Here is a 467,520-nt window from a genome sequence, read left to right on the forward strand (position 1 = left end):
AATTTTAAATTTTTACAATATATTATCAGCTGGAGTTATACGATCGATGAAAATTGTCCTCCTTCCAATCGATCCAGCAAAATGTTGCATATGTTATCTTGTCTAAAGTCTATTGTCTGGAACTCGTACTAACCATACATTTATGTGAAACCTTAATTTGTTGGCGTGGATTTTTTTTGCTGAAAGATGACCTTGCCTTGAATTATAGACTCCGCAAATAGTATTAAAATGATAAGCAACAATTCAACGTGAATTTTGGAATTTATTTTGGTGTATGTACTTACAAACTTTGATTTCTTTTGAGTGAGAATGCAGGAACAATGAGTAATACCATACAAAATGATTAAAGCATCCATAACATGATTTTTTTTGTGAATATTGACATTTTTTACAAATAAAGTTAATTCTATTTATTTTAGCAGAGCAGAATAATTGATTCTAGATTAAGGTGGAAAATCAATATAGGAACTTGAATTGGATCTAGTTAAAAACAGTCTTTTGTTCGATTTTAGTTCCAAACTGTAATGATAGGTCAAGATCAGTGATAAGGCCAACGATGGCCAATCACTTAACCAATACAAATAAACAAATAAACAAATAAAAAAATAGGTCAAACATAGTATTGACACCTACGTCCTGGACTCTGCCTATTTCACTAGGAAGCTTTAACTCACAATCAAATAAACTCACACCTTACAAAAGATCCGAATTATTCTAATTCATCACTTTTACATGAAAAATGAAAATGAAAATATAACTTGCCCAAATTTCTTAGAAATAAAATTTTGACAAACAAAACTCATCGGAAATTGTGGTTAATTTAGGTGGCAGCAATATGTATGTCGACCGCTCCGGTAGTACAGTCGTCAACTCGTACGACTTAGCAACATGCGACTTAACAACTCAACAACATGTCTTGGGTTCAACCCTCGAATAGACCGTGTCCCCATACGTAGGACTGTTGTGACTATCCTGCTATGTGTAATAAATAAGTCACTGAAAGCCAAGTCCACTAGTGGTGTACAGACAGGCCTTGACCGACAACGGTTGCTGTGCCAAAGAAGAAGAAGAAGAATATGAATTAGAATAAGAATAAGAATTTACCACAAATCTGTCTGCAATAACGTTGTGCTTTAGTCTGACAAGGCATAGTTATCTAACCGTTAATAGCTCAATGGCGTAAGCTGCCAGTCGATTATCCTTGAATGATACTGGACGGTTAATACTATTTTCCGAACGTCGCATAACACAAAACTAAGTAGAGTTGAGAGCATGTGAAAAGTTCTACTATAGTCGAAATGGTTCATTCTCCTTGTATTGATGCACTCTCTTTCTTAGTTATACTATTATTGGGGTTCTTCACGATTCTAGTCAGTTTTTTGTATGCAGTTTGACAGTTGGAGGCTGAAATTGTGTAAACACTCCATACAAAACCACACATAAAACTAGCCTACAATTTTCAGTCCAGATTATTCTAGCCTCAAAGCTAGAATTAGATTCGAGTACCTGCTCGAAAAATGGCAAAACAAAGAGGTGTTTGTATTTATCCCAAGGTGCATTAAAGAGATCTGATGATGGAATCCAGAATCAAAGTGTATGTAGTCCACGTGGTCTCATAGCTTTTTTATTACAACCAATTTTGAATATAACATTTTGACAGGACGAATACACAAAACACTGTTAAAATCTTCATTCAGAATCAGAAACGATATAAATCAGTTTTCTAAATTCATACATCTTAGGATAAGCTCATCTGTATATTGTATCCACTTAGATAGCTGCTCGAAAACTGCTATACAATGCAAACAGCTGACAGGCTGAAATTTCAGCCTACGAACTTAAAACGGAAAGGGCCCCACTGCTTGTTTTTATTGGTTTATTTAACATAATTATATTATAAATTGAACTGAACAGACATATATAACTGCATGTGTGCTGTATGACAGGTATTAGATGTAATTTGTTCCATAGGCTAAAATTCAAACTCTTACTCTCTTGCTATCAAATTTCATTTAATATGGAAAAAATGCAGACTTTTTTTTTGAACGAATAGAAGATAACATATGAAGCCATATCAGGCGGATGCTAAATGTCTCACAACAAGCCAGACGGAACGGAATTAGCTAAGCGAAAAAAAATCTGCTTAGCGCAGCTTGCTGTTTGTTGTCTAGGGTGTTTGTAATATGCTGATAAGGCTGCTGAATTTGGCTTCAACATAGAAAAGTTGATTTTATTGACCCGGTCTATACTATGTAAAAACTGCGGGCAAATACCGTATGCTAATTCATATCGTTTACTAAGAATTTTGTAATGCTCTTCTGGCTAATCGATTGTGCTGTGGTGGATTTAATGAATTTCTTGGAACAGTCATGTGTTAACTTTAAATTATTGTCATTTGTATGTTTTAAATGATTGCAACACGCGTTTCATCATCTGAATTGTTATCAATCGTATTTGTACATGAAATAGATCCTACACTAAATGAAACATTCATATTAAATACAATGAATTTATTTGTTTATTTCTATACTTCAACTTTCTACAAAGATAACATCCCAAATAGCCAGCTCGTAGTTTATAGCTGATTTGAGGCTGTTTAACAAAAAAATGTGCCGATGTTCTACTTTGTGAATACACGGTACTTTGCGGAACTATGGTGCTTTTTAACAAGCACTTGGTACTCTCTGGAACCTTGCAGCTGGTTAGCCTGATGTGTATGGTTCATGATGGACATTGAAGGCTTGTTAAGATGTTATGGCGAACCTGATGGAAATTCATAGCTTTTCAATGCATGACACTCAGTACGAGGTGGCTCTTGTCAAAGTGCCAAAGACTGGTTCCGTCAATTATTTTATTATCTTATTATCTTATTGCTGCTGCACAAGTTAGATAAGTTAATTGTAGCAGGAATATTGAGTAAAGTGATTATGAGTTTTTAGTAAACTATGTGAAATTATATGAAATTCAAGAGCTTTCAAAGTTTTAAAATAAACATGAACATGCAAGAAACACACATCGTGTTGTTTATTTCATTGATGACGCCTTGCTTGAAAATAAATCGCAAAGATCCCCGGCACCCTGGGATAAGGAAGCAGCTTAGGCGCTATTAAGAAGGACCACCTGGAACTTTGATGCTGTTTATCTACTGCAAAAGGCGATTTCAAGCAGCGATCTTTAGCTTGCCAAATCATAAATTCAAGAATCATGAATATCTGATTGTAATGATCGTATTCAAAGTCTTTAATAGGGTAAACGTACCTATAGTGGTGCTAGTACCAATAGTGGTGGTATTGCACTAAAATGCGTCTCATACGATAAATTAACAGTAGTTAAGTTATATACGATAGTATGAAATGTTCTCTAGCCTTTTACAAAGGATTTAAAAATGAAATGGAGCCATTCCGTTTCTTAGTGACCGAAAAATCCAATATTTTGTAAAAGGTATCAACATTTTTCCAAAATCCTTAGGATTTCATAACGATGCTCATATTTTTGTTAACGTTCTAAATGTCCACATAACAACGCAATTATTAGTTTTTTAACATAATTGTTATCAAATGATATTGTTTTATTCAAATTCATTGACTTTTGACCATATTTACGTATTTTCAAGTGTTTTTTACGATAGTGCCATTATAGGTACACCAAACAGGCATGTTCCTATAGTGGTCCTAGTTCTAATATCAATAAAAACAGGAAATTTTAGATTTTTTTCAACGACATTTTTGACTTGTCGTACTGTTTTCATTAAAATAAGCAACAAAAATGAATTTTCTGTAAGTAATTTACCAAACAAAGGCCATTATTCGCTTATTTGGCTGAGTGAAAATTCGACTTCAAATCAAGCAAACTCTTCTGGGTATGGGTTGACGACAGGTGTTATTCAGTACTTTAGTCAATATTTTCATCAACCTAATTCATACATTTTTTACGATCAAATTACGAAAGAAATCATTATTATGGCAGTAATCCTTGCTATTCACACGAAAACAGCTTCAAAACTAAGTTTCATTGATATTATACGCTGTTTTGAGGCATCCTTGTTTACCACCACTATAGGAACACAATACGACAACTATAGGAACCATACCACCATTATAGGTACAACGAAGCAATCACAAAAATATGTATTTTTTCGTAAATTTGATGTGTTTCATGGTAAAAATCGTTGTGATTGCGAAGATAAAACATATTCCAACTGTTATGTGTTAAAATATTCAGAAATTGTCGTTTCTGACACTTTAAATCCATTAAAATACATCTGTACCACCACAAATTGCACCACTATTGGTACATTTACCCTAATACAGTTCTATACACAGCAATTATGCTGCATGCTCCGTTTACCGCCATACACCAACAGTGAAGCTCGTTGGGCGGTCAGTTTCATTTGGCTACACATACTGTTCGGTTGTTGTGCTGACCTTTTTAATGCTATCATTGACACAAAAAAGGAAGTCCAAGACAATGATTAATTTGCTGTTATTGCGTTATCAGAAGCGCACTGCAGGCCAAAAGGGACGGAAACACTTCAACACTATCACACGCACGCCATGAACAATTTAAACAAAAATAATATTATAATTTAGCAAATGATAAGCGAGCTCAGCGTTGCATAATCTTGCTGTATTGTGTGCTTTTTATTTTGCTTCAACAACAAATAGTATTTGGGATGTCCCCATCAATTGTAAATTAGATTTACTTATGTACCAGGATGCAAATGTGCTATTTGATGTAAAAAAAATCACCAGTCATTAAATTTTATGACTCTTTTAGTGCTATAAATTAGGCATGATGAAGTAGTATTTAAAAAGAAATAGCTGTTTATTTTGATATTTGTTTGATTTACGACAAATGGATTTGAAAAACAAATAAAAGTTTAAAAAGAGAGTATAGAAATTTAATCTGTTACAAGCATTAAAAAACTAATATTTTCTTACCATTACACGTGTAAGAGTGAATCATTTTAAATAACTGTAATAATTGTTATTATGTTCCTAGGTTATATGTCAACTGCTTTAAAAAATCTTTAAATTTGATATAGCTATAAATGTTCAGAAGATCATTGTATTTACACGGGATTACTTGAACTCGGTTTTTATGTTTATTTCACAGGTTAGAAATTTAATCAAATCCGTAATCCTCGAGAGTCATGATTATGATATGGATCCTTTTTTTCTTACTCATTTCATGTAATAAGAAATGAATGCAGTGACGAAATCTTAAATTCTCCATAATTTAAACATACTTTTACTATACACAGTAAAGAAATAAAATACCTTATTTTAGTGTGTATAAGGACCTCTTTTTAAGCCGAAAATGATCAAAACCAGATTAAGGGAGTCCTTATACACGGGTTGTAACTTTGTAAGACATTGCATTCGATTACATACAAAGATAATCTGGTGTATGAGTATCCACAAATATGATGCTGGAAAAAAACAAGAAGTGTTGCCAAGGACATGCATAAGGAAAAAGAAATAAGTTTGGAAACTGAATAAAAACCAATTGGTCTCACTAATGCATTCAATTGGTTATTCAAATTCATAAAAAGGAACCGCTTAAGCTAAACAACTAGAAAACTAAACTTGCTCACAAAAAAACCTAAGGAAAACGAAAGTAAACTGATGGCCTTGTTCTAAAAGCACGAAAAGAAAAACGAATTTGTGAATACTACCAATTCAAATAAGATCAAAGTTTTTGTGTTTTTTTTTCATTTTGTAAGATAAAAAACATATTTTTGTGTTATTCATCAGCGCTCATACCGCACACTTGCATTAAAGAAACAATAGACGGTTAAAAACACTAGGTGGACAAAAACTGTAACAACCTCCACTGTTTATTCATGCCAAATAAAATGCAAAAAAGGATAAGATATTGGAAAAACCAATTCAAAAGATTACCTATCTGATTAATGTGATTGTTTAGACATATTTAGATTAAAAAAGCAAGTAACTGGAAACTCATTTTTATTTCTACATGTATAGTTGGTTGCTTCTGAAATGTTGTTATTTGTAATTGTCATAAGTGAAATCATAAAAATACTTTAAAATATATAAAATAGCAATTATTTGAGAGAAAGAATGTAAAACACTCTCACCGATCTAGCATTTTCATCAGCCAACTTTCAATGCATTGTGATCCCCCAGTTCGTTCACATATTCGTCTGCATTCAACCGCTAGTAGCATATAGTGCACGATGCACTCGATCGCCCCAGTTGCAGCGCCGAGTGCAACGTGATCAGTGCACGGTGGACCCGAGCTCTGTGCTGGGTGGGGCTCGGTCTCTCGGACCATTTCGGATGCATTTCGTGGCCACTTTCGCTCGTGCCCGTGCGTTCGGGCTTCGGAGAGTGCATTGGCGGAGAAAAACGCTCCCCGAAGCACGAACCCGAATTCGACACTGGAGTGTGTGGCGTTTGTAGACAACGCTGGCGACAACGATGCATGCTGCCGTGTGCATCGGCACGGCATGCATGCACGGTCCCTTTTCACCCTAGGAATGCCGTCCCTTGCACCATCCGCTCTTGATGCCTACGCCACCCAATGGGAGGTACGGCACAACACGGGCGTCCACGATGACCGGCACGTGCAAGCGGTTTCGAACGTCGAGCCAGCGCGGAATGGGTTCACTGACACACTCTTTTATTATACTCTCGTTAATCTCCCTCGTCGCTAGCAGATAGTGGGCGGGTAGGCAAAGGGTGCACGGAAGATGCGGCAGGGGAGGGCCATACAAATAGAACGCGGTTGGTTTGGTAGCGAGTCATCGCGGGTCTCGGGACGGGGGCCTGCGGACTGCTATCGTTGGGGTGGGCGTTCATCGGTGCATCAAGACCTACCCTTTCGTTCTTGGTTTGTCCGAACGACGGGCACGGTCGATGCTGTACAGACTCGGTCATCTTCTTTTTGTGTGCTGCTCCTGCACGGCGCGGTTACAGTTTCTGTCGCCGGTTTGTTTTGCTTGCTTTGTTGTGCAGCGGCGCTGAATGTTTGAATGTGTTGAGACAACCGACACTGTAGGTTACAGCGAGTCGTTTGCGTGTTTGGAAATACGTATAAAACTAGATTGTTCACTCAATTTCATATTGCAGTTTAAATTTGACTTTATTTGTGTGTTTTTTGTTTCGTTTTTAATTAACATTTTGGTTGAGTATGATTTCCTAGACACTCTCTACTGTTTATAAGGGAAATCCACAGCAATAGTGTAGGGAATAAAGCTCTTCTATGTTTGTTGATTGCTATACCAAAAAAAATCTTTTTTTTTTAAACGAAATTATTGTAATCCGAAGCATGTCACGATGATTTGTACTTCAAATTTAAATATTACGGGGTTTCCCAAGTCAGCTTCGAATGTAAACGTTGTTATTCATCGTGTGCAAGATGGTGAATTCACATCAATCTGATGTTTTATTTCCATCATAATAATTTTAATTTCTTCAGTATGATTTTCATCACTTCAACGGTATATTTCCATCTTTTTTTCGCCGGTTTTTTGAAGTTGCATCCCATTAAGATTTGTACAATATTTTCAAATTTAATATTACACATGCACATCATTATTGACCGCCTATACGATGATCTGCAACAGCTGTCATACATTGTATTTGCATTACAATACAGGGCTTTCTGAGTCAATTTGAAACGTCAACAGCATTTTTCATTGCTTGCGAGATGTTTTTCAACAGATGTCTGAGCTGGACTGAGTTTGACAGTTCTTTGTGATATTTAAAAATCAGGTGGAAGAATTGAAATTTTATTGTGATGCAATTAAAACACGTGACAGCTGTTGAAAAACATTTTGCCAGCAGTAAATAATGCTGTGCTCATTGGAGATTGTCTGAAACCCTGTAAAGTTTCAGTTCTTACTCATGATTTTTAACACAGGACAAAGAACTGTCAAACTCAATCCAGCTTGAGACGTGCTGAAAATCATGTGGAGGAACTGATAAGTTATTGTGATGCAATTACAACATATGATAGCAGTTGGAAAACATCTCGAAAGCAATGGAAAATGTTGTTGACATTTTAAATGGACTCGGAAAACCCTGTATTAACAATAGTTAATAACAACGCAATAACAACTTTTAAAATATTTAAAAAATATTGATGAAATGCAGATTCAAGACCGCTGTGAAAAAAACGATGACAATAAACCGTTGAAGTGATGAAATGAAATCATAGCAAAGAAATGAAAATCATAATGATGGAAATGAAATATTATAATGATACGGATTGACATTTTGCACACAGTATAACAATGCTTACATTGTTTACGAAAGTTTACTTCGAAACCCCTGTATTAAGACGGAATTTAGTTCACTGTTTTCTTTGCCCAAAAAAATCTACCATGTATTTTATGGGTTTTTAAAGACATTGCCCGTAAATTACGAGACCAGACAAAAACAAATTGTAGTGAAGCTCACTTATCGCTTGAACCTTCCCCACATTATTAGACATTAGGAGGAAGCAAATAACAAAAAACGGGTTGTGTTAACCCCACAATCGAAAACAGAACGAATCGGGTCATGACTGTATACATTTCTACTTCGTTCTAAAGAATGGGCTGATAACAATTGGCTGAAGAATGAATTAAAAAAATAGTTTTTCTTGCGGGCTGTGGTGTAACATGTTTCTAATTACCCGAGATAATGAAGAGTGTGAATATTTAAATTGAACCTCGAATAGTTCTTGCTGGAGTAAATTAAGTAAACTACTGATAGTGAAAAATTATCATTTTCCTAGCTTTGAATGTAATCGTATGTTTGTAAAGAATTTTTTTAAGAATTTTTCTTTTCTTTTTTGTGTAATCCTAGTTTTGATCTTTTTTCCCTGTTCCATTATCAAAACAACCGACTCAAGCTGGTTTTATCGACTCGTAAATCGTGTGTCAATCTCTTTATCTCGGATCGAATTGGAGCGTTGTCAACACTATCAGTACTTTTAATTATAAGCGTCCAGGGAGAACGATCAAAGCCACAGGCACATTATATGTTGGCCAAAGTGGACAAAGTTGACGGGAATCAAGGATTAGAAGAACGGTACATATATGAGCACGATCACATGGGGATACACAGTTTGTTGCTGTCGCCGCGCAGAGGTACGGTTGACAGATCAACACCCATCAGGCGGTCCCCACGGCGGTTTGAGCTTAGAACCGGTCTAAGCTCGGCTAACATGACATGTATGGGAATATTTGTTCTTTCTTTTTTCTATTGCAATCTTTACGCTATCGACAATGTTGCGAAGGGGAACTGCATGTGAGGGGCAAAAACGATTCCATATCGATCGTTGTCGATCAGTGTCATTTTGTTAATGGTTGCCCAGCCAAGCGTCACATTTTTATTGAAAATATTTCATTTAACAGCCAGACTCATCGAATATTTCGTTTAAAAGTCTCTAACTTGTTTTTAACATAAACCATTACGCTAAACAAAGCTCAGCAGAAGGTTCTTTTTGATTTTTTATTTCCTTTATCCGTGTATAAGAAAAAATATTTAAAAAAGCAAAAAGACAGCTACACGCAATAATCATCATTATTAAATAACACAACATCGTTTTATTTTTTTCCCCATCTATTTTATTGAGTTAATGTTGACAGTGTTTTTACAGATACGGTTAATTATCTACATAGGGGATTATGAAAATCTAACCCACGAGTTCATTTGATCGTTTTATTTTTTTCATTCAAATCCGTGAAACACACAAATAGTAGAATGTGAGGAGAACATTTTTTTTCACAGGCCAATCAAGCTCAAGCTCCTTAAAGAAGTGGATTATATTGCAAATGGCAAATTGGCAAAGCGACGATCGTTTGGGAAAGTTGATCGTAGTTTGTTTTTTTCTTCTTCTTGGCATAACGACCTACACGGTCACGTTGATCATTAAAAGCTTCCTAGATTTATTCGCATCACTCTAGCTGGGTGATCAGTCTTTAACGTGGGGGAATGGAACCACGCCGGGTAAGTGCGAGCCGACGCCGAAGATAGAGGCCAATTTTGGGTTTATTTTTATTTATATTTCACAAAATCATCACATAAACTACTTAATTAGATTGCTAAAGAATAGATTGAAAAAGAAACAAACAATGTGAATTTCCAACCCAATTGACATTCTCGAGTTCTAAAATTGGGGTTTCGAGCTATTTCCCTTAAACTGGCACCTTAATCATCACCAGTTTAAGGGACTTTTAGAACAAGCCCTTTAAAATCTACTGTAAAGTATATTTTTCGATGCTTTCTTCTATTTCCTTTGGGAAATAACGTTTTCAATTCTTATTACTGGTCGTATAGTCATTTTATACAAAAAAAAACCATCGAATTTTCTCCAAATAACGCCGTAGAAAAAATACCTTCGTTTTACGCCAAATATTAAAGCAAATTAATCTAAAACGAATTGGACGCCATCTTCATCCAATAAAAGAAGATCATTGGCACGCACAAACGAAATTTTGACATTTTCTACACGTTTTATCACACACAAATCCACATATTTTGGTATTTGGAGCAACATTCGAGCAGATCATGGTTAAAAATTTAGAACAAATGTCACTTGGGAAGTGACAACTGCTCGAAATTGTTTTTCCATATCTGCTTGATTAGTACTCGATATGCCTGAAAATGTGGATTTGTGTGTGATCAAGTGTGTTGAAAATGCCAAAATTTGTTGTGTTCGGAAACAAGACTTTCTTCTATCGATGTACGATGCCGTCGAGCTAATTTTACATTCATAGTTTTGGTTTTTGATGAAGAACAAAAGAAATATGAAAAAATGATGTTATTTAAGTATAATAAGATCAACTATAACTAGATGACCAACTATAACGATAGGAAACATTATTTCCGAGCAAAGCTAGGATAAAGCAACGAAAAAGCCGCATCACAGTTGATTTTCAAGAACTTTTTTTTCTTAATTTCTTTTCAATAAGGACTTTTTTTCTAAATTCCTTTAAACTAGGGCAGTTGAAAGGAAGTTTAAGGCTCCAGTTTAACGGACTATGCTTGAATTCCCGGTTATTCGTGCTCGAAGATGTCAATTGGGTTGGCAGGGACATGAATGGCATTGGCCTGGCATAAGGCTGGGTTTCACATACGATCTTCTTTTATTATATTATTGACCCAAAAAATAATTTGCACAATCAAGCAATATCATTATCAAAATTAAATAATTTATTTGACACAATTTAAGTCAGAACAAAGTTCTCAGGTTCCTGTATATCTCCAAACCGTCTCTATTTTTGGAAAGTTTTCCGTTCATACACAACGTATCCCGCATCCCCGGTAACATTGTTAGCAATAAAATCAACAGTAAGATAAATACAAATCGGTGACTATCGGTGCTATCGTTTCATCTACTATAGCATGTACATTTTTCATACTATTGCAATGTTGCGGTAAATGATTTTACTTTGGTGAACAATACCTGTAGCAATTTATGAATATTTACTGAAGTCGAAAGGTGGCTAAAAAATTTGGATGAAATGCAAAATGTCTTTTATAGTTTATTTTTCTTCATATAATTCCTCTCATCAAATAAGTTAAGTAGGTATACACTACATTTCTAAAATCAAATCGTTTTTATTTGAATTTTAGAAATATCAAACAATGTCATCCCCAAAAATGATGTGTTTGTTAATTTTTGGTTAGAATGTTTTTGCGCCCAATTTTTTATACTACCGATCGCTACTCAATCAAACCAATCAAAAATGAGCCACCTTCACAACTATGTTTGTACATATCCCCAGGAGGGGGGAATAGCCACAAAAAGTGACCGGCATTTTGTGGTTGATTTTGTTAGTTTTTGACATTTCGTCTACAAATCGGGTACAATCCGCACAAACCTCCCAAGGCCGTACAATTCACACATTTTATTTTTGCCGCTCCATATGCGTAGCCCAAAAGGTGCGCACGCTCCCGTGCCTCGGCTTCTAAGCCGCAGCCGACCAATCTGCAGGCCGAAGGAGGAAAGGCTAACGCAAAACAACGCGACGGCTGCCCGCCAGCAGCCCAGATAGCTACACGCGTCCACGGTGCGCCCGAAGGCAGTGTGAGCGTGTAACCTTCGCGATCGGCCACGCGCTTCGATCGTTCGCCGACCAATCCATCACCGAATGGGCCGCGCGCCGTCCGCAGCTAACGCCACGTGCCGTGCTTGCGATTAATTGACATCCGTTGGCCCATCGTATCTAACCTCTTGCAGGTGGAGAAGGAGGGCTTGCTTCGGCGGTTGAGGGACAGCGTCTCGACAGGCCTAACCGGTTTCAGCTGGTCAAAGGGAGAGCACAGCTTGCGCAGTTCGGCCGACCTCGGCGGGAATGGCCGGTAGCGGTGGCGAATGGCGGCCTCCCTCTACTATGCTTCGATGAAGTGTTTTGCGATCGCTATCAATTAGCCTACTTAGGCAAGTGCTAAGTGCCAAGAACACAGGGGCGGGGCGACGTAGTCCAAGATCCTGCTGTGGATAACATCTCGAACAACTTTCGATTGTACCCGGGTTTGCATGCAAGGATATATACAATACATACAGAGGCGGAACAATGGCGGAACAATGGACGGTGCATTCGATCGTAGCATGAGTTGTTTTGATGTTTTGTGTGATGGCAAATTCGTTATGTGTTCTGTGGCAAATGTTTTTGCTGTACGGCAATCAACATAGCCATTTTGTTTAGAATAAATCTATGAGTCCTATGATCTATGTTTATGAGTCCAAAAACATTTTCTTCTGTATCATTGAAAAATAATAATACTAGAATTATAGAATGCAATAAAACTGATCAAATCATTAAACAAGTGTACGAATATCTTTAAGAAATCTACATGTGTGATTACTCAATACTAGGCCTTTTAATAGAAAACCAATCTCAAGTTCAAGTGAATTAAGCTTAACATAAGACTTACATTTGAAGCACGCCTTTTATTAGATAAGTCTGCCGTATAAATCATTTATTAAATATACATATCGCTGTCGCCCATATCCTGTCTGTCCTGATAGTAAGTGTAATTATCGCACGTTAAACTGAACAGCGCCAGTTTTGATTGGGACAATGTACAATTAGAAGAAAAAGGACTAAAAAGACTTATTTGGTCAAGATGTTAATATGATATAAATATGATATGTTTAACTGGCCAAAATGGGACTAAACAAGGGCTTTTGACCTCAAAGTGATCAAACAACTGGATAGTTAATAAGGTGGAAGAAGGAAGGGTAAGGCAGAGGAGAGAGGATTAAGCCAATATTGAAATTGCGGATTTACGTTCAGTTTTACATTATTGGTCGTATTTGTTGTGAAAGTTGTATTAAAAAAAACTGAAACAAAATGCAGGGTTCTTCAAGAATTTTGTAGCAAGGGTAGTTTCCAATCTGTAGAAATAATTTAGAATCAATTTTAAATGTCTTCATAATGTTGTTTATAGTTTATCGATTATTTCACACAAAACAAAAATAGGAAAACATGGAAAAACAGACACAATATACATATTAATTGAGTTTAAGTTCTAACGTCGAAATCTTAATTATACATTGAGTATCAATAAGATTTCTAATTCTCGTTACACATAATTTAACACATCTTCTTCTTCTATGACCTACGCGGTCATGCCGCCCCATACAGCCTTTCGAGACTAATTTATAATTGGCCACGCAGTTGGATAGTCAGGCCGTCCTTGCTACGGGGAGACGATCTGTCTATGTGAGGCTTCATTCCACGGCGACCATGTCCTTAAATCGTACGAGTTGACCACTGTACGATGGGACCGCTTAACCGTTTAACGCATCAAATATCATATTTTAGCTTGTTTGTATTAAGTATTACAAAAATCTCTGTTTTAAACACGCATGAGCGTTTCAAACATTAAGATCAATGTATGTAAAATTTTTGTATTAGCTACAACAACGATTTACCGAGAATACTCAAATAGCCAAAATTGCTTAAGCAGCTAGGGTGCCGGGGATTATTTTTCTTTGTGTTTTATTTTCAAGCAAGCGTCAACAACACGATTTGTTTTGCTTGTGTACATGTGTATATTTTTAAATCCTTAATATTCATAAATTACACACAATGGATCACAATTTACTGTACAATCATAATCACTTCCCTCAAATTCCCTTCTTCAAGGAACTAATCTAGCTTGTGTAGCTGCAATGAAATGATTGACGGCGTCAGTCTTTGACAATTTGACAAGAGCCACCTTGTACCGGTGTCATGCATTAAAAAGCTATAAAGTTCCACCAAGTTCGGTATGCTTTCTTAACAAGCTTTAAAGTTAGATCATTAACCATACACATCAGGCTAAACAGCCGCAAGGTTCCAAAGAGTACCAAGTGCTAATTGAAAAGCGCCATAGTTCCGCAAAGTACTTCTTATCTCTTAATCAGCCACAAAGTACGACATCGAAACGATTTTTAGTTAAACAGCCTCAAAACAACTATCGAGTTCCAGCTGGCTATTTGGGTATAATTTAAAGATCAAATCAAGCAATACACAGTTGAGGAGATAGTTCCATTGTTGAAATAGACTTAACTATAGGTAATTTGATATGAGTATGTTATACGTTAGTAATATAATACTGTTCGACGTTTTAGAGCGCCTGAAACATCAATTTTAATATTACTTTAGCGAGTTTTAAGACAATTTGTTCCATTTCATAAAAATCGTCAAACATCGCTCAAACTCGGCCTCCATGTTTAACGATCGTTTCGGCACGAATGGTTTAATTAAACAAGAGCTGGAGGAAAAAAAAGGAGCAACTACCCCCCTCCTACTCAAATCTGTTCAGTTTTTGGTTACTTTCTTTCTCTTTTCAAATACTTATCTCCCCACTCAGTGCTTACGGGGCAGACCTTGCCGGGCAGTAGCCGTGGCAGTAGGATCGCGATCGTGCCACCTCGGCCAAAAGGTTTATCAGCCACGCGCCATGCAGAGAACAAAAAAAATAGAAAAGAAACCGAAACAGCCAGAAAGCTACTGTGTCTGGCTGGTCATTCAGATTGGCACTAGGCAAAAAGCTGTTCAAATATGCAAAAGGAACAAAACAAATTAAGACCACACGAACGCATTCGCCCCACTGCTCGAAGCCGTTTGTGCACCTGATGCCTTGAATCGGATTGCACCGAGGATTGCCTGTGGATTGTGTAAAAAAACCGGTCGGATTATCTGCATGTACCCGTACAGGACGCCCCTTCATGTTTCTGGTGTCGTTTTTTGGAAGGGATTATGATGAATGATGTGGAGAGTGGGTAAAGATTGGCCACTTACGGTGCCGTCTATGCACAACGAATCGATAGGTTTTGTGTTTGGCACACTGTCGCTGATTTGGTTGATCGCTTTGGTGGTTTAGAATGGGGAGCTGGAATTGCTTAGGAAAGGGGTTTGTTCGCAAACATTGCCATTGCGTCCAGCAGAGTAGAAAACGTTCGGCTATTTCTATCTGCGCCACTCAAAATCAAATGCATTGTGTCTTGACACGCTGCTTCCAAAACCGTTGCCGTATCAGACAGGAAACCCGTGCCAAATGAGCCACCGAAGGGAGTGAAAACAAACGCGCACTATCTGCAGGCGTAACTCGACCGTTCAGATACGCTGCCCGTGCCCCTACGGCTGCGTTGTGCGATTGCGGAAGTTCCGGGCTAACGATGGTGCGTGTGTGTGTGTGTTGGGGCCGCCAAGGCGAACGGACTAATCACCGTCTCCGGCGGCAATGTCTGTTTTTTTTCTTCTTCTTATAATAACGGCGTCGTTTTGCTGGCGACGATCGGCGATGCTACAGGGTCCGAGACGCCGCAGACTTCTTGAGAGGGGGGTGCTTAAGGTTACCAAAATGAAGTAATTTGGCGATTAGGTCGTGCCCGTGCGCTAGCCGAAGGCTTCGGGGCACCGGAATTCTCGCCACGCGCGAGCCATCCTCGACACTTGGCGATCTTTTTTTTCATTTTTTATTTTATTTTTTGTTTCTACGATTTTGTTTTCTTCACTCCGCAAGCATTGTTGCGCTGAGTTTTGTGTGGTTTGCCCGTGCGTCTGCCCGCGGATGCCCATAAACACATCATTGACCCATCACCCCAGACATGCTAATTTTGCCAAAACTGCACAAAAGTTTAAAAGTTGTCGTTGTCGTTTTGTGTGATATAGGTGTGCTGTGGTGGTTTCTGGGTGGTAATCGCTTGGCCCGAGGCTTTCCTATTTGTTTTACTTTATTTTATTGTTGATTGTATAAACTTCTAGAGCTATTATCATCTTATTTTCGCCTTAAGCAATACGGGCTTTTTGGACCGTTCTTTCTGAATAAAAAAAATCATCTTATTTTTGCAAGTTACGGTCTGGCTGAATTGTTATTGGTTGTCAAGGAATAACCCAAACGATTACTTAAGTACAAAACATATAAATCATTTTCGTCCTATGACCTAACGATCAGCAGCAGCCATTAACTTATCAAATTTATTTTATTTTCACCACGTTGCCAGGTAGCCAAGTGCCTTCGTAATGTGCATGGAATTGGCAATCGGATGTAAAATGTACCTAACCAAACCACACTGTAGGTCCGGCCCGCGTGCTAAAGGCGGCTCGCCGCAACATTCAATCCGGCCCGCGAAAAGATTAGCCTGATTTTGAAAGATGTGAAGAAACTACTCGTATACAAATTACTGAAGATATTTTAATATGACATTTTATACCATCGTATTAAACTTAAATTGTAATTATATTGAATGACGGACCAATCAGTATGTTCGAACTCTATGCCAATATCCCCGTGTGTAATATAATCGGACGACCCAGCCCGTACAGTCTTTTTAGGCCGTCGACAAGGACAGAAGAGGCGTGGTAGGCCCAAACTGAGGTGGCAAGATGGCGTGAAGGCATCCGCCATTAAGGCCAGGATAACGGACTGGCAGACGAAGGCGCGAGAGCGTAAGCGGTTTCGGACACTCCTAAGGCAGGCCAAGACCGCAAAGCGATTGTAACGCCGGATAAGTAAGTAAATAAGTAAGTAAGTAAGTAAGTAAGTAAGTAAGTAAGTAAGTAAGTAAGTAAGTAAGTAAGTAAGTAAGTAAGTAAGTAAGTAATATAATCATTGTTTCAACACGAGTAGAGTAATATAATCATCTTCAACACGCCATCAGTAAGTAATATACAACAGTAAGACAACAGTAAGTAATATAATCATCTTCAACACGCCATCAACCTATTTAGCAAATGGTGCCGTGATAATGCAATGGTGCTATGTATCGAAAAATGTCGTGTTTTGTCTTTTTACCGTTCTTGGTTTTGCACACGATTCAACTACCAGATCGATAACATATCCGTTGAACGCACCGATACATTCCGCGACCTTGGGATCATTCTCGACACACGTTTAACATTTAACGATCACCTAGAGAATATAGTATCCAGAGGGAACCAAGCACTGGGTTGGATTATTCGATCAACGCAAGGTTTCCGTAATCCTATGACCATAACAACCATCTACTGTGCCAACGTTCGATCAGTGTTAGAATATGGCAGTATTGTTAGCGACCCCTGTACCGAACAATGGAGTAATCGAATCGAGGCCATCCAAAGAAAAACGACTAGATATGCTGTAAGACTCTTACCATGGCGACAGGGCGATGTGTTACCATCATACCATTCCCGGTGTCTACTTTTAGGGGTTCAGTCGTTGAAAAAGCGCCGTGAGATAGCTAAATGCCTTTTTATATCAGGACTACTTTACCACTATATTGTTGCTCCTACTCTATTAGCTACGATAGTATTTAACGCGCCATCTAGGAATCTGCGTACACGTCAATTCATATCCGTCCCTCGTTATAGAACTCGTTTTGGCCAGTCTGATCCTATGTCAGTTATGTGTCGAACTTTCATAAATAACTTTGATTTATTTGATTTCAACATACCACAGAATGTTTTTAGAGATAGACTCAGGACACAACTTACGTAATAATTTTATTTTCAAAATACATTTTCTATTCTTGTGCACCTGTTCTCCCCTATCGATTTATGTACCTTACATAGTCTATAAGCACTAATTTAAGTACATTCATGTAGGATCTTCCAGATCCCGATGGATTAATCAATAAACATATTAAACATATTAAACATATTAAACACGACAATAAGACTTTCGGAATGGAGGAAGTCGCATACGAAATTATTTATAGAGAAGATACACAAAAGTCTGGTTGCAGTAGCTGTATTTAAAGTTATGCATGTGACTTTACGACGGGAGAGATTATTAGTTCCCCTTCCGCCAATGCAATACATGCGGTACAACGTTTTTATTTCATTTATTTATTGTTCAGTAAGGACGGCCAGATATTACGGCTAGATTCGATACTAAGTTTTAGATAGTACTGAAAGAGTGGCATGAATCTTTCTTGCGATAATATTTTTTTCTGCAATTACTTCGTCGTAATTTCACAAAATTAGTTGATTTCATTTAAATCTATTTCAGGACTGTTTTCGGTGGCATTTCAAAACAAAAACGAAAATTTTAAAAATCCTATTATTTTTATGAAGACGATGACTACACTCGGTTGCAATTTACGAAAACAACGATTATCAAAGTGCTTTTTCATAAGGAATCAGTTATCAATTGATCTGACATGGCACTACTTGTTCCTAATTTTTGACTGATCGCGCTTTTGTCTATCTGTTGCCGATGCTTGAATTCAACATTGCAATTAGTTTTTAAAATAGGTATTACCAATGTTGAACCATGCTCGGATGATATAATTACAGAAATACAACAATATCACTAATATCATTGCATGATATCATTAACCAATAATTTTGTTTCAAAAACTTTGCAATGTAACAATTGAATCGCAAAAACCCGCATTCTACTAACCCGTGGCTCTCGATCATTAATTAAATATGGCCCTTTACCTCAAAAGTTGGTCGACCGCTGTACTAGATGGTGTTAGGCTACGATAACAGATAGGACCATTTTCAAAACAAAAATAACTTTTCAAATACTTTAATCTATTTGTGCAGTCCACTGGATTTGTGGATGCTTTAAACTACTGTCCATTTTTTGTTGAAGCTACGATCCAGTGGCAACTCCGGAGATTGTGCGGTAATTTTGGGTAATTTTTATACTTAAGAGCGTTTCCCCTACGAGAGCAAATGTTTAGCGAATAGAACACCTTGAATCCATCCAGCTTTATGTCTGCGTGGCCTTGAAGGTTACGGCATACATAATATTTTACACATTTGCCTGAAATATGAGTCTGGAAACTATTTGTTATGCATCCAGTAGCTGAATTGAAGAACTCTTCAAACATGTTTTAAAAAAAATCCATTTTCCAAATCAAATAAAATGACAGTGCAAATGATCGCATGATTGTTCATCATGAAGATTCAAAGCAGGATGGCCGCAACAACAATCACACATAGACTAAATAGGATTAGTTTTGAAATAATATCATTTCAGGTATATAAGATACCCTTTGATGGTTGCGTGAAGGAATGTTTCCAGGCAATATGAATTTTCATACCAATGTAGTATTAATGTACTATCATTTAAATCTAAGCCTAAACTAGAGTGTGAATGATTAATGTATTAACGAATGCCTATAAAATGACACCATATAATTTAATAATTAGATAGATTTGCGAATCTGGCATAAACACCGACATATGTTATGAAATGCATCTAATATCTACGCTAGATGACTCACTTGGAAGTGATGAACTCTCGCTCCATTCCATTTTCAGCACACAAGCATCTATTTTACAGTAATGTATACCATTTGCCTTGATCTTTTGTACCGTACTTAGCTCAGATTTATTACTAGCTGATAAGGCGCATCTTCAATGGCCTAATTTTATGGCATTGATTCTGTTTTGCTTACGCCATCTCAATTAATAGCTGCACTGAACATAAAACCTAGTGCTAAGAGCTTCGTCATACTGGGAAGGCTACATAACAACAAAGAAATACTACGACAATCATTAAATTGCTGTTGTTTTCAAGGTTTCATCTTTGCCGAGAGCACAAATGTTATTAGGTCCAGTATCTAAGGGTCTAAAAAACGAGGATGAGCAGTAGTAGAGTAGGAAAAAATGTATAACTTTGTAGATCGATAGAAATTTGCTCAAAAGTACTCTGTGCCGATCTACAGTGTAGAATAGTTGAATGACTTTTGTGTTCTTTGTAACCATATAATAAAATCGCTGAAAATTTGTAATTCTCGACCTCTTTCTACCCATGGTTTGACATGTTTTAGTCATATCATACTGGTGTTAATTTTTATTTGCCCATGTAAAGTGTCCTAAAAAGCGTATGTAGCAGTAACAAGGCGTGCTAGTGAGTTTGACGAGCAAGTGATTGTGTGACTGTACAGTTCATACTGCTCCTTCATATGCCCTTACACCTATACAGGGCCAAACGTTATTTCAAGTGTCATTGGTCAAGGGTCGGTAACTCAGTGTCCCACATGAATACTGGAACTACTTCTAAGCAGTTCTACAGTTCGACTGCCGCGAAGACTTTGTTGAGGTGAAGTGTTTCCTCAGGTTATATAGTGACCTTTTGCTGTTGTCGGTGCTGACTTCTACGATCACTTAGCCAAACAAAATCCGTACACATACTGGATTTTTTTTCAAGGTTGCTGATAATGCCTACAGCTGTTTCATATTTGTACCTCTTTAATGAGTAATTGAATGATTTTTGCCCCACAAATCCAAATTCCTTCATAAGCTTCCACTACATGATGTATACATTATCTGCAGGTCAATCATGTCCAGGTGTTCATTTGAGTCTTTTACTAACTTTTTTGATAACTTTTGGATCTTTATCCTCTGATAGATTGTAGTATCTACTAATGTTGTGATCTCTGGAGCACACCCACTATTCCGATCTGACCCCGACTATTGTTAGTCTGATTTCGACTCCGAGAAAATGGGAATCACTAGTTCCGTCGTACTACTAGTCGTAGTCGTCCGAGTCGTCCGGAGTCGCCCAGAGTCGGAGACTCCGGATAATGCTAGACGGACCTACCAACCAGGGTCGGTTCCAAAATTATTGGAGTCGGATCAGAGACGACATTCTTTATGTTATTTTTTTCATATGTTATTTAATGTAATGTTTGCAATGGAATTCTTTGTTTAACACTAGGTTTACGGAACCGGTCAATCTGACAGAATTTAAACTTTGAAGTGAAATGCTAAAAATACATTTTTTTTAACCTTGATTTTTATTTTTCGTAAATTTGTAACAACATACTATGAATTTGTACTACAAGTATTATTTTCATAACTTTCATAGATTTTCAGATACATGTGTGGTATACCTATCTCTACGGAACCAGGTAAATTGACGGGTGGGTTGATTACATTTAGTTTTTTAATTAAGTTATAACATTTTTCATAAAAAGTAAATGTAGGATTGAATTTGCACTATAAACCATTTATTGCCATAAAAAAATCGTGATATATCATTTAAATAAAGTGACCTCAAACGGAATTGCTAATCAACTTATTTCTAGCGTTTTCCGAAACTCCTGCGGACTTCCGTCAAAATGTGGCAACGAAAAGATATCGGTTCATGTGTTCGGTGAAACAATAACGACTAATACAATAAATTAGCATTGTGAAAATAATTATTTTTAATTGAAACCAAAACGTGTTGAACGATTTGTAATTTTAATAAATAGGTTTTTTCATGATTTTAAGCAATATTCGTATTTTTATCCACCCGTAAACTTGACGGGTGTCCGTAGAGATAGGTATATAAGAGACACACTCAAAAATAGTGTTAAAAGTAAGATAGTAAATGTGACCTGCATTTTCAAAATGACCCTATCGGAGTCTACTTTGTGGTCGATTGATAAAGACAGAATTTAAACCGATCTTAACAGGTGACGATCAATTAGCAACCTTTTTCCCAGACATTGGATTTTCTTGTTTTGCTGCTGATGCTGGTGCTGTGGCCGGCATGCCAAAAAACCCGAACCTACCCCTCTCGAACGAACAGCGCCCGATTGGCTTTGGTTCGGGTTCGACGAATTCTCCCCACCCGCGGCAGCAAACCGAACGACCGAACGAACGAACGAACGAACGAACGAACGAACCATCCCCGAAGCATAACATTCCTCGCCCCTAGAGCGCCGCGCGTGACGTCAGAGCCCGCGCGCTTCTCGGTGCGGCTTTCCCTCGCGCAACCCTTCCACACCACCGCCCGCTCACCCCTCCCGGCAGCCCTACGAGCCGCGCGCAACACGATCCGGCCGAAATGTTGTGCCGTACCTCCACGTGCCCTAGAAATTGGTGCGGTTGCCAGCACTTGGCCTGCGTGTATGTGTGTGTGTGCGCATGTTTCTGTGAGTATGCAGGCATCGTTCGCGCCGGGCATCGTTCGCTTCCCGCGGCCTTTCCTGCTCGCCCTTTTTTGGCAGGCGTTTTTTACCCTCCTGCTGCTGCTGCTGCTGCTGCACACACGCATAAGCACCGTCGGGTTGTATGGGCGAGCACAAACACACGGCCACATGGCCTGCATGGTGGTGTAATGGGGAAATCTGATGGCAAAAGGGGTTTGATGATGAAGCGATGGCGATGGGTAGTGGGGTCGCCTTTACTTGCACTGTATGAAGGGTTTCAGTGTTCCACACCACCACCACCACCACCACCCCATCGGTTCAACCTGTGACGGGGCAGGTTTCGTTCCGTTTCATGGCAGAAAATTCGTCTCATATCACGACTACACGGGCACGGGCAAAGACTACAACTACAACGACGACAACGAACGATATTATAACGGCGCGATCAATGTTTGGGGCACAATCTTAGAGCATGTGCGGAGGGAGCAAAGCCCCCCCTACACCCTGTTTTGCCTTTTTTGTTTGTCTGTGATTTTCAGAAACTCATCTCTATCCCCCCAATTGAATGTGTCGCCACCCGCGCAGCAGCTTCTCCTTCTAAACATCTAACGCCAAGGTTTGTTCGCTCTCCATCTCGCTCTCACTCTCTCGCTCAAAGCTTGTACGACCGTGTGGGGCGTTCGTAGAGTAGGCACAGGGCGTCGCTTCCAACAAAGCCAACTTGGCCCCGCTGCTAACTCGCACGATATTTCCGTAAATGACGTGCCTCGGTGCGGTAGGCAGGAAGTAGGCCTCGGACAAAATGGTTCGGTGTGCGTAAGGTTGTCGAAAATGGTTTCGGTCGAACCAAAAAAAAGATAGAACAGTTGTTGGGAAGGAAAGAAAACGCAGAAGCTGCTCGAACCGGAACAGTACGCCATGCTCTTGTGTTTGTGTCCGTGTGTGTGTGCGTCGTGATGAGGATGCCTTTACCTGTGCCCGTGCATCCCTCTCCCAGTGTGTGCAAAGAATAATTTGCAACCCCATTCAAAAAAAGCGCGTTTCTAACACACAGCAGTGAGTAAGCCGTGCCGCGCAACACATTCGCAGCAGGGTGGAGTAGAACGCGTGAGCAAACGCGGGGCGGCACACAGCCGTGTATTGTACCGCACAGTTGGTGCCAGGCCAGGCCAGTTTCGATTCAGTTTTTTGGCCGTACGGATGCGGCACACAACAAGGCACGGGTTCAGCCAGGCCGCTTCAGTTTCATCTTGTCCCTTTGCTCGGTCCCACCGATTGGAGGCGAAGCGCCGCGTACACCAGTGTGCTCCAAAACCGCGCAGGCAGACGAGCAAGCAAGCAGGCGAACGAAAGAGAGAGAGAGAGTGAGTGAGAGAGCGACGGCTCAAAATTCGCGCATTCTTCCGAAAACCAGCAACGCTAGCAGCACGCCGCCGTTCACAAGCGCCGTGTTGTGATACGTACCGCAGAGATTCGTGTTGGGTAGAAAGCAGCAAGTCCAGTGACCAGTGTAGGGCAGAAGAATGAAGTGATCCAAGTGAGCCGAGAGTGCGTGTCAAACCAGTGCAGAACCGCCACCAGTGAAGTGATTCATAGTGGTGAATAGAGTGCTTTTTCTCGAAAACTCAACCCCAAAACCGGGGTGCCGGTTAATATTTTCTCGCCCACAAGTGATAACCCCCCCTCGATCGGTGACGGCAGTGGTAGTGGTGGTGGTGGTGAGGTAATATCTGCGCCTATAAACACTGCTCGCTAATCTGACCGTTAGGAAAAAGCCTAGGTCAATAGCGAATCTAGTGTGGATGTGCGGCGGCGACGACGACGGTTAGTGTGGTTGGGCAGTTTTTTTACGCCGTTGGCTCGATTTAATCACGTTACGATGGCCAGTGGCATGTGTGCGTGTGTGCGAGATCTTTATTGGTGACGATTCACAAAACCCTCCCTACCCCCATACTTGTAACATCATCACACACTTATACACTCGAGCGGGTGAGAAGCTGCTAATCAATCGTGCACCGGCCTATTGCGATTCGTTTGTGTGTGTGTGTTGATTAGGTGTTGTCGTCGCGTCGTGCGGCCCTCGTCCGAGCAGCACTCGTTTGTGATGCATTCGGCATGCACCTTCACAGAAGCGCTTGAGCAGCATCACCGGGCAGCGTGCAGAGCACAGGTGAATTGTGAAGGTTGTGTGTGGCAAACGGTGTAGTGCAGTTCATCATTGTGACCGCTAAGCCAACTAATCAAAGAACCCAACAACCGTAGTTGTGCAGTTAAATTGTAAAAAGTGTGTGTGTGTGTCTGTGTTCTGTCACCGGAACAATCGAAGGAAGCAACGCACAAGGACGCTAGGTGAAATGTGGCACGTTACGGAAGCGTTACCGTGGTAGCGTTACAGTTTGGTAGCGTTTGCTCGTGTTACCAGTGATGCAAAACGGGCCCCAAACAGCAATCAAAGTGCAGCAAATGAATGGGCACTCTGTGTTGGCACAGTGTTGGCAGGTAAAACTATCGTTTTCCATCGTTGAAACAATGTGCTGGCTGACGGCCGTTTAAATAGGGAGAAAAGGAGGTGGTGAAAGACCAGGCGCCATCCATTTACCTTAATACCAAAGTGAAGAAAGTAAATACCGAAAACATCACACACACACCAATTCGCCAACACCATCCAAAGGAGCGCGTCGGACGCATAAGGTGAGTTTCGAATTAATTTGTTTAAAAAATGTGAATTAAATCGCCATTTTCGGTTCGAGCCTGCAAGAGCGATTCTAACGTTTTGGCGAAGAAAGATACAGTTGAACATTCAAGTGATATAGAAAAAAACGCACTTCTCTACAAAGATAGCACGAGAAAACTCTCTCTCTCTCTTTATCGTTCTCTCTCCCTTCATTTTTCTCTTCAATTCCCTCCCCCTCCCCCCCTCTACACCATCATTCTCTTTATCGTTCCATCTCTGTCCCGGCCCTTGGTGGCCCTGTTTGCATCTCTTTCGCCGTTTGCAATTTTCGGCCTCGTTTTCCCTGCAGTTGGTGTCTTCTTCGCTTTAACCTTGAAAATGGTTATGCGTACACGGCCGCACAGCACACACACACACAGGGTGGCTCAGAGCGTCTCGATGGCCGCACTGTCAACATGCGACGTACGGCGTTAGAAAATCATTCGTGCTCGTGGCGATGTTACGTTAGGTTCAGGAAGCTTTTGCACAGTCCCCATTTTGTCAATGTAAAGTAGTTGGAAAGTTTTTGGGGAACAATTTTTCTGTGTGCACTCATTGTGTGTGTGTGTGTGTGCTACGTGTGTGGAGTATGCATTTGTAGCCCGCAAGCCTTTTTTGGGTGAGTATTTGTGGCGATTGTAAAGTTAATTTGTATGCCAATGTATGAATTACAAGTGATACAACGTGTTATGCCAGGTTTGCAGTGAATTAATTATTGTACTTTTTGTGTTTTTTATCCTAAAATAAATAAAAAAGTACTATAACTTCTCTAAATTTGTTTAAAAAATGCGCAAATAAATAGTTTTCTAATCGCACGGTTCGAAATAATTGCGCTTTCGCTCTCGTTCATCATTCTAATGCGTTGTGTGATGCGATAACTCCTTACTGAGTGTGTGTGTGTATGTGTGCCAGAGCGAAAGAGAACGAGTGCGAGAGCGAGCGGGAAAGAGATGCAGTGAGAGTGTGTGCACAAGAGATAGCAAATGGCCACCACAGAAGCACAGAGTTAGCATAAACTCCATCATCATCATCAGCAGCAGCATCAACTACCATCTCCTCCGCCCGGCTTGCGCAAATCATTTTTTGTTGTTGCTATTGCCTTTGTTGTTCTATCTCACTTTTCTCCCCCCCCCCCCCCCCCCGGGTCTCTAGGCTACGATTTGTGCACGGCCTACCGTGACCTATCCTCTAGGGGTGAACGGAAAGATTGGAACCGCCAGAGAGAAAGCTTTCATCGAGATTGCAGTTTTTTGTATGTTTCTTTACCGTTAAATTGCACTTGTCATGCTCATAATTTTGCATTTAAAAAAATGCTGTAAAAAAACAAGGCATACTGTTTTGTTTTTGCATGATTTTAACACCCATGAAACCGTTAAACGACTTCCCTTTTCCCGGCGCAGTTGCATTGAAATCACTTGTGCTTGTGCACGGTTTGCATAAAAAAGTTGCATTCGTGGGGTACTGCAAGGTGCAACGAGGGGGTTGGTAGTGGTGGTTGTGGTGCTGCTGCTTTATGCTGCGCAGTCGCTTCTCGCCAGTTGCATCCCTATGCAACATCGTGTTCGGCGAATGAAAGGAGCCGACCCGAATGGGCGAATTAGCGAGCGAGCCAATGCCTGTACCCGTCTGTATGTGCATGTGTATGTGTGTGTGTGTGTGTGTGGAGCTGGGGGTGGGGACGGGGTTCTTGGTGCATTCTTATCCAGTAGTAGTGCAGCTGCAACGGCAAAATGCATCACTACAGTGGCCGTGCCAGCAGCGGCACTAAGATGGTGCGGTGAGTCGTGGCGCTTTTGTGAGTCGTGCCATTGCACGACTTTGATGCAGCCACTGCACATGCACATTTGAATGCGCCTGCTCAAGAAATGGGGATGGGAGGGTTTTTAGTGTACCCCGTGTTTTTTGCTTTCTTTTTGCTGCCAACCCTGGTTCTCCATTGGCTAGCTCCATGTCCTTTGTTAGAAAGCCCTGTGCCCTGGGCTTCTTTGCTATTGATTCTTGGCAACTGAAGCCTTTTCCAACCGTTTTATTGATATGTATAGATAAAACTTTAGGATTGCGAAGCAATAATGGTCCTTCAAAACTAAAAATCACTTAATAAATTAGACAAAACGACAACAGTTTGATAAATTAGACAAAACGACAACAGTTTGATAAATTAGACAAAAAACTGAACTTCAACGTTAGAATGAAACTGGCACGATGGAAAGGACGTCAGCCGCCTCTTACTGGGGCTCTATTTTCATGGTCAACGCATTGGGAGAGACGGTGAAAAGACGGCACAAGATTGAAGCTCAACGATCGATAAGGAGTCGGGTGTCTCTTTCGCCCCCTTCCAACGCACGTTACTGTGTTACATGCTCGTCTTTGTGTTGCCATAACAAGTCCTTTCAAACTTCTTCACCGTTGCCATTCGTTCACTCCATCGATGTGGGTATCGACCAGACTCCAGCACGCTTTCTCTCTACTGCTTTCTCTCTCTTTATCTCTCTCTGGGTCTTGCACTGAATGCAAGAGCAAGGTTTTGCGCACCATTACATCCCATCCTAATGCAATCTCGCTAGGTGGCATCCTTTCCTTCGAGTACTGGAGCAGCCGCACACGTACGCAGCCAGAAAGCCGCCTGGCTCGGCTGCGTACTGCCTTTAGGCCTCTCGTAGGCCCATCAGGAGATCGTTTCCTTTTACAACGCGTTCGCTGTTGTGTGTGGTTGTGGTTTATCGCACTCACCGGAGGGCAGACAGGGCCCGTTGTGTCCGTGGCTCTGCTTCTTTCCCCTCATCTCACCCGTTTCCCTTTAGATTCGCTCGAGCAGCGCCCGTGTGTATGTGTGTGTACGTTTTTGCGCTTTGCCTTCCGGGAGGTCATTTGGCAAAGGGCAGTAAATGTGTGTATGTGTGTGTGTGTGTGTAAGCGGTGCGTGTCCACCATCCTCTTGGGTCCCCTCTTGGGTGGTTCATTTCTGAACATTTTCTCTCCAATGCGCGTTGGAAAGTTCGTTACAGCGAAAGAGAGAAAAAGGGAAAAATAGTAACGATGTGTGCATGAGTGAGACAGAAGAAACTTGAAGCCAAAAACGTGGGTCCATGTGGAAGGGGGGCTGGGGGTGGGGGTTGGGGGGGTATTTTCTGGGTGGCGGCAGTTTGGCAGTTTTCGGCTGAATTCCGACCTGCCGTTCCTGACCTGCCCTTTCCGCGATTGGTAAAGCCGTGGCATTTACATCGCTTGTGAGTGTGTGCGTGTTTTTGTTACTTCAATTTTTGGGGAGGCCTTCACACACAGAATGCTCCAACATGTTTTTCATGCGATGTTTGGGACAGGGTGGAGAGAGACAGGGTCGAGTGGATGTTGTTGGGTTGTGTTTCTTTCTTTCTTTTTTTTTGGCAATACCTTTTCTGTGTGGCAAAATACGTGGTGGGGCAACATGGAACAAAAACCCTTTGCCCGCCCCATTCCGTATCGTTCCCTTCTATTCTCTCCCTATCTCTCTTTCTTACATGTAGCGCAGCAGTAGGCCGTCAATACGACGAGGGTTGTTTGTAGCGCACAACGAGTTTCGGCAAGCGTTTGCACGTCTAAGTCACCCGCCCTAAGCATGGTAGGCTTAGGAAAGGTTGTGTATTTTTGGCAACCGTTCGTTTGCGTATGTGTGTGTGTGTGTGTGTGCGTATGTACGCGATGAGTACCATCTTTACCACGACGTCTGGTTCACTTTTTGCATGTGTTTTATCGCTTCCGCCATGCTATTTTCCTCTTCTTTTTTTCGTGCAAACTGCGTTCATGTATGCGTGTCTTTGTCGTTTAACGATGGCAGGCGTTTTGGCTGGCGAGAATATCAAAATTTGGTTGCTTTAGAGACAATCAGGGGGATGTGTTGTGTGGAAGGGGCGATACTTTCCGCCATGTTGGATGCTCGTCTTGGAGCATTTTAGCAGAGGTGTGAGGATGACGGACCGACCCGACGACGACCACTAGCGCTTGCCCCCACACGCAAACATTGACGGGTGGAAGTTTTTTTTTTTTGGTTTAAAAGAAAAGTAGCTGTTAGTGGTCTCTCACACGTTGGAGTGGTCAGTGTTGGGATGATGTATTGTTATTATGTGGCTGTAAGTATGTTTGACGTTTGACAAGTTTATTATTGTAGATCCGCGTTGGTGTTTTGTATTTAATGTCCAGCAATTATATTAATTATAACATTGTTCCATATTTTTTGTGATTTTAGAACATAGAATTTGATAAAACCGATGCTATTAAAGTGTTTACAATGTTTACATAAATTACAGACTTTTAAAAATTTGAACTCTGGACTTGTATTGCAACAGACCTACAGTATTGTCATAGCGCCATTCGACTGCCAATTAGAACTGTAGCTTTAACTTCAATAAGATACATTTCCTATTCAGAATCTTGTTACATTACACTGAAACTGGAACTGTTAAGATTATGTTTATACAGTCAAATTGATAGGCTGTTCGTAACAGAACGATGTTGCATGTTTCTCCTTCCCCGACTGTTCGCCTGCTGTCGTGTCACGATTGTTGCGAGTGGCACAGGGCATTATGCGTCGCCGTTCGAAATGGTTCAGTTTCCAAATGAGTTCGATAACCTTTCCGATTAACCTACCGCTGGTTTGGTATGGTTAATTTTCTTGCCCACTTGCCTTCTTGCTCTCCGTGTTGAGTAGTTTTGTCAAACTCTCTGTCCGATTGCTGTGGTGCGTTCGTTCGGGCCTAACATTGTTCTCGGGCGGACTGCTGGCGCCTACTGTGGTGCCCTCGTGGCATAATGTCATGGGTTACGAGATTTTGATTGTTTCCCTAAGGGGCCACTTGGACAGTAGGCATACCTCGTGATAGAAAACATTCAAAGAGAAAGAAAAACAAAACAAAAAAATGCTATTAGAACCTTAGCTTGATGAGAAGCCAATAGGAATTATGATAAGCCATTTCTCAGGGGCAGCTCGCGTCTGCTGCTGTCCCAAAAACGCGTTAATATGCGTTAAGCGAGGAAGGCCTAAAAGAAGGCTAAAATAATGTGCTTTTTATTCGCTTTTCTCTGTGTAATATAGTGGACGAGTGCTTGATGGGAAACGATGGTGCACACAAAATGGATGCAAAATTTCTTCCCCGAGCTGCGTGCCTGCAATAAAGCTGTAAATGCAAGGGCTGCTGCAGTTAACAAAAGCAAAAAAAAGGCAAGAAACGCAAATTATGTCCCGTCAACATCAGCAAAACATCATCAGCAGCAGCAGCATCAGCAGCAAAAACCGGTGTATCATCATCTTGCTCTGCCCTCCTGCCAGGGATAATAAAACACACAAAAAAAAAACATCAGATGGACCCATACACAGACACACAGTGAGCCAAACAAATATATTGCGGTAGTAGGCCGTGTAAAAAGACATCCACACCGCGAGTTAACTTGACGAGGTCGAGGTATTTTCGGCTTGAAGCCGGCCGCCGCCTGCCCGTCATTGCCTGCGCCTATCGCGCGGTCCGCGTTTTTTCTTCTCTTCTGTTGCTCTAAACGCGCGCGCGAGCATATTATTCCTGTTTTTTTTTTTGTACAGGGGACGCATTTGAAGAAGGGAGTTTGTGTGGGAGAGAGAGGGAAGGAGGAGAAGAGCGATTGAAGAAAGAGATGTTAGGGGTGTGTGCGCGCGCGCTGACGAAGGGAGTGGAGTGTGGAGCGTCGTCATCGGAAACACACGCATACGGCTTGCTCTCGCTCTCGCACTCGCTCTCGCACTCGCTCACACGCTCGCTCGAGTCCGCTCGTTTCGGTTCGGTTCACAAAACTTCGCACCGTCCATTCCACCCCATTCGCAACCGCTGCCTCCCGCCCCCGGGCGCTCTCTGTCAACTGAGGGGTGTCTCACCCTCTCAGCAGAACGGTAGGGTGGGTTGGTTGGGTGGAAGTGCGCGCGCGTTTGCTTCGAAACAGAGTTTCATTCGCACGTGGAGGTACGGCACAACATTTCTCGAACGCGCGCGCGAGAGTCTTCTTTCGTCCGCTGCCGCCCGGAGCCCGCTGCGTGTGCATCTTCGTCGCGCGCAAGCCATTTTCTGTCCAGGCGGGCCGGCGGCGGTGCGGCACAACATTTCGGCAGCATTTGGTGGCGCGTGAATATTCTTTTTTATTCTGTTTTTTTTTTTTTACTTTTTTTTGTTGCTGTGTGTGGAAACAGAGTGTTGTTTTTTTGGGTTGGTCGTATCTTTGCACACTTTTTTTGCCTTATTTTTCTGACCTCTCTCTCTCTTTCTCTCTGTCTGTGTTTGTAGAATTCCTCTTACCAATCCGTTTAACGTTTTTCCTGTACTTGTTCGCTTCTTTTTCCTGTTTCCTTCTCTGGATCTGCACCACCGAATTCACCTTGCAAGCGAAAAGAGGGTTTTTGGGGTGGTTTTCGTACTGTTGGCTTTTTGTTTTTGCACATTTTCCTCTATTTTATGTGTTGCACTTCTTGACACGGTACAAATTAAAACACAATCGCTTGCATATCGCTGGCCGGGACCGGGCCTGCTGCTCGCCCCCACCCCCTACGTTTCCGATCCGCGAAATATCCGCACGACGACATGAAGGTTACGCAAAACCATTTATTGCACACTTCCTTGCCTGCTTCCTGCTGGTGAGCTTGTTGGGTGTACAATTTGCTCCACTAATAAACCGAAGCTTTGATAGTTTTAAGAACTTTGTAGTCCCAGGCACACTACACAATATGGCGGAACAAGACCAGGGGTCTGGCGGTGCAATGGCGGCGATCTTGAGGTGTTTTTTGTTGTTGTTCGTTCTCCTTCCCAAATGGGGCCCGGTTTCGAGAGTACTGTGGGCACGAAATGAAAGGTGTTTGGCACTCGCAGTGCGCTAGGCTTTGGCTTCCTTTTTTGGATGGAAGAAGTTTTGCTTGTTTGATTAGCAAAAAAAAAAAAGTAGAACGAAACAGTAACTTAACAAGAAAGAAGGAGGGGGGCTCTTTGTGTAATGTTCGTTTGATCCCTAGTCAAGAAGAAAGAAAAGGTGATAACGTGGCCATTTTCAAAGCAGCACTAACTCTCTGCTTCGGCTGCCAGATAATGCTAATTGGTGCAAAAAAAAGTTCCTAGCAGAAGCAGAAAACGACCGACCCACAACAAGCAGCGACGACCCACCCTCCCAAATAAGCGAACAAAGAAGCAGTAGCAGAAAACATTCCAGAACAGTGGTGGGAAGTACTTTAAGCTTTAACCCAGGCCCAGAGGATGATGGTGGTCGATTCGATAGTTGTCGCCCCGCGCGTGTGTCTGTCGCTTTGGTTTTCGAATGGAGCCGTTTGGTCCGATTTGGTCCGAAAAGCGTTGGGAGTAGGAAACCCTCCCCCCCCCCCCCAAAAACCGGCTGAATTTATGAATCTATAAGCAATGATAATGTCATATCGCAATGAGCGATTAGTCAGCGAATAACAACTGGCACAATAAGCGTCACAAAACCGCGCACATCTTTCGCACGTGGCGCAGGTCTTATTAATATTTATGTAACACGGATCGTGATGGTTCGCGACGTTTGCAGCCATCGAGGGAGGGAGAGAGAGCATTGGCTGGATTGTGTGGACGCCGGTACACCTTTTCAACCTTACAAGGACACGATAAGGGAACGGAAATAACATTAGGACAAATTGTGTTGTTAAGTAATCCAGCGGGCTGACGATGACTTGTGGCCTTTTTCCCTCCCCAAAAGGCTTATCAATCGGCCTGCCAAAATCAGCTGGTGCGGGTGATAACAAATCGAGTATTTCCCCCTCCGTCCTCCGTTCTCCTTGGTACACCTTCACCTTTCCCCCTTGCTACGAAGTATTTATTGCGTATCGGGCAGCACCGGCGCGTGTGTCCATGACCAACGCATTGTACTACCGGTTGGGTGGCTGTTTTTTTGTTTTATTATATTTCGCGGACTCTCTTTCTCTCTCTCTAACATGCCTTCGGTAACCTTGTTATCATTTGCCGGCAATCATCAACCTCGACACGCTTTGCTGCGACTCTTCCTTTATTGGCGCGGCGCGTGTGCGTTGCAGTGTTATAAATAACAAAAAAAAAAACAAATGGTCGCCAACTTGGAGCCAAATTTTAAGAACTCAAACGCTAGGAAAACCCCACCGGCCGCTAGCTTCACGGTATCAGTGACGGCCTTCCACATCCCAGGGCTGAAGTGGATCAGTGAAGCTGTTTTTTGTGCTTCAACCATCGTCCGGACAAAATGGACCAAACCGTTGAGCAGAAATTGGCCGAAATTCGCACGGATTGGCCTCGAAGATTCGGTGCCCTGCCCGTCCCAAACCCAGAACCGGTTCGTCGATGTAAGGTGTCCACTATCTCCGCACGTATCCTGGCCAACACGCGAAACAAGCGAAAGAGAAGGTGCGCTGGGACTGCCAATCGTTGGCAAACAATCTAGCAGGACCGGGGAGAAGGACCGTTTGGCTGCTGCTTAAGCACAAAAACTGGTCGTGAAAAAGGGAGGGAGCGGTTTGAAAAAGAAGGCGGAGAGTTTATGGCCCAACGGTGCGTGGGCAAAAGGAGCAAGCTGTGAAGAAAAAGTACACGCGCTGTGTTCGCTTGTTTTTGCACTTCATTTGTATTTTATTTTGGCTTTTGCATTGAGTTGTTCAGGTGTGATTTTCGCCAAGCGACGAACCGCCCAAAACGGTCGGGATTTTGGGAGAACACTTCTACTACAACTCTGATCCTGCTTGTGATCACTTCCTGTGGTACGCCCCTTTGAAGGCGATCGTCTTTCGAGCTTTGTGCGCACTAACTGTGCCTGTGTGCTGGGAAGATTGCCTTTCATCTTTAGCCGCTTGGGCACTTCTTCCTCACCATTTTTTTTTGCAGTATTCAATGCCACACACACGCGCGTCTCTGATTGTGAACGCTGGCCGCAAGGGTGAACGTTTGGTGTGTTGCGTCGGTCCGCTAGATAGCCGTTGGGTGCTGATCTTGACGCCGCCCGTGAACGATGGTGTGAAAAGCTCAAATTGGGCGCGAGATAAGTAAGTGTGTGGTGCCACGTTCCCTCCAAATGGACTGACACGATTGGTGTGATTTATTAGTCGCAGTTTAATTAGTCGCAGCCACAACGGTGAGGGCACTTCTAACATTCTAACGGCTGCGCGAGACTCGTCAATCAGGCAGGGGTGAAGTGTTTGGCGTTCATCATTCGAACTAACGACCCTTCGGCGTGTGCGCAGTTCCGATAAGAATGATCCTCGATCTGGCTGGCCCCCGGGAATGAGCTTGTTGGGTGTTGGCTAGGTGGTGATCGCGATCTTCTTCTTTGGTGGTCGCGGAACAAACAGCAAATCCGGCACTGTACTGTGTCGATTGTGGCGCTAATTAGAGCTTGGTCGTAAGACAAACAACTCATAAACTAATTTGGTCGTAAGACGCGGATCTAGCGAATTGCTTGGGTTCTGGGTGTCTTCATTGGAAAAAGGTGATTATTGGTGGGATTCTAAGAAGAGTCTAAGCTACTATGAAACCTCGAGTTCTTTGGAATATTTCATTTTTATGTCGTTGGGCTTTTGGACAATATATTGGACCAGTTGTTAAATATTTACTCAAATCAGAAATTATTTTCCTATAGAAATTGATCATTCCTATAGAAACACAATATTCCACCTCACCTGTCCGACATGACCTATGGTAAAGAGGGAAAAAATTGAGGCACCCGATGAGGATTGATGCTGCGGCCTCCTAAAAAAGCCTACAAGATACTCTAATCAAACAGCTATAAATCCCCTTTACGGACAAGTTGCACCCTTCTGTCGTAAAATTTAAGGGGAATTCAAGCCGTAGCAGGGGTGAAAAAAAAAATGGTAAAAATCCCGAACCACCAAAAAACCGCCCGAAAAGCGTGCGGCACGAAAACAGCCGAAATAGCCAAACGCACGAAACATCCCGAACTCGACACGAACGCGACCGAGCCGACGATGCGATGTTTTCCGAACCAAATTATGTATGTACACCGAAGGTGCAGGCCGCGGGCGACCTGCTGCAGCAACTGGCCAACAAGACCAAGAGGGGAACTCGCGTCGGGCCGAAGCCGTTGCTGTTCGGCCGGTTTTTGTCTCTGTTCTGCTGCCCGCCCGGTAAAGGCAAGAAAAGCGATCCCAAACCGATGCAATGTGGGGGTAAGAAAACATGCTCGAAGTGCAGAGACCGAGTGGCAAGTGCGGTACAGGCAGCCTGGTGGAAACTCGGGCTCGCTAGTCGCGCTCATTCAAAGAAGAAATCTTCGCGGTCACACTTCGGCTCGGGAACGTGCGCGCGTGTCGACCACAAACGAGCTGGCACAAGAAAGTGAGAAAAAAAGGAAAACGCAACGGTTGAACAGCGTAGCAGCATGCAGATTGTGGCTGTTCGTTTGCAAGAAGGACTTCAATCGCCTGCAAGCAACGAACGCGCACCGGGATTTGCAACGGTTTGCGTGTGGGGAGGAAATGGATGGGAAAGTAGAAAGAATTCTTTCTTTCTTATAAAACAGTGGTAAATGCAAGTGTTGGTATTGTCCCCAGTGCATACGCAAAAGCAGAGCAACTAAGAGGGCGAAGAAGATGGTGGTATACCAGTGCTCCGAACAGTGAAATTTCAAACTTAACCGGTGAAGAAAAGTTCCTACCCACCTTCCTGCTACATTGTGCCTGATTGGTTGGTCGTTGATTGATGATAAATGCTGTAATAAATGCGTAGTTAGGTGTTTTTCAAGTGATTCCTGCCAGTACAAACGGGTAAATAGTGTGTCAAATCCAGCAATCCAGAAGAAATAGTTCAATATACAAAGTGTGCAAAGGTGCCGATCGTATCGATCGAGTAAATTGTTCGGCTGCATTTAAACGCGACCGCCATGAAGAAAGGTGTGGAAACAGCAGCAGCAACGAAAGCGGTGGCTGCAGCAGCCGCCGCCGCAGCCGCAGCCAGTTTGGCGGAGAACGTCGATCTCTGGGCGCAGCAGGATTGGATCAAAACGATTCTATCGAAATCTGGGACGGAGATGAAGGAACTGCCGGCAGAAGGTAATTGGTTCGGATTTGAAGCAAGGCGGATTTGGGAACATAACTCCAAGAACTAAGTGAAAATGTATGCAAATCCAAATAGTGGTGCCGTTTTATGTTTCAAAAAGTAGCTCACTTTTTAGTAAAGAGCATAACATGGGCAACAATGCCCCTAAAATTAATGCGGCGCAAAGGATATAACGACAGTCTGAGTGGGAATCGTTCCTCGACCGTTTTAGTGGGAGCACGCGCGTTGAACAATTTGACCAAACAATTTGTTGCGCGTCGAACAATTTGTTGTGTGAAGCTGCGCTTTATATCAAATGTTTGCAGTAACTGGGTTACATATTTTTCTTAAATAACGTTGTTGTTGCCCTTTCACCACGTTATTTCTATCAAACGGGTGAATGTTAAAATCTTGTTTTAATGTAAAAATAAAAGCTGAACATGACAATTTTTAACAGATATGGTAAAAATTATTATTATTTGACAAAAATATCCAACATGATAGAGGATTTGAAAGACTGAATCAAATGTTAACATACCAGGTTCAGCACAATATTTATTATAACTGTCAAACATTAAGATAATAGTTTACTTGTGTACCATATCTTTTAATTTTTATATATTATAGTGAAATCTCTCTAAGGTGATTCTTTAAGGGACCGTCAATTTAGAAAGATATTCATGTTGAGGTAAACTAATGAAATTGTTGCTATGAAGTTTCCAAGAAACTGGCATTCTTGGACCAATATTTTTGTTAACTGTCGTTGAAAAATTTATCTTAGATAATTTCGGGTGCTTAGAGAGATCTTCATCTTGAAGAGACATCAAATGAATGACATATAAAGGGACCGTCAAAATGTTCATCTTAACGAAACAACTCATCTTGAAAAGACTACATTTTAGAGAGATTGCACTGTAATTATTTTTAGTGAATATAATTCTAAAGTGCATTGAAACAATGTTTCTCCCAAAAATCATAATTTGAATATGCAATAAAACGATACACATAAGCTTCTGAAAGACAATTATGAGCGTCTGAAAAATCATATTTAACTTGTGAAATACCGTTGGTACAGTGAAGCAACAATATTGAGGTACGGAAAATGGTTTTTTAGCACATATTATTGACTTGTATAGCTATGTAAGTTATTAATTTTAATGCTTAAAAAGTAATTTGTTGGACTGCAGTGCAGGCCCTCGAGGGCCTTGGTTTGTAGATCGCTGCTTTTAAAATGAAAGATCTCTTTAATAGCTTCATGAGATATACGATGATTAACTTGTTTTTAATATTAGGACAAGTTCAAGGTTTCACATAAATGTCAAAACATCTCATACTCAGTGCTTATTTCACACAACACACAAACATCTAATCATAGAACCACAATAATTGGCTTAGCTCTGTCTACTTCTTTAATTGGCAGGCTAATAACCGTAACCTACTACTTCATACGTAAAAAAAAACATAAAGCAGTATTCGACATCAACACGACAGTACGACAGCAAGTTTAAACTCCCATTATGTGAGGTTTTCTATACCTTTGTGCTAATCCTTTGATAAACCTTTGTAACTCTCAAACAACAACTAGAAACATCGCTTTGTATGCTTCGCTACGTAAATGTTACACTCTACCTAAATTGGTTGGTTTCCGCGTGATACGATAAATAACAATAAAAAATAGTTCCACCTTCTTGGTATCGCGACTCGCAAACGTACGATCGCTGACCTAGCCAAACTAGTTCAGCATGTTCCCAATTGTTGGCCAGAGTGTCATATTACATAGCTGTGTAATGGTCAAGCGCATGCAGATGTTGGCTTTGTGCGGGCGGGTTTGGGGAGGGTGGAGCAAGTGAACGAACACCCCAAAACAATGATTTTATCTCAACGATCGTATTAGATTTCACGGTGTGCCAAGGGTAATCAAACGCGCTTGACATCAGCCATCACCTTTGGTGCGTGTGTGCGTGCGTGTGTGGTTTCGATTGTTTGTGGAAAATTGGCATTCGTCTGTTGGTTGTTGTACGCTGTTGACGATTAAGTGGTTTGACGTGTACGCATACGCATGAGATTGAATCGACTATCCACTCACTTAGCTTATCCTTCGCACTCGTTGTCGCACACTCTGGGGTGTCGTGTGCCGCCGTAGATAGCGCCGGCAAGGTTAGATGTCAGAGCAGACAAAGCGAATCCACACCGCAGAAAGGGGAGGAGGGATTAAGCTATAACGATCACGATGTTTGGAGACCCAATTTTGTCATCCAACGCGTATGCGCCTGGGGTGCACCTTGCAAAGGCTGCTAGCGATGGTGATAACATATTGTAATGTGATACTTTGTTACTTCCGGATCGAGAACAAGCAGCTCTGTACATGCATAGAATGGTGCTGGTTTTTTGGCTCAAACTTCAAATCTTCATTTTTTGTTGTTGAATGTTTATGTTGAACCCAGTTGAACCGTTGCCAGCCATACAAAACGAATCTCATTGTCATTTCCTCCTTGTCATTTGGCATGCACGAACTGAAGCCAGATTTCCGATCGGGGACAGCATTGTATATAGGTCTCATCATCATCGTCAAAATTCTTGATTGCAAGCATGATTAATAACCCCAAAAAACGAAAGAAACCAATAAAGGAAGAGTCGTCACCACGATGGCCGATAAGCAGTTGCGAAGTCACTTTAAGTCCGATGACATGTACAAATGTTACGCGGGGTCAAAAAGAAAACAGAGATGATTAGAAATTACCGATTATGACCTTATAAAAGCGTAATTTAAACAACAGAAGAAGAAGAGTAATTTAAAAAAAAACAGAACACCACACAGAGATTACCAAACACTAACCTTACCTCCGGGATTGGCGAGAACTTTGCCATTGTTCGGGGAGCTTGGGCTGCTGTTGAGGCTGCAGAGTGGACGATCCAGATCAGATGATTGACAGCGGATGAGACAACGGACACAGAGTGGTGAAGAGTCTTGCGAAAGGCGCGAACCACGCCAACCAACCACCGCGCACACGCGCTGCTGTTGCTTGATAATGTTGATGTGGTGTTTGTGCTTTCATTTTTCCCTGCCAGTCCCAGATTGTGTTAAGTATGCAGGCAAGAACAGAGCAAAAGCAAAAGCAAAAAAAAAAAACAGAATAACAAATATATCAATATTAATTCGTAACCGTCCGTGTTCGGATCCACGTGCCGCTAACGATGCACGATCGCGGCTAGATGTCGATCAGCTTCTTCCCCAACTGCGCCCACCGCTTAATCGCTTACAAGCGGGGCGACGGGGTCGGTCGTTCGAATGATCGTCATTCCGGGGGTCTTCTTTTCCGGGGGATGCGGTGATTGCGCCCGAGCGGAACGACCTTTGTTAGAGTGTGGTGCTGCTGCTGCTGCTGCTACTGAAGCTTCACACCCGTGCCCTCACCCGAAGACCATGCCCACGCTTGACCGTCTTTGAATTGTGCCATAACGCAGAGAGCACGCGCGCGCGTGTTGTTATTCTGTCGCCGGGAATTTATTTATTATGGCTAGACGTTAGTGTTTTCCTGCTTTTTTTGTTTGGTGATAAGATATTCTCTTCATGATAGCCAAATTTGACGGTCCATCCGACGAAAAAAAAAAGAAGCAGACTACAAAACATGGGTAGAAGTGAAGTTTTTGTACAATTTTGCGATATTTTTGCACATTCCACGGAAGGGACATTACTGGAGCAAGACGGCGGTGCAGTGGAGCGGCTTGTTGCGTGTGCGTAATTTGTGCCTGTTAATTGATTGGATGAGATTGATACTAGTCCCGCACCGACGATGGTGGTAGGTCTGGGCAGTTTCTGGGCGAATTTCGCACATGCCAAAGAAACACATGTTTTGTACAACGAGCGGAGGCCACATACACAAACACGATAAGGCAATCGCAACGTTCGAGACGATCGTGTGAGTCCGTTTTTCGTTGCAAAAAGTTTCGACTGTCTGAGGCACGCTGCACAGACGGTACAGACGACAATAATTAATTGGAGCAGTTACAGCACAATTAAATAAACAAAAATACTTTCTTGTGATGTTTTTTTTCCAATTCAGAAGAATCAAGACTTTATTGCTAATTAATAATTATTGTTATTTATTTAATCATAATAAAACAAATGATAACGCGCAAGTGATTTGAGCAGTGTCGAGTTGACAAATGTGGAACTTATCACTTGCACTTTCTTTTATTTAATGAGGAGTAGACAATCAAAGCTGTCAATAAATATGATTGTCTATTGTTGCTTGCTAATGAAATGCAGCAATATAATACAATTAACAGTGCTTAGGAGGACCGTTTCGTAGGAGGTTAACATATGTTCTCTTTTATTTCCATTTTCACTTGATAGAATAAAGGTTCCATGCACTGTTAAGTAGTGCGAAAGAGTTTATTATCTCGTTGAGTGTAAAAACACTTACAAACGGTTGATGTGTTTATGGAAATATACACAACATGAACTTTTGCCCAGCCAAATCAACATATCGCAATAAATGATTTACGCAATGGAGTATCTGCAGCCGGTCTCGTAGTACAGTCGTCAGCTCGTACGATTTAACAACATGCCCGTCATGGGTTCAATCCCCAAATAGACCGCGCCGTCATACGTAGGACTGTTGTGACTATCCTGCTATGGGGGGGAGTAATCCAAAAAGTCACTGAAAGCCAAGCCCACAAGTGGGTACAGGCAGGCCTTGACCGACACCGGTTGTTGAGCCAAAGAAGAAGAAGAAGAAGAATAATGGAGTATCTAAGGTCTACAAATAGAGGGTGAAGTATTTTAAGGATCTTTATTAGAGATCTAACAGGGGTTTTCAAATCACTTTCGAATGTGCACATCATTATTTACCTCCTTCAAGATGTTTTTCAACAGCTGTCAAATGGTGCACTTGCATCATAAAGGCCGAGATACATTGTCCGTACTCGCTAGTGTAATTTCGATTGTCACTAGCGCAACTGGCGGCGGCTGATGGAAGATTTTCTTTGGTCTTCGAGGGAATGGTCGTGCTGGATCTCAAATTTAAGTAGTTATTTTACCGTTTTTTTAAAGTGAAAATGGCCTCAATATTTGCACAACATATTTATTATTATTATTATTATTATTATTATTATTATTATTTTATTTTATTTATCTATCAATTACACAGCATTTGCCAGCTCAGTTTAAATAAAAAACATGGAGAAATAACCTATTTTCTGAAGCGGCTCCAAATTGTTTGACAAAATGCTTTGGCCAGCCGCCGCCAGATGCGCTAGTGACAATCGAAATTACACTAGCGAGTACGGACAATATACCCCGGCCTTAAAATTTGAGTTAATGCATTGAAATGTAAATAAACACTTTATCTGATGTTTCAAATTGAAATCATTTATCAATATAGAAGACATACGCGACTTTTAGTACAACAATAAAAAAACAATGTTAATGAAAAAACTTACTTATCACTTGTTTTCGTCTACCTTCCTTTCAGATTTATGCAAAATGGTGTATTATTCTGGCCTTCCGTTGCTTATGACGCAACAACAGCAGCAGCAACAGCAGCAGCAACAACAACAACAACACGGTCCAGACGGTACGATACTACAGTTAAGCTACAACGATGCAAACAGTACCGAACAGTACGTGGTGGCAGGGCAACCGTCTCGCCTCGGCGTCTCCCACCCTTATCAGCAGCAGCAGCCCCAACATCACACGATCAGCCTCACGAACGGGCTTACGATCAGCAACGGACCGCAGAGCTGTAGTAGCAGCAGCAGTAGTAGTAGCGGCAGTAGTTCCAGTAACGGCCAGCTGACGATTGTGTTGAATCCACCGGCGGCGGGTCAGCTCGTGAGCTTGGGTGGCTCCGCACTGCCCGGCACCTACACCGGTCCGATCTCACCGGCGGGAGACAGGGGCGCCTCCTCCTCACCGGAACAGTCCACGTACCACCCGGTGCAGAGCGGCGGTGGCGGTGTCGGTGCTACGCCAGTCGGTTCCAAATTTCGCTGCGACCAGTGCAACATTAGCTTCGGTAGTAAGAGCGCCCACACCAGCCATATGAAATCTCATGCCAAACAGCAGCAGGCGAGCGAAAAGCTTACCGCCGCTGCCAAGCTGGGAGAAAGCACCATTACTGCGAGTGGGGGCAGTGGTGGTACCGGCTCGCCGGCCGGCCCACAGCCCGACCCGTACCAGTGCGACGTGTGCAAGAAGACGTTCGCGGTGCCGGCACGGTTGGTGCGGCACTACCGCACGCACACCGGCGAGCGGCCGTTCGAGTGCGAGTTCTGCCATAAGATGTTCAGCGTGAAGGAGAATCTGCAGGTGCACCGGCGGATCCACACGAAGGAGCGCCCGTACAAGTGTGAGATCTGTGGCCGAGCGTTCGAGCACAGCGGCAAGCTGCACCGGCACATGCGCATCCATACGGGCGAGCGGCCCCACAAGTGCAACGTGTGCGGGAAAACGTTCATCCAGTCCGGCCAGCTCGTCATACACATGCGAACACATACCGGTAAGTTAAGATTTTTTTTTATTTATTTAAATGTAGTAAACCGCTAAAGAAAATATCGATGGAGACGCCTGGTCGTTTTCAATTGCGATGGAGACGCCTAGTAGCTTGTCGGTTGCTATGGAGACGCTTGGTGCTTTGTGTGTAGCTGGTTGGCTGCGTACTGCGCTGCGTACCAGCAAGGTAAAAAATGGCTGCGTGTACTGATCGTGTTTGCTTTTCCCGCTCCTCCGCTTGCTTACAGGTGAGAAGCCATACAAATGCCCGGTGGAGGGTTGCGGCAAGGGTTTTACGTGCAGCAAGCAGCTGAAGGTGCACTCCCGGACGCACACGGGCGAAAAGCCATACCATTGTGATATCTGCTTCCGGGACTTCGGCTACAACCACGTGCTGAAGCTGCACCGCGTGCAGCACTACGGGGCCAAGTGCTACAAGTGCACGATCTGCGACGAAACGTTCAAGAGCAAGAAGGAGATGGAGGCCCACATCAAGGGGCACGCGAACGAGCTGCCAGACGATGAGGAGGCAGCGGCGGCGGCGGCGGCATCGGATGCTGGAGGCGCCTGCAAGCTGGAGGACGTGTCCACCGCGGGCACGGAAGGTTCGATCAAGTTGTCGTCGTCAGCGCTGGAGGGTGGTGGTAGCGGTAGCAATAGCAACAGCAGCAGCTCCTTCGACTATTCGTCCAGCATGAGCCACACCGAGGGAACGGAGCAGAGCGGCGGTCCGTCAAGCGACGAACCTTCGGGTCACTTTGCGATTAGGAAATCGGGTTCGTCTTCTCCATCCTTCGCTGTGGGAGCGAACGAAGCAGGTCAGCAGGTGGGTGCCGACGAGGAGGAGGAGGAGGAAGATGAGGAGAACGATGAAGAAGAAGACGAAACGACGGACGATGGTGATCGCAAACAAATGCCACGCTATGAGAGTATGGGACCGTCGTCGTTCGATCAATCGTTACAGCGCGCCTATGGTGGCGGTGTCGCACCGGCACTGCTTGCTGCGGCCTCCATTGCGGCGGCGGTGGAGAATGGCTGCACGGTGGTGAAGTACTGTCCGGAGCTGAAGCAGCAGCGCTCGATCTCCCCTGTGCAACCGTCGGCCCTGTCGATCACGCGCAACACTCCACCACCGTCCTCGGGTTCGTCGTCATCCTCATCGTCCTCTTCAACGTCCTCCGTTCTGTCGATGACACCGTCCGGGGGTACTTCCTCCACGCTGCTCGAACCGGCCGGGTCCAGTGCACCATCCGGGCCCAGTGCGGGACAGTTTGTGTACGAGCCGATGGCGATCATGAAGCACCACGGATACTTTGCACCGGCATCGCAGATTACCGAGTTCCGGTAAGTGGTTTTCCCAGGAGATTGATGTATTGCCCCCAAACAAAATAAAATTCTAATTCTACTTTCGCTTCATTATAGCTCATCCAGTGACATTGTCCGGCAGGTGGAGGCGGCCATTGCGGGCACAGAGAACCTTCTCACACCGCCCCGCTCCTCGCCGGAGTCGCCCGATCGTTCCTCCTCGCCGGAATCCGATTCAGTATTAATGGCCGATCGGGACAACAACACGCTGCCGCCGCGCAAGCGAAAGCTCTACTTCAAGGACACCCAGCATACGGTGTCCGCCAGTCCAAAGATGGCGTCGCTGGAGGTTACTGCACCCCAGCATTATGGTGTTACGGTAGTGCAGCCGACGCCGCAGCACCATCAGCAACAACAACCTCCTCTCGATGCTCATTCCGGTCATCAACAGCTGTTCCATCCTCATCAGCAGCAGCAGCAGGTACGGCAGCTGCATTATCAGCAGCAGCAACGACCAGAGGATGAACGCTCCATGAAGCAGGATGTGCTGCAGCACGTGTCCGCATGCCAGCGGCAACCATCGCCAACACTGCAAGCACCAGCAGCACCAGCACCACCACAACAACCGCAACAAACGTCAGCACCGTCCGTCATACGGATGAGCTCCGTCATTCAGTACGCAAACAAGTCCTCGTAGTGCGGCACTCATTGAGGTGGTTAGCAGTAGTAGTTCGAGTAGTGGTAGTAGTAGTAGTAGTAGTAGTAGTAGTACTATTTATATTGTAGTTTGTCGCAAAATCGCCAACCGACCCGGATCGGTGTGAGAGCCGTAGTTATAAGTCAGCAACCAATAACCTCACGCGAATAGGCTAAGAAGAAACTGTGAATTCACATACACAACCTATATACACTCACACACCCACACACACATCCATACATCCAGTGTTTCAACTACAAACTCATCTTTAGTCGTACCGTACATACGTATATATAAACGTATATAAGGGGATACTTTCGTTGTATGGCCCCCGCTCGCCGCACCCACCAATGGCATGGGAAGGTGGCGGCAGCAAGAAGAAGAAGAAGCAGAAGAAGAAGAAGAAGAAGAAGCAAACAAAACAAGACTGTCTCAGGTTTAGTAATGGGGAGAGAGGGAGGGAGGTAGGGATGGGGAGGGTCCCAATAACCCATCCAAACTGGGGAAGGTTAATTTATAAAAGCGGTAACAAAATAATGCATCATTTTATGTGTAGTAATTTCATCATTCACTGTAATCACTAATCACCAGGCAATAACAGCACAGTCTCAGGAGTTGGTTGGGAGTTATTTTTTATTTTTACTCAGAGGGCGAAGAGTAAGTGTATCCAATTGGAAAATTAAACCCAGTGCAGATACATAGATTCCCATTGGGAAAAGACGGCAAGGAGAGAAGTGGTTGGTTTGAGGACAGTGGGCAAAGGAAGTTTGAAGGAATCGTTAAAGACTGTTGATCATTGTCAAATGTGTGTGTGAGAGAGAAAGAGATAGTTTTTGGTTGTTGTAAAGACTGGGCGTGTAATAATGCTGTGTTGTGGGTGTGTGTAATAAGCGAAAGACTAAGGATGCAAATCATCAGCCTGATTAAAAGAGGAAAAAAAGGAAATAGAACAACAACCCAACAACGTCGTTCTTGTGCAGTTTAGATAAATATACTACCACCACCACCACCACAGCATACACAATTATACAATCCCTTCTCCCTACAAGTGTAAGCACATCCTTCCTACGCTATGGTATATGTTACGCGTATATGTATATTCCGCTTCGAAAACGGTGGCCATTTCTGAGACGAAAGACGAAAAGACTAGCCAGCAGAGAAGGAGAGAGAGCGAAGGAGATAGATAGTAATAGTAAGGTGCAGCGCTTAATTAGGAACGGTTCGAGTGCGTGTCCGTGTTTGTATGTACGAGTTACGAGTGTGATTGAGGTGGGATTGAGTGGAGTACGAGTGGAGCGCGCGTACTGAGGGTAGCATACAATAGGATAGGAATATAATGAAAGAAAAAACCCGTAAACAGAATAGACTGGATGATTTCCCAAATTTGAAGCAACCGTTAAATCTTTTAGAACTCGTAAGAAGGGGCAAAGAGTAAAGGGGGGGGGGGGGGGGAGGGGGGTGTAAACGAATACGCAGAAGGAGAGAGACAGAGCGCGTGTGAAACGGAACTGAAAATGCAAGGAACCAATGCTTGGAGGAAGAAAAAGGAAAACAGAAAAAACGATCACTCTAAAATTAAGCGCGGGTGGGAGAATGGAGTGTTGCATTTACTTTTGAGCCAAAACCCCTCGCCAGTGATGAGAAACAATAGAGGGGAGGGGGGGGGGGTAGAGCTTTCATTGCCCTTTTTGTTTAAGGGATCTCTCTAGCCAAGCACTGTGCTTCTTCTTCCTCAAAAGTTATCTTTAAGCTTACGCCAATCTTTAAGTACGCCAAACGTCCCTGAGCAGTAGTAGAGGGAGAGCAAACAACATCACGATATCTTTGGAGTTGATTCAATATACAATACAAAACCACAACAAATATCTCGAATTCCTTTTTTTGTTTGTTTTTTTTTGTTTTTTAGCTGTTCCTTGTTTAATGTCCCCACTGTTCTACTATTAAAGCTTGCTGCTGCTGCTCCTGCACACTCTTCCCATGGTTTTGTCAGTGCAGTGATAGAGCGTTGTTATTTGTTTGGCTGCTTTTTATTACCACCTCTCGCCACTGATCCGTTGCAGTACTTGGTTTTGGCTTTATTAAAAAAAACAAACGAAATGTTCATCAATCAGTTCCTTAGGATGCAAAACAAAAACATAAAAGAACTAGTTGTTAATAATAATGATGCATGCATGCTTGTTTTTAGGTTGGTTTTTGTTGTTGTACATGTTTTGCGCTTCACTGCTCGCCCCCTTCGTCACTGTTTAGTCATGTTTTTGTTTTTAAATATTATTGTGCTGCGAAACACTTCCCTATGACCAAAATTATACATTTTTTATTTGCATTTTATGTAATAATGTTATTTAAAAATAAATAAAAACATTCTAAACATACAAAACGAACAACAAAAACAACTCCTCCAATGAACTGAACTCGTGAAAAAAAAAACGTGAGAGGACACCCGCATACATAGGCGCATACATACCTACATGCAAACACATTCTCAATTACGTTAAATGCTTTGGGGGAGGGAATGGATGCTTCTTCATATGTTCAAATAAGCTTCGAATGTTCAGGAAGAAATTTAGTGCTTAATGATGAAAATGAAAACGTTCACTGGGTTTGGAAAAATGATTGAAAATAGAAGCACACAGCGCAGGATGTTGAATTATTTAATTATTTGTGCTTTTAATGAAACTATCTAGCTAAATTGAAGAAAAAACAAAACAAAGGAAACAATTGCGTTGCTCTATAAGCCACACCGAATAGGAGAGTACAGTGGAGATATGAAAAAGCTAGCTCACCTCAGTGTGGCAGTTAGGTGGAGTGTTGACAGCAGAAAAGAGCAGAAAAATGAAACGAAACAGTTGATATTCCCTGTAGCACAGAATAGCAACATTCACAAGCACGCACGCACACATGCACACACACACATGCATACAAGTGTATGAAAGAAATAGAAAGGAAGCAAAGAAAAAACAACAATTCCTCTCCTACAGCGTGTGACACACGCACGCAATGTTAGCGCAATAGGAACACCACACTCAGGAAATGCAAATAAGAGCGAATCTTGGCTTTAAACAGATAAGAAATTCTAGCTACACTGCAGTGTGTGCTTTGTGTGCGTGAGTATGCTTGTGAGTATGAATGTTGCTTGAATTTCGTCCTGGAGGCGGCCCCCGTTTTTTCATGTCCTAGAATAAAATGCTTAATCGCAAAGAGCGTATGCCATTTGGAACGTTTTAAAACAGTGCATTAAAATAACCCCATTGTGTGTGTGTGTTTTTGTTTTTTGGTTTGATGTTGGTGGTAAGTATGGTGAAAGAAATAACAAAAAATATGAATAAAAATTAGTCCTGTGCCGACTGAAATTCATTCGAAGGTGAGAAACGAAAGTTCTTTATTGCTGCGCATGGTAAACGCAGCCTAGTTTAGTAAGCTGGAGTTGGTACAACAGGTACCCTAATTGGAAAACAAAGCAGGCTTTTGCTAATCGCGTGGTCCATAAAATGCTCTTCAGGCAAAAGTACAATTGGAATTCTATGGTTGATCGCTTTCTAGTTGGATTGTTTATGAGAATATGCCACTGTATGCATTACGCCTGTATTTCGCCAAAGAAAGACGATAACGGAGTAGATAATTCAGTTGATCGGTTAGCAAAATTGCAATGTAGTCCAATGCTGTATGACCAGTTAATATAACAGTGGATAACTGAAATAGAAAAAAAATAACAGTAAATCAAAATAATTAATTTATCACTGTTTGAATTATTTGAGATGTTTTATCACTCCATTGAGCTGAAACATTCACGTTTAGAAAATAAAAAAAAAATGATCTGATTTTATAAAGAATGAAAAAGGAATTTTAGGTTTGTAATAGGTATTTAGGCTTTATGGTTCAAGCTAAGATATGAGAAACCAACAAAATGAGTCCTTTACTGGTTATCCTTATCATTTGTCTATCCCAGCGATCGGCAAAGTGCAGCGCATGCGGGTCTTTGTTATCTATATGGCAGCTCTTTGCCCTTCATATATTTAATAGAACTTCAAAAAGGAAAACCATTGACTTATCTAATTGGCTCTTGACGTAGAACTCTACAGTCCAAAAGTTTGCCAACCCCTGGTCTACCCTTATGTTGAGCACGTTCTGTTGGCATAACCAGGAGATCATTTTCAAGAAAACTACAACTGCAACGAAGATTCAGAAGACCCGTAGGATTACTAGGTGTAAGAATGTATAAGCGACTCCTACCCGTTGGAGCAGTGAGTTCGGAACAGGATCGTTTATGTTTTTACACTTATTGGAGATGTTGCACTGAGTCACTTATGTTTATATGTTTAATATGTCTACTTTCGTTCACGAACAGGCCCATGATTTGTTTAGATTGAGGTACATCGCGTACAACTTGTCGGTTATATCGGCTCTTCCATTGCTCTTCCACACATATGGTGAAAAAAATCCTTAGGAGCATCTTCTCCTTGAACGTGACCAAGAGGGTTTCGTCAGGTTTGATAAATATACTAATAAAAAAATGAAAATTGTTTCCTATCCAACATAAATGTTTTTTTTTTATATCCTACTCCTCAGCTTTTTATCCATCAAGCTAAGATATGTGTTTCCACACCACTGCCAAACCGATGGCGAAGATTCCACCTAAGAAAATGAAGTTAGATCTAAAAATGAAGTTAGATTAGATCTAGATTAGAAAATGAAGTTAGATTAGATCTAGAATTTCGCACGTAAAATACTCTTCCGACTAATTACAACTGGAATTGAATGGTAGATCGCTTTCTAGTTTGATTGTATAATATGCATAGTGGCCTACTAATTTTATGGTACACACGACCTTTTCACAATTACATTTTTCCACGGAATTTTAGGTGTTTCTCGAAATTTTGAGAAATAACTCTCAATTTATGGAGCGAAAGTTTTTGTATTATTTGTTTAAAAAGATGCTGCGACGACGACTTAAATAAAGCGATTTACAAATCTGTGAAAAACGATCGATACATTTGGCTCGATCACGAACGAAACTTGCCAACAGATTGAAGCTAGCAAATATATTCTAGTATACAATGGAACCCGTCATAACGAGTTCCAATGACTCACTGTTTATGCAAAAAACTCGTTATGCGGAAGACTCTTTTGTATGAAAAGTGAAACCATTGGTCAAGAAAAGTGCATTTATATAGGGATTATATGTATCACAACCATACACCACCAAGTGACAACAGTAATGCTTCGATCAATACTCAGTATCGAGATTTTCGAGCCTTCACGAGCAAGTATATCAAGAATGCATGCAATACACCAAACACTTCTGAAACACACGCTTATTAGGGAGAACACTACACACTCAAATCCACTTCGACGGCCGAATCCAAACTTTCGAAATTATAACAAATTCTTATTGTTAACAAAAATCCATTTGTTTTCTATGTGAGATTTTACTCGTTAAGAGAGGTATTTGTAGAGCATTTAGACTTGCCCGCTATGCGAAAAACTTGTTATAAAGGGGTACTCGGTATGAGAGGTTCCACTGTATTCCAATATATACAATCGGATAACAAATTACCCATTGGATCGAATTGCGTTTCTCAGGAGGATTCTTTGCTGTATAGTAGTGTTGGGAGATTCAGGATTCGGAAGATTGGAAGATTCAATCCTTAGAAAGATTCAATCGGAGTTGGATCTTGTTTGTAGGATTTAAGTCTCAAATCGATTCCATCGCGATTGGGATTGGGATTCGTTTACGATTCGGTTGGGATTGGGTATCGTTTGCGATTCAAACGGGATTCGTTTCGGGATTGGGATTCTTAATAGGATTTTGATTGGGATTGCGATTCAGACCGGGATTCAGATTGCTATTCGGATTCTGATTGAGATTGCTATTGGGATTGGGATTGAAATTAGTACAGGATGTCCCCGAAATACGCTATATATGCTGGGGGTCGAGAGAAATCGCGTATCTCTAATTTCCGAGGTCACACAGTTTTCAGTCAAAATATAGTAAATGTTCGTGTAATGTTGCATTTAATGAGAAGTTATAGTCACCAACTAAATTATTTGATTTGATATTGAATAAAGGTCCGCGTATCTCGGGGACTACCTGTACTAATTATGATGTTAAGTACTGAAATGTTAAATAATTAGGAGTAAAACAGAATGACCTCTTATTCCAGGTTTAACTAATATCCCCTCCCCCCCCCCCCCCCCCCCCCCACAGCAAATTAGAATAAAACGCTATACCATATTGGGATTGGCATTGAGATTTAAAGATTCGAATCGCAAACCAGGATTGGGATTCGTAGATTCGAATCCCTTCAGAGATTCATTTTTCCCATCACTACTGTACATTATAGTGGATCATACGATTCACTTCACGATCCGACCCGGAGCGAACCAGTCGGAATCGATTCCGACTCGTCGGTGCAACGGGTGCGCTAGGTTAGAGTAGGAATCGAATTCGACCCGCAGGTGCAACGAGTTCGGGTCGACCCGAATGATGAGTAGGTGCAAGAAAGCATAAGCATAAAGCATTTTCCTCTGCTAAAACTATCGTAGATTATTTATCAACCAGTTTAGTTAAAACCATGAATAATATTTACAGAAATGTTAGTTTTTCAGTAGTTTTGTAATGAGTTCGGACGATAGTCACGGTCGCCATGTAATGAGTTCGGAATATAGCTACGGTCGCCATGTAATGCGATGATCGTACAACTGTACTTGAGTACCGTCGCGGTAGGTCAGTTTTTACTGACATGAGCCGAGGTGGATTAAAACATCGATCGAGCGGACTTTTCAACACTTGATCGTCCAGGCGATCATAGAAACCTTTAGGAGGTTTCCCTTACTGGTAACGTTGGAGTTTATAGGCCTTACCTTGGGTAGGGGGACATAACTAAACTCTTTAAATGAGAAGTCGATAGATGTAGGATGGGCATAGTCCTATCCTGACAGTCCGAACGAATCTGACTTGCCACGGTTGGAATTGGTTTTATTTATACTCAAATGAAGTTAAGAGTTTCACACATTTGGTTCCGGGTTTTATGTTGGAAAGTTATTGTTTTCACTCAGCTAGTTACGTTTGTCTTTTGTTGACAAGAACGATGCTTCTTGTCACTAAGTTCCTGTTTTGGGTGTAATGCATATACTGTTCCTGCTTTGGGTTACATACTGTTCCTGCTTATGTTGTGCGTTTCGGTTGTTTTTGATATGTGTCACATCTGTTATTTGTTTGAATGGACGGCCTGAACTCTTCCGGTTGCGTTGCTATGGTATGATCTGATTTGCTGAATGTGTTATAATGAATGTGTTACAATGGTGTGGTTTGGCTTTCCAAAGTGTGTTACAATGTGTCTATAGCTGATAGTGTGTATTATAATAAATTGTGTATAGTAGATATGCTATAGTTTGTTAAAATCGTTTTAATCAAGGACTGTGTAGGAACAAGGTTAAGTAATGTAGAACGATTTGACAAGTAGCCAAAAGTTTGTTACAGGCAGTTGGACATCTATAAGCCCTTGTCGATTCAAATTTTAATTGTGATAAAAATGATAAATCGGTCTGGTGATCACAAGAAAATTGTAAGTTGGTAATTGAATCTTTCACCAAATGTATTGATGTCTCTTTTAATAATAAAGATTTTAGGGTTTAATGAGTTTTCCAGGGCTTTTTGCTGTCAAAAGGCATCCAAGATGGCCAAACCGATTTTGGCTAATACTTGACCTCGTTCCTAAACAGTCCTTGGTTTTAATGATACAAGTTTTTTTTTTAATGATGTTTTAGTGTCTTCTCAAAAATTTGTAGTCGTTTCTAATTATTTTTAAGTTGTCCCGCGATGTTTCGTTTTCTGTATTTTTAAATCGTTTGTCTCTTATTGCACTGCATGTAATTGTGGGTTTCCCGTTCCACATTTATTGATCGTGTATGTTACGTTCTATTATCAATTAAGTGAGCTATTCTTTAATGTAAAAATGTACATTCGTCCAACAGGCACGAGGTGCGATACTGTTCTTAATAAAACCATGCAAAAAATGAAACAAAGCCATGCTATTTTACAACATTCTTTTTAATTATTCAACCCACCCCATACTCTTTCTCTCGCAGGATTTTTTATCGATTTACTTTATTTCATTGAATTGCAAACACAAACCAAGGTGTTGGAAGAGACAGGAGCAGAGTAAAAAAGAATCGTTTAAGCATAGCAGAACGTAGTTTCGATCTACGGACCTCTGGGTTATGGGCCCAGCACGCTTCCACTGCGCCACTCTGCTTGGTTCGGAAAGGGAGGTACAGTTATGTACAGGTTAGATATCGCACTGATTCCAAATCTAACACCACCTGGAAGAAGTTACGTCATGCGTGACGCATTGCTTCCAAAAACTTAGTGAACAGTTAAATCGCTTAACCAAAGAAAATAAGGTTAGATAAGCTTTTTCAGGGACACGTTTGAACAATCCTAATATAGCATTTATTTGTTGTGAATATCATTCACTACTTTTCGAGGAAAGGCACAGGTGTTTTGTTTTGATTATTTAAGCTGAATAAGTATAAATAGATAACAAATGCAAAAGGGCTGTATGTTACTTGCAGTTTTTTTGCCGTTGATAGTAAGCATAGAACAGGAAACTTTAAAAAATCTCGTCGCCAAGTCTTTGGAATATTAATGTTTACATCAGCATTAAACTATTGCAATACATCATCCACACAGCTTAAAAGCAATTTCATTTCATTTCATTTCATTTCATTTATTAATACAATATCCGCCATCAAGGCTAAATAAGGCAGACTTAAAACTAAATAAACCCTAACAAATAAACAAAATAATTCATGAAAAACTAAGCCTAACTAAACTAGTCTAGACCTAGCAAAAAAATTAAAGAAAAAAAAAACAAAGGTAGAGCGTAGAGACTATCAAAACTTAAAGAAACTTAGAAGAATAATTAAAGAGAATTAGAAGAAAAAATACGGTTACGGAAAGAGTTGAGAGAGGAGTCGAAATCAAAGAGATAGTAAAAGTGGTTAAACAACCTGAAACAGGATAGAATAGGATCATTGAAAGTATAGAGAGTATGACGTGTTTCAATTGACAGAGGATCACGAGGACGAAGGGAACGAGAGGGAACATACAACGAGATGGACGAGAGTAAATCAGGAGCATCAGTATCAGAAAGTAATAAGCCACCAATAAAACATGCCTGAGACACTTGGCGGCGGAAGCTTAAAGAGTGAAGATTGAGTAACTGCATTGAATTAATTGTGTTATTTAATGAATTGCGGAATAAAATGTAGCCCAACAGGCCAATAACAATTATTCATTACCGATTAGACATCAACGCAAACAGGACACGAACCTTCCAACTTTTTCTTTCTTTCAATATAAAGTTAGTTTATTTGTCAAACAAATGCATAGATTTAAGCGCAAACAGCACTGCATTGTAATGTTTTGTAGTTCTTCAATATTATTTAATTTTTTTTAGCATAATAAAAACTAGAACCACTGGCATTTATGTCAAAAAATGACAGTAAACATACGATATCAAAACATTGCCTGAAAATTATTGACTTTGAGTTTTTAATGTGACACGTTTATCCACATCAAACAACTTGATTTTTAATATATCATTAGCCTCGTGCTGTATTGGATGTAAGGGTTATTATGGAAACAGTTTTCTGTGAAGGTTATTATGGAAACAGTGTATGAGAGAGAGAGAGAGAGAGAGAGAGAGAGAGAGAGAGAGAGAGAGAGAGAGAGAGAGAGAGAGAGACAGAGAGCTCGGTGAAAGCGGAATCATCATTGAAAGTGGATGTAAAGGAACTATCAACCAACTATTGAGTATGATCGAATGAGGGAAAAAGTTAAATATTCTTGGGAAACCATGTCATAAGAAATTTAATCATCATCAATTCTGTAGAGTCTAGACCACGGAAAACAATTTTTGAAGTATTTGTGATAAAAAAAAATTTTCCCCGATAAGGTACAGATGTTGAAGAAGAATATTTAAAAATTTTTTTCCAAACAATTCGCAAGTTTCGCATAATTACAGGGTTTTCCAGCGATTCTGATATGCGATTAAAGTACTTTCTGAACTCTTTTCTGACACAGAGTGATAGTTTTGGTGCGATACAAATCAATGTTATGATTATGTGAATGTCGTCAAATATCACCTGTATTGTTAAAGACGCGAATGAATGAAAGTGAAGAGTCAACGTCAATCATGTCACAGAATTGCATTGTTTTAAATTTAAGTGATTTGAGATATATGAAAATGTATTTCCATTGACATTCTAAACGTTTCATCAATCGTTTTGGTATGATGGATTTTGTTCTCTCTTCTTAAAATAATTACATGTGCTGATGTGATCAGCATGCATAATTGCATCTACGGTTCAAGTGGCCAAAGAAAAACATTGGAAATGCTCAGCATGTGGCATGAGTTTTTTTTAAATTCTTTATTTCTTTGTATGCAGGCTTTAAAGAGTGTCATAAGGTACTCAGGCGACTTTGAAAGCATAAGATGATCTTGTGAAAAAATATCCATACATTGCAGCGGTCGGCAAATGTTTGAGCATGTTTTTTTTACACTTAAAATTATGAAAAGCTTTTCAATAATGATTCGACAATAATGATTTTTCATAATGATTTGAAAATCATTGGGTCAATTAACAAAGGGTTTTATAAGTCTATTTGGAATGTAAATACAGGTGGTCCCCAAGATACACGGTTATCTGGGGACCGAAAACGGCCGCAAAATAACGCGTACCTCGAATTTCCGCATAAGTCGAAGCTAAAATAGTCTCTTCTTCTTCTTTTGACTCAACAACCGTTGTCGGTCAAGGCCTTCCTGTACCCACTTGTGAGTTTGGCTTCTGGTGACTTATGGATTACCCCCCATAGCAGGATAGTCAGTCCTACGCCTGGTGGCACGGTCCATTTGGGGCTTGAGCCCATAATAGGCATGTTATTTGAGTCGTACGGATTGACGACGAGACCGGCTAAAATAGTGTAGTATATAAAATCACAAATTTTCGTACAATAATGCAATTAGGGGGTGGTTTTAGCAACCTAATTAAATATTTGATATGATTCTGACTGAATATAATCGTTTTAAAACTTTTGAAAGGATTTTTAACATTCGATCGAAAAAGAACATTATTTGGCATTTTGCAATTGATTTGTCAAATCAGTACAATTTGCTCAAAGAACTGTCAAATATAGAACACCGCGTATCCATAATCCGCGTTATCTTCTACCGTGTATCTCGGGGACTATCTGTATTGTTATTCACCGTGAAAAAACTGTGTGTAAAATGTTTTTCCAAATTGATTGAACAATTTTCATCATAATAATGTTTAATTTCTTCAGCATGATTTTCAACACATCAACTGCTTGAGACGTGTTAAAAATAATTCTGAAGAAATGAAACATTTTGATGATGGAACTGAAATATCAAACTGATGAAAGATCAGATCTTGTACGCGGTGAGTAACAACGTTTACATTTGAAACTGGCTTGAAAAACCCTGTAATAATTTTTAATTTCTTCAGCATGATTTTCAACACTCCATTCAACAACCCGTCGAAAAAATGATTTTACAAAAAAAATGAATTAAAAACACTGCATATGACAATATCAACTTCGATTTATTTTTATTTGGTGAGTCTTCAAATGAAATGTATATATATATGTATATATATATAGATTTTTGTTTTTCATATATACACTATGTCCGGTCAAAGCTAGTTACAAGTTTTGTTTCTAGATTTTGTTTTTCATGTCTCTTAATATTCAGTTTGTTCTACTCTCTATCACCTGTGGTAATAATCTTCTTCACAGCTTTACACACCTCTCCTAATATAGTTGCACTTTTCATTGTGATCACTGCTGCTGCTGCTGCTGCTGCTTTGCACTTATGCAGTTTGTTGTTTTGCATTTTGTATCATTTTTCCCCCTTATCTTTCTTTAAACCATTCCGTTTACAGCGAAATGTATCCTACTGACACACAGTCACACAGAACGAGCTTGCAATTTGCAAATGTCGATCAGATGATTTTTGTTTTTTTTTTAGAATAAATGTATCATTTTATGCGCTTGTGTGGCTGGGTGTATATAATAATCTATTTGTTTTTTTTTCTTTTTGGGGGCATTCTACATTTACACCGCGCTTACATTTACGCGCTACACCGTCCGTTGAGTAAGTGTTTCTCGCACGTTCAAATTTCGATTCGATTTTGTTGTTGTTATAGAACAACTTCCTTTCGCTTCTTTTCCTTTGGAATGTAACTTTACATGTTTTATAATGCCATTCTCGTCTTGTTTAAATATAGTGTTTCATTTGTTAACATCAACATCATCTGCAGCCCAGCGTTTAAGTGGGAGTTTCTTTCCCTTTACTCCTTTTTATTTTTTGTAGCATTTAGTAATTTGTCCCATCGTCAGTGATCCTTCTTGTTTTTTTTTAATTTTGTACACAATTGTAGTGGGAACAGCAAAAGGAGGAAAAATTACTTCATTTATTTTTGCACAAAACAAAGGCAAAACTGTTAAATAAGACACACCTGTTGTTGTTGTTGCTGCTGCAGTACCCGCCATCATCGCCTTAGCTTGTTCGCTTGTGTTTTATCTCTCTTTCTCTCTCATTCTCCGTTTTAAAGTGAGGTGTTGAAGGAAAGGGGTCCTTTGCCTACATTTGGTCACACCTTTGCACGGGGTGTGGTGTATGATTTTACATGCATTCGTATACTCTGATTACGGTTATATCTCATGTTTTACAGCGTGAAAGTACTAGTCCAGTAGTAGTTGTAAGAGTAGCTCGATTTAAGTACTATTTACACACATACATACACATACAAACACAGACAAACAACTATCAAAAAACGCTCCCCAGCGAGCGTGTACACCCCCCGTTGGGTTTTCAGCAATTTCGATGTCCCACTTCTCTCACACTGCACTTGCCCCCGCGCGCTGCCATTACCGGTAGTAGCATCTATTTACAATTATTTTTAGAAATTAAATAAATTTAAAACATAATTTAAAAACCGTTTTACTGTTTATCGTACGCATGCTAACTTTCTGCTGATGTAAATTTCAACTAACATTCCGGTTTTTTTTTGCTCCGTTTGCTCTACAAATATTACTTTGCGAAATACGTACACACACACACACTCGTATCATCTTTATCGACCACAAAACTGTTACAGTTTTAAATGTCTTTCTTCCGAATTGTCCTTTAAATTGCTACATTTTTTTTTTCAATCCACCACAACATCGCGTACACACAAACACTAGCGCGTGTATCAGTCCCAGGGTAATGTTCTACGAATGTTTCGAGCGCTACACCAAAGTGTTGCTTAATTTTGCTACCACACCAAACTTTAATCGTCGGTCGAATTTTATCTAATACTTTTCTAATTTCGCTTTCTGTTTTTTTGTTTTGTTTTGTTTTGTGAATTGCACTTGATTCGTTTTTGTTGTTCTCGTTCGGTATGGTTTTTTTTGTTTTGTTTTTTGTTTATATAAATGTTTCCTTCCGTTCAGTCAAAAATGGTTCACCATCACACACCATCACCCCATACAAACATAGCGCCGGGGGCGTTTTTGGGTTAAAAAAAAACGATCGTTTCGAGTTTGGAGTCTTTGTTCGTATGTTTCTGTTGTTGTTGCAGTCTATTGAACCCCTTAGTTGATCAGCTAACTGTGAGCAAAGCAAAAATCAGGCAAACTTTCCTATTTTTCAACGAACAATGTCGCAGTTTTAGAGTAATAATTCGTTTTATGTTTTCCTTTTGAATAGACAACATCGTACAAAATATGCTGCACCAAAGAAGTTTTGATTTTGAAACGGTTGTTTTAATTCAGTTTTACTTTTCTCTATATGTTTGGTTCAATTGCTGCATGGCAAATAAGGACACTTTCCTTAACAAGGAGTGAAAATAAAAGTGTGAACAAAAATTTTACCAATTGAAAATCAAAAATAAAAAAAAACATCCATCACCTTTGCATCTGTACAAAAATCGTATTGTTGGTCCTTAGCAAGTGTATTTTCTGCCTTTTAAATGTGTTTTTTTTTTATAATAATGGTTTGCATAGGATTCCATTTCAAGATTGTTTTGTGGCAATCGTCGCAAACCTGTTGTAGAACTGCTTCAAAACTATAATTTAAGTAGTTTTCTATAGTTTTTCTTGACAACTAAAATAGTCAAATATAATTAGTTGAAGCATTGTAGCAAGTACCAAACAAATATTTGCAACAAAAAACGAAAAAATAAATTGTCCCAACTTGTTCATACAATGTCATTATGATTAGATATATCGTCAAGTCATTAATTAAATGTTGAATGATTACATCAACTAATCAGCATGTATTTACTAACATTATTTCTTTTAAAAAAACAGAACATTAAAATATAAGTTAATACTCAACATACTTGATTTAAGCAAGTACGATTATGTTGAGAATTTTGTTTACAGCTTGATGGAGTGATTTTAAAGTGTGTTTGTTTAAGATTGCTACTGAAACTTGTAATAAATCTGATACGTCTAATTTTATGTTACAGTATTTTGTTTAATAAAACACGTATCAAAAATTAAAATAATATTACCTATAATTCAGAATTTAAAATAAAATAATAATATTACCGAAACCCGAAGGAAACCCGAAATTATTAATAGAATGCAATAAATAAAATGACATCAAATTTGAAGTTTTAAGAAAAATGAAATAAAATAAGAAATGTATTGAAACCAAAATAAAGGCAAGAAAATCTGAAATTGCTAACTAAAAATGACAATACATTGTAAAATTATAGAAACTTTTGAAAAAATGATGGGAAAATTTCAACAAAATAAGCAAGTAAAACAGTAAAAAATAGATAAAACAATGAAGAGATGATAATTAAAAAAAGGAGACAAAATGAGATCGAAAGTAGTTATTAGAGCAATGAAACCTATGTAAGTAGTGAAAAACAAAAGACGGGCGAAAACCCCTGTATTAAGTTGTGCTTTCTACACAGTTCAAGCGATGATGGGGTTCGTGATTCGCGAAAGGACTCGCCTTCTTTCAATGTACACTAACCAAAATGTACTGTCTCGTTGGTATAAACCATTACCCGACACATCATATAAAAACAGAATTTGAAGAATTTTTAAAAAATAATCCGAATCCCTCACTACAAGCTTTGCTCTGTATCAGGTATTGGTGGTACAGGATTATAACAGTGGGCTATAGTAGTAATTATATATTAGCCAGTTTTACAACTCTTTGCATCTTTCTCGCTTTGTTTTTTTCGATAGATCCTGCTAGATACTCGCTATTCACGTAGCCAGAATGGTATAAATAGGTTGAGTTGTTTTTATTTTCGCTGTGCTTGTGCCGTCACACAAATGTTGAAGAGGAAACATTGAATATACATACATACATCTTTGCTTTTTTTATACACTGATTTGGTAACTAGAGTAAATAGATGTATATAGATATATATATAATTGTATAGAGTTTTGTTAGTTTTGTAGTGGTTTCTCCATCTCCTTTGTTCCTTTTCACTTTTTTTTCTTCATTTTGTTTGTTAGTTGTTTGTCTGTTTTTGTTTGTTATTTTGTTTCTTTCTGTTTCTTCTCTTTTTTGTATTTGTTCAATAGTTTTATCTATTTTATCTTTTGTTTTACTTTTATCCGTTTATTTCTGCCCTGGGGGTTGTGTGTGTGCGCTTCGAGAGAGAAAAAGTTGCATTTGCAGTTACTGTTTTCCATCTTAACTTTTGATCTGTTTTTACATTTAACAATAAGCGTGTTTGTATATTTCTTTTTTGAAAGCGAGGAAAATAACAATTGTGACAGTAACGCCGATTTGCACATTGTTTGTACATTGTTTTATTTGTAGTTTTTTTTTCTTCTCTGTATTGGAAAAGTTTACACTTTGCTGCTTCGTTAAGCATGTATTCCGCGGAGACATTTTAGATTTTGAAGCCACATGTTCTGTTCCTTTTTCTGTCAAGAATTTCTATTGAATGTTACACTTGTAACACTTGACATAATCAAAATCAACAACAAAATAAGTCCGATTGATGGACAATGAAATTCTGCATTGATGTGGGATCGTTTTGCAATTAAAAAAAAGTGAAACATCAATGAAAGTTTTTTATTTGTTTTCTTTTGCCATGTTTCGCTTGTTGATTACTTTACTTTTAGCTCCGGCTAAGGAACGACGGGCAGTGTTTTGTATTGTATTACGTTTTATTTTTTTACGATCCCTGCCTGTTCGGAGGTAATCGGACACTATTTCATCTTCATTTACTGCTATCGTGTGGTGTTTTTTTCTCCTCGTTATGCGCGGATGAATGCTTTATTTGTTTACAAAGTGCTATGAGAATGTATGCTGGTTTGGCGTAGAAGAGACCAGCGAGCGACATATATAGTTAATATTCGGTTCCCTCTACCTTCATACGCTATTTCCTAACGGTACTGTTACGAGTGAAGTAGTTGTTTAGTTATGTTGCCGTTGTGTTGCACGTGACACGAGCTTCGAAACCACCATCATCACCACCACCACCACCAAATGTACTGGTACTGTACTGCTATCATAAGCTTACGTATTTGTATGTTTTAGTTTGGTTCGTTTTTTTTTTGTTCCAGCTATTGCTACTTGTTTTGCTGCAAATTCGTACTACAATGATTAGTCATTAATTAATGCGCTTCGCAGGGGCTTTTGCGGCAAACGATCCGAGTGTCGGAGTTTTGTCTCCAGAAGGCAGCAAAAGGAAAAGCAAACGATGTTGGATGTACTGTTCAGCGCTCCTGTGCAAATCAGCCGACTCTGAGGTTACCGTCGGGGAGAGGGTCGGTCAAGGTTAACACTAATACCATTAGAACGTGTACGCGTTCAGTTCAAATTACAGTAATGCACTTTGTTCATGTACTATGGGTTTTGTGTAGCTGATATTTTATGTCGCATTGTTACTTTACTTTCCATTTGCTTACTTCACTTTTATGTCATACTGTGTGTTTGTGTGTGTGCATGCCATCCTTTAAAGCGCAGAAATGAATTGATTAATCAATGTGAGTTTTTTTTTAAAAGAAAAAACAAATACAATACAATTAATTGTAAAATATTTGCAATCATAACGAACCAAAGCTATACTACAATAAGGCGAAAGGAAATTAAAGAAGAATTGAAAAGAACAGGACGTAAAAAAAAGGATGAAAGATCCCCACACTCATTCAATCACCAAATGTGATAAAAACAAAAGAAAAAAGAAAGAAAAAAGTACAATATTTTTTGTTTTTATTTTTCAATAATTAATAACAAATAATATATTCTCCTTCGACATTTCTCTGTTTTCTCCAGGCGCATTATTGTTTCTTGAGTTTTGTGTTCATGTTGTTTTATTTTACTTGGTTTTGTTTTACTTTCCACTTCAATTTAGCATGTTTGATATATCATTGTTCTGATGAAATTTCCGAATGCTATTAACTTCTTTTAAGTTTGTTTGTTTCACAACTTGCTAAATTTATTTGCCGTATTTTTGTTTTTGTTTTTTTTTCTGCGATCCTTTCTTTGCTTTTCAATAACTTATCGCTTCAGAACGCACAACAACTGAACTTCCCTCTCTCTGCCTTCGTTCCATCACTCTTGGACAAAACGTTCATTCCCGTTCATCCTTTTCATAAAACACAAATAATAGTAAAACTAAACCTCAACGTGTAAATCGTATAATTGAATAGCAATAATAATAATAATATTAATAATAATAATAATAATAATAATAATCATAATTATTACAGTTTATTTCAATAGAAAATAATATTATTAATAGTAATAAAGACAATAATAATAATAATAATAATAATAATAATAATAATTACAGCTCTAGTGACAATAGTAAACGTAATTGTGTAATAATCCAGATTGGCTTTTTAATCGATCTCTCTGCGCACTTCTTTCGGTATATAGGGCGTGTCTTTGCAACAACATAAACTGTAAGAGTGAGTGAGTGTGTTTGTGTGTTATGATGAAGCTATTCAGCAACAAGGAATGAAGAATATTGAACAGAACGAAACTGAATTAAAACTTTGGACTTGCTAAGCGTTGTACACGCGCGGGGGGCTGCTAGCAATTAATGTGCAATCACAAATGAAAACAAAATAAAACAATATTTACAACATAAAAAAAAACAGTGGAAACAAAAAGAAACAGAACACATAAACACAAAGCACATTTACCGGTATTATCACGAAGTGTAAGAGATGCAGACTGTTTGTTGGGGACTTGTTGCTAAAATATCAATACCTGGATTGGATTTGTACGGACCTCCAAAACATGAAACGTAAACCGTGTCAACACAAAAAAAAATTAGTATAAAATAACAAAATGTAAAATGGAGCAAGTTCAGCATACACACACACACAGACAATACAGACTTTAGTAAGAACAAGAATATACATTGAGCTTAGAAAGGTGTGTATCTTTGCATAAGCGTGTTGCTGCTGTGAGTGGTTTTGTTTTCTTTGTTGTTTGATTTAACTTTCCTAACCCTATAGTATGTTAAGCTTTGCCAATTCCAAACCCGAGCAATATAACGAACAAAAAGGAGCCACCAGGAAGCGGATTCCCTAGTTTTGTCCTGATGATCATTAACCTTAAACAATAAAAAAAAGAAAACTGACGGAGTAAAAACTTGTACAACTTTTACACAACTCATCTCTGTACGCATCTTGTATTTACACATAACGGATCACTTTGCGCAAACTTTGCTCCCTCTTTCAGCGGAGTTACGTTCTTTGCAAGCTTTACAGATGCTTTTGCAAATTGTGCCCCTTATGCCCCAAAACAATCCATATGACATTTCAACGGGAACAAGCAATGAACATGATGCCCTCTTGGGAAACAAGCAAAACAATTTCGCGAATATCCATAATCCTCCGTAGCGATCGACACAGACACACACACACTCTAATGCCGATCGCGAGTGAAGGCGAGAAAGGCTTTAAAAAATGGCAAACAATCTATTGTTTAGCATATTTAATCCTGTTTGGTGTGATTGTATTCGTTTTCAACCAATTCCACACAACACAAAAACAAAGCAACAACACGGTGAAGCATACTTGTAGAAGCACAACACATGCCGGGGCGCGCCCGCGGGATAATGTGGCCCAGCTAACACCAACAAATGCCAAACACAGGGAAGGGGATGATGTTACTTCCGTAAAAAAGGATATTCACAAACACACACACACACACACACCTTCACGTAATTGGTTGGTATAGAATTAAAAACAAACAATAATGCATGCATGTATTACTTGCTCTGCTTCTTATCGCAGCACACCACACCACGGTACCGGGAAGGGTTCGTGGTATCGAAAAAATAGTAGAAATTATCACAGTTCACGAACGTTTGTTTCTTCACCGACCGGGCTGAGCGGTGTGTGTGTTTGCCTGGGGGGGGGGGGGGGGGGGGGGGGGGGGTAAGTGTGTATTTTCAGAGGATGTTTTGTTGCTCCTTTCAATCGCCTCCTTTTTCACAATATTTGGTCATCTTTTTCCTCTCTTTCTGTGTGTTGTTATGTTTTTGTAACTTTTTTTTCCGAGGTCCGATGATCACTATTGCCACCTCATCCCTCGTCGTTACATCCCGAAACCGATTAATGGGTATGCCGCGGAGAAATGGATTCTCTATGTATGCCTTTGTATCTGTGCTAGAGGCGCTTGCGCTTTGTAAATTGTAATCTTCATGCTTTAGCCTTCCTGCTGTTCTAATCACACTGCAAACTGTAGTTTTCTTCAATGTTTTGGTTTCGATTATGTTCTGCTCCTGTGTCCGCGCTGAGAGGTTTATTTGCCCGTAGGGTTATATCGTTTACTGACGCGTTAGTGCTGTGTTGTTTGTTGTTTGCAAAACAATTTCCTAATCCTTTTTGTTTGTTTGTTTTTTTTTACATGTAGCGGTGTTTCATTAAGTTCAAAGGTGTTTACTGTGTTTTTTTTTTGTATGCACGTTACTTTCCATGCTGTAGTAAGCTTCTTTATGTGTTGTAACTTTTACTTTGAACTAAAGTTAGAGGTATTTCTATTTCCATTCATTATTTTTTGTTTTCGGTCCTTCCCCTCGGGCGCGCGATCTTCTTCGCTGCGTTAGCACTTTCCCCGGATTAGCCGAGCGGCTTAGCTTAGAGCACGGTCCACATTCGGCCAATGTTATGCGCTCTCCTATGTTATATGTTGTACGCAAGCCAAATACGCAACACACGCATCTGTGCTACAAAACAATAACCTTTTTTATCTCTCCTTTTTTTACATGTGACTTAGCTTACTGTTTGTTTGTGTAACATACATATGTATATATATATATATATATATATATAATAGATAAGGGTTATTATGTACACTTTAACGCTAGAATACGATAGCAATTACTCGTAACGTGTTCTTTTCTTCTGCGCCTTTTCGCGCAACTGCGCCTACCAACTATCCCTTTTCCCATTGTTTCCATGTTATTTTGTTACTACTTTGTATGCTTCTATTTTTTACATGCACATATATCACCTGCATGTTTTGTTTTTCGTGTTTCGCTAACGTTCTCAATTTTTATACACGAGGTGTGTGAGGGCGCACACACGCACACTCTCTATACGGCTAATTTTATTTTTGTTTTCAACATCAAATCACAAATCGGTTGTATCATTTGTTGCTTATGCTCGTCCGGTGTTGCGCCCGCGGCAAATGCGCCTCACATGCGCGTAATCGCCAACTTCTGTGCCTCATCACCGTCATCACCGCACACAGAATCCACCACCGGAGAGGAGCCGTTTTTTTTTTCAGTACACTTGCAAGGTAAGTTTTCTATGGAGCACATACGCTGGAGGTGGTTAGACGGGGGGTATTTTTTACTGCCCGCTACCAACTCCACGCATGCACGATTCTCGGTGAAGGGGAGCAGAGCGCGAGAGGACGACCTAGTCGCCCCGGTCGGCGGTGTTCGCACAACGAGAGCTTTGTCTTTTTGTTTCGCTCCTGCAACTTTAAAGCAAAAAGCACATTTATGCACCCTTTCGCCGCCGCCTGCTCATAGCTAGGTCGCCGTGTTTTGCTATGCCGCGACAATGAGCGGAATGAGGTGATCGCTGTTTTTGCTGCTAGAGTCCGTTGTCACCGCTGCCGTCCGCTCACTTTAGTCCGATAGAAGCTTTTGCAGAAGAAGGGATGAATTTCTCGGGTCACCGACTCGTGTTTCCTCCGAAAAACTCTGCACCGACCATACACCAAGGGGGGACGCGTCGTGAACAAGAAGTAGTGAGAACAAATCGAAGAGAGAGAGAAAAAATGCAAATAAAATACGAACAATTAGTAACGAGATTTCTTCGGCTGGTAGAATTTAATTTTTTTTTACATATTGATGAGGTTTTCGTATTTATTTGATTCATGTTGGACGGTGATGAAGGTTGCAAAAGATGAACATGAGAGCATGATGTGAGCGGTGTATCGTTATGTCGTTGCTGAAATAGCGGCTATGGTTGCCATTTAACACACGAAAAGCAACAGGGTCGAAGGGGCTACAGCAAAAAACAAATGAAGCAAAAATTGCGATCCTTCACGATCCTCCAATTCCCATTACGATCGTAACGACCGGTGCATCATATGGCGGGAAGGGATTGCTCAAACCGTGCCATTCGATAAGCGCGCTGAAGTCTACATTCCTATTAGGTGCTCGTGGTGTACTTGTTGCTGATTGCACGTGTACTTGTGCATCATCGGGTGTGATCGTCGAGTGAGCTCATCACCGAAAGTTAAAAAAAATGGGAAGAAAGATTTCTTCGTGGTGCACACAACGCTACACAAATGTGCTTTGTAAGGTACAAAAAGGGCTTGTCACTGCTTACCACCGCCACCATCGTACAGGATGATGATGATTGGTCAGTACCATCCTCGCTCGACAGTAGCTTCTCGTTCCGTTCAACGGACGCTAACAGACTAGCAATGGAGGAATCGTCAGTCTCCGCACGATCGAGAACGGATCCGTCGGTCGAATCGGTGGAAGTTTGGTCAGCGGTAAGTGTGCTGCACTTTACCCGACATTTAGGCACTTCGTTTGGCAACAAATTGGAAGCCGCGGACCGAAAGCATTTACCATCCGATGGAGGAAAAAGATAAAAAGGGACACACACAATTAACGCGACAATGGTTGCAGCTTCCACTCGAACGGACTTCCCTTCTGTACAACACACACATACACACACACGCGTATATATACACGCAGCACGAAGCAAACGACGACGATGTGCTCCCGCCGGACCTGTCACACTAACCTTTCTGGGTGAGATGGAAATTGTACAGCATCGATGAATCGAGCCCCGCGGTCGAGCCCCCGCTGTGAAGCATCGCCCCGGACGTGCCAGCGTCCGCCATGGATGTTCGTGCGGTTCCTCCACCCCCATTACTACCGCCGCCACCACCAACACTACCACCACCACCACCGATACCGCCCAGCATAGCCGAGGACGCGTTGGAAAGCGAACCACCGCAAGTGCCGTTGCTGCTGCCGACGGTGCTGGTGGCGTTGGAGCCGGTATGGTTTCCACCATTACTACTACCACCGCCCTCACCGGGGCCACAGCCGTGCAGGGACATGGCACCGAGGGGCGACAGGCCCATGTGCGGGCTGTGCGACGGTGGCCGGTGCGCCCGGCCACTCACAATGGCCCGCAGCTCCTGCCGCACCAGTTCCGAATGGTTTAGGCCGGTGTTGGGTGCGTTCGTACCATTGCTTAGACCGGGTCCGTTTCCTCCTCCTCCGCCTCCGCCGTTGCCGCCGCCGCCTCCACCAATACTATTGCCACCACCACCACCGATATTATGACCACCGTTGAGACCTGGGGAATAGAATGTGCGCGTTTATTATAGCGACGAGTGGTCTCGATATAATCTCTCCTTCTCTCTCTCTCTCTCTCTCTCTCCACATACAAACACACATACGGGAAAGAGCTCCCCATTCTGCACACGATTGGCGTGACCCGGGGGCAGGAAAAGCAGTGGGATGGAAGGAGAGGTACGTTCCAAACATATACAATGCGCGAGCGTGTACCACTCGGGCAGCGGAAAATAGTATGGACATATACACGGCAAATGGACGACGTACGAGTGACGCATGTGACATGAACGGAACAGCGATGGAACACGTTCGGGTGGTGTTAAGACGAAATCGGGTGCAAATTTATATACATTGACGAACAACATGATGGGTGGTCCTGACGAGTGGGTACAGTAGGTTGGTGGTGGTATAACAGGTGGTTTTAATGACAACAGGATGATCGTTCTTCATAATCAATACACCATTTCATATGTACATTGGTGCGGTTGGCGTACGAAACCGGACAGAATCACACGTCGAGTAATTAGAAAAGAACATAATTGCTGGATAGGTAATATGTACAACAATGTCTTGGTTTAACGCTGTGAAGCGCTCGTCTGTTTTAATAATCGAGAAATGTAGACTTCAGTCACGGCACACGGATCATATGATTTGGTAGCACGACACACACACACACACACACACACTTCCCCTTCTGTTAATAACATTTTCTTATTCCGTTCCTTATCCTTTTCTACAGTATTAGTCACGTGGCACGGCACATCAACATGTAGCTTACACCCCCCGCGACCCAGTGAAGAGAACATGAAGCGAAGAGAGCATGAAGAGGATCAGACGGGTAAAGTATGAGGTGATTAAACACATGGTTAGTGTGGATAGATGAGAGAAAAAGGTGTGTTTTTCCGTAACGCTTTTTGTAGACCGCATTTACGCGCCAAATTCCCACAACAAGCAGACCAAAGTAAATACACCAGTAACAAATACACATATACACCAAACACAGCAGTGATGGGCCCAACATAGCGATTGGGAAATGACAATACACACAAACACTTTCCCCTTAGCAGTTCGGTATGAATGAAAACATGGCAAAGCGGATATTACCAACGGGGCCGGCTAATCGATAGATGAGACACAAACAGAACAGAGAACAGGAAACATTTAGAAACACAACAGAGAACACAACAGAGCGGAGATGAGAAGGATGATGAGAGCACGCGGGACGCGATAGGAATATGAGGTGGGGGAGAGGTACACACATGCACACATCCACCAAACACAGCTAACACACGCACTCGCACTGCGCGCGTTAAACAAGAAGTAGGACGAGGTTGCTGGAGCAGAATCTTCCTTTGGTTTTGAGGCTTTTATAATGCTAGCGAGCGTGTTACAATACAGATGCGATGATGAATCGGGTGTGAGGAAGGGTGGCGTGCACAACACACAGTGATCGCTGTAATGGGTGATGGTTATGCTCACAATAGGCTTGCGCATGATCTATGATCCTCCAGGCGCATCATCGGCCCGAGTAAGAGAGAGGAAGGTGAGAGCGCGAGCGAGTTGTATGACAGTTGCATGTGGTGGATGATGTGTGCGGCGTGCGTGTGGACATGTTGGTGCGGTTGATGGGAAGGTAGGGAGGAATGGGTGCGGTACGGGAGAGTGGGTGGGTGTTGTGGGTACAATTGCGTCTCTTACCAGTTTGACTGCGATTGAAGAAATCGCCTGGTGAGGTCGCCGCGTGCTGCTGCATTGCTGCCGCATTGCCGAACATCATACCGTAACCGGTGGCGTCCGGACCGGGCCCATGTCCACCGTACGCGGAACGGGGCGATCCTGCGAAAACAGCTAATCTTTAGCATGGTTCTAGTGGTGCTCTGGGCGGTTGCTCCGTTTCATTTTCCATCAAAAAACGATCAACACACTTGTGCGCTTTCAACACCTTCACCGCGCGTTGTCAGTTTTACAAAGTTAACGGCCAATTTGAATGTTTAAATGTTGCACACTGTGCGCTTTGCATTTGCAAGACCCTCCCAATTCGGGGAAAAGTCCCTGTTCCCCCCGAACGGAACCCGCGCGTGTGAAAGATTTGGAAAAATAAGAAGCCTTATGGTCACACGCGCGCACAAACGCGCCATACGAACGCCCGCATTTGACGGTTCGCTTACCTGGCAAGTGCTGGGTGGACTGCGGTGGCACGCTGCCCTGCCGCTGGAGCCTCATCTGCTGGTTGGCATAGACGGGATTGGCAAAGTTCGGTGCGGACACGCCGACCGGCGAGGGACTCGGTGGCCCGGGAAATCCACCCCCGTCGACCATGGTTCCGCCGAACGCGTTCTGCTGCTGCCGGGGCGTGCCGGGACTGTTGAGCGTACCGCGCTGCCGCTGGGGCGGACCGACGAACTGTCGGTTTGCGGCAGGGTTGAATCCGCCCACGGACTGCAAAAAAAAAACGAACACAATTGAGCGTTACTGAGAAATAATTTTAAAGATTAATGCCCGCGAAGGAGCCAAACACTTACCGAAAGCTGAGCATTCAGCATCGGATTTTGCTGCTGGATAGAGAGCCTTGCGTTCGCATTCTGTTGCCACTGCTGTTGTTGCTGCTGTTGTTGTTGCTGTTGTTGCTGCTGCTGCTGTTGCTGTTGTGGCGATTGTCCCGGAACGACCACATTCGGTTGGTTGACCGCTGGGCCACCGACTCCGCCACCGAACGGTGGCTGGCGCGGTGATAGCTGCTGGTTGACGTTGCCACCTGCGTTGCCAAACCCGGACACCATCTGCTGTAGCTGGGGAGATAACCGATGGCCTGGATTGTTGTTGAACGGGTTGCCTTGGAATCCTGGGACGTGCAAAAAGGTACAAAATGATTGTCATATGCATTGGCAGAGGGGAAAATGGCTTCGCGCTTCGTTCGATCGCTTTCGCACACCAACGCACCTGCTTGTTGCGGACTAAGTTGCGTCCTTTGACTTGGACTGAGCTGTTGCTGCATCAGGCTCGGTGAGAAGCCGGGACTGAGCTGCGAATCCGGCACGTTATTTGCACGGGTCAGTGTAACGTTCGGAGCTGCAAACGTTCGGAAAGATAAGGTAAGTGGACCGTTTTTTTCCCCCGCCCAGACAATGCCACACACACAGCACGCAAAAACTTACGTCCAAGGTCTGCGTTCGCGGCCGAGTTCACCGTAACGACCATCTGCTGCTTCTGCTGCTGCTGCAGCAGCCGCGTCCGCTGCTGCTCCTGCAAAATCCGATCGCGGCTCTGATGCTGCAGCTTCTGCATTGCAAGCAAATTCTGCGGCACACCCGGATTGTTGCCCCCGCCCAGCTGCCCCTGCGGTATTCGCATCCGCTGCGTGTACACTGGTGGAGGGGTAAAGTTTTGATTTGGCCCCGCCTGTGACGATTGCATGCCGCTGCTGCCAGAGTTCATGCCCGGACCGCCCGTACCGCCGGAGCTGCCGGGACCGCTGCCGGTAGGACCTACGCCGCTCATACCACCGCCGCCACCGCCGCCACCGCCACCGCCACCACTGCTACCAGCACCAGAGCCGCTGCTGTTCGCTCCGCCCGCCATCGAGTGCATCGGGTACGCCGGTGGGCTGCCGCTGAACTGGGGCTGGGGCTGCGGTTGCAATGGTGAGCTAACGTTTTCATACTGCATCAACGACTTCTGGATCGCGTTGATCGCCAGCTTTTCGTGTATGTCTGGCTGGGTGGACGACTGTGACGGTACAACCGACGATGTGGATGATTCAATTGGACTTAAGCCTAAAAGAACGAAAAAACACCAAAATTAGGAACGATCTTCACCCGCGCTCTTGCGCCACGGCAAAACCTTACCTAAGATACTGTTGAGTTCACTTTCGGCAAAGTCGCCTTCCGGTGCAATCTCGATCACGTGATTAAGTATTTCGTTGAGCTCCGGGTCCCACTCGGAGACGAGCTGTGTGGAGGTAGCGGGTGTCGCCGTGGCAAACGAACCGCCCCCGGCCGACCCAATGCCGGCGTCCTGGATGGCGGGCGAGAAGTTCTGCTGCCGCTGGGCGGCCAACATCTGCTGCTGCTGCAGCATCGACGCTTGCGCATGATGCTGCTGCTGATGCTGCTGCGCATGATGCTGCTGCAGGTGTTGCGGGTGCGTCTGGGGGTGTTGCTGATGATGGTGCTGCTGCTGCTGCTGCTGATGGTTGAGGTAGATATCGGAGGATGTTGGAGGCTGCTGTGATTGAGAAGGCATAGCTGATTTGCGCATCTGCTGCTGCTGTTGTTGCTGTTGCTGCTGCTGCTGCTGTAGGCGCATTTGGTTCAGCTGTTGTACTTGTTTTAGATTATTGTTGCTAGTTGTAAGATTGTTGTTGTTCAGCGTCTGATTCGGCGCCGTCGAGCTCGACACGTTCGTGAGCTGGCGGGCCAGCCCCGAGTTCGGTATGTCCGGGATGATGCGATTGAACGGCATTGCGGTTTGCATCGGCATTGGCGCTTTGGCCGGGTTGGCCAGCAGCGAGGCCAGCATCTTGTTGCGCTCGCGCAACTTCGACGGCCTGTTGTCCGTGCGCTTGACCGCGGCGCCCTCGTCCGGCTCGGTCGATGGCCGTTTGCGATCGTTGCTTTGTACCCGTAGCATCTGGATGAGTTCTTCATTGTTCAATGGCGGCGGATTGTGCTCCTTCGGCTCATCCTAGGTGGGTGGGTAGAGAACGGAATGGGGTGCGTGTTAAAACAGATTCGTACACAACATTTGCGCATTGGATCTGTAGAAGCAGCAGTAACCGAATCCTATATGTGTAAACATACTTATTTATGAAGGAAATACTTAAACGTTTCCTCGTGCTTAAATATATAATACAAAAACAAAACGGCTTGGCTCGTACACTAGCAATGACGAGTGTGTTCCTAACGTAACTTGGATAACTTAAAAAACGAACGCATAACTGCATCCATCTATGGGATGAAGGATCGTGAAGTGCGGTTGATGCTTGCCATTCAGCGGTATGCAAACGCTTGCGCGAAAAAACGTCGACAGAGTCGGAACCCACGAATGGAGCTGTGGGCGTTAGTGCCAACCAGGGCTTTACACTTACTTTAACCTTTTGCAGCTGCTTTAGAAGTTCGCTCGGACCTTGTCGGTTGCGGGCGTCACTTTCGTCATCATCACTTTTGTCGTTGAGCAGCTGGAATATTATGGTTGGAGTGTGGAGAAGGTTCAACATGAGTATCATGTTTATCGCTTTGGAATTTCTAGTGACTAAAAACCATCGTGCCAATTCAATTGTTAGAAGAGAAGGGGTGTATCTGCGTGTGAGTGTGTGTGTGTGTGGATGTGTATTAGAACGGTTAGCAGCAAACAATAATTCAAAATTAAGGTATGTTAGTAACCAAAGCATCTCATCATACGTATAATAGGACATCTGTTAGCAAACTATTCGATTTAAAAAACGATAACGAGTGGCAGTTGTTAGGTGCGTTAAAATGAGTCTATCATACGGTGTGTGTTTGTGTGTGTGGGGGGTGGGCATTCGCGCACAACCCATAAGAATAATATTTTAAACGGGCAAACAAGTTTGAACGTCATACAGTGAACAAAACACACACATTCATTTCGCAAAACGATGCTACAAACGTTGCACTCTAAGTGATGCGAATTTTATAAAACAGCTCATCTAACGTGCTCATCCAAAGTGTAGGTGTACTTTGTGAAACAAAACAAAGCAGAGAGAGAGAGAGAGAAAGGGTTCTTACAAATAAGCAAACGGTTGTGCAAAGTCATTCAAATCACAATTATTTGCAACTAGTAAAACGATCGTAACGAGCAGGAAAACGTAACAATGCTGGTGAAGTAACAGACGTAGCAATGGGAAGGGGAAGGATGCGTACCTGCAATAGCATATTATTGCTACCGGATTTATTGGTTTCATTTCCTGCGCGGGTTGCTAATCCCAGCCCACTAACACCACCACCACCACCACCGTTATTACTACCCTGCGTTGAAGCTCTAACTGACTGAGGTATACGTTGTGAAAGAGATGCGGTACTTAATTTATTGCCATTAGTATCCTTATCTTCTTCCGAATTTAGCAAGCCCTACGAAAAGTGAAACCACAAAAATTATACGGAGAGAGAAATAGATAAGAGAAGAGGAAGAGAGAAGAAGAGAAAGGCATACAGTAAGAGAGAAAAGGGTGAACGGCATCATGAAGAGAAGAGAGCGATGAGTCTTGTGTGTATGTAAGAAGTGAAGGGTCCGTACTGGTATGGGGCTCTAACAACCATTTAAAGGAAATTCAAAGATTTAAGGAAAGGAAAGGAAGTGAAAATGTACTAGTTAGGAAGTACAACATAATAAAAAATAAACTTTAAAGAACAATAATCATAATTGTCATTCGATAAAGGAACAGTTTAAACGAAAAATGAAGAAATTGATTTAAAAAGATGAGATCTACATATAAAACAAACTATTCAAAATCGTTTACATCAAAAGAACATAGTTTTGTCTTACGTAATAAACAAGAACAACATGAGTTGGAGGAGAGAAAAAAAGAAAATATGAAACAGTCGCGCTACATATTACGTTCAGAACGTAGAGAAGATAAAAAATCTAATTATCTAACATAGAAATATAGGTTTTCCTTGTAAACAATTTTATATAATACACACACTTTGCGCAATCAACAGTGATGGAGTTAAGTTTAATATACGGATAATTGCTCATACCCATGCACATAATGAAGGGATTAGATCACAAACCACAACATAGGAAGGTCATTCCCATAGTCTATATTCGAAGCACTATAGCTCAATGTTATACGGTGAACGGTGAAAGATTAGAGCTCTACTATGATTGTATTTTTTTTTATCTTAAAAACATAACCTAATCGTATAGAATTAATCACTACCTGTACTTAGAGCTACTTGTTAGCGCTACCAAACACCGACAGTAGTCAACAGATGTAAGAATATAACAATACAGCCTAATGGCAATAGAAATGTTCGCATATGGCATCATACATACCTTTAGAATTCGATTCGGATTCCGATGGTCATGGTCCATATCCAAACCGGATGAGGATGAGGCATTTGAGTGAGGTCGTTTGGTTGTAAGCAGATTCCGCAACCGCTCCGAATCGTGCGTATTCGACGGTGGCTGACTTTGCTGCTGCAGATGTTGCTGTAGGTGTTGCTGCTGCTGCTGCTGTTGGTGATGTTGCTGTCGTTGTACCATCTGCTGCTGCTGCGCCGACATCGCTGACTGATGCTGTTGCATTGGCGACATATGGGGATGGTGGTGTTGCTGCTGTTGTTGCTGCTGCTGCTGCTGTTGCAAATCCTGCAGCTTGTCCTTGCTGTCCTCGAACGGGAACTGAAACGCGTTCGTGCCGAACGGCGTCCCCGTATTGTTATTATTCGTGTTGTTATTGTTGTTGTTTAAGGAAAGGCTTGGGTTCATGAGCCCACCGCCACTGCTGCCACTGCTGCCACCGCCACCACCCCCCGGCACACCGTTGTTGTTGTTGTTCGAGGGCGAGGGCATTCCGCCCATCGTGCTGCCGGAGTAGTACGGCGTCATCGGTGACGCACACATCGGGGCAGCGGCCGGGCTGTACGCACTAACCGACGGCGGCCGCGGTGTGCTGACCGGCGTGACGCTGGTGCGCGAGTCGGGCCGCGAGTCCCACCCGACCCCAACCGCCTCCATGTCGAACGTGGAATGTGGAAAGTCGAGCTCGAACTCCGTATTGAAGAAGTTGCTGCTGTCGGAGTTGGGGCCGCACAGCAGCGAGGACGAGTTGGGATTGCTGCGCGGCGATACGATCGAGCCCATCGAGCCGGCGGACGGGCCCATGCCGCCGGCCCCTGCACCCATACCACCACCACCACCCAGTCCGGAGCCGCCCGCCGACCCGGGTGTGGTACCGCCCGGGCCGGCCATACCGCCTCCGGCCACACTCATGCTGCCACCGGTCATGCCGCCACCGCCGAGCATGCCGGACGCGTTCGATCCCGTACCAACAGTACTGCCGCCGCCCCCGTTCAGCACACTCGACATCAGCGGACCGCCCATGTTGCTGACGCCCTGCGTGATTTGGGCCATATGGCGGGCGACGACATCGTTCGAACCGTTCAGGCCACCGCCCGTCACAGTGCCGCTCGTGCTCGGCATCAGCAGACCGAGGGATGAGGAGGATGAGGTAGGATTGCTGCTACTGCTGCTGTTGCCATTGTTATTGTTAATGTTACTGCCGCTCATTGCTGCACTAAGGCCACCACTGCTGCTGCCGCCGACACCCATCGCCATCGCGCCACTGTCCGCCGAGAGCATGGCGACCTCGTTCTCCGTCAGCACGGTACAGATGGCCATGATGAAGTCCGTCTCGTTTGGTTTGGTGCAGCGGAACAGCTTGGACTGCGTTTTCACGTGCACGTACACGTCCGGGCCGCCGAGGCGCAACCGGTAGGTCAGCTCGTGCGGCGTACCGTTCGACGACCGGACATTGCCCAGGTGCTCGTTCAGCCGCGGTCGGTCCTGATAGTGGCAGAGGTCGTAGATTGACCGTATGCTTTCTTTGGTAAGATTTCCTGCAAACTGTTTCCTTAGCGTCGATGAGTTATAATCTAAAAAGAAAGACACATACACAGTTAGTGCACCGGAGCGAAAACGGGTTTGGGAAGGGGCTAGCGTGTCATCGTACCTATAATGTTACCGCTAGTATCCAGCTTCAGTGTTAGCTGCTCGTCTAGCGTTTGTGGCATGGTGGTGGTTTCTATGGTTGCCTGGTCGTCCTCGGGTAGTGTAATTAGACAGAGCACCGAGGACGATTCCTCCGTATCATCCTTTACAGGAGCAGAGATGATTAGCAGATCCTTGTACTTTTCCAAGCGCTGCTGCTTTTGCTCGATCGTTTCGTTTGCTCCTTCGGGCGCCCTCAGTAACCAACGGATTTTAGTACGAATGGTACGCTTTGGCGTCTGATAGAACATCTGGCAACGGGGGGGGGGAGATATGATGAAGGAAACAGTTATAGAGGCGATACCGTACAACTAGAGCAGGATGGCTGCTAATCGATACTCACTTCATTTTGATCCCAGTTTAGCTCAAACGAATTCTTATTTAAAATAGGACTCAGCTTTGAATGATCACCAGTATGCAGGTACGAATATATAGACTGTCCGTGGAGCTCCGTGCGCGAGTAGTGCAGTACGTCGCGGACGTTCTCCGTGGCACATTCGATCACACCCTCCGAGTTGATCTCGAGCAGGGCCCAGCCGACGTTCGAGATGTAGTGTTGCACCGCCTCGAAGTAGGCCGACTTTTCCGGCGAGTGGCCGTTTACCGACGGTTCCGGTAGTGGCGGTTCAGTGGATGACACCTCGCCCTGTTGCACCGGGTGCAGTTTGCAGGAGGCGGAGCAATCCGGCGAGCATTTGGAACACCGCGAACCAGTGAGATTCGGGTTTCCTTGCTCTAGCATATGACGAAACTGTAAAGAGATGGAGCCCATGATAAGTTGTGTGAATGCATATGTGTGTTTGTGGGGGTTGAGATGATAATTAGAAATGGAAACGAACGCAACAACAGACTGTCTGCTTGGCGCAGCTCACATAACGTATCATTAATATAGCGAACAACAAACAAATTCGCTTATCAAGCGTATATTCGATAATGTTTTATTTTTACGTTCGTCTAAAGTGCCTAAGATGAATCGAAATAAAAACAAATTCCAATAGAGCGTAAAATGTAGCAAAACAAAAGCTAAAAATAAACTCCAACACTAAGCAGCAGGGGGATAAGCTTTTGATTGGATTATGTTGGCGCCACAGCATGAATGCAGCGAGTTTTGTTTTGTTTGCACGCGTTTCGTAGCATTCAAAACAAACCGATAATAGGATTACATGACACAAACATTGCAAAATTATCATTCGTATTCATTTTCGTGAGTGAAACTGAGTTACTGAAGACGCGATAAACTTACCGTTCGTACAACTTCACTTAGTATTGCCGCTTTGTCTGGTTTGCAGGCGGTCATATCCCGCTTGATCTGCAGGAACTCGCCAAGTTGTTCAATATATTCATTTTCAAGCTCTCGGCGACGTTTCTCGTTGTTGCACTTGTTGATCTGTGACTGTGGCTGCTGCACGCGTGAAAACAAAGCCGGAAAAGAGTGGAAGAAAAAGAAAGTGTTGATAGTGTATCCGCACATAGAAGGCATATTCGGAACATTCATCGGATCTTCCCCTCGCGTCCTTACCTTCGCGTCTGGTTTGCGGCGAATCTTTTTCGATGCGGTAGGCGGACAGGCCACGGATGGTACGACGACATTCATTATTTTTGACTGACTCTGCAGTTGTGATGCTGGAGCTGCTCCCGGTGTAACTGCGCCGGCAGTGATTTGGTTTTGCAACTGAGATGGCAGCGACGGGGGCTGCTGCTGCTGCTGTTGGTGATTCTGCTGGTGCTGCTGGTTACTGGTACTGGAGGAATGTTGCTGTATCGGCAGTGTTGCGGCTGTTGACAGTCCACCGAGTCCGCCCAAACTTTGGCCACCGGATTGCGACGCGGCGTAGAACGATGCTTGAGACGATTGCGTTGACTGCGACAGTTGTGTATGCACAAGCCACTGGTCCGGCAGTGGTAGTTCACATGGGCCAAGCCTGGACAAGACATGAGAAAAAAAAAAACAAACAAAAACATACAATTAAAATAATATTAAAATTTATGTTAAAGCATTGAGAAGTTTCAAAGTTTCTGGAAAACATTTCATGATTTCGATGGACACGCCACGGGGCCGGCTTCGTATTTCCGACACCGCCAGCAGGAGCTATCGGAGAGTCAACTTCGACGTCGGTCACCGCCGTATCTCGCCGTATAATCGTAACTTGCGCAATCAGCAGTTATCAGCAGAGTGGGCCACCAAGACTCAACCACCACAACCACCTTCCCGAGCGCGTTTAAGATTATGGGCTCTGTTTCTTTTCTCTGCCCCTGTGAGCGTGTTCCAGTGTCGTGTGAATTAGATGATTTCTTTGTCAAACAGCACCAACCACACATCAGCTTGCGGGGTTTAGATGCACACTAGCGCACGCTTTGTAGATGTCCGACAATCAATTTGCACACCACATACAGGTTTGGTAGTAAAAAAACGGATGAATGGTGTATTTTGTAAGTCTATACCACCACTGCTACCGTGTTATCTGCGGTCTGCGAGTGTAACGCGGCGCATGTTACAAACTTTTGCCACCAGAGTGTCCGATCACTATTATCGGCTGGGGTTCGGAGCGCAATATAGAATCAAAGCCCGAACACCTGGCAGATTGCGGTGTGATGTGGATTGTCTTCGGTAGGGGAGCAGGCAACTAGTACCGCGCACCTGCTACGTGACTGGTGCAAAAATTGAATTTCTCTAATTATGTCTTGTTGGAGCTGATTGGAAGCCCTTACGCATGGGTTCGAGCTCTAAATTCGTGTCACAAAATTTAGCCAATGTCAGCTAAAATACTCTACAGCAAATCCACAAACCTATAGTTCGCCGGAACCGTCGCCACACTGGCGATCCTGCACGGGCGACTCATCTTTTCAGAGTTCAATGTTTTTTGTTTTGGTTTATTACATTTCTGGGAGGTGTTCAAAGTGTGTATCGTCCCACATCACCATTAAAACACTTTGTTTGCACACACAAAATTGAATCAATTCATCAACCACATCACACAAAACAAAACCCTGCACGGGGAAAAAACGCACACGCGGATTTTGAGCCTGATACTGCCACAACGGGCACAACATACAGCGGACAGCGTGGACACACACGGGTCCACCCACGGCAAACAACTGAGCTCGTGGACCGTGCGGTTTATTCGATTTATTTATTACACCCTAAGGTATGTTATCAGTTTACGGCGGTTCAAGTTTCCACCTCGCGTCTCCGCGTCTCAGCTTGACCGACTGCTCGCATGCTCTTGCCCACAATGTTGGTCCACAGCAGTAGAATAGGTGGAAAGAGCATTTCGCTCCCGGACACTGTCGGTGAATGGTGGAGTCCGCTCCGGAGCTGGAGCTAATGATACGGGGATTACCTATGTCAAGAATAGGTGGTGGAGGCAGCAGCATAGACCGTGGCAAATGAGGAATGAAATGAAGTATCGTTTTCGGCAGAGCTGTCTAATTTTGGTTTTGCGGAGTTTGTCGAATTACCGTTTGACTGTAGAACCAAATAAGCGTTGTTGTGTGTTGCGTATACATGGTAATATGTGCGTAATTGAATTATTTGTCAACAAAGATGAAAAAAACACAGCATTTTCTGTAGTTTCATTGAGCTATTAAAAACAAAACAGCGCAGTACGATCAGCAAATAGTTTACACGACACGATCTACACGACTATTCACTATTCTACAACGTGCGTGGTCATAACATTCCTTCCCTTGCATCTCCTCTTCCGAACATCATTTGCGCAAAGAGTGCTCTTTGTCTACAGGAAGTTAAGCACAACACGGCCGGAGCTGGCTTAAAGTGTACACAATTATTCTTGTGAGGCATCATACCACAAAATGCACAACAATTGTCCAATCGTCCCCACAAGCATCTTGCATCACTTGGCGGGGTGCAGCCTCCACAGGATTGCCACTTATTACAATGGCTGCGAGCAAACAGCACAACACAACACAACAAAGCATCTGCACTGAGGCACGAACGAAATGCCCCAAACATGGAGTTGATCGTTGATCGTCAAGGGAACCAACTGTGAGATCTAGGAAAGGAATGACGCTTAAGCTCGCCGAGTCATCGCCGAGAACCCTAACCTTGTGCTTGCTTGGCTTAAGCCGGTCGTGTGTGATTCATCGCGGAAATTTGAGATCAGGTAGGAGGATGTAACGCCACATGTGCTGTCTGGGCAAAAAATATGCAACAGGAAGTTGATTTTTTTTTAAATGAAAGAACATTGGAAATAAGATTTTGGAATAATAATGACGATGCAACATTTGGTACGATATTTCAGATTCTAGATCTGTTTTTGGAAAATAAGAAATATAATTTTAAACAATGTATACAATAAAGTAATAACTCAAGTTATTCCTGTTTACTGTTGCTCGCCACAGATGGGACATTACTATTGTGATTGTTTTCAAATAATTATTCAAATTCAAACCAAATAATACTTATTTCTTCAACTCACCACTTAACCATGTCTCTTTGTTTCTATTACTATTACATCAACTAAATTCACTCGCACTTGCACAGGGTGTAACAAACACACAAATAAACTACAAATCCTCTCCACACCGATATCCGATCGTTACTGCGCGCGAACTAGTGGTTCGTAGTCATTATAAAGCAACCAACGTATGCTTCCTGCACCATGCATTATGCGACACACAGCATGATGATGTAGCATTACTCACCATGGTGAAATTCGGAAGTAACTCCAATTGGAGATGATAAAAGATCACTTTTTTTAAGTTTGCCAAACTGAAAAAAAGGAAACAATCCAGAGAAAACTCGTCACAGGCGGAACCCCTGACTAGGACGGGAACTCATCGAGGAACTCAGTTGTAGTAACTGCGATTCCCAAATGTGGTGCAGGATAACCTTCGTAAAACATTGCTACACGAAATATACATGGCATTGCAGTAACAGAAAGCGAACAGCGCAAAAAAAGCCGTCGAATTCAACAATTATGCCTCCACGCAAAGGAAGTGGGTCAAGTTCGGGCCGCGAATTCCAACTCCAACGGCACAGATACCTACACGCACACACACACAGACCGCTGTCTTCGCTGCAGATTGGCGTGCAAAAGACATTCGCTTACGTCACTATATTATTGTTGGGGGTCTTTTCGATGGCAGCTCACCAATACACAAGCCGATGTGCATTGTTGGTGGTGTGGTGTGGTAGCAGCAGTTACTAAATGCGTTTCCATCTAGGCTCGAGTTAGGCAGGGTCGATTTAGCAGGTGTGTGCTCAACAACGAGCGATTGGGCATGTTCTCCGTGTCGACTCACCGAATGAATGGTTGGCGATTATTTTAGGAGGATCTTAAACGTTATAAAAGCTTTGATAATGAGTGTGAGATATACAGATGCTTCAGTTATTACATCATATAATTTTGTTTGCTACTTTAGACAATGGAGAGGTTTCTTATTGAGCAATTTTAGCAACATGAATCACGACGGCTCTTGGACTGTAACTTCACTGTTCTAGGATGCAAAACTAGCATCGTTTGTCTGACTAGCATCGTTTGTCAGAAGCAAAGCAAAACGTTCACTAAATCATTCCGTGTTTCTGTTCTGCCCCTTTGTGATGCTCTTCTAGGTCATCACAACCGCCGCCAGGCCAGCAAGCAAAGATAGCGCATTATTTGTGTCGGCGATTCTTCAAGACAATTGTTTACCCTGAGCAGCTCACCGACAACAGCTACCTGTAACTGCAAGACGATACTTTGTCTTGTCGGTGCACTTGAATGTGCTGCTGCTTTGGTTCTACATTTGCAATGAACAAGGGGGGGGGGGGGGGCACACAGAAACGACCATTGATCGTCATCGCGATGGTCGATGACGTCATCGCTAGGATCTACATCTTCGCCTCCATCTAGTCAGTGGTCGTCAATTGATCACATCACACTCTCCCTCTCTCTTTCCTATCGTTTCGATTGATCAAGGGACGACAGTTGTCTTGAGCGACCCCCACACTCCTCGCCAGACCGTTTGCAACCCCACACCACTATTTCGCGATCTCTTGCCAATTCTCGCATCACTCTCAACACTCTCCTCTCGGTGTTAGTACACGGGCGTGCAAACACTTTGCCAGTCTCTCACCCTCTCTCCATAGTGCGTTTATGGTTTACTCGGCGGGCCCCAATACGGAGGCGGAGCGGTGGCGGTTCTTCTTGTGGGGATGCACAAAATCGGTGTCAGTGGGTCACAGTCAAATCGTGTGACCGTCGACGTAGTAGCAGCAGCCACCCGCGGCCGCCCCACAAGCTTGCCTGGGTCCAAAAACAGACCGGTGAGAGTCGCGATGGTGTGTTGGTGAGTTCGGTTCCGTCGGTGTAATGGTTTCGAAAGTTTTGGGTAGAGACGACCAGAGTGTTGTGGGTGAGGGTACTACAATACCAGTGCAATCAGTGGCTGTCGATGTATGCACAGGCTATTGCAGGAATCTGCCGATCATTTGATGACGTATGTAATAGGAACATGAAAGAATTCGCAAGAAAAGAATATGACTTTTAGCTGCCCCATTTCGCAGAAGATAAAGGAGACCGAGAAGAGAGCAGTGTAAGGATTGAAAAAGTACAATTTGCAATATTTTGTTACCGCTTAGGCATGCATTTGTGCACACCTAGCGATAGCTTTTTCAGTGGTTTCTTCACACTACCCGAGAGCTTTTTTTCCAATTCACCCCTTTTAACGTAACTGGCGCGGCGACGGGTTTTTGTGTGGTAGTGCAGCATTCCCAGCACAAAGCATCGATTAAATGCTGGTACAAAACCGTGTGCCCCGTTGGGTTTGTTATGCAAATCCGGTGGCGATGGCAACCTCCGAAGCGGAAGCGACCTCTACCGGTTTTCACGTGTTTCGGCTGTGGAACGAAGCGAGCAAGGTGGATGTTTCGTTTTTACTAAAACGCCAGCTCATACAAAAGGGGGGTAAAGAAATGGTATACCCAATTATGATGATGATTGGTGTGTTTGTGTGTAGGCGAACGTGTGAATGTGTGAAATGTGGCGGTGTTTTACCTAGGTCCATTATTCCCTGCAACTGTAAGAGAAACACCAGTAAGAGAAAACTGCTAACTACTCCACGTATCGCTCTGGTGTAGTGTAAATGCTTGCTTTTTTTTATTATAGAAAAAGGGTGCTTAACACTAACACAACATTTATTGCTCTTTGTGTGACACTCTTGGTCTGTCCAAATAGTTCATGTAATGTCATTTATTGTAATAGTCGTGGTAATTATTACGAATGAGGTGAGGTTCAAATGGGCCGTTTAACACACTACTCAGTTTCAGTTAAAGTTCCCTTTTCAATGCTGGGAAATTCAACACCATGGCATAAGAAATTAAGCCTGTTTGCGATGAATAAGAAAGCATTGCATAACAAATTGTGATTTCCACACGTTAGACACAACAAGCAGTGTGTGATTCATACCTTTAATTATACCTTGAAAAATGAAGTTGATTCAGTTTAACAGGATTCGAGGAAGATATACAGAGGAAAGGTAAAAAAAGAACCAAAAAGTAACATTTGTAAAACGTGCAAAATTTGATTTGTACCAATCAGTGTATTATTTCAAATTACACGAAGACAGATCAACAGAGCGTGAACATTTGTGTAACCCATTGCCGGGCCCGGGACTTGTTTGTTTGTGAGTGTGTCAATAAATTAAAGAGAGGGAAATAACGCCCCAAAACTAACCCCACCACGCCACAGGTTCTGGTGGCGCAACACTTAAACGGAATAATTCATCTGAACCTTCAGCGGGGGCTGAGTAGTGCTGGTTGATGCGATTGCTCAAAATGGTGTAGTACAATAAAATGTTAGCATGAAGAGGTTTGTGGTAGCTGAATCGATCATAAATCTCCAACTCTTGAACAAGAAATTTGGTGAGAAAAAAAAGGAAGCAAAGCGCGATCTCGCACTTCTCAGGCTAGTACAACAGCAGGCTCAAAGGAACAAACTATCTGTTTGGGTGTGTGTGTGTGTGTGTGTATGAAGTGGTTTATGAACAAAACACTACTTCAAGTGAAAACTTAATGAAGCAATACCGGCGACGATGCTCTGCTATTGCCCCGTCCAAGGTGCGGCTTAACGCAACTAATGTTTTGTCAATTTAAAAGTTCCGCTCACACAGCAGCAGACAAGCAACATCGCTCTGCTGGGGGTTGATATGGTGAAATACCATCGCTCTGTAAATCTGTAAACTTAATTGTTACTAAGTCACCAGTATCTAAGTCTAAGAGAGATCGGTGGTAGCGGATGCCGTAATCGTGACACAGGCTTTTACACAGGCACCGATGAGGAGATGGGATGGGTCTCTCCGCTCCGGAACGGGAAAAAGTGAAAACATACAAAAAAAACTACGCCGAAACGTAAAGCGAATCAACGGAGTTGTGCTTCTATTTTTTTTATATCGCACCGCGTGATGCGCATCGAGCGATTACAACTCCTCATACAACCAGCGGTTTTGCGTTGCGTAAGACCCGGAATTTGAAAGTTTTCACCTCCGGGAAATGGTAATGAGACAAAAATGGATGGAGCGACCGGTGGGGGGATGTTTGCTACAAAAAGAATAGCTGCTTCCATAATCATCCCTCCCTCTCCCCCCCCCTAAAGCCACACAAATTCTGCAAACGTGTTTCGGCAGCTTACAGGGTTTACCAAGTCACTTTGCGATGTGAGCTGCACAATTCATCTCACTTGAGACGTATTTCTATTCTGACGTGCTACTTCATTTGGCCCGATATAATTTTCTATTCCGCCGCATTCATTTTCATCCATTATATGAAGCCTTTTCACAGGGGATGTTAGCTGGAGCCGTCCGCGATGTTTACATTTTTTCAAAAATAAATTTTTGGGCTTTTAGTGCTGATTTGTGATACAAGTATGTTGTTTAACAAAGAATAGAAGTTTATCTTTGCTCCGCTGTAGCATTCTAGCCGAAAAATGGATTATTCGTTGAGATATTAGCAGTTGAACCTGCTCAGTCAAATCTGCTAATAACTCAATGAATAACCCATTTTTCGGCTAGAATGCTACAGCGGAGCAAAGATAAACTTCTATTCTTTGTTAAACAACATACTTGTATCACAAATCAGCACTAAAAGCCCAAAAATTTATTTTTGAAAAAAATGTAAACATCGCGGACGGCTCCAGCTAACATCCCCTGTGAAAAGGCTTCATATAATGGATGAAAATGAATGCGGCGGAATAGAAAATTATTTCGGGCCAAATGAAGTAGCACGTCAAAATAGAAATACGTCTCAAGTGAGATGAATTGTGCAGCTCACATCGCAAAGTGACTTGGTAAACCCTGTAAGCGCGATAAAACAAAAACGCGTCGAGATTTATTGTAAATTTAAAATTGAAAGCTTTTTTTCTGCACCCCAAACAGCTGTGAGAGGACTGTAGGAAGGGGAGTGGATACATGCGGTAACGAAAGCGTGTTTTTTTGGTAAAGTGTTGTACCACTCCAAAGAAGCGAAAGCGAACTAGTAGAGCAGTTAGCTGGGGCTGTTTTGTGTCGCTGTGATGTAGTATTTCGGCTAGCCGTTCGGCCTAGCCCAGGGAAGGGCACAGCAGCACAATGAAAGGGCTGCTTGGCGATGATTGGTAAACAAGTGCGTCAGATGTCTTCGTAACTAGCTCATTGCCATTGTTACGGCGTCAAGATCATCCATTCCCAAAGCGTTCCGCCGCTGCCACCAATACTACTACCAGGCGCAATTTACGCGTTCCGTGTCGGTCGGTACGGTGTGCGCAGTCGTGTACAGATACAGCACACGCTACCCCCCATTTGCACACTATCGACAAAAATTGTAAATGGTTTCTCTCGCTCTCTCTCTCTCTCTTTGTCTTGTTTCTCGCTGAGTTTCTCTCATTTTTTTTTGTTTTGTTTGTAAAGCTGTGTGTATTTCCCAAAAGAGTGGCCGGAACCCAAACTTTGAATCGACGCAAAAATTAACTCCCTCCATTTTTTTCTCCTCCCACCAGTCGGTGGGGGATGGATGGTAGTTGTGTTTCGCAGGCGGTATTCTCTCACACGGAACGCCATTTTAGAGGCCATCAACGGATTCGGATTTGTCACCCGATCTTCCCGTGCGCGAGCGCGCGTCCTTTTCTCTTTCCATTTTCCATTACCTTCCCCGCAAGTAACACTTTCTCCTCCGCTCGCGTTGGTGATGCGTTCGTCCTCCTTCTTACTCTCTCTTTGCCCAATGTGGGGTGGGGGACGATAATGGTACATTCCCGAAAGACACAGACGCGAGATCAGGGGCTATATAAATAGGATCGTTTTCTCGGACGACTGAAACGGAAAGTGAAACTCGATCATTACGTGGCTTCCTCACCTGCTCACACAAACACACATACACCTTGTGATTGTCTGGTACAAGCACGACAAGAGAGAGATAGCGAGAGAACAGCGGTGATGATCGCGATTCGCGCAGCCCCGCGCGATATCATTCGATCTAGTTTGACACAGAGAGCGCAGCAGCAGCAGATTGTCAAACGCTTTCACTCACCACCAGGTGTAGAGCTCATGAAACTTTTCCACAAACCCTCTAACACACACACACACAGGGGAGTGAAATTATTTGAAGTGTTACGGAAGATGAGAAAGCGAATAAAGGTTTCAGCATAATATGTTGATGCAACGAGCTTTTAACAGTATTGAAGATACAAAACAAAATGTCTCCAAACATTCGGGGCCAATTGCCATATCCGTTTCTTACCTAACCCATCCCTATCTTCTCTTCATTCAGGTACACCCCGTTTGCCGTGTAGTTTCTTTCTTTTCTCTTTCATTTTGCGTGATTTCATCGAGCTTCACACGCACAGATGATGATGACCCACTTTGGGTTGCCTTCATCATTGACCCGATTATATTCATACGTATACAACACAACCCCGTCGTGTTGTGGTTTTGTTTTTGTTTCTGATCATTTTTCTACTTGCAGCTCATTTCACCGGTAATGTGTGTTGTTCTTCTGTGCACTGTTGCTGCTACTAGTACTCCTGGTGGTGCTCGTGTAAACGTGAACAATGTGAATATTCAGCCATACTTGGGATGTGTGATGATGCATCGCAGCAGCGCGCAGAGGGATGTAGCAAAGGTTTTAACAACACAATACGCATTGCAGCTTAATCTACGAGCGTTGTAAAATGGTGTGTAGTACCGCGTATTGTTGTCCTAGGGCATGGTTGCAAGTGACTTGATTTTACAGTTTATTATATTTCTTATTTTGTAATCAATTGTGAAATGAAGTGAGTTATTAATGTTAAAGTATTCTTACGAATTCTACACAAAAGCCAGCTACATGCATATCTCATAACTGCATTGAACAAATAAGATAATTACTGATTGATTTTAATTTATTACTTGGAATAGCAAGAGCTGTACTGAGTTGAAACTATTGCAGAGCACCAAAGAAGTCAATAATTTGCTATAATATTTGCTATTAGCAATAATCTGCTATAATGATAGCATAATGTTTGCTATAATCATGATGATCATGAAAAGATTGTGTATTCACATCGTCACGTATTACGAAGTACGTCTAGAGCAACGAGCCGCAGAAACACGAATCCGAACAAACATAACGCATACTTTTCGCCATATTATTTAGAAATGAAATTTTTACAAAATTATTCAATAAAAAGGGACTAAATCCGTATTACCTAACAATTACCCCAATTACGTAAAAATCACATGTTGTTTCACGGTCAATCGTTTGTACCTTCACCTTCGCCTATAGAGCAGTGTGTTGTCTGCAGCTAGAGTGGTTAGAGGTTTCGTGCGCAAAGCTTCCCAAAATAGGCCTCTAGAAAAGCTCTCATTTGCTTTAGTCATGCTTCGATGTATTAGTGCTGTAAGCATTTTCTGGCTGCCGTAATGCTGATCTAAGTTTTGGGGAAATTAATTAAATACAAGGTTGGGGAAAACCACATCTTTCCCCCCTTTTGCTCGAAACCCTCTCCCCCCCCCACCCTCAAGGTGACAACACAGCAAAGAGGTTTGCTCTGTAAAATTATTTACAACACCACGCGCAATTGTCATAAACCATTGGTAAGCTATTCGGTAAAGGGTTTCACGTTTGAAAAATACTGGGGGGAAATCTATTATACAACTTGTAACCACACGAACATAACTATTTGCATTTTTTATTGTTTCCAGCGCTATTATTTCCTTGTTACCCCCGGCAGATGGTGGTTGTTGAATATGAAAAAGGGTTTCCTCCCCAAGCTCTGTAATATTATGTTAAACTAACCTGCACTGTGTTTTCTATAACTACTTTTACGCATTTAAGACGCGGGGATAATAGTATTGAAGCTTGGGATAATAGTATTGAAGCAATTGTTGCAGAGCAGTTTGAAATAAAATTAGCAAACATGCTATTCACCGCAAATTTCAATAATCTTACGGCACCATTGTAGAAATTCTACGAATTATTTACTTTATCCGTCAAATCAAATAGTCACTCTTAAATGAAATGATTCGACAAAACGCTATTGTTTCGACAGTTGTCGCATTACCGCACACAGAGTTTAGCACGTAACTGCCCGCCGCACGGCAACGACCTTGACCACACTGTTTTGAAATGCGCGCCTTTCGCGCACAGATTCCAATCAAAATCACCAACTACATTGTATCCTCTCACCTTCAGCACGATTCGGGTAGGAACACTACAACCACCAGGTAAAGTCCCGCTCTTCACCCGGGCAGATAGTTACCACCCCTTGTCCACACTATGCTTCGTCACGAAATTATGCTTCTCTCGTTGATTGCCAAGGCCTTGGTTCCAACAGGTTCACGCACGAAACAAGCGTCCCCCTAGCCTTAGCAGATTTATGATTAATTTATCTTTTCAATCGATTTGAATGTTCAAGCCGGAATTAACCATGCTGTGTGTGTGTGCGTGTGCTGGTGGCAGGGAGTACAAACCTGACAGCACGGCATTTTAGAATGTACTTGTTTATCTCATCGTAAAACATGACTTTAAACTCATTTCGAATAGCATATATTTTATCAACAAATGGTAAACCCACGTGTGCCAATGATTGTTTGCTGCAAAAGAGTAGCAGCAAAAGAGGCACCACAAAACCAACCAAAACCACACTGGCATAGAGCGAGCGTACGAATTGAAAATACGTCGTATAGCAAAGCCATTTAAGTGGCCGCTAATTAAGTTGTTAAACTATGGCCGACAGGGCCGACAACGGGGGGGCGGCAACATGCTTCAAGTTCAGGTTCAAACTAGGTTCGTAGCGACTAGAGCCGCCGGCTATTAGCCGACGGGGGAAGACTAGATATGGAAGAGATCGCTATCTTCGCAGGCAAACACAATCGCACCGAACCTCAACCGACACACACACACTGACTCGCACCAATCCCTTTTTTAATACCACCGATCTATACGGCTCGTCCTCGGCAGTGTGCTTGTATGTGTTCGAAATTGAAACACAAAAAAGGTAGATTGAAAATTGTTTTTAAAAAATTACAACCCATTTGCTTCAGCAAAAACTTCGCCTCGGACGATGGAGTTTCGGTTCTGTGACATACCTAACAAGCGTGTATGATTTATGCACATTCCACCTCATTCTGTAAAGCTCTGATTTTGGAGTCACGGTTCGGTAGACGGGCTAGACGGGAATGAGCTAAAAAAGGGGGGAAGGGGACAAAAACAAGCCAAACAACCAAATCCGCTCTGTACGGCTCTAGTACATTATAGTTGGACCGATTAGCACTATAGGACAACCATCTATCGGAGTTACTGTGCGGCTTGAAACCCTTGGTTCGTTCGTTAAAAATAGGTATCCACAGAGAAGGAGGGGGAAAACAACACGTGTAGTTCGCACTACCGAACATGAACAAGCAGAATCAAAAAGAAGAGCTATAATGAATCATTTTATTGGCATAGTGCCATAGATACCACGGTCTTTTGCTGGAAATGTACCATTGAAAGTACAAAGTTTATCGTTCGTCTTATTTAATTAAAAAAGTTGTTGATTTTTATAATGCAGGAATCAAAAAAACAGTCTGTGTAGCTTTGAGTGCTTATATCTTATACAGCTAATAATACAGTTAATATTATACAGCTTCAAGAACTTCAATCAAAATCAGGGGTGAAAATCGAGGATATTTTAACAAAAGCAACCAACTTGAAGTAGTCTGTATGGAACTGAAACCCTAATATTATGTCACATTGAAAGTCAACTTGTCCCATCTTTAAGCCCCCTGACAACTCTAAATTTGTACAACTTTACCACTAAAATGTAATGTATTCCAAATTAATGAACAATTAAAAAGAAGCTTGATGGAATTACGTGGCAAATAGTTTTTGTTCCAGGGATTTCTGGGCTACGTCTAGACGGGACACAGGGTACATCATGCAAAAGGAAAGGTCTTTTAGTAAGGAGATTGCGTCTTCTGGCAGGCAAAACGTGCCCGGAAGCTCGGCTGAATTACATTACGGTGTACAATGACGTTGCCGGCACGGTAAGCCAACGATGTTAATCCCATATTGGAGTATCAGAAAACTTCTTCGTACTGCGGCCATTGCTCAGATGTTAACATACGAGGGTTATAGAGGTAAAACTGTTGCATATTTTATTGTTAAATTGCTAAAGTTTGGCACATTGGTTTAGTCCCCTCAGTTGAGAAATAACGAATTAGCATTTAACTGGATATAGACACAGACATTGATGAAGCTTTTTAAAATGAATTTTGCTAAACTCCAACTCCAAAAATTTCAAACATTCTTAAACGTCTATGTACCAAAAGTAAAAGCAATTAATTTGTCCCATTATTTTGCTATTGAATTATTATTTATGTTTAATACAGAATCTCACAGTGCGCTCAAGACCCGCGATTAAAGTAAAGCCTTTCAACAAACTCCCACAACTCACCCAACATTGGCCATGAGGTACCTCTGTTAAATTAATTTATCCAACGGTGCTGAAAAGTACGCCACACGAACATTGAAATTGTTGAAACCCAAAAATGCGGTGCGTGTTAACGTGCCTACGAAGCAATTACATTAATGAAGTGTAGTTGAAGATCAAAGAACGGCTCCGAACGGCTGCAAAATATATTCCAAGCACAGCGCGCAAGCGGAGAGAAAATACTTTGCCGGCCGGTATTGGAAACACGAGGCCGATCTTCAGAGCTTGACGGGGTTGTGTTCTGTGCGCGGCTAATAGAGAAAGTCGAATTTAACTTTCAGTGTAACTAAAGGGAATGCTTTTTTTCCTGTTCAAGAAGAATTTCCACAACGTGTTATAGTGATTAAGCATAAATTGAAGTTTTATCTCGGTTTAAGAGTTTCTCAGAGGTTAGTTGAAATAATTAACCAAAGAGGCTATATTTTAGGACATACGAAACTTTCTATTATTAATTTTATACACCAATAGCATCAATAACTCCACATTCCTCGGTCGCGTCGCTAATTCCCTCACACACTTTGCATCGTTTCATGTTGTACCGGCACACACACACCGGCTGTAGAGTAAGCACCAGCAGCCAGTGTGGTGCTGCTGGTGATGACATTGATTGGAGGCAATTTCCAATCACATTATTTCGTCTAGGGCTGTAAGGCCAACACAGCAACATCATCATCATGCCAACCCGATGACAGGACATTAGAATTCCAAGCAGCTAATTCAAGCCTCGCGAAGAAACAACCGTTTCTTTTTATGTACATCCGTCTAGCGGGGACGAGGTGGGTGGTGTGTGCCGTCGCCTTCCACCATCGCGAAGACCCAATTTGCGTCCGGGCGATGACGGGCGCACTCAAAGTGTAGTACCACCCTCACACCGAGCAGTCACACAAACGGTGCGTAAAGATTGAACAGTTTCTGTCGTAAAGAATAATTGTGTACGGACCGAAGCGGTACTGCGAACGAAGCCAAACGATTTGGACAGACTTCATCGGGAAATAAATAAGAAGAAAAAGAATCCAATTAACGATCAGCCGTCGAGCAGGGATGGAATGTGAAGTTTGTTGAAGTAGCATTAGGAAGATTTTCAAACGTCGCAAACGGTTTTTAGAGTTTAGGCGCAGTTTAGGCCATTTTATGTCACACTGTAGTGTATTAGATTTGGGTTTAGAGGCTTTTTCAGCAATTTTTTTTACCAATCTTCGTACTTATGACTGAAATAAACAAAAACTTTCAAAACCTTTTAAAAACTTACTACAGCTAGATATTGTAAAAACTGCGTGAGTAAGAGCAACAAACTTGAACGAACGTGGGTAGGTAGGGTGCATGATTTCCACCGTTAAGGAATTTTTAACAAAATGTACCTCGTACCTCATCCTCCAACCCCCACCAACCCCCTTGGCACACATGGCAATGAACACGAACAATCGAGTAAGGTGTAACAGTTCGAGTGTGGGTGTGGTATTGCTGAACTAAGGGAAGAGGAAAAAAAAAAACAGTAAAACCAACTTGAATACAATTACTTTAAAACCATCTGTTCCTAGGGGTAGAAACAGCACGCCACTCGCCAGCACAAAAGACACACACTCTCACACATGCTGAAAACTAATAATTATGCTATTGCGCAGTTTGTCAGATCAGAATTCCAATGTACCTATGCCCAAGAAACAAACGCAGACCCACACCTCTTGAATCGCATTTCGTTGAACCGTGCTCAAAAGGCAAAACTCTTATCAAAGCCGGTCTAAGAAAGCCCGTAACATGAGCTGCTTTATATGTGATTGTGTGTGCGTGTGTTCAGGAAGGGAACATAGGAAAGACACATGAATATGTGTTTAAGAATGCATAATTTAGCATAGACACTGAATCGTTTAGCGACACCTAGCGTACGTGGTACGGAAAACGGCTTTTATTCCAAATTTGATACATTTTGGGCGGACACATTTGAAAGAATAACGTCCAAATGCTTAATTGAAATGAGATTGTTCGTGCTGAGATTGAAATTTTAAAGTTGCTTGTTTGGTTCCGCAACACTGTTTTCTTTCAAATATGATTTCTGTTCTCAGTAATTTACCACACAATCTTCTCTTGTGTTGTTCGCTTAAACTTAAAGTAAACTATTAGTTATCCGCTCACAACATTTGACAAAAGCTTGCACGATAATGAATACAACATTCTAACTCTGACTCATCGTGCTTTAAAGAATTCGTCACCAAACACACACACACACACGATTGAACGCGAATGCTTGTGTTTCCGCTGATAAATTCATTTGCCATACTTATCGCCTGTGTCACCTTTTTTGTTAAAGTTAGGGCATCACATTTGCTGAACTGAACGTTCCTTGCTCAACCCGAGATGCGGACCAGATTTACATACGAATTTGTCTTGGGTTGTTCGAAATTGCGGCACTGTCAGCACACGAGTGAACGAATTCCCAACATTTCTTGCCAAAATGAATTCCCCTTTGAATCCCCTTCACTAACTTTGAATTGGTGGCTGTAAAAACTGAGTTAAAATTTGAGTCGAACAAAACTGCACCCGAATATCCCTGATCATACTGACACACGCGATTCACTTTCACCAGTATGATGCAGCGATGCAATGGGGGACAAAGAGACAACTGATTGCAAGCAAAGCAAAAAAAAGAAGCTAAATCTAGTTTCACACTTTTACTATTGTTTTATTGCCGTTTTATACAAATGTTCTAACATCTCGCATGCACTTGCCCATGCACACACGCAGAGAATAAGAAAAGTTGCCCGCCGCAACGCAATAGAGCTTAGGAGCACCGAGAGCGTATTACAGTTGAGACGACACTTTGTTCCGGGTGTGGTGGTTATGCGCAGAAGAACATCCGAACTGGATTCTCCTTGGCGTAGGTCACGGGGAGCAACCGAAGGGTACCATCACCAAGCAGCAGGATCCAATCTAAGCGAACTAAACGAGTCTTTGTCTGCTGGTACGTGCATACCATCAATCAGATTTTCCTGCAGTTTAGTAGCACAAAACCATCGCGATTCGAAGGGGAAAAACGGTCGTTAAAAACAAAGCGTAACATCGATAACTATCTCTGCATGAAATCACAGTGTGGGGATGGTAATTTATAGATGTTTTAAAATTGCATGATAGATGGTGATATATTTTCTCAATGGAACAATAAACCAGTGAGTGGAAGCTGATCGAAATCGTGGTGGGTTTATTGTAAACATTATTCTTTTGCTTGCATTTTTGATGACGTGAAATGATCAAGTTTGGAATATGTTACGAAATAATTTGTTACATTCCAAATTATGTGTCTTACAAATACCATAAGATAGATTGGAGGACGGACAGATCCATTCAAATAGTCGATCTCCCCAAAAAGTTTGTGGTCCCTTTCCGTGGTCGAACAAAGAACACGATGCAGACATACGAGCCTTGCACCACCGACTAGAACCGTCAACTTTATTTGTGAAACGATTATAAATTAACTTGATAGTTTTCACCACCAGCATATAACCCGGGAATTGAATGCGTTCCATTGACGACAGCCCGACAGTGTGTGTGGAAACTTTTGTGATTGCAAACGAACGCACCTCCCCGAATGCCCGACGCACTCGAACGTCACCCCGCAGAGCTCGTTTCGCGTCCAGAACATGCAAAGAAAACATGCGACAGCATAATGGAGGTGAAACTTCATTTAGAAAAGCTGCCGCTTCATCCATCGAGGTGACTAACTTCGAAGATGAATGGTGTTTTGAAGCAACGACATATATCCCGTGCGATAGGATAAGAACCAGGCCACCGTGCTACACGATCGCTCGCACACGGTAAGGACACACACAAAGCTGCTGTTGCCGGTCCTTCGTTTCGGGCTTCGGTTACGCCAAGTGAGTCCTTTTAACCGCAACCTTTTCCATCCCCCCCTTGTCTCCCCGCTAGCAACGGTAGTGCGCGGCAACAAACAATCCTGGGAAGATTTATTTGCAAGATTTATTGGAACTTAAAAACATTGGCAATAAATTAAACACCACGAGGAAAGGACGACGCGCGCTCGGTTCCAAAATGAGGGCACGACGCCACCAAACCTTTGGGGTGCTGCAACCTTTGGGTTTTGGGGTGGTGGGGGGACACGTACGCAAACACAGTGCTGCTCACGCACTCTGCTGGAACGTACGGGGGTAGTGTGTGTACGTTGGACCAGTTTCCAATTAGATGTGAAGCTGATAATGAGTAATTGGACAAACAGCTATTGATTGAGCATTGATATTTACTGTTGCTTGTGTTGCTCGCTCTACACCAACAGGAAGCAGAGTACAATAGGGAGGAACATGCTTTGTTTTAAATGATGCAATGTTTGTTTCTTACTTAAGCTTGTGCAATATTAAATGTTTCCTCTGTGAAAGCTTTCCTCTTTGTGATGCAAACCAGCTCCTCTCTTAACGTTCTTATTTCAATTTTTCCACCATTGTCACTATGGCCCCACGTGGTAGTAGTGGTAAGCAATAGTACCGCGCCCAACAGTGTCGATACAAAGCGAATCAATTTCGAGACATCCTTGTGCTTTCTCGAGGTGTGTGTTTGTGTGTGTGTGCGTGTTTGTACGTGGCCCTCCAGGGAACAAGGACATAATCACATAAAGAAGCATTACCGGTACTCCCTGCCCATCCCCCCCCCCCCCCTGACTTCCTGTGTGAAGGGGCAAATGCTTGGCAGCTGTTTTTCTTTCCTTCCTTGTTGTACGCGCGATATCGAATGACATAAAATGCCACCGTAATACTATTGTTGTGCAGCCACCACCACCAAGAAGGGGCGGCGGGGGCATGGTGTTTCGTTTTTACAAAAGAATTAAGATTTGCTTTGCCCTCTCTCTCCTCTTCTTTCGACTCCGGGGCTTTCTCTCGGCGCTGCAAATGGAAAAAGCATGATTCTATGCTCCTGCTGCTGCTGCACATGCTTCCCCATTTTCTCGGTCCCCGTCTTTTGTGCATATACGTCACACTGTTTGTCCCCGAAGCACTCGGCACACTGCGCGAGGGGATCAAATTTCCTCCGTGGAAGCATTCATAACGACCATCGCTACGAGATCGTTCCGCCTCCAAGACGATGGGCGATGATAATGAAGGATTCTGTTTGGCTTTATGTGTGTGTAGAAAAAAAAAACACTGAATAAACCTTGTCCTGCTGTTGTGTTGATGGTTTCATTTTTATATCTTCTCATAGATACGATACAATTTATGGCGAACAAAAACCAAACCGAGAAAATCGAGCGCGCGGCGTTCCAAGACGCGCTCACATTATACCGGAAGCCAACGGCGCAGATTGATATGAAATTCTAGTCTTTCGAGGCTTCTACCATTCGGGTGCGCGCGTTTGCTTTGGCTGCAATGCAAAAAGTTAGCCGTAAAGCGGCACACGAGATAGCACAATCTGATTGTGCGAAAATCGACAGAGAAACTAACAGCCGGGGAGAAACTGCTGCTCGCTAAAACTGAAGAACAATAAAATTTATTGGTCTACCCCCTTCTTGCTGTGCCGGACAGCTCAGTTCGAGCGCAGCATCGTTTCGTGCTAATGATGGAAAAATAACATTACACACCCGGCTCCTAGAGACCCCCCCATCCATATAAGGAACCTCCGGAATGTGCCATTAGAAGGCAATTTGAACAATACTTTGGAACGAAAGCAACACACATATAGACACAAAACAAAGAGAAGCGAATGCTTTTTAGAAGAAGCAAAACGAAAAATAAACCTCACAAGCACTGCTACACCGTTCTCAGCAGCGACGATATAGGGGGAGGTGGTCCATGGGAGCAGCATTTATGGCCGAACGAGAAGAATTAAAACTCCAATCGCACTAATAATAACAGTACTGTATCAAAACTGCACTCTCTGCTGGAGAGGGCTCCGCACGGCCAATCCACTCGTCGACAGTTGAAGGTTACCGGATTTAAAAAAAAAAATGGATGGCCAGCGGCCAAATTGCTTGTCCGGTTTTATGGCCTTTCGAAACGCATCCGCAAGCAACGCGAGACACATTTGGTCGAGCGTACGAGACACATGCAAAAGGGTAGTATTCCTAGCTAATATCTACTTCGATTTAGTTGTTTAGAGCTTTTAAGCTTATAGAAAAGTTAAGTATTCTTTTGACTTAAGAGAGACTAAAAAGAGATTTAATACACACACATTTTGTTCGAACAGTATGTTCAACAACATTTCAAACATGAGTATTCCAAAACGAAAAAAGATGTGTTTACTTGCTACTGCTGCTACTGCTGCCTAGATTTCTTCGCTGTTTGTAATCAATCACACAAAAGGAGGCTTACAAACACAGTCGCCCCTGTCACTCATACCTGCTGCCATCATACCATAATTCGAGACGAGCAAAACGAGCAGAGAAATGAATGAGCTGCGAGATGAACTAGTGACAAACCAACTCTGTCGCGAATTCTGACAGTTATGGATGGTAAATCCGGCACCGGGTCATTGTGCAACCTCATCTCGGGTTTGCTTTTCCTCCGACGGGCTCGGGGCATGGTTTCATACCTCCATCCCTGAAACCCCTTTTCAAACTATGTCAGTAACCGCAAAGTGATGAGCATGAAAGCGTCATTCACCACATTTCAGTGCATTCTTGTCGGAGGGAAGCAACAATAGGGCTGTATTATGTGATAGCTAAGATAGAGGAGAGTTATTCTTGGTGATACTGTTGGGTCTTGCTTTAAAGATTCGTTTTCTTTACTTAATTTTATAGTCTTTCGGTATTGATTTTTTTATTGCTGAAGAATGTATAATCAAGAGGAACTATCAAACGGTTGTCGAAAACGATACCTAAAAATTGTATTATTCAGTGGAAGAATTATCGTTCGTTTTTTGTGTAGAAAACAAAACATCCCTGGCCAACACTTACACGACAAACGAACGAATTGTGCGTTTTTGTCTTCTTTAATTAATTTTCATGCTTCCTTCATTACCGAAAGTGGGTCGTGTGTTGATTTTTGGGTGAGTAATTTCCTTCGTTTGCCCAGTATCGCGGGGGGCAGGCAGTACACCTGAAGTCGTAAATCGATAAGTCCCTTTACTTAACGACGCTCTCTACCTACACTGTCAAGCACCGGCCGAACGACAGCAGCACCATGATAAGCAGGAAAAACGCCCTCTAAAATGCCGCCTGCTTTAGGATACAAACGTATCCCCTCCTCGACGCGAGTCGCCCAAACGCAAACCGCCGTTCCCCGAAATAAGTCATATTCAAGTGGCTATAAAGCTGATAAATATCAATTTTATTGGTGTTCGTACTTTTGCCTTCTAGGCCGCATACCGAACTATGTGGCTGCATGCCCTTTAGAGGCCCTGGCCCCCCTACACCAATGTATTCATCGCAAAGTAGATCAATGTTGGCATTCGGCTTCGGTATAGAATTGTGAAAAAAGCCAATAACAAATGCGTGTAGATTATGAAGGTATGCACTTACGTATGGGGGATAATCGATAGCTGTTCAATTCAATCTTGAAATGATTCTTTTGCCCGTCACCAGTCTTGGATGCTTACCTAAAATGAAATAAAATGAGAAAGAAATTAATGAATATGTTACGAGATGTTGACTTTTTATCATGAAATGGATACTATGTTGACCTTTGTATTATTTTGTAAATCAAAGTATCAAAGTAATATACTGAAAATATACAATCCGTAACAGTGAGCAACATAAATTATTCAATTCAATTCAATATGAGATATTCCTTTTATTTGTTCTATAAACATGGTATTTCGTAAAAAATATTGTTGGTTTTCACTATTTGACGGTTAAAATATAGCTTCACGACCGTTTTACCCAAAAAAATGTACTTATATCAATAAAACATATAAGACACATATATACTTCTCATTCATTTTTCTAAGACAATGAACAGAAATCGAAGAAACCACAAGTAAAAGTAATAGAAATATGCTTCATCTTGCAGTTCTTTACTTTAAAATGATCTATAACTATAAAGCTAACTTACCGATACATCTCTTAAATAAAGCATTCTGTGCTACCTGTTTTAACAATTAAAATTCGCTTCCTTTTGAACAAAACGGTGGTAAATAGCACCAAAGCAAAACAATAAACAATCACCCTAAACATCACAAAAGGATGTTGCAGGGTTGAAACTAGGAGCCAGAAGCAAGACTCACAGTCTTCCAGGGAGGGTTTAGATAGCGAAGAAGCGAATGAAAAAAAAACCACCACCAAAACACAAATTCGCCGCAAAACCCATCGACCGAGCGACCGACAGAGTGGCTACGGAAGAACGGGTTCATTGCTCCTACTCTCGGTTCTTATGTACGTGCACGCCTGCTGGCCCCGCTGGTACCAATACATAACAAAACCGGGCGCAAAATGTTCGCACACTGGGCCAGGCAGCGCGTTACGTGGATGCACACACTGTTCCAGCAGAGGAGAGCAGAGACAAGATGCGAAACAACAATCCGGCTGAGAAGGTGAACCTGTCCTTCGTTGGAGTGGAGGGCCAGAGGAAGCAAAGACGGGAAGGATGCGGAGGCACATGGAGCACATGTTTTGAGCCAAGATGCCGACACAAAACCGAGAACGGAAGAGAGAGAGCAACCTTTAGCAAGAAGGGAAGAAAATATAGAACCACGCGCACAAAAGGAAGATGCAGACACAAAAGGCAATTGAAAGTAACTTTAAAACCTATAAGTTTTTTAAAGAATAATATAAGAATTAATATTTTTTATAAGAAGTTTAGCTAAAGAGGTTTAGCTAAAGAGGTTTCAAATATTACATTGAAGAAAGGAGGGTGAAGTAGGAATGAAATTCGCCTTTAGAATGATTGAAATAAGTCTAAAAAAGCGTCTAAATATAAAGTTTAAAAGAAAAAAACCAAAGAAAGAACGTTTTAATCATAAATTCGGGTGAATTTAAGATTTCAGAAAAATACTACAAATCCACAAAATAGATCAACACTGTTTAATTCTTTCCAAAACACATTCTAAAACGAACGATGAGTGCGCGAAACACGAACTCACTGTTGGGCGAGTGCATTGGCATGCGCCACTCACGGCAGCAGTTTGGCGACGACTTCCAGCTGCACCCGTGTTCTCATCCATCCCCCTCCTCTGGACGGTGTTTAAAATAGAGAGCGAAAGGGAGGGCGCGATTGATCCACGCTCGGAAGGCAAACACTATTACATGATTCAAGTGGATGAGGGAGCCGTGTGGGGATCTTGTAAGGGCACACAGCATCACACACAGCGAAGGGCCAGGAGGCCAGCAAGCGAACTTTCGCTCTCGACGGAGGAAAACACTGTTTAAGTGTATGTGTGTGTGCTTGTGTTCTTCCTTGCTCCTTTGATTTGGGAAATTACGCCGTAAGCATCCCTCTCCGTTGGCTCCGGAGAATGATGACTATTGCAAGGAAATAAGATGGATGGCACCTCATATTCGGACCCGCTTTGCTCCACCGAGTGACAGCAGCACGGTGTCATTCGCTCTTTCGTTTGATTTCTATTTTCCTTTCGCTGCCCGGGGGAAATCCAAAAATGCATCTCACTGGCTCTCGTGCGATCACGCACACCAACAGAGGGTTTTTGATACGATTACTTCCCGCAAATGTAAGGGATTAGTTTTCGCGATACATCTTCTTCCCTGGATGGGATGGGATGGGATGGGCGAGACCGAAGAGAGTAAATAAAAAAAACTAGAATAACAATTATATGCTCCTTGGAAAGCATAATGGCAACGGCACACGATTCGTGACAATTCTATTGTGCGCGACAGCTGTCCTGCGTGGTTTGCGTTAGCGTCAGGTGCGGAAGGACACGTACCAAGCGTGCTCGAACCAAAAGAGACATACACGCGCACGCTGCTGTTCCTAATAGCGTTTTCATATCGTTAAGATGATGGATCGCATCCCGGCATTCCCGGTAATCCCTTTTGTGGCATGATAGCGAATGGGAAACACTTATATTATAACGAAATAATGATAACACCAAAAAAAATGGCCACGCTTGTCGCGCTTTATCCCGGGCACGCCAAGATGCAGCGCTGGCGAGGCGAGGGCTAGAATTCACGATGCGAGATATCCTATCGGGCTGGATAATGTTGTATTGTCCACAGATGAATTGAATTTTCACATCCAGTTGACGGTAATAATCCCAATCCCATCGTAAGGTTGATTTATATCTTCGTTTGCAAACAGTGAACAGTCGGGCGTGAGGATTGCAAATGGTGTATGGGGCACGTTTGATTACGCAAAATGTGCGTAAGTGAACGGAAAAGCATTTTATAATAGTACATGCAAAAAAAGGACTTAAATTCAAACATTTTTTTATCTTCACCACGCACATACATGTGCGAATCTAATGAAATGATTCAACATTCACTTTAGCTTGCATAATCTTCATGCATGCTTGCAACCCAAAATAAAGCCGATTAACTAACAAGCGTATATAACGAGTACAAGTCTTTAAAAACCGCGATGACGACAAAAAAAAATACAGCACTCGCGTTTGTGATAACATGCGGCTAAAATTGGTTGGGTTTTTATTTCTGATAAGCCACACCACGACCGTGCAAACATAGAAGAGTTGTCGCGCGCGTGTAAGGAGTTTTTCTTCTATGCAAGTTACAGAAAGGAGGAAAAAGAAACCCCGCTCTAACATCAAAAACCATGCACGGGTACCGCGGTTCACTTGGCCAACCCGAGATAACCGTTCAACACATGAAGCAGCAACAAAAAAAACCGCACGCCGCAACGCAGTGTATGTGTGAGTTTGTGTACACGAAGGGCACAAACAAAACACAAACTTCCTTCACCGACCAACGACAACAAAACGCGCTATGTTTTGCGTGACTACGTGCCCGCCGCCGCCACCACCGCACCCGGGCGAATGTGCCACCCCACGACGACAACTGTGGTTCTTATGGAAACGCGCCTGGCGTCGATAACGCTGCCATCGCGGGGTATTGAGTGATTTGGCGCTCCCTTGATCCAGCGACTAACGAGACGGAGGGAAGCGGTGGTCTAAACACATCACAAGTACTGCCAACCTCAGACCGGAACAAAGTGAAAACATACAACAAGTGAGGAATAATGTTACAACACTTTTAGTAAAAGCGTTCTTCGTCTGTCTCCCATCAACACTCTCACATCAAAACTCTCATCGTATCACAGTGATTGGGGGGTGAGATTCGTTGCTCGCAAGGACTGAGTGCGCGAGTCTGTTCCATGTTCTTGTGCAATAGAGCGAAAATGCGTTTTCGCGAACCCACCACCGTGAGAGAGTGAGAGAGAATGGCGCGAGTGAACACATCTACGTGGTGCAAAAAAGCAAAACCCTCGCGGAGCGTCCCCGTTCACTCGGGTAAGGTTAAAGTTGATTGACCGTCACACATATTTTCTTCCCCGTTTTTCAACGCACACACAACACAACAACACAACCGGCCGCCTTAAACACACAGCCGAGGCGCGAGTGACGCGCAACGCAGAAACCGCAGCCCAATGGGGGAATGGGATGGAACGAAAACCGGACGTACGGAGGGAAGAGATCCAAAGGGAAGACAGAACGGCCAAAGTCAACGCATACAAATATTTTTGCAACGGGCCGTAGAATTACAAACCCCTCCCCCCCCCAACCCAACCCACTCATACACAGGCGCACGATGCAAAAAAGCCAACAGGCGCAACGACACCAACACATACTTCCCAACACAGCGGGAAGAATGCGTCGATCGCTAGAACCTACCCAGCCAGACGCAGACAAGACCCACCATCACGGTCAAGCTGTTTGCCGGGTGATGCGATTCTACTGTATTACTTTTTTGTTGTTGTTGCGCCGGCAGAGTTGCAACGCGCAATAGAACGTAATACAGTGTTGAGTGTGTGTTTGTACGTGATAGGCGAACCTTGCCGATCCGAAATCTTGATCGAGCTGGGAATGCATGGGGAATCTGGCAAGCGTGGGGTAGTTTCGAACGAAAATAAAAACACCACACACACACACACACACACACACATGAGTGGCACAAGAAACAGCAAATGCAGCAAAACGCAACCCTCCCCCTTGTGAGCGCAGCAGCGAGCGAAAAGTGAGAGAGTTTTATTTTCGCTCCTGTACAACAACCCCCTTTTTCTTGCTGTTTGCAGCCGGATCAGAACGGGCGAAACAACATACCCCCGCGGTTGTGTGTACGTTGCCGTCTATGTGGGGAGAATGTGGGAGCTCGTGCGCCTCTGTGTGTGTGTGTTATGCCGGCCGGCTTCGATAGAAACGGCGGATGTGGCCCCGAAACGGCGAAGTGGAGGAGGAGGAGGAGGGTTGGTTTTCGGTTTCTCTACGGACGCCGCACTCCCATGGGAGCGATGATGTTGGGAGCGCCAGCCGCAGGACTTAGTTCGCCCGTGAGTTCCCGTGAGTTCCTGTGTCCGACGGAAGTCGCCAACGGGGTGAGACTACCAAGGGGTGGAACCGATTGCAGCAGCTCGTTTCGATCTTTGACGGCGATGATGCTGTGTGCATCATGTAGCGACAGGACGGAATACGAACACCAACACACAAACAAGACTCCGCGAGTAACATGTGTTCTTGCTCGGGGGGGATGAAGATGCAAATATCCGTGGTTGCAAGGGGCAGTTGTCTTGTTGTCTGATCTTCGATAGACACAGACGATGCTATTACAACGAGTGTATGTAACGAGCATGGGTATGAGGGTGAAATGCAGTATTTCCCAGTGGAAGATCACGTAATGCATATACAATAACATGATCTTAGCGTGATTACTGATTATTTATCTGTTGAATCTATGAAAAACATAATAAATAATTAGCAATTGCGAAGATATCCACATGGTTCAGTAGTGCACGATGGTAAGTTCGACGAAGCATTCGTGGTGGAGTTTAGGATACTGCCTCGGCTAGTGTTCTGCTTGATGAGTTTTATGTAAAGATTCATTTATAAGAATCTTCAGTGCTGAATGATGGGTGATTCGTATCTTCTAATATTCATGAATCGATAAAGATTTTTAGATGTTCAAAGTTTTATGATTCCCCAAACACCGATGAATTTCTCATAATGCTTGAATATTTGACCTTCACGAGTATGTAAATATTCTTCAATCTTTCAATAGTTATGATTATGTTTAATATTAAAACAATTCGGAATGGTTAATATTGACAGTAACTATCGCCCGTGTAGATATGATCCTCGAATGAATAACAGATTTCAAGATCTTGAAGTGCAGTAATGAGGCAAAATGGAAGCAAAATCTTAAACGAGATCCATTCCTTAGAAATTAACCTCCATAAGTTAACAAGAATCTTAAGTCTTTACTTGTTTAATCTTCTTAATAAATTCAAAAATCTTTAATATATTAGGTTAATTTGAGATTTACAAATCTTTCCACTCATAAATCTTTCGAGATGAGATGGAAATTGAATAGAAAAATAAGTAGAATAAAAAAAAATGTTTGCTAGAGCTTGATGATAAACGACCACAGAACAGTATCACAAATAAACTAAAAAAAATGGACAGGATGATCCACCGATCCAACTTAACAGCAACACAAGCTTCAAAATTATTATCCATATCCATTTTAACATCCTATAGATACAAGAAATGACTAGACAAACTTTACAAACCAGACGAAGCAATAAATTCTGCAAAAAGATGCAAACGATTTGGCTGCCAATGCGCAGAGGACGCATGGAATGCCTATCCTCTCGATTCCAACCGGCGTTCTCCTAACGATGTGCACCTCCTAAAACGTAACCCTTCCCTCCTCTAAAATGGTTTCTTCTTAAACTTTTCGCGGTTTCATGTCGAATGTGTTTTCAATTTCCTGTCAAAAAAAAGGAAAGGAAAGCTCCATCGCGATGGGAATCAATAAATAGCTTGCGCTTGTGCACGGGACGAACGCAACAAAGCGCACGCGGAGCGCGATCTACGATCTCTGGCAGAATTATTGCAGAAGGTTCGATCAGCGGAAGTCTAAATTTTCGACCAAATGTGTGCGTGAGTGTTCTACTACTGTGCCCTGTTGCTGCTGCTGTTGCGTGGCTCTAACTCCGCTGGTTGGTTTCGGTTTACGAAATGTGCTGCTGTTAAAAGCGCGCCGGCACGGTGCTCCACGCCATTGCTGCCTCTTCTTAGGCCATATTCTTTGGCAGGCAGGAACCGGGTCCGGCACAAGAAGTTCCGAGAAATTGCCCCAGCAAGAAGAAGGAAGTAAGGAATGGCTCCATGCGCGGTGGCGTGGTGGTTGGCTGGTTTAGGATTGATTCGCATTCGCTCAACCTCAACTCATCGCTGTGCTCGACGTAATATTATCTTCCGCTATCTCTTTGATGGGATCCCCTGTCTGAATTTTGATGATCGTTTCGGCGGATTAGCATTAGATTTTTTTTTTGCTGTCGTTGCTGCGGCGAGCGGAAACCCACGGCCCGCAGTCCTGAGGGACGCATTAGATGAGCGTAAAATCAGACCAAACAGAAAGAAGGGAAAATCAAAATGTCTTGCAGGTTCGAGGGTCACCACTGGGCTGTGCATGCATCTGAGGCGGGAGGGTCGCGAAGACCGACGTTAGCCGACAACGGAATGCAGAGGGAACACACGCCTGAAAGGAAGATACGATATATTTTGTAATGTTTCCTTCACACACGCGATTACGTCCGGTGGAATGGAGAAGTTCGAAACCGAACGCACGTCGTCAGCTGACGAATGGATCAGAAGAGTAAATTAGGTAGAAATAATCGGGAAATAACAAAAAACAAGTTCTTCTGTTTCGCAGTCACGTATTTCATCTAACTCAAATGCACAAGCTGCACAGCGTTTTTGCAAAGTCGCTTGATCGCCTGAGGGTTAGCAAGACAAACGGAAAGGAGAGAAAGGAGCGATTTTGACGATTCAACTCCTCCTTCTACGGATCGGATCACATATGGCAGGCTGCAGTTTGTTTATTGCAATGCATGCATGTTTCAATCTTCGTTTTAGACGCTCTACCTCGCCGGTTACAGAGCTCGCCGCACAAGAAAAGCACGTCAACTGTCACACAAAACGCTAGGCAAAGCCAAACGTTCAACCAGCGATTACACGCGTACGTGTAACTTGGTGTAAAAGTTTTCAATCGCTACAGCCCTGCACGCTAGTGGAAGCACAACTCGATCAAAGATCAGATTACATCAAATGATTTGTTATGTAAATGACATACTGTTACAACGAACGAACGGGTTTTTTTTTTCTTGCCTTCTTACGTGGCTGTACGCGCGCGCGCTCGGTTGTGTGTTTCCACTATTGCTTTCATTTTGCCGCCGCGTATTAAAATCAGAACATACCGAAAGTTCGAAGAGCATGAGGCAGAGCAGAGCCTCAATATTGCTAAAGCGCGCATTCCCTCAGACGCCGCGCACTTCGAGATCCTACAAACCTGAGATCATCGTGCGCCTTGGATCGCTTGCCCAATAACTTCCTTCCTTCGGGGGTTTTCGGGGGTAAGAAGCTGCTGCTGCTGCTGGCGGTACACACAGTTTAATCCCTCTCACGTTGATTTACAGCCGGGGACGGGAAACAGCACAGCAACGAATCGGTAGCCCTTATTTCCAATTCCGGTCACGTTCCGGAGCCGGTTGAACGTTTGGTTTGTTTTGCTGCCCGGGGGCCTTTTGTTGAAAACATCTCCGGGCGGGCAGTAGGAGGGCCGCGAATGGCGCAGACGCACGTACACATAAGAACACGCATAACTCAAACATGTTTCAACGCGCCATTCACCGGCACAGGTAGTCCTTCTACATGGAGGAGCGCGGCGTAAAGGGCACGCATTGGGACGCATTTGTATGGACGCGTTTAATTGATCGCTTTCTATCGCTTGTGACCGGATTAGGATGAAGCTATTTTGGAGGGTATTTAGTTGCACTGTTTCTGGGTTACATTTTGTGGGAAAGAAACAACCTGAACCAAGAATGACAGCTCTTCAATTTCTGAAGTGAATTCAAGAACTTGATCAATTTATCGCATGAAAATCATTACAAGTTTACTAGAAAACCAAACAATCATATTTGCTGCAGTAATGAAGGGCCCATTATAACTTCCAAATCAAATTATTATACTTCAATACACAAACCGAAGCATGCATTCTTCACCCCTAGCATACAGATTGAGGGAAAATTTCAATAACAAGATTGAGTTCTTCACTGTCCCGTGCTTAGAGTCCACGGAAGCGTCAAAACGTCGAGTGGAATTAGGTGCATAAGGGCAGGAAGGTATACACATTGTCAAGTTGCCTAGGTCAGGGACAACTCGGTGAACTCCGCAGAAGTTCATCATCTTCATCGTCATCGTCACCACCATCGTTGGGGATCCCCGGGAGCCCCAGCACCAGCAGCATTTGGTCGATGCTGCACCGATGTTGATTGTAATGGACTTGTGATTGGAAAACGGTAGATCTGACCGGGCCAGAGCGGATGCACAATATTTGCGTGGTTTTAACGAGCCCAGCGTCCAGCTCCGGGAGTGCGTTGGCCGTGGTGGTACTCTCGTGGGGGCCACCTCCGGGAGCTTTGTTGCGTGCAATCGAGCGCATACTTTGTTGCAGAATGTACACGCTCTGCAGGGGGTGGTATCAAGTTTGATCCTCTCGGAACGTGACAATCCGCCGGGGGTCGGTACACTCTTGCCCGCGCACTAACTCTGATGAGAATAATCGTGCAATCGAATGTCTCCCCTGTCCTTGTTGCTAGTGACGGACGAACGTTGCATAAATGATGCCGGAATGATGGTGCATATCTCGTTATGCAACAGACAGGAGCAATAACACCTTTACGTACTGGAAGTGATTTTATTGCATTGCTGTCATACATATTTGTGTATACAGTGAATAAGGAGGGATATATTTTATCGGTAAAACTGTTTTAAAGTTGGTACATAATAATAGGTACTAATGTATTGTTTTATTGGGTTTTAAAGGGACTCTTTCAACATAAAGCAATATAAAGCTGCCCATAATATCAGACAATTGATAGAACTAAGAGACAAACCATCTTAAACATGCCATTGTCGTAAAGATTATCACAATGGATTCCTGCAAACGAACTCAACTGATTCATAATAGTAGCATGCAAGTAATGACTAACAGTTCCTATGTATATTTATGTCGCACTTCAAATATTTATCGATGAATAGCAGTTACGTTAGCAGCATTCTGTGATATTCTAACTATGTTCTGACACATAACAAATACTTTTCTAATTGATCCATAAAAAAAAACTCTTATCGGTTGCTGGTCTTCCAAGGTAAATCTGTTGTCCTTATCTACCAAAACGTTCAGCACACAAAAGGAAAAAAAAAGAAAATAAAGCAAATGTCATTTTGCTGAACCAATATCTTACACCAAACAGTGACCACACCTGTGGGTTGCGCGTTTAAGTGTAGGAGTGCGTGCATGTGTGTTAGCAAATTGCCTTAAGAAGACCGTTCAAACAGTAATATATCTTATCACTGGCGTTCAGCTCCGCAAGTATGTTTTCATCATGACAATGCGCACTCCGCTTTTAATGTGTGTACGCCTTCAAGTGGGGATTTTGATGGACCTTGACAGGGGTCAATGAAACGCACAACCGCACACGCTTCGCCTTTACCCCTCCCAGAGGAGAGCACATAAAAATATAACACACAAGTAGCACACTACGTAAATGCGACTACGTTACAGCATCAGTTGGGTGAATAACAGTCAAATCTACCCAAATTGTTACGTACATTACATTGGTTCGAATCCTCAAAGACATCTAACACACTCACGAGCTCCCAGTAACTATTATTTTTACTACCCACATTATGAGCCGGCAGAAGAAACTTTTAATGTTATCGGGTGAGCAGCTGAGGTACCACAAACATTCTTGCCAGCACACTACTCCCAACGCAACACGGCGCAAAAAGGTCGCTGACTTACGCGCGACTTCGGCCCAGTTCGGTGTTTAGTGTGTGCCTTCCTGTGCCGTCGCTGTGAGCCTCCTGTGTGATTGGTCCATGCCGTCTCCTCGTATATCAAATCGCTCGTATCGATTATGGATGCGTCAGCAGCCAATCCAACCAAGAAGGGCATTGATCGGGGCAGTGCGAGTTCAAGGCTGGACGGCCTAACGCGTCCGAGAAACTGGAGAACAGATCCTACTACTTCTTCCCAGACGGGGGCTGGTTAAGGAGCGAAAATGCAAATCTTTCGGCCCACCTTACAGGACACACCGGGAGGTTTGTGGTAAGCGTTTTTATCAGTCTGCCCCCGTTGCTGTTGGTGCAAATTATTCATTCCCAACAACACCAACCTTCCAACGGGACAAAAAAGTTTGCACATTCAAGTGAGACAGCTTTACTAGGATTTTGCAAGAATTAGGGATTAGGTGGAATATCACTACACAAGGATAATAAGGACTTTGGACTTTGGACATAAAAACTTTGACAAATTGAAACAAAAAAGATGTTTTGAAAAGGTTGAAATATTCAGAATTTCATGTAGAATAAGAAGCGCCGGATAACGAAAAAATTTATCTAACTTTGATTTTCCAAATTCTAATTTTAATTATTCGTCTTATCCGTTACAGTAAACCACGATTAAATAGCTTTTTTTTAATTTCAATTTAGATAAACGATCCTATTCAAAGCAAATTTCAATAAAGGCCTTACATTCATCTGCAATATCATGCCCGTTAGGCGAGAAATACCAATGATATCACATGACATAAATGAAAGGCAATGGGTTACGCGTGACTTTGGGAAACCCCGACGAACAAAGCCTTTCATCAGAGTGCCTAAGGAAATAATGTTGCTGTTACTTTGAAAATTTGTAGACAAAACGATTCTCAAAACTTAAGCAATAGTGTGAAAAGGTAAAATCATATTAACAACAAAAATATGAGCGCTACCTTCGATTACTCCTGCTGATTGAGTAACAATCTTTTTGATATGAAATTTAATTCACTCTCTTATATTGGCACGCTTCTGCAGGGTGCTAAAACTTTGTTCGCTTAAATTTCTCACTTCTGCTTTGGTAAACTCATGTTTATGTATGCCAGCCAATTTGTAATTTATAGGCCTCGTCGCGTAGTTTGTCGTAGCGCGCTTGTTTACGTGCCACCCGTTGAGGTTTGCCACACAATTTAAGGATGACGCGAAGACGGATACACCTCAGTACCTGGGATGGCAGACAGTGCGTTACACTACACAACATTTACGCCTTCTTGTGCTGTGGCTGTTACCGTGCGGATAGAAAATGGTACTAGACGCGATACTTCTTCTAGTGCCGGCGCAATCAGTATGCATGAATTTTGTTTAGGAGGAGAGTTCGGCCCGGTTCGCTACCGGGATTTTGCATTTCATTCTTTTCCATCGATCACAAGAAGACGGTCGAGAGTGTCTGTTTCGCATCAGAATGAAGCGCAGGCAGAACACCTTTTTTGCAGCATGTGGACCGTTTTCTACTGCTTGCATGGCCGACAGTAAATCCACAGCTCATGTGTTCATGGTTTTCATTAAAACTTTTCATATCAGAATCGAGAGAACTGCTCAAAAGTAATCCATATTAAAGTGAAGTAAGCATGAATAAAAAAAAAAAAAACAAAACGATCAAAGTTTGAAATGTAACGAGGAGGTTTCATACCAACAAAAACTAGACTTATGCCTGAGTATTTTGACATTTAAAACACCCATTTAAAAATATTAAGTAAAGAAGTAGCGGGCACGTTGGTAAGAAAAAAATAAAAAGATCACATCCAACGAATTCAAAGGCCAAGGCATACAATTCAGTTTTGACTACAGCACAAGATAAAGAGAATAAAAACACTGCTTCGTTCATTTGGGCCGTTTGTGCTTGTCTCTCACGCTTAGATTGCTCAATTTCCGCACGTTAATTAATTTCAGATTTTATTCTCGCACCATATATCGAGACATAACACGCAGCTGGCTATTGGATTTCAAACGAAATATCACTTGCTGATTAGGCATTTCCTTATTTTATGTTATGGCAGGTTTCATTCGTGTTAACAAGTATTTTATTAAATGTGTGAATTCTTATAAGAATTCAGGGATGGATATTAATAATGAATTTGTCGTATATAAACTTCACCTGCTTTATTAAAATGGAACTATCCAAATACAACCCTTTTCATTCGCGATCAGCAACGAGCTATCATTCCGTTTCAATCACGTGAAAAGCACCGTAAGATGAAATCAATAATGACAGCTAAGGGGATACTTTTCCTCCCTCTTCTTTTCCCACAGCCGGCATACGATTATGCTCGGACGATGATAAGATGGAAATGCCATAAAATCCTAAGACTGTCTTTATTTTCTGCAATGGCTTTGTGCCGTACAAATAGACAATGAGCATGCACAGTGGCAAAGAGGGTAGCGGAGAATTCAAGGAGAATTGATGGAGCAATTTATTGGTGTCAGTTCGGTTGTACCCGGGTCGAGGCGAGAGAGCCTCCCAGTCTATGGCTACACAAATACACTGTGAATAAATCCATGTGCCCATAACCGTTTGTTTCATGCTTTGCTCCCGGATTAATCTTAAACGCTAGACAATAGCCGGCTATTAGCAGACGGTCCCGGTACGTTCCCCGGTCGAGAGCGATCAGCGTGCGATGAAGTAACTAAGCGGAACGATAATCGTATGTAGATTGGTTTTCACACAGTTTTATTGACTACACACTACACACTAGCGGCGGCGTGCATGGACTGGTACTTCAAGAGCATCGGGCTAATCCGGTTTTTTATAGCACTTGTCAGCGGTTGAATTGGTTGTGTTCAATGGACTTCATAGTTCTCCCTGGCGTGCATTGGTACACCCTCCTTCCATTTCAGCTTATGGTGAAATTAAAAATTGAATTCATAAACTGGTTTCCCTTCCCTTCCATACTCGCATACCGCGCAACAAATCTAGCAACAACAACAGAATGTCTCCTAAAGTGTGATTTAGGTAGGAAAAATTAAACTCCCTTCTTTGTGGATTTATTCAGTTTTAATGAGATGCTTAACGGCATTTTAATCATTTTACGTCACAATTGCGAACTAATGATGTTGAGCTATGCTATCTGATCAAATCCATCGTAATTAATGGAAAGGAAAGCTAAAATCATTTACTAAAAATGATGCTTTAGAGAGATATTTGGTACAATAGCAAGGGATAACTAGATTAATTTAATAGAAAATGAAAAACAAATCGAACTTTTCAACTATTATACCAAGAACGTTTAAAAATGGATATAGGATGTCACAGAGAGCTTTATTCTAAGAAAAAACAATTAAAGCACGCGAATAGAGTTTTCAACCATCTCTCTCCAGTCCATCCGCATATCCCATTGCTTACATCATTTGACCGCGTCTTTTCACTCTCATGTCTGCATCGTACTGTACTATAAAGCGAACCCATCGTGTGTCAATGTGTCGCTGTGCTATGTGTTGTGTCATCTATCGATCTGTACATGGAACGGAACGCACGGAACGAAGAAAAAGCATGTCTCTCAACTGTCTGGCGTTCGTTTTCTCGCTTGCACACCGACCAACGGTTGCTTTTTGTTTCCTTGCATTGTTACAGCACCGGATTAAAATGCTTAGGTTTACATCCGACGCTTCCAACACGCTCGACAAACGGATGTCCGTACTTATATCAGCTTTAAGGTCGATGATTCAATTCAAACCAGAGTTTCGAAGAGACTGCTCTGTTCCACACATACGTCATCGATAAACAACCAGTTTTTAGACAACCATTCCGACTGAGAAGAGAGAAAGAGATCGGGAAAGTGCACAAGAAGAGAGACTGGGGAGCCAAAGAGATAAAGAGAATATTAAAGTTATAACACAACTGTCACATTGACAGGGACGAAACTTCAATAAATTATGCTTCTGCAGCTTTATCAGCAAACTTCCATTCGGGGGAAAGTTCAACAACCTCTGCGATACTACTCTCAGCATTGAGAGATGTGCAAAATGTCCCCTCTAGTTTTGAGGGATTTATTGGCACTGTGCGGTATTCAAGAAAATAGGAAAATCTAAAACACTCGTCATTAAAGGAAATGCGCAGCCACACATACATAAATACACTCTTCGTAGAAAAAGAAAGAAAAGCAGGATGTCTGTCAAAATAGACACTGTGCTGGCAAACGCTTATCAGGGAGGTTTGGCTGTTTTTAGCTGCAAATGCGATCAATAAAAAACTACAACAGACGCGGTGCTTATTTCGTGCGCTCTTGCTCGTATCCTAGCGCGTCGAAAAATGCTTCGACAGTATTTCATACCGTCTAGAACGTTCAGTCTCCCTCTCTCTCGCCACAGCCACGCGACAACCAGGCGTCTCCATGAGCAGCGTGCTTCGTGCTGTGTTTCCTTCTCTTTCGTACACTATTTCTGCTAGCCACAGGATTTCACCCATTCTACATAACACCCAAATATCTCACTTTTCTTTTTGCATGTTGTAGCTCTCTCTCTGTATCCGTGTGAGTGTGTGTGTGTCTCTCTCTCTCTCCCTTTCTTCTTTGTATCACTCGATAGCATGTTCATTTTTCCCTGTTTTGTGTTAAATCTAAAATATGTCCCATACTTTTCCATTTCGCCCACATCCATCCACAGACGACTGACTCTGCATCTCCAACCGCCGCTCCCTGGCTACCGTGGCGCAGATTGTTGCGGCAAAAGTTTAATGAAACAGGAAAATGGTGTTTGTGTGATGCTTCGTGCTCTTACCGACGGCAGCCTGTGCTCGCCTTATTACATATATTGATCCTTGCGTGTTGGTGCATGATCATGACCTAGGTCAACACCACATCGGCGTTGGCAACATTGATTTCGTTTGCGGTTCGACAGCGCAAAACGTTTCTTTTTTGCAGACGCGTCTTTTGTCCATTGAATGAACAACGCAAATATAAATTTTATTTTTTTAATTTTTTGTACAAAAGGAAAGTTGCTACAGGAATAGGTTCGAGCAAAACTACATTTATATGTGGCAGATTCAATACTTGCAAAATGATAGTCAAACAATTAACTATAAGATTGTTTACACTTACTTGTTACTAACAGATAGAGGTTGTTATAAAATTACATACCTGTAAAGAGAATAAGGTAAACAGTTAGTTCATGAATGATGATAGAAGAGTAAATATTTAAAATATTTGTTTTGAGAGTTTATTATTAACCATAAAGCAATAAGTTATGACAAGCAATTAATAATTTGAACATGTTTTAGGTACTGTCACTTGTGAATGATTCGTAGCGCTCAAGGAATCTACATCGTTCAAGAATGATACAATAACCAACTAGACCAAAAATTTCAGTAGTACATAATGTCACTCACACAGCAACGCGCTACCCATGCAGGAGAGAGCGTGAGCGACGAGAGAAGTTCCTTATTGATTTTTTAATGTTTCTCCTCTTCATTCCATTCCAACCCAAAAAACCCGCTTTTTCACACTTTGAAGGAAACGTCAAGGTTTGCCTTGTTGCATGTCTTGCTTCATAGTTTGGCTCCCGAGCAACCGGCCAACCGACCGACCCAGCAACCGACCGACCGACTGGCTGGCTAGGCGAGTTGGTTCACTCTGGTTTTGTTGGTCGCCGCCGGAAAGTGATGTGGCTTTACCCCGACTCATCGCCGTCTACTTCGCCACCCACGCTTCGCCTCAGAAAATGTGTTCTACGCAGCAAAAGATTGTGAATACACAGCTGAAATATGATAAAGTTTCTCTGTAAAACTTTATGTTATGTTTGCCCTGCTCGGAGTGGTTTATTATTTGACGTTTTATGTGTTCTGTGAAATGTGCGCAATACCTTCATGAGCAGATTTAAAGTCTGTTCTTAATTGTATTTGTAATTGATGGGGTTTGAATGAATACAATTTGACTTTAATAATAAAATGTGTTTATAAACAAACACATTTCAATGGTTGAAATTACAGTGCCTGTACAACCAACTTCGACTATTTTTAACGTGTGGGGTAGGCAAAAAAGCACGGCAAGCAATCTCCGCAACCCTCCTGCTGTAGCTTTTATCGGAGCAGGGAGTAGATTGGATATCACTTCTGCCGGAATGGACAGCAAATAAATCCCACAACTGGGCGAAACAGGAAAGGAAAGTTGTCGCTATTTACGGTTCATATTTGTAGTGACGTTCGATCATGTACAGTCATCAAACCTACGTGCTGGATGGCTTTGCAGTTCACCTGCACAGCAGTAGCAAAGAGAGTACAGCTATCGGTACAAACTGAGAAAATGAGACACACACACATACACTACAAAACCGAGATAAGCTGTTCGAGAGGGCTCTGGCTTGTGTGGGGAAGCATATAAAAGATCAATAGAAACAGAAACCCTCCGTACGAAAAACCTTACCGATGTTAGGCGAGTCTATAATTAAAAGTTAATCATCAGCTTTTTGATGTTGAATTTGCTGTTGCTTTTAGTGTTGCGCACCTACGGTACATCTTTCGGAGTGGTGGTGCTGGATGGCGGCACCGAGGAAACGACAAAGCGGAATGGATGATTAGAGATAGAAAGGGATCGATATAGATATGAAAAGCAACAGCGCAAAGAAGACAAAGCAGCGTTGGTGATGCGGTGGCCGCCGATGCGTTAGCCACCGCTTCATGCATTTCAATTCAAAATCGAACAACATTCTTCATCACCCGCCACCCGTGAAACAATGGCAAACCGGCCATATAGCCAAACAGTTTCCCCGGGCCATCTTGACACAACGCACCAAACGCGAATCACTGCCCAACGTGTGCCTTCGCACTCATACACTGACAAAACCCACGGGGCGAGCCAAGTCGCCGCTTCACGGTGGCGTTGATGACGTTGTTGTCGACTGGTGGTGCTTTGCTTGTGGTGGTCGTAGTGGTGATGTGGTCAGCACAAATAATGTTGGAAACAGAAAGTGCAAATCATCCGCAGCAATTAGACGTTCGGAAGAGAACATAATGTTGCCTTTTTTCCCTACCTTTTACACGGTATTCATTCTTCCGCAGGCCCACTCCCCCCGACGGGTTTCATAGCCACCATGTTTGCCACCAAGCGCAGCCAAACCTTCAATTGTTCCAATCGCGGGCCCGCTGTAGGATTCTGCCACAAGGTCTCTCTCGCTCTCTCTTGCTCCATCTTCGCAGCGCGCTCCCGTTACACTGTCTCGTTTCTTCCCTCTTGCTTATCGATCTTGGCGCCACAAGCACACAGAAGGTACTCTTCTACCTCCCTCCCAATCGCCCACCTTCCCTCCCACTCCTTTGGACACCATCTGTTCGGAAGTTGGTGGACTTCGGTCAGCGCGGAGTATACGCGGCTTCGAATCCGGTCGATCGGCCGTCGGACCGAGCCGACCGAACGCACCACACACAGCCACAGCCAGCATTGCGGATACGTTCGAATCTTCGATAATCCATTCGGGTAGAGTCGCGCAAGCAACAACTACACCTTTCAACAATCAGCAATCAAAAACAAAACATCAAGCTTTGGTGTAGGCTGTACTGTGAAGAGTGCCTTTGCTGGATAGGTTTGTTGATGTTGATGGTGGGTTGGGCAGGGCGACAAAATCAAACTCACCGCGTAGTGTTAAAAGAAACCACAGTAAGATTTTCTATAATTTCTTGATGGGAGGGACAAGGGCTTTTGTTCGCAAACTTAATACAACATGGATTTTTTCTCGGGCCATTGTTGCAGCTTTAGATATCTACAAAAAGTGTAATTGTCTGCAACTGGATTGAATTCCATTTTAATTTAATCTCCATTTGAATGTTCTCTAAATTGCAAATCAAAACCAAGGTTAGAATGGATTTAATGTTGTATGTCTTACATCAGCGATCAAATATGATCTGTATAAGCCTTGTTAATTTTTGGTACTTTTAATTATTGTTTCCAACGCGCCTATTTTTTCAGTGATTTGTCTATCTTAAGTGGATAAATTTAGGCTCTAGTAGAAATCATTACTCTGTCAACAGTTACGGTGAAGTAACATCAAAGTTAACGATAGGAAGAAAATAGCTTTTTCCTTAGAAAGTAACCTATTTATTCTATTGGAATCTTATAGCAACACACACAGGAAACTAAATACGCTACAAGAACAGGAAACTCTTCTTTCGTTTCAAAAATCTTTTGCTCGTGGTTGTTTACCACTAAAACAAATATGCCCTTATTATTTTGGGTTGTCATTCTACAAGTATGTCTCAATCTTAAAATATTGGTAAATTATAAAGATGAATATTCTCCCCATAAAATGTATTTAAGCATACAACCATACACCGATTATTATTTACATTAATGTAACAACACACATTAACAACAGAATGGAAATGTTATGTCAACTATTAAACGTACGATTGAACAGTGAAAAGTGTCTCACGAAACAGTTCGAGACTAGTAAACAATCCATTTATTGTCGCCGAAAATGAACTAACTGCTAGTTTGTGTAGCTGCTCCGCACATCGTTACCGACAAACGTGACAAACGACATCGTGTGGATGTAGCAGGAATGGGACTCGTCGAAAACACACCATCCAACAGCAACAAAACATACACACCAGCAGCAGGGTACATTAAAAATTCGTCCAATGGAAATTAAATGTCTTCCCCGTGCAGACCTGTGTCGCGTCAAACAAGCACACATAAATTCTTGCTGGACGCAATTATTTATGTTTAATGGCCCATTCAACAGTGCCCGTCGAAATAAGGCGACGCTGGAGGGTGTGGGAGACCACCCCGTCCATCGTTGCCCACCAATCTCTCCCACAAGTGCCGTTAGCTTAGGATAGTTGGGTTCGGGTTACATTTCTAATTAATTGCAAAATTGGCATCGCTCGGTTCGGGTGCGGGTGTGCTTTTGCGGCTCGAGTGCACTCTGGCTCAGCTGATGAAGGGCTGATGGGATGGTAGTTACTACAGAAAGGATCATGCATAAGCAAAATAAATCACATCAGCAAAGAAAGCTTTTGTATTTCATCATCGACCGTGCGCTATTACATTATAGAGGAGGTTTTGCACAATTTAGTGAGATTAATTTATTTCTTTTTCATTTTCTAAACCGCGATTTGCATTCCAGTGATGGTTGAATGGTGCACTCGAAATGTGAGCAAATTAAATGGATAATAAATTATGGTACAGCAAGTACAGGTTTAATTTCATAAAAACGAAACCCCAACAAACTGTTCCCAAATACCCTTTGCTTCTTTGCCCCCCATTGAAAGATGTAACATTGTAACCGCAATAGAACCAAGAGCCAACAAGACCGTATGCCAACCAACTGTGGTGAACAAAAATGCATAGCTCTGAGCACACGGTGCCCATAAATCAAACAGTCCTTTGGTTGAGAAGCAATTAATTACGATAAAATCTTTACCAAAATTTATTATCCCTGCGCGTAACCAATAATACATTTTGAAAGTATAAGCAACGATGTACATTTTATATACCCATCTTTTAACATAATTTAACTTAATATACATCTATCAAGTTTATCAAGGCTGGTGGGCCAATCCCATCGAACAGTGAAAAACACCGACTGCTTTATTTCCCATAATGCAACACCCATTGGCAATGATTGATGGAGGAAACAAAACAAAGAAGAATACACTTTAATAATAAAAAAAATGGCGCTTTAAGAACCGTCCGCATCAAGCGGCAGCAGCGCCAACCCGAACGATGAGCGCAGTGCGCGGCAGAGGCTGGCGCTGCGCACATAAATTTCGTTTTCGTTCAATGTTACAACATTGACCTGATTAACCAATCGCTCGAATCGGATCCATGGCTCGAATGCTGCTGGTCGTGCGAGAGCTGGCTCAAAGAGGGAGGGGAAAAAGCAAAATAAACCTTTCGCGTACAATGCGCACGCGGCGCGCGCCGCCGCCGCCAATGCAGCTTCTTCTGCGCTGCTGCATCGGTGGTGCATGCTGGGGCGAAACCTTTGGTGGACACACCACCACACGCGCACCGCTAGCGATGTTGTGTTGGGCGCTACTGCTGTAAGCAGTAGTATGTTTAAGCATCCCTCCAAGCCATATTATGATTTTATGGTTCAAAATGCATTAATTGCTGCGCTGCGAGAGCATTCTGTACATTAGTGCTGAAGTGAGGAGCATCAGAATGGAAACGTTTTATTTGCCATTAGTTCCTCTCTTCGCGATCTTCATCGAGGTTCGACACTTTTCAACGCAACACACACACACACACTCGGTAAATGCTACGTAAATTACCAACGCCACCCAAACGTAACAATTACGCCGCCTCACAACTACACCGACCAGTCTCATCTTATAATGCTGCCGCTCAACAACATCTCACCACACACCAAAGCGATGCTCCGCTGGTTCGCTCGCATAAGAATCGTTAAGGTACGCGTGCGCGCGCGGATCGTGTTGCTCGTAATTCGCGGGCGCAAACGCGTGTGTTGGTGAACGAACCAGTGTGTGCCACTCATCTAACGCGACAGCACAGGTACACGCAGCATACAGCAGCGCAGTTTTCAGCGCGATGGATGAGAGATGAGTGTGGATTGATTGCTCGCGACGGCAGCGCACAGTTAGCGCGATTGCGCGTACCGTATCGCGCGCGTTGGCCCTCAGAGTACGGGAGAAGGCCAGCGCAATTCAGCGCACACCAAATGCGGTACCACACGATCGCGCACGTCGTTGTTCACGTGATGCTGCTCTAAGTGGTGCGCGTACTTAGTGCGATTTGCCACACTATCTAATATCCAGAGCGCATTGGTTTCGGCCGCATGCTGACGGTCAGAATTGTTTTGTGTGTGTTGTAATACAGCAGGAACAACCAGCTTCTATTCTTAGCAGCCCGTCGTCTACACACGTGAAAAGGGCTCGATCGGTTTCGCAAGCAAGGTATCATAACCGCATAATGCGATTGTTTGCGTGTTGGATGCAAGGGCCGAGTGTGGAGCGTGCAAGTGCAAAGGCGGTATTGTTAAATAAGCTTAGAACTGCACAAGGACTTGAGCCATCGCGATAACTTATCAGTTTGCTTTCTTCTAGTAGCCTTCGGGAGAAGAGAGAGAGCGCTACCGGAAAGAAACGACGTCTAATCAAAACCACAGGAGGGAAATTGATAATAGTCACAATCATTTATGGTTACTGTCCCACACGAGCTCGATAGGCAGCGTGGTACAAATTGGTAGGAAATAAAATTAATGCAAAATTCATACAACCTAAGAATACATACAATAGGTTAAAAAAACTAAGAGCAAGTCATGATTTTTTTTATTTAATTACGAGCAATTCTAGAAAAATTACAGGGTTGTCATAGTTAATTGCTAATGTGAACCACTCGCGAGATGTTTTTCAACAGCTGTCACATGTTATGTTTGCATCATAATATTAGTTGCGTATTGAACCATTCTTCCGTTAACAAAAATGTATTTTAAAAAATGTACTTAAAAATCCAATTCTTCAATCAATTAACACGTCACATTCTGGATTGAGTTTGACAGCATTGTTACTAGTGTTGGGTTTCATGAGTCTTTCATTGAGATTTATTCACACGAATCTTCAGCGATGAGTAATTCCAATCGCGAATCGAATCTCTACAGATGTTTTGAATCTCTAAAGATTCATGAATCTAAAAGGATTCTTAAATCATCAAGGATTCATGAATCTACAAAGATCCACGCATCTCCAAGGTTTCTCCCCGTAGCAAAACAAACTATCCAGCTGCGTCCTACTTGCCAAGAATTCTCTAAAACCTGTATAGGCTGCCATGACTACGTAGTTTGTTACGGTAAGAAGAATAATAATAAGAATCTTTGTAGATTTATCCCTTTAGATTAATGAATCTTTTGAGATTCGTGAATCTATCGAGGTTCATTAATCATTTGAGATTTATAAATATTTCGAGATTCGTGAATCTATCGAGGTTCATTAATCATTTGAGATTCATAAATCTTTCGAGATTCATGAATCTTTTGAGATTCATGAATCTTTCGAGATCATGGATCTTTGAGGTTCATGAATCTTTTCTACCGAGATTCAAATTGATTGATTCATTTCAAAGATTTCTCCAGATTAATGAATCTGAATCAGAATAACCCAACACTAGTTGTTACACGACAGCATGATATTCGTGTTTGGGAAAATGACAGACAAAGTTCAATGTATTTAAAGGGCGATTATTTTAGTTTATTTACGCGCTAAATGTACCACATACAAAAGTAGCTTAATATAGATGTTCAAGTTTGAATCGAGTGTAAACATCATTGATCACATCTTACTAGATGTTTTTCAACTGTTCAGCTGTGACATTTTGTGTTGGCATCACAATAAAGTTTTAGTTTACACCTTACACATGATTTTCAACACATCACAAAGAACTGTCAGACTTTTTCCAGCTTTTTTTCTTATTCTGGAAGAACGATCCAAAAATGCCGTATTGCTACTTAATCCAGCTTGAGACAGCCGAAAATCATTTGGAAGAACTGGAAAACAGTTGTCATGAAAATAAACCATGTGATAGCTGACAAAAAAACATCTCGCAACCATTTAAAAATATTGTTGAACTTGAAAATTGACTCGGAAACCCTGTAAATAATGTGTTGCACAAATTTCGTTTCAAATTTTACATCATTTTTGCATTAAATTTCACGAATCCTTTGATCCGCTATTTTACGAACAGTTCCAGAAAAAAACCACTCACAATTAATTATGCAAAATGTTGTGCCCTGCAACGTAAAATGAAGTTATGTATTCTCCGTGGCGCAAATGAAAAATTATAACACAAATTAAAACTTACGAGCAAAGTCGTCGCGTCCCTCCCGCTAACTAAAGAAAATACCATCTGATGGCACATAACTTAAGCCAGAGTGTTTCATTAAAACGAAAGCGGCCCACCGGTGGACTGGTATCTGGTTCTACGCTTCCCACTCACCGGTGGGAAACATTGTGAAGCTTCCGCTCACGAAGTGTGGCGAAAATAATTAGACGCACGCGTGCGCGAAACGCAAAATACCAATCATTTACAATTTTGATTTTAATGAAACTGTGGTTAGCCTAGTACTACGAAAGCCGTATCCTTCCCCCAGGGTTCAACCAATGGCCGTGTCGAATATAATGCCAACATTCCAGACATTACTGCTTCCTCGTTTGACAAGATAAGCCACACGAGTTGTGTTTTCTTTATTAGTTGTCATTGTCGTTATGCGTTGCAACCCGGAAGTTGGCGACAGTGGCGCCATACAGGAATGTTGCTATGTCATCTTCCCGTAGTGGGGGACCACCATAAACAAGGGGGAGGGGAAGCATTAAAAAGCCAACAGCAAGACGTCTTGAGAAGATGGACTGTACAGCATTACCACGCGCATACAACGAATACACACGCATTAGAACGCATTGACGTGGATACACACAGCAACACATAAGCGCACACACACAAACTGTGCCTATCCGCGCGCCCTTGGCCAGATGGCAGGGAAAATAAACACATCCCTCCAGCGCTGGAACGTTTAAAAGCACATAAAAATGTCAGCATACCACATCATAAAACACAATTATAATTAGTTAAAGTCAGTCATTCGTTTCAATTTTCGTTTCATGTTTCACGGCCTCATCCTGCGCCGGGTATAGCACACAGCACACAGCCCACACTCGGCTTGCTGCGCCTCTACCAACCAACAGAACCCGCTACATTTCGCTGCCCTTGCTGCAACGATGTGGCGCTGCGTATGCTCGCGCTGCGGTGTGTGTCTGGGCGTTTTGAGACGTTATTCTTCTCCGGATCCGGCAAAGTTTATGCGCTGCTTTCGCAAAGGCACCTCTACAACGGACCGACGCCCCAAGACAAGGTTTTTATTTTATGTTTTACCACAAGCTTTGCGGTGGCGGCGTTCGTTGCTTGTTGCCGGCTGTCTTCGAGCTGTTTTATCACTTTCATCACTTGTTTGGCATTTACCGCTCGCTCGGTCGAGTTGTGAGACCCTTCACAGTCACACGGGCGTGTTTTTTCGTCTGCAAACGATAACGTACGGGGGATGCAGGGTGGTGTTGCTTTTTATTGCACCAAGCATTATAAATCAATACAAAATGCATACAAATCGCAAACCATGCCACATCAATTTATTGCGCTTTTTAATTGCTTGCAGCAACGCAATTGGGAGGTGCTGGCTAATTTTATGATTCCCGTTTCTTCCTTTTACGACTGACTCTGTTTGGCACGTCTCAATGCTTAAATGAAGCATAATTGAGCTACAGCTAGAGCTGATGGGAATGACAGAAATAAGAAATGTCCTCATCGCATTTGCCGGAAAAGGTTTAACTTCTGCATTGATCAATATTCGGAAAGCCAGGAATTTGTATCACAGCTTGGGTGGGGCCGGAGACATACCACCCCTACACTACGCCACCCCTGACGGAAAGCTCTAGAAAGCGCTAACGGCGAAATGAGAGAACCGAAACGCTTTGGGTTTCGAATGGGATGCGCGCGTGTACGTACGTGGGTAGGGGGAAGGGACGAGAAATTTCATTGAATGCAACAGAAGGCAAAAAAACGAACCAACACACACGTCTTTCCCGTAGTGAAAGCGAAATCAATTTGCCTGAGAAGACCCTTCAAAACCAGCCCCCGACCAACTGTCATCTATTGAAGTCATTTTCTCTTCCAGTTTTCCCAGACTTTTTTTCTCGTTCTCTCGCCTTCACTCTCTATTTCTTATCACCTGCGTGTGAGTGTGTGTGTGTGTGTGTGTGCATGCGTGTAGGAAAATTCAATCCAGTGTCGGGAAAAGTGCTTCAGCTCAATCACGTACACGCACCCACCCGCCTTAGAGTAAATCGGAAGCGGACAGAACAGGTTGTTACCGCTGTTGTCATATTTCACATTTCCAATCACTCAAACAAGATTTCAGCCATTTGTTGGTGGAGGTGAACAGAGCGAAACAGTTCGCAAGCAGGAAAGGCGAAAAATGTCCACTATTCATGGGGGTGGGGGGGGGGGGGGGGTGGGGAGAAAAAATCCCATCCATACCAGCGAAGATGAAGCTGTACGAATGTTTCGTTACATTATTCAATTAGGAGAATTTACACGGGGGCAGGTGATATGTATTTGCGCGAAAGTTTGTGAGCTTTATACCTGCAACATAGTACCAGAGTTAAATCTGATGGTTGGGGTAGTTTTTGTTCAATTTTCAATAGGATTATCTGGAAAGCTTTGACAATCTGACAGTTTGCAGCATTCTGAACTATTCTCAATCATATCGTTAATGTGTTCACACCCGGGTAATGCTGCTTTTCTAACAAACGACGCTCTGATACACTATCGCAGTTCAATTTAAAAGACACAAAGTTTAGAATGAATGCCAACCCAAGAGCTTGTTGCTGCCCGTGTGTCCTTAAAAGAGGATGACCCCCAAAAAGCCCATTAATATACAGGGACATAAATTTTAATTACTGATAATTGACGCCCTGCTAATGATGCGTATTAACACGTGGCTTATTTACGACCATCTGGTGAGCACCTTTTTTCTCTCTCTCACTCTCTGTCTTCAACCCTCTCTCGACTAAAAGAGAAAGCACACCAACAATGGTTGGCACATTCTCAGGCCCTTCAGTCGCTTCTAAGTGCCGCTCGATCGGGCGAAAATCGGGGAAATTGAATGGAAAATGTGTGTGTGTGGGTTTGTGGCACCAAAGCCCGGTCACCCTGGTGAACACGCATCCTACACGGCACAGTGTGTACGGCCTATGGAAACCTAGCAGCAACCTAGAGGAGAGCTAACGGTACACCACATCCACCGCCACACGTTCCATGGCGCACGCTGTAGCCAGCAGAAGGGTAATTTTTACTGCACATGAGCAGCATTATCGCCTCGGGGAGTCCTCCAACGTGGAGCCAGTAGATTGGGACGCTTGACGCAGTTGACGTACACAGCAGCAGCAGCCGCCATGTCTTCATTACATTTTCGGCACAAAACCTCGAAGATGACTTACGAGCAACTGGCTGCTTACTGGATTTGTTCTCGCATCTTCTTCGTGGCGCTGCGCGGTCTTGCCAAATAATGAGGAACGGGTGTATGTGTGATGGTGAAATTTTGATACCTTCTCCAGGGAGAGAGACGAGAAAAGCGAAGAAAAAAATCAAACTCACTTACTAGCCGGCGAAAGGCAGTTTGTGATTAGAAACAGTAACAACAACAACAACAACAACAACATCAACACAACCCTCAGAAAAGATGGTAGCAAAGCGGAGCGGAAAGCAAACTGCGCACGATTAAAAGCGCTAACAATAATTTCATAATTAGCGATGGGGTTTGAAAAAGTCAATACCGCAAAAAGCGAAGGCAAACAAACGCACAGCACAACGAGGCAAAATATCATCCTGACAGCTGTGCGGGGTGCGATGTTTGTGCGTATGAGCAAAGCCAGTGGTCGGGGAGTTTGGGTCTCTGCCGATTGCACAAAACCAGAATGGTCATATACTGGCATGTTCAATTGTACATTAATTTAAAGTTAGCCTGTTTATGTTTTCTCCCTTCCATACATTTTTGTTCGTTTTTCCCATACATGAAAGAAACAAACCAGCAAAGTTTTACCTTCAAGCAGATATCGAAAGTTTGACAAGACTGGTAGGAGAAGGCACGACCGAAAGTACACGTTTCAAATGGGGGGAGATTGTACCATCTCATTTAAACCGTTCTGCCAAGCGTGCAAGACAGTGTAGTGTGGCGTGTGTGTGTATGTACCGAGCTGTCTTCCGAACAGCCTTAGACCCGGCACGGACGAGCGGGAGAGGAGAGCAAATGCTGCCGAGTGGCTGTTGCTGGGGAATTCAAGCATACACAGCCAACCAGATCAATTAGCGATGATGATCGCAAGCTGGTAAACACAAATAACAGTAATCTATAAAACGAAACAATCCGCAACAAACACTCACCATCATCACCACCACCAAAGCAAAAAAAAAGCAAACAATAACACAGCCAGTAACGGTAAGTGGTAACATGACGCGAATCATAAGAGAAGGTGGAGAAATTCAAAAAACCAGCATGTTGTGCGAATCGATAAACGTTGCAAATTGTGCCAATATAAAAAAAGGGAACATAGATGATAGCCATTTTTATACAACATGTAATACAACCCAAAAGCTGCAGTAGACATGTAATACAACCCAAAAGCTGCAATAGCTATTTTGTTTGCAGGCAATCAAATCACATGCCCAATAATGACGATGACTGAATCGGAAGAAAGAAACACAATTATCAAGGTAATATTTCAATCAAAACGACAAAATGCGTCGAGGGAGTTTTCGTTCCCAAAACATAGCGAGACGTTCCACGCCAACCGGCTAAAATCAATAACCTAAAGCAGCTTAAATGAGCCTCTGCAGACCATGACGACACACCGCGACCGGGGAGAATTGGATTCAAAGAGCGGGAAAGGTTTTGTTGAAATTGCATCGATCCAATGCATTAGTAAACGCGAGCCGGTTGCTTTTATAATGCTGCCACGCATACCATCACCATCATCATCAGCATTACGCGGTAGTTGTAGTGCGCTCTTGCCCATCAGCTTGCCAGCCTCTCCGTGCCATTTTTTAAACGTTTGCCATTCTCAACTGATGAAAGTCAAAATTGCTCGAGTGCTAGAGCGAAAGTAAATTCGCTGTAAAATCAATACCATTAGCTCCTATCAGCAACCCTCAGTTTCATTCCAATGCGAGCCTTACATTCTTGTGATTATTTTTGTTTAATTTAATAGCAAATTAAAAATAAAACACAGTTTCAGGGAGGAGTAAAATGCTAATTTCTCCCCTTTCTTGACTGTTTGGCTTCAGAAAGAAAAGTGAAGTGAGTTTTCACAGCGTATGCAAAATAAACACACTAGCGCATTGCATTGCATCAAAAACTTTGGATTGTTTTCCTGTCGCTGGCCAAGGATTTCCGTTGCCAACGTGCGCTTCGCTCCGAGTAAACTTGCATTCGTCATCGAAACGGTGAAATTCCGAAACAACGGCATCGGGTGCAGAGAAGAGACAGAGTTGCACACGTCGCTGGTGTTAGGCTTTTTTTCTTTTGTTTTTCAAACACAACCCCCTACTACTTCCCCTGTAGTCTGTTGCATGCAATAGTTCTTCTGACGTATCCGTTGTGTTAGTGGGAACAGGTCTCACAAAACACGCACAGAAAAGCTGACAAAAATAATAATACTTTTCTGCTATCGCTGCAATGGTAACAGCAGTCCCCCCTTACCACTCGCTAGTTGTCACGTGTTTGCGTTCATGCTTAGCCGGAGCTTATGATTCACTTTTTAGGAATTTACTTACAGAAAAGTTTGTTCAGTGTTAAGCCCGTGCTTCGTTCATGGTTTCTTAGTTCTGATGAAACTCAGCAAATAAGCATGTGAATTTTGAAAAAATCTTCCTTTTATTTAAATGTCTTTCTCATTTGTACTATAAATCTTAGATGATAGGAATTCTGAAATCAGATTCACATTGTATCATAAGAGGGAACCAGAAATTAATTGCTTAATGATTTGCCAGCTTTGAAGAATGCTGCTCAAACAACCAAGCGCTCCGTAGAATAATGTGATATAGGTGGCATTCGCAACGCATCCGATGGACATGACAAATCATCACACATCAAAGCATCGCATGTCGTGGTCGACGACGTTAATCGCGATGAACTTTGGTACGAACCTGTCTGCGGTTTAATCAAGCCCAATGACAGAATAATTGCCTCACTTGCCACACCACGGCAGACACCTTCGCCAGCCCGACAGCTGGAGATTGTGCTGTGACGTGTAACGTATCATTCGAGCAGTTCTTTCGACGGATATTGCTGGTATCTTGCACCTTTTTTTCTTCTTTCCTTTCATTACAATAAAATGTTCAAGTACGCGCCTCAGCGGAATGGAAAGAACACGGTGTGCCTTCTTAATACCTTAGAATGATAATGATTGTGTGTGCATGCGTGTGTGTGGTGTGGCATCGTCGTACAGGGACACACGAGAGACGCGCCAGAACACACGCACAGCACACCAGCATATCTTCATCGGTCATTTACGACATGATTGCGTGTAATTAAACATTAATCCTCGCGTTCAGTCTGTGCAGGCCATTTCCAGATCGACACACGACGCGCTGCAAGATGTAGATTAAATTGTGCTCAACCTTAAGCACAACGCAGTGTCAAAGATCATCTTTGTTCTCGCTCGCGGAGAAGGACGTGTACGTGTTTACGAGGTTATGAAATTGTGGAAAGCAAACGAAATAAAAACGAAAAAAAAAATTGCTTCATTTTCTATGTTTTGCAGTGCTGGATTGATATTGATGCGATCTTAATCTCAACTATCTGAATCTGATTATTCTATTTCCTATCGTGAGGAATTTCATATCCGTTGCTCATGAATAGCAGAGCCTTTAGTAACTCAATACAACGCACTGTGAGATGGCGTGTTGGTGTAGGAATTTATAAGCCTATTAAATGCTGAACCATTAATTCAGATAAAAACGATGCTTGAGAGCTTTATCGATGAGATGAGAGCGTGACCCCACGCAATCCAAAGCATAGAGGGAGGCGCAGAAAAAAAAACTATCGCAACACTCCAGTCGTGATTGGAGATAGGCTTCATTTCCGGGCGACAAAACCGATACGCTCGTTACTTGATATCGCTTCTTCTCTTCTGCCTCTAGTATGGCGACATCGCTCGAAGGAAGACACAAATTTAGAATTGCGATCGTTCCGCGTAGCAATGTCTGTAGTGTGACAAGCGAGATATGAAATAAAGAACTCTTTATTTACTTTCCTCCAACCTCCTTCATACCGCACTGGAATAGATCTTTAGGCGTAAAACTAAGAGATACTTTACAAAAATCAATTTATCGTATCGAATTAAACCCGCACACTCTAGGTTATCTTGAACATGAAAATGGCCCACGTGCCACATGGATGAGATGAAGCACACTTGCGCCAACAGATTCCGTAAAGGCGTAAAGACACACAACACCACCTTGGACGTTTCTTTTTTTTGGGGAAACGTAATTTAGTCCAACAGTTGGGAAAACACGGGATCTTATTTGTGTCCCGTACAGGTTATCATCGTGCGCCACGTACTATCGACGATTTGTTCCCGAAACAGAACAGCAAACAACGCTTGTGGGCGCGCTAGTGGTAGGCTGAAGATTTGGAGAGCTCAATTCCAGCTGTGTGTACATTGCCTGCTGGATGAAAAGTTTTGTACGACAGGTTAGACGTAAACGCCACAAACTTTGTTGTAAATAAGTGCGGACAAGTTTGTTAAAAATACGAATGTTGGGAGTTGGTTGAATTCATGGCGAGAGATGCTACAAATTGCATGCTAAACAGTAATCACCAAAAGCTATTATGGAATGCAACAACTATCTCGGTTATGTAGGATCTTGTTATCTTACATTGCATAGAAAATGTACGTTAGGTAGTTATTAATCTTTCAGAACTCGTTCCAATGTCTTATCTTAGAGATATTCTAACCACGGCAACTAGGCAAACTCTCTCTAAAGACTCTAACGATTTGCTGGACCAATTCAATATCGCAATCCGTAGCAGCATATTATGATCATGTAACCAAACGCTACCCAACGATACCTTGTGCTTGTGAGGGCATCTATGTGTGTTTGTATTTGCTAACAATAAATGCCAACAAATCAATTTATTTTGAGGATGACCTGCCTCAACTCAATTATCGTTCGCTTGGAGCGCTCTGCACAACTGCAAGGCACAAAATGGAATCAAAACGCTTTGCACATGACCGTGAGTGTGTGTATGTACTTTGCACCGTCACCATTATCGTCCGATGCAAGCGATGCACAATGCACTGGACTGCTGGGTGCACACACCGCATGCAAGGGCTGGTGGGCTCGGGCCTGGTGGATGACTAAAGCAACGATAATGAACGACGAGCTTATGACGGGAGATTCTTCCGTTTCATTGATCGTGCGATGACTAATGTCCCGTCCGAAAGACGCTAAATTTGTGTCAACAATCGATGTGCAGGTCTGCGCACAAATGTCTTTTCATCCACCGGAGACAAATGGATCCACATCACATCAGGAGCTTCATTTGGAACTCGCCAGCACAGAAGCTCTTAATGGTGTGCTCACATGTTGGCAATTGTCGATTGGCATATGTCGATCGGAGCATTCGGAAGGAGTGCAGCAAATGAGATGTGCATTATTGGAGCAATTCAATTGGTTTCATTGGGAAATAGAATCATCATCCCGCTGCTGTTCGATCACGGCACACGAGACGACGCCGATCGGGTTGGAAATTAAACCATCTGTCTCCCCCCCCTAGCCAGTGTTGATGGTAAAAGACATGACAGAAACATTTACAAATCGTTCCTTTGGCTTAAACAACGGCTCTTCGCTGCACGTTTGCTCACTCACGGCCGCTGGCGATATGCACACACACCACCACTTCGATAAACATTCATTTTCAGATTGTCCATAGAGTCACAAAGGGCGGACAGTGAATGCGAATCGTAAACGTTAATAGCTGGCTCGCCATACTTCTGTGCGTTAGCCTTTGCATGTGCAAGCAATTCTTCTCCGACTAACACTGCAGCAGAAACTGCAGCCTCGCGTTTGCTATGAAAAGCTGATGATGCTCCAAGCAGGGAAGGATGTCCGGGCAGCAGTGTTAAAAAGGAAGGAAACCCAGATTTGCTGGTGCTTCTCTATTCGTTCTCTCCCTCTATCTCTCTCTCTCTCTTTCTCTCTCGCTCCTCTCTGAGTCTTAAACTCGACAATTTGCAACTCACTCGGTTCGAAAGCCTCGCCCAACGGCAAACTGATTTAGTTTACATAGCACCAGCAACACCCCCCGCGTTTCACAACGACCCGCCGCCGACTGTGCACAATTTTGCACATAAATCGATATACGCTCGGCCCCATTTCCTCATCCTCCTCCTCCCTCTCTGGTGTGCATGCCCGCGCGTCCATATTCAGCGGAGAGACGCGTTCTCGCGTCAAAACGATTTAATCTAATCGGTTCGCTTGGAATCTAATCCGCGAAAACAAAACACTGGCGCGTCTTGGCGTTTGCGATGAAGCTGGAATTGAATGCAACCGCTAGGGATGGGGTGTTATGGAGAATGGAGCGGCAATGCAGTGTCATGTACCCGTCGATGCATCTCTTCTTGGCATCAGGGGCGCACGGTTTTGGTATCCTTTGTAGCACCACAACAACACACCATACCCACACACACACATTGTGTTGCGTCGATCCCATCGATGGAGTGTTTATGCGGAAGAAGAAGAGGAAAAAAAAACATAGACGCAGGACGGGACGGAACAAACGTTTCTAGCTGAAAACAGCTACACGATGATGCAATCCCCGGCCGCTGTATCAATGCCCTGGGAGGATTGGGTTTATCTGACGATGTCCCTTCACTGTCTCTCCCCTACACTACCCTGCCCAACGGTGCCGTTTGATCAATAGAGTGCCACCGAGTGCACGGGGAGTGCAATTTCAATTTCAAATCAAACGATCAAAAGCAATCACACGTCCAACCAACCAACCAACCAACCAAAGGCCGGGAGGGAAGACTTGGGTTGCTACACTGTTGTTAGTAGTGTCGAGTAATGTTCACAAAACAGCACCACAAACACAAGTAGCATGAACAGATAATACTCCAAGGCTAATTTTGGAGACGTTTCTCGGAGGGGGAGGAGCCGGTAGAGAAAATTAGAGAGCAAAAACGCACGGTTCGATGCGTTTTTGTATTGTTTTTATTCTCTCTCTCTCTCTCTCTCTATTATCATCAAAACAGCTTTACAAATAAAAACCGTCACTTACCCTGCATTTTCAGCCGCAGCAATTGACATGTGAGACTCATCTAAGAGCTGAAGGGGCGAAGGGCCCTGTGGAGGCGCGGGGGGAGCTGTAAGTCGCTCCGTGGTCGCTGATACGCCAGCCACCTGGAAGGAGTGTTGGAAAAATAGTGACAGTGAGAACACACGCTTGCAATTACAAAGCACAGCAACATGGCGGACGACCCCGCGCCAACAGTAGGGAAGCGGCAAGGCAATTCACACAAACACAAGCACCCAACGGGACCAAGAAAAAGAAGGAAGCAATTTTCACATTCGATCAAGAGCAAACATGTGAGAGGATACGACGAGGAGGAGAAATGGGCGAGTCGCTGCTGCTGCTGCCGTTTGCCTCGTCTGCTCTCCAATGCTCGCCCTATCCCCCTAGAGCTGGCTGCATTTGCAACCGTTATTGGATCAGCAAAGACAAAGCGCGAGAGCAGCAAGAGCCGAAAAGGGTGGTTGCTTCCCAACGTTACAAGACAAACTCTCCTCTGACGGTGAGCGGTAAGCGCGCGCGCAACTAAGACTCCGGCGCTTGTGTTTTGCTGCCACCGGGAAGAAAAGAGGTGTGAAAAAGATACCCCCCATTGCGATTGCTGCTGCTGCTGCAGTCAGCATATTAATTCCGGCGTACCGGCAGGCACACAATTGTTAGGTTAGCTACGCTACTGTACTAGAAGAAGGTTGGAAATAGTATGACTGGTTTTCTCTCTGCAGTTACCCTCGATCTCTATGCACGTTAGCGGTATGACATCAAGAGATTAATTGTGACAAGAACCTGGTTTCCCCTTTGCCAACCCAGGAAGGGAGAGAGAGAGAGGAATTGTACACTGTTTGAAGGGAACGCTAAAACGTGCATCTCCCGCATGGGTGCATAATTGCACACGGCGATGCAACTAGTTGCGGGATTAGGGCTGCGAGGGTTCACATTGTGCAAATTCCAAGTTCCACACACGTGATTGGGTCAAATTCGTAGCTTTTTCTGTTGTCCAAAGACACACATACATATATACCCCCGTCCCTTGTGCTAATTTGTGCGCTAACGGGTTGCACAAAGGGAAAAGCAAATGCTCACACACCACACGATGGAATTGCAGAAAAGCATCGGATGCAAAGCGGTTAAATTATGTAAAGGGTAAACAAGACCTGGACAAACATGATTTCAGCCACACTTGACTTCTATCCCTTTGGTATGGGTAATATATTGTATAATCACTCGTTCGGTAACTGCACATGAAATGAGGAAAGTGTTCCAATACTTCAAGGGGAATGAAGCGAAACGCAAAGATAAATATTATTCCAATACCAGAACCTTTTGATAATGAAAATCACAACAACAAAAGATATGCACAATTGCATAAGATACTAGTAGAACTGTCAAGGAAGTTGGTTTGACAATTTTCAACAAAACATTAAAAAGGTTTCTAGCTCAAATATGTTTTCTAGTAAATTCCAAATCGATATTTGAGCATGATGTAGGATCTAAATAAACTTTTGAAACAAACTCACTTATTGAATGAGATTAGATGAGAGAGATTGGATCAGGAAAATATTTAAACCTAATCCATGAATGAATGAAACTTCTAATATTATAAAATCAAATATTTTTTCGACAATATTTCGTTCCCCTACGACATCTACACAGGCAGCATTATTTATTGGAATCTATTGTAGTTCTGGAGAGGCTCTTCTCATTCTGTTCCGGATTTCGCACAGCTCACCTACTATGCCAATCTTTGGCAGCAAATTAAGTTAAGATGCAATGGCAAAAATGCTACTCCAACAGAGAGCAACAACGCAGCAAATATTTTGCGCATGATTCAATCCGGGATGTACTCTCCCATTTCCCATTTCGTGCCGATGTTTGGGCCGCGCAAAAATAAACAAATCATCTCGGATCTCGTTTTCTATTTCGATGCCACGCAGAACACTAATTGTGTGTTCGCCGGCTCTCTTTTCTTCCACAGAGATGTTGGTTGGGCACAGCACTTGTTCGTACGTCAGCTGGGAGATGATTTCGAGAAAGTTTTCCCCCTTCTAATGGTGTTAGTTAAAACATCTAGCTCAGCGAAACCGTCACACTCCCACGAATTAGCGTAGAAAACAACAACAGAAAATAAAAACACCGGCCAAAGTAAATAAATCGACTTTGCCACTACACACACATACATACCCTTGTACACATGGTGGAGGAGTTCGAGGTGTGCAAAATGATCAGAAAAATCACGCTTCACTGTTCAAGGTAACCTTCGCCTTCGAAATGGCGAGCGAAAAAGTGAAACAAGCGAGCACGAGACCACTCAACCCCCCACCAAGCCTCCCAACATTCGCACCACCAAAAGACACATACACACACACACACGATCACGAACAAAGGTGTAGTGTGCGCACCGTGTGGCATGAAGCTTAATTTGCTCGCCCTCACCCGCACACCCTTTGGGAGCGAATGTGGGGTTGGTTGGTGGGGCTCTTGCTACGACAGAGCCTGGCACACGCCATTTGCCGGTTGCGATGGAGCCGGAGCATCATAACTGAACCAGGCCCGCGCCCCTTCAGGCTGGAAGCGATCGTGAGATCAAGAAAATCCAAAACCTTCCAAACCAATCATGTGCACAGCGAACTGGAACAGCGAGCAATTATAAGAAGAAAAAACCCCACTCTGTTGTTGTATGGTGGTTTCTGTCTTATTTGTGTTTTTTCCTCTTTTCTTTGATAGGTTTTAGGCTGTCGTTTGCACACACAAACACACATGTATAAAGTTTGCAAAAATTGAAGAACAACACACCAAAAAGCTACCGATGCACCCGTGTGTGACGTGTTTGGTGGTGAATAATTGACGAAACACTTAATAGCCTTTTAATGGCAACGAAATTAATCCCGGCTCAGCTCCAGTAGAAACAGGCAAGGAGCATTGCTATTTGCTATTTTAACAGGTTTAATTATCGCACCTAGGAATCTTCAAGAAACGGTGAGCATTCGATTTGGCAATAGGATGTAAGAACTTTGATTGAGAGGCGTATCAGAATTGCAAAATTCAATGAATTACAATCCGAAATACATAAATTAAAAAGATTTCACGGACAAACACTATTCAATAAATATTCCGATGATGGGCGCTTTCACGATACTTCAGTCAGTTTTTTGTTGTTGTAAATAGCCATTTGATAATCGGCGATTGAAATCATGGCTGAAAAAAATATAAATAAAAGCCTAGTGGTCGCATGTTCGATTAGGTTGGATTATTTAACATTCATAGCTTTGAATTCAGATGAATAACGCAAGCAAAATTTGTGCGACGTTATTTTGTGAACATTGGGTATTTTTAATGTATAAAATGGCTACATCACTGATTATATCGATAGGACAAGTTATATTCTGGCAAAACCAGCAGAAAGAAAAAAAAATCGCATCACGGTAGATTTCAAGATTTTTCTAAAAACCCTTGAACTGGTGCAGTTTAAAGGAAATTTGTCAAATTCTCTAAATGTATGGTCGAAAACGTCAATTGGGCTGTTTAATACAATTGTAGCACTTGTATCACATGAACCACTGACAGACTAAAATTTCTACTTTGAAACCTAAATCATAGAAGGGTGACCATCACAGAAGTATGAAGATCAGTGTTTCGTAGGAAGATATGATGGTCCGTTACATTAATTGTAATCCAATTGGATTGTTTATTGTACATGCGTGATTTATGGGCATCCAAAACCCTCAATTCTGAACTGGATCACCATTTGCTAATGGTCTATGCTCTTCTAGTTTCCAGACATCCAATGCTACACTCGAAACGAGGATGCATTTCGTGTTTTGTACATTTTACCCGTCCAAAAAACGATCTTCACATATGAGCAACATTGGAAATGCTCACAAACGTAAGGAGGAAAAGGACAAACGTAAGAAACAACACAGATTATTGGGCTCGTTGCTTGCATTCGCCTTGCATGGCAAAGGAAGGATATTGAGCTTTTTCCTTCGAGCCAACAAACACAAACATTGCGCTCGCGTAAACACTCGCTTAGAGAGAGAGATAAACAAATCCAAACACGACCGGCCCAGGACCGTCGTCGAACGCACAGAAAGAATGAGGAGAAGAAAAAAAGGAACACAAAGATTGTCGCCTGATAGACGATTACATGTTGTGATGCATGTTGTGTGTGCGTGTGTGCATTGCTATCCCATTTCCCATCCCACCTTCGGGCCAAAAAGCCTAACCCAAAAAAAAACAACCATCAGCAAACTCAACAGAGAAAGGGACAGAAATCGAAAGTTAGATTTAATAATAACACACAAGGACAGCGCGGTGTGCACACGGGCACAGGCAATCATGTATACCCACCAGGTCTAACGAGTAATCCCAAATTTTGAAGCACTAAAATAAACAATTCACCAGCGAAGAATTTTCCCGCACACACGCTTGGTTGTAGCGCGCGCTCGGCGTTGTCGTCGGCTTGCAGCACACTTGGGTTAGGAAACCAAACAATTTTAACAACAATAACAACAACAAATACGACACACCGACGCACCAAACCTTACGACGCGAAAGGACACGACCGGAAGGGAATGGAAGAAATGCAACAAACGCGGCGAGAACGACGTTGCACACACACACACAGGATCGCGCGATCGTTGTGCTGTTTACGCCCTCCACTCTGCCCTGCGTCTACCGGATAAGGGGGAAACGCACCGTATGTGCGTGCGTGTGTATGTGTGGGGGGGGGGGAGGATAATTATTTAATCACTCGCTTCTTCCTCGTCGCACTGCACTTCTAGAAATAGACACTGAGACGGATCGCCTCCTCAGGCGAGCAGGACGCGCTTGCGCATTCGCCAAGGATCACATACGCGTGCACAGACACACAAACACATCCGTATACCGGCCCACAAACACATTGGCGCACACAAGCACTCACCTACGGACACACACACAAACACTCTTTCTTTCTCGCACCAGTAAATGATAAAGTAAACGATTACGCGATGTAAACGTGACGATCCCCCGATAACGACCCTTTCGCCGCTAGAGCACACTAGAGGAATGGCTCAAGGATACCGGGCACCGCGGGCATGCGAGAACTCGCACTAATGCCACACATTTACAAACACACACGCACACGCACCTACACAATTGACACTCACTGTAATATATATTTTTTATCTTTCAATTTCCATTAGAAATCACGCGCTTACTTGCGCTTGCTAAGCATCATTTCATCACAGAAACTTTGGAGACACCTTTCCTTTTCGCACACACTTATTTACCACTCACAAGCAGCACACGGAGTCAAGCACACGAAATACAACGCCGCCCTTGGCTGTGGGGAAAAGGACAACAAAATACGGTAATCACCCCACTCGAAATAGCGCCTCCTCTCGCATAGGCGCGATGCGGTAGAGGTTAAAAATAATGCAAACACAACAAGCAGGGCCTACACCATGCTCTTTCCCAGACCAGGCTTAGACGCTTGCTGTGGTGGTGAAGATCACCCGAGTGAATCACACCTGCACCACTCATCAACTCATCGCTTTTTGTCTATCAATCTCGCTAGATTGCATCGTCCAAAACCTAATCTAAATATTGTTAATTTTGCTGCACAGATTTTCAATTAAAATATCGATGTGTGCTAGTCGGCGCGAATGTGCGAAGAATGTGTTTGCGTTTGCCGTGCGGCCATTTTCAACAGTTTCTACTCCAACTGGTCCATCATATTATTAGCGAACCGAGCAGCATCAGCACATTTTAGCGACAGGTTAGAAGATGATCGCCATCGTCTACCGTAAACTATAATGCTGCCCTCGATCGGCCCAAAACACAACACACAAAACAACTAACCCAGCCGAAGCCTCTGTACGCGAAGAAAAACAACAAACCATGTAGGAACAATAGCCCGCGAGAAGGGTGAAGGGAAGCGAAGGATCAAGCGAAAAGGGGCAGTTTTGCGAAGCATCTCCACCCAGCGCTGATCAATGCGGGGAGAGAATTGCAGAGACACGGGGGACAGGGACAAGACGAAACAACAAAACGCCACGAAGACACGGCGCGGAACGCGATCGTCGTCGTTGCGATCGAAAAGCGGGTCTACTCCACTCTGCCACTCCATCCCAATTCCCCCTGTCAGCACAACAAAATTCCTTCAACCCCCTGAAGAGTTTCGATCGAGAACCAACCCCCTTCGTTTGCGTTTTTAGTCTGTGCAAGTGTGTGTGTGTGTGCGTTTGTTGCACATCTCTCACTAAATCGCGCGCTCTCTCTCTCTCCCTCTCTCTCTCTCTGTCACTTGCTTTTCTAGATTCTGATTTCATCTTGGCCCTTTTTTTGCTCTCGCTCCGCGTATTTGTGCTGCCTCTTCCGTTCGCGATTGCGTTGAAAAAGCTCCGCGCGCACGCAGCGTTGCGCGGCGCTGAGAGTCTCGATCTCCCTCTCTTTCTCTCGCTCTACTTAAGCCTCAAACGCTGCTTTTCTTTTCCATCTTCCGCTATTTTTGCCCTGGCACGCATACAAACAAACACACCCTGTGCCGGAGGGGTGCTGCTTTGCGCAGTTTATAACGCACTGCGAAGGTTTTTGTCTGTTTTTGAGAGATGTTGATCTGGTTGATTTTCATTGGGCTGCTGCTACTGGCTGCTTCGCTGCAGTTTCTTGCAGAAGAGGCCGGGGTGCTCCGGGTTCGCCTAGCGCTACTAGCAGGTTGTGCAACACAGGCCAGGAAGTGATGATGTGTGGTGCTGCATCGCGCGATCTGGCGTTTTGAATCAGAAAACAACAATCACGAAAAACGAAATTATACCCCGTCTTAGTGCCACAGGACCATTTGTTTCAAATTTTAAAAAGGAGCAGTTTACCGTTCAACAGCAATGAGCTAACAAACGGAGGGAAAAATGGTCACTATCTTCCACTTTCTTACCCATTTCTTCCACTCTCTATCTCTTGGGCGGCTGTGACCAACCCGTTTGTTTTTATATAATTTTAATGAGTTATGACACGGCGGCGTTTTCCTTTTTCTTTAATTTTCATTCCACCTGCTACAGCATAGCATGTGTCCTCAGGTTGAAGCTTAAATTGCAAAACATTCAGCTTAATGTTTTCCCGAAAAAGCATGTGTGTGCACTTGATTGTTTTTAAAAGTGGAGAAAACCACAGTTAAGCTAACGGTGGCAGTAACACGTTTCGTGTTTCTTGATTTGTTGTTGTTGCTGCTGTTACTCTCGGCGCTGCATCATCGTATATGCACGCCACACACCACGATAACACTCATGTGTTGGAAGCATATTCGCTTCGCCAAAGTAAGGGGTTGCCGTTTTTTATCGTGGTCTGAGAGAAGCAGAGAGACCAATTCACGCATGCACGAACACATACACACTGTAGCCTTACCGAAAACGACAGTAAAGCACGCAACACGAAGGGGGTTGGTTTTCCAGCTCTTGCTCGGTGGTTTCTTTATCAACTTTCCTCCACAATCTGTTTGACGTGCGCGCCCGAGCAAAGTAGTTGAAAGGGTAAAGAAAAATAAATGAATAAAAAACTTATACACCGATGTGTCACACGCCCACATATCTTTGGCGACACCTGTGTGCAAAATCAACACATACAAACATGTTAGAGTAAGTGAGGGTAACAATGATGTCAATCTCTCACAATCCCGCAACTAAAACACAACGATTAACATCGTGCACTGTTGATCGATTTAAACAGGAATCGATATCGTTCGGCCTTGTAAGAGACGACATGCTTCTTGATTCAACTATTCGAGCGCTCCAGCCAAACCGGTTTCTATTGCACTATATAAAGCTACACATTTCAAACTGAGCTGTACAGCAGTTTTCATGTTCGCAACAATCTTACTGAGTATCTGTGTGTGTTTTTCTTTTACAGCGTATTCTTTGTTCCAACTTTTTATTTTATCACTGACGTGTGTATCTTCTTATCGTGAAGCTGAGTGTCGGGGAAGTATTTTAACGATCCACTGACTCGCGACACAGCACCACGACCCATCAAAATCTATCCAACTTACAACGAGAAAAGTGATTTTTTTATTCAATTTCATTAAGAACCAATTACACAAATTTAGAGACCAGTTAAATGCGGCTCATTTGGTTCGATTGTAGGTGACAATTAATTATTTCATTTTCATCCACATAAAACCCTTCTCAGCACACCACCACATCCCCAACCAGTAGTAGGTTTTATTTTTACGAACTCGTAACTGATAGTCTTTGCTGCCTTTTTTTTTTTTTGCTCGATCATTAATCACGTCACAAATGTTTCACATTCTAGCAAACCCGATCTCGCCTAATCATAATCGCAGCACAAGCAAGACGACAAATGAAGAAACATAGACACACAAAGAGCCGAAGGAGAGAATGGGCAGAGATATGAAGAGCTTCATGTTATCAGTTAGCACCGACCGGATGGACACAGACACGCACACACACACACGACCCAGCCGCTAGTGCAATAAGGGTGGAACAGACAACGTTTGTCAATCGGAAACCGCTTGGACGGTTAGGTTTTCGCAGAGAGTTTTGCCCGATGCCTGCAGTTAGCAGTGGTCAAGCGAACCCCCTCTCTCAAGCACTGTTTCACTTGAATTACGCAATAAATATGGGAAACTGTAAGCGATCGATGCGTTCCGTCATCAAGCAGCACCAAACCCGATTTTGCTGGTGGCCTCAGCTCAGGCCAGCTCACACACCAAAAACCAACAACACAAATCTTCAACATTTCTGCCTGTTTCTGACTTCCCCCTGTCCGATTGTTGATGGTGTGTGTGTGTGTGTATGTGCGCTGCGCAATACTGTTATATTTATGCACGACGGGTGCATTTTTGCATGTACTAACTTTCACAGCAGCGTGAAGGAACGGAAGTTTTACGTTTGCAAACAACACCGGGTCCATTCGGGCAAACGGGAACAGCCCGTATAAACTGTTGAGGTTTCGCTATGACGCACAGCAGCAACACAACATCACACACAGACGCACCAGACAAGCACACACAAATACGTATATCGACACTATGTAGAATGTAATGACAACAGGCTGGAAATTGGTCGTCGAAACACTGCCCCTCTTGGAGGTCACACGACGCAATGGTTTTACAACAAAATGCGTGTGGTTTTTGTGTGTAGCTGGGTACACACCAATCCACTGATGGTAGTAGTAGCAGATCGATAGGTTCAAGCCGTTCCTTATAATACTACACTTCTTCCACACCGTCAGCAGAACGGATCTAACACAGCTAGGAAGTACGGCAAATCAGCCCTACACCACAATTCCAAGAATAAAACCGTCACTAGTCGATGCCTTACATTTCTTACACCACCGAAGCTTTTACTCTTTATTCAACTCTGACTCTGTACGTTGCATTTAAGAAGCACGTAGTAGTGGAAGTTTCGCGAAACGCACGCACGCACGGAAATTGTGACCGCCCCTCACGAAATGCGAACTCAAAATGAGCGTTAATTTCCGACTGAGCGGCCGACTTCCTGTACGTCCGCGAAAGGCACTCACTCGCCGCTCGTGCACTCATCAGTGCACTGCCAGCTCACGCGCGTAGCGGTGTGTGTGTGTGTCACTCATAAAAGCTGCTGAGTTCTTGGAATTGCTCTCCGAAAAAGCTCTCCAAGCTCTCCACCAGCCCACCCCAAACCCACATTTGAGTGTGCGAGCGTCCTCGCAGCAATCCACTCGCAACAGGACGGAGCGCAACTTGCTCAGGGTGGAGAGCTTTTTGCTGTGTTGCGTACTGACCCTGTGCCCGTTTCCAACGCCGCTGCTGTAGTCTTTTCTATTCGGAGTCTTGCGGATGACTTGCATACACATACACCCGATTCTCGTCCGATTAGGAGGAGCCCGCGCGGTGGTAGTGGGACACCGAAGCATATGCGGGGCGGCGGCTCCCAAACGGAAACTTGCCGAGCCGAAAAACCATTAGAACTCCGAAGGTAACCAGTTTTGGTTTCGGGGAGTGATACATTAACTACACACAACTATGTTGGTTTGCGTCAGGCGCGATGGGATTCGGTGCGGCTGTGTGTGTGAGATAGCTGTGGCGCTGGAAACCTCTCTGGGTTGGAGGTTTGCCCCTGAAGTGACTTGGGTTGCTCGGCTACGCGGAACAGAGGGCCACGTTCCAAAACGAAAAGCTATTGGAGGGGGAGGGATAGAGGTTGGTGGTGCTTCCGCGGAAACATGTTTTTATTTTTTTTGGAGAATGAGAGTTTGAAGTAATTGGCATTAGATGTTTCCATTAGATTACACGATTAAACGATGTTTATAGCAATGTGAAGAGCATATGGCGTTTTTGCGATGATTTTTTGTAATATTCGCACCAAAGATGATGAACTGCAACGCATTGATGTAAATGTGTTGTTGCCAAATCGGTTTTTTGTTGTTGTGTGTTAAATACACAATTCTATAAGCTTAAAAGGGTAGTTCGAGTTTGACGAAAGATTGCCATCTTCAACACTTATGTCCATCGAAGGGGTCATATGATGGTTTCTAATGAGCAAAAAACTTAGTGCTTGTAAAAACATTCTCTCTTAAACACTCTTTGGGATAAATTGTTATAATTAGTCGTAAAATATCAATTAATCTGTGTCCGAACCTGGCGATATCAAAACATATTCCAAAACAAAGATTTTCACGCTGGTTCAAAAGTTGCAAAAAAAAAGTCAAATCTTCAAAACCAAATCCTTCAGTCGCTGAAAGATGCTTCAAAAGTACAATGCCGTGATAGAAGTAAATAAAAGCCACATTTCAAAAAGGTTGTAATGCATGACTTACGCAAGTTCCTTTGATCACGTGTTTGGAAAATGATGTAGAATGATGACATACCTAAAAGAGAACAAACAAAACAATTCTGTTAGTATGATGATTAATGTTATTCCAGCTGAAAATGAAACACTTTCATTGCGGTTCCCATCGACAGTATTGCATCAGTGTGTGCGCTAACCCACACTGCACAGCGGTCATTAGCCGGGATAAATTATCAAAAATAAAAATCTTTGTTTTGTTAAATTTATTTCATGTTTTCGCCAAGTTAACTTGGCAAAATCCAATATTTACTAATATATCTAAGATAATCGACAATACGGGTGGGCCGTAATAATTAAACAAATAAATGAATAAAATATCTAAGATAACAGAATTCCACCAGAGCCATCTTTCAAAAGTACAATAATACCAATCAAAAAGTTTTTTTTTATTAACAAATAACAGCTTCGGTTCCGGTATTGCTTATAATCAAATAGATTGAACTTTGACAAAACTGACGAGTTTACGCCATTTCATATTACCTATGTCTAAGAGTATTATGCCGGCAATCGCTCCAAGCTGCCCATTGTGCATTGGCGACATGATGGATTACACTTATTCTATTAGCAATTACCAAGAACACTAGCTTGCAAAAAGGTCATTTACGCGCGGTTCATGATAATTTACGGCATAATTTTCCATCCGATTGTGCGACGACGGATGAGGCCGCTCGAGACGGCATCGAGAACTGCACACATTATGCAGCAGGCGCTCAACACAATACGCACTTCTGTTACCATTGCAGCACTAAGTGTCACTTTTCTACGAAACCAATGATTTCTCGTCTCGTGCACTGAGTGGCGCCTCCATCACAAAGCCAACGAGCAAACGAGAGAGCTGCTATATGTGTGTGTGTGCATGACGCGGATCGGATTGCATCATTTCACTGGCCTGAGTGGCCATCACCACTCTCGCCGTCCGGTGGCGAGTTTCTATTGCTCCTCTCGCATCGTCCAATCCGACCAATGCGAGTGTACAGCAAACGCGACCAGAATGGATCTTCGGATGGAGTTGATGGAGCCCGGTAAAGCATCAAAAAAAGCACTCCCAAACCCCTGATCTCACACAACGGGTAGGCTGTCGTCCCCCACCGTGTGCAAGGTACATCCTTGGCAGCCCAAACAACGGCCCAAACCGTACGCCGAAGCTAGCGAGAGAGTGCTCCAACCGACGAAACTGGTTTCTTCTACGCCATTGGCAAACGGTACGACGCGGGCACCCCGCGGGAGCGGTGGCAACTCTCGCAACGGTCCCACCACACAGCAGAGTGTGTGGGACCTGAAATATGAGCAATCGTTTTGACTGTGGCAGGAGCCGTACTGTGCTGCGGGCCGCGCGAGTGATGATCACGCTGGTTCCCAGTGTGCGGTTGTCTATGCGGGGAGTGCGCGCGCGTCGTGTCCGTGCCGTTTGCTAATGATAATGAAGATCACATCAGTGATAATGGTAATGGCCCGGTAGCGGCCGACATGCCACGGGGCCATCCCTACCACCATTATCTCCTCCTGCTGCTACACGGTCGGAGAGGATCTTTTCCTCGAGCGGGCTGCTGCTGCCATCGTGGACATCTTTCGCGTGGCATTGCAGGCTTCGTTTGTGCACCACGAGATGCAGCGACGGAGGAGGCGGCAAGTGAAGCGCATCATCGTCACATTACAATCACCAGCAGTACGCCGGACATGCACATCGGACGCAAAACACGAAATGCAAATTGCTTCGACAAACGGCGACAATAACCTCTCTTTCACTCTGTTCTGTTTACGAGCTGTGCCAGAAAGATGGGGATGGGGAAAAATAAGGGATGAGAGAAAAAAAAACACAGTGTAATGTAGTACTGCATCCGCACGCGTCGGTATGCACACTTTTGCCTGAGAATTCGATTTCCTACGGAGTGGAAGAGGGAGAAATAATGTGACTTTAAAAACCATAAAGATTATCACTATACAATAACATGTCTTTACTAAAACATTGAACTTCTTTGTCGATGAAATACACCATTTTCGAACCCAAATAAACAATGTTAAGCTGCTTTTTAACATTGTTCAACTATAAGTAACCATATGACGCCTAACTGAAATATTGATGCCTTTCTGAACATTGTTCACTCCCAACTAAATATTTGCTTTGCCCAATATAAACGTGTGTTTATATTACCCGGGTTCGCTTTTGCTATGATCATTTTGTAGCAATTAAAATTTTGGAGCTTTATTTTATTTGATGTTGAACTAATTTAATAGTCAATTATTAATTTTGGTATTGGGTATTGGGATCAAGCATTGAAAAATAAATTCAAACTATGGGGCCCTTTCTGTTTTAAGTTCGTGGGCCGAAATTTCAGCCTGTCAGCTGTTTGCAGTGTATAGCATTTTTCCAACAGCTATCTAAGTGAGTCGGTCTCGTAGTACAGTCGTCAACTCGTACGACTTAACAACATGCCCGTCATGGGTTCAATCCCCAAATAGATCGCGCCGCCATACGTAGGACTGACTATCCTGCTATGGGGGGGAATCAATTAGTCACTGAAAGCCAAGCCCACAAGTGGGTACAGGCAGGCCTTGATCGACATCGGTTGTTGAGCCAAAGAAGAAGAAGATCTAAGTGAGTATAATACACAGGTGGGCTTATCCCAAGGTGTATGCATTTAGAAGTCTGATTTTTATCGCTTCTGTTTCTGAATGAAGATTTTAAGAGTCTTTTGTGTATTCGTCAAGCCTCCAGAAAGCTTGTTTGAACAAAAGTTTTCACTCGTCCTGTCAAAAAGTTATAATCTAATTTGGTTATAAAAAACATGCTATGAGACCACCTTGACTACATACACTTTGATTTTAAATTCCTTTACCTTATCTCTTTAATGCTCCTTGGGATAAATGTAAAAACCACCTTGTTTTGCCATTTTTCTGGCAGGTACTTGAATTTAATCGAGGCTAGACTGAAAATTGCAGGATTGTTTTATGGGTCGTTTTGTATGGAGTGTTTACATGATTTCAGCCTCCAACTTTCAAACTCCATACAAAAAAGCTGGCTAGAATCGTGAAGGGCCCCTATTTTAGCAAATAAAGTCGCAAACAAAAGTCTAAACTCCGTACAGAAAACGTATAAAGTTAGGGGTATCACTTGTTAAGTTACGATTGGGCGAAGTTCAGATTATCACAAGTATCACTTGTTTAGTACGATTGGGCATCAGTATTTCAGTTAGACGTCAAATGGTTACTTATAGTTGAACAAATTTAAAAAGCAGCTTAAGATTGTTTATTTGGGCTCGAAAACTGTGTAAAACGTTCAAAGTAGACATGGAATCCTATTACCGTCGTTGCTGCTAAATACTGTCTCCAAGTCACTAATTTTGGACAACTTGCATCACTGTTCGCGCTCGACGCTCAGAATTCTTGTCAAATTGTAGAATAATAAAATATGTTTTGTTAGATTAAATTTAGTTTCATAACATAATTTGAAGCTGTCATACGATGCATCTAATGATAGGTAATTTAATTCTTCAATGGTAAAACATGATTTCTAGTCAGATTAAACTTTTGCAGGAAATTTCGTTATTACATATTGTCATATTGTAAATTTGATTGGAAATGAAATCTTTTGGTGGGGGGATTTAATTATCTTTCATTTGGTTTTAAATTCATAATATGTATTTAAAAAAATACAATCTCTTTTCGTGCTTACAAACAACAACACTTTAACCGAAAAAAACGAGAAAAATCATTTTAACCTAGAAAGGAAGCGGTAACGACTGCAACAGGAACATCACCTGTAGATCAAACGCCTTTCGTACCTATCTTGCGCAGAAAGTCAGGGCAAGTTGTCCGTACAACACAAGTCCTCCTACCCGAAGTGCTGGTGTGCGGGCTGGTGCGCTTAGCTCGCCTGCTACACCTTTGCCAATTCCTTTAATTAATTGGTTTTAATATATGCGCATTATTAAATCGCTCCAAGAGCGGTGTGCACGAGGGCACGCGCGTACACAGCAAAGAACACAGATAATCCAATCTCCATTGCTCCTCTCTCTCGCCCACACACGCAAAAGAACGCACAACAATCGTCGCTGTGCACAACTGCAACGATCGTCATTCTTCCGTCCCACTTGCTGCTCCCCGCTCCAAGGGAATGATACTGTTGCATCGTGCTGCTGGCGCACAATAATAATATTCACACCCAATCGAACCCGCGCACTGCAATGCACTTGCTGCAGCACCCACAAGGGTGGATTGAGGAAAATTAAAACATAACCGTTCGGGGCGTGTTTGCTGTATTTTTTCTCGTTGCGTTTCTTTTTACTTCCTTTGGAAGAGATTACGCACAATTCTCAGCACTCTCGCTCTATGTGTGTGAGCGATTTTCTTTATCTTCTTTGCTCCCCCTCCTCCTCCCCCATGAATTATGTTTCTATTTTAATTCATTCCTTTCTTCCATTAATGCAAACATACGCGCTACATCATCATCATGTGTGGATGATGCTTTCCGATGCGCCCATTATTTAAAATGCCGACGGAACGTGTGTGTGTGGTTGCTTACACACGACGATGTGGTATTTTGCTGCAGCAGCAAGGCTAACGGTACACACACATCGCAGCAGGAGAATATGCATTAAGGATTATTATTTTGGGGGAGAAGAAATTAAACAACATTAGCTTCACGAAACGATAATGGGATGCAAATCATACGCAATTTGCTTCCGAGAACAGTTAAACCGATGCGATGAAGGAATTGATCAAATCTTACAAACTATTTATAAGAAACTGTTGCAGGTAAAGAACATAAACATACCACGTTCGATCAAAAGGAAGGAATGCACTTCCCGTGTTTCCAGGAATTTGTTTTGGAAATTGATAGCACACACCATTATTAAATGATTTACAAAAACATATATTTGAGTGTATCACACAAAAGTGATGTAAATTCTAAACAAATTCATAAACATCTTATCATAAAAGATGAAACTAATATTAAATAAATAAGGTAAATCTGCAGTAAATCATCGTCAACAAACAAACGCTAATAAATTCGATACTTGTTAGCCTCAAGTGAAAAGGGGAAAGGCACAGACGAAGGAAAAAGTTCCAACCTAATGCAAAACACATGCAACAGCAGTAGTTAGCAATTGTCTGAAAAATACACACACACACACATACGTTACGTTTGTATATGAAGTAGACGGAAGATGGAAGAAAGGTTTCATTGGTTTTATTAGCATTTTTCTCATGGCGCACACGTACACGGGGATGCGGCAGAGGTTCTGCCGGTTCGGCCATATAAAATAACGGATTCCAGTGCTTCTCCTCTCCTTTTCTCTTGCGGCACACTCCCGCACCAACACCGTCTGCCGTACACACCAGAACATTAACATATTTCCTCCGATGGCTTACTTCTCTCAGTGGTAGCGCACTTGCTGCTGGTTGGTGGCGGTGTGGTGTGGTACGCGCGATTGTTGGCAAATTAAAAAATTTTAATTCACAGCATGCTCACCACGCTTGCTCGTACGACAAGACCGGCAGAAGCGCGCGACGATGCATAGTTTATGCTTTTTTTATTATTATTTGAGCACATCATCACCCCACAGCCCTCCCCCTTCGATTTGATCGCACGTGTGCGTAAATCTCTCTAGTTGACTGGAGAGACGACGGCCAACCAACACACGCCATCACGAAGCGAATATGGGCCAACCAACCAAGTCAAGCAGAAGTGGGAAAACCGAGCAAAAGATTTGTCTTCCCGTACTTGTTGGGGGAGAGGTGCAGCAAGGTGTACGGGGCTTCTTCTATAAGGGAGCGAAAAGAGCAGTCGATGCAAGAGATTAGACTGTTCAAAAACATAGTTATTCATATCTCGTATTGCAGTTACGCGAATTGATGCCGAAACTTGTCAGACGAACAAATAAACGACCGTAGCCGCGGGACTGGACCGTTCGGCGTACAGGTTAGGTTTTCATTGCGCATTCAACACGAAAGATGGTGCGCGACGGTCACAGCTACCGCCAACCAGCGGCAAGAAATCATCCGAATGCAATGAAATCTTAATTAAATGAAGTCTTGGCCAGTGGCGGGATGCTTGGAATGAGAATACATTCTCCTACGGGATTAAAAATATTAGTTGGCGCTCATTTAAGCGCTAACAGCTTTCAACCAGCAGGAATGAGGAGTTCTCATACACAATTAGGGCGCACTTTGGGCTGCTCTACACGTGTCAGAGAAATGTACGAGGTCGTACCAATGCTCAATTATCGCTTGTTTTAGCGTTATACGTGTGTGTTGGCGTCCAGTTCCTTATCGCCAGAGGAAAAACGCTTGCCTTAGTTGTAACGGTTTCCCAAAACCGAGTGTGACAGTTTATCAACAACCGTGTGACCACAGCCGTGGAGCATACGAAAGGAAAACAAAACATTGCTACCATAATAATGGCAGAGCAACATCGTTGAAGAAATAGTCGTTTCAGCATGTTTGCAATCTTGAGTTAACTTTTTTTTGTATAACTTAACGAAACATGTCGCATACCATCTTTGGTCTAAGAAACACTGTGTACCGTAAAACCAAGCAACCGACAGCATTATAGCTCACAAAAAATAGTTTTTTTAGCAGATCTTTTACGGAAGTTAGGCGATTTTGAGGATATGATTATATGCCCTATTCGCAACAACGTTCATGGTAGCTAAAGAGTTTACCGTTGTGAAGCGTTTGTCTGGAAATTGAAAAACTGTAGCAACACGTGCATGATAATTTGATATCACTGGATGGGGTTCGAAGAAAATTACTCAATGCCCTCTTTTCTGTGATCTAAGGCAGATTTTCAACACGAACTAACATGTTGTTTCTTTTTCTTTTTTAACATGAGGATTAGTTACGTCGTATAGTACCAGTATATAAATTACAAACAATATCACAGCAGAAAAATTAAGACAAATTCTGAGGACATCATGCTCTTTTGAATGTCCAGAATCGCAAAGTCTCCTTTTCTTCACTCTCCTACTTATACCTGGTATAGTCTTTGAAGTTACTACTTCATCTATTCCATTGGAAATAAATAAAAAGACAATAAATTAATTGTCAGCTCTACTATTGCTTCCTACTGGTTTACAGACACAGTAAAAACCATGGCCACGGACTTGACGTTGAAGAGCTACCTCCTCGAAATAGGATCAAAAGTGAAAACAAATAAAAAAGAAATACTTGATCAGCAAAGTGTGTGATCACTTCCGACAGGAATGGCTGCGACTCTTGCGCGCGGAATGCAAGCGGAATGTAACCAAAGGAAGAGGGTGTGCGTTTTGGAGATAAAGTGCTATTTTTACAAACGTCCCCCACTAGCACTAGGCACGGCCGACTATCGGTGTCTCGTTTAGGCTCTCGGATGTCCCGCGATTCTTTGCTAAAAAGTAAGACGAAACGGCACTGCTAATGCAAGGCAGCAGACAGTGCCGACCCGACAACTAGAGCTGAGAGAATGTGGGAAGTTGAGGGTAAAAAAGCAAACCAAGAACGTACCACGATCGTTCGCAATCGTTAGTTGCACGTTAAGTATTTCCTTAATGGAATAAAGTATTTCCTGTGTCATTCCAATGGCGATACGAACGGCGGTTTCTACTGATTAAAGGAAGAAAAATACACCTTCATTATAATCAATCAATTTGTAAGACAACTTAATAAAGAGTAAAATCAGTAAAACAAACACCCAAGTGTAGATAAATACAAAAATATTTATATTATTAATCAAACCAGACGAAAATTGAAACTGTTATCATGCTGTAGACATCTTTAACACAACTCTGGGACCGGGACGTCTCATCTCTAACGAAATTTGGTCTCTCGATCGGTGTGAGATAGGCTCACGATTCGTCCATTTTCCCTTCATTTCCTCAGCCACCGGGGCTGGGCTGCGAGACGCAACAGAGACCGATCGATAAATGGCGATGCCTTCGGAAGACAGTCCGAAGGGCAGGCAGGATTCGCACAGAAACATGCACGAAACATGGTGCAGCAACAATGTCTGCAACCGAATTGAATCTCAGCGAGACGGAATTGGCTGTATGCGTTCGTCTGAGGCGGATCATCATCTTTCTTATTTGTTTTTTGTTCTGTTTTGGGCAATCTTTTCCGCTGCTCCCCGTTAGGAAACGTCTGTTGAGAAGAGGGGAGGCACTATCGAACGAATTTGGTGCATTCTTTCGCCAACCATCTGTCGTTTGGCAAAGGGACAACAAGACAGTGGTAAGAGACAGAGCAAGAGAGAGAGAGATAGAAAGAGGAGAACTGTGCTACTGTTGAGTGTCTGAAGCGTTGATAGGCTGCCAGAATTTGAGGCCCAACTAGACGAGGCTCAATACGTCACCGATGAGAAATTCGATAACACGGGCACACACTCTGACATACACACCCAGTACCTTTAACGAGGACAGGAAACACAAAACCCAGACAAAACCGGAAGGAAAGTGGATTTGATAACGTAAAACAAGAAATATCGATTAGATGCAGCGCACCGTTCGAAGACAAATAGAAAGGTAGACAAATAGAAAATTGAAACACTTTTTTTTAGAGCCGTACTTGTGTTTCTAATACATGTAAGTGCTTAAGCTCAAAATTGCACTTTATTTATACTGCAATTTACTGAGCGAATATACAGCAGATCGCCATAAAGATATCCTCCACCCGATAATGGACCGAGCGGAATTCATTAAAACCTCATCACTCATTTTAAACACCTCGCAAATACGTTTGCTCAGAGCTCCACTGATTAGGCAGAGCAGGAAGGGGAAAGAAGGGGGTGAAGAAAAGGCTCATAAAATAGCCAAATGATCGTGTGCATATTCTCGACAAACTGGTACTAAATACTATATGCACACAAGAGCGACGGATTGCCTGGTACCCCCGCTGTGGTGGTGGTGGTCGCACACTGCAGCAGCAGTAGTGCGCCGACGGTGGAGCGTTTGCAGCATTTAAAAGCAGTAAAATGCGTCCGAAAGAGCACATTTAGAAATCGACTCCGGGTGAGGCAAAAAGTAGAAAAAAAGAGCCACGAACACAGAGTCGTTGCGGGCGCGCACACGCTTGTAGACAATTTCCACACACTTGTACCACCACCAGCAGCTCCGCCACAGAGAAGCCATAAAAATAATGGGTTTCACGAGTGCGATCGTAAAAAAAAACAAGAGGCGAAGTAAATATACGCAAACCAACCGCGTACAGAACAGCGAGCGAGTTGCACGTTGAGGACGGGACTAAAGGGGAAAAATCCAAACCCATTAGATGCTTCACAGCCTGCAGAGGATCCATCGTCGTAGGCAGCTTCAGGCGGAAGCAATAGCAGCGCAACGTTGACGAGAAGCCGGTGGTTTGTCACAAGGTAACTCAAGAAGACATCGATCGTTTGATGGAAGTGTACTGTGGTCTTAACCGTCGACTGGAGATGCATTTAGCACTGCAACCGATGACTCATGAAAAGGATTGCGTTTCCGCACTGTGAGTCAATCTGCAGGCTAATTAGTAAATTGTAGTATTTTTTTGTAAAACAAATAAACAAGTAACTCTTGCAGTCAATTGTAACAAACGCTTAGGCACTATGTGCTCAAATGCTTTCAAGTTTGTACACTTCGGCAATTGTGTGCGCTGCTGTTAGTCGATCGAAACCATTTCAGCTGGAAGGATTCGCACAATTTGCGCAACACAATCACTTCTGCTAAGATCAATCGACCATTTACAGTGTTGCGGGGGGTGGGGAAAGGGGGCACCGATATAGCGAGATTGGCTCCAGATAGGTGTCTTAGGAGTTTTGCCCCATTACCGGACACGCCGCCATCGGTATTTCACCTAATTAGAAATTACTGCTCAACTCGTCGAACCAAATGCCGGCGGGGCCGTGCGCTTAAGTTCTCTCCCTGCTCCCCACAACCTCCCCGCCAGCAGCGGCAGCAGTAGAATGGCAACACAAAAGTGCCGCGTCACGGTTGGCAATTAATTTCTTCTGCTTCGGTAGCGCAAGCAAAGACGAATTGCACCCCGATTACATCCGCGATTCGGGGGTGTTGGGGTTGGTGGGAGGATTCGCCATATTTTTCGCTCTTTCTTTGCTTGGAGGTTGCTGCTGTCAATATACTGTGCGAAGGATTTCAACACCTCAGGCGCACAACTGAGCGAGGCTCTGACTAGTTCCGAAAGTGTGTGGAAAAGATATATGGATTCATTCAATTATATTCGGAACTACCCGATCCGGAATCGGAATCAATGTTCGGAATCAATTCCAAAGCCGATCCCGATTCCGGAGCCGATTTCGGAATCGTTTTCGACTCCGGAATAGATTCCTGAATCGGAATCGACTCCGCTATCAAAATCGACTCCGGAATCGGAATCGATCTGGGAATCGCAGTTCGCTCCGGCAACGGACTCAGAATTGATTCGAGAATTGGAATTAGCTACGGAATGGGAATCAGTTCTTGAATTGAAATATAAATTGAAACTGTAATTTGCATTTGCGGCTATCAATGCGTAGCATCATTGGACCCAAACGCCTATTCTTATGGAGATGCCTAAACTGACTCTAGATCGGCCTAAACTATCCGATTCTGATTTCGGAGCCAATTTCGATTCCGGATCTGATTTCGATTTCAAAAGCGATTCTGATTCCGGAGCCGATTCTGGTCCCAAGTTCCGGAATCAATTCCAGAAAACTCAGGAACTAGCCAATTCCGACGAAAAATTCATTTTTTTCCAACACTAGTACTAATATTAAATAGTTGGATGAAAACTCTTCAATGCAACGCTAAATCAAACTATCTGTCTCCAAGGTAATACATAGGACCAGCAAATGTTCCAGCAGTGTGAAAACAAAGCTTTCTTATTGGAGTAGAACAATTGCATCTGACAGTGGAGCAAAAACGGAGTGCTTTCGTAAAACGTCCGACCGTCAGCAACAATCTGTTAGTGGCTTTTGCTTAACCAACCAACACTAATCAGGTTCCCAAGCTGAGGATGCAGCAGTGCTTGGTACTTTTTTCTCTGCTCCGATGTACGGAGGAGGCATTATTATGAAAACGCTACGGTAACGAACAAAACAGCACAAAAACCTACCTCGACATAATGCATCTTGCCACTGTGCGTTTCCTTGTTGTGCCTGTCTCCCGCCCCGAGAAAGCTTCAATGTGCCACAGCTAACTATTGCCTGCTTGTTATTGTTTCTGTTCGATTGTTGTGGTCAACAGCAATTAGACAACGAGCCAATTATCTCACCGAGCCATCGCGCGCGTGTACCGTGGTGTGTATGCAGGTTGTTATAAGGCCTGCTGCTGCTGTGGTGCAGCACCACACTGTCAACAGACCACTGTCAACTGAAGGTCCCCTCTCTCCAGGCGTGAAACCAAGCTGTGTAGCTTACGGTACTGCTGTAGGCCCTTTGCTGCAGCCAGACACAAACTAAATCGTTCTCTTTGCGACCTTCAGTTTTGTTTGTTGTTTTTTTGCAAAGCAATGTCTTGGGAAAAGCAGCTCAAATCATAGGAAACTGTCGCTTAACGTTAGCCAGCACTTGCTTCCGCCGTGAGTCATTCGTGTTTCGGTGCAACTTATGCAACTTGAGGGGTTTAAGAATAGGAAGAAAAGAAGTGCTTGTTCTGCAAGACGTTACATGTTTGAACGTACTTATTAGCTATACACTCATAGGACGAATGAAAAAAAACGTAAGCTTTATCTATCTGCAGGCAAAATTTGCTGGCCCCGGCGGAACTGTTACAGCAGCACGGAAATGTTCATTACGAAAATAGACGCATTTCCTACGCCCGACCGGGTGCTTTTCTTCAGCCTCGTAAGAGTTTTGCGCTGTAGGACGACGATCAGCGCTAATTGAAGGTGTTGGTTTGTTCGTTCGTCGGGTTGGGCTTCTCCTCAGCCCGCTCCGATGCACACATCTTTTTTAGTCTCGGGCTAGCTTCCCCATTGCCCACCTTTCTTCAGCATGAAGATGCAAAAGCGCGTCATCGCAAAACCAACGATCATCATTTGCCATGCATCTTGCCAATTGGTTCCGTTTGCGAACGTTGTCAGCGTTGTAGCCGTCCGTCTTCGTGTGCTGTTCTCGCATTCGGTGGTTGGCGTGCTGCTCCTGCTGCTCCGGCATCTCGGCATTGTCAGGCTCCGGGAACGAATCAATGGAACGGATTGTTTTCAAGGCACAGCAATCCAACCAGCAATGACACAGCGAGTGCAAAGAAAAGGACGATTGTTAGGGGAGGCCAGGGCGGGTGCTGCTTGTGGCCATGTGAATATGGATGCATTTGGATGCATTCCGGATGACGACGGGGAGCAAACTCTCCGCCTGCAATGATGGCGAAGACGCCAAGCGCGGACAGACATGCAGCAGCAGCAGCAGCAGCAGTGTTAGGGATGGGAAATGCTCAAGGTATAGTAATTAAGCGATACCTAGGCAAACAGTGTTTAATTGGCGTCACAAATTGAAAAGTACCAGCCCTGCCTGCGTTGGGGAAAGGGCGATAGTTGTTTTGTTTTTCGGAACCGCTTTTGCTTTGCTCGTTCTTAGAGATATCAGATGCAAATGGCTTTCTGCTCATAATTTCACAACACCGATTGCTCTTTTTTCTTCTCAATTACAATACAACTTTGCTGCGATTTTGATAAAAAAAAGTTCACGAGTTTTAGAGTATTTGAATCAGAAAATCAATGCTGAATATTATATAAATATGTTTATTTGTTTACTTATTTATTTAAGATTTTTATTACAATTTTAATCTAGAATTTTATTGTTTTAATACTCTCTGATTATTCATATTTGTGTTTTTATTTATTTACATTTTTTGTTTTTTTATCTCATCAGTAGCTTATTTAATTTGTGTATTTAATTTATTTCACTATTCACTCATCATTTTTTTACTCTACGATGTATTTGTTAATATTTATTATTTAGTATTACTGTTTTAATAAGTAAAAAAACCCGTAATGTTACTTTGAGTAGAAAATGTTGCAAAAAAAAACATCATACGTAAAAATACTTATATGCAACATCCGAACTTGAAACAAATTACTTTATTATTTCATAAAGTTTTTGGTTTCGTTACCATACAATAACATATGTTTAAAATGTCTGTATTACCTACACATTTGCAACAGTAAACACTTTCCCTGCTTTGCTGTATTTTGTTACGCTCTTGTTCATTTCCAATCGTTCGTGCACTCTCCACTCACCGATCAGAGCGTAATACAGATGCAAACAGATGCGCAAAAATCTAACCTACATGATATGAACAGGCTACCGCTAGCCGCCGAGCTGTTTGCTGCGGCCGGGCGATGGTGCACGCATTTCGCGGCACAGGTGTGTTTCTTCTTTGCTGCTTTATCGCTCTTTTACTGTCTTTACACTTGTCTACACACACACATATACACTACCCCGCTAAGGTGCATCTTCGTCACAAACGCAGAGAAAGAGAAGCAACACACATTCCCATATGGTGTCGCTAGCAACCACCAGTGCTACCACACACCTCGGAAGATCGGTCGACTAACAAGTGTACATAAAAAGCGCACACACAACACAAAAACGGCAATACGAATAAGGCGTGCGCGCGCGCACGCTCGTACAAGGCAGAAAATAAAAATGTATGTCAAGGAGACGCAACGCGTGTGTAGACCGAGGCAGCAACGCCATGCTGCGGGGGGATGTGTGCAAAGTTGCGATACTATGCTGTCCCGCCGGTGTGTTAGTGCGCAGCGTTTAGCGGCCAGAGTAGTGTGCAGGAAGTGGGGGGGAGTGGCCGTGTGCGTTTGTTTGAAAACGCCACCAAACGTTCAAGCGCAGCTAGAAGCGCATTGTTCGCGACGCAAGTTAGGGGTAGAATGCAGATTTTGTGTCGAACTCATCTAGGAATAATCCAGAAATATGAAAACAAAAAAAATCAAATGAAAGGATTCTGCCAACAAGCTTACACCTTTCGCCAATCTACTTATACCTGGAATATGTTCAATTACTAGACAAAAAACTACATAACCATATTAATACGATTATCAGTTGTGCAAATTTTGTGATATCCAAGCAACAATCATAAAAAGGTACATTCAATCCAACTTTAAATTTGTTACTAAATTCTTTGCATGTTCATTGCAGTGCTTCTTCAATACCAATCGTATGAGTGAACTGATAGCGACATCTAGCGTTAAAAGGTTATAGCACTGATGCATAAGAGATTCTCTACTGTAGTGGGAGGTAAGGGGGATTGTTGTGAAATAACTTTAACACTAATACAGCTCTTTTTGTTTTAAATGTTCGTTCGAATATACAATTAAGATGATAATTTAATCTAATCACAGCAGGAGTTATATGTATTGTTCAGACGTGGCATTACTTTTATTATTTGTTACTAGATGTCGCTAATATATACAATTTAATTCGTGCTACTTTTTGACTATCTTTAAGCTGGTACCAGAGTAGACCATTTATTGAGGAAAGTTAAGGAAACATGATTTCTGGAATAGCATTAATACTTGTTAGTTGATTTTTTTTTATTTGTTAGTTGAGACCGATCAGTTCTCAAAGTGTATAAAATACTAAATTTTAAGTCACAGGGACGTAAACGATCCACAACTTCACAAAATATAAGTATCAGTGTAGATGCAATGTAAGATAGAATCTCGAATATCGTATGCACTAGTAGTAGCCATGCATCATCATCATCGTTTAAAGTAAATATGAAAATGCATAAAGTATTTTAAAATCAAAATTTTATAATTTTATCTTGTTCTTTTCAGCTGTCACTATTCTAAGAAATCAAACTCCATTATGGAATATCATCGATACCATTTTAACGGATCAAAATCGTGAGTTGATATCCTACCTGCATATTGAAAACTGCACATGCAGCAACCCTGTCTGTATAAATTCCAGATTTCATAGAGCACAGCTACAACAACCTGTCGTACCGATATCGCCACCATGGCCATCGTCGTAGGTGAATTGATAAGGAGCCGACGTTGTGATGACGCTTGGATGATGATGACGATGCACCCGTTGCCCTGTCAACAGACGACCTTCAGCCCCCGACTGATAAGCAACCCTTAGGCAAAAAAGCACACTACCCAGTCACCCTGCACCCTGTACAGTTGACGCGGGTACAATATTATCCATTTCGCGATATTACCTGAACACGGCCGACGACTACGCGACAGCCCACGGTACACTCCTGCGTGCATCCTCCCTTAGCTGGTGTGGTCTTGGTACCATAACCTATTTTCGGTATCTTTCGACAGGAGCCCGCCGTTGTAAAAATAGGTCACAAATTGGCACACAGTCGAAACGGACACAAACACAACCCTCTCCGTAGCCGTGGAAAGTTTATTTAAAACCCTTAGATACAGCAAAGAATGGCTAGTGCAACTTCCAGCGTCATCTATCTGATGAGGACGATGCAACGTAGTAAGTATATAAAAGGCTGTTTAATGATTCTGGGCTTTTTACCTTTTCCAGACAAGGCACGGACATAAGTTTTGCGAACCAGACATCGCGAACGAGCAGCGCGGTCCAGACAAAGTAAAGCCTTGATGATATGTGCCTTTGATTTAATGACGCATAGTCACGATGTCGCTTGATGTCGCCGCAATGTTAGGCGAGAACTCGCAATTCTGGCGAGAAGGAATTGAATGGGTAGCGCGAGAGTGGCAGTAACAAGAAACCACATGCTTCACATATTTATTGCTAAACACACAAGGTCAAGGCTCACAGACGGTGCTACAACGAAGCATTTCCGGCAGGTAGCTCGACGATGACGATCTATGATGCAGAGAGTTAGATAAGAAGTATGGCCTGCATTCTTCTGCAATAGATCATCATTCGTACAAATGTTATATTTAATACTAAACTTCAACCCATCTTGCATCATCCAAACCTGATAATTCAGAAGAAAAAAATGTATTCAAAAGCAGACTTGTAACAATAGAAAGGCAGAGTAAATGATCGCCCCAGCAAACGAGTTAGTACTGTGTTAGCCTGTCGCTTCATAATTATATATAATTCCAAACTATGAGCTCGCTGTAGGGACAGCATTTTCGCTAACCTCAAACGGGCTCTGTTCGGCTACGCTTTAATCTTCCGCACTGCCGCCACCTCTGGAGCGAAATTTAATTACGGAAAATAATAGAATCGAAATTGCATTAAGCCCCTCTGCATGCTATGGGCGGCAGTGTTCATTTTAACTCCATTGTTACATATAGATGCTGTGCCCGTGTGCTGCTTCTACTGCTGCTGCTCCCAAAAGGGTTTAGTCTCGAAAGGGTTTCGCTTCTGTCACGCCTCTGAGAGCCCTCAGTGATTCCGGTTCGACACATAATAGCTGCGGGAATTTTGCGTGCACTTTTGCAAAAATCAGATACCCATTTTGCCTCATCTTGAAGCATACCGAGGCACGCAACATTACACAGTGGAAAATTTTCACCAAGCAAAGCGTCCACAAAGATCGGGTGGAGGTAAACAACACCATTCCACTATTAGCCGACGTGTGGGTTGCCTTTGCGGCTTGTTAAACTCTTCAAAGACCTTTCTGGCAAACACGTGGGCAATAAGCTTTGTAAATAGGATAATTTTTGGCCCTGTAATAAATAATTAAGCATAATGTTTGTGTATGCATTTTATACAATCATATATTTGTTTAAATATAGTCGAACATAAGTTAATAATTTTTACATTAAATCACCGTTCCTAGCTTTGCATTCTTCGGTGTATGATCCCGTACAATTAATCATGTAAGTTTGGCAACATATTCAAACTCGAAACGGCTGCTGAACGTGTTAAAACAGGCTTGTTTACGATGTAAACGAAGTATCACCGTGGGAAATAACCTACATCGTTTGCAAACACCAACGCAAACGTCTCCAGGGATGATGCGCTTGTAACTTTATCATACCAACCATAATTCTTTGGTTCTTTTCTAATCCAACTCCCGAAATGCTCGTCATAACATTTTAGAACAACCTTTCATTATTTTTTTTCATGTCGCACACAAGTTCAATAAGAAGGGTTTTTTTATTACACTTACATTCAAATATTTGCCATAATAAACATAATTAAAAACAGTAACAGTTTTAAAATTATGTACAGAAATACATGTTTTAAATACCTTGCACAATTGTTTAGTATAATGTTGTTAAGCGAAGTATAACAGCAGTAGATGTAACATACCTGAAAGAAAAATATAGAATGTTATTAGAATAAAGCATGTAAGAGAACAAAAAATGAAAACGTATCACATTGGTAAGTGTTCTTGTAGAAATTATACTCTAAGTAATCTGCTTTGTCTACGATATCCGTATTACAAACAAATGAACAAAGAAAATGAGTCTATTTCCATCGTTACAAGCAAAGGACACATAGCAGTGTACCGGGAGACCCTGGCCTAGTAGCCTTCCACTATAGATTGGGTCGCACACCAACAGGCGCTCGCTTGCTGTTGCCAGGACCGTGCTACAGAGCCTAAAAGACAGTTTTCTTCGGTCGGCACAGTGCTGCCTGCTCCCGCTGTGGAAAGGATCCCCCCTGCTGCTGCCAGGTTACAACAACCACCACCACCACAACTACCACACACTGCCCAGAGGCCGGGGCATGGCAGGGAGGGTAAAACCGAACACACTTTGCCACTGGCGGCCGCTGTTCGGTTGATTGATTTCGTTTGGCCACAACACCGAACGCTGCTGCAGCTCGGGGGGGGCGGCCATGGCAAGCCGTCCTGAGGCAGAGAGTACCGAGGATTGGCTGTCGTTAGCCAAGTGACCGATGGCCGACAAGATGGTCGATGGTCGACCGAGCCATGAAAGCACACACGTATGGGAGGCCAGAGCACAGCACCCAATCACGTCACGCTGCTGATGTTGTTGACGCTGATTGGGATTGTCAGTGGGAGCCACTTCGGCCGGGCCACCCCAGTGTGCGATAACGAAACATTTGCATTAGCGCAAAGTCGACAGGATACGGAAGCTGGCCACAGTCCTTTTCGCACATTGGGGCCGGTTGGAGCAAACGCAACAACAGTAGACGGGAGAGAGAGGATAAAGCTTCCAGAATAGTTGGAAGCATTCCGTATCATGAGAATGTAATTGCTTTGTAAAGTACAGAAGCACACGTGCCGTTAAATTTACCGTGCGAAGCCGCTAGAAGGCAATGAAATTGGTTTCAAGTTTGTTCATACAGAGCGATAGATGACGTGCAAATAAATACATGAATGTTTGAAGGTTTTATTTTGATAACATGTGCATGCACTTTGCGTGTGAGTCTAAAAGCATATTCACCAGAATACCACGCGGAAGTCCTGAGTCGCGGATAGTTAATATAACTTTTCTTTTCTTTTGACACATAAATTAGCAAATGCAAAAAAAAAATCTCTTCTGGTCGCATTTTATTATTCTTTCCAGAAGGTTTAAAATTGTAATATACAGTCAGAGTTACACCAAATAATTGAATTATTGGCTAAAGCCTATCACGTCAAGCAAAATTACGCGAAAATGTTTGATATTTTAGCTGGAAACAGTGAAATTCAACTTACGCGAAAATTCAAGATACGCGGTATTATGCGCCCGTTTACGTTCCCCATTAATAGTGTATCTCGGGGATCCCGGGGATGTAAAAGCTCTTAGCCTTCGAAGCGTTTCATCGCTGGCCTTAAATGCTTCCGGCTCAGCTTGATGACGCTTCAGCTTTAAAGAATGTAATTTGATTTACCTGCGTTTTAAACGTTGTTAACTACTGTGATGTTGTTACAGGGGTTTTCAGTCCAATAAACAACTGTTCACCTTTTTATAATAATCGTTTTGAATAGACACCGCTATCTACCACTTGCTCACACATCAGATGGCATAAGCCACTCTGTCCAATTTAATAACACAATTTTCCCTTTGCATTGTGGTTGTTGCAGTATTAAAAAAATATATGTTAAGATTTTCTGGAATGTATGGTTTATACTGCATCTTGCTTGAATAAAAGTAATGTGTTTGAATATGTTTTATTTTTGCTTAATTTGGCTAAACAAAACAAACCGTGCCGAATCTGACAACTACGTAATCGAAAGCGAAAATTGTGTTATTGGACAGAGTAGCTTACGCCATTTGATGTGTGAGCAAGTGGTAGACGGTGTCTATTCAAAACGATTATTGTTATAAAAAAGTGGACAGTTGTTCATTGGACTGGTAGACCCTGTAAGATAGTTACCTAGTGTAGCGTTAGACCCATCAAACCATGTCATTTCATGCTAACATCATTTTATCTTACATCAAAGAAATGAAAACGCTTAAAGCCTCAGGACCTCAACGGCTAAAGACCTAGCCATCGAATTTTCTTTAACATTTATTTGCCACAAATTCATTGATTTGTCATATTTTCATACCGTCAAATATTGGTGACTTTCAGAATTAACATATTTTCACAATTTGCTCAGTTTGCAAAGACCAATAAATTGCAAGCTAGAGCTTGTCATGCCATTAGAACAGAACCGGACGACACGGATTGCAAACCGTGAGCTGTTTTGACCACTCCAGCAAAATCTTTACATACCTCAACGCAATGAATTAAACATTTCTTCTATAAACATCTAATCTGAAGTGAGGTGTGGTGGTTCTAAGTGATTCCACTCATACAATCGCTTATATTTGATAATAACAGTAACTGTAGTAAATGAATGTAGTTCTCATTAAATGTTAACCATCACTTCAATCGTTTCAGATGTATCCTAAAACACATCTCCAACACATCTGAGAACGCCTCTAGCAGTCGCTCAAGAGCCACGCTGGTGTTACCTTAAAATGACCAGTAGTCTTTTACATTCATCCACCGCCTAAACGTCCCAAATGACATTGAGGTACACAAAACGTATGATCGGGCCAGTCCTACCATTTCTGCCGTGGCGCAGCTTTTGAGGGCGAGGAAGTTAGAGACACACTACATGACATCATGGCGTGCGCTACTACTACAACAAACGCAACGCAGGCAACAATACTCTCTCTCTCTCTATCTCACGCCTTCATACTCAACTACTCCAACCGCGCACACGCCCTGATGAATGTCGAATTTGAAACGTTTCGGAACGGGGAGGACTGGATATGCTGCTACGTGGCCGCCCAGTACGAATACCGAATGACATGCTAAACAGCCCGATTCCAAAGCCTCTCTAAGCGGCATACACACCTTATTACGATCGTGGCGGCGGCGGCGGCACCGGCGGCATGCTTCTCTGCCGGTTTGCACTGCACACACCACCGGCTGCACGGCGAAAAGCATTACATTCATGCTGGCCTGGTGGTGTTGGGTGTTTGGCTGTTCCTACCAAACCCACCCAATTCGGAAACCAATTTCGGCAGCCAAAATTCGCATACAGAAAAGGTGCCAGCAGTAGGCACTCAGTAGGCGTTAACGGAACTATCCAAATGGCTGTCATTAAAAAGGGGCAGCAGCAACAGCAGCAGCAGCAGCAGCCAAAGGGACATTCTCGTCGTTGCTTTACCAATCGCTTTCCGTCGTTTTTCGGCAATTTGTTACACTTCGCATTGCAAAAGGTGTTGAGATTCGGTGCCGCATGAATGTAACACCGTGCTTGAAAATGCGTTCTCCGTAGCGTTGTCGACGGTTGAAAGCGCGATTTGCCATTGAAATTGATGACGTAGATGAGATTTTTGAAAGCGATACTTGGACTCCAGCAGTTGCATTACGAGGCACAATAATGTGTGATAAACGTTTACAGATTTAGCAACGGCTTCACTGTGACTAATTCATTTCGATACAGGACCACCAAAGTAACATTTAGAAGCGTTATAAACAAATGCACAAAAATGAAAACGAGAACTGCGAGTGTTTTGAATATTCGTACATCCATCGGAGGCATACTGCTGCTCGAACGTAGAAGTGGATTTAAAATGAACTTATTAGGATTTAAAAATCTTTCAGCGTACAATAACTGTCAATAGTGAACTATCTCCACAGGTTCAGAGATCTTCAGGCAAGGTTTTACTTTCACATAATGAGTATTGTAATTAATGAATTGTGGATGTTTCATGTTGCTTTTGAGATTCAAAATTTATAGGATTTATTAGGTGCTTTTATGTGAAATGAGTGATATATGATGCGAATTGAACTTTACGGCAACCTTTTTTGACAGGCACATTGGAAATTCTATCTGGATTACAAAAGTTTCCAAAGTTTTAAGAGCGATGCTGGTGAATAAAGGATAATTTAATGCTGGTTTCCACGTTCTTTAAACTATCCTTATAGTTTTTATTTTAGCTTTTTTTGTTTTAGTTTGGTTGAATTATGTTTATGTATCCAACGGTTCGAGATTTGTTCAATAATGACAGCTCAACAGCTCAATGACAGTTCAACTCAAGACAACTTCGCAAGACATTTCATTAGTTGAAAATCCGCAGAAATTAAAATTTATCTCATCTCAGTGCATTTGATAATTATTTTCAACCAACTTGTGACTAAAAACTTACAAGACTAATAGTGAAACAAAGATAAAATTAAGCTCCAAGCAAAGGGACACCGCTGTGAACACTCTCGTGCAGATGCTTAAGAATGCAATACAATAATTGAAGACACACAATCTGTTCATTAGCAATTGGCCTAAAAAGTTCGCTTTCAATTTTAAACCCACCACTCGTCCACGGAACAAACTGACAAAAAAAAACATCCGGCCAACTAAGAGTGGACCGACCGGCGCAGTTGTACTCCTTTGCATGATTTCTGCCGTATTTTGTCCGTGTGATTTTTTTTTTTGCCACAAAAACCACCGCTCTTCTTCATCGTAGGACATTCTTCGGCGGCTAAGCCGCGATACACAAAAGCGAGAGCGCGCGCACCTGTCTCCTCCGAACGGCGACGTCACGAATTCGGGTTGCATGTACCAGCAGGACCGCGCGGCCGATACTACGCTGCGCGCCGCTGGAATAATGAACTAAATTACGGGATCCTCAGCAAACCCACTCGAGAACATTCAAAGAGCAGCATAAGTACAGTTCACGTACGTACAGCCCCCATATCTTATCCCATTGGGCCCGTTGCTTGCTTTCCCGATGTTGCGTCCCCTGCACTCACTCAAGCGAAGCACAACGTCGAGAAAACCTGACACTCTCCCGCTGCTCTGCGTCACCGTGGAAACAACGGCCATGCGAGTATTTTTCGGTGTCCCTTCCCAGCCACATCCACATCTACACCTGATTATGATGATGATGGACTTCTTATGTAACTCTTCTCAACCTCCACCTTCTCTCCCCATCACTTAACCGCCGCTGCACGACGTAGCAGCAGGCTCTATCCTTCTCAAGTTTCCCCAACGCGGGCCGAATGTTGTTTTCATCCTCTTTTAGATACGTTCGGACCGGATGAAGAGTGGCCAGCGCGCAAAAGCAGCACTCTACCCCCGCTAACCCAAGCCCAAGCATCATTCATCCAAGCCTCATCCAGATTTCTGCCTACAAGAAGGCTACAGCAACAGGAAAGAATACATAACACATGAAGAATGCGCTGCTTGACGCTGCTGCACGTGCACACGAATTTTGTGCAACTTCAAAGCGAAACGAAGAATAATCGCTCATTTTCTTCCTTCTCTGCTGCCCTTTCTACCAGTAGGACTTCCCTCATCTGACACACACACACGCATACACATACATCAATGTAATCGCACACATTTTTGCATTTGTGTGATTCATTTCAATCCATAAGCTCAATGGACTGTTTCGTCCATCCCGGTTCGTCTCTTAATATGTTTATTTTTTAATTTTTGGCATTGGCAGTAACGAGTCAAAGAAAACTATGTAAAAAATTATACATGAATTGAATAGAGTAGCTGCAATTGCATAAGACTGGATTATTTTAGAAAATATGGTTAAAAATGAAATTGACTAAACAATTGGTGGACCCGCCTTCTCCGCCGTATCAGTATTAACTTAGCAACAAATTATCATCGCCACAGCGTCACGATACTCATTCCACTCAGTGAAAACACTAGGAACACAACCAACAACCCAGGCTAGGGCTCTGGTGAGTGTAAATGCTTCAGCCAAGCAAAAGCACAGCAAAACAAACGAAAGATGAAAACAGCGCGTAAAACAATACCATAAAATTGAGCCTTATGAGCATTCAATGAGCGCAATTAATTTGCAAAGATGAGAGATGGTGGAGCTTCTTTGTTTTTGTTTTGTTTTTGCTTCATCTGCAGCATGACGGTGTGTTTCCTTTCACTGAAACATGCACACCTAAGCGCACAAGCACCATCACTGCGCTTTGAATGCACATTTCACATCTTTGCCAGCCGACGGCGGGTTTTCGCTATCTTTGGCAAGTGCAGTCATTTTTTTTTAAATGGTGAACAACACAGCTCCATAACACACTAGCCGGCGTTGGAAGTACTTTTGATATCTAAACTTTCCAATCGAAACGAGCGCAAGTGAAATTAAAAGCAATTTTCCTCTCGCTGCGCAAGATTTGCATTCAACCGGTAACCGGACAGCTCCGCTTCTGCACCCGCTGGACGAAAACAAAGGAGAACAGTTTCTAATCTACAGCTAAGTAGTTGAATTTTTGTACTCGGTAAAGGATACAAAACTGTAAAGAAAGTGACAGTGAGATTGATTTTGAAGAGACAGAACAAAACGTTAAAACAAAAGCAATAGAATTTCGAATGGAAAATAGGTTGCAATCAAACGAGGTAAAACGGTGAGAAATTGAACTGATTTACCTTTTAAAATGAGCATAAGTTGAATCATGAGATGAATCATATGCATAGTCAGCTAGAAGTGTTTGGTGATCAATTACAAACTAATAATTTGCGTCTTTGGAAATTAAAACTCGTTACAAGATTTGCAATATCTCAGAGATTCCGAAATAATTTGCCATCATTTTCCAACGACGTCATTTTCTATTAATATCTACTGCTTCACTTCTGGGGTGGCACGATGATTGTGTAAGAAAATTGAAATCAATTTCCAACCGCTTTTTCCTAGCACAAATCATCCGCTGGAGAAAGAAAGACCAAAGGCCATTGCATCGGATATCTCGGTGACAGCAGCACTTGAAGTTTTAGCAAACCAGTTACTAGTCGGCAATGGGTACAGCATAATTTTTGCGCAAACATGTTGCTAACTGTCCTTGCCTCAAACCCGTGCCGCTAAATATCAATCTCCCGACTGCAAGTGAATCTATTTTTGCAACCGTACCAGCAGAGGTTAAAAGTTCATCGGTTAAATGATAGAAATTAATAAATAAAGGAACAGGGAGGTGGAGTACAGAAGTTCACGCCTTAAATGCCACTGACCCACCAGAGCACAAATCAATACTCAATTGGAAAAGCATTTGCATGCGATTGAACGAGACCATCAACCCGAAACACAACAGTGGCATTGCAGCAGCATGCACCCGAACACAACAATTTGCAACAAGTTCTATTCATTACATGAAAGCAACGTAATGAACCGCTGACATTCGCCAGGAAACGTGCTAAATCTGCGTGCTTGATAGCTTTCACACGGATCACTCTGGGTAATGCGGTAGGACTGATTGGAAAAATTAAATGCACACACTAGTCGGCAATTATTGATGGTAGAAATAACCACCCAGGAATAACAGCAACATGATGGCAAGTTTGTATCCAACTCGCGTCACAGCAGTAGGATGTTGGCCTCATATTTAGTTGCGATTGTACTGCATTTTTTAATGGAAAAATGTAATATAATGTAATGAAGCATTAAGACCTTCCTCGATTGTTATCAATTCCTCTTCGGTTTACTCGACAAAATTGTTGAAGTAGAGGTTTAGCATCAAATTGTTCCAGAAAAAATCGATGAGACGCAGATGGAGAATGTTGAACCGGTTCATGTACTAGGGTGTCATATCGAAATTCTACTAATATGGACGCATTTAGTTTTGGCGTCATTGTTTGCCACTGCGGAGCCAGTGGACGCGAATTCTGCTTCCTGATATGTTGGTTCATGTTTCCCAGGAACTTTTTAACTGTTTGGCCGGTTGCATCGATATCCAGGCCAAGCTAACGCACCAATGTGGCCACATGTCCTTCGGTCAGCTGCTTTGGAGCCTCAAGTCGCTCAAGGTAGTCGGCCATTAGGAACCAGGCGTTCCTTCGATGTTCTAATTGTTGTGTGATAGTGTCAAGCAGTTTTAGATGCCGAAACAGGCTTATAAGACGTCCACAAACTAACCCACGGAGTCCATTCTAGACGGTACGGGGTGGCGTTGTTTGATTGCACACGCTCCTGAACGAAGTTGATTTTTTGGCCGTCACGGGGGCCCTTCACGATGCTAGTCAACTTTTTTATAGGGAGTTTGACTGTTGGCGGCTGAAATCATGTCAACACTCCATACAAATCCACACACAAATATAGCCTGCGATTTCAAGTCTAAATTATTTAAGGCTCAAAGCAAGAATTAGATTCGAGTACCTGCTCGAAAAAGTAGCAAAACATGGTGGTGTTTTCATTTATCCCAAGGTGCATTAAAGAGATCCGGTTGTGGAATCTAGAAACAAAATGTATGTACACCAAGTGGTCTCATAGCATATTTTTTATAACCAAATTTCAACTCCATTTTTTGGCAGGACGGGCAAACAGGCTTTTGCTCAAACAGGCTTTCTGGTAGCTTGAAGAATACACAAAACATTCTTAAAATCTTCATTCAGAAGCAGAAGCGATAAAAATCAGCCTTCTAAATATATACACCTTGGGATAAACCCACCTGTATATTATACCCCCTTTGATAACTGCTCGAAAACTGCTCTACCTTGCAAACAGCTGACAGGCTGAAATTTCAGCCTACGAACTTAAAACGAAAAGGGAATACTATTATTCAAAGTGCAATTTACGGTTTGTCAGTGCGGGTTAATATAAAATCTTGAAAAACGACAATTGGTGTCCACTTTTTTAATGCAAACGTTATGAAAAAGAAAAGAAACGCAAACAGATCGGAAGAGAACTCATCATTTTGATACATAGTTCATAGTTCAATTTAACGTTCCCAAATCATTCATACTCCTCAACGATACAAAGAGAGGTTTTCCCGAAACGTAGTTGAACGCAATTTGCATCAACTTACAAGCAGTACGAATAATGAACTTTTCTCCTTTGCGACCGCCAATGAGATGCAACGTCTTCAGCTTCAGTTTTCAAAGATCAATAAACCTTCCTTTACTGCACACACACACATCGAATTTGTGTGTGAATTCTAGCGCATGGGTGCAACAAGACTCCGAAAAAAAGCCACAAGAGACTGCATTCAAACATCTTACCATCTTGCAGCGTGCGCTCATTAGTGGTAGAAAACAAATATTTGCACGTCAAAGACAAACGCGGGGCGGAAGATTATTTGCACCTAATTTGCAACCGAATCCTCTCCATCGTCGTTTTACACACATCGCTCATACCAGGGGGGAGGGCAAATACGCTGAAGCGTTCTGGCAAACACACAGATCATACAGATTACTGATATGTGAAGGCAAATACGCAGCAGTAGCAGCAGCAGCAGCATACGCCCAGACCCGGTCCGGAGTTGCTTGCCTAATCATGGTAGGTAAACCACGAGGGAGTTATATTGGTAAAAAAAACCCCTCCGATCACCACAAGGGTTGAAACGTGATGCAAAAATGCATTACATTACCCAACCCCGCGTTTGATGCACTATACAGTGTTTGTGTCTGTGGGAAGAGGCTTGCGATTAGGAAGATACCAGCGCGATTGCGAGAGCATCAACTCGGTTGCTGATGAGTTGTGGTTTCGTTCTCCGATTCTCACACACGAGAAGGCTGCATATATGCGTGTGCTACGATTGCGAAGAGATCATATAGTTTCCAGCATGGCTCTTATTAAAATATGCACACAGAGCACAGCGCCAAGGCACACGGCGGAGGTTCCGTTCCTGGAAACTGCGAACGCTTGAAAAAGGAGGAAACTAATTTCCCAACGCAGCAGCAGCAGCACAGCACCCAGAGAACACTATAGCCAATGTGCATATTGTGCAATTTTGTGCAACTGCATCACGCCGCTGCGGTTAAGGTGTTATTGCGCCGGGTTGCATTATATGGACCTCTTCTGTTCCCGCGGTTTCCTCGTTCCTTCGCACACACACGCACAAAGCTTCTACACCATCAACCCGGCAGTCGTTCTTATCCACTCCTCCTCATATCTGAGCGCCGAACGGAACCATGATACACGATACACAAAATGTGCGGTAGCGAGCGCTGGGCGATGCATTAGGACAGAACAAAATAAACACAAAGCATAATCACAGCCGCGTGGCGCATTGTTAGGGGACTGGTGGAGGATAGTATGTGCGAGCATTTCAGCAAGATGATACAAACGCTACCTAAGACATCGGGGTTGGCAAAGGCAACGTGAAGGCGTACGATAAGAGGAAAAGCTTTCTTCCAACACGAACACAACGGAGCATCGAACAAAAGGCCAACACAAGAAAGAAAAGGAAATAAAAACCACTCTGCATACACTTTTTGATGAAGGGAACATCTGGGGGTAGGGATTTTTGTTGTTGTTCGGAACAGATTAGCGTCTTGTTAGTGAGATGTTTTATGGGGAAATAGTAGAAGCAGCAACAACGTCATGCCTTTATTAGACGTGACAGAAGCGTTGAGCTTGTGTAATTTAAGCTAAATTAATTTCATTTTCATGTTCAGGCGTTTGGATGCAATTGAAAAAAAAAAAGAAAACAAGTGTAGTTCAAGTTGATCCAATTTTTGCAGCCAGCGAAGAACAATGTTGACTATGATTTTCCCTATTTTAGCTAGATTACTCCATGTTTATAACGCAGATCAAGCGAATTAAAAACCATTCCATCCAATAACTATCAAACTCAAACGCTCAAACTCAGTGCTCTTCCAGCTCCTGTCCATGTGGTTACGTCCGCTTTGACGGCTGGCTGGGGGTTTTTACCACTGTGTGTGCGGCGTTGTTGCCCACGTAGATCTTTTGGGGTTGAAGCTGGGGAGCGCTTCAAATCTTGTTCCCATCGCTCTTCCCCCGAGCGCTCACCCTCGACCAGGCGAAGAAGGCAATCATCCACAGCGCAAAAGGTAGCATTAAAACCGTGTCTTTCGCAGCGGCCCTACCAATACGCACACACACCAACTATTGCGCATGGTGCAGGCAAACTACTACACCGCTAGTCGCGCCGCGCTACACACTCACGACGATTACTACCACTATTCTAGCAGACGAGCTATCGCGTACGCGTGTATACACGGGCCGCGAGAATCGCAGCCGCCGCGTGAACTAACCACGGACACACACCGGTAGTCGCAGCAACAAACTTGCGCTGGCCGCGCGCGCTCGCTTGCAAGAGTGTGTGAGTGTGTGCGTCAGACTACATCACCGTACACTACATCAGCGGCAGCCCCAACCTAAACCATCGACCTTGCGGCACAGGTCCTTAACACGGTTTTGTGCTCCGAAGTTTCTCCCTGCCGACACAGCGGAACAACAACGGAACGGAACACGACGTCGCATCATCAGATACAAGAGACGAGGTACCAAAACACACCTCTCTATTGCGTCTTGCGGGAAGATTCTCTCTTTCTCTCTCGCGTTTGTTTGGTCGTTCTTTCTTGCCTCGCATCATATGGCCCCACCGTGTCAGACGAGGTGGGCAAACCAGCGTTCAGGCAGGCAACGAGAGAACCAGTCTGCTGGGTCGGCCTCAAATTGCTGTACGGCAGAGTTGTCAAACGCACGACGGTACAGCCCCGAATCGTGATTTCACATGACCCCACGTGCAGAGATGATAGAAAAACATTTCAATAACACGGTTTCTAACAAACTGGAATATAGCATAGATCATCGTTCCTAGTCGTAAATTGGTAACTGACTACCCAATACAAGGTTTTTCATATCATCTGATAAGGTAGGCATACTTTCTGGACTCTGTGTGACGTTAAGTAAACATGCATGCCTTGTTTGTGATTTGACATGAAGACATAACGGTGACAAGTTGTCCAGAAAGTGTGCTATAACAATCTGCATCGCTAAACAACCATGTAAAGCCGATATAATGTCATTGCAACTGATGTTCGAAATTGGGCTAAATGTAAACACTTTTTACTAAACGTGAAAACTATTCGTTTGGTTTCTTGTAAAAAGTGACTTTGGAGCTCAAGCAACTATCTAAAAAAGATCATAAATTAGATTAAAACAAAATCTTGGTGTCAATAATATGGTTTAATAACATCGGACTATTAACCAGCAATTGCTTTACAGTAGAAATGTCCGCAATAAGTAAGATTATAGGGCCAACTATATGACTCGAGTATTAGAGAAAAAAGTGTCTAAAATGCTGGTTTACTATTATGATCCGTGTTAGATAACTCGATTTGTCTCTGGTTTGTCATATTTAACTGAACGAAAAACTTTTGCATTACCTGTCTGAAACGGAGACCATTTGGTGCCTAACAGCTTACCATTAGGTAAAAGCTACGCAAAGAGTGTTGTTTTACTGTTTCGTTTCCGTTCGTGTAGAGTGGTTTTGTTTGACACTTTTATGTTTGAGTCAGAAAATCGGCACTTATATGTGTGAGTTGAATTTAAAGAATGTATAGATTCAACTCAACATCAAGAGTGAACATGAATCTTTTACTTTTTTTACTTTTTTATGACTCTATCTTAAGCTGAAAGCGAATGAGTTAAATTCCCGAACAAGTCGATCTCTAGTATATCCCCAGAGGAAGTAGTGAACCCAAAGAACGATCACAGTTATGTAATGTTGAGAATAAAAAATATTGATGATGAAAATACTAAATCTCTAAATATTAATAAGTTTACACATTACTACAAATATATTCAAATTTTCGTCTTATTCAATATCAAATTAGACATAGTCATCAGACATACTTAAAATTGCCTGTGTAATTCTTCTATTTGGCGTAACGTCCTAAGCGGACATGCCGGCCTATACAGGCTTTCGAGACTTAATTCATTACCACGTAGCCGGCTAGTCAATCCTTGCTACGGGGGGACGGTCAATTCTAGATTTGAACCCATGGCAGGCATGTTATTGAATCATTCGAGTTGACGACAGTACCACAGGACCGCCTGTGTAATACAAGCAACAGTTAGTAATTTTGACAACTGCTCGTGCTAAACGCGAAAAACATTAGTGATTGAAATTTCTTAGATAACATTGTCGTTATCTAATAAATAAAAAATTAGGATAAAAGCTCCATAATTTTTCCACACAGTCAACATCAACCAAATCTTTACCGACAGCTCCTGCTGTGTTTGACATCCCTGGCGGCAAGCGTTTTTGGTGTCTCGTCGATTTCCTGCTTGCTCTGTTCGATCGCAGTCCGTTCAGATTTCTTACGCGAATAGGTGGCCTAATCGCGTAAGGCTCTTTTTTGTATTCTAAGCTTGGCATATTTTTGCCCCCTTCTTTCGTGCCACAACTCATCGCTGAAGCGAAAAACGATTCGAGAGACAAGAGGCAAGCGGTAAAAAAATGAAGCTGATGATGAGCGATGACCAAAACGGAACGAAAACTATTGTACCGCAAAATGGTCGTACAGTTTGTGAGTGGGAATTTGATGTTCCCGGTTCTTGGACGTTTTTTTTTTCTTACATTTTTTTTTGCCATTGACATGCGGTCACCACCACTTTGCCACAAGCCTTTTAGCAGAGCAGAGCCTCGGGAAAAGATCGCTAAAGTGGAATAGAAATACAGCAGCAGGCTGTAAACACACACAGGCACCACAACCCGGACAGAAAGCAGACCCGGGAGGAGTCCTATGCTGAGTGGAATTTCAGGCCGAGCAGCAGAACACACTGCCGTAATAACATACAGCGTGGATTGGACACGTAAGTAAATAAATACTGGCAAAACTTCCACCACACACGGTGGAGAGAACGCGCTAGAAGAGCCGCTGCTACACACAGACACGACCGTTCGTTCGCTTTGCAGCATTGCTTTTCGCTTCATTTCGCATCCAGAGGGCACACACCAAGCAGTCCACGGTGTCTTCCTCCCCCGTCTTGGCCTATCTGCGCGCACACACATGTTTCGTTATTGCCCGTCGTCTCCGATGTGCTTCGGTGTCTAATCGCGTGTGGAGCGCGTAAGGTGCAACTAAGCAGCACAGCGTTACTTACACTGACGGACAGCAAACATACACAATACACACACACACACACGACCCGGTTCGGGCACGGCCGCCAAAGATTAGAAGGGCATGTTTCAGCGATTTCAGCGGGGCAAAACGGTATCGATGTGTTGGTGGTGCATGCTACCTTTCGGCCAATTTCCCATATGCTGCTGCTGCGTGTTCTTGACGTTGGCTTTGACCCTGTGTCTGCCACCGAAGGTTTTGGGAAATGGATCGTTTAACATTTAGAACCATTGTGTGCGCTTGCACCGGGGGCGCTGCTGCACCGTTCAAGGTGCTTTTTGGCCATCATAGACCCGCCGCCTGGCCGTCGTTGAAGTGCGATTGATAATTTGTATTGGAAACGTTTAAATAATCAGCAAATTATAGGATTCTCATTTTTTGTAATATTTGAGATTTCTGCGTGATTTGCAATTTGCTGGATCTTTTGAATATGGTAATTGTAGACTGGTGACCGTGATCCTTGCTTATATTTATCACTCGCTTCTTTTTACAGGATTTTTCACATCGCCCAATTACAGGGTTTACCTAGCCAATCCGGCATCGTCAAAGCGTTATCGGTCGCCGTAAATACTTTTTCGGGCAACGTCAACCCTCAATTGGGCACTGTCATTTCTATTCGAGCCTTGTGAAGTATGAATCGGGCATAGTACAGAATGAAAGCGTCCTACTCTAATCGGTCGCTCCGGTGTGTTTGGTCCATCAAGTTGTTTAAAAATACGTATTTTGGATGTTGTTTAACTTATTATGTATTATTTTAAAATGTTTACCTAATTAAATCACCAAACATATTACAGGGTTTACCTAGCCAATCGGGCGTCGTCAAAACGTTATGGGTCGCCGTTAATACTTTTTCGGGCGACGTAAACCCTCAATTGGGCACTGTCATTTCTATTCGGGCCTTGTGAAGTATGAATCGGGCATAGTACAGAATGAATTGGGCCTACTTTATATTTTGTTGCTTTCTAGCTGCAAAACAATACTTTTTTGCGAGTAGTTTAACTGATATGTAATAAAATTCACTATTTTTAAGTTTATTTACATAAAAAAATATTCAAAATCCTTTTTTTTATTTTTAATTCAACGCCATACAATGCAATTTGGTTTTATATATTTTTTTAATATAATATTTTTGGTGATTTAATTAGGTAAACATTTTAAAATGACACATAATAAGTTAAACAACATGCAAAATACGTATTTTTAAACTGCTTCGTGGATCAAACACACCGGAGCGACCGATTTGACACCTTCAAGAGTAGGACGCTTTCATTCTGTACTATGCCCGATTCATACTTCACAAGGCCCGAATAGAAATGACAGTGCCCAATTGAGGGTTTACGTCGCCCGAAAAAGTATTAACGACGACCGATAACGCTTTGACGATGCCGGATTGGCTAGGTAAACCCTGTAAGTTGTCATACTTTCTGAACTCTGTGTGACATTAACAGTGAATCGAAGTTGACAGATTATGCTATAACGCCTCAAGGTGATCAGAATGAGTTCTAAACCTACAAGAACCTCTAAAAAACTTTACATTTTACACTTCTGACCCAAAAGATTAAATCAAATATGAAACTGATATTTAATCAAGATACGAATTCTAATAACTGGATTACACCCACAAAGTGTCAAAACAAATCAAACAATCTGAAATCTAAATCAATGATACTTTTTTCAAAACTCTCATAGATTTAAATTTCAAATCTAGTCTCACATTTATAAAGAAGTTGATCTTTGATTGTTTATAATTCAGTAATTATTGCACAAAGATGACTAAAAAACATTGTTAAAATTCGTATTTAGAAGCTATTGGCATAAGAGTAGTTAAATAAATGATTATTAAAGCAAGTAAATTAATTAAAGCAATAAATTTTCCAAAAAAATGGACAAAGATAACTGAAACAAAATGCAAAAGCTTTCAAGATAACTACATTTATCAAGATAACTACATTTATTGATTTTACAACTGTTGCTTAAACTTGCTAAGTGGTCAAGTCTAAAGCAAGAAAAGAAAAAATAAACAGGTTACTTTTAAGCATATATAACATCTCGAATGTTTAATAATAAAAGATTGATTAATTGATTCAATTTAAAGCAAAACAGTAATGCTTGCAAGAAAAACGAGCAATTATAAAACAACAAAAATCAGCAGCAAAATATAAAGTTGCCTTTTATATAAACTAATTATATATTAATAGACATTAGAAAAATCATACAAAAACAAAAGTGAGCCAATAAAGAACCGCAGCCATTTTGTGCAATGCCATCAGCCTCAAAAACCCAAAAAAAAACCCCACCCAACATCCAAATATTCAAAAACCCATCTCAAACATCATTCCGTGACAACAACGGAAAAATAATTAAGACCATAAAACAATCGCCTGACGGGGGATGGGTTCAACACATCAGCAGCAACAACAACAACAAAAAACCGCATAGAACATTCAGTTAGGGATTTTTATTCCACGAATTCGCGGTCCAAAACTGAAGGCATTTGGGTTATATTCCCAAATTGCTGAAATCCACCCTAAACACAACAACAAAGCATCACACACTGACGCTGCTGCACCCAGGAGAGGATCCGGAGGAACAGAGATGCAAACAAAAAAAAGTTTAGTAGCACAAAAAATTGCTAAGCAATAAAGAATAACAACAAAAAAATACGTTACCCGAAACACACACACTTACAGGGACGATCTGCCACAGTCCCCCTGACGACAGGTCGCGGAGTGGTGTGTGGCGGCGTGCGGCGCTGCCGGAATCCGGCGTGAATCGAATGCGCATGTTAATATTATTTATGGTGGCAGTTTTGAAAGCGGGCAAATAAAACAACCAAAGCCAAAAAGCCACACAGAGTGAATCATGGCAGCGCATGGCAGAGGGAGCAAGAGTTATATGGGGGTGTAAGGTAGGGAACACCACCATCCCCACCAGGGCCGGGAATGCTATTCGCTTCAACGCAGAGCAGAGCGCAGATACGGAAAGGAGAAGGAGGAGTCGAAATTGAACCGAATAGATGTGAATTGCTGCGCTCCAGGGCTGGAAGAAAACGGCTCATCAAACCGTGCGAGAGAGCATGCGATGCTTTGCCGCAGCAACACCGTGCAACGATCGATCCACGTTGCAGTGCAAGGGAGGAGGAGGTTAGATGAAATTGAAATAGAAAGAGGGGAAGAGAAGAGACCTGCAAGGGTGGTAGGATAAAGGTGAAAAAATAAAACCATACTCTCCGTTGGCCAGCGTCAAGAAGTGATCGCGCTACAGAACAAAAACAACAATCCAAAAAAAACGCAGCTGCTAGACTTTGGGAACTGAGAATGAAGCCAAACCGCGAAAAGATCATAGCAACAGAAGAGGAATAGAACTACTCCAAGGGAACCAATTGAAGGTGAGTTCCGAAGAAGGTTCCTGCGATCGAATGGGTTGAAGAAAATGATTTATTCTTATTAGATTGCAGTTTTATTGTATTATTTCCTTAATTATTTAATTATAAATTCGGTTCCTTTTCGGGGAGGTGGTCCTACCCCCACCGCGCCCGAAAGCACCACAGAGAGAGAAGGAAGACTGAGGAACCAATAACGGAAAACGAAACTAAGCAATGGCAAACAGCGGAAGTGTGGGCTGGAAAAGCAAGCCGCGGACTGACTTGCAACACAACTGTAAAGGTGTTTTTAACAAATCAATACGCGCCACAGCCTAAGGCATCGCACCAAATCGATCAAGACCAGGACCGGGGTTGGCAGCAAGCTTTGAAATTAACGTCAATATGCAACACATTTGCACATGTGGAGGAATTGTGGCTATAATGTAATATAATAATACACGTTTCGATCTAAGCCCGATCTAACCTCGTGCTTCGTCAGAATGCTATATATTAGTGTAGTTCTTGTAGCCACAGCAGCAGCACACCGGCCCAATAAAAGATTACCATAATTAAAAAGTTCGCCAGAGTTGCCGCAGGAGGAGAGTTGGCAAATTAAATCACCACAAATAATCCAGCGATAAAACAAAAACCGAATCGAGCGAAGACAAAAAAAAAACAACGAAAGACGGATCTCTCCCTCACCAGAGTCGATGATGATCGATAGTCTTGCGTCTTCTGTTTCTTTTGCGGCGTTTTTTCTTCTCTCTTTTGTGATTCGGCTCCCCTCTGATCACCATATTTAGAAGCGGGATATAAAAATTGCCCAAATTGAATTTACGACACACACCACATCGGCCATCAAACGCTCTCCGGACACACGAAATAATAAATGAACCGACTGACTGACTGAGCCCCGGGTCGCTCGTCGCGTCGTTTGTGCACGCATGACGACGGTGGCCTGTTTCCTGTTTCGAGCACCCGTCTGGGGGGAAGACGCAAAGCAGGAACACACTTTTGACCCGGTAGCAAATGCTGACGACGACGGTGATCATGATGATGATGAAGTTATACCGAACATCTATTTCATTCCGGTCGGGAGGGATTGGTTTAATATTATGCATAATGCCATACCCGCTCTGGAGCAGGTGAACGTTGCCAGTACGGGAGCCGGCTACACTGAGTAGTTCTGTGTCTTCTAGCCCTACACACAGAGAAGCTGGTTTACGAAAATGTAAGCCGCATTATTTCAAGCTCGAATCATTTGTCCAACATTCCTCAAGTGCTGGAATGATCCATGAATGGAAGATGAACTAAAGCGGCGAACGCCCTTCACACACTAAATAACAATTGTACAACCTGTTACTCACCTTCGCTGCCAGCCACGGAGCATACACGATTGCTGCTCGATGCTGGCTACCAGCAGCAGCACCAGCAGTAGCAGCATAATTTGAGCCATTTCGGAGGTTGTTAGGAAAAACCCTTACAGCACACACGCCCGACTACCAAGCCCCAGTAGTCTACAACAATCAAACGCGCTAGGCAGTAACTTCTCATCACATTGACCCAAATAAAGAAATTGTGTTTGTGTGTGTGTGTGTGTGTGTGTGTATGTTGTTTAGCCAGCTGCTGGAATATCAATGAGGCCTGGTGTGTCTGGGATCGTATAGTAGGAAAGTGGAGTGGAGCTCTTCGCCGGGTAAACGGTCACTTGGAACAGTTGAAACAAGCTTTAACAGCGTGTATGAAAAGCTGAAGATGTTTCTAAAAACTTTGAACTATAATTTAATTCTTCGTGAGAAATCAACAGATCTTGGCTATGTTTTGTATTCCGTAGAACATTTTGAGATGTTTGATGCAATTTGAAGTGTATGGATATAAAATTTAGTTATTTATTGTATGTGTTTTTTTATTCTTAATTGATAAAAGTTTATGTTTAAGACTACATCTCTGAAAACAAATCACCTTGGAATGTGGTTTGTTGAGACGGAATCAGGAATATTAAATGAACTAGTAATACATTAATACAGGGTGTTCCAAGTCACTTTCAAATGTGCACATAATTATTCACCACCTCCAAGATGTTTTTCAACAGCTGTCGAATGGTTGTATACTTCGAATGGTGTGTATTTGCTCCATAATGAAATTTCTGTTCTTACACATGATTGAAAAGAACTGTCCAACTCAATTCAGCTTGAGACGTGTTGAAAATCATGCTGAAGAAATTGAAAACTATGATGGATATGACATATCAACACATCACAAAGAACTGTCAAACTCAATCCAGCTTTAGACGTGTTGAAAATCATGCTGAAGAAATTGAAAACTACGATGGATATGACATATCAAAAATTGATGTGGATTAACATCTTGCACGCAGTAAACAACAACGTCTACATTCGAAACTGACTTGGAAAACTTGATAAGTATATTCTAAAATTAGAGGACTCCGGCAGGTAGTTCCGCTCTTTATTATGCGGAGTCGCTCGAAGTCGTCTGAAGCTGACCGGAAACGCTCTAAATCGACCAGAGTCGCCCAGAGTCGCTCCGAGTCGGAGTCGTCCAGATCCATCCGGAGTCGCCTGGAGTCGCCCGGAATCAGTCTTAGAAACGAAGGCCTGTATACGAAATGCATACGCAAAAATAAAGACAAAAACACACAACAATCAAATGCCTGATCATATGACCATTGCACAGGACGGCTTCAGTTGACTTCGATCGACTCTGGACGACTCCAAATGACTCCAACTTCTGTCGACTCCAGGCGATTCTGAGTCCGATCGACTCCAAGTGACTCTGGACGACTCCAGACGACTCTGGACGACTCTGGACGACTCCAGACCACTCTGGGCGACTCCAGACGACTCTGGACGACTCCAGACGACTCTGGACGACTCCAAGTGACTCCAGACGAGTCCAGACGACTCTGGACGACTCCAGACTACTCTGGACGACTCCAGTCGACTCTGGACAACTCCAGACGACTATGAACGACTCCGAATGACTGCGAACGACTGCGAATGACTCTGGACGTCTCCGGACAACTCCGACTACGGGCAGAATTAGTGGATCCAATTTTGTCGAAGTCGGAATCGGACTAACAATAGCTGAAGTCGGATTGGAGTCGTGAGTGCGCTCCAGAGAGCTTCAGTACTTTAGTATTTCAGGCTAGATTAATTCAGCCCGAAAAATATCTAAACAAACGCCAATTCGTAGCGGGTACGATCAGGTTAGCTCATGAACGATTGAATTTCAGCTCGTTGATAGGAAAAAGAAAAGGCCTGATTATAGGAAAACGATACAAACATGGTTGAAATCTTCAAGCTCATTTTCCTTCCTTACAAGTTTCTCTTTTTAAATGTGCATCATGTAGAACCTGAATCTAAAATTGAATAAAAAAATCTAATTAAAATATCAATTTAGATTCAATGATGACGAATCCTGAGAATGCCCCACGACGCATGTCTAACGACTCATGTGTCGAAATTTAAAATATGTCGCCCTTCAAAATGCATTGAACCAGCAGCAATAAAAACAAAACAGACTCTCAGAAATGTTAACCAACCGTGCGAATTCCGAATCAAAGTACAGCGCAACCATGGAGCATCTACCCCTTCCGTACCCCGTGCCCCACTTGTAAAGAACAAACACACCTAATACACATCGCCCTTCTCCCCCATTAGCTAATTAATCATATTAATTAGCATAAAGCATTTTGGGTCTCATGAGGGCGGGGAGTAGGGTGCACAAAAACCAACACAAACCAACACATACTTTTGGACGCGCTGTTGTTGTAGTTGGGCATGTGGGGCGTTCCTGGTCACCTGGAAAAAAACAGTGCCATTGCCAGCCGTCGGTGTTGCGCCCGACCCCAAATGTGCAGTGATGCCCAACACGCTTTGTGGATGGAGACTGTTTGGAGAGAAAAGAAGGCAACAGTGATTTTGATGCGTATGTGTGTGTGTGTGTGTGTTTCGGTGAGCTAAATTTGGACCTTCCGGAAAAGTGCGAAAAACAGCTGAATGCGTGCTGAAGATGTCTCGCGGTGTATGTTTGGGAAGCAAGGAAGCAGAGGAAAAAAGAGCCGTTATTGGAGAGGGTTGAGACGGGGGAGAGGGAGGGGCGCGGACAAAAACAATCACACGCACCAAAAAGATGTGTTGTGCGGAAGTCAGCCCGACGGTGGAAAGTGAAAATTCCACCTTGAGGCTGAAAACAGCTGACACGAAGGGAAAATCTGATGCTGACCAAGGGGTGCTGGGGGTGTTGGGGCGATTGTTGCAATTCCATCGGGTGCGCGGCAGGTGTGGGCGGCATAGGTGTGCGTGTGTGTGCGTGTGTGCTAGAAGGTTCTTTATTTATTTATTTTCGCGCTTCGAAAACTTTAAACACACACGCATCTGCGTCTTTGAAAATGCAACCTATTTTTAAACCCCGTTTTTGTCACACTACCACCTAAACATGCACGTCCAACATCTCTCACTCTAAATGTGCCGGGCGTGTTGCGCTGTAGCGGGCCGCTACTTTCGTGGATGGCCTTCACCGATATAATTGAAACAGTTGTGTGAGAGCGTCCAAAAATTTACTTTAAAAACAATATAGATTTTTCTCCCCCTGGCAGCAACCGGCAACAGACCCCACGATCGCGACAATCAAACCGTAATCGATGGATCGCCGGCGGGGCTCGGTATGTTGTAGCGCGTGTTGTGTACTTGTTGTTCCAAGCCAGCATAAACCCGTGAGTGGCGCGATGAGTTCTGCACTCATCCCGCTTTCAGCTGCTCACCGGATGGGGACACTCACAGCACACAGTTCGGTATGCTCGAGTCGGTCGAGCGAGCGAGAGAAGCGGCCCCGTCGAGCAGCAGGCGGGGAAAAGAGCAAGCAACACACACATACACACACACACACACACACGTGCATGTAGTGGTGTTAGGGGTTGTTGCAAGAGGGGTTGCGCGCTGCAGAATTCGACCACATCACACATATTGCATACCCCAGCAGCGGCAGAGAGGAGCTCACCGAAAAAGCATCGGGCAAAATAATACATGCCAACGCGCAACCGGTTCTGTGTTGGTATGTTGCTAGGTAAATTACGTAATTCTTTTTTAGTTGTTCCCCGCACAATTTTTCATCCCCACACACACAACTGCTATACGCACACACACGAATGTACGTAATGGGAGAAGACTCTTTGGACCCTCCTCCCGTTGACGGTATCACCACCTCTCCGCAACCCAGTAGAATGATAGGCCAAAAAAAAAGTTTACAAAACAATGTTTAGGAAAGTAAGCGTAGTAAGTGCCAACATTTGACCAAAGAGAGAAGAACCGGCTGACCATTATCAACCAGAGAGCGAGCGGAGGTCGCTTTAATAAAGATCAAACAGTGTTTGGGCCAGCAGTTTTAATTTAAAGCAAGTTTAAGTTTTCTTTTCATAATAATGATGCAAGCGTGAGATCAAGCACATTTCTACTAATAATAAAAATAATTAACGGTAGGTAAAAAAAGAGACTTGAGAAACAACAACACACCCCAAATGATGTATTTGCTTCTTCACAATTTATGCACATTTATGCTTCGCCTTAAGCTGGTCTGTACTGCATTTAGGGGGGTGAAAAATATGTTTCATCCTTCGGGCCATTTAAAAGCGCCACACCAATTAATAAATGCACTTTTATTTTAATTCCTGTTGCCAAAAAATAAGCTTCTTGAGAGAAAGAGAGAGGAACACTCAGGCAATAAAAATCACGACCTACACACACACGACCGGCGGGCGACAGCGGCAACCATTCCCCTTGGCTGTTTGGGTATTCTCATCAGTCCTTCGCAAACAATCTCGAGCAACCTAGAGGGGGGAGGGAATGGGGAGGCGAACTGCTCGAAAACGCACACACCGCGGTGGCCAGCGCTGGCTGTGAGCGAAAGAGACAGAGCATTTTGTAGTGCTCGAAACGAAAAATTGTATAACCTGTACGGCCCTCATCCACCGCCACCGCCAGGGCACTTTACCAAAACTCAGCATAAAAGCAAACACACAAAATTGAAACTTCCCAACTAATACACACACACACACAAGGAGACAAGGGCTCACGCGATATCACGGCGCACACTGTACAACGCAAAGCAAAAGGGAAAATGGGAGGAAAAGTTGTGTGGTGGAAAAAATAAACAGACACACACACACACACACCATCCAAATACATCACCACAGCGGGCACACAAATCGATCGACGGAGCCGTTGTTAGCCGTGAAATGCCGCCATACCTGTGTATATGTCGGTGTGCGCGCTGTGCGGTGTTAGGGCAGGTAAGCATGTGTGGAGGAAAAACCTGCGTCACCCGATCGACGATCGACTTTAAGGGCTGGTGGCGGCGGCGGCGGGAAAGGAGAGAAAGTTTTTCCCACTCCCACTGTTGCGCACCGCCCTCCTCCCCCTCTGTGCTTTAATTAAAAGCCAGCCTGCTTTGGTGTTGGAAAATTAATTACTGTCAACACACAAACGCACACACACGCACACAGATGATTCGTCGCAAATCTATCACCAGTGTGCTGACAATACATTGCTCCACTCCTCCTCCCCTCACCAGTCCATCGTGGGCTAACTGGATTAGGGGGCTGCAGGGACGACACACTTTACTTTGGAGGGAGAAGGGGCCTGTTTGGTAGTGGTGTGCGTGAGAGACTAGCGACAAAAATAATAACACACGAAAAAAAAAATAAACGAACGTCACTGAAAATAGACTGTTTTGGTGTGTGCGCGCGATGCGGATCCTTGAAAATCACGATTCACGCACACAGTGGGGGGATGTTTGAAGTTCTAAAAACACAAGTTTAGTTATGTTTTTTTTTCCTCCTAATTTATTTTGGTGCTTATTTCCACTTACCTTTACGATCTATTTGCATGCTATTCCACAGGAAAAAGGGGGATGGGAGATGGTTTTGATCTCCTTTCCTGAGCTTACACACGTGCGAACTGACGTGCTTATGTGTTTAATCGTTTAATCGTGATTGTTACACACACACACACTCACTTCACGCACACAAACAGACAAATGTAAATTATGTCTCACGAAAACAATAGCAGGCACACACTACACGGGTTTTTTTGGGTGATCGTAAAGTACCACAATCTGCACAAGAGGATACGCACTTTGCTATCCGTTTGTTTTTGTTTGTTTGCGGAAGACTTTTTACATACACATAAACACACGTACACTGACGCGCACCACGCAGTAAACACAAATAAAGGTTCCACACACCAGAAACAGACACACGCACGTAGAGAGTAATTAGAGTAATTTCTTGTAAAAACAGGTTTAAACTTATCACTGTTTTCGTTGTTTTTTGTTTTGCACTTTTGCCCCTCCTTTATTTGTGTTTTAATTCTTGACGGCACTGCACACCGTACTACGTCAACTAATACACCTACAACGCCTTCAGTTTAGAACGACGCACGCACACGGCACAATGCATCCATCTAGTCGTCACGGGTAAAACGTACACTAATGCGCACTCACAGATACGAACACTCGTGCAGCATTTTCACGCACGGGATGCAAGTGAAAACATAAATATTATCGGCGACGATATACTCTCACACACAGCCACACACACACACACACACACACGTTTTCCGGCCGTGCAAATGTGAGTGCGAGGAACAGTGGCGACACAATAATAATAATAAAAAAACACACGATCACGCTTCTTTTTCCACCCTTGTGTCACCTGTTTTCTTGTTACTTCTGCACGCACTTTCAGGCCCCAACCTTCTACCTGTTTCTACACACACGCACTGTTTCGTATCACGGCAACACACACACAGACATAGAAAATTCACGATCACGTCACGATCAATAGATTGGAACGTTTTTCATCTTTTCATTTGTATCCTTCTATTTCGCCCAACGAGGCACGGCTTTTGTTTGGAAAAGGGAACAACCCCCGAATCGCTGCTTAGTTTAAGGGTGTGTTTGTGTACGTTCGTTCCAGCATAAAGGTTGTTCCAGAGCTCTACCACCACCCTACCGCGGCAGCCTTGTCGTCACGATTGTCGCCCCGCAGCTTCCACTGCTCGTCGTAGCGGCGTCCTGCCCCGAGCGTCATTTCCATCATTATCATGCGCGTCGAGCAGCACATTTTTCGCCTGGCGTGTGATCACATGTGATCACATGCGCCACCGCCCGCCCGCCCGCCCGGACAAATGTGTGTGTTTTCACCACCGCCGTCCCTTCACGGCAGCGCCAGCGTCGCACGGGCCTAGGGGCGCACCAAACATAACGCAATGGTGAACAGGCTCACGCAAACACACACACACACACACACGCAAACGCAGTCTGCTCGCTTCGCTGTGTGCGTGCCGCTTGCTATGCTATGGGCTATGTAAGGCCGGGAGGGGGCAGGGCTATATCGGATAAATAATTACACACTCAGCCTACTTTGTTTCACCTGCAGTACTACCTGCTGGGCTGGGCGCTGGGCCGCACTTTCGAGGGAAGTACGCGGAGGAGCGGGGGGGGGGGAGAGGGGTTGCAATTAAATGGATACACTAAAAAGCTTCTCTCGCTAGAGGGACACTACCTCCCAACCTGTCGTCTTCTCGTAGGTAGTTCGTAGTATTTTGTTCGTCGTCGCGCTCAGAGGGTTTGTTTGTGGCTCACCAACGCATCCATGAAACGCACGTAGAGGAGGTAGCACACACCAACAAACAAAAACACACACACTAACACACGCACCGATCACTCTCTGTCGCTACTTGCGCAATTTGTGCTCCATGGAGAAGAGGGAGGGGGGTGCAAAACGCAGAGAATGTGCGTGCACCACACACCACCAACACACTGCGGTTCACGCGCACACACACACGCACACACGTAGAGGATGAGGTAATGAGATGAGCGAAGCAGCGCAAGGATATTTTCTTACTCGCACTACCACCACCACTAGCTCGCCACTACCGTCCCGCTGTCGGTCAGCTCCGGCGGTCCGGAGGGGCGAGTTTTGCTGTTGTTTTGGTAATAAAAATCAGCAACCTTCCGTTTCAGGGCAGCATCTATCTCACTGCTGCGTGTTTTTCCTTCTCTCTCTTTCTCTCTCTGTCGTTGGTCCGTCTGTCCACAGTGGGAGGGGGTGTGTTTTGCAAAACTCACACAACCCACAGCCGTGTCCAAGGCAAAGCTTCGATGGATGCAAATCCTGCTGTCCGGGGAGAGGGTGGTGGAGGATGGCTGCTGTCCGGGACAATGCAGTGCGTCAAATGAACTGCGAAGAAATTCCGACCCGTCAGCGAAACGCGTAGAATAAAAGTGTATTTTTCTCCTTTGCTGCGTTCGCTTTGCTCTGCACCACCACTGCTGCTGCTTCTTGCTTCGTTCGATTCCACACACACACAAAACTCTCAACACACCGAAAATGTTCGCACTGTTTTCTGGTCGAGTTTCTGCTGCTGCTGCCAAGTGCACTGCACGCACGGGACGGGTAAACAGTTCGCAATTGAAACGCACCACTTTTTTATGTTGGAAATCAACTATTTGTCCCAGCAATAATGCACAAATCTACGCGGAGCACAAATACGACGACGGCGACGACGACGACGACGACGAAATCAAAACGAATATGGCCGATAATGAGCAGTACGGTAAAGTCGAGCTTTCGTGCACGATTAGATCGAGCAGCGTTTGACGTTTCGTGGCCGTGTCGAGCAGCTGACAGCAGTGCGGGCGCACAGTGGGCGCTATTTCGAGCAGTAATTTTTAAAATTAGGGAGTTGATTATCATTTTTAAGACTTTTTCCGTAACTTTTGTTAATCACTTCGTTTAGGAATTGCTATCGTATTTTAATTTAAAATGAGGCATATCGCATGCGATGCAATTTACCGTAATTAATGCATACATAAAAAGAATGAAAATTTGTCTAGGGCTCGATTATATTTTACTTATGGGTAGTTTCTTTTTCATCTCAAACAATATTAATGGTTGCAGTGATATGTTATTTTAATATGTTATTCTACCACTCAACAACTTTCGTGGGCATTTGCTTCAAATGCACCGCTTGGCTATGCGTTTATTTTGTAGGAGGGATTTGTAAAGTTAGAGCAATGAGCAGACATTTCGCGCTTCTTGCTGAACATCGCACGCGGCGTTGCTTGTGGCTGCCTGCACAGCTAGAAAGCCGCCAGCCGCCAACCAGCCGACCAGTCGACACACGCAGCAGCAATCGAAACAATCGGTAGGAATCGGTCTGCCGTTCCTTCGCTTCCAGCGACAGGGCGCTACCGCCGGCGTTCGCCTTTGACGGTTTTGCGCTTTTCCTTTTTCTCCTCGCGCAGCTGGCGCTGCTTCTCCCGGTCCTGTTTGTCCTTCTCCTTTTTCAACTGACTCTCTAGCTTCGCCTGTTCCCGCTTTTCCCGGGCCAGTGCCTGCACGTCGGCAAAGTTGGTATTTTTCACCAGCTTCGGATCGGAACTGGTCGCCCCTTCCTCGTCCTCTTCGTCTGGTTCACTTTCAGAGAGCTGCAAACAAAAGGGCGGACAATGTTGGTAATATTTTGACCGTTCCAAGATGCTTCAAATGAGCCTTCCTACCTGACTGTATTGCATAAGTATCTGTTCCTTAATCCGTCGTTCCTCCTCGGTGTACTCTCGTTCGACTTTAGTCGCTAGCTTTTGTCCCTCCAATAGCTTGGCTAATTGAACCTCCACATCTAGTTTGGGCTTCGACGCCCCGGCTGACTCTTGGCTGTGGCAAATGTTCCACTTGTCCAGGATTTCGTTGATGAACGGTTCCAGATCTGTTTCCTAATTCGTGCACAGTGAGACATTCGCCAGCAGCACCAGCAGCATTTGGGATGACATGGGACAGAAATAGCCGATGCGTTAGTTGTTTTGCTAAATTTATACCGAATCACACGATCGCTCTGACATGCACACGAGATGGACCGTCCCATTCCTGAGGCCACACACTCAGGATACACCCGCTCCCTCCGCACGACACCGCGGCATGCAATAAGTACACTTTGGTCGGGGAATCGCAAACGTACAATGATAGCGCCCAGGATGCCCTCGAGAGCTTCCACCTTTTCCTCGTTGTTCTCGTCCCCTTCCAGGATGCCGGTAATGTAGGAACCGAATACGCTCACGTCCGCCTTCGATGCACGCAGCTTCGAGCTAAGCCAACTGTTGAACTCGTCCACCGCAGCCATTTCGTCGGCAGGATTGCGCTTAACCTATTTCAGAGTGTTTGCTAATTTTCTTTTTTCAATTCAACGTCCTGCAAGATATTTTGTGAAAACTTGTGTGAACTTCTGTTCGGCTCACACACACATTGTCTTTGTTGACATCGATGACAGTTTGCTGGCGTGTACACAGAGTGACCAGAAATACCGATTTATCTGTATTCCTACCGATTTTTTCAAGGTGGATTAAAAATATCAGGTGGTGGATTAGGGCCTTGGGGGGATCGCCATAGTTGAGGGACTTTACGTCATTTTTGATCCGTTAACCATTGGTTTCCGCACACAAAGCTTAGCAAATAGAACAGATTTCTTTGTTATTATGTGCATTGTTGTGTGTCTATTGATTTTATCGAAAAAATGAGATATATTAACAAAAGATTTGATGATTTGTTTATGCACGACATATAAAATCATGTGAGTATGAGTTCTAATCTCACATGCGGCACATAATCTGTCCATGCGGCTCGTAGATAATAAGGAATCAATGTGAAAATTGAAAAAAATCATGTTTTCTTAATTTTTATCTAAAAAATGTCGAAAACACAATGAATTATAGAATAAATTCACAGAATAAAACAAAATAACACACTTTAATCCATGTTCTAATGTTTAATAAGAACTCACAAAGTCCAAAATATATTTTTAAAGAATATTTAATCGAAAAAATGGGGTTGATAAATTATATGAACAAATTCAATAAATGTAAACAAAGTTTGAATCCTGGGGACCTTACGTCAAGTGACGAATTGTCAAAATGCACTAGAGTCCACCACCTGATATTTTTAAATCCACCTTGCGATTTTTGATATGCCTACCGATTCACAGATGACCGCCCTAAAACTACCGATTTTCCATTTAGGGCGGTGGCAACGCTCATCGTATGCGATTTTATCGGACGAGATTTGTATGGGATTTGACAGATAACGTCGGACGTGCGATTTCGTCGTCCGACGTTATCTGTCAAATCCCATACAAAAATTTGACAGGGCGTCCGATAAAATCGCATGCGAAAAAGCGTTGCCACCGCCCTTATCCCAAGCGCCACAGATTAAGCTTAAACGACTGGAAAATTGAATATCCATAGAAAAAAATGAAAGCTCCACAGCTTCATTGGTTTGATCAATAGATGGCGTATTACAACTCATCATTATATTGCTATCCTTTTCTTGCAATGTGTTTCGACAAGTTTCATCTTATCATGACCTATATAGCCTTCTAACTTTCTGAGCAAAAATCTATATAAATGGTCGTGTGGTCAGATACGTGGGTATCAACACCAACGACCATTACTCAAATCTCACTTGCTTCAGTGCTGGTGGTTTCCATTGGAGTTTAGTATTTAAACAATCGTATCGCCGTTCTAGTTCTAGCGATGCATAACTTCAAAGCGAAACCATACAACAGTACAGAGGAAATGAGAAAGCTCTTCTCCAAGCGATGAAGCTCAACTGGTTGGGGTATCCCACCAACAGATAGCGCCACCAGCTTTTTCGCTATTTTTAGAATGCATGAGTCGTTTGCCATCTGCTAAACGAAGTCTTTCTATATTCCGTTTAGGTAGAGAACTTGAGTCGTTTAGAAGCCGTTTAGTGGTCGTTTAGTGGATTTGTGGCACTTGGGTGGTACAGTTACCCTAAGCCGTACCCAAGCGCCACAGATTAAGCTTAAACGACTGGAAAATTGAATATCCATAGTAAAAAAATGAAAGCTCCACAGCTTCATTGGTTTCAACCAAGATCTATTAAGGAGAATAGGTCGATGCAAAGCCCGTTGCTAGGTTGTCATTTTCAGCTCGCTTTTGTCAGTTTCATGAAAAAGTGTTTACAAAAACACGGCTAATAGTTAACGTGGAAAAGTGGACGAATTTACTATTAGGAAGATTATATTGGTTAAATTTCTTGCGGTCAATCACTTCTGGAGAATAAAGTAGAAATAGTTACAGTCTACTCTGTATACAGATAACCTCATTGCTTGCCATTCCGTGGCCACGAATCACTACCGTTTGCAACGGTCCTGCTGGAAGAACGAAAAGTTTAACAGGCATAAAACAGCACTTTACATGTTCCAACTGGGCAACAGAAGTCCTATTTACCTTCAATTAAACACTGAGAGTAAAATGAAACATCGAATCGGCACACACAAGTACAATATGCATACCGTCTTCTGCTTATAACCCGGCGACGAATGATAAAAGAGATCCTTGGATTGTATCAGCCATGTAATATTCTAACTGGATTCTACTTCTTGTAATATTCTGTTGTGTGCGACAAAAGAGGTTGCCTACCCCTGGAAGCCGACAGGATGAGTGCCGATCGGGAGAGATAATCGGTGATCGGTCTTCTGCATGATGCAAGAGATCGATACACGAACTGGGGCTCTCTCCTACGGACCGCGATAAGGGTCAGACGTGCGTGCTACGCTTATTTAATTGTTAGAGAGTTGAATTTCATGTGTGGCGTTTAAAATAAAGAGAATAAGTTTTAAACAATACAACAGTGGCGACGAGGTGAAAAAAACCCATTGAATACATCTACCACGAGTGCAGCGATAGTGCAGTGAACGATGGAACAAAACGACGCTGAAGCGGCATCATCGCGAAACGGACATGGTGGCAACGGGTGGCTGCAAGAGGTTTTTCGGCAGCAGCAGGAGATGATACACCAGCAGCAAGCAGATTTTTTGGCGCAGCAGGAGCAACTCCTTAGCAGAATCTTCGCAGCAGTAAATGTGCGGGACACTAACGCTGATCGAGGAGTGGAGGCCTTGGCTGGCCAAGTGAAGGAGTTTCAGTACATACCGGAGGAGCGTGTGACCTTCACGGGCTGGTATGACCGATACGAAGATTTCTTCACAAAGGACGCTGAGAAGCTGAGCGACGATGCGCGGGTAAGACTGCTATTGCGGAAGTTGGGTAATGCTGAGCACGAGCGATATGTGAGCTTCGTTTTGCCGAAAAAGCCAGCAGACTACAACTTTGCCACTACAGTGAAGCAGCTCAAAAGTTTGTTCGGGTTGCAAGAGTCCAGCATATGCAGGCGTTTTAAGTGCTTGCAAATGGAGAAGACGTTGTCTGAGGACTTTGTAACGTATGCGTGTCGGGTGAACAAAATGGTGATTGAAGCTGAGATGGCAGGATTGTCAGAAGAGCAAATGAAGTGTTTGTTATTTGTATGCGGTTTAAAGAGTGATACATATGCGGATATACGTATTAGATTGCTTTCGCGTTTAGAAGAACGAGAGGAAATTTCTTTAAACGAAATATCAGAGGAATGTAAGCTACTTATAAACCTCCGACGAGATACCGCTATGATTGAGGGCGAGCACAGGCAGATAAACGTCGTGAAGAAAGGAAAGATTGAGAGACCCGGTCCGAAGAGTGATAGGGAGAGCCGTGAGGAAGAACAGGAATATTATCGTGAAAAAGCTGCACCGAAGTGTTGGCTTTGTGGTGAAGAGCATTTTGCCAGAAAGTGCAGGTATAGGCATTACCGATGTAACGATTGCGATCAATATGGCCATAAGGAAGGATATTGCAGCTCAGCGGAGCGCTACAAGAAATCAAAATGGCAAAATGAAAATGACGGTGATGATTAAAAATGGCAAAAAAAGGAAGGGAAAAGGAGGGAAACCCTATAGAAAGTGAAATGGCAAACCTGTGATGAAGGTACCATTCAAGGAGGAATATCAAAAAAAAGCTGCGATAAGCCTATTGATGAATTTTAAAAGACATTTGTGAATGTGTGTTTAATTAAGATGAAATGTTTTATGGTGCGGGTCACCCAGAAATAATTTAGGTTTAAGTAGAGATATGTTCTCGTTGTGTCCATATGTAATCGTGTATGTGTGCATGTGTGTAAATGAACCAAAGTTAAAACAAGAGAAACGCGAGTCGTTAAAAAAATAATAGGAAACTATAACGCGAGTCGATAGGAATAGGATAAAACGTGATTGTTAAAGAGCCATTTTAAAAACAAAAAAAATGATAAGCTATTCGTTGGCGTATGCGAATGAAAAAAAAAAAAGATTGTAAGCAAGTGATCGTAACCCCGATGGGTCACTTTGTTCATCAGTTAGATACGTATACGTTCAGGATTAGCAAATGATTAAGCAGAACGACGGTACGGTTTCTACTTCTCTCTAGGGTCATTCTTAGAATGTAAAGTGGAATGAGCCATACCGCCGGTATTAATTGGGGAGATGTTGTGTGCGACAAAAGAGGTTGCCTACCCCTGGAAGCCGACAGGATGAGTGCCGATCGGGAGAGATAATCGGTGATCGGTCTTCTGCATGATGCAAGAGATCGATACACTAACTGGGGCTCTCTCCTACGGACCGCGATAAGGGTCAGACGTGCGTGCTACGCTTATTTAATTGTTAGAGAGTTGAATTTCATGTGTGGCGTTTAAAATAAAGAGAATAAGTTTTAAACAATACAACAATTCTAATAGGAAATGAGTGCAAAATGTTGAACAAAACTCTTATTCACTCCATAGCAACGTCCATCGCTAAACATAAACAATGTTCAATTTAACTGTCAAAATTTTCCCATGGCTTTCTGTCAATTTACTCTAAACGCTTCGACCCAAAGTCTATATAATACAGAGGTCGAGTCGTCCAGAACATTTGATCAAAAAGCGTGGGAAAGATTTGACAGCTGGATGAAAAAGCTTCAATAGTTTCATCGTAGCATACATTGAGGTTTTAGTTGTTGTGCATGCAGTGGTCTGAAAGCATTTTCGGCCATTTTTACAGCGTTTCTTTGTAATGTTGTACTTAAAAAGTTGACGAATATCAAGAAAAGATAGAATTATAGTGAAATTATCAATTACAACAAGATCAGTGCCCGAAATTACGACGAAATCTTGTGCAGCTCAAGAGGGTCAAAACTAAGAGGCCAGATTAATTATTGTGGTCTTTTTTAAGTGATGAATTACTGAAAGAAAACTACTCAATGCCACGTACATGAGAAGGAAATGTATAGTTACACTAGGTTTTGCGCAGAAAATGCACAATTGGTCCTAAAAAGTGCTTGGTTGTGGGGAATCGTTTGTGAACGCTTTTTCATCTAACTGTCAAAAATAAGCTTTCAAAATGGTGGACCAAAATCGAGCTATGCATCGACCTCTGTATTATATGGACTTTGGCTTCGACCTGTTCTCTTTCAAAGACTTTGGGTTTCAACAATAGATGGCGTGGTAAAAGTAAGGCTCAGCCCTCTACGTTACGCTAGCGTTACGCGTAGCGCCTGTTTATCACAAACCCAAGCAACATTTTTGAACGCCTGTTTTAGCCGCCTTGGATAAGCAAATTAATAGATGATCATGTCTTAATATTATTTATTTTTACATGATAATTAGAAAAGCAACAATTTTTTAACAAACATAAAAAAGAACAGCAATCGTTAATAAAGTTAAAACTCATTGATAATTCATGAGTATAAATAAATTATAATATTACTATTAGGCTATCATCCCAAGTAGCACAATCCTGCTAAGAAACCGTTAAAAGTATGCCTAAAAGTATTACTTTTAGCTTTCCATACAGCAGTAATTCCAGGGCTTAAAACACTGCGTAACGCTTTCCTGGCTTCGTCAATGTTTCGTTAAAATCTAAAATTTAGCCGGTATTTTCAACGAAAAAGATCAAAATTAACGAAAATATCGACAGGGATGGCTGCATTGTTGTTTCTCTTTCTATACGAATTTTCTAGATCTTCGTTAAGTTACAACAAAGGGTGTTATTATTTCATGGAATAAATGCATAAATGCAACACAAATGATTTTATTCGACAATTAATCATTTTGCCACTGCATATTGTCACTGTATCACATAAGTTTCATTCATTCTATGGGTTTCTTCCACAGCGGCGGGTCAAGCCTCTCCGAGGCCCTAGGCGTTATGGTAGACGGGGCCCCTTCACCAAATCCATCGACGGGGGGGGGGGGGGGGTTTGGTGTACGAATCATACACTGCAAATTTTATAAGTTTGCTGCAGTTACATTTTTTACTGAAAGCTATTGAGTAATACATGGTTTTCTCGTTTCACTGAATATCAGTAAAACAAATTACTGAAAATGCAGCTATTTATTCTGTCAAAACGACATTTCTGAGCTTCAAAAGAAAACAAAATGCGATGCCCACTTGCTCGTGATGAACAAACATTTGATTTGGTAACCGCTTACACCCCGATAAATTTTAAGGCCGGGCTACATTGATCGTACTCTTTGGTGTAATTTCAATTTTCACTAGCGCATCTGGCGGCGGCTGACCGAAGCATTTTGCCAAACAATTTGGAGCCGCTCCAGAAAATACGTTAATTTTCCATGTTTGTTTACTTAAATCGGAGGAGAAAAGTTTTGTAAAACGTAGATACACATGTCTTGCACGCATTGCATCCATTTTTGCAATGGAAAACGATGGAAAAACTACTAAATTTTGAGATCCGGCAGGTCCATTCCCTCGATGACCAAAAAAAGCTTCCACCAGCCGCCGCCAGATGCGCTAGTGAAAATCAAAATTACGCTTGCGAGTACGATCAATGTAGCCCGGCCTTTAGGTGCGTATTCGGCTTGCGGGATTAACGTTTTGGTTGAGAAAAATCTTCACACCACTTTGCTGTTCTTGCTGAAATTTCATGATAACCGTGAGTGCGTACCAAATCAACAAACTTGCTTCGACAAAATACAGTTCACATCTGTATAAATCTTTATGAAACAGAGATGAACAAGAGCAGCATGGACTGCCACCCGCGCATCAATAAAAACCCCAATTTCAATACTTTTTTTCGCCAGTTTTTAATCGATATCAATGACTAAACAATCAGTAATATCAGAAAGGCTTTGTGGTATGTTCAAATTTTGGGTACTGTGGATACTGTTTCGAAGCGGACTTTCGACACTTGATCGTCTAGGCGATCATAAAAACCTTTAGGACGTTGGAGTTTAGAGGGATTACCTTGTGTAGGAGGACATAACTAAACTCCTTAAATGAGAAGTCGATAGATGATGGATGGGCTTAGTCCTATCCTGACAATCCGAACAAATCTGACCTGCCATGATCGGAGTTGGTTTTATCTATACTCAAAAGAAGTTAAAGGTCGTAAAGTTATCGTTTTCGCTAAGCTAGTTACATTTGTCTTTTATTGACAAGAACGATGGTTCTAAACGATATTTTCTTTCCTACTTTACAGTTTCTAGCTCGTGTTTCATAATACGGACGATTTGATTTAAAATCGTCATCGTGAGCATAACATGAAAACAATATTTTGCTTTTACGTTGGTGTTTACCTTTACAATGAATACTGAAGTACCGTCTTGCTTCGAATTACGGCCACTTCATTTTCAATCGGTCAGAGCGATAACTTGTTGCTCGCGGGAAAAACAATATTTTCATTCGAAAGTAACTGGAAATACCTTGTATTGCAGTATGTTTGTCTCAAGTAATCCACGGACCACAGGTTGGAGACCACTGCTTTAGATCAGCTGCTTTCTAAATGATCGAGCGGTGAGGGCCAGGAGAATGCATTTTTTTACACATATATTATTATATTATTACAGTTAATACCCAAATAACTGGTTTATGATATTAAACAATGCGATTGGTTATTGGTTTTCTTAAATTATTATATCATCCAAGCAAGTTTCAAATTCATTTTATTAAATAACTAAAATTGATTGTAAAGATTCTTCAATTAAGAGTCTGCAGCATACTGTGCAAAAGTCATAAAAAGTTCAAAACAATTAAGCAAAATCGCAATATTGCTTCTGAATGTACCCTTCCTTCCATGTTGCAAAATGTTTTCAGGATATATCTGAAGATGGTACAAAAACCTTAACAGCTGAAAAATTATCGAGACAATCGTACAATCGTTCAGTACTATTATGAGGCCACGGACAAGTAAGGCCAGGTCAGACCAATTGATAGTGCATTTCTTAAAAAAAAAAACTCCAAGAAAATCGTTGCATCCTTAAAAAGCAATAGTGTGTAACCATTGTTCTCGTAAAATCAACAGTCAGGTTTTTATGGAATTATTCGTTTCTATTTTCTAATTTCTCCTCAAATTTGACCATATTGATTGGTCCGACAATCCATGTTATGGTGATCAAATTTGGAATAGTTCAACGATATGAATTGTCATATTAAAATATGTTCAGTTAATTTGTAATGAATAGGATCTTCCTATCTTTCAAAATCGCGCAAATATTTTCTCGGGCCTGACTGCATATTGTGGCGGGCCGGACTTTGCCGACCGCTACCGTCAAATTTTACGCGATCATTCATATCGATATTTCCTTTCCGCCGACCCTTCCAAATTTGACCCAAACCCTTCAACAGCTTGCTTTTCCACCATCACTTCGTCCAGTCCCCAAAAAATAGCAGGGGCACGAGTTCTTAGTTTTTGCGTGATAACATAGACACAGGCCAAATTAAAAAGCGCACACATCGACATCGGAATCGATTCTTGAATGAAACCTCAACAGATAAAAAGAGCGTGCTTGGTGTCAGCCAATTTTTCTTGCTAATTTCACCGGTTACGAACCGTTGTGTTGAGATCGGTTTCGGAGCCTTTTAATGTCGTATGTGCAAGTAGTTTGCGTGAGGCATCTCTTGTAACGGATTTCGCTTTACCCAACTCGCGCGTAACGTTCAATGCATTGGGCCAACGATGATGAAATGATATTGTTTTGAGCTGTGGGCATGTATCGCAGCGTTCTACGCTTCCAAATTAGGTGCACGTGTTAAACAAAAATATTGCACATGTTAAAAAGGCAAATGTTTTCTGCTTCTGATAGTAAAATGCTTATGATAAATAAAATAAATATACTTCTGATAGGTCTGGTAGTAATAGTAAATCTGATTGTAAACATAACCCCCGGGGGGAAAATGGAGATATATTGGGTTGACAACACCAAATAGAAGGGGCCCCTCAATCGACGGGATCATCAACGGGGCCCCAAATGGACGCGGCAATGGAGATTGTTCTTCGTATTATGGCTGTGTATGGCTGTATGTAGATGCATCTGTAACGGTTTTTGGTCTTGTTGTATTCGCAAAACTTGAAATAGTCGATAAAAACCATATATAAATGAACATGTTCCATAGGTTCCTTGAGTATTTTTATACCCTTCCCCCCTTTCTTCTAACTGAAACCTTTCCCATTTCCCCTTCTCTTCGGTCCACAAACTGGATGTGTTCGATTAGGGCCAAGAATGAAAATTTTAGTTTTTGCATTAAAAGACACACACAATCCACTATCCCAGGCCAGGAATGTGAATACCATTTTTCGTGTGAAACAGCTGTCTGCTTTTGGCACAGAATCGCAAAGCGGTAGCAGGGGCCCCGTATACAAGTACAGGACGGTTCATCCCAACCAAGAGCGCACACAATGACATCGATTTAACCATTCCTCGAATGAAACCTCAACCCACTGAACCCACCGTTGACCAAACGACCTTCCTAGGCTTTTTAAAGCGACGCGAGCTTGGTGTCATTTTTTCCTGCTAATTTCTCCGGCTACGAGCCGGTGTATTGAAATTTTGTTTAGGGGCCTTTAAATTTTTGACTGTGTATGATGTGTGCTTGTGGCTGTTGAAACGGGTTTTCTTTGTGGTTAAACGCAGCGTTCTGTTCTGTGTGCTGTGCATTGGATTTTAGCAGCAAGTGTCTCCGCGTTTTTTTGGTGAGCTCGTGCATCGACCATCCACACCAAGACACCAAATGGACGGGCCCTTCATTGACGGGGCCCCTTATAGACGGGGCCCCTTATCGACGGGGCCTCCTTACCGACGGGGGCCCTTACCGAAGGGGCCCCTTCATCGAAGAGTCCACATAATAGTTGGGGCCTCGTAAACCACCTTTGAGTTTTAGTTTCAGCATAGCTGTAACGGTTTTTTATCTTGTCTTCACGCAAAAAGTTGTATGTAAATAGTGATAAAACATCATTTTAATATTAACATGGCACAGTTTCTTTTTGGACATATAAATACCACCCCTTCCCGATTTCCCCTATTTGTCAGTTGACCACAAAAGTTGAGTAAGGCCCCGCGTGGAAATTTAAGGTTTTGCGTTAAAAGCAGGCACGCTCCACGATCTCAGGCTTGAGATGTGAATACCATTTTTCGCGTGAAAACAGCTATCTGTTTTCGGCACACATCTTCAAAACAAGTATAGGGGGCCCCCAGACAAACACAGGCACGTTTCATCCAAGCCAAATTGAAAAGCGCACACATCGATATCGATGGAATCGTTTCTCGAATGAAACCTCTACCCACTGGAGCACCGTTGCTTGCTTGATGTTAGTCAGTTTTTCCTGCTAATTTTACCGGCTACGAGCCGGTGTATTGATATAGTGTTTCGGGGCCTTTAAACTTTTGGTTTGGGTGTGTTGTATGCTTGTGTTGTGTAACGGGTTTTCGGTGGTAGTTAAGCGCAGCGTTCTGTGCATTCCATTTTAGCAGCAAGTTGCTCTGCGTGGTTCTGGGTTTGGGTGTCTCGTGCACAGGCCACCCACACCAGCAAAAATTGACGGTTTCTCGCTCTGTCCAATACTTTGCGCCAACGATGATGAGGTATTGATTTGAGCTGTGCGCGCGTGTCGCAGCGCAGCTTTGATGCAAGTATTGGCAGATTTCTTAGAACATTTAATGTGCTGCTTTGAGTAGTATGGGCCCCGGTTTTCAGCAGTTCGGGGCCCTCGACAAAATACAGTGAGTAAAGCGATGGGAAAAATGAATTAATAAAAAATGTGTCTTTTTGAAATAGATGGTAAAAGTCCCATCCAGAGGGGGGGGGGGGGGGGGTAGAATCGGTACGAAGTCGAACATCCACAATGACGGGGCCCCCTAGATCGACGGGGCCCCTGGCGGCCGCCCAGTCCGCCCACCGTTTAACGCGCCACTGTTCTTCCATCAATTTAGCATGGAGGGAAGCTGCAGCCGTGGACGGAAAACATGATGTCCAAACGCTATCTGAATCGGAAATGCTGCGAAATATAAAACTTATGTAGCTCATGTGAAGAGATTAGTAATAACGTTACACTGACCTGTTGTAAAAGCATGATGGTACACAAATTAAACGATAGCTGATAGAAATTATCGCAGACGCTTGGTTTTGTTGTCATCCACACAAAATACACACGAAGCTTGACGAACTTTTTGACATAAGAAATGGAGGCGCCATGTACGTGACCATGTACAGTATGTCTCAAAAATTATCATCATCAAGAGTATATTATTTTGTACAAAAAATATTTTTTTATGAACATTTATCTCTTTAGCATATCCTTCATCAAACTTATTGCATATAATATTTAAAAATATGAAATATTATTTTTTTATTATCAATTTTTTTTATTAGCACCGTAGATTCAAGTGGAGAAAAAAAAAATATTTTAGGTACCGTTAAACAAACAAATATTTTGTTGTGAAAATAAATGCGCATTATTACATAAATAAGGATAAAAAAATAATTTCCCGTATATTGAAACAATGAAACTGATGTAGATAAAATTTGAAAAACACTGTGTGTTATATTTGCCCGAATTGAAAAAAACAGTGTAACGGAATACGTCGTTATGCTGTAACGCTGACAAATGTCACATTTTCTTAAGAAACTCTATTTGATTTTTAAAGGCTTTAAAACACTGTTAATAATCAAATAAAGTTTCTTAAGGCTACTTGGGATTTATAACAGCAATTAGAGTTGTAACCACTTCAAGTATTATAATTATAACAATCTTTACTTTACTTTACAATCTTTACTTAAAAAAGGGTTACTTATAAAAAATGATTATTTATTTATTTACCCACCTATTGATAAAGCAGGATAATGAAATACATACAAGTATTTATTAACTTCATTAACCTCACTTTTAAAGAGAGCCCTCGCACCCAAAGTAATTTTTATTCAAAATAAATATAATTTATTTATAAATAATTTTAATATTTTATATTTTTTAATCATAGGAAATTTTACTCCAATTGAAAGCCTTTGGGGTATTTATGAACTTCCTTCTTTTCGACTATTTTTCATAAATCGTAGTGCTACAATGAAAAATACTAAACCTGTTATTTACTTTTTATTTAAAAATTAAATCTCGTAGAAATCGATGAATCTTAAAACAATTAACTCTTTTTCATAGCATTTTAAAATACTTTTTATTCAAATGTACACTGGTCGGTCGCCTGGATGACAAAACTGTAATAAAAATGCTGCTTGGGAATATTTTACCGGATGTAACGCTTCTCCAATGTAACGTAGAGGGCTAAACCTTACTTTTACCCCATCATAACACACGTTACGCGCCTCAACCCTGAGATATAAACCCAAAGGCCAGGTGTCAAATTTAGCCCGCACACCCTGTATATTAAGTACGGTTTCTACATGTTGAATTGATATCTCAACAAGAAATTGCTCTTTTGTGTGGTAAATTCCCAAGTGCCACAAATTCACTAAACGACTACTAAACGGGTTTTAAACGACTCAAGCTCTCTACCTAAACGGAATGTAGAAAGACTTCGTTTAGCAGACGGTGAACGACTGATGCATTCTAAAAATAGCAAAAAAAAAAAACTGGTGGCGCCAAAAAAAAACAAAGACTCGATAGCTTCATTGGTTTGCTAAATAGATGGCGTATTGTAACTCACCACTATATTGCTGTCCTTTTCTTGCAATGTGTTTTGACAAGTTACATCTCTAATCATGACCTATATAGCCATCTAACTTTCTGAGCAAAAACCTATATGAATGCTCGTGTGGTCAGATACGTGGATATAATGAGCTCAAACGCAATTCTTGACCGTTATTGCTATACAAAACGGCTGACTCTTGTGTAACAGTCGGACCTGCCTGTTGGAACTTCTAATCCATGCCAACTATTGAATTTGCGTTTAATTCGGTACGTTTTTCTACACAATTGAACTGTCCACCAACTATTGAGCGTACAATTCAAAAGCGTAATAACTGAAAAGCGTTGAACTATTGAATTTCGGCTGTATTTCCCAAGCACCACAGGTGAAGCTTGAATTACTGGAAAATTAAATGTCCATTTCGAAAGCTTACAAGGTTCACTGGATTGCTGAATAGATACTACTTGTTACTCTTTATTATATAGCTACAATTTGCTTCTAATATGTTTCGCCTACCTTCAACCAATCATAGTTTTAATAGCCTTCTGAAATTCCGGACAAAAATCAATAATTATGATGGTTAAATACACGGGTCGGAATGAAGAGTTGTTAATAGAAAAGGACGACTGAAATTAATACCCCAATTTTACTTAAGCAGCCAATCTTGGTACACTAAAAATCGCTGCTTGAATTCGCCTTTTGTATTTACAGCCTCAAAGTTCAAGTAGTCACACTGCCTCAAAGTTACAGGTGGGCCTTTAAAATACTCTACTACCATGAAACGGCTTTAAAGGTGGTTAGAATGCATTTAAGCTTTCAAGTACTAACGTGACTCATAAATATTATGTTAACCAACCGCAATCTTACGTAGAGTACCGTGTGCTTGTTAAAAAGCATCATGGTTCCACAAAGTACCGTTTCATCTCTTAATCCACCAAAAAGTAAGATATCGGAACGATGTAATTTCTTTAAGCGACTCAAAATGAGCTACAGATTACGAACTGGTTATTTAGGTCTCTCCCTCTCTCTCTCTTGTTGGCCTGCTCACGATAGAGCACGTCGATGTGACATGGCCCGGTCAACAATTATTCTCCAAGATGCTCGGTCCCTGGCTGCAGCCTCCCATCCATGCAGACACCCGATCTCCGTCAGGTCTCGCCTCACCTGGTCCAGCTATCGAGTACGCTGTGCTCCCCTGCGCCTTATGCCGAACTGGGGATCGCTGTCGAACACCTTCTTGGTGGGGCATGAGTCCGGCATCCTCATGACATGCCCCAGCCATCGTATCCTGCCAGCCTTCGCCACCGTCAGGATGCTCGGTTCGTCGTACAGCTCAGCAAGCTCGTGGTTCATCCTTCTCCTCCACGCTCCATGCTCGAACACACCGTCAAAGATGGTCCGGAGGATGCGTCGCTCAAACACGCCCAGAGCGTTTGCATCCTCCTCTCGGATGGTCCAGGATTCGTGTCCATAGAGGACCATCGGGCAAATCAATGTACGATATATCTCACATTTCGTGTGGGCTTGAAGTCTTATGGATCTCAGCAGTCGATGAAGCCCATAGTATGCACGATTCCCCTGCACAATGCGTCTCCGGATTTCGCTGCTGATGTCGTTGTCCGAAGTAACGACCGTCCCGAGATAGCAAAACTCCTTTACCATCTCGAGACTGACGCCGTCAACTAACACACTGCTTCCCAGATGGTCTGAGTCACCGGTAAGCAGGTACTTCGTCTTCGTCGCATTGATTCTCAATGCTATTTAGGTATTCAGATTTAATTAAACTAGGCATTCATGTCAGACCAACAGGATGTTTTACCTGTTACTATAAAAACTTTTCATCTGTACAATAGAAGTTTCCCTTTAAAGCTTCAAATAGCCAAATTTGCTTAAGCAGCTCATTTTGGCACACTAAAGATTGCTGCTCGAATTCGCTTTTTGCAGTAGTTAAACAGCATCAAAGATTCATGTGGTCTTTCTAAACAGCGCCTTAGCAGCTTCCTTATCTGAGGGTGCCGGGGATTTTTTTTGGTGTTTTATTTTCAAACAAGTGTCATCAATGAAATAAACAACACGATTTGTTTTACATGTACATGTGTATATTTTTAAATTCTTTATATTTACGAATTATACAAAATGTCACATAGTTTACTGCACAATCACAATCACTTCACTCAATATTCCTTCTTCAATTGACAAATATAACTTGTGCAGCAGCTTCCAGATGATTGACGATGTTAGTCTCTGACACTTTGGCAAGAGCCACCTTTTACCGATGTCATGCATTAAAATGCTATGAAATTCCTCCAAGTTCGATACACCTTTTAAAAAGCCATCGAGTTCCATGGCGAACCTTATACATCAGGCTAATCAGCCGCAAAGTTCCAAAACCGTGTGCTTGTTACAAAGCTTTATGGTTCCACCAAGTACCGTTTCATCTCTTTATCATCCACAAAGTACAAAATCGGAGCGATTTCTCGTTAAACAACCTCAAATCAGCTATAAAGTTCGAGCTGGCTATGTTGGTTATTTATTCGTAAGAATTTATTTTAGCTCAAATGGTGAGTTGGGAACATATTTGAACAAAGAACAGAACTAGATTGACAATATGAAGTGTAGCTAATAGTCTCACTTTCAGTTACCACAATACGAACGATGATCTCAAAATATATTTGTCCATTCTGTTTTGTCAATACTTGGAGATTTACTGCTGGTTATATTAACTCATACTATTCACATGTTTGGTTTATTTTTTTTGCTTATTTTACGTATATTAGGAAATTTAGTAATTTCTCTGTCAAATTTCAAAATGATCTATATTTTCATAAAAACCAAAAATTCCACAACCTCCCCTTTGCATTTAGGGGTTAGAAGCACAGCTTTGCCCGCTTACAACGGGGGTGAAACGCACCTACCACGGTGCGCTCGGCTCGCATTAGCTTTCTCTTTTGCGCCCATCGGTACGAGTTGGCTGCGCCGCGTTCGGGTTCGGCAACCGACCCGAACCTTCGCGCCGTGCGTGCCATGCTCTGGGACCAGAAGGCCTGCACAACAAACACTCGCACGCCAGTGTTATTTTAGCTTTGCGCGACGGCCGGCGAACGAGCTGCTGTAAAAGCGCGTCATCGAAATCACGTCGTGATCGGAGTTTTTCCCATGTAAAACTAACGAATTCGAGCTGCTGCTTTCGGTGCGCCTGCAAAACGCGCAAAGCCTAAACAGCAGTACTGTTCGGTGGTTCAAGTGGCAAAACGGTACAGTCTCAGTGCAAAGAAAAGAAAGAAAAAAAAACGGCTGCAACAAATAATGCAAATCACAGCCAATCCGGTGCAGTGCTGCAGTGTATGGTGGAAAAGTGTTCGTGGTGGAAAAGTGTAATCATACACACCCACGGAAAACCCAACAACGTGTCCGAGGTGCGTGCATGTGGTTGCAGCAGTTGCAGTTTTGAATCCCGCACGCCGTGGGCCAGTGTGTGAGTGTGTGCTTATATGCGTCACGCGCGCGGTTTGTCGCAACCGACAGAGCGCCACAGAGATACGCTGTACGCGAAAGTGCACGCGCGTGTACCGAGAATCGTGCTAATCGCTTGGTGTGTCCCGCAAGAAAAGTTGAAGTTTGCTACCACTATAACGTTTGTGTGCGTGTGTGCGTGTGTGTTGGATTGTGAGTGGTCTTCTTCCAACATTCCAATTGTTGGGATCGTTGTTGCGTGCGAGAGTCAGTGACCATTCAGGCTAGTGGGCTGTTTGGAGGCTTCTTCGGCCAAAGGGCGCAAACGATTCAAAGCAACGAAGTACACAGACAGCCGGGCAACACGCAAGAAAGCTCTCGGAAGAAGACGGCTGAACCGCGGCCGAGGAGCATAAATCAAAAAGGTTCGTTTTTTTGCTTTGGGCTGCTGTGGGGCCGATCGGTGCCCGCGAGATTCTTTACGCATTTGCTTTTCTTTCTGTTTCCGACGCGGATGAAGGGGGGTTTCGGTTCTTTGTACGATTTTTTTTGAAGAACAGAACGATCGCTTGAGCGATGGTAATGAAGTGGTAGAATAAAGAAAGATATGGCAAGACGGTTGAAAGATAATCAAAACAAACCCAGCAATAAGGTAGATACAGCAAACGAAACACGAGAAAAGTAAAGGGAACCAATCATCCACAGACAGACCGGTCAGTGCAAATCTGAAATAAAAAAAGGAGCAAAACCGGCGAAACGACGATCGATTGAATTTGGAAATGGAACGAGAAAGCTAAAAGATACTGTATTGTGTGATAATTGACCCTGCTTGGTTGCTGTGGTTTAACGGCCTGGTTTGGGTCGAGAATGCATTTCGATGCACTTGGAGAAGATGCATGAAGATGATTTTAGAACAAAGGTGCAACAGAAGGCCAGAAGTTCGTTTTGAAGTAATAAAACAATTTAAATGCGCCCAACATTGTATATTACCTATAGAATTATGTCAAATATTAGTTATATAGCGATATAATTTTGAGGATTTCATCAACAAAAAGTGAAGTTTCAGATCAAAGCAAGAAAAGATACACGGCAGACAATTATCGTTTTTCAAATCTTCTAACTGACGACTAAAGACCTAAGCCATTGGACATTGGATATTCTGGGTCTTCCGATAAACCCCAGTGAATGGCAGGACAAACATGTTTGTCGCTATCTTTGCCCTCTCCGGCTGTGTCATTTCTTGATGGCTAAATCTCTCTACCATTCGTGACAGCTAAGCCTGATCTCTCTGTCCTTCCAGACCGTCAGATTGGGATATAAAATGATCTCACCAACTGCCAACACCAACTCGCCAAAACAGTGCTAATCCAATGTCCATAATGGCTTAACAGGACTTATCGTGTTTACAATCGCGCTGGCAATGTTCTGTTGGGCACAGTTTGTATGTTGTAATGTAGTAGACTGCTAATTTTTACGTTAAAACTACTCAACTACGACCCCAGACATCCCGGACAAGCGATTGGAAAGTCTCATCTCATCTGCGTGTCTCAAATGGCAAACAACAAATGCTCAACATATGGTCCAGAACACACCATGTGTCCAGAAGATGTGCTTCGTTTCGTTTGGGTTTTCTATTAAAACAGCTACAGATATGAAAGACATCGGTCCCATCGGGTATGCTGTTGTTGGTGTATTTTCTCCCTCTTTTCCCTTTTGCGCAGAAAAAGTGCCCCGGGAGAGGTCTTTTGGGTAGAGGTAGTTGGCAAATTTTCTGCCCCATCTTGCAAGAACCCATTTCTCCGACGACCAAAAGAAAGCGAATCAAACATCAAACTGGCGAAAAAAAGCAAACCCACGCGCGCAGAACCACGGCAACACAAACGACCAGTCCCGAATTGTGTGTTTTGTGGCCCACGAAAATCCACAACGCCAGAGCAGTGGAACAAAAATGAAAGCCAAACTTCATGGTTTGGCCCATCCGGCAGGCCGACTGAGAAACAGAGAGAACCAAACCGAAGGCAGCGTGCCGCGTAACTGGGCCACGAAATCGAAAAGCAAAAGAAAGTACTGAGCTCTCTGTGGCATCTCGGCATCTCCGCGTGCTACCCCGTTACGCCATGCAGTTCCGGGCGTACATATTCCGTAGACATGTTTCTGCCATCGTTTCGCTGCGCTGTTTGCTGTTCCTTTCCTTCCCTCGTTTATGCACTTTACGCATCGCGGTTTTCGGGGGGGATATGCCATAAAATTGTTATAGTTTCCAATTTTTTGTCCCCGCACGCACCACCACCAACAACCCCGTCCATCCGTCCGTACGGGATTGTTTGATGAGCGCAAGATCGTGGTCTGGTTGTTGTCTTTTTGATCATGCTGTGATGCTGTTTTTCTCTCTCTCTCTTCTTTCCTTCTCGATACACCACGGTCACGGATACGTACGTGATAAATTGGAGCCCCCTCGAATTCGGCAAATGAAAATGGTCGTAAATGGCTCTTATCGGGAAATTTCCATCTTTTGCGGGGAAATTTGGGAAGTGAAAGACTTAATCCATCTCCCGGACGCACCGCTGCGGGGACGAGTCGCTTTCATCCGGAGGTCGGTGGTTTCCATGTCGGCGCTGGTACACTATCACGATCACGCCAGCCAAGCGGTTTGCTTGGCACTTGTGGTTGTGCGGGCTTGATTAAAAAGTAAAGCCGGGTGGAGAGAGAGAATTTTTGGAAATTTCCTTTTTTCCACTTTGCGCTGCGTTAGTTTATTAAACGGATGTTGGAAAGGAGGTCTCCTGATGGCGTGGAGATGGATGATGGATTGTGCAGGTAATGGGTTCAATTTTTATTGTATTTTTTCAAAGGAGCAGATAACACTCCCATCTCATCCGGTTCTATGTCTATGTTGTTTAAACTCATTATCATTTACTAGCATTAATTCATTCGGTAAAGTTCAGTTATGTTGTAAACGCACAGCAGAATGGTACGGTATGCTGATGTGCAGTGTTCTTGTTCACGTATTTTTTAAAGCATATTTTGTGTATCATATAACTGAAAATAGATAGAGTTGAACGAATGGTTCAATGAATACTTTTCATTAACACTACCATGGAGCATTCATTTCTACTCAACTCTTATACCAACCTTGAAGTCCTTGAAGGTTGATGTAATGACAAAAGCACCTGATTCGGATCAAGACAGCTGTGGATAAGTGGCTCTACTCCAATCTGGACTCTATGATTTCTTTATCTATTGTTGTTTATTTGCCTGTAGAATTATGCTAATATTTGCCATTAAAAATGCTAAACATAAAAATAGAATAGTGTTAATTTCTGCTTGAAAATGGCTAGAAATATGTTCGCAAAACCATTAAAATTGATACGCGTTGATATACCTGACAAGAACAGATGTATCAATCCATTTGGAAAATCATTCAACAAAAAGTCTGAATAATGTTGCGATAATCTAGATATTCACGAAAAATTGCAAAACAAAACTTTAATTTGCTTTCATTTTGAAGAGGAATGCTAAATTGATTGATATGTTACCTACAAAATCATGGTAAATTTACAAAATCACAAAAAAAAATATACGAGGATCATTTTTAACATTGGTGCAATTGACTTGCCTGGCTTGAAAAGACATGAAGATATCTGCTAAGGATGATTAAAAACTTATACAACGCTGGTAGGTGAAAAACAATGAACATTGTATGTCTCAAGATTATAAAACTTGTGCTTGCTGTAGACCTAAGTGTTACAAGTTTGTTAGTAATCGAAGTAGTTGTAACTTGATTTGTATTCTTGGAAGAGTAGGTCTATTAGAAAATGTATGGATATTATCTTATCCAACACTCTGTCAAATTCGATACAGTCATTCAGAGTTCAGAACTCACGATATGCGAATTGTCTGATCTAGGAATTCAAACAAAACTCTCTACCTAGTCTACCTCTTCCTAGTAAAGTCATAGTCTGAATGTCTAAACAGAGCTTCAATCTGGTTTTTATTTAATTGTAACGTATACAATTAATAAAAATCTCCAATTGTCAATTAGCACAATAATTCATAATGCACCGTGCGCAAAACCATATTCGTTTTGAAGGAACTTAATGGAAGGGCAGGCTTTACATTGTTTACATTCCCTTATGTACGCGATAAGGAAAACAACAACCACACACTGTCCTAACATACGCTGTAGGTTTACTTGTACTAATGTTCTTTTCTTCGCTACTGTTCCCAGTCTTATCGGATTGTGTTTCTGGTCCCAAAACAAGTATTCAATACCGAAGCCACCTACCACCAAAATGCATCTGGAGTCACACCCAACACAATTGTTTTGTGATGTTGTTCGTATGACAGTTCCGCATCATACGGAACAAATGCATTTCTGTACGTTTTTGGGGTTTGACCATTTTGAAAATGTGGGGGGGAGGGTCTCAAACAAGGGACCTCCATTTTGAAGGACACACTTGCTTTCCAGTGTTGCACAAGCGCGTTGTTTCGGCGGTCTTTGGATGTATCAACTTCCCAAGTAATTGTCCGTCCGTTCCGTTTGGATTTGTACGCAGTACGCTGTCCGCAATTCCGCAGTACGGCTGCGGCTTATCGTGCTGCAACTACACTGTGTTGTCTAGCGAAGCGAGTTCTTAGCACGCGACCAACACTCTGCAGGCCACTTCCGGGGTGTGTGTGTGTGTGAGGGTCTCTGTGCATGTCGTAACATCGCCATTCCACCAGCCCATCGGTCATCTTATCGGGCTTGTGCTATCGTGTGCCTGTCCCGCTTTTTTACCATTATAAGCCAACCCCGATAGAGGAATGGACACACAGCCACACACACACACACACTCAGCTAAAGCACTGAAAGCGAAGCAGCGTGATGGATTTTAAAGGCCAGCGATGGGGATGCGTCGACTTGAGGGTGCTGATTATGGTTGGCCAACTTTTACTTAAGACAATAAAAGCCAGCCGTTGAACAAACGGTCCCTCTTTTTTTTACTATTTTGGGGGAGAAAAATGTTCCTTTCTCCAAACTTGCACTGCACGCAAAACACCCACAGTGCCGGGCGGCGGAAGGCGGGAAAAGTTTTAGCGCCAAGATAAAGAGAAAAGCCGCGTACGCGAAACTAAGCGTGGTCTAAGAAAAAGCAAAGAGAGAGAAAAATGGTAAAACATCCGGTAACCCCAATGTTCGGCAGTTTGGCCCACAAAGACACTACCAACGAACCAACCTACCAAACAAAAAATGAATCCCAAGTTTCTTTGAATGCATTTCCGCTCGGTGCGTACAGTGTCCGGTGCTGGTGTAGCAAGTGGCTGAAAAAGAATGAAACTAGTACCGGACTAAACAAAAAAAAGGAGGGTAAAAATCACCACGGAACAAAAGTGATGAGCGAAATTTTTCCACTATCTTCTACTACGGTGCTACGGCCCTACGGCGGCCGGGGATGGCGAGTTTAGCGGCCCGGGCTAAGATTCATCTACGTTGCGCCATTTGCAGGTTTTGAAGGTAAAATATGGGCGCAAGCGATGGGGAGGGGAGTGGAAGCAAAAGGGAAAAATCTTATACCATTTTCTTGCTGGTTGCCTTTTTCTGACACCCCGCCCCGTAAGAAATGGTGTTTATCGTCTTTTCTTTCACCAGCAAACGCTCCCGATGGCCCGATGTGGCGTTGTGGAATCAAAGTGTGGAAATCGAGTGGAAAACTCAACTCCATGACCATACCTGACCTAAAGTCTTCCCCCATCTTCCTGATGGTTTGCTGAATGGAAATGTTTTTGGGAGCGCTTGTGTGTGTGCGGTTTCATTGCTATAGGTTGACAAACACATTGCATGAATGAGTATTTATTAGATGATAACACACATTGTAGGTACATCGTGTCGTGGAGCAGGGGATAAGTGTTGTGTTTAGTACATTGAAGGTAATGTGTTCAAATCTCATGTTAGGCTGGTCGTTGCGAAACAAGAAGAGATTTTTAAAAATTCAAAATAATCTCAAAATATCTCCATGGATTGGGTAGTGTTCATTAGTCCTCGCCATTCATTCTCAAAAGGATGACATCTGGACTTGATGTACTAAAGTGTTTTATACAATGATAGAAGCTTATTTTTTCCTATTTTGGTATATTATACTGGAGCGAATATTCTGGATTTTTTTATTTTACAAATATGTTTAAATTTGTGCTTTCGTTAACTGAATAGCCCTTAAAGATCCAAAAATGATCATATAAGTATAATATAGAAAAAAACAGTTAAAAATGATAAATTAATTGTCAGACCTATAACACATAGGTATATCGTACAAAATGGATGTTAAAAGTTATAGCAAAAAAATACACAAAAATCGTTATTTTATGTTCAAAAACATTTGAGTAGATCCTCAAGAAATTTTGAGTAATTTCTATTTTCAGTTACACATATTACAGTTATCAGTGAAACAAATGTTGATTTTATAAATTTATCTAATTTAATTAAATTTATTTTATCTTTTTCAATAATTTACTCTTTAAACACGCTTTTAATTAAAAAAACTATAACTAATTGCTAGAATATTTTCCTTTGCTAATAGAACAATCGATTTAACTCATTCTGTATGTATATTTAACATAATTTTTTTTTGCATTTTTTTTATTTCATTATATTCTCTTCTCAACACTTATCAATCAATTCCCCACCAAAGAAAGACGAAAACAAAAAAAACTCTTTCCTCCCAAAACCCAAACCACCAACAGCCGACTTGCCGACTGAATTTCCCAACTCCGGTGATTTACTCAAATCGTATCTCTCTTTTCTCTCTTCCTGCACAGGGGCCGCCCAGCGAGCTGCCGAAGATTAGACGGCGTTGATTAAGACGGCCGAGAAGAGGCAATCGGCAAACCCTTAAACAAAAAAAAAAAACGAAGAAAAGCGCAAAAGGAAGAAAATACCGTAAACAATACCTAGCACAACGCTTGCGGAAGGAACCGCCGCTCTTGGAGTGTAGATGATCACGCGCGAACTGGCCGCGTTCCTGCCCTGCCTAGCGGAGAGAGGTTGCGCATAGTTGCAACCGCAACGCGCATACACCACCACCGCCTGCACATTAGCCAGATTAGGTGGGCTAGGCTTGAAAAATAATGCAAATGGATCAGTGAGTGGCGCAATAGAAAAAGGCGCACCTCGCGGAACGGACAGTACCGGAGCGGTTGCGCGATAATCTGTGCGACTGCGTGAAAGGACGGACCGAAGCGAAAGCGCAAAATTAAGACGCGCCGCGAGAAAAAGCATGCGCCAGCAGCTGATGGTGTGAAGAGGCAGCAAGGAGGGCAATCATATCTTCGGGCTAAGTTGTGCACCGTCGCTCTTATCAACGAATCGGCATCAGATTGAATGATGATTAAATAACGATTCGGGGTAGAAAATTATCAGCACAAAAAGTGGAAATAAAAGTGATTGAAGTGAAGGAATCCTCCGTCGAGCACATTGCACTGTTGCCCACTTCCGGATAGATATTGTGGCGCGGTGAACCTTTTTGCCAGATTGTGGCGTGTGGCTGTATCCGTCCGTACAGCGATTGTCTTGTGGAAAAGTGCCTCAACGCCTGTCTCTATTTAATCGCTACCCAGTAAGGGCGTCACCCGGCGGTGCACTCTAGATCGAAATTTCGGTCCATTAAATTGCTCCAAGAAGAGCTTTCGAGTGGGCACGAGGGCAGTTTTGTGCATGCCGAACGAAGCGGCACCGTTCACGTCAAGTGGGTAGCGTAAAGAAAAGAAGCGCAAACCCCCAGCATCTGCTCAAGCGAAATCACGTGCTGATACAGTTAGCGAAAGTGTCGTTCAAGTGTGTTGCAATTAAGAGGTGAAAAAGTGCATCCCCTTTTCGGTCCGTTTACGTCCGGCAGGGCAGCGAAAGGAAGTTCGCGAAAGAATCTTGCTTTCCGATCGTTAATTTAAGCGTGTGTGTGTGTCTGTGTGTGTGTGTGTGATTGTGTATATTTATTATTGCAGACGATTGCAATTTGGCGTCAGCGAAGGAGAAATCTGGTTAGCAATCAACTGAAAATTAACGAAATCAAGCATTCGCAGAGAAGGGGGAAAACAAAGTTGTTACGCAAATGTTTGTGCTGTGCTGTGCTGTGTGTGAAGCAGAGTAAAGAGAAAGGAAAACGAGTACCACATAAACGTATTCGGGCTTAAGCCGTCGGTCGGTCCGTGTCCGTACGCATTCGCAGGGGCCGAAGTGTAAGCATCCTTCGCCTACGCCGCGTAGGCCTTAGTAGCGCCTTTCAGGACGAAACAAAATCCGTTCAAGGTGTCGCTCAACGGGAAAATGCGGGTCACGTCGGAATCGAATTCCGGCCCGCCAAGCCGCACACCATCCATCATGGACAGCCCGACGCTGGTGCGCGTCGAGCGGGCCCGGCTGCGCCAGGAAGCGACGGACGCCGGCGGGCAGCGCCCGGGTAGCGGCCAACGGGAGGACAGTCTCGAGCGCTGTCTGCTCGATCCCAAGGTGAGTCCCGAAGGGGTAGGGCGGCCATTCTGAAGGCCGGCGCCAATTTAGGGGCAGGATTTACTTGTCATGGCAAACGGTTCCTTCGCTGTCCTCCCGGTATACTCTCACACGTATCGCTTGTTTGTTTATGCTCTTTATCCATTTACCGAACGAACCGATGGTAGGAACGCGGTGTGCGGGAGGGGGGGAAGAACAGCCAAAGAAGGCAAGAACGAGCCTCTTCGTCTTCCAGACCCAGGAGGAGGACGTGCCCTGCTCAGTGAGTTTGCTTTAAGAGAGATGGCACACACCGGGGCGCCTGTCAGTGAAATGTGCGTCGTACCGCCGGTCCAGCTTTCGGGAGCTTTCCGCTGACAGACGAAATGTTACGACTGGGACTGGGCGGTTATGGGTGGGCGTGCACTGTACAAGCATATCTTTTATGGTACAAATTTGGCCGTGCGTGTGTGTGTGCAGTGGGGTTTCTTTCTTTTTTGTTCATAAACAAATCATCGTACCCTGTGTGCATGAAGTTGAATGACAACTGTAAGGATAACGCATTTGCTTGGCCTTCTCTGTCCGTCCAGGTGTGGTGAGGTGAAAGTAAGCTTATAATCGTAAATATGAGGTCGTGATGGGGAGTGAATGCAACTTTTTTTTATGTTAACAATCATGTTTTTACTAAAAGGTAGATACGTTAAATGTATAAGTGCTGTTTGACCAGCTGCTCATATCATTGGAAGAATGAATATTGGGTCTATTTGATAACTTTACGCTACGACTCACTGATTGCCAAAGTGGTCCGGTAGCTTCAAAATTGGGTGCTTGGATACGCATTTCTAGGCATGACTATAGATGCTAAGAAATATGTTCGAATAGTCGTTCATATACGTTTCTGTTGGGGGACCTTTTAACACATTACAATATCTCAAGTGACATTTACAATTTCTTCAAAAATCATTTTAAAAACACCAAACAATTTTGTTGACGATTTAGTTGAAATCATAATTTATATATTTTGCATACAATACTAAACTATATATAAATTAGTATCTCCTAGTCATTGTTCTGGAAGGTTCGTTATATTATTCGTCGCTATGAACAACTTTTGTCCAATCACGCTTTATTTCCATCAAGAGAAATCATACAATTCAGATCTGAATCGTTTATTTTAGATCTGAATTGTTCAGAATAATCCGAAAATGCTTCGGAATTTCTTTTCTATAATTAATTGTCACTTTTTAGTCTTCAGCCGATGGATTTAGTTGTTCTACAAGTCTCTGGAGGTAATCTGGAGACTATCTGCAGAATGAAAGCATGGCTTGAAATACCTCAAGAAACTTTTTCTTCTTGTTCTTTGGTACAACAAACATTTTTGGCAAGGCCTGGCTATAAAACTAATGCTTTCAGTGACTTACTGATTACTCATACTCATAGGATATTGCGATAGTATGGAAGCTCGGACGATTCGGGGCTTGAACCCGTAACGGGAATGTTGCTAGGTCGTATGCATGCTTTCCAGAAATACAGATAATTAATGCACTATATGGGACGGTCCCGTGGTACAGTCGTTAACTCGAATTACTCAATAACATGCCGTCGTGTTTTCAATCCTGAAATGGACTGTCCCTCCGTAGCAAGGATTGAAATTCCTGCGTGTTAATGAATTAAGTCTCGGAAGCCTGTATAGACCGGCATGTCCGCATAGGACGTTATGCCAAATAGAAGAAGAAGTAATGCACTATATTCAAGCGTCCTGTTGTATGGGTGTGCTGATTTAGAGCTAGAAACTGCAAATATCCTTCATGGTTCATGTCATAGTTACACAGAGAACTAATAAAGAAGATGTCATAGAGAGTGACTTAATAAAGAATTGTAACTTAATACAGATTTACTCGATAAATCGTGTTGTTTTGTACATTAAATCATTTGTACTCACAGATTGTTAAACATCGATTTTAAAGTTCATCAAGTGTTGCCGGAACATCCTTAGTCACGATCGACAGTAACTACCATTCATAGCTGTCGGCTGATGCGTTTCCCGTTACATTGAGCCAAGTATAAAGGAAATCTTACAGTATCTTCGCTGATGAACCTCGATCACTATGTTGTAACATTTAAAAGTGTCTCAAATTTAATTCTAAGACGTAATGACACAGTTTGATTAAAAGTCATAGAATTCTTAACATCGATTTTGATATGTAACTTTCGGAATTATTTTCGGAAGTTGTTTAAAAAACAAGATACCATTTTTACAAGTTTTGTTGTACATACAAAGTGATTTTTGAACATTTGTTATGTTTTAATTAATTATTTTTCATTTAATTTCGATTTCCTGCATGAAGGCATTCAGCTTGATCACTAATCGAGTAAGGAAATAATTTATGAATAATGCAACGTATATATTTTCCCAAAAAAGCTCCATCTTCCATGTTGTGCAACAGGAAACCGAATTTCTAAACCAAATTTAATCATCATTCAACCCCTCGAGAATCACACCATTATTAGCCACCGAACGCATTATTGGTTGTAAACTATGCTTTATAATTGATTCGCTGACAACCCACTCACCACGTCCCAAGAATGTTTCCATTTGCCAACCGCGGTCCTACGGCCTTCGTCAGTCGGTCAAATGGGTCACTTCCTATCGCACCCGGCGGGCCATTATCTATCTGCCGCAGAGAGTCGGAAGCAGGGCCGTAGATTGCGTCTGTAGAGCAAAACGTACGCTCTGGACAGAGCTGGAAGCGTCGACCAAATGCGGGTGCAATTCGTGTGAAACGCTTGAAATAGAAATTTTACGAACTGCGCTATTACTAATCCTCACAATCGTTTGTCATCAAGAGCAATTCTGAAAGTGGTGGATTTGGAGGAAGTGTGCTGAAACAACAAAAAACCCCACTACAAGCTGTATTACATTGCAATTGATCGTGTGTACATCGTTGTGTAAAGCAGTGAAGGGTCGCACGTATATCTTCGCTACTCACTGTTGCCTTGGTGATTTCGTGTGCATTTCACCTCTCTCTCTCTGTCTCTCTCTCTCTTTCTGGTACTTTTTCGCGCCGTTATGCGGGTCTCTGTTATCGTGCTGGACGAAGAGAAGGTGTGAAGGTGGTGGACAAACTCCCCCGTAAGCGTCCATGGCCCTGGCCCCATAAAAGTGAAGTGGAGCTGTTGCGAATGATGCATGCTGATGACGTTTTGCGGGCGAGCATTACACTTCACCCGCAGCGGATGAGAGATGTGTGTGTGTGTAAAGGTGTGATTCGTAACCGGAGAGCAGCAGGCAAAAAAAAACATCCAACCATTTCCGTTTGCTGTGTGCGACCTTTGCGTTGCGTTGCTGGAGGACAGGAAATGGATATGTCCCGCGAGGGAGGCACAGAGAGATATCAGCACACCAAAAAAAGGTGACTAGCGCCTTCCACGAACAAAAAAGCGATACCACCAGCCGGCTGGGGGGTGGTATTTTGGGGAGCGCATTTAACGACAGGGCAGGGTCATCGGGCAGTTATTTAGGCTGTTGGTGTAATTATGAAGATAACAATTGCTGGTACGGTTGTGGTACTAACTGTACTACTGGGTGGTGGAGTTTAAAAAATCGACCCTGCCCAAAAATTGTAGTCTTTTCGCGTGCCTTTGTTGTTGGTTTCAGTTAATTCAAAGAGATGACATGTTTTATTATTATTACTTTATGTTTACAGCTCATTTATTTGTGTTTTATTGTTCTTTTGTTTTCAATCGCACGATGTATTTAGTTAAATATTTTTGAAACTTTTGTCACCAAATAATATTGTCGCTTTTAGTTTATTTTTATTTTTAAGCCACCTTGCCATAAGCGGCAAAATGAAACCTGCAGAAAAAAACAAGTTAAACAAATGTCTGTGTTGGTGCCCCGTGCTCTCCGGCGATAGGTAATCATCACGTTCAAAGATTTTGCTTCACTCGGGCGAGTGCGCGCGCGCACTGCAAATATTTGGCGTGATTGCGCACACACATGGTGCTGTTGTTGGTGCGCTGAAGACGATACGCAACGGACGACAACGCGCGTTGCGCATGGATGGTGGTTTCGCCTCGGTTCCGCGTGTTCCTCTCTCAAACACACACACACACATGCGGTGAAAGGGAATGAGTAAGCTTGGGCAGCTTCAAGTGTCAACTTAAACTTGCTAATTACACTGCAGAGGCTGGCCTTCGCGGTCATACACCGCGGTGTTCTGCTGCTTCGCCACTCGGTGTGTGCATCCCAGCGGGACAAGATCGCGAAAGTGGAAAATGGGTGTTGTAGCAAACAATGTATCAACACCGGCCGGAGTCAGAGCACTGGTCGGACTGGTTTGTATTGGAAAGCGAATGCAAAACAAGAGGAAGAAAAAAAAACAAAACAGAAGAAACAAAAGCAGAGAAAAGGGAAAGAAACATAAGAAATGGAAGAAAAACAATGCAACAAGAGAGGATACAAAAAACAAGAGGAAAACCCCAACACAAACTACATCAAACCGCATGTTGCTGTGGAGGTAATTAATTGGTTAATGTTTTGATTTAAAGCTAAGAAAGTTAGCAGTTCGGCGACAAGGTTTTTGTTAAGTGGTGTGGCTCAGTTGGTACGAGGTAGAAAGTGACGTTGATACGCTTTGATGGAGTTTGAAGGCATGGTGTTTGTAAGGAAAGTGTGAGGAACTAGTCCTCTTTGGGGGGCGATGAAGGTAAAGAAGATGGGTTGGTTGTTTATGTTTATTTGAGAAGAACATAGTTTTCATGTTAAGGGTGGATGTTTTCCGTGATTAATGTGATGGTTGTTTCAGCTCAACATTAGTTAGTTTAATTGTGATAACAGAGGGCGGTGTTTACGATTCTGGCTAGCTTTTTGTATGGGGTATTGGGCTTGCCGCATGAAATTATGTCAAACAAGTAGTCACTTGTCAAACTAGCCAAAGGCCTTGGTTTACTTGCCTCAGGAGTAAAGCCTAAACTATTTCAACCTGAAAAAAATGTCTTTACTTGCGCGGTAAGGTTAGCTCATGTATGATTGATTTTATCTACTGGAGCACAACAATTTTTCAAGAAGGAATTAGATACTGTACAACGCAATAATAGTATAATAGTCGGCTCTTTTCCGTTTCTAGCTCGTAGGCTTAAATTTTAGCCTGTCAGCTGTTTGCATTGTAAAGCAGTTTTCGAGCAGCTATCAAAGTGGGTATAATATACAGGTGGTCTTTACATCCATTTTTGTTTCGATACAACATCTTAGATAAGGAGACCAAAGTCTGCTACGAATATGCTGATCTGAAAAATGATCCGTTCCTAAGCAAATTAATTTCATCCATTCTGCCAAATGGAGCTTTTTTGAATTCAGAAATTAGTTCTTCAATTATCTGGGAAGAGACCACCTGGTCTACATACACTTTGATTCTAGATTCCACCATCTAACCTCTTTAATGCAGCTTGGGATAAATTAAAACACCACCTTGTTTTCCAATTTTTTCGAGTAGGTACTCGAATTTAATTCTAGCTTTGAGGCTAGAATAATCTAGACTGAAAATCGCAGGCTAGTTTTGAGTGCGGTTTTGTTTGGAGTGTTACCATGATTTCAGCCTCCATCTGTCAAACTCTATATAAAAAGCAGACTAGAATTGTGAAGGGCCCCATTATTGAGGTTGTAAAGAATCGGTGGATTTTTGACTTAAGAAAGGAACGCAAGTCTTAGATAGTGTTGTATTCTTGATGAATGACTGAATTTAGAATGGTTTGTCTTGTATTTTGAATTTGCAATCGATTTTCTCAATTAGTATTTATGTAGTAATGACCATGACCAGACCTGCTATCGGCAGTCATATTGATGAGTAGCTAGGGGAAGCCTACACTAGCATGATTGTTATGCCAAACATTACCAAGCAAATGCACAATCGAATCGCGCATTATCATGACAGAGAAAGTTATTTAGAAACAATTATAGGATGGCATACTTCCGTTAATTCAGATACGATTTAAACCCAACTAACGAGCATAACCCATTACACTGCGAGACACTCAGCATACGCTTAGCGCAATCGCACTTGGCCTAGTTCTCGCTAGTGAATCAGTGCCGTGGAATTTATTATACATTTGATTGCAATTGATAAGACCAGTGTCCCGGGTGGGGGTACTCGCTGAAGTGGCTAAAGCATGGCTTATCAACGGGTTCGCTCCGGAAGTGTTTTGCCCCACACACTGTGCGGCGTCTTTTCACTACGAGCTGATGACCGTTGTTTAATCAATGCTTGCAGAGGCAGCGATTACGCGATTCTTAAAACCTCCTGCCACGTTTGCGTAACCAATCTCATGTTGTTGCAATATTTTATTCGGATCAAACAAAATAAAACAAAACCCCTGAAATGTGTTGACAGCTTTATCAAAAAAACGTTCGACGATAATCGTGACATAAAACCAAACACCACTCACCATTGCAATTCATCAAACTTATGCCATGCGTGCGGATGGCGATCAGCGTCCGGGGCACTGCACGAGAGGGCCAAATTGAGGACAAAGTGATGCGTGTGAGTTCAACTGGAACATAACTATAATGCTGCACTCTAGCTCTGCGCTCTAGATACGCGCGAAAATCAACAAACAGTTACCCGCGGCCGACTGCAGGCTGTGGTGCTATAGACCAGCGCAGTGCAGTGTGCGCCTTGGACGTCATTCGACTGGTGGTCAAGGATGGTCGATCTTGAATTAATTAGTCACACGATCGAGCATCTAACGGTTCGATCGAACGATCGAGTAGCGCAAAGTCTCGCACCCATTCGTAAAAGGCATTGTGTTGGGTTTCGACGGTGCACACCTGCATTGCATCGCCGTGGCAGTAGCAGACACATTAGGCAACGTTCTAGCAGCCGCGTGGTTCTGAGCTTGCTTACTTAACCTCGGAATTTTACCTTGGTTCCGAACCGGCGGTAGTGCTCGTGTGGCATCATGGTAATAGCCACCACGCATCGATTCAATGTGCCATTATTTCACGTTGAAGATGGTTTGGATTTGCCAATGGACGGGGGTAACGAGGAAGCGTTTGGCGGCATGCACAATGGCGGAAGTCACTCCTAGAAGAGGTGCAGTGTCGTCTCACACTCACTTCCGGAACTGCGACGTGTTTGCAGTTGCGAAAAAAGACGGAAGTGCTCATGCTTTTCGCTTTGGCTTTTGGATCGTCGGTCGAAATGGGTGGCTTGTTATGCCAAATTAGTCGATGAACAGCTCAAATCCATCGCGAATGGTACGTTTATGGAATTATTGTCTGACTAGTTCTTAATTTATGCTTAGAAGGGAGTATCTGTCTAGCAGAATGTACGTTATTTTCGCCGATTTGTCATGTTGTTCATATTATAAAACAATTTTACAGCCCTCAAGTCCGTTGTTTACAGTTGCGGTATTGATGAGAACATTAGTTTGACCAGCGTGGTGAACAAGAAATTCTAACACAGCAGGAGCTCGTAGCTCGTACACTGGCACACGAGAAGCCCCATAATTACAGCACAGATTCCACTAATTTGACCATTACACCCCGGGGGTTTCAGCATGTTCTTCTCTCTCTCTCTCTGCCTCCCCTTCCTTTGCGGTTGCATGACCATTGCACCAAAGCAACATCGGCGTACACACGCATCACGGCTGGGCGAAACCAAAATTCCTCCGACCCCGAAAGTGCGTAGAAAGTGATAAAAATGATTAATTATGCTGTCGTATATTTTTTTATTGAATCTAATTTTATTATCATCCACTCGGTCGGTTGACCGACCAAACGCACCGGATTCGGAAACGCGCGCCACGTGAAAGAAAGAGCCACGCCAAAAATAAAAAAAAAATCGCCCCAAAACCATGATTGTTTGCTCGCCCTGTTCGCGCGTCAAACGAGGCGACTGTGGGGCCACTTCTAGAGTGAACTAGCTCCACTGCCTTTGATCCCAAGGCCCGGGATACTTTATTATCACTTCTACTGATGGGTCATCCATCCGAGTAACCCACAAAAAAAGAAGAGCGGATGGGGCAGGAAGAAACGTTTGTGCAGCCCAGTTCGGGAACACACCCGAGGGCAACGACGCCTGTGTACAGTTCGTGGGATATGGCTTGGCTATAAAACTGAATTTATGGCATTAAAATTACAACCCCCATGTTTTTAGCGGGAGAGCACAGGAAGGATGGCCCTGTTTTTGGAGCCATGTTGTGCGAGGGTGAAGCATCACGTTTACAACAGGGTACACGCCAAAAAAAAAAAGCACAAGATCAAGCTAAGAATACACGCGACCGGGGAGGGGATGAAGAAGAATGGCCTCATCTAGCGGGAAATTGGCAGGAAAATAAAATTTCAAGCACACTCACAAAAACCTCCAAAAAAAAGAGGAGCATTGCCCATCTTGAAGATGATGGTTGGCCCCGCGAGAACGACTACTTGTCGCTGGTGAGTACCGCCTTCCCTTGCCCGGTGGTGATGAATGTCCCGCCCGTTAAAGATGACGACGCGATAAAGGATAATAGCTCGCGAGCAACATTGTGCGTGCATTACTGTCCCTCTTTTAGTCCCGTGCTCTGGCGCACTTGCTGCAGAGCTGAACTGTTGAAGGAACAGCGTGGCTTTGGGAAGGATTTGTTCTTCCTTACAGCATTTTCTCCAGTCGCTTTGCGGGATCGGTTGAGATTGTATCCGTTCCGGTCCTGTATGCTCTGCGGGAAGTATGTTTATCATCTCGTGCCGCTTGGGCTGACATCATGTCGCCAGCGTTAATAGAGCAATTGTCTGGTTGGTCGTTCTCGGCGGTGGGCAACGGGGCGATGTTTTGTGAATTTTGAGAACCGTTACGCTGGGACTTTGTTTGTCTAGGATTTCTTCCTTGCGAACAGTCGTCCACACATCCTTTTGTTGTATTTATAGCTCTAGAGCAGGAAGTGGGTGAAAAATCGGTAAAACATGGGCATATTTTAAAGAAATATCGTTTATATTCGGTTTCAGCTACAATGGTACGGCAGACGATTTCGGGTAGGATAGTTGATCGTTAAGAACGTCTCATGTTTTATTGGATGACTGCCAGATGTTGTTTTTATCATGTTTTAATGGGTCCATAATTTGTTTGTCTTTGTGAATTTCATCCACATTTTATGCTTCTTTTGTTTGTTTTGCAGTTCAATGTCTTTTTCATGTTGTTTTGATTTGTTATTTATTCAATTATTTTTCTCTCATATTTTGATTTGTCTTTAAAGTTGGTTTTACTACTTTATTTTCTCAGTTTTCTTTATTTTCTGTTCATTTATATATGATCAATTTATGTAATATTCTCTTTAAAGTTTCTTTCTCGCTATCTTATTTCTCACTTGTGTATTTTTTTGTTTTTATTATTTAGTGCTTAAATTTAATTTCTATGAACATTTCTTCACTTTTGTATTGTTTTTTAATTGTGTTTTTTTCATAAAATTTCTTACCTTTTAAAACTATCTTAAGCTCATTAAGGCATGTCATTTTCTTAGCCATCTACTTCAAAATTTCACCATAATTAATACGACCATTCCACACCGCGTACGCTGTGCTTATTAGTGTCCACCGCTCCATTTATGGCTTAATAACCTTTACGGTGATATTGTCAATCTCAACTTAATAAAGCCCAACCATTTACACATGCACCGACGAGACATCAAACGTCAATTTCGACCGCTTAAGATACCGTGGCTGGGATGGGATGGATGGATATTAATGGCGTCGACACAGATAGCATCCCCCCATCGCGTCAGCCACCTACGTCACGTGAAAAGTTTTAATACCTTTTGCGGCTCACGGGGGTTTTGACGGTATTCTGCGGAAGCCTTTACAGTGTAGTAAAGCGCAACCAACGCACATCTGGTTCTGTTCGGGCAGTCAGGCAGGCAGGCAGGCAGGCATTAGCAGCACATCAGCAGCCCTCTTTACCTTATTTAGCCTTTTGCGCCATACCAACATTGTCGTTTACTACATTTGACTCATTGCCTTCCGCCGCGCGCTGAAGATGCTGACGATGTGTGGTAATAATTCAATTAAAACCCGTCATAAAATGGCTTGGCTTGGGATTGAAGATTGAAGCGCAGTCCAAGCCAAGCGCTTCACTGTGTAGGGGCTGCTCGCTCATTATGGTGATTTAGTGTCGTTGGGCCGAGAGGAATCACTTAACAGAAGACCGTATCGGCTCGCATCACCACTGCCAGTAAATTAATATTCAATCAATTCCATCACACCCCGACATTGAGTGACTTCTGCCGGAGAGGGGTTCTTTTTTGTGTACGAAAGTCGCGAGGGTTTATCAGCACGCATCTAGTGCTGAAGCAATCGTTGTAGTAGTGCATTCGAAATGCTCTTCAAACTGCAATCTGTCACCATTGCACCGCTGACTAATTCCCACGTGACGCGGGATGTCCGAGCGCAACTGCAACAGTGACTAACTTCGACGATGAGCCACCTTCGCTTCCGTGGTGGGATGGCGTCACTGTGTCCCGTCACCACCGGGGCAGCAATTATCATTCCGTGCCAATTGTCCGGATGCAGCAGCTCACTCGTCGTCATCGGTTCGTGTTAGATTCCCGGCATCATTCGATACGGTATGGAGCGTTGTGTCTGCTTCTGCTCCGTTGCTGTATGATTTGCATTCCTTCAATTAATGTGTCGCTCTGTAACGAAACGTATGACGGAAGCGAACAATAATCGAGTACAATTGTTTAATTGATTATGTCTGGCAAAAAGGTAATCCTTTTTATTGACTCTTTTACTATAAGCTCTCGTTAATTGGTTCCATTCACAAGCTGTGCGGCGAGCAACATGTTCTGTTGGCTGTTGCAGTTTGGCAGGAAATCGCAGCAGCAGCAGCAGCACGAACAGTAACCGCAAGCACAGCCCGATCGACAATATTCTAATTATATTTCGTTTATTAGCATAGATTACAATGAATTAATTAAATTCATAGAATCGATGCAGCACACAAACTGCAAAAAAACACACACACACTCACACACATACAATCTCCCATAACGGTCGGCGGAAGTCGTTGCTGCTGAATTAATAGATCGGATGCATGCCCCGCGCGCTCCACCATCCGACAAGAACGCGGCCAAAAAGCATTCCCCATTTGCGGTCGGTTTTGCATGCCCGGTGGGTTTCTGTGTGGGGTGGTGAGCGCTGCCGTGCCGAGATGATTGAAGCAAAATGCTGCCGGGGAACGTAGAAGCGCACCCGCTCGGGGGAATAGCAAGCACGCATTAGCACTTGCGCTAGCAGTAGCAGCGGTTGAAGTCCATTAGCTTTAATTTGGCGCGTGAACGCACTTTCTGTCCCTGAAGCGTGGGTTTGTGGGGTTAGGCAAATGGCAAAACCCTCTGAACCCGGTGCCCCCCCCCCTCCTCGGGCACATCCGCACTGAAGCAACCCGAGGCGAAAGGAACTTCCGAACGGGGTATGCTCTGCTGCGTGGTGTTTTGGTCGATCCTGTTCTCCTGTCTTCTGTTCTCCCCATGTATCCTGGTTTGCCAGAAGGATGCCCGAAATTTATGCGCCAGAATCTCACTCACACCCCATGCGGAAGTGGTGCGGTAGTGCTCTTGGTTAAAGGGGTTTGTTGCTGTTGTTGTTGTGGCTTAAATTTGCTGTTAAATTATGAACCCTGGGGCAGTGGTAGCGGTAGCTTCTGGTTTCGTGAAATTAAAACATCTGGGTCATCGTGGCGAATGGGCGGGTAAATTGGGGAAGGCAGAACAGGCATGGGGCAGCGTACAGCGGAGGGAGTCATTTTGCACCATTCTAATGCGCTATATTTATTGCATAGGAAAATGAAGATGAAGAGACTTAAAGGCGTGAAGGGGTGCTTAAAAATGCTGTTTTTGGAATAATTGTTAATAAGTGTTTTATTGATACCTTTTCACCCAGAAGTTCAGTTGCTGGGCTGCAAAAGATGGAGTCGAAGAGGAAGACATTAACTTTAAAAAGATTGAGTTTTGTGGTGTTTGATAACACTTTATTCCAATTTCACTTAATAAAAGATATTTATTCATGAAAAACTCCGAATGGTAAGAGGAATTTGCGACATCTTTCTATAGTTTTGTGAGTTCCAGCACAAGTTATTCTGAGTGCTTCGTCGAGTTGGGAACATGAGCAGCTTAAAATCATCACCTTCATCGGTAGCACTTAGGAGAGCCGCTGCAAAACCACTTACGGACTAATTGCATACCGGTAATGGACTGCCTTGGATAGAATGCCACACAACACTCCATAACCATACTCTTTCACATACTGAAGCACCTGAATCGGCAGCTGTTAGAAGTGTTCTTCGGCTCTGAAGTCCTCGGCACTATCGGAAGCTCGAGCGTTCGGGATGTGCGATCGTTTGTACCTCAGTTTTGTGTGTTCCTCGTATTGTGACTACTTGTGTGGGATGAGCGTCGAACTTGTCATAGTCTTGCGATTTGTAATTCAAATCATCTCTAACCGGTATAGGTAGGAGACAACGATCTGCTACTACCATCAGAGATGTCGGCAGCTTTTTGAAGACTTTATGTTGGCGGAAGGTCTTTTGGCGCAGTGCCACACAATAAGCTAGAAGTAGCTTACATTTAGCAAGTGTAGTAGATGAAGACTTCTACAACAAAATTGTTGATTCTAATGCACCAAAGAAGTTGCAATTCTAAGGACTGTGTCCAAATGCCAATCCCTTAGCGAGGTTAACATCTTGGAATGCTGTGTACAAACGTGTAGAAAGAATGCTGTTGAGAAAATTTGCACCAACAACGACCATCCCTTGTCCGTTGCTGGCATAACTTCTTCGTGCACGCGAACACACCCCACAAACCAAACCCAGGCGCCAATGAGATAATGTGTGTGAAATTTGGGAGCACCCGTCGAAAAATTACCTCCAACCGAACAACAGCCTGTAACAGGCTTAGGCCACCGGACACTTTCTGCTAAATGTCAAGGCTACAAGGCCCACCTTTGACTGCGAGCGTTTTGGGCGTGTGGGCGTGTGTGGTGATAAAACTGGCCCAAGATCTCCACTCCGGCCCCAAACTTCTTAGTTTAATAACATAATTAGCACTTGTGGCTAAAAGCGAGCGACACGGGCACACTAATAATGGTGTCGCTTGTTAGGGCTTCGGAGGTTATTTTAGTTCACCGCTTCCCATCCCTTCCCAATGTAACGATTGCACTCTCGGATATACGTCGGTTTGGTTTCGTGTGCAGTACACCTGTGGGCAATGTGCGTGTGTGTGTGTGTGTTGGTGGGAGTAAACGATGAAGAAACTATTCCACACCGCCTACATCGTTATCGTGGCCGGGTTCGGAACGAGCCTGGCTAAGCCGGGAAGCAGTTTGGAGCAACTGTTGTTGTTAAATCGGTGAGTCTTCTCCTCTGAAGGTGGTCCGGTTCGGTGGACTCGCTGACATGGGTTTGAATGTCCAAACAGCCGCCACCGTCATTCGAACAAGTTGCAGTTGTGAGGGTTGTTTTGCCTGAAGGTTATGCCATGCACACAAAGTGTGTGGACGGACAAAATACTACGCCGCAAAGGTGAGCTTTAATTCTCCATTAGCTTTTTTATTTTACGCATTTCTGACCAAGTACATCGCTACATCTTTAAGGTCACGCTTGCTGTGAAGAATAAGCTGCAGCTAGAACTGGAACTCCGCAACGCAATCAATCAATTCAGCTTGAGGTGATATTCGCTTCATTACTTTACGAGCCTCGTTATGCTGCCACAACGCCCTAATTATACGACCATAATGATACGGACTTTCAGCAGCAAAAAAACCCCTCCCATCCAATCCCAATGATCCAGAAAATCGTCCCATCGAATCGAATCTTACCAACTGGCTGGCGTGTACTGCCATCAATCATTCTTTACAAACTGTCGATGAGTTTTGTTCCTAGACGTTCCTGCTTGGATAGGGGACTCGTTGTGACCGGCTTTCCAAAACAGCTGGTGTGCATGGCATAAAGTTCGTTGTACGCTATTGGACGAAAAACTCATCGGTCATTTGTCTGATTGCTGGATTGTGGAGTGTGGAGGAATGCGGAGTTCGCCACGAACATTGTTGAAAACCCTCATCTTCAAATCCGGTTCATCTCTGTCCATCATACGCTGCAGGGGCGAGAGTGAGCGAATGGTCGGGAGCAATCTGTCAACGGAAAATTGAAATTAATGTTCTTTTAATGGTGCAGTGTAAATTCTACCGGAGAGTAGTGGCCGGCACTGTGCACCATCTTGAGGGTGTGGTAACTGAGCCGCAGTGCCGCGCAATGCCACGGAGTGTAAAGTGAAAACACAAATTTCAACCCTGTTGACCTGCCGGCTGCCGGTACGGACGAGCATCTCTCGCGGTGCAAACGGGGTGGAAATTAAATGTTTAATTACTTAATTGGGAATGTAAATGAACGCTATTTGCGAAACGACGAATGCTGTGTCGAAAAGGTCGCGCGGAAAAATATGTATTCCCGAGCAGCTATGTGAAGTGGATTGCGAGGAAGAGGCGACTGGCTTGTTTAATGCTTGCGAATCAAGCTGGTAGAGCGGTAGGTTGTAAAAGTGGAGATAAAAACAATCCAAGAAACAGAGCTAACTGAATTTGTCTGCCCGTCAAGAGACCCTTTTGCTCTATCAGAAGTACAGCCCCTGAGCGGATAAAAAAGTTCTCGGAAAAGATGAAAAATATCTTATCTTGTCGTACGGCTTTGTGTTTGGAGCATTTTACTGCTAAAGATACCATTCCCACGAGCATGTTACCTTGCCCGCCGGTCGGGCTAATTGTAACAAAACATAAAATAATTAAATTTTCAACCTCACGACGAATGATGGTCATTGCTCTGCTTCAGTTTCCATTTTTTAGTATTTTTCTTTTATTTTGGGATCAGTTTTAAGTAGCGTTTTGTTTCTGCCGCGGGCGCAACATCCACGCCAATTTGTTATTTATGTCCAACCAAACCAATTGGGAGGTGAATTTTAAGCACAATCGCCTCGGCAGATACACATACACATCGAACGAGATTTTCCTTCGCTCCCTCGTCGCAACCGCTAGAAAGGCCATTTAATGTCAGCAGCAAATTCTCTCTCATTACATTCACTTTCACTCACTGCTGTTGCTGCGGCTGCTGATGCTGGGGGGGCTGTCTGCGCAATGTTGCCATACTCTGTGGCAACTGTGTCGCCCGGTGTCGCCAGATCGGAAGAACGATTAAAACCCCTTTCCCCTTCGTTGCATCCACCGGACAAACCGGTTGTTGAGTGATCGTTTCGGAAGCGTTTAACTCGGTGCTCGGTCGGCGGCGACGGCGCAAAAAGGGTTGTGGCAGCGAATAACAAGTTGGTCATGTTACGACAAACACATGATTCAATGGATGGTTTTCCGGTTTTTCCTTTCGTTTGGTCGGTTGGGAAAATTGCCGATCCGCAGCATCGTCTGGTCTGGTCTCGGTTGCAGCCGCTGCACGACGGATGTGGTGTGGAGGTTGAAGACGGTGAAGAGGAACGCTGCGAGCAAATCGTCGTTAGTTTCACCCGCAAAGCAAATGCTGCGCCGGGAAAGAGGGATGCCGTGGTGGGACAGAGGAGGTCAATCAATGGCCGCAAACCCAGCAGGGTGTGTGTGTGGAAACCTGGGGCTGGTGACGGTCTGTCGATGTAATTTTTTTTATTGCGGACCCGGTTTGGGTGAGCCGCATCGCTAAATTGATCTCGATTTTATTGCGGAATCTCTGGCTGAAGTGAAGAGCAGGTGTCACATCGTTCCAGTCGCAAAGCGCTTGAGGCGAGCTGTTGATGAGAGTAGATTATGCTTTTTTTGTTGTTGTTGTATGTCGGTTAGAGACGCGAGATATTGCTGGAGGAGAAATCAGAAAGAAAACTGATTGCAAAAAGATTATATCGATTGGAAACTGCTGACATTAGAGACTAATAGTTGGTTTTATCAGTAACTGGCATTGGCGAGAAACGTTCAATTTAGTTGTTTGATCTGTAGATGTCTTGTTATGTTAACTTATTTATGATTTACTTTTGATATAGATTTTTATTTGGATTAAGAGATTTTTAACCAAATGTATAATATTAGTTGCTTCAAATACTTAACGACACGTCTCATGAATGTGTGGCTGTTTACATGTTTACATAACAAATTGTAAATAGTAAAGATTAATTTGGTATCACAAGACATATCGACGAAATGGAACAAAGTATTTAAATAAAGAGGCACGATTGAGAGATATTGTTTAATCAACGTTCAGTTTATCCTAGTAGGAATCTTCGGTCAAATCTTCAGGATCTTCAGATAAAAAATCTTCTGTCATAGGGTTTTAAAACTGATTTCTAGTGTTTTCAATAATTTTTTTTAAGTTTAATAATTTGAGCGTAAGTGTACTTCAAAAACAGAGTTGTAGCTGTTATTAGTGACAGTTCAAAGAATTGAGGATTGCCTTGGGTGCTCTCAAAATTTGAATATCTATTTTATAAATCGAAATTTTAAAATTTCTAAACAAAACCATTAAGCTGTACTCTGAATGAAGTTCTAAAGTGAATCGCATTATTGAACGCTCGCAAGATGATTTTCAGCAATTGTTATATGTTTGTAACAATTGTGCTATTGAAAAAAATCTCGCGTAAAACAATTCTGTTAATGTCCCCTATGATCACTAGTACACTAGAAAGCTTCAATTTCAGCCTGTTAGTGGAATCATGCAGGTGTGTCATAACTCGTTTTATTATTATTTTATTATTCGAATTATTTGCATTTACTCAAAATTGGTTTGTTTACATTTCGTTTCCGATTGGATTTAACAGTTCGTGCATTTAACTTAGGGGTCATAGCGGGTCAAACACCATATTCAATGAATGAAATTGGTTGTTGGACCAGTAAAAAATGCATCGCAGCTGTCGAATTCAATTTCAAACTAAAATTTGAGCAACAAAGTATGCAAAACATATTGCAAAATGACTTGGTAAACTCTGTGATGTGGTCAAAAGGTTTGCCGATTACTGACCTGTATACGACAACAGTAAGAAAAAGAAAATTATTTATGCAAATATTGTATATTTTAGTAAAAGTTTAGCAAACAAAGCACAATGTAAGTGCCTATTACTCTTATCTTAATTCATTGCTGTTTACATAAATTCACTCACCGTATTTATTTGTTTATCGAATGATGTACCTTGTACAAGTTAAATATTGGTTCAAGATAGATGATACCAAATATGTATGCATTTGTTTGGTCTGCGGCTTACCGTCCAATCGTGTTGTTATCTTCACCTTCCAATCGCGCTTCCACCGTGAAAGGTATCGCGCGTTCGCAGCAGTGCATCTACAACTTGCACGCAGTTAAACTACTCTCTCTCTCTCTCTCTCTCTCTCTCTCTCTCTCTCTCTCTCTCTCTCTCTCTCTCTCTTTGACTCTGATTGGAATCGCCAAAAGACGACTCCTGACTACTGTACCAATTTCCATCGCAAGCCTCCGTCCCGTGAAATTGAACTCCAAATACGGTAATGAAACGATTTCTTATCGCTCCACCGCTGCGAAATTAAACCATTCCTTTGCCAGCGGAGCTCCAGATGAGTGGAGGGCTCTCTGTGATTTGCCCCTATTCCGGCATTACCCCGATCGAACTCAGTGGTAAAAGTTTTTGTTTGTGGATCGCACGCGAAGGATGCGTTCGAAAATTCGATCACCATTCAACCGGCAGCCCGGCATTTCGGCGAGCATTACTTTTATGATGGAGTGCAATAAACCTGTGCCCACACTGTCGATTGTGTTTCGACGGGTTTGCCAGGGGTGTGTGCAACTTGCAACCGGAACTTTGTTTTGGCGGAACACGGACACGTAATGTTACTAACACGTCTGCTTCTTACCGAGCCCCAACCTACACACATCCGATTGCTTATCAGTATTACGCGATTACCCGGCGGCAAAGATTATGGTGAAACTAATTCCACTATCCTCTGATTTCGTCCGCTTAACGATCGGGGCTCGTTACGTGGCCGGCCGGCCTGCTAGCTGCGTTACACATTCGAGGCAGGTTGTTCGCGAAACTCCATTTATGGCCCTTACGCGAAACACGCACACCTTCAACCTAATCGCACCACCGTCGAAGGACTTGCTTCTTGGTGCGCTCGACGTACTGCAACTCATCTACAGTTTTCGAACAGAAAATAAACCAATTTCCATCCGATGCATTTATTTTGCAAACGTAACGTCGGCAGAACAGACGAAACCTGTGCCTCACGAACGTCTCGCCATGCAACGAAGGGCAAAAGCAAGAACGGAAGTCAGAGAAAAGGGCACACTGCAGCAGCAAACCGTGCAGCGAACGGACAGGATGTGAATGCAAATTACATATTGTAACCGTTTTGTGTTTTTTTCTTCTTCTTTCTGTGCTGTTTGTCCATCCTTCCGACGAACCTTTTTTCGGCCTCGTATTTAGCTCGGTCGGAATCGCTTCAAAAGAAGCAGATGCAGCTGCCAGCCAGCATCGGAATGGGCTGGCTGGCTGGCTAGGTGTGTACCAAAACGCTTTGCGCCCGAGCAGCAGGTAGTAGGCCGTACGCGTACGCCGTCCTGCAAAGCTTGAAAGTCGTGCTGGAACTGCTGGTGAACGGTGCCCGCTGGATCCGGTCCCCTGTTCGGAAGACCTCGACCTCGTCCCGGTACCTGTTTATTATGTATGGGCTTGTCTGTGTCCTGCTGGATGTGGTGCCCGCTCTTCCTAGAAACCGGTCGAACCGGACTCTCACGTTATGTCGCGCCATGCTGCGCCATGGGGTCCTGCGTCCTGCGATTGCCTACGGTAGGAAAGTGAACGATGTCGTGTGTGTCAGTGTGTGCTTGCATGCGTGTGTGTGCGTTTACAACATTTGAAGCTTTTTTGGTTAGCATCCTCCGGGGCCACCGAGCAAGGGTTTCGTGTCGTTTAATGAGAAGGGTGCTTTGCGTAGGAATTTATAAATTGATGGGCTTTCTCGTGTTTGTTTCTTCGGTTCTTTGTTTCCATCCCGATTCGATGGGACCCGAAATCCCTGTCCCGTGTCCGCGCGTGTTCCTGGCTGCTGGAATGTTAAAGGGTGCCCGTGGAAGGTGTGGTTGTGGAGTCCCTTTGGTCAGATTTTGATAATAGAGTCACATTATCTCATTAGGATTTAAAAGGAGCTTACTTCGGAGCAGTAAAAGGTTATTCGGGGAGCGAGATAGGCCCTCCTTCAGGGTTCAGAGATTTGCTGAACCTCATAACTTTTGATTGTAAAGTTGCGTATGGATGGGAGAAGTTTTATTTCAGGAACATCTTCGACATGTTCCGACTTCCAAAACAACATTCCTATGGTTTTTGGTGTAACGCAATCCCGGCGTACAACCCGAAATAGGTTCAAGGGATATAAATTGTTGTGGTTTTATTCTCCAAATTCTACGTACAAAACGGCAGATTGGTTATTTGGAGGCGGGATTTCTGGTGTACACTGTGAGCAAGCATGTTGGAGATAATTTTACCAATTAAAGGATTTTACTTTCGAGGATTTCAGGCGCTTCTTCTGTATGTGGAAATAATTATTGTAGGTTTTACCTTTTTTTAAAGTCACTCATTCGCCTCGATAATGGAAACACTTCAGTAATTCCTCAATTTACCTTGGCGGTTGCAGCAAAATTATTCACTTTGTCGTATATTTGCACTGCTCAACGGGTAGTCATTTCTTTCACACTTCTTCGCTTTTGTACCACACCACCACCTGCAGCAGCGTCACCCTTGCAATCGACAGAACAGCGACAATTTTAATTAAAAATATGTCTTCCGGCTGTCGGCTGCGGTTTTCGGTGAGCAGCATATCACCACGTTGTCAGTGTTCAAACTTCCGTTTGTAGTTTTTTTTCTTCTTTTTTTCTTTCGCTCAGATGGCTGGCTTGTCTAGGCTCGGAAGTTCTTCGCGTCTTTGTGGGTGTGTGAGCGTCTGTGGCTACGAAATTACGATTGTGGCTTTCTTTTCTCCGCATTACTTTATCGTTGGCTTAGCTTAGCTTTATCCGGGACGCCGGCAGTGGTGTACAGTCAACGATGAAGCAATATTTTGGTGTTTTTTGACCTTTTTTCTCGCTTTGCTTTCGGCATCAGGCACTTCATTAACATTATTTTGTTATTATAAAATCAAGATACAGTCGTCAGCTCATCCGCAGCAGTATCGCGCGGGCGATAGTGTTGTACTCGGAATAATTATGAACGACATTAATGAATAAGAACGAGTTGAAGCAAGCAAGGAAAACTGTGACACCAATGACACAGTGAACAATGAATCAACCTAAGTGAAGGAGTGCCGAATAGAGAGAGAGAGAGCATGAAAGAAAGAATAGACAATAATCTACAATGTCTAGGTCTTATAAACAAAGAATACACTTTTAATAAACTTTGAATGTGATTTAATCAAGAAATAAATTAGAGAATTTTCAATGTTCTTAATATAGCTATTTATATGCTTACAGTAAACTGCAACACACAAATGAACCAAGCCATTGCTCGCCGTTCTACTGTAGCTGGTTATTTGTGTGTAGAAAAAGTTCAAAGTAATCTTCCTCTGCTTATCCACTCCGTTGATACCTAAGTCGCCAAGAAGAGCTTTGTTTTGAAATCGTTGGATTACCAGCTAGCAAGATTATAACTTTTTCGCCAATTGCTTCAACGAGAGATGGTGCAAAGAACTGCACGCTAGAAAGCAAAATTGTCAAAGAAACTTGGTCGTTGCTTTTTGATGCTCGATTCTTTTTCCCTATTTTTCTTTCAACTCGATATCCTCAATTTGAATGAACCAATCTTGGTGTGATGCTTCCAGCTCGTTCCAACCGTCAACAGTTTGCAGAACATCACAACCAATGCAATCATATGTTGGACATACGGCTACGATACGGCACACGTGCAGTAAGAAGGATAGAAGCAGCAAAGAGAAGTACACTTTCTCACAGTTCTGCACAGCAAACCTCTCGCACAGCTCCCGGATCTAAGCCATTGGCAGAACTTTCCCGAACCGCTAGGGCGCTAAGAAATCACGATCAGGATGGCAATGTTGCGCTGGGTCCTTCTTCGCTGGTATGAAGTTTACATTCGCGACGCTGTATCACCGCCCTTAGACACCATTTGTCCCCACGCTTTATTGCTATTCTATCACATTTCACACCCTGCATGGGTCGGTCGTTCGCTTTTTCTCTCCGTGCGCACCAAATGATGTGTCCTTCCCATCGCGAATGCTGTCAGCAAAGTTCTGTGACACGACACACCACCGTGGGACCTGCTGGCGGATGGGTTTTTATGCATCCGCGGCAAAAAAAAGTAACGCGAATCTCGCCCGGCGCCTCCGACAAAACGACAAACTTTGCACAGAAAATAGAATGCACAACACCCACGAGGAAGGAATGTCGCAGATGGTGGGAATTGGCAATGGCACACCACGAGAGGATTGGGAGGAAAAAATAAACAAAACGCACAGGGACAGGAGAAATATATACAGTGGGTGCTTGGGAGAAAGATGCATAAAGTGCAACGCTTCGCTAATCATAAAATGACATGCTGATGAAGAAAAAGCAGAAAGTGCTCGAGGAGCTAGAGGAGAACGTGCGCTTCGGGATATTTAGCGAGAAAATGTATTTGAACGTCACAATCGTTCGCTATCATCAACGTCGCCATGAGCGTCAAATTGGTGAGTGGAATGGCATTTTGTCGTTGTGGTCTCTTAAGAGCACGAGAATAAGGCGTTAGTATTGCTATTTGTGGGATGGAAAATAGTTTGCCAAGTGGAACGGTACTTTAGGGATGATTTGGGCTGTGCATTTGCTTAAAAATTTGTTTAAATTGATCTGCGAAATGAAGGAACTGGAGCTTTTTTCTATTATAATTCACGTTTGCTTTGGAACCATTTAAACCTAGATATCCTGAAGATTGACTAGTTCCTACAAATTCCCATAAGATCCTATAAATCCTACAAAGTTTTCATAGATGATAAAGAAAGAGAGTTATTTTTTAGTATAGTAGAGTTGTCGAAGATTGTTATAAGGTTTCAACGGATGGATGAGGCGATCATGAAAAAATTAAAAAAAAATAGTGAAGGGAAAAAATGAAGATTTGTTGAGATTCCGACTAGCTTCAATTTTTTTATGAATAAAATTCCAAATAGTAGGTTCAGGCAATCAGTTTCCTGAATCAGCTCTTGAATCGGAATCGGTTCGGCAATCAGAATCAGTTCCGGAATCGAAGTAGGGGCTTGTCATTTCCATGACAGTCGGCATTAGAGTTCTATGGAGCTACGATTGTAAAGATCACCGCAAATAATTCAAAAGTATGTGTTGCGCCATTCATTCTCATGGAGATTGCTGGACGATTACGGAAATTAATACAATTCCCGGGCCAAATCTGATCGATTCCAAAATCGGGCTCGACTTCGGAATTGATTCCGAACACGGAATCAGAATCAGGGAGTTCCTATTTCGAGCTACCATCACAGGAAGAAAGTGACCAGAACTTGAGCAATTGCGAAGAAATAAATTGAAATAGATATGTGCTTCTTAGACTCACGTACAAGCCTTTAAACATACCAAGTATGGTGAAGTCACAAAATATCTTAGGATCCTAAAAACTTTAAAAAATACACAGACACTAAACGCAGATATTGAATGCTCCAAAGAGATTCATGAATAACTTTTCTATCCAAAAAAATAAATAGACCCTAACAAAATATCAAACACAATATAAGAAGCACCAGAAATAAAGAAGATACTAAACATTCAATACATTAACATATTATTAAATAAATTATCCACTTTTCCAAATCACACAAAACAATCATATTCCAAACACGTTTTCTTTCAACGCTACTGCATAATTGCCCTGTCGAATAGACAACAGCCTATTGTTGTTGGCACCTAAACATGTCACCGTTTATGCAGATGGCTTTTAACGGGGAACAAAAAAAAAAGCACAACAGCAACTGTTGGCATAATATGCGACTGTTTGATTTTCACCCGTGGCACACTCCGCTGGGAACAGACTTCGGCTTCGGACACTGTCTTATCACAATGGAAACGTCCTGTGCGTGCGAAACAAGATCATACCAGCTGCGGGTGTAGGAAGTGAATGACTGCAAACAAATCTCTAACCTCCCGGTACGAAGCGTGGGTAGGGTGTGTGTAAACGGGGCCTGCGGGGCAAACGGTTCAGGCCCTCAGGAATCGGAATCATTATGCTTTAGCACCTATACCCACCCACCCCAACCGACATTAACAGTCACTAAATGAGACGCATTGTGGCATCCGTTAACGAAGCCCATTTCCCACTACAGACGAATCGCTTCCCTCCCCGCGCACGCCACAGCCATGGGGCCTGGCCTGCGGGGTCGTACTTCCTTCCTCGCTTTCCTTCCGGAGAGCTTTTTCCCGAGGCTGAGGGAACACATTTTTCATAATCCGACAATAGGGGGAGAAATGGAGTCAAAACTAGCAGACGAGGAAGAGCAGCGTCATAGCAGTGGAAAGAAAGGTGAGATTCATAAAGCCGGAGAACCGGGTGGTTCCTGCCTGCCAGCTTCGTTTGGTAAGCATAACGCGAATGAACAAAAACGGCCCCGTTCCCAGCTTCCTGCTTCCTGGGCCCCCACCTCAAAACGGGGGTGGCGGATGGCTGCATTAGCGCAAATGCATGAAGCATAAATGCAGTCACGCCAAAAGAGTCGCGCATAAAAATCAGAGAATTATTGTTTTACAACGCATCGTGTGGGATTACGTATCCGGGGGGCATGGGGGAGATGTGCTGGTACGTCGGAATGAAACGGTACACAAATTGCCTGTGTAGTCCGCCTTGTGCACACGTGTTTGGTTCAACTTCGGTCGCATTCGTTTGTGTGTGTGTTTGTTTGTCAGTGCCAGTAGGTTGTTGGGGAAGAGGGGGTTGTTTCACAGCCATCAGGGAAGCGGAACGGAGCGAATGGTTGTTTAGAGCCCGCCCGTTTGTAGAGGGCGTTGGGCGCTGTTGTTTGATTGTTACTTTGTCTTTTGCTTACTTTTTGTTTTCTACATCATCGTCGTCGTCGTCGTCTTCGGTTGCATCTTCTTCCGCCCCCAACCGTCTGGGCCGGTTTCCGGCCTCGGTTACGGGGAAGGCGGCAGCCGTTCGCTGTGTCTTGCTGCACTGTGGGTCTGGGATGAGTGCAATTGCAATGATTACAGTTAGATGCACCGCAGCCATGGGATGAAGATGGTTGTGGTGTAGGAGCGGGCGAATGTGTAAGTCATCCGAGCGGAGCGTAGAAACGAAAAGATTTCGCTCGTCCCATAGGCTCACTCAGACGTAGAACAACACAAGCAAACGGCAAGGCAGCAGCATATGTTGGGGATTTGTTTACTTCTCGTTATGAGCTCAATTATTAAATAGACGATCGTACTTGTCATTTGTGTGAAGCTGCATTATGGATCCGTCGCCGGTACGCAATCAATTTACGGAAGCGGATGTCGGGTTGGTTCTGAGCGGACGTAAACAGATGTGGCGAATGGAGTAAACTATAATGTCAGAAGTCTCCGGCCGCTGCAGGAAGGACATGTTACAATCATGCTGCGTGTTTATATTATTTTCAATTATTTTACAACAAATGTGTTGATCATTCTCTTAACAATTGCCATTATGTGAACGTTTTCTATCTTGTTTGGCTTCGCTACCATCGATTGATTGTTGGTTTGTCACAGTATGAAAATTACTAAACAGTGTATTGTTGCCTATTTCATGAGGACAACCTTACTCGAGACTCGCAACATGCATATATTTACAGATACGTTTGCAATGCATCATTTCCATTAAATCATAAACAATTTGAATAATAAATTCATTTTATAAATGATGTCTTCTTCAATTAATTCCATAAAACATAATTGTTAATGTATTTTCTTTTCTCTATTACAGGTATGGAAACATCACCGAAAGCATGACTTTTCTTGTAACAGTAAGAACACTCCGCCATTTATATTTCAATTTTTTAAAATAGGCTCATGTAATGTTAACCTCAATTTTGTAAACTGCACACTTGCAGCATGGTTATAGGGAAGTAGAACATCATAGATTGCATTGTGATTGAAAATATGGCAGGATTTATGAGCTGTATGCTTCTGGGTGCTTATAAATCATTCATCGATATCAGCTAGCTCCCTCTATAAAGCAGTTTTGTAGATAGTTTTTCCATGAAGTCGCTCCTCTGATGGCATGACCTGATGATGTACAATCGATTATTTTTCTTCTAAATGGGAAGCTATAAAATTGCAACGATAGAGGGGAAAAAAAGAACATTCCCATACTTCCACAAGCTTGCAATTTGTTATCCCTGGCTGAGGACAAATCGACCAGACCATTTACCTACTCCTTCAGGCACTCTTGAATGGTTGACCATGCTACCACAATGCACGCGTTGCTAGTGAAGACGCTAAAATATTCCTCCAAAATTCTAGCAATATCGTAAGGAATCTTTTTTTTTTGTTACCCAAGCAGCAATTCGGCTGGAGCGTGAAGTTTGTAAGAAATATGAAAAATATCAAGCAATAACAAAGCTCATTTATATTCCAACGTGTCTAGACGTAAATCGCTTGCTGCATTAAGGCGGGCTACTTGCGGCCTGTTTTTTTTTAGTTGCGTCTATAGTCCCGCTGTGTTTTGTTGCGTTTGATATGCACACATTCCTGTATTGCCCTTGGGGCGTGGTGTAACGACTTGTGCTATTTGTGGTTTTGTTCAGCTCGAAGACGGAGGAGTAAGAAAACGGAATGGCTCATACATTTCGCTGAAGTGTATTAATTATAACTTGGGAGTGAATGGCTGTCTTTTTTAAAAGAAGCTTGGAAAGTTTTTCATCATATTTGTTACACTCTAGAAGTCATCAATGGATGAATATGGTTGTTGGAAGCAGAGCAAAAACAGGAGAGGTTCTTACAACTAAAGTATCCAACCAAACCTTCGTTACAAACGAAAAGGAGCTATGTAGCAGTTTATTTCAATGACAAAATTAGCAAAAACATGCATTGCAAAGGAGTCATTATGAAGCAGAGGAACGTATTTGCAAGTGAAACCTTTTTTGAGAGCATAACGTTAAGAACTTAATTGGAGGATTAGTTGTAAAACGTAAATTACTATGATAACGCATGGTTGTAAATGAGCAATTAAACCACACCTTGTCAACAAAATAAGGTTAACTTAAGACATTTGACCTGTTTTCTGTTATCATAATATACATATTTTGAAAGTACCACGTTCAAAATGTATCGAATGCAACCGAAAGCAATTCACAATAACCTCTGGATTAACCAAGATTAAATATTTATTCATTGAGCGTACGTTTACGCATTCCTCCAGCAACGACGATGCGTCATCTTAGTGTGATTCAGAGAGGCTCGCCCGTGAAAGCACACATTGATGAATCACTGCATAGCGCGTATTGAGATGTAACATTTCGATACATGTGGATACTGGACACCTCATCTAGATGGTGGTACTATTTTTGGGAGTTCACCTCGTTGACGGTCAAATCGTTGCGCCACTTTTAACGCATGACGTTCATGTGCGACTGTTTGTGGTGCGTTTTTTTTTGTTGGGTAAAATTCAAATATCTAAACGTAATTTGAAGATTCGGAGGCGTATTGACGTAAGTTATTGTGAAAGCATTAGTCACCTTTACTTTTATTCGAATCATTAGTTAATGGCGTACATCAGTGTTGAGGAAGACTTCAACATTACCAACGATACTATAATCACTATTACGCATTTTTAGAAGAAGAAACGTATTATGCTTGAATGGTACAAAGGATAAGAACATCGTGTTATCGTGGTACTTTGTACTATACGGTAAATCCAAACAAATGGTACCATAGTTTAGAGCACGACCACCATCAAGACATGATATAAAGTTTTTAATAAAAGCAAAGCTTTTGTTACAACAAAAAAGCATTTCCTTTTCCCATCTCCATTGGCACATGAGCAGCTCACCTACAAGGCATTTTATGGCTACTCTGATTCTCTAAGCGAGGCGCGTTTTTACCACGCTTCAAAGATGGCGCCTACATGGGGAGTAATTTTTACTGCCAGTGGGTTAACGGCGACCCAATTACGGAAAATCATCTGAGCAGTAAAGCGTATGTGCAATATCCACGAGCGGCAGACCGGCTGCAGAATCCATTGAACGTGGTAAAACTTATGGCTTTTCATTTTGCCACAATATCATCAGCCATTTTCATAAGCTGACATTTTGGCCGGCCCATCTTCTTCCGCCCTTCGGTGAAAGGGATGCGCGGTTGTTCGAGAAGAGCAGCAGCAGCGGGCCCTGTACCAAAGGTTGGGTTGTAATTTTACATCGTATTGAGCAAAGGGCACGACTGTTCGTGGCTGGTTAGAGCAAAGTATGATTAGATTGTTAATGGAAATTTAAATTTCACTCCAACCGACACGAACCGAAGCGAAAGCGCAAAACAAAGAACACACTTTTTTTAAAGGTGAATCGCTTAACCGCCGTCCCCCGTGAGAGACCGTCTTCTTAGCGATGCTGTCGAGCGGCTTAAAGAACCGGGGTGAAAGGTGCTTCCGATGAATTTTGGATCATTTCGCACGGAAACATGAGGTGCTGTGCGCTGAGATTGTTATGCTCTACCGCCCGAGGGTGTAGAATCGCGAAGAGGAAGTTGTCCGGAAAGGAAAAAGGTATATTGGGAGGCGTTGCATCGCTGACATCGACAATTTGAGAGTGACTGAAAGCACGCTCCTTTCTGCCACGGAGCGTCGTTGTGTGCCGTTTAACGACAAAGCGATAGTTGGTTAAGTGAGTGTTAATAATCGCGCCAAGCATCATCCGCGCGAAAATCAGGCCATTTGTATGGTGGAGGTGATTGGAGGTGTGCTAATATTAGCAACGCCAGAACCAGAACCGTGCTGGCAACTGTTGTTTTCCGAGGTTTAACGTTTTGCTGTGTGGTGGGTGTGGTTGATGAGAAACTACAGCTTGTATATTGGTTGTTACGCCCGCGAGAATGGATCATATAACAATCATCACTCGGGAAAGGGAGAATAATCTTAGGCAAAGGGATATATGGAGCGGTTTATCTTTCGTTTCGAGCATTTTGATTATTCAACGATAAGGATTCATTTTGGTTTTTGTTGGAAGAACTGCTTTGTGGTTATCTATCTTCAGATGAAAGCAAATGAAAAATGAAAAAGAGTCCGAGCCTAATCAACACCCGAAAGGAAAGCAAAATCACAAGAAAAGCTTTAATCAACACTGCTGATAGAAGGATATACACATCCGATAGCATCCAGAATCCTTGTTGAACAGCAGATGAACCACTCCGCAGTACCAAACGATCGATAAGAACGACCCGGTCGATTATGTAGGTGCCTATCGTCGTCACCTCGTAACATCACACCGGGGTTTAGAAGGGTTTCGTGTTGATTTAAGTGTTGTTGAGTTTTGAGTCTTGTGATCGATCCTACCCAAAATCGTCCAAAACCAAAAGAAACCTCTACTCTCAGCTCTCGAAACGCTGTACCATTTGTTGGTACGATAAGCGAAGGAAAACAACGGCCAGTTTCCCAAACGAAGAAGAAGAAGATGCAGAAACTCTTTCGCTGCCACTACCCCCATCGGGCCGAGCATAGGGGGTCTGATGATGGTGCTTTCGACGAGTGGCATATGCCGCTCGAGACGGAATTTGTTATGATGCAAACCAGCTGTGGGCAGTGTTTGCGGAAGGTTTTGTGTGAGTGTGTGTGTGTGTGTGTGTCGTTGGGAAAGCAAAACAAGAGGATATAAGAGGAGAGCGGATGGGGATGAGGGCGTACGGCACAAAGACTGATTGACCATACGGACCATCACACCGCCGCACACGGGCACAAACATAACAACATACAGGCTCTTTGGACAGATTGGAAGAAGGAGTTGTTGAGATGTTTCGTCAATCGGAGAAGATGCTGACCTCGGGGGAATGGCGTAAACATTGGCGAAGATATTATTGTTTTGTTATTCTAATGCTTGCTTTTCGTGTGTTTTTGTGTGTGTCTTCTGCTTCTTGAAATGATTGTGTATGATGATGAAACAAAGGGAAGCAAAACTCTTAAAACAATACAAAGGAAGATGCGGTGTGGTAGAATAAGTGGAAAAGTGTTTTACAAAAAAAAATCCCCACGACAAAATGCAAAAAGTTTAACGAGGAACGCTTCGAACACACGAATCGAATCGATTGTCCCGGAGAGCAAAGCAAAGCAGTGCCTGTTTTTGTTTCAAAGCTTTAATGTATTTCAGCAGCAAATTGAAATGCACGAAAGCGGCTTACTGTATGCACATCGTGGTGCGCTACTCAATGCTGGCGCCTGCTAGCTAGGCAGCTAGCTAGTTTTCTATCGATTTTGCGGTGCATTTTCGTTTCGTTTGCATCTGCCTTTCGGGGCGGCGGGGGTATTGTATGCTAATGAGCTGGCGAGCCACTTGCATAGGGCCGGGTGTTGGCGTTGTTCAATAGAATCTTGGCGTCCGGAGTTTCGAAGCTAAAAATAGCAAAGACAGGTTCGCTTTGGAGCTTATGAATGGGGGATGGACTTTTTTTTGGTTTTGGCTGAGTGCGGAGTGAGTGCAAAGACCTTTATAACGATCATTTGACGTGTTGGAAGGTATTTTTTCTGTTGATTTTTTGTTACCAACCAACTTTTGCACACTTTGAGAAACGCCATCAGTAGAACCATTGGAAAGCAAAACAATCACATCGAGCTAATGAGCTAGCAATTGCAGCGGCTGATGGCGTTTTTTTCTAAGTTTAATCTAATTTGTTTTTATTCAAAGCTCGAGAACACGTGCCGGAGGCAAACAAAAGCCAACCAACCCTCACCATCGCTACCTTACTCCATGGTGCAAAAAAGCTATAATTTAACTTGCTTCTTCTGGGGTGCATTTGTAATGGCTGGAGGAGCCCAACGCCCCCCTCCCGTAAGTGGCTGCTGCACTTACGGCCATTACGGCCAACGGTAACGTTCTTTTCTTCGCTCTTCCCAATCACGCCACAATTACCAATACGCCGTCGCCCCACATTCATTACCAATCAAAGGCTGTTTCTCCATCCCGCGTCCAACCGGTCTTACCGGTCCGGAGTGTGCCCGCGCTTCGTTACGGATGTTCAAAATTGGCCTAATAAAATTTTGATTAGCTACGAAAGTAAACTTCCGAAAATGTCGAATTTTGTCTTCTTTCTCGTTGGATTTCGGTTGCTTTTGGGTTGTTTTTTTTTCTTCTTTTCTTTTACGATTGGGAAACCTTTCAAACACGAGCGAAAACAATGGGTTTGTTAAAGGGAGGGAAATTGTTCCTGTGTATGTGTGTGTGTTTGTGTGTGGGGGGAACGTTTTTGGGTGCTGTTGTTGATTCACTTCAATTTTCTCAATTTTATTTTCGCACGTACCGATCGCATGCTGATGACTAGCACGGTCAGTGGTTTGGCGTTTTGGGGGCAGTTTTCAGTAAAGAAGGCACGGCCGCACGTGTATGTTTGCGTTTGTAAGGAATCTTACGGTTTAAATTCGATGGGAGCATGGAGCAATATGATCATGCAAAGGAGGTTGTAAACATTTTGAGGATTTTAAGGGTTTGCACTCTATACCATTATTTTACGTATGCTAGAATAGTAAAACTTTTACAAATGGCAACCGAGCCAAATTTTGCTTTGTAAATTCTGCATGTTAGCCTATAAAGCTGAATGCAATTAATAAATTAATTGATTGTTTAATTTAATTCTTAAAGTTTAGGACTGTGCTAGTTGTTAACTAGAAAAGAAATATGTTGGAAGTAGATTAAGTTTTAGACTCTCTAAGAAAATGAATTATGCTATTATTTTTCCATACATTGAATGACCTTTAAATGAAAAAGACTTAACATCTGGTAAACATTGATTTTTATAGAACTTTGCACATTATCCAATCAAATTATTTTCTCATTTTAAATGTGGTATGAATTATTTTTGAATAGCAATTTTTAAATATATACTGTTTCTATAATTACAGTACATTATACAGTGCAGTGCAAGTTACAAGGCTTGAATTGTTCTTCATGGAGGATATAATAATAACTTACAACATCAAACACACCGAATTTGTTGATTTAGTTTACTTCTCATATTAATTGGTGATTAATATATTTCATTAAATACCTTAAACAAGGGTATTCGGAAGATATCAACCATCCAGCAACTAGAGAAAGTATTGAAGTAAGTGAGAAATGAAACACCGGTCAAAATAGCAGTTATGCGTTATGCTATTACACGCTCGACGGTGGTGAGGCACATTACGGAACCCAATATCTTGCCTCGTCTTGGCATTAATATGATATCGTTCAGGAATGGATGAGAGATTCTATTGGATTACATAGTTCAAAGAGTTTAAATTTGACATGGTTGGAAAAATGGCTTGACCTATTAACAAGTCCTCAAACATGCTGGGGTCGCGGACTTTTGCGGAAGTTGCAGCAACGTCTGCTGTTAGTGCTCAATATTTCAAAAAATGGAATAGATTCTGCATTCAACGCATTAGAAGAGATATTTACAATTCCTAACTTCACGGCTAAATGAATCTCCGTTGAATTTGACCAAGTATTGGTGTATGTACGAACCAGGACGTGGAAATTAATGAGATATGTTAAAATACTATAAAACTCTTCAATTTCCAACGTTTTCTACAGGTGTTCATCGTATCATTCATGGTATCCATCTTTCCGATATCAAGTGTCCGTCTAACCCAAAAATTTCAAAACAGCACGATTTTTTTTATTCCAAAAAAATACATTAAAATTGATAGAATCTTAAATGTTTCAGCACATTTTCTTATAAAACATGAGTTTAAGATAATGTATGCATATATTCATGATCGTTGTATTTATATATTCCTATATTTTAAACATTTGTCTTAAGGTGTCCATCTAAACCTGCCTTCCCCTACAATTCAAAATTTCAACCAGTAATAGTAACATCAAGCGTCTGGGAATTCAGAAAATTATAAAACAATGTTTATTTTATTTTTCTCATCAAATATAATCGTAGAAAAAAACGATAAATTATATTTGTTCTCTGATCAGTGATACCATCTAACGTATGCAGGATATAACACATTCTCTTGAAATGTCCTTATTGCTCCATGTTCCCATATTTAAAGTTCCTTGACAAAATTGTGAACTGAAGATGGGCACAATTGAATTTTCAAAGAGAATGGGCCGGTGAAACTCCTCTTTTCATTTTGAGTGTGCTGAAGCGTTTCTACGGCACAGTCCACCTTAACTGCTCCCAAAAATGTTAATGGCAACATTTTCTGCCAAAATAGTGTTAAAATTTCTCGCCAAAATTGCAAAATTTCACCCATCCAACGGAAGCGAACGATTTCACACAACGCACCAAGTGCATTCAGACCGTTTTGGGATCGATTTTCAACTGGTTCAATCGTGGCCTTCGCCACACACGCTCGCGAGAAAAGTGTAAATAAACACCAGCACCGTTTGCGAATCATGGAAGGTTTGCATATTTGCATTCGGTTCGTAGGTCGGTTTTTTGGACGAAATTATCAGCTCCTAAATCTGCTTGACTAATGAAACCTTTGGCATGAATAAATAGACACGAAACACCTACAACGACCACCACCCAGCCACAACTCCAGTCGGAAAATGTGGCGTGTGAATGTATGGGGGGAGGGGAAGTACAGTTTCCTCCCCTCCATTCCATTTCCACGCTTGAAAAACACTCCCGATGCGTAAATGGAGTCCAAAACACACCACACACCAATGAGCTAAACTGGTGAAATATTTAGCTTCATAAATAATGCAATCAATTGCACGGGAAAATGGGCGAAGAGCGGCGGAGGGCAAAGGGAGAGGCGTACTCGAGCGTACAGCATAAATCATACACTCATAATTGAGTTGCCGATCGTGCATGTGTGCCGTTCAGTCGGTGGGGCAAAACAGCGCTCCAGTCGGTGTGCGTGAGTCAGTTTTGATAATCAAAAATGGAGAAATATGAAAAAAAAACACCCGGCGCTAACTAAATAAAATAAACCCCCTCGGCGAACGGTTAGGACAGGTGAAAGGCGAATGACTTTTGGCCGGTGAAGGGTTGCCGTTTTATGATAAATTTCATATCGCGTACCCTTACCTCCGCCGGGGTTCGGTATAAGGGTGGTCAGCCCCCCAAAACCAGCTACCCAAACCACGGTCACGGTCGTTTTGATGGGGCGAGTGCTGTCTGTACAGGGTTTGGGCTTTGGGCGCCCCAAAACATCATGGGTGGCAGTTTGACATTCGAATTGAGTCAAAATTTATGATTCCGTTCCGTTAACAAAAATAGCAAAACATTGTGAACCTGCGTGCCCTTGTTCGGCGGGTAGTAGCCCCAGTCTGCCCGAATTGGATCGGATGATATCAATATGCAATGAGCTCTGCCGGGTCTTGGTTGAGTTTCAGTGTGTGTGTGTCTGTGTGTTTTTTGCTTGTGACGTACGTCTGGAAATCTACATACCAACACCTTGCGGAGGTTTCTCGGTAGGCTAAACTGCCCGACAGACTGTTCACACCTTATAGAAATTGAGAAATATTTGCTTTGTGGAATGGTTCCAATGTTCAACACCTTCCCTCGGACGAGCTGCTGTAGATCGACGAGAGAGCGTGTCACTATGAAATATGTAAGATTGGCCACAGTATCGGTAGCATAAATCGTAAATGCAGAATAATATTCTGCAGTCGGAGCAACGACCGAGGTATACAGAGAGAGAGAGAGAGAGAGAGAGAGAGAGAGAGAGAGAGAGAGATAGGGGGTGTTTTGTGGGCAGTGTATCAATTACTGTGATTGTTGTAAAGAATGTTGTGAATAAATTTTGCAAAGCTCAGATTACATTTTCCCCTGCACGAGAGTGATAAATTGGAATTTGGCAAAGCGGTTTATTGTTTTCCTTCCCAATCCCAATCCTCACGATCCAACATCTTTCCGATCACTGTGCAGCAAAAGAAAAGCAATCTCTCAAGATAAAACCATTTGTTTTTTTTTCGGCTCCCGAGCAATCGGGGGTTGCTGGGGATGTTTCATATTTTTGTGATTGTTTTTCAATTATTCAGTGCAAACAAAGCAATAACACTTGAATGGTTTCGGTGGAGGGAGCGGACAGCGCTATACGTACTGCAGTGCTTCTGTGAGTGGAGCCAAATCGGGAACGGTCGCACCTGGCATTCTTGAGCCTCTCTCACGCTCTCTCATTCTCTCCGTCTAGCACTGTCTTCAGTACGGTAAGAAAGGCTGGCCCAGAAGCTTTCCATTTGTAATGAACCTTTGGACGAGGTGTTGCTTTGGAGATGGTCGAGCTTTATTGCCTTTTATATAGTGAAATGAAAACGCATTTTCACCAGAAAGTGAGAATTGTTTGCAGCAAAATGGTCGATTTAAATGCCTCTTTTTTGCATATGCAAGTGTGCAGATAGAAAAGGAAGGAAATGTAATTAAAATTACAGTCGTTGCCACCTAATTCTGGCTCTAAGGCATCAATTTTTGACAGTACGCAGCAATTTTCGCCTCTAAGGCATCAATTTTTGTCTGTATGTCATCAATTATTGACTCTTGTAAGAAACATGGTATTTTAAAGGTATTTGAGCAGATTTTTGCCAATTGTAATTGTAAACTACAGCAACAATACCAAAACCCGTGTAATTTGATTGTTTTTTGAGATAAAATAATCAAATTTTATAAATTATAACGCCATTGTTAGCACCTCAAAATACATACCAATTTTTCACACCATTAAAATTTCCAAAATTGGCATAACAATTGTTTTTTTTTTAAAATCATATCAATGAAATTATTTACTGCTTAACTTATTTTCAATAATTTCATAACACATAGTTTCAAAAATTACGTAACATTTTATAAATCAAGCGATAGAATGAAGCGAAATTGATGCTTTACAAAAATTGGTGCCTTCGAGACAAAAATCGGTGTGTTAGAGGCATAATTGAGCGGCAACGACTGTAATAAGAACCATGGAATTTTTATTATCATAAAACAAGTATGCAGTCGTTAAAAAAGTGCAAATATGCTAGCAACAAATAAATAATTATAGAAATAATCGTTATAAAAAATACCCGAAATAGCATTCCTACAAACACCATGTGACGCGACGGCACAGAAGGTGACAGTGAAAATTGCGCAATGAATTGCGTGCGTCGTACCCCTGGCAAGGAAATTGACACCAGCCTAATCGAGTCCTATCGACACTCGGGTGAATGAGCATCCGGTGCCTGGGCTGCCAACTGAGACGGCCTCTCAAGTGTCAAGGGAAGGTTATCAAATTTCAGCACGAACTACAGTTGCAAAAAAAGAAGAAAAAAAAAAAAAGAAAAGAAAATAGAGAAAAGCATCCACACAACAACAGCAGCAACAAAAAAAAACTCATCTTTTCCCTTACGTCCTTCGATATCCGTCGCCGCGATATCGCTCACTTCGCACGCACGGTCTCTGCCACCAGCAGCAACACCAGCAACATTGCAACATTGAGTTTCTTTGATCTTGTTGAATGCGGGCGGCCCTTACCAAAGTGCCTGGGCCCTCGTTTCGTCGAACCGTTGATCGCATACTTTTCATTCACGTGCGTAGGCTTGCGCTGTCTACCACAAATTCGCACCGCACTTCAAGTTGACGCGTTCGTCCCCAAGAGTTGTCCGCTAGCGAAGGGCTGCCGAACTGGGTGCAGAGGGTATATATAGGAAGGGGTGCCACTGGTACCTTTCCCCACAACACCCCGCCCACAGCTTCTTCCCATACATCTTCAGCACCTCGCAACCTTTCGAAGGGGACAGCTTGGTTTCTTGGTTTTTATTTAATCTTGATGTGCGGCTATTATCACTTTTTTCCAACGCCGCGTCGACCCGAAGGATGGCCGGCCGTCCCGCTGTCGGTGTGTCGCTCGGGGAAGGGAAGTCCGATCGATAGAGAGAAGAAACATCCTGGCCCAGCCATACGCACTGTGTTACACTGTTGTCGGTCTGCTTGGCCCGAACCCCACCTGCCCCGTGCAATGTCCTGGAGCCATTTTTTCGCTATCGAAACCAACCTCTTTGGGTAGGACGCGCGTAAAGGCGTAGGACGTGAGCTGAGAGCATAAGAGACGCACAATCTTACGCGACGCATCCTTACGGCTCCTCGCGTCCGTACCGTCTTTTCTCTTCCTCTCTTTCTCTCTCTCTCTGTCCCTAGCGGCACAGAATGAGCCACCGAAACGGAGCGACTGGTAACAGCTTATTCATTCATTCATGCATTAGAATATAGACGTTAAGGTGGCCGGTGGCATCGCCCCCGCTCGCTGTCGCCTAGCCCAGCTTGCTCTCTACTATCTAATGGGTGGCGATGGTCGTGGCACATGCATGGGCACGAGTCGCTTCCGGCGTGCCGGGATATGAAATTGAGACAACTTACAGCTCGAGCCTCCCCGAGCAGGGCAGGGCAGAAGGTGCCGGAACAAAAACAAAGCGGCACGTCATTGCTCGGTGTGAACGAAGATTAACCGGACTACAAAAAGTAATGGACGTGACGGGTAGAGTGGCCGGAATTCACAAAACGATCATTCACCAACGGCAGTCCGGGGGATGATGCTGTGCTAGAAATGGGGACACATTGCTTCATCAGGTTAGGAGCAAACGAGGAGCCACCACCAACCATTGGATCCATTTTAATTGAGCTTTCGTCGTGTCTGGAATGAAAGAAGCGACGAGCTTTTATTTACCAGAAACCTTCTTCGCCTTCGCAATCGCCTTTTGGACGCGTCTTTGTTTCTACGGCTCGGGTTCCTCTGCCGGCAAGCGACGCGTTGGCGATGGCTTCACTGGCGTATTATGCTACAAATCATACGATTATCCCGTTTGTCACAAAATGAATTATAGATGTTTTCCGGTGAAATCGATAAGCGGCACCATGTTTGTGCGGCCTATTTACGTGACGTGTGTGCCTGAATGCAGGCGGGCGAACATTGAGCGGTTTGTATTGCTTTAAGCCAGTGCGCCTTTGACATCTTTAACTGTGTTCTGGTTTTTGCGAGTTTGAGCTTATTAAGTGTGCGCTACAGTTGGTGATTAATTTTTATTTACATTTTGTTGCACTTCATCTCATACTAATCGTGCACTTTCTCAACTACTCATCCGGGTTGTATTGCGTGTACTCAACTCACAAATTCTGAAAATAGTAGCACGGGCCGCAGCCTAGGTTTTACATTATATTATATGATAAAAAAACGGATTGTTAGCAGCTCTTTTAATTTCATTTTGGGATGATAGATACATTACAAAACTTAAAACTTTGATTTCCATCATTTGCATAGTTTTATGGTAATTAACAATATTCAGTGCGCAAAAATGATTGAATTAAAGTAGCAAATTCTTACTTTTGGTTTGCTGTCTAACATCCATAAATTACAACAGGTCATTCAGTCTAGTACAGATCTTCATTTTACAGAGGAGTGCAAGGTGTCATACCCGTCATTATTACTCGTTATTCGCCTCCTGCCAAACTCCACAGAAATCTTCATTCATTATGGCGACCAAAATCAGAGTCTGAAGCCCTCCTGCCCTCCTTAACTTAACAATAAAAAATGTAATGTTCCAAAACTAGATATATATGAGTAAGGCATTCTGGATTTTGTATGAGGTTAAAGCTAAAACGTGAGTTGTTTCTTTTAAAAATTGTGCATAAAAATATGTGTTGCCAACAAATTTAATCATCGCAAAAGGATATAACATAATTTTTATCGGTTTTTATCATTGTAATTAAATTGTGCTGCATTGAATGCTCATTTTCGTCAAAATGTGTTTGATTTTCCTTCTATGACTTTAGCAGTTTTTCTAATTCTTATCTTTATCATGCAAACATATAAGGTACGAAAAACCCGACAGGGTTTTATGACGATGCATGGTCTGACAGTTGGTAGAGAAACCTACGAAGCTGAAAATATCTTCATATTTCAGGAGTCTGCAATTGAAAGACATATACCAGAGGTCTTTAAAATTTTCAGTTTGCGGGCCGCATTGCTTCACATATAATGGTGTTGAGGGCTATCTTTCCGTTGCGTGTAACTTATGCGAACGTTTCAATTTTGTCGCTATAGGAAAATACTATCATGATATACAAAACTTTCATAGGCCCGTGGGCCGTAGTTTGGAGACCCCTGACATATACTATAGAAGCAGAAATGGTTCTATACAAAATTTTTTGGCTCAAGCGGTCGTGGGCCTCGCATGCCATCAGTTTGACATCTCTGCTCTAGAAGCAGAGCCATAGAGTATTCTGATGACTCATATGCACAATGCATACATCATGACATTATTTTTTTCTAAATTTTGTTATTCGTTTAACACATTTCTTTCAATTTAACATGCACTTTCTAACATTCTTACAAACGTGGCATATTCTTCTCAACGCATATTCTTCAATCTTATTTGAGAAATTTCAAGAACTACAACTAATAATCCTTTATTTGCATGCTGTTAGAAGAATAGTCTCATGAACTAGGGGATGTATTCACATACTTTTCTATAACAATTGCAAATTCCATGTAAAAATAATAGTTGGACATTTCAAAGCCTCTGATGTGGGATTTTCATTTGAAATAAAAAAAAATCAATCATATAAAAAACGCGCAGAACTGTTTATTTGACTTATCAAAAGCAAATGTTAGCTGTTCTTGATTTGTTGAGGCACAGTATCGTTATCTGCATTGTTCTTACAATTCGACAAAAGATAACAAATATCCGAGAAATCCTGCCTCCATTGTAAAATAAGGAATAAGAAGCAATTGTAACACAGATACGCATATTTTCCATAAAAACAATTTGCATTGCCTTGATTTTATATTACGTCCTTTGAGAGTAGTGATAAAGTGTTCCAATTTCGCATTCTGCTAACTCTTATCCTAACCTACGACCAACTATGAGTATTTCTTAAAGAGCTTGCTTTAGAACAGCGATGGAAGGATTATTGTTTGCTCTTTAAATATGTGTCCTTTTCTGTGCGTTTTCCTTTCTATTCGTATCATTCTTGAGCAACTTCCTTCAAAGACGTACCCAAAGAAAAAAGGAAGCAACATACAAACAAACAGACAAAAAACATACACACACACACACAGCCCTAACCCATTCTAACGCTCGAGACTTATGCAATGATAACGTACTGTTTATGGGTCCAGCTGGGCACGACCGGGCCCGATCCAGCCAGGAAGATAAAATGACGAGTCCCTGTGGCGCCCCCGGGAGTCAGTCTTACACACGCACACAACTGTATTACACTGTCCCAACCGCTACTGCAGTGTGTACCGAACACGGTCGACACGGCGATCGCAGCGCAAGGATAAAAAGCGATAACTTGTGGGTACGACGCGTGCTTTTCGGGCAGGCAAACGCGTGGTCCGGAAGGACGGTCCGGCATGAGGTTTCGGTAAAACACGTGTTACACAAAATGGTGCCACCGTTTTGGCTCTCTCTCTCTCTCTCTTTCCTTTCACTTCCGCTTTCGCCTTTCGAATTCTTTGCCCAAGGAACGGTGCGGAAACTGTCACCAGCCGCGCGGCGTTAGTGGCGGCGGAGCTTAAATTGGGTTTGCGAATAAAAAATGAGATTTCCACCGCGTTGGCTTCCGGGTGTTGAATTCCGACCACACCCCACACCCGACTGCTGGAAAACCGCTTTTCCTGGAGTGCTTTTTTTTGGAAAATGGATTCACTTCGAATGTTGGTCATCAACGTCCATTGCTGGATCTGTGTGAGTGTGTGTGCGCGGTTTTTGCTTTGTCCCATTCGATGTAGTGTTTCACAAAAATGCCAGAGTTCTGTGCGGTTTCTGAGGTTTTAAGCGTATCATCATTAAAACGACACATAGGGAAAAAGTTCTGTGCTGTCACTTCTTCGCTCTCCCTCCCTCCGACCCTTTTGACGTGTAACAAGCGGGGAAAACGAGGGTGACACAAATGGCGAATCATGCTTCGAAAGCGCCCCGACGTGTAGCGCGCGATGTAAAACTTTCGTCATCAGCTTGTCAACTTTTTTCCCCGTGGTCGAGGGGGTTTTCCTCCCTTTGGCACATCATTAAATCGCTTGTTTGGGAAATGGGTGTTGTTGTTGTTGTTGTAGTTTGATTATGTTTTGTTTTTTCTTTCTTCTTTTGCGTCCACCCCACACTCATCTTTTTGACACACATTCCAAACGCTTCCTTCGCTAGCCTAGGATGGAACATTTTCAGTTCATCACGTTAATCTGAGTTTTTGTGTATTTTTGTGTTTTTTTTTTTCATTTTTGCTTTCATCTCACCGTTAAACTTTCCACTAATCGTGCTAATGTTATTTTTTCCTCTTCTTTCTACTTTTCTCCCCACAGGTACGGTACGGTGTGTTGCGCGGTGTGCGATTTATGGTCGGGCGCGATCGGTTATGCAGATTACCAAGATGCTCATTAACGACAGGTGTAGTACGCGGGGGACGCGTTTGCCGGGAGCTGCTTTCGCTCAATTTTGTAGTGTTTTGGGGAATAAATTTTCATGACAGTAAAAAAAGTGCAACCAACAAACTCAACCCTCGGCGATGGACATAGCGTAGCGAAAAACGATGATTAAGTGCTTCCCTGCGCGCGAGTTTCAAACTCGTTAAGCGTCTTGTTTCGGCATTCGTTTGGCAAAAGGTCCACACGTGCGGTACTGCACGCGGGTTCGGGTGAAAGTTGAAATAAGTTTATGCCGGGTTTCTAGCCATGGGTCTGGGTGTGCTTGGGCCGCGCTCTAGAGGTTGTTTTCCATCACCATGAACGTCATCTCGTGGGATGGTTTTCATTCCACGCTTCGGTGCATAAGCCCGTTCCACCGGACACATGCACATGTGCCTGTTGCACCGGCAGTCTATGCGCACCGAAGTTTAATGCCTGCCAATTCCTCACCCTTGCTTCATACATACGGTGTACAGCCTTCAAATCCGTAACCAAAAGCATCCGGACACCCGGAAAACTGAACAAGGAAAGCACCACCAGTGACGGTAAGGAGCTACCGCAACTGCCACCGCGTGGTTGCGCAAAGCTTTAGAGCAATTGCTTCTCTGACGCGGGTGACACATGCGGGTGCAGAGATCGTGCAGGTTGTGTGTTAACCATGGGAAAATCATGGCTCTCTTACACACACATACATGTAGGGAAACACTTTTCAGGGCATGCGATACGGTACTTAAATAATACGCCCAACGAGCGCAATCCCCCTGGTCAGGAGGATGGTTTTGTGATGCTGCTGCTGAACCCATCTATCGGCGGATGATAGAACTGTCCTATTTGCCCTAGTCTCACACACCATAGGGAAGGGTTTGGGGTGTAGTTTAATGGTGAAAAAAATAACGTACATCTCTGCACACTCGCACATCAAACGAGGCACGTAATATATGGGCTTCGGGCACGATGATGCAATTTGATGGCGATGTACACTGTTCCTTATGGGACAGACGGCCCCAGTCGTGAGCAGCTTGACGTGGAGCTAGGCGTAGCGCAAACAAAAAAGGAAGCACTTTTAATTGCGCCTGTGTAATTTAAACGCTTTTCTCAATTCGTTTAACGTGCGGTGTGCCTTTTTTATTGTCTATTTGCACCACGTGTTTTGATGCACTTTTGGCGTGCGAATGGCGAACACTTCAGCCATCGCTAATGAATGGTTATTTCGAGCTGAAGCTTTTGCAATCATGGGATCCATTGCAATAATTTAACACAAAACTCTCAGCTTACATGGTTGAAACATAAATATGAAACGTGCTGTGCAGAGTGATTATTTGCCAAAATTGCATACTAATGCTTCCGTCCTGCCGCAAGATATAATAACTAATGTGCATCCAAAGCAAATCAAAATAAGTACGTATGGTCGTCCTCGGAAGGTCATCGCCCAACTGTGAGACCTCCCCCCGTTACATGCGTATGCGCGCACGGTGCGGCCACATAACCAACCAGCCGTGCCATTTATGTGCGGTCATTTAGTACATTGCATACCCCGGCCGGTCTGCTCCAATGAACTCCGTAGGGCATTGGCCATACGAGAAAGCTTCTGAGCATAAACCCACACCCCGGTCGGGCTGCTCTCATGCATTGCCGAGCAAGAAGTATGTTTTTTGGTCTAAAAGGGGCTAATTATGTGCTGCATTGGCTCGGTCCCGTTACGTGCGGCATGAAAGAAACCGTCTGTGGTCAGTTTCTTCCACCTCTTTTCGGTTTCTAGGGATAGTTCCACACAAACACAGGTGCTTCCCGTCGTCTAGATGATGTATGCGTGTTTGTTTTTGTTGTTGTGTCGAATGAACGAACGGAAGTGTTCGTTTGTCGTGCTGTCACCACCTGGCCGGAGAAAGGCGATGAAAGCAGTGATGATGAAACATGCTAAATGCGATTTAAGATGTCGTTTCTCGCCCATCCATCTTCAATGCTCAGTCCACTGCTCTTGCAGCGCTCCAACCCGGTAGGGGGACAGGGTAAAGACGGTATCTGGAGCCCAAGGCACTTGCTTCGCTCGCGATAAGTGTATGTTTTGGGAACGGGTAGAACGTTTTTTTCAAGTCTGAGCGAAAATGATTGCACTCTGGCACGCTCAGCTGCTTTTATGTGCCGTTGACACGATTCGGCCAGCACCGAGCCCTTCAGCCAGTGCTCGGTGGGTAATTGTTTCGGTTGCGGTGCAGCTGCCCAATGTGCTCGGTGTGGTTTTGTGCTTTAATTGGTGCCGTGTAAGGTTGCTTTAGCTAAAAACAGGGTTCAATCGAGTCTGTAAATTGATTGATGGCAGATGTTTGAAACAATCGAGTGCAGCATATTGAGTGAAGCATATAAGGTATGGGACAGAAAATGTTTTAAAATGCTTTAAGGTTTCCAATTGCAATGGATGAAAGAGTCTGATCTAGTTTGAATGTATTATTAACATATTAAGTGATCAATGATCGAGCACGACAGGTTGATAATTAGAGGTTTATAATAATTGATGATTATGATTAGTAGTTATAAGTGGCCGATTCGATTCGAGTGGTATCGCAAAGTTAAGCTTCCGTTCAATGATTTGGCATGAGTGAAGTTGGATTTATGCTAGCCACAGTTTTTTCAAAACAGTAATGTTCCAATAATTCACATCAATTCGCAGATTCGATGTTATTTTAAGGTTGGACTAAGGAAAAAAAATTATCTTCAATTTTTGCTCCATTTGTAGTTCAAATGGCTTAAAAATCATTTTCAAATTGTCTACGAGTCTTACCTTCTGTACTTTCTGTACATTCCTCATCAACAAATTGTTTTTTTTTTATATCTCATTTTTCTGCAACTGATTCAATAAATGTACAATAAATGTACTGATTCAATAAATGTACAATAAAAAGTAGTGACCCAAAAAATCAATGTTCTTTCTTAGATAAGCTCATTAGCGGACACAATGACGCTATGTCCATTTTCCAAAAAACACCATTTTCAGGCTCCTAGCAGGAATTTAAGGCCAAAAGCTCTATTTAGCCCTGAATTCAGGACGATGCAATTTGACTGCAAAGACCCTTTACTTCGAATGATAAATGCATATAGCTATATATAATCTCAAAATGATTGTTCGAGGCACATATTGACGATCGGATAATTAAGATTATTTATTTATCTATTCTTTTACTATTTATTATTATTTTTATTATTAACCAACAATGGGTCCCCCAATTTTGGCTTCTTCCTTTTTAAATAGACTTAAATTTAATTTCGCTCGTTTAATTTTCCTCCTTTGCCATAACTACTTCTTTGTAATTCATTATCACTATGTTCTCTATGATGTTAATTTCAGTAAGGTCCAATGTTAGCCAGCATATGTAAAACAGGAGAATAACTATTTTGTAGTGACGGGTGCTCCGGATTGGATTCGTTAATCCACTCTGACTCCTACATTCTTATTCTGGATCCGACTCCGAAATAAATATGGCTTCGAATCCGGTTGCTCCTAACGAATACAGATTCAATTGGCTCCGATTGAATCCGGATTACTCACTCTGATCGATTCCACATGGGTACTATTGAATCCGTTTTGTTACCGTGCTTAATGCGTAGAGAAAAAACTACACTACAAAACTAAGTTTGCTAGCAACCCTAACTCCTAGCTAACATTGCTGTATTATTAGCCACGCATATAAGCAAAAAATCTATGAAATTTACTCAACAACTCAATAAAGGCTGAACTTTATTCCATCCCAAACAGTCCTCCCTCCCACTAACGCCGGAGTTGATCCGGATTCGAATCCGAATGCAGTCGGATTCGGATCAATTCAAATCCGGCTGCAGACAAATTTTGCCCATCACTACTATGTAGGCCAGTCTAGGCTAGATGACTTAATTAATATAAAAAATAAATAAAATAAATAAAATACCAAAAGATATTTCCAAAGTGGTGGAATTACATTTTACAGCATCGCAAAACCTTTTGCAGGATGCTCATAACAAGCAATTTATGTATACCAACAAATTTAAATCTGAATATATAAAGGTTTCTAAAAATATTATGAAGCCCAGCGCCACCCTGAGTGTTAAACAACGTCTCCAAGCGCAGACATAGTCCTTTTTACTTGAAGAAGTAGTAGAGTAAATATAAAGAAAAACAGAATCGTTTTGCTTTTATTCTTAACGCAGTCTGTATTGCATTTCAGCTCATACGGCTAGCCGAGCTGTTTGGCGGTGCAATCTAACTCGCGCTTGGTTTCATATCGTGCTGTGCCAATAGCTATTCTTGGCACATTGACGTATATTGTTCAATTGGTTTTTATTATCCAATTAAACTGAGTCCTTTTGCCAGCTCAAAGTCGTTCAGTCGAACCGAACCTTAACGCTTCAATCATTGACGGTTGACGTTTGACGAATGTGTCAAATAATCGGCGTATTGTGTGCACTTTCGCCCGTTCCCTCTGCCCTCAGCCCTAGCTCAGATGTCAGCTGTCGACAAGTTTCGCTGCCACGAAGCAGAAAAACCGAAGAACGCTCCAAAAAAGAACGGAAACCATTGAGGAAATGCGCTCAATTAGGTGGCAATGATTGGCGCTCTCGCTCCAAAGCGGGACTCGTTGGGCTTTTTCACCACTTTCCGTTCGTGTGTGTGTAAAACATTTTCCATTTTCATTCTATTCCCCCCAAAGCGACTATTTGCGCCAGCATTTTTCCTACAAAAATGCTTTCTAAAGCCCAACCACCAGCGTTTGTGACGCGTTTCTTTTTCCTCAGTTTTGTCCCGCTCCCCTTTAAAACTTGTCAAACTTCACTCAGTGGAAAATTCGTTCGGTCGAGTAAGTTTTCACGGAGTTTTCACGGAGACCCCGTTCCGGGCTGCCACAAGGCTGGGAAAGTGCTTACGCCACATGTATCCTCGAGGCGGTCGGCAGCTCGGTAGCTGGGGAGGGCATCTAAGTGGCATCGGGCCCACTGGTCCACGGTCGATCCGGGGCGGAAGAACTCATCCATTTAAAGTTTTGTCCTCGCTTTGGTTGGCAGCGGGCGAGAGCAACGACCTCTCTCCCTGGAGCATGTTTCTGCCACCACCCCATCCACTGCTCGCTGCCCGTGCCCGTCAGGAAAATGTGGCCATTTTCCTCCCCTTTCGGGTGATTCGTTGCGAAACAGTGCAATTGTTTCTTTTATGCATTTTTCATAGCGCAGTAACCATCAAAGATGGGGACGGATTGTTGCGGCTGCTTATAGGGAGGGCTAGGAGTAAAGGAGTTTCCCGGGAAGGGGAAGGGAAAGGCAAGGTTGGTAGCTCCCATGTGGGGCTGTCAAATGTTGAACATTCTTTTTGCCGATGAAAGGCAGCTCAAAATATATATATTTTCCACCGGTGCGTCCGTTATTGGTTCGCTAAACTTTACCATTTTGGTGTTTTCTGCAATTTTCCTTTTGCCCCTTTTCCAGTTCCAAAGTCCATCCTCAGGCAAAAGGGTATTGAGTTCTATTTTTTGCTGTTTTTTTACTGGAAATGGAAAAAGAAAAAGATTGAAAAATCTTGCTTTCTTTTCTGTATGTCATACACACACACGCCTAAGCCTTTAACAACTTCCGTAATAGAAAAAAATAGTCCCACTCCTTTCCCCACCGACCGACCCGCGCGGATGATGACAATTGGGAAAACCGACACGGTTGCTTTAACCTGTGCCAATAAGCAATTGGAGAATTTCGGGAAAAGCCATTGGGTTTTCTTTTTCGGGACAAAAACTCACCATACACCAGGAACCATCCGTAGAGCATCAGCATAATAACATACACACGCGTACGCACAGGTCGATATGGCAATAACAACGATACGGGGTTGCGCCCGAAGTTCAGTCGACGACGATATTGAATGCGATTATGTACCACTTCCGGTGGCAACGCACACACGCACATCACGACCGTATGGTTAGAGGCTAACGAGTTTCCGCTTTTTTCCTGGCGGGCGCTCTGCACAGCTCGCACTGTTTTGTGCGGCGTATGCAAAGTATGCTTTCGTCCTCCACCGCTGTTGGCCCGTTGTTTGGGCAGCGGCAGGCAGGTACGATTTCTTTAAACTGACGCGAAATGTATCGGAACGACCTCCTCCGGGCGGGAAAACCGGGGGCCGAGATAATGTAACGTGCCGAGATTGAATAAAATGGAAATTGCCCAGGTAGGTAGTAGGTGTGCCGCAGGTTGGGTGTATATTAAAAGTTGTCTTTTTTCTATTTAAATTGAACGTCATTTCTGCTCGACTTTTAACACATGTGTAACATAATGATGATGTTCTGTTCCTTTCAACGTGTTTTTTGTTGTTGTTCGTGTGAAGCATTCGCAATGGAAAACATCGCATTCGCTGCATAACGAGCATGGGGCTTCACTGCCATTTCAATGCAATATTTGCCTGTTCCGGAATGGCTTAATCAGCACATTTCAGCTTAAATGGTTCGTTAAAGGCATGAAGCATAACAAAAAAAACTCACTACACACAACTTTTCCGATACTTTATTGCCGATCCTTTATTGCACCTGACAGTTGTCTTGGTCAGCGCGCATGCAACCGCAGCGCTGCAAATTGGACTGCGCACAAATAACCGTCACGAAACTGCATTGCAATCGGTAGAATCTTTCCCCGAAATCGAAACTAACTTCACTGCAGTGAACCGTTTGTACCGAAATCGATCGGACCCCGAGGGAAGGGGGGGGGGGGGGGGGTCAGCAACCGGTAGAACCCCAAAACAAAAATTATCGTTTTAAATGTTGCTCAAGGTTCCTTGGTCTGGTCTGGCCTGGCCTGGCTGGTAGTGTTTTGGATACAAGGTTTCGGTGAACCGCTTTCAAGGCTACGGAGGGTCGAAAACGGGGGCTCTCGATAGGTTTTCTTTTTTGCCACCCGTTAAATCATGCCTTTGCTCGCAGCACTCACGCAGCCAAGCCAGGCCAGCAAGTTTGGCAAACTGCCTTCAGCCGTTTTATTTTATTTTTTGTGGCAACAAACTTGGCAATACTCGGGTGGACCGGGCACCAACCAGGCAAAACGCCAATTGCAGTCGACAGCAAGTTCAGAAGAGGAGGGAGACAGTTGGCACCAAACGGCGACCAAAATAAGCACCATAATAAAAGTTCGATATTTATCCCATTCCATCATTGCAGTTCTGCAGACGTTGTGGCGTCGTCGTGGCCGCCTGTTCGTTTGGACTTGTCCAGTGCATTGGTGGGCATACGTGATGTTGATAAAAAACCATAGCAACCAAATTACAGTTTGTTAACGTGAACTTGGGAAGGGTCAAAGCATAAAGAGAGAGGCTCAAAAACACTTGAAATGGCGAGATCTCCTGCATGACATATGATGGTGATGGTGGGTTAGGTGTTGTCTGTGATCAGGCGCACATTGCGTACATTGGATCTTATATGTACCGATTTTCTTTTATGTCGTTTGTTGAGCTAATTGAAAGGTGTAAAATAAAGTGTTTATATTGAAAGGCAATTTACCTCAACAACTTTAAAATGTTTTAAACGTTTACCATAATAATTCGAATAAACCCCAAAGCACTGGGAAAATACTCCACAAAACTGTATTTATTGATCCAGTGCCCGTGATTCAGCTTTAACGCTTACAAAGTAAAACCAAAGATGTTTATTATTGTTTGGGCATTTGTATCTTCTCACTGCTGTGCTGGCTGTTGTGATCCCTACCCGGCATCGGTTTGACGGCCATAAGGATGGATATTGCCGTTGCAAAACGGATTTATTTATCGGCAAACAGCAATTGAAAACTATCCAAACAAACAGGCGGTATGGCAAAGGCTGGCTGGTTTGCTTCAAGGATGGACAACAGAGCTGGCTCTGTTTGCTCTATTTGCTGCCACTGTAATCATTGTCCGTCTTCGTTCGGCTTATGACCCTGGTTATGACTTACAGAATTTGGCGCAAAACTGAGCATGTCTGTCTTGTGTCAGGTATTTCGAGATTTGATTATAAACTGAGTGGCTTTTAATCAGTCTGTTTACTATGTGACCTTTAGCGGAAATGGTTATTGATTTTATGAAAGTAGATAGATTGATATAATAAGCTCTTTTGCTAAAGCTTAAAAAAGAATTTTCTATTCGTTTAATTTTTAGATATGTAGACAGTGAAATGCTAGACGATAGTAATACTAACCAAGGATGTAATTAAACTGCTTTGCCAAGAGATAAACTTAAAAAAAAATGATGTACATCATACAGACTTAATGGAAGGTTACAGGATACATGCTTCTAGCGAAAAAAGTTCAAATTCACTCAAACAACAAACCACAAACGAACATCTCATCCACTTTTAATGATTTTGGGCCGATCTAAAGTAGAAAGAATGCCAAGCATTTTACGATCCATCCAACCATGGCTTGGACTCCCTTTGAAGATGCATTCTTTCTGCATGCTGAATTATGTAACCATGCACTCACGAGAAGGCAACCGCAAGCGATGTCAGTGTCTTGCATATGCTGTCTTTTGGACATGCACATGATGCCTGCAAAACTGTACAGCTACTCTACCGTGTACTGTTGTAGTGCGTACACGTGAACACACTGTGACGGGTAAGCTTTGTGGGTTTTAAGTCTTTACTTCCATTCATTTTTTGTTGCTCCCTTCTAACTGCAACTGTTTGTCAACAGCTCAACGTGCCCAGAAGAGTGGTAGCATTAACTGCTTTGTCTCTTTTCTCGTTAGCTTCTTGCATGTTACAAACGGTGAAATGAGTGCAAGCATTGCTTTTGGAGCACTTTTTAAGACAGATGACGCATGAACATAGAAGGTAAAAAGGACCTTCTATGCCAATTTTGTAATCCTTTGTAAAAAGGGGAAAGAATGTTATTTTTCTTAGATAAGCGTCTCATAAACTGTTCAAACACACCATCAACGCCATTCTTCATTTCAAGCGATAGTGACAGTTTGCTGTTTCAATTTTCCCTTCTCCGTGATCATTTATCTCAAAGCTCACACAACGTGAAGAGCTGACCAACCCCTTCGGCCAACTCTTCGGTTTGATGATCCCCTTGAGTGTGTGTGTTTGTGAGAGAGAGCGATTGAAACAACGTGCTGTGCTCTTGACAGGATGGTTGGCAACGACTCCGGTGGTATGAGTTCACCACCATCACCACCACCAACCCGACCGTCTGGTTGAAAGGGAAAAGGAAGTTTGATAACGCGTCAGACACGAGAGCGTTGCGTTTCGCGAGTTCAAAGGAATCCGACGGACGTCCGTTCGGCCCTCCAACTACCACCGTGTCCAGCACGTTCCAGTCCGGCTCTTGGCTTTAGCTGGAATCGTCCAACGACCGGACGAATTAATCACATGCATTCAGTCGGCACTCCCCCCCCCCCCCTTCCCTATTAACGGGGGAGGTTTTGCCGGGTCGGGCGATCGTATGATGCGTACATTTGATTTCATTATGCTGCCGTTGTTATGAACGGAATGCATATCGGTAGCAAACGAGTGAAAAAGGGAGGAGTACGCACAGGGGAAAAGTGCCACTGATAAGTAGCAAATGCAATCGTTATGCCCCCGCCCCGGCGATGCATCTAGTCAACGACATTTAATCAGTGTGTCTTGGGCGCGCGTTATCAGCGCGGAGATAGAGCGGGGGCCGATGCTTCGTGGCAGTGATTTATGACGAATGCAAAAGAATTTGACCGGCCGTTGAAATGTGTCAGGGTTGATTTGGTTTTGTTTGTTAGAAGCACCAATTAATGACACAATAATGCAATCGAAAATTGGAGGAAATTGTTTGCGCTTGAAAGATTACTTTCATGTCCGGAGATATGATTTGTTTGGTGGGTTTCAAATTCTTCAAAGCTTTACTAGAACTAAGCTTCTTTCATTTCGTTCGTTTCTGCACTCTATTGCACCCTGACAACAAATGCCGGCTGTGTCCTTTGGTGCAATGGCAAGAATGTTTTGCCGTGGAGAATGGTTCCAATCCAGCTGGTTCACCATTACACCCGACACCCGACCACCGTGGCGGAACACGACTGTCCCGTGTCGTTCCGCATGGTCGACTATAATTGCAAAAGGGTTTCGGTACCGCCCTGCACCGCCGAGTGGTTTTGCTTGACGAAATGAGCCTCCCCTTCCCTCTTGCCCACTCATTTACACCCTCTTGACCAACCCAACGGTGGCCAAAGATGCAATTACGGGCGTTAATAGCCAGCCAATTGCGAATAATGCCACCAGACAGGTTTGCCTCTGCCTGCTCGGGAAGGGGCGTATGGGCTTCTCTCTCCCCCTCTCTCTCTCTCTCTCTTTTGCGTTGGTCCGAAACGGTTGAGTGAATCATCCAAAACCAACCTGGCTGGCCTGCGGCTGCGGTCGTCTTCGGTTCTCCGGTGAAGTGGAAAGATACACAGCGAACGTGCGGTGCAACTGCATGGAGCATACTGTGTGTGTGTGTGACGTTAAAGTTGAAGTAAATCGACACTCAGCATCCAGACGGGGCACCGGCAAGGAGAGGTCTAGACGGGGTCCCACCAGAGCGCAACACTACACCAGGGCCCAGCTACAAAATTTCCAATCGAAAGAAACCGCAGCAGCCGATGGTGCAGCTTCTTAAGACACTGTCCTAAGCATCATCGACAGCTAACGGGGGAGGCCGTCTCGATCGATGGAGAAATTCCTTACTGCCCGCCTAAAGGGTTCCGGTGTTGATTCTGAACCGAACACGGGGTGAGAACTTCTAAGTCGATCGATGTAATCTCACCTCGACCGTGTACCACCAACCGTGTGTCGGGCGGCTAGCCCAACGAGTGTGTATGACCTCCGGTCGGTTCCACGTCTCAGCCTGAAGGGGTTGTACGCCGGTCAATAATTTTGCGTGCTATCGGGCACTCTTATCACTGTCCCAATCTCTCGCCTGTACCAATGGCTTACCCCATTAGTGGGTGAGTGACGATTGTTCGCGCTGGTTGGAACCCTTTTCCCCCTTTTTTTGTTTGTTTGCTAACGACATCCTTATAGTGGTGCCAACTTGGTTTGGTTTAATAGAGTTACTGTTCCGTGCGAGTAGTAAATCCGTTTTCACCCGGTGGGAAAAGGCTGGCAACGCTTAGTGTGCTTTTCGCAATGTATTTGCATTACACTACGCCGGGAGCGATTGATTTGATGTGTTTATGAAAATGAGGAAACTATTTTCGCTTGCTCGTGTCTAATGGCCCAAAGGCCATGGGTGGCAAGTTTAGGTTAACGTGTGGCGAGATTTGCGCAACATATTTTGGGACAATACGGTTAAACGGTACCTTTTACCTTATTTCCATTGCCTTTGTGAGGTTTATTTCATTGCCAAGAGCTTTTTGAGTGGAATTAGCTTTGTATAAAGCGCTTACGACTGGCGTCTACTGTGCCCCGGGAAGACGGGAAATCATTAATATATTACATCGGATTCATCGTTTCCGGCTCGCGCTCAGCTGGCGGCCTAGGGTTTTGTACCTAGGTTTGTGCTGCAGGTTAATTTAAAAATGATTGATTCTTTGTGATGCAAAGCGATACCAGCTAACGTAACGGGGTTCGTGTTGTTTTTCGGGGACGTTTATAAATTGAGACAACACTACTGTGTTGTAGCATTATAAATCGTTTTGCTACTCGATTGCCATCTGGCTGGGTGTTTAGTAGCACTGTTCGACTGTTACCTTCATTAATTTTGAGTTAATCATTAACGATTGCAAACAAAAATAGGTAAAACATTGGACAAAAAGCACGCCATTCATTAGAGAGCACAGGTCAGCATGAGCCGTTTCGTGGTGTGACATTCAAGCACGAAAAAATGGTGTCAAAAAAGAAAAGGTTACCTCTTCCCCTAGTTCACTCACCCTCCCCAAAACATGGCCCCGATCGTAATCGCTCCAGTCGTTGAGGAGATGACCAACGTGGAATGTGGAGCACGCTGGAAACTGAAACGAACTTCCGGACTGCCTCTCGTGTGTACGGATGTGGTAAGGCAGACGACAAAAAGGTTTTGACCGCAGACGACCGGTCTACACGACCAGTGAAGCTTTCTGGTCACCAAACAGGGCAGACGCCTTTAACAAAGCAAGTGATCCGGGAAGGAGAAAAGCATCCAGCAAAAAGGTTAGCTTATCTTTGGAAAGAATTTTCGAATACTGTTCGGGTGGTCTAATTGTGGTGTTCATTTCGTGGGTAGGTTTCAGGGGTTTTTTTGTGTGTCTGTGTGAGATAGAAATATTAACAGATCTGATCTGATAGCGGTGCTGAGCACACACATAAATGCCTCGGTATCCCATGGTACACAAAGCACAAAGCAGTGCATCTTAGAATCTCGCTGCTCTCGTGCGCTCGTGCTGTTGTGTTTGTTATGCTTTGCCGTAGTGTGAATTCATCATCAGAACTTGTAGGCTTCGGTTGAAAACCGGTTTTGATTGTGAGGGGGGACGTTTGAGGTGTTGGTTTAGACATAACGTAGAATAACAGACATTCCCGACGTAAGTGGATCAAATTAGTTCCGACCGTTCGGTCGTCGTCGGTCGGATGACGCCTCGGATCGGACATTTGATTTTTGCGGGTCACACGTTCATGGGGTTGCTTGGTTGCGAATTGAGCGTTGGAAGGTTCTCACTCTTTCTCACTCACTGCGCTGTCGCTGTTTATTTGATCTTCTGAATGATCTTCGCCATTCCAGTTGACTTTTCTACGTTATTTGTAAACGGTTTCTTAAGGAGCAAGAAGCTTTAAATCTTTTAAATGCTTTTATTTACTTTATTTTTTTGAAGCAAACAAAAGCCCAATCTGGTGTATTTTATTGATAGAATTTGAGTCATTGATAGTTTGTATAAAAAGGTGCACCTCTTAATTCAAAGTGGATTGTTTGGAACTTTTAATAAATCTGATAAGAAAATAAAATAAAATAATTAAAATAGATAAGTTAGTTTCAAATGGCTATTAGAAAATCTATTTTCCGCTGTATCAGGTACAACTTCATCAGATTAATATGTTGATATCTGCCCCCTTAAATCTAAAGCGGCGATGCGATCGAAATTCAAATTCAATTCTACTAATTGCCGACGTGTTGCATTGCCACTATTCGTTATAATCGTAACTCACCATGCGTGTGCTGTCATTGAGCAGCAGTGTCGGTCAAGCATCGGTTGCAATTGATCCTATTCGTTTACGGTGGAACGTGTGCGATATGAATTAGCGTTTGGCTGGTGCGTAGCAAAAAGTAATCATGACAGGGATTAAAACTGTACCAACTCATGTGCAAACAAATGCGTTCGCCGTTGGTGTGGAACGAGCGAATCAACCGCACTGAGAGCAAAAGAGAGAGAGAAAGGAAGGGTGAAGTGATACGCCGCCGATCGCTTCTGGCAAAATATTCCGACACAAACAAACACAACAAATATAATCGTTTTCTCATCGATCCGGATTTATTCCCTTCCAAATTTCAAACCCGTTTCCATCGAACCGAATTTTGAACCATTTTTAATCGGATGCGTGAATTTCGCTCGCTGCACGATTTCACATCATCAGCTTTCGGTAGGGATTTTCCCGGGGGAGGGGAGAAGGGAACTGCTCGCTTATCAGCAATCGTCAAACATAATAGCACACATATCGTCGGCTCATCCGCCGACGATTGATGCAGAATGAATTGAACGCTTGGCACGTTGGGCAGCCCGAAAACTGACATAAAGAACGTGTCGTTTAACGGTTAGTCCAATTATTTGCCCAGTCTCGTCATATATCGTGATGGGTTGGTGGAAAAAAGAAAAGAAAATGAAACGAACACACACAGACACACCAAATTTGGTGTGCTACAGTCAAACGAACAGGTCGGCTGGATGGAATACGTGCCGGATTTCGTGGTCTATTCGTGATGTTAAATTATTCACAACTACCAGCAGCTTGCAGTCGGGTTGCATTTGCGCGAGCAACGTTGGTGCAGGCGCGCTCGTGATACGATTGAAAGGAAACCAATTTTCCAAACGAGGGTGAATTTTTTATTGTCCAATACTTCTTTTTTTTGCTCTCCTCTGTTAGTACTGTGTGCTGAGCTGAACGCTTTCATAAAAATGCATTGGCGAGATGGAGGAGCATATGCCACATGAGCCACCCGATGGTGTGCTGGGCTTTTGGACTGCATTTTTGTTGAGAGCTTGTGTGATGTGTATGCTTTCAATGAAATCAAACAAGGATCACAGCTGAAGCAGTACTGTTGATCAAATATTTAACAAAATATCATTATTTTTGAGCAGTTTTGAGTGTACGAGGGATGTTAGATTTAAATTTTAAATAAAAGGAGGTATTGATTTGTTCTACAGATTTGTAGAAAGTAAGTAATGCGTAAAATTTTAACATTTCTTTGTGTATACGAAGCTTCGTACAATGTTTTAAAACGTTGGAATGGTGTTCGATATCATTCCAATTTTTAATGAAGTGTAACCACAATCTGAGTTCACTGAGTTCGATTGCATGTCGATAATTGAAGTTGTGTTTTTAATACATTTTTATAGACTAAATATTTTCGAGAATAAAGGAATGCATTACTCGGTGTTCTCTGTACCCCGTATAGACCAGTTCTGTGGTGAGATTGTCTTGCTACGTAACATCATGTCCTTCAAGGTCCATCAAATCTGATATGCAGTGGTACGCATCATTCGCTTAAATAACAATTATGCTATAAATAAGTCAATATGTGATGGATAGGCCATGGCAATCCATTAGAAGCTTATTCCGACTATGTTTGTAGCTTCAAATACAAAAGAAGATTTCTAATAATTATAAAACACTAACATAAATGAAACTTGAATTATTTCAACCAATTACAGAGCAGCAAAATTTTTTTTTGTCAAAAGAATATTTAATTAAATGTAAATAGCTCGACGCTCTTGTCCATTTTTCAGAATACAACCAAATCTAAAGCTTGCTTTGCTACACAATAGACAACTGTTAAGACGTAACTATCTTATCTTAGATATAGAAAAAGAGGATACTCCTTCGCTATCGCGTTAAACCCGCTTAGCGACGGGTGACAAGAGCAGTCGCTGTACTATTAGCAGCTAACTAAGCACTCGTGCTGGATCCCTGCCAAAGTGCCACCAGAGCTGCCAGGCACTGCCAGGCACTAGTGGATAATATATATTTCCCTCATTGCGTAATTTGATTCGATTGTCACGACGATCTCGTTGGGAATGTAATTTTGCACCATTCAACATCCTGTGTAGCTGGCTGGATGATGACGCCCTGTTACGCTGCTACGGCAAACGCGTTCGCGTTAAATTTGCTGGCAAGAAGGCAGGAAAGGTTCGATGGGTGGTAAAAATGAAGGCACATCTCCACCACCACCACTGAATTGGGCGCCCCCTCCCATCGTTCCGGAAATGGTATTGCAGAAGGATGCAAAATTGAAGCATTATGCTAACCAATTTACTGTAATCGATGAGGTTCAGAATCGTTGCTGTTTACGCGGTTGGCCTTTCGCGGTCGTCGTAGTCGTCGTCGTTCGGCAGTCGTAGTGGCAGTTGTCCTCGCCGGCGTCTCCGGCTCGCGTGTCAGAGTGTCTTTTTATCGGCAGATAATGGAATTCCGGTATCCCATTACCAGCGACCTTCTCCCGCGGTCGTTTGTTGGCTGGCTGGTGGCAGGTTTTGATATTACCCAGCCATCGCCTGCGTTATGACAATGGTTGTGTGTACGGTTGTGCAACAGAGACTGCCAGGCTGTGTGGCCTGATGGTAAAGGAAATAAATTTTACGCTTCGCCAGGCTCGGGACGGCGTGATAGATCGAAGGATAATACGCAGCAATCGGAGTTGCATCGACGAGGCCGCCCGGGTTCTTCCGATGTAGCGCTTTTTGCGATATACACAGACCGGTGTACCGGATTGTGTGCTCGATAGGATCAACCATCGGAGGCAGGTTTTTGGCGGGGTAGGAGTTTGAGGTAGTCATAAAAAGGGCATCAGTGGTGCTGGGACACAACTGTGTTCTGGCAAAGGCGCTTCGGTGGATGTCTGGACAAAAATTGCTATGGATATGGAATTTATTGATGTAAAATTATGCAATTTAGTTATTGATTATGACATTCTGTGTGTATCAGTCGGTAGAAAGGAGAATTTATCTTCTAACGTGAGCCCTTGTATGGCAAAAGCGGTTCAGTAAATCAGTGCAAAACTTGATAAAGAGCCTCCAGGACGATAGCGTCAGCGAAAGTGTCCTAACGTTGAAGCGGTCGCTGTAACGGTGGCGGTTTATAACGTTCCACGGTCTACAGAATGCTGTACTCGTCAGGTACTAGCTGTATGAGATAGTTCACCGTCCATAAACCCTTCTCAAATGCTTGGACTGGAGCACGTATCAGCAGCCATAAAGACGGCTAGGTGGAAGATGGGTTGGTTCCGCGAAGAGCTACGATGTTAATAATTAATTAATCGCAATTTATCATTTAAACCCATGTTTACGCTTACGTCTTTATTTCTTACGCGGAAAAACGTGCCGTCCGGTAGGGATGCGAGCTGCTGTCCTCCTCGCTCGGAGGTTTAGTTAATTGTGTGACGGGCTATTTCTTATTTTGCTGCTCCTTTTGCCAAGAAATACGACGCCGACGTCTTCCAGCAGCTCAGCATTGGTAAAGTCTTCGTAGCTACCGTCTGCATCGTTGCTGGGTTTGGATCTCTTTGCGAACAAAAAAGCACAACAACTGATAGTGACTAGAAGAGTGGTGAATTGTTCTGATGCCGGTTCGGTCGGTTGGTGCAGCTGGTCCGGTGCTGCTCGAACGATTTCACGAACGCCACGTTTGATGGTTGTTGAAACTGATAATGAAAATTGAGTGCTATTTAATGTTGGCAATTTATATCTCCCGCCCGGTGGGCACCCGCGGGATTTTCACACCGATCCTGTATCGCCCCAAACGATATGGTGGCCGATGCTGCTTCCATGTTGCTCATTGTTGGCCACGAAAAATACGAACGAGAGTGAGATAGAGAGCCAAGGACTTGCCTTTGACTTGGACAGAACATTTTGTGAGTGAAATAAAAATGCACTACGTGACTTCCGAGCCGAGAGCGGAGGGGCCGGGAGCGTGGTCAGCAGTGCTGCAACAGGAACGTGAGTGGAACATTATGAGCGCACATGACCGTGAAGAGCTGAACTCTGCTTCTGCTGATCGCGGTGCGCCCCGGGTGAGGAGCGCCTTCGTTTAACAAATGCACAACCGTCCCGCGCCGGTTGGGGGTGAATAAAGGGTGAATGGGACAATAAGTAACGGTGGTAAAAAATGGCCAGCTGGCCCATCTTTCACCTGGCGGTAAGAAGTCCTGCCGCTCTCCGCCGCGTCACGTTTATCGTGCGCGAGCTGTAAGAAAATTGGCACCAATCGAAAGGAGAAATGTGGGAACAACGCCAATGTGTTGATGGTGATACGTTTTGTTGTCGTCATTTGTCTTGCTCTCGTTTCTCAATCAATACGTACAAGAACGATTTGCTGTGTGGTGGTGAATTTGTGTGTTTTTACAGTGATCGATTTATATACGGTAGCTTTCATTATAAACTTTCTTTAACTATATTTTTTTGGTTTGACAGAAAGTTACAGCATTGCATAGTAATGCTCTATGGTGACCTTTTCTCGTGCTCGTAGTACATTTATACATAAATATTTTGCTATGGGGACGCAGATAAATCGTGTTAATGTAGTTCGTGACCTTAGGGTACTGAATGACGACAGACTAACATTTTCTGTCCATGGGGCCTTTCATGATTCTAGTTAGTTTTTTGTATGGAGTTTGACAGTTGGAGGCTGAAATCATGTAAACACTCCATACAAAACCACACACAAAACTAGCCTGCAATTTTCAGTCTAGATTATTTTAGCCTCAAAGCTAGAATTAGATTCGAGTACCTGCTCGAAAACACGGTGTTGTTTACATTTATACCAAGGTGCATTAAAGAGATCACGTGGTGGAATCTGGAATCAAAGTGTATGTAGTCCAGGTGGACTCATAGTATGTTTTTTAAAACCAAATTTGAATGTCACTTTTACACTTATATAGCTGCTCGAAAACAGCTATACAATGCAAACAGCTGACAGGTTGGAATTTCAGCCTACGAACTTAAAACGGAAAGGACCCCCATATTGATAACGTCCAAATTCCAGAGGCAGCCAAATTCTCGGCCTAATAATTCGCTGAACAGCTGAATTCAATGATCCTCGTTGTGTTAAAACTCTGTATGTGGCTCTGGTTCGACCTATATTAGAATATGCCAGTATTATATGGAGTCCTTCCAGCATTAGAGGCATTACTCGGCTTGAAAGAGTACAGAAACTCTTCACTAGAGTAGCTATTCGGCTAATGCCCTTTTCTGCTCGACCCCCATATGTAGTCCGTTGTCAACTTGTAGGAATTGACTCTTTAGAAAAAAGACGGCATATCGCTCAGTCTTGCTTAGCTTTTAGAAAAAAGTCTTGCTTCACTGTTGGTTTGATCCTTATCACTATTGATGTTCCAGACCTCCTCCCTACCATTCATATATACGTTCCTTCTAGATCCCTCCGTCAGCGTCCTCTATAAATACTGACTCCGAGTTTAATACTGATTCCGACCACTTCGACTTTACATGTTTCTTGCCTGCCTTCCGCTTCCTATTTCTATATCACTTAACTATTTCCTAAACAGCGCATTTTTTGTTAGGATCTACTCTTCACTAACTAGAGCTAGGCAGTGTTAGTTTCTAAGTTAATATTTGTCAAACCTACAAGATGTTCAAATTATTTGAAATAAATAAATAAATAAATAGATAAGTGAAGAACTTTGCAGACGTTGCAATACGCCTAAAAGTATGCAATATGTTGATCAATTAAAATATTTGTCGACGCCCTCAACTAAAAATTGATAAATAAGCAATTAAATTTGATGAGTGCTTACGTTATTACAAGCAGACAAAACAACCAGCGAGAATAAATTGTTACTTTTACGGAATCTGTTCAATCATTTACTAAAAATACGTATTATTTAAATATTCCGCTGTAAAAAGCTGCATATGAGTACATTTTTGCTGTTCTTGCTAGTGTCTTTGTTGGGGTATTACATTTGTTTATAACTGTTAAATATTTATAAAAAAAAGTTAATTCATGTTTGCCATAATTCCTGAAAGAGGGTGACACTGTAAATATTTAGTGTGTCCTTAAGAACAGAGTCCTAAAGAAACGCTTGTGTAAGCTCATTTTAAGTAACTTTGGGTGAAATAAAGAATGCTGTTGACTTGTTTCAAAGAACATCTATAACTTGCTGCTCAATGTTACTTAAATACATTCTTGATAACAAATTAAAGTACATACGCTTTTTGTATAGCTACATGGTTAAAATAAAATACATCATCACCATTATACCAACGCTTACCACAGAGCGTCTGTTGCAATCGCCACCGTAGAATGTGCACGCCGGTGCTATAGATATTAAGCCTGGGTGTCTGATGCAATGCTAAAGGGCCTTCTCGCTTACCATACATTCTACCGATGCACGCAACACCACCGCAAACAATGCCCTATCGTGTGCTGGTACGATAAGATACGGATGAGATGTGTGTGTAGAGTGTGAAGCCAAGCGTCAGCAACCACCCGGCGTTGAACGATGCGCTCGAGAGAAATTTGGTTTGGTAAAAGGAGCGTGTGTTTTTTTCCTTCCTTTTGGGAGTGGTAAGATGCTGTTATCTGAGCGCGCGTGTGTGTGTGTAGATGAACCCCGAAGCACTCCCGTGCCGTGTGCAGTTGCATGCTAGCCGATTAAGTTAACGATAAAGATATACAATGTAGCGATACCACGTGCAAACTATGGTCCGCCCGTGGTGCTGTGGGACGGTGATGAAGTTTTAATAAAAATGAGGAATGGATGCAACGCAACTGCGGTAACGCAACGCAAGCGACTCGTCTCAAGCAGGGCAGATGTAATACTAAACGGTTTCTTAATTGTTGTAGCCACCTCAATTAAGAAACGTTAGGCTTCCAGTTTCGTAGCTGGCGTTTTACACAACCTGTAAAGGATTATGTTTTTATCTGGCGTGAAATTGGACGTCACGGATAATGGTAGCAGCCGAGTACTTTTATCTTAATTTAATGGAGTCTTATGACGGAAAAGGTCTAACATCCCGTATGCTTGTACCAGTTAGCGGTTGATAAGATGAACATTTTAAAGTAGTCTGTTTTAGTGTTTTCATATGCACTTCAAACACTTCCCCTTTCGAGAAGCAAGTTTGTATAAACCATTTGTGCAATAGTATCATACCGGTATTGGCTTTTGGCAACGATATTATTACCGGTGTGATGCTGCCACAGTTCATTTGCATTCATCTCAATTCCATCCTTTATCCTTTATCTCGGTGGTCATTCCGCGGAAAGCATTGGCCAACAATGTCGCCAATGCAATGAATGAATTAGATTGCGCCCGTGCTGCCGTGGATTCCGATCGTGTTCCGACCGTTGCTCGCCGGTTCACCGATGGCATAATGTCTGGCGAATTTCATAAAACTTAATTGCCAACACTTACTTAGGCGGCGAGTGGATTTTACTTTTCGTGCTGTGCTGCTTTGTGCCATCGTGGTTGAGGGTGGGTGTAGGATGGGTCAGCAGCACGACACGGAGCACGTAGCGCAGAAATTCAGGCAAAACTTTTGCACCGTTGACCAGCTGAGGTTGTGATGGGTTTTTGGCTCTGCTCTCAGTTAGATATTTCTGCCGCTGGGTATGGCAGAAGAGTTGCCGGCTAATTTCATTAGTGTATGTGTGTGTGTGGATTCCACGGGCCGAGTTGGAAAAGCAAAAAGAATAACAGGAGCACCATTCTGGCACCATAGTTCAATTAATTCCACTCAACTATGGTAATCTGTGCTAAAGAATGCAAGGTGGAGGGGTTCTTTCTCCACCCATCTGGAATGGACGAGCAATTTGGTTGTTTTGCGATTAAAGACCAAAAGCTTGCTGGTATATTTCAATACATAAAAATATCCCATTAAAGCAAGTGTGCTTTCAACGCGGTGTATGGGTTTTTACAATCAATTTATCGGTAGGAGAAGAGTCAGTTTTTTTGTGGATGCAAAAATTGTTGCATTGCACATTTTTTTACTGCATGGGCATTGAAGTATGCAGCAGAAAATGTCGAGGGAAGTACCGATTGCAAAAAAAACTCAATGTAAAGAGTTGGGATTGGATGGTAAAATTTAATTATTTTAAATAAAATTTGATCATCGTTCATTTTATTCAGGGTATCTATATTATTAAATATAATATAATAATAATAATATAGCTATAATAATATAGCTATTAAATTAAATAAAGCTTTTGAAAGCAAATGCAAATAAAAAGTCGTTTAAAATGAATGATGGACGCATATGCGTTTTAGATTGTTATGTATATTTTTTCGTTGTTTACAATTGTATTCACTTTCAATAAAACATACATATTATTGAACATTTAAATTCAATTTAATTAAATTTGTGTGTGCTGAAAAATGCGATAATCGAGATAAGCAAATATGCGAGTTATCCTGATGTCTTCGGAACAAGTATTCAGAGAAAATATATTACTTCCATTTAATTTAAAGTTGCATGAATATGAATATTATTTACTTATGTCAAATTGACTATTCATTTACATACATGTCATTAATCTAAGTGTCAACCTGTACACCTTAGATATTCAGAATAAAGCAAGATACACGTAGAATTCTTCCTGCAAATCATTTGAATAACGTGCATGATTTTCCTCTTTTGTTACAACTATTCATAGTTAGTTGTTGTCCTAGTGTACTCTGTGATGCTAGTAATATGAGGATTGGTGGATTGGATACCTATAGTGGTGGTAGTACCAATAGTGGTGGCATTGCACTAAAATGCGTTGCAAACGATAAATTAAAAGTAATTAAATTATTTATGTTAGTGTCAAATCTATTTTGGCCTTTAACAAAAGGTTTAAAAATTAAATGGGGCCATTCCGTTTCTTAGTGACCGAAAGGCCATTATTTTGTGATAATTGTCGACATTTTTCCAAAATCCTTAGGATTTCATAACGAAACTCGTATCTTTGTTAACGTTCTAAATGACCACATAACAACGCAATTATTAGTTTTTTAACATAATTGTTATCAAATTGTATTGTTTTATTAAAATGTATTGCCTTTTGACCATATTTATGCATTTTTAAGTGTTTTTTTACGATAGTGCCATTATGGGTACACCAAATAGACATGTTCCTATAGTGGTCTTAGTTCAGTAGGTCTTAGTATAAAAACATGACATTTTAGATTTTTTTCGACGATATTTTTGACACGTCGTACTGTTTTCATTAAAATAAGCAACAGAAATTTGTTTTCTGTAAGTAATTTACCAAACAAAGGAAAAATCCGCTTATCTGGCTGAGTGAAAAATCGACCTCAAAACAAGCTTTCTCTTCCGGGTGTGGGTTAACGACAGGTTATACAATACTTTAGTCAATATTTTCATCAACCAAATTCATACATTTTTTACGATCAAATTATGTAAGAAATCAATATTATGGATGTGATTCTTACTATTCATATGAAAACAGCTTCAAAACTAAGTTCCATGTATATTATGCAGAGTTTTTGAGGTATCTTTGTTTACCAACACTATAGGAACACAATACGATGACTATAGGAACCAAACCACCATTATAGGTACAACGAAGCAGTCACAAAAATATGTGTTTTTTCGTAAAATTGATGTGTTGCATGGTAAAATTGGTTGTGACAAAGATAAAACATATTCCAATTGCTATGAGTTAAAATATTCAGCAATTGTCCTTCCTGACACTTTAAATCCATTAAAACACATTAGTACCACTACAAATTGCACCACTACTAAACATACATTTTGAATTTTTTTTAATTGAATTTATTTTGAATTTATTTGTATTGAAATTATCATTTGGTCTGCCAGTTTTGTGGTATTCATTGCTGTCTGATGATTATTTACTTCGAACAAAATCCACACAGTTGTTAATTTTACCAGTTACTGGACACTAGTTAGCTATGAATCCTTTCAATTTCCATCCAAATTTGTTTTCAATTAAAATCCAACTATTTAACGAGTTGCTCATGGAAAAGTAACAAGTTACAGGATGATCAAGACGTATGATAGTAATTAGAGGCTTAGAGCATACGAAGCTTAAACCCATGATACGGATATGTTACTAGATCGTACGACTTGGCCACTGCAGCATAACATAGCGCTTTCAATTTCAACTTTACTAGAAATATGAGTTCAGTCGTAATGTTGAAATTGATCAGACAGTATTGGGCATGTTGAGTTAGAATGGACCGTTCCCGCGCAACAATGACTGACTATTCGGCTGCGTATGACGCTACGCCAAATAGAAGATTGTGCATAAATCATCAATAATATAACAATTCTCATTTCCTTTTAACTATTTTAAAGTTTGTAAACTATTGCTTTACCACTCGCTAACCTTGTTCTTCGTCCAAATGCTGTGGGGCATTATTTTTAGGTGTTTCACACACACTCCCCAATTCGGAATCCACCGTTACAGTGGCACACGCTTACGAAACGATCGCCCTTTTGCATCACAACAATCGTGTCACAGCTATATCACATTACGCTAACCCGGCCGCCGTGGGGCCAGACACGAAATTCATTCGTACGCCTAGAGATTAATCCATTTGCTAGCACGAGCCAACGCAGCAATGTCAACACCCGGTAGCACCCGGGCCCCAATTGCCAACCACTGGTTGCTGTTCCGGGGGTTGTGGGGGATGGGTTACACAAAAAGAGTATTTTCTTATTCGCTTCTCATTTCCGTTCCGTTTCTTGGGAGCCCGGAAACACTAGATGCCCCCGGCACTAGTGTGCATAAATCACCCAAAACGCACCACAGCAATCCTACGTCGAAGAGGAGGTCCCCATTTGTTTGAATATGGCTTCGCGGCGGGAAGGGCGGAATCTCGTTGGGCGGCAGTAGTGGCAGCCGAGAAGAATTTATGGCCTACCGCTTTTCCGCCGCCGAATAAATGAAACATTCGTTTACTCAATGGTGAAAATTAAAGATCTCGGCACGAATGATAGCGCGAAACATCGGGTTCGGTTTTGTGATAGTTTTGTTACAGTTTAAGAGGGTGTGATATTTTAATTTTTTCGATGGATTGAAATTCCGGCTCGCAACAACACCAAACGGCACCGGTGACTTCGTGCGTCGCTTTTATTCGATCGTTTCGGCTGTTGGTGTTTCCTTAATCCCATGATCGACATGTTTACTGTTATTGAATTCCACGAATTATGAAAGTGTTTGGAGCATCCGCTTCGTATGCCGCCTTTTTCAAATAAATATGCCACTTCTCCATCTCTCTCTCTGGCGAGACGCACGTGTTGTGCCATTTGTGCCGAGCAAATGCATCCGCGCATTTGGATGGCTTTCGGATCTTGATGGAAGTAAACCGCCACCCTCACACCCATCCGGCACTCCGATGGCATTTGTTTTCGGTCAATGGAGTCAACGTTCGGAGGTCGTAAAATTTAGAGTAGGAAAAACAAATTTTACACCATTTATAGAAAACCATCAGCGCGTTTCTCGGGGTGAGTGGATTGAAAATTGGAGCGCGCTGTAAATCTTTCGCGAAAAGCGCTTGCTAGCAGCAGCGTTTGGCACTGTTCGGTGTTCGGTTTTGCGGTGAAGTAGTTTGGTGCCCGTGCAGCAAGAATAGTTGCTGTCGGATGTCGGTGTAGTCGGGCGAGAGTGGTATTTGCAGAGGGTGCATTCGTTCGGGTGAGCCCGTCGTAAAATATGGAGAAGACGCTAAGCCTCGACTTCGAGCGACGAGAGACTTTTGCTGTGGCCGTGTTGCCGATGGTAGCAGCAGTAAAAGTGCATCGTAAAATTGTTCAGTAAAATGTCGACGTTCGGCTGCAAAGACAAGTATCGTCATTCTTGGCGGCGGTAAGCAAACACACAAACAATCTACACGTCGACTCCAGCGGATGAGTTTGGGCTGGAGTTTGTTTTTTTCTTACACCGCCAGGGCGATATCATACGAGCGTGTTTTATTTCTGCTATTTCAAGCTGCCTGGCTTGAGGCCGAAGAAGGAGGGTCATTTTGCCCCATCAAACAACATTTATGATGGTACAACTGATCACAAAACTACTAAACTGTGCTCGGGGCGACATATGGCCGTTTCAATTTCACGCTTTAGTGGATGTAAAAAGGTAATGTGACTAGCAAATAGTATTTCAATTATGAAATTCTACTCTAATGCTGTTTATTTCGCAAATAAAATTCTCCTTACACATGCTGGAAGCAAAATATAAAACCTTTCATGGGTTTCAAAAGGATAATCCCGCTCGATTGGAATAACATAAGTTATTACAGGACTATTTGATGAGTTTAAGGAAGAAAGCTGAAATGTGGAACAATATTCTTCATACTGGTTGTATTTTCTTAACTCAAACGACAGCTGCATTTCGCCACTCTGGACTTCGCAACTGTGTACAAAGAAAGAGACATCTTGACATCTGTTTGCTGAGCCTATCTTAGCAAAAAAATTATACTTAAGGAAATAATAGATACTTCTCAGATTAAAGAGCATGCCAAAAATTTGACTTTTTTCATTTTTATTCTGGCTGAAATAATCTAGAGTGAAAACTCGAGTTTGGCGTGTGGTTTTGTATGGAGTGTTGACATGATTCCAATGCCGACTCTCAAATTCTATACGAAAAAAGGCCAGTATAGTAAAAGGCCCCATAATCTATCAAGCACGCTTAAAAATAGCATAACTGGACATTCTTTCTAAGTTTGTGCAAACTTATTGTCCCTTGCTTAACAGAAAAATTTCCATTTATAGAAAGCACTTATTAGTCAATACTTTTTGCGTACTTATTTATTTATTTATTTGTTTATTTATTTATTTATTTCTTTATTTAATTCTGTTCAACGGACTGCTGTCTAATTGCTTGCGTACGCAAAATTTTTAATGAGAAGCCATAGAGTGTTGCTACTTCTTAGAGAGCGTTCAGGTGCATATAGGTTTAATCTGTTCAGTAAATTTAATGCATCTATCTCATTCTTATTTTGTTTGCAATAAATACAGCTGGAGAGACTAGGCGTCGGTGGTGAAGCGGTTGTTACCATAGCAAGGAGCATCGATTCTGATAATTTAGCATTATATTTATGTTAAGCCAAGGTAGATTTTTTACTGCCAGCCTAGTAAACCTACGTTGAATTGGCTCGATTCTATTAGACCATAGATCAGTTCAAGGGGCCCAAGTTACTGAGTTGAACTAAAGAATAGAGCGAACAAATGATGTGTAGATAGGTTTTAAGTATCATGGGTCACTGAAGTCTTTAACGTTCCTGATGATAAATCCTAACGTACGAGGGGTCTTGTCAATTAGTGCCTGAAAAACGGCCATGAAAGTTGAGCTGATTCATTATTGAAAATATTCCAAGAAATAGTGTAAAACTTAGTAAAACAAAACAATTATTTTTTATTGACAAAACAGCATTTATTTACAACAGAGACTTCAAATTATAAAGCTTAAATAAAGCTTAAACCCCCAAGTTGAAAACAAACTAAAGTGAATGAGGGAAACCCTGATTTTGCTTTGTTTAACATTTGAATGAAAAACGTACAAATAAAGGTACAAACATAAAATGTGTATTATAAATACATAATAAACCTTGTGACCCCATTTAAAAAATGAATGTCTTTCAGATGATTCAGAACAAGCATGAAAGAAGCAATGCAAACTGCTGTACACTTCAATACACCACACATTCGTCATGCACGATGCATTCCTACTATCCGCAGCTGCAGCTGCATTTCGCAGCGATTCGATTTCCTTCCCGTTTCGTTTGCCGAATGACGTGACGCAAGCTGTCGCCCAACGAAAGTGGACAGAGTTAAAGCCGCCCGTCCACGTGCCAGTCAATGTACACGAATTTCACGAAAGCCGTACAGCATTTCCTTCAGCATTCGATGATAGCTCTATTCTCGGGCAGCGTTGAATTATTTCTCCTGCACGGCTGAATGCGTCCAAGAAGGCAGATCGTGTGACCCCTTCCCATGTTCGTGTGAAAAACGGGAACGTTATGCGAATCGCATTCCCCCCGTTGCCGTACCATGCGCTTGGTGGATGTGTGCTTTTGTGTGTGTGAATATGAGGATGTGCAATTGAATGGCTTTTCCATTCAGCTGGTGTTTGTTCCCGTGTGCTTCCATCTCTGCACTCGCCACCGACATCGTAGCAGCGCGTCAGGATGCTTCGTCTGGTTTCCGGAAATCAAGCAAAAGAAATCCAGATCCGTTCCGTGCACGTGATAAGATGGTGGTCATGTTCTTTGAATATTAAAAAAAGACTCTCCAAACATGAACACTCGTTGAATGAGGAAAGCGTATTCTGTTGCCTGCATTGTACAGCGAAACCCCTTCTCGAAAAGCTGGCTGTGTGTGCGTGTATGTGTTGTGAAGCATAACCGTGCCTTACCATCGCCCCGTGTTCGTGACCGTGTACGACCGGCTCTCCACCCCCCAAACCGGCGTGTAGTGGTAGCGGCCGTTGAAAGATTTTATTTTAAAATTCATGGTAAAATTAAGCGCTTCCGAAGATTGGTTTAAGTTTTTTGTGCTTTATTTTGCTGTGCTGCTGCCCAGCTCGCTAACATCAAACTATGGACGTGTATGGGTGGGATTGAGCTACCAAAATGAAATGGGTGCTTTGTGCTGGCTGCCCGGCCATTTCGGGGGGTGCTTTTTTCCGGCTGATATGACTGTTCTCTGGTTTTATTATACGAAATGCTCACATCGCCATGACCGAACCGGCTGGAGCTTTTGCGCTTTACGATTATGATGTTAATATTAACCTGCTTCTTTTTCTCTCTCTCTCGCTCTTTTTTGCAGGTAATGCTGGAAGCATATGGTGCACAGAATGGAGCACGCGGGAACAGGTTTGCACAAAAATAGAATAATAAAATCTCTCAATTGAAACATGACCATTTGTGAATGGGAATGGCGCAAAGAAAGATTGAATTTAGATAGGACGCATGTTGAAGTGTTGTTGTTGTTGTTGGGGTTTGGGGGCCACTCACTGCACCCCATACATAATGAACATATTTAAATGATGTAAGAAATTAACACATCGCTCCCCCGAACCATCAACAATATCCGTTCGTTCATTCACTCGCTCGTTCGGTCGTTCGTTCGGTTGGCATCAGCTGTTTTCTTTAAATGGGACACATGGGGTCTGTGTGATGGTTCGTCGACGTTGACTCATTTATCAAAATAGCAGCCAATCTTTTCTCATTCCAAATTCACGCACATGCACATCACCAAGCGTTGAGTGGGAACTACAATGCGTCTGTACGAGGGATGAGCGTTGAAGGCACAACAAATGAAAGCCACTGGAAGAAGCAAAACAACAGTAAAGGGTTGCGAATGTGTCTGTTTAAGTAGACACTCTTGTTTGGCTGCTGTCACCGGGCAAGAATGTCAATAAATTCGTTTTTATGATTTCATCGACACACGCTGCTCTCGGGGGGTGTACACTGCTTTGTACGCATGGGGTTTTGGGAACTTTCAACCGATGAAGAATAAAAGCGAAGATGGCTTACCCCCATGCGGCACGAATGACTAATCATCTCGCCCTCGCGCCCCACCACTAGCTGACACGTTCAAATGGAAAGCAATCTGTTTTAATCTTGTTTCGGGGAATGCGTCGGCTGACATTGGGCCGGTCGGAGGGTGGTCGCGGGAAGGGTGGAAAGAGCCCCGAGGGTGCAAATGATTAGCGCTGGGGCGTGTAGAAATTCACGGGGCATGGGTTTGTGGAATGCCGTTTAAATTGTGAAATTATCAACAACGCATAAAGTAGCTGCTTGTGGTATTAGTGGGGATCGTTCATTGAGGTTGGTTGGTTGAAATATGTGGACTCATGTGGACAGTTTTTTTTAAATAAAACTATTGCATTTCCGTTGTAATAACTCGTTTCAAATTTGCTAACATACCACACAAAACAGTAAATATACTTAAGCAACAGCTAAGTGAATCCTATAGTATAGAGTATACTGTCTTAATCTGGTTGGAACTTGCTTAAAATACAAGGTTGTTTAAAGTACAAGAATAAAGGAATACCAGGAGGATTGCACCGTATTCTGAAATTTACACTGAGTAACAGAAAAAAAAGTTGATCATAAACAACATTGACTTTAATTGATCAAATTGCTCACAAGAATATTATAAAAGACTATGAAAAAGAATCAGTATCAAAAGTAGATGAACATACAAAAATTGATTATTTAACTTTTTTTTTATTATTTTATATTTTATTTATGTTATTTATTCAAGTTGTTAAACAATTACTGTTCGTCTTGTAAAAAATGCTAATAATTGATACGAAAAACATATTTGGATTGTTCCTAACTTTGGAGATAACAAAATCAGAATCCCACGGTTCAAATTTTTGTTAAAACTAATATTATTATGACTTCGACCGTGTTTTCAAATTCCATATCATCTATATTTATATACACTACGGCTAGTTTCTACAACCACACACCAAATTTTCGTGTTTTTACTATATTTTCAAATATAATGATATCGGTAGTATGGGGTGTTGGTCTTGGCTTTTAGCGGCTTATTGGATTCATATAGCAGGATAGTCAGTCGTATGTATGTTCGTTTGTACAGTTTATATAGGCTTTATAGAGGAGATTCGGGGCTTGAACCCATTGCGGGGAAAAACATAATGAATTAATAATTGAATAGTAAAATATAATTAATTGTAAAATCTTGCTATCAGGATGTCAGGTTGTCAATTTAAATTAAAATATCATAGATAAAAGTTGATTTTTATCAACATAACGCCAGTATCATCAAGGGCACGTTTACAAAAATGTGATTTAAGGATAAGAACATAAATTTCTTACATTGACAATCTCAAAATTTCTTAAAATCTTAACACAGTAGAAAATATTAAATTAATAATTGTGATAAGGCTGTATGCAAAAAAAAGTGCAACGTTCCTATTGGAAAGCGCTATTTAGAATATTTGAAAGGAGTTCGTCAAAAATATTGAACAATTTGAACAATAGTATGTCCAACAGAATTTTCGATTGAATGGAATATTTAGACAATACAACAAAATAAAAAATAATTTAAAAATAACTAATTGACACAAGCGCTTGGCAATAAATCATAAAATAGTCTTATCGATCATCATACCCTTACAGATATGAGCAATTGAGCGCAATGTTTCACAAAAATTATATAACTGAATGTAAAAAATAACGTGTTTGGAACAAAGCATTTAAGAATTTTAGGAAAAAGAAATCTTTATACCACTTTTAAAACATACTGGTGTGTATTTTAGTGTAAATAATAAATCTCTCGTACTATTTCCACCATCTCTACCCATCCGCTACGATATCAGCATTGCTCAGCAATCGCTCCGATCCAATTGCCGAAACGAGCTCAATTCCTTTTCATTAAACCAATGCCTTAACAAGACACACCGTACATAAAAAATCACCAACATCAAAGCCCAACGCGATTGTACTGCCAGCTACACCAACTCCATCCAACTCCATCCACCTTCCCAAAACCCAACCCCAGCTTTGTCCACCTGTCCACCCGTACTGCATGCGCCCGTGAAAATCAAACCTGCCCTCCAGCGACAACGATTTAAATCCCAAGAACAAGGATTTTATTACCGAGCCGAAGCGTGAGCAGCGATCTAAAGTGCCGACCATCGCTTCCGGTTTCCCGCGGCTTTGTTCCCCCGGCCGGCCGCACCGAAAAGGTTGCTGGAAGCACCAAAGGACGAACCCGAAGCGCGGACATCGTAAAGTGTTACGAAACCGGCCCCACCGGCAGCAGCCCGCCCCTGCCCTTAGTAAGTGCTTTGTCTCAGACAGGCTTAGTGCCGGGAGCATTGACAGTGCTTAAAGTTCGGGCACGATTTTCCGCTGCAGCTGGTTTAGGGACGTTCGCGTGGAGCGCTAAGCCCGGCGAAACGCGCGCCCGTTCTCTCTCGCTCTCACTCTCTGTTGCTCTGTTTTCTGTCGCGAAAATATGCTTTTCCGGCAAATTTCTTACTCATCGCCCCATCGCCCTTTGCTCCCGTGGCCGTTTCCGATTGCAATGTGTTTCCGTAGCGCTGTTTTACGAGCGCTAGTGTCGTAAATTTCGCTGTCGAACGTTAATCACATGCACATATTTTTAGATGACTTACTTTCGCTAGACTCGCCTTTAGCCCTCTCTCCTCTTCCCAGGGAGGAAGGAAGGAAGACTGCACGGTGGTAGGTGTCCTGGAAGCAAGCGAGACACCCAAACGGTGGTTTACACATCGGGAAATGGAAAGTTACGGCCACACAATCCGGAAAATATACATACTTACTAATTAGCTCAAGTTTCATCTACCACGCTCGCGTACGGTGAATTTTCACTGGATTTTCCATCCCACTCATGTTGGTGTGGACTACTACCCTGCGCGCCTCTTCACGCCAACTGGGGCGCGGGCAAACTTCGATCGTCCCAGCAGCAGCAGCAAAGAAGATGATGCGATAAGCGGTTTTGAGGGTTAAACAAGATTAAGACAGTCTTAAAAGCGGTAGATTTTCCGCATGTAGTTCATTCTTTTGGGGGGGGGGGGGGGGGGGGGTGGGGGGTGGAGAGATATGCGGGGCGGGCGAAGTGGAAGGCAAGGGGAGTGGCGCATAAGCTCCGTGGAAAAGTGGAAACATTGTGACGGAAAGACAAACCTGCAGGTGGTGGTGCTGGTGGTGAAGTGAGCAATAGCTTATGCTGTGCTCGCAAACTGCCCTAGAACTGCATCCGGCACTGTTTGGCTCGCGGGCAAGCCCGGCTATAAGGTTGGTCTGTTTGAGTGTTGTTTTATTCTTCGTTGTGTGTAGCAAAACAAAGTTTGTAGTCGCTTGCGGAAATTCATGTCACGCTTCGTACGGAAACAAAAAATCGCTGTAATGCCGTGTTTGTTCGTTGTGCTTTTTTTATGTTTCCCATTTAGTGGACATTTTTTGAACGGGTTTGCTTTACGATTGTTTACCAAAAAGTGAAGCAGTATATTTTTATTTTATTTTTAGAATAAGTAAATTTCTATTCTATTTCTTTAGAACATTTACGTTTTATGTTTTTACTCGTTTTTCACAACAACTGGCCGTAAAGGTGCGCTGTGGAAATTGGAGCATCACTTTGACATCGTTTTTAATTAAGAGTGACCGCTCAATCTCGCTTAAAATCACATGAATTGCTTGATTTTTTCTACCGTTGCATCTCGCGAAACCGCATCGTCGCTCATCTTGTACGTTCCTTTAATTGGTTTTTCTTTTGATAGTGCTTGCACCATCACGTCACGGCAGCCATTCCTCACGATCTTGTGACACCGCAATTAACGTGCACATAAAAATTCTGACCCGTACGGCAATAAAACATGTGAAAATGGTCGAGCATATCGAGCGCCTTGAGCAGCGTAGTCGTCAAGAATAGCACACGAAATGACACACATAACGGAGGAGTTTAGGTTTCTCACGTAACTTTTTTCCTCCCCATGTTTTTGAAATGATTAAATAATGCTAGTTTATGTTGGTCAACCAGTACCGTTTGATAATGCATAATGAATAGAGCGTTAAGAGCAACAATCTAGAACAGCTCACTGTCTCTATACCGTTTATAATTCATGTTCCAGCATTAAGTGTACATGCCAAGTGTACCCTGCCCAGACATCAAAAGCCGTTCGAATGAAACATTGTTGATAAAATGTTAGCGAAACCAGCACCGGAAACGGTACACTGGCCCGGCCCGGCCAGGGAACAAATCACACAAAAGCCCTCGCCACAGACACACGCAGGAACACAATTGTTTCTGTTATCCGGTGGAAATACATTTCGACCCCTCCCCCCCTCCCTCCCTGGGCTACCAAAGCAGACCAAACGAGCTTTGCTGCTGTAGGCTGCTGTTTTGCAGATGAAAAGCTTCCCCAAGCGCGCGGCCACACTACGGTTGCTGCTCAATTTGTTGTCCAATGTTTTTGTACTATCGGGCAATGGGGTGGACTTGTACATTTGCTTCGCCCGGGCAAGTAACAGCATTTGGGAAGGGGGCAGGGGGTTAGGGGCGTCTTCGGCACTCCCGGGAGCGTACTCCACAATCGTATCTCTAGCCTTAACGCAAACGAATCGGGCTGGAAAACTTTCAAGCGAAACAATAACCCAACACACACACACACACACACTCACAAAACGAAGCACATTTTGGCTCTCATCCTCACCCCGTTGTGAGGCTGTGGAAATGGGGGGGGAAATACAGAAGGATCTTTTACTTTCGCTACGATGCCTTCCCAAAAAACCCGAGCATCCGATGTGACCGGGTCCGGGGAACAAGGATTTGCTTTTTGGTGACAGCTCGTGTATGTGTGTGTGTCTGTGTGTGTGCAATCGGTGCTCGGTTGGCCTGAGGCACTTTTGAGCAGACTACACCAAAACATCTCCCCCCGTTCTCCCTTCCACCTCAATCGCATTGTCCTCTAAAATCGCGTGCTTTGGTGGAAAAAGCTTTCGGAGGTTTGTTTTCACAAAGCAGAATCGCCCACACTCCCCGGGCACACAGCCCGGAAACGGTTCCGGTTTGAAACCTGATGTGGCCTGCTGCCTGCACAGCTTCCGTTACTCCCATGGCTGTATCAACTCGTTGATGTGCTCGGGACACTTTTCAGAGACGATTTAGCATGATGCGCGCCAGCCCATAAGAAGGACCCGCACAGGAAGAGACTGCGGCGCCCGATCGGAACGGTTTTCGAAGCATATTGCAAGAGATATTCAAATTTTTGCAACTGCCACACACCGCCAGCGTCGTCGCCCCTCACAAGCGTGTGCTTTTTTTTTTTGGATCTCGCCACGGTGAATCGGTTTAGTCGGTGATGCAGACGGTGCTCCGGGTGTGTTGCTAAAAAGGAATAGTTTATGCAATTCGGTACGTCCTTTGGCTTTGATGTGGAGCGCGCGCGCGCTTGACAGTTGGTGTGCCGCTGGTTTTGCATAAATTGAATAAAAATGTAATCAAAGTATTTTGGTGTTCTTGTTCGGGTTGCTGCAAGCGTTAGAACGAGTGGCTGCCGACCGGTGCGAACGAAACCGAGCGACGAGCAGATTTACCTTGTTTGTGATCGTACTTTAAAGTAAGTGCATTGGTGCCTCGGGACATAGCGTGAGCCGAATGGGTAGCCGTATAATCAATCTATCCTTTAGGGATAAACGATTTCACTATCCACTCCGTTGCACGCTGATGATGCACTTTGGGTCGATCAATCTGCATATTGCACTGCACGTGTGATTGCTGCATAGAATATTGGCCGGGATTTTCCCATTTTTTCTGTACATTTTTTTGTCATTTATTGAGAATGCTTAGCCCTAGCGTAATGGGATTGGTGATTGATTTCTGATTTTTGGGGGAAGGTTTATCGCATGCTATCTTGGGTAATGTGATCTTCTAAATTGACTGTTTTGATTGCACAGCGTATCTGTTGCCGGTGGAGTGGAAAGTTTTAGCCAGGCACGTAAGAAGAGTACAATTCACTCAAAACCATATGTGTGTGCAAAAAATACAACCAGATTAAACAACCCTTCAACCGTTACCGGTTAAATTAAGCAATATCAATTTTCAACCAACCTGTCTCCACTGTCACTTGTTCGGTCAAATAAATATTGCGAATTGAATGCTGCGCCCATTCACCCAAACACCCCGGGGGGCAAGCTTTCATGATTTATTAATTTTGTGCATATTTAATCAATTTTTCGACCGCACTCCCTGCCGCACTGCCAGCAACGAGATCCCCAATGTCAATGAGTTGTGTTTGATGTGGTACGGTTCGGCCTGAACTGTTCACCAAAGGGCGTATGCGAAAATAAAACCCACAAGCTACAATTAAAATCTGCTGCGCGTGCTACTGGCGTGAAAACGGACATCCAAAAGATCGTGACAGAGGTGCGAGTGGATTGAAAAGATGTGAGGGGTGCAAGTGTGTGTGTGTGTGTGTGTGTGGAAGCAACATAAAAAAAGCCATGCACCCACACACCATTCCTGCACACATGAAATGGATACGCGATGCAATTTCACTGCCGGGAAACATGGTGTGTACATGGTCGGGACTCGCCCCGAAGCGTTGTCGCTCGTTTGCGAATTAATGATTTGTTTGTCCATATTTCGTTCGCATCAATGCACCTGCATCACGCGCGCGCGTCCTCGCGGTCAAACGGGAGCATGAACGCGACCCCCTCGCGACAACAATATGAATGTTTAATGCTTTGTGTGATATGGCGTACAGCAGCAGCCGGGACCGTTAAGCTGCGGACAGCAGCTGTCCGAAAGCATCCCGTGCGCACCATTCACGGTTTGCATTGAAGGCTGTCTCATAATTCTTTGCCTGCATCCGATCTCCACCTCTGACACAATGGCCATAAGCATTTGCAATTATGAATGTTTTATCGGTAAATAAGAACGAGGATGGTGCGCGTGCGGGCGCTCCTGTTACCATATTTTGTGTGTGACATAATCGTGGATGAGCGGATCAGAAATTGGCAACTAATTTAAGCCCAACTCGGTCGAAGCTCGGGTTGAAGCTGCACCGGTGCACACCGGTGATGATTCTAATTAAACCTAATGAACCCCCAAGTTTGCAGCCCCGTTTTGCATCATTCCGATTGATTTGCAAAACCATAGTTTAGTGTTTAGTTGCAAATTCTAATCACTCTCAAATTGGCATGCACGTGTGACGTTTTAAAACAATCCTTCATCTCCCCGCCACCGCTTTCCCACTTTGCTTTGTGCTCTGGCCTAGGTTCGTGAGGGCAGTGTCATTTGAATAAAAACGGTTTTGCTTTGTGTGTGTCGTTTGAAACTGGAACCATTTGTCGGTCATGCACTGCCATGACCTCAAGCAAACATTTCAGTGAATGTGCGTCCTGAAGAGAGGCGGAAGGGGTGCCCGAATTCGTGACTACGGATTTCTGTATCGATACGATTGAGCGGACGCGGCGTCGGATGGTGTTGACGCAACCCGACGCGAAACTATCAATTAGGCCAGTGTTTATTTTGCAAATTGATTTTCGATCTCACAATAGAAATGTAGAATACGGCGGGCAACGGAATGTCCACCGCCAGATGCATAATGAATAAAGTGTCGGTAGCGATCAATGTTGTACATTTTTCTTTTAGTAGTATTGGTCGTGATACTTTTGTTTGCTTTTTGAATAAGGGTTTTGGATGAATTGATTTTTTTCCTTCGTACTCTATCAATACACTCTGGGATGCGTTTGAAGATATACACAACACAATAGTTAAACAATACTGACATTTGCCATTTCTATTATGTTTTTCAATCAATCATTAAAATATGGTTGACTATATTAGAAACTTCCTTATAAGTAAAAGCAGAGGTTTATTGAACAGAGGCACCGGCTCTTAAAATACAAAATGGAATCGATTCCCATTCGCACCGGCCTTCCGTATCAATGGCTGTCTGACTGTCGTGTCTGACATGTGGAACATGATGTTTAAAAAATAAACATGATTTAATAAAATGCAAAAGTTTGGCAAATAAGAACAACAAAAACTAAACCAAAATATTGAACACAAAAAGTTCAATTCTTTCAGTACTTCAATTCCGTGCCTTTAAGACTGGCCTAGGAAGACTTGTTGGCCTAGGAATTACGTAACAAAATCGTAACCGCGGTAGAAAAACTGCGTTTTTGTAAACCAGCACTCGTCAAGCTGTTGATCATACGTGTAGGATATTGGTTGAAAGATGTCTTTGACAAAAAAGAATAGAATATTGAAATAATATTATTTTTTTTATTCATTTCTTGAGCATACAAAGGGCTAGAGGGCTTAGGCAACGTTGTTAATAGTAGCAGGACTTTAAAATGCCCCAAGAATAGCTCTTTTTAAAATTGCCAAAACATTAAAAATATCAGAACTCTATACTTTTACTCCTTTCTACTATTCAAAAAGCAACTGTTCAAGTTTCAATCAATAACCTCCACACTACTTTCATACGTTTGTTTCCCAATCGCATTACCATTTGCGAGAAAATGGTTAACTGCATTCCGTCCTTATCGGGGCTGGCGGCAATTCCCAACTCCGGAAGGCTCCGGGCAGGCCTGCCCAGAAGTGGGAGACAGTCATCAGTTATCCGATTATCGTGCGCCGGCATCAGGACGGCCGAGAGAGCCAGACGGCGGCTGGATGCCGCCAACAAGTCATCGGGTTATTACTGCGTCCGGCGTCGGCGAGCCCATTTGTGCATGTTTATTTATGATTTGGGGCACATCAAAGGACACACACGCACGATTGCAAGGAGTGGAAAACGGCAGAGCGAAACTGAGGGGTCCTTCAGCAAAAGCGACAACCATACCGGGATCTACTGCGTCAGAGCGTGTTGCGTGTACACAAGTCTCACCACACACCGTCCTGGAAAACCTCCCGAGAAACGCATAAATATGCGAACATCGGCTTTCGATATGATGATGAATATGAGCCGAAGGAGTGCTTTTCGATGTTCATATCAATAAAGTGCGAGAGCAGCTGGGGCAGCTAGGGACAGGGTATCGCTCGAAGTTCGCACGTCGCTGGATTCCTCTCGCCCCGCTCGGTCATTGATTTTGATGGACAACGGTCGGTGGCCCCGAGTCGGCCCAGCCCGAGAATGCCCTCCGAGTGATTCCGTTCCGGGAATTTTCTCCGAGGGGTCCGAGCCGGTGACGAACGATGGCTCCCTTAACGAACGGCAGCCCCCAAAGCCAGTCCAATAAATTTGCTGCAACGAGTTTAACGTTCCGAAGATAGAGTTAGGATGGTTCATTTGTCATCGAGCTGTGTGCGTGCGTTCAGCCCAGGTAAAACACAAGCCGATGGTGGTGCCGGGTGAGGCGGAATAAGGGAGGGAAGAAAATTGATAAATTGTAATAAACGGCACAGTGCGTTTCCGTTTTCTGACCGAATGCTTCCGCTCATGGCGCTCAAGGAAAAGATGAACCAAACATGGGCATGAGCATGCCGAAGATCCTTTGATCTGGCTGCTTGGTGAATGCAAGTGACTGCACAGTGAACAGGAACTAAGCAAATGAGCATGAGGGTGTGATGGCAATCGGTGAGGGAATGGCAGGAGGCGGCTCCCTCTTGTGCTTATTCGAATGCTATTCCGTTCCTGACGCGATGATGCAGAAACGATGATTGCATTTCCTTTGCTGATCAGATGCAGCCCATTTTGCTCGCTTCAGATGTTGATTGCAGAAACGGGAACGACCAGGCAACGATACCTCTTCTCAGGTTAATTTTGTACTGTTTGACACATCCTTTTTAAGTAGATTGAGAAAGAAGAGAGAGAGAGAGACATTCCTGATGTTGAAAAATAAATGAGCAAAACGCGCTCTTTCCATTTCTTCTCCACTGAAGCCTTGTTTGAAAACAATCCGACAGTAGACCAGTTGTGAAGAAAATAAGTTTTATCTGGGATCATTTCACCTACTACAAAGCCGTCGATGATAGCTTCTCTGGTTCCAGTGCCAGTGCCTATAATCAGTGTCCCCGTGGGAAACGTTTTCGTTTGGAACTCACTTCCGTACTCACTCCAGCTCAGAGCTATCTTCGTGGATATGACATCGAATCGATTCGTACAGTGGTTGATGCCTGCAGCCCATCGTCAAGCATCGTTTGATCTCGGGGACAGAATCGCGGAGAAGTTGGGGAGAGGATGATAATCGGCTAGCTTTGTGCGCTAGAGCCGCCGTTTCTGAACGCCGTGAGGACAAAGTGCTAAGTAGTTTTCGTTTATTATTGTTCACCTCTTGTGTGCCAGTTCTCGACTCCCTTCCCTATTCCGAGTCATCTTTATACCGCTGACACAACAACACAAAGGTACAGTTGTTCGAAGTGTTCTTGATCCCAATGTCCACAAAAAAGGGGTAAAAGGCAGTGGTGCCTATCCCAGTGTCCTGCGAGATCTAAGAAGACAGCATAATTTTGGAGCACACGAATAAAATTGTCCCCTGATTCTGCCACTTTCAAAAGGTTTCGATTCTTCTATTCACCTTTTGGGGCCTTTTATGCGAAAGTACTGTACTGCGCGTATAGGAGATGCTTCCGTCTCGACCTCGGATTAATGGGCCTCTGTCTCGGCCAAACGGTCCCAGTCGGCTGGGGAAGCTGGGGGACAACTATTCAAAACCATCCGGGATAGAACAAAGTTATCGGGCCAACTTCGGTATGATTATGGTGCATTTCCTTCGTTTTTTTTTTTTGCTTTCGCGTAATGGGACGAAAGGAGTCGGCAGCAGCAGCATCAGCAGCAGAATCTTGGCGCCTGGCAATTTGCCTTCACTATTGTAAGGAGAAGTGTTTATTTGTGTAGCGTGAAGGGTAAAAAGAACGAAAGTCCTTTGCTGAGCGAAGGTCTTTTTTTTCTATCTGGCTATTTTCACAACATTCCAATGCTTGAGCAATACTTTCCCTCGTATATACGTTATTATAGGCAAACAGGGAGAAGCAGTTTTCTCCTAGAACCGTTACAGCTTCCGTGTGTGTGTGTGTGTGTTTTTCGCAACCGAGCAGCAGGGGAGTAGCGTTATCGAACAGTTATTGTGTTTGTTTGTTTGCACTGCTCTTAGCGCGTTCGCTGCTGGGAAGACGAGCGCTTTTAACGGCGAGCAATTTAAGATGTTTTTAAGGCCATATATTTAAAGGAAATTGTGCTCTTCCATGCCCGCCAACTTTGCCCAGCGGGACGGGGCGCACACAATAGAGCCGATATAACCCCAACTCCCCAGGTGGAAGACACTAGAGTGTAAAGACCAACGCGTCGGTAGGCAGGATACCTCGGAGACTTGGAGTTTGGAGTTAATCGAAGTTTGCTGTTCGTACGGTGGCGGGCAAGGCAAAAGGCCTATATCAGCAGGCATCATAATGAGCTCGGGTGCGAATGCTTCAGAATTTTCGATTTACCTCCAATGCTCCAGAGACGTGGGCGCTGTGTTACTGCGGGAATTTGTGCCGCGGCAAAAGTTCTCTCGGCAGCTTTCCTGGCAGTGTGCTATATGGGTTTGCTTATATGAGAAGGCAAACAATGCCCAAACCCAAAACCCTACCAGCATCCCGCAGTCTCTGTGCAGGGTTAATCAACTCTATCGCTCGAGCCTCGTTTGTGAGCATTCAAGGGGCTGCCAATCCTCAGAGCTGGAAGAGGTAGCAGCAGCTCATGACGACAACTGATCTGTTTGTTATGTTAGAACACCTACCACTCTCATCATCGTGCACGACGTGTGTGTCAACATCATGGTGTGTGTGTGTTTGTGGATAGAATCAGTATTTGTTCTTCCGTAGCGCCGACGGAATCTCGGATTCTCGTCGAAATTGACAGTCTTATCAGGTTCTCGATGCGTGTCATCGGCGGCAAATCGTTTGATTAGTGCCCCAGACTGGGCAGGATGCGTCTGCCGCCAGTGCCGTACGTCAGAAGCAAAGACCGTTGGGCGTGACGGTTGAACGATAACGAAAGGGGGGGGGGGGGGGGGAAACCGCCCCGGAATACTTTTCTTCTGCCATTCGTGCATCTCCAATCGTGCATAATTTCTTTCCTACCGGGAAGCATACATACGAAAGCAAATTCATACCTCGACACTGAGCCGCCATAGAGTGATGGTTCGCTTTCTGTTTTCCAAATACGTTTTCTTCGCTTGTAAAACTATCGATTACAGCAAACAAAATGTGTTGTGGCAAAACGTGATCCGTATTTCTAGCCGTAATTTAAAAGCCTCCAATTTTCACACAACCAAAGCTTGATATGTAACACATCGCAGGCGTGCAGCAGCAGCTCCGTCTATCTCTTAGGTACGCTCACTACAAGCATCTTCGTACCGGATCCCGGTTCGTACGATCGGCACGATTCGTGCGTTTCCCGCCCGCTACGTATGAGCGATAAATGCAAATTACCACAAAACAGTAATCATTAATGCTAATTATCAATTCATATGCCAGCGCACGCACGGCCGTTGCAAATTCGTGCGTTCTTACATCAATCATCCGTCTTACATCAATCAAACAATGGGTGCGTGTCTAGATGATTTGGGGAGGTGCGCTTGGGGTTTGTTGTTTCGGTTTCGGTTGAACGTTCTCTTCATGCAGCGGTTGAAATATTGGGCGAAAGTTGTTCGGTCCCGTTTTAGATTTGTAGCCTAAAAACAATCGTGCCGAGTTGAGCTTTTGTTTTCTCAAAACTATTCCCAACATAGTTTGGCGTTTCTTCACTTTGTGTTCACAATCATGTTCAACAACCACTAATCGTTTCCTAACGAACATTTCCCTTGTTGGTGTTATGAATAAACTTTAAATATTGAACTGATTCCCACCTTACATGTAAAAACACGGCATCAGCCACCTGCAAAGTCGTGTGTCGATCAAGCGAAATTAGTTCCATTGTCTCCTATTCGGTTTTCGCTCCCGCAGGACACACACTGTCTGCTTCCAATCGGAACCCCGTGTTACAGACACAACCAACTGTCACTTATGCCCGGAAGCAAACGGATATAGTTATGGTTTTCCGTTTGGCACTGCGTACTTGTGGACGATAGTATTTGCAGTGGTTGGCATTGGATCCGCAACTCCACTCTGCGTTGCTTCCAGCGCTTGTTTGTAGTGTGAAAATGCATCCTGCAACTTGCACAAACCGTCCTGCGGTGTTAGTCCCGAGCCCGCCACATTACCAAACACGCACACAGAGCAAGTTTGCCATACTCATTAGCCAATAGTTGCACAATAATTGTTTTGTTTTACCACTCGCTACAAGTCCCTTCTGCCTCCTGCCTCAATAAAATAAGCTCGTGAAGGTCGTGGACACCTACGTGCCCTTCCCAATGCCCAATACCACTGGCCTAAGGGCGTATGGGATTCAGTGATGGTGGAAATAGTTTGTACTGAGTGCTGCTATCCCACCTTTCCCGTACGGGTTTGCCATTCCAACGCCCCGTGTGCAGTGATCGTCTGTGGTTAACCACGCAAAGTTCTGCATCGCGTACCAAGTGGGTTGGGGTTCGATTAAACGACACGTTTTCCAATCCGACTAGCTGTCACGATTCTACTGCATGCAATCAGGAGGAGATTGAGCGTTTAGCGGGGAACGAAGAGAGAGAGAGAGTGAGGAACAATTTTCGATCGCTTCTGGTATTGGAGTGTGCACTATCAGCTCGGTACGAGACGGGAAGGTCCAAGGTCCCATGGGGCAGGTAATTTTTCACCGAACTGTCATTTGTCTAATCGGTAGCTTTTTCTTTAACTAAAGTTTAATTTCCACTATTGACACTTTCTACCAAGAGACAAGGGCAGACGCGATATCGTATCGCTTTTGAAAAGTGCCTGGAGTTTAGGGAGCCATTTTTTGTTTCTATTCGTTGTGCGAAAATGAAGAATGTTTCGTTGAAAACACTTACAAAACTGGTTTTCCAACATTTTCTTCATTTAATTTACTTCAAATAAATCACCTGAAATTAGTTTCATTGCTGCGCATCATCTTCGTTAAGTCACACTTAAACAATGGTCACAGCACTCGCCTACTTGCAATGCGTGCTGGCGGGCTGCAAGTAGATTAACATTGTGCCGGCAAATGGGGAATGGTCTACGTGTCCCATCGTAGCCATGACAACCCTTATGGTAAAAGTTACCGCACGTGATGTGGTTGTAGACTCGACAGCACCCCACACCGAATTCCGGAAGCAAATCCCGTTCAGATCAGTCGTCGCTACCTTTGCCGAAACGGGTAGCGAAGACACATTGGGGGATTAAATTTAAGGATCAATTCATTTTGTGTCTTAAATTTACCTTTCACATAATAAATCACAATGCTCCAATGCTGGTTTGGTAAGGTGGGTAATAGGAGGTTGGGTTGGGAGGATATCTCACGTGGTTTCCTGTCACATACCTGGGGACATTTCGGTAGTCTGCTGCTGGACTTTTTCTGGTTGGCCTGGAACTCGGGCATGGCAAGGCGAATCCAACCTATCCTGCTCAAGGGGAAAGAGATTTTTGTGTGAGACAGTGCGAGTGGTCTGTGGCAGAGCGCATATTGGCAGCCATGCTCAAGCTCGTTGTCCTCGATAAGAAGTTTGGGGCCCGGAACCACTCTCCACCGGAGCATTTGCTCTGATTCATGAGATGTAAACCACAATCGACTCGCTTGTTACGTTTATTAAGCATATATTCATGAGGACACTTGCCTTCGGTAAAAGTGCCCTCGCTGTGCATTCAGGGAGTGTGGTTGGTAAATCCCATTTAACTTCAGAGGCTGGAGGCTTTAGGTATCCACCTCACACTCCCAGCGTTCCGGGTACGTTTCGACCGAGTGGCCTCTCCTGCCCCCCAAAAAAAAACTCACGTTGTGGTGAGCACGTTGTAAATGTTTCGTTTTTCATTTGGAATTTCGTTCAACAGGGGGACGCAGAATGCCACCATGTCGCCTTCCCAAACTCTCAAACCACATGATGCTGAGGCGAATGGCCAGTTTACCTTCTATTGAATTCCAAGCAAGAAGCTTGGAGACACCGAAACGATGTGTTGTCGTGTTGTGGTTTTTCGGTTGATCGTTTGGCCATGCAACAGTCTCCAATGGCAGAAGGAGTCATCCAAAAACTCGACCTAATACGCCTGCCCACTTACATTGGGGATTCGCTTTCGGTAGTCTCCGCTGCTTGTTTTCCGGTCAGCATAATTGGTCTCGGGCAAAAATTTCGATTCCGTGCCCTAATCTTGGCACAATAAAATTTAGATTAGAAATAGAAAGAAATAGCGTTTCGTTTGGCGTCAAACTGGCGCAGCGAGAGAGAATGAACAAAAAAGAGGCGATTGGGGTATGGTTGCGCATAAAGCGACCATCGGTGGACGTCGTTGGGGGTGTTTTAATTCCAGTGGATTTGTTTTTTCGTTTTTCTTAACTTCGAACCAACTATTTGTGGGCAGTATTGGAGTTGATTAAGAAAGTTCAATATTTGTTCGCGATGAAAAAGGTTAGTGTGTCTTTTTTTGGTTTCCTATTATCGTCTTTGTTTGCCTGCTTCCTTTAGGAAATGCATGTTTGTGCCATAAGTTCACCGATAAAGGATAAAGCAAGCGGTAAGACACGTCTTAGAGCATTGATGGTTATTGATCAGGATGTGACAGATCGGCGCAAAACGTAATGGTTAATAAAACTTGTTTAGCACAAAATGGTCCTTTGGACAGGACGTGGGGGAGGAAATTGCTGCTTGACCGGCAAACAGACGCATAAAGCCAACGAAACTACTGATACATCGCAACACCAACAAAAAAAAGAGAAGATTCCTCCAACATTATCACGTCTCGTCTCCTTCCCCACAGCCCGATCGTTAACATGTTATGTCTTCCGGTAGCTCCGAAGCCGTACCACCGTCGTCGTCGGTGTTTGCTGGACGTCACGGCCAAATTAGTGTCCTTCGGTTTGTATCCACAACGTGCCGGTCTAGCCTTTTTTCCCGCTCTCTCTCTCTCGCCTTATGGCTTGTGCAAACACAACGTTATATGTATAAATTCCTCGAAAGTTTGTTTATGTCATCATTTTCCTATTTCCCCAACCCCACCGGTCCATTTTCGGAGTCTATTTGCTAGTCCGGTCGTCCGGTTGGGCGTGTTAAAGACGAACAAGCGCGAGACGAAAATATGGCTGTCAGGATTGGTGCGCTGTTTGACATGGCGCGCTTGTCCCAGGGTCAATTTAGGGAGACCCAGGGCCTCCATCCAAACGGTCCTTCCGGTCACAACTAAATGAAAATAACACGGGGAGGAAAACAACAAAAAAACACGAGACGGAAGTTGACTCTTCCCTCGAACCCGGATCTCCTGGGATGAGCGACCAAAATAATCCGAAATAGGATGTTCGTTCGAGGCTAGAAAGGAAATTTATAAAACTTTTATAGAGAGCCACCGACACCGCCAGCCAGCCAGCTACGGGTACCCGTGGTGATAAGGAAGTGAGAAACGAAATGAAGTTATAGTTACGACCGAAGGCTTACATTTCCCGCCCTAATGCTCCAGGTTTAACCGCACAAATCTTTATTAAACGAAACGTTCCCAAATGTCGGTCGGTTGGCATCGTTTTGTGTGGTTCAAATTCTCCCGTCCATCCGCCGTTCTCACCTTTACAGGGCGGGAAATGTGACACTTGCTCGAGGAGAGTCCACGCAAACCAAAGCCGCTTCCCGCTTCTGTCACTTGTCAGTAGGGTGGGAATCATCCGGATGGAATTTTTGGACGTCCCTGCGATGTCCCTGCCGCATCAGACGATGACGGTGGCTGTGTACGTACGTATGGGTGTAGCAAGCATCCCTCCAATCCAATCTTGGACGGTGGAACGGAAAGTCATATCTGCATTGCTCGCCTCGCCGCACGAAGGACGGGAAGATCCCTTCATGGTTTTCCTTTTTCGCGACTAAGCAGTGGGACAGAGAAGTAGAGGTGTCGGTTTAGGTGGGAAGTTAGACACACACACCCACACACGCCGGTCCTGATTGAAGCTCCATCTAAAGCGGTCTGCCGTGTCTGCGATAACAAGGTGCTGTTATCCATGTTGTGGCTGATGAGACGCAAAGACAAGCATCCTAGCAATGCCTGGGGAAAAGGGAACGGGCTTTCTGATGAGTCAAACCCGGGGGGAAGAAGGTCCCGAGCCGGAAATGAAAGGCAAACGGCGAGGGGGAAATGCGACCAGCATGCATAAATTATGTCAAAAATGGTTTGCTCGTCGCACGCTCAGGCGTGTGGCACAAAGTGACACAGCCGCATGATTTGATATTAACTAATTTAGAAAACGAATATCCCGACCGACCCTCCCTCCCCAGGACGGGCAGAAGTAGCGTGGTTAGCTGGAGACGGTGAACGCTCACCGTGCGTTGTTGATATTTATCTCGGTTTCGATCCGCTAAATTCATCTGCTGTGTGTTGAGATTTATCTGCCATGACTGTGCGGCTCTTGCCGGCGCTACTCCCCCGAGAAACTCAATTACTTGCGTCGTTGGGAGGGGCGGGCGCTGGTGAGAGTACACACTGTACTCCTGCCGGCTACCAACGCGACCAACAAGACACGATTACACACTTTAATCGGAGGACGAGCTTCTATACTCGCGTCTATTCCGGCTTTACGCCTAAAACACTCACAGCTGCACGCGTGAGACACCAACACGCACGCAAGATAGCGCCAGTGGTGGAAAAACACTCAACGCATGCGGAACGTTTCCTTACCGAATTCCCGGTGGAGCTGCTGCCTTTTTCCCACACTTCCCACACGCACGCATCGGGGCCATCGAGGCATCGAAAGTCGAACGAGTTACGTAAATCTTTGTCTTGCTATTTCCCACCAGCTGCTAGACTTCTAGCTTCTAGTGTACCTTCAAGGCATTTGTGTGTGTGCGTGTGTGAGGGAGGAAACAAATTCTCCATTCTCTCACATACCGAGGGACCGTTTCGATCGATGGTGTCCCGATTGCAGCTCCATCCTTCCCGCCCTGCACAAAACAGCTTATACTAATTCAATAAAGTGCTTCAGCCGTAGCGCATTAAACCACAAGACGTTTGTAAATATTTGAAGAAGAATTCGCAATCGCATACACTCACACACGCACACGAGAGGCCTTGGAAAGCGGAATTCTCCTCCTCCCCCCTCAGTGCTAGCGGTCTGGGTGGGTAATGTGAGAGAGCCTGCCAGTGTGTCTACGTTTCCACCGAAGTTCCATTCATTCGGATCGGATCGTAGCAGCAGCAGCTCGCAAGCAACTTTTTCAATTATGACAAATTTAACACCAACACTCACCCCACGGGCAGAACGACGGGCAGAAAACAATCGGAAAGGGTTGGCCGTTTGCTCGGTTTCCTTCCCGGAACCAATTTCCAATCCGATCAAAACCCACCGCTGCTGGGGTAAGTTGAGAGATGCAAGAGAAAGGGAGAGAGAGAGAGAGAGAGTCTCTGGCGTCCTGTTTGAGAAACGTGAAGACGTTTTCTTGTGCCCGGTTTTAAGACTGAAGATGTTGCAATGCAATGAACGGCGAACGGAGACACCGTCATTGTTCGTGCTCCATGTCGCCACCATGGGGACCCATGGGTGTCAACTGACAAAAGTTGCACCATCGCACACTGATGGTGCTGGTGGTGGTGATATATTGCAAAACTTTGATTTATAAATAGTATCCAAAGCACAGTTGTCGTCCGTTTCGGCGATAAAGCCGCCGGATGGGACGGGTGGGGAGGGTTTTCTTTCGGAAGGCATGTTCGATTTGTCATTTATTGCTTCCGGGCAGGAAATTGTGTCGCTTTTTGCGAGAAGGTAATTTTAGACTCATGACCATAGTGCTGTTTGGGGGAGGAAGAAAAAGGGTTGGATAGGTAAGCAAATAATTGGAATCGCTGGAAAAGAGGATTGTGTTGCACGGGCATAAAGTGAGTTTTATTCATCAAATCTCTTTCTCATAAACCCTCCTAAGACAATCGGCGGCTGAGGAATTGTGTCTGTCAGTTGTTTCAGTTCTGTCTTGTTTGCTCATTTACCTATCTTCATTTGTAATTTTGTACAGTCTTTTTGGAAATTGTAACAAATGCTCACATTCTAAGTGAAACTTTATCAATGAAGTGCTGCATTTGCCTTAAAATGTCTTAAAGTCTTACAAATTATTTTTTCATTTTTAATCTCTAGTTACGGTATTCAAACCTCAATTCTTTCGACCAATGTTACGAGCATAAAAAAGGATATCGAAGACATCAATGTTGAGTTATCTCTGTACCTCTATAAATAACCCAAAAAAATCAATCCAGGTTCACCGAACTGTAAACTTATTTACGAATTCTTTCATGGTCTACATAAAACAATTTTTTTGGTAATAAAAGGTAACTAGTTACTTATCCACGAACAACTAGTGAATAGCAATTGATCGTTGTACCGATAAAAATTAATTATTTAAAGTAAAAATAAATATATGTTAGTAGCTAGCAAGAGTACATATTAATGATAACTAGATACAAGTGAGTAATCCTCGAATGGAATAGATTGTACTGAGCAAAATAGTACAAATATCAAGTTAATATTACAAGTAACTGATCATTGGCGGTCTCGTTGTACAGTTGTCAATTCCAACGACTCAATAACATGCCCGTCATGGTTTCAATCCTGAAATGGACTGTCCCTCCATGGCAAGGATTGACTATCCGGCTGGGTGGAAATGAATTAAGTCTCGAAATCCTGTAAAAGGCCAGCATGTCCTTGTAGAACGTTACACCCAAATACAAGCAGCAGAACTGATTATTGGAATAAAGTGTTATTATTTGGAAAGGGTGTGACAAGAGTATCTAGTTCGTATAATTTTCTTTTAAACTAGATAGGATAAATGACAGAATAACTCGTTATTTTTATCCGTTAAAACAAACCATTTTCATGACTAGCTCAAAACAAACAAACAAAAAGTTGGTGTAATGGGTTGCTGATACTGCAAATTACAATAATATATTTGTTGTTGGATGCAACTGAATTGTTACATACACTAAATGAATCAAAACATACAATTGCACTTGTAAATAAGTAATACAGGCGGTTCCCGAGATACACGGTTAATGGGGACCGAAAACGGCCGCAAAATACCGCGTATCTTGAATTTCCGCGTAAGTCGAATCTCGTGATTTCCAGCTAAAATTTCACTAACTTTCGTGAAAATTAGAAAACCTTGTATCTCCGAATCCGCGTATAAGAGGTACCGTGTATCTCGGGGACCGCCTGTATTACACAAACATACGAGAAGGTATGCAATATCGTTAATTTGCCATATGTTCTGTACGACATACGATTGCATAGCTTCAGGCGTAAATTGTGCCACTGAATCATTACCCTGTTACTAACACATTTAAGGAATGTTGGCCAACAATTTAATAAGAGAATGTTTTCTTAGTGCAAAGCAGTATCATAAATTATTGGAATGTATAATATTTAGCCGATGGTTAAGCTATTTAATACGGCATAATTATTAAAGGAGCATGGAATATGCTTTGTAAATATAAGCGTGTAATGTTTATCTTATAAGTTATTTATTTATCTTATAAGTTTATTCTGCAACTGCCTTCAACGTTCTTTCGTTCAAACGTATCCACTAAACAGCTATGTTAGTTACATCCAACCAGATCCCTCAGACAAACAAACAAACCCCCTTATCCTTTGCCAGCCAAAAACGTACACGAAGTTTGAAATTAAATGTCTACTCGGTTATAAATTGCAATCGATAATTTCCATTACACAATACCATCATTTCCATGCAACTGTGTGTTTGTGTGTGTGTGTGTGTGTATGCAACCGTCACGAGGATGCAAGCCTTTGCTCCCTCCTCCCGGCTAGTACACTACCTGCACCTAGACTACAGCCAAGAACGGGAACTTCTCCCATCGCTTGTGTGTTACTACAAGTGCACTTTATCTACACGTACACGAAACATTGCCTCGGGCAGAAAATTGCATGTTTTCACTGGTTTCCGTAAGTGGAACGCTTTTGCCATTCACTTTACGGGGGGGCGGGAAACGTATTACATAGTGCGCTGCACAGCCTTGGCGCGCCCTGGTTCGTGCCGGCGAACCCCGAAAAGCAGTTGGCTTTTTCGCTTTGATGAAACGTGCACGTGAAGACAAAATTGGTATGCCGTCGAGGGAAACAAACGGAAAACAATTCTTTTATCCATTATTTTTCCACCTGGACGTTTCAGCTCGGAGGGTGATGGGGAGTAGGATGCGATCGAAAAGATGGATATCGCTCATGCACGCCCGTGCCCAGTCACTCGGCTAACGCAAACAAAACGCATGCATGATTGAAAGAGAAGATTGTTAGCTTTAGCTTATGCGAATAAGAGAGAGGGCGAAAAAAAACACGAACCATTTTTATCATTCATTACCGATGCCCTTCTACTCAACCGCAAAGCGAACGCTTGCAAGATGAAGCCGCGCGGTGAAGACGCCGGCAAACGCTTTCCCGAGCAGATCCGCCTGAGGAGGACGAAGATGCTGCCGACGACGATGATGATGATAATGATGAAGAACATGATTGGATGTTTAATATTTTCCGCTTACTTTCTTTTTGCTCTTTTTTCTGCCGTTTTTTTGTTTCCTTGTGGTTGATTTTGTGTTGCTCGTCTGCTTGCAAGGCTTCTTCACGGTCCCGAAGCGATCGTTACGAAGCAAGGATGCGCCAGCAATACAAAATATCGTACAAATCGAAGGAAAGGAATCGTTTTTCTGTTCTTCGTTTTTTTTTGTTTGATTTGCAAGACATACCTTCACGCCGGCGGCCGGCTACGAGATTAAAGTCTTTTTGATATTAATCGGCCCATGCGGTGGTCTGTACAGCACCGTCGATGGCACCGTGGAACTCTTTTTTTGAAGTAGGAATTTATGGCCCGCACAGAATTCGTAGCAAAAAAATCACTGTATGGAGAGAATGTTGGGTTCTCCGCTTTTTTGGGGGGTTTGCTGGTACCTATTCTCCTATTCTGTAGGTGATTATTTTTCCTATGATACGATTATGCGGCCTATTTCGGCCTTCATGAAGGAGAGGATAGAACGTTCCATCAATTGAAGGATCGATCGATTTGTTTTTCGGTTTGTCTTTTGGAAGGAGTTTCGTTGCTATGGTTGTTCCTACTTATTGTCAGGAAATTAATCTACTTATCTTAAATGGGATACAAAGTAGCACAAAACAGCAACATAACACAACATCTTCGGGAGCTTCTACCAAGCTCGATATGATGAGAAGATGAGATGGTTCCACTTGTTTTGCGGCTTAGCGAACAGGTTGGTTTTGGTTCAACTTTTGCGCGATTAACGCGCGCCTATCAAATCGAGTGGTTTGTTGTTTTAACGTTACGGTTAACGTCGGATAGGTGATTCGATTGCTTGTCCCAAGTTTTCGATTATCAATGTTGTGTAGCGTTATTGATCGGATCGCTTACTCCGATTGTGAACCTGTCGGCCAACGCAAAACGCTTCAAAAACTGCATCATTTCTTGCTTAATCTTCTACTAATCGTGTTGGATTCTATTTTTATTCGCATAAATCCTAACTCAAGAAAATTACTATGTTTTTCTGGAGAAAAATCCCTTTTCTACTACACCACGTGTGTTTGCTTGAAACGTCCTCGTTCATATACCCACGTGTCCTCCTACTGACGACAATGAGTGAATTGGCAATCAGCCGCTACCTTTCCCCTTTCCGGCTTCATTTCCCACTCAACCCCCTTCCCCTTTTGTCCGCATAACAAACATCGGTGTCGTCCCCGTGTCATGCGTGTGGCATGTTACAACATTATCACTTGCCAACAGCCAACGCTTCTCCATACCGACGCGTTACTACTCTATCTTTTGCGCTTTTCGCTAACAGAATCCGATATCCGTGCCAGCTTTTTAGCTCGCACAATCCTGCCAGGCGCCCACTTTACCGCCCAACCCATACGTTCCCTTTCCCGCCTCCAACAACGACGGTCCGTTATTAATGGTGCGTGGAGATGTTTACAAACGGTCGTTACATGGGGCAACAACGTATGGCCATGGTGTCGTTTACACATTTTCGAAGGATGTCTAGTCGGTGTTCGCTTGCGTCGTCGCTTGCTCGGGAGACGTGTGTGGTGAATTTCCATTCCGGTGGCGGTGAAATGAAGCTTTTTCTTTCTGTTTTTCATCCAAACACACACATACACACGAGGCAGCAACTAGCAAATGGACCGGCGTGCCAAACATGATACCCCTGCGATACGGTGCGATGAAAGTGCAAGCGATTTTGGTTGTTTTTTGGGGTTTGTTCGGTTACATGTTCTTCGCGCCAGTGATAATGAAAGTATGTTTTTGCTTTTAGATTTGGTGCCATTTGATTGAAAACAAATCCTATTCCTAGTGGCTCAAGGCTAATGCTATGGTAATCGAATTCATAAATATTGAGCCGCTTTTGAGGAATGTTTATTTTTGGAATCATCGGAATATTCTGTGAAGATTTTGTATAAATCTCTATAATAGAGAGACAATAATAGTCAAAACGTTCATAACGGGAAGGTGCGGTGCAAACAAAATCAATACTCAGAGAATATTATAGTTTTTTTTTATTTTATTTTATTTTAAATTCCTAAATTTTAAATTCCAATTATTCTCTTTAGTGATGTTAGGAACATTAATCTTTGCAACAATTCATGTTTCAATTCAATTCAATTCAATTCAATTCAATTCATTACTAGAAAAAGAAACTCGAAATGTGAGATTTTTTCTAATTCTATTAAATTGATTCAAAGTTTGCAATAATTAATTATCTTTTTTTTAATAATCTATAAATACAAATTGCATACCAACAGGCGCTTTGCCATAGCCAATAAGCAGAGGTGCACTAAAATATATTAAATCTTCTAATTCTAATTATAAATAATCCTTTCAATTTAATCAAAAATATCATTCAACTGCGTCATTGTTAACTGAATACTTTAGATACTCTTAATACAGTTAAAATCAAAGTATAGTAAACCCTTAAAACTACCGTTACGATTTAAAACTAATCGTCAATATTGCGAATATTTTTAATTTTGTTAAAAAAAACATACCTTTGTTTCATCTTTCCGAAAACATTTTGCATCATGTTTAAAATAGATTTAGTTATCACATGTTTATCTTTTCCTACATCGTTGTTCCTTTCGATTGCTTACCTCTGTCCTGTGTATAAAGTACCGTGCGCCTCCATCAACTCAGCGTTTCCAAAATTTCCCATTTTATTTTACCATTTTTTAATGCGCATTAATAATAGGATGCATGGTTTTCCATTCGTAGAGTGTTTTCCCCTTTCCTCTCTTGTTGTCCTCTCCCTACCATCCAACGTTAGCTATTATTAGGATGAGCTACTTCAGCTCACTCGAGGACTCGAGCGAGAGAGAGAGTTGCTGGCGCGCAAAAGTAATACTCACCCCCTCTAAACGTTAAGCAAACAGCAAAGTTACACATTAATCATCATAATTTTACATCATCACGATGATCGGACACTGCACCAAAAAACAAAAAAAAAACACGAAAAGCATCAGAACCGGAGAAACTTGCTCCCCCAAAAAACTACCAACTTGCCAACATGATTTAATTCACTCCAATCATCGTCCGAGCGTGAAAAAGTAATTTAAATTAAAATAATGAACCGAGAGATCTCACCAGACTCCACCGTCCACCGTCATCTGATAGCGAGCCAAAACACCTTCCCACGGAGGGAGAGAAGGAGAAGCGTACACACTACCAAAATCCTTCGGCAGCGAGCAACCCCGGAGGACAAACTTTTCTACTTTGCGCACGTTATCGTGGCCTCTGTCTTCGCTTAAATTTTACAGCCAAATGAATGTGCAAATTAACCTTGATTTCAATATTTACTTTCGGTTGCTGGAAAGCTTGGGGGAGTGCTGTGTTTTGCCAGTGAGCAGTGGCGATGTCTTCATTTACTTTGTGGGCGACGTGATTCACGCTGTCTCTTGTGGAAGCGCTTTTTTGTTCTGTGTCAAGCAGCTGTTAATGTTGGTACCCAATTCCACAAGGGTAGTAATCTAGTGTTTTTTTGTGTTAAAAAGTTACTGCATCGTCTTTTGGATGGTGAGACAATCACTGCTGATGCACCATTGCTGTGAATAGTCACATGAAGTGTGCAGTCAGTTTATGATAGTGTTCTTAATGGTATTTTAAGCTTATTTCTTACTAAAAAGAAAAATGGGACTTTTTACATTAATTTACATTTAAAGATATAAACGATATAAGAATTAAATATTGAAGCAAAACAAACAACTACAATTAGCCTTCTATTGTCTATCTTTATTTACAGAAATCCCTCCTAATTGGACGTATACCGGTGGCACAAATGACGGGCCCGATCAAGCGAGGACTGCTCTGGCAGCAGCGCGACCGACTTTTCTCCCGCTGGAAAGAGAGGTACGTACATTAGAACCGTATTAATGTCGACGTTGAACTAAGCCACCATCATGTCCTCATCCACCAAACACACACACACACACAAACACCAACAAACATCCCAAGCGGGGATCCCCATTTTACAATGCTGCTTCCTTTTAATGGGTGCTGTTCCACCACGGTGCGACGGTGCAGCATTAGCTTGCCCGGTAGCCCGGATACCGAACGACATGCGACATACGACACTAATTATGGAACGTTAACTTTGATACCCTTTTTCCAGATACTTCATCCTAACACGTGATTATCTCAATTGTTTCAAACGAGCCACCGGATCCGCCTCGGAGAAGATATCCGACATGGGACAGTTTATATTTAAGGTAAGTTTCTGACGGTGGTCACGCGACGTTGTTTTTAATATACAATTCCAGGCAGTACACATGGTTATAAAGGTGTATGTGTGCGTGTTTTAACATGCTCGTATAAGTTTGCTGACCACTATGTGGAAATCGGATGGATTAGTTGGGCAAACCATTTACTTTAGACCGTATTGCTACGGCAGTGAACCAGTGAAACATTACAAATTCTGTCACTAGCAAAAAGCTCGGCACCATTGCTTTGTTATTTGTTTGTTCGAATTGCAGTTGGGAAATGTGGGAACCGTTTCGAACCATCGAAGTGCATGCAAAAGTGCAAATATTTGCCATGGGACTCGGTGGGTGGCGTTTACATTCCTGGCGAGTTCGATTTTTCCCTACCAAACGCACTAGAATGCAAACGCAATTGAATGCACTAAAGGAATGGAAGCTGTTATTTCCTCGTTTGATTGCGTCGTTGGTAAGCAATGGCATTTAAAAGGCCGTTCAACCCATTTTGTTCGAAGGGTTTGAGCTGATGCACAATGAAGTTTTGTTGTTCTTTTGCTAGTTTGATTTGGTTCTTTAATATAACAAGCTTAGCCAAAATGAGACAAATAAGACATCATATTTTATTTTTCCAATATTAATTTTCCTTTAATTCTTTTTCTATTGCGTACATTTCACGGATACGTTAAATCTAATAAGATTCATATCGTTTAAATCTTTACACAATTATTTATTTAGTTTGACAACTGGTTTTAATTTCAATATGTATTATATGTTTCTCTAATTATTATTCATTTCATTAAATTACATTACTAGTTCATTCTTTCAATAAATATTTATGTCAATAAATATTATACTTGGGGAACGTTCTGATAGAATTATTGTTTCATATACTAATTCAAATAATTAAGTCAATATACAAGACAAGATTTTGTAAGTTGATTTTTCTCACAATTTACAATAATAATAAACAATAATTATGACTTAGATCAACTATTATTTCAATAGTCTACCATTAAGGTTTCACTTACACTCAACTGAACAGATCTTAAACTAAATTTAATTGGAGTAATAGTCATCATAGAATATAAAAATTGAAACAAGGTCAATAAAAAGCATAATAGAATAACAATCAAAAGAATAATACACTGCAATCGAACAAAAACTGTGAGATTAGAAAATGGAATAGAACAAAGTCTGCAGAGCGAATTCAATAACAGATAAAAGGTGGGAACACGAGATAAAAAAAAACTTCAGGTGACCTTGAAATTGAAGAGATCGCAACAGTAATTAAACTATCTGTTAGAGCATGAAAAACGAATCATTATGATAAAACAATGTAGGTCGTACTTAAACGACTGAAGAAGGAAGCGAGTAACTCGACTGTGAAACATGTTGAACTCACTTATGACCTTTTTTGTTCTTCCTTTTACTATATTATTTCATCATTTTTTTTTATTACGGTTAATGTGCTTGAAATAGTTTCTAAAACATGAGGAACAATCTATTTTTTACATCGATTTTAGTACAAAAGACGCATTCTTGCTGAGCAGTGCAAAGAGACAGCAAGAGATACTTTCTTTGAAAAAGGACTACAAAGTAAGCTTCAAAACTAACTAAAACTCAAATTTAAGGCATGGCCTGCTTACTAATGCTTAGAAAAGCTGGTTCGATTTAATAAATTTTCCTATTTTTTATTCAATATTTAAAAAAAATGTTCAGCACCTACTATTCATTAAATGAAGTAAATTTCAAAAGTTACGTGTAAAACGTTCAATGAAAATAGCATCTTTGTAATGCTCAAAAAGGTCCTATTTCGAGAAGATTCTAACTAAAGCCAGACAGTAATTCGTAATTCCCAAGTTACACGCCAGTAATGAACGAAATTCCACACAAATCTCTCGTCCCAACGAAATATCTTTCCATTGTGCGTGCTTCGCTCCGTGCGCGCATTAAATGCAGAACGTCTGTCAAATGGCAAATCAACAAACGTACCCATTTGCACAGTTCACGCTACTGTTTGACTAGTCCTGCCAAAGCCAAATCGTATTCTATCGTTAAACCCCGTTCCTTTATTGTTAGGTGCGTACGATGGTTGTGTATTCTTGCTGTGGGATAGAACGTCGTACTGTGCTTTGGATGTTTACGTTGTCGTCTGTGCCCACAACACACGCGACGTCGACCCAAGAATCAATGCACCGAACGCAAATGCGCAAGAGAAGTGCATCACGTTACCTAGTAGGGAGCGCGCACAAAAACGAGCGCTAAATATATGTGCCTGAGCCGCCGTCCAGACAAACGTCATCCATTCTACGGCCACTTGCGCGGTGAAACTCCTTCCGTTTAAATCGCGCGAGTGCAGTGGGCTGGGCAAACATGGGCGGTGGGTTGGAAAAATTTCATTTTCGCACATTTTCACGATCGAGCAGATGCGGTTAGCGCCCCTTCCCCCTGCAACGTTGAAGAAACGGAAGCGGAATCCGTACGGTCGACCGGTCGTTCCCAGTTCCGAGCTAAGCGTGGAAACGTGTTGTCGTACCATTGCCGATGGCTTTTGGTTGGTTCTGTGTCGGTCGGTTTGCGAGGTTGGCGGTTCCTTCGCCCGCACGGCTTTGCGGCCAAATATGTAAACAATGCAACGCGCAAAGTGCACTCGAAGAAAGCCGTCGTGGGCCGTGGCAGGGTGGGTTCGCGAGCTCCGACGATACACGGTCACGGTGCTCAGGGATTTGCAGCATCTACGTGCAGTGTGCGCAAAAAGTACAAAAAAACATCCTCCCGAAGGAGTGGGAATGCAATTAAGTGCGCTTTGCACTTGCAAAAATCAAATGTTTGTTCAATGGAGTGCATATAAATTGCTTTTAATTGATTCGCCTTACGGGCGGGCGGGTTCGGTGCACCCGGTCCTTTCGTTATTGTCGACCTGCGTACGAGACGTCGTAGTGCATCGATAATCCGACTGCTCCTTTTAAAAAGCCTCCACCTTCACACACACACATACTCATGGAATGAGTTTAGTGCGTTTAGTCAGAATCAACTCAATCAGCTCAAACGCGAACGAACGCTGTAACGAGCGAACCGTAAAAAGGGATTCAACAAACTCTCGCCCCAACAAACACGCCCACCCCGAACAGGTGCTTCAGCTGGCAGGTCAGCAAGCTCAGCTCAGACAAACAAGATTGAGGAACTAACGAGAAATGTGGATAAACGACTGAAACTCAATCAGCAAATCCAATGAACTCTGACGCCCCCTGCCCGAGAGTGTGGGATCGTTCAATTCGCGTTTCGTTAATCAAACACGTAGAGAGCGCGCGCGGAGTTATTAACATCTTTTTGTGTTATTATACTGCAGTGCTGGTGTGCGGTGTTGAGCGACTGTGCTGAAGAGGTAGTAAATCCCCAGGAAGGATGTTTGCGGTGGAAGAGGGATTAGGGCGAAACTATCGCGCCGTTGACTTCCACTCAGAAGCAATCAGTACATCGATTAACGTGAAACTCCCTGTTGGGGGATGAGTCTTACGTTATGGGTAGTGTCGTTGGGATGGAGCTTTTTTTTACATGATGCTGGAGATGTTTTATTGTAAGCGGGAATTATTCGTTCATTTAATTTGTGTGCAGATCTTAATGCAATTTATTGTTTAAATTCTGGGTTGAAGAAAAGGATGAATAATGCCATGCTTTTAATTGATCCTTTTAATTAACGAAATAAGCAATTCTTGCTGTTTGATCCGTGTGTAATCATTTTATATTTCTGTTTTACATTTATCGCACTTAAAATTTGAATTATATTTTTTTAATAACATTTATTACATTTTGGTTCAAAATTCATGTAAATTTAACTAGTTCATCAATTTCTAGATTATAAATATACAGATCATGAAATACGCGCAGGTCTTATTTCATACAAATTTCTTAGAAGAATATATTTTGAGAATTAGATAGAACATAACGTTTTTGTCAAATTCTATGTTAATTCGCCAACAAATCGACACAATTTCCGCATAGGTTTGGGATGTCAGTGAATGCTGTATATCTGATTTTTAAATGGAAATTTAATTAAACAATTATAAATTCAAGAGGTTTGACTTCATTTTAACATTGACATTCGCATAATCACATGAATCATATATTTACAAGAAAACAAAAATCATGGCCATCTGGATATGCTTTAAAGTTGGAGTTTAAGTCAATAAATCGTAGAATGTAAGAACTAGAGCAACTGAGTTTGTTCCAGAATTTACAATAAAGACTGCTCAGGATTTTGCATTAGGAAATTGCTCAATCAACCCATCTTATCAGGTTTGAGGTTTGACTTATTGAACTACCGCCAAGTCAAAACCAGCAATCGATCCTCACACTCTTTGAAATACCATAGAATCCTTATTCTAACGACAAAAAGGGTCGTACAGGTGTCGCTCTTCTTGTTGTTGATGGCCAACACAAAAGCCATTGTTTTAGGACTTGGCACTATCCTAGGCACCAGCTTCGTGCGAGGAACAGCACAATGTATAGCTGCTATACTCAACGGTGTTCCGTTCCCTCGCATTACTTAATGCTTTCTTCAATTGCTGAATAGTTGTCCATGGCTTCTAGTTGCTTTTGCGAAAGTAATCGATGGCAGAAGAAAAATAGATCAAATGTTTCTTTTTCCATCTTTCCCTAAGCAGCAGAGTGTCTTACCGCATTTGGTGGTATGATGGTAATATCCATTGTACTCTAATTGCATCAAGTTATTACAAGTGTGCACACGACTCTGTTTTGTTAACAAATTTGATACCTCTTTGATACTTCTCATACATTAAATTAGATAGATTAGATGAATACATTATAGAAATAAATCATTATTGCTTTTACCAATTAATTATAAGAAGTATCCATTGTTCCCTCTGCGTCCATCTTCACTTAACTATCTTTAATTGTAAAAAGAAGGAACATTTAATAAATTTCTTACAACTAGATCGGTTTTGTACCTTTTTGTATAAACATAAATGCTTCGAGTTTATGGCTGAAACGTGTTTGACAGTAAACAGATGCTAATGTTAAAGTATATTGGCGCTGTCTGTGACGCTTTTCTCTAGTGTTTATGTTTATGATTTCAAGTCAATTGTCCAGCCAGTACTGGTATTGGTTTGTTTTATCGTGCCCCTGCTCTCGTCGATCTGGCTTAAGAAACTAAAATTCGTCAAATAAAAAAAACAAAACACTCGCCGAATCCTTATTGACACACCATGACACGATGCTCCTTATCGCACACGGTGCTTAATATTTAGGCAGAGGCGGATTTATCCATCTCGGAGCCCTAAGCGGGGGACAGAATTGGGGCCGCTAGTTTCCTTAAAAGTCCCGAAAGTTATATCGCATATTTTATGAATATCTTTTTACGAATGCCAAATACATATTACTGAATTCGTTAGGGATTAATTTGCTTCTGTCGTTTTATATGGCAGTTAGTAGATTATTTTATTAGCTATTGTCAGTTAGTACATTATTTAATCTATAGTGTTCGTGTAATCAAGTTTACACATTTTGCATATTTAAGGATGTCCAGCTGTTTCCGGTAATGTAAAAAATCAAAACTATATTAAAATACTAGCCAGTTTTTGATGTAAGAAAAATGTCAGTTGCCCTGTCCTTAACCAGATTAGATCACTGTAGCAACTTGACAAGTTATCTATTACGTCTTAAAGGTATATCTGGAAAACCTAACAAAAAAATCTGAATTTTTCTCATTTATATTTTTGTATTTTTAGAACAGAGTTTGCAATACATTTGTTTGCTCAATCATGCACATGAGCAGTCAAAGCCACTATACAAAGTTTGTGTGATTGCCTGTTTCACAGATACACAAAGTTTGCCTGAAGTCCAAGCGTCCAACAATGATTGTACTGCACTTGCGTATTAGTAGCCTGGTTGTCCTTGCAATCGAGACAATCGATGATAAAAATATAAATTAATCGTCCCAGGAGCTTCTTTATGCCTTATTGTCATGAGAGGTTTTATTTATTTTAATATGGAAGAGTGCGAAAATATTTAAAGTTTGTCTATGTATGTAAGAATGTACTACTTTGAGAATGTTTTCCATCTGTTTTCCTCTGATATTAGATATTCATTCTCTCAATCATTGCCACCTGGTTGCCCAGAGTGTATTTGTTGCTTAAGTGTAGCTACTCCCGCCAAGATTCTTATACACTATGAACACTTTAGTATCGACCGTAGGAGGCGACTTTATAGAGCTATAACGAACCTATGTTGTATATGTCTAGAAGTTTTAACTCGTCCTAGTCATACTATGATTAGAATCAAAGTGGCATTAGTACAAATCAGCTATTGGCACTATTTAACACAATTGACTACAATTAATGTTAGATCGTTAGAAGTAGCATGTGGTGTTCAGATAGTAGGTAACCTCCGTTGCTTAGGCCGCTGCGTAGGTAACGCCAATATTACCCTAAATAAATAAGTCGTAACGCTTCTTTCTTCTTTTAGGTATGTTTTGTTACAACATAAATGCGAGGAAGAGTAACATTTGTCTGAAATAAAGTAAAAATCCGTATAATACTATTGGTTTTTAATTGTTGATATTTATTAAAAAATCATTATATATTTTAGACTCAGTTTTAATCAGTTCAAAGTAATATTTTTTAAGACGCATTTTTTAAACGCAAACCTTCAATGAAACAAGTGAAATCGCAAACAAAAAGCCTCTGCCGGCGGTAATTACACCTCATTCATATCAATGGCAAGTTTAACGAGCCCAGCTAAACAGCTACAGCTAATTGTTTTCCATTTTTCACCACATTTTCATTCACCTCCCCATTCATTTTTCAAGTTCGTGTGCAAAAAATATGTTTCACACAAAGGATAATACACAAATCAACAATCGTTAGAAGAAAAAAAGAACAACCTTAAACTCAACGCTTCAATTCCTATTGGAATGATAGGGTGAGCAGTGTCAGTCCAAGGCAGAATGAACAAATGCTCTAAACGACCATCCATTCATTGCCAATTGGAAACGGAATTGAATTCTGACCTAATTAATCGTGTCATCAATTCGGGCTCAAACACACGCGCACACACAGAGCACAAATGCAGTACAAATGAGCCCCTCGATTGTGATTCATTTGGGGTAATTGATTTAGAATTCTAAAAATACGCCATCAGCCCTTTATCAGCCAGAGCTTGCAAACCTACACCAAATGGCCGGCGATGAATAGCCACTAATTAGCCGATGATTAGCGTTTTCAACATTAGTTTACACTCTCCCTCCCCCCTTTTTTCGCATCCATTTTCTATCACATTTTTTCTAACCGTATTGATTTGTTTTCTCCCACAAAAAAAAACACAACAGATCAAACTAGTCGACGTGGAAAAGGTGGAATGGCTGAACCGGCGGTCGTACAGCGCGATAGGCCTGCTTCTCGGCTCGCGAGAAGGGCGCGTCCTGTTGCGCAGCGACCAGGGCCTGGAGGATTGGTTCGAGCTGCTGGAGGAGTGCACGCTGAGCAGCAAGGAGCGGCGTCGTGCTCTTCGACTGACGCAAGGGCCACGATCGCGCGCCTCGCTAGCGGCCCCCGTGTCGGCGGCCTCACTGCAGAGCAACCATCTCGGGCTCGGCGGTACCTACTCCGGTGCGATCGAGGATTGGCTCATGTCCCGGCATCAGAAAACGGGCGCCCAGCGCTTCAACCACATTCTGCTCTCCGACTCCGTGCCCGACCTGAGCTCGATCAACGAGAACGGGCTGTGCAGTGGACTGCTGACGAACCACTCGACGCCGAAGAAGGTGCCGAACGCACGCCACAACCTGTCCGGCGGTGGTGGTGGTGGTGGTTCGAGCAATGGCTACAGCAGTCACAACGGCAGCCTGTACAATGGCTTCCCGTACTCGCCGCTGAAGAAGCTGGCGGACAACTTTGTCAACGGCAACCACAGCTACACGCTGCACGACGATCTCGAGGAGGAGGTGGAGCTGCGCCGTGGCGGCCGTTACCGCGACAATGACGATCTGTACAGACGGCCGCTCGGTCCGGGCGGGAACGATAGTAGCCGCCATTCGTGTAAGTATCTTCGAGTGGCTGTTACGTAGCTTTTCGTTTGCTAAATTACAACTTCACTCCTACAGTCTTAACGGATCTGGACTATGCCGGGTGTGACAGTGGGCTCGATACGCCACCGTCCACCCACCGTCCGTCGAGCTGCCGGGACAACATCTACTTTGCCTCGGCGTACAACAACCATCACGCGCACGGGTCCGGATTCCTCGGCAAGGACAAGACGTCCGACACCGGCATCAGCTCGTCCCGTGGTACGCTTGTCTCGCCGGCGAGCAGCATCCGCCACGGGTACGTCAACGTGCAGCACTTTAACGGCAACGGTGGCAGTAACAACACCACCAACAACAACAACCATCTGAACAGTTACGGATCTCGGTAAGTTTGTGCTAAAAGCTGTGCTGAGGATTAATATAAATCAAGTGAATTTAATTATTGCCTTTTTCTCTTTCTCGCTTGCACAACCACCGCAACCCATCAGCTACAGCGTGCAGGAGCAAAAGATCCTTCGCGCGCGCAACACGGAGGAGAACAAAAACTCGATCCGCTCGGTACGGGCCGAGTTTTTCGACCAGAGCAAGTACAGCAACGGCAGCAACAGCAACAATCACACCCTCAACAACAATAACAACCACATCAACAACAATGGTGGTGGTGGTGGTGGTGGCCATCATGCGCAACACTTCCATCCGCATCACCATCAGCACGTGGTGCATCAGCATCCGAACGGTGGCGCTGTCGGCAGCAATGGCAACATTCATCAGCATTTTAACGGGCTTAACAACAACCACAACCACAACCACAGCAACAGCAGCAGCAGCAACAATAACAACAACAATGGCAATGGGAATGGTGGAACGTTGAGCGATCGCGCCTCGATCCTGTCGGGGAACGGCAATGGAGGCGGTAATGGCACGGGCTCGACGCAGCGTGATCGCTACCAGCAGCATCCGGCCCTCGCTGCCATCATCAACGAATCGCAGGGAATGAAATTCAGAGGTAGGTGAAAAAAGGGGGAAAAGGAAGACTTGCAGGGTTTCCTACCACAAAAAAAGGTGTAATGTTCCCATGGTTTATTGGTCTTTTTTATAAATGTTTGGGATTTTTCTATGATTTAGTATTAAGCCTGGATTACAGTTCCAGAGAAATTGAACGTAAAATTTTGGGGTTTTCTGCTAAATTATTTCAACAAATATTAATCCGAATATGGCTTATCTTACACCAAAAGAAAGGATATTCAATTTCGTGATGTGCTCGTTGAAGCGCACCCACAACTCCGATCCGATACCGACTATTGTTAGTTCCGCCCGGAGTCGGAGTCGTTCAGAGTCGTCCAGAGTCGCCCGGAGTCGTCCGGAGTCGTCTGGAATCGTTCGGAATCGGCATGAGTTGTTTCGGATTCGTCCGGAATCGGCTGTAGCCGACCCGAGTCGTTTGGAGTCGACTGGAATCGAAGTTTGCCGGAGTCAACAGGAGCCGTCTGGTGCAATGTGCTTGTGATCAGGGATTTCATTTAGTTGTTTTTTTTTTGTGCTTCACTTTGCGTGTGCACATCCTATACAGGTCTTTGTTTCCAAGGCCGGCCGACTCCGGCAGACTCCGGACGATTTCGACTCCAACCGATACCGTACGAGTCTGGACGACTCCAACTTTGAACGATTCTGAACGACTCCGAACGACTCCGGAAGACTCCGGATGACTCCGAATGACTCCGACTTCGGACGACTCTGAGCGATTTTGCCCATCATTAATTCAATTCCCCAACTATTTAGACAATAAAATGTTAGGTTTCGTTATTCGACAATCTACTGAATTTAGAGATCTTTTGTGTTTAAAGTCATTGTATAATTGTCTAGTCCGATCCATCCTTGAGTTCAGCTGTGTAGTGTGGTGTCCTCAAACAATAGGGATCTGGGCGAAAATTGAATCTGTGCAACGTAGATTTAAATATTAAAATATAAAATTTAAAAAATATTTCCATTTACGCATCAGCCAGAACTCATAGCTAACGTACATTTCTGCAAAATGAGTATAGGAGAACTTTAGCCTGACACAACGACCTTCTCTGGACAATGTGTAGACAGTTCAATTCTCATTTCGTCTTCCATTTGACTACGCAGAGCTTTAAAACTAGGATATTAGATTCGTACGCCATCGGTAATAGGCAATATTAGTTTTAGCATATAGAATCTTAGTGGCAAGAGTCATAGTCTATGTAGTACCAGACCAGATTGTCAAAATAAAATAAAATACACAAAAACGTATGAAACGTTAGCATTTTCAAATCAAATGATGTTTTAAAAAATGTAAAAAAACTCAATAAATTGTTGAACGAATTCGAAATCAATTCAAGAAGCAACCAAAAATCATCGGAAAACAATAACAACATAAAACATCATAGAAAACCCTGCAATAAAGACAAGAAAGTGGTTTAACGATCTTCAAAAAGTTAAAGAAAAAATATAAAAAATATGGGAAATCAATCTCACAATTGTAGAAAACAATCAAATAATTCTGTTAAAAAGCACTCATATATATTCACAAACATTTAATTTATTTTAAAAAAAATCTCCTTATCATCCGCAGATCGTTCCTATTCAGACTGTCAGCAGGCGCCGCGACCCCGCCAGTGGACGAGCAACACGCCGAGCCCGAAACGCATCCCCTTCCTCGGCACACCACCGACCAGAGTGTAAAAGGTGAAACGACGACGACGACGACGGACTGCTGGCCGATGCACAGGCTTTCCCCCCAATTGTTTCAAACTACACACTACACTAATAAACTCGATAGCGAAAATAATTGCAAATACAGCTAATATGGAGCAACAAACAATAGTAGGAAACAAAAACCAATCCCCATTTTTTCGATAAAGCACAGTAAGCTCTTGCGCTGCGCATCCCACCATACGGCAAGTACAACGGAAAGGCACCTCGACGACGACGATCGAACGATCGTGCACATATTTCCCCAATCCCTCCTTTTATTGCGCACGTGCTTCTCTTTCTTCGTGCACGAAGATTAATTTACGAGAGAAGAAACTAACTCCCTTTAACGTCCATCCCCATCGGCCCCATCGATCAACTTTGTGTGAAACGCGGTAATGCTCGAAAATCTACCACTTAGAACACCTGCCACACCTGTCCAGTGTTCTGAACACTAGTTTCTGTTTCTGTGCACAGTTCCCCAGTGACTGTGGCTATTTCGCCGAAGCAAACACGAGCATTTACAAATAGTTAAATACTAATTACAAAAAAAAACACGTTATACAGTATAAATGTAAAGCCATTCGCCGTTGTACTTGCTGTATTTGCGGTGCGATATGAAGCGCTTACCATTCTGTGCGTAGACGTGTAGTAGGAGGTTTGAATTCGGACTTTTGAATGATAGTGTAGTTTCTGTAGGGTTGCTGTTCCAACATCTCTCTCTCTCTCTCTGTGCGTGACGTTTTGTGCATCACGAGTATCCAAATAGTAGCATAAGTACACTAACTGTTGTAGGTAACAATTTGCAATAATCAGTGCGATCGCGTCAAGCTTATTGCGTGTTCAGTTGCGTTTTGTCCCATTAGCGGCGGAGGGTGCAAGCATACAATTAGCTTCGATTTTGTGAATGGTGTTTAAAATTACACAAAGCAACAAACAAACAAAACACCTGTAAATTGCTGTAAGTGTTTGGGTGTGTGTTAGAAGGAAATCAATACGCTAGAACCTATTGAATTAGTGCGCCCAACTCTTAGACGCCCCATAAAACCATAAATCAATCATACATCATACAGCTCAGCAGGCAAATGCTTCAGTGCGTGCGTGCGATAGGTACGTAGTTGTCGCGTGCGTTTTTGGATGTTTAGCAAAATTTTACATACATTGTGCGTAAACGTGTCTTGCCTACCACGTGGTTGTCGTTCATTATAGATATTAGAGCATCGAAAATTAGGCGGTAGTGTAGTGATAAAACAAAACAACTCACTATTCCAAAAAGGGACAGTCTGGTTGGTGTGTTTGTGAGTGTGTGTGTGTGTGTGTGTATGTATAGTCGGACCCCTTATACTAAACTTATTATACGATTTTATACGCAAAAATGAAAAAAAGGATAGGGAAACAACCCAGCTTAGTGATTTTGATTTTCGAACGCTTGCTTTTAATAGGGAAAATTAAGGAGAGGACAGAGAGAGAGCAAAAAAATGGTAATCGCGAGCCTAGAACCATTGATTGTGAAAAAGCAAACCGTTTAGTGGTGTCGTCTTACTGTTTTTCTTTCGCCTTTTTGTTATGTTTTGAAAATAATTAAACGATTGCGTACGGAAAACGAACTGCGTGTGTTCTGACTAGACAAGAAGTGCATACAATAAAGGTAAAATAAAGTAAAAAAAGAGCATGGTGAGTTTTGGTTACTTGTTACGGGGGCGTTTTTTACGATTTATTCCGTTACATTATGCGCTGGCGGCTGCACGTGTGTCCGCTAACGGAAAGCGAAAAAAAAAGTACAAACAGTACAAACGAGGTTTGGGCGAGGAAAAAAGAAGTCTCCACAACGGACCGCGCAAATTACGAACAACACAAACACTAATCGGGTGCAATAAATTAAAACGTATTCGTGAATTAAAAGAATTTTGGAACAAAACCACAAAACTAACTCGACTCCGCGGACACTTCCTGCTGCACTGCTGCTTCCTGCTCCTGGCCTGCGGGGGACGATGCCGAGCCGGCTGGCGTTGGTGGGTTTGGTTTTTCAGTCGCATGCCCATTCACCTGTTTGCTGCCATTGGTTTGCTTCACCTTCTGCTTCTTCGTTTCCGACGGTGGCGATGGGGCGCTTTCGGCCGGCTTTTCCTCCTCCTCCAGTGGTTCCGCCGGTACGGTCAGGTTGGCTTCCTTCAGGGCCGCGAGATAGGTGGCCCGTTCGGCCTGCAGCGTGCGGCACAGCTTCTGCAGCTGCGTCAGCTGGCGCGTCGTCTTGGTGAGGTGCTTTTCCCGCTCGATCTGCTCGTCCAGCATCTTCTGCACGGTGGCGTTGCTCGTTTCCCAGCGCGACTTCCACGCCATCGTTTCCTTCTCGAGGGTTTTCATTTTTTTCGACATCTGAAAAAAAAGAGACATAAATGAATCGTCAATTCGTTTCGTTAGGTTCGAAGGTTCGAATTAGGTTTTGCAAAAACGCCATGCATATACCTTCTTCATGTCCTCCTGGTAGCCTTCGTAAATGCTTCTACTCTTCTTGAGCGAGTCCTGGAACTCGCCGTACTTATCGGAGTACATGTTGACCTGACCGCGCAGGTGCGACTCGACCGACTGCAAGTCAGCCAACTGTTTCTTCACCTTCTGCAGCTCGGTCATTAGTACAAGCTTCTCCCTGCATAACAAAAAAGAAGGAGAATAGAATCAACATCTCACACAAGTTTCATTGAAGTCCATCTTACGCCAAGAATTGCTCCTTTTCGCTGTTTGCCTGCATCTGCAGCTTCGCCAGCTTGGCATCGTTCAGCTGCGTCACCAGCTCCATCTGTTTGTTCATCTTGTCCATCTGCTGGTCGCGCAGCTCGTACTGCTCCAGTATAAACTTGAACCTGTTGCGAAAGTCCACAAATTACGTTTCAAATCTACCCCTTCATTACTGTCCCACCACCACCAACTTACTTCTTCGCCATCTCCATATTATCCTCCTTCAGCTTCATGTTCTTATCGTTGTTCTCGTTCATCACCGCCTGTATGTCGTTCAGCGACTGTTGGAACTTTTCCTGCGTCTCCTTTCGCTTCTCCTCCTCCTGCTGTATCTGGGCCAGGCTCTCGTCCTTGATCGTTTTGTTCTGCCGCTGCAGCTCCCGGCACAGACCCTCCAGCTTCGTCTTCGTCATTGCCATCTTGTCGTGCTCGAGGATGAGATTTTCCTTCTCGCGCTTCGACGCTTCCAGCGTCCGATCGTACTGCTTGTGCAGGGCGACCAGGCGCCGGTTTTCCTTCTCCGACTCCACCAGTCGCTTGTGCACGGTCGCGTACTTCTCCTCCACCGTCATACCGCTCAGCGCTTTCGCCAGCTGCTCCTCGATCTTGGCCTCCCGCTGCTTGTCCTCGCGCAGTAGCTTCTTCGCTTCCGCATTGCTGCGCGTCGGTTCACCGTTGCCAGCTTGTACATCCATACCGTTGCCGGGTTTACTAGTAACGTCTGCAATGGAGGACAGATGGTGGCTGTGTGTGTAAGGGACACTTGGACGCCGTCGTTTCGTTCGCTTCGCAAATCGCAGCTCGATACTATTTAATCAATATCCCAAGGAAACGGATTACCCCACCCCCCCCCCCCCCCCCCATTTCCTTGCCTGCCTCAGTGTTAGCCGGCAACTGGGCAGTAATTAGATGTAAATACCATCTTCCGCCATCCATGCAGCTTGTGAACAACAACACAGTCCTTACCTCTTTGCAGGAAACTGCACAGCACAGTACAACTATCTTTGTTTTCTTTGCCGATAAACGTTTACACCGCTGAGTCGACAAACTCTTTCTGTTCAACAGCTCAACAACGACCGCAAGGGTGTATTAGCATATTTTACGTGTTGAGCGGTTTTGCTGCCTGTTTTTTTTTTTTTTTTACAGCGCAAGCAATACGCATGCTACTGCGTTGTTTGTAAACAAAGCCGTTGTTTCTGACAGCAGCTTGACGTTTCGACCGGGTGTGCGCGTTTACTGTGTGCGGTTCAACATTTCTATGTTTTTATCCGTTTTTCTTCGGTCGTTAAATATTTTTTAAATATTACCTTTTATTACAGCAGTTTTTCAGATGTATTCATGTAAATGTTCCTTCCATCGTAATAAAAGACACTACTGATTTAGTAGTGAATAATGGAACATAGGTACAAATTCGCTGCATTTCATTTACTGACAGAGAATGGTTCGTATTTGATTTATGTTTTTTTACTGAAAACCGCATTTCTAAACTATTCCATCGCATATTATTAGTCTTGCACAAACCCTTCATTCCTCGAAAAAGTTTCATAGTTTGTCGATTAAATTCTTAACCTCCCCGTGACACGCTCGGCGTAAACGCCGAACAGTGTAGCTTCAGCGGGGGCTATTTATATACCAATAACATCCAGCAGACCCCGTCATGTAAGGCATTACGCACTATGCAATCGGTAAAAGTCCCTTCAATTATTCTAAACGATCCCAATTGTGCTATAATTTCATGTACCAGCCGATCATGATCTTTGTCGAAGATCGCCTCCCATACACTCGACCAACACTGAGCAACGATAACGTGTAGTGAGGAAAGCGAATGTTTCAACACGGAAGCACGAGGCAAATTTTACATGCCGAAACCCGAAGTAATTCGCCGAGAATGTGAACGGCCACCATAGGAGGGGAAACATCTTACCTGCCATATTTTGTTGTCGAAACACACTATACGTAATTTCTGCAAAGTATTACAATTCTTTCACAATTCTTTTACAATTTAGAAGTCAATTTTTTCGCGCAACCTTTTTTTCTGACGGCGACCGGTGATCTAGTTATTGCACCGTGTCACGCACGCCACAGTATCCACCGGAAAGTGAGCGTGCACGGGGCATAAGCTATGCTGGGCGTTCAGCACGAATCGCTGTCTCTCCCTTGTGCTCTCTCTCTCGCTCTGCGCGCGTTACCAAAAATAGATAACATCGCTCTCAAATGGATGATGTGTTTGTGTGTGCTTGTTATGCTATGTTTTCTGTGCAAAGAAAATTCATCCCGTTGCTTCACCTTCCCGTTCGAGCGAGTGATCAACATCGATCTTCAGCCGATCGCGATGAACTTCATGTTTGCAACACTGTGCTGCTGTTTTGTGTTTCAATACGTTTTTTTATTGTTTCATAAAAATTACTCTACTATATTTTGTAATAGGCGAAATTTGATGTGAATTTGTTGTGTTGTGTGTAATTTAGGGTTTTGTTTTTCTTCTGTGGATGTAATTTGTTCACGGGTGACGGTTGCTACTAGTGTGGGTGCAGTCGAAAACAACAACACCCCGTCATCGCATTTCGCACACATAAATCTTTATCTAATGCCTCTCTCTAACGGCTTTTGGTTGGTGTACGGGTACGCGCCATATGTTACGGTGAAAGTATGTGTCTGTGTGTCCTCTGTTGTACTGTGTGTGTGTGTTTATTTATCATTTTAGTTTCACATTCAGCCAGTCGACGGATAACAATCAGCAAAATGCCACTCCCCAAAAACCATTTTCCCGTTTGCCGTAAATAATTCACATAATAGCATGCAGCAGCAGCAGCAAAAATGTTGTTTTTAACGGACGGTACAGAATCAAAACGCGTCCAGAAAATCAATACCTTTTTCTCCAATTAATCAACCATCGCCCCAAAGTCAAAATTGCTTAGCTCCGTCCGAAAAAAAAAAAATACAAATTCGTGCTAGCGCTGCGCTGGTAGTTTGTGTTGGATAGAGAATAGAAAAAAAAAATGGTTTTAATTGGCCTTTTATCACGATGCTTTTCCATATCAAAACGCAACACCGATTTGACGACGCCTCTAATCTTATGCGCAAACCCAACCACTGTCCCGCAACTGTTTTGCTAGTCGACGACCACCACCACACAGGCAAAGAAAAGACGCCCATTTATCCAGAGATTGTTAAATTGGGGCTGTAAGAGTTCAACTAAAGATAGCGACAGGGAAGGATCGTCATCATTACTTGCAAATACGATGCTTGCTCTGTCAGAATACCGTAGTATGCGGGGGGAGGGAAGAGGGAGTTTGCCTGCGCCTGATGGGACCGATCCTTTACAACAAACTGGGGATGGGAACTTCACACGCACACACAGTCTGCACGAGCCAGTAGTTTAGGGGGTACAGAGACCATGCTCTTACATGCTCAGATAGCCACTGTTGTGGGCCGCATTGCGTCCGACCAGGTACGCGATCAGCATGATGATGATCAGCGTCACCAGCGCGCAGCCGACCGCGATCGGCACAATGTCGGGCGTGTCGATGGCTTCGCAGTCCTTGGCGATCGAGAATTTGCCATTGTACTTCCGGTGGAACGCTTCCAGCTGCAGCTTGGTGACGGTGACGGTTTGCTCGCTCAGGCCGGCCGCGGCCGACGTCAGGTTCAGCTGCTGCGCCTTGTTGCAGTGGTAGGACATTTCCAGCGGCGTTTTGAACAGCGTTTGGTTGTTGCTCAGCACCAGCTGCTGTTGCGCTGCAAATGGTGGAGGAGAAGGAGCGGATTAGCGTGATAAGATTAGAAAGTGGTGCACCGGGCCGCAACTTACGCTTCGCGTTGGGGAAAGAGTCGCCGACAACGGGCAGCTGCAGGGCCAGCCCGGTGAAAGCGAACTCGTGCTCGGTGCCGTTCAGCGCAAAGTCGATGCGCAGCGAGCTGTAGTTGTTGCTCTGCTTGTCCATCGCCCAGCTCAGCTCGATGTAGTCGGTCACGTTCCCGCACTGGCCCGACTTGACGATCGCATCCTTGGGCAGATTGTACAGCACGCTCACCGGTTTGCCGTCTAAAATAGATAGGAACAGTGGAACGGTCCATTATGCATTATGCCGCATGAGAATTTCCCTACGAACGATGCACTTACCGGTGTCAAAGTAGCTCAGGTTGAACTGCATGGCCATCTGAGCGATGACGCAGGTTTCGTTTTTGCTCGTGTCCGTGTAGCTCCAGCTGCCCATGTCCGGTTCCGGCATGGGTTTCGGTGTCGGCGCAACCGTCGTGGTGGACGGGGCCGGTTCCGTTGTAGTCGAGGGAGCGGTGGTAGTGGTCGGTTTCTGCGTTGTAGTAGTAGTGGTGGTGGTCGTCGTCGTCGTCGTCGTTGTAGTTGTCGTCGGTGTGGTTGGCGTAGTCGTGTTAGATGGTACATCGCTAGTATTTGTCACTGCCTCAGTCGTTGGTGGGAGCTCCGATTGAGCTGAAAGCACAGAGGGGGAGAAGAAAAAGCGAAAGACAAAAGTTATAAACGAAAAAGATAATTTTTTATGTGAGGAAATTTAAAAGCATAGCATCATCCATCGCTACTTTATTATTGATAAGCGACACACTCGAATGGTATTATCGTAGAGCACCACCAGTTTGCCCGGCACGACGTGTACGATCGCGCTTGCTCCATTGCATGATTAGTGATGTTTTTTTTTGCACATTCTTCGGCGACGGTTGGTTGCCGGTTGAATCATGAGATTGTTTTGTGAGATTGTGAGTAGTAGGAAATCAAATGAAAATGGAAATATTTTTGAATAAAACCTACAGCGAGGCTCTAAGGCGTCATCCATCAATTACGTGACGCGAAAATTATGAATTTTCGAACCCCTTACATATTGTACCATCATCAAATTGATTATTCTCTTTCACATAATATGTGATGCTTAATATGTTACGCATGTTTTACAAATTACGAACAAAATTGGTACTATTTGCAGGCGTTTCGGCTGCATTTTCAATGTATGTATGCATAAACTTACCATCAATAATCAACTCTGATGAAAAAAAAAAAATGGCTAACTGCATTAAATCCATCTTCAGTTTGTTTGAAACGAATTGGGATTGAAAGAAATTAGATTATTATTACTCCTGTTGCTAGCGTTACAGTTGAATCTCTTGCGATTTGCGCGAATCGCGAATCGCGTGTCGTTGTCTGCGAATCGCATGCAACTACCATCAAGTGCGTGCCTTTGGGCCGCTGCCAGACACACAGAAGAACCACCGCAACGAACAAATTTACCAATGTAACGCATAGTAACGCTCCTTTTTTCGGTCGACCGATTTTGGTCCACCCGTCGGCGAGCAAAATTCAAACGAAATTGCCGTTAGCATGCTTCTGCAGTGGCAAACATCAATTTAACACAAAATAAACTCAAGTATTCCAGTTTTTCTCATCAAAATTGAGGAAAACAAAACTCACTTTTTGTTTGTGTACAATAACAGGCGTTACTTTTCGGTTGTCAACATTTTTCGTTACGGTGGGTTTTCGATGTGTCTGGCAGCGGCCTTTTTAATCGAATTCGTGCCAGTGCAGTCGTCACAGTAACGGAATGCAACGTTACTGGGACGATACTTTGGTAAGTTTTTCCGTCCGTCCGCTCTGTGGTAACCAAATTCCGTCTTCGGTTCAATCCTCTTATGAACCAGCCACCAGGCAAAGACGGACTATTGGGCTGCGTGGTAAATAAAAAGTAGCGTGAAACTTTTTAAGCCGGAATAACCGCAAAGTCACGAAGAAGAATCCACGTTTATTACTCATTTGTTATTCGAGTTAAAAAAAAATTGTGTAAAGTACCAAGAGTTAAACTCCCCCTCACCCCGTTGAACAAATCGTAACGTTTGACAACACCCCTTCCCGCTCCTATTAGCGTTACATAATTTATGGATGACGCCTAATTGAATTAACACTGCTTCTAGAGCAGATTCTTTTATATGCTTTTTTGTTGCTTTAAACAGGCAATTTAGGCGTTTTACTGACTTAATGCTTAGCCCTGTTGCTTTAAAAATTATCTGTTTTGGTTGCCATTAACAGGGCCGTTAAATCAGTGTGTCTGTAATCAGCATTTACCAAAATTCCAGTTCGAAGAACAGCAACACTGTGGAGTGAAACTTGAACCTCACCCGCTGTTTACAATATCAGTTAGCTTGGCTTCTTGGTCGAGTGAAAAACATTGTCACACTTTTTATGCCACCCTTCTTCTCACCTTCTCCAGTTCTCTTTGTGTACAATAAAACAGCAAAACATTTCAACTCTTTTTCTGACTCATCACACACTGCCCGTACGTGCAGTTTCTCGTGAGCCTGTTTCTCGTGGCGTTAAGGAACGACTTCAAGTCACATTCAATACGCATCAGGCTTGTTCTTTTTCCTCCTTTTAAATGTGTTCGTGTAAGTAGATCGATTATTAGCGTACACGTTTCTGCGCCTGCTAGCCTGGTGACGGTAATATATGCTCTTGTTGCGCTTTTCAATGCAACCTTGATGCTTTAGAAACGAAACTAAAAAGAAGAAAAAACAGCGCAAGACCGATATGCGATTTGGCAACTCGTTTATGGTTAAGGGGGGGAGGGGGGGGTTAAAAGGGGGTGGTGTATTGGCAGCGCATATACAAAACAAAAATCAGCTGACACACACTAGTGCGTCGTAGTGCGTATGATGTTGCCGCACAACGACACTCGACATCGAACGTGTGACCCCCTCATTGTATCCACCATTGGTGTCCGTGGGGAAAGAGCCACCAAAAGGTTCTCCCGAAACGGAATTTAAGGACAAATGCATTGCCATTCCGAGGGTGTCCAGCTAGGGCAGCACTCGGGCAAGTGCTTGATCGCTACATTGTAATTATATTTTGCTTTAGCGCAACGCTCCCTTCCCTTTCCCTTGTGCGCTCTATAGGCCATCGGACGGAGGTCTTTTCTTTGTTCGAGCCAGCGGCCGTGCTACGCTGTGGTGCTGCGTGTGTGTGTGTGTGCGTGTTTGCTGACACTATCATCACCATATAGGATTGAGCCGATGAGATGCATACGGGCGATAATCATGGTAGCCATATTTACACAGGCTGACAGGGAGTTGACAAGGAAAACGCAAAAGAAGGAAAGGGAAGACAGCGATTTTACGGCCGCGAAGCTTCGCAGTTGAAGGGATTCAGGTACTTGCGTACTTGTGTTGTGTACTGCGTGTGTGTGGAGCAGTTCCGCATTTGATTACACAATTTCAATACGGCCGTCCCGTATCGCGTTAAATGTGTTTGGCAGTAGCACTGGCTCCGACGACGTTGTTCACAGCCGGGGAGAGGTGGTGAGTCAGCAGCCGAATGGGCGTACTTACCATTGCACACCGCTAATCCTACCACCAGCAGCAGGCAAACGAACGGGGTCCGAAGCGAATGCATCTTTGCCGTGCCTAGGCAGACGCTGAGCTGCTAGTTGTTTTGCTGTGCGAAATAAGGGGCTGCACTTTGCACTGCGCAACAACGCTGCGTTGCTGCTACGCTATCACAATCGCAAATCACGGAAAAAAAACTGTTCACCGCACACTTGTCACTAAGCGTGGCTCACACACAATCCTTTTCGGTCGGGCTTACTATGCTACACTGCCCTCGGTCTCGGGCCGGGCATACCAGTCGCGCTTCTTATCAGAGTGAGGATGGTGATTATTCCAATACGCTCGATGCTGGTTCTGACTGCAATCCAAATAGAAGAACAATGTCTGTCATCATTGCAGAACGCACGCACATACACCCACAAACGCATGTAAAGGCATCGACATACGAAATCACCAACACACATACACGGGCGGTCGCTGTCAGTTGGGCGATCGATTGTCAATACCAGCTGACAGCGTTGGCAGTTTGAAATGACCGTTATTCCAAATACAATTGAAAAATACAGGCGGTCCCCGAGATACACGGTTATTGGGGACCGAAAACGGCCGCAAAATACCGCGTATCTCGAATTTCCGCGTAAGTCGAATCTCGTGATTTCCAGCCAAAATATCACTAATTTTCGTGCAATTTTGCAAGTAGGGGGTGGTTTTAGCCACCAAATTAATTATTTGATATGTTTCTAATGAATTGAACAGTTTTAAACCTTTTTAAATGGTATTTTACATTCGATCAACACGGAAATTATATGGTATTTCACAATGGATATGTCAAATCAGTACAATTTGCTCAAAGAATTGTCAAATTTTGAAAACCGCGTATCTCCGAATCCGCGTATAAGAGGTACCGTGTATCTCGGGGACCGCCTGTATGTTAAAATCACCCATTTGTTGTCGTCATGTATGTTATATTTTTGGAGTTAAAACATTATTTTTAATTTTAGAATAAAAATAGAAACAATTGAGCAGTAAATAAAAAAACATGTCGTAATAAAAAAAAATAAATGTATGCAGTTGTACCACCGACAAACCGACGTGACACTTCGAACAAAATGAGCTTCAAAAGTTGGCTCCTTATTTCAAATGGAAATACGTTAAACACTAGCACCATCTCTATAATGATTCGCTTACTACACAGATACAGAGAAGAAACGGCTGAATCCCCTTTTTGTTTTTATTCGCAAATTCCAATGCGTATTGTTTTATGTTCTTCTCACATATTTTGCATTGATGTGGAAACTTATAAAATGATTTTTCTGGGTGTTTTGTCCAATAATTCTTACAAAATCGTGCCTCACACTTCCTTCGCAATTTGTATTTAGAAAAGTTGTTTACATCGAAGCAGCAGTGAACAGAGCTTACTTTGACAGAAGTGATCGCCTCACTGGTAAATGACAGTACTTTCGTGTGGGACACTTTTGTAACGCCAGTGCAAGGTGGATTTAAAAATATCAGGTGGTGGACTCTGGTGCATTTTGACAATTTGTCACTTGACGTAAGGTCCCCAGGATTCAAACTTTGTTTACATTAATTAAATTTGTTCATATAATTTATCTACCCCATTTTTTCGAATAAATATTCTTTAAAAATATATTTTGGACTTTGTGAGTTCTTATTTAACATTGAAACATACATTAAAGTGTGTTATTTTGTGTTATTCTGTGAATTTATTCTAGAATTCTTTGTGTTTTCGACATTTTTGATGATAAAAATTAAGAAATCATTTTTTTTGTTCAATTTTTACATTAATTCCTCATTATCTACGAGCCGCATGGACAATTTACTTGAGATTAGAACTCATGCTAGCATGATTTTAAATTTCGTGCATAAACAAATCATCAAATCTTTTGTTAATATATTACGTTTTTTCGATAAAATCAATAGACACACTAAAATGCACATAATCTGTTATTTAATATAACAAAGAAATCTGTTATATTTGCTAAGCTTTGTGTGCGGAAACCAATGGTCAACGGTTCTAAAATGACGTAAAGTCCCTCAACTATGGCGACCCCCCAAAGGCCCTAATCCACCACCTGATATTTTTAATCCACCTTGCGCCAGTGTCACGTCGGTTTGTCGGTGGTTGTACAGTTTATTCACAAGTCACGCGGTTAATGCATTTCGAAGGCATCCAAGTAACTCGGGAACAGACTGTACCCGAGTTACGCGGTTCCCGACATAGGCCCGTTGTAGTAGCCATCCGATGTGAATTTATCGGACACTGCTGCCACACGCTATTTAGGTTAATATTGGGAATAGTTGAATGATTTTAATTGTGTAACCATTGTTCTATTGTTTAACCATAATGTCATGTTGTTCCTTTATAAACTACATAATTACATTCACAGATAACATCGGGTGCGACAATCCAACTGAATAAAATTCATTCCGTCGTACGTCGAAATCGCACGTCGGACATTTTCTGTCAAATCCCACATAAATTTCGTCCGATAAAATCGCATCGGATAAGCGTTGCCATGGCCCTAAGGTTTGTGTCTGTGCTCCATCTCCGATCTCCGACATGTGTCGCTTCACCTGATCAGGCATCGAGATCGCTTTGCTCCACTGCGCCTCATGCCGAACTGGAGATCGCTGTCGAACACCTTATTGTTGGGATATGAGTCCGGCATCCTTTTGACATGCCCCAGCCATCGTATTCTGCTAGCCTTCGCCACCGTCAGGATGCTCCGTTCGTCGTACAGCTCAGCACCGGCCACATGTTCCGGAGGATGCGTCGCTCAAACACGCTCAGAGCATTTGCAGCCTCCGCTCGCATGGTCCAAGAGCCGTGTCCGTAGAGGATCACCGGCCGAATCATTGTGTGATATATCTCACAGTTCGTTCGGTCTCGAAGGTTATTGGTTATCAACAGATGGTGAATATCATAGTATAAACAATTCTCCAACACAATCCGTCTCCGAATTTCGCTACTGATGTAGTTGTCCGAAGTAACGACCGTCCCGAGAAAGTAAAACTCTTTTACCACCTTGAGATTGTCACCGTAAACTGCCTCCCACCAAAAAATGTAGTAATGAGTATACTCTTCAAACCCAAAAAATCGCCTTCACAACAAACGGATTTCTTACCTTCATCGCTAAGAATTGTGCCTCACAAAATAAGGTTTGATTCGCCCGGTTAACAAGTTGAACTGTATATTTTGATCAACAAAATATTAAAAAAAAAAAACAAAATATTTTTAAACAACTGTTCAATAATTTATTCTATTTATTGCACAGCCCAAATTGGATTTTTGAATAGGTCTAAAAAATAGTACTTTCTCGTATTATTGATATTTTTACTAAAATAAAATATACATACTATTAAACAATAATGATGTATGCTAAACACATATGACAAGAATATTGTGCCTTTATCCATCTCAAACATATGTAATACGTTTGCTGTTCCCTTAGTTGCACAAACATTGACAAATTGACCTTATGAAATGAAATTAGATGAGAATAGATCATTTTTAGTGATCATCTATCAGGAGTTTCATAATTTGTTGTTTGCAGTTGAGTTAAAATTCTCGGCTTTGCACGAATCGAGTAAAAGAAGAGAATAAAACACAATAAAAATGATTCAAGTAAAAATAATAATAATAATAATAATAATAATGATAATGATAATAATAATAATAATAATAATAATAATAATAATAATAATAATAATAATAATAATAATAATAATAATAATAATAATAATAATAATAATAATAATAATAATAATAATAATAATAATAATAATAATAATAATAATAATAATAATAATAAAAATAATAAAAATAATAATAAAAACAAAAATAATAATAATAAAAATAATAATAAAAATAATAATAATAATAATATAAATAATAATAATAATAATAATAATAATAATAATAATAATAATAATAATAATAATCATAACAATATTAATGATAATAATAATAATAATAATAATAATAAAAACAATAATAATAACAATATTAATAATAAAAATAAGAAAAATAATAATCATAATAACAATAATAATAATAATGATAATAATAATAATAATAATAATAATAATAATAATAATAATAATAATAAGAATAATAATAATAATACAAATAATAATAATAGTAATAATAATAATAATAGTAATAACAATAATAATAATGCTTCTTCTTATATTTTGGAATCTCATTCCGAAGTAACTTAAGTATATTAGAGCAAGAGATAAGCTCTTCAAGCTTTTGAGTTTCCACATAGCTGTAAATTTTAAATTTTTAGAACAAATAACATGCTCACTACAAGAATGTATGTATCGAAAGAATAGCGAAAATGTAGCATTGCTGCTATACGGACAGAACCTGTTTAGCCGCGGTCAACCGATCCGGTGGGGCAGCCCGGTGATCTATTCGATCGACACGTCGGTGCATACAAGCAGTGACGAATTTAAACGGTACTGCGAATGTTAGCTCCCTGCACGTGGGAAGAGAGAGGTCGAAGAAGAAAAGAGAAAGAGAGAGAGAGACAGAGAGAGAAAAAGAGTGAAAGAAAAGAGATAGCCGAAGGGGAAAGGAAATGGTTAGCCCGGGCTGCACAATCACTCCCAGTTCAAAGTTGAATGTCTATTTGCTTTCGATCGTCAGCCGATAACCAAAAATTTGAAGGGGTGAAATGAGAAGCTTCCAACTTCATTACGCTTTATTACTGTACTATAGTTGCAGAAATCTTCTGCCCAGAGAAAGGAATTCGTGAATGCATGGACCTCACGGGCTACCAAGTCGCCCTGGCATTTGACACGAGTATGCAGTATGTATGTATGTGGGTAGCCTTCCATCACTTGACCGTTTGGAAGTTGGTTGCAATTCAATGTGATTTTTGCTGTTCGATTCATAGCCGTTTATTCTATGGAAATTCACCGAAATGAACAATGGCATTGAACAGAAACATTGTTCTTTTCGTTATCCTATCACACAGTATTTAACCTGAAAGACATTTATTCAAAATACAAAAAACGAAATTAATGAAATATGTTAAAGACATTTATTAAACGCGTATCAGTTATTATGCAACCACCTATCCATTGCACACATATACATACTTCACCGCACGTCATCGATTGTTCTTCCAATGAAAATAAACTCTGATAACAATTTGGATGGATTTGTTAAAAAAATATTTTTAAAAAAAACTTGTGGTACTTTGGTTGCCCTTTTTCTGTGCTTTATTATTGATCGTTTTATTTGGGAGAAAGTGAACCCAACAACAATCCATGTGAATCTTGTGATTAGTGATAATAAAATTTCGCAAAATATCAAAAATTAAAAATAAAACTCCAACACCGACACGGTAACAAGGTGAAATAATAGAGGCTTTCAAAAAAGCACAAGAAACAAAATTAAAAATACGTGAAGAAAAATTACAAACACGTGTGACGTTTAATGGGTCATCGGTGTCATCAGGAAACGGAGAGTTCGAAAGTGTTGAAAGCACTCCACACTGTCACCTCAGCGGTTGTCATTCTCTAACTAACGTAGCTAATTACCATGCATTAAGTTTTACTTTTCTTATTGCCATTTGTTCGATTAAGCTGCGCACCATTCATCTCAATTTGCGTATTTACTTTGCATCCTTATTCTTGCACGAATTCGGTTCGATTAAGCAATCCATTTATTTGAATGGTTGTCTGGGCGAGACACTTAACAGATTCATTCTTTTGCTTTCTGTATACCACGTTTCTTGTAAGGTCTTCATCTTCATAAATATTTTTTTAATTTTTTTTATAACAAAACGGTTAATATAGTCCATTAAAAAAACTGTTTGATAATAGCTCGTAAAAACAACCAACTGAGATGTCCCATGCACGAATCAGACAGTAAAAGCTCCACTCTAAACAAAACCACAGGACCTCTCATCAACATCGCACGTGCGCCTGCGGCCTCACGTGTGTTGCCCGGTACACAGAAGGATTATTGCAATATTGTGAAATTAATATCCCAGTGGAAGAAAATGCATAAAACGTAAACAGAAAAATCCGAGCGTACCGGAGGGCGTTACCAAAAAAAGGCAAAAAAGAGCTTCCGTAATTCAGTAGCGAGAATAAAACGGTTTTCTTGGGGAGATTGCTGGTAGCACCGATTACTCTGCAATTTATTTACACACGTTGATTTTTTTTTGAACGAAACTGTGGTTAAATTGAAATTTATAAGCTATTCTTAGTACAACATTAACACATAAATTATGCTTAAAATTGTATGCATTATGCACTTGTCTTTCCGTATCGTTGGTATTTTATATTTCAATGCATCAGTGGACATTCTCCAACTGAAAATTTATTTTAAAATATATATTTTACCCGTGCAGGCAACGCATTGTGCCGGTGGATCGTTTGCTTGGTGAAAGGAAGAACGGCTAGTTTTTTACTTTCTACGGCAAAGTGTCATCCGATAAGGAAAAGTGGTTACGAACGGCAAGAACGTTCCATTCTTTCAACCGGTTTGGACAAAAAGTAACACATTTAATTGGGAGAATTGGCATTCTTTTTCTCGCTGCGCGTTCTAGACGGCAGACGCTTGCTTGTAGGAGGATAATGTAGGACAAAGGAAAGCTTTAAAAGGACGGAGAAATGTGCTTTGGGATGCCAGTTAGCCGTTGCGATCGGATGTGCAACGAAGCGTCTCAGCATGAGGCTTTTAGCTACGGTAATTGTAGTAGCTTTATTTTCGAGAAGTGCGTTCTCGGAAGTGGTTATGTTTGGTGAATATAATAAAAATATGGTGCAATGTTATTACAATAAAATAATGGCCAAATCAAGAAGCCCGGAAGTGTTGGAGCTCAAAAAGGTAGTGTAGTGGACTCGTAATTAGTTAGTTGGTTAGTGAAAACCTTACAAGTCGTAAGCATTGGTTTTAAATTTGAATTGGCACAGGAAACTCAGCGCATATACAAAGTATGAAAAGTAGATTAATCTAAAAGTCAATTTCGAACTTGCGTGGAAGTGAACGTGATTTTTGTTGTTGCTGTATTTCATTAAATATTTATTCGAATATGGCGTATCGTACACCAAAAGAAGCTAAAAAGACTGTAAAACAAATTGAAATAATGAATTAAATACACTTCCTCATGATTTCCCGCAGATCATTATTTTTTATCGTGAACAAATCGGGGAATCACTAAGAAATGCATTTAATGTATTAACTCAATATACTTTATTGTCTAAATAGTTGGGCACTTGAATATTCTTTCTTTTGGTGTACAATTCTGATCAATATTTAATAAAATTTAACAAAAAAACCCCGAAAATTTTACGTTCAGTTTCACTGGACCTATGACGCTTAACTTACAGTTTTTGTGTTGGGAGCAGTTAAAGGAATTTTTAAAATATTGTTTACTAAGTTACCAAAATGCTGAATATCTATTTACTGCTTTAATTACACTACTGTTTTACAAGCCGCAATAAATTGTTGGCAAACCATTTACACCAGCTAACTTGAGCCGCTTGCGCCGTAACGAGCAATATTGAATCTGTAAAAATAGGCTTAGTGTAAGTAAAATTAACTGTTGTATAGTGTAAACGACCACGTTTGGCAGTGAAAGTGGATACAGAGGTTGTGCAAATTAAATGAGCGCAATTCATTCCGAACATTAAAACCTTGCAAATGTAACCATAGGCCAGGTCCGTCAAACTTGTCAATATTTGAAATTTGAATCGATATTTGACAGGGATATTGTGGCCCGTGGAAGGCCGTTTGGGTAAACAAGTGGCTAGTGGTGGGTTAAGTAGCACTGTTTACTCTGTTGTGCGGTGAAACTACGCGGATGTGTGCGGTGTTGTTACAGGGTTTTTGCGAAAGAACTTAAGCCCGCAGATACTTTGATGAATAGCCGTGAGTCAATCGCAAGACTGCGGTATGGTACCTGAAAACGTTGACGATGCCGGGATCTGCGGAATTGAATTTGTTGGATTTGACAATGTGCCACAGTGTTTTGCGCACATTATCGCACCCGAGGGACATATGGATCGACATCATGGATGTTTTTTAAACGTCTTGTGTACGACCAAAAAACTGCACGTAATCGTACAATCGCCTATCCGGGTAGGCCATACATTTTGTATAGTATAATGATGTTTTTCGTGGTTGAAAGCGTAGGGGAAGGTAGGTAAAGACGGACACGTTAAGGGAAATGGTAAAAATCTAAGGATATATAGCTGCAACGACCATGAAAATGTGCATACATTATCTTACACTCATGTTTTATCAGAAAATGTGTTGAAACTTTTAAGTTTCCATTGATTTTTGCGTTTTTTTTCATGAATGAAAAACATGATTTTATTCGTGCGGTTTTGAAATGTTCGGGTAAGACGGACACCTGATATGGGAAAGATGGACACCATGAAGGGTAAGATGGACACCTGTAGAAAAGGTTGGAAAGTGAAGAGTTTTACAGTATTTTAACAAATTCTATCGCTTTCCACGTCCTGGTACGTTTATAAACCAATTCTTGGCCTATTGCAACGACGATTCATTCAGCCGTGAATTTAGGAATTGTAAGCACCGCTTCTAATAGAACGTAGAATGCAGAATCTAAGGCATCTTTTTTAATATTGGCCAATAACAGTGGACGTTGTATCAGCTTACAGAACAACAATTTGAAACTTCGCTTTAGGGAATTATTCCGCAGAAAGTCCGCGACCACAGCATATTTGAGGGACTTGTTAATAGGTCCAGCCATTTTTTACATTGAAGATTGAACTTTTTGAACACCATTCTGTAAAGCCATATTATCTCTCATCTATTCCTGAACGATTTGATATCAGTACTTCATCTTTTTTTATTAGGAAAGTTGTCCAAGTCGTGACAAGATATTGGATTATGTAAAGAACCTCATCAGCGTCGAGCGAGTAATATCATAACGCATGACTGCTATTTTGACCGGTGTTTCATTCCTCGCATATTTCAATACTTTTTTAAGTTGCTGATTGGTTAATAGCTTCAAAATACCCTTATTTAAGGTGTTTGAAGAAATATATTCATCACCAATTGATATAAAAAGTAAAATAACTCAACAAATTCGGTGTTCATCTTTCCCTAGGACAAAGTGTCCGTCTTACCCGTTTTGGTGTCAGGATATTTAAACCAGCAGAAAACAAGATTTTTTTAATTTTTTCATTCTCGTTCTTTCGCCAGTTTTTTGCTAAACAATCATGACAAATCGTTCATGTAATGAAACTTCCAAAAATATAAGCAATGCAAGTTACAGAGCTTAAGACCTGCAGTAATCAAATTAGATCCACAAAGGTGCGCTCGATTGAAAATATGTTTTGTTCGTGAATTTAACCAATTTTGCAAATATTACACGAAAAATGTTCTCAAATGTGTTGTTTTACCTTCAGTTTGGATTCTACATTGTTGAATTACTCGAAAATTACCTTTTTAATGCATTTATGAGAAGTGTTCATCTTACCCGCAGTGTCCGTCTTTACCTACCTTCCCCTATATCTTTTGACTTACTTGTTAGATTTGAATGAAAATTGTCTTATAAAACATTATTAAGATCCTATAACATATCTCTGTTATAAAATTCTAGTAAAGGCTGATTAGCGTTACATTCCAGCGGTAGCTTGGAAGTTTTTTGCTTAGTTTACATCCATACAATGGCAACCACGAACGCAACTCCGACTTAGTTTTTTGTGTTTTAAAAGGCATGGAGAAGAATTATACAAATTACAGTCATTACAGCTGGCCACCACTGTAAATGCGAATGTATGAAAACGTAACGAAAACATTCATACAAAAAGGAACTGAAACCAATAACCGGGTCATGTTGGCCTGTACAGACTTTTGATAGTTTGTACCTTTTTGCCGGATAGTCAATCCTTGCTTAGGGCGATGGGTCCATGGGATGGGCATGTTGTTAAGATGTCCGAGTTGACGATAGTACCGCGGCACCTCTCGAAGCAACAAGACATAAAAATAGGAAAACAATAATAAATGGTTCCATTAGTGAGTCAGATTGGTGTACTATTCAGGTCCTCAAATATAAAAGAGAGCAGTATCAGGGCTCCGAATCAGGATCAATTCAACGATTGATATGGAATCTTAATCAGTCCAAAAATCAGTATGGGGTTCAGTTCCAGTACCGGAAGGTATATTTTGCAAGATCCGCATAGAGTCAGGATCAGTTCCAGGATCGTTATGGGTTCAGTGTAAGTTCTGGTGTCGGTTCGAGATCGATTCCAAGGCCGGTACGGTTTATTTGTTTATTTATTTATTTATTTATTTAGATAGTAGTTTTAGAAATAGTAGCTTACCATGTATTTTATTCATTTTATTCAAAATATCCGCCCTCGGCTTCTATTACGGCCACCACCCGTCTCCGGAACCGGGAACAAGCCCTGGCGACAGTTTGGCAGGGTAGGGCCGCGAAAACGGACCTGATTTTCGTCATCAGCTCCGCCTTGGTGTTGCTGGAGGTTCTGTTGGTGTCCCGTTCCACCGCGCCCCACACGAAATAATCCGTTGGATTAAGATCCGGAGAGCTGGGAGCCACACATTCGGCGCGGTGAAGTCGTTGAAATTGGCCGGTAACCACTTTATCGTTTTGGAGGTTGTATGGCACGGAGCGGAATCCTGCTGGAACACGTACGGTCTGCCGTTGGCCACTCTCGTGATCCAAGGCGGTAAGAGAAGTACCGGAGGTCGTCATTCAGGGCCATTTTCATCGTGCATGGTGCCACCCCCATCTCACGTGCCAACGGCCGAATTCCGATACCCGGATTTTCCATCACGAGCGCCTGGAGGTCAGCCAGGAAAGCGTCGGTCCGCACGCAATCCCGCCGCTGAGAATGTGGTTTTCGTGCTGTCACCGCTGACGCTCTCGTGCTTTCGACGAGAACGGACGTGTTTCTGTTCTGCTCTGAGTAAAGGCGAACCTAAACGTGTGTGACAATACATTGCAAATGTGTGCGTAAATCGCTTAAAACGCTAGCACGGGTATCCAAAGCTGGTGTGTGAGAGAGGCAACAATGGAAACTACGGCGGATCCGGCCACAAGCCGTGATCGTAAACGCCCTGCTGAAAACGATAGCATTAAAAATAATGAGACGAAGAAGAAGGCTTCGGCTGAAGTGGTGGTGGTTCCACCGAGTGAAGCAGGTGTTAGTATGAGTGATGGTAGCGTAACAGCGGCAGCGGCACCACACAATACAATCAAAAAGGAGCGTATTCCTCCAGTTATTGTTAAAGATTTCTCAGAAGAGGAATTTGCTGAGTTCAACTCGCTTGCAAACAGTGGCAAACTAAATGTCACATTTAGTTTCCTCAAGGGAAACTTTACAAAAATCACGTGCATCTCGCGCGAGGCTTTTGAAACAGTTGTTGGTCGCCTGAAACAAATGAAACGTGAATATTTTACACACGATTTTCCTGGAGACAAGCTGTACCAGGTAATCCTCAAGGGGTTGCGTTTTGGCACCCCAGTCATGATCGAGCAGTGGCTGCAAGAAACAAATCTTCCCCGTCCAGCCTCGATTCGCATTTTGGACAGTAGCTTTTCTACAAAAGCAGGCTTCAAAAACTTCATCGTGTCCTTTACAAAAGGGCAGGTAACCCTCGATGATTTACTGGAAGTAAAGCGACTCAAATCCATCAACATCAGATGGGAACGCTACTTTCCATTACGTGACGATGTCACACAATGCAAAAACTGCTTCCGGTTTGGACACGGGAAAAATAATTGTTCAATGAAGGCTCGATGCATGAAGTGTGGAGATGAACACTTGTCAAATCAGTGCTCTAAAGAACTGGGAAACCAAAGAATCTGCGCCAATTGCCAGGGAAATCACAGCCCTCTCAATCACAACTGCAAAGCCAGGCGTGATTTTATCGAGAATCGAGATTCCAAAAAATATCGATCAGGAACTACCCGTTACATCCCTGCTCCAGCGCCCACTACATCTGCATGGAGCTCAAGACTAAACTGGACTGCACCTCAATCTGCACCAACTACAGACACACCAGTCACAATACTACCACAACCAACGTTGCACACGTTGCAACATCAGCCGCAAGCTCAACAAACGTTACAGATGCAGCAGCCACTGATGGTACAACAACAACAATTGTTGTTCCAACAGATCATACATCCACTCCAACAGCAGGTGGAACAACTACAACAGCAGATCAACGTGCTGCAGCAACAAATTCTGCAACAACATCAGCAGGTTCAAATATCATTACCACAGGAGCACCCGGTGCTCCAACAAATCCCGATGGTGCAAATGCAACACAGTGAGGAAATACAAGGTCAGTTACCTGGGCAACAACATAAAATAACACAACACCAACAGCTGCAGCAACATCAGTCGCTGCCTCGCAAACAACATAGCCAAAAGAAGCCACAGCCTAACGTTTCAGAGATGAAGCCCCAACACTCGCAACCAACTTGTTCTGGTCCATCGGCAGAAGCAATGGACACCCAAAATGAGACGATTAAAACATCGACCAGGCAACCAGCCCAAGACAAGCTCAACCGATTGCGAGAGCAACTTTCTGTAGAGGAAACAGCTCCAGATATGATCCTTTTCACTACCATCACACGGTTGTGGAAACGCTATCAAAGCGAGATTAAACATCTCCCTCGCGATCAGCAAATAACTACGCTGGTCCAATTGATAATGGAAGCGCTTCCCAATGGATTTTAAGACCGCTACCTGGAACGCCCGCTCCATCTTTAGAAAAAAGCTGGAGTTCATAAATTTTCTTGAAGAGGAAAAGATTGATGTGATAGCCGTAACTGAAACGCATTTGCAACCACATATGAGCTTCAACCTCCCTAATCACAGCTTCATAAGGCTAGATAGACAAACCGCTCAGGGTGGCATTGGCATTGCAGTACATCGCAACGTCAAATTTAGGACGCTAACGCTCCCTAACACCTGGTTCATAGAAGCAGCTGGCATTGAGATCTTCACGACGCAAGGAAATTTCAAATTCCTTGCTGCATATTGTCCCAAACAAGCAAAGGACTCTGATGGAACATCAGCTGTTCTTCGACAAGAGCTGAGATCTCTCACAAACACCAGTGGACACTTCATCATTGCAGGAGACCTAAATGCCAAACACCAAGTATGGGGCAATCAACGAGGAAACAAAAATGGTCAGATATTGTGGGAAGCTGCGCAAAATGGCCTGTTCACAATAGCTCACCCGTTTCAACCTACCTTCGTCAACGGCCGAAGCATGTCCATCATAGATATATTCATGACAAATATGCCTGATAGAATGAACGATCCAGTCACCATCTCTGCCTTGTCGTCTGACCACCTACCGGTTGTACTAAAGGTTGAAAATAACACTCCACATGCTTGGCGTCGTAGAAGAAACTTTCGTGAAGCCGATTGGCGAACCTTTGAGTCGTGGATGAATGAACACACCAACGTAGATGTCTCGCTGAGCTCCACTGATGACATAGATGATGCATTGCAGAGACTTAACACCAACATCGAGGAAGCAGTGAGACGTTCAGTGCCTGAAGTCCAACTTCACAACCACCTTATGAAACTCGATGGAGACACGAAGAGACTCATTGAAATGAAAAACTCGGTAAGAAAACAATACCAAAGAACAGGAGATAGGGCACTTTACAGTGAATACAGAAGGCTGGCAAAAGATGTTAGAGTGAGATTAGAGGTAGTCAGAAATTATCAATTTAGCGAAAAACTCAGAGCCATGCCAAAATCATCCCATCCCTTTTGGAGGGTCACTAAAGTTTTAAGAACACGTCCAAAACCGATTCCACCCCTACGTGAAAATTCGAATATCCTATTCACACCAGAAGAAAAAGCCAATAGTTTAGCGGAACAATTTTTAAATGCGCATAGGTTGGGAGATACTTTAACAAGTCCGTACGAGCAATCAGTTAGGCAGGCCAACATTAATCTTTATGAAATGCCCATCAATTTAGAAGATGGAGATAAAACCACCAGTAGTGAAGTGAAAGGTGCTATTTCTCGTGGAGCAAATTTTAAAGCTCCTGGGCTAGATCAAGTTTTTAATGTTGTGCTTAAGCATCTTGGTAATAGTGCACTAAATCTAGTCACTAACATTTTCAACAAATGCTTGGAACTGGGCTACTTCCCTCAAGAATGGAAGATAGCAAAAATAGTTGCAATCGCCAAACCGGGTAAAGACCCAGCGTTGGTGACTAGTTACAGAGGCATTGCTCTACTGAGTACTTTGAGCAAGATATTTGAACGGGTAATCTATCATAGAATGATTGACTACTGTGACGAGACCAATGCCTTGGCTGAAGAGCAATTTGGATTTAGAAGAGGACACTCAACTGCACATCAGTTGCAGAGAGTTGTAAATATCATTAATGAAGGCAAAAGAAAAGGTGTATCAACATCTATGGCACTTTTAGACGTCGAAAAAGCATTCGATAATGTTTGGCACGACGGTCTAATTTTTAAGTTAATGAACTTAAACTTTCCAACTTACATCACTCGTATAATTGCTAGTTACCTGTCCAACAGAACATCCAAGGTAATCATTGGTAAATACAGCTCGGAAACATATGATAACTGTGCTGGTGTCCCACAAGGGAGTGTATTGGGACCCTTGTTATACAATCTGTATACATCGGATCTTCCCACCCTGCGTAACAATACCTACATCTCGTTGTACGCAGATGATACAGCCATACTCCATACTGCTCGACAGTACCGTTATCTCTCAGGAGGTTTACAAAGAGGTCTAGATACTTACATTAAGTATCTAAACGACTGGAAGATCAAGGTAAATGCATCCAAGATACAAGCAATAGTCTTTCCATACAAACGAAACATGCAGGACAGCACAATCTATCGTAAAATAGAGCCGGTTAAACTTAACTCCGTAATAATTCCTTGGACTCCAGGAGTAAAGTACCTAGGAATCAACATAGATAGAAAACTGAATTTCAATCAGCATATTAAAACTATTACCAACAAGACTATAGGGCAACTTAAATGTCTATACCCTTTGATAGCCACCTCTTCTAGACTCTCGCTAGATAATAAAATGCTCATATACAAGCAAATCATACTTCTAGCCATTACATACGGGTCACACATCTGGAAAGTATGTTCTGCTACCAATCGAAAGAGAATACAGCGAATTCAAAATAGATTTATTAAAATAATATATGGACTGCCTAAAAGATTTCGGACAGAAGAACTTCACAGGATAGCCAACATAGAATTTATTGATGAACGAATAGAGAAAGATTTAGCTAAACTTAGGACTACTACGTTGGCATCTGGCTCTAACATTATTAGAAACCTCTACACGTGAATTGAACGTATCCCTGTAAATACTTAGTACTTCTTAAGTTGCACTATGTACATAAGTTTCATTTCATTTCATTTAGATAAGTTTATTATTATAAGTTCATATATATATAAGGAAGTTTAGATTAGATTAGCATTTCAAAAAGAGATAACATTCTCCACAAATGAGGGCTTCCCCTGCGTTCAAATAGCTAAAAGCTAAAACTCAGAATCACTGAAAATACCTCATAAATCTTAGAAAGGCTACTGCCAAATCAATGCGTAAACACTCTAAAGAGCAGGAAATCAAAAGACGCGTAGACCATTAGAAACTATGCTCCCAAATGTATTTTCAAATTTTTATACACCAATAAAAATAAGACAAATTGAATTAAAAAAAAAAAAAAAAAGAAAAAAAAAGTGCTGTCACCGCTTCGTCGTCGTCGCTGTTTTCTCCCAGCTCACTCCGGATCGCCTTCACCGTGTTCAGCGAACACTGCACGCACTGCATGATGTCGCGGTTGTCGCTTCCGTCGCGGATCATCATGATGCATGTGATCCGCTTGCACAATGTACTCTTTTTTGGCATTTTTTTATCACGGGATGTTTTCGCTGCTTGTTTCGTACACTTTTAGCTGTCGAATGACGTATTGCTTGTTTTCCTATGCCAACTCGATCACGAGTTATAAACAAAAATCAGTGTACTCCAGGTCTAACCGTTGGTCAAAGTGGTCGAGTTACTTTATAGTCAAAACCGTTTTTTTCCATTCCGTATATATTTTATATAAAAGATCGGAGAAATAAATATCTATACAAACGAAAATACCTGCAGCGTTTCAATTCCCTTCTTGGGACCCTTTCCTTTTCTTTTTTTTCATCTAAATCAATAAAAGATAATTACATTAAGTGGGAAAATAAATTATAAGTGAAGTGTTTCCGCGTAGGAGATGGAGGTCGACGACCCGGGAGGAGGTAGGACCTTCGGGTCGTACTTCGGCATTTTGGGAGACACAACAATAAAAAACACAAAAAAAGAAGGAAAATGAGAGGTGAGAGAATAAATATAAACTTTAACGAATCGGAAAAAACAGAGGAGGTGTTCATGGTTGTGGAGAGTGACACTAAGGGAAAAAGTTTAGCAAACTACAATCCCTTTCTGTTCGCAAAGGCGACGGAGATGGCGATTGGAGGAAAGCCATTACAAACCACCATACTGAGAGACGGCAAAATGCTCATGAGAATGAGAAATCACAAAGAAGCCAAGAAATTATACAACATAAATCTAAACCACGGTGATAACTGTATAAAAGTGAAGGTGTACGAGCACAAAACTTTAAACACGAGTAAGGGAGTAATCCGTTGTGATGCCTGTAAGTTTTTGACTGAACAGGAGTTATTGGAAGGTTTGCAACCACAAAATGTTACAGAGGTTTACATTATGAAGAGGAGAGGACAAAATGGTGAAATGTACAACACGAGAACGGCCATTCTGACATTTAAAACTACAGTGCTTCCCAGAAAAGTGGATATAGGATATTTTTCAGAACGAGTAGAACTTTTCATCCCTAACCCAATGAGATGTATGAAATGTATGCGTTTTGGCCATACTAAAAAATATTGTAGTAGGGAAAAAACATGTGCAAAATGCGGAGATTTATATCATGAAGTCTGCAACAACCCATTAAAATGCACAGCATGTGGTGAAAACCATTCATCACTTGATAAAGAGTGCCCAATTTGGAAAGATGAAGTTGAAATAAAAAAAATACAAACGGAAAAAAGAATCACGATCAGAGAAGCCCGCAGAATAAGAAGAGAAGTAGCGCCAATAGTACCTCGAAACTACACCACAATCAATTATTCAAAAATATTATCCGACAATACTTCAAAACCCATAACTACGGAAAAAAGGAGATTAGATGTAACTATTGAAGAAGATAACAATGCAAAAAAAATAAACGAAAACAACCGCCTTAATATTCAAAACAAAACAACTCACACAGATAAAACAGAAGAAATCACCGATGAGCTTAATAAAAATTTAAATCAAAATACACAAAAAGTAAACGAAATAAACACAGAACACAACGATACTCTAATATACCTTAGCGACACAGATATTCAAAGAACAGAAGAAACAGGTAGGGAAATATCCCCTTAATAATATAAATTAACAAAGTATACACATAAATTAAACAAAAAACAAATTAAATGTACAAACTAAATATAATTCAAGCAAACATCCAAAGCATTAAAAAAAATAGGGAAGAATTAATTCATATTCTAAAAGAGAACAATTACGACATTGCTTGTCTACAAGAAACATGGCTAAAAAACGAAAAAAAAATGACGATAAAAGGATACAACATGATACGCACCGACCGAAGTGATGGTTACGGAGGTACGTGCATTATATTAAAAAAACAAATAAATTTCAAAAAATTAACACTAACAGACGAAACAGAAGAAAACATTCAAACAACAGCAATATTACTACTTTCCACAAATACTATTCTGGTATCAATATATATCGCCCCCCAAACCCCCACAATAACACTAAAAAACACTATAACAAAAATACTCCACAACACTCGCAACCACAAAAAAATCATAATAGCAGGTGATTTTAACTCCCATCACACCTTTTGGGGTGATTCACAATCAGACAGAAAAGGAGAAATAATAATTGAACAAATAAATGGATCAAACCTAATTATTCTAAAAAATAATAAATATACTTGCATTCCCACCGACAACAACAAACGACAGACATCAATCGATTTAACAATAATATCGAAAGACATATACACTCATACACATAAAATAATAAAAGATAACCACATAGGAGCTAGCAACCACAAAATAATTGAAATTACAATAAATAACCATAATGCATTGCCTAAGGACATAACGATCATAAATAAAAAGAAAGTTAACAAACTTTTAAAGGAAATCAAACAAGACGAGATAAAAAACATTAAACAATTCACAAAAAGGGCTACAAAAATAATCAACAACAGCAAACACAAAATCCATTTTACCCTTAAATCATGGTGGAGCAAGGAGATCAAAGAGGCTTATGAAAAAAAAAAACAAAGCAAGAAAAATATTTAATGAAACCAGAAGTATAGAAAATGCGATAGAATTTAGAAAAGCCACAGCGATCTTTAGATTAAACAGTAAAATGGCAAGAGAAAAACAAACAGAAATATCCATGGATAAGATTAACACAAACACAAATAATACTGAGCTTTGGAAACTTTTTGGAAAAATAACTTATAATAACACAAATCCAAAAGAATCTAACATAATTCACAACGAAGAGAATAGCGCAAAAAAATTCATGAATATAAATTTCATTAAAAACAAAAACTCCAAATTCAGAATTGAAATAGACCCAAACTTTACCACTGAAGATGAATTATTGAACATTGAAATATGGAATCAAATCCGAAACAAGAAAAAAAACACTACTCCAGGCATCGATAAGATAACATATGAAATGCTAAAAAACATAAATGACTATACTAGAAACACAATCATTGCCGATGGAAATAAAATGTGGCAAGAAGGAAAAATAACCAAAGAACTAAAAACAATAAAAATTATAGCCATTCCTAAACCAAACAAAGATACAAATGATCCAAACAATTATAGACCAATAGCACTAATACCAACAATAACAAAAATCTTAAATACGGTGGTACTCCTAAAACTAAACAAACACATAGAAGAAAACGACACACTACCAGAACAATCTTTTGGTTTTAGGAAAAAAAGAACAATCAATCAATGTATCAATTATCTCAACAACCACATTAAACACAACCAAAGAAAAAACCAAATATGTGGAGCAGTATTCATAGATTTAGAACAGGCCTATAACCATGTACATACACAAACACTTATAGACATAATGAGCATATCCAACATCCCCCCACAAATCATTATATGGACTTACGCCTTCCTAAGAAACAGAAATCTACAAATAACCAGTAATAACAAATCACAAAATATGCTAATAACGGATGGCCTACCACAAGGACATGTCATGTCACCTACACTATTTAATATATACACCAAAGAAATACACAAAACCATACACGAAACACACCCAAGTAACACAATCATACAATATGCAGACGACTTTGTCATCCTCAGCAATGGAAAAAATGAACGGGAGTTACAAACAAATCTACAAAAGGCACTAAACGCTTTTACCAAAAATGTGGAATCGCTAAAACTAACCATAAATATAGCAAAAACTAAATACATTATCTTTGGAAAAAAAGACAACAATATACGCTTAACAATTAGGAACACAAATATAGAAAATACAAAGATATACAAATATCTTGGTACCATAATAGATAATCAACTAAACTTCCAAAAACATGTACAACACTTGAGAAACAAAGCCACTAACCGCTTAAATCTTCTAAAAATAGTATGCGCCAGACACAACAATTTAAATCCGGAAAAAAGTCTTAATATATACAGAGCCACCATCAGAAACACCTTAGAATCGGGAGCATCATACACACTAAATTGCAACAAAAATAAAATAAGAACAATGCACACCATTATAAATCAGGCCTTAAGAAAAGCTACAGGGTGCACAAAAACTACACCAATTAACACATTGCATGCTATCTCCGCGGAAGTCCCTTTCAATTTTAGAAGCAACTTCACAGCCAGAAAGGAGCTGGTGAAAGACATAGTATACTCAGACAACAAGAACACAATTAGACACACAACATAACACGCGATACAAAAAAAGAAAAAAAACTTTCCAGGAAGAACTATACGAGAAAGATATAAATATTATAAAAAATATATATATAGCAAAAACTAACGACTTAAAGAAATATCCATCAATCGACACTGAACTCAAAGAACTAATAGGTACAAAAAACAATAACAACAAAGATACTCTAAAACAAAAAACACTAGAATACATATACAAAAATAATAAGGACAAACCAACCATTTTCACGGATGGAAGTATAACGTCAGATAAAGCGGGTATAGGAATATACATAAAAAATAAATCACACCAACATTACTACAACTACAACATAAAAAATCATTCGTCCATAACGACAATAGAATTAATTGCTATTAAAAAAGCACTTCAAACAGCGGCAGAATTAAAAATTGAAAAACCAATAATATACACAGATAGTCTAACTTCTTGCACTATCCTAAGAAAAACCTCCAAGGAAACAAAAATTGAGGAATTATTTTATAACATTTTAAACATAGCAAGTCAAATAGACGCTCAAATTATATGGATCCCATCACACATAGGAATAAAAGGGAACGAAATCGCAGACGACTTAGCAAAAAAAGGAACCATATCAAGCACAAAAATAAACAATAAAATCAGATACATAGACGCCATCAATATTTTTAAAAACGAAATGATAGAAAAAACACAAACATGGTTTAAAAACACGGCACAATCAAAAGGGAAAAAATTCCTATGCTTTCAAAATGAATTTAAAACAGAAATATGGCACAAACACATACAACTAAAAGGCAATGAAATAAAAACTATTAATAAAATAATAGCAGGACACGATTACTCAGAATACTGGCTAAGCATTATGAAAATAATGCAAAATGGAACATGCGAAACATGCCTGACACCAAAAACAGGGAGACATAAAATTTTTGATTGTAAAATATACCAAAGAAACACAGAGATCACTAAAGAAAACCTCATAAAGAACTGGCTAGACAAATCAGGTAAAACCTGCAAACAAATAATAGAGTTTATACAAAAAAACAATATATCTTTATAGAAATTTTAGGTTCAGGGACAACTAAATACACATCATATATACAAACGGTCACATTTCATACATACTTTCATTACGTACCGCAGTCTATATATCCATAACATTTTCCACCTCGTTCCTTCACATTTATTGACATATTTATTCACATATTTATTGAAAAAATTTTTTTTTACTCAGTTATTTATCTACTTAATATTTTATACATTTCTATTAAAAACAAAAAAAAATAAAAGGAAAACCTTACCTACAACTCGGGACCTCCATCATATTTTTGAGGAGAAAGGGCAGGCCACATGCATCCTTCAATTCCACGAGAATTGCAACAAGATGAATAGAAAGCCATATGCCACTAGTCACAACCAGAACACCCTTTCTGCTGGAATTTGCCCTTAAGGTGGCAAATCCCAATTCAGAAACAGAGGGACGTGAAAAAATAAAAATAATAAGCAGAAAAATAAGCAATAACCATAAACCGCATACAAAAGAAACAAACAGAACAACTATTCTCTTACCTCACAAAAATAATAATAATAACAATTCATTCATAAAAAAAACAAAAAAACCAGCACAACCCACAAACACAAAAAAAAAGAAAAAAAGATTTAAATTTAATTTAAGGAAAGACCATGAAAGGGGAACCATAATGGAAAATCGCTTAGAAATAATAAACCGAATCTAGCCCGGTATAACGTAGTCAAAAATACAATATAATACAAAAAAATAAAAATAATAATAATAATAATGAACGGAGGAAATAAAGGAAAAAAGACTAAGTAACTAACGACACAATATAAACCAACCTGGAAAAAAAGGAGACATGGATGACAGTCCACTCCCAAACTCAGATGGTACGCCTCTGATTATACCTCCCAAAAAGAGAGTATAGGAGGATGTAACCCATCAACCTAAACAGAAGAAGAAGAAGTCTAGAACTTCCTTTTAGGAAATTACTCCGCGAAAAGTCCACGACCCCAGTATTTATAAGGGACTTGTTAATAGTTTGGATTTCCACCATGTCAATATTCAACAATTGATTTTTGTAATCCCATAGAATTTCTCATCTATTCCTGAACAATGTCGTATAAATGCTTCATCTTTTTATTGCTTAAAGTTGTCCAAGTCGTGAGAAGATATTGGATTTCGTGAAGCAACTCATCAGCGTCGAGCGAGTAATAGCATAACGACTGGCTACTATTTTGACCGGTGTTTCATTTCTCGCTTGTTTCAATACTTTCTCTAGTTACTGATTGATTTATAGCATCGGAATACCCTTATTTAAGGTATTTGAAGAAATATATCCATCACCAATTGATGTAAGAAGTAAAACATCAATAAATTCGGTGTACATCTTTCCCTACAACAAGGTGTCCGTCTTTCCCGCTTTGGTGTCAGAATGTTTAAACCACCAGAAAACAATATTTTGTATTGCTTTTATCCTCGTTCTTTCGCCAGTTTTTTCATTAATGATCACGACAACCCATTCATGAAATAAAACTTCCGGAAATATAAACAATACAAGTTGTAGAGCTTAAGATCGGCAGTTGTCAAATTAGATCCACAAGGGTGCAGATGATTGAAAATTTGTTTTGTTCGTGGATTTAACCAAATTCGCATATTTTGCACGAAAAATGTTCTCAAATGTGTTGTTTTACCTTCAGTTTGGATTCTACATTGTTGAATTACTCGAAAATTACCTTTTTCATGCATTTATGAGAAGTGTCCATCTTACCCGCAGTGTCCGTCTTTACCTACCTTCCCCTACACTGCCGAAAACTGGTACAGTTATCCTAGATATAAAACTGCAAGTCATTCAATAACCCCGCTGCCATGATTACTATCGGTCTTTTGTGGATTTTGCAAGAATAAATGTATCATTTTATGTCTTTATCAAACTACAATTTGCGCTGTTAGAACTGTTTGCGGGGTGCTCTAATTGTAACTGCCAAAACTATGGTCGAAAAAACTGCTTACCCTCACAACCTGCTTTCATGCAAGGTCACTGGCGCTATAACGCTATCGCGATTGCTAGGCCTTATGCGAGATCACAACTGCTCGAATTTGTTTTGCAGGTTTTCAACGCCAGTGTAAGCCGCGCTTCACACCGAATATCAAAGTGCTGTATACAACAACAACAATCTTGTCCTTTGTATGTGTTGTGTCTTTGGCTTTCTCAGGTACTTTATTAAAACACTAATATTACAGTACACATAATAAATAACACTGACAAGCACAATACACAATAAAATACTCGGCCGCGCGCCAGCCGTACCGTGCCCTGCCGGGAGCCCTGCTCGACCGGCTGCTCGCAACACCTGCTTGTCCGAGCGCACAACACACACTAAGCGGCCCGCGCTTAGTGTGCGTACGACAGTGTGCGTGACACACTGTCGTCCCCTGGACATTGACCAGTGGCAGCACAACTACCACGGCAAGTCCAGGGGTCGGCACGGCTGCCCACAACATCTCCCCCTTTTACTTATCCGGAGGGGGTCGAACCGACACGCGCATATTCCATTGCGGGAATATCGGTGTGGTGACACCCTCCGGCCATAGACCCTTGTCCTGGGGCATTTTTGCGCAAATGCTGCTCCTAAGCTGCGACCCCGCTACCCGGCTACCGCAACGCTGCTACGACGTTGCAGGAAATCTCCCCGGCGGCGACCGTAATGTCCCGCTAGCCTCATCCGGCAGGAGAGCATTACCCAGCAACTCGTTCCGCACGCTGCTACGCTGCTGCTGGCGATCTCTCCGGCGGCGACCGGTTTGTCCCGCAAGCCTCATCCGGCTGAAGAGCATATCCCAGCAGCCCGTTATGGCATCCTGTAGCAGTGGTACAATTGCTGCAGCAAGGACGGCACACATTTCGCCCTTCACGTCGGGAACAACACGTCGGTGCTGCAACTGGGGACGGAATGCGACCTTCCCCTCTCTCCGACGAATAAAAACGGCAGCAGCGGGGCGGCATGGGACCTCGCCCCCTCTCCGTTGATACTATTGCTGCATCGGGGCGGCATTGGACCTCGCCCTCCTCTCCGTCAAACACGACGGCTGCAGCGGGGCGACATGAAACCTCGCCCCTCTCCGTTGACACTGTTACTGCAGCGGGGCGGCATGGGACCTCGCCCCCTCTCCGTTGACACAACGGCTGCAGCAGGGCGGCATTGGACCTCGCCCCCTCTCCGTCGAACATAACGGCAGCAGCGGGGCGGCATGGGACCTCGCCCCCTCTCCGTTGAACGCAACAGCAGTAGCGGGGCGGCATGCGACATCGCCCCCTCTCACTGTTCTACGACGGCTGCAGCGGGGCGGCATGGGACCTCGCCCCCTCTCCGTTGACACTACTGCTGCAGCGGGGCGGCATGAAACCTCGCCCCCTCTCACTGGTCTACGACGGCTGCAGCGAGGCGGCATGGAACCTCACCCTCCTCTCCGTCCAACACGACGGCTGCAGCGGGGCATGGCATCTCGCCCCCTCTCCGTCGAACACAGCGGCAGCAACTCAGTGACCTCTCGCGTCACCAATGATGGCCCGGCAGCTAGGCAGAAAGACAATTCCCCTCTTACACTGCCGGCGCTCCTTGGGCTGCAGCCCGACGACACCTAGCGTCGCCGCAGATGGCCCGGCAATCAGGCTTCGACCTTTCCATTGCCGGCGCTCCCTGGGCCTGCAGCCCGGCGAATCAAACATCGCCGAGTGTGTGTGTGCGGCTGTTCCTTCTGTCCCCATCGCGGGACGACAGCCGGGGCCACGGTCTTAACGGCGGCGGCGGCAGCGGTCCTTGTCGAACGGCGTCCCACTGTCGCGGGGATCCGTGCCATCGCGATGGCGCCGGCTCCAACCGACGCGCTCGATCGCGATGGTGACCGCGGGTTCTTCTAGGGATCCTCCTTACGCAAGAGGATCCCATCCTCGTCGCCACTGTTGTGTCTTTGGGTTACATCAGGTAGTTTATTAAAACACTAATATTACAGTACACATAATAAATAACACTGACAAGCACAATACACAATAAAATACTCGGCCGCGCGCCAGCCGTACCGTGCCCTGCCGGGAGCCCTGCTCGACCGGCTGCTCGCAACACCTGCTTGTCCGAGCGCACAACACACACTAAGCGGCCCGCGCTTAGTGTGCGTACGACAGTGTGCGTGACACACTGTCGTCCCCTGGACATTGACCAGTGGCAGCACAACTACCACGGCAAGTCCAGGGGTCGGCACGGCTGCCCACAACATCTCCCCCTTTTACTTATCCGGAGGGGGTCGAACCGACACGCGCATATTCCATTGCGGGAATATCGGTGTGGTGACACCCTCCGGCCATAGACCCTTGTCCTGGGGCATTTTTGCGCAAATGCTGCTCCTAAGCTGCGACCCCGCTACCCGGCTACCGCAACGCTGCTACGACGTTGCAGGAAATCTCCCCGGCGGCGACCGTAATGTCCCGCTAGCCTCATCCGGCAGGAGAGCATTACCCAGCAACTCGTTCCGCACGCTGCTACGCTGCTGCTGGCGATCTCTCCGGCGGCGACCGGTTTGTCCCGCAAGCCTCATCCGGCTGAAGAGCATATCCCAGCAGCTCGTTATGGCATCCTGTAGCAGTGGTACAATTGCTGCAGCAAGGACGGCACACATTTCGCCCTTCACGTCGGGAACAACACGTCGGTGCTGCAACTGGGGACGGAATGCGACCTTCCCCTCTCTCCGACGAATAAAAACGGCAGCAGCGGGGCGGCATGGGACCTCGCCCCCTCTCCGTTGATACTATTGCTGCATCGGGGCGGCATTGGACCTCGCCCTCCTCTCCGTCAAACACGACGGCTGCAGCGGGGCGACATGAAACCTCGCCCCTCTCCGTTGACACTGTTACTGCAGCGGGGCGGCATGGGACCTCGCCCCCTCTCCGTTGACACAACGGCTGCAGCAGGGCGGCATTGGACCTCGCCCCCTCTCCGTCGAACATAACGGCAGCAGCGGGGCGGCATGGGACCTCGCCCCCTCTCCGTTGAACGCAACAGCAGTAGCGGGGCGGCATGCGACATCGCCCCCTCTCACTGTTCTACGACGGCTGCAGCGGGGCGGCATGGGACCTCGCCCCCTCTCCGTTGACACTACTGCTGCAGCGGGGCGGCATGAAACCTCGCCCCCTCTCACTGGTCTACGACGGCTGCAGCGAGGCGGCATGGAACCTCACCCTCCTCTCCGTCCAACACGACGGCTGCAGCGGGGCATGGCATCTCGCCATGGGGATCGCGATGGCCATCGCGATGGCGCCGGCTCCAACCGACGCGCTCGATCGCGATGGTGACCGCGGGTTCTTCTAGGGATCCTCCTTACGCAAGAGGATCCCATCCTCGTCGCCACTGTTGTGTCTTTGGGTTACATCAGGTAGTTTATTAAAACACTAATATTACAGTACACATAATAAATAACACTGACAAGCACAATACACAATAAAATACTCGGCCGCGCGCCAGCCGTACCGTGCCCTGCCGGGAGCCCTGCTCGACCGGCTGCTCGCAACACCTGCTTGTCCGAGCGCACAACACACACTAAGCGGCCCGCGCTTAGTGTGCGTACGACAGTGTGCGTGACACACTGTCGTCCCCTGGACATTGACCAGTGGCAGCACAACTACCACGGCAAGTCCAGGGGTCGGCACGGCTGCCCACAACAGTATGGGAGTTAGAAAATGGCAATTCAATTAAGTTAGGGGAAGGTAGGTAAAGACGGACACGTTAAGGGAAATGGGAAAAATCTAGGGATATATAAGTGCAACGACTATGAAAATGTGCATAGGGGAAGGTAGGTAAAGACGGACACGTTAAGGGAAATGGGAAAAATCTAGGGATATATAAGTGCAACGACTATGAAAATGTGCATACATTATCTTACACTCATGTTTTATCAGAAAATGTGTTGAAACTTTTAAGTTTCCATTGATTTTTGCGTTTTTTTTCATGAATGAATAACATGATTTTATTCGTGCGGTTTTGAAATGTTCGGGTAAGACGGACACCTGATATGGGAAAGATGGACACCATGAAGGGTAAGATGGACACCTGTAGAAAAAGGTTGGAAAGTGAAGAGTTTTACAGTATTTTAACAAATTCTATCGCTTTCCACGTCCTGGTACGTTTATAAACCAATTCTTGGCCTATTGGAACGACGATTCATTCAGTCGTGGTTTTAAAAATTGTAAACAATGCTTCTAATATATCGTAGAATGCAGCATCTAAAACATTATTGAAATATCGCGCACTTACAGCTGAAGTTGCTCCAGTGTACAGAACAACAGTCTTGAACTTCCTTTTAGGAAATTACTCCGCGAAAAGTCCACGACCCCGGTATTTATAAGGGACTTGTTAATAGTTTGGATTTCCACCATGTCAAAATTCAACAATTGATTTTTGTAATCCCATAGAATTTCTCATCTATTCCTGAACAATGTCGTATAAATGCTTCATCTTTTTATTGCTTAAAGTTGTCCAAGTCGTGAGAAGATATTGGATTTCGTGAAGCAACTCATCAGCGTCGAGCGAGTAATAGCATAACGACTGGCTACTATTTTGACCGGTGTTTCATTTCTCGCTTGTTTCAATACTTTCTCTAGTTACTGATTGATTTACAGCATCGGAATACCCTTATTTAAGGTATTTGAAGAAATATATCCATCACCAATTGATGTAAGAAGTAAAACATCAATAAATTCGGTGTCCATCTTTCCCTACAACAAGGTGTCCGTCTTTCCCGCTTTGGTGTCAGAATGTTTAAACCACCAGAAAACAATATTTTGTATTGCTTTTACCCTCGTTCTTTCGCCAGTTTTTTCATTAATGATCGCGACAACCCATTTATGAAATAAAACTTCCGGAAATATAAACAATACAAGTTGTAGAGCTTAAGATCGGCAGTTGTTAAATTAGATCCACAAGGGTGTACATGATCGAAAATTTATTTTGTTCGTGGATTTAACCAATTTTACATATATTATGCCAAAGATATTCTCAAATGTGTTGTTTTACCTTCAGTTTGGATTCTACATTGTTGAATTACTCGAAAATTACCTTTTTCATGCATTTATGAGAAGTGTCCATCTTACCCGCAGTGTCTGTCTTTACCTACCTTCCCCTAAGTGTTACATCTGAAAATGATGTATGTCTTAAAACCTATTCTCATGCCACTATAAGGTGTGTGCAAAGTTTCGTTGAAAATTATCCAGCCGTTTCGGAGGTTGCTGGCAACAAACACCGTGACACGAGATTTTTATACATATAGAGAGAAGATAGATAGATGGAGCTGCACTGTCAGACACAAACAAACAAACAAGACAAACGTCGAGTCGAACATATCAGTTGATACTGGTTGTGATGTTCGATACCCACCTGAGCTGTGAGTACTTTGGCTGTCAAACGCTTCTAAGCTACAGTAGATAGAATTCAATTCGGGACATTTTCAAATTAGTTTACGTATTTTGTCCCTTTTTCTTCCTTAAATTGCGTGCCAAACATTTAAAATAGCTGTCAATAATGATTGCTTCACTATCAATTATAACATAACAGGATGGAAAGGTATAAAACTAGTCCGTTTACATAATGCATGCGTATGCACTGTACTGTGTGCATGTGCATGCATCAAAGAGGATTCCGAAACGGAAAATCAATCACTGATCAGATCTTCACCATGCGGCAGATCTAGGAGAAGATGGCTGAATACAGAAATGACACATACCATCTCTTCATTGACTTCAAAGCCGTATATGATAGCATAGCCAGGGTAAAACTGTACGACGCTATGAGCTAATTTGGAATCCCGGCCAAACTGATAAGGCTAGTTAGAATGAATATGACCAACGTCACATGCCAGGTGAGGGTGGATGGAAAACTCTCAGGACCTTTTGCTACCACCAAGGATCTGCGCCAGGGAGACGGGCTTGCCTGTCTCCTATTTAACCTGGCACTAGAGAGGACCATCTGCGACTCGAGGGTGGAGACTACGGGAACCATCTTCTATAAGTCAACCCAGATCCTGGCATACGCTGATGATATAGACATCATTGGTCTGCGGCTCTCCTATGTAGCAGAAGCCTACCAAGGGATCGAGCAGGCGGCAGAGTGCCTCGGATTGCAGATAAACGAGGCAAAGACCAAACTGAAGGTGGCAACATCAGCGGGCCTACCAATAAATAATCAGAATTTACGTAGGCGTGATGTACAGATAGGTGAACGCACTTTTGAAGTGGTCCCAGAATTCACCTATCTGGGGTCAAAGGTCAGCAACGACAACAGCATCGAAGCTGAGTTGCGCGCAAGGATGCTGGCTGCCAACCGGTCATTCTACAGCCTGAAAAATCAGTTCACCTCAAAGAACATACACCTCTGAGACATGGACACTGTCCAAATCTGACGAAACCCTCTTAACCGCGTTCAACAGGAAGATGCTCAGAAGGATACTTGGCCCCGTATGTGTGGAGGGACAATGGAGGAGCCGCTATAATGACGAGCTATACGAGATGTACAGCGACCTCACTGTCGTACAGCGAATCAAGCTCGCCAGGCTCCGGTGGGCTGGCCATGTTGTACGCATGGAAACGGCCGACCCAGCCCGTATAGTCTTTTTAGGCCGTCGACAAGGACAGAGGAGGCGTGGCGGCGCTCCACTGTAGTTTGAAGCTTCCGGGATAGTTCTTTAAACTAGCAACAAACGGTATCGGAATACGAAGTGCCTTTCGTGGTACAGTCGTCCGGATCTATGAACACAGTGTTGTAATATTTCTTCACATGGTACATGGTAAAAAAAAATTACTGTGCGCCAATTAGTCAATAAACAATTAGAAAAACCACTGGGCTCTTTGTTCTTTGACAGACCTTGACTGAGACGGATATAGAACCAAATGGGGTTATGATCTTTTCCAGGATTGGTATGGGATCGAAATCATTTACAAAACTGATAAGCAATCTGGATCACAAATTCCAGAACCAGTGTAAGATCGGAATCAGCTCTAAGGCTGGTATGGGTTTGGTGATAGTTCTGGTATAGATACGGGTTCAGGATAAGGTTCATGGAAGGTATGGATTCGAGATGGCCTTTGTAAGTTATTGACCAACTCTGAGACCTGGAATCAGGGTCAGATTTGGTTCGGGTTATGTAAAAGTTGCAGGAAGGACATGGGTTTGACAACAGTACTAGAATGGGTATGGGTATGCTATTACTATCTTCTCAGAAAAATCTTCAGCTAACCCATCGAACTGTAGTCAAAATTGTATGGAGTTGACGGTATGATAGGTTCGATGGATGAGTTTTCTATCACTTGTGGGAATGGAGTTTGAAGGGTTTGATGGGTTCGACAGAGCTATTATAACCATAGTGTTGTGGGCAGCCGTGCCGACCCCTGGACTTGCCGTGGCAGTTGCGCTGCCACCGGTCAACGTCCAGGGGGACGACAGTGTGTACACGCACACTGTCGCACACACTAAGCGCGCAAGGCTTAGTGTGTGCCGAGCGCCGAACAGAGTGTATTTGCGAGCCGATCGAGCAGGAGCTCTCGGCAGGGGCGCTCGGTGCGGCTGGTGCGCGGCCACCGCACTTGTTATTTTAAAGTGTGTTGTATCAGTTCTGTGTCGTGTTTTATTATTTATTTTATAAGTTGTTAATACGTGTAATAAAGTAGTGCAAGTTCCAAACATAAAAGTGGCGACGAGGATGGGATCCTCCTGCGTAAGGGGGATCCCAACAAGAACCCGCGGACGCCATCGCGATCGGGCCTATCTCGCATTTGCTGCATCATCGCAGCGGCCATCGCGATGGCACGGTTCCCTGTGCTTGCGGGACACCGCGAACGATTTGGGTCGCCACCGCCGCCAACACTGAGGCCCTCGGCTGCCGTCCCATCATTGGCGACCACATGGGCAGCCGAGCACACACTCTCGGCGACAAAGGAAGGTCGTCGGGCTGCTGCCCCAGCAACGCCAGCAGCACCACAGGCGAGGCAGCTTTCCGCCTTGCTGCTGGAACATCGGATGAGGGTCATTCCATCCAGGCTGCAGCCCCCAGGCTTCATCGGGCGAGGACGCATTCCGCCCAGCTGCAGCAGCAGCAGTGCAATGATCCATCGGCGACGAGCAATACCGCCCGGCTCGAGCTCAGCACATCATCGGCGAGGCACAAATTCCGCCGCGGCTCGAGCCCTGCCTCACAAACGGCGACGTAACATTCCGCCTCGGCAGCACAACAAGGATCCATCGGCGACGAGCAATACCGCCCCGGCTCGAGCTCAGCGCATCATCGGCGAGGCAGCAATTCCGCCGCGGCTCGAGCCCTGCCTCTCACCACGGCGACGTAACATTCCGCCTCGGCAGCACAGTGTCCGGTAGGGCGAAATCATATATCGCCCTGGCTGTAGTCGAACAGGCGTCGCCAATTGCGCCTCGGCTACAGCCACAGTGTCCAGAGGGGACGAGGTAGCATGCCGTCCCGGCTGCAGTCGAACAGGCGTCGCCAATTGCGCCCCGACTGCAGCCACAGTATAAAAGAAGGGCGATGAGCCAACGCATCGTAGGAGGGCGAGGAACAATGCCGCCCGAGTATTTCATCTCTGCCGCCCGTCATCGAAAAAAATACATCGCTGCTGCCCTGGGGCAAGGATCATCATCATCATCGTCATCATCATCGCGGCATTATCATCATCGCGGCACCTTCATCATCGCGGCACCTTCATCATCGCGGCATCATCATCATCATCGTCATCATCATCGTCATCATCATCGCCGTCACACTATCGACGCCGTCCCAGGGAGCGGCACAGCAGCAGCATCACCGCCGCGTTATCGCCATCGCGGTGTGGGCCGAGAGCAGCAGCAAGCGCTGCTCAGTGCGACGACATCGGGGTCCCCACATCTTGGCAGCATCGTCCGGAAGGGTTCACCACGCCGGTATTCCCTTGGTGGAATACGCCCGCGTCGGTTCGAGCCCTTCGGTACTAAAAGGGGGAGATGTTGTGGGCAGCCGTGCCGACCCCTGGACTTGCCGTGGCAGTTGCGCTGCCACCGGTCAACGTCCAGGGGGACGACAGTGTGTACACGCACACTGTCGCACACACTAAGCGCGCAAGGCTTAGTGTGTGCCGAGCGCCGAACAGAGTGTATTTGCGAGCCGATCGAGCAGGAGCTCTCGGCAGGGGCGCTCGGTGCGGCTGGTGCGCGGCCACCGCACTTGCGGTTTTAAAGTGTATTGTTTGTTTCATTTATGTTTTATTTATTATGTACGTTATATAAGTGTCTAAATAAATACAAGTGTTAGTTCACAACACATAGCGTAAGAGACATTTTGGATTTGTGTTGTCCTAAAAAAAAACTTTTGTGTGCATTCTGAAACAATTAAATATTACAAAAAATATAGTGTCTAATCCTGTAACAAGGCCAAATTAACTAGTATATCTAAAAATGCATTTGAAGCGACATATAAAAACTTACATAACTAAATATAAAAGTTGATCAAACAAAATAGCTTAAATTTCATGAAAAATAATATTAATTTTAAGTGTAGTTTTTGTGAAACTGCTGCACTAGTCTTCCCAATACCTGCAAATTTATCCTAACAAATTCTTTATTTACCATCTATTGCACCTTTCCCACAGGAAAAAACAAAGGCACTAGCATTCGTAATGATCAACGCTCCGGGAAATACAAATTTAATCGATATTTCAGGCGAATTTGGAAAATCAGACATCACTATAAAACTTCGTGAAAAAAAATTTAGACGATTCAAAAATTTTATAGAAATAGTTGGTTACTGTATCCTATTACCATCAACACAAACAGCTAAATTACCTATAGTAAACAATGATTCAAACAACACAGCTCGTGCTACAACTACTGGCACAATTTCGTCAAGTATTTCAACAACTTCTAGTGCAATAACATCAAATATACCTGGCTCAACTCAAACTACTCCAACAAGACCAACATCTACTGAAACCATTCACTCCACGGCAAGCACAACAGCCATGTCCTCTCGCGAACAACCTCCTGATATCACCGCTAGTTCTACGTCATCAACGAAGTCATCAACCTCTGCTCCTGAATCACATACAATATCTAGCTCTAGCCCTACAACAACAAATCGACCGACATCTACTGAAACCACCAATTTTTCTGAAAAAACAACCGCCACATCCACATATGAAAATAAAACTTGCACATGTCCTACTGCGACTCATATCCCAATGTCGTCTAGTATGTCGTCAGCCTCTACTCCGGAGCCATCTACGACACCTGGTACAACCAGAACTACTCCAACAAGACCAACACCTACCGATAGCACAATGTCGTCTAGTATGTCGTCTGCCTCTACTCCGGAGCCATCTTCGACACCTGGTACAACCAGAAATACTCCAACAAGACCAACACCTACCGATAGCACAATGTCGTCTAGTATGTCGTCAGCCTCTACTCCGGAACCATCTACGACACCTGGTACAACCAGAACTACTCCAACAAGACCAACACCTACCGATAGCACAATGTCGTCTAGTATGTCGTCAGCCTCTACTCCGGAGCCATCTTCGACACCTGGTACAACCAGAACTACTCCAACAAGACCAACACCTACCGATAGCACAATGAAGTCTAGTATGTCGTCAGAGTCTACTCCGGAGCCATCTTCGACACCTGGTACAACCAGAACTACTCCAACAAGACCAACACCTACCGATAGCACAATGTCGTCTAGTATGTCGTCAGCCTCTACTCGGGAACCATCTACGACACCTGGTACAACCAGAACTACTCCAACAAGACCAACACCTACCGATAGCACAATGTCGTCTAGTATGTCGTCTGCCTCTACTCCGGAACCATCTTCGACACCTGGTACAACCAGAACTACTCCAACAAGACCAACACCTACCGATAGCACAATGTCGTCTAGTATGTCGTCAGCCTCTACTCCGGAGCCATCTACGACACCTGGTACAACCAGAACTACTCCAACAAGACCAACACCTACCGATAGCACAATGTCGTCTAGTATGTCGTCAGCCTCTACTGCGGAGCCATCTACGACACCTGGTACAACCAGAACTACTCCAACAAGACCAACACCTACCGATAGCACAATGTCGTCTAGTATGTCGTCAGCCTCTACTCCGGAGCCATCTACGACACCTGGTACAACCAGAACTACTCCTACAAGACCAACACCTACCGATAGCACAATGTCGTCTAGTATGTCGTCAGCCTCTACTCCGGAGCCATCTACGACACCTGGTACAACCAGAACTACTCCAACAAGACCAACACCTACCGATAGCACAATGTTGTCTAGTATGTCGTCTGCCTCTACTCCGGAGCCATCTTCGACACCTGGTACAACCAGAACTACTCCAACAAGACCAACACCTACCGATAGCACAATGTCGTCTAGTATGTCGTCAGCCTCTACTCCGGAGCCATCTACGACACCTGGTACAACCAGAACTACTCCAACAAGACCAACACCTACCGATAGCACAATGTCGTCTAGTATGTCGTCAGCCTCTACTCCGGAACCATCTACGACACCTGGTACAACCAGAACTACTCCAACAAGACCAACACCTACCGATAGCACAATGTCGTCTAGTATGTCGTCAGCCTCTACTCCGGAGCCATCTACGACACCTGGTACAACCAGAACTACTCCAACAAGACCAACACCTACCGATAGCACAATGTCGTCTAGTATGTCGTCAGCCTCTACTGCGGAGCCATCTACGACACCTGGTACAACCAGAACTACTCCTACAAGACCAACACCTACCGATAGCACAATGTCGTCTAGTATGTCGTCAGCCTCTACTCCGGAGCCATCTTCGACACCTGGTACAACCAGAACTACTCCAACAAGACCAACACCTACCGATAGCACAATGTCGTCTAGTATGTCGTCTGCCTCTACTCCGGAACCATCTACGACACCTGGTACAACCAGAACTACTCCAACAAGACCAACACCTACCGATAGCACAATGTCGTCTAGTATGTCGTCAGCCTCTACTCCGGAGCCATCTACGACACCTGGTACAACCAGAACTACTCCAACAAGACCAACACCTACCGATAGCACAATGTCGTCTAGTATGTCGTCAGCCTCTACTCCGGAGCCATCTACGACACCTGGTACAACCAGAACTACTCCAACAAGACCAACACCTACCGATAGCACAATGTCGTCTAGTATGTCGTCAGCCTCTACTCCGGAGCCATCTACGACACCTGGTACAACCAGAACTACTCCTACAAGACCAACACCTACCGATAGCACAATGTCGTCTAGTATGTCGTCAGCCTCTACTCCGGAACCATCTACGACACCTGGTACAACCAGAACTACTCCAACAAGACCAACACCTACCGATAGCACAATGTCGTCTAGTATGTCGTCTGCCTCTACTCCGGAACCATCTTCGACACCTGGTACAACCAGAACTACTCCAACAAGACCAACACCTACCGATAGCACAATGTCGTCTAGTATGTCGTCAGCCTCTACTCCGGAGCCATCTACGACACCTGGTACAACCAGAACTACTCCAACAAGACCAACACCTACCGATAGCACAATGTCGTCTAGTATGTCGTCAGCCTCTACTCCGGAGCCATCTACGACACCTGGTACAACCAGAACTACTCCAACAAGACCAACACCTACCGATAGCACAATGTCGTCTAGTATGTCGTCAGCCTCTACTCCGGAGCCATCTACGACACCTGGTACAACCAGAACTACTCCAACAAGACCAACACCTACCGATAGCACAATGTCGTCTAGTATGTCGTCTGCCTCTACTCCGGAACCATCTTCGATACCTGGTACAACCAGAACTACTCCAACAAGACCAACACCTACCGATAGCACAATGTCGTCTAGTATGTCGTCTGCCTCTACTCCGGAACCATCTTCGACACCTGGTACAACCAGAACTACTCCAACAAGACCAACACCTACCGATAGCACAATGTCGTCTAGTATGTCGTCAGCCTCTACTCCGGAGCCATCTACGACACCTGGTACAACCAGAACTACTCCAACAAGACCAACACCTACCGATAGCACAATGTCGTCTAGTATGTCGTCAGCCTCTACTCCGGAGCCATCTACGACACCTGGTACAACCAGAACTACTCCAACAAGACCAACACCTACCGATAGCACAATGTCGTCTAGTATGTCGTCAGCCTCTACTCTGGAGCCATCTACGACACCTGGTACAACCAGAACTACTCCAACAAGACCAACACCTACCGATAGCACAATGTCGTCTAGTATGTCGTCAGCCTCTACTCCGGAGCCATCTTCGACACCTGGTACAACCAGAACTACTCCAACAAGACCAACACCTACCGATAGCACAATGTCGTCTAGTATGTCGTCAGCCTCTACTCCGGAGCCATCTACGACACCTGGTACAACCAGAACTACTCCAACAAGACCAACACCTACCGATAGCACAATGTCGTCTAGTATGTCGTCAGCCTCTACTCCGGAGCCATCTACGACACCTGGTACAACCAGAACTACTCCAACAAGACCAACACCTACCGATAGCACAATGTCGTCTAGTATGTCGTCAGCCTCTACTCCGGAGCCATCTACGACACCTGGTACAACCAGAACTACTCCAACAAGACCAACACCTACCGATAGCACAATGTCGTCTAGTATGTCGTCTGCCTCTACTCCGGAGCCATCTTCGACACCTGGTACAACCAGAACTACTCCAACAAGACCAACACCTACCGATAGCACAATGTCGTCTAGTATGTCGTCAGCCTCTACTCCGGAGCCATCTACGACACCTGGTACAACCAGAACTACTCCAACAAGACCAACACCTACCGATAGCACAATGTCGTCTAGTATGTCGTCAGCCTCTACTCCGGAGCCATCTTCGACACCTGGTACAACCAGAACTACTCCAACAAGACCAACACCTACCGATAGCACAATGTCGTCTAGTATGTCGTCAGCCTCTACTCCGGAGCCATCTACGACACCTGGTACAACCAGAACTACTCCAACAAGACCAACACCTACCGATAGCACAATGTCGTCTAGTATGTCGTCTGCCTCTACTCCGGAACCATCTTCGACACCTGGTACAACCAGAACTACTCCAACAAGACCAACACCTACCGATAGCACAATGTCGTCTAGTATGTCGTCTGCCTCTACTCCGGAACCATCTTCGACACCTGGTACAACCAGAACTACTCCAACAAGACCAACACCTACCGATAGCACAATGTCGTCTAGTATGTCGTCAGCCTCTACTGCGGAGCCATCTACGACACCTGGTACAACCAGAACTACTCCAACAAGACCAACACCTATCGATAGCACAATGTCGTCTAGTATGTCGTCAGCCTCTACTCCGGAGCCATCTACGACACCTGGTACAACCAGAACTACTCCAACAAGACCAACACCTACCGATAGCACAATGTCGTCTAGTATGTCGTCAGCCTCTACTCTGGAGCCATCTACGACACCTGGTACAACCAGAACTACTCCAACAAGACCAACACCTACCGATAGCACAATGTCGTCTAGTATGTCGTCAGCCTCTACTCCGGAGCCATCTTCGACACCTGGTACAACCAGAACTACTCCAACAAGACCAACACCTACCGATAGCACAATGTCGTCTAGTATGTCGTCAGCCTCTACTCCGGAGCCATCTACGACACCTGGTACAACCAGAACTACTCCAACAAGACCAACACCTACCGATAGCACAATGTCGTCTAGTATGTCGTCAGCCTCTACTCCGGAGCCATCTACGACACCTGGTACAACCAGAACTACTCCAACAAGACCAACACCTACCGATAGCACAATGTCGTCTAGTATGTCGTCAGCCTCTACTCCGGAGCCATCTACGACACCTGGTACAACCAGAACTACTCCAACAAGACCAACACCTACCGATAGCACAATGTCGTCTAGTATGTCGTCTGCCTCTACTCCGGAGCCATCTTCGACACCTGGTACAACCAGAACTACTCCAACAAGACCAACACCTACCGATAGCACAATGTCGTCTAGTATGTCGTCAGCCTCTACTCCGGAGCCATCTACGACACCTGGTACAACCAGAACTACTCCAACAAGACCAACACCTACCGATAGCACAATGTCGTCTAGAATGTCGTCAGCCTCTACTCCGGAGCCATCTTCGACACCTGGTACAACCAGAACTACTCCAACAAGACCAACACCTACCGATAGCACAATGTCGTCTAGTATGTCGTCAGCCTCTACTCCGGAGTCATCTTCGACACCTGGTACAACCAGAACTACTCCAACAAGACCAACACCTACCGATAGCACAATGTCGTCTAGTATGTCGTCAGCCTCTACTCCGGAACCATCTACGACACCTGGTACAACCAGAACTACTCCAACAAGACCAACACCTACCGATAGCACAATGTCGTCTAGTATGTCGTCTGCCTCTACTCCGGAACCATCTTCGACACCTGGTACAACCAGAACTACTCCAACAAGACCAACACCTACCGATAGCACAATGTCGTCTAGTATGTCGTCAGCCTCTACTCCGGAGCCATCTACGACACCTGGTACAACCAGAACTACTCCAACAAGACCAACACCTACCGATAGCACAATGTCGTCTAGTATGTCGTCTGCCTCTACTCCGGAACCATCTTCGACACCTGGTACAACCAGAACTACTCCAACAAGACCAACACCTACCGATAGCACAATGTCGTCTAGTATGTCGTCAGCCTCTACTCCGGAGCCATCTACGACACCTGGTACAACCAGAACTACTCCAACAAGACCAACACCTACCGATAGCACAATGTCGTCTAGTATGTCATCAGCCTCTACTCCGGAGCCATCTACGACACCTGGTACAACCAGAACTACTCCAACAAGACCAACACCTACCGATAGCACAATGTCGTCTAGTATGTCGTCAGCCTCTACTCCGGAGCCATCTACGACACCTGGTACAACCAGAACTACTCCAACAAGACCAACACCTACCGATAGCACAATGTCGTCTAGTATGTCGTCAGCCTCTACTCCGGAGCCATCTACGACACCTGGTACAACCAGAACTACTCCAACAAGACCAACACCTACCGATAGCACAATGTCGTCTAGTATGTCGTCAGCCTCTACTCCGGAGCCATCTACGACACCTGGTACAACCAGAACTACTCCAACAAGACCAACACCTACCGATAGCACAATGTCGTCTAGTATGTCGTCAGCCTCTACTCCGGAGCCATCTACGACACCTGGTACAACCAGAACTACTCCAACAAGACCAACACCTACCGATAGCACAATGTCGTCTAGTATGTCGTCAGCCTCTACTCCGGAACCATCTACGACACCTGGTACAACCAGAACTACTCCAACAAGACCAACACCTACCGATAGCACAATGTCGTCTAGTATGTCGTCAGCCTCTACTCCGGAGCCATCTACGACACCTGGTACAACCAGAACTACTCCAACAAGACCAACACCTACCGATAGCACAATGTCGTCTAGTATGTCGTCAGCCTCTACTCCGGAGCCATCTACGACACCTGGTACAACCAGAACTACTCCAACAAGACCAACACCTACCGATAGCACAATGTCGTCTAGTATGTCGTCAGCCTCTACTCCGGAGCCATCTACGACACCTGGTTCAACCAGAACTACTCCAACAAGACCAACACCTACCGATAGCACAATGTCGTCTAGTATGTCGTCAGCCTCTACTCCGGAACCATCTACGACACCTGGTACAACCAGAACTACTCCAACAAGACCAACACCTACCGATAGCACAATGTCGTCTAGTATGTCGTCAGCCTCTACTCCGGAGCCATCTACGACACCTGGTACAACCAGAACTACTCCAACAAGACCAACACCTACCGATAGCACAATGTCGTCTAGTATGTCGTCAGCCTCTACTCCGGAGCCATCTACGACACCTGGTACAACCAGAACTACTCCAACAAGACCAACACCTACCGATAGCACAATGTCGTCTAGTATGTCGTCAGCCTCTACTCCGGAGCCATCTACGACACCTGGTACAACCAGAACTACTCCAACAAGACCAACACCTACCGATAGCACAATGTCGTCTAGTATGTCGTCAGAGTCTACTCCGGAGCCATCTACGACACCTGGTACAACCAGAACTACTCCAACAAGACCAACACCTACCGATAGCACAATGTCGTCTAGTATGTCGTCAGCCTCTACTGCGGAGCCATCTACGACACCTGGTACAACCAGAACTACTCCAACAAGACCAACACCTACCGATAGCACAATGTCGTCTAGTATGTCGTCAGCCTCTACTCCGGAGCCATCTACGACACCTGGTACAACCAGAACTACTCCAACAAGACCAACACCTACCGATAGCACAATGTCGTCTAGTATGTCGTCAGCCTCTACTCCGGAGCCATCTACGACACCTGGTACAACCAGAACTACTCCAACAAGACCAACACCTACCGATAGCACAATGTCGTCTAGTATGTCGTCAGAGTCTACTCCGGAGCCATCTACGACACCTGGTACAACCAGAACTACTCCAACAAGACCAACACCTACCGATAGCACAATGTCGTCTAGTATGTCGTCAGCCTCTACTCCGGAGCCATCTACGACACCTGGTACAACCAGAACTACTCCAACAAGACAAACACCTACCGATAGCACAATGTCGTCTAGTATGTCGTCAGCCTCTACTCCGGAGCCATCTACGACACCTGGTACAACCAGAACTACTCCAACAAGACCAACACCTACCGATAGCACAATGTCATCTAGTATATCGTCAGAGTCTACTCTTGAGCCACCTACGACACCTGGTACAACCAGAACTACTCCAACAAGACCAACACCTACCGATAGCACAATGTCGTCTAGTATATCGTCAGCCTCTACTCCGGAGCCATCTACGACACCTGGTACAACCAGAACTACTCCAACAAGACCAACACCTACTGATAGCACAATGTCGTCTAGTATGTCGTCAGCCTCTACTCCGGAGCCATCTACGACACCTGGTACAACCAGAACTACTCCAACAAGACCAACACCTACCGATAGCACAATGTCGTCTAGTATGTCGTCTGCCTCTACTCCGGAGCCATCTACGACACCTGGTACAACCAGAACTACTCCAACAAGACCAACACCTACCGATAGCACAATGTCGTCTAGTATGTCGTCAGCCTCTACTCCGGAGCCATCTACGACACCTGGTACAACCAGAACTACTCCAACAAGACCAACACCTACCGATAGCACAATGTCGTCTAGTATGTCGTCTGCCTCTACTCCGGAGCCATCTTCGACACCTGGTACAACCAGAACTACTCCAACAAGACCAACACCTACCGATAGCACAATGTCGTCTAGTATGTCGTCAGCCTCTACTCCGGAGCCATCTACGACACCTGGTACAACCAGAACTACTCCAACAAGACCAACACCTACCGATAGCACAATGTCGTCTAGAATGTCGTCAGCCTCTACTCCGGAGCCATCTTCGACACCTGGTACAACCAGAACTACTCCAACAAGACCAACACCTACCGATAGCACAATGTCGTCTAGTATGTCGTCAGCCTCTACTCCGGAGTCATCTTCGACACCTGGTACAACCAGAACTACTCCAACAAGACCAACACCTACCGATAGCACAATGTCGTCTAGTATGTCGTCAGCCTCTACTCCGGAACCATCTACGACACCTGGTACAACCAGAACTACTCCAACAAGACCAACACCTACCGATAGCACAATGTCGTCTAGTATGTCGTCTGCCTCTACTCCGGAACCATCTTCGACACCTGGTACAACCAGAACTACTCCAACAAGACCAACACCTACCGATAGCACAATGTCGTCTAGTATGTCGTCAGCCTCTACTCCGGAGCCATCTACGACACCTGGTACAACCAGAACTACTCCAACAAGACCAACACCTACCGATAGCACAATGTCGTCTAGTATGTCGTCTGCCTCTACTCCGGAACCATCTTCGACACCTGGTACAACCAGAACTACTCCAACAAGACCAACACCTACCGATAGCACAATGTCGTCTAGTATGTCGTCAGCCTCTACTCCGGAGCCATCTACGACACCTGGTACAACCAGAACTACTCCAACAAGACCAACACCTACCGATAGCACAATGTCGTCTAGTATGTCATCAGCCTCTACTCCGGAGCCATCTACGACACCTGGTACAACCAGAACTACTCCAACAAGACCAACACCTACCGATAGCACAATGTCGTCTAGTATGTCGTCAGCCTCTACTCCGGAGCCATCTACGACACCTGGTACAACCAGAACTACTCCAACAAGACCAACACCTACCGATAGCACAATGTCGTCTAGTATGTCGTCAGCCTCTACTCCGGAGCCATCTACGACACCTGGTACAACCAGAACTACTCCAACAAGACCAACACCTACCGATAGCACAATGTCGTCTAGTATGTCGTCAGCCTCTACTCCGGAGCCATCTACGACACCTGGTACAACCAGAACTACTCCAACAAGACCAACACCTACCGATAGCACAATGTCGTCTAGTATGTCGTCAGCCTCTACTCCGGAGCCATCTACGACACCTGGTACAACCAGAACTACTCCAACAAGACCAACACCTACCGATAGCACAATGTCGTCTAGTATGTCGTCAGCCTCTACTCCGGAACCATCTACGACACCTGGTACAACCAGAACTACTCCAACAAGACCAACACCTACCGATAGCACAATGTCGTCTAGTATGTCGTCAGCCTCTACTCCGGAGCCATCTACGACACCTGGTACAACCAGAACTACTCCAACAAGACCAACACCTACCGATAGCACAATGTCGTCTAGTATGTCGTCAGCCTCTACTCCGGAGCCATCTACGACACCTGGTACAACCAGAACTACTCCAACAAGACCAACACCTACCGATAGCACAATGTCGTCTAGTATGTCGTCAGCCTCTACTCCGGAGCCATCTACGACACCTGGTTCAACCAGAACTACTCCAACAAGACCAACACCTACCGATAGCACAATGTCGTCTAGTATGTCGTCAGCCTCTACTCCGGAACCATCTACGACACCTGGTACAACCAGAACTACTCCAACAAGACCAACACCTACCGATAGCACAATGTCGTCTAGTATGTCGTCAGCCTCTACTCCGGAGCCATCTACGACACCTGGTACAACCAGAACTACTCCAACAAGACCAACACCTACCGATAGCACAATGTCGTCTAGTATGTCGTCAGCCTCTACTCCGGAGCCATCTACGACACCTGGTACAACCAGAACTACTCCAACAAGACCAACACCTACCGATAGCACAATGTCGTCTAGTATGTCGTCAGCCTCTACTCCGGAGCCATCTACGACACCTGGTACAACCAGAACTACTCCAACAAGACCAACACCTACCGATAGCACAATGTCGTCTAGTATGTCGTCAGAGTCTACTCCGGAGCCATCTACGACACCTGGTACAACCAGAACTACTCCAACAAGACCAACACCTACCGATAGCACAATGTCGTCTAGTATGTCGTCAGCCTCTACTGCGGAGCCATCTACGACACCTGGTACAACCAGAACTACTCCAACAAGACCAACACCTACCGATAGCACAATGTCGTCTAGTATGTCGTCAGCCTCTACTCCGGAGCCATCTACGACACCTGGTACAACCAGAACTACTCCAACAAGACCAACACCTACCGATAGCACAATGTCGTCTAGTATGTCGTCAGCCTCTACTCCGGAGCCATCTACGACACCTGGTACAACCAGAACTACTCCAACAAGACCAACACCTACCGATAGCACAATGTCGTCTAGTATGTCGTCAGAGTCTACTCCGGAGCCATCTACGACACCTGGTACAACCAGAACTACTCCAACAAGACCAACACCTACCGATAGCACAATGTCGTCTAGTATGTCGTCAGCCTCTACTCCGGAGCCATCTACGACACCTGGTACAACCAGAACTACTCCAACAAGACCAACACCTACCGATAGCACAATGTCGTCTAGTATGTCGTCAGCCTCTACTCCGGAGCCATCTACGACACCTGGTACAACCAGAACTACTCCAACAAGACCAACACCTACCGATAGCACAATGTCATCTAGTATATCGTCAGAGTCTACTCTTGAGCCACCTACGACACCTGGTACAACCAGAACTACTCCAACAAGACCAACACCTACCGATAGCACAATGTCGTCTAGTATATCGTCAGCCTCTACTCCGGAGCCATCTACGACACCTGGTACAACCAGAACTACTCCAACAAGACCAACACCTACTGATAGCACAATGTCGTCTAGTATGTCGTCAGCCTCTACTCCGGAGCCATCTACGACACCTGGTACAACCAGAACTACTCCAACAAGACCAACACCTACCGATAGCACAATGTCGTCTAGTATGTCGTCAGAGTCTACTCCGGAGCCATCTACGACACCTGGTACAACCAGAACTACTCCAACAAGACCAACACCTACCGATAGCACAATGTCGTCTAGTATGTCGTCAGCCTCTACTCCGGAGCCATCTACGACACCTGGTACAACCAGAACTACTCCAACAAGACCAACACCTACCGATAGCACAATGTCGTCTAGTATGTCGTCAGCCTCTACTCCGGAGCCATCTACGACACCTGGTACAACCAGAACTACTCCAACAAGACCAACACCTACCGATAGCACAATGTCGTCTAGTATGTCGTCAGCCTCTACTCCGGAGCCATCTACGACACCTGGTACAACCAGAACTACTCCAACAAGACCAACACCTACCGATAGCACAATGTCGTCTAGTATGTCGTCAGAGTCTACTCCGGAGCCATCTACGACACCTGGTACAACCAGAACTACTCCAACAAGACCAACACCTACCGATAGCACAATGTCGTCTAGTATGTCGTCAGCCTCTACTCCGGAGCCATCTACGACACCTGGTACAACCAGAACTACTCCAACAAGACCAACACCTACCGATAGCACAATGTCGTCTAGTATGTCGTCAGCCTCTACTCCGGAGCCATCTACGACACCTGGTACAACCAGAACTACTCCAACAAGACCAACACCTACCGATAGCACAATGTCGTCTAGTATGTCGTCAGCCTCTACTCCGGAGCCATCTACGACACCTGGTACAACCAGAACTACTCCAACAAGACCAACACCTACCGATAGCACAATGTCGTCTAGTATGTCGTCAGAGTCTACTCCGGAGCCATCTACGACACCTGGTACAACCAGAACTACTCCAACAAGACCAACACCTACCGATAGCACAATGTCGTCTAGTATGTCGTCAGCCTCTACTCCGGAACCATCTACGACACCTGGTACAACCAGAACTACTCCAACAAGACCAACACCTACCGATAGCACAATGTCGTCTAGTATGTCGTCAGCCTCTACTCCGGAGCCATCTACGACACCTGGTACAACCAGAACTACTCCAACAAGACCAACACCTACCGATAGCACAATGTCGTCTAGTATGTCGTCAGCCTCTACTCCGGAGCCATCTACGACACCTGGTACAACCAGAACTACTCCAACAAGACCAACACCTACCGATAGCACAATGTCGTCTAGTATGTCGTCAGCCTCTACTCCGGAACCATCTACGACACCTGGTACAACCAGAACTACTCCAACAAGACCAACACCTACCGATAGCACAATGTCGTCTAGTATGTCGTCAGCCTCTACTCCGGAGCCATCTACGACACCTGGTACAACCAGAACTACTCCAACAAGACCAACACCTACCGATAGCACAATGTCGTCTAGTATGTCGTCAGCCTCTACTCCGGAACCATCTACGACACCTGGTACAACCAGAACTACTCCAACAAGACCAACACCTACCGATAGCACAATGTCGTCTAGTATGTCGTCAGAGTCTACTCCGGAGCCATCTACGACACCTGGTACAACCAGAACTACTCCAACAAGACCAACACCTACCGATAGCACAATGTCGTCTAGTATGTCGTCAGCCTCTACTCCGAAGCCATCTTCGACTCCTGGTACAACCAGAACTACTCCAACAAGACCAACACCTACCGATAGCACAATGTCGTCTAGTATGTCGTCAGAGTCTACTCCGGAGCCATCTACGACACCTGGTACAACCAGAACTACTCCAACAAGACCAACACCTACCGATAGCACAATGTCGTCTAGTATGTCGTCAGCCTCTACTCCGGAGCCATCTACGACTCCTGGTACAACCAGAACTACTCCAACAAGACCAACACCTACCGATAGCACAATGTCGTCTAGTATGTCGTCAGAGTCTACTCCGGAGCCATCTACGACACCTGGTACAACCAGAACTACTCCAACAAGACCAACACCTACCGATAGCACAATGTCGTCTAGTATGTCGTCAGAGTCTACTCCGGAGCCATCTACGACACCTGGTACAACCAGAACTACTCCAACAAGACCAACACCTACCGATAGCACAATGTCGTCTAGTATGTCGTCAGCCTCTACTCCGGAGCCATCTACGACACCTGGTACAACCAGAACTACTCCAACAAGACCAACACCTACCGATAGCACAATGTCGTCTAGTATGTCGTCAGAGTCTACTCCGGAGCCATCTACGACACCTGGTACAACCAGAACTACTCCAACAAGACCAACACCTACCGATAGCACAATGTCGTCTAGTATGTCGTCAGAGTCTACTCCGGAGCCATCTACGACACCTGGTACAACCAGAACTACTCCAACAAGACCAACACCTACCGATAGCACAATGTCGTCTAGTATGTCGTCAGAGTCTACTCCGGAGCCATCTACGACACCTGGTACAACCAGAACTACTCCAACAAGACCAACACCTACCGATAGCACAATGTCGTCTAGTTTGTCGTCAGAGTCTACTCCGGAGCCATCTACGACACCTGGTACAACCAGAACTACTCCAACAAGACCAACACCTACCGATAGCACAATGTCGTCTAGTATGTCGTCAACCTCTACTCCGGAGCCATCTACGACACCTGGTACAACCAGAACTACTCCAACAAGACCAACACCTACCGATAGCACAATGTCGTCTAGTATGTCGTCAGAGTCTACTCCGGAGCCATCTACGACTCCTGGTACAACCAGAACTACTCCTACAAGACCAACACCTACCGATAGCACAATGTCGTCTAGCATGTCGTCAGAGTCTACTCCGGAGCCATCTACGACACCTGGTACAACCAGAACTACTCCAACAAGACCAACACCTACCGATAGCACAATGTCGTCTAGTATGTCGTCAGCCTCTACTCCGGAGCCATCTACGACACCTGGTACAACCAGAACTACTTCAACAAGACCAACACCTACCGATAGCACAATGTCGTCTAGTATGTCGTCAGCCTCTACTCCGGAGCCATCTACGACACCTGGTACAACCAGAACTACTCCAACAAGACCAACACCTACCGATAGCACAATGTCGTCTAGTATGTCGTCAGAGTCTACTCCGGAGCCATCTACGACACCTGGTACAACCAGAACTACTTCAACAAGACCAACACCTACCGATAGCACAATGTCGTCTAGTATGTCGTCAGCCTCTACTCCGGAGCCATCTACGACACCTGGTACAACCAGAACTACTCCAACAAGACCAACACCTACCGATAGCACAATGTCGTCTAGTATGTCGTCAGAGTCTACTCCGGAGCCATCTACGACACCTGGTACAACCAGAACTACTCCAACAAGACCAACACCTACCGATAGCACAATGTCGTCTAGTATGTCGTCAGCCTCTACTCCGGAGCCATCTACGACACCTGGTACAACCAGAACTACTCCAACAAGACCAACACCTACCGATAGCACAATGTCGTCTAGTATGTCGTCAGAGTCTACTCCGGAGCCATCTACGACACCTGGTACAACCAGAACTACTCCAACAAGACCAACACCTACCGATAGCACAATGTCGTCTAGTATGTCGTCAGACTCTACTCCGGAGCCATCTACGACACCTGGTACAACCAGAACTACTCCAACAAGACCAACACCTACCGATAGCACAATGTCGTCTAGTATGTCGTCAGCCTCTACTCCGGAGCCATCTACGACACCTGGTACAACCAGAACTACTCCAACAAGACCAACACCTACCGATAGCACAATGTCGTCTAGTATGTCGTCAGAGTCTACTCCGGAGCCATCTTCGACACCTGGTACAACCAGAACTACTCCAACAAGACCAACACCTACCGATAGCACAATGTCGTCTAGTATGTCGTCAGAGTCTACTCCGGAGCCATCTACGACACCTGGTACAACCAGAACTACTCCAACAAGACCAACACCTACCGATAGCACAATGTCGTCTAGTATGTCGTCAGAGTCTACTCCGGAGCCATCTACGACACCTGGTACAACCAGAACTACTCCAACAAGACCAACACCTACCGATAGCACAATGTCGTCTAGTTTGTCGTCAGAGTCTACTCCGGAGCCATCTACGACACCTGGTACAACCAGAACTACTCCAACAAGACCAACACCTACCGATAGCACAATGTCGTCTAGTATGTCGTCAACCTCTACTCCGGAGCCATCTACGACACCTGGTACAACCAGAACTACTCCAACAAGACCAACACCTACCGATAGCACAATGTCGTCTAGTATGTCGTCAGAGTCTACTCCGGAGCCATCTACGACTCCTGGTACAACCAGAACTACTCCTACAAGACCAACACCTACCGATAGCACAATGTCGTCTAGCATGTCGTCAGAGTCTACTCCGGAGCCATCTACGACACCTGGTACAACCAGAACTACTCCAACAAGACCAACACCTACCGATAGCACAATGTCGTCTAGTATGTCGTCAGCCTCTACTCCGGAGCCATCTACGACACCTGGTACAACCAGAACTACTCCTACAAGACCAACACCTACCGATAGCACAATGTCGTCTAGTATGTCGTCAGAGTCTACTCCGGAGCCATCTACGACACCTGGTACAACCAGAACTACTCCAACAAGACCAACACCTACCGATAGCACAATGTCGTCTAGTATGTCGTCAGAGTCTACTTCGGAGCCATCTACGACACCTGGTACAACCAGAACTACTCCTACAAGACCAACACCTACCGATAGCACAATGTCGTCTAGTATGTCGTCAGAGTCTACTCCGGAGCCATCTACGACACCTGGTACAACCAGAACTACTCCAACAAGACCAACACCTACCGATAGCACAATGTCGTCTAGTATGTCGTCAGAGTCTACTCCGGAGCCATCTACGACACCTGGTACAACCAGAACTACTCCAACAAGACCAACACCTACCGATAGCACAATGTCGTCTAGTATGTCGTCAGAGTCTACTCCGGAGCCATCTACGACACCTGGTACAACCAGAACTACTCCAACAAGACCAACACCTACCGATAGCACAATGTCGTCTAGTATGTCGTCAGAGTCTACTCCGGAGCCATCTACGACACCTGGTACAACCAGAACTACTCCAACAAAACCAACACCTACCGATAGCACAATGTCGTCTAGTATGTCGTCAGAGTCTACTCCGGAGCCATCTACGACACCTGGTACAACCAGAACTACTCCAACAAGACCAACACCTACCGATAGCACAATGTCGTCTAGTATGTCGTCAGAGTCTACTCCAGAGCCATCTACGACACCTGGTACAACCAGAACTACTCCAACAAGACCAACACCTACCGATAGCACAATGTCGTCTAGTATGTCGTCAGCCTCTACTCCGGAGCCATCTACGACACCTGGTACAACCAGAACTACTCCAACAAGACCAACACCTACCGATAGCACAATGTCGTCTAGTATGTCGTCAGCCTCTACTCCGGAGCCATCTACGACACCTGGTACAACCAGAACTACTCCTACAAGACCAACACCTACCGATAGCACAATGTCGTCTAGTATGTCGTCAGAGTCTACTCCGGAGCCATCTACGACACCTGGTACAACCAAAACTACTTCAACAAGACCAACACCTACCGATAGCACAATGTCGTCTAGTATGTCGTCAGAGTCTACTCCGGAGCCATCTACGACACCTGGTACAACCAGAACTACTCCAACAAGACCAACACCTACCGATAGCACAATGTCGTCTAGTATGTCATCAGAGTCTACTCCGGAGCCATCTACGACACCTGGTACAACCAGAACTACTCCAACAAGACCAACACCTACCGATAGCACAATGTCGTCTAGTATGTCGTCAGCCTCTACTCCGGAGCCATCTACGACACCTGGTACAACCAGAACTACTCCAACAAGACCAACACCTACCGATAGCACAATGTCGTCTAGTATGTCGTCAGAGTCTACTTCGGAGCCATCTACGACACCTGGTACAACCAGAACTACTCCAACAAGACCAACACCTACCGATAGCACAATGTCGTCTAGTATGTCGTCAGAGTCTACTCCGGAGCCATCTACGACACCTGGTACAACCAGAACTACTCAAACAAGACCAACACCTACCGATAGCACAATGTCGTCTAGTATGTCGTCAGAGTCTACTCCGGAGCCATCTACGACACCTGGTACAACCAGAACTACTCCTACAAGACCAACACCTACCGATAGCACAATGTCGTCTAGTATGTCGTCAGAGTCTACTCCGGAGCCATCTACGACACCTGGTACAACCAGAACTACTTCAACAAGACCAACACCTACCGATAGCACAATGTCGTCTAGTATGTCGTCAGAGTCTACTCCGGAGCCATCTACGACACCTGGTACAACCAGAACTACTCCAACAAGACCAACACCTACCGATAGCACAATGTCGTCTAGTATGTCGTCAGAGTCTACTCCGGAGCCATCTACGACACCTGGTACAACCAGAACTACTCCAACAAGACCAACACCTACCGATAGCACAATGTCGTCTAGTATGTCGTCAGCCTCTACTCCGGAGCCATCTACGACACCTGGTACAACCAGAACTACTCCAACTAGACCAACACCTACCGATAGCACAATGTCGTCTAGTATGTCGTCAGAGTCTACTCCGGAGCCATCTGCGACACCTGGTACAACCAGAACTACTCCAACAAGACCAACACCTACCGATAGCACAATGTCGTCTAGTATGTCGTCAGAGTCTACTCCGGAGCCATCTACGACACCTGGTACAACCAGAACTACTCCAACAAGACCAACACCTACCGATAGCACAATGTCGTCTAGTATGTCGTCAGCCTCTACTCCGGAGCCATCTACGACACCTGGTACAACCAGAACTACTCCAACAAGACCAACACCTACCGATAGCACAATGTCGTCTAGTATGTCGTCAGCCTCTACTCCGGAGCCATCTACGACACCTGGTACAACCAGAACTACTTCAACAAGACCAACACCTACCGATAGCACAATGTCGTCTAGTATGTCGTCAGAGTCTACTCCGGAGCCATCTACGACACCTGGTACAACCAGAACTACTCCAACAAGACCAACACCTACCGATAGCACAATGTCGTCTAGTATGTCGTCAGAGTCTACTCCGGAGCCATCTACGACACCTGGTACAACCAGAACTACTCCAACAAGACCAACACCTACCGATAGCACAATGTCGTCTAGTATGTCGTCAGAGTCTACTCCGGAGCCATCTACGACACCTGGTACAACCAGAACTACTCCAACAAGACCAACACCTACCGATAGCACAATGTCGTCTAGTATGTCGTCAGCCTCTACTCCGGAGCCATCTACGACACCTGGTACAACCAGAACTACTCCAACAAGACCAACACCTACCGATAGCACAATGTCGTCTAGTATGTCGTCAGAGTCTACTCCGGAGCCATTTACGACACCTGGTACAACCAGAACTACTCCAACAAGACCAACACCTACCGATAGCACAATGTCGTCTAGTATGTCATCAGAGTCTACTTCGGAGCCATTTACGACACCTGGTACAACCAGAACTACTCCAACAAGACCAACACCTACCGATAGCACAATGTCGTCTAGTATGTCGTCAGCCTCTACTCCGGAGCCATCTACGACACCTGGTACAACCAGAACTACTTCAACAAGACCAACACCTACCGATAGCACAATGTCGTCTAGTATGTCGTCAGACTCTACTCCGGAGCCATCTACGACACCTGGTACAACCAGAACTACTTCAACAAGACCAACACCTACCGATAGCACAATGTCGTCTAGTATGTCGTCAGCCTCTACTCCGGAGCCATCTACGACACCTGGTACAACCAGAACTACTCCAACAAGACCAACACCTACCGATAGCACAATGTCGTCTAGTATGTCGTCAGCCTCTACTCCGGAGCCATCTGCGACACCTGGTACAACCAGAACTACTCCAACAAGACCAACACCTACCGATAGCACAATGTCGTCTAGTATGTCGTCAGAGTCTACTTCGGAGCCATCTACGACACCTGGTACAACCAGAACTACTCCAACAAGACCAACACCTACCGATAGCACAATGTCGTCTAGTATGTCGTCAGAGTCTACTCCGGAGCCATCTACGACACCTGGTACAACCAGAACTACTCCAACAAGACCAACACCTACCGATAGCACAATGTCGTCTAGTATGTCGTCAGCCTCTACTCCGGAGCCATCTACGACACCTGGTACAACCAGAACTACTCCAACAAGACCAACACCTACCGATAGCACAATGTCGTCTAGTATGTCGTCAGAGTCTACTCCGGAGCCATCTACGACACCTGGTACAACCAGAACTACTTCAACAAGACCAACACCTACCGATAGCACAATGTCGTCTAGTATGTCGTCAGAGTCTACTCCGGAGCCATCTACGACACCTGGTACAACCAGAACTACTCCAACAAGACCAACACCTACCGATAGCACAATGTCGTCTAGTATGTCGTCAGCCTCTACTCCGGAGCCATCTACGACACCTGGTACAACCAGAACTACTCCAACAAGACCAACACCTACCGATAGCACAATGTCGTCTAGTATGTCGTCAGAGTCTACTCCGGAGCCATTTACGACACCTGGTACAACCAGAACTACTCCAACAAGACCAACACCTACCGATAGCACAATGTCGTCTAGTATGTCGTCAGAGTCTACTTCGGAGCCATTTACGACACCTGGTACAACCAGAACTACTCCAACAAGACCAACACCTACCGATAGCACAATGTCGTCTAGTATGTCGTCAGCCTCTACTCCGGAGCCATCTACGACACCTGGTACAACCAGAACTACTTCAACAAGACCAACACCTACCGATAGCACAATGTCGTCTAGTATGTCGTCAGAGTCTACTCCGGAGCCATCTACGACACCTGGTACAACCAGAACTACTTCAACAAGACCAACACCTACCGATAGCACAATGTCGTCTAGTGTGTCGTCAGCCTCTACTCCGGAGCCATCTACGACACCTGGTACAACCAGAACTACTCCAACAAGACCAACACCTACCGATAGCACAATGTCGTCTAGTATGTCGTCAGCCTCTACTCCGGAGCCATCTGCGACACCTGGTACAACCAGAACTACTCCAACAAGACCAACACCTACAGATAGCACAATGTCGTCTAGTATGTCGTCAGAGTCTACTTCGGAGCCATCTACGACACCTGGTACAACCAGAACTACTCCAACAAGACCAACACCTACCGATAGCACAATGTCGTCTAGTATGTCGTCAGAGTCTACTCCGGAGCCATCTACGACACCTGGTACAACCAGAACTACTCCAACAAGACCAACACCTACCGATAGCACAATGTCGTCTAGTATGTCGTCAGCCTCTACTCCGGAGCCATCTACGACACCTGGTACAACCAGAACTACTCCAACAAGACCAACACCTACCGATAGCACAATGTCGTCTAGTATGTCTTCAGCCTCTACTCCGGAGCCATCTACGACACCTGGTACAACCAGAACTACTCCTACAAGACCAACACCTACCGATAGCACAATGTCGTCTAGTATGTCGTCAGAGTCTACTCCGGAGCCATCTACGACACCTGGTACAACCAGAACTACTTCAACAAGACCAACACCTACCGATAGCACAATGTCGTCTAGTATGTCGTCAGAGTCTACTCCGGAGCCATCTACGACACCTGGTACAACCAGAACTACTCCAACAAGACCAACACCTACCGATAGCACAATGTCGTCTAGTATGTCGTCAGAGTCTACTCCGGAGCCATCTACGACACCTGGTACAACCAGAACTACTCCAACAAGACCAACACCTACCGATAGCACAATGTCGTCTAGTATGTCGTCAGCCTCTACTCCGGAGCCATCTGCGACACCTGGTACAACCAGAACTACTCCAACAAGACCAACACCTACCGATAGCACAATGTCGTCTAGTATGTCGTCAGAGTCTACTTCGGAGCCATCTACGACACCTGGTACAACCAGAACTACTCCAACAAGACCAACACCTACCGATAGCACAATGTCGTCTAGTATGTCGTCAGCCTCTACTCCGGAGCCATCTACGACACCTGGTACAACCAGAACTACTCCAACAAGACCAACACCTACCGATAGCACAATGTCGTCTAGTATGTCGTCAGAGTCTACTCCGGAGCCATCTACGACACCTGGTACAACCAGAACTACTCCAACAAGACCAACACCTACCGATAGCACAATGTCGTCTAGTATGTCGTCAGAGTCTACTCCGGAGCCATCTGCGACACCTGGTACAACCAGAACTACTCCAACAAGACCAACACCTACCGATAGCACAATGTCGTCTAGTATGTCGTCAGCCTCTACTCCGGAGCCATCTGCGACACCTGGTACAACCAGAACTACTCCAACAAGACCAACACCTACCGATAGCACAATGTCGTCTAGTATGTCGTCAGCCTCTACTCCGGAGCCATCTACGACACCTGGTACAACCAGAACTACTCCTACAAGACCAACACCTACCGATAGCACAATGTCGTCTAGTATGTCGTCAGAGTCTACTCCGGAGCCATCTACGACACCTGGTACAACCAGAACTACTCCAACAAGACCAACACCTACCGATAGCACAATGTCGTCTAGTATGTCGTCAGAGTCTACTCCGGAGCCATCTACGACACCTGGTACAACCAGAACTACTCCAACAAGACCAACACCTACCGATAGCACAATGTCGTCTAGTATGTCGTCAGAGTCTACTCCGGAGCCATCTACGACACCTGGTACAACCAGAACTACTCCAACAAGACCAACACCTACCGATAGCACAATGTCGTCTAGTATGTCGTCAGAGTCTACTTCGGAGCCATTTACGACACCTGGTACAACCAGAACTACTCCAACAAGACCAACACCTACCGATAGCACAATGTCGTCTAGTATGTCGTCAGAGTCTACTCCGGAGCCATCTACGACACCTGGTACAACCAGAACTACTCCAACAAGACCAACACCTACCGATAGCACAATGTCGTCTAGTATGTCGTCAGCCTCTACTCCGGAGCCATCTACGACACCTGGTACAACCAGAACTACTCCAACAAGACCAACACCTACCGATAGCACAATGTCGTCTAGTATGTCGTCAGAGTCTACTCCGGAGCCATCTACGACACCTGGTACAACCAGAACTACTCCAACAAGACCAACACCTACCGATAGCACAATGTCGTCTAGTATGTCGTCAGCCTCTACTCCGGAGCCATCTACGACACCTGGTACAACCAGAACTACTCCAACAAGACCAACACCTACCGATAGCACAATGTCGTCTAGTATGTCGTCAGCCTCTACTCCGGAGCCATCTACGACACCTGGTACAACCAGAACTACTCCAACAAGACCAATACCAACTGATAGCACAATGTCGTCTAGCATGTCGTCAGCCTCTACTCCGGAGCCATCTACGACACCTGGTACAACCAGAACTACTCCAACAAGACCAACACCTATCGATAGCACAATGTCGTCTAGTATGTCGTCAGAGTCTACTCCGGAGCCATCTACGACACCTGGTACAACCAGAACTACTCCAACAAGACCAACACCTACCGATAGCACAATGTCGTCTAGTATGTCGTCAGAGTCTACTCCGGAGCCATCTACGACACCTGGTACAACCAGAACTACTCCAACAAGACCAACACCTACCGATAGCACAATGTCGTCTAGTATGTCGTCAGAGTCTACTCCGGAGCCATCTACGACACCTGGTACAACCAGAACTACTCCAACAAGACCAACACCTACCGATAGCACAATGTCGTCTAGTATGTCGTCAGCCTCTACTCCGGAACCATCTACGACACCTGGTACAACCAGAACTACTCCAACAAGACCAACACCTACCGATAGCACAATGTCGTCTAGTATGTCGTCAGCCTCTACTCCGGAGCCATCTACGACACCTGGTACAACCAGAACTACTCCAACAAGACCAACACCTACCGATAGCACAATGTCGTCTAGTATGTCGTCAGAGTCTACTCCGGAGCCATCTACGACACCTGGTACAACCAGAACTACTCCAACAAGACCAACACCTACCGATAGCACAATGTCGTCTAGTATGTCGTCAGAGTCTACTCCGGAGCCATCTACGACACCTGGTACAACCAGAACTACTCCAACAAAACCAACACCTACCGATAGCACAATGTCGTCTAGTATGTCGTCAGCCTCTACTCCGGAGCCATCTACGACACCTGGTACAACCAGAACTACTCCAACAAGACCAATACCTACCGATAGCACAATGTCGTCTAGTATGTCGTCAGCCTCTACTCCGGAGCCATCTACGACACCTGGTACAACCAGAACTACTCCAACAAGACCAACACCTACCGATAGCACAATGTCGTCTAGTATGTCGTCAGCCTCTACTCCGGAGCCATCTACGACACCTGGTACAACCAGAACTACTCCAACAAGACCAACACCTACCGATAGCACAATGTCGTCTAGTATGTCGTCAGCCTCTACTCCGGAGCCATCTACGACACCTGGTACAACCAGAACTACTCCAACAAGACCAACACCTACCGATAGCACAATGTCGTCTAGTATGTCGTCAGAGTCTACTCCGGAGCCATCTGCGACACCTGGTACAACCAGAACTACTCCAACAAGACCAACACCTACCGATAGCACAATGTCGTCTAGTATGTCGTCAGAGTCTACTCCGGAGCCATCTACGACACCTGGTACAACCAGAACTACTCCAACAAGACCAACACCTACCGATAGCACAATGTCGTCTAGTATGTCGTCAGCCTCTACTCCGGAGCCATCTACGACACCTGGTACAACCAGAACTACTCCAACAAGACCAACACCTACCGATAGCACAATGTCGTCTAGTATGTCGTCAGAGTCTACTCCGGAGCCATCTACGACACCTGGTACAACCAGAACTACTCCAACAAGACCAACACCTACCGATAGCACAATGTCGTCTAGTATGTCGTCAGCCTTTACTCCGGAGCCATCTACGACACCTGGCACAACCAGAACTACTCCAACAAGACCAACATCTACCGATAGCACAATGTCGTCTAGTATGTCGTCAGAGTCTACTCCGGAGCCATCTACGACACCTGGTACAACCAGAACTACTCCAACAAGACCAACACCTACCGATAGCACAATGTCGTCTAGTATGTCGTCAGCCTCTACTCCGGAGCCATCTACGACACCTGGTACAACCAGAACTACTCCAACAAGACCAACACCTACCGATAGCACAATTTCGTCTAGTATGTCGTCAGCCTCTACTCCGGAGCCATCTACGACACCTGGTACAACCAGAACTACTCCTACAAGACCAACACCTACCGATAGCACAATGTCGTCTAGTATGTCGTCAGCCTCTACTCCGGAGCCATCTACGACACCTGGTACAACCAGAACTACTCCAACAAAACCAACACCTACCGATAGCACAATGTCGTCTAGTATGTCGTCAGCCTCTACTCCGGAACCATCTACGACACCTGGTACAACCAGAACTACTCCAACAAGACCAACACCTACCGATAGCACAATGTCGTCTAGTATGTCGTCAGCCTCTACTCCGGAGCCATCTACGACACCTGGTACAACCAGAACTACACCAACAAGACCAACACCTACCGATAGCACAATGTCGTCTAGTATGTCGTCAGCCTCTACTCCGGAGCCATCTACGACACCTGGTACAACCAGAACTACTCCAACAAGACCAACACCTACCGATAGCACAATGTCGTCTAGTATGTCGTCAGCCTCTACTCCGGAACCATCTACGACACCTGGTACAACCAGAACTACTCCAACAAGACCAACACCTACCGATAGCACAATGTCGTCTAGTATGTCGTCAGCCTCTACTCCGGAGCCATCTACGACACCTGGTACAACCAGAACTACTCCTACAAGACCAACACCTACCGATAGCACAATGTCGTCTAGTATGTCGTCAGCCTCTACTCCGGAGCCATCTACGACACCTGGTACAACCAGAACTACTCCAACAAGACCAACACCTACCGATAGCACAATGTCGTCTAGTATGTCGTCAGCCTCTACTCCGGAGCCATCTACGAAACCTGGTACAACCAGAACTACTCCAACAAGACCAACACCTACCGATAGCACAATGTCGTCTAGTATGTCGTCAGCCTCTACTCCGGAACCATCTACGACACCTGGTACAACCAGAACTACTCCAACAAGACCAACACCTACCGATAGCACAATGTCGTCTAGTATGTCGTCAGCCTCTACTCCGGAACCATCTACGACACCTGGTACAACCAGAACTACTCCAACAAGACCAACACCTACCGATAGCACAATGTCGTCTAGTATGTCGTCAGCCTCTACTCCGGAGCCATCTACGACACCTGGTACAACCAGAACTACTCCAACAAGACCAACACCTACCGATAGCACCATGCCGGCAACCTCTACTCCGAAGCCAACTACGACACCTGGTACAACCAGAACTACTCCAACAAGACCAACACCTACCGATAGCACAATGTCGTCAGCCTCTACTCCGAAGCCATCTACGACACCTGGTACAACCAGAACTACTCCAACAAGACCAGCAACTACTTTTTCCTCCCGAAATCCGTCGTCTACTCCTTGGACAACAGTTACGAATAGATCAACTACAAGAACAACACTTTCTTCCTCCATATCCTCAACGAATCGAACGACAGTTAGGTCAACTTCTAAAAGTCCTATGTATACACCTTCATCTACTTCTGCTAGTACAATGTTATCGAGTAGATCGACATCGTCTTCTTCGAAACCATCGACTGCACCCGATTCAACTGTTACTAAAACAACAACTTCCCCGAGCACAACACCTTCTTCAACCGTGACGTACAGCGAAGGAACAACTACAATATCTTCTAGCAAAAGACCTACCAATACTGTTCCTTCTTCTACGTTTAGTACTATGTCGTCTTCTTCCAGAAGACCTGCAACTACCTCTGCTACAACAGTTACAACTCGAAAAACTTCGAAACCTTATGTTGACAACAGCGAGAGTACCATACCCTCGGTCATGTCGTCTGGTGAAGAATCTACGGATACTCCGCCTACTACCGTTGCTAGCACAATATCGTCAAGTGTGTTGGCATCTTCTAGTTCGAGTGAACCGGTTAAACCTGGTTTAACAGTTACAATACGAACAACACCTGCTTCCTCAAACAACTTATTTAATGCACATTTTTTCCCCTCGTTTGCAAATGCAATACCTTCATATCCCTCCCCAGTAATCTGGCAGCAAATAACAAACAACAATAACTCACTTATAAATCCATTGTCATTTCAAAATGCAATACCTGGGGTTGCCTCAGGATCTTCAATATATAATAATCCAGTGCAAAAACCAACTATTAACACTGTTCAAAAACCGTCGAAACCGCAAATTTTGTTTCCATTTTTGTTTGCAAGACCAACAACGAAAAAGCCAATAGCAAGTAATGTTAAACAAATTAAAAAACCGAGCAAGGGAAATTACATCCCACACTGGTATCCAGGTATAGCGTTGAAATAAAATGGTTTATAACTTCACTACTAAACTTTTAAGAAAATATACAAGAACAAACCATGATAGAATACGTTGCTTCGAAATGTTTTTACTCTTGAATGCCTTTTGTATTGAAAATTCACCTCGAAGCCTGTGTACTACCAGTTAGCATGATTAAATCGTGATATTTGAATAAATTTATAGAATGTAAGTAATTTATATATTAAATACTAGCTGATTTACCCAGATTCAGACACCCAGTTTCAATAAAAAAATGAAGAATATGCAATTTAAGGAGTAGAAGTAGCTGCCTCTACGATTTTATCACAAACTTCGTTTCTTCTTACCTGACGTAATAGTTAAGATCTACCATATCAATCATTCGTTTGGATACTAATGAGTTGATTGGTTTACCAATATACCAGGATAAACAGCTTTGAGTATCAGGGACTCGATCCTTGCTAGAGTTCAACACCTGACAGGTATTTTTTTGGTAAAATAAAACAAGGAACTATTTTTTCAGCTTTCGTATTGTTTTGTTCAAGTGACAGTAAACGTGCAAAAGTTGATGTGTACAACAAATTTCCGCAGTAAGCGATTCCGTCTTTTTTTTCTTCTTTGGCACATATACCGGTATTGACCTATCAGCGACTTATTTAATACCCATAGCAGGATAATCACTGCTATGTATTGAGGGCTCGGTCCATAACGGGCTTAAACCCAGGACGGACGCGTAGTTAAGTCTTGCTTGTTGACGATATTACCACGGGACTGGCAATACTTACTGTACAAACATTTGCAGTACGATAGTACTTTTAATTTGACTGCTCCATGGACTTTTTGTGATACAAATATTCGATTCGACATGGTTCTCGGATATTGTTAGTCCTTGTAAGCAAAATTTTCATAGACCTTGGACTAATTAGAAATTACAGTTTAGCGTACCAACGGCTCCAGAACCGGCTCCGGACTAACGGCACCTGTTGTACGAGGCTGGCAAATTTTTCGGTAGCTTTAACCTGACGGAAAGCTGTTGAACAAAAAACGGTCACCATTTGAGTCAGGTAATGCAAATGACCTTCGTTCTGTTAGATATACCAAACCAGAGAAAAATCGAGTTCTCTAACACGGATCATAATAGAAAATCAGCATTTTGATACTTTTTCTCAAGCACTCGAGTCACATAATTGGCCCTATACTCTCCCGATTTCATGATCTCGCAAATTGCCTGCTGCTGTAAGTATTATGTTTAAAATCTTTACTTTATTTAAACACTTATTAAACATACTGTTGTGGGCAGCCGTGCCGACCCCTGGACTTGCCGTGGCAGTTGCGCTGCCACCGGTCAACCGGACGACAGTGTACACGCACACTGTCGCACACACTAAGCAGCGCAAGGCTTAGTGTGTGCCGGGTCCAGGGGTCGGCACGCACGGCTGCCCACAACAGTAAGAGTGTATGTGTGAATGTGGAGCACATACTACATCTCCCCCGCTCCTCCCTCTCCTGGAACTCTTGCCATTACAGTCGTTGCTGCTAAATTTTGACTCTAACTCACCTATTTTTGTCTCAAAGGCACCAATTTTTGACAGCGTGTCACGATTTTTGCCTCAAAGGCATCAATTTTTGACAGTGCGCATCAATTTTTGACTCGAAGGCATCAATTTTGACTGTGAGTTAAGCGCTTTATTTACAAAATTTTACGTTATTTATGAAACTGTGTGTTTTGAAATGATTGAAATTAAGGTAAATAGTGAAAAAATGTATTGATAGAATTTAAAATAAAGCAATTGTTTTGCCAATTTTGGAAGTTTCAATGCAGTGAAAATAATTGGCATGTATTTTTTACACAATTATTGTATTTTTTATTAGATATGGAATAACAAATGTTAAAATTTTGCTTAAATACCTTATAAAATTGTCATGATTCCTACAAGAGTCAAAAATTGATGACTTGCACACAAAAATAGGTGCGTTAGAGTCAAAAACTGATGCGCACTGTCAAAAATTGATGCCTTAGAGGCAAAAATTGTTGCGCACTGTCAAAAATTGATGTCTTAGAGCCAAAATTAGGTGGCAACGACTGTAAGTCCGTGAGAGAAGGAGGAGGAGCGATGAAGGAGCATCAGCGTTTTGCTCTCTATAAAAAAATAAGTCCAAAATTGTCTGCCTTTGGGTACACCGGTGGACAAAAAGATAGGAAAAAAAATTGTTGTGTGTTTTTTTGCGTGCAATAGGTGTGTCATCGCCAACAGTTTTTGTTGTTGTTAGTATGGTTTAGAGAGGCTTTGGCTCCTGCGGAGTTCGTTGGCCTCTTATCGCCAACAGATCGAGGCGTATGTTGTTGTTAGTATGGTTTAGAGAGGCTTTGGCTCCTGCGGAGTTCTTTCGCCTAACGTTCGAGGCGTACTGAATTTGCAATCGCTGTTTGTTTGCCTTTTATACTCGCATTTGTGGTGCGCTACTTATCTGAGTTTTGAGTAACGGCAGCGTTTTTCGGTGGTATAAAAAGAGATCCAAACCGTGTTGCGCTTCATTCTTCACTCAGTGGTAATGGTGAAAGTTTGCGATTTGAAAATTCCACAAGTTCTTCATGGGTCGCGGAAAGCACTGCACTCCAGAGGAGCGGAAACATATTCAGGGTTTGTATCTTGAGAACGTGCCTATCAAAACCATCTGCAAGGCGTTCGGCCGTTCGCGGACGTTTGTGGACAACGCCATTCGTAGCGAGGCTACGGGTAAATCCACAGGTCGTCCGCGAAAAACAACGGCTGACGTTGACGCGCAGATGGTTGAGATAATCAGGGCGGACCCTTTCAAAACTTGCAATCGTATTAAGCAGGAGCTTAGATTGCAAGTTTCGGCGAAAACGGTGTCGCGCCGTTTACACGCCGGTGGGTTCTGTGCCCGGAAACTACGAAAGCTTCGTAAGCTAATGCCGCACCACGTAGAAGCGCGCATTCGGTTTGCCGAAGAGCATTTAGCTGCATCCATCTTTTGGTGGAGCAAAATAATTTTTTCGGATGAGTCCAGATTCAATCTGGATGGTTCGGACGGCACTAAATACGTCTGGCGCCTTCCTAAACACGCGTATCATCCAAAAAATACTATAAAAACCGTAAAGCACGGAGGCGGCCACGTAATGGTGTGGGGTTGCTTCTCCTGGCACGGCCCGGGTCCTTTGTTCCGTATCAAAGGGACACTGAACTCGGAAGGGTATAGAAACATACTACGTCGTAAGATGTTGCCACACGCCCGACAAAAATTCGGAGACGAAGAGCATTACATCTTTCAGCACGATAACGACTCAAAGCATACATCGCGATTAGTTAAATGTTTTTTGGCAAACGAGGATGTGCAAGTTCTACCGTGGCCTGCGTTGAGTCCAGACCTCAACCCGATTGAGAATCTGTGGTCAACTCTCAAGCGTCAGCTTAAGAATAAGCATGCACGTTCTGCCGATTCGCTATGGAGACGCTGCAAGGCTATGTGGAAACGCATAGACAGAAGCGAATGCCGTAACCTCATCGGCGATATGGCCCTACGCTGTGAGGAAGTGATAGCGAATAACGGTCAACACATTAACCGTTAGAATATGTTTCCGCTCTGTGGAACACCGCAACACCACCTCCCAACAACCACTTAAACAGTCCTTTTCAGGGCTACCAAATATTTCCGACAAGAAATATGTTTTTCGGTCACAGAAAAAAGTTCCTATTTTTATGTCCACCAGTGTACCAGTATGGGTTCTGAGATAGGGCCCCATCTCAGGTCCATAGTTTTACCCATTCATCTCGTTTTGGTCGTTTGGGTAGTAGCTGTTTTGCCCATTATTATTCCACTTAGTCTAAAATTCAAAGTCTCTATAAAAAAATCTAAAAACTTAGACCAAACAAAACATCTATAGAATTTATCGCTTTAGATACTTTGCTCTCATCGGATGTTAAAGATTGGTTTTCATGATGAACATGGGCATTTATCGTATTCATTTATAAAATAATCATTATGTGTATCTAACCACCGGTGAGTAGTATTGTGCAATGCAGCTAATAGGAAAGATTTCACCGATCCAAGCGCTAGAATAGCTTCCACGTAACCTACACCTACAATTCCACATAACCTTTCGATATAGAGGAACTGGGGGTAGTTTCGACACCTTAAGGTTTTCCCCTGATTGCAATACTTTTGCCAATGTAAACAGTTTAAAAATTCGTCTGTCCTTTCTAGCTTAATCTTTGCTACTAACCGCGTTTCGCGATGGCGCCCTGTTCGTCGATCAGCTGTGCTACTTGACCCTATTTGACCTGCTCCCGAATTGGCCCTAATTACGGAGATCTGGTTGTCGCACAATCTAATCGTGTTGTCTCTCTTTGTGAATCTTGTACGCCATCTGCCGGGTATTTTGGATATTTGATCGAGTTGTCAAGTCAGCTTAATGTTTGTAAACATTACTGTTCCCTGTCCGATCACACGCGGTCGATATCGTGCCAACACCCCACCCCATGATCGGCGATAAATTTATACGCGAGCGACAGTTGTAGAAACGTTTGTGAAAAGCTACTCAAAATAAACGGATTACTACATCCGTAGCAACATTTAAAAATTCGTGCGAAACTTTCTAACGCAAGTTATTTTTATAAAAGTGTTCGCGATGACCAAGCGCGGATTTGATTGTGGTGGCTGCGAGCGGCATAACACCATGGAAGATATGGTGCCTTGCGAAAAGTGCAGAAAGTGGTACCATTACGGGTGTGTCGGCGTCACTGTGATGTCAAAATCTTGGTGCAATTTGTGTGTGATGAAAGTGGCAAAGTGCGAAGCTAAGGAGATGGGCCGTCTAAAGTCCTCTAAGGAAGCCATTGCGATGACTGGGGTGCCTGCTGAAAGCTGCGAAGGCGACAAAAGTGCCAAAAGAGCAGCACATAGCGAGGGCGAAGCCTCGGCGAATAAGCTGGCTACAGAGGAAAAAGAGCTCACTACATTCCATGCCGCAAAAAGGCCTCCTACCACAAATTCACCGACAACAGCGCAACACAAAAGGTCTAGGCAAGCGGCACTCGAAAAGCTTATGGAAGTGCAACAGCAAGAACGGGAGATGGCCATAAAAGAGTACGAGCTCAAAATGGCTAACCTCAAGCTCGACCATTTAAAGATTCGGCTTCAGCTCGAGGAAAAAAAGGCATCAGCATCAGCATCAGCATCAGCAGCAGCATCAGCATCAGCAACAGCACAAGCAGAAACAGTGTACGATAGCAGTGAGTGATGGTGAAATTGGTGAGCCCGTTAACGTCGAAATGGTAAATGTGAATCCTGCGACAGTAGCAGTCGTGGACACGTCAGTTTTTGCCAAGTATCCTGAGATGGCGCGGCGATCCACGCAATCACATAACCTTCCGTCGGATCACGTACATTCCCTACTAAACTGTCATGTGCGACACAACACATTTCTCCATGAGACGGTCCAATCTGGAGGAACAGAATCATTGACAAAAACTTGTGCGTCGAGACCCACGGTGCCGAGGGTACCAATCCGCGAAGTCACGATTCACGAGCATGGACAACAAAATACCAGCACATTCGACCAAGAACCAGCGACCGTACTGAACTGCGAAGTGCGAACAGAACTGGCACGAAACGTCGGTGTAACCAGAAGACCAGGATCACAGGAGAGCAGCTGCGCGGTAGGCGTAACGAAGGACGATTCGTTTGGAAGGCGGCGGAACTTGGCAATTTCGGCGAGCGGCAACGGCACACAACACGAGTTTGCCAACACTCGTTTCACAACACAGCTAAGTTTGCCGCTTGAAGAACCGTACATCAATTCACTAATCATTAATTTTACTCACTTTCAGGGACTGTCGATTCTGCCGTTCCTGAAAGGGGAGTCAAGGTTAATGATCGGGACACAACACACCGATTCGATGGCACCAACTGGCAACATTGGTGACCCTGTAGCTGAGCGAAGACGATTGAGAGGGACAATATTTGGTTCCGGCAACCGTAGCGGGACCGAAACTATTTTCACTACCTTTTTCAAAGATAGATCGCAGCATAACATGCACCGCATTACATTCGTCGATAGGGTTTGTCTAAAAGAAAACAATAAGCAAGTTAGAAACCAGTATACACACACACTCACCTATCCTGATACAAATGAGGTTAGGTTTACACCATTCGCATTGCGTGCTAGGGATCAACTATATTTGCGTATTATGCGTATAGATAGCGGTAGAGTAAACAAGCTTACATTCGTAATATTTTCAGGAAATCAGCAACAGTTGATTGAAGGTTTGATAGCAGGGAAGCGCAGGCGCGACCGTCTCTAAGGTGCTGTGAGGAAGGTACACCAAGTGCGCCAACGATGTGCCAAACAATGGTGAGCGGTGCAACCAGCGCTTAATCAGGCGACCTTTGATAAAATTTTACGTCTCCACAATTGTGTCGAGACAGAGGGGACAGATATCGTGCAGAATTTTAGTAAATCCTGCTTCACGAAGGATTCACGGGGTGGTGACAGGGAACAGTAATGTTTACAAACATCGGTCGATATCGTGCCAACATTGCTAGTAGACATCGAAAAAGCTTTTTTGATTCATTATGTAACATTTTACGAGAAACTACGGTTCCTGGATTGATTTTGATAATATTTTGATAAAAATAAAAAAGTGTGTTTTTCGTTGCATCACGACTACAGTGCGGGTAAGATCGACACCATGATGCGGTAAAATCGACACCTGGTAGGGTGATTTCGACACATTGGCTATAATTTCAAAATAACAAACTCTGATGGCCGGTTGTTTTTCATTGAAATTCAACAAAGTATTTCATACCAATTTTAAGAAAAATTAACAGAAAACATTATTGAAATATGCGAAAAAAATGAAGTTACAAGCAAGAACAAAAATTTCATTACAAATAGCATCGAACCAGACTGCTTATAGTAAAAGCTGCGGAGATAGCATCTGGTTTACTTAATGAATGTTTAATTTTTTTTTTTAAATAACCTGGAAGACAGTATCTTCCGGTAATCTTCTTCTGTTTTTTAATAAAATCGAAGGGTGTTGAATATAATTTTTATCTGCCAATCAAAGTCGAACATCGGTCAATGTGATTCCATGCCAGCTTTTTTTTTTCTTCATTTAAGCCTAAACCGGCCTAAAGTAAACCTAAAATATGTTCAAACCCATTACAATATTAATTTTAATAAGCCTAAACCATATATTACATGTACATGTACATGTACATATACAAGTTATGAAGATAAACGGTATGCGTCCGTCTGCTTCGAGTGCTCAACTCCGAATGCTCTATATTTCTCTTCAATCTAATCCTTATCCTAGTATAATCATGTTCTTAATACTATCGCTTACAAATGTGTGCGTAACGGCTCCCCTTTCAGTTCCAAGCGTTCTCGCTTGGTTTTAATGAATCCTAACAAATAACATTTCATTTTTTTATCCTTGATTTATGAACCTTAAAATCAAACGTTCAAATCCCTAAATGTTAGTTCATTATCTTGTTTTACTAAAGAAGCTTTAAATGGTTCTTTATCTTTCGTATTTCGTTGCGTAACTCTTACAAATACTTTCTCCCCGGGGCTTAAACTATGCGGTAGTTCTCTATTCTTATTTCCATTTTCTATTAATTCTTTTTGTTTTTGAAGTCTTACTTTTACATTTGATTGCAGTTTGTTGAAGCATTCTAATATTTCATCCGTATCGGTTTTTCCTTGAACGTTGAAAATTAATTCTCTTGGTCTGTAGCCTGTAACCGAATGGATAGTATGATTATAAATGTCAACTAGTACATTGATCTTATCGAAAAATTCCAAATTATTGTATCTTCTATTTAATTTTCTATACAATTCTATGAAGGTTGAGTGGAATCTTTCTACTATGCCATTGGAATTGCTTCCACTGGCGTGATGGATTTCTATATTTAGATCTTGAAGAAAACCAACAAAATCTATGGATACAAAAGCCGGTTCTTGATCATTTATTATTAATTTGGGTCTCCCAAATATCCTGATATGATCTGTGATAGCCTTTTTAAGATCTATAATGGTTCTTGTTTGTAAAGGGATCACGTTTGCAAATTTCGAAAATGCGTCGACAATTGTTAACATTTTATTTCCTTTTAAGAAAAATATGTCAATATGGACCTTTTCAAACGGTTTGATGGCATAGTTAGAGCTGCGAATCAATCTTGGAGGATTTCTGTCATATTTACTTTTCCTACAAATGCTCCAAGTATGAATGAATACTTTAATTTTTTAGTCCATAGATGGAAAAAAATATTTGCTTAGAATTTGTGCTTTGTTTTCTTTAATTCCTCGATGCGCATATTCATGGGTTTTCATTACGATATCATCTTGCTCTACTTCTGATTTTATATCTGTTAACAAGGTTAAAGAGATGTAAATTTTAAATATCTTGTTTTCTGCAAAGTTTTTTCTGTACGTCTCTTGAATGAGCTGGATAAGTGAATTGGGACAATGAATACAAGAAGTACCGTTAATTTTAACTTTTTCTTTAATAATGTGGACAATATCTTCCTCAGAATATTGCGGCTTTGAAATTATGAACCTATGGAACTTAGGGAAAACTTCTTCATGCGTTTCTGCTACATTGAAGTCAACAAGAAAAATCAACTGATTTTTGAAGAGATTCGTAGGCTTTTCTGTGATACGTATGTAATGATCATCACTCGTGTCTGCCGAGTGTATTGTCATTTCATCGTTTGTTTCACCGTTCAACTCATTTAGATCCTATCTTATTTCCTATTTCATTAGATGCAAAATTTGGTCTTATTCTAGACAAAGCATCGGCCACCACATAAATTATAAATTATAAATTGTTTCAAAATCAAATTCTGTTAGAACTAGATTCCATCGGACTATCTTTTGATTTAAACTTGATGAAGCATAAATCAATGGGCGATGGTCAGTAACCAACTTAAACTTCCGACCGTATAAATATTGTCGAAATTGTTTTACTGCCCAGACAATTGCGAGGAGTTCTTTTTCAGTGGTACAATAATTTTCCTCTGACTTATTCAGAGTCCAAGAAGCATAAGCAATTGACCTGTCTTTACCAATCTGGCCCTGATATAGCACTGCTCCTACTGCGAAGTTACTAGCGTCGGTAGTGAGAATAAATTCCTTAGTGTAATCCGGGTAGGCTAGAATAGGTTCCATTGTTAATAAAGATTTACACTTCTCGAAGCATGCTATTTCTTTGGATGTAAATTGGAACTCAGATTCTTTGCGAAGTAATTGTGTTAGAGGTTTAATCATTTTGGCAAAATCTCTAATAAATCGCCGGTAGTACCCAATAGTGCCTAAAAATTGTTTAAGCTCCTTTTCAGTTTTCGGCACTGGCCATGTCTTAATTATTTCTATTTTATCGGAGTTTGGTCTAACGCCATCTTCAGACACTGTGTGTCCTAAAAATTGAACTTCTCTTCGGAAAAAGTAACATTTTTCAATTTGAATTTTTAGTCTAGCATCTTTCAATTTCTGAATAATTTTACGAATATCTTTGACATGATCTTCTAATGAACTAGAAAATATAATTATATCGTCCATATAGACGAGACAACAAATTCCAATAAACTCCCTTAAAATTGCATCCATCACTCTTTGGAATGTTGCCGGGGCGTTTTTAAGCCCAAAAGGCATCCTAGTAAATTCAAATTTCCCTGATTTTATTGAAAAAGCAGTTTTCTCTATGTCTTTTTCTTCCATTTGAATCTGATGAAAACCAGACACGAGATGAATTGTAGAAAAATAGCTAGCTCGTCCTAATTTATCTAAGATATCAGTGATATTCTGAATGGGATATTTGTCTGAAATAGTATTATTATTGAGTTTACGATAGTCAACTACTAGACGATATTTCTTTAACCCTGTAGCGTCAGCCTTTTTTGGGACTATGTATGGGTGTGGTGATGTGTATGGGGAAATTGATTCCCGTACTATACCGTCTTTTAACATTTTTTTCACCTGGTTTTGTACCTCGCTTTCAAAAATTTGGGGGTATCGATATGATTTTGTATGGATGGGAATGTTATCTATTGTTCTTATATTGTGCTTGATAGCATGAGTAAATGTGAGTTTTTCATTTTCAAAGTGTATTATTTCTGTATGCTCATCAATTAGAGATTGTAATGCCTTTTGTTCCTGTTGGGAAAGATAATTGTCTATTACTTTAAACTTTTTTTCAGACAGCTCAGAAGGTCCTTCTGTTTCTACAAATTCTTCTTCGTGCAGATGAAGCTCATTGAAGTTAGTTTGTGGATCCATATTATTATTATTTTTTACTGCAACTAGTGCGTTTGTTCCATCACTACTGTAAATTCCTGGCAGAATGTAATATGGTCCACAACCTGTTTCTTCACCAACAACAAGATCGTTTTTATTTTTTGTTTCAATTTTAATTCAATGTACTTCGTCGGTATTGTTAATAGTCTGATAGTCTGGATATTTCTTTTTAAGTTGATATTCTTTCTTTCCAATCTTAAGCATGTTTTTCCCTATGTCAAAATACGCATCAAGGTCTCGAAGTGTTTCAAAGCCTATCAATCCATCAAAATAATCGTGAAAATGAAAAATGTAAAATTGAATTTTCTTGTTAATGTTAAAGATGTCGAGCAGCAATGATTTTTTAATTGCATGTTTTCCATTAATGTTACTAACAAAAATGCCATTTTCGTCTAAACAATTTTCAAAATTTGCCTTTTTGGGTATTATGTAATTTTTGTTCGACCCTGTATCCACCAAGAATTTAAGGCTTCCTTCGATTGAGATTATTTCCAGATAAGGAATGAAATTATTTTTTCTTATATTTGGAATTTTTCGATTAGAAATATTTGACCAATTTAATTCGCCTACCTCATTTGAGTTATGTTCTGTACCAGCTTCATGGCTATTGACCTGCATTTTTGATAACATTGTTCTCATGGTTACATCGTCATCTCTCTTACTCATCGGTTTAAATTTATCTGATCGTGTACGGTTGTAGTTTGAGACAGGTTTGTTACCGCGTATTGCATTTCTTTGTGTTTGTGATGTGCTGGTGTAATTCGTACTCTTTCTATACGCCGCGTTCGTGTACTCTTTTAGCACTGAAAAAGCCTCATCCAAATTTATCGGTTTACAGCTTCTAACATGCGACGCTAGTGGACCATCTAGTCCATCGACAAAACGCGTTAGTGTTAGTAAGCTAATGAACTTATTCATTGCCTGGCTGGGATCTTTGTAATCTTCGGTATTTGCAGTTACAGATTTTATGCGTGTATCGAGTTTTTTTAGGGTTTGATAAAACTCCGTTAGCGTTTTATTCCCTTGTTGTTCGTAAAAAAGTGATTGAACATATGACGTGAGATCTCGTTTTTCACCGAAGCAATTCTGTAACGTTTCTTTTATCTCTGGCCACGTGTTAAAGTTCCCTGCAGCTATCAAAGCTTCTCTCGCTTCTCCTAATATTTTGCTCTTCACTGCTCGAACAATAAGTTCGTACGTTTGTGTGCCCTTATAGGTGTCAAATAGATTAAGCGTTGCTTCGGTATCTTCTATCCAAGCTTGTGTCTCGTTTTTGTTACCATTAAATATTGGTAAATTTTTTATAGGATCTGGCGTTTTAAAGGAAAGCATTGGATCGTCTTTTACAACCGCCCTCATCTTATTCATTTCTTCGACTAGGCTATTCTGTGTATCGGTTAAACGCCTTATGTGTTCGAAGAGCTCTTCTTGGGTGAAATTATTTTCTTGATTCATCGTGTGTGGTGGATTTTGCACTTTTTATGTCACTCGTGTCACTCTACTTACACGCTTTGTTTGTGCTTGTAGTTGTCTGTCGATGTAGTCTCTTCTCTTTTGTTCGTAGGTGGTACGCTGTCTCTCAGCAAATTCCGTGCTTGTACGCACTCCGCTCTCGAGCAATTTGTGTCCTTCGCTTTGATTCTCTCTGGAACTCCGCTGATATGCTCTCAGGGATGGATAAACCGGGATGAGAAAGGATGCTTGTTCACTTTACGACTGCGCCAGTTATGAAGATAAAAGGTATGCGTCCGTCTGCTTCGAGTGCTCAACTCCGAATGTATTTTTCTTCAATCTAATCTTTATCCTAATATAATCATGTTCTTAACACTATCGCTTACAAATGTCTGCGTAACGTACATGTACATATACATGTTTTGAGTGCGAGTTTGGCAAACGTTCTATGAGAGAATGATATCTAAATTCCATAATTATAACTTCCTTGGGTTGTTGACATCGTGAGCTTGATCATTACGTTTGTCGTACAAAGTTAAAGAACATCTGTATAAAATATAGGCACTTTCAAATTACGATATAAAAAAAATTTAACATGCTTGAAATGAGCATTACACTATTACCATGTGGGGTGTCGATTTTACCCCCATTGGCCGCACAAGTTTTAGTGACATTTTATATTATCTGGTTTAATATAAAAATTACGCCCTTTGGTACAAAACTAATCAAAAGTGTTTATAAAGTAATACTATTAACACGGAAACTATAATTTTGTTGAATAAACGCCACAATTCCTTAAGTCCCAGACGTAAAAACTTACATCGGCTGTCAATCAGAACCACCATGTGTTTATGTTGTTGTTTTTTGACAATTGACAGGTTTCTGGTCAGTGAAATGTGACCTAAATATTCGAAACAGTTAATATAAATAATGTGTACAAATTTTTATTCATCACAAAGTAGTATAAAAACTTAAACAGCAAGGTGGTGAACTTACCCACAGTGTCGAACCAACCCCTTCCCCTACCTTCCCTACCAACCTTCCCCTACGCAATGCCTTCAATAATGTGTTAGTTATTCTGCTTAGCACGGATGATAACATGAGTGATATCAAGCGATGTTTAATGTCTTCTGTGGTAATCGTTCCTCTGATGATACTTGCCAGGATTAAACCTTTTCTAAATCTTCGTAATCCAGGCGTTACGATTACGAGGTTATGTAGCCTTTCTTCACATGTTCCATGAAATCGCCATCTCTATGCCATGCCACCTCAATGTGGGCCTACCACGCCTACTATGTCCTTGTGGACGGCCTAAAAGACTGTACGGGCTGAGTCGTCCGTTTCCATGCGTACAACATGGCCAGCCCTCCGGAGCCTGGCGAGCTTGATACGCTGGACGACAGTGAGGTCGCCGTACATCTCGTATAGCTCGTCATTATAGCGGCTCCTCCATTATCCTTCCATACATACGGGGCCAAGTATCCTTCTGAGCATCTTCCTCTCGAACGCGACTAAGAGGGTTTCGTCAGATTTGGAAAATGTCCATGTCTCAGAGGCGTATGTGAGTACCGGAACTATATAGGTACTATATAGGTTTCGTCCGGCGCGACAGGTTCTTTGAGGTGAACTGATTTTCAGGCTGCAGAATGACCGGTTGGCAGCCAGCATCCTTGCGCGCAACTCAGCTTCCATGTTATTGTTGTTGCTGACCTTTGACCGAAGATAGGCGAATTGTGGGACGACTTCCAAAGTGCTTTCACCTATCTGTACGTCACGCCTACGTAAATTCTGATTCTTTATTGGCAGGCCGGCTAATGTTGCCACCATCAGTTTGGTCTTTGCCTCGTTTATCTGTTATCCGAGGTTCTTTGCCGCCTGCTCGACTTTCCTTGGTAGGCTTCTGCTACATAGCCGCAGACCAATGATGTCTATATCATCAGCGTATGCCAGGATCTGGGTTGACTTATAGAAGATGATTCCATAAGTCTCCCCCCTCGAGCCCCGGATAGCCCTCTCTAGCGCCAGGTTGAATAGGAGACAGGCAAGTCCGTCCCCCTGGCGCAGACCCTTGGTGGTAGCAAAAGGTCCTGAGAGTTTTCCATCCACCCTCAGCTGGCAAGTGACGTTGGTCATAGTCATTCTAACTAGCCTTAGCAGTTTGACCGGGATTCCAAAAGAGCTCATAGCGTCATACAGTTTTACCCTGACTATGCTATCAGATGCGGCTTTGAAGTCAATGAAGAGATGGTATGTGTTGTGTCTGTATTCAGCCATCTTCTCCAAGATCTGCCGTATGGTGAAGATCTGATCAGTGGTTGATTTTCCGTTTCGGAATCCTCTTTGATAGTTTCCGACTATCTCTTTTACGTGCAGGACAAGGCGATCTTGAAGGATCAGGGAGAATATTTTATAGGCAGTATTCAACACCGTAATACCCCTGTAGTTGTTGCAGTTCAACCTATCTCCCTTCTTGTATATGGGGTAGATGATGCCGAGATTCCAATCACAAGGCATCGATTCGCTATCCCACTGTAGCATATCTTATTACAATACACACTATCAGCTATAGACACATTGTAACACACTTCGGAAAGCCAAATCACACCATTGCAACACGTTCATTATAACACATCAGAAAATCAATCCACGCCATAACAACACACTCAGACCATATCGTTCATAGAAAAACAATTGAGACACATTAATCGAGAACAACCGAAACGCTCAACATAAGCAATTTAAGCGTTACTGTAGCAACATAGACAAACTGAGAACGCATAGCAACTTATCGCTAAAAGCGCTGCGTAGGCAAAGATCGACAAACCAACCCGTTCCTTGGCTAGAACAGTTGAAACCTTCCAAAACCTTTGTAAAAACACAGGCACAAATTGGCGGACACCTCACTCCGATACAATGTATAAATTGCACCTCATATCAATAACCTTGAATTAGGAAAAAAAACACATTCCAAAACCAAATGTACGAATCCCATTGAGTATAAATAAAACCAATTCCGACCGTGGCAGGTCAGATTCGTTCGGACTGTCAGGATAGGACTATGCCCATCCAACATCTATCGACTTCTCATTTAAAGAGTTTAGTTATGTCCCCCTACCCAAGGTAAGGCCTCTAAACTCCAACGTTTCCAGTAAGAGAAACCTCCTAAAGGTTTCTATGATCGCCTGGACGATCAAGTGTCGAAAAGTCCGCTCGAACGAAGTTTTATTCCACCTCGGCTCATGTCAGTAAAAACTGACCTACCGTGACGGTACTTGAGGTACAGTTGTACGTTCAACACATTACACCACACCTCAGTAATAATTTGATGAATCTCGTTTTCTAGTCGTGCACCTCCGTTCTTGACCAGTTCAGCTGCAATTCCGTCGGTTTCGGGTGCCATGTTATTTTTCAGCCGATGGATAGCCTTTCGTGTTTCCTCTATGCTAGGTGGCAGTAGAATGACACTATCTGCTAGTGGCGCTTCTAGCTGTTCATTAAAATAGTCGTTGAGTAATTCATCAAAGTACTGAGCCCACCGCGAGTGGACCTATGGCTGGTTACTAACCAGATCTCCACCCTTGTTGCGACAGCAGGTTACCTTAGGTACAACGTTGTTTCGGTGACCTGCTATCGCTTGGTAAAACTTTCGTGTCGGTCCGTACGCCTCTCTGGTTTGCTCGAGTTCCCGCATGTTTTGCTCTTCCAAAGTATGCTTCTTGGAGCGGTGAACTCGTTTCTCTTTGCGTCTGAGCCGTGAATATTCCTCTGCGCATGCCCGCGTTCTATGCCGTTGCTAACACGTGGTCGATCTGGTTGAGGGTTACTCCATCCGGGTGCGCCCATGTAACCTTCTGGGTTCTTGAGCGCAAATTTGGAGCTCATGCAGACTGTGACAACGAGTGTATTGGATGTACATTGGCTCCCTATCGACTTTTGCGTTGAAGTCCCCCAGGATGATTTTGAGGTCATGCCTGGGGCACGCATCTATGATTCTAGCGAGGCGGCCGTAAAACAGGTCCTTCTCTTCTTCCTCTTTCAATTCGGTAGGGGCGTGAACGTTTATGTGACTTATATTATAGAATTTGCCTCGCATGCGCAGGGTGCATAGCCTATCGTTTATAGCCTTGATCCATGATTGCGGGTTTCAACCGGGGACCTACGGCGAAACCCGTTCCTAGCACGCGGTGGCGGTCGTGGCTGCTGTAGTAAATGTCGTAGCAATGCTTACCACGCCTGTTGTGCACACCGTTCCCTAGCCACCGAATCTCTTGTAGAGCTACGAGGTCCATGCTCAGTGTGGCTAGGGCATCATCAAGTTTTTTCAAGGCTCCGGCTTCGCTTAGAGTGCGTACGTTCCATGATCCCATTTTGAGAGTAGTCCTGGGGCATTGCGTAGGGTCGGTATCGTTGGGTCCGTTTCGAAAGTGTGCCCGAAAAAGTGTGCCGCAGTCTTGCGATCCAAATCCGCAGATCTCGGTATCGTCGACGTTTTCAAGTATCGTTCCGCAGTATTGGGATCGACTCACGCCGATTCATCAAAGTGTCCTGCGGTCTTTAGTTCTAACGGAAAACCCTGTATTCTTGAGTGCAGATAATGGCTATAACGGTGTTGAGTGCCACCTATAAGATTCTCCTTCACGTCAAAGTAAAAAAAAAATGATCAAAAACTATCAAAAAGCATTCCAAAACAGAAAATCAACCAATGCTTAGATCTTCACCATACGGCAGATCTTGAAGAAGATGGTATAATAGAGACACAACACATACCATCTCGTCATTGATTTCAAAGTCACAACTGATAGTATAGTCAGGATGAAAATACATGACACTATGAGCTCTTTTGAAATCCCAGGCAAACTGATAAGGCTAGTAAGAATGACTATGACCAACGTCACATGCCAGGTGAATTGGATGGAAAACTCTCAACGCCTTTTGTCACCACCAAAGGTCTGCGATAGGGGAGCGGACTTGCCTGTCTCCTATTCAATTTGGCACTAGAGAGGGCTATCCGGGGCTCGAGGGGGGAGACTTATGGAATCATCTTCTATAAGTCGACTCAGATCCTGGCATACACTGATGATAACGCGGATTTCATTCCATAGAAACGAGAACGATCCCCACCGTGTATAACAGGATGGAATCTGAGTTGCGCGCAAGGATGTTGGCACCCAAACGGTCACTCTATAGCCTAAGAAAACAGTTCACCAAAAACAACCTGTTGCAATGGACGTTACTGAGTACCTTTATAGTAGCAGTACTAAGATAGGCCTTTAAGATATGGGTACTGTCCGAATCTAAATGAACCACCTAGGTCGCGGTGGAGAGGAAAATGTTCATAAGGATTTTGGGCCCCTTATAGATAGAATAGAACGGAGGAATCGATGAACGGCAATCTCATTGTCGTACAGCGTATCAAGTTTGCCTGCGTGGACAAGATGGCGTGGAGTCGTTCACCATTAAGGCCGGAATAATGGATTGGTAGGCACGAGACCGTGAGCAATCATTCAGCCGATAGCGCCGGTTATGTAAAGTAAGTAGGTTAGAGAAGACCATTAAGTTTTGGGTTTAATTTAGTTGTCTTTGTCTCTATGCATATTCGAAACCATTATCACTTTCAAGCTTCTTTTACAAATTGTTATTTTTTTACTCGACATAATGCAATTTTGTTAATCACTGAGGTGAGTAAAACATGGCTTAGATGATTTTTGTTTATTTACACATTTCAAAAAAATATTAGATAGAAACAGTTATTCATCTCGAGACGCAATAAACCAAAATGATGGCATTTTTATGATTTTTGCTCGTCTTTTCTGTTTCTTGGCAACACAGGACAAATTAAAAGGCTTCAGATGTTTTAAACCTATACTATGGAGATATTTTTGCGGTGCCGACGTATACCGTCTGTTGTTATACTAGATATGTTTCAGTAGATATTTGTAGAACTTGTATCAGATCATCACCTTATCGGCCAGAGCATGGACTCCGTTCGCCGAAAAAATACATATGAAAGAGGCAACATAAGTTCAAGAGTTTGAGTACGAATGACCAATTGAATTTCATTTGAACTAGTACGCTGTCTCAGTTTGGGAGAGCACAACGAGATTCACTCATTGGGGATTGTAAGTGGCCATTTGCCATTATGTTAGCTTCTCCTCCGTTGGATTTTTGTCTATTATATTGTACATTTCATCTTGTCACCTGGCTTAGTGTAGCTCATGTAGCTTAACTCATTATTTTTAATAAATTTAATGTAAGATTCTCAATATTCTAACAAATTAATCAATACATTGATAAATTTCAATATACGTAACTAAAGTTAAAAAAATGCTATAAAATATCTTTATTTGTGATAGTGCACTAAACTGCAGATGAAGAAAATCAAGACTGTCATAAAGAATTATGACAGTCACCAAAGGTAAAGCCGTTTTTCTACCAGAAAAGAAAAATGCACTTCTCAAACCAGATTGTGGTTCGAAAACTCAACAAACGACAAAAAACATGCATATGCAATAAAAAAACACGGTAAAGAGAAATGGCAGAAAGCCGATTAAATCATTCTAATTATTTTAACGATGGTTTGAATGCCTAATAAAGGTAGAATAATTGAGTCGATTTGGATGCTACGGCAAGTAAAATGTAAAGTGACACTACATAAAACATCACTGAAATCAAAATAATCTGATTGCAATGTATGCAATGTAGCTTTGCCATAAAAAAATACATTCACCTTTCGTCACAGTTCTTGGATCGACATAACATAAACGTTTTACTGAATTAAATAAATTAAATAAAATTAATTTATGTTACCAACAGTACACCTGGTTCACAATTATTACGTTCCTCAAAAGCATCGAAATGCAAATAAAAGTTTCACTTTTTTTCAATATTCCAATAGATTTGAATAAGGATTTAAGAACAGTACCAATCGGGACCCTCTCATACTATACAAATATAAGTTTAAATATAACATAAGCCGTGTCTCATAACACTTAATTTGATTTGCGGCCGTCTTCATACCACCCATCCGTTGGTGAAAGGAAAGAAGGAATAATTATTTTTTGACTCTCCTCTCCAATCATCGAATCGGGAAAAAGTACACATGTACACAGGCTTTTCGATGCAATGAAAGAACGTTCAATACTTTCAACCGGTTTCAACGAAAACAACGTTTTTTATTGCATATCTCATTTTCTGCCTGTGAATTCTAGACGGTAGACGTTACTTAGGCCTTAGGAAGATGTAGGCCGAAGAAAAGCTTTAAAAGGCTGGTGAAATGTTTTTTGGAATGTCAGTTAACCATTACAATCCAATGTGCAAAGAAACGCAGTACCATGAAGCTCACACTTGCGCTGATTATAGTTGCTTCATTTGCGGGAAGTGTATCGCCAGAAGTGCTCACGTTCGGTGAATATGACAAAGCCTACAGTCTGTGCTATTACAATAAAATATTTGCCGGTTCAATAAGCCCAGAAAATGTGGAATTCAAAAAGGTACGCCTCAGTGATAAAACAACAAGTGTGAAAATTTTGCATTGAAGAGTATGAATTACAAGAAGATAAATAGTTCTGTTTTTTTTTTTTTTTTAATTTTTTTAATTTCACGCAAGGCATGTGCATAAGATTACACGAGTGAAAGACAGTTTTTTTTTACATGTTAGTATCCAAATCCAGATTTTATTCCTGGAGCGCACCCAGTACAAATTCGAACAAAATATTCAAACAACTTTATTTAACAAAAAAACACATCACAAAAAAGGATAGAAAAAATATAGTGGAACAATTTTACGAAAAAACTACTGGCGTTATAGTTCTAAACACATACAAAATTGTGAGTGACTGGAATTGAATAACACATACTGTATAAGTTGAAATTATTACTGTTTTATAAAGTGATCGCGTGATATTGTGGCGTAGTATGTGGCTGAGCGTGCCAAGTATGCAAATTGGTCATTTTTGCGAAATTATTTAATAATACGATATGATAACATAAGATGGATCTAGTGATGTTGATATTTTAACGAGGCCATATCAAATTTTGAGTTAAAATTAGAAACATTAGCCGTCATCGCGAATAAATGAACACATTTTAACAGTCGTTTAAAGTTAATTTTGGTTTAACCGAGTTCATTTGTTGTTCATTCCTGTTAAAATAAACGACCGTCAAAACAGTTAACGACTGCTCGATATCGCATACAGGCAAACACGGGGAAAAATTCGAGCAGTATAATTAAACGATTGTTAATTTGTATCGCATACGCTCTTGACAGTCGTTTGTTTAACGATGGCATATGACCATTCGTTTAAATTAACAAATGAACTCAATGCGTTCGCGATGCCAAATTCTGGCAATTTTTAACGACTCTGGTTAATTTTTTACGACTGTTAATTTTAAACCATTTCTTTCGCAATGCCAGCTATAGTCAGCTTTGCACATGGCGTACTTGGTCTATACAAGGCTTGAACCCATGCTCCTACGGCAGTTCATCGCTTGTTAATCTGGGTCAAAACATGATAATGTTTAGCATAAAGATGACTATGATTTTCAACATAAGGGCCCTTCAAGATTTTAGCCAGCTCTTTTATATGTTTTATATGTTGCCAGTTTTATAAGTTTGAAAGTCGGAGGCTAGAACCATGTTAACACTCCATACACAACCACACACAAAACTAGCCTGCGATTCAGCGTAGATTATTTTAGCTTCAAAGCTAGAAATAGATTCGAGTACATGCTCGAAAAACTGGCAAAACAAGGTGGAGTTTCATTTATCCTTAGGCGCATTAAAGAGATCCGGTGGTGGAATCTAAAACCAAAGCGTATGTAGACCATAGTGGTCTCAAAGCACGAATTTCATAACAAAATTTGAACGCCACTTTTTGACAGGACGGGTGAAAACTGTTGCTCAAACAGGTTTTCTGGTAGCTTGATGAATACACAAAACACTCTTAAAATCTTCAATCAGAAGCAGAAGCAATAAAAATCAGCCTTCTAAAGCCATACGCCTTGGGAGAAGCCTACCTGTATATTATACCTACTTTGATAACTGCTCGATAGCTGCTGTACAATGCAAACAGCTGATAAGCTGAAATTTCAGCCTACGATCTAGAAACGGAAAGGGGCCCATAATTTGAAAATCTGCTGATCATTTCCCCACAGCGAAATAACTTTGGATAGTCTACGTATGGGAGCACGGTCAATTCGAGGTTTGAACCCATGACGGGCATGTTGTTGAGTCGTACGAGTTGACGACTGTATCATGCAAAACTACTTTAGGAAAACGTCTTCTGTTTAAGTTTCATTTTACGGATCTTACACACATATATATTCCATTGGCCTTGTTTTTATGGAACTATTTCTGCTTAAAACTCTAGTCAAATTTACTGCTTTGTATGGCAACGGAATATCGAACAGAGTTTGGCGAATCTTTTACGTGCCAATTTTGCCATCCACACGATGGCACGATTATTTGCTTGTAATCTTTTGACAGGAGCAAAGAATAGCTATGTCATTTGGTATTTAAAGTAAAATTTGTGATCCCTGCGTACAGGAAATCATCCCAAATAACCAAAATTGCGCAAGCAGTCAATTTTGGCAAGCTTAAGATCGCTGCTTGAATTCGCCTTTTGCAGTAGATAATCAGCTTCAAAGTTCCAGGCGGTCCTTCTAATTAGCGTCTAAACAACTTCCTTATACCAGGGTGCCGGAGATTATTTTACTTTGTTTTTTATTTTCAAGCAAGGCGTCATCATCTAAATAAACAAGACGATGTGTGTTTTTATATGCATGTTTATTTTAAAACTTTAAATGCTCTTGAATTTCATATTATTTCACATAGTTTACCCTAAACTCACAATCACTTCACTCAAAATTTCTTCTTCAATTAACTTATCTAACTTGTGCAGCAGAGATGATGATGACATGAGATGATTGACGGCAACAGTCTTTGACACTTTGACAAGAGCCAGCTCGTACCGATGTCATGCATTAAAAAGCTATAAAGTTCCACCAAGATTGGCACATCTTCTTAACAAGCCCAATTTCCATCATGAACCATACACATCAGGCTAACCAGCTGCAAGGTTCCGCAAACTACGGTCTATCTCTGAATCAGCCACAAAGTACGACAACGGAACGATTTTTCGATGAACAGGCTCAAATTAGCTATAAAGGACGTACTGGCTATTTGAGATGTGTCTAAGTGAGTTCGAGCAACTGCAAGATTCGAGCAGTTATTATCGGAGCGGAACAAATCCTATGAATGCTTTTTTTGTACGCACATCCTTAGTAATAGCAAATTAATAAATAGGAAGCGAATAAGCTTTTAAGCTCTCTTCATCTTTGCCAAGACGAAAGAACTCCGTTGGAGTCAAAGTCTCTCTAAAATATACAAACAACAACATTCATCTTTGGGTAACGATCTGCACGAATAAGAAAAACAATTATCAACAGACTCCACAAAATAAACGAAAAATTAACCAACAATTTTCTACGATTGAACAAAGTGTTGTCAGTGATTTCAAAACGGTGAAAATGTTAAGAATTGCGTGTATTCATAAACGAGTCGTATCAAGGAAATACAAAAAGGTTAGCCATTGAAGAATTCTCTATCAAACAATCGTTCCAAGGAAAGCTATTGAGTTTTCCGGGTAGTTTTCATCTATTACTTATTTCGAAAATTGCTTAGGTTTCTCATAAACCCTCATACATTCCATTATTGACGTGTTATTCAAACAAAAATATTTTTGATAATAACATTTGTTACATGTTTGTTTTGATTAAAACGATCAGCGTGTTTATCACTAAAAAAGAATATTTTTTGAGAATCACTAAAAAAGAGTAGAGGAACGTGGGGCAAAATAGTCAGGTGGGACAAAGTGGTCAGGTGGGACAAAATGGTTTAAACTGCCTTCTTATGATTGAAAAAATTGAAATACAGTGTTTAAAGCACCACTTAAAAATTTAATAACCTATAATTTCTAAATAAATAATTAAATCAGCAAAAAAAGTTTTTGTTCAAAACTATACAATTTTCTTCGACCGGCACAAAAAAGTGTAAAAATTTAGCAAATAATTACAGAAGGAAAAGAATACTTATCCAGGCACAAGTAATTTATTTATGATTTACGAGAACGAAGTAACCATTTTACATAATTTAATGTAATGTTTGTAAAATTAAAGTTTGTAAAATGTTTCACTTGGACAAAACTGGTCGGCATGTTAGCATGTTAACAAGAGCAAAATAATGATGCTGTGGTGTCGCTACGATTTATATGTATTACATACATAAAACTATGATGTAAGTATACAGTTATGTACACATGCGCTACGCGCTATGATACAGGTGCTGAGTAAGAAAACGGTCGCAAGCGAGCCATCGATGTTACTCCACGCGCGGAGTCAGGTTCCAACGGGAACTCCACTGGAAGCAGGTTCCCACGACCAGGTGTGGTGTCGTATGTTCAGACGGATCGAGGCAACATGATCATCATAAACGTGGACGACAACGTGACCGGCAAACCTGGCAGCACCGAAAACACCAGCCTAGCTAAATAGTACCGAATCCAGAAGTTAGCTTTAGTCTTAGTTTAGCAGTTCGCAAATAAAGATCCCCAGTAATGTTTTTTTAAAACTTACTCCGGGCTATCGTAAACATAATTATACATTATGAAAAATTACTAACAACACGTGCTTTATTGAAATATTCCAACACTATACTACATTATTTTTAAAAAATGCATTAATACAAAACACAAATCTCTACCCTTACAATTATATCTGGATGCAACGTTGTTTTATAATAAAAAAAACGAAAACTCGTGGCTATAATTCTATAATAAAATGGATGACTATCAAGAAAATTTGGCTAGTGCCCGAAGTTTGGCTTTAGGAGATTAATTGTCGCTTAAATAGCTCCTTGCTACGGTTACACGTCTCAAATCTATATTTACGATTGACCAATGGTATTGGATTGAAAATTGTAGACCAAACTTGAGATATGCTGCAACCTCTTTATTGTATAGACGTTGGTCAACCAACACCAACAGCTAAATGTATACAAGCGCTAAGAAATTGCAAGATTTTGTACAATACAACCGTTATATATAGTTTAATCTTCCCTCAAAAGTACTTCAAAATGCTTTAGAATATTATAGAATGGTCAGAATAGTATTTTATTACAGCAGAATTAAAATTGAAAAAAATCGTTTTTTTTTCACCTTAATAAATCGCTTATTTGAGCTAAAAAGTAAAAAAAATATTTTAGTTATTATTTCATTTCTCTATACAATTTACTAAAATAGATGATTTTTGAAATCGAAACGAAAAAAATCGTAAGGATAAATTTAACTTCTTATTCTTTGGCACAGCAACCGTTGTCGGTCAAGGCCTGCCTGGAGCACTAGTGGGCTAGGCTTTCAGTGACTTAATTTACCAACATCTTGGGGCTAAACCTCTTTTTTCATTTATTCAACGAGTCAATTGTACCTACATCCATGCTGAAAATTATCACCACATCTCAATACACACAACACGAAACAGTCAGTTTAGGCAAACAATTCCGTTCTTGCTATCTAAGTTCTAACTGTAGAACAAGTATTTGATTCACAATATGCGATCGCTTATTGCAATGGGTACGCGATACCTTTTCGAGCAAGCAATTTTGAAGAATGGCCTACTTTTAAGCGGAAATCAAGCGATCGTTCGGAATAAGGATTATTTTCGCAAAATACTTCCATCTGGTTCAATCCCATTTTTGGGCTTATTTGTGAGACTCACCCGCATCAACAGTTGTCACATAGCATTATTTCAATATACACAGAGCAAAAGCATGCTGGATTCAAGGACGCAAGCTGAGCTAAAAATACATGAAGCAAACTGCAGCTGTGTTCTGTATCGTATGCTACAGTAGGGAGAACACTAACGGACTCCAAAGTGATAACAACTTTGGAGAAGGTGATGAAAGTGAAGGGCGTGTTCTTTTATGAGGCGCCTTTAAAGTAAAGACATATAGAAAACCACAATTGCCAAAGGGAAGAATACCTCATAACGCAACGAGAAGAACACGTTTCCTGGTTTGCCTGGCACACTTTCAGTATTTCCTGAAGATTGTCAATCCATATGCAAGATAGGTCAACTGTTCCAATTATGGTTGTGATATTTTCTCTTAATATAATATTGCCCCTGTAGCACCGTTGGGAAATCACTAAAACCCTTTGAACAAAAGTTCTCCCATGCGCAGGGATCACAAAATTAACATTAGATACCAATATATACATTTTTTCTGCGCACGTGTCAAAAGATTACATTCGAAGATTCGTACCATCCAGCCTACAGCCCATGGCAAAACTTGCATAAAAAAAACTAAATGAACTGAGAAACGGTGATTTTGAAAGGAGTTTTTTAAGCAGAAATCGATCCATGAAAAATATGCTATTGCCATTTTCAAATCAACAAATGAATAATGTTATGGAAATTCAAAAAATGTTCGCGAATCTTTTTGGGAAGTGGAATGAGAAAGATTCGCCATTTAACAATCGTTCCGTGGAAAGGAATGTATTGTGGATATGATACTTAATAGTAAATCGTTGAATTATTTTCCCTAGGATGAATAATTCTAAAATGTAGTTTACTTGAAGCTTCACGTTAGAATCAATTTAATCTGAATTGATAATACTGATCCATTCTACTGCCTTCCCTTGAGTTACGCGAATAATGCGTTCAGGAGACATTCGCGTATCTCGGATTTTTGCCAATATCAAATGCCACGTTTTTCAGCCAAAATTTAGTTGATGAATAGATATTTTTCATTAAATTGATTACTCTTATGAACTTAATTACTTCTTCTTCTACTACTTGGTCTATCGCACTACGCAAACATGCCACCTATACAGGCTTTCGTAGTGTATTCAGTACCACACAGCCGGATAGTCACTCCTTACCACGGGGGGACGATCTGTTCCAGACTTCAACCCACTACGGTCATGTTGTTATTTCTTGCGAGTTGACGATTGTATCACGGGGCTAATGACAATATTACAATTATTCAAATTCATCACCATATTGTCCAATGTTTGAAAGCTACGTGATCATTTTGTTAAGTATGGATATTATACGACTTTCAGTGGATCATATACGCTTCATGTCTTTCACATTTATTCATCAGTTTATCAAGATAATGATTTTCTTTTGGCTGGAGTATAGCTGAAAAGTGTCACTGTCTATGAAACAAGTGGTGTCAAACCGCGTGGTCCAGATCTATGAAATAAGTGGAAAAGTAGTTCGGATCTATGAAAATATTACGCCAACATTTCTTCATTTCATTGAAATGAAGGAGGGAGCACAGCATCAGACAGATTAGGTTCATGGTCGATTCAAAGAGATCTATGCGGTTGGAATCAGTTGCAGCAACGATATGGGTTAAATCTGGCGTATTAGATTGTCGTGGGTAGATAGACTTGGGTCTATCCATCGGGTCTATGATTGTGATTTTGATAGCTACCACAAATAGTTGCTAAGGACTTTTATTGAAACCTTGTTCCCAGACAGTCAAATGAAGATTTGTCAAATTACACTGAACGGACCGAAGTGCTCTATATGTATACACCGATATCATCAAAAAACTACTGCCGGGAATGGTTCGTTGAGAAATATGGCAGCGGAATCAGTTACTACAGCGGTCGACAAAGAACGGTCCGCCTGCCAAATGCGACCCGCCGCAACATGCAATCCGGCCCGCGAATGGATTCGACTGATTTTGAAAAATGGAAAGAATCTATTCGTATACAAATTACCGAAGATCTTTTAAAATGAAATTTTATACCGTTGTATCATTCAACATTAATTATCGTAATGTGCAATGACGGACCAATCAGTATGGTCGAACTAGAGTTCAATATTCGCATATGTAATAAAAAATTGTTTCAATACGACAATAAGTCTTTATGAATAAAGAAAGTGGCATATGAAATTTTGTATAGAGAAGATAAACTAAAGTCTGGTTGCAGTAAATTTATTTAAAGTTTTGCATGCGACTTTACTTGATATTTGTTATTTTATATTTATTTGTTAAATTCAACGGTCCTTATGTAACCCTCTCAAAGCGATGTTACTTAAAATTTATACATAATTATAAACATGAACTTAAACAAAGTAAAAATAAACTAACATAGAGTAGGCCGCACGGCACGAATACAGTTCGTAAACGTGGCGCGCGACATGTCAGATTGGTGATGATCACAAACGTATCGACCTGGCGCGGAGCGAATGCGATTTACGACCAAAGATATTCGACATTCGCCAAAGGAATATATACAAGACAAAGTTTTAGCAGTAGAGAAAAAGATCCATGCATTTTTCTCGTGATAATAATTTCTTCTTCCATTGTTATTATTATTATTATTTATTTTTTTTTCATTGTTTACTATTTTTAATTACAATATAGTGGAGCTCTGATTGATATTAGACCTTTTCTGCCTTTTACACAATATACTGTATAAATTTAACAGTTTACACGTCATGATAGGATCATGATTCAGCCATCGCATTAGAGTGGAGTTCTTCTGCAGGGAAACGTTTTTTGGAAAAAAAAACCCTGGTCACATTGAGGACATATATTCTAAGAAAAATGATAACGAAAGAGAATCTAGCCTCAACCTTATCTACACTAATCTTTCCTCTATTACATAAATATATAATCTAGTCTATTTACTTTAATACAACCTATTTACAAATCGCCACGGGCTGGACGTACAATTTGTTTTATACTTTTCTAATAGTAGATCAGCATATTGTATTATTTTTATCATATTGTGAATGATGAATGTCACTAGTACTATGCCAAAGTGGTAAATTAAGAATTCGTTTAAGAAATTTGTTTTGGAACACTTGGATTTTCTTTAAGTGTGTAGAGACACTTTTTTCCCAAACTGGGTATGCATATAATAATATAGGTCGTAGGATTTGTTTAAGAAGCAAAAGCTTGTTTTTTAAGTTTGATTTTGATTTCCTGCTAGTAAAGCTATATAGAGATAATGAGGTTTTTGTTGCAGAGAGTATTCTATTTTCAATATGTTTTTTGAATGTTTACCTTTTGTCGAGTGTAACCCCCAAATATTTAATTTCATTTTTCCATTCCACTTCATTTTTATTAATGTTCAATTTTCTATCTGGCAATTTTCTTCTACGGTAAAAGATAGCGTCAGTTTTAGATTCATTTACTTTCAGCTTCCATGTTTTGCAGTATCTTGCATACTCATTTAGTCCTTTGTTTAGGCTTTTTATAATCGTTCTTGGACATTTGGCAGAGGAACTAGTCGCAAAGTCATCGGCAAAAGAGTATTGTTTGACATTTTTCATTTTTGGAATATTGCATGTGTAAATATTAAACAGAATCGGTGAGAGTACGCTTCCTTGAGGAAGACCTGCTAATGGGTAGAACGGTGTGGAGGTAAAATTATTGATGTGAACCGAGCCTTATCGTGTTTTGAGAAATGAAGTGATAAGTCGAATCAGATTTGGAGGAAAATTGAAGGATACAAGGATACATGATAATAATTTCTTCTTCCATTAGTTCTTCTAAATTTCACTCAAATCAGTTGGTTTCATTTTTATCTATTTCAGGACTATTTTTTATCGTATTTAAAAAAAACATTCAAAAGATATTTCATTGGGACATTAGATCTATCATTGGGTCCCTTTCCGTTTTAAGATCGTAGGCTGAAATTTCAGCCAGTCAGCTGTTTGCGTTGTATAGCAGTTTTCGAGCAGCTATCAAAGTGAGTATATACAGGATGGCTTATCCCTAGGTGTATGTATTTAGAAGGTTGATTTTATCGCTTCTGCTTCTGATTAAAGGTTTGAGAGTGTTTTGTGTATTCGTCAAGTTACCAGAAATCCAGTTTGGGATTCATGAAAACACGACCTTGTTGTGACATTTGTTCGATCAGGTATTCGAATCTAATTCTAGTTTTGAGGCTAAAATAATCTAGGCTGAAAATCGCAGGCTAGTTTTGTATGTGATATTGTATGAATTGTTGACATGATTTCAGACGCCAACTGTCAAACTCCCTGTAAATAAGCTGTCTACTATTGTGAAAGGACCCATTGTTCGTAATTATTTGTAGGAAGGAGTAAACCAGTGTTTTCTAATTTTACTAACACTGGCCATGCTTCTACACGTACCTAGACAGTTTCAGGTCGTGCATGAAGCATATCAATGAGTCAAACATCAACGGTTCGAATTTTTTTCTCGTCCAAAAATGGCGTGCCAAAATTGGCGTGAAAGCAACTAGTTTTTGTACGGTTTCCTCATGGAATCATAGAAAATCATCATGTTCAAGCTCCACGGCACGACGCTAATCAGCGATGGCCACACGGTAGTAGATCTTACATTATAATATAATAAAAAATGTTTATTTTGCAGGATTCAACAAAAACATTAACATTCGTTATAATAGATGCAAAAGGTGAAACATCAACCGCAGACATCTCCGGCGAATTGGGATTATCTGATGTGACAATTAAAACTAACGATAAAATAACCAAAAGGTTTCGGAATGAAGCAGAAGTATTTGGATACTGCAAAACTTTATCAGTATCATCAACATCCGTAGCAACAACCATGCCTTCAAGTGAAGGAACAACCATTACAATGTCTTCAAGCCAAGGATCAACCACTACCACTCCTGTCACAAGCGTAACACCACCAGATACTACTGCAAGCACAATGTCGTCAAGTATGACTACAGTCTCTACTCAAGGACCAACAACGACACCTATTTCAACACCAACAACTACAACGAGTCCAATATCTACTGATACCATGACGTCCACTGAAATTGTCTCATCGTCTAGCGAAGCTACCACAACTACCACCACAATGTCCTCCAGCGTAGCACCTACAGACACAACGCCTTCTACTGAGTCTACCACTGCTTCATCGTCTAGCGAAGCTACCACAACTACCACCACAATGTCCTCCAGCGTAGCACCTACAGACACAACGCCTTCTACTGAGTCTACCACTGCTTCATCGTCTAGCGAAGCTACCACAACTACCACCACAATGTCCTCCAGCGTAGCACCTACAGACACAACGCCTTCTACTGAGTCTACCACTGCTTCATCGTCTAGCGAAGCTACCACAACTACCACCACAATGTCCTCCAGCGTAGCACCTACAGACACAACGCCTTCTACTGAGTCTACCACTGCTTCATCGTCTAGCGAAGCTACCACAACTACCACCACAATGTCCTCCAGCGTAGCACCTACAGACACAACGCCTTCTACTGAGTCTACCACTGCTTCATCGTCTAGCGAAGCTACCACAACTACCACCACAATGTCCTCCAGCGTAGCACCTACAGACACAACGCCTTCTACTGAGTCTACCACTGCTTCATCGTCTAGCGAAGCTACCACAACTACCACCACAATGTCCTCCAGCGTAGCACCTACAGACACAACGCCTTCTACTGAGTCTACCACTGTTTCATCGTCTAGCGAATCTACCACAACTACCACCACAATGTCCTCCAGCGTAGCACCTACAGACACAACGCCTTCTTCTGAGTCTACCACTGCTTCATCGTCTAGCGAAGCTACCACAACTACCACCACAATGTCCTCCAGCGTAGCACCTACAGACACAACGCCTTCTACTGAGTCTACCACTGCTTCATCGTCTAGCGAAGCTACCACAACTACCACCACAATGTCCTCCAGCGTAGCACCTACAGACACAACGCCTTCTACTGAGTCTACCACTGCTTCATCGTCTAGCGAAACTACCACAACTACCACCGCAATGTCCTCCAGCGTAGCACCTACAGACACAACGCCTTCTACTGAGTCTACCACTGCTTCATCGTCTAGCGAAGCTACCACAACTACCACCACAATGTCCTCCAGCGTAGCACCTACAGACACAACGCCTTCTACTGAGTCTACCACTGCTTCATCGTCTAGCGAAGCTACCACAACTACCACCACAATGTCCTCCAGCGTAGCACCTACAGACACAACGCCTTCTACTGAGTCTACCACTGCTTTATCGTCTAGCGAAGCTACCACAACTACCACCACAATGTCCTCCAGCGTAGCACCTACAGACACAACGCCTTCTACTGAGTCTACCACTGCTTCATCGTCTAGCGAAGCTACCACAACTACCACCACAATGTCCTCCAGCGTAGCACCTACAGACACAACGCCTTCTACTGAGTCTACCACTGCTTCATCGTCTAGCGAAGCTACCACAACTACCACCACAATGTCCTCCAGCGTAGCACCTACAGACACAACGCCTTCTACTGAGTCTACCACTGCTTCATCGTCTAGCGAAGCTACCACAACTACCACCACAATGTCCTCCAGCGTAGCACCTACAGACACAACGCCTTCTACTGAGTCTACCACTGCTTCATCGTCTAGCGAAGCTACCACAACTACCACCACAATGTCCTCCAGCGTAGCACCTACAGACACAACGCCTTCTACTGAGTCTACCACTGCTTCATCGTCTAGCGAAGCTACCACAACTACCACCACAATGTCCTCCAGCGTAGCACCTACAGACACAACGCCTTCTACTGAGTCTACCACTGCTTCATCGTCTAGCGAAGCTACCACAACTACCACCACAATGTCCTCTAGCGTAGCACCTACAGACACAACGCCTTCTACTGAGTCTACCACTGCTTCATCGTCTAGCGAAGCTACCACAACTACCACCACAATGTCCTCCAGCGTAGCACCTACAGACACAACGCCTTCTACTGAGTCTACCACTGCTTCATCGTCTAGCGAAGCTACCACAACTACCACCACAATGTCCTCCAGCGTAGCACCTACAGACACAACGCCTTCTACTGAGTCTACCACTGCTTCATCGTCTAGCGAAGCTACCACAACTAGCACCACATTGTCCTCCAGCGTAGCACCTACAGACACAACGCCTTCTACTGAGTCTACCACTGCTTCATCGTCTAGCGAAGCTACCACAACTACCACCACAATGTCCTCCAGCGTAGCACCTACAGACACAACGCCTTCTACTGAGTCTACCACTGCTTCATCGTCTAGCGAAGCTACCACAACTACCACCACAATGTCCTCAAGCGTAGCACCTACAGACACAACGCCTTCTACTGAGTCTACCACTGCTTCATCGTCTAGCGAAGCTACCACAACTACCACCACAATGTCCTCCAGCGTAGCACCTACAGACACAACGCCTTCTACTGAGTCTACCACTGCTTCATCGTCTAGCGAAGCTACCACAACTACCACCACAATGTCCTCCAGCGTAGCACCTACAGACACAACGCCTTCTACTGAGTCTACCACTGCTTCATCGTCTAGCGAAACTACCACAACTACCACCACAATGTCCTCCAGCGTAGCACCTACAGACACAACGCCTTCTACTGAGTCTACCACTGCTTCATCGTCTAGCGAAGCTACCACAACTACCACCACAATGTCCTCCAGCGTAGCACCTACAGACACAACGCCTTCTACTGAGTCTACCACTGCTTCATCGTCTAGCGAAGCTACCACAACTACCACCACAATGTCCTCCAGCGTAGCACCTACAGACACAACGCCTTCTACTGAGTCTACCACTGCTTCATCGTCTAGCGAAGCTACCACAACTACCACCACAATGTCCTCCAGCGTAGCACCTACAGACACAACGCCTTCTACTGAGTCTACCACTGCTTCATCGTCTAGCGAAGCTACCACAACTACCACCACAATGTCCTCCAGCGTAGCACCTACAGACACAACGCCTTCTACTGAGTCTACCACTGCTTCATCGTCTAGCGAAGCTACCACAACTACCACCACAATGTCCTCCAGCGTAGCACCTACAGACACAACGCCTTCTACTGAGTCTACCAGTGCTTCATCGTCTAGCGAAGCTACCACAACTACCACCACAATGTCCTCCAGCGTAGCACCTACAGACACAACGCCTTCTACTGAGTCTACCACTGCTTCATCGTCTAGCGAAGCTACCACAACTACCACCACAATGTCCTCCAGCGTAGCACCTACAGACACAACGCCTTCTACTGAGTCTACCACTGCTTCATCGTCTAGCGAAGCTACCACAACTACCACCACAATGTCCTCCAGCGTAGCACCTACAGACACAACGCCTTCTACTGAGTCTACCACTGCTTCATCGTCTAGCGAAGCTACCACAACTACCACCACAATGTCCTCCAGCGTAGCACCTACAGACACAACGCCTTCTACTGAGTCTACCACTGCTTCATCGTCTAGCGAAGCTACCACAACTACCACCACAATGTCCTCCAGCGTAGCACCTACAGACACAACGCCTTCTACTGAGTCTACCACTGCTTCATCGTCTAGCGAAGCTACCACAACTACCACCACAATGTCCTCCAGCGTAGCACCTACAGACACAACGCCTTCTACTGAGTCTACCACTGCTTCATCGTCTAGCGAAGCTACCACAACTACCACCACAATGTCCTCCAGCGTAGCACCTACAGACACAACGCCTTCTACTGAGTCTACCACTGCTTCATCGTCTAGCGAAGCTACCACAACTACCACCACAATGTCCTCCAGCGTAGCACCTACAGACACAACGCCTTCTACTGAGTCTACCACTGCTTCATCGTCTAGCGAAGCTACCACAACTACCACCACAATGTCCTCCAGCGTAGCACCTACAGACACAACGCCTTCTACTGAGTCTACCACTGCTTCATCGTCTAGCGAAGCTACCACAACTACCACCACAATGTCCTCAAGCGTAGCACCTACAGACACAACGCCTTCTACTGAGTCTACCACTGCTTCATCGTCTAGCGAAGCTACCACAACTACCACCACAATGTCCTCCAGCGTAGCACCTACAGACACAACGCCTTCTACTGAGTCTACCACTGCTTCATCGTCTAGCGAAGCTACCACAACTACCACCACAATGTCCTCCAGCGTAGCACCTACAGACACAACGCCTTCTACTGAGTCTACCACTGCTTCATCGTCTAGCGAAGCTACCACAACTACCACCACAATGTCCTCCAGCGTAGCACCTACAGACACAACGCCTTCTACTGAGTCTACCACTGCTTCATCGTCTAGCGAAGCTACCACAACTACCACCACAATGTCCTCCAGCGTAGCACCTACAGACACAACGCCTTCTACTGAGTCTACCACTGCTTCATCGTCTAGCGAAGCTACCACAACTACCACCACAATGTCCTCCAGCGTAGCACCTACAGACACAACGCCTTCTACTGAGTCTACCACTGTTTCATCGTCTAGCGAAGCTACCACAACTACCACCACAATGTCCTCCAGCGTAGCACCTACAGACACAACGCCTTCTACTGAGTCTACCACTGCTTCATCGTCTAGCGAAGCTACCACAACTACCACCACAATGTCCTCCAGCGTAGCACCTACAGACACAACGCCTTCTACTGAGTCTACCACTGCTTCATCGTCTAGCGAAGCTACCACAACTACCACCACAATGTCCTCCAGCGTAGCACCTACAGACACAACGCCTTCTACTGAGTCTACCACTGCTTCATCGTCTAGCGAAGCTACCACAACTACCACCACAATGTCCTCCAGCGTAGCACCTACAGACACAACGCCTTCTACTGAGTCTACCACTGCTTCATCGTCTAGCGAAGCTACCACAACTACCACCACAATGTCCTCCAGCGTAGCACCTACAGACACAACGCCTTCTACTGAGTCTACCACTGCTTCATCGTCTAGCGAAGCTACCATAACTACCACCACAATGTCCTCCAGCGTAGCACCTACAGACACAACGCCTTCTACTGAGTCTACCACTGCTTCATCGTCTAGCGAAGCTACCACAACTACCACCACAATGTCCTCCAGCGTAGCACCTACAGACACAACGCCTTCTACTGAGTCTACCACTGCTTCATCGTCTAGCGAAGCTACCACAACTACCACCACAATGTCCTCCAGCGTAGCACCTACAGACACAACGCCTTCTACTGAGTCTACCACTGCTTCATCGTCTAGCGAAGCTACCACAACTACCACCACAATGTCCTCCAGCGTAGCACCTACAGACACAACGCCTTCTACTGAGTCTACCACTGCTTCATCGTCTAGCGAAGCTACCACAACTACCACCACAATGTCCTCCAGCGTAGTACCTACAGACACAACGCCTTCTACTGAGTCTACCACTGCTTCATCGTCTAGCGAAGCTACCACAACTACCACCACAATGTCCTCCAGCGTAGCGCCTACAGACACAACGCCTTCTACTGAGTCTACCAGTGTTTCATCGTCTAGCGAAGCTACCACAACTACCACCACAATGTCCTCCAGCGTAGCACCTACAGACACAACGCCTTCTACTGAGTCTACCACTGCTTCATCGTCTAGCGAAGCTACCACAACTACCACCACAATGTCCTCCAGCGTAGCACCTACAGACACAACGCCTTCTACTGAGTCTACCACTGCTTCATCGTCTAGCGAAGCTACCACAACTACCACCACAATGTCCTCCAGCGTAGCACCTACAGACACAACGCCTCCCACTGAGTCTACCACTGCTTCATCGTCTAGCGAAGCTACCACAACTACCACCACAATGTCCTCCAGCGTAGCACCTACAGACACAACGCCTTCTACTGAGTCTACCACTGCTTCATCGTCTAGCGAAGCTACCACAACTACCACCACAATGTCCTCCAGCGTAGCACCTACAGACACAACGCCTTCTACTGAGTCTACCACTGCTTCATCGTCTAGCGAAGCTACCACAACTACCACCACAATGTCCTCCAGCGTAGCACCTACAGACACAACGCCTTCTACTGAGTCTACCACTGCTTCATCGTCTAGCGAAGCTACCACAACTACCACCACAATGTCCTCCAGCGTAGCACCTACAGACACAACGCCTTCTACTGAGTCTACCACTGCTTCATCGTCTAGCGAAGCTACCACAACTACCACCACAATGTCCTCCAGCGTAGCACCTACAGACACAACGCCTTCTACTGAGTCTACCACTGCTTCATCGTCTAGCGAAGCTACCACAACTACCACCACAATGTCCTCAAGCGTAGCACCTACAGACACAACGCCTTCTACTGAGTCTACCACTGCTTCATCGTCTAGCGAAGCTACCACAACTACCACCACAATGTCCTCCAGCGTAGCACCTACAGACACAACGCCTTCTACTGAGTCTACCACTGCTTCATCGTCTAGCGAAGCTACCACAACTACCACCACAATGTCCTCCAGCGTAGCACCTACAGACACAACGCCTTCTACTGAGTCTACCACTGCTTCATCGTCTAGCGAAGCTACCACAACTACCACCACAATGTCCTCAAGCGTAGCACCTACAGACACAACGCCTTCTACTGAGTCTACCACTGCTTCATCGTCTAGCGAAGCTACCACAACTACCACCACAATGTCCTCCAGCGTAGCGCCTACAGACACAACGCCTTCTACTGAGTCTACCACTGCTTCATCGTCTAGCGAAGCTACCACAACTACCACCACAATGTCCTCCAGCGTAGCACCTACAGACACAACGCCTTCTACTGAGTCTACCACTGCTTCATCGTCTAGCGAAGCTACCACAACTACCACCACAATGTCCTCCAGCGTAGCACCTACAGACACAACGCCTTCTACTGAGTCTACCACTGCTTCATCGTCTAGCGAAGCTACCACAACTACCACCACAATGTCCTCCAGCGTAGCACCTACAGACACAACGCCTTCTACTGAGTCTACCACTGCTTCATCGTCTAGCGAAGCTACCACAACTACCACCACAATGTCCTCCAGCGTAGCACCTACAGACACAACGCCTTCTACTGAGTCTACCACTGCTTCATCGTCTAGCGAAGCTACCACAACTACCACCACAATGTCCTCCAGCGTAGCACCTACAGACACAACGCCTTCTACTGAGTCTACCACTGCTTCATCGTCTAGCGAAGCTACCACAACTACCACCACAATGTCCTCCAGCGTAGCACCTACAGACACAACGCCTTCTACTGAGTCTACCACTGCTTCATCGTCTAGCGAAGCTACCACAACTACCACCACAATGTCCTCCAGCGTAGCGCCTACAGACACAACGCCTTCTACTGAGTCTACCACTGCTTCATCGTCTAGCGAAGCTACCACAACTACCACCACAATGTCCTCCAGCGTAGCACCTACAGACACAACGCCTTCTACTGAGTCTACCACTGCTTCATCGTCTAGCGAAGCTACCACAACTACCACCACAATGTCCTCAAGCGTAGCACCTACAGACACAACGCCTTCTACTGAGTCTACCACTGCTTCATCGTCTAGCGAAGCTACCACAACTACCACCACAATGTCCTCCAGCGTAGCACCTACAGACACAACGCCTTCTACTGAGTCTACCACTGCTTCATCGTCTAGCGAAGCTACCACAACTACCACCACAATGTCCTCCAGCGTAGCACCTACAGACACAACGCCTTCTACTGAGTCTACCACTGCTTCATCGTCTAGCGAAGCTACCACAACTACCACCACAATGTCCTCCAGCGTAGCACCTACAGACACAACGCCTTCTACTGAGTCTACCACTGTTTCATCGTCTAGCGAAGCTACCACAACTACCACCACATTGTCCTCCAGCGTAGCACCTACAGACACAACGCCTTCTACTGAGTCTACCACTGCTTCATCGTCTAGCGAAGCTACCACAACTACCACCACAATGTCCTCCAGCGTAGCACCTACAGACACAACGCCTTCTACTGAGTCTACCACTGCTTCATCGTCTAGCGAAGCTACCACAACTACCACCACAATGTCCTCCAGCGTAGCACCTACAGACACAACGCCTTCTACTGAGTCTACCACTGCTTCATCGTCTAGTGAAGCTACCACAACTACCACCACAATGTCCTCCAGCGTAGCACCTACAGACACAACGCCTTCTACTGAGTCTACCACTGCTTCATCGTCTAGCGAAGCTACCACAACTACCACCACAATGTCCTCCAGCGTAGCACCTACAGACACAACGCCTTCTACTGAATCTACCACTGTTTCATCGTCCATTTCAACTACCACTAGATCATCTACTGTAACAATAACGACAAGCACAATGTCTGCATTATCAAGTACAACTACTGCTTCAACTACTACTCAAAGATCAACTTCGAACCGTCCAACTACTCCGGGCTTAACTGTTACTGTTAAAACAACCACTCCTGCTGGAACAACTACTGCTACTCCTAAATCAATGTTACAAATTGTAGCAAATTCACAAAACGCATTCCAATCTTTCTCACCACCGGTGGAGTCTCAAAAAAAACCCTACGGCAACAATTTATTCTTAAACTCATTGCAATATGAGGTATCAAATCAAGGGACACAAATCACAGAAAAAACACCTGCGTATGATTCTGTAAGGCCTGCAAAACCACAAATTGTTTTTCCATTTTCATTTTTTAAGCCAACATCAAAAAGTTTTAAACAATTTAAACTTTATGTAAAACGTCCACAAAAAAAGAATGAACGAAACCAAGTTCCTCACTGGTATCCAGGTTTGGCCTGGCAGTAATCAATTAAAAGCAATTTATTATGTAGCGAATAGTATAATTTATTTATTGTGTTTTATTATCCAACCCGATTCTGGTTGAATTGTTATTGAGGTATAGAAAATAAAAAAAACGCATGAGGTTCCTTGAGAAAATTGTTCTCAATACCCAAGTACAGACGACGCCCACGGGCCTGTCCAAGCCCGAATGCAAAGCCGATTGCATATGATTGTATCTACACCATTAACATGAGAGGGGCAGGGGTATACCTTTATACCCCGAACGTACCCGCAAGGTATGCTTGCTTCACTCATCAGGATCAAAATGCAAGGACAAGGCAAAAGAGACATAGGCTGGTATTATTGAATCCGTTCGTAGCGGGAACGTACGGCGCTCACATGAAATTCTAGGGATGGCAACACATTTCTTGAGCCCGCTCCTACAACGCCGCGGTGAATAACTGTAGCAACCATCTAGTACGTTAGGAAAATGATTGTCGGGACGTACGCCGCCGCTACGAACGGATTCAATAATACCAGCCATAGAAAAGATTCCTCACGGCTATACATGTCCTCTAGATGCGTTGTCTATGCGTCTCGCTCGGTATCACAGCGGCATATGGCCGGTAAGCAGTACAACTTCAGCTACCTGATACGCATACATGTTGATCGAATACAACTACAGGTGTCCCCCGAGATACGACTGTATTTGGGACCGAAAAAATGTCCTAAAGCAAGGAGTAAGTTGAAATAGTCGTATGTCGAATATCTGTGAATATAAAGTTTATAACCGAAATTGAAGAGTCGGAATCTATGAAATCGTATATTTTATTAAAAATGATGTACGATAATGTATTAATTTCCCTCCAAAAGCCGTTTACACGACATAGATATTCAAGATCGGGGTGTTGTGGAATCTGAGGAAATATGTTTGTAACGGTTATCTGCACAGAAATTCTAAAAAATATATCAATTTCGTCTCGATGACATCTTTCAACTGTCAAAATCGAAATCGTCGTATCTGCGAATCGTCGTAACTCGAGGGGGTCGTAACTCGGGGGACGCCTGTATTTGGTTCGACTCAGTAAACGCCGGGTGGACGTCAGAACATAAAGGCGCAGACTACCCAATATATACGTTTGTTTATATTACCCGGGATCGAAGGAATGCTGCGATGAAACTATTGAATCATTTTAATCTGACTATCGAAACTTTCCCCAAGAAGCCTTACCTTGGATAGGGGGCCGTAACTAAACTCTTGAGATAAGTTGTTACACGAAGTATTAGGAAGAGTAACGTCCTATCTTGGCAGTCCGAACGAATCTGATCTGCCGTAATCGGAATTGGTTTTATTTATACTGAAAATAAGTTATCATACCGCAATCTTGGCTTTGGCTAAGACAGATTCGAGAAGGGGTCCCGCAGTCTTGAGATAAAGTGTGAAACCCTGTATAACCCGGCGAATGAAAGAGATCCTTGTATTGTATCAGCCATGTAATATTCTAATTGGATTCATCATCTTAAAATATTCCAATACAAATGAGAGAAAAATGCTGAACAAAACTCTCATTCACTCCATAGCAACGTCCATCGCTAAACATAAACAATGTTCAATTTAACTGTCAAAATTTTGTAAAAGATTATTTTAATAATTAAGATTAATAGCATTGAAGTTCAATACCATTTTCAAATGTAGGAATGTGTTAGGAATGTATGTAGGTTTTGGGAAAATGTTTGTTGCCAAATCGTACCGACGCGCTATCCATTTTTCCACGATGATAATCAGCCGTACCGGCGAACTCGTTCGATCCTGGGAACGTTCGCCGCGACGCTCTTTTTCACTCATTTTATAACTCTCTAGATCAAAAATTAAAAAACCGTATAGATTTTGTACTGCCTGACCTAGTGGTACAACCACCGACAAACCGACGTGACACTGGCGTTACAAAAGTGTCCCACACGAAAGTACTGTCATTTACCAGTGAGGCGATCACTTCTGTCAAACTAATCTCTGTTCACAGCTGCTTCGATGTAAACAACTTTTCTAAATACAAATTGCGAAGGAAGTGTGAGGCACGATTTTGTGAGAATTATTGGGCAAAACACCCAGGAAAATAATTTGATGAATTTCTAAATCAATTCAAATGATGTGAGAAGTAGAGAAAATATTCTTCGTTGGAAGTTGGGGAGAAAAACAAAAAGGTTTAAGGATTAAGCACTACGCAAACTAAGGCCATTAAGGCCGGGATAACGGACTGGCAGACGAAGGCGCGAGACCGTGAGCGGTTTCGGACACTCCTGAGGCAGGCTTCTTAACACTGAAAGGGCCCATCTACAGAACTCTGTTAAGACTACCAGTTAAAACCATTTCTAGACGTTTAAGATGTGAGGCGCAAATAAACTATCAAAATTACAGCATATTGCTATGGATATTTTCTTGAGATGGCAATGAAGCATTGCATATGAAGTCGTAATAATGGTTGAGAATTATTTGAGAATTATTATATTGCCTTGATATTTTTTGGCATAAAATTGCACACATTTATGCAATTTGTGCAATTATTATTACTATTATTATTATTTTTTTTTTTAATTATAAACACATTATAATAATTAAAAATTGAATTTAATTCATTTTTTCAAATTTAATTTGAAAAAATCAAAGCGTCTTAATAATCAGCATCTTTTTAGTTAAAAATATAGTATTTTAAAAATACAAAAATAAAAAATTAACAATCATCAATAAAAATAGATTTCATTAATTTAGGATCAGAAGGACTTTCCTGATCACAAGTTCAATTGATTTGTAGTGCAATATCTGTGGCTAGTATCATTTTAAACAGCCCATAGCCTTAGGAATCACTTGTGCAGACTAATAAGTTTTAAGAATCTCCTCGTACAGGCAGTGTCAGAGATACGCGGGACCTGGTATACACATATTTACATAATCGCGGTATTAAATATTATTTGTAAACTTATTTATATTTATAGTTTCAGTTTTATCCCCTGAATAGATTATTAGAATTAGACAGATATCTAATAATAATGGGGCCCTTCACGATTCTACTCAGTTTTTTGTATGGAGTTTGACAGTTGGAGGCTGAAATCATGTAAACACTCCATACAAAACCACACACAAAACTAGCCTGTAATTTTCAGTCTAGATTATTCTAGCCTCAAAGCTAGAATTAGATTCGAGTACCTTCTCGAAAAATGGCAAAACAAGGTGGTGTTTACATTTATCCCAAGGTGCATTAAATAAATCTGGCGATGGAATTCAACGGCCGGTCTCGTAGTACAGTCGTCAACTCGTACGACTTAACAACATGCCCGTCATGGGTTCGATCCCCAAATAGACCGTGCCACCATACGTAGGATTGACTATCCTGCTATGGGGGGAAACCAATCAGTCACTGAAAGCCAAAGCCCACAAGTGGTACAGGCAGGCCATGACCGACAACGGTTGTTGAGCCAAAGAAGAAGAAGAAGAAGAAGATGGAATTCAGAATCAAAGTGTATGTAGTCCAGGTGGTCTCATAGCATGTTTTTTTAACCAAATTTAAATATCACTTTTTGTCAGCATGAGCATTTTTGTTCAAACAAACATTCTGGAGGTTTGACGAATACACAAAACACTCTTAAAATCTTTATTCAGAAGCAGAAGCGATAAAAATTAGCCTTCTAAATTTATACACCTTGGGAAAAGCCCACCTATATATTATACCCATATAGATAGTTGCTCGAAAACTGCTATACAATGCAAACAACTGACAGGCTGAAATTTCAGCCTACCAACTTAAAACGGAAAGGACCTCAATCTTTGCAAGGGGATAAAACCACCCACTGCAAGCGAAAGGAAAAGAAAATTTAATATATTATGATTGAAAACCGCAAAATACAACTCACGCAGATCTTAGAATGTGTGTCGCCTTATCCGCGATTTGCATTAATAGCGTATTTCAGGTACAACCCGTATAGTCTGTTCCAAGTTCCCTTTATCCAAGACTTAATATACATTTGATAAGATCAATTGATCTTGATGCCTTGGCTTTAAACAACAAGTCTTTAATTGTGCTTAAGAATACGTTTACAGGTTGATTAAAGCCAGCATTCAAAACTCCAATTTTAGTTTTAACAGACAATCTTATGAGCGCCTTCAGAACGTTTAAAAGTTTTAGCAACTTTAAAGACTGTTAAGTATCTTCAAAAGACATGTTAAAACTATGTGTCTTAGTACACTCATAATAAATAATGCTTTAAGTCATGTTTAAGTTTAAAAGGTATGGGGAATATTTCTTGGATTGCCTGCCCCTACAGAGGCCACACTATGTTTCACTTCTGGTGACTGACTCAGTGACGAAAGATCAATATTATTATGCGTTCCCGGCTTTTTTCGTTTATTGTTTTTTTTTGAAAATCTAATTATAAATTTTGAAAACATAGCTGGATTGCATTAGATAATGTTTCTACTCTTCTTAGATCATCATTGATCATCAAAAATTAAACAAAAAACTAATAAACGAGAAAGCAATAGGAGAAGTAGAGCGAGAGAGAAAGTGTGCGAGAGAAACCACGGGCGCAAGAAAATGTCCAAAGAAAAAAGAGAGAAAAAGTAAGCTGATCAATGTAGCCTGGTTAGAGAGCTTGCTCTTCTGTTTCAAAGTTTGCACGCGCTGCATCAGTCGCTATTTTTCAATCGAAACGGTGCAAGCCCTGCAGTAACGCACAGTTAGTCGTTGCTAGAATTTGTATTATAGAAGATAGATTAGACGCCGATACCTTTAGCAAAGAAAGGTATGTGTATTGTACCTGTAAGTGACGATTCTATGTTTAATTTGAAAGTTAATTGAAGGTTAATTGAGGTAAATTAAAAGTTAATAGGACTTGTCATATCCAGTTGGAACATGTACAGGCGGTCCCCGAGATACACGGTTAATGGGAACCGAAAACGGCTGCAAAATACCGCGTATCTCGAATTTCCGCGTAAGTCGATTCTCGTGATTTCCAGCCAAAATATCTCTAATTTTCATATAATCCTGCAAGTTGGGGGTGGTTTAGCCACTTAATTAATTATTTGAAGTGCTTTTGACTGATAATAACAGTTTTGAACCTTTTGAAATAGTGTTTAACATTCGATCAAAACGTTAATTATTTGGCCTCTTACAATTGATGTGTCAATTGCTCGATTGCAGACAATTTGACAATTTGCTCAAAGAACTATCAAATGTGTAAAACCGTGTATCTTCGAATCCGCGTACAAGAGGTGTATCTCGGGGGCTACCTGTACTGTGATGTTTTATGACTTATTAGTGATATTAGCTTTTGGTTCCTCGAGCAGGACCGTTGTCAACGGTAGTGATTCGTGGTTACGGAATGGAAAACAATGAAATAGTTAATTAATGTTTCTGAATACAAAGTGAATTCTAATAACGTCTTCTTTTATCTCGATGAGTGATTGACCGTAGGAAATCTAAGCACTAGAATATTCTTAAAATAAAATTCGTTTTCTTTTCCGCCTTAGCTACTATCTGTTTGTTTATAAACACCTTTGTATGAAACTGTCAAAAGCGAGCAGAAAATGGCAGCCTAGCAACTTTGGGGCTTTGCATCGACCCGTCGAAATGGTCTTTCAAAGACCTTACGTATGGTCCTACGTATGGCGGGCACGGTACATTCGGGGCTTGAACCCATGATTGGCATGTTATTATAAGTCGTACGAATTGACGACTGTACCACGAAACTAACTTCGATTGTAAAACACATTTCAAAACACAAGATGATAAAGCTTCTGTTTTTAATGAATGACACTCGGTATGCAAACTGCACACAGCCTCTACGTTTGATAGTAGAATACAATCGGAATTCAATAGTTGAACAGTTTATAGTTGGCATGCTTTTTAGTTGAACGTTCGATACTTGACTGACAGATTAATTATGGGAATATTGGCGTTTGTACAGGAAAACCGGTTTCTGATCAATCCACAAAATTCTCATGCCCTGTAGAGAAAAAAATTTCAAAACAATTTTTATGGAATAACGTGCCAACTAAAAAGCACATATCACATATCATTTCAGCAGGAAATCAAAGTTCAACCAATGAGCCGAAGCTGTACATGCATCAGCGGATCATTAACTTAATGGACATTCACACAGGTCAGTACTTCAAATACATTTAAAAATAAATAAAAATTAAAGCTTCTCGATAATGGCTGCGTCTCGCTTGTTTTTCTTCTTATTACTATCAGCTTTTGGTAGATAATTGAAAGACACTGGGAAGAGAAAGCCACTCAGCGTATTCCTTGTAAAGAGAAAGGAATGGTCAAGAATTCTATTTAAGATGCACCGATCACACCGGTGTATTTCAATCTCGCCTGACCGACGTGTAGCCAGTGCAACAGCACACCGATTCAATCATAACGGTGAGCCATGCGTATGTTACTAAGGGTCGAAAATGAGATACCATGGAACAGCAGAAGCCAGAAGAGAATATTCATGACAGTATTCCAAATCGTACGACCATTGCAGCGTCACTGTTATACTGCTGATCAATAGGTACGCTCAGACACGGCATATCGTTCTTCACAAATCTTTCCTCTTCCACCAGAAACAAGTGTCAAAAAAAGATTCGCCAATATGTTTGCGTTCATACACAACGAATCTTAGCTGGATACAATTAAATTTCTCTCGGCCTGTCAAAGATAGCAAGCAAATATTTTTGATATCCATCCAGCTATGAATAACTTGGATTGCTCGAAAAAGATTCGTCACAGGCTGCTAGACTTACCCTACCTCAATGAAAAAGTGTGTTTGACAAATATTTTCTAGCAGAATATGCCATGTCTGAACGCGGCTACTCAAAAATTAGACAATAATTGTTTCTCTATTTTAATGATGTGAGATATTAACCATGTTCGACAGAACAATTGCTGGTTAAAAACTGCTGTCAAAATCACCGTTTCCCGTGGCAACGATAAATCGTCCAGAGTTCGGCAAATCTTTTACATTCAATTTTTACCATCCGATATAGGATGAATGACACGATTCTTTGGTTGAAATGTTTTGGTGCAAAGGAGGTGCAAAGAAAGCTGTGTATTTTGGTACTTAAACTTATTTTTGGGCTCCCTGCGCATGGTAGAACAATCGATGGAAGGTTTTTAGTGATCCCATATTCAATCGGTAAAAACAAGTGTTAATGTACATCCGTTCATAAAAGTGTCATTTTGAAGTTCACTGAAGAATCGTGTTACATGAAAACACAAACACGTTAACAATTTTTTTACCATGGAAAGGGAAAGATTCGCCAACAAACAATCGTTCCTTGGACATTGTTATTGTAAGAGAATATTGTTGTTGTAAGACCTATTCAGTGTCTAAACCTCTTATCATTTGTTTGGATACTATGAGTTCAATAAAAATCAAACAATAGTAACTTTTAATTTAAATATTAATGTAAGCGATATCCTGTAAAACCAACAACATCAATAATACATCTTAAAACAAAAACTAATCAATCGACACACACAACACTGCTCTGCTAGATGCACGCACACAATCATGATTATGAATCCTTCCGACAAGATTTTAAGGGCAGGTCAGTTACATTATTTCACATGATACTCGATATGTTCTGCAAACTTCGACTCGAAACAGGTTTTTAAATTACAAATGAAACTGCATGTGTCATTCGAAACGTTTGTTCCAACATAAAAAAAAAACATAACTCAAGCGGGTATGGAATTGTAAGAAACTCGACACCTGTAATACAAACGTGCCCCTGAAATAACAGGACACAAGCGTATAACACTAGATTAAATAGCAAAAAAAAAGAGCTTGAAAAACTCGACAATTTACAACGAAGAAACTACAAGGAGGCAATACATTCCGTGTTGACCCATACGCCAACCGCTACATTAATTTTCGGTGCATCAATTTGAGCACACGTTAAGAGAAAGTAGTCTAACTAGTTTTGTCAAAAAGAAAGGAATTCTCAACGATTCTATAAAAGTTACTCCAAATGAAACGAGTCGCTTCAGTTTGTTCATCACTACAGTGGGGTCAGTGTCAAGCTTTTGAGATCATTTGTGAAAGATGAACATATTAAGCGTTTCCTTGGTTGTTATTTTCATAATTTTCACTTTTTACGATAGAACTGTTCAAAGCATTTCCACCTATGGCACGTACAACGCAAGCCTTCAGACCTGTTTTTATTACAGAGTATTAAAGGGACACAAAAACCCTACCCGTGTGCATGTAGATTCAGTAAGTGAGTTTTGTCATTCTTATCATTCATTTTAATCTGTGCACAAGTGTGGCGAATGTGTTACGTTAGTGTTAAGAAATATCATGTTACACATAAGAACTAATCCAGTGTTCGTGCAAACTTGTATGTTATAAGTCACTCACTCTGACGCCAACCCATCTAAATTAAACAAAAATAATTTCAACTGTACTGTGTTCACTTATAATTTTGTTTGACGCAGTAATAAAAGTAAAATTATTCATAAACAAGTATCATTCTTTCGTTAAATGTGCTATGGTTAGAGTTTGATTGCATCAAGTCGTTCATAACATGAGGACAGATCCTATACTACCAAATGTCTACTATAACGACTTCTTTTTGGCACTCCCATCGCTTTTTTTTGGCATAATCAACCATGCGCTCAACGAATACAATACAAGGAAACGAACTATTTCGCTGACAGGTAAATTATCTGACAGGTAAAGCTAATGGGTTGGGGGAGAGACATCATCCGCTTTTGATAATCACTCAAAAAGAGTATCCTCTTAAGCGGAACAACAAAATGGAAGAAATGATGATCTGTTCACTGAAAATTTACGAAATACTTGATACTGAAGTTATTTAATTGATTTAGTTCCGTGTTTATTCGAATAAGTTTTCTGGCAACTTGGCGAATACACAAACACTCTTAGATCCGTTCTCTAAAAGTTCTCCAAAACACATAAAATTGTCACTTCACTTCAAATTGTATTGCATTGTATTGTTATTGTATTGTTTATTGTATTAAGTGATTGGCCAAACAAGCGGCCTTATCACTGAATTAAAACTAAAACTTAAATAACTAACGCAGTGTACAATGACAAGACGGATCAACAGAATCTAGTAGGTAGGTGCCAGTCAAATAAAATGTAACGCTGATTAAACTTACGGGCCATCGCAGTCATTGGGTCGTTCTCGCTGTATGCACGTCTTGTAAGGTCAGTTCTTATTAGCCTGTAGTTACGGAACACTCTAGGAGGGACATTTATGTTGACTCTAGCCAGTAGTTCTGGAGAATCTATCTCACCGACAATAAGTTTGGACAAAAACGTACATTGGGCATTATCACGTCTCCTAGCAAGTGTGTCCAGACCAAACAAGAAACAACGAGTATGATACGATGGACGAGGGGTTACATTACGCCACGGAGTGAAGTGTAGGACAATACGAGTAACTCTCTTTTGGACAGCTTCTATTCTATTGTACCAAACACTAGAGAACGGATACCAAACTGTAGAACTAAACTCGAGGATGGAACGAACATAGGACTTATACAGAGTTAACAGGCAGTGTGGGTCATTGAGTTCTCTCGAATGTCGACGAATAAATCCTAGCATTTTGTTAGCTTTGTCTAAAATATCACAGTAATGTTGTCGGAAATCTAGTTTGCGATCCAGGGTGACTCCTAAATCCCTGACCGTATTGCACCGCGGTAGTTGTGTCCCTGATATGCTATAGATATACCTTATCGGACTAGCTATTCTAAAGAAAGACATTGACGTACACTTATCAACAGAAATTAGCAGGTCGTTATTGATACACCAGTCAGAGAAAACATCAATCGATCTTTGCAAACTTTTATTCACGCACTAATATCTTCAATGCGGCGGTCAATATCTACTTCGTATACGCGGCTTAGTAAAGCGATCCATTCCTATAGAAATTGTTTTCATCCGTTCAGTAAAAAGAAGCTTTTTTATATGAAAATTATATGAAATTATTATGAAATATGAATATATGAAATGTAATATGAAATATGAAATATGAAATTATATTGTTATACAAGAAGCTTTTTTATTTATATGGGACGATACCACCTGGTCTACACACACTATGGGTATCCATGAAGTAAAATTTGTCATTTGAGCGCTAAAACAACATTTCTATACACTGTTACTCGCCAATTAATGTTGGTAATAACTAAAATATCTTGAAAACTATGATTTTAAAAATGATAATTCATCCTAAAATCAACTGAAGCTGAACATTGTAGCCGGCTGGTGAAAACCCGTTGAATCGAAAATTGCACTGCAAAAATCTCCTATTACATCCAGAATCGGCTCATCATACTGCAACATGACTTTTCTTGCAAAACCAGTTCTTCAACAAAATATTCTTGATCTATCTGGTGTTACGTCTTAATCAAAATCTTGCCATGCATAATGACAGGCAAATGATATGCAAAATGCAGTATGTGCGTTCGAAGTATCAAAATACTCCTATTACTTCTCTTATGCTCGCACTTTTGTTTTGTGTTAAAATAGAACTTAAGAGCATGTTCCTCTCATATCTTCAATTTTGATCCGCTGTAGTTTTTGACAGATAGAAGTAAACCAAAAATCAAGTTGTTTATATGAATAGTAGATGTGTTGCGAAGTGGTTTTTTTTTGGATTTGTAGTGCTAGAAAACTGTGTTTAACGCATTTTTTTAATCGAATTTTGTAAAGCCCAGCTGAAGGTTTGGGGTTAGGTATTAGAGGATAAAATATAAAGAGCTATTATTAGCCTGAAAACATGCAAAGAACTAATGAAAATACAGCATGTAAAAACACACACACACACAAATAAGGTATAGAAATGTTTTGATATTATAAAACTGGATGAACAAAATCCGTGAACTCCTCCTGGCTTGAATGTAGTCGGAAATGAATCGAAATTGATGTTTTGGCAGTTTAAAAATCAAATATGTCAGTTTTCTGCTAACAAAACTTTCATTATATATAAGGAAGTTTCTTATTTTTTTGACAAAGATTCTAATTTTGTAGGCGTATTTTAAAGTCATATCCGAGAGTTGCACTGGAAGTTTGTCGCCTGCTGTGATGTCGACTGCCTGTCATGATTGATTTTCCCTACCAGACCCCTACTAAACCTTAGTACCCTACAGTAGTCTTAGTCTTAGTCTTAGTCTTAGTCTACAGTACTACCCTACTAAACCAACAAAAATATTTCAAATAACAATCGAGAAAAAATTCCCGACTCGAATCAGGAAAAATAATACAATAAGCCCCATTGTTTAAGCAAGATTCGAGAAAGTATCCCGCGGTTGAGATGCAAAAAATCATGTAAATAAATGGATTGTAATGTAATCTAATGTAAATATATTTTTACGCATAATCAATATCAGAGTGTTTGAGAATAATTGTTTTAGTACGAGAATATGAAACTTTTTACTTTCAAACTGTCAAAATATTGCTCTAGAGCAGCGTTCGGCAAACTTTACCGAAACTTTACCTTTTCTTTAACAACCGAAAGAGCCAAATTCACCAATAACGTTCGTAGAGTTTTACGTGAAGAGCCAAATTATTAATGCAAGAGCAGAAATGTGTGAAAGTTCTATGAAATATATGAACTGTTAAGAGCCGTCATCTCGATATCAAAGAGCCACATACGGCTCGCGAGCAGCATTTTCCCGATCGCTGCTTTAGACCCTTTTTCACTGAAAGCCAACCCGCAAGAGGTACAGACAGACTTTGACCGACAACGGTTGTTGAGCCAAAAGAAAACACAAAACTTTTATTTATGTTTTTGAGACCGCAATGAAATAATGAATATAAAGTCATAATAATGGAGGAGACTTATTTGAGAATTATCATAAGACAAAATACTTGCTATTTTTGCTGACAAAATTGCTCGCGTATGAGCAGAAATCCATGACAAGAAAATTACACTGTTGAAATATAATAGAATAACCTTAAAAATATCAAAGCACCTCAATAATATGCATCATTTTAGTTTAAAAGTACATTATTTAAAAAAAAATGTTTTAATCGCCCTGAATTTGTACCAAAAGCTTTGTCATAATAGACATGACCTGAACAGCGTTTTAAAAATGTCAATTTTTCTATTTGTCATGTAAACTATGAATTTGTTCATCAAAATATCAACATGGCTGACACTTATTGAATACATAAATCAAATATCATTTCATTAAAAATGAACACCATTGGCTTAAGATCAGAAAATTTTCCTGATCTGATCTTTAGTCAGTTTGTAGTGGATTATGTCACTCTATGGATGGCTTAAAAGGTGCACAATCGCGGTTTTCTGAATTTGACAGTTCTTTCAACAAATTTTGATGATTGGATACAATATCAGTTAAAAGCAACATGATAAAAAATGATAACTTTTTTTTTATTTTCAAATTGTATTAAAAGTGAGAAGATGATCACATTGCTCAGAATAGTATCTAATAATATGTGCAAGGGAATAAACCACTCACTGCAAGCAAAAGGAAAAGAAGAAATATTTTTTGGTTGAAAACCTCAAAAAATATCCTAGGAAACCACAATTTTAAGTCATTTTGACAATCGCTACGATCGTTCCCGCATTCGATCGAGTTTGGGAATATGGCAGGATGCCTTCTAACGATCCTAATATGCTTGATCAACCCACACTCATAAAACATCACGTGGTTCTTTTTAATATATTATTAGTTTATTTTCTATATCGCTACAACCGAGCGCTTCATAGCTGGATTCAAAAAGAATAGCAGTTCCTGTTTCCAAACTCAATAGCAGTTTAAAAAACATCTTCTGAGCGTTTAAAATATTTTCCTTTATGTCTTCAAACCTCTATATCAACATTGCAAACATCTCCTAACCATTTTAAATATTTTACCAATTGGATCAAGTATTCCATTATATGATTTTAAACACTGTAAGTCATGTAATGATACTTACTTATCCGGCACTACAACCGCTTTGCGGTCTTGGCCTGTCTCAGGAGTGTTAGAAAAAAAAAACACTTTAATGTCACTAGTGTTCATCCAACATACTTTGCCTGCGTCCAGAAAAATATGTTGTTATTTCTTTCTCTCACTCTCTTTCTCCTTTTTCGTACTATACTCTTTCAAATTCGTCCCTCTCTCGAGTTATATCTATCTGCTAACTTGACGGTCGTTTACCTTAACGGTCGTCTAAATTTTAAACTGCAGCTTAATCAAGTTCTACTAAAAGCTAACCGAATCCTTTGGTTTATTTTACGCTTTACCTCTATGTTTAGAGACCAAAGCTGCTTAATAAACCTTTACTGTGCTCTAGTAAGGCCTATTCTTTAATATGCTAGCATTGTTTTCAAACCACCTACCATCGATGACTGTTCGAGAATTGAAAGGATACAACGCCTCCTTAACAGGATTGCCTTGCGTGGTTGGTTTGGTGCAGCCTCATTACCTCCCTATGAAACGGGATTGCAGTTATTCGGTCTTCAGTCTTTAAATTTCTGTCGCCAAGTAATTCAAGCATGTTTTATTGGTGGTCTTTTAGTTTATTTTACTGATGCTCCCAATTTACTCTCGTCTATTCTGCTGTATGCTACTTCTCGTTCTCTTCGTCAACGTGATCCTCTGTCCGTTGAGACACGTCATAAACGATATACTTTCAATGATCCTGTTCCATCCTATTTCATGTTATTTACTATCTCTTTGATTTTGGCACCACTCTTAGCTCTTTTTATAAGCGTGTAATTTCTCTAATTCCTTGTCTAAGTTTTCTTTTAATCTCTTTTTTTTCTAAATGTTTATGATAGTCTCATTGCGCTCTGCTTGTGTTTTTTTGTTTCTTTTTTAATGCGGATATTATTATAAGCGGATATTCAATAAAGAAAAAAAACAAATTAAAAAAAAGATATGGAAATTCAATTTAAATAGCAAAACAAAACCAATTTCAAGTACATTTTCACTTGAGCTGTAGCCCGGGCTTAAAGCGTTAATGTAAAGCGGATGTTAAACAATAACACAGAATTATACAACAAAAATTAGTAAATAAATAAACACGAATAAAAATCACTATATTCATTGCAGGAAATCAGCCATCGACTACAGTACGTAATGATTGAACCGACCAAAAAGCTCATACCAACGGATATAGATATTCAACTATGGAATGAAGACGCAGATAATCTAAGCATCATTATATCCGACAAAAAATTAAAGAAAAAAATTAAGTCCAATATCGATGTATATGGATACTGCAGTCAAACGCAAACAAACCCAACATCACCTACACCATCGTCTACACCCTCCACATCAGCAGCTACAGAATCGTCTTCTACTATTACCCTTTCCACTATGTCGACTTCAACGACAGCCGGAACCTCACCAACAACACCTACAACAACATCGCCTACACCTTCGTCTACACCCTCCACGTCGGCATCCACAGGATCGTCCTCCACTGTTACACTTTCCACTGCATCACCTACTACACCGACAATGACTACATCCTCCACATCAGCATCTACAGGATCGTCTTCTACAATTACACTTCCGACCGTGTCAACTCCAACGACACCAGGAACCTCACCAACAACACCGACAACACCTTCATCTACACCCTCAACATCAGCATCTACAGGATCGTCTTCTACTATTACACTTCCCACTGTTTCAACTCCAACGACACCAAGAACCTCGCCAACAACACCTACAACACCTTCGTCTACACCATCGTCTACACCCTCAACATCCGTATCTACAGAATCGTCTTCTACAATTACACTTCCAACCGTGTCGACTTCAACGACGCCCAGAACCTCACCAACAACACCGACATTGCCTACACCATCGTCTACACCCTCAACATCAGTATCTACAGGATCGTCTTCTACTATTACACTTCCCACTGTGTCGACTTCAACGACAACCAGAACCTCACCAACAACACCGACAACACCAACGCCTACACCATCGTCTACACCCTCAACATCAGTATCTACAGGATCGTCTTCTACAATTACACTTCCCACTGTGTCGACTTCAACGACACCAAGAACCTCGCCATCAACACCTACAACACCATCGTCTACACCATCGTCTACACCCTCAACATCCGTATCTACAGAATCGTCTTCTACAATTACACTTCCAACCGTGTCGACTTCAACGACGCCCAGAACCTCACCAACAACACCGACATTGCCTACACCATCGTCTACACCCTCAACATCAGCATCTACAGGATCGTCTTCTACTATTACACTTCCCACTGTGTCGACTTCAACGACAACCAGAACCTCACCAACAACACCGACAACACCAACGCCTACACCATCGTCTACACCCTCAACATCAGTATCTACAGGATCGTCTTCTACAATTACACTTCCCACTGTGTCGACTCCAACGACACCAAGAACCTCACCAACAACACCGACATTGCCTACACCATCGTCTACACCCTCAACATCAGTATCTATAGGATCGTCGTCTACAATTACACTTCCGACAGTGTCGACTCTAACAACACCCAGAACCTCGCCAATAACACCTACAACACCATCGTCTACACCCTCAACATCAGCATCTACAGGATCGTCTTCTACTATTACACTTCCCACTGTTTCAACTCCAACGACACCAAGAACCTCGCCAACAACACCTACAACACCATCGCCTACACCCTCAACATCAGTATCTACAGGATCGTCTTCTACTATTACACTTCCCACTGTATCGACTCCAACGACACCAAGAACCTCACCAACAACACCGACATTGCCTACACCATCGTCTACACCCTCAACATCAGTGTCTACAGGATCGTCTTCTACTATTACACTTCCCACTGTGTCGACTTCAACGACAACCAGAACCTCACCAACAACACCGACAACACCATCGCCTACACCATCGTCTACACCCTCCACGTCGGCATCTACAGAATCGTCCTCCACTGTTACACTCTCCAGTGCATCGCCTACTACCCCTACAATGACTACACCCTCCACGTCAGCATCTACAGGATCGTCGTCTACTATTACACTTCCCACTGTGTCGACTTCAACGACAACCAGAACCTCACCAACAACACCGACAACACCATCGCCTACACCATCGTCTACACCCTCCACGTCGGCATCTACAGAATCGTCCTCCACTGTTACACTCTCCAGTGCATCGCCTACTACCCCTACAATGACTACACCCTCCACGTCAGCATCTACAGGATCGTCGTCTACTATTACACTTCCCACTGTGTCGACTTCAACGACAACCAGAACCTCACCAACAACACCGACATTGCCTACACCATCGTCTACACCCTCCACGTCGACATCTACAGAATCGTCCTCCACTGTTACACTCTCCAGTGCATCGCCTACTACCCCTACAATGACTACACCCTCCACGTCAGCATCTACAGGATCGTCGTCTACTATTACATTTCCCACTGTGTCGACTTCAACGACAACCAGAACCTCACCAACAACACCGACAACACGATCGCCTACACCATCGTCTACGCCCTCCACGTCGGCATCTACAGGATCGGCCTCCACTGTTACAATTTCCACTGCATCGCCTACTACCCCTACAATGACTACACCCTCCACGTCAGCATCTACAGGATCGTCGTCTACTATTACACTTCCCACTGTGTCGACTTCAACGACAACCAGAACCTCACCAACAACACCGACAACACCATCGCCTACACCATCGTCTACGCCCTCCACGTCGGCATCTACAGAATCGTCCTCCATTGTTACACTCTCCACTGCATCGCCTACTACCCCTACAATGACTACACCCTCCACGTCAGCATCTACAGGATCGTCATCTACTATTACACTTCCCACTGTGTCGACTTCAACGACAACCAGAACCTCACCAACAACACCGACAACACCATCGCCTACACCATCGTTTACACCCTCCACGTCGGCATCTACAGAATCGTCCTCCACTGTTACACTTTCCACTGCATCGCCTACTACCCCTACAATGACTACACCCTCCACGTCAGCATCTACAGGATCGTCGTCTACTATTACACTTCCCACTGTATCGACTTCAACGACGCCCAGAACCTCACCAACAACACCGACATTGCCTACACCATCGTCTACACCCTCCACGTCGGCATCTACAGAATCGTCCTCCACTGTTACACTCTCCAGTGCATCGCCTACTACCCCGACAATGACTACACCCTCCACGTCAGCATCTACAGGATCGTCGTCTACTATTACACTTCCCACTGTGTCGACTTCAACGACAACCAGAACCTCACCAACAACACCGACAACACCATCGCCTACACCATCGTCTACACCCTCCACGTCGGCATCTTCAGAATCGTCCTCAACTGTTACACTCTCCACTGCATCGCCTACTACCCCTACAATGACTACACCCTCCACGTCAGCATCTACAGGATCGTCGTCTACTATTACACTTCCCACTGTATCGACTTCAACGACGCCCATAACCTCACCAACAACACCGACAACACCATCGCCTACACCATCGTCTACGCCTACCACGTCGACATCTACAGAATCGTCCTCCACTGTTACACTCTCCACTGCATCGCCTACTACCCCTACAATGACTACACCCTCCACGTCAGCATCTACAGGATCGTCGTCTACTATTACACTTCCCACTGTGTCGACTTCAACGACAACCAGAACCTCACCAACAACACCGACAACATCATCGCCTACACCATCGTCTACACCCTCCACGTCGGCATCTACAGGATCGTCCTCCACTGTTACACTTTCCACTGCAGCGCCTACTACCCCTACAATGACTACACCCTCCACGTCAGCATCTACAGGATCGTCGTCTACTATTACACTTCCCACTGTATCGACTTCAACGACGCCCAGAACCTCACCAACAACACCGACAACACCATCGCCTACACCAGCGTCTACGCCTACCACGTCGACATCTACAGAATCGTCCTCCACTGTTACACTCTCCACTGCATCGCCTACTACCCCGACAATGACTACACCCTCCACGTCAGCATCTACAGGATCGTCTTCTACTATTACACTTCCCACTGTGTCGACTTCAACGACAACCAGAACCTCACAATCAACACCGACAATACCATCGTCTACCACAATGTCTGCACCCTCTTCATCGTCTTCACCAGGAACGTCATCGACAATAACGCTGCCAACATTTACAACTCGAACTAGACCCTCAATGATTAATCAAGTTTCTACGACAACAACTGTTGCTACTTCAATGGAATCAACAGGATTTACCAAGGACGCACCAGTTGTTACGGTGACTGTATCGACTATAAATCCTGTTGTGTCAGATTCGCCCACAGTATTTGTGTCCAATACTAATATTAACAATGCCGCTCCGAACGTTGGATTGATTTCGCCACAAAACTTACCAAAGCCTCCAAGTTTGCTTCCCTTATTGTTCGTGAAACCTATATCGCAGGCATACAACAATCTAAGAATTTATCAAAATGGAATAAAAAAATTAAACAAAAACCGAAAACACATTGTTCATCGGTACCCTCGATTCAAGTAACCATGATGTGTTTGATTGGGTCGATATGGCTTTTGATGTAATTGTAATTGATGTAAGCGATAGTTTGATTTATAAAATACAAATGAATTATGTTTTAACAGTGAGTAAGTAATGAAAATTATGCAGCAAACAAATATGCCTCGTAAGATTTTATGTGCTATTGAGATTTGAAAAAGCAAACTTTAATGGATTTGTATGTGTTTGTTTGGCGAATGGCGCACGCTCTTAAAATATGAAACATGTTTTCAAAAATAATTTACTACAAGTAAATTAATAAAATAAAACATTTAAAATGACTAGTAATAGCTATGTACTAAAAACAATAAAATTTAATTATACAACTAAATAACCTAATTCTTCCTCTTTTCATATTGCTTGTTCTCTTTTATCTTTTACAATTAATATCCCGCATAGCCTGACACACTGGAATGGATTGGCTCTTATGTTCATTCATGAGGGGCTCAAAACGTTCATCTAAGTTATATTTTATAGAATTCAATCGTACGTACATACAGTCAGTAAACAACACAATTCACCAAGGACACAATGCATATTAGACACTTGAACGTGAGATGTTTTACAATGCATAAGCTCACCAAATACCACACTCACATGCTGTTCAATATCCACCAAGTGAGTAACTTCTCATCGACCAAGTAAAAGAATAAACGGTGGAGAACTAGATCAGTTTTCTGCTTTTGGGAAAAATCCGAACGTTAATTCTTGTTATTATTAACTTGATATATTGTTGGTCCGGGAAAGCCCAAACATACGAATCGAAGACATTAAATGAAACGATCGTATTATTAATCATAAACATAATCTGATCCCGAATTACGCATGGCTACGTGATACTGCAATGAAGTACGTGTTTTTTGTATGAATACTAGTTATATAGTACAGCCAGTCTCGTGGGACAATCGTCAACATGCACGACTTTTTTAGCCTGTCATGAGTGTAAGCCCCCAATCGACTGTACCTTCATACGTAAGACTGAATATACTGCTATAGGTAATCAATTAGGCACTGAAAGCAAAGCCCAATAGTGGCACAGGCAGGCCTTGACCGACAACAGTTGTTGTACCAAAGAAGAAGTTATATTGGCCCGGTCACAGGCCAATAGAGTTTACAGATATAACAGATTGTGTTCCGTTAGAGGAACAGCAAATTGTTTTGATAGTTAACACAAGCTTTTGAATATCTTTTGAAGCATTCATTTCAAATCCTATGTCGCTTCCCCAAAACAGGCTTTCTATACTTATTAGTTTCACATAATTGATAATCAGTCCTTCATACTGAGTATGCTTTGAATGGTAATCAATCCCATCTAACTTTAAAGGAGTCCGCTGGCCAGTGTATCTGATATAGGAGCTTGTATTTGTTTACTTCTTTCAGATATTTAGGTAAAAAAAATTTAAAAAAAAATTTAGCTAATTATTGAAACTGGTTGCCGCGGGAGAACATATGGCTAAGCACCGTGAGGTCTAATGATCAAAATTGAATGTAAAAAGTACAAAAACATAATTATAATCACAAATAGCCACAAAATGAAATAAACAAAACGGAGCAGACAATTAACCAGAAGCCTTTACCGCCAATTTTTATTCTGTGATGAATGGTAGAGAAACCTTCAAGTGAGCACATAAGTACCATTACGAAGCACCATTAAAAGAACCATTGAACTAGTTCCTCGAAAACATGAGTACACTGATGACATTGATGACATCTACAACACAGACAATTAGGCACCGCAAACAAATGACGAATTTGGTTAAACAAACGCTGTCTAATTTGAGCCACCCCACGCTACAAACCAGAATGCCCCCCACATAGTTCTTTTCGCTACTTCCGTTCGGATCAACCTGCAAATGGTTGGGAATTTCCCAACAGCTTTTTTTCGATAGTCGGTGGTCTTTTTTTGCAGTCCATGTTTAACCAACGCGACAACGTTTCCCAAAAGCCACCCCGTTACGGTATGACTCTCGAACGAACAAACAACACAATAGGGCAGACGCTTTTTTTGTTTTGTTCGCGCATTAGCATTTGCTGGCCACTCTCCTGACTCCTGACTCCGCGGGCCCACCAGCACGGACACATCTGTACAGGGAGCGCACCACCAAGGTGTCAGCGCCATCGAATGCGAACGCCTCTCTCGCAATACGCTCGCGCGCTGGCCTCTGCATTGAACCGGCGCGGAATGACACATTCGTCCGCCCAGCGATCGTTTCGTCTCGTTTCGCGCCGAGCAATATGTGCATGCTCTGATGATCGGACCCGAACCCGCGAACTTGTACATCACGGGCATACCCACACACACACACACACACACACGGCCGTACGGTGGTGGCGGTTTAAAGTTTCGCACCGGTCGGACAAGTTTCCAGTGCTCGGCAAACCAGATCTCGGATAGGTTGCCCACAAGATCCGCGTACCCGGTGGTCACAACAGTTCTCTGGTGTATGTGTGTGTGTGTGTGTGTGTGTGTGTTTGAGTGTGTTCTTTTTGTTTTGTCTTCTTTCTTTCGCGGAGAGCATAGGGGAGCATCTCAAGATTACCGCCCGCAGTGTGTTTGGATGCGGTGCGGGTGCAAGTGTACGGTGCGGACGCCGCTGTGAGTGTGAGATTAGAAGATACGGTGCGGCGTAGAACCAAACGGCATCGCCGCTCATTCTTGACCAGTTCGTGTGCCGCTGCTGTTAATCAACATGTGTTGGCCGTGAACGGCGGTAACCAGTCTCGCGCTCGGGGTTTGCTAGTGAAAAACCCGTACACACCTTAAAACAGTGGTATTGACCCTACGGCCACGATTCAGTCCACGTCAGCGGAAGGATAAGAAAGCGGATAGGCCAGTGACTGGAAAAACTTGGCAATCCTGTCCTCGCCTCACGCCTGTGCTACAGTGTATTTTACTTGTTTTTATTGTTTGACGATTTCTGTGTGTGTGTGTGTGTGTGTGTGAATGTGTGTTTGGTGTGAAAACGGAAGTGAACATTTTTCCATTAGATCGAAATAGTTTGTCACGTCCTGTGCTTTGGACGTAGCCGCTACATCTGGGCATTACGTTATACACGGTAAGAATACAGTTTCACAGTTAGTTCAACATGTCACAAGCGTTTCCTTTGATTCTATCGGATGACGCGACACGCACACACTAACTGGTCTTATCAGCCGATTCCCCAGAGAGGTCATCGAAAAGCGTGCACTCTGTCGCTTAGTTAACGTTTCCCTTCCCTACGACGAGGCAGAATCAAAACGCCGTAGTTAGGAATCTGCTGGAGCTGGACCAATTATTGCCTGAGGTTAACGAATGTTCTTGCTTTGCACAAATGTAGATACCACAAACTTGCCCTGCCTTTTGTGGCCCTTTCAGGGTCTGCGGATCGTGTCCTTGCGGGCGATCGCGTTTTTCACCTTGTCGCTGTGAGTTCAGGGACGCTGCACTACAGCGACCGTCAGCATCCCTCACCGAAAATACAGTGTATCATTTTGTGTTGCTGTATTTTTCGTACCTTTCGCCAACGGTTAAAAAAAAACGGAGTGCTAATGTGCTGAAACGTTTCACTCACAACCGATGTCTACCGAAGAGAGGGGAAGGAGACAACGAAATACAGGCACGGGGAAGATGTTAGTGTACAGTTAGCTTATTATCATGCGAAGCGAAGATCACGAACTTCAGCCCTTGACGGCATTGCGATATGGCATCAGATGCGGGCGTCATAGCTGTCAGTGGCTGTGGCAGGGGCCACAGAAAACCGGTTGTTGCTTATAGCAGCAAGCGGCACCGGTACGTCCTCAAACTCAACTTTATTCCGCATTGTCGTTAAGCGTGTGTTGGTGGTTGTATTTTTGTCCTTCCTTTTTGCAAATTCGTTTGAAAAGAAAGCGTTCCCACCCTGTTAGCCATGCTTATACAGAAAAGGAAAAGTTGCCAAATGTTAACAGCAAACATGAAACACACCTACGAGGGCTCTTATTTGCATATGAACGATGCACAATGACACAAGTTCTGTTATCACAATGAAATATTCATGGAGAACGCAGCGTCCCAAAAAGTGCACAATGCCTTCGTTTGAGTAATGCGCGTAATGTGCAAAAAGGCAAAGCTTCAAGTACGGCTGAGAAATAATTGATTAAATGCATAGTAAAATGGATTTTTTACTTTGACATATGCACAGTCGATACGGCAATTTTTGGCTTCATTTTACTAACACCAGCTAGTCAACTCCACGTTCAACTGGAAATCCTTCAAAAAAGTTCGACTTTGTTTCAAAGAAGAATCGCCTTGATTATCATTAGGCGACAATGTCGTTAGATAGTTTTGCATTTTGCAAAAAAAGAATAAAACATTAGTCATATAGATGGCCGCATAATGTGAATTTTACCTACTCTACAAATGGCTAAAATAGACATTAATTTTATCTTTGAAAATGATTTTACGTGTTTATTTGTGCTGTATGGGATGAAATTTATCAAGTTGAATGTATTTAACAATATTGGTATTGTAGGCAATCATTTTCTAAACACATTTACCAAAATTTCCACTTTTTATGTAACAATACTTTGATTAAAACAATCCTTAGCTAATCAAAGTACCAACCAGACATAGCGCACTGATAAGACGAATAGTGCTCGAATTAAATGATTTTGGATGGTCAGAAAATAGGTCACAACAATAGGTTCCTAGAGATTTGTAGGATTTTTGTACGGAAAAAATAAAATAATCTCATCAATTATAGCTGGCACTGGGGAGCCGAGCTGTAGCTCCCTGTTAGACGATGTAATGTGGTTCATTGTTTAATCCCCGTTTCATTTTGCCTCATCTACAATACAACCCGGTTCATGAGTGTTTTTTGATTAAGGAAGAACTTTAAAAAAAGGCAGTGAGTGTTGCTTAGAAAATTAAGTTTTTAAACTCATATAGTGAAGCTTTTTATAGTGTTATTCCGCCACAGGCAAACTGTGCTATTCGCGTAAAAGCCTAGGATGACAATTATTTGTGTACCAAATCAACCAAAATCAACTAAATTTACACACAGGAACGGAACTATTCTTATTGGATGCTTCTACTATAGCCAGCCTAGGATTGTAAGGGGTCATCCATAAATTACGTAATTAAGTCTCTCAAGCCTCGTTTAAACGCATGGAAATATCAGTCAAACCCCGCACATTCGGAATATCGATAAGCCTGTTCCGACAAACATTTAAAATTGCCCTTAGTACATAAGAATGCATTTGTTTATAATTTAAGGCGAGGCTTAGAGCTTTTCTGAGCTAGTAGGGTGTTTCCTTAAATGGCTCCAAATAAACCACATGGATGTTTAATGGATAAAAACTCCGTTAAAATTGCAGCGATGAACAAGTTTTTAAAATTGCATTTGGTAAGGGCCTTACCTATGCCACTTATGGCATAACTATTTGTTGCCATTATGTGCATCCATAATGTACGACTGACTGTACTACACTAACCTCCGACGTTGTACGTTGGATTTGTTTTTGTTTGACTTGAAGTTTTACAACAATCCTCACTTAAAACTGTAATTCCAAGAAATTATAGTTTGAATAAATTCAAATTATCTATAAACAATACAAGAATCTAGTTACGTAATTCAAAAAGGAAGAAATTTTAATTACACTGTTTTCTGGATCAGTTTCTAATGTGAACGGCATTATTTAACACTCGCAACAGCTTTTTTAATAGCAGAACTGTCACAAATAATGACAGCTGTTGAAAAACATATTGCAAGTTTTGAATAATGCTGTTCACATTGAAAACTGAGCCAGATAACAGTGTATAATGTTTACGTTTCGTAATTTATGGGATCTTTGATTTCCTGATTTCTGACAGTAGTGCTCGCATTGTTGGGTCGTGTGTAGTGGTGGAAGTTCCGAATTGGAGCTACCCGATACTGATTCCGTGTACAGAAACAAATCCAGCACCGATTCCGATGCTGAAATCGATTCCAATACCGGCGTCAATTCCGAACCCGATTCTGATTCCGGATCCGATCCCGAGTCATGGGCAGATTCTGATTCCGGAGCCGATTTCGAAGCTGATTCCGGATTCTAATTCCGGAGCCAATTCCAGAAAAGAATTTTGGAAACTGATTCCGGACCTACTCGATTCCACAAGTTCCATTCTTAGTGGTGAACGATGTGTAAAATGTGCGCATAGCGAAGAGCGACATGAGCGGTATGAACATTTTGCTCAATTTACTTAATTGTGTAGGAGAGGGAGCGAGGGGGAAGAGGTGTGCGAAATTTTCTCAAATGAACGAAATGAACCATGTGTTGCGCGCCGTAGTATACAAAGGCACTTCAAGAAGGTCATAAACTGCCTTGTGATTTTTTAAATCATTACATAATATTTAAGTAAATTTATTGAAAAAAAAGTTACATCTTTTCAGCAGATCAGTAAATTATTTGCAACCAATTGCTTGCAATACGAATGGTTTTGTACATAGTGCATTAAAACCGCATAAAATGGCAAACATATCATTGTTTTAAGACATTGTACCGCTTACGCCCCTTCTTTGGATCAACGGGTGAGGCAACAATTTTATGCTCGCTCTCTACCATTCTTCCACCATGTTACATAAATCCGCCCCTGGCTCGAACAAACGACTCTATGCTCACTGCGGCGCTACATCACGCTCTCCGTTTACTCAAATGAGTAGGAGCGCTAAATTCTGCTCACTCAAAAGAGCTACCCAGCACTAGCTCTGCTCGGCGCCGCTAAAAGCTGAACCAATGATGATCATTATGATAGGTTTGTAGGATGAGGCTTTTTAACACCAAGACATGAACATTGACTAGCTTAATGTTTTTCATTCTTTTCTGTTTGCACATGAAACTAAACGTTGGCTTAGTTTCTAAATTTAGTTACATTACAAAGCATTTTTGATAAATATTATACTTACACAACAACTATTCTTTCATCCAACTATTTTTTCTGCAGTTATCTACTTAATGACGTCAAAGGTACACGTCTCCTTTTCAGCGGTCATTCGCTGACAACCTTTTAGTGCGATTCGTGATGGTTCAGGAAGTAGGTGTGTTTGCCTTTCTATCCCTAAAAAGCAACAACAATGATGTTGCAAAATTACTCTTGTAATGTTGATTTTGTTCGCGCTTTCAAATGTGCACAAGATCTCGATGACCTCGTGGTTTTTTGTTTCAAAGTCTTGTGGGAACTGACCTTGTAGATTGATCTGGCCTTATCCATCGTCTTGATTGGCGTTAATCCCAAATCTCAACCTCCTACCTCTAATGTCACTGACTTTCGGCAAGAACGCATGAAGGTGCTCATGGATATAACAAAAATCGGTGTAAAAATCACCGATTGCATTGCGCTTGCTTGTGAACGGTGCGGAGGGATGGGAAACGACACAAATATCGACATTTGTCAAATTTGGCCAGGCAGATGTTGAAAAGCACCCCTCATGGGAGAATGGAAGAAGAGAAAAGCCAACGAGCAGTACGGAATAGGAAACGGTTAGAAGAAGACGCTAAGCTGCCGAACAAATAATGCGCTTGAGCGAGACCCTGGATGCCCGAAACCGGTGGGTTTTAATGGCAGTAGCCACAACAAAAACCAACCGGCCAACCGGTTACGAGCGGACTCGGCACGACACCGTCGGCGGGCGTGGAACATCTTTTTTTCCGCGGGCGTGTGTGTTTGAAAACATTTTGCTAGCCGCGCGCGAACCAGTCAGTTCCACCCAGTGCGAGCGTGAAGACGTTCGACCCAAATTCTGAGACCGAAGTGGACAAATCCAGGCGCCGGACCAATATCGGGTAGAGCAGATCCCTCCAGATATACAGCATTTTGCATTCTTTTACACCTTCGCTGCAGTACACACACGCACACAAACCAGCTGGAAACGGCTCCGGGAACGAATGTATAGTGTTCTACGGTTTTGTGAAATCATCGTCACCTTTGTTGGGCTCGAAGGAACCTTGGTAAAAAACTGTGTTTGTGTGAGTGCGTCCATTAGACGACAAGAAGCAGGATGACCTTCAATCGGGAGCGATTGTCGTGTTGACCTTAGCACCACCACTACACGGTGGCTTTGCATAGCCAATCGCGTAGCTATATCGGTAGCCGGAATACCGGATGATCTTCCGGTGCTCCATTGAGTCTGGATTTCGGACATAGATTTAAAGCAACAGTGGCCTTTTAAAGTTGACAGCTGCTAGTTTTCTGATGCCAGCCTCACTGGCAAACTGAAACACAAACTTCAATCCCAATGAGTCGAATTTGTTCGCTAGCTTTAACGTGCTAATAGGCACTCGCGCTCATTTCCTCAACCTGTCGGTCGTGAACGTCGTGAACGTCGTCATCGCCAACATCGTCGCCGTCGTGGTGTCTCATTGTGGTGCGCGGCCCGTAGACTTGTGGGTTTTTCTGATGACGTCTGATTAATTCCAGTTCTCCAAGCGTTACCCGCGATAACGCAGCCCGCCCGGTAAACGGAGCAATACTCGTTTAAGTTGATCATTCGTTGCCCGGTACACTGTAAAAAGAGAGGGTGGATTCATTTGCTTGCCATAAAAACTGGACTCAAGCTCAGGATGTGTTGAGTTCGGACAACTGCTCAGCAAGAGTTTTGAGACAGGTGGAATAAAGTTATGGGACTTTTAAACCAGAGGGTGTGGTATAAATGTTATCAACTTGAAACTAATCGTGATTAGCTTCCTATTGTGATGATCTAAAAGAAATTCATTTCGTGGCTGGTATTCCTCTATATTCACTTTTGGGGGTTAATAGTACAGCTGTAATCAACCAATGTTGTCTATGGCTCTAAGATTTCAATTATTTTATTTGAATGACGATTTTAATCGGTCCACTGGGTCGTCCATAACCCATCCCTTAGTTTTTTATCGTCTTGAGTCCAGCTTTTGAAGGGGTATAGTATACATCTTCAAACAACATCAGAGGATATCCAGATATCATAAATAGATAAATAAATAAATATATGTTTTGAAACACATTATTACACTAATGATTTAAAATCAACCTACATTATTTTTATCTTTCTCTCTCTCTCTCTCTTTCAATCTCTCTCTCCCTCTCTTTCTCTCTCGCTCTCCTTCTCTCTCATTCTCTATTTTGCTCCTTCTTTCCAGCACGCACTTGCTCTATCTGATCAAAATGCGTTCGCACTACAGTGCCGGCTGGACGCTGGCGTTGGTGCTGCTCGTCAGCTCACTGCTCGCGGTCAGTGCCGCCAACAATCGAGGCCAACCGGCGAAACCGGAGGCACCCGATCAGCAGGCGAACCGGCTGCATGCACCGACCGCCAACACGAAGAAGGTGTCGGACAGTGTCACTAACCTGGCCGCCAAGATTGCCAACGCGCTGTCGAACCAGAAAAGCAAAACGGAAATCTTTTCCCCCGTCAGCATTGCGGGCGCCCTTTCGCTGCTGCTGCTCGGATCGGGCGGCCAAACGCAACAGGAGCTGCTGGCGGTGATGGGCTTGAACACAGTGCAGCTCTCGTTCCAGGATATACACCTGAGCTTCGGCCGGCTGTTCCAGGACCTAGTGTCGAACGATCCGAGCCTGGAGCCACTAGTGACCTGGCGTCTCAACGACAAGTGCAATCGATACAACGAGGACGAAGAAGACGAGGAGGACGATTTCATCAACTCTCAGTCGCCAAGCAATGAGTAAGTTAGCTTTTGAGCTATCCTTTTTTTCTCTCGAAAGACCATTAGTACTATTTAGTATTAGTAAGCACGCGTTTTATCAGCATTATATTGGTGCCATTTTGTTTTTCGCTTGGTGCACGTGTTTTGCATTTTTTACTGTCTCTCTATGTGTCTAAGATGTTTGTTAAGCCTTTAGAAATTTTCAGATTCTTAAACAAAACAAAACAAAATGGTCGTTGCTGGGACAAAATGCCATTTTTTAAGGTGCACTGTTGTCACTTTATTTAAGAAAAGGTTTTTGAAATGTAAGTTCCGGAAACTCATATGATAAAAACGTACGCAAAACATTACTTTAAGGCACAACTTGTTAACAGTAATGTACATTACGAGCGTCAAGGTGGTGGTGAATACTAGAACACTGTAGCTAACCGCTCAGGCAACTATTAAAAAGCTTTTAATGTATCAGTGACTGTATCTCATGCCTCTGCATTAACACTCATTCGGACGGTAACACGGCAACCACGCGGAAGCTTCTGAACTGTGCTTTCACATTGCACTTTTAAATCGCCTTTTTGCCGACTGTACGGGATTGTCTGGGACGAGATTTAAAAAAAATCAAACAGTCAATATTTCTTCTCGCAAGTAGCCGCAACCCATGTAAGAGAGGGTTTTATTCATCCATTTTCTTGCGAACCATTCCCATATCCCTCACCCGAATATCCAACAGATACCCCCGCCAACAGATATCCATAGCGAACGGTGTGTTTCTACAGCGCGGTCTCAAGCCGGGCGTTCGCTTCCACAATGTGACGCAACGGGTCTACCAAGGTACGGTCGAGAATTTGGACTTCGAGCGGGAACCGAACCGTGCCGCGGCGCACATTAATGACTGGTGCTCGAGAGCAACCAACGGCAAGATTCGAGAGATTGTCACCCAGGACATACTGTACAACTCGCGCATGATCGTGGCCAACGCGCTGTACTTTAAGGCCCAGTGGGAGACAACGTTTTCGCCGTACGGCACGCGGCCACGCTCGTTCTTCCTGAACGGCCAGCAGGAGCCGGCGGTCAGCGTCGAAACGATGGCAACGTCGGGATGCTTCCCGTACTACAATGCGACGGCCGAGTATGGCGTTCGCATCATTGGCCTGCCGTACGAGATGGGCAAATCGACCATGTACATCATCCTACCGAACGGTTCGAACCGACAGGTGTTGCGGGAGAAGATGGCCACGCTGGGCGCTCCCCAGCTGAACTGGATGATCGATCAAATGGTCGTGAGAAAGGTAATGGTCGTGCTGCCGAAGCTAAACATCTCGAACCGCATCCTACTCAGCAGCGTGCTGGAAAGGGCGGGAATTCGCGATCTCTTCAATCCTTCCCGGAGTAACTTGAGCAAAATCTTCGCCGACGATCAGCCCGGTGCATCATCCCCCGTTACTGGCAACGCCGATAGAGCGCCAGTTACTACACCGACCCAGTTTGCAACTGGCGGTGCGGCACAAGTGCGACCGTCCGCACCGAAAACGACCACTCCACCGGTGCGACAGAACACTGTACCGTCAACTGTGCAGCCTACCCAGCCAGCGAGACCACAGACAAACTTCAACCAGGCCAATCAAATTACCATATCGACCACACCCGCTCAAGATTGCCGTTTGATCGAGCACTGCCAACCGATGCCAGGTGATTTGTGTTCGTGCAACCGAATACCAACCAATGACGACAACACCGGCTGTGGAGCTCACCTATTGGCGCATTACTATGAGAAGACTATTAAGGATTGCAAGTATAGCTTCGGCTCCTCTCCAGTACACACACATATCTGCATCAAACCAAGCTACCGCTTCCAACCGCAGTACAGTAGCGGTGACATATGTGAACAGCAAAGCGGTTGTAAAATGTTCCAAAAGTTATGTTACTGCTGTACTGCAAAGGAGCAAAACGCACAACCATCGACCCAGTATCGGACGACCACGAGTAGACCGAGGCAGTCGATCGGCAGTCGGATCGAAGGAGACGAGAGCATAACCTATAATACTACACCTTTTCCAACTCGACCATTTTACAGTACCGAACCATCGAATTTGGTTTGCGAACCTGTTCCACGGTACGATAGGAATACCTGCACTTTTAAATCCCATTACCAATGGAACGCACTTTACAATTCTTGCATTGACCCAAGAAGATGTTGGTTTGTGCATGTCCAGAAGCGTCAAGCTCCTGAATATTATTCACCCTCTCAACAGTACCAAACCGCACCATCACGTGCACAACCGCAACAAACGTTATTACTGCAACCAGAATTACACCAACTGAGACCGCAGGAGCAGCGACCAAACCTACAAAATACACAATTAAGAATTTCCGAACAAGCCACTCCGTATCAAACAGAACAGGAGACATTCGACTATCAAATGAGACTTCAACAGCAGCAGTCGCAGCAGAACCAGCTACAGCAGCAGCAGCAACAACGAGCAGAATTACAACGGCAGTCGCCTCCATCTGTATACGTTAATGAAATCGTCACCCACGTGACGCTGGATGTCAACGAGCAGGGCACGGAAGGAGGCGCAGTTACTGCCGCGCTTATCGATCGTATCGGGTCCGGCTATTCCTTCCTGGTGGACAGTCCATTTTTGATACTAATTCGCCACGATCGAACCCAACTGCCATTGTTCTATGGGGCCGTGTACGATCCCCGCCAGTAGCACGCAGCGCTGCAGCAAAATGGTATGGCACCGGAACAAAATGGTAGCTCTGCACACTAGCACTGATACCTTCCGACAGTATTCTTTAGAGTGAGACGCGATGGGGCTGAATGAGGGGAGAGGGGGGGGGGGGGGGGTTAGGACAGAGAAGTCAAACGGGAAATCTTCCACTCCCGGGATATCCCAGACAGTATAATTTAAATAAAAATAAACCAAAACTCACAAATATTACCCAGTATTCCATTCTGTTGTTCTGTTGAAAGCCTATTGAGTGTTACTGCGGATCGTATTATAACGACAACAAAAAAACCAAAAAAAAACACTTTACCACTTTACACAAAACCGAAACTCTGCTTCCCCCCATGAACGCTATAAACGTTTGGAAACAAGTTTAGCAAGTTTCACGGTCCCGTGATGGTCGGAGACTTTTCAATTTCGCCTGACACCTGCGACCCGAACCGGTCAGACGTTGGTTTTTCCGACCATATTAAAAAAGGAGAATCACTCTGGTATTTCAAGAGGTTTGCGTGGTATGGTTCGGATAAATCAAATTAAATTACGAATTGATTAGCGGCAACGAACACAGCGAAAACTTCAAACCTAGAGTGTAGCCGTAGCTGGTTTATATACTCATTTAGCAATGGCAGACGTTGCGATCCTCGGTAGTCCAATGATGAAAGAACACTACTGCTGTGCAGTGTGTGGTGATGAAGCCTACTATGGTTCGATTCCCCCATGTTCCCTCCGTGTTCTTACAAAAAAAGAAAAGATGAACTTTTTCTGGTATGCGTAAAACTTAGCTATTTAATTATAAAAAATATGCATGACACACACACACACTCTGGATCATATGCTGTTGTGCTGTTATTATTGTGCCTACGAAGTAGAATAAATCGTAAAATTTTATATATTTCAACAGACGCGATCAAAATTGTCTAAAACTTTCAATGTTGCGAATTTGCACAACTCATACTTGTGTGCGGGTCTACCTTTGGATAGTATTTAACATTCAAATGAGTGAAAAAACAAGTGGAATAACAATGAATTTACTGTTAAATATAATGTCGGGTGAGTATGTCGTTGTACTTTCTCTATAATTTCACTGTAAATTTCAGCACTTTGTGAATGTTTGTTTTCACTGTTCTCGGGTACTAATGAGCTTCGGGTGTCAATTTCGGTTAATCTTTCTCTCCTCGCGTTAACATGTTCTCCTGCTATAAGATTCGTACACTACTAAAATTTACTGACAATTTCCACACAAAAGTGTATATGCATGTGTGTGTGTGTGTGTGTGTGTGTGTGTGTGTGTGTGTGTGTGTGTGTGTGTGTGTGTGTGTGTGTGTGTGTGTGTGTGTGTGTGTGTGTGTGTGTGTGTGTGTGTGTGTGTGTGTGTGTGTGTGTGTGTGTGTGTGTGTGTGTGTGTGTGTGTGTGTGTGTGTGTGTGTGTGTGTGTGTGTGTGTGTGTGTGTGTGTGTGTGTGTGTGTGTGTGTGTGTGTGTGTGTGTGTGTGTGTGTGTGTGTGTGTGTGTGTGTGTGTGTGTGTGTGTGTGTGTGTGTGTGTGTGTGTGTGTGTGTGTGTGTGTGTGTGTGTGTGTGTGTGTGTGTGTGTGTGTGTGTGTGTGTGTGTGTGTGTGTGTGTGTGTGTGTGTGTGTGTGTGTGTGTGTGTGTGTGTGTGTGTGTGTGTGTGTGTGTGTGTGTTGTACTACTGTACTACTATGTGAACGTTGTTTCGTTCGTACTCAGATACTCTCTGATGGTGTATCGTCTGTTACCCAAAACAAGTTTGACACGATTCTACGGTTCATTGCCATCAACATGCTCAGTCAGTGAACTGAACCCAAAAACCTATTGGTGAACAGACGAATATTCTTGGGAAAACCCCCCGGGGTTATGCTAATCGGGGCGAGTAACCAATGCGCTCCCGTAATATAGTTACCCATTTCGCAGCCCATGAATATCGAAAAAGCGTGGATCAGCAGCACATTCTGAATGGCTTCTTCTTTTCTTGTCGTTTTCTTTCCACCACCTTTCTTTGTAGCCAGCAGCCAACGAAGCGCGATCGGAAAGCGCACGAAATTACGCTCGCCAACGGTATCTTTGTCCAGCGCAACATCCCGCTGAGCGACACGTACCGGAACCAATCGATGACGTACTACAGCTCCGAGGTGCAGTCGCTCGACTTTGAGCTCGACACGTCCGGCTCGACGAGGCTGATCAATCAGTGGGTGAGCGACAAGACGCACGGCAAGATTCCCAACATCTTGCCGTCGGCCCTGCCGGCCAGCACAACCATGGTGCTGGCGAGCGCCCTGTACTTCAAGGCCCTGTGGGCGGAATCGTTCATCGATGGGGCGACCAAGCCGCGCGAATTTTATCCCGATGGCAAGGGCCAACCGCCCGTCATGGTGGACATGATGGCGCACGGTGGCTGCTTCCCGTATTACGAGTCGGTCGAGCTGGACGCTCGCATCATCGGGATACCTTACAAGCACAACGTCAGCACGATGTACGTAATCATGCCGAACAACTCGAACCGGGCCAAGCTGCAGCAGCTCATCCCGAAGCTGACCAGTGCAGTAGTGAAGGACCTGATCGAGAACATGGCGATCAAAACCTCGATCATACTGTTTCCAAAGATGCACATCAGCAACACGATGGATCTGAAGCGGGTACTGCAGCAGCTCGGCGTCTCCTCCCTGTTCCAAGCGGAAAGAAGCAACCTGTCGCCCATGCTGAACGAGGAGTCGCAACCGGATACCTTCATTAACCGGGTGCAAGCACCAACAACACCAGCGAAGTGGCGCCCGACTGTGAACATTGCCGACTACGAAAACAGACCAACGTCGACCAGGCCCGGCAACAATTTGAATGACGTGTTGATATTTTCACGCTTCCAAAACGAAACGATGGACCAGACCACGGATGTACCGGAGGCTGCAGACACGACCGAGCCACTAACGATCGAAACTACCTCGCAGTCGTTCGTTCCACTGACGAACCGACCATCCGGCCGGGTTGGGCGGACGAAGCGCGACGTTAGCTACAAGGTACCGAGCAGCAAGCAGGCGGCACAGGCCGTGGGTCCACTGAGCAGCAAGGACTTTATCCTGCACAAGCGCATCGTGAAGGAGAACGGCCCGGTAGGCAAGAAGGGCCTGCGAAGGCGCAGCAAACGCGCGGCCCAACAGCTGTACGTGAGCAACGCGGTCCACCAGGTCGATCTGGACGTGAACGAAACGGGCACGGAGGGTGGGGCGGCCACAATCGTGACACTCAACCGTTCCGGAACCAGCGTGGTGTTCCGGGCGGAGGCTCCCTTCCTGCTGCTGATTCGTAACGATCAAACCAATTTGCCGCTCTTCTACGGTCCCGTGTACCACCCATCTAGCTAAGAAGCGAGAGCAGTTCGCTTATTTATAGCTAGAAGCAGTGAGTAAAGCTGAAGCAAGCGCAATTTTACCTCCAGTGCTGATATAGTGCAATTTTTGCGATCGTGCCACTAAAGAGAGCTTGACGATGGCGTTAAGGTTTAAAGAAGATGCCCCTGCGGCACTGACTAAAGTTGCTTATTATGAAGAGAACTAAATAACAGTCTATGACATACTAACCCATGCTGAGTGTAATGGCCGAATGATCAATAAATAAGTCTACATTATTCGATACATTGTGTTGTTTTCATCATTTGAGTTAGTTGGTTAAGTTGATCTTGTTACAGGGCAATTGCGACGCAATTGCAATGTGCTATTGTACTATGGGGTACTCCCAATATCTTGTTTGTTCAGTGTATTTTGTTGGGTTGTGTCCATAGAATTCATTTCCTGATTCCACAACTTAACTCGATGATGTTTTAGACTTAAAGAAGGTCCTCAGTCTGTCGATTATCAGATTCTAGATTCTATAGATATTCCAAGTTCCTAGACCTACATTGGCGTGGATGTAAAAAGCGACCTGTTGCTGATCTGGGTGTTGCTTCCAAATAGTGTTGTGCCCTCATGATTTTTTGCATTGTAAACATTCATTCATTTGCATCTTTAGTGACAATTGATTCGAATTTCGATCACTTCGTATCTCTACCGATTCATGCATCTTCAAAGATTCATATGAATGTCAATAACTTGAAACAAAGGTTCATAAATATCTACAGATTCATGAACCTCAAGAGATTCCTGTATCTCCTAATAATCCTGAATCCTAAATCTCTAAAGTTTCATGAATCTAAAGCGTCAACGTTTGCAGAATACAGTACACATCTAGAAGAAATTTTCGGATGAGTGAGCCCACGAACACGACAAACATTGGTCAGCAATCATGTTGTACTAAGCAATCGTTTTGGCGAGACACGGATAAAAGGCCAAGTTAACACTCGTTACACAATGAAACGAGTCAAGAAGCACAGCGAAAACCAGGTGTAATATGGATTATTACAAAATCGATATTGTTTATGTAGTGAAGTGCAATGAAAAGAGATTCGAGAGTGTATATTCATAACATTCATAAATCAAAATAAATATTTGCATGAACAAAGATATATTAAAATTCATATGAATCACTGAAGATTCATAAATCTATGAAGATTCAGTAATCTGAATCAGATTTACCCATCTCTAGTTCCAAATATACATCGGTTCTGACTTGCATCCCTAGTTCACTCTTATTATGAATCCACTTATCGCGAAACTATTTCTTTTGACCTGTTCTTGAACATATCTCCTCCTGCCACAACTATGAAACCTACTCTGATCTTTTATCTGGATTCATCCTCTAGTCAGCAGCAGTAATGGAATGAAGCGTATATATTGAGTACAGCAATATGGTGCTTTGAGTATAAAATAAGTAAAAATAACTACTAAAAGATACACACGTATCACTAAATGCATAGTTGAAGTTATAGGTATCTTACGCCGAACTAAATTACTAGCCATAGATCTCATAATATGCTTTTGCACGACAAAAAAGATTTACAAACTGAACGAAATTTAGCACAACCTTCGTCACATTGTGCAGCGACAATAAAGTACTAATGTAGCATTTTTCATTCAATCTACAGGGTGGATTTTCTCATCCAGATCGGCAACGGTATCTTCTCCCAGAAGGGCACAAAGTTCGATGAACGCTACGACAAGCTGGCCAAAGATCTGTACAAAAGCGAACTGAAGCCGCTAGACTTTGTCGGCGATGAGACGGGTTCGGTGCGGTACATCAACAGCTGGGTGCACAACCAGACGCATGGTCGGATCGCGGACATTGTGTCGCACATCAGTGCCGACACGATCCTGATGATAGTGAACACGCTGTACTTCCGCGGCCTGTGGGAGGAAGCCTTCCAACCGATGGCCACCCGCAATCGACGCTTCTTCCCGAACGGACCCGAAGGACCAGACTCGTTCGACATTCCGATGATGGCCAAAAGCCATTGCATGCCGTACTATTTCTGGCAGGAGGAGAACGTGCGCGTGCTCGGTGTGCCGTACCGTCAGAACGTCACCATGTACATCTTCATGCCGATGAACTCGACCCGCCAGCTGGTACAATCGATGCAGTCGAAAATTACCGCCGAGCGTGTCAACGATATCGTCACGAAGATGAAGATGAAGTCGGTCACGGTAATGTTTCCCAAGATGCACATTTCCAACTCAATCAGCTTGAAAAATGTGCTGCAGCAGCTCGGCGTGTACACGCTGTTCGAACGGAACGAAGCCGATCTAAAACGTTTGCTGGCTTCGAATACTACGGACCGGTTCGGAGGCGACCCGCTGGATTTATTGGAAGTGCTGCAGGACACGAAGGAAAACGCTATACTCCTGCTGCAACAGCAGATCCCAGATTGCATCATAGAGGAACGGTCCAATATCGATCGGGGCGAGTGTCTGAAGGATCACTGCGCATATGGTGGTAAAACGTGCGTATGCTGTATCGAATCATTCCGGCGACGGCGACGTCGAGATGCATTTACTCCGTCGAAGGATGACCCGATCTTTGTCAACGAGATGTTGCACAAAGTAGACTTGACGGTAAACGAGCGCGGCACGGAGGGCGGTGCAGCGACCGCAACCCTTATCGATCGTATCTCGTCCCAGATTAACTTCATAGTGAACGGACCATTCATGATGTTGATTCGAGAAGAAACGACCAGACTGCCCTTGTTCTACGGAAACATTTACAATCCGAAATGAGCGCTTTGTTTGAATGAGTGAAATTGTGTTAGAATAGACCGCATGATTCTGATTTCTGCGAATTCGACAATACCTCATACTAATGCAGACAAACAGTTTGAATAAACTTTACAGAAGTAGCACATTCCATAGTGACATGACACGCATGTTAGTTCGAGCAGTGTTTTTGCGCATACAATAAAGATCATATTTAGCAGGCGTTCGTTTTGTTTGGTTATTAATACAGTAGTACCTCACTGGTTGGTTAAGTTCGATTACTCACATGCCACAGGATCGCATACCAATCAACGAGATAGCTTTGACACCGGCATTAAGTGGATGATTATCATTGAGCTATGAAGCAAAGATTTTATGCTTAATTTCAGTTTTGGGCACAATCCGAATAGAACAGAATCGAATAGAATCGAAATATGGATATATATATATATATATATATATATATATATATATATATATATATATATATATATATATATATATATATATATATATATATATATATATATATATATATATATATATATATATATATATATATATATATAACCTGATCATACCCAGTCAATCTGTCGTCTAGAATAACCAGATATTTCACCTGACCGATTTGTTCCCTATTTATTACGATGGATGGGAGACTGTCTAATACACTAGCGGTCATTATCATGTAACTAGTCTTCTTAACGTTTAATGCTAGCTTTTTGTAACTAAGCCAACCATCCAGAGTGTTTAAATCGAAATTAATCAGAGACTCTGCTTGCTTGATGTCTTTGTGCGAGATAAACAAAACAGTATCATCGGCAAAAAGATTGATCTCACAAGACTTCAAAACCTGTTTCATATCAATGATATAGCGGAACTTGGGGCAAGTGTGCCACCTTAAGCATTTCAAGTTATAACTCACTAAAACGTGTTTTTCAAAAGCCGATTTAAATCTCATAACAATTTAACATCTATTTCCTCACTTATAAATGAGTTTCGCTTGAAAAAAGTGCAAATAAAACAGTTTTTGAAGCGTTTTAAAAAGGGTCCAAAAAGACGTTGTTTTTTGGGCTATGGGGCAAGAGTGCCACTCGTATGGGGCAAGACGGCCACCTGGTTAAAATAACCGTATTTCTTAGATAATAGGAAATAATTACGTTTGTACCACTAGTGTATGTATTCCTACATGTATTTAGTCACCAATGAACCCTTTTTGACCACCAACTGTACCACAATATGGTTTGTTACTGTTCTGTTTTTCTGGCGTGGAATCCGCTCACAATAGCGCACCATTCCGCAGCACGCTACAACAATGTTTACATTTTTGACAGCTCGCGCCTATGAAAGATGGTGGCACACTTGCCCCAAACAGAGATGGCACACTTGCCCCAAAAGTTGTAACTTTTTTGAAATTGCATTTTTCAGTGACAAAAAGAAAGTTTTTTTCGACTAACCCCACAAAAAATTTCACGTTTTCTCAGCTATGCGGTGGTGTAAATATTTTCTCGGTTGATTGTTCGCATGATTTTTGAGAGCTTATTTGATTGGATTCAAAAATTATAATATTCTGCTCAATTTTGAAACTCAACATAAATCAGTTCAAAACAATGGGAAATATCGATTGGTCTATATGAAATTCGGCTCAGTATACCTGGTCATTGGAAAGGAACCAACTGTATACACAATTGATCATTAAACTAAAGTTTTTAAGGAAAAATGCTTGGTGGCACTCTTGCCCCGTATGGCACACTTGCCCCAAATTCCGCTACATCAGTGATATAAACAAAATTGGTCCAAGAACGCTTCCTTGTGGAACTCCAAGTGTATTTTCTAAGGGCTCTGATATAGAGTTTCCAAAAACTGTTCTCTGAGTTCTGTCTTTCAAATCGTTTTCGAACCAATTGAGCTCTTTCCCCACAATACCAAAACGCCTTAAGGTCAACAGCAATAACGGTCTTAATATAGTCTCAAATGCTCGTTTTAGAGCAAAGAAAACGGCAACTTTCAATTCCTTTCGGTCCATCAGCCCCTTCCACCTCGCCAGTACAAGATTCAAAGCAGCTTCACAAGAGTGTCCCTACCAATAACCTGATTGTTCACCAATCAACAGCTCATTACGAGCTAGAAACTGGATCAATTGCAATTGCTTAACCACTAACTCCAGAAACTTTTCGAGTACAGTAAGTGTTCGCTAACTGGGATTTTTTTAAACTTTAATAACCAATGATTCCTTCCATGTTTCCGGAAAAATTCCCTCCTTCATTCCCTTAGTGCATTTGTTAGCTCGCTAACTACTTTTAATTTCACTATTTTATAGATGCAATATACAGATTTAACAATCATATAAATAATTCCATTTAGAAACATCATCATCCATTACATTGGAGATGATAAAAGACATTTCTTCATATTAAGCACATTACTCAGTAGCTAGTGAATGCGTGATCTTACTGACCAAGCCAGCGGTAGTCGGTGAGGTTCCGTGTCAAACGATGTAATATCAAATCTCAAATCTCCGCCGTAGTTCTTATCAAACTTCTAGGCATCTCAATTCAACCGTCCAATCCATCGTCCCAAGGAGTTGAGTTTTTCCGTAAATCCAAGCTGGAATAGTAGGGAAACATATTACCCGAATGTACGACTGCATCTTCCATATTACACCTGTTCTCACTTTCCTTTGAATCTTTATCCGGTTGCTATGGATCGCAGTCAACTACGTCTGAATTGTTTTCAACTACGTCTGAATCGTTTTCAGCTGCATTTAGATCGTTTTATGCTACGTATGGATTTAGCATCAACCACGCATTTTTTTTTTGTAGCGGTGCGCTTATTCAGTGACTGCGGGGCGCATTTGCATCGCAAGGAAAGAATCAAGTAATAAATGCATTCAATTGTAAAGTCTAATCGTATTTTTTATGTGAAGCTCATGTCACCATTCATACATTTTTGATTATTTGTATTCTCGATTGGGATCAAACATAGAACAACATTAAACTGTTGCTTTTCAAGTCGTCTGTTTTGAGGAGAATCGTGAGGAACGACGAGCGGTCACTGAATAAACTATGCGCCGAAATGTAATTTGCGTGGTTACTGCAAAATCCAAACGTAGCTGAAAACGGTTCAGACGTAGTTGAAAACG

General features: G+C 42.9%; 11 protein-coding genes, 3 long non-coding RNA genes and 1 other non-coding gene across 36 annotated transcripts; 7 read left to right on the forward strand and 8 right to left on the reverse strand.

Annotated features, from left to right (window-relative positions):
* The first annotated feature begins 35,202 nt into the window (after positions 1-35,202).
* LOC1279046 (Krueppel homolog 1) lies at positions 35,203-47,795 on the forward strand. Its single transcript, XM_061655247.1, has 4 exons — positions 35,203-36,068; positions 41,532-42,557; positions 42,799-43,894; positions 43,973-47,795. Exons 1-4 carry the CDS (start codon positions 35,900-35,902, stop codon positions 44,550-44,552), a joined length of 2,871 nt encoding a protein of 956 aa, XP_061511231.1. The 5' UTR covers positions 35,203-35,899; the 3' UTR covers positions 44,553-47,795.
* A 4,940-nt stretch (positions 47,796-52,735) lies between these two features.
* On the reverse strand, positions 52,736-52,807 carry Trnam-cau (transfer RNA methionine (anticodon CAU)). Its single transcript has one exon. It is a non-coding gene; the product is annotated as a tRNA-Met (tRNA).
* Positions 52,808-64,453: 11,646 nt separating this feature from the next.
* Positions 64,454-186,803, reverse strand: LOC5668285 (neurogenic protein mastermind). 15 transcript variants are annotated; one of them, XM_061660134.1, is made up of 19 exons: positions 184,033-186,803; positions 141,142-142,669; positions 136,175-137,150; positions 131,819-131,940; positions 77,647-78,049; positions 77,371-77,529; positions 76,471-76,878; positions 76,090-76,378; positions 74,412-76,012; positions 73,277-73,483; positions 72,484-72,573; positions 71,243-72,080; positions 70,553-71,170; positions 70,338-70,466; positions 69,920-70,239; positions 69,566-69,836; positions 69,096-69,233; positions 66,835-67,398; positions 64,454-65,774 (listed from the first exon to the last, which is right to left on the reverse strand). In XM_061660134.1, the coding sequence occupies exons 4-19, from the start codon at positions 131,845-131,847 to the stop codon at positions 65,746-65,748; spliced, it is 6,093 nt and encodes a 2,030-aa protein (XP_061516118.1). In that variant the 5' UTR covers positions 131,848-131,940; positions 136,175-137,150; positions 141,142-142,669; positions 184,033-186,803; the 3' UTR covers positions 64,454-65,745. The 15 variants fall into 15 exon arrangements, with proteins under 15 accessions (XP_061516118.1, XP_061516124.1, XP_061516120.1 ...); XM_061660140.1 differs by lacking the exon at positions 131,819-131,940; XM_061660136.1 differs by lacking the exons at positions 141,142-142,669; positions 184,033-186,803 and adding an exon at positions 140,675-141,073.
* On the forward strand, positions 116,303-120,248 carry LOC133393771 (uncharacterized). Its single transcript, XR_009766377.1, has 2 exons — positions 116,303-119,964; positions 120,042-120,248. It is a non-coding gene; the product is annotated as an uncharacterized LOC133393771 (long non-coding RNA).
* Positions 186,804-187,166: 363 nt separating the features above from the next.
* LOC1279051 (coiled-coil domain-containing protein 43) lies at positions 187,167-188,521 on the reverse strand. The gene is made up of 3 exons (XM_318711.6): positions 188,184-188,521; positions 187,729-187,941; positions 187,167-187,656 (listed from the first exon to the last, which is right to left on the reverse strand). The coding sequence occupies exons 1-3, from the start codon at positions 188,343-188,345 to the stop codon at positions 187,417-187,419; spliced, it is 615 nt and encodes a 204-aa protein (XP_318711.5). The 5' UTR covers positions 188,346-188,521; the 3' UTR covers positions 187,167-187,416.
* A 3,865-nt stretch (positions 188,522-192,386) lies between these two features.
* LOC133393438 (uncharacterized) lies at positions 192,387-199,599 on the reverse strand. The gene is made up of 2 exons (XR_009766160.1): positions 199,420-199,599; positions 192,387-199,359 (listed from the first exon to the last, which is right to left on the reverse strand). It is a non-coding gene; the product is annotated as an uncharacterized LOC133393438 (long non-coding RNA).
* Positions 199,600-204,053: 4,454 nt separating this feature from the next.
* On the forward strand, positions 204,054-320,221 carry LOC3292023 (GATA zinc finger domain-containing protein 8). 2 transcript variants are annotated; one of them, XM_061662252.1, is made up of 8 exons: positions 204,054-204,882; positions 211,253-212,939; positions 307,348-307,454; positions 307,717-307,813; positions 315,147-315,855; positions 315,921-316,227; positions 316,331-316,848; positions 318,436-320,221. In XM_061662252.1, exons 2-8 carry the CDS (start codon positions 212,757-212,759, stop codon positions 318,543-318,545), a joined length of 2,031 nt encoding a protein of 676 aa, XP_061518236.1. In that variant the 5' UTR covers positions 204,054-204,882; positions 211,253-212,756; the 3' UTR covers positions 318,546-320,221. The 2 variants fall into 2 exon arrangements, with proteins under 2 accessions (XP_061518236.1, XP_553471.4); XM_553471.4 differs by lacking the exons at positions 204,054-204,882; positions 211,253-212,939 and adding an exon at positions 281,235-281,387.
* Positions 320,222-320,233: 12 nt separating this feature from the next.
* On the reverse strand, positions 320,234-323,493 carry LOC1279054 (alpha-taxilin). Of its 2 annotated transcripts, none has more exons than XM_061662253.1 (5): positions 323,215-323,493; positions 321,486-322,011; positions 321,269-321,415; positions 321,021-321,201; positions 320,234-320,930 (listed from the first exon to the last, which is right to left on the reverse strand). In XM_061662253.1, the coding sequence occupies exons 1-5, from the start codon at positions 323,219-323,221 to the stop codon at positions 320,481-320,483; spliced, it is 1,311 nt and encodes a 436-aa protein (XP_061518237.1). In that variant the 5' UTR covers positions 323,222-323,493; the 3' UTR covers positions 320,234-320,480. The 2 variants fall into 2 exon arrangements, with proteins under 2 accessions (XP_061518237.1, XP_061518238.1); XM_061662254.1 differs by lacking the exon at positions 323,215-323,493 and adding an exon at positions 322,257-322,431.
* Positions 323,494-323,654: 161 nt separating this feature from the next.
* LOC1279055 (lysosome-associated membrane glycoprotein 1) lies at positions 323,655-329,087 on the reverse strand. Its single transcript, XM_318716.5, has 4 exons — positions 328,638-329,087; positions 325,414-325,743; positions 325,102-325,335; positions 323,655-325,028 (listed from the first exon to the last, which is right to left on the reverse strand). The coding sequence occupies exons 1-4, from the start codon at positions 328,699-328,701 to the stop codon at positions 324,694-324,696; spliced, it is 963 nt and encodes a 320-aa protein (XP_318716.4). The 5' UTR covers positions 328,702-329,087; the 3' UTR covers positions 323,655-324,693.
* A 22,856-nt stretch (positions 329,088-351,943) lies between these two features.
* Positions 351,944-355,004, reverse strand: LOC133393750 (uncharacterized). Its single transcript, XR_009766363.1, has 2 exons — positions 354,865-355,004; positions 351,944-354,764 (listed from the first exon to the last, which is right to left on the reverse strand). It is a non-coding gene; the product is annotated as an uncharacterized LOC133393750 (long non-coding RNA).
* A 33,416-nt stretch (positions 355,005-388,420) lies between these two features.
* LOC133392700 (uncharacterized) lies at positions 388,421-400,995 on the reverse strand. Its single transcript, XM_061653344.1, has 2 exons — positions 400,014-400,995; positions 388,421-388,560 (listed from the first exon to the last, which is right to left on the reverse strand). Exons 1-2 carry the CDS (start codon positions 400,699-400,701, stop codon positions 388,421-388,423), a joined length of 828 nt encoding a protein of 275 aa, XP_061509328.1. The 5' UTR covers positions 400,702-400,995.
* Positions 400,996-437,766: 36,771 nt separating this feature from the next.
* LOC133392701 (probable serine/threonine-protein kinase clkA) lies at positions 437,767-443,293 on the forward strand. Its single transcript, XM_061653345.1, has 3 exons — positions 437,767-437,771; positions 441,668-443,198; positions 443,240-443,293. Exons 1-3 carry the CDS (start codon positions 437,767-437,769, stop codon positions 443,291-443,293), a joined length of 1,590 nt encoding a protein of 529 aa, XP_061509329.1.
* Positions 443,294-443,429: 136 nt separating this feature from the next.
* LOC133392702 (mucin-2-like) lies at positions 443,430-444,790 on the forward strand. Its single transcript, XM_061653346.1, has 3 exons — positions 443,430-444,437; positions 444,533-444,641; positions 444,737-444,790. Exons 1-3 carry the CDS (start codon positions 443,494-443,496, stop codon positions 444,788-444,790), a joined length of 1,107 nt encoding a protein of 368 aa, XP_061509330.1. The 5' UTR covers positions 443,430-443,493.
* Positions 444,791-444,909: 119 nt separating this feature from the next.
* On the forward strand, positions 444,910-446,193 carry LOC133392703 (uncharacterized). The gene has a single exon (XM_061653347.1). It carries the CDS (start codon positions 444,910-444,912, stop codon positions 445,864-445,866), a length of 957 nt encoding a protein of 318 aa, XP_061509331.1. The 3' UTR covers positions 445,867-446,193.
* A 1,509-nt stretch (positions 446,194-447,702) lies between these two features.
* On the forward strand, positions 447,703-464,601 carry LOC1279059 (serine protease inhibitor 28Dc). 6 transcript variants are annotated; one of them, XM_061662260.1, is made up of 3 exons: positions 447,703-448,937; positions 454,993-455,535; positions 463,277-464,601. In XM_061662260.1, the coding sequence occupies exons 2-3, from the start codon at positions 455,018-455,020 to the stop codon at positions 464,400-464,402; spliced, it is 1,644 nt and encodes a 547-aa protein (XP_061518244.1). In that variant the 5' UTR covers positions 447,703-448,937; positions 454,993-455,017; the 3' UTR covers positions 464,403-464,601. The 6 variants fall into 6 exon arrangements, with proteins under 6 accessions (XP_061518244.1, XP_061518242.1, XP_061518240.1 ...); XM_061662258.1 differs by lacking the exon at positions 463,277-464,601 and adding an exon at positions 460,268-461,891 and having other exon boundaries at positions 448,033-448,937; XM_061662256.1 differs by lacking the exon at positions 463,277-464,601 and adding an exon at positions 456,245-458,471 and having other exon boundaries at positions 448,033-448,937.
* The last annotated feature ends 2,919 nt before the right edge of the window (positions 464,602-467,520 follow it).

Source organism: Anopheles gambiae, chromosome 3, assembly GCF_943734735.2.
Source record: "Anopheles gambiae chromosome 3, idAnoGambNW_F1_1, whole genome shotgun sequence".
Lineage (NCBI taxonomy): Eukaryota > Metazoa > Arthropoda > Insecta > Diptera > Culicidae > Anopheles > Anopheles gambiae.

Coding starts and splice junctions, on each gene's coding strand:
- LOC1279055 (XM_318716.5), bottom strand. CDS start 328,701: ATGCATTCGCTTCGGACCCCGTTCGTTTGCCTGCTGCTGGTGGTAGGA. Junction 325,744..328,637: donor AGGATTAGCGGTGTGCAATG/GTAAGTACGCCC, acceptor CTGTGCTTTCAG/CTCAATCGGAGCTCCCACCA. Junction 325,029..325,101: donor CTCTTTCCCCAACGCGAAGC/GTAAGTTGCGGC, acceptor CACCATTTGCAG/CGCAACAGCAGCTGGTGCTG.
- LOC133392701 (XM_061653345.1), top strand. Junction 443,199..443,239: donor ACAACACCGACAACACCATC/GCCTACACCATC, acceptor CGGCATCTACAG/AATCGTCCTCCACTGTTACA.
- LOC133392700 (XM_061653344.1), bottom strand. CDS start 400,701: ATGAATCAAGAAAATAATTTCACCCAAGAAGAGCTCTTCGAACACATA. Junction 388,561..400,013: donor GAACGCGGCGTATAGAAAGA/GTACGAATTACA, acceptor CTGTTAAACCAG/GTTTAACCGGTTCACTCGAA.
- LOC5668285 (XM_061660133.1), bottom strand. CDS start 78,967: ATGAGTCGCCCGTGCAGGATCGCCAGTGTGGCGACGGTTCCGGCGAAC. Junction 76,379..76,470: donor TAAACTGGGATCAAAATGAA/GTGAGTATCGAT, acceptor CCCCGTTGCCAG/ATGTTCTATCAGACGCCAAA. Junction 67,399..69,095: donor CTTCAATCGCAGTCAAACTG/GTAAGAGACGCA, acceptor TCTATTCCCCAG/GTCTCAACGGTGGTCATAAT.
- LOC133392703 (XM_061653347.1), top strand. CDS start 444,910: ATGACTACACCCTCCACGTCAGCATCTACAGGATCGTCGTCTACTATT.
- LOC133392702 (XM_061653346.1), top strand. CDS start 443,494: ATGACTACACCCTCCACGTCAGCATCTACAGGATCGTCGTCTACTATT. Junction 444,438..444,532: donor CCATCGTCTACACCCTCCAC/GTCGGCATCTAC, acceptor CAGCATCTACAG/GATCGTCGTCTACTATTACA. Junction 444,642..444,736: donor CCATCGTCTACACCCTCCAC/GTCGGCATCTTC, acceptor CAGCATCTACAG/GATCGTCGTCTACTATTACA.
- LOC1279046 (XM_061655247.1), top strand. CDS start 35,900: ATGAAGAAAGGTGTGGAAACAGCAGCAGCAACGAAAGCGGTGGCTGCA. Junction 42,558..42,798: donor ACACATGCGAACACATACCG/GTAAGTTAAGAT, acceptor GCTTGCTTACAG/GTGAGAAGCCATACAAATGC. Junction 43,895..43,972: donor TCGCAGATTACCGAGTTCCG/GTAAGTGGTTTT, acceptor GCTTCATTATAG/CTCATCCAGTGACATTGTCC.
- LOC1279054 (XM_061662253.1), bottom strand. Junction 321,416..321,485: donor AATATGGAGATGGCGAAGAA/GTAAGTTGGTGG, acceptor CTTTCGCAACAG/GTTCAAGTTTATACTGGAGC. Junction 321,202..321,268: donor GAAAAGGAGCAATTCTTGGC/GTAAGATGGACT, acceptor TTTGTTATGCAG/GGAGAAGCTTGTACTAATGA.
- LOC1279051 (XM_318711.6), bottom strand. CDS start 188,345: ATGGCTGCGGTGGACGAGTTCAACAGTTGGCTTAGCTCGAAGCTGCGT. Junction 187,942..188,183: donor GCATCCTGGGCGCTATCATT/GTACGTTTGCGA, acceptor TGCACGAATTAG/GAAACAGATCTGGAACCGTT. Junction 187,657..187,728: donor TACTTATGCAATACAGTCAG/GTAGGAAGGCTC, acceptor TTTTGTTTGCAG/CTCTCTGAAAGTGAACCAGA.
- LOC1279059 (XM_061662256.1), top strand. CDS start 455,018: ATGCGTTCGCACTACAGTGCCGGCTGGACGCTGGCGTTGGTGCTGCTC. Junction 455,536..456,244: donor TCTCAGTCGCCAAGCAATGA/GTAAGTTAGCTT, acceptor AATATCCAACAG/ATACCCCCGCCAACAGATAT.
- LOC3292023 (XM_061662252.1), top strand. CDS start 212,757: ATGCGGGTCACGTCGGAATCGAATTCCGGCCCGCCAAGCCGCACACCA. Junction 212,940..307,347: donor GCTGTCTGCTCGATCCCAAG/GTGAGTCCCGAA, acceptor CTTTATTTACAG/AAATCCCTCCTAATTGGACG. Junction 307,814..315,146: donor TGGGACAGTTTATATTTAAG/GTAAGTTTCTGA, acceptor AAAACACAACAG/ATCAAACTAGTCGACGTGGA.